Source organism: Anabrus simplex, chromosome 5, assembly GCF_040414725.1.
Source record: "Anabrus simplex isolate iqAnaSimp1 chromosome 5, ASM4041472v1, whole genome shotgun sequence".
In the NCBI taxonomy this organism is placed as follows: domain Eukaryota; kingdom Metazoa; phylum Arthropoda; class Insecta; order Orthoptera; family Tettigoniidae; genus Anabrus; species Anabrus simplex.
The window spans coordinates 304399393-304976108 of record NC_090269.1 but is presented as its reverse complement, the minus strand read 5'-3'; the positions used below and the strand labels follow the sequence as shown (position 1 = coordinate 304976108).

At 40.8% G+C, this 576716-nt stretch overlaps 2 protein-coding genes across 3 annotated transcripts in view; both read right to left on the bottom strand.

The window, feature by feature from the left end:
• The window catches only part of LOC136874020 (proton-coupled amino acid transporter-like protein CG1139), a 206297-nt gene extending 194090 nt beyond the window's left edge, over positions 1-12207 (bottom strand). The window contains exon 1 of the mRNA XM_067147489.2: positions 12151-12207. The gene's annotated coding sequence lies outside the window, so the exon portion shown is untranslated. The remainder of the gene's footprint in view (positions 1-12150) is intronic.
• Positions 12208-189323: 177116 nt separating this feature from the next.
• On the bottom strand, positions 189324-429235 carry LOC136874019 (proton-coupled amino acid transporter-like protein CG1139). 2 transcript variants are annotated; one of them, XM_067147485.2, is made up of 11 exons: positions 429187-429235; positions 274960-275058; positions 230256-230356; positions 226759-226875; positions 220902-221052; positions 215555-215676; positions 211275-211359; positions 204410-204682; positions 200666-200844; positions 199160-199335; positions 189324-192836 (listed from the first exon to the last, which is right to left on the bottom strand). In XM_067147485.2, the coding sequence occupies exons 2-11, from the start codon at positions 275008-275010 to the stop codon at positions 192592-192594; spliced, it is 1500 nt and encodes a 499-aa protein (XP_067003586.1). In that variant the 5' UTR covers positions 275011-275058; positions 429187-429235; the 3' UTR covers positions 189324-192591. The 2 variants fall into 2 exon arrangements, with proteins under 2 accessions (XP_067003586.1, XP_067003585.1); XM_067147484.2 differs by lacking the exon at positions 429187-429235 and adding an exon at positions 282779-282917.
• Between the last annotated feature and the right edge of the window lie 147481 nt (positions 429236-576716).

Sequence of the window (576716 nt, the reverse complement as noted above, 5' to 3'; positions counted from 1 at the left end):
ATCAGATAACGTGTCTTGATATAAAATTGCTCCATGCGCAGCCGGGGTACTGTTTTAAACGTTTTACCTTTAGGATTTGTATTACTCGTGTGCTCAGCGTTTTTTGTGGATTTCTTTATTGTGACGTTGACTGATATAATTTATGAGGTTTTTTCTTTCTTTTTATAGTTTGTTTGACATCGCACTTTCACAGATAGGTCTTAAAATGACGATGGGGTAAGAGTGGGAAGGAAGCGACCTTGGCCTTAACGTACAGCCCCATAAATTTCTTGGTGTAAAAATAGGAAGCCACGGAAAACTGCCTTCAGAGCTGCCGACAGTGGCGTTCGAACCCACTATCTCCCGAAAGCAAGCTGAAAGTTTTAGTTTTAGATTATTTTGTTTCGCGTGGAACTTTGTGTTTGTGGCAGCCTAGATTGTCTGGGAAGTATTTTTCTCTTCTTTCTTAAAAATGCTATTTGTTCGGGGCGTCGGCCTAGAAAAGTTTACGTGTTGGAATGTAAAGTGTTGAATGTGAGGAAAGGAACGTTAAGGACGACACAAATACCCAGTCCCCAGCCAGGGATATTAATCATTTACCATTAAAAGCCCCGAAGCCGGCCGGGAATCGAACCCGGGGTCGCCGGGTGACAGGTGGACGCGTTGCCCCCTACACCACGGGACCGGACGTCTGGTAAGTAACTGATCTTTCTAGATAACAAAAATAAGTGATAACTGTATGTATTTACAAGTAGCGCTGCAGATTTTTTCTTTTGCTATTTGGTTTACGTCACGCCGACACAGATAGGTCTTATGGCGACTATGGGACAGGAAAGGCCTAGGAATAGGAAGGAAGTGGCCGTGGCCTTAAGGTATAGCCCCAGCATTTGCCTGGTGTGAAAATGGGAAACCACGGAAAACCATCTTCAGGGCTGCCGACAGTGGGGTTCGAACCCACTATGTTCCGGATGCGAGCTCAGAGCTGCGCGCCCCCAACCGCACGGCGCGCTGCAGATTTGATGAACACTATTTCAACAGTCATTGGGACTATCACCAATCAGCCTAGAGAACGCCAAAACTGTGACTTCAGTACTGATATCGATCATATTGGATATTTTCTTTCTCACCCCTTATGACCCGCATACGGATAGAGGCTGAACTTTGACTTAAATGGCAGCCAGGGTGTCACAGTTATAATCTCGGTGACCCCGAAAAGTATGGATTCACTACCAATATTTGTAGTTTTCGATTTTTAATTTTAATATCGTGTAGATATTTCTAGCCGGGTGCAGCCCTTGTAAGTGTGATGTTTGGAACATCCCAGCATGTGATAAATTATTGAACTGTCTAATTAATTGAAAAGATGTGTATATTTAATCACTGATAGGTCATTTTTAAATTAATATATATGGTTTTAATCGTCCATTTCACATCATCATTTCATTTCTTTGTATCGCGGCTATAACGTATTCTGAACGAACCACATATTGGGTAAAGTATTTCAACATCATTCATATTAATAGCTTGCAGTAAATTTTCCAATAGCCGTTGTGAGGTGTCCAGAGTCAGCAGGATAATTTCAGCCCATTTCCAGGAAAAGTACGTCATCAAGGTTACGAGAGACCTTACCCTCTCCACCTAATGAAGAGACAGTTGATACATTATGAACGCCCACTTTTCGAACTTCTCTACCTGACGCTTTATTTCTTTTTTTTTTTTCTTTTTTTTTGCTATGGGCTTTACGTCGCACCGACACAGATAGGTCTTATGGCGACGATGGGATAGGAAAGGCCTAGGAGTTGGAAGGAAGCGGCCGTGGCCTTAATTAAGGTACAGCCCCAGCATTTGCCTGGTATGAAAATGGGAAACCACGCTTTATTTCAGCGGGAAAGTTCAGCCTATGTGAATGAACGTAATGAAGCAACGTGATGGATTCACAGCAATACATAGGAGAAGGGATGAGACCTCGAATCTTACTGAACCATGTGATATGGCTGATGGAAGGAGACTTTTGAACCTATATACGTCGAAGACAAGAGCTGGAGAGGACAGTCTTTTTCTTACTCTGAGACACGGAGACACTCTTGCAAGACACTCTTACTACGATTCTACGTCTGGACATCGGAGAAGATTTTAACTTAGTTCACTTCGCATCTGAGTATATACTACTCAAAAGTTACTCTCATTGGGACTTGTTATCTCAATGACGAGAGGTATAGTCAACTGGAGACCGGTTTTGACTAGTACAGGGAAGGAGAGCTTTTGTTATGAATTTAGTTACGCTACTGTTCCGCAATACGGAAGAATACAAGTGTATTCTCTCCATGAACATAACCCGTGGTGGTTTTGCATTTAAAATTAGGACTCATTACGACTTTATGTAAGGAGTACAGTAGGAAGTGTTAGAGGCAGGAAAAGCAGAAGTAGGACTGGAATACAACAACAGATGACGCAGCCGGTACCCATCATTAGCTTCAAGATAACAGAGTCTACATATGGTAAGCTGAAGGCATAAGTTACTGCAAGTCTTCACGCAACAGTTCATTTTCTTAGAGTTAATTTCATTCAATTTTTCTTTTGTTTCCGTAAGTTCAGATTTCGTTAATACGCCGTTACGTCACGTTTTTCATCCTAATAAATAGCTGTTTTATTTGTATTTTATGAAATGATTTAATGATCCTTAAATTCCAAGTTAGTGTACTTAATGGTTAGTGTCCCGTCACCCTACCCCTGGGAGTTTTTTGACTCTCATGACGTATTATTATTATTATTATTATTATTATTATTATTAATTATCAACTATCGTTTTCAAGCCATAAGCTTGAAGGCTGGCGCCCATGGGATATTGTTTATTGAGAAACAATGAAATATCATTTATTTATATTACTATTAAAGTGACCCGCCACGTTATAATACTGTCACACATCTGTGGGCTGAGTGGGTACGTCACATAAGGTAGACCCTCCGATGAGGGTGGGCGGCATCTGCCATGTGTAGGCAACTGCGTGTTATTGTGGTGGAGGGTAGTGTTGTGTGTGATGTGTGAGTTGCAGGGATGTTGGGGACAGCACAAACACCCAGCCCCCGAGCCATTGGAATTAACCAATGAAGGTTAAAATCCCCGACCCGACCGGGAATCGAATCCGGGACCCTCTGAACCGAAGGACAATACGCTGACCATTCAGCCAACGAGTCGGACGTCGTTTTCGATTATTTTTACATGTAACTCCCTCCAAACCCCCAACCGTAGGGATGCTAGGGGTATCTTACCCACACAATATTTCGCTCCAGATAATAAGTCATATGTGTATCAAGTACGGTTGACAGTTATGCTAATATTCACACATAATCTCTGTCATTTTTGACGTTTTCTTTCTTCACCCCTTCTCACCCCGATGCTGATAGTGGCTAACTTGGACTTTAACATCACCCGAAGTGTCTCTGTTCATCCCAGCGGGCTCAAAATATATGGATTCAACACTAATATAGGTGATTTTCGATTATTTTTACATGTCACTCCCTCCCCACTACCCTCATAGAGGTGCTAGCTGTGTCCCATTCCCTCGATACTTCACTCCAGATAGTATTAAGTCATATGTGAATATAAGAACCTCGTTTATCCGGATTACGTGGGCCTGAACTGATCCGGATTATCGAAAATCCGGATAATCCGGAAAAACTTTAAAAAATGCAGTACATATTATATAATCTATTAACGTAAGTTGTACAGTAATGCCTTTTTTTAATTGTAAAACAAAAATAAGAACACTTTTCGTACATTTACGACTCTGTTTTATGCCCTAAAATAATTTGTGAGTTTTTTCTGTTTTACATTTTTATAGTATTTGCGCGCAGCACGATCACGAAGACGTTTTACTAACAACAGTTCTGCCGGTGTGGTTTCAGTCAAGGATTCTAAATAGACCATCAGTTTGTCCAGCTGCATTGTTACCTCTCCATGAGTCATTGCTTCTTCTAATGGAACGCCGGTTTCATTTTCGAATTCACCATCAGTTAATTAATAGTGCGTTGCATTCAGAAGAGCGTGGGTTTGAATCCCACCTCGGCCGTCCTGGGAATGGTTTTCCAAGTTTCGCATTCTCATTTCCAGGCGAACGCCGGAACGGTGCCTTTGATAGACCGTGGCCGAATTACTTCCAATTCCTGTCCTTAAATATCCTTGGCGGAAAAAGACATTTAAGAAGAGTCGATGCCGTAAAAGAAATACTGTACGAGTAAAAATAATTTATTATTATTTTCGATCCGGATAAACCGGAGATCTGGATTAATGAGGGACGGATAAGCAAGGTTCTTGTGTACGAAATTTGTTTAAAATTGCAAGTTACCGAGCTCGATAGGTGCAGTCGCTTAAGTGCGGCCAGTATCCAGTATTCGGGAGATAGTGGGTTCGAATCCCACTGTCAGCAGCCCTGAAGATGGTTTTCCGTGGTTTCCCATTTTCACACCAGGCAAATGCTGGGGCTGTACCTTAACTAAGGCCACGGACGCTTCCTTCTCATTCCTAGGCCTTTCCTATCCCATCGTCGCCATAAGACATATCTGTGTCGGTGCGACGTAAAACAAAAATAGCAACAACAAAAAATTGCAAGTTTGCCTGCAGTCGTCGTCATTTCTAATCGTTTAGCTTCGCCGATACCTTTACGTGAATAAATTGCTCCTTGAAATGGAAATGGCGTATGGCTTTTAGTGCCGGGAGTGTCCGAGGACATGTTCGGCTCGCCAGGTGCAGGTCTTTCGATTTGACTCCCGTAGGCGACCTGCGCGTCCTGATGAGGATGAAATGATGATGAAGACGACACATACACCCAGCCCCCATGGCAGCGAAATTAACCAATTATGGTTAAAATTCCCGACCATGCCGGGAATCGAACCCGGGACCCCTGTGACCAAAGGCCAGCACGCTAACCATTTAGCCATGGAGCCGGACAATTGCTCCTTAACTGCGTGCAACCCGCTAAGTACAGGAAGTATTGCGGGCTAGGGTAAGCCTTCGCCTGCAGTTATTGGAGTGATTATTTTTAGGAATTGCTTTTAAGATTACTCAACGTTGACTGACCTTGGAGACCTATCAACGCCTGTTGATTCATTGTCAAATAGTTCCGGAGAGACTAAAACAAAAATGAAGAAAATCGGCCCAGTAGAACGAACGGAGGGACTGGACAAAGCTGTTTTAGTAAACTCGTTTATTCTTCTTCTTCTTCTTCTTCTTCTTCTTCTTCTTATTATTATTATTATTATTATTATTATTATTATTATTATTATTATTATTATTATTATTATTATTATTATTAGATTTTAGGTGTGAACCGACTCGATAGCCATCTTGGTGAATGACTTCCGTACATAAAAATCTATACATATTATGTAAATAATTGAACGTAAATTACTCACAAATTTGACGGTGAACTTCTTTATTACTTGTTCGGGATGTTCAGGAGTACGAGTATGCTTTGTTAATAACAATGCAAGAAGCGAGACGATTCTGCGTGGTAGGTACTGTTAGACACGAACAAGAGGATTTCTTTGTGACTGATAATTTATAGCCATTAAAAAAAAAAAAAAGAAGAAGCATGGTATTATATGTTCCTCTTTGGTACACTTCTCTCCGAAGCAACTGGACGTATAGATATGTTTGTTGTGGGTATGCTCAGGGTTTGTATCTACATGTAAGGCAAGTTATAATTTGATGATAATTAAAATTAAGGTTGATGGCAGTCATATTAAATGTGAGGAACATACTATACCATACGCTCATTCATTTTTTGAGGGACTCTACGAATTTACTCTTTGTCAGTCACTATCACTTAACACTTGAGGAACCGCAGACACACTGGCCCATCGACATTAATGCTATACAGAGCAGGTCGTTTTAGCTTACGGCCCGGAAAATTTTGCAGCAGAGCTCCAGGAGGATTTTGTATCTGTCGGATGCTGTGCAGGATATTCACTCATCCTTGAGAGTTTCAGTAATTGAGCACGTACAATTTAGTCTTGCTGTTGTTTTTCTATTGAAATTTTTCTTATATAAATCACCGTCAACATCACACCTTGTTGCCATTTCAGAAAAAAAAGCTAGAGACACTATTTAAATACTAAGTTCAAGCTTTGATAAATGCTGACCAATAACGCGTAGTGGCAATCTCCAGGTTATAATGAAAACAACTCACATTTCTTGCCCTATAACAACCAGCTTTGATTGCTATCAACGAAACACTACTCGGTAATAGTGTTTAACTTTTTATTAGCAACAAGTGCGCGATTACACTATCGGCAATTCGAGAGTCTCAGCTTTCTAAGGGTTAATGGACAAATTACTTTTCTTTGTGTCCGGCTCCATGGCTAAATGGTTAGCGTGCTGGCCTTTGGTCACAGGGGTCTCTGGTTCGATTCCCGGCAGGGTCGGGAATTGTAACCATCATTGATTTATTTCCCTGGTACGGGGGCTAGGTGTATATGTCGTCTTCATCATCATTTCATCCTCATCACGACGCGCAGGTCACTTACGGGAGTCAAATCAAAAGACCTGCACATGGCGAGCCGAACCCGTCCTGGGATTTCCCGGCTCTAAAAGCCATACGCCATTTATTAGTTTTACTTTTCTTTGTAATAGTAGTATTTTTTCGATTATTGGAACTAACAGACTCTTTCATTGGTGTTTCATCGCTGCATTATGGGTTCAAATTTCGTGATATCTATGCGGAACAAAAAGGCTGGACAGGGTTTTTCCGGAAACTCTCAATCCCCTCCCAGTGCCATTTCATTAACACCTCATAACCAGTCGGGCTGATTTGCTCAGATCGTAGAACACATGCTTTTTTAGCCCAAGGAAGAGGGGTTCGATCCACGCCCAATCCAATGTTATTTGAAGACGCTTATATACACCAACCTCAAGTCAGTGGCACATAAGAGATCTCCTGAGGGATATGTTTTTTTTTAATTGTATGGCTTTTAGTGCCGGGAATTCCCAAGGACACGTTCGGCTCGCCAGATGCTGGTATTTTGATTTGACTCCCGTAGGTGACCTGCGCGTCTAGATGTGGGGGGGATGACGATGATACCGAGGTTGGGAGAGGGTAAAACCCGGTGTCGACACGTACTGTAGTTTATTTCTGTCCAAAAACACTAAGGAGTCAGACCAAGGCTTTACGTCCCCATCTGACGGAAAAATCACCATCAACAATGTCATATGCCCTCTTCCTTATCAGTACTACGGAGAGGTGTGGGAATTTATCTAGACTTTTGACAAGCAATCTAGAAGTTAGAAATTGTATATACCTCAACCGCACCTACCCTGCCGGCCAACATTCCGATAGTGACTTTTTTCACCAACGGGTCTCGATCTGGTTAACCACGATGTCAGACCATATAGCACTCTGCTATATCTCGGCGTTAACGTGTGCAACATATTATCCAGCACGTAGTTCACTTAATATTGAAACCAAGAAAGATTCCTTGTAACTTAACATCAACTATACTAAATAATAATAATGGCGTGTGGCCTCCAAAGGGGCTGGTTGCAGGTCTTTCGAGTTGACGCCGTATCGGCGACCTGCGTGTCTGTGAGAATGGGGCTCTACCTATGATGAATTCTAATGCTTAAGACGGCACACACCCGGGAATCGAACCCGGGACCCTCTGAACCAAAGACCAGCACGCTAACCATCTAGTCATGGAGCCGGACCTCTACTATACTAAAAATAACTCTGTATTGTGAAGTACAAGAATATTATTGTTTTGCTTTCATTTTTTAAGCAAGTGAGATGATAACTATTGTTCTATTTCGATTGAAGAATTTATCGTAACTCACATTAAAATAACTAGATATAACTTAAATATACACATACATGCCTTTGACGAAGATCGAAAGCAATCATCAAAGGAGCATTCATTTCCAAGGCCACCAGAACTACCTTAAGGCAACCTTTAGTGATCTGATACGTTTCGCAATACTAATTAATTACATTGCGAGTCCGCCTAGATATCAAAATAAAAATCTATACTAATCAATGGAAGTCAACAAATGCGATGTATGAAGGTAGGTATAAAAGGGAAAAATTACATGAAATAATGAGACCCTAGAAACTTAAAACTTTGTAGCTGGGTCACACCAGGCAAATGCTGTACCTTAATTAAGGCCACGGCCGCTTCTTTCCAACTCCTAGGCCTTTCCTATCCCATCGTCGCCATAAGACCTATCTGTGTCGGTGCGACTTAAGAACCTAGCAAAAAAAAAAAAAAAAGAAATTGTAGCTGGGAACCTGATACCCTCAAGAGCCCTAGAAAAAACCGTCTGACGGGGCTGTACTGAAGGGGCTTCAAAATTACACTGGAACTTCGGGTATAGCCGAGGCGGAGTGCCGCAAGCTGCGAACTTACCAAAATGCTCTTTTTCCAAATTCTAACAGGCGCAGATAAACCCTGCAGGGGTAACCATGCAGGGTAAATCACGTCGTATAATATATCTTACTGTGTCAGCCAACTTTAAAAGTCTTGACCCCCTGGAAACCCACACACATACATCACACAAATTAAATTTACTACATAAAAGTTAACTCCTACTTAACGTAAACGAAATCACTTTTCAAAACGCTTATAATTAATAAATTCATAAATTATTACGGACCGACAGAGGAGCGCCGAATGGCGCACCGGTATTGGTGCCTCACAAACCACCTATCTCTCCGGAGATGGGTGGAATATACAGATCCCCAGGGTGGTGTTCACCAAGCAAGTGGCTCCACGGTGTGGGTCACATAGCTATCAGCTTGCATTCGGGAGAAAGTGGATTCAAAACCCTCTGTCGGCAGGCCTTAAGAAGGTTTTCCGTGCTTTGCTACTTTCACACCAGGTAAAAGCTGAGGCTGCACCTTAATTAAGGCCACGGTTGCCTCCTTCCCACTCCTAGCTCTTTCCTAGCCCATCGTCGCCATAAAACCTATTTTTGTCTGTGCGAAGAAAAGTAAATTGAAGATAAATGGAGCTCAGAAGTGAAACAGCATAAGGACGCAAGCTTCAGCATTCCTTTGTCCAGTGGATTTTTAAGAGATAATTTACAATTTCCATGGGCTGTCAGAGACGCGGCCGCCTCTGTGGTGTAGTGGTTAGCGTGATTAGCTGCCACCCCCGGAGGTCCGGGTTCGATTCCCGGCTCTGCCACGAAATTTGAAAAGTGGTACGAGGGCTGGAACGGGGTCCACTCAGCCTCGGGAGGTCAACTGAGTAGAGGTGGGTTCGATTCCCACCTCAGCCATCCTCAAAGTGGTTTTCCGTGGTTTCCCACTTCACCTCCAGGCGAATGCCAGGATGGTCCCTAACTTAAGGCCACGGCCGCTTCCTTCCCTCATCCTTGCCTATCCCTTCCAATCTTCCCATCCCCCTACAAGGCCCCTGTTCACCATAGCAGGTGAGGCCGCCTGGGCGAGGTACTGGTCATACTCCGCAGTTGTATCCCCCGACCAAGAGTCTGAAGCTCCAGGACACTGTCCTTGAGGCGGTAGAGGTGGGATCCCTCGCTGAGTCCGAGGTAAAAACCGAACCTGGAGGGTAAACAGATGATGATGATGTTAGAGACGCGCGGCTCTGAGCTTGCATCCGGGAGATAGTGGGTTCAAATCCTACTGTTGGCAGCTCTGAAGATGGTTTTCCGTGGTTTACCATTTTCACACCAGGCAAGTGCAGGGGCTGTGCCTTAAGTAAGGCCACGGCCGCTTCCTTCCAACTCCTAGGCCTTTCCTATCCCATCGTCGCCATAAGACCTGTCTGTGTCGGTGCGACGTAAAGCCACTAGAAAAAAAATAGTTTCCAGAAAATCTAAAGTAACTAACTTTTGACATCCAATTCCAAAAAGATCTGAGGCGCTTGCATTTGGAAGACAGTGGATTCGAACCCTACTGTCGGCAGGCTTTGAATATGGTTTTCTGTAGTTTCCCCTTTTCACACCAGGCAAATGGGGTCTGTACCTCAATTAAGGCCATGGCTACTTCATTCCGAATCCTAGCCCTTTCCTATCCCATTGCCACCGTAAGACCTATCAGCGTCGGTGCGACGTAAAGCAACTTGTAAAAAAAGAAAAAGACGTAGAAATGTGTTTGGATGTTTGTGGGAACTATCACATCCGAATGACTTAATTCATGTGGACTGTCGATCACACACAATTAGTGTATGACTTTCGATAACATACAGTCTCTTAAGGGGACCATACAGCGAAAGACAATATGAAGCCAGACCGAGGAAAATGCGGCCTACTGAGATTCTTGACTTTAATTATCCGCGTCCAGTCTTGCTGAATTCACTTTTACTTCAAAAACTCCCCTTCGTTATTCAATACGGACTTGTCCGGCCATGTAGTCAGTCAGCGCTTGAATGGAAATAAACTGCTCTTTGGAACACACCAATCATCCAGATGGGGTGACGTAAAGTGCTTGATATTGTAAAGGAAGAATGATTTAATTCAAATAATAATTTAGATTTTCTTTGTAGCAATGTAGAGATATTTCACTTAGTCATAAATAAAGTTTCCAGTGAAACGCAAATGCGCAGAAAGTACACATGTGGACCAATCTGTACATTCTAAATTTTACGTGATATTATATATTTTGATACCTTTAATCCTTTGGTTGCCCTTGTGACAGTACTTTGAAATAGATCCTACTGGTCGATAATTCATGAAATGTTTTTAACTTTTTCAAATTTTAACAATGAATTTTTGTAGAAATCTCCCAGACCGGACGCGATGGAACAAATCGAGTAAACTTATAATTCAATTTCATACAAAAAGTGCATATGAATGAACAACTCTAGTAATTTTCCAGGAAAATATGCTTTTGTGTATTTTGATGAGTGTTTTCCCAGTAGCGACCAAAATAATGCGAACATTGTTTATCTTATCGGTAAATGAGAATAAGTACAGAAATTAGAATTAAATTTCCGACAGCAGTGTTCGTTAATATGCATTTTCTTCGTATCTCTACATCGTTTGTCAGGAACCTCAGCTTGTTGTCATGTACAGCTGTGTCAATGAAATATGAATCTGGACAAGACGTATATCTTGCTTGCTTGTAGTTTAAAAGGGTCTAACATCTGGATCATCGGACCAAGTCGTATCGCTTCACGTATTGTATTTACCAACAATTCCCGAGGAATGACATTACTTAGCAGGGGGCTGCAGCTTTTTTTTTTTTTTTTTTTTTTTTTTGCTGGTTGCTTTACGTCGCACCGACACAGATAGGTCTTACGGCGACGATGGGACAGGAAAGAGCTAGGAGTGCGAAGGAAGCGGCCGTGGCCTTAATTAAAGTACAGCCCCAGCATTTGCCTGGTGCGAAAATGGGAAACCACGGAAAACCATCTTCAGGGCTGCCGATAGTGGGGTTCGAACCTACTATCTCCCGAATACTGGATACTGGCCGCACTTAAGCGACTGCAGCTATCGAGCTCGGTAGGCTGCAGCTTTAACGTTCCTACATTGCTGCATATTCTTTGTTTTGTGAATTGTTGCTGGAAATATAATTCTGCTATATACTTTAAATAACTCATACTCTATTCTTTTTTTTAATGTAGGAAACTATGACCACGTGGGTGAAGCTAGTGTTAAATAAATCTATAGGAAATATATATCTTACTTAATGCATTATGTGCTTTTAATTTGAAGAACGTGATGGAACTGGTTCACCTGTTCATTAATATAATAATGTAACACGATACATTCCATTGTTAAAACACACTTATCGTTGAATTTAAAAAATACTCATTGCAATTTTAAGTGCACGAAGCGTAGTCTACCTTTCCCAGTGGACTATTTATCTTTGATTTCGTATTTTCTGTATCAGAAGTAAAATGAAGTATTTCCGAGAACTAAGAAAATAACTTTGCATTGTTAAAAACAACAGCCGTTACTGTACTTCTAGATAGTAGGACATCTTGTCAACGTAATATCTTTGTTTTGTAACCAAAGCAACACGATTGTTATGGTGCCCTTAAGGGTTGGGGTGTCCTGTGTTGAGCCTAAGCCAAATTTCACATAATCTCACGCTCTTGAATAGGGCGATAAGAATAACGCTTTGCTCCATGCACTGAAAGGCCATATTATGGTGATAACAACCATCCATATTTTCGTAGGCTCCTTATAGCACCGTGTTTTGCTGCACTTACCGCTAGCAGACCAGCTGTGGGACCCCTGTCACCGCCCGAACTGAAACTGAACTGAACTGCACTGACTCTGCCTGCCACCGTAGACTGACAATCATCACACGACCTAAATGGTCACGTGACGGCCTGATCGGAAGGTATGCAACTGTCAAAGATCAAATGAGACTCGCATGGACGTCACGCTCAATAACTAACATGTTAGAAATATGGGCGGTGCCGAGCCCGCTTTACCCTATTTATAAACAACTCTTTGCTGGTTCGCAACTCACAATGAGTTGTTGCTCTTGATTCGCATTAAACGTTCAAGGAGCTCGTTTCAAGATCACCGTTTCCATAAATATTTTCATAAATGTTGCGCCGCCCCTGCATTACGAAGTCATGAAATGAAATGGCGTTTGGCTTTTAGTGCCGGGAGTGTCCGAAGACATGTTCGGCTCGCCAGGTGAAGGTCTTTTGATTCGACTCCCGTAGGCGACCTGCGCTTCGTGATGAGGATGAAATGATGATGAAGACGACACGTACACCCAGCCCCTGTGCTAAGGAAATTAACCAAGGATAGTTAAAATTCCCGACCCTGCTGGGAATCGAACCCGGGACCCCTGTGACCAAAGGCCAGCACGTTAAACATTTAGCCACGGAGCCGAACACGAAAACATAATGAAGCAGTAATATAATAATAATAATAGTAATAATAATAATAATAATAATAATAATAATAATAATAATAATAATAATAATAATAATAATAATAATAATAATAATAATAATAATATTTATTATTATTATTAATATTATTAATATTTATTATTATTATTATTATTATTATTATTATTATTATTATTATTATTATTATTATTATTATTATTATTATTATTATTATTATTCTCTAGGATTGGTTTTCTCTCGGAATCAGCGATGGATCCAACCTCTACCACCTCAAGAGCATTGTCCTGGAGCGTGAGACTTTGGGCCGGGGATACAACTGGACAGGAGAACAAGTACCTCGCCCAGCCTGCCTCACCTGCTATGCCGAACAGGCAATGGGAAGATTGGGAGGGATAAACAAGGAAGTGGCCGTGGCCTTAAGTTAGTTACCATCCCGGCATTTGCTTGGAGAAGAAGTGGGAAACCACAGAAAACCACTTCGAGGATGGCTGAGGTGGGAATCGAGCCACCTCTACTCGGTTGACCTCCCGAGGCTGAGTGGACCCCGTTCCAGTCCTCATGCCACTTTTCAAATTTCGTGGCAGAGCCGGGAATCGAATAAGGGCCCCCACGGGTGGCAGTTAATTGCACTGATCACTACACCACCGAGCCGGACGTTATTATTATTATTAATATTGTTGTTACGGAGATTCCAATGCCTTTGCTGGCAGGACCTAGTGTTTACAATGCACTATGTCTTCTGCTATGGGCTAGAGCAATTTTGTTACACTCATAGATCTGTCTCTGTCTTATCCTTGGCTTTGACAATATGAAAGTGACTGAGGTATGAGCGATGCTAGTAATGCCATTCCTTCTGCAGCCAGTCCCTGCTATGAATGGTGTGAAAATGTTGCTCATAGGGTCGGTTGTTGCATGCATTTCAGTGGGCTTGGCAGACTGATATGTAATAGTAACTTCTGGCTCGTTGAGGAAAGCAACGGGAAACTACCTCACTCCTCATTTCCCTAGTACGCCTCTTCAGTGATGCGTAGGCCATCTATGACAGCTGATGGCAGAGCTGTTGAGGATCCCACCAGCCTTAGGGCTGAAGACTGAACATACATACATATACATACGGAGTTTCCGTGGTTCACAGAGGGATAAGAAGCGCCTGAATGTCTAACAAGGAATTAACTAGAGCAGAACTACTTCTTCTCATTCTTAATCTGTTTACTCTCCAGGGTCGGTTTTTCCCTCGGACTCAGCGAGGGATCCCACCTCTACCACCTCAAGGGCAGTGTCCTGGAGCTTCAGACTTTGGGTCGGGGATACAACTGGGGATGATGACCAGTATCTCGCCCAGTCGGCCGCACCTGCAATGCTGAACAGGGGCCTTGCGGCGGGATGGGAAGATTGTAAGGGATAGACAAGGAAGAAGGAAGGAAGCGGCCGTGGCCTTAAGTTAGGTACCATCCCGGCATTTGTCTGGAGGAAAAGTGGGAAACCACGGAAAAACACTTCCAGGATGGCTGAGGTGGGAATCGAACCCACCTCTACTCAGTTGACCTCCCGAGGCTGAGTGGACCCCGCTCCAGCCCTCGTACCACTTTTCATACACTGACTGACAGAGCAAATGCAACACCAAGGAGGAGTGGTTCGAAAGGGATGAAAGTTGGGGGAAAAACAGAGTCGGCACGGAAGAATAATTGATGTTTATTTCAAACCGATATGCAGGTTACACAATGCGCACGGCATCGACTCATTAGGATGTAGGACCACCGCGAGCGGCGATGCACGCAGAAACACGTCGAGGTACAGAGTCAATAAGAGTGCGGATGGTGTCCTGAGGGATGGTTCTCCATTCTCTGTCAACCATTTGCCACAGTTGGTCGTCCGTACGAGGCTGGAGCAGAGTTTGCAAACGGCGTCCAATGAGATCCCACACGCGTTCGATTGGTGAGAGATCCGGAGAGTACGCTGGCCACGGAAGCATCTGTACACCTCGTAGAGCCTGTTGGGAGATGCGAGCAGTGTGTGGGCGGGCATTATCCTGCTGAAACAGAGCATTGGGCAGCCCCTGAAGGTACGGGAGTGCCACCGGCCGCAGCACATGCTGCACGTAGCGGTGGGCATTTAACGTGCCTTGAATACGCACTAGAGGTGACGTGGAATCATACGCAATAGCGCCCCAAACCATGATGCCGCGTTGTCTAGCGGTAGGGCGCTCCACAGTTACTGCCGGATTTGACCTTTCTCCACGCCGACGCCACACTCGTCTGCGGTGACTATCACTGACAGAACAGAAGCGTGACTCATCGGAGAACACGACGTTCCGCCATTCCCTCATCCAAGTCGCTCTAGTCCGGCACCATGCCAGGCGTGCACGTCTATGCTGTGGAGTCAATGGTAGTCTTCTGAGCGGACGCCGAGAGTGCAGGCCTCCTTCAACCAATCGACGGGAAATTGTTCTGGTCGATATTGGAACAGCCTTGTCAGAGTGTCTTGCACATGCTGAAGAATGGCGGTTGACGTGGCGTGTGGGGCTGCCACCGCTTGGCGGCGGATGCGCCGATCCTCGCGTGCTGACGTCACTCGGGCTGCGCCTGGACCCCTCGCACGTGCCACATGTCCCTGCGCCAACCATCTTCGCCACAGGCGCTGCACCGTGGACACATCTCTATGGGTATCGGCTGCGATTTGACGAAGCGACCAACCTGCCCTTCTCAGCCTGATCACCATACCCCTCGTATAGTCGTCTGTCTGCTGGAAATGCCTCCGTTGACGGCGGCCTGGCATTCTTAGCTATACACGTGTCCTGTGGCACACGACAACACGTTCTACAATGACTGTCGGCTGAGAAATCACGGTACGAAGTGGGCCATTCGCCAATGCCGTGTCCCATTTATCGTTCGCTACGTGCGCAGCACAGCGGCGCATTTCACATCATGAGCATACCTCAGTGACGTCAGTCTACCCTGCAATTGGCATCAAGTTCTGACCACTCCTTCTTGGTGTTGCATTTGCTCTGTCAGTCAGTGTATTTCGTTGCCGGGCTGAGTGGCTCAGACGGTTGAGGCGCTGGCCTTCTGACCCCAACATGGCAAGTTCTATCCTGGCTCATTCCGGTGGTATTTGAAGGTGCTCAAATACGTCAGCCTCGTGTCGGTAGATTTACTGGCACGTAAAAGAACTCCTGCGGGACAAAATTCCGGCACCTTGGCGTCTCCGAAAACCGTAAAATAGTTGTTAGTGGGACGTAAAGCAAATAACATTATTATTATCAAATTTCGTAACAGAGCCAGAAATCGAACCCGGGCCTTCAGGGGTGGCAGCTAATCACACTAACCACTACACCACAGAGGCGGACTAGAGCAGAACTTAACACAACACATTCGGAAATTTTTTTCTTTCCTTTTGTTAAAATAGAGAGAGAAAATCGGAATGAATAACCAACCACTAGAACAGGTTATTAATGAGCTCGTCAGCTTTAACAATATCAGGAACTTAGAAGTCTGAAAATCAGGTACAATAACTTGTGATTATTACCAGACTGTTAATTTACATCGAAAAGAGCATTATTGCTCTTGGCAGGTACAATATTTTACAAGAGCACGATTTTCTCCAAGAAGGTACATACTCAGGAGTCTGAGCTCTGAAATACCATAGTCTACCCTCTTAGAGGCAGTCGATTTCCTTTGATTCACAGAAATTACACTAGGGAACCCATCGGGTGACCTCAGTTTAGAGTGTTCATCAAATACTTCACAATTACAATAACATCAAGCATTGTTCCTACAGGGAAATAAGACGCAGAAACTTACCGAATAAACAGGGGGCATAATTGCCCGTACTACATGGCGTTAATAAAAAAAAATTGTTGCACATAAGCGGCCATAAATAAAAGGCCAGGAGGTGAAACACATGCACTCCTTATAAAACCCTAAGTGGGCTTATGGCCCAGTGATACAGAGACTAATCCTATACTATGAGGTGTGACTAAAAAAGGAATATTTAAGGCCGAGACAAGATTTACGAAATTTTGAATTTTCAAGAACTTTATTCACCCAATGCAAGGTTGAATGTGAAACAACAGAAGGTCATCACTCTTTGTTCCCTTACATTACATATTTCCCGGTAGGGAATAAAACCAGAGTCCTCAGACTTGCCGAAAATTCGACATTGAAACCATCAGTTTACAAAATTTCCTTAAAAGAAAGGAGGTTGAAATCTTCCCATCAAACTACCCGCCGGAGCTATTACATGTCTAGATAAATTCTGCCATTACTTTGTGCCGCTGCATCTTACTCACGCAGGGCTCGCCCCTGCCTCCCTTAGGTAGAGTCGCACTCCCAAACACTGGAGCAATTCAGACAAGACGGCATTAAAATGCCCTGCTTTTATAGTAACTTAGGAAGAAGCTTCCAGAACTCTTTACTGAAAGGTTGGATTCCTGTACATACCCCCGGTTTTAATTGGCTAGATAACACATTTCCAAGTATCTGATAAGTTGATTAAAATCGAGGAGGAACCAGCTGAAGTGTTGACAACTTCGGTACATAAACAAATCAATCCTCGGAAAAAAAGGGTTTGCCAACTCCAAATATATATGTATACTTTTGCTAGTTGCTTTACGTCCCACCGACACAAATAGGTCTTATGGCGATAATGGGATAGGAAAGGGCAAGGAGTGGGAGGGAATCGGCCGTGGCTTTAATTAAGGTACAGCCCCAGCATTTGCCTGGTGTGAAAATGGGAAACCACGGAAAACCATCTTCAAGGCTGCCGACAGTGGGGTTCAAACCCACTATCTCGCGGATGCAACCTCACCCATAACCGCACGGCTAACTCGCTCGGTAAAATTAATATTATTCTATCCAGTACTTAATCTTTAGTCCAGAAGAGGGAGGAACTAAATTGATGGTAGAGACATTTAACTGTAGAAGACGAAGGTTTCTGAGAGTTCACAAGTTCAAGCCTGTTGACATGGATGGCCTTAGAGGAGGTGCGCATTTTAAATAGCCGGGGAGGTGTACACCTGGTACAAGTACTTATTATTATTATTATTATTATTATTATTATTATTATTAGAAGAAGAAGAAGAAGAAGAAGAAGAAGAAAAGAAGCAGAATACGAAGAAGAAGAAGAAGAAGAGGAAATTTTTACATTGTGCAGAAAACAAACATATTTTAACTTTAATATATAGGCCTATTCTATGCTAAATCTTGAGCCGTATTGGCCATTTAGAGTAGTGAGCATAATGAAATAAGAAATCACAATAAAACAAACCCCATGGCGCCACAGCCGCGAAGGGCCTTTGCCTACCAAGGGCTTACCAAGCGACCGCTGCTCAGCCCGAAGTCCTGCAGATCACCTCGTATCGTGTGGTCAGCACGACGAATTCTCTCGATCGTTATTCTTGGCTTTCTATAGCTCATTCCAGATTAAGAAAACAGTACTGCTCTTATGAACCTACAAGGAGTGAACAAAACCCCTCTGACACGCCCATAATTACTCCTGTTTAAGGGATTTTATACTATACTTTGTAATGTATTATGAAAGACAGATAAAAAAGATGAGGCATTTTTGCTTTGAGTTATCAAAATATCTACAAAACATTTCCTTTTTCATAAATATATTCGTAGGGAGGAAGCACAATGGTGGGAACAGCCATTTTTCTTCATTTTCTTTCTTCTGTGTTGCTTTAGTACAAGCCTCGTGTAGTCCCACACTCCGTGAACCCCCGGCAGCTCACTTCTGTAGTGAAGTCATCTACAGTATTTATTTGTTGCGTGTGTGTTTTTAGGCTTAAAATCAGTGCGTAATTGTCTTCGGCTGAGTGAAAGTTGGTTGTATATTTCATAGTATTTGTGTGTGTTCTATTATTTCCGTATTGTACAGGAGTTGTTACCGAAGATTTAGGTGTTGTAGAGTGCAGCGATATGTCATGGCATAACTTGTATTGAAAAAAGAATGTTCTGTTTGTTTTATTTGTGCTTGGTTTTGTTATTTAACAGTTCTTCCTTAAGTGAAATTTAATTTTACCACTTCTTTCACGACCGCATTTAATTTTTACTGTTGCTTTTGTGAGCGATACAACAGCACAGTAGTACCCCGCGTTGCCTGGGGAAATTTACTAAATGCAATTAAATGCATCCCTCGCCCCTAGAGACCATATGAATATTATTTTTCTATTTTCTCCCCAAATTTGCCTTACACTTCAATGCTGAATTTTTATTTTGTGCCGTAGTTTATCTGTGATTCTGTACAAACCAAAACTAGCCCCTGTAAACACCCCGTCCCCTTTAATTCATAAAAATAATATGCAGCTTAGTTTGTTTCGCTTTTTATCTTGAACTTAACTACTACTACTACTACTACTACTACTAACAACAATAATAATAATAATGATAATAATAATAATAATAATAATAATAATAATAATAATAATAATAATAATAATAATAATAATAATAATAATAATAATAATAATAATAATCGTATGGCCTCAGCTACCGTGTGCAGATATTTCAATTTGACGCCATGTGGCTGTCTGCTCGTCAATTTCGACGTTCGGTTTTACTCTAGGCCCACTAGATCGTAGACCGAGTAAACCAAAACTGTCTTGGGCGTCTATGGCTGAGATTTAATGAATTTTGTCGGGTAAACACCAAATGTGTCACCAGAAATCTTTTACGTGCCGACATCGTACGACATGGAGCGTCAATGGACATTTTTTCGCCCTTCAAAATTCCGACAACCCCTGTCGGATTTGAACCCGCAATCTTGGGATCCGGAGGCCGACACTCTACCACTGATACACAGAATTTCACAAATGTATGTGCCGCCGTTTACCCGCGATGGTGTTGAGTAGATCCGTTCGACATGGCAGCCTTGTTGTCATAAGATCAATATTGTTTTCTTAACATGGAATGAACTATAGGCCGGGGCAGCCATCTCACCGTCAGTTGGCTCCTCAATTGTAATCACTTAGGCTGAGTGGACCTCGAACCAGCCCTCAGATCCAGGTAAAGATCATTGACCTGGCCGGGAATCGAACGTCGGGCCTCCGTGTAAGAGACAGGCACGCTACCCCTACCCCGCGGGGCCGGCAAATATTATAATGGAAACACATAACAAAAGCAAGCAAGCTTACAGTCTTACCTGATTCTAAATTTTGTGGTCATAATTCAGGGAGCCAATAGTTTTATGTGGAATCCGAACCAAAGATACGTGATTGTCCGTTTCGAAAATCTCACATGCTCCTGCTTTCGGTAGAAAGTGAATTCGAGCCTCACCGTCGGCACCAAAGGAATAAGGTGCCACTACCTAGAAGCAAGTAATGGCCGCAGGGTCTTCGCAAGAGAAGGATGAGCAGGGAGATGCTAGGAGTTATGGTAGCCCCTCTTACGTAGCATGTTGTGTTATGAGAAGGGCAACATTTTGAAAAGTCTCTTTTGGTATTTTCTAACACTCAAGTCTCTTTGTGATCATAAAACTTAAATTGACCACCTTCTGGTGTAGTGGTTAGCGTTAACCCCATCGATCACAGTGCTTGCTTTGCTTCAAACCGATTTAGCATCCCCGGCATAAAAACACTCCATCGTCGGCCATGTGCTTGTAACCACCTCCAATAGATAGGCTTATGCAAAACCCAGGGTAAACAGAAAAAATGCCAATAAAGGGTAGGAAACATCAATGGTTTATAAAATAATGTCGCCGTATTAATTTAGGCAATTTATACGTAACATTTTATCAATCAATCAATCAATCAATCAATCAATCAATCAATCAATACTGATCTGCATTTAGGGCAGTCGCCCAGGTGGCAGATTCCCTATCTGTTGCTTTCCTAGCTTTTTCCGAAATGATTTCAAAGAAATTGGAAATTTATTGAACATCTCCCTTGGTAAGTTATTCCAATCCCTAACTCCCCTTCCTATAAATGAATATTTGCCCCAGTTTGTCCTCTTGAATTCCAACTTTATCTTCATATCGTGATCTTTACTACTTTTATAAACGCCATTCAAACCTATTCGTCTACTAATATCATTCCACGCCATCTCTCCGCTGACAGCTCGGAACATACCACTTAGTCGAGCAGCTCTTCTTCTTTCTCTCAATTCTTCCCAACATTTTTGTAACGCCACTCTTTTGTCGGAAATCACCCAGAACAAATCGAGCTGCTTTTCTTTGGATTTTTTCCAGTTCTTGAATCAGGTAATCCTGGTGAGGGTCCCATACACTGGAACCATACTCTAGTTGGGGTCTTACCAGAGACTTATATGCACTCTCCTTTACATCCTTACTACAACCCCTAAACACCCTCATAACCATGTGTAGAGATCGGTACCCTTTATTTACAATCCCATTTATGTGATTACCCCAGTGAAGATCTTTCCTTATATTAACACCTAGATACTTACAATGATCCCCAAAAGGAACTTTCACCCCATCAACGCAGTAATTAAAACTGAGAGGACTTTTCCTATTTGTGAAAGTCACAACCTGACTTTTAACCCCGTTTATCAACATACCATTGCCTGCTGTCCATCTCACAACATTTTCGAGGTCACGTTGCAGTTGCTCACAATCTTGTAACTTATTTATCACTCTATAGAGAATAACATCATCCGCAAAAAGCCTTACCTCCGATTCCACTCCTTTACTCATATCATTTATATATATAAGAAAACATAAAGATCCGATAACACTGCCCTGAGGAACTCCCCTCTTAATTATTACAGGGTCAGACAAAGCTTCACCTACTCTAACTCTCTGAGATCTATTTTCTAGAAATATAGCAACCCATTCAGTCACTCTTTTGTCTAGTCCAATTGCACTCATTTTTGCCAGTAGTCTCCCATGATCCACCCTATCAAATGCTTTAGACATGTCAATCGTGATACAGTCCATTTGACCTCCAGAATCCAAGATATCTGCTATATCTTGCTGGAATCCTACAAGATGAGCTTCAGTGGAATAACCTTTCCTAAAACCGACTTGCCTTCTATCGAACCAGTTATTAATTTCACAATCATGTCTAATATAATCAGAAAGAATATCTTCCCAAAGCTTACATACAATGCATGTCAAACTTACTGGCCTGTAATTTTCAGCTTTATGTCTATCACACTTTCCTTTATACACAGGGGCTACTATAGCAACTCTCCATTCATCTGGTATAGCTCCTTCGACCAAACAATAATCAAATAAGTACTTCAGATATGGTACTACATTCCATCCCATTGTCTTTAGTATATCCCCAGAAATCTGATCAATTCCAGCCGCTTTTCTAGTTTTCAACTTTTGTATCTTATTGTAAATGTCATTGTTATCATATGTAAATTTTATTACTTCTTTGGCCTTAGTCTCTTCCTCTATCTCGACATTATCCTTGTAACCAACAATCTTTACATACTGCTGACTGAATACTTCTGCCTTTTGAAGATCCTCACATACACACTCCCCTTGTTCATTAATTATTCCTGGAATGTCCTTCTTGGAACCTGTTTCTGCCTTAAAATACCTATACATACCCTTCCATTTTTCACTAAAATTTGTATGACTGCCAATTATGCTTGCCATCATGTTATCCTTAGCTGCCTTCTTTGCTACATTCAATTTTCTAGTAATTTCCTTCAATTTCCCCTTACTTCCACAGCCATTTCTAACTCTATTTCTTTCCAGTCTGCACCTCCTTCTTAGTCTCTTTATTTATCTATTATAATAAGGTGGGTCTTTACCATTCCTTACCACCCTTAAAGGTACAAACCTGTTTTCGCATTCCTCAACAATTTCTTTAAACCCATCCCAGAGTCTGTTTACATTTTTATTTACCGTTTTCCACCGATCATAGTTACTTTTTAGAAACTGCCTCATACCTGCTTTATCAGCCATATGGTACTGCCTAACAGTCCTACTTTTAAGACCTTCCTTTCTATCGCATTTATTTTTAACTACGACAAAAACAGCTTCATGATCACTAATACCATCTATTACTTCAGTTTCCCTATAGAGCTCATCTGGTTTTATCAGCACCACATCCAGGATATTTTTCCCTCTGGTTGGTTCCATCACTTTCTGAATCAGCTGTCCTTCCTATATTAACTTATTTGCCATTTGTTGGTCATGCTTCCTGTCGTTCGCATTTCCTTCCCAATTGACATCTGGCAAATTCAGATCTCCCGCTACAATCACATTTCTTTCCATGTCGTTTCCCACATAGCTGACTATCCTATCAAATAATTCCGAATCCGCATCAGTGCTACCCTTTCCCGATCTGTACACTCCAAATATATCAAGTTGCCTATTATCTTTAGAAATGAGCCTTACACCTAGAATTTCATGTATCTCATCTTTAACTTTTTCGTAGCTTACAAATTCTTCTTTCACCAGAATGAAAACTCCCCCTCCCACCTTTCCTATCCTATCTCTACGATACACACTCCAGTGCCGTGAGAAAATTTCTGCATCCATTATATCATTTCTCAGCCATGATTCAACTCCTATTACAATATCTGGTAAATATATATCTATTAAATTACTTAATTCTATTCCTTTCTTTACTATACTTCTACAGTTCAGCACTAACAATTTTATGTCATCCCTACTTGATTTCCAGTTCCCTGTTCCCTTATCACCGCTCCCTAGGCCATCCCGTTTCCCTGAATGTACCTCCCTATTACCCTTCCAAACAAATTTCCTGCAGCAGCAGCAATGTGCCAGTAGTAATAACAGCTAATGGTGTCGCAACAGGTCAAAATATAGGCTCGTACACTTCAATTTCAGAATCACGGAGCACAGCTAATTATGATGCTAACTCGCTACGTTGTGGTGGTATTCTTCCATCATTCGCCGTGCTTTCTTACTGGAGTTCGGGGTTTTGACCATTGTTCTCTCCCTCCCTCTCTCCCTCCCTCCCTCACCCCTCCACAAGTCCAATATTTCGGTGCTGTTAACAGAGGAGGGCAACTCTTGCGATTTATGCTAAACCGGCGGCAGATCTACGTATTGACATTAAATTTTGTAACGTCACAATGTGTGTCCTTACAGCTATGTAAATTGTACTTTCATTACAGTGCACGGTCAAGTATATTATCATATCACCTTAGACCACGCGTGTCAAACCTTGCCAGCTGTAAGCGCAGTGCCCACGCTAGAAATGTCTGTGCACACCCATCGCTGACAGGCTTCAGTTACCTGTTTTGGTAGGCCTAATAGGATTGCCGCAGTAATTCGTTACTGTGCGATTTTATTTGTGTACTTGAGGAGGAGATTACGTCTATAAAAACATGTTTTGTTACAGAAGCGGCATAGTAATCGGCATTATTATACTTCATAATTGCTCATAGGAGAGTTGAGCAGGTTAAGATCCTTAAAATGCAAATAGCTTTTATTTTGTACTTCATACTTTATGGCAACCGTTAAAGTTGTTTTTTGCTAGTTGCTTTATGACGCACCGACACAGATAGGTCTTATGGCGACGATGGGACAGGAAAGGGCTAGGAGTGGGAAGGAAGCAGCCGTGGCCTTAATTAAGGTACAGCTCCAGCATTTGCCTGGTGTGAAAATAGGAAACCACGGAAAACCATCTTCAGGACTGCCGACAGTGGGGTTCGAACCTACTGTCTCCCGAATACTGGATACTGACCGCACTTAAGCGACTGCAGCTATCCAACTCGGTAACTATTAAAGTAATTATTCATTTTCCTAATATACGATGATTACAAAGCATGGTGTTTCGCGCATTTTATACAAACGCCGTGTCTAACACGTTTAATTATGTATGTCGTTACGGATGTACAGTATTGCATGGACTGCCGTAGTTATGAGCCGGTAAAAATTCAATGAAATGGCGTGTGGCTTTTAGTGCTGGGATGTGTCCGCGGACTTCGGCTCGCCAGGTGCCGGTCTTTTTATTTGACTCCCGTAGGCGACCTGCGCGTCGTGATGAGGATGAAATGATGATGAAGACGACACATACACCCAGTCCCCGTGCCAGGGGAATTAACCAATTATGTCTAAAATTCCCGACGCTACCGGGAATCGAACCCGGGACCCCTGTGACCAAAGGCTAGCATGATGACAATTTAGCTATAGAGTCAGATATTCATATGGAGTGAAGACAAATGATACTGAGGCTGGTCACTCACCAGGAGGTCCTGGTTTCAATCTCCAACTCAGACTCAAATTTGCCACTGGTTTTATGTCACACTTACTCGGACAGGTCTCACGGTGATCATAGAATAGGACGGGACTAAGACTGTCTGGTTCCTTGGCTGAATGGTCAGCTTAGTCACCTTCGGTTCAGAGGGCCCTGGGTTCGATTCCTGGCCGGGTCGGAGATTTCAACCATAAATGGTTTTTTCCCCTGGTTTGGGGATTGGGTGTTTGTACTTTCACCCAAAATTCCTGCAAATCGCACACCACACATAACACTATCCTCCAGTACGAAAACACGCAGTTTCCATACAAGGCAGACGCCGCCCACCCTCGTTAGAGAGTCTGCCTTACAAGAGTTGCACCAGCCAAGCCAAACATTTCCTCGGACACTCCCGGCACTACAAACCACATAAATAAAAAATAGGACTAGGACTGGGAAGGAAGCACCACGGCTTAATTAAAGTACAGCCCCAGCATTTGCCTGGTGTGAAAATTGGAAACCATTTCCAGGGCTGCCGACAGTGGAATACGAACCCACTACCTTCCCGAATGCATTATAACAAGAGGGTCGACCCCTTCAATACAATATATCAAGTAAATGATATTGCATAAGTCTTGGAACTAGTTTCAGCCACCCAGCGGCCATCTTCAGCCAAATAAAAATTAAACAAATTATGTGATAACTAAAACATAGGTATATCAGACAAAGACAATGTTGTAGAATAATTATAACATAAAAATCTATATAGTCCGCCTCTGTGGTGTAGTGGTTAGTGTGATTACCTGCAGCCCCCGGAGGCCCGGGTTCGATTCCCGGCTCTGCCACGAAATTTGAAAAGTGGTACGAGGGCTGGAACGGGGTCCACTCAGCCTCGTCAGGTCAACTGAGTGGGTTCGATTCCCACCTCAGCCATCCTGGAAGTGGTTTTCCGTGGCTTCCCACTCCTCCTTGAGGCAAATGCCCGGATGGTACCAAACTTAGGTGACGGCCGCTTCCTTCCCTCTTCCTTGCCTATCGCTTTCAATCTTCCCATCCCCCGAAAAGGCCCCTGTTCAACATAGCATAGCAGGTGAGGCCGTGTGGGTGAGGTACTGGTCATTCTCCCCAGTTGTACCCCCGACCCAATGTCTCACGCTCCAGGACACTGCCCTTGAGGCGGTAGAGATGAGATACCCCGCCGAGTCCGAGGGAAAAACCAACCCTGGAGGGTAAACAGATTAAGAAGAAGAAGAAAAAAGAAAAAAATCAAGGCTATGATCCTTCTGTAACAATATGATGTCTTTAAATTGACTTAGGACCTCAGGCAAAGAAGTAAATCTCTAATGTCTGTTGTAGAACAAGCACTGACTTGCTGTAGGAAGCCTAAGTCAACTTAAAGACATCATATTGTGACAAGAAGATCATAACCCTAATTTTTGTTATTATATATATTTTAATGTTATAATTATTACATTTGTCTGGAGTCCGCCTCTGTGGTGTAGTGGTTAGCGTGATTAGCTGCCACCCCCGGAGGTCCGGGTTCGATTCCCGGCTCTGCCACGAAAATTTGAAAAGTGGTACGAGGGCTGGAACGGGGTCCACTCAGCCTCGGGAGGTCAACTGAGTAGAGGTGGTTTCGATTCCCACCTCAGCCATCCTCGAAGTGGTTTTCCGTGGTTTCCCACTTCTCCTTCAGGCGAATGCCGGGATGGTACCTAACTTCCTTCCCTCGTCCTTGTCTATCCCTTCCAATCTTCCCATCCCTCCACATAGCATAGCAGGTGAGGCCGCCTGGGCGAGGTACTGGTCATTCTCCCCAGTTGTATCCCCGACCAAGAGTCTGAAGCTCCAGGACACTGCCCTTGAGGCGGTAGAGGTGGGATCCCTCGCTGAGTCCGAGGGAACAGCCGAACCTGGAGGGTAAACAGATGATGATGATGATGATGATGACATTTGTCTGGTATACATATGTTTTAGTTAACACATAATTCAACTTTTATTTGACGTAAGATGACTACTAAGTGGCTGATCGCTCCAGGCTTGCGCTATCTGATGACGTCCTGGGCTAGCACTCGTAACAGCTGTTTCTCATGCACCCAGAGTTGTCAGTCAGCTCGTGACATTCTGATGCCTGCCCTAGACACTGATACTCTCTTTTAAATTTCTGTACATTAGAAATGTTTCATTTTTTCAACTAACCTTTTTTTGTGGCGGGGGGGGCGGATTTTCCCCCTTTCACTCCCTTTGGATCCACCCCTGCAACCAGCGTGGGTTGCGTATTGGTGTAAGTGGCTGATGGATTACTTTTACATACTGGAGACACTGAGTACAGCATGCTTCTTGTTTTTGTGTTAGTGATTTAATGTCCCAACAACACATCAAACGTTTTCAGCGACGCAGGGAAAGGAAAGAACTCCGATTGCGAAGGAAGCGGCTGTGGCCTTAATTAAAGTACAGCCCTAGCATTTGCCAGGTGTGAAAATCGAAAAGCACGGAAAACATCTTCAGGGCTGCTGACGGCGGCATTCGAATCCACCATCTCCCGAATCCAACCTTAAAGCTACGCGACCCTAACCACACGACCAACTCGCTCAAGTATATAGCATGCTAATCTTAATGTTAATGCCGTTTACTTCCATTAACAGATAAATTGATACAGAATAAGAGACAAGTCTTTAATAACAAATATTTAAATAATATAACATAACAATAAAGTTATACCATTGCGCGAGAAAACGATCACACTACGACAAGACGACTGGTTGACAAGATATGTTTTACGTACGTGCTCTTGTTCTCGGGTGATTGGTAGAAAGGATCAGTCGTGGACCCAGTGAGGGATTTGCAGGTGTGAATATTCCCCTGTTGTGCATCGCATGATCTGTAAAGAAAAAGTTAGTTTTTAAATTGACGTAATTTTCAGCTATTTATGGTTCAAGTGAACAAATATAGGCCTTCCTTTAGACATACAGGATGATTCAAAACAATATCGACAAAGCTTTCTATGTTGTAAGGGACGGCAAAGTGATCATACAGTTTTTTTAAGGGGGCCTATGTTTGGCAATGCAAGGTTTGGGAGCTGATGGTGTTAAGTTGATACTAGTTCGGATATGGTGGTAGTGATGCATTCCATGTTTTATCAAAAAACCTCTACGAACCCAACAAGTGCATCACGTCGTGAATTAGATTATAAAATCCGTTCGAATAATCGACCTCCAACTTGATTATGGAGTCTGCAGTGCAGGCGTGGTTCTACCCTCAGGTCACAGGGACACGTGCCCAACCATCCTTGAAACTATAGTCCGCGCACCTTTTAGCGATATTTCTTTGTAAGGGGTGGAGGAGTAAGGAAGGGGCTCTCCCGGTTCCGGTAATACTGCCAACTAAATGGAAATGAAATCTGAATTGAATCAATAATATGATCGATCGATATGAATTGTCTAAACTATTATCTTAAGCCAACAACTGTGTCATACACACATTATATAACATTATACAACATTTCTCGATGCGAATCTTGTTCTCAGCATGAATTCTATAGTTTGGCTTTGCTGTGTAAACAACAACAGTACTAGTACGTAAACTGTACGCCAGATGTTGCACAGCGATGCATAAGCGGTTCATAGTTTGTGTTTCAATGGTTGTCAATACGAATCTCGAAGATACCCGAGGTCGACCTATTCAGCGCTATGGTGTCCATGTATCGCTAAAAGGTATGGTATGGTACTTAAAATGTGGTTTTTATAGCGTTTATACGGTACGCTCCTTTCTCGCTTATAGGAAGAAACTTGACACAATAGCAATGAACACATTCTAGTTGTGGACTTCCTGCCTCATTTGCGAGCACCATAATCACACTTGCAGCTGCGAGAGGAGTAAGGGGGATTATGGCGAAATCCAAACGGCACAAAGATTTTAAGACCGGATACTTCCACGCTGTAATAAATCTTCCGAACAGTTGATATCCTGTACACTAGATGGTGGCAGGAACAGTTGATATTATGTACACTAGATGGTGACAGGAACAGTTGATATTCTGTACACTAGATGGTGACAGGAACAGTTGATATCCTGTACACTAGGTGGTGACAGGAACAGTTGATATTCTGTACACTAGATGGTGACAGGAACTGTTGATATTATGTACACTAGATGGTGACAGGAACAGTTGATATTCTGTACACTAGATGGTGACAGGAACAGTTGATATTATGCACACTAGACGGTGACAGGAACAGTTGATATTCTGTACACTAGATGGTGACAGGAACAGTTGATATTATGTACACTAGATGGTGACAGGAACTGTTGATATTCTGTACACTAGATGGTGACAGGAACTGTTGATATTCTGTACACTAGATGGTGACAGGAACAGTTGATATTCTGTACACTAGATGGTGACAGGAACTGTTGATATTCTGTACACTAGATGGTGACAGGAACAGTTGATATTCTGTACATTAGATGCTGACAGGAACAGTTATGTGAAATTTCTTTAGAGCACTCTGGTAAGACGAAGGGAATTTCCTTTTTTTCCTAGAAAGTTTCAATCTCCTTTCTGCAACGAAGCGAAGCTTTGTCATAATAGAATCCGCATGAAACTACAGTAGAAACAAATGATGTGAGGGAAAATATAAACGGAAAGAATATGTTCGTGTAGTACTGTATTTACTTTCATTGTTTCAGACTGAACCAAATCAGTGGTGCGAATGTAGAGGGGAGTCGGTAGATGAAGAGTGGGTCTCGGTCCACAGCCGTGGTTCGATAGCTCTGCACTCTGACCGGCCAACCGAGCGGAGGAGGGGTGGCGACGGCTCTACCGTGGCTCTACGCCTCTGTATTCGGGAGACGTTAAAAGGCTGCACCTCACGGCTGGTCCCCACCGTCAGCTGTCCTGAGGATGATTCTTCTGTTGTTTTCCATTCTTCTGCACTAAGGCGAATGCCGGGACAGTTCCTAGTATAGTCGTCGCCATAAGACCTATCTGTGTCGGTGCGACGTAAAGCCCCTAGCAAAAAAAAAAAAAAAAAAAAAAAAAAAAGTTCCTAGTATAGGCCATGTCGCCCACCCCTTCACCTTCCCCGAACATCTCCTTTACCGTATCGAATCTCCCTGGCCTGAAAGACGGCGACCGAGCTCGATAGCTGCAGTCGGTTAAGTGCGGTCGGTGTCCAGTATTCGGGAGATAGTAGGTTCGAATCCCAATATCGGCAGCCCCGAAGATGGTTTTCCGTGGTTTCCTATTTTCACACCAGGCAAATGCTGGGGCTGTACCTTAATTAAGGCCACGGCCGCTTCCTTCCCACTCCTAGCCCTTCCCTGTCCCATCGTCGCCATAAGATCTATCTGTGTCGATGCGACGTAAAGCAACTAGCAAAAAATCTGACGGCGTCACCGTCTAAGAGGCCCGCCTCCTCCTTCAGGGTAGGACTGAAAACACTTTAGCAGTAGCAGCAGCAGCAGCAGTAGTAGTAGTATGGCAATATCTCCGTTAGAACTAGCGGTTCGAGATGATTTTAGCAGAGGGCACTTTTAAGATCTAATGTGTATGCAATGATGCATTGGTTATTTCAACTTCTTCCAGTGGCATAGAAACTGTAAATACTTTAGTATCCAAAAGCCTTATTTCATTGTACAACTCCTTGGCTGGATGGTTAGAGTAGAGGCCTCGGTGCAGGGGGTCTCGGGTTCGATTGTCGGCAGGGTCGGGGATTTTTGTCAGGTGTGTTTAATTTTTCTGGCTCGGGGACTGGGAGTTTGTGTTTATCCCAACACCATTATCTTCATATTCGCACAGCACGCCACACTACCAACCACCACAGAAACTCGCAATAGTGATTACATCCTTCCATAGAGGTTTGGTGTCGAGAAGGACATCCGGCCGTAAAGCAGGGCCAAATCCACATTTTTCGACATAGCTCGCACCCGCGAACATACATGTGTTGGGAAAACGGTAGGATAATAATAATAATAATAATAATAATAATAATAATAATAATAATAATAATAATAATAATAATAATAATAATAATAAGAAAGTATAATTTGACTAGAGTGTGGTTACGGTTCATGTCGCTGTTCGATAGGTTTCAGACATTTTTTGGTGGCTATTCAAGTGATATTTGTGTGTGAAGTGTGAATTACAATACCGGTAAATGAAATGAAACAGGTCCGCGTTTGTGGTGCAGTGGTTAATGTGATTAGCTGTTACCCCCGGAGGCCCGAATTCAATCCCCGGTTCTACCACGAAACTTGGGAAGTGGTTACGAGGACTGGAACAGGGTCCACTCAGCTTCGGGAGTTTAGCTGAGTAGAGGAAGGTTCGATTCCCTCCTGAACCATCCTCGAAGTGGTTTTCCGCGGTTTTCCCCTTCTCCTTCAGAAATATGCCGGAATGGTACTTAACTTAAGGCCATGGTCACTTTCTACCCTCTTCCTTGTCTATCCCTTCCATTCTTTCCATCCCCTCCACGACACCCCTGTTCAGCATGGCAGGTGAGGCCACCTGGGCGATGTGCATCGCCAGTTGTATCCCCTATCCAAAGTCTCACGCTCCAGGACACTGCCCCTGAAGTGGTAGGGGTGGGATCCGTCGTTGAGTCCGACGGAAAAGTCAATCCTGTACGGTAAACGGATTAAGAATGAAACAAAGAAATAAACCAGGTGAGATAATTACAAACCACCAGGACCAGAACTTTGTATAACTCAGGTGTTCAAGGAACAAAAATGTGTACGTAGGGGAATTGATGTGTGCTTGTCAAGTAACTCACTATTTTGCTTTCCGTGTATTTCCTTTTTTAAGAGAAAGAGTAAGACCAACTCTTGTGAATCCCACAAACCGCCACTGCTACATCGGCGGTTCAGAGATTGGTGCACGTAGTCAAGGACGTGTCCTCAGTATTTAGAGTCACTGTGTGAATTCATATCGTCGTTGCGCTTGTAAAAAGTCATCATCATCATCATCATCATCATTTGTTTACCCTCCAGGTTCGGTTTTTCCCTCGGACTGAGCGAGGGATCCCACCTCTACCACCTCAAGGGCAGTGTCCTGGAGCTTCAGACTCTTGGTCGGGGGATACAACTGGGGAGTATGACCAGTACCTCGCCCAGGCGGCCTCACCTGCTATGCTGAACAGGGGCCTTGTGGAGGGATGGGAAGATTGGAAGGGATAGGCAAGGAAGAGGGAAGGAAGCGGCCGTGGTCTTAAGTTAGGTACCATCCCGGCATTTGCCTGGAGAAGTGGGAAACCACGGAAAACCACTTCCAGGATGGCTGAGGTGGGAATCGAACCCACCTCTACTCAGTTGACCTCCCGAGGCTGAGTGGACCCCGTTCCAGCCCTCGTACCACTTTTCAAATTTCGGGGCAGAGCCGGGAATCGAACCCGGACCTCCGGGGGTGGCAGCTAATCACGCTAACCACTACACCACAGAGGCGGCTGCTTGTAAAAAGTACTATGCGAAATATTGTACTGTAGCTTAGAACTTTGGCCGATAAGGTTTGGGGTCGACTGATGTAAAGTGGGTCTCGCCCACGTGGCTACGGCTAATGCGGGGTCCAACAGCTCCGCACTCCGACCGGCCAACCGAGCATAGGAGGAGTGGCCACGGCTCTACCTCTGTATTCGGGAGGCGGAGACGGGCTGGTCTCCCCCGTCGGCTGTCGAGAGAACGGTTTTCCATTCTTCTGCACTAAGGCGAATGCCGTGAAAGATAGGCCACGACCGCCAACCCTCTCACTCCTCTGCATATCTTCTTTCCCGATACAAATCTCCTGGCCTGAGAGGGGCGTCACCGTTTAAGAGGGCCACTTCTCCTTTCAAGGGAGGAATTAAAACATTTTAGTAATATTATCGAATATTGTCAAGGAATTCTCGCTCTTCATAATATATGTGCTGCGGGTCAGTATTTCTCCAAAAATATTATCACACAGCGATTTTCTCAGGCGCAACGACTATATGATAAGGTTCTCCTTTGATGATACAGGAGTCTCGTACACCGTACGCTTTATAGCACCTCAAGCAATAACGTATTTGACAAGATTTGGAACTCACGCTTATACTCATATCCGAAGTATTGTCAAATTTTGACGCGCCACAGCAGCACCCGAACTGTGCTTTTCCCGACATGGATCTCTCATGAAACATGATCAGTCTGCCGTGTTGCGAATCGCCGTGTATATTATAGCCTCGTGACGATGTGAACAAAGAAAGGTAAATCCATTTGATTTCATTTCACGCCTAAAACATGTGGTCCTGTTGTACTCTCCACCTACGCATTTTTTTGCTAGTGTTATTAATGCCGCACCAACAAGTGGGGGGGGGGGGCGACGTAAAGATGGGAAAGATTATGGACGTCGCGTTGCCTGTTGTAAAAATCGGAAACCATCAAAAACCATATTAATTGCTGCCGAAGGTGGTGTTCGAACCCTCTCTATTTCTAAGTCTTTCTTTATTTCCATCATTGGGCGAGTTGGTCGTGCGCGTAGAGGCGCGCGGCTGTGAGCTTGCATCCGGGAGATAGTAGGTTCGAATCCCACTATCGGCAGCCCTGAAGATGGTTTTACGTGGTTTCCCCTTTTCACACCAGGCAAATGCTGGGGCTGTACCTCAATTAAGGCCATGGCCGCTTTCTTCCAACTCCTAGGCCTTTCCTATCCCATCGTCGCCCTAAGACCTATCTGTGTCGGTGCGACGTAAAGCCCCTAGCAAAAAAATATATATATATATTTCCATCTTTCTATTAATATCGCAGACTTCTAATAATGTTCTTTTGATTTGACATGCTCATCCGTTTTACAATATCCCTTACGCTTGCTATTACCTTCTTACTTAATAAGTTATATAGTGTGTTTATTCTGAATCTCTTTATCCCAGCAGTCTCTTATTCCTACTCTGTCTAGCATAATGTTCACCTTGTTTACCCAGTAATGCCAACGGCCGTAGCCGTGTTGAAACACCGGATCCCGTGAGATCTCCGCAGTTAAGCAACATTGGGCGTGGTCAGGAGTTGGATGGGTTGCCACGCGCTGTTGGTGGGGGTAAGGGAATGGAGGAGCGGAAAGGAACTGGCCACCCTCCCGCACGTAAATTCCGGCTCAGGAACACCTCTGCGGAGGTTCGGACCTGCCTTCGGGCAGAATAACCCTTACCTTACCTTACCCAGTAATCATCGTGCAGATGTTTCATCTGATGTTGGTACGCTAAATTCACCGTTTTTCTCCCGTTTCCCCTTTTTAACCTTAGCCGATATTGTATTACATGTTTAGATGTACTTGTTTGTATATTTACTGAATATCATCACATAGAATTATGACTCCTTTATAAGTTGTGCATTTTTGTAGTCCTATTATAATTTCGCAGAACTTGTTAAGTTGCATCCTGTTTCAGTTCCCCATAAATTGCTTTCGATTTTACTAGAGAATTTAGATTTTTCAATTCGCTGACGTTGCGCCGACACAGATACGTCTTATGGCTCCTATGGGCTAGGAGTGGGAATGAAGCGACCATGGCCTTAATTAAGGTACACTCCCAGCCAGCATTTGCCTGCTATGAAAATGGGAAACAATCTAGAAGGTTTTCCTGCACCTTATAATCAATATTTAGCAACTTCCTCTCCAAGCATCTGGTGCTAGATAGGGTGGCCAATCCTTTCAGTTTCGCTCACATTGTTTGTTCATTTCACTTACCGTTAGATGCTAATAAAATTCCCAGATATTATATATCATTGACTACTTCCATTTATGAACATTCAGCCCACCACATTTCTTTATTGTTTACTTTAATTCCATTGTTTTCTTAATGTTAATTCTTATAATCCATTTTTTTTACAATATTCATCAGTTATTCTGATACTGCTTTGCATTCCGATTGACGTAATAACCTAATTGACACCGTTTTAAAAAAAAATGTGGCTGTCCGTGTAGATATAAAAAGCGCGAAACGTGGACATTGTAAATATGGCGACTTGGGTCCTTGAAATATATACTGATTAAATTATGCTACATAAAAATTGAAAATTTAAACCAAGACGTTAAATAGGAGATATATAAGACTAGTTGTTCTTGTAAAAACAGATAACCAGTTTATTAAGGGTGTGTGGAATATATTTAGTGCTCAGTTACCGTTTACAACTGTAATTCTTGTATTGATGTCCGCCTCTGTGGTGTAGTGGTTAGCGTGATTAGCTGCCGCCCCCGGAGGTCCGGGTTCGATTCCCGGCTCTGCCACGAAAATTTGAAAAGTGGTACGAGGGCTGGAACGGGGTCCACTCAGCCTCGGGAGGTCAACTGAGTAGAGGTGGGTTCGATTCCCACCTCAGCCATCCTCGAATTGGTTTTCCGTGGTTTCCCACTTCTCCAGGCGAATGCCGGGATGGTACCTAACTTAAGACCACGGCCGCTTCCTTCCCTCTCCCTTGTCTATCCCTTCCAATCTTCCCATCCCTCCACAAGGCCCCTGTTCAGCATAGCAGGCGAGGCCGCCTGGGCGAGGTACTGGTCATTCTCCTCAGTTGTATCCCCCGACCAAGAGTCTGAAGCTCCAGGACACTGCCCTTGAGGTGGTAGAGGTGGGATCCCTCGCCGAGTCCGAGGGAAAAGCCGAACCTGGAGGGTAAACAGATGATGATGATGAATTCCTGTATTGATAATGCCAGGACTATCGATTACGTGCACAGCTAGAGACAATGTGATATCAAACAAAGAAATGAAATAACCAAGCAGTGTAAGAGAGTACCAGGCACCATAACTTCGCCACTTGAACGAAGCTAAACCCCTTTCCCTTCGCCTCAAACTTCGACAATATTAAACCATAGCAAGACCTTCGGTATTGTAGGCATCAAGAATGCTTGAACATGGTCAAAAACTGAAAACTCAGGAATGTGGAACTGATATAACGAAATATCCTGAGAAATATCATCGGCCTCATTAAAGAGGGAGATGAATACAACATCAGATATAACAAGGAGCTTTACCAACATTTAGAGAGCATTACATCAGCCGTGAGAAAGAAGAGACTTATCTTCTACGGCCACATAGTCAGAATGGACAACAATATATTGACCTCAAGAATCTTCAACACCATTTAATTGAACGAAACTGGTTCGAAAAGTCCTGGAATTATTAAAAACTGACTGCAGTATATATTCAGCAGGGATAAATTTAGAATGCTGATCAGAACATCCGACACTCTACAGTCACTGATAGCTAAAATACTGCGTCCTGGAGTGGGAGCAAAGTGGATTCAGGGAAGGAAAGCAACCCACAGTGCAAGGATGAAGGAATACTGGGCTAAGAAGAAAGCTCACAAGAGTTAAGAACCACGTGGCCCAAAAGGCCACAAAACTAATGTAAAAATTAGTAAAGATGATAGCAACACCAATACCAACATGCTTTTTATAAGAATTTATGCCCGCTGACGCCAGTAATAGGTGTGAGGAGATGTGTACCAAGTTACTATTGTCTTGAGTGGTGAAGTGAGGAAAGAGTGTCGATTATGCTCCTCTCCTCACTGCCATTCATACAGCAACTACTTTTAGTGAACATTAACGCTGTGAAGGTTCATCTGTCCTACTAATGTAACAGGGCTTTTCTAGTGGACCCTTCAACTCTCCCCAAGCTGCCTTATTCGTGTAGGTATTATACATGGCACATAACCGTGTTCTAGTTCCCAGTGTTTCCCACTCAGCTTTTTCTATCGTACCTATCACATTACTTCAAGGATTGAAATCGTCAAGTGCGAATCTTGCAGGCTTTCTCTATACCATCTCAAGTTCCTTAATAAGTCCTGTTTGGTACACATCCCATACGGCTGCTCCATTGGCCTAATGAGTGATTAATATCCCTGTGCCTTCGCCTGGGAACTGCTGCCCTTTAGCACCTTCATCACAAAATGTAAGGACTTGTACATTTTAGAAATTATACTGCCTACGTGGGTGTCCTATTTTAGATCTCTCTCTACGCGGATTCCTAGGTATTTGCATAAGTCACTCTCTACCAGAGCGTTCGATACAAGACAATATTGAAAGTCTCTTTGCCTGTGTTTATTTTCCATTCTTATATGAGACTGCATTTTCGAGAATTTATATTCATTTTTTTTATCAAGAGCCCACTTATGTTTAGATCGGCTTGTACTATCGTCACCAGAATTCTGTATTTTTCTGTATATTACACAGCCGTCCGCAAACAATCTGCAGTCACTTCGAATTTCGTTCGGCAGATCGTTGATAAACTCCGTAAGTAGGAATGGCCCTACCCTGTACTACTCCCACCGTTACCCTCTGCGTGCGGTCTGTCAAAAATTCCCGGATCGATAGATTCACCCTTTTATCAATTTTTGTTTCTACCAATTTTCGGATCAGATTGTCATGTGGTACTACATCAAATGCTTTAGCAAAATCAGTGACAATAGCATCAACTTGCACATCTTTGTCCAATGACTCGCTAATATCTTGAAAGAGCGACATCTGGTTCTCGCAGGAGAAACCTTTCCTAAAACCATGTTGACGGCCGTTAATTCACGAAATTTTCTCCCACTGTTCCATTATATATTCTGAAATGAGGTGTTCCATTTGTTTGCATACAATGGACGTAAGTTTAATGGGTTTCCAGTTGTCCATTAGCAGCCTCTTGTCCCCTTTAAAAATCGGGACTACACTTGCTTTCTTCCAGTCATCTGGAATTTGCGTATTGTTGAGAGACATATTAAATAGTATTCCCAAATAGCGTAGAATAGCTCTAATCCCCTTCCCATCAGTTTCAGAACCTCCCCAGAAATATGATAAGGCCCTGTCGACATACTTTTCCTTAAGTTCTTAATTCTTTCCTGAATTTTTCTACGGCTAATTTGGAAGAGAGAACAATCGATATTATCAAAAACGTCTTTCACCACTTTATTCAGCTTATTGAATACGCTCACATACCAATGATTCAATTTATTAGCTATTAGTAGATTGTCAGTAATTATCTCACCTTCCCTGGACATTATCATTGACACTTCATGGCTGGCTACTTTTCTTTTCCTATCATACTTATAGAGATTTTTCCACCCATTCTTCATATATTTGTCATGAGTAGCTTTCTTTTCAGAAGCGAGTTCTTTGGACAGCTTGCTACATCTGTTCATATGCTGTGAACTAAATTGCCTTTTGTTGTTCGCTTTTCTTCCTTTTTTAAGGTCCCCCGTTTTCCTGTTGTAGTATTTTCCGGATCTGGGTTCAGTTTCAGTACTTTAAGGGGCATAAACTGTTCAACAGCCCTATTAATAATATTAACTAAATTATCCCACATTTCGTTTATGTGCCCGCCTTTTGATGCTCAGCTCGGAACTATTTGCCAGAGAAACTCTTAGAATTTAATGGGGTCAGCTTTACTATACTGGTGTACTTTTACTTCCTCCTCATTACCTAGTTTGGAGTTTAAGGGATACCTAATGTTTAATTCAGCAGCAGAGTGGTCACTAATTCCTGGTAGTGACATACGGCTAATGTGTAAGTCATCGGGTCTCAGAAGATAAACATCTAAACTGTTGTTCCCCGAGTAAGGAAGTCTACTACTTGGGTAAATGCTTCTTCTTCTTTATCAGTTTACCCTTCAGGATCGGTATTTCACTCGGACTCAGCGAGGGATCCCACCTCTACCAACTCAAGGGCAGTGTCCTGGAGCTTCAGACTCTGGGTCGGGGGATACAACTGGGGAGGGTGACCAGTACCTCGCCCAGGCGCCCTTACCTGCTATGCTGAACAAGGGCCTTGCGGGAGGATGGGAAGATTGTAAGGGATAGACAAGGAAGAGGAAAGGAAGCGGCCGTGGCCTAAAGTTAGGTACCACCACGGTATTTGCCTGGAGGAGAAGTGGGAAACCACGGAAAACCACTTCGAGGATGGCTGAGGTGGGAATCGAACCTACCTCTATTCAGTTGACCTCCCGAGGCTGAGTGGACCCCGTTCCAGCCCTCGTACCACTTTTCAAATTTCGTGGCAGAACCGGGAATCGAACCCGGGCCTCCGGGGGTGGCAGCTAATCACACTAACCACTACACCACAGAGGCGGCTCTTGGGTAAATCCATCATCCCTAATTATTTCGTTTACCGCGATCTGACTGTAGCTCCTTCCCATAGCCTCACCAGACCAGTTTATGTCAGAATATTTAGGTCACCTGCAATTATAAAACATTTCTGCATATTGTTGCCTGTAACGTAACATCGTACAGTCTGTCGAGTACCGAGAAATTGTTACCAGGCTCCCTAAACCGTATGATTCAGCCGTCCCTTCCAATGTAGTTTTATGCAACCCAACTAACGTGTGACATGGTTGTAAGGTAGTTATTCCCGTGCAGGCGTACTGTATGCTAACAATATCCATTGAGCACACTTTGCACACGATTCTTAACCCTACCGACCGGTTATATCGTCCGCTTGCAAAACACGACACATTGAAATCATGTAGCGACGTCCATTAACCATATAACTATGTTAATGTTTCGTGTTTCGTGACCGAGTGTAACGAAGAAGGGAATCAATGCATAAAACTAGAATGATAACAGTACAGTATTTAATGTCTTAAATACCGAACTGGATGGCGCATGTACTCCACTCTCGTAGTACTACCAGCCTGTTCCCAGCAGTGTAGTGTAGCTTACTGTACATAGTTAAACGTTAGCCTAGCAATCGGTACCACCACGGCATTTGCCTGGAGGAGAAGTGGGTAACTACGCAAAACTACATCCAGGTTAAAATCCTGCATCGTTCAAATATTTTTACATAGGTATAATCTTTCGAATACGTAAACACAGGCCCACGTTTGCCACATTCAAACAGCGGAACGACGCTGTTAGCCATCCAGCATGTTGTCATCCAGCATGTTGTCATCCAGCATGTTTTCCACAGAGGAATACGTTGATATGCTCCTCATTCATGGGAAAGCAAGACAAAACGGGTGCGAGATACTACGTCTGTATCAGAAACGGTATCCCGACAGGCGACATCCGGTTGGTACGGCATTCCGCCCTGTTGAAAAACGTCGAAGTAAAACAGACGTGATTTCCAAGCAGCCACCAGTCCGCGAAAGGACGGTCACATCGGGTAAAGCAGAAGAGGCCGTTCTGGAGGCAGATGTTAATAATCCACACATCAATACAAGGGTGAATGCACAACAGGTGAACACCAGCCAGCCGTCCGCTTGGCGATTACTGCATGAACATAAATTTCACCCATACCATCTTGAGCTACACCAAGAGCTCCATGGGCGGGATTTCGAAGCTCGAATGGAGTTCTATCGGTGGCTATTAGGCAGGCTGGACAATGACGCAGCATTCGTATCGCACATATTGTTCTCGGACGAATCGTGGTTCCACAATAATAGGAACGTCAATCGCCACAGCATGCACTACTGGAGTTCGGACAATTTTCATTGGGTGCGAGAGGGGACCCATCAAGTACGATGAGGAGTGAATTTGTGGCATAGAAGCTTGGGGAATTGCCTGACTGGATCTTATTTCTTTCAGGGCCATTGAATGGGCACACGCTACCTGCAGTTTCTGCGTCAGAAACACCCATTGCTGCTTGAGGATGAACCTTTGCACGATCGTTTGACGATGCGGTTGCAACAGGATGGAGCTCCTCTACATTCGACTTTACCTGTTCGTAACCATTTGAAGGAGGAACTGCCAGGGAAATGGATAGAACGAGGAGGCCCCGTTTCTTGGCCCGCGAGATCACCGGATTTAACGCCATTAGACTTCTCGTTGTGGGGGCATTTAAAGAACGTCATTTACATTCAAGTGCCGGAAAATCCCGACCACCTCCAGCAACCCATCACGGATACCTGCCGGACAATTATACCTGGATTGCTTCAGTGCGTAAGACGATCTATTGGACACCAAGCCAGAATGTGCTTAACCAAAACGATAATCACACCGAGCATTTGCTGCGAAAAAGTATTGTCAGTTCAATTATGCTCCTATTATTTCCGGTCCGTACGTGTCCGGTCTGCTAACTAATCAGCCCTTCTTAGGGTCACAAACACATTCATTCATACATAATTTGCATGAAAGCGGGTATTGAACTTACATTACGTGTGGTACGTATTAAGCAAATATTGCAGAAATATGGAACTTTCGCCGCAGACTCGAACCTCCCACCTCACACGTAAGCCCCCTTTTACCAACTACACTACGATTCCGAACAGCACAGCATGCAGCTTATTGCAAGTATTAGATTTAATGCGGTCACAATATCAAATTAGTGTTTCGCCAGCGTGTCAGGTTCATATGATCTAGAAGGAAGACGCATACTTTCCAGTGTTTAATTCGAGTGTAATATTACGGCGTCCTATCTTGATGAGGCGGAAAATACCAAGATATCCGGTTGTGTTGTCTGAGCATACCTGCAGGGCAGATGTTTTCAGGACGATGGTTCATGGTGTGGGTTACTGTAGTCACGTCCTAGTCCCTGAACCATAGCCAACGGCCGAGTGGCTCAGTAAGTGGTCCTGAGAGTCGGGATACCAGGTGCTATGGAATGGGAGTGGGCATCTCGGACATATTCTGAGTCATGGCCATCCTTGTGCTCAGGCGGCTAGGACTATACCATCCACCGCTGGTCCCTAACCCGTTAGAGTAGAGATCCTCACCTGGACTATGTGTGAGCAGGGTAGCATCCTGCTTCACGAATTTACCGAGCTCAGAACATTTTAAGCAAGCCTCGGACCCATGGGAGTAACGGAGTCCCACTCTCATTTGACGGGCGAGGGGCTCCTTGGAAACAAACGAAATGGAGTTCGATGGGGAGCTATCAATATTAATGCGGCTTACCGAAGAAAGAAAGTAGAACTGGCTGAGTCAGCAAAGAGGATGCATCTGGATGACTTGGAGTAAATGCTATTCGAGTAAGGAGAGATATTGATGAAGAGAGAGGAGACTATAAAGTGTACTTGACGGGTGTTAAAAAGGGAAGGGCAGAGTGCGGGGTTGAGCTGTTCATCAGGAATACCATTGCACGCAACATAGTTTATGTTAGGTAAGCAAATTAGCAAATTATGTGGGTAAATTTGGCAGTTGGAGGAATTAGGACGAGAATTGTCTCGGTGTATTCACCATGTGAGGGTGCAGATGAGGATGAATTTGACAAGTTTTATGAAGCACTGAATGACATCGTAGTCAGGGTGAACAGCAACGATAGGACAGTGCGAGAGAGGGAAAGGGAGCTGAAGGTTACGAAAGTGTGATTGAAAAATATGGGGAAGATATGGGAGTTAATAGGAATGGGAAGCGTTTGCTGGACTTCTGTGCTATTATGAGGTTAGCAGTTACGAGTACATTCTTCAAGCATAAGGCTATTCACCGCTACACATGGGTGGGTAGGGGTACCAGATCCGTAATAGACTATATCTTAACCGACTTCGAATTCAGGAAATCTATTAGGAATGTACGTGTTTCTCGGGAATTTTTCGATGATACAGATGATTATGTGATCTGTAGTGAACTAAGTATCTGTAAGTCTAGGATAATGAAAATGATATATGTCTGCAAATGAATAAGGGTAGACAACCTCCAGGACTAGGAAATTAGACAGAAGTACATGGGTATGATTAGTGAGAAGTTCCGAACAGTGGACAGTAAGTAGGTCCAGGATATAGAAAGGGAATGGATGATATACAATGAGAAGTTTCTGACTCGTTTACTTACTTGAAAACATACTAATCTGAATTTAAATTTAAAAGATATGAAAATTAATATTCATTAAATAAAATACACAATCGTCGGACCTTGTACTCACACTTAGTTCCTACCTGCTTACTTGCACATACGTTATTTGAAGGGCGCCAGCTACAACTCAGTGCAGCAATTAGAGAATGAATGAGATACTTGACTATCTCTAGGGTGTGGGGTAATAAGCTTACTTTCGACAACATACCATATAAGTTCTGGGAAAAGGAGATTGGCGTTCGGTTTCCCCATTAAATTTGAGGTTAAGAAATTTTACTGTTTAAATACAACGTTTAATTAATTTGATAGAACAAAATATATTCTTGAAATTATTTCAATAAAATAGTGAGAACTGCTGCGATTAAAACAAATGAGAATGTAAAATTATGACATTGCAACTGGAAGAAACTAGGCATGAATTTGAATTCTTCTTGACCGGACATTAAACAATTATACACGAAATTTATCCCTCATTGGTTCACTTGACTGTACCTTCAACACTTTGAGTGTAATTACGACGTATTCCCTTGAATAGGTATTTGCTGTAGATGTATCAAGCCTAATTTGGTGATGTATCCTTTTTGTTTCACTGACGACTAAGTATCCATGTGATGACTTCTTGGAAAGTCTATCCTTCTATGACTTCGTGGTAAGCCTTCCCGTCCGTATCTTCAACTAAGTGACCGACCAACTGTGGCCTCACTCTCTCAGTGACCAATGACTAATGACTCACTGAGTCCTCTCCTTCCCGTAGACTCCCGTTGACTTAATGATCGACTGAGGCCTCTCCATCTCGTTCACTATCCGACCAACTGTGGCCTCTGCTTCCAATTGAATAATGACTGACGCTAAAATATGCAGCCACCTTTTATAGACGTTGGTTGACACACCTATGGAATCTCCAGAAATAAATATGATCTACTCCCACCTCGCGACAAATGTTACACCCTATGGTAAAACCGCGGGCGGCACCCTGGGTATCTTCAAGAAATTGAGCTCACCGCTAAATACGTACGATGACAGAGCGATGACTTTCCAGTTACTCCAGCAGTATTTTGCAATGTTACAATGTCACAAATTATTGCACACACTACATCCACATCTGATATACAGCAATTCTTACTGTACATGTTTTTAGTGTTAATCTACACATACGTATATACGTAACAATTTGACTACAATCACGCAAGCGACAAACATTGCATAATTGAATTAAACAACAGCAATAATAATAATAATAATAATAATAATAATAATAATAATAATAATAATAATAATAATAATAATAATAATAATATCACAGATGAAATAAGCGCAATGAGCTCAATGTTGACTGTCTGGCGTATGCCGATGATCTGGCCCTGATATCTAATTCAATAGAAACTTCAGTGAAACAACTAAATGTTCTCAGACAACAAGCAGCAAAGGTTGGGCTACATGTGTCTCTCGAAAAAACACAATTCATCACGAACATCGGTGAATCTCCTTGTACGTTGCATCTGGAACAGGGAGAGATCAGCAAAACCAATAGGTTTAAGTACTTGGGAGAATGGTTGGAATCCAATCTCTCTGAAGGAACAGCTTTGTCAACTCGAGTTAACAGGCTTGAAATGGCCTACCAACTGACCAAGAATACGTATAATAAAAAGTGTCTCTCTCGTAATACTAAGATGAAGCACTACCAGACAGTCATCCGCCCTGAAGCCTTATATGCTTCAGAATGTCTAACATTCAACAGGAAGGGACTCATGGAAAAACTTGAAATCCAGGAAAGAAAGATAATGAGGAAGATACTGGGGCCAGTCAAGGAAGGGGACAGTTATAAAAGACGGCCTAACCAAGAGCTCTACAAGTACTGTGAAAGAATAACGAATGTAGCAAGGAAGAGACGCCTAGCATTCTATGGGCACGTCTACAGGATGCATCCTACCAGGTTGACCAACCGGATTCTCAGCTACTGGCAAAATAGGAAGACCAAGTCACCATGGTTGATGGAAGTGAATAAAGATCTACAGGAACTGGGAATAACAGAAGGAATCTTAAAGGATCGTACAGCACTCAGGAAGATGCTTAAACATAAGAAGTTCCAGGACAGATTATCAACAAAGAAGACTGGCGCCCTTTGGACAAAGGAGAGGAAGGAGCAACACAGCCTGAGTATGTGCAACTACTGGGCAAACATCAAAGCCCATTCCAAAATGCAATAGTTGAATGTCGTGGTCCTTAGCTGGCCTATACGAAACAAGAATAATAATAATAATAATAATAATAATAATAATAATAATAATAATAATAATAATAATAAAGATACAGATATCATCTTGTAACGGGATTTGAACCGTTACAACACGGATGCTGTAGTGGAAATAGTAAGGGAATGCCTAGGAAGAACTGTGTGTAAAGATGGGAAGAAGCGAACATATTGGTGGAACTATGAAGTGAGAGCATCTTTTAAACATTAAAAGAAAGGATTTTCAGAAATGGCTGCATATAAGGGCTGATGCAGATAGGGAAGACAGGGAATTGTACGCAGATGAAAGAAACAGAGCGAAACAAATAGTTGTTGGATCCAAAATTAAGTCATGGGAAGATTTGAAGTAATAACATGGAAAAGCAGCATGGAAACCCTTCTGGACGGTAATAAAGAAGTTTGGGAAAGGAGGGAAAAAGGAAATGAGCAGTGCTTTTGGTAGTTCTAGTGAACTCGTAATACATCCCAGGGAATCACTGGACAGGTGGTGGGAAAATTTGGAAATCTCCTCAACGTAACTGGAAATATTCTTGGTGATGTCGTGAACAACCGAGCTCATGAGGAGGAGGAAAATGATGTTGGTTAAATTACGCTTGAGGAAGTGGAAATGATGGTACATAAACTCCAGCAGCAGGAATAGATGAAATTAGACCTGAAATGGTTAAGTATAGTGGAAAGGCAGGGATGAAATGGCTTCATAGAATAGTAAGATTAGCATGGAGTGTTGGTAAGGTACCATCGGATTGGACAAAAGCAGTAATTGCACCTATCTATAAGCAAGGGAACAGGAAGAATTGCAACAACTATTGAGGTATCTCATTGATTATTATACCAGGCAAATTATTAAGTAGCACCTTGAAAGGGAGGATGCGATCAGTCGTTGAGAGGAAGTTGGATGAACACCAGTGCGGTTTCAAACCACAGAGGGGCTGTCAGGATCAGATTTTCAGTATGCGCCAGGTCATTGAAAAATGCTACGAGAGGAACAGACAGTTGTGTTTATGTTTCGTACATCTAAAGAAAACATATGACAGGTTACCGAGGGAAGAGGTGTTCACCATACTGGGGGACTATGGGACTAAGGGTAGACTATTAACATCAGTCAAAGGCATTTATGTTGAAAATTGGGCTGCAGTGAAATTTGATGTTAGAATGAGTTCTTGGTTCAGGGTAGTTACAGGGGCTAGACAAGGCTATAATCTTTCACCTTGGTTGTTCGTAGTTTACATGGATCATCTACTGAAAGGTATAAAGTGTCAGGAAGGGATTCAGTTAGGTGGAAATGTAGTAAGCAGCCTGGCATATGCTGACGACTTCTTCTTAATGGCAGATTGTGCCGAAAGCCTGCAGTATAATATCTTGGAACTTGAAAATAGGTGCAATGGGTATGGTATGAAAATTAGTCTTTCGAAGATTAAATTGATGTCAGTAGGTAAGAAATTCAGCAGAAATGAATGTCAGACTGGTGATATAAAGCTGGAACAGGTAAACAATTTTAAGTATTTAGGTTGTGTGTTCTCCCAGGACGGTAATATAGTAAGTGAGATTGAATCAATGTACAGTAAAGCTAATGCAGTGAGCTCACAGTTGCGATCAACAGTATTCTGTAAGCTCCCAGACGAAACTAACTTTTCATCGGTCTGTTTTCAGACCAACTTTGCTTTACGGGAGCGAAATCTGGGTGGACTCAGGATATCTTATTCATAAGTTAGAAGTAACAGACATTAAAGTAGCGAGAATGATTGCTGGTAGAGGTGGGACCAATGGAAGGAGGGTACTCTGAATGAGGAGATAAAGTTCGGAATGAACACGATGGATGAAGCTGTAAGCATAAATCGGCTTCGGTGGTGGGGTTATGTGGGGCGAATGGAGGAAGATAGGTTACCTAGGAGAATAATGGACTCTGTTATGGGGGGGGGGGTGAGAGAAGTAGATGGATACCAATTCGACGATGGTTAGATTCAGTTTCTAACGATTTATAGGTAAGAAGTATAAAACTAAATGAGACCATGACACTAGTGCAAACAGAGGATTGTGGCGACGTTAATTAAATTCACAGAAGCTTACAGACAGAACGCTGTAAGGCATAACGGTCTATAATGATGATGTATGTTTTTAATATTGCGGGTTGCATAAAACTACATTGGAAGGGGCGGCTGGATCATACGGTATATTCCTACTATTTGAATGGGGTTGCCATTCCCTTGATCTATGCTCTGTACACACAGCATTTCGTGATCCTCATCAACCGATTTTAAACAATTACCTATGTTATTTCACACACAGATAAATACTCCGCCATCTATCGACTCTCTGCTCCTTCTATATACACAACGATATCACCCTGATTTACTTTGCTAGTATTTACATTCCCCTTCAGTCATGACTCTGTACAAATGGCAATATCCACATGGTATGATTCAGTAAGATTCCAAAATTCAATCATTTTATTTTGAACATTTTGACAATTCGTCTGCAGTAATCTTAGGGTCTTACCTCCTTACCTCCATAGTCTATAACCCGTGGCTGCTCATTGGCTGTCGTCAGTTCCAGTTGGCAGCCATCCTCCGACTCTATTCTTTCTCATATTTGAAGGCACGACTTAATGACTCTCTTGTGCAGATTTTCTAACTCGTAGAAGCCTCGCCTGTTCAAGTGCAGTCCGTCCCGCGCGAAGTCTTGGTTTCTATCCAGTAATCCGTCTCCAGATATGAAATTTTCAATATCAATATCAGTCAATACTGATCTGCATTTAGGGCAGTCGCCCAGGTGGCAGATTCCCTATCTGCTACTTTCCTAGCCTTTCCCAAATGATTTCAAAGAAATTGGAAATTTATTGAACATCTCCCTTGGTAAGTTATTCCAATCCCTAACTCCCCTTCCTATAAAGGAATATTTGCCCCAGTTTGTCCTCTTGAATTCCAACTTAATCTTCATATTGTGATTTTTCCTACTTTTATAAACGCCATTCAAACATATTCGTCTACTAATGTAATTCCACGCCATCTCTCCGCTGACAGCTCGGAACATACCACTTAGTCGAGCAGCTCTTCTTATTTCTTTCAATTCTTCCCAACCCAAACATTGCAACATTTTTGTAACGCTACTCTTTTGTCGGAAATCACCCAGAACAAATCGAGCTGCTTTTCTTTGGATTTTTTCCAGTTCTTGAATCAGGTAATCCTGATGAGGGTCCCATACACTGGAACCACACTCTAGTTGGGGTCTTACCAGAGACTTATATGCCCTCTCCTTTACATCCTTACTACAACCCCTAAACACCCTCATAACCATGTGCAGAGATCTGTACCCTTTATTTACAATCCCATTTATGTGATTACCTCAATGAAGATCTTCCCTTATATTAACACCTAGATACTTACAATGATCCCCAAAAGGAACATTCACCCCATCAAAGCAGTAATTAAAACTCAGAGGAATTTTCCTATTTGTAAAACTCACAACCTGACTTTTAACCCCGTTTATCAACATACTATTGCCTGCTGTCCATCTCACAACATTTTCGAGGTCACGTTGCAGTTGCTCACAATCTTGTAACTTATTTATCACTCTATAGAGGATAACATCATCCGCAAAAGCCTTATCTCTGATTCCACTCCTTTACTCATATCATTTATATATATAAGAAAAACATAAAAGTCCGATAACACTGCCTTGAGGAATTCCTCTCTTAATTATTACAGGGTCAGATAAAGCTTCACCTACTCTAATTCTCTGAGATCTATTTTCTAGAAATATAGCAACCCATTCAGTCACTCTTTTGTCTAGTCCAATTGCACTCATTTTTGCCAGTAGTCTCCCATGATCCACCCTATCAAATGCTTTAGACAGGTCAATCGCGATACAGTCCATTTGACCTCCAGAATCCAAGATATCTGCTATATCTTGCTGGAATCCTACAAGATGAGCTTCAGTGGAATAACCTTTCCTAAAACCGAATTGCCTTCTATCGAACCAGTTATTAATTTCACAAGCATGTCTAATATAATCAGAAAGAATGCCTTCCCAAAGCTTACATACAATGCATGTCAAACTTACTGGCCTGTAATTTTCAGCTTTATGTCTATCACCCTTTCCTTTATACACAGGGGCTACTATAGCAACTCTCCATTCATCTGGTATAGCTCCTCCGACCAAACAATATTCAAATAAATACTTCAGATATGGTATTATATCCCAACCCATTGTCTTTAGTATATCCCCAGATATCTGATCAATTCCAGCCGCTTTTATAGTTTTCAACTTTTGTATCTTGTTGTAAATGTCATTGTTATCATATGTAAATTTTATTACTTCTTTGGCCTTAGTCTCCTCCTCTATCTCGACCTTATCCTTGAAACCAACAATCTTTACATGCTGCTGACTGAATACTTCTACCTTTTGAAGATCCTCACATACACACTCCCCTTGTTCATTAATTATTCCTGGAATGTCCTTCTTGCAACCTGTTTCTGCCTTAAAATACCTATACATACCCTTCCATTTTTCACTAAAATTTGTATGACTGCCAATTATGCTTGCCATCATGTTATCCTTAGCTGCCTTCTTTGCTAGATTCAATTTTCTAGTAAGTTCCTTCAATTTTTCCTTACTCCGACAGCCATTTCTAACTCTATTTCTTTCCAGTCTGCACCTCCTTCTTAGTCTCTTTATTTCTCTATTATAATAAGGTGGGTCTTTACCATTCCGTACCACCCTTAAAGGTACAAACCTGTTTTCGCAATCCTCAACAATTTCTTTAAACCCATCCCAGAGTCTGTTTACATTTTTATTTACCGTTTTCCACCGATCATAGTTACCTTTTAGAAACTACCTCATGCCTGCTTTATCGGCCATATGGTACCGCCTAATAGTCCTACTTTTAAGACCTTCCTTTCTATCACATTTATTTTTGACTACCGCAAAAACAGCTTCATGATCACTAATACCATCTATTACTTTTTCCTGTAGAGCTCATCTGGTTTTATCAGCACCACATCCAGGATATTTTTCCCTCTGGTTGGTTCAATCACTTTCTGAATCAGCTGTCCTTCCCATATTAACTTATTTGCCATTTGTTGGTCATGCTTCCTGTCGTTCGCATTTCCTTCCCAATTTACATCTGGCAAATTCAGATCTCCTGCTACAATCACATTTCTTTCTATGTCGTTTCCCACATAGCTGACTATCCTGTCAAATAATTCCGAATCCGCGTCAGTGCTACCCTTTCCCGATCTGTACACTCCAAATATATCAAGTTGCCTATTATCTTTAGAAATGAGCCTTACACCTAGAATTTCATGTGTCTCATCTTTAACTTTTTCGTAGCTTACAAATTCGTCTTTCACCAGAATGAACACTCCCCCTCCCACCATTCCTATCCTGTCTCTACGATACACACTCCAGTGCCGTGAGAAAATTTCTGCATCCATTGTATCATTTCTCAGCCATGATTCAACTCCTATTAAAATATCTGGTAAATATATATCTATTAAATTACTTAATTCTATTCCTTTCTTTACAATACTTCTACAGTTCAACACTAACAATTTTATGTCATCCCTACTTGATTTCCAGTTCCCTGCTCCCTTATCACCGCTCCCTAGGCCATCCCGTTTCCCTGAATGTACCTCCCTATTACCCTTCCAAACAAATTTCCTAACTTATACGTACCACGGCGGTTTAAATGAAGGCCATTCGAGCGCAGATTCCTATCTCCTACCCACCCATTAGGATCTAGAAATTTTACTCCCAGTTTCCCACATACCCACTCCATAGTCTCATTTAAATCTCCAGTCACCCTCCAGTCAGTATCCCTCCTACACAGTATTCCACTAATAACAATCTCCGCTTTCTTAAACTTGACCCGTGCTGCATTTACCAGATCCCACACATCTCCAACTATGTTGGTACTTATATCAGCTTGCCTTACGTTGTTGGTACCAACGTGAAACACTACCACCTTCTCCTTCCCCTCCTCCCTCTCTTCTACTTTCTTCAACATCTCCCTCAACCTAATTCCTGGATAACATTCTACCCTGGTTCCCTTTCCTCCACACACTTTCCCTACGTGTCTAACGATGGAATCCCCCATGACCAGAGCCTCAACCCTACCTACCTCATTTGATCCCCTCCCCTCCTGGTCAGCCCTATCTTTCCTGATAGCTGCAGAAGCTACTTCCTCCTCCCTTTTCTCCTTCCCATGACACTGTTCCACCTGTCTTTTCCTATCCTCTACTCTACATTTCCCTTTTCTACCTTTTCCCTTCCTCCTACTTCCACACATCTCAGCAACGGTTCCCTATCCTTCATCTTCCCTCTGTTGTTCTACCTGGAGTGACTCGTATCGATTTCGCACAGACACCTGTCCTGAATTCTGATCCTGAATAGAGCCCTTGGCCTGCAATCTCCTTCCCCTTAGAACATTAGACCACCTGTCTTCTACAACTCCTCCCTTTCCTTCCCCTCCCTCTTGTACACTTACTGTAACCTGTACATTGTTTGAGAGAGTCCTACCTTCCTTCCTGTCTTCTGTGAGAATCCTAATTATCTCCCTCAAACTTTCCAACTCCTCCCTCATACCCCTCAATGCCTCGCCACACCCACAGTTCGTACACTCGCGCTCCTTAGCCATTCTTTACGAAAAAAAATGAAATTAAAAATAAAATAACTTATTTGCAAAAAATTAAATGAACGGAGGGATATATTGCTGGGATAGTACACAACAATAAGGTAATTAATATACGACTACACTACAATACTACTTAGTCGTGCTCTATTTTTTATCCTACAACCCCTAACAGGATAAAAACTGCTGTTAATTACTGAATATCGAAAGTAATACACAAGAACTACACAATTCCAAACTGCAATTAAGCCTATCCTAACTACAACAACAGTATTTTAGTAAGAGTTTCTACGGAAACCTCTACTACACCAGTACTACACAAATATTTTACAATAATAAAATAAGCACACTAAATTCTAATAGGATATTACTCGTATACTACTGTACAGTACACTACAGTTATTTTTAAACCACTTTCAGACGTATCCTAATTACGATACCGATACAGTATGTCACCACTAAGCACAACAGAAATGAAATTTGCAAGAACTACTGTATTCAAAGATTAACAACGAATGCTTAGACAAATTATTATTAGTATTACGGTCTAATAGATACACACGAAAGGTAACACGAATATAGCAGGCAAGATACGGCACTATCTAAATGTACTGTATCTATAGTACAATGTATCTACACTACACTACACTGCGTTTGGTTAAATGCTTAAGTATCGAAAGGATTGCCGTACATGAAGAAAAACACGAATATAACTGGCAAGATACTATCTAATATATTATACCTTATCTCCACTACAATTCTACTGAAATGTGGTTATGTGATTATTACAGTTGGTGGATTACTATTATTTTCCCTACTCCACGAGACGGAGAATAAAAGTGTCCTTAATTAGGCCTACTAAAAATACGAGGTTGTCTGCAATAATTTCTCAAATATTTCTATCAAAACTACTACTACTACTCCAGGGACTTGAACTGCAATTACTGGGATATATGAACTTTATTATTATTAGCTAACCGCTCATAAATACTGAAAGATCGAGGGAGCGAAATATAAAATACGGATACTTTAACTACCTACTCAGAAGTACAAATGATTGGAATACAAAGTCAGCTGTTTTTTAAATTTATATTTACTTGACTACACTACTCGCTTTGTTCACGACTGTAACCAACAATTCAATATTTGAATATGAGGAGCGACAATAATCAATAACAATACAACGACTGTTAACTATTACCGTGTAATCTCTTTAACTACTTTTTAAATGGAAGTTTACAGGCGTGTCGTGTTTTTTTTAACGTAGTAAATTATTACCTTTGCGATAGTTTGGACGGATATCTATACGAAATACCGGAGAAATTTCGGTGGAAGTTACGGTACTATTCCTTATGATAATCTGCCTTTGTAAGTGTTATACCAACGAACCTAAAGATATTCACAAATATTTTTAAAGTTAATATTATTCACAAATATTTTTAAAGTTAATATTATTACCTAAAGTATTTCCTAAACCTAAATTAGAAACAAGGTACACCTAGCTAGCCTACTTAACCTAGAAAACGTAATTTACTGAAGACCAACTGAATTACTTGTTATAAAATTTAAATAAATATCACTACTCCCAATTTCTACCAACAAGCACTAAACACCACTGTATAAATAGCACTAAATGAATCACAAATACAAAAAATTAAGCTATTTCAATAGGTTTTAACAACTTTGTTAAATACTATGAAACAAATACAATCCGACGATTTTGTTTAGCAAAGGACAGTAATCACTGACGAAGTAAATTTTTTGTTCCATTGAAATTCTGTTCAGAATTAGAAATACTCGTCTGATTTTTAATAGCAAATGACAGTGATCAGTGTAACAAACTATACGAAGCTATATTAGATATTAATCCCCAACGACTTGTTAAACTATAGAATTGTGAATGATTTTATTCGTAATTGTGGGGCAAGAGGTTGTATGTTTGTAAGAAAATAAGCAGCTTATTGCATCCTATACTTCGAAATTAAACCATGTTTGAAAATTTATTTTCTAAACGACGCATCATAGCCGTACATTATAGCACTGCTACCTCCTAATTCACAATTTAATCTATTGCCTGTGATACTTTGAAGCTGGAGTTCACGGAAAATGAGGTTAGAGCTAACCTCTAACGAGCATTCAGTATACTACGACCATTTGTTCACTAATTAGTGAGGAGTGATATGTGGTCGGCTTGATATTTAATTTACACTACAGCACGCGTGTCAAAAGAGAGCTTTCATGTGTTTGTGGATCTTAGAAGATTTACGAGCCTGGCTTCTTAACAGAAAGAAACAGAAGAATGTGGCAAATTGGAATTAAATGAATTGACCTGACTTGATTTTAATAATTGTATTCATGCCTCTGAAGCTGAACTAAATTAATTGTTAAAATGTAAGCAAGCTTTTTGTTTGTGCGAGGTAATTGAAAAATGCTATGAGAAGAATAGGCAGTTATTTACGTTTCGTAGATCTATAGAAAACATATGACAGAGTACCGAGCGAAATGTTGTTCGGCGTACCGAGGGACTCTGGTATTAAGGGTACGTTATAAAAAATCAATCAAAAGCATTTATGTTGACAATTTGACCGCAGTGAAAATTGATGGTAGAATGAGTTCTTGGTTCAAGGTACGTACAGACGTCAGACAAGGCTGTAATATTTCACCTTTGTTGTTCATAGTTTACATGGATCATCTAATAAAAGGTATGAAGTGGTTGGGAGAGATTTAGATAGGTAGGAATGTAGTAAGCAGTCTGGCCTACGCTGACGTCTTGGTCTTAATGGCAGATTGTGCCAAAGGCCTGCTGTCTAATATCTTGGAACTTGAAAATAGGTGCAATGAGTATGGTATGAAAATGACCCTTTCGAAGACTAAATTGATGTCAGTAGGTAAGAAATCCAAGATAATTGAATGTCCGATTGGGAATACAAAGCTGTAACAAGTATATAATTTCAAGTATTTAGGTTGTGTGTTCTCCCAGGAGGTAGTATTGTAATTGGGATTGAATCAAGGTGCAGTAAAGCTAAAGCAAATTAGCTCGCAGTTGCAATCAGCAGTATTCTGTTAGAAGGAAGTCACCTCACGTACGAAACTATCTTTTTATCGGTCTGTTTTCAGACCAACTTTGGTTTACGGGAGTGAAAGCTGGGTGGAAGTTAGAAGTAACAGATTTGAAAGTAGTGAGAATGATTGATGGTACAAACTGGTGGGAACAGTGGCGGGAGGATAATCGTAATGAGGAGATAAAGGCTAAGATAGGAATGAACTCGATGGATGGAGCTGTACGCATAAACAGGCTTCGCTGGTGGGGTCATGTGAGGCGAATGAAGGAGGAGATGTTACCTAGGAAAATAATAGGCTCGGGCTTGGAGGGTAAGAGAAGTAAGGGAGACCAAGACGATGGTGGTTAGACTCATTTTCTAACTATTTAAGGATAAGGGGTATAGAACAAAACGGGATAACAGAACTAGTTTAGTAATTTCACAGGGGCTTGCAGACTGAGTGCTGAAAGGCATAACAGTCTATAATGAAGATGTTGAGAAAGAAAGAGAATAGAAGCTTTTGAAATGTGGTGTTACAGAAGAATGCTGAAGGTGAGATGGATAGATCGAATCACGAATGAAGGGATACTGAATCGAATTGGTGAGAGGAGATCGATTTGGCTAAATTTGACAAGAAGAAGAGATAGCATGATAGGACACATCTTAAGACACCCAGGACTTGTTCATTTGGTTTTTGAAGGAAGTGTAGGTGGTAAGAACGGTAGGGGTAGACCAAGGTATGAATATGGCAAGCAGATTAGAGCAGATGTAGGATGCAATAGTTACGTAGAAATGAAAAGGTTAGCACAGGATAGGGTGGCATGGAGAGCTGCATCCAACCAGTCTATGGACTGATGACTCAAACAACAACATGTATGTATGTATGTATGTATGTATGTATGTATGTATGTATGTATGTATGTATGTATGTATGTATGTATGTATGTATGTATTGTACCAGTAAAATAGCCCGACTTTATGAATTAATTTTAAAGTTAGCACAAAGTAGATCTCAGGGCAATTCTGGATGATTTCTAGCTAGGGCTTGGTACAGGAGGCAGGATCCTATCTACAAGAAAAATTTTAAATAGGTTGAATAATAATTTTTTATTCAAAAAATGCACTTTAAAGTGCACATCACCTTACTGTTGATAGTCGCTGTCTCCAACATCGCCTTTTGATGACCCGTGCTCCCAGTTCACCAGGATGAACGGGGCTGGAACACGTTCTGGAAGTTACGAATATTACGTTGAGATAAGGCCGGAACACCCAGGTCGTTTTGATATGGGTTTCAGTCTCGAACTTTCGACGTTCTGGATGATCTTCGACGTTCTCCGACGATCTTGCGGGGTAATCACTCGTCACATAACTTACACGAGTGTCCAAATTTACACAGTGTCCCGACACTTTGGTTTAACAGCACTGTTTCATTTAATATGGTTGGGATATGCCGTCGAATTCACTCTTAATCTTGTAGATAGAATTCATAAGTTCACTAAAGATAAAGATGCGTGTAGCATCGAGATTGGAAGAAAATAAAGCACAGTTCATGAATAGAAATTATGAAACTGAAAATTGTTCACGCACTTAGCACAGTTCGTGGTGATTTTCCACTAAATAAAGTAGCACTTGACATCGAAAGAAATGTATGACTGCTCTAGAGTTTATCAAATTCACTGCTGTCAGTCATGAAAGAATACTAAGCACTTTGACGAAGAAATTAGGTTGAAATGAAAAGCACAGTTCGTTGTTAGGCGCACTTGATATTAAATAAAAGAGGTGACTGTTCGAGAGTTTATCAAATACACTGCTGTCATCACACACAAATATATTACACACTGTTCAGAAGAAATAATACACAGTTTTGTTTGAATTGGATAAAGAACACAGTTTGAGTTCGGGGTGAAACACTGGTGTCGTAGAACACGATTATGGTAATCCCTTGCATTAACATTCATGTGAAAGTTCGAACACATTCATAAACACACTTGTTTGCTAATGAAATTATGCTGACACATTCTTCAAGCATAAGGCTATTCACCGCTACACATGGGAGGCTAGGGGTACCAGATACATAATAGACTATATCTTAACCGACTTCGAATTCAGGAAATCTGTTAAAATGTATGAGTTTTCCTGGGATTTTTCGATGATACAGACCACTATCTGATCTGTAGTGAACTAAGTATCTCTAGGCCTAGAGTGAAAGAAGTGAATTCTGTCTGCAAACGAATAAGGGTAGAAAATCTCCAGGACGAGGAAATTGGACAGAAGTGCATGGATATGATTAGTGAAAAGATCCGAACAGTAGACAGTAAGCAGGTTCAGGATATAGAAAGAGAACGGGTGGCATACAGGGATGCTGTAGTAGAAACAGCAAGGGAATGCCTAAGAACAACTGTGTGTAAAGATGGGAAAATGATGGAATGATGAAGTGAGAGCAGCTTGGAAAAGTAAAAAGAAGATTTATCAGAAATGACTCCAAACAAGGGCCAAGGCAGAGAGGGATTTGTATGTAGATGAAAGAAACAGAGCGAAACAAATAGTTGTTGAATCCAAAAAGAAGTCGTGGGATGATTTTGGTAATAACCTGGAAAGGCTAGGTCAACCAGCAAGGAAACTTTTCTGGACAGTAATAAAGAATCTTAGAAAGGGAGGGAAAAAGGAAATGAACAGTGTTTTGAGAAATTCAGGTGACTTCATAATAGATCCCAGGGAATCATTGGAGAGGTGGAGGGAATATTTTGAACATTTTCTCAATGTAAAAGGAAATCATCCTGGTTGTGTTGCGAACAGCCAAGCTCATGGGGAGGAGGAAAATAATGTTGGTAAAATTACGCTTAAGGAAGTGGAAAGGATAGTAAATAAACTCCATTTTTATAAAGCAGCAGGAATAGATTAAATTAGACCTGAAATGGGGAAGTATAGAGGAAAGGCAGGGATGAAATGGCTTCATAGAGTAGTAAGATTCGCATGGAGTGTTGGTAAGGTACCTTCAGATTGGACAAAAGCAGTAATGCACCTATCTATAAGCAAGGGAACAGGAAGGATTGCAAAAAACTATCGAGGTATCTCATTGATTAATATACCAGGCAAAGTATTCACTGGCATCTTGGAAGGGAGTGTGCGATCAGTCGTTGAGAGGAAGTTGGATGAAAACCAGTGTGGTTTCAGACGACAGAGAGGCTGTCAGGATCAGATTTTCAGTATGCGCCAGGTAATTGAAAAACGTTACGAGAGGAATAGACAGTTGTGTTTATGTTTCGTAGATCTAGAGGAAGCATATGACAGGGTTCCGAGGGAAAAGATGTTCGCTCTACTGGGGGACTATGGAATTGAAGGTAGATTATTAAAATCAATCAAAGGCATTCATGTTGACAATTGGGCTTTAGTGAGAATTGATGGTAGAATGAGTTCTTGGTTCAGGGTACTTACAGGGGTTATACAAGGCTGTAATCTTTCACATTTGCTATTCGTAGTTTACATGGATCATCTGCTGAAAGGTATAAAATGGCAGGGAGGGATTCAGTTAGGTGGAAATGTAGTAAGCAGTTTGGCCTATGCTGACGACTTGGTCTTAATGGCAGATTGTGTCGAAAGCCTGCAGTATAATATCTTGGAACTTGAAGATAGGTGCAATGAGTATGGTATGAAAATTAGCCTCTCGGAGACTAAATTGATGTCAGTAGGTAAGAAATTCAACAGAATTGAATGTCAGATTGGTGATAAAAAGCTAGAACAGGTCGATAATTTAAAGTATTTAGGTTGTGTGTTCTCCCAGGTTGGTAATATAGTAAGTGTGATTGAATGAAGGTGCAGTAAAGCTAATGCAGTGAGCTCGCAGTTGCGATCAACAGTATTCTGTAAGAAGGAAGTCAGCTCCCAGACGAAACTATCTTTACATTGGTTTGTTTTCAGACCAACTTTGCTTTACGTGGGCGAAAGCTGGATGGACTCAGGATATCTTATTCATAAGTTAGAAGTAACAGACATGAAAGTAGCAAGAATGATTGCTGGTACAAACAGGTGGGAACAATGACAGGAGGGTACTCGGAATGAAGAAATAAGTGCTAATGTAGGAATGAACTCGATGGATGAAGCTGTACTCATAAACCGGCTTCGCTGGTGGGGTCATGTGAGGCGAGTGGAGGCGGATAGATTACCTAGGAGAATAATGGACTCTGTTATGGAGGGTAAGAGAAGTAGAGGGAGACCAAGACGACGATGGTTATACTCAGTTTCTAACGATTTAAAGATAAGAGTTATAGAACTAAATGAAGCCACAGCACGAGTTGCAAATAGAGAATTGTGGCAACGTATAGTAAATTCACAGAGGCTTGCAGACTGAACGCTGAAAGGCATAACAGTCTTTAATGATAATGTAGGTATGTATGTAATTCGTCGTTTATTCATTGGAAAGAATGAGGCAATCGAATAGCGAATAATTTTTTCCATTCGAATATTTTTTGATTATTTATTCGAAACTACATTCGAATGAATGCGGCAATTGAATAATGAATGTTTTCGAAATAATCGAATGAAGTGATTATTTTAACATTTATTCGCTCCGACCGAATGAGTTATTCTGCTAAAACAATCGAATGAGACATTTGAATGAACAGTTCCTTAGGAATAATCGAATTAACAACAATTTGTCTCGTTGTCAAGAAAATGATTGATAAATTAATTGACTAAAATTGACTGTATGAGGGATTATATTATCTCAGTGACGTAATTGCAGCCTCCTCACAAAGACGGACTGTGTTCGATTGCCGGCCATTGCATATTGGTGTTATTCGAAGTCCACGTAAAATACGATGACTCATGGCTTGTAATCGCAAGATTGAAAGTCACGTAATACTGGAAACTAGGTTTTTTGACTCATTGTAGTGAAATGAAATGGCGTATGGCTTTTAGTGCCGGGAGATCCCAGTACGCGTTAGGCTCGCCAGGTGCAGGTCTTTTGATTTGACTCCCGCAGGCGACTTGCGCGTCGTGATGATGATGATGATGAAATGATGATGAAGACAACACATACACCCAGCCCCCGTGCCAGGGAAATTAACCAATGATGGTTGAAATTCCCGTCCCTGTTGGGAATCGATCCCGGGACCCCTGTGACAAAAGGCCAGCGCGCTAACCATTTAGCCATGGAGCTGGACTTTTGACTCATTGAAACGGAGTCTTTAATCACAGTTTCGGAATAGGTAAAGTTGAATTTGAACTTGACAACAGCTCATACTGCAGAATATCTTTCCAAAATTATATTATCTTGTCATTTTAGCAACACATTACAAAATGTTACATAATATTAACAATGAAAAATTAAAAATAAGTTTTTATGTGAATACCTGCCTTTTGTTTCCCAAACAAAAAATAAATATTTATAAAATATACATGTAATGCTAAACAAGTAGAAAGCAATAAATCAAAGATGCTGTTGTACAAATTCACAGAAACAGTAAAAAAGTACCACATACAATTTCACATGAAATTATCAAAAACCTGTAGAAAATAAACTCTATAAACTTATACACTTACACACGCACTTGAAACTTAACGAAGCGTAACACTAATTGTAAAACTACCTGTATATGCGTCCAAACACTTCTGTATGAAAACGGTAGATGGTATTAATAAGAAAATAAAAATGACCGAAGAGCTACAAATGCTGGCCTATCCAAAACAATAAAACAAGGCACACACTTCTGTAAAAAGTATCATAAAACCTTAAAAAATTCACTTTAAGAACTTGTAAATATAAACAAGTCCGCCTCTGTGGTGTAGTGGTTAGCGTGATTAGCTGCCACCCCCGGAGGCCCGGGTTCGATTCCCGGCTCTGCCACGAAATTTGAAAAGTGGTACGAGGGCTGGAACGGGGTCCACTCAGCCTCGGGAGGTCAACTGAGTACAGGTGGATTCGATTCCCACCTCAGCCATCCTAGAAGTGGTTTTCCGTGGTTTCCCACTTCTCCTCCAGGCGAATGCCGGGATGGTACCTAACTTAAGGCCACGGCCGCTTCCTTCCCTCTTCCTTGCCTATCCCTTCCAATCTTCCCATCCCTCCACAAGGCCCCTGTTCAGCATAGCAGGTGAGGCCGCCTGGGCGAGGTACTGGTCATACTCCCCAGTTGTATCCCCCGACCAAGAGTCTGAAGCTCCAGGACACTGCCCTTGAGGCGGTAGAGGTGGGATCCCTCGCCAGGTCCGAGGGAAAAACCGAACCTGGAGGGTAAACAGATGATGATGATGAAATATAAACAAAAATACACTTTAATTTAATTGACCGGGGAGTTGGCCGTGCGGCTAGGGCCGCGCAGCTATTAGCTTGCATCCGGAAGATAGTAGGTTCGAACCCTACTGACGACAGCCCTGAAGATGGTTTTCCGTGGTTTCCCATTTTGACACCAGGCATATGCTCGGGCCACTTCTATGGCCACTTCCTTCACAGTCCTAGCCCTTTCCTGTCCCTTCGTCGCCATAAAATTATCTGTGTCGGTGCGACGTAAAACAAATTGTAGAAAAAAGAAATTAATTTAATACACCAAAGCTGGGGAACCAATTATTGTACCAGAAAAATATAAATTTAACGTACAATTGTTGTATAATAGAAAAGAACTAAATATAAATACCACTGTGCAAATACCTTCAATATCAAAACGTTAGCTTCACAAACACCGTAACTCCACAATAACATTCATGGGGAACTTCGAAACTATACACGCGCTGGAAATTCCATAAAACCTCCTGCGAAATGAAACTTACAGTATTTTTCTGATTGAAATATGAACACTTGTAGTTATGAAAATCAATAAATACGGCAAACATTTACTATAAAAGTAAAAAAAATATAGCACACACATGTAATAGATAGTTACGAAAACGATTGAAACGCACTATTTCTTAAACTTCTTAAAAACACTTGAAAATGGGGCCCTACCTAATATGAAGTATAAGGCTGAATATGGCACAAATAACAAGTCCCCGAGCCATAGGAATCAACTAATGAAAGTTAAAATCCCTGACCCGATCGAGAATCGAAGTCGGGACTCATTGGACCAAAGGCCAGCATGCTAACCATTTATCCATGGACCTGGATGATTGTCAGTTGTTAACGCTGGGGCTTAGTTCCATTGTGTGGCCAGAAGACGGCATTTGCTTAAACAAGGAACTTTATTTTACAGATGTTATTAAGACAGTTAATACACTCATTTACTTTCAACATTTGAAGATACGTTTGGAAAAAAGGCGTGTTTCTATTTTTCGTAAGAGTTCATCTATTCGCGTATTTCAATCGATTATCCATCCGACACACTAAATCCGAAGAAAATATTCATGACCCATCCGATTATTCTAAGAGATACAACTGACTGATATTTGAAACTCATTCCATAATTTTATTCGGTTATTTAAATAATCGGATGGAGGTTATTAGATTATTAAAAGTATTCGGTTATGTCTTCATTACTTTGGCCCGCTGTGCGGCTCCATGGCTAATTGCTTAGCGTGCTGGTCTTTGGTCACAGGAGTCCCGGGTTCGATTCCCGGCAGGGTCGGGAATTTCAACCATAATTGGTTAATATCGCTGGCACGTGAACTGGGTGTATTTGTCGTCTTCATCATCACTTCATCCTCATCACAAGCAGGTTGCCTACGGGAGTCAAATCTAAAGACCTGCATCTGGCCAGCCGAACTTGTCCTCGGACACTCCCGGCACTAAAAGCCATACGCCATTTATCCTTTTTGGCCCGCTACGCGGTCATGTTTTTTTTTTTTTTTTTGCATTGTGGTCTGAGTATTGTAGTTGGGCTTCAGTGCAGGGAAGTGCATTCCGCCCGTTCTCCGCTTCATTCCGCGCTAACAAAAACGTGAACTTCCTACAGTACACTAGTGTTACATTTCGTGTTTCAATAGACTGAAAAAGTTACAAGTTACAATGGGAGAATGAAAAGTATCCCACAGTAATTGTTGAAAGGTTTTCTCTGGCTCATGTATCAGTCATGTTATATGGGCTTGAAACTATTACTTTCACCGTGAACAGCGCAAACCACGTCCGAGTCTTTCGGAAAGTGATGGAGCGCTATATACTTTTAATCAGTCTGAGAGAGTGGCTCTGATGAGATTAGGAGGACTCGAGACGCCGACGTCATGAAGCAAGTGGTAAGACTAAAGCGTCACAAGGCAATCGAAGTGAAGATTGCCCAGTGTTGCAGAATAGGGGACCTTAGGCCAGTTCTCGCCTAGCTCTCGCGGGAGACGTTTCCGATAATTTTGAAGCCATGTATTGTCCATATGATGCGACATTTTGCTAAAGAAGGTAAATTTTCTCACTTCTTCACACCACAATTTTTCAAATGGTCTCTATTTGATTCTTTGTTGCCATATACTTGTAAAAAATCGCTAAGACAAATCTTACGATATCTTACACGACGTGCTAACACGCCGGAGTCTAGAGCTGCACTGTTAAAAACGCGCACTGCGATTTTAGTACCTTAAAATGGTGGCGTTATTCCATCACCCAGTTGCTTCATACCAAGGTCAGAGGCTTATTACTGATTACATTAGTTTTCCTCTTTGCAGTAAAGTATTCAACCGCTGTTGCAAGTGCTTTATGGAAATTATTTATCTTTTAAGAATCTCATGTTCCTGTAACGCTCAACGGTCCAAGCACGGTTCCCTGAGGAAGTCGTATACAATGTCAAAGCGAATTACAATTTTACATAGCAACATGCTGAGAATACATTTGAACAGTAAAGGTTATTTCAAGTACATCAGTCTAGGGCGTCATTTGAACATTACACCTGAGGATGGTAGAAGTTAAAAATACTGAACATTCCCTGTAAGCTCCGTGGAGGCGACTATGGGACATCGTCCAACAGTGAGAGCCAGAAGTTCTACCCAATCAACTCATACATCAGAGCTTTATCTATTTACGTACATGCACAACTGGTATCCAAGTCTATATGTCATCAACAAAGAAGCCTAGTTCATTGTAGAAGAGTTTCAGAATTATTCCACTGTGGAAACGACATTGCCAGCAGCAGCGACATTACGGACTTCTTAAGGGGACAATCTGGAGACCAACAGTCTTTCTAGCACTGGATAGATTTTCATGAACTTTTGATGGAATGCCGCTTAAACAAGAGGAAATGTATTTCCAAAGCAAACTGGAGATACCATTTTAAGAAGTGCATGGAAATGATTGTTTTTAAAATTTCAGATCGTTTCTTTTGGTTAATTCAATTGCAATTTCACTGAAAATTTCGAGGGTTATAAATACAATATACTATATTTAAAACACTGAATAATGATTTTTCTGTATATAGTTTATATTCAGAAATATTATATATTTAAAATGAAATTTTTGAATCAAAATTTATGATATAAGGTAGGAAAGTAAAGCAATGGTCTTAGATCCCACCGTTCGCTTTGAAAGAGACTCAAATCTCTGTTCCATGTTTGCCTTACCTCTCAACAAAGTATAAAATACCTGTCGGTTGGTGGATTATCAGAGACCTGCTATTCGGAACAAGAGGCACCCTCCCTGAGAACTTCATTAACGTCCCTCCCCCACCACTAACCCTAGAATAAAGAAAATAAAAGTATTAACAGCTAAATGTCCACTTTTTTGATGTTTTTAAACCCTATTGGAAGTGTAACTTGACTGTATTCTGGATCCGAATGCTCACACTCATTGGAGGATGGACGATTTCTTTCTTTAATAAATCTCTCTCTCTCTGCTACTTGCGAAATTAAAGAAAACAAAAATTTCATACACAGGTTTTCTAATACAACTATGATATAAATGAGGTCCAATTTATCTTGATCACCCATACAATTCTATACCGGAGCTCAAAATGAAAAAAAAAAATAAAGTTTCATACAAAAGTTGTATAACTAGAAGGGAGAAGAAATAACATTCCTGGTGAGTCAGCTTTGTATCATTGTTTGTTATTAAGATGTGAGTAATAACATCAGTTTTCAAATGGCAATATGTATTTATGGGTCAAAAGTGCGACGAAGCTTGTCAAGACGTATTGAAGACATACTCACAAAAATAGAAAAAGTGAGATGTTTTGAAATTTTAAGAAAATCAACTCCAAGGTCGAAGAACGATAAAAGTAGCAGAAACGTGCCCTACACTATTTCCTAGGCAAATAGATATACAACATACACATTCAATCAACACTGCAATTAAACTTGTTAAATCTATCACTATTTTAACAGAAGTAGATTTACTGTTTTAAAAATATTCTTCAGGCTGAAGCTTTCTTTTGGAAGCTCTAGCGGGCGTGGCTACAGTTTCACTGTCATTAGTAATATCTATAACGTTAGAAACATCAAACACCTTATTATCACACGATTTTCAACTATCCAGTTTGTATAATCTTTGTTCTTATATTTCTTTTACACATGTGTCCTCCACGGCATTGGAAATTATGCGAATCAATAAAAAAACTAAACGAAATGAGAAAAAACAAGAATTCAATAAAATGAAATTTTATCACAAAATGCCCTTTGAAAACAACAATACGCTGCAATCTAAGAGAGCAACAGAAGAGCCAACTTACGGAAGTTTAAAACGCACCAAACCACAGCCTCTTAGTTCAAGAACTTACTGACATCAGTGATAATGCAAATGGATGTAACTTGAAACTAATATCCGTCGAGCGTAGACGTAAAAAAAAATTAATTAAAAATACTTCCATTAGGAATTTGCATACAAGTCATACACCAGAATGCACACAAAATCCAAGTTATTACGTAACTCGAAAAACGAATTTTTTTTCTTCAGATTTTGGCTCTTAGTCTTTCCTTAAGTTATCTTTATCTGGGTACACTAACACGTAAACTGTTGAGAGACTTCCAAATGGTATAACTTCGGCAAGTCAAGTCCTGGTGGCAGATGTATTTCTCCCTTCCACATTGTAAGCCTTGCACTTCTTGGAGAACAAAACAATGGAGTTGTTCTTCTGAAGTAGCTGTTACGTGGGGACAGTGGCGTCACGTGCCTAAAATCTTTGGGTGTACACACAGAGCAGGCAGTATATTTAAAAAAACCTGCCGTACGTATACGTTGCTCCTCTCTGTTAATACGTTGCCGGGAACCCAGTGAGTCTATAATGTGTTTCCAATAATATTATGAATACACCGACATGAATACAAATATGAAGTTAACATCCGAAATTTAAAAAAATCCTTACCAGCAAAATTGCTGTAAAACAAACCCTAATCTCCACTTCGAGGAATACTGAAGAGCTGCCAACATAGTTGTAGGAATTGTATTATAAATAAATAATTTCGTGTGGCTATTTCTAGCCGACTGCAGCCCTTGTAAGGCAGACCCTTCGATGAGGGTGGGCGGCATCTGCCATTTGTAGGTAACTGCGTGTTATTGTGGTGTGTTAGTTGCAGGGATGTTGGGGACAGCACACCCAGCCCCGGGGGCCATTGGAATTATCCAATTAAGATTACCCCCCGGCCCTGCCGGGAATCGAACACGGGACCCTCGGAACCGAAGGCCAGTACACTGACCATTCAGCCAACGAGTCGGACTAGGAATTGTATTAATTAATATTTTCGACTTCACAAGCTGAAAGTACAAATCAGGTTTGTAAGCAGGTAGTTAGCTAAAAGACTCTTTAGTTCATTAAGCAGTTATTATGCTACAAGCGCGCCATGCGGTTGGTCAATTAACCACTCCGTGATAGCAACCCTGTGCCAAGGACTATGCGATACATGCTGACATCTCTGGGATTTGAAAAGAACTGTAGGAGAACGCATTGGAAGCGGACCAGCGAACCGTGATCACTCGGGAACTCTGCTCATATTCGTCACACACACAGCCTTGCTTCTTCAAGCTATAGCTATGCCATACGGCCATTCATTTCATTCATTTTACAACTTCCCTCTTTATAGAGTTGCCACTAGGACAAAGCAGAATACTTCATTCTTCAATACAAAACTGTTTAATAGGTTATTTAAAAAGTACTATGTAATAAATCATATGAACATGGAATATGAAATGTCTTTCACATACAGTACAAAAAGGAATTAGGAAGCAAAAAGTATGTACACGATGCTATTGACTTTATAAATTGTGTCTTAAAATTAATATTGAACCGCAGCTACCGCTATGTTTGTCAACAGATGTTTTTCTATACCTAATGAAGTCCAAAAGTGCGATAAGAATTTAGGAATTGTACTCCGGGCTCCCACCATCAAGCCTGTGAAGATATATTTTTCAGTCCATATTTTTCTTTGTAATACGAGAATCTAAGGTCATAAATACTCTTCTTCTCTAAATCCTGAGTGCCTCAGACGGTTGAGGCACTAGCCTTCTGACCCCAACTTGGCAGGTTCGATCCTGGCTCAGTCCGATGGTATTTGAAGGTGCTCAAATACGTCAGCCTCGTGTCGGCAGATTTACTGGCACGTGAAAGATCTCCTACGGGGATAAATTCCGGCACCTCAGCGTCTCCAGAAACTGTAAAAGTAGTTGGTGGGACGTAAAGCCAATAACATTATAAAACTTCTGTAAATCCACCTTTTCCGGTTGACCAGAATGCGATTCAAATCGCACCGTTGGGTCAATGGTCATTCTGTTCTTGTTTTCCGATTTAAAGGCAATGATATCTATTCGTCTGGTGCTACCATTTGCCGCCAATCCAGATACTTCCTCGTAGACCATGTAGGCTCGTTCTTTGAGGGCGCCGGCAATCATGTGTCGAATCTTGTGGTGTCGACTATTCCTTAAAACATCTCCGAACGGACAAGCACCCAGGACATGGACAAGTGTTTCGTGCTCTCTGTGGCAACGCCGACAGGAGGTGTTCTTCTGGGACCTGCCCGGTAGGGAGCGAACTGCAACAACGTTAGCGGTCATCTTCATTGCGGGCTTGTGATCAGCTGGCGTGGCGCGTGATTTAAATGGAAACGGAAAGTGAATCGGCACCTACAACTTCGTGAATATGTTCTCAACATACAAAAGACTTGTTCACATCATACAATATCGAGTAAATTGTAATCGTTTGAGATTGTTAGGGTGTTCACGTGCTCGTGTGATCCTTAAGACGAGACGCCCCTGGATGAGGAACTCGAAATTCTCCAAACAATTCTTGCAAAGGACATTCGGGTGTTCCCTGAGCACCTAGTATTGGTAAATTATTTCACTACCGTGATAATAATAATAATAATAATAATAATAATAATAATAATAATAATAATAATAATAATAATAATAATAATAATAATAATAATAATAATTGTACCGGGCGGTACACCTCCACGCCGCTAATTCAAACATTGCGCCAGTTGAAATTCCTCTACTGGAGAAAGCCTGAACTTTAACAACAATATTAACTAAGGTTTCTCAGAAGATGTCTCTACGGTAAATTTTGAAGTGTTCTGAACTATGTCGATTTCGATTTGTTTTTGTTTTCTCTGTAGTAAGAAGTGTGAACATTCTCTTCTAGATGGCACTACTTAAGAACTAAAATTGTGCACCCTAGTGCGAAGTGAAGGAACTCTTTTTTGAAGAAATTTGGTATTCATAAGTTTGTTCTTTGTTAAATTTATTTCAGTCATTGTTTGGGTTGGCAGTATAAGTCTTCTCTTTCCGCCAGTTTGAATTTGACCAATGAGTAATTTCTGTAATTAATTTTCCACCAATCCTAGATGTCTTCTTCAGTTTTGACTTGTAATCTTTAGCCGACCAATAAACTTTTGTGGGCGGGTTGTAATCATTCATGAAACGTCTCGAATATTCCGCGAGGGTATATAAACTGCTGATTTTCGGGTCTCGGGGCCACTTCAGTAACATCTCTCCTAGTGTGATTATGTAGCAGGGGGCGGGAAGCGCCTCTTTCTTCGGGCAGCAGTTCATCCATAAGGTAATGGCCGTTTAATAACTTCATTTTTCGCTAGCTCAGTAGTTTAACCCTCGGGGCAGGTTCGAAAACTTTTCCATGTAACCTATCGTTAAAATGTAATAGACACTTGGTAAAACTTCGGCTCTTTAACTATAAATTGGGATAGAGAGTGCTAACCCTCTCGAGTTCCCACTCCTATTGTTTTGAGGTGACCTTGTTTTCACAACCGTTTCTTTTTTTTTAAATGTAATAAAGTTTCCTTATACAAGTCACCTCTTTAGTATGGGATTAGCCCTTGTGTACACGGCCTAGCGCCAAATAGGTAAAAGTGTTTTAGGAGTGCAAGTTACGCCTCCAGTCAAGTTGGAATTTTGGGCCATGTAATTAACATGTGTTTTTTTTTTTTTTTTTTTTTTTACTGAATAGGCCTCAGTAGGTTGGGTATCATTACCCCTGTTCTTGTGTGCCCGGAGGGCTGCTTGAAGGTGGAGTTTGGTGTGGCCTTTGAATAGGCTTGCACTTTGAGAGCGGGTTGCTCTTTCTTAATGTATTTTCTGTGTACCTCGAGCAGGCTTAACTGGGTAATTGGGGGCAAGTGCTCCTTGGCATGATTGGGGTTTTCTGCTCCTTTGTTGAACTTTGTACATAGGTAAAGTTGGGCTCATTGCTCAAGGATTGCGTGTCTGGGCTCGAAGCCCAAATCCATTAACCAATTGCAATTATATATTCTTAATTTGTTAATATGCTACTGAGTACCTGTTATACTTATATTTCTTGATCTTGAAAAGAAAATATAACCTTTGTTAAATTTTAAATTAACTTTAATTTCGTAGTTGAGACCTATTCCTCCCAGCACCTTCTTTCACCTCTGCTGTCTCACAGATACCTCGGAACAATAATAATAACAACAACAATAATAATAATAATAATAATAATAATAATAATAATAATAACGTCACTATACGCTGGTCTCAAACTGTTCCTTCAGAAAGTTAAACATATGATAGTCAGTGGGTGCCATGTCGGAAGTTTGTGGTAGAAATTTCCACTCCATTTCCTCGTTGAGGGCCCCACAACATCGTAGCGAAGGATAATTTCTTAACAGGGCGTTTATCGCACAATATATGACGGATCTTTTGAATTGTTTGGACATAACGGCGAGTATTATAGTTTCCTCATGTTCAAGAAATTCAAAATTCAACCAGATATCTCGTCGAAGAAGATTTACATTCACCCTATTAGAATCAAACAATGCATGTCAAAGAAGATCATAATCGAGGGAGGACGAACTGCATCCATCTACAGTGGTATTCTACTCCGCCACGTAGTGCACACGTACTCTCACGATCGTTCATTTCTCGTTGCAGAAGGTACATATCATTGGTTGGGAGCTCCGTGCCTTTATATAGCATCATAGACAAAGAGTTCGTTATTTCACGATATAATAGCTGACGCAATATATCTGTTGTTAAGAAATAATTTCCCTGCTAAGGCCACTACATATAAAATTTCTCTGTGTGAGACGGGCTGTTCTACCGGGCGAGTTGGCCGTGCGCGTAGAGGCGCGCGGCTGTGAGCTTGCATCCGGGAGATAGTAGGTTCGAATCCCACTATCGGCAGCCCTGAAAATGGTTTTCCGTGGTTTCCCATTTTCACACCAGGCAAATGCTGGGGCTGTACCTTAATTAAGGCCACGGCCGCTTCCTTCCAACTCCTAGGCCTTTCCTATCCCATCGTCGCCATAAGACCTATCTGTGTCGGTGCGACGTAAAGCCCCCTAGCAAAAAAAAAAAACGGGCTGTTCTAAGACAGTTTTTACATTGAACATTATGCTGATTATAGATATCTTTTCTTCTTCTTCTTGGTCTGAATACCAATTTATTAGGGTCGGCATTTGATATGGATTTGACCCAGTTTTACGACCTGTTGCCCTTCATGAGGCCCACATTATGAGGAAGTATGTATTCACTATTGCGTGTGTGGTGGTTTGTAGTGCAGTGTGTATATGAGGAGAAGTGTACTAAGATGAACACAAATAGACAGTCCCGCAACCATAGGAATTAACAGTTCGCAGTTAAAATTCTCGACCCGGCAGGGTATCAAACCCGGTGCCGTACCTTAAACCGTAGACCAGTACGTTGACCATTCAGACAAGGAGTCGGACTTCAGATTGCTTACCTTTCTTTCTTTTTAAATTATTTAACCGTCCAGGGTTGGTTTCTTCCCTCGGACTCAGCGAGGGATCCCATCTCTACCGCCTCAAGGGCAGTGTCCTGGAGCGTGAGACTGGGTCGTGGATAAAACTGGGGAGAAGGACCAGTACATCTCCCAGGCGGCCTCACCTGCTATGTGGAACACGGGCCTTATGGGAGAAGAAGGGAAGATTGGAAGGGATAGACAAGGAAGAGGGACGGAAGCGTCCGTGGCCTTAACTTAGGTACCATCCCGGCATTTACCAGGAGGCGAAGTGGGAAATCACGGAAAACCACTTCGAGGATGTCTGGGGTGGGAATCGAGCCCCAGAAAACAGGAATACTTCAACAGATATTTCGTTACTGCTTCATTCTTGTCAGTCAATCAGTTAATTTTAGTTTGTAAAACATCGTCATTATTGAGTCTCTTAGAGTTGAAAATTGGTGACGCATCATTTGAAGTGTTCAACTCACCGTCCTCACCGCACACGATGTTATGCTTGACCCAGTGTCCGGTTTCAACGATGAGGTAGTTCGTGATCAAAGAACTGAGTAAAAAATATCGATGGCTTACTTCTAAAACCTCGTATGTCCCAGTGCTCTTCCTACCCATTACATTCCTTAAGACTGGACACGCCTCCCAGCCACATATTTATATACAGTCCGTCAGAATAATTCTTGTTGTGTTCATTTACCTGTGCTAATGTGTAAAAGAAAATAAACATTACGATACCGTGTTGTAGGGAAGTTGTTTGCGAGCTGATTTACGCACTCCTACAATATAATATATCGTCGCTGCCGGGACAAAACCTCCTATGTGAAATATTTTGGCTTAGAGATTTGGCCGGTAAGGTTCTATCATATAAGGTGCAATATTATGTGAATATTGCGAACGCATTCTCGCTCTTCATAATGTATGTTCTGCAGGTCAGTATATCTCCAAAAATATTATCACATATGAGGTTTTGTCCCGGCAGCGACGATATTTAAGTTTATTTTCCTTTACACATATAACCATAGGGAAACGAACCCCGCGAAAATTGTTCTGATGGGCTGCATATCCACATGTGGCGGTGAGGTGTGACCAGTGTAGGAACATAATGGATAGGAAGAGCACTGGGACATGCGAGGTTTTAGAAGTAAGCCATCGATATTATGAATTATGAAAATTATGAAAAAGAAGATCTAGTCTCAATTAGCTGAATTATTCTGAAATCTAGAAGAAAGAATCGTGAATGTGTCTTTATTGGAAGTATGATATATACTAGAGGAAGGACGGTGAGCGAGTCAAGGAACATGTCTGAGTTGTACGTCGATTCTACTTGTCTATTCTTTGTTGATGTGGATTGGATCGGATAGCCTAGACCTTCGCATTTAAACTGTGAATGGTGATTATGATTGTTGTTTCAAGGAATCTAACATCTAGGTTATCGGCTGAACTGGGAGTGAAATGTTAAACATGCGTTAATACTCCTCTTATGTTAAATATAGAGTTTCAAATTTGCCTTTTCTTCTCCTAACACCGGGATTGTTCATAAAAATATCTTTAGTGTATAATACAGTTGCTACTTGCACACAGGAATGTTCATAGGGCTCCGCACAGAAGTATATTGTTGTTTGAAAACGCATGCTGTAATTTTCTAAAGAATGCAAGTTCATTTGAGTGAAAATTGAATTATGTTTGTTTACGGCAGCAAATGGCGCAAATTGTTACGTCGTAGACTGTTGCTGTACCTTAATTAAGGCCACAGCCGCATCCTTCCAACTCCTAGGCCTTTCCTATCCCATCGTCGTCATAAGACCTATCTGTGTCGGTGCGACGTAAAGCAATTAGCAAAACAAATAATAATATAATTCCTAGTTCCAGGTGGCTAAAGTGAATATGTAATGTTTACTCCACAAAGTGGCGAGGGGCGGGGGCGACTTTCCCTTCACGCCCCACCCCCTAATCGCCGTTACTGTTTGTTAACACGCCAAAGATGCAGAAAAATAAATTTAATCACTTGTTAATTTATACATGTGTAGACATTCCACTCGATAAAAGAGTTGCTTGTATGAAACAAAAACGATACTGTTCGGTGAAATACTTGTGTAGAAGGCACACGTCTGTTTGGAGCTTCGGTTGCATTCCGACCGGGTTGTCCAGATTAAAATAATGTCTACGTATTCGTCGCTGCTGAACACACTAGCCATTGGCGATAAGCAGACAGCAAATATAGTGCGGCTGTACCATACACCAGCCTAAAACTATGCGGTCGAAAACGATGTTTACTAATGCAAGGGGTGCACTCGACCGCCAGCGCTGAGTAACATGCTGCGAGTGTGACTCTGTTTCTTATCTCTTCATATTCTGACGTAACCTGCCCGCTGGCAGCAGTTCCCCTGTTAAAATCAGTTGGTAGACACCCCACACATCACTTATGCATGCGGGACATTTATAAGTAGAAAGTACGGCGTCCGTGAGCCACCTGGTATATACATATTAATTTAAAAATGACCTATCAGTGATTAAATATATACATCTTATCAGTTAATTAGACAGTTCAATAATTTATCACATGCTGTGATGTTCCAAACATCACAGTACTACCCCATTAAAAGCTAGGTAACCAGCTGCCTTGAAGGGGTCATGTAAGGTGAACGTAGGCGAATAGGTTACCTAAGACAGTAATGGACTCGATCATGGAGGTTAAGAGAAGTAGAAGAAAATCAAGACGACGATGGTTGGACGTAGTTTTTATTGATTCAAAGATATGAGTTATCATTAATGAAATTTGACGATGCTTTTATCCGCACCTTTATAGTAATTTAAAGTGTTTTTAAGTTCTGTGTATAAAGTATTTTAGCGTGTTTTCGTATTTTTGGATGTTATTTTTAGGTTTTGAATATTTTGTATACTTTTATTAACTTGCCGATTTTAAATCACATGGCTGAAAATGATCCTACGCAAGGGCCGAAACCGGTCTCATACAAATAAAACGGTGTAATTTTTAGTTATTCCATTTAGTTTTGTATTGAAAGGTTGATAAATCCTCTCCTTTTCTCCTTAATACTGCGTCAATACTTTTCGATCAAAGATATGAGATATGGAACTAAGCGAGGGGCGTAGCTAGTAAGAAGTAAAGGATTGTGGAGGCGTATAGTAAATTCACAGATGCTTGCAGACTGACCGCTGAAAGGCATAACAGTCTATAGTGAAGAAGATGTATTGTTGTGTGGTCCGTGGAAAGAATCTGTTGCTCTATGACATACAGCAGAATGTACATACAACATCCCCTGTCTGCAGTAATTTGGAACCGTGGATATGCGACCATGGAGTCTCAAGCTTACTCCATTGCTTCCACTTACTTGTAACACTCCTTCTTTCATCTTTTCTATCTGAACTGATTTTTTTTTTCATTCCCAGTCCCGAAGGGCGGGGTGGGCCCCCTATAGAGTGACGCTCTCTCTCGGGCCGGGGGATGTGAAGAGAGCAGTGCGGTGTGACTGAATGAAGAAGATGGGTAAAGCGATGTGAATATTTAATGAGAAGAGAAGATGGGGTCTCTTGGTTATGGAGATGGGAAGAAATGGACGTTTACACGGGAGTGCTTAAATGGAAGTTGCGGGGAAGAGTGAGGTGGTGAAGTGTGGAGGTGATGTGATACAGTATAGTTGTGAGGTGTCTGAGATGTTCGAGTGTTGGCGGCGGAGGGAAGGAGATATTAATTGGGGGAGAAGATGGACGGACGTTGTGGGGTGGTTGAAAAGGAGGATGATCAGGCCATGTGCGGCGACGTGGTGTGGTGAAGGGATGTCTAGATTGTGGAGGGGAAAGAGAGGGTTCGACGTTATGGAGACGACCCTTAGATGGGGCCACCGGTGGCGATGAGATGGTCGACGGCTGTTGCAGTGGGTAGCTGTAGGCGCACTAAGTATGTTGGGCCGGTGGAGTTGAAGATCCGAAACGCCCTCCGGACTGGTATGGCGTGAAGGCGTAGCTGGCGTTGAACTTCTGTTACGGAGATGAGTGGGTCGACGCCGCGAACGACGCAACTGAAGACTGTGCTGGTATCTGATGTTGATGGCGGTGATGCTGATGCGGCTGGAGTTAACGGTGTCGTAGATGGTGGCTGTGCAGACGAAGAAACAGGTGGTGAGCGGCGGCGCAGAAAGCGAGGAGGTAGTACACTGATCTGAGGAAAAGTTTCTGGCACGGAGAAAGATGTGAACATAAGTGGCGTAGGATGGGATGACGTAACAGTCGCCATAGGGTGGGAGGAAAAGGTGAGGGCGGAAGTCGTTGTGGTGGTAGTGGTGGTGGTCGTCGTAGTTAAGCGTAGTGGGGAGGCGGACATCCAACTAAGAGTCGGCCTATGTGAACATAAGTGGCGTAGGATGGGATGACGTAACAGTCGCCATAGGGTGGGAGGAAAAGGTGAGGGCGGAAGTCGTTGTGGTCGTAGTGGTGGTGGTCGTCATGGTTAAGCGTAGTGGGGAGGCTGACATCCAACTAAGAGTCGGCCTATATGCTGATTCTGGTCGTTGGGAGCTATTATTACAGATGTGAAGCCACCCGGCCGATCAAAAAACACTGGAGGTCCTGCTGCGAAGATACGTCCACGTACAGCGAGTTTTTAAGTGTCCCCCCTGATCTGCTTTGTTCAATTTTCGTTCTCTTCCGACCCGGATTGTATTAGGTTTGTGAGAGTTATGACGTTTTATTTTCGCTACATTCGATACCATTCCCGTTTTTCCGTTTTTGACTTCGGTTTTGATTAAAGAATTTAGTGCGGCTGTATCGATGATACGGCTTTGGAGTTTTACGACAATACGTAAGCGTTATAGGGTGTTGTTATTAAGTTACCAAATGACATAGAATTTTTACATGCCACTGATAATCTAGATTCCTAGGATCAGTTATATACCGACAAAGAAACCGTGTGGGCGGACGGATTATCTGATCAACTCTGTGCACCAAGTCATATTATTATTATTATTATTATTATTATTATTATTATTATTATTATTATTATTATTATTATTATCATTATTATTATTATTACTCGAGACAAAGGGAGTGATCTAAATTTGATTTGCAATCAGTGCAGTGAGAATATACGCAGGGATAGACAAGTAGACGCGAGTGATTAAAATTCAAATCCCTATGTTTGATAATCTGATCTCAGGATATTTGAATTAGAGACACCCGTGTCACAAAGTGCGCGTTTAGAGGAAGACGTTCGGATTGAACATAATCATATGTTCTTTGTCGCAGCAATAGGGCTGGAAGCTGAGTACCACGGGATTTATGGACGTACGTTCCAGAAGCAAATGCCGGGATTTGAACATCCTGGAAGTCAACCTGGAGAGGATGTCGATGTAAGGACTACTAGTATGAACCTCCGGACATGAACGAAGGCACTTCTGAGGGCAGAGGCTGAGTAGAACTATATTTTGTAGCATAGCATTATTTCTTTGAAGAATCGGACCTCCTCCTCCCTGAACTATTGATCTGAGTTAAGAGTGGATGGTTAGTACTACGCGTTAAAACAATGATCGTCACGACCACCGGACAAATATATATAACATTTTGAATTTCAGCTGGAGTGGAAAAAACAATCTAGAAAAGGATATTGTTTTCGCTGTCCAATACATGTTAGGAGCTTAGAAAGTCTTTACATGGATCAGTGGTAGAGTGCCGGCTTCCAGATCTGAAGATCAAGAGTTGGAACTCGACAGAGCTAATCTGATGTTTGCAGGACACGAAAAGGTCCATTTGGCACTCCATGTCGTACGATGTCTGCATATGTGAGGTCTCTGCTGACACATTCGGTGTTTATCTGAAAAAAATGATTTCGCCCGGTAGATCTATAATAATAATAATAATAATAATAATAATAATAATAATAATAATAATAATAATAATAATAATAATAACAACAACAATCCGAGCCAGTGGGTACGCGGTTTGAGTCTCGTAGCTGTCAGTTTGCGTTTGGGAGATGATAGGTTGGAACCGCATTGTCGGTACCACAAACCAAAAACCAAACAAACCCCATGGCACTACAGCCCTTGAAAGGCCCTGGCCTACCAATTGACCGCTGCTCAGCCCGAAGGCCTGCAGATTACGAGGTGTCGTGTGGTCAGCACGACGAATCCTCTCAGCCGTTATTCTAGGCTTTCGAGACTGGACCTCGAACCAGCCCTCAGGTCCAGGTATAAATCCCTGACCTGGCCGAGAATCGAACCCGGGGCCTCCGGGTAAGAGGCAGGCACGCTATCCCTACACCACAAGGCCGGCTGTCGGTTCCACACTGTCCCTAAATGCCACTTAGAGTACGGAAGTGCAGTTAACTTGATTGAGAATGGCAAAGACGTCTAGTTAAGGTACCTAGTACTTCTTGGATGTGGGAAAGTTTGATTAGTCTCTATTAGATTTCGCTTGTGTCAACAATGTAGCGGGAGTTCAAACTCAGTTCAGCTGTTATTATTATTATTATTATTATTATTATTATTATTATTATTATTATTATTATTATTATTATTACCGTGTTTTGGTGGATCAGCAGAGGTGAAAGAAGGTGCGGGCTGGAATGGGTCTAACTACAAGTCCGAAAGATGAATTTAAACTTTAAATAAAGGTTATATTTTCAACAGATAACAAGATTTAACCATTTTCACTAGGTGAAATAAAGAAAAATCAGGTACAATGCAACTTTACAAACGAAAGCACAAGTTAAGGGGTCTTTACAAATACTGGGCTACGAGCCCCAAGGTTTATCAATTCCTGAGCTCTCAGCTCACAACTACATATTTTAGAAAAGGGCAGAAATTCCCTCAATACAATGGAGCACTTGCTCCCAGCAATCAAAATGTCACGCCTCCCCGAGGCACCTTTCAAAATACCAGAAAGAGCTGACCCGCTCTCAGTCTTTCAAGCCTATTAAAAGGCCATAAACGGACTTTACTACAAACTGCCCTCAAGGCACACTTACAAAGAAACAGGGGTATCTTGTACCCATTCTACCAGGCCTTAGTGGACCAAAACTAGGTTAATTTTAAATAGCCCAAAACGCAAAAGGAATGGAGGCGTGAATTAGCACTCCTAGATACACATTTTAAAACCTAAGAGGCACAGGGGCTAATCCCTATCTATGGAGGTGACTTGTATACAAAGTAAATTTAACACATTAAGAAGGAAGAGAAAAACGGTTACGAAAACATAGTCACCTCAAATTCAAAATGAAGGGGAGCTCGAGAGGGTAAAGCACTCTCTATCCCCGAATTACATTTAAAGATGTATGAAGTTTTACAAGGTAGGAAAAAGATTTACATGTTTAAAGGTTACATGTTAAAGGTTTCGGACCTGCCCCGTGGGTTAAACTGCTGAGCTAGCAAAGAGACAAGAAAGATGTTAAACGGCCATTACCTTATTGAAGAGCTGCTGCCCGAAGGAAGAGGCGCTACCCGCCCCCTGCTATGCTTCTATACACTAAGCAAGATGTTGTTGAAGTGGCGAAGAGCCGAGAAAATCAGCAGTTTTTAAACCCTCGTGGAAGATTCGAGACCTTTCATGAATGATTAAGACACACCCACAGACGTTTATTGGTCGTCTAAAAGTTACAGATCGAAAATTGGGGAAGAAGGACCCGATTGGTACAAAATTAATTAAAGAAATTGAGGATTGGCTAAGTTCAAAACTGGCGGAAAGAAAAATTAATATTGCCAACCCACAGATGAAAGAACAAAATTTAGTAAATACCAAAACTTCTGCATACAAAATGTCTTCAAAAATGTTCCTTCACTTCGCACCAGGGTGCGTGATCATAGTTCTTTCGGCAGTGGCATCTATAAGAGAATGTTCAGACTTCTTGATCAATGAAACATAAAACAAGGCGAAATACACACAGTGGCATCTTCTGAGGAACTGTTGGATTAATTCAGTTGTTAAAGTTCAGAGTCTCCGGTAGAAGGTAATTTAAGGCGGAAAATTCAAATGTGCGGCGTGGAGGTGTACCAGCCGGTACAATTATTATTATTATTATTATTATTATTATTATTATTATTATTATTATTATTATTATTATTATTATTATTATTATTATATAATTCGCTGGGGCCATCAAGGACCACGTTAAGTCTTGTTGCATTTGACACTGAACTTGGCCTTCTTTAGAGCCCAAATTTCCCTCATTCTTTGTGAGTGGGCCTGCTTACGCTCCTCTGTCCATGGGGCACCGTGTCTTCTCTTCGGTTGCTCGTCTCGGTTTAGCCCGTTCGTCAATATTTTCTTGCGGAAGAGATCTCTGTTAAAGGAGTCTTCAGCTGAGATATGTAGCATTTGCAGGTCTTCTTTGGTATTTCTAAACCAGGGAATTGTGGTTTTGGGGTTTGAATCAAAAAAGTGAAAGATTTCTTTAGTTAACTTTCTTCCATCCATTCTTTTCAGATGACCGTAAAATCGTGCCCGTCTTTTTCTGATTGTGTCGGTAATTTTCTCTATTTTGCTGTAGACTTCCTTGTTGGATCTCTTTTGATGGATTCCATTTCTGTACTTTGATCCCAAGATTCCTCTCACAATTTTGCGTTCTCTTTTCTCCAGTTCTTCAAGGAGTCCTTTGTTGGCATTTAGAGACAGGGTTTCGGCTGCATATAGAACTACTGGCTTCAGAACTGTTTCATAGTGATGTATCTTGGTGTTTTGGGAAAGGCATTTTTTGTTGTAGATTGTGCGAGATGTTTGGTAGGCTATTTCCAGTTTGCGTACTCGCTCCTGAAGTGCTTCTTTGTCCAGTCCATTTTTCATGATGATCTCACCCAGGTATTTGAATTTGTCTACTCGGGTGCTGTCCCCGTATTTTGTATGGAGTTTTGGTGGAACCTCTTTGATGTTAGTCATTACTTCTGTTTTCTCAAACGATATCTGCAAACCAGTTTGTTCGGCAATTTCCTTTAAAATTTCAACTTGAGCTCTAGCGGTTTCTATGTCGGTTGAGAGAACAGCAATATCATCGGCAAATGCTAAGCAGTCTATTGCGAACCCCTTGGATTTGGTTCCTATTCTCAATGGACTGTAGTTGGTTTCCTATAATCTCACCCGCCAGGTTCTGATGATCTTTTCAAGAACACAGTTGAAGAGTATCGGGGATAGCCCATCACCTTGTCGGACTCCTGTTTTGATGTCAAAGGAATGCGAGAGACATCCGTGGAACTTCACCTTGGATTTTGTATCGGTCAGGGTGGCTCTAATTAATGCCAACAGTTTCAAATCAACTCCAAATTCATTTAAGATGTTTAGCAGGACTTCCCGGTCAATGGAGTCGTACGCTTTCTTGAAGTCCACAAAGACAGACACATACTGCTTGGACCTTAGTGTACAATATCTGATGATCGTTTTGAGATTTTGGATCTGTTCAGCTGTTGAGCGACCTTTTCTGAACCCTCCTTGGTATTCACCTATTTGATGTTCGACTTGTGCTTCCAAACGCTCCAGGATGGCAAGTGATAGAATTTTGTAAGTCACGGGTAGCAAAGATATTCCTCTGTATTTGTTGATGTTCTTCATGCTGCCTTTTTTGTGTAATGGATGGATCAAAGCTATTTTCCAATCTTCGGGTAGGGTCTCCTTGTTCGAAATTTCTTCTATTTGCTTTTGCAAGATATCAAGTGATTCTTCTGGGGCATATTTCCATAGTTCTGCTACTACTGAGTCTTCCCCCGGCGCTTTGTTATTTTTGAGACGGGCAATGTGGCGCTTGATTTCATCTCTGTCGGGTGGTCTGGAATCTGGGTACCTGAGTAAGGGTTCCTTGGTCTCAATGGTGCTTTGCGGTTTAGAGCAATTAAGTAAATTCTTGAAGTAATCTTCCAGAATGCTGCAATTTTCTTCATTTGACGTCGCCAGTGTGCCGTTCGTTCGCTCAAAGCATAGATATGGTGGTTTATAGCCAGTGAGTTTGCGTTTGAAGGCTCTGTAGTACTCTCTGCTTTCATTCTTCCTAAAGTTTTGTTCTATCTTTTCAATGAGAGATTTTTCGTATTTACGTTTCTCAGTTCTGAACACCTTAGCTGCTTGGGCACGTTGGGTTTTGTAGGTTTCCCAATCGTTTTCTGATTTCGTAGAATTGTACTGTTTCCACGCATTGAGTCTTTCTTGGAGGACTGATTCGCAGGTACTATTCCACCAGGCATGCTTTTTGCTTCTCTTGATTTCTGCAACGTCTGTAGCGGCCTCAACAAGGAGACTTTTGGCGTTGTTAAAGTCACAGTCATTTGGTCTAGCCTTCTCCTGGAACTCCTCGACCCTTTTCCGAAGTTTATTATTGTCGAAGCGTGTGATCTGTTTAGTTGTCTTCCTTGTGTTTGCGGGAATTGGTTTGAATTTGATAAGAGACATATAATGATCTGAGGCCACATTGATGCCTTTCTTTACCTTGACATTCATAATCTCAGGGCTGTTTCTCCTGGAGATCGCAACATGATCGATTTGGAACTCTCCGAGAGCTTGGACGGGAGAACGCCAAGTCATTTGCTTTCTGGGTAGATGGCGAAAGTGGGTCGACATAACCTGCAGGTTGTGATTTTCGCAAATGGTCACCAGTCTTTTGCCGTTGGGATTGGTTCTTTTGTGAGCAGGGTAATTTCCTATAACTTTCTTGTACTTCTGCTCACGACCTAGTTGGGCATTGAAGTCACCCAAAAGAAGCTTGACATGGTGTTTGGGGATTTTGTTCAATTTTTCATCCAGTAGGTCCCAGAAATTATCAACTTCGTCTGGATCAGATTTGTTCTTATCGTTTGTAGGAGCATGTGCGTTAACTAGGGCGTAAGTTTTGTTCGCGCATTTAATTGTGAGTATAGACAATCTGTCATTCACAGGTTCGATATTTGCAACCGATTTAAGGATCTTGGTTCTAACAGCAAACGCGGTTCCAAGCATCCCAGCTCCATTGAGGATTCCTCTTTGCGCTTTGCTCTTGAAAAATCGGTAGCCTTCAGATTCAAAAATCTCTTCATCTGGGTACCTTGTTTCCTGTAGAGCCACTATGGATATCTGATTTTCGTGAAGAGCTTTGGTGAGGGTTTTCAGCTTGCCAATTTGTGTAAGTGAATTTATGTTGAAAGTTGCTAGAAAGGTTTTAGATTTTGGCCTGAGTTTTTGACTCTTCGGGGTACACCGAGACGCTCCGACTCGTCTCTTGCATGATGTCGAGTCTCCCCCAGAATCCGAACGAGACTCGTGCGCCGTGGCGTTCACGACGAGGGATTTATCCGAAGATTTACCCCCTGGGGTATGTTTCTTGAAATGTTGTGCCATCATGCTTTTTGACTTGACTTTGCTTTGGACGGGTACCCATCCTTTTACAACTAGGGTTGTTAGCCCTAGAGGTTGCCTCAAGATGTTTTCTGGCTTCTGATCATTTACCATTCTTGGCCGTAACCCTGGCAAGGGACCAGTTTTTTTTCACGGTGGTATTTTATTTCCCTACTACCCTCTGACTCTGCTGGCGGCAGAGCCAGCGAGCTTCCCCAATTCCAATGGGACGGGCCCGATGGAGGTAACCGGTAAATCCCCACACGGGATTATTATTATTATTATTATTATTATTATTATTATTATTATTATTATTATTATTATTATTATTATTATTATTATTATTATTTTCATTGATCAGCTGTGTGGTGAAGGTGTAGCGTGCCTGCTTCCTACTCAGAGGCTCCCGTCCAATCCAGGAATTTTAGATCTGCACTGAGAAATTGGAACGGGGTTCACTCCGCCTCGTGGGACCAATTCAGAAACTGTCAAGAGAGGCAGAGACCTGATCGCGAAAGCCAAGTGATAGACTGAGAATGTCGTAGCGCTGACCATGTATCACTCCAATATATGCACTTATAGTTTTCTGAAACTATCTGGTATGTCGCTGTAAATGCGATGCAAGTAACGAAATAAATATTGAAAAATGGTTTTCATGAACACTCCCAGACCCTTAGCGGAGCTACGTCACTGCACACGGGGTTTATTTCCAAGGAAATGTGATAAAATTTGAGAGGAATTTAATTCTGAGTAACAAATCAATTACAGATGTATTCGTAATTAATAAGTTTATACGAATGAAAGAAATTACACTATTGGGAAAGAAAAGCAGAAGTATTCTCCTATGAAGTAAGATGAAAGTCCACGGACTTCCTTGACTCTCAGGAGACAACCATTAAGCGCGATGGCGGAATGCGAACCTGGTATGGGATTGGACTGAGTCCAGGTGAGCTGACAATAGCCAGACATACAGCGATCACGTGAACAGGACACGGTTCTGGTCTACGAGTGGAATTCCCACCGCATGTACTGTAACACCTTCTCCCAGATCACTCTTCACTTTTATGTAATGTCCGGTACACTACATGTCCTACCTCCTCACTACCAGTAACTCCTCAAGAAACCATCTTCTTTTTCTTCTTTTTCTAGCGCTTATCCCACACCTGTGGGGTCGCGGGTGCGAACTGTGTCGCACATGTGGATTTGGCCCTGTTTTACGGCCGGATGCCCTTCCTGACGCCAACCCTATATGAAGGGATGTAATCACTATTGCGTGTTTCTGTGGTGGTTGGTAGTGTAGTGTGTTGTGTGAATATGAAGAGGAAAGTGTTGGGACAAACACAAACACCCAGTCCCCGGGCTAGAAGAATTAATCAGAGACGATTAAAATCCCCGACCCGGCCGGGAATCGAACCCGGGACCCTCTGAACCGAAGGCCAGTACGCTGACCGTTCAGCCAACGAGTCGGACAACTCCTCAAGAAACCATAATTAATAATAATCATCATCATATTTCTAAAGGCTTCTGCAACCATACTTCCCCGTTACCCCCTAAGGCTTACAGCTCATTTTCCCTTATAGCTCTTATTGCACACCCTGATGGAGTAGGGTGGGCGGCCTAGAAGGGTGACGGCCTCTCTCAGGCCAGGGAATGTTTTGCGGTGTTTTGAGGTGTGTAGAAGCTTGAAGGGCAGTGGCCATGGCCAGAAAGGGAACCGTCCTGGCATTTACCTTAGTGAGGAGAATGGAAAACCATGGAAAATCATTCTCAGGACAGTCTTCCGAATGCAAAGCTGCAAAGCCGAAGCTTCTCGGCTTGGTATTCAGCTCCTTACATGAACTGCAACTCATTGACTCACGAAGTTGCTTCTTGTGCGATATTCTTACCCTTCCTCCTCCCATTTTGCCCAGAACTTCCCCTTCCAGAATACAGGAGATGAAATGATTATGCCCATTTAATTTGACTTTCATTTCCCCTATTATGTTATCAGACACCTATTCTCGTTTATCTCTTTCAGAACTCCCTCATTCCTTTTACTCTCAGCCCAACGCGTTCTGGTCACATTCCTCCAGAATCAGCTTCCTCTGAAAATCAGTGGTAGAGTGTCGTCCCCCGGATTGCGAGATCGTTTGTTCGAACACGGTAGAGGTAATCGGACTTCTGAAGGGCGGATAAAAGTCCGTTCATCACTCCGTGTAGTACGATGTTGGTATGTACCCCATATCTGGTGACACAAGTGATGTTTATCCGATTACATAATTAAAAGTCAACCATAGAACGCCCAGCAGAGATCCGATTTACTCTGCCATCTAGTAGCGTAAAACTAAACTTTCTTCAGCTTGTCCCAGTTACTTCTAGCGTAGCTGGAGACTCCCAGGCTCATTCTCTTTCGGCCGATGGTTGAAGGCCGGATATCCTTCCTCACGCCACGTGATTCTTGAAACGAAAATCTCAACCCAGAATCGAACGGAATTCGAACCTAGGCCCCATCGGTGGGAATCTAGCAGGTAAGCCGCTAAATTAATCACGCCTCCCACCCAGTAGCATAAAATGTAATGTCATGCCTGCACATATTAGTTGAGGACACGATTATTATTATTATTATTATTATTATTATTATTATTATTATTATTATTATTATTATTATTATTATTATTATCAAATGTACCCGTACCTCTCTGCGGTATTCTATACCCTATACGGATTTCTCCGCAAATTACTGTAAAGGCAGTGAGTAAGATTATATTAAATTGCATGTCTCTTAGCGCTGTCCGAGACACAAAACAGCAAGGACACCATACGTTGTTTTCGATGTAAGGCAGGCACTGGGAATGTTGTGTTGAAAACGGCAGACCACATTTCCTACTGCCAATTACAACTGAGTTCCGGAGTTTCTATTACAACGGCAGGCTCACTTGGGAACTGCCATCCACAGTAGAGATGGAGATTTTTCATTATAAAAACAGGCCCCTTTGCCTAATGCCTGTCAAAATCGAGCTGGAGAGATTTGATTATAGTCGAGAAATACAGCGCTATCTAACGTATCAACAATCGAGACACTAAAATAAGTCATAGGAACAAAGTTGTAGAAATCTCCAAATTGAACGGCGATTGTGCTATCTGTTATTTGATACGACTTACCGTTTAGCCACCAATTATCCCAAAACGTTCGACTCGTTGGTTGAATGGTCAGCGTACTGGCCTTCGGATCATAGGGTTCCGAGTTCGATTCCCGGCCGCGTCGGGTATTTTAACCTTGGTTGGTTAATTCTAGTGGCCCGGGAGCTGGGTGTTCGTGCTGTCCCCAACATCCCTGCAACTCACACACCACACATAACACTATCCTCCACCACAATAACACGCAGTTACCTACACATGGCAGATGCCATCCACCCTCATCGGAGGGTCTGCCTTACAAGGGATGCACTCGGCTAGAAGTAGCCACACGAAATTATAGTGTTATCCCGAAACGAAGGTCTGCACCGACATTAAAATTGCATCCATATTTCGATATTTTCCGGGGCCAAAAGTTATATATTTGAACAGATTGGGATTTTTCCTCAAAGAAAAGATTGTCCAGGTTTCGGGATTAGCACTCGCATGCATACGGAGTAATTAAGGAAGAAAGTAATACAGTTAAGGAAGTAGAAATTAATAGGAACAAAGAAGATTATAACTGAGGACAGCCGTAGAGGAGAAATATGTAAATACCAAGTGGAGTATTTGAAAATAAAATGCCCTTCAATAAATTGTGATGGTATGAGTTGCGGATATAAGAAGGCGGTAAAAACAGATAAGATGATGATTTATGGTGTTATTACTTCAGCCTAAACAGGCAAGGCAGTGGCAAGAAATTAAGACGGAGAACAGGAATGGAATAGAAATACAGCAAAAATTATAGCAAATGCCAGAAAACACCTTACGGTGTGAAATAATGGGCTACAGTCCGTGGAACGGTTCAAATATTAACAACGTCCCTTAGTGCTATTCAAGGACGATTGTAACCTCCAACGGTATTCCGCTAATATCCCGCAGAATGGCCGACTGACGTCTCTCTTTCTTTCTACCCAAGGAACAACCACGAGTAAAATGATGACGAAGATGGCAATACGTTACTTCCCAGCTGGGAAGCAGTCAGGGACGTAAACTGTAGGTTCGTTGTCGGTCTGTCGGTCACTCAATGCAGAGCATGAGACCCGTAGAAAATAGTAATTTTCTGCATCATTTGAAGAGTAGGCGAAATTATGTACATAAAAAAAGTTGTTTATAATGAAAAGGCTTTTCAATATAGTCCACGGATTTTACAGAAGAACAATAGTATAAGAGAGAATGGAAGAGTATTGTTCTAGTTTTCCTTCAAACCACCCGTCTATTGAAATATTTGTAAACCATATGCGTATTAAAACCTTCCACGGGATGAGTATACTCCAAATATGAAGTTTGGTTGATATCTATTCAGCCGTTTCACCACGAGGGTGGAACAAACAGGCAAACAGACACGAAATATAAAAACCACTGATACAGTTTTGAGTTGACCTAAAACGGATGAATATCTGAAAAATTGGCAAAAGAAACGAAATTACAGACAGCGGAACCCCTATAACTATATATATGTAGATTATTATTATTATTATTATTATTATTATTATTATTATTATTATTATTATTATTATCCAGAACCACGTTTCTGTTTGTAACCGGTACTGTATTGATTACTTATAAATATCTGTTGAAATGAAATGGTCGTATGGCTTTTAGTGCCAGGATATCCCAGGACGGGTTCGACTCGCCAAGGAGCAGGTCTTTCTATTTGACTCCCGTAGGCGACCTGCGCGTCATGATGAGGATGACATGATGATGAAGGCAGCTCATACACCCAGTCCCCGTGATGTAGGAATTAACCAATTAAGGTTAAAATCCCCGACCCAGCCGGGAATCGAACCCGGGACCCTTGGAACCGAAAGCCAGTACGCTGACCGTTCAGCCAACGAGTCGGACAATATCTGTTGAGAGACCAGACTGACGAATGGTTCATCTAAAGGGCGGTAGTACCCTTACGGAAGTTGCAAGGGCGGCAGTCTAGATGATTGACTGATATGGCCTTGTAATAATACTCAACTTGGCTTAGCTGTGTTGATACTGCTACACGGCTGAAGGCAACGGGAAACCACAGCCGTAACTAACTCCCGAGGACATACAGTTCTTTCTGTATGAATGATGTACTGATGATGGTGGCGATCATCAGGACACTGACATTCTACGAGTCGGAGCGTGGAATGGTTGAAGTTTGAATAGTTGTGGTAGGTTAGAGAGTCTGAAAAGGGAGATGGATAGACTAAAGTTAGATGTAGTTGGTATAAGTGAAGTACAGTACGTTGGCAATAAGAACAGGATTTTTGGTCAGGCGACTACCGAATTATCAACAGAAGATTAAAAACAGGGGAAATGCAGGTGTTGGTTTAATAACGAATAAGCAAATAGGGCAGCGGGTAAGCTACTACGAGCAGCATAGTGAAAAAATTATTGTCGCAAATATAGACACAATAGAGCAGGTCTATTTGCCTACTAGTTCAGCGGATGATGAGGAAACCGAAAGAGTATATGAAGAGATAGAAGATTTAATACAATATGCAAAAGGTGACGCGAATCTAATTGTGATGGGAGACTGGAATGCAGTGGTAGGCCAAGGAAGAGAAGGTAATACAGTAGGAGAATTCGGATTGGGACACAGGAACGAAAGAGGAATTCGGCTGGTTGAATTTTGCAGTCCTTGCCAATACTTGGTTCAAACACCACAAACGACGGCTGTATACGTGGACGAGACCTGGAGACACTGGAAGGTATCAAATAGACTTCATTGTGATTAGGCAGAGATTCAGAAACCAGGTGTTGGATTGCAAAACTTTCCCAGGAGCAGACGTGGACTCTGACCATAACTTGTTGGTCATGAAATGCCATCTGAAGTTGAAGAAATTGAAGAAAGGAAAGAATGCAAAAATATGGCATCTAGACAAGTTAAAAGAAAAGAGTGTGAGGGATTGTTTCAGGGAACTTATTGCACAAGGACTAAATGTAAAGGCTGAAGGAAACACAATAGAAGAAGAGTGGAGAGTGATGAAAAATGAAGTCAGTAGGGCAGCTGAAGAAATGTTAGGAAGGAAGAAATGATCAACTAAGAATCAGTGGATAACTCAGGAGATTCTTCACCTGATCTATGAACGACGAAAATACAAGAATGCTAGAAATTGAGAGGGCAGAAAAGAATACATGCGATTAAAGAATGAAGTAGGTAGAAAGTGCAAGGTAGCTAAGGAAGAACAGCTGAAGGAGAAGTGCAAAGATGTCGAAGGTTGCATGGTCCTAGGAAAGGTGGATGCTGCATACAGGAAAATCAAGGAAACCTTTGGAGAAAGGAAATCTAGATGTATGAATATTAAGAGCTCAGATGGAAAGCCACTTCTAGGGAAAGAATAAAAAGCAGAAAGATGGCAGGAACATATCCAACAGTTGTATCAAGGTAAAGATGTAGATAATTTGGTTCTAGAACAAGAAGAGGCTGTTGATGCTGATGAAATGGGAGACCCAATTTTGAGGTCAGAGTTTGACAGAGTTGTGAGCGACCTAAATAAAAACAAGGCACATGGAATTGATGATATTCCCTCTGAATTACTGACTGCCTTAGGGGAAATCAGCATGGCAAGGTTATTCAGTTTAGTGTGTAAGATGTATGAGACAGGAGAGGTCCCATCCGATTTTCGGCAGAATGTTGTCCTTCCTATTCCCAAGAAAGCTGGTGCTGACAGGTGTGAAAACTACCGCACCAGTAGTTTAGTATCTCATGCCTGCAAAATTTTAACATGTATTATTTACAGAAGAATGGAAAAACAAGTTGAAGCTGAGTTGGAAGAAGATCAATTTGGCTTTAGGAGAAATGTAGGAACACGTGAAGCAATCCTGACTTTACGTCTGATCTTAGAGAATCGAATCAAGAAGGACAAGCCCACGTACATGGCATTCGTAGATCTAGAAAAGACATTCGATAATGTTGATTGGACCAAGCTATTTAAGATTCTGAAAGTGATTGGGATCAGATACCGAGAACGAAGAATTATCTACAATCTGTATAAAAATCAGTCTGCAGTGGTAAAAATCGAGGGCTTTGAAAAAGAATCAGCAATCAAGGAGTGAGGCAAGGCTGCAGTTTGTTCCCCCTCCTTTTCAATGTTTACATAGAACAGGCAGTAAAGGAAATCAAAGAGAAATTGAGAAAGGGAATCACAATCGAAGGAGAGGAAATCAAAACCTTGAGATTTGCCGATGATATTGTTATTTTATCTGAGACTGCAGAAGATCTCGAGAAGTTGCTGAGTGGTATAGACGAAGTCTTGGGTAAGGAGTACAAGATGAAAATTAATAAGTCCAAAACAAAAGTAATGGGGTGCAGTCGAACGAAGGCAGCTGATGCAGGAAATATTAGATTAGGAAATGAAGTCTTAAAGGAAGTAGATGAATATTGTTACTTGGGTAGTAACATAACTAACGATGGCAGGAGTAAGGTGGACATAAAATGCAGACTAGCACAAGCAAGGAAGAGCTTTCTTAAGAAAAGAAATGTGCTTACTTCAAACATTGATATAGGAATTAGAAAGATGTTTTTGAAGACTTTCGTGTGGAGCGTGGCATTTTATGGAAGTGAAATATGGACGATAGCTAGCTCAAAAAGAAAGACAATAGAAGCTTTTGAAATATGGTGTTACAGAAGAATGCTGAAGGTGAGATGGATAGATCGAATCACGAATGAAGTGATACTGAATCGAATTGGTGAGAGGAGATCGATTTGGCTAAATTTGACAAGAAGAAGAGACAGAATGACAGGACACATCTTAAGACATCCAGGACTTGTTCAGTTGGTTTTTGAAGGAAGTGTAGGTGGTAAGAACGGTAGGGGTAGACCAAGGTAAGAATATGACAAGCAGATTAGAGCAGATGTAGGATACAATAGTTACATAGAAATGTAAAGGTTAGCACAGGATAGGGTGGCATGGGTGGCTGCATCAAACCAGTCTATGGACTTATGAATCAAAAAACAACAATAATAAAAGTTTAAACACAGTAAAAGAAACTTTAAATTTCAAACAAAAGCATCGGAGTACTCAACGTAAACAAACAGTATAGGAAACATGAAAAGTCTTCGTTTACACAGTTCAACGCACTTCCAGAATTGCACGTGTAAGTACATGCAGTTTCACAAATTTTGACAAAAAACGAAATTATTAAAATTCACAGATAAATGGTAATTTTGGTACAACACATAAATAAATGCTTCCAAAACAGAATTCTTCCAAGTCCAAAGGTCCAAACAGAGCAAAATATTATACATCAAAAACTGATGTTTAAAACAATAAATTAAGAAATTTTAATCAATTCCCACTGCTGTCCTTATACTGCCACACTGTTTATTCCAGCTTCTTTTCCTATACACCTAAGGCTCACGTCCCATTTCCATAATATTTAAATGCACTACATTACAAACTTCTTCCTTAAACCTCTGTGGTGTAGTGGTTAGTGTGATTAGCTGCCACCATCCGCAGCTCCGGGTTCGATTTCCGGCTCTGCCACGAAGTTTGAAAAATGGTACGAGGGCTCGAACGGGGTCCACTCAGCCACGGGAGGTCAACTGAGTAGCGGGAGGTGGGGGGGGGGGTTGTTCGATTACGTCCTCAGCCATCCTCGAAGTGGTTTTCCGCGGTTTCAACTTCCGGATTTGCATATGGCCCTGAGGTTCACTCAGCCTACACCAAAATGACTACCAGGTTAATTCCTGGGGGCGAAGGCGGGCGGGAGTAGAGCCGAGGATACGGATAGTGGAAGCCTTTACTTCCCACCATTAGAAGTGCCTTTTTTTTAACAGTTATTTTGCAGTAGCCTCCGTGGCTCAGGCGGCGCACGCCAACCTCTTACCGCTGGGTTCCGTGGTTTAAATCCCGGTCACTCGATGTGAGATTTGTGCTTGACAAAGCGGAGGTGGGAGAGGTTTTTCTCCAGGTACTCCGGTTTTCCATGTCATTTTTCATTCCAGCAACACTCTCCTCAGTCGTTAATCGTTGCCCCAGAGGAGTGCGACGGGCTTCGGCAGCCGGCACAATGTGTATCCTCGCCGCTAGATGGAGACTTCATTCATTCCATTCCTGACCCTGTCAAATGACTGGAAACAGGTACTGGATTTTCATCTTCAGAATTGCTTTGCCTCACAACGACACAGATAGGTCCTACGACAACGATGGGAGAGGAAAGATGCGAAAGAAGCGACCGTGGCCTTAATTGAGGTACAGTCCCAGCATTTGCCTGGTATAAAAATGGGAAAATACAGAAAACCGTAGCCAGGGCTGCCAACAGTTGGGTTCAAACCCACCATATTCCGAATGTAAGCTGATCGCTACGTGACCCAAGCCGCACAGCCACTTGCTGGGCCCTGGGTCCTTCATGGACCAGTGTTCTCCCTAGGACCATTTTAGTGGGCGCACCGCCCTGCCGTTTCTACAGATCGCCCGGCTAACATAATTACGTAACATTAATATATATTTAAATCATTGCTGGCTTCAAATTAAACTGTAAAACTGTTCATTTAAATGATAAATCATTATTGTTAGCATAGTTGCATCAATTACATCAGAGTTTAAATGTTTAGCTTGACTATATTGTAGTATTATGCGCGAGCGGTGTTTGTATTATGTGGAATCGCATGAGAGCACTCGATTCCTCATGACGTCAGAAACCCGTATGGCACTCCACATGCCCCCGTGTTTGATTATGAACGAGCAGCAGAACATCTTGTTAGAGATAATAACACTAAAATATTTTACCTGTCTGATATTACTGTTAATGCCCTCTGTGGATCAGTGGTAGAGGTACCGGGTTCGTCGGATTTTTGAAGGGCGACACTCCATGTCGTATGATGTCAACATGTAAAAGATATCTGGTGACATATTTGGTATTTACCCGACAAAATTCACTAAAATTCTACCTTAACACCCAAGAGAGATTCTGTTTACTCTTCCATCTAGTAGGCCTAGAGTACCGGTACGGAACGTCGACATTGACGAGTAAGCAGCCATATGGCATCGAATTAATATGTTTGCACACAGTATCTGATGCCGTATTATTATTAATAATGCCCTGAGAGGAATAAAACGAAATGTTTTCTTATTCATTTTTACTTAATTTTCCCCGCCCGGCTATTCATTCCTGCCATCCGGCTGACGAAAATTTTTGGGGAGAACACTGTGGACTGTGCGGAGATGACTATGCATTTTTACATACATACATACATATCTTTATTGCCCACCCTAGTGTACACCATCGGCTTATTATGCATTTTTAAATAGGTGCTATAATTAAAAAAATAAGCACTATCAAAATGAATATACATCATCATCATCATCATCTGTTTACCCTCCAGGTTCGGCTTTTCCCTCGGACTCAGCGAGGAATCCCACCTCTACCGCCTCAAGGGCAGTGTCCTGGAGCATCAGACTCTTGGTCGGGGGATACAACTGGGGAGTATGACCAGTACCTCGCCCAGGCGGCCTCACCTGCTATGCTGAACAGGGGCCTTGTGGAGGGATGGGAAGATTGGAAGGGATAGGCAAGGAAGAGGGAAGGAAGCGGCCGTGGCCTTATGTTAGGTACCATCCCGGCATTCGCCTGGAGGAGAAGTGGGAAATCACGGAAAACCACTTCCAGGATGGCTGAGGTGGGAATCGAACCCACCTCTACTCAGTTGACCTCCCGAGGCTGAGTGGACCCCGTTCCAGCCCTCGTACCACTTTTCAAATTTTCGTGGCAGAGCCGGGAATCGAACCCGGACCTCCGGGGGTGGCAGCTAATCACGCTAACCACTACACCACAGAGGCGGACATGAATATACAACTATATTAAATACTAGCATATGTACCCGTTCTTCGCACGGGAATTGGTAATGAATTTCACGATTCCTTCATGAATTTATGTGACGTTACATCCCTGTATTCAAACGTTTAATATGGCATGTTAATCTGATATTCCTCTACAAAAGCAAGTGCCAGTGGTCTAAAGTGAAGTACGATATAAAATTGAACAAAGTGGAGATAGAATGAGGATGATCACAGAGATGGTACAGTTCCTGATCTGAAGTTTTGCGTATTTCTCCCTACTTCTGTAGCTGAACACTCATGAAACCAATCATTGACGAAAACCTCCCTTATTATCTGTCCTATAGAGCAGAGTAAAATGGCTCCTTACTTAAACCATGTAACCTACCTTGAAATGACACGACAGCAGGTAGAATTCCATTAAGTTCATTTGTGTATATTTTGCGGGAGTGCAAAACCACTGTTTCGATTTCGTATAAACCCTCAGTTAGTTCAGGGATTTAGAAACAATATTGACCCTAAAACCTACCCAAGGACAGGCGGATTTTACATATGAAGTTTGGTAGAAACATATCCAGTATTTTTCAAGTTATAAGAACTCTGACAAACAGACAAAAAGACAACAGACATCAAAGCCAAAATATATTCAGATGGTCATTATTACACCTGAATCGTACAACTGAACGAAAATTTCACCACAATAGTCAATGCACAAACACACGGTCGTTACGATTTGATTTATGTAGATAAGAAATCTGCTCCACGAACAACACCTTTTGGGCTATGTCCACTGAACTTAGCCTATAAAACCGCCTGTTAAGGATATCTCCTTTATTAATCATCATATCGAAAAAGTGCACATGAGAAAAAAATTTAGTAACGGATTTCCATTCAATGTTGGTTGATTCCCATCCAGGTTGGTCAGGTATATTTTGCGCTAGAGTAAAATCACTGTTTCAATCTCCTATAAACCCCCAGTCCACTGCTAAATAGTCTATGAAGTTTGGTTAAAATATTTCCATAGGTTGGCAGTTATAAGAAATATCCTTGACACGCACCCGCGTTTAGGCCAAGTCCGCTCGGACTTAGACTGAAAAACGGTACGTTAATGATATCTCCCTTATTAATCCTCGTATCAAAATGATACACATGAGGGAAATATTTTAGATATTGATTTCCGTTAAGACAGGTAGATTTCCATCAAATTTGGTTGTCTATATTTTGTGGGAATGCAAAATAAGGGCTTCGGTTTCATATAAACCCCCCAGTCAGTTCAGGGATTCAGAAATATTATTGGCCCTAAAATCTACCCAATGACAGGTGGATTCTGAATATGATGTTTGGTAGAAATATATCCAGTAGTTTTCAAGTTATAAGAACTCAGACAAACGAACAAACAGACACTAAAGCCAAAATATATGCAGATGGTCATTATTACATCTGAAACCGTTAATTTATCGACAATGTTGCCAAAATAGTCAATGTACAGATACATGGTCGTTACGATTTTATTCATATTGATTTACACTTTGAATTCTTTTCTGAACAATGTTAAATAGAGGGTTTACTATGTTTGGAGGAGCCGATTTGTTATGTATCTCAATTCTAAGAGAAGAGAATTAAACTGTACTGAAATAACTTCCTCTCCTGCTACATTCCAGTTGAATAGTGTTTATATTTCAATGTTTTCAGGTATAAATTTATGACCCGTTTTCGTCAGATGTTTGTAAACTGAGAGAATGTCCTCTCAACCAACAGTATATAATAGAGAAATACTAAAATCATGTCATTTCCACTGGTGAAGGGGCAATGTCGTGTTTGAAGGAGTTCCACGAAGAAATAATTCATTCCTTTCACATTTTCTGAATATTCCTGAATTCGGTCCCGAAGGCTTTGCCCACATCTCAACGAATTGCATTCAGGACAGTTTATATCTACCAGTCTGCTGTCTGTTCCCACTGTCATAAGTGGCCTGTTATTCTCGGCCGAGCAATGAGATATATCGAATTAAAATGTAAAATAAAATACCACTTAAATATTAACATTGATGCTTTCACGGCCAGTACTTGCAGATATGATTTGGGCTTTGCGTTTCACAGAGAACTTTGCTCTGCGTCTTCAGAAGAAAACGTTATGAGCGTCACCTTCTTTTCCTGACACGGCATAAATCCAATTGTCCATATCATGTCAAAATTTAAATATTCATAAGAGGTTGTAAGCTTTTAAATAGGCATTTACCGCAAACCGGTCAAAACGGTAATTTATAGACACTAGGAATTGTATTTTACTCGCCATAATTTGGCACAAATGGATTTTATCTTTCCTCCGTATGTTTAGCACAGGAAAAATAGGCATATTAGGAATTATTCTCAGCTTATTTATAACATATGATCGAGCCTGAACCTGTGTTCACTGATGAAACATTGGTTCTAACAAGCAAGGATTTACTAGGATGGGAAAGAAGGGAAGATCTTGAGGAAGATTGTAGGACCTAGGTGTATTGACAGACAACGGAGACTAAAACATAACAATGAACAGTACGAAAAAACAATGGAATGGATGGAAAAGATACAAGCTATGTTTTATGGACTGAACAAAAAGAGGTAAGGTCCTAACCCACTTTGAGAGAACAGTTTCCCCCGGCTGCCTCACTGACATTCATTCAGTTATGGAGAGAATCGACATCAGAAACGAAGGTATCCACGAAAGAAACAATTTTAAATGAATGGAGTCAGAGTTCATGGGTTACCGGATTTGGGCACATCCACAAGTGGTACTTTCAAAGCAAAGAAGGAAGAAGATTAGCGACAGAATGACAGAATATTAGCAGAACAACAAAGCCAATAAACGAAGAAATAACTTCAAATTCACTGTGCTGAAGTTGTTGCTCCGTCGTCTATGAAGCCCTATACGAATATAATAATGATAATGATGATGATGATGATGATGATGATGATGATGATGATGATGATAAATAGAATATGTGCAAAGCCAAAACCTGCAGAAAATTAACTACCAATCATATTTTAATCAAAATGAAATAAATATCTTCACACTGAAAACATCAAGACAAGGACTTCACACTGCATCAGATTTTACGATGAGTAGAATCGGCAGGAAATGATTGTCGCATTGTCAAATATTCTGGAAGAAATTCAATTTCGGTTAGGACTAAATAAGAAGCCACATTCAACATTAAATTGAGCAGTAACAAATAAAACAAGTGGACAAATTCTCTTCTTTACACTTCATTATTACAGTTGATGTCCGACTCGTTGGCTGAACGGTCAGCGTACTGGCCTTCGGTTCAGAGGGTCCCGGGTTCGATTCCCGACCGGGTCGTGGATTTTAACCTTAATTGGTTAATTTCAATGGCACGGGGGCTGGGTGTATATGTTGTCTTCATCATCATTTCATCCTCATCACGACGCGCAGGTCGCCTACAGGAGTCAAATAGAAAGACCTGCATCTGGCGAGCCGAACCCGTCCTGGGATATCCCGGCACTAAAAGCCATACGACATTTCATTTTTTCATTACAGTTGAAACTAGAGAAAGAAAAGAACAATCATGATCATCAGTCACTCTACTCATTGCTGAGCGTCGTGACCTCATTTCTCCGCTCTCATAATATCACATACCAATGGCAAGGCAGTGCGTTCTCTGCTGGACGGATAGTCAGGATTATCCTGCCAGATCCGAATTTAAGATGTAAACTATTCAAGATCTTAGCCCTGATACTAGAGATGTGCGAAGTTAATAAGTTAGAATTCACGAACGGAGATAAATGACTGGCATGAACTAAGCCGATTTCCCGATAATTGTAGCATATTGTTCTAAAAATCGCAACCCAGAACTGTCTTTAGCTCATCGTAGTATAAGGTTGAGAGATAGGCTGGCGATCTTATTTACTTGATCGAGCAATCTACTTGCTGACATGATATAAGCTTTTGGGCTTTTGTCGTGTCAAGAAAATAAGGCGAAATTCATTACGTTTCGCAGATAACTTTGCTCTACGTCTTCAGAAGAAAATCTCGACTGTTCAGGAGGAAGACATCTCCAATTAGAGAATCTCGACGGAAACTGCGATGGGCTATTCAAAACAAGAGGCGTGGAATGCTCTGTGCAGTGTTATGCTGATCCATATCATTGCTCGCCCACATACGGCTCGACACTCAGCAACTGTTCTGCAGGAGTTCAGCTGAGAGGTGTTTGATTGTCTACCGTACAGTCCTGATCTTGCTCCCAGTGATTTTCATCTTTGCATGCACCTCAATAATTTCTGTCCTCCTGTTAGTATTTTCACGCGGACGAAGATCTGAAGACGAATGTCAATATGCTGGTTCCATTCCTAGGCGGCAGACATCGACACCGGCATACAAAATTTCATCCCACGATGTGACAAGTGTCTCAATTCTCGTGGTGGTTATGTCGATAAATAGATTCAACCTTGCTGTATCGGGTGCCAGTAAAAATGTTCATGTAACTATATTTATTGAAATAGGGAAATTTAATTTCTCTATGGCCCTCGTATAATGTAAAATATACGGTAGAAAGCCAAGTCTGCTGTTATGCGTGCACACTTATGAAATAACCCGACGCCTGTAGTCATTCGTTGAAGGTTTCATGTTTACGGCAGTGCTGCCAATTGCTACCCGTACGAATCTTTCATCCGACAGAACAAGTTGGAACTGGTTTGATCCCACGCGAGATAAACTTGTACTCGTCTCGAAGTAGGAGAATGGTTATGGCAAGGCAGAGTGTTCTCTGCTGGACGGATAGTCAGGATTATCCTGCCAGATCCCATTTTAAGATTTAAACTATTGAAGATCTTAGCCCTGATACTAGAGATGTGCGAAGTTAATAAGTTAGAATTCACGAACGGAGATAAATGACTGGCATGAACTAAGCCGATTTACCGATAATTGTAGCATATGGTTCTAAAAACGGTCGGAATATTTCTTAATATTTCTACTTCTCAGCTGAAATATCTTACAGAATTTTTTCCTCACTTAACCATTATTTTCAATGGTATCATTAGTGTCCCACGATTTTTAATAATAATAATAATAATAATAATAATAATAATAATAATAATAATAATAATAATAATAATGTCTCAATACTGAATCGTGCCATTAAGGCAAGAAATGTGTTTATCAGCAACAAGTATATAATTCGTAATTTATTCCTTAACTAATCAACAATATGACTTGAACTTCCTAGGATGAATAATAAAGACAATCTCCAATTGATAGAAAATGATAATTGTAAATTAAGTAAATAGTGTATAAACAAATTGATTACATCTTCAAGCTGGTGGACCACGTGGTCCTATTGGCGGGGCTCACGAGAACAATAATAATTTAATAAATCTTTCGATTATTTTCAGTTTTTATTATTTTTGCATAGAAAGGTAATTCAAAGTTACGGACAAGACCTAAATTCATGTTTAAAAGAAAAGTATATTACTCCTCAGAATATTTATTTTGGAAATGCGATATTTTCCCCAGTGGCAATATGATAAAAATTACAAAATATATATTTACATATACCATATTGCTCATAGTATTGTCTCCTGCTGAGTTCTTACTTTCTCCTGCCATGACCTCATTCTCTCATTTGAAAAAAAAATGGACATCTTTTGAGAAAGGGTTGAAGATTCCCTTGGTAAGTTGTTCCATTCTCTTTTCCTCCTCCCCACTAATGAATATTTGTCTCAGTTATTGTGCCATTGTCTTAAGCATTATTTGTCCAGCATTCTATTTTAGGATGACACAAAACTGTCTATAGATTCGTATTAATATACCGATATGTTTTCACTAGAAATGAAATATATCGTAGAGCAAATTATTTTGGATTTTAATGTGTTAAACATGTTTCATGTGACCTCAGGCACGTGGCCTGGCTTTTTAAATTTTAAATTTATGTGTGAGTTCACCTCTATGGTTAGTGTGATTAGCTTGCACCCCTAAAGGCCCGGGTTCGAATCCCGGCCCTACCACGAAGTTTTAAAAGTGGTACGAGGACTGGAACGGAGTTCAATCAGCCTCGGGAGGTCGACTGAGTGGAGGGGGTTCGATTCCCACCTCTGCCATCTTCAAAGTAGATTTCCGTAGTTTTCCACTTCGTCTCCAGGCAAATTCCTGTATGGCACCTAACTTAAAGCTACGGTTGCTTCCTTCCCTCTGCCTTCTCTATCCTCTACAAGGCCCCTGTTCAGTATAGCAGGTGAGGCCACTCGGGGGAGGTGTCCCCAGTCGTATCCCTGACCAAATGTCTCACGCTTCAGGACACTGCCTTTGAGGCCGTAGAGGCGAAAACTAACCCTGAAGGGTAAATAGATTAAATTAAAAAAATGTAAATTATATCTAAAATTTCAACAGTTGACATGATATTTACCGTCATGTTCCATACACCCTGTAAATAAATAATAACAATTGTTCAAAAAAATTATTTGACCGTAGGCAACGGAGTTTAGTTTTGGAGTTACGCGGATATAAATCCTCCAGCAAAAGTTAAACTATTTAAGTATATATTGTGCCCAACTTTTTTAGCTGAATGGTCGGTGTTTATGCCTTCAGTTCAGAGGGTCCCGGGTTCGGTTCCCGCGGCCTGGTCGGGAATTTTAATAGCGACTGTTTAATTCTTTTGTTTGTGTTTGTCCCAACACTCTAATCTTCACATTCGGGCAACACACCATACTACCAACCACCACACGAATTCGCAGTAGTGAATACATCCCTCCATATAGGATTGGCGTCAAGAAAGGCATCGGCCTTAAAACGGGGCCAAATCCACTTGTTTACCGAGCTCGATAGCTGCAGTCGCTTAAGTGCGGCCAGTATCCAGTATTCGGGAGATAGTAGGTTCGAACCCCACTGTCGGCAGCCCTGAAAATGGTTTTCCGTGGTTTCCCATTTTCACACCAGGTAAATGCTGGGGCTGTACCTTAATTAAGGCCACGGCCGCTTCCTTCCCACTCCTAGCCCTTCCCTATCCCATCGTCGCCACAAGACCTACCTGTGTCGGTGCGACGTAAAGCAAGTAGCAAAAAAAAAAAAAAAAAAACATACACTTGTGTGATACAGTTTGCATCTGCGACCCCACAGGTGGGAAAAGCGGAAGAAGAAGAATTATTTAGTGTTTCATTGCCAACGGCCCTAGCCGTGTTGAAACACCGGATCTCATCAGATCTCCGAAGTTAAGCAACATTGGGCGTGGTCATGTTTTGGATGGGTTGCCACGTGCTGTTGGTGGTGGGTAAGGGAATGGGAGGAGCGAAAATGAAGTGGCCACCCTACCGTACTCCGGCTGTGGCGGTTCGGAACTGCCCTCTGGCAGAATACACCCTTACCTAACCTTAGGGTTTCATTCGAACTCTGCGTAAACAATCGACCCATATTCTCTGTTTGATAGCTTAAGTCATTCGTTAACTTTATTCTGGAGTGCACTCCCTCAGACATACGAACTGGTGAATGATATGTCTGGTGTACGTCATCCATGCGGAAATTCGCGGTGTGTATAAACATCTTCAAGCTGGCTGGCGGAGCTCAGGACAACAATAACCCGCTCTCCACTGACCACAGAACAGTTAGAAAAACGTAACACTTCGCAGTTTTATTTTAGGACTAAATCCCTCTTCTCATAAGCTTTCAATATCGTTAAATGTCACATTCTCTCTTTGAGTCTTTTGTTGAGCACAAATCACAAAGTAGGAAACTGGGATGTTTGGGGAATTTATTTTAGAACTACATTCTTCGTCAGGTGGTCTATCACTGCCGTTAAATTCTATGGTTCAACTCTACCTTGGTTTGGCAAACAGCATCTGGCAATTTATCACGGCATAAGACGCACCAAACAAATGAAATGGCCATCTCATGCAACTCCTTTGTGTTTTGAACACAAGTGTAATGTGGGGATGTTCTATTTTAAATATCGCTGGTTTAAACCGGATTACTTGACCGTCATTCCACTTGCTATCCTCCCTGTATCGTACACGCTGTTTCAAGACGAAGCGAAATAGTCTTCAATATTTCTACATTCTTCAAGTGAACGGTTACGTCTTCAGAGATTAGTATTCTCCTTTCCAGCCCATTTTCTCAATTATATGGGACCGACACTAATATAGACTAAGCCCAGTTTTACGGCTGGATGTCCTTCCTGACGCCTTGTCTATGTGGAGGAAATGTATAACTGTTAGATTCCTCAGTCTGCCGAAACTTTGAGTAATAAACTTATTAACTATCTGACAAAGGAAGCATATGTTGACAGTATTATACAAACTTAATTAAATTAGAATTTAATTAAATTATTTTTCAATATTAATCTCATAGAGAAAGTATATTATTAAATAAATAATAACTTACTGATATGTGTGCAACTGATACCCTTATTAACATCTATAAGAGAGAGAGAGAGAAAAGAGGATATTGAAAATATTTTTAACACTGTAAAAAGCAAAGCAATCTCCGTACAGGCCATGAGAGCCCTTGGAGTGGTGGAAGGTAAAAGCTTCCACTATTCGTAACCTCGGCACATGATGGGGTAGAGAGGTTAGCTCTACACCCGGACGCCTTTGTCCCCAGGAGTTAACCGGGTACTCATTTTTGGTGTAGGCTGAGTGAACCTCAGGGCCATGTGCACCTCCGGAAGTGGAAATCTCGTTTCTTAAATTTTACGTCTTCCTGACGGGGATTCGAACCCACGTCCTTTCAGGCGAACCGAGCACGCCTTTAACGCCTCGGCAAGGCAACCCCTATTTTTGGCATTGTGGGGTACATTAATCTATGTATATATTACATAGAGATTTATATATTAATAAATGTTTATATATATACAGATATTGGTATTTAAATATAGTTTCCTATATTAACAGGGGCTGCCTGGCCCAGGCGGTAAAGGCGTGTTCGGTTCGCCCGGAAGGACGTGGGTCCGAATCCCCGTCAGGAAGTCGTAACATTTAAGGAATGAGATTTCCACTTCCGGAGGTGCACATGGCCCTGAGGTTCACTCAGCCTACACCAAAAATGAGTACCAGGTTAATTCCTGGGGGCAAAGGCGGCCGGGCGTAGAGCTAACCACTCTACTCCATCTAGTGCCGAGGTTATGGACAGTGGAAGCCTTTACCTTCTACCCCTCCAAAGGCCTTCATGGCCTGCACGGAGATGAATTTTCTTTTTTGCTTTGCCTATATAAAGTATCTATTTAATTTCAACAATAAATAAAAGAATTTATTTAATATATACTTTTATATTAATCATCATCAACATCATCATCTGTTTACACTCCAGGTTCGGCTTTTCCCTCGGACTCGGCGAGGGATCCCATCTCTACCGCCTCAAGGGCAGTGTCCTGGAGCGCGAGACTCTTGGTCGGGGGATACAACTGGGGAGTATGACCAGTACCTCGCCCAGGCGGCCTCACCTGCTATGGTGAACAGGGGCCTTGTAGGGGGATGGGAAGATTGGAAGGGATAGGCAAGGATGAGGGAAGGAAGCGGCCGTGGCCTTAAGTTAGGTACCATCCCGGCATTCACCTGGAGGTGAAGTGGGAAACCACGGAAAACCACTTCGAGGATGGCTGAGGTAAGAATCGAACCCACCTCTACTCAGTTGACCTCCCGAGGCTGAGTGGACCCCGTTCCAGCCCTCGTACCACTTTTCAAATTTCGTGGCAGAGCCGGGAATCGAACCCGGACCTCCGAGGATGGCAGCTAATCACGCTAACCACTACACCACAGAGTACACGGATTTAAGTATGTTTATAAAAAAACTGTGCATTTAAAAATAACAATGTGATCAAATGAAATATTTATTACTGCGGCGAGAATTGTTAAAGGGAGGATTTAATGGTTAGTGAGATTGTTGATCGGTGTCACTGATAGATTAGAAAATAAACATGTTCGGGGGGGGGGGGGGCATGATGAAACTTCAACGGAAGATAATCCCCTTCCAAACCAAACCCCATCGCACTACAGCCCCTAAAGGGCCTTGGCCTACCAAGCGACCGCTGCTCAGCCCGAAGGCCTGCAGATTACGAGGTGTCGTGTGGTCAGCACGACGAATCATCTCGGCCATTATTCTTGGCTTTCTAGACCGGGGCCGCCATCTCACCGTCAGATAGCTCCTCAATTCTAATCACGTAGGCTGAGTGGACCTCGAACCAGCCCTCAGGTCTAGGTAAAAATCCCTGACCTGGCCGGGAATCGAACCCGGGGCCTCCGGCTAAGAGGCAGGCACGCTACCCCTACACCACGGGGCCGGCTGATAATCACCTTCACTGGACTAAATTCTTTCTTTTGTGTCATGTTACTTTTTATTAAGTGATTTTGTGGGACCTGGTCCTCGATTGCCATATAGTAATGGCGGATGCCGGCGAGGATTGAGAAAGAGGGGACTAAAATTAAAATTTAAATTAAATTAAATTTCTTTTTTGAACTCTAGTACTGTTAACATACGTTTTCTTTTTCACGTAGTTTATAAATTTATCAACATTAGTTTCGTCGGACTGAACAGACTAACAGTTATAAATTAACCGAGTCGAAAAGGAAAAGAGATGTCTGGAGATATTACAAAACATGGACGGATATATTCACTATTGCGTGTTTGTGTGGTGGTCAGTAGTGTGGTGTGTTGTATATAAACCACGAAGTGTAGTAAGACGATCATAAACGCTCAGAGTACGAGCTAAAGATATTAGCCAAAAAAGGCTGAAATCCCCGTCCCGGCCAGAAATCGAACCCATGGCTCTGTGAACTGAAGACCAATAAGCTAACCATTCATCCAAGGTACCATAAATTCATTGTTGCTTAGTGAGGGCACCAAATGAATGAAGTTCTGTAATGTGAGAAAAGTATAAGCAGTCGATATTCGTGTGTTTATATCACTCCTGTGTACGAAGGCACACCAGAAAGTTTAATCAATTATTGATAATGAAAACAGGGAATGCAGAGACATATTGTTGATAGAACTATCCTCCTCGGCTCCTCTACAAAGCGCCCACTTTTCTAACATATGGATTTTGGAAATGGAAATTCAAATAATTATTTCTATGGTTCAGAATCCACGTATATCTGTTACCACGATATGTCACGCTGAACTGAAAGCTTGTTTGTTTTTAATGACTGCGTAAAGGGATCTGGATTCGGGCGTAGATTTGATAAAGAATGTCCAGTACTAATGATACACAGTCTGACCTAGAATTACTGTGCCCTATTTGTGGTAAACTATGCAAATCATCTGTAGGTGTTAACATTCCCGTCGGTAGAGCTCACCCAGAAAGCAGGAGAAATAAAATATCTATGCAATATGCCATCAACAACACAGCCCCTTGTAATTCTAATTTCATAACCCAAACTTCTGAGAATAGAAACGATGACGGACGGGTAGAACCAATACTGAGTAATCCACTAGTCGAAGATATCCCAAAAGAAAATGATATTGCGCCGGCCCCATGGTGTAGGGATAGCCTGCCTACCTCTTGCCCGGAGGCCCCGTGTTCGATTCCTGACCAGTTCAGGGATTTTACCTGCATCTGAGGGCTGGTTCGAGGTCCACTCAGCCTACGTAATTACAATTGAGGAGCTATCTGACGGTGAGATGTCGGCCCCTGTCTAGAAAGCCAAGAATAACGGCCGAGAGGATTCGTCGTGCTGACCACATGACACCTTGTAATCTACATGTCTTCGGGCTGAGCAGCGGTCGCTTGTTAAGCCTAAACCCTTCAGGGCTGTAATGCCATGGGGTTAGTTAGAAAATGTTATTGTAATGCAGGAGTGCGAAAACAAAATCTCTAGTATTATGCAGACTGGGAATGTTGATCAGTTAGAAGCCCTGGCTTCGAATATTTTATAGTTTTTTGTCGACCAAGTAACTGAATTGCCTGGTCCTCAACATCCTGCAGTCAAATACTTTAAAGCTAGAAAGCTGCAAAGTAATCATAAATGCCATGATAAAACATCTAATAATCCAAAACGAAGGTCTAAGATACAACGAGAAAAAAAATCGAGAACCTTACGATTACGAGGTAGCTCAATACCAGTTTTATAACCAAAGACAAAAAGTTGGCCGTAAAGTAATGGAAAAATGAACAAGCGTCAACTTTGCAAAATTCCAATGCCAAGAATAACAGAACATTTTGAAAATACATTGGGTGCCGGAAACAACAACACCCCTCTCCAAGATACAAAAATAAACACTGACTTACTAGCTGATGGACAGGTTTTTTCCGGGTACTCCGGTATTCCCTGTCATATTTCATTCAAGCAACACTCTACAATATCACTTCGTTTCATCTATCATTCATTAATCATTGCCCCAGAGGAGTGCGACAGGTTTCGGCAGCCGGCACAATTCCTATCCTCGCCGCTAAACGAAGGCTTCATTCATTCCATTCCTGACCCGGTCGAATGACTGGAAATTGGCTGTGGAATTTCATTCATTACCATTACTGAAAATGACGTACATAAGGCGCTTCACGGCATAAAAGTTGACACGTCACCTTGCCCCGATCGTATAAGAGTTCGTGTTTTAAGACGTCTTAAAGCCATTGAACTTTTCACGTTGCTCATTAACGCAATGCCTCAATTCTCTTATGTACTTTCACAGCTTAAAAGGGGACGAACGATATTGATACACAAAGTGGAAGAAATAAACGACATCAAGGAATGGAGACCTTTTACCATATATTCTGTAGTCAAGAGAATCATAGAACGTGCGTTGGACGCTCGGCTACGTGCACACATCACTTTAAATCCATCTCGACGTGGTTTTATGCCACTACCTGGAACACATATTAACGCCTCTCTTGTCACTGGTTTTCTTCAAGATGCAAAGCGCTGTCGGAAGGATTGTTGCGTCATTTTTCTCGACATGTCGAAAGCGCTTGATTCCATTGGACATCAGCATATCAGACAGGGTCTTCAGCAGCCTGTCATTCCAAACAATTTACGAAAACTTACCATACCTTTCCTTTTGCAGAACTGTATTCAAGTAGAAGGAAATTTTAAAAATCCAAACCCACAAAAATTAAATGTGGAGTAGGAAAAGATTCCCCTACTTCACCATTCCTTTTCAATTTGTCAATTAATAAAATATTACATGATATTAGCGAATATGACGTCAGTGATAAGTACGGATACATTTTATCCGAAGAAATTCCAGCATTGTCTGCTCTCGTATTCGCTGATGATATAGCAATAATCAGCAGAACAGAAGAAGATGCAAAAATTTAACTTAATTTAGCCACAAGTAGCTTCTCAGAAATAGGGCAAAATATCAACCCACAAAGAAAGTAAATGTATTATCCTAAAGAAAGGAAAACTGGTTCCGGGAAAAATCACCACTCTTCAAGGATCAGTAATACCAAAAGTAACATCAAATAATGAACCAATCAGATTTCTAGGAACTGATTTCAAGAATGAAATATCTCCTGACTGATCTAAAGTGATTACTATCCTAAATTCTGGTTTAAGCAATTTAGTTAAAATTACACTCTTAAAAGCGGAACAGAAAGTTAAAATTATCAATGAATTTATTTGGCCACACTCAGTTATCGAGCACTTTTCTTTAAGTTCTGGACAAAATTATAAGAAGTTCTGTTAAAGAAATAATTATGCTACCCGATGATACACCAAACTCCATGTTATATAGTCAAGAAAGTTCAGCGGTATGGGACTACTCTGCGCCGAATGAGAGGCTATTATTCAGTACTATAATATCTGCAGTTGCTTACTTCCAATTAAGGACGTAAAGCTGCATCATGTACGAAAATTTTCCGATGTGCAGAACATGGCGCTCCATAAACTGAACATCAGTAAAGAAAGTCTTCCCTCTAAAACCAATGGAGGAAAGCTGAGAGAGATAATGAGAGATCGATCTTTTCAGTTATGATGTCAGTTTCCTCAAAAAGGGAGAGGAGTGGTTTTGTACGCCGATCCTGGACGTCTCGCAAGTCACCATTATCTTGATCCGAATACGTAAATGCTATAAAATTGTCGTATAACCTGACCGCAGTAAGATCGGTCTCCGTCAGAACTTTCAGCTCAACCCGTTACCGCCAAAACGGTTACAACAAGACCGAAACACTTGACATATTCTGGGGTTCTGCAGGAGCACCGAATTACTCCGTAACAATCGTCACCATCGAGTAAGGATATTAATTGCTCAAAGTCTGAGGCAGCGTGAATGGGAGGCGGATGAAGAAGTTCACTGAGTCTCGGTGACTCAGCGAGAAGAATGGACATAATAGCCATCAGTAAGAAAGAAAATAAGAAAGAAGATTCTACCATTCGCTTCGAGAGGGACAGCAATAAGCCGATGATATTAATGTGGAAAAACAAGCAATGTATACGCCATGTCTGCCATACCTATCAGCTAAGTATAATATTCCTCTTGGTCAATGGATTGTCAGAGGCCTCCTGTTTGGATCCAGAGGTACCCTGCCGAAGAACACAGACACTATCCTTCAAAATTTAAAAATTCCTTTTTACGACATAGAGAAAATCTTACTACAGATCATAAGAGACTCTATGCAAATTATTCAGTTTCATTTATACTTTAAATCGTGATTTCTAGAAAAAGATATGATTTCGTTCTTATAATTACATATTCCGGACTTTTACGGTCACCATCACTGGAGGACGGATGATCTATTTTTTAATAAATCTTACTACTAAATAAAAGTAAATTACTTGACAGGCTTTAAATATTTTGCAACTTATTAAAACACAGTTTGTGCAATATTCTCATTATTTGTTAAGAATGAAGCCTTTATTTTTCAGTGTAGACTCATTTAATATCACTTATAATATTTTGTCTACGATACAGGGAGGAAGGCAAATGGAATTCCACTTAATTTTTACAGGTATTTTTATAGTGTTCTAAGTGTTATATTTGTTTTCGACAGACTGAAAAATCTTGCAAGTGATAAAATCTCATAATACCCAATATTTAAATGTTTGTTTACAGTGTGTTAATTTTGTGTTTTCAGAACTTCGATCGTGTGACAGAGCAACCCGTACTTGTCTACGATCAAGAGCAGTCTCCGGAAAATATAGGCTTACTTTTATCTAAATACCACTCTTTTTTTAAATATCCATACAAAAGCTTATTCCTATAGGGAACTACTCTGTTTGAAAGGAGAATCTTAACGTCGTGTCCAGTATTAATGCGTGTCAATTGGTTGATCACTCATGATCGGTAATTCTAATGCTTTATTGAGCATATTTGTCATTCGTAATTCGTAGTGCAACGTCAACCTTCCTCAGGAGCATCACAACTGCTAACTTTTTTAAATTTCAGGACATGGAAATAAAACTCACTCAAGCGTAAACTATCAGCAGAAAATTGTACAATGTAGCTGGGGTCGTTGCAAATTTAAAAAAACGTTTTGATAATGATGGACTTTATTTTTGCATAGTTTAACGTTTTAACTTTTCATTTCACGTAGAAAGAATTGTGAAATTTAATATAGATTTAATATAGATTTCAGAAAATGTAGTTGTAATTAACGAGGGAATTTCAATCTCGTTTTCTAAGATGAAACTGATTGATGCGGGATAAAAACATAAACAATTCGTTGAAGCAAAAGTGGAAAACGATGTTCAGACCTCATGTTTTTTGCAAAATTCTCTGCTTCGAAAAACAGCCATAAAGTACAGTTTTGAACAGTAGTTTGCCGTAAGAGAGAAACTGTCGAAAATCTCCTCCCAAATGGGGTGACATTTCCTTCCATGTCTGGTAGTAATCTAAATAATCAGGTCTGAAGAGTGTATTTCTCGTGCTTCCTTACTATCATTTTAAAAGGACGGTACTGGTGATTCGTTCAGTATCAGATGGAGTTTAAATCTGCTACGAGCAGTTTGTCCACTCGGTAACAGCATTGCCGCTATAACCGCCCATCCTACTGATATAACATCATAACCCAATCAGTATCAGGTACATGTTAGGTAGAGATAAACGAATGTTTTATCAGTATCTCGTGGTGCTTCCACAAAATAAGCATTACATTACATCGTTGCATAACCTTTTACTACAGCTTTCATCAATTATTGATTTTCGTTCTAAATTCGCATGATATTCCACATTATCGAGCGAATTAGAGAGATTTTATATTTCCCCCATTAGGAGACACATCAGGTGATTGGAAAGATGACTGAGAATAACATTGTGCAATTTTAATGATATAACTGACTCCATGACACTACAGCCCTAAAGAGCCTTGGCCTACCAAGCGACCGCTGCTCAGCCCGAAGGCCTGCAGATTACGAGATGTCGTGTGGTCAGCACGACGAATCCTCTCGGCCGTTATTCTTGGCTTTCTAGACCGGGAATTTTAGTGAAATATCTTCTTAAAGAAACAGTTCAGCGGAGGACTAGGTGCAAAGCCAACCCAAAGCATTTTCTTTCCCCGCATACAGTATGTAATTTCGGTTGTGGCGTATGGTTAGATAGGGCTGCCTGGCCGAGGCGGTAAAGGCGTGCTCGGTTCGCCCGGAAGGGCGTGGGCTCGAATCCCCGTCAGGAAGTCGTAACATTTAAGAAACGAGATTTCCACTTCCGGAGGTGCATATGGCCCTGCGGTTCAATCAGCCTACACAAAAAATGAGTACCAGGTTAATTCCTGGGGGCAAAGGCGGCCGGGCGTAGAGCTAACCACTCTACCCCATCATGCGCCGAGGTTAACAATGGTGGAAGCCTTTACCTTCCACTCCTTCAAGGACTTTCATGGCCCGTACGGAGGTGACTTTGCTTTGACTTTGCTTTGCTTCGTGATCCAGCACGTTCTTGGTGAAAAATTGAAATGGCCTAAAGTGTGTCTTACATGCATTTTCGAAGAGTAGGTGGCAGTACAAGGACAGGTCGATTATTACTTCATTTGGATATGGGACTGGACTGCATCCAGAATATTGTTGAAGGACTTCCTGTATAGTTGTCATCGATCTACTGTTACTGAACAAAAGTGGATCAATGATTCCATACAAGTTATGAAGTTAGACATAAGCGTACATATTTCGACGATGGTAATTGTGAAGTAAATAACATTAGCTGGTGAGGCTCTATCAGTAGATATAGGCGGAAATGGTTGTTTCAGCTATTGCAGGAGTAATTGGTTCTATGTGAATATTAGGATGAAACGTAATAAGTGTCACAGGAATTGATTTGAAATAGTCATTGTGCCTCAGTCAAAAGCTACTATAAAATGTCGATTTGGATGGTGAAGTCTCCAGGTCCAACACAAGTTGAGATGCGAAACTTACCAAGTTAACCACAACTAATCGAAGCATACGTTTTGGTCACGTGATATTTTGATTACTTGGTGAAATACCCTAGATTATTTAGTCCTATACTTTCATCTGTAAAGGGCATATCCGGATAGGTTCGCAAACTTCTGGATCGATTTAAAATTTTTGAGCGGACCGAAGGCGTGATAATGGCATGGGGAGAGGTCAGGACTGTAGGGCGGCTGCTCGAGTGTCTCCCACAAGAGTTGGCGCCCGCTTGTTGTCCGTAATTGATGAGGATGGTCTCCCAGATCGACCGGCGTCTTGTCTCGAAACGCGACCCGCAAGGAACTTGGTAGAATCACTCAAGGGATACTTCTGATATACTTGACTGTATCGAAATAATGGGGGATTTAACAGGGGTATGTCCCAAATTTAGGCATTTTTTCTATTCATAAACTTAAAGAACGGGTAAGCCGTTGTCCCTATCTAAAAATTAAGTGCACCCTGGGGCCTTTAAATTAAATTTTCTACGAGAAACGGTTTTAAGAGAAATTCTGCTTTCTTGAGTTGTTGGCTGTGGTCACTAATGAATGGGCTACGAATTTCACGCGTAAGTAGGAGTCACGAAAAAGACATGTTCGTCATCATTTGTGTAAAGTTGTTGTTCGTTTGTTAACATACCTGCTGAAGAATGAACGCACCACCCTGTGGAAAGCTTTCGGAGGCTACATTTCTATTGTTGGGAGTTCTAAGCGTGCTTGTCCATTCTGGAGAATTGCTGTGGGCTGTGGTTTTCTATTCAACCATTTTCTTTATCATCGTCATCGTATTATATTTATATCCCAAGTTTCTATCTTTTTAGTATTGTGTACATAGGTTTTGGATTCATATTTAGTGAGTTTATAATTCACTCATGAGCTCATAAATTCGTAAGAAGACCTGGTACTTTAGCTAGTATCTGACATATTTATTGAAATGTATGTATAGCTGAGTGCAATGTGGATGTTTCTATTTCACAGAGAGATGGGAAGTGGAAGGACAGTAGTTCGGGATAAAAATAACCTCAATAAGGTATGTGAGCCCTCTCCTCACGTCAATGCTCCCGTGGACACTAGTGCTTTAGTATAAGGGGCGATCAAAACGTATCCATTCGGCGACCGTACAGTCGTGAATCGGGATGCCAATCAGGCAAAATCGCCGTGAGCAATGAGGCACTCATCCCACCAACACACCAAAAGATCCCCTTGTGGTAAAACACCGTGTCCTGCTGCGTGAAGAAGTCCGCAACCGCCTACTGCACTTCCTCGTCCAACAGTAAACGTCGACCCTCCAAGGCTTTTTTGAGGAAACCGAAGAGCTGAAAATCGCATGGGAGAGATCAGGACTATAGGGCGGGTGCTCGAATGTCTCCCACCGCCCGCTTGTTGTTGTCCGTAGTGGATGAGGATGATCTCCCAGATCGACCGGCGTCTTGCCTCGAAACGCTACTCGCACGAAACTTGGTACACCATTCCACAACGGTGGTTTTCGACAGACATGCTGCCCCATACACAGTCTTCATTCTCCGATGGATGTTCACCGGTATTTATCCTTCGGCAGCCAAGAACAGAAGAACAGTACGTTGGTCCTGTTTGGACGCATTTATTAATAACACCTTAGTTCAGGTGGCCGCATTTAATGCACGCACCTCGGCACGACACGACTGCTACACTAATCCCTTCGCCTACATGTCCGTGCTTATATTACCACACTGGAGTCGCGCTACGTTGCATGACCGCTGCAAGAACGCCCTCAAACGGAAACTTTTTGATCACGCCTTATATATCTGACCAGAACGTATACATAAATCCTAAATTGTTGTGCTGACATCTTGCTCATCTTCCAAGCAGTATTGCCATTAATAATTTTTTTATTGTTGGGAGAAAATACCAAATATCATCTTAAGCTGAAGTAGTTATTAGCAGAAACGATCTCCAACTTTGGTTGGGTATGAAAACTAGTCACTGACTAAATCAAAGCGTGGCCAACTCCATAGATGACATGATGAAGCCCAGATGTTGAAATGTATGAAACATAAAGGCTGGATTTGTCGTAACATCGGTATTTATTTATTTATTTATTTATTTATTTATTTATTTACTAGCAAATGTACCCGTACTTCGCTTCGGTATTCTACATTGTGTACGAATTTCTCCGTAAATTACTGTAAAGGCAGTGGGTAAGATTATATTAAATTGCATGTCTCTTAGCGCTATCCGAGAAACAAAACAGGTAAGGTAGGCATTGGGGAACTTTTCTTGATAATAGCAGGCCAAATTTCCTACTGCCAATCAAACTCCTGTTCGGGAGTTTCTACTATAATGGCAGGCTGACTTGGCAACTGCCATTCACAGTAGAGATGGAGAGTTTTCATTATAAAAAGAGGCCCGTTTTCCTAATGCTAGTCACAATAGAGCTGGAGAGATTGGATTATAATCGAGAAACACAGCGCTATCTAACGTATCAACAATCGAGGCAAGACAATAAGTCATAGGACCAAACTGAGTGGAGATTGTGTTATCTGTTTTGTAATACGACATACCATTTAGCCACCAACTACCACGAAACGAAGGTCTGTACCGTCATTAAAATGCATCCGTATATTGGTATTTTTTGGAACCAAAAGTTATGCATTTGAATAGCTTGGAAATTTTTCTCAAAGAAAAGAGTGTCCAGGTTTCGGGATTAGTTCTCGCGTACATGCGGAGTAATTAAGGAAGAAAGTATTACAGTTAAGGAAGGTGAAATTAATAGAATACGGGATTATAACCGAAGACATCCGTATATGTCAAATATGTAAATACCGAGTAGATGTATTTGAAAATAAAATGCTCCTCAATATTGTGAAGGTATGAGTTATGTAAATAAGGAAGCGGTAACAAAGGAGAAATTTAGGCGCAGGGATTCATAGGTAAACAGATAAGAAGATGACTTATGGTGTTATTACTTAAGCCTAAGGAGGCAACGCAGAAAGAGGCATGAAATTAAAGCGGAAAACAGACGTAGAATAGAAATACGGTAAAAAAAATAGCAAATGCCAGAAAACACATTACCCCGCCATGGCACTACAACCCTTGCAGGGCCTTGGGCTACCAAGCGACCGCTGCTCAGTCCGAAGGCCTGCAGATTACGAGGTGTCGTGTGGTCAGCACGGCGAATCCTCTTGGCCGTTATTCTTGGCTTTCTAGACCGGGGCCGCTATCTCACCGTCAGATAGCTCCTCAATTCTAATCATGTAGGCTGAGTGAACCTCGAACCAGCCCTCAGGTCCAGGTAAAAATCCCTGACCTGGCCGGGAATCGAACCCGGGACCTCCTGGTAAGAGACAGGCACGCTACCCCTACACCACGGGGCCGGCCAGAAAACACCTTACGGTGTGAAATAATGGACTACACTCCGCGGTACAGCTCAAATATTAACAACGTCCGTTAGTGCTATTCGAGGACGATTGTAACCTCGAACGGTATTCCGCTAATATCCCGCAGAATGGCCGACTGACGTCTCTCTTACTTTCTACCCAAGGAACAACCACAAGTTCACAGGAATGATGACGAAAATGGCAATACGTTACTTCCCGCCTGGCAAACAGTCAGAAACGTAGCCAGGGTAACCTGTATGTTCGTTGTCGGCCTGTCGGTCACTCAATGCAGAACATGAGAGCCGCAGAAAATAGTAGTTTTCTCCGTCATTTGAAGAATACAGTAAGCGAAATTATGAACATAACAAAAGTTATCTGTATTGAAGGGATGTTTCACATGCAGCCCACGGATTTTACATAAAATCAATACTATAAGAGAAAATAAAAAAAAACCTGTTCTGGTTTTCCTACAAACCCCCGTCTGTTCAGAGATTTGTAAATCATATGCATATTAAAACCTTATCCGGGATGTGTATACTACCAATATTAAGTTTGGTCGAGATCTATGTAGCCTTTTCGCCGTGATGGTGGAACAAACAAACAGACACGAAAATTAAAAACCACTGATACGATCTTGAGTAGACCTAAAACGGATAAATATCTGAAAAATTGGCAAAACAAACGAAATTACAGACAGTGGACCGTCTACAACTTTATTTATATAGATTTATATAGATTTATATAGATTTATTTATTTATTTATTTATTTATTTATTATACGGCTTTTATTGCTGGCAGTGTCTGAGGTCACGTTTGGCTCACCTGGTGTAAGTCTCTCTATTTGATTCCCACGGGCGATCTGAGCGTCCGAATGTGGAATGATGATGATGATGATGGTAATGAGGTAGGGAGGGGGTGAAACCCGGTTTCTGCGCATAGCCTTCTCTTGTCGAGTAACACTAATATCTCTGCTCCAGTATCTAACGTCCCCATTTGAACACTGTCCACAAGAACACTGCGGAGAGGTTTCCAATCGAATCCAGGCTTTCAGCACGCAATATAGTGATTATAAACTGTATACCGACCGTGCCGGCAATATTCTGATGGTGACCTTTTTTTTCACCAACGGGACTCCCGTAAAGAAAATTTGGTCTGAAAACAGACCAATGTACAGATAGTTTCGTCCGGGAGCCGACTTCCATCTTACAGAATACTGTTGATCGCAACTGCGAGCTCAATACATAAAGGTTACAGCACCTTGATTCAATCTCACTTACTATACTACCATTCTGGGAGAATACACATCACAAATACTTGAAATTATCTACCTGTTCCAGCTTTGTATCCCCATTCTGGCATTCAGTTCTCTTGGATTTCTTACTTACTGACATCACTTTAGTCTTGGCAAGGCTAATTTTCATACCATACTGAGATGCAATCTCAGCAATGACGCAGGCATTCCGAGGCGCTTGTATCAGTACTGGCCGATCTTCGGGCTGTGCTGTGGATGCAACATCAAATGATTGTACTCATTAAATTATGGATGGAAACCACTAATGAAATTTGAAATTCGTACTTCTGATCGGTAAGTAAGTAAACTCGTGCCCTCGCCTAGAGGTGGTGCAGCTCTTTCCAAGCACACCCCCAATGGAGATAAACTGCATGTACCCTTTTCACCACATGCCAGCTCTCCTGCTATTTTTAAATTTCTGGCAGTTCTGGGAATCGAACCCCCTGCCCTTGAGGATGGCAGCTAATACTGTTAAACGTTACGCTACGGAAGCGGACGACAGGTAAGGAAATGTAAATTGTATGATCAGTTTCCTATAATGAATGTACACTGCTAGTCTGAATTATATAAAATAATGTATTTATGTAGTGGTTAGTGTGATTAGCTGCCACTTCCGGAGGCACGAGTTCTATTATCGGCTCTGCCACGAAATTTGAAAAGTGGTTCGAGGGCTGCAATGGGGTCAACTCAGCCTTGGGGGTCAACAGAGTACAGGGAATTCGATTCCCACCTCAGCCATCCTCGAAGTAGTTTTCCGTGGTTTCCCACTTCTCCTCCAGGCAAATGCCGGAATGGACCTAACTTAAGGCGACGGCCGCTTCTTTCCCTCTTCCTCATCTACCCCTCCCGCTATTCCCATCCCCCCACAAGGCTCCTGTTTAGCATAGCAGGTGAGACCACCTGGGTGAGGTACTGGTCCCTCCCCAGTTGTATCCCCGACCCAAAGTCTCACGCTCCAGGACACTGCCCCTGAGGCGGTATAGATGGGATTCCTCCCTGAGTCTGAGAGAAAAACGAAACCTGGAGGGTAAGCAGATTAAGGAAGAAAAGAAAGGAATGCATGTCTAATAACCTTGTTTTATTTTTCTACGTGTTGTTCTTCACCGAGAATCCGCTACGTGGTATGAGTCGTATAACTGTAAGCGTGCATTCAGGAGAGAGTGGGCTCGAATATCACCATCAGTAGCCATAAGGCTGGAATAAAATCTATTTTTGTGTATAAAAACCACACATATAGAGAGAAAAAAATTATATATGTGCTTTGTATCCATGGGCGAATTATTTTTTAAATGAAAAAATGTTTAAAATATTATTTCCTGTACTAATTTATAAATTGAATATTAAGGTAGTATAACGTGGTGAGGGTGAATCTTATGAGAAAAATATGAATAATTTTCTTCGCACTTTGTACCATTTAACCATGAACTTTTGTAAGAAAAAAACAAATTCACGTTCCGTTAGAAATAAAAACTTGTTTATTACTTAGTAACGAATTAGTACTTCTCTTTATGTGATTTTGGGTTGTACGAGCAGACCACTTTATATGCAGGGGCTAAGTCAAGGGAAGTAGGGTTAAATTGTTTATAAACAGGCGAGTAAAATACCACTGTAAGTGGAGCGGAAATATCAAATTATGTCTTATGAAATTCCGTGACTTATATCCCAGTGTTTAAAGAATTTCACAAGCTCCTTGTTAACCAAAATGATTAACAGCTACTGTCGTAATGATAATTTTTCTCTGGACATTGACAACAGCGTAATATTTCCCGAACATTTTTATTAGGTAAGTTATGATTCTCTATCACATGAAATCTCTTCTGCCAAATCTCCATCAACCGGTTGTCTTACTCAAGGAATCAATATCTTTTCATTATCTTTGCTACGCAACATATTTAATAATTTATTGCCAAATAAGGCGTATCATGTTGCGGCAACCTCTCCGCAAGTTAAAAATACAAACTGAGGCTTGTACTGATTATTGTCCGCCGTGATCGCACATTCCAGATGCAAGTAGCATGTCAACCAGTTAAAAATGATGAGGAGAAAAGCAGCTTGTTTTATTTGACTATTGATATGATCATAACTAGACCTCGGATTTTAGGCAGAAACCTATTTTGTTCCTGAAGAGATAACTTTAAATTCAGTTTTATTTATACGTTCCGTGTATTTATAAGGTTAGGAACGGTGATCCTATTGTGCCTAAAATGCCTGAGTTGACATTAGAACCTATATATGCCAATACCCTCATCATTCCTTTTTTTATCTCTAAATAGTTTAACAATGCTTTTTTAATTTATATGAGAAACTAAAACATTTGCCGAATCATTTTCAGTATCTTGAACAGTGTATTCTTAAAATCGGGAAACTGAAAACCGCACTCCGCGGAAGTGTCCTTAAGGACCTCCTGCAGTAAACAGTCTTGTGTGTCACGGGGCGGTAGGCAGTATCCATTGACCTGCTGGAGATAAAACTCTTCATTTCATTCTGTGAGAATATTTCAGTTGTCCGTTTGTTCAGTGTGTGGATTATATCGAAAGTGTCATCTTCCAAGGCGTCTTTAATTAAACAGTGTTTGCAGGAGTTTCCCCGTTTTGCATTGGATGGCAGAACTATATTCTGTGACGTTTGCAGCAACTAGTTGTATATTTGAAAACTTGAGAAGATCCATCTCAGCTGATTGAAATTGGAATGGACTATGAAGTCCGCTGAATTACCTAAATCCACTCTTACGAATGCTTCACTCAAACATCACAAACTAAAGGGCCTTATATACTACTGCATGCAAAAAAATCCACGGAATAACTGTGCGATAATCCCATAATCACAGAAGACCCTAAAAAGCAAATTGATGAAGAAACTTTACCCCCATTGAAATACGTTTATTGCGTCACCTATACGTTAGAATATACATCAAAATGCATGCTGAAAATTTTTATTTACAGAGTTTTTTACATATTAATGCGACACTTCTGATTTTCATGCTTAGAAATATCCTGGAATGTACTTATCACTGCTGTGTGTAACCATGCTTTCATTCGGGGTTACCCATATGGACTTAGATCTCCATCACTGGCTCCTCGTTAGCAGGGAGTCCTAGGTTCGTCTTCTTCGCGGTTGAATCCATGGTGTCTTGATCTGCAATCTCCTACGGTTGGATGTTCTGCGTGGTCTTCGACAGGAATATCGTAGGCACATCGGCGCGTTCTGGTAAAGTGGAATCCTGGGTTCGACGAGCACTCACATATATGCGACCAAATGGGGAATTGGTTATTTGAAGCACTGTATATTGTAACCGAAACGCCCGTACTTTAATTCAGCGGAGAGCATAGGTTGACGCCAGGGCGTGTACGGTCCATGATAGGAAAACCAGAGAGAGAAGGGTAGTATAATAAGTTCCTACTAAGTAGAACCGTGCGTTTATTCAACTTAGACAAATTATATAACCTTTTAAGACGAATAGTGGGAGTTTAGAAAGTCCAGGCAGAGGTAGGGAGAGACGCTCTCTCTCGGCGTCGGCGTCGGTGATGTCCCACATTGTCGTACTCCTTCCCCCTCACCATGAAACTCCTCTCAGCACAATGGCACTACGTTGTGCCATGGCGGTTGACGGCCCTTGAAGTTCTGCTGAGACTCGAACCCGGGAGTCTGACGTCTGGTGTTGTCAGTGTGCAGTGAGGAATAATTAATTTAGACTTTATTCCACTGAGATCCGATTAAGGGAGTAAAGAAGTGTGTAGACTTCCCACAGAATGTCAATAGGATCTGATACGACTTCTCTACCGCACTGCACTGAAGATTATTACGCGACATTGTTCGTACAAGTTCCACAGGTAATAAGGTTCAACGCAAATAATATGTTAGTCATTCGATGCACTTATCGAAGAAATTCAAATTAATTCAGTATCACAACTTATGATGAAAAGAAAGATTAGCACAGTTCAAAAATATGAAATAATTGCCGTCCGATACACTCGTCGACGAAATTTAAGTTAATGGGGTAACACAATTTACAACGTCTGGAACCTTCTCTGACACTAAGGCTCAGTCTTACGAAATGATATGAACACTGTTACTTTGTCACAGTCTAACGAAATGAAGCAAATCATGTCACTGAGACACAGCCTTACGTAATACTCGAAAACACGGTAAATGCAGTAACGAAGGTACAGTCTTTTGAATACAAGTTAAAGCACAGTTTGTGAAAAGAACACTGTTGCGAAGACACGGTCTTACGAAAAGGAATTAAGTTCTTTCACTGAGGCACAGCCTTGTGAAATATTCTAAAGCACTGTTTTACGAGAATAAGTTAAGCACATTTCTGCAAATAATTCTGTTACGAAGGCACAGTCATGTGCTGTTCATACGAAACAGTCCTGTGAAATCATTTAATGCACAGTATGTACGAACTGAAATGGATTATTCAAGTCACTTCGCGATCCTTTACTTGTAGAAAAAACGTCTTTTATATAAGCCCTTTCAGTTCGACACTTTACAAACAATTTCTATTATTCTTGTGTCACAGTTTATACAAGTCAATCACTATTAACAACTTGGTAAATTATCACCTCCTATCTCACAAGAAATTAGAGTCCTAGGTTCGCACCTCTGACACTTAGAAATTTAAATTGGAACACTCGTATATTGTAATACGTCTGTCATCGGCACTCAGCTGGATAGGGTAACGACCTCAAATATAACTTCCCACAGCTCTCCCGCACACTGTGACAGCTGGGAATACACGAAGACACTGATTGCTACTAGCCCAGCGGCCTTTATTTATATCAGTAGGCCGGACCATGTGGTTTCAAATTCGCAATTCTTCCACCTTTAATTATTCGACTATCATTCTGCTGATTTTTATGAAGCTTGGTACATTATCATTTGAGATAAGGGGCTACACGATGACGTGATTAGAATTTTGATAGCATATTCCATTCTTGAGATATTGAAATAGAAGTAATGGAAAGTTCGATAGTGACGTCACTTGGCCTTGGCTGGCTCTTCGCAGCGAGCGGTTGAATGCCTCGCTGCCACTTCCGCTGCCTGCACGCACAGCGGTCTTTTCAAACTCTTTGAGACGGGTGTTAGAACGAGTTATATTAGAAATACTTTGACGGAGAATGTCGTAATTGCATTCCCGTTTCAATATATCTGTCTTCGAATAACATGACATTGATAGACCCACTCATAGACTCGAATGGACTACCCAAGTAGCGGTTATTGTCCATGAAGATCGCTATTCGATTCCCCTTCATTATAGAGCGAAATACTTATTGACGATATTTGTTCTTATGTGAGCGTCACTGTTCATTAATGGAGCCCTTCCTGGCTAATCTAACAACATTTACTGGTTAGGATTCTTGTCCCTACTGCACATACTTTAATCACGGTAAAATAATTATTGGTACTCTGTAGTCAATCTTCACTACGTCGTGACGATTTTCGGAATATTACCCGTTATTTTGAAACATACGGTATTCATTTATAGCCGCCACTAATTTTTACCGTCTGCATTCCCTTCATGTGCACGGGATTAGTACTTCTTATATTCACACACCAGATGCCTTTAAGTTGAATGTCATACCGCATCACAGCTCTAAATCACACTCGGTTTGGATGTGAGTTACTATCTCGAAAAGATACTGTGGGCGTAAGACATCCTTGACATGTAAAACAATCGAAAACAGCCGATATTAGTGTTTTAGGGGCCACCGAGTTGAATAGTGACACTCCGGATGTCGTTAAAGTCCAAGTTCAGCACACATCAGTATGGTGATTTAGAAGGAGGTGATAAAGAAAATGTCCAAATTCATCGAGATTAATGTTGTTTACACACTTTTTGGTGTCGCTCGCCTGATTAGTGACAGTCCCAGTGGGAGTAGGAATTGTGTGCATCATATCTATAATGCGACGCGTAAATACTGTACCTTACGTTATAATTTATTGTTTTTATTGTTTGTGTAATACAATAAACCAAACGACTAAGTTGTTACTGGGCTAGCGCGAAAAATAACACTAACTGTATTACAATTTCAACACAGACCAGTTCAAACACCAAAGGACACATCAAGAATAGATAGATAAATCAACTTACCTGTAATGTATCCCGGCCGGAGTCTTATATCAGAACAAATGTGGAAAACGTTGGGCACCAGAGAGAGGATTAAATTTAATACCGAAGCGCAAAAGTGAAAGAAATGAGATATTGCACCATTCTACTAAATAATGAGTCTCACCTAAATTTACTCAATCAAATATTTAAAAAAATAAACGCAACTATAAAATAAATGCATTTCAAGGAGCAGGAGAAATTAAAGAGATGTGAAATAATACTTATTATTCATCTTATTGATAGTAAGATGGATTTCAGACTTTGGAACAGTCACAGAGTGACCGATGCCCTACCGAAGAATAGGTTAGTTATGAATACCTTTCGAAGACCAAACTCATAGTAATTAATATGATTCAGAAGGTTTTACATACTTGCAAAATAACATGGGTAACGAAATCAAGCTTCAATGGTTCACTAATCGAGGTAATTGAAGGTAACCAGGTAGTTCAGGTACAAAAGTTAAATAGCTCAGTCAAATAATATGAAACAACACAGGAAATGAACACAACCAAGTTAAATCGAACGAAAATAATCACAAGTACAGCATTCATAAAGAATAAGTATAATTACCCCACAATTAAAGGAAATAAGCAGCAAATTCAGCACAGTGCAACAGGTGACAAACATCACGACCAAGAAAACACGAACAGGACGTAAACATTAAAACAAAACGTTCACTTCAAGATTACCACGATTTTACAAATGGAAATTAAATAAAATAATGACCAGATGAAGATCTTACGATTCAGATAAATATAGTTCCCATTTAAAGAAAACGGAAATCTATAAATTATGCCATTGATTTACCTGTATATAATTAAACTAGCAAGGTACCCGTGCTTCGCTACGGTATTATACTGAAATTTATAATTGAATGCTTATTGTTTTAGATATATAATCCGCCGAAATTCGCGATCTGACTCGTTTTCTGCGAGAATCCGCCAAAATTCGCGATCTGACTCGTTTTCTAATAGATTACGGCAAGTCTCCCTCCATTTTTCAATCTTTCTTTCCAGCAATCGATTTCGTACTTCCCGGGCTAGGTCCAGGTATTCCACCCGGTCAGTTGCGTCCCTAAATCTTTGCCATATTTTCCTATAAGCATTTTTAATTTGGATGAAATCCTTCAGGAGATCTGGCGTGGTGTCGTCTTGGGTGACTTGGCGGTTCTGAACGCGCAGCCGGACTGCATTCTTAGTCATTATCCGTCCAGGACCCGTTTCCAGCGCGGTACGCACATTTGACGACGGCCCAGAACATTATTATTATTATTATTATTATTATTATTATTATTATTATTATTATTATTATTGATGTTCTGGACCCAACAGCAAGATGCAAGACCGCTACTTGGCGGTAAATTACATCTGCTGTCATTGTCATTGTTGAGAATGTGACCAGCACCATTGTCGCGCGTAGGCAAGTGTGGGGAATTTCTGACCATACGAATGACATATTTCCGTGCATTATTGACCTTATTATAGAGGTGAAAAACTGGACGGTCAATCTCATTCCTATCGTTTATTTCAAATGTGTTTAAATTTTTTTTTATATATGCCAGGAGAAGGTACTGTAATCTAAGAACTTTCTCCGAAGGGAAAGATGGCTCTTGAAAACGAACCCAGGAAAGATTAAAAATGATCGGTTTATGATCGAAAATCTACAGCCTGTTTCAGTCATTCGACAGGGTCAGGAATGGAATGAATAAAGCCCCATCTAGTGGCGACAATAGGAATTGTGCCGGCAGCCGAAACCTGTCGCACTCCTCTGGGGCAATGATTAATGGATGACAAATGAAATGAAATTATATTGGACAGTGTTGCTGGAATGAATGATGACAGGGAAAACCGGAGTATCCGGAGAAAAACCTGTCCCACCTCCGTTTTGTCCAGCACGAATAGAGACCGGGATTTGAACCACGGAACCCAGCTGTGAGAGGCCGCCGCGCTGCCGCCTGAGCAACGGAGGCTCCTTATAAATACATTATGAACAGTAAAATCAATTGGTCTCAACTCCCTTTACACCCCGCCGCCGTTAAGTTTATTTAACCCCCCCCCCCCCCTCCCAAAAAAGAAGGCGTGTTTCATTATGTTTAAAGGAGATTCCAAACACCATTGTTTACGTCTATTACCTTCAGTTTTCAGATTAAAATAATTAACTTTTTTTCACTTTCACACTCCTCACCCCGCCCCCCTCCCTCAAGTGAATTTTCCGGCAAAAATACTTGTTTCTTTAATAGTAAAGGATCTTCTAAGTACCAATTATCACGACTATAACTTCTTCAGTTTTTGATTTATGTGTCCTCATGAAAGGAATTCAACTCCTTTTCACTCACGCCTCCCAAGATGACCCCCCCCCCCCCCACAAAACGGGCTTTTCTTTGTCTTTAAAGGAGATCCAAATGCCAATTTTCACGTCTGTAGGCCCTAACAACTTTAGTTTTTATTAGATGTAAGTATTCTCATACAATTAAGTCAATTAATTTTTCAATTCTTTCACCTCCTTCCCCCAACCTCTCCATTCATTGGATTTTCCGAGAATTCGTGCTTCTTTACATTTAAAGCAGATTCCAAATATCAAATTTCACGTCTGTAACATATTCATTTTTGAGATAACAGTAGCCTAATTAAAAGAATTCAACACCATTTTCAGTCACTTTCATCACCACCCCTCCACCCAAGTGCTATATCCGAAAACTAAAAATACACGTTTCTTTATTTTTATAGAGATAAAAATACCATTTTTCACTTCTGTCACATGTTAAGTTTCTTGAGATATACCGTATAAATTCTCATTTTAAAATTTAACCCCCTTTTTAGTTCCCCTTAAGAGGAGTTTCCAAAAACAAATCGCCTATGTTTCTTTACATTTACAGGAGATTCCAAATATCACTTTTTACGTCTGTAACATTCTACGTTTCTCAGATATTCTGCAGATACTGTCTTTCAAAAAATTCACCCAAATATGTCACGCCATTAATTGGATTTTCCAAAAACAAAAAAAATACGTGTTTCTTTATTTTTAAAGTAGATCCCATATACAAATTTTCAGTTCTGTAATATCTTCAGTTTATGAGATATATGTATCCTCATTAAAGGCATTCAACCCATTATTCACCCTTTTACACCCCTCCTATTAGGATTTTCCGAAAACCAAAAATGCATGTTTCTTTATTTTTAAAGGAGACACAAAATACCAATTTTCACATCTGCAAACGTTTAAAATTTTAGGATGTAGATACACTCATTTTAAAAATTCACTCCCCTTTTCACCCCCATTATTTGGATTTTCCAAAAACGAAAAATACCTGTTTCTTTATTAAAGTAGATCCCAAATACCAATTTTCAGGTCTGTAATATCTTCAGGTTCTGAAATATAATTAGCCTCATTAAAGGCATTCAACATATTTTCACCCTTTTCCACCCTTCCTATTGGGATTTTCCGAAAACAAAAATACACGTGTTTCTTTATTTTTAAAGGAGATTCTAAATACTAACTTTTTTCATCTATAAACTTTAAAAGTTTTGTGATATAGATACACTCATTTTAGAAATTCACCCCCTCTCACCTCCCCCATTAATTGGATTTTCCAAAAACAAAAAAATACGTATTTCTTTACTTTTAAAGGAGATCCAAAACACCAATTTTCAGGTCTGTAATATGTTCAGTTTCTGAGATATAAGTATCCTCATTAAATGCATTCAACCCATTTTTCACCCCTTTCCACCGTTCCTATTGGGATTTTCCGAAAACAAAAAAATACATGTTTCTTTATTTTTAATGAAGATTCTAAATACCAATTTTTACATCTGTAAACTTTCAAAGTTTTGAGATATAGATACACTGATTTTAAAAATTCACCGCCCTTTTCACACTTCGATTAATTGGATTTTCCAAAAACAAAAAAAATACGTGTTTCTTTATTTTTAAAAGAGATCAAAAGTACCAATTTTCAGGTCTGTGATACCTTCAGTTTCTGAGATATAAGTACCGGTATCCTGATTAAAGGAATTCAACCCCTTTTTCACCCTATTTCATCCCTCCTATTGGGATTTTCTGAAAACAAAAAAATACGTATTTCCTTATTTTGAAAGAAGATTCTAAATACCAATTTTTACATTTGTAAACTTTTAAAGTTTAAATTTTAAAATTTTACCCCCCTTTTCACCCCCTTAGCGACGGAATATCCAAAAATACTCTCTTAGCGAGCACCTACATCTTAATATGAATGAATCCCCAAAATTTCATTTCATTATGTCCAGTAGTTTTGGCTCGGCGATGATGAATCAGTCAGTCAGTCAGTCAGTCAGTCAGTCAGTCAGTCAGTCAGTCAGTCAGTCAGGACAAGCTATTTTATATATATAGATAAAGGGAAAAGAAGAAAGGAAAACTCTTTAAGATAATGAGTTAAAACTCCAATAAACTTGTTTAAATAAAGAACGAATACAAGTAGCACATAAATTTAGGAAATTTCCAGCCCGGAAAATAAAATAATAGTTGATAATAACAGAAGAAAATCAGAATACTCGTAAAACCAAACTCAACACAAGCAAATGATGGATGCATCACATAAGATATAGGGTGGCGTCATAGAAGCCATGTTGAACATAATTATTTGAGCTCAAATTAAATGATAACACGAGAGCATACAGACCGGAATTTACAGAAGTTTTTTTTTTTTTACGATCTATAGAAAATGTTCCACGTCGACATGTATCACGTGAGTGAAAATACCAAATATAACATATGCGAAGTTAGATTTCCAGATCAGCGAACACAAAATACTGGTCTTTTCTTAACACTTCCGACCAAACAAACATTATCACTGTAGGCTACTAATTAACCTTGTATCTTAATGGGCCTTAAGACAGTAACGTTCAATACCATGCTAATATATGCCATGATGTTCAACAGGACGTATGTGCCTTTTTCCGCGTCATTCTACGATATATTTGGTTGTGACAAGCATTTTTATGCCCAGTCCGGGATATGAACGGCGCTACGCTAGCTCGAAGGTGAAAGCTCTAATTGCGTGTACCGAGAGAGAGAGAGAGAGCTCTCAGCACAGCAAAACCTTGGAATTACGCTCTCTATTGTGAAAGCGAGAAGGAAATGGGACGCTACACTCAAATACTGCCTATGTCAGGTGGCGGAGTGAACTTTACAGGGTTCTAACTTGAGAACTGGATATTATCACCAAATTCCCTGCATATTTCTGGATACCAACCAAGTAATAATAATAATAATAATAATAATAATAATAATAATAATAATAATAATAATAATAATAATAATTCGTTACAATACTTAGAAATGAACAAGGAAAGACTCAATGAAAGTATAATTTTCAATATTTGATGATGTAAGAAGATGTATTACTTAATGATCGCACTATTAATGACGCACATGAGACAGATGTGCGGTGGTAGGAAACATCCGTTTTTAGCGCTTATCTTGACAGAGATAGGGGATTCCCCACCTTCACATCTTCGCGTGTTGAGAAAGCTTGTGAGATTATCACAGAACCAGCGATGCGATTTAAGTGAAAGTAGATCAGTGAAAAGAAGAAGTCAAGATCTACAACATGAATATGTATATGACCCTGAGGGATCATTATTAGCGGAACAATTTGTCCTCTGTGGGCGCAACTTACCCTCTCCATAGTGTACGACCCGCATTTTCTATATAAAGACACCAGAACAACTTCCAGTATTCAGTATTATTCATTCATTCATTGGGATTCAGTACTACTCAGTGTTACTCGGTGTTCTTAGTATTGTGTTAGACAGAGGTCTACTTCACGTCAGACCGATACATGTTCATAATACAATCACATTTATCTTGTGTGGGATACTAATATCGGCTGTTTTCGATTATTTTACATGTCAAGGATGTCTTACGCCCACAGTATCTTTTCGAGATAGTAACTCATATCCAAACCGAGTGTGATTTAGAGCTGTGATGGGGTATGACATTCAACTTAAAGGCATCTGGAGTGTCAGTATTAGTCTAATCGACCCCGAAAACTATGAATTCGACAAAGATATTTCGTCGTTTTCGGTTATTTGTATTATCACCCCTCCGCCAGGGCTGCTATTAGTGTCTTACCCCACGTAATTTTTCCCAGACATTATAGTAAGTCGTGTGCACCAATTTTAGTTGAAGGATATGCTGGAATATTACACATACATCCATAATATCTGTCATTTTGGACATTCTTGTTTCACCCCTTCTCAATCCCCATTCCGACTGGGGATCCAAAGAGTTATGATTTTAAGGGAGTCCACAGTCATTGTTTGTTTGAAAGCTATGCTGGAACATACATCCGTCCATAATCTCTGTTATTTTGGATATTTTCTTTTTCACCCCTTCTCACCCCCGTGCCGATGCGGGTGAACTTGGACTTAAACGACATCTGGAGTGTCAATATTCATCTCAACGTCGCCGAAAACTATGGATTATACTTTAATATTGATCGTTTTTTTATTACGTTTGTACTTCATCCCCTTTCCACTCCCGCTCAGAGGGGTGCACACACATAAATCCATACACTGGGACATTTTGGACTATTTAATCCCTTCTCACCCCTATGCCGATGGGGACTGAACGCAGACTTAAACGACATGCGGAGTGTCTCTGTTCATTCCAGCGAATCAGAATACTATGGTTTGGACACTGTTTTCGATTATTTTCATATATGCCACCCCCTCCCGACGACAGACCCTGGGAGTGGCTTACCCCTTCAGTCCTTTCTTCCAGACAGTCATATGTGTAGCAGAATCTCTCCTTGTACTAGCCTACATTTATGCACGTGCCTATTTCGAATACCAGGTCTGTGTTCTACTGCAGAATCCTTGAGCTGATGTTGTCATGGTTACAGCTGATCATTTCTTCATCCAGTTCCAAGAGTGGGGTAGTGTGATGACAATATCTACAAAACGGTTGGTTTTAGGCCCTTAAAGCATGGTGTTCAGAGCCCGTAGGGCCTCATCGCGTCTTGATGTACGCGTCGCGAGGCTTAAAATGACCTTTGCCTTGTCCTTGTACGACAAATTTAATATTTTGCCTATAGTAGCCTATGTTAATGTGCCAAAGGCCCTTGTCTTTCTGCCATACCCCTTAAACGCCTTTCGGAATCAGCGAAAACTTATATAAAACAATATCAAGTATAGCCTATAGCACTCAGAGATAATGTATCTTTCTATTAGTGAAGGAATATTTAGAATCGGTCCAGAAGTTCCTGAGATTACCATCCAGATATTCACAAACTCAAAAAATTCGCACTCTTTCTTTATTATATTAATATAGATATAATTCGGGGATTCACAATGTGTTGTAAGTTCATTCTTATATTAACGCTTTAGGGAGATACGGTGCATTCCCTGCATGATACCGATCGTAGAAACATTGGCAACATTACGAGCATCACGCGAAGGCAAGTCTGCCACAGTTACATTTCTGAATGTGAATGTCACTCGGGAAAGAAACGTCCTTAATATTACTGAAGATTTCGCTTGTTGACAATAAGTTTGCGACAAACCACGCATAACGGGTCATTTGTCCATGAAGTGGCGCTTGCAGTTGATTATGAATTAATGCGTATTTTTACTGCGTCGCTTCTAATCTTGATATCCGTTTGCTGTGCAATGAGGGTAGAAAAACTGATGTTATAAAATTCATTTAGCAGGCAGAAAATTAATAGGCGAAAGAGGTCAGTGATATTTCAGAATATATTGAATAAAACCATTCGTCAATGGACGAAAGTAATAATAAATGACACAAAAACACAAATCATCAGGATGTGAACTGCTCCACCGCTACGCTCTAATAGGCACATAAAGCACGTCGGAAACTTCGATCGTCATTTTCTCGGAAACGGTCGAGTGTCTACGGAAATTGGGGGGTTCCCCTCGTGAGTCACATAATTTCCAAGTATGCAAAAAACTCTCAGCGGCACAATGAAACGTTACCCTTATAATGCCCATGAAAAGCCAAAACCAATCTCGTTGTAGTAAGGGTTCGGAAATTAGGCAGGATGTCCACCCTAGTCAAGATTGGATCAAACTTACAGTAGTTGTGCTGTATCATTACTGACATTACTGCAACCGAGCGGTTAATTTCGCGCAGCTGTTGCCTTGCATTCGAGAGATAGTGGGTTCGAATCCCATAGTCGGCAACCCTGAATATGGTTTGCCACGGTTTCCTATGTTCACACCAGCCAAATGCTGGAACTGTGCCTTAATTAAGGCCACAACCGCTACCTTCTCAACCCTAGTCCTTTCCCGTTACCGAAGACCTTCGCTGTGTTAGAGCGACGTCAAACAAATAGAAAAATGTTTTTCCTTTGTAGATTGTTTCATGCCCCAAACTTCCCGCGACAATTGCTCTATTCAACAGTTAAAACGGCATCAAATTCCGTTGGTTAGTTCTTAACCCGCACATACACACACTGATTTTATAGATTCATCAAAAAAGGAAAGAAATAAACAAATCATCTGACACATACAGTGCATCAAAGGTCACAGCCAAACAAGATGACTGCTGATGGCCTGCAGATATTAGAATGTCCCGCGGTCAACGTCACGATCTTCTCAGCCGTACCCATTGTCTTCCCTGAACTAGACTGGCCCTGTACTAAGTCCTAGATTATATTCAAAGTAACCAGAATGATTCAAGATGATTCAGGATGATGAGTCTACTTATACATTACAGAAGTGTGGGGCTGGCCGGAGGGAAATTTAGATTTAATTTTTCTGATTGTTCATACCGTGATCACAGCAAATTAGTTTTATGTCAAATCCGAATTACAGGCACGTGAATCTTATTTCCCAAACATCCCACTTGCAGTTTCTGAGATTCAAACCGCGTTGGCCTTGCTGAGATGCAATAACGATACAACTGACCTATATCCCCTCCAACTAGACCTTCTATTCGTCGGTACTCCTGTAAAGTATTTGGTATTCCTTCTTCCTTCATTTATCCATATTGTTACGTGCCAGCCCCATGGTAGCACCCTTTCGGTACTTCCAGGAAGAGGCTAGTGACTCAGACGACCCGGGATCTCCCGGCCGGCTTGTAGGGTGGGGCCGGCCTTTCCATGTATTGTTCTCGTCGGCCGGCTTACCTGTGAGTTTCTTGGAGATTCAACGGAAATGTTCTGTCTCTAGTGAAATCGCGAAATTTCCGGCTCAAATCACGCGAGCTATAAAAAAAACGGAGGCTAACCGCGGACAGTGAGTCGGTGTTGGACTCGGAGTGACAGTTGGGCTCCGAGGTGGAGTTGGTGTGAGACTCGGTGTGTTGGGGTTCGGTGGCTGGGCTGAGGGTGACAGAGGTGTTGGCTGTCGCTAGTGTCCTACCGAGGTCTGAACCAGGAGCTGTTGTTGTGTCGGAGAGTCCAGTCAGTGGGGTGGAGACGAGAGAACGGAAGACTGTACTGTGTGTTCGTGTAGATCTGTGGACTGAGGATCGCCGAGAGCTAGCGAGGAAACACGCTGTCGTGACTGCGAGGATAAATGGACCTGTGGTAATGTTCGCTGTTGTGAGTATCATTCTGCTGTTGAATACTATTGAGCTGTTTATTCGTTCGCTGAGTGTGACTGTGTGAATTACTGGATTATCTGTAGAGTCGAACCAACGAACAATCTTCTTGTATCGACTGGCCCGTAGCCCTGTGTTCAGATCCAGCGGCCTACACCAACTGTTGCATGAGGTGACTGGACCACCCCGGTGAAAGTTTAGTGGGGCATATGGTTCCAATCTGCAGCTAGCTTCAGTTAGTTCCTGTCGGCGATTTTAGATGGCGCTGGAGGTCATTCAGAACGTGTAGATAGTTGTAGACAGGCTCTGTGGATGGAACGCAAGTAGGCATGAAATGAGCGATATTAATATTTAAAGGCAGTTTGCCTCGAAGTGAAGTATTTCAAGTCTAACCTCATTCAGTGGACCCTTCTGACAAAGAATTAGTCGTATCACGTCAAGTATTATGGAGATAATTTTGCTGGATTGCATTGAATCCGACTTTACCCAATCGATTAACCTTGTTCGAACTTATATCGATTTTAAGCGATAGTTGCCATATTCCATCCTCTTTGGTTCCCATGATGCTACAGTATTAGTGTTGTTTGAATTCCAACTGCCCATGCACTCATTCTCTTTGTGCTCATGTGCTTGTGCTGTAAAACTTTGTTCCTTGCGCTTGTTTATTATAAATATATCTTTGCCAGTCCTCTTGAAATCCTGTATTTCATGTTTGAGTACACCTCAGGGGCTGAGCTGAAAGCTGAATGGTTCCATTAATGTAGTTGTATATATTTCCTGTCTCAGTGCATTTAAGTCTGTTATTTTTATTTTCATGTGATACTTGTATATTGATGTGATACCCCATTCTCTTGCATATGGTTGCATATGATGTGCTCTGCTGTCTTGCTTTTGAAGGGAGGTGTGAGGTTATGTTCTCAGTGACATAGTATGCCATACGAACTAGGGGTATCAGATCATTATTTACAGCATAGTAAGTACTTGGAAATAAAAATATATGAATTAGAATGTATTGGGCATGGCAGTAGTAGAACTGCATTATAATAGATGGCGGAGAGGGGTTGGCGAGGAGCAGGGGAAAGGAGGGGAGGGGAGCTATAAACATGACCAGATGTACGTCACTGCCCCGGATGTTACTTCTCTGCGCTATCTGTTGATAATAGCAGTAAGGTATTGCACAAAATGTGCACTGCTGCGCTATCTCTGATCGGGGACTGAAACTAGTAGCGCGTAGTGGCTTGGTACCGAAATTCATCATTGAGTTACATCTCTATTCTATTCTCTTTGGATTGGACTTGGGGAAGTGAAAGCAAGGATTAAAGTGTCCCCAGTCCCCACGTAGAGTAACGGACTGGACCTCCTGCTGCGCCATAAGAAAGAGCAATTTGTAAATAGACAGTAATTAGTAAGTGTGGCCATTCGTAACTGGTTAGAATTGTGTGTATAAATATGTATATGTGCATTTATTAGGTCATCCTGAAATAAATTAGAGTAATGAAAGAGATGGAGTTTTATTTGTAACAATATGTTCCGATCATATCTGCTATCTTTATGTTACTTCTAAACTTTTCAGTCTTAATTTCATAGCGTATACATTTGTCAGTCTCACCCACCCCCCTATTCTACTTGCCTTCCGTAACGCTCTTAGAACTTTTATATCAACTGTCTGTATTCAATTTTTAATCTCCTTGATCAATGGCTAGGAATAAGTCGATTTCGTAGTAATAGTTACGAAAAATACCTTCTGCGGTATTTCTTACGATTTCATGGTTATATTTTTTGTATATTTGTTCTTTGGAAGGTTCCATATTCTGTGATAAAGAAAACGGCACTCCCGCGTTGCATTCTCTCATTGACTTCCATTTGTAGTCTTGAACTCGTATGAAGTTGAAATTTTCCATAAATTCAAATTATCTCTGATAGTTTACATTTTTCACATCCATATCTGATGGTTAATTTTCCGTTCAACAGTGTGCTTGTCCTGATATAACGAGTGGAGTGCAAGCATGACTATAAGGAAGGAACACATTACCACAGAGCTTTCTAGGTTGGTTAATACATGGCGATTTATGGTTAATGCATGGAAATTTTTCAACATTTTGTCGATAAAATCCTGTGCTTCTATGCTTTCAGAACAAGTCATGTCCTTCGCTACAAATCGCCCTGCATCCGGAGGATAGTGGGTTCGAATCCCATTTTCATCAGCCCTAAAGATGGTTTTCTGTGGTTTCCCATTTTCACACCAGGCAAATGCTGGGGCTGTACCTTAATTAATGCACGGCCGCTTCCTCCAACTACTAGGCCTTTCCTATCCCATCGTCGCCATAAGACCTATCAGTGTCCGTACGACGTAAAGCCACTAGCAAAGAAACAAAAAATCGCCCTAAAGACTGCTTATCAATTTCTCAACATTCGATGATAACAAAAGCCAGAGCCAAGGGATACACGTAAAGGTACTTCATTCAACAATAAATAGCAACAAACAAAAATGAATGAATATGAAATAAAATATTTTTTATCAAAGACCACAGCACAGGACGGGGTATACAAAATGTGATTCTGATCCTTCCGTACAAGAGGGCCCAAGTTGAGAGGCCCTGATGAAAGATCAACGCTAGCCTGCTATTTCCCCCACACGTGTGAAATGTGAAGGTGTCACTTCAGTCACCGGAGTGTTGCGGGAAACTCTATCATTAGGCGTAAACAACAGCGTCATTGGGGAATTCAAAGGTAAAGTAGGCACGCCTGCCATCTGTAAGGTCTATCACGAACCTAATGCTGGCCAATAGTAACAAATCTTTTAAGTATAGCTTTGTGCTGCTAAGCCGCTTAGCTGGTTTAATTCTTCTTCTTTATTATTATTATTATTATTATTATTATTATTATTATTATTATTATTATTATTATTATTATTATTATTATTATTATATAATAAAATTCTTCCGGGCTGTTATGCCGTGGTCCACTCCTCTCGCTTCTCCCAGACGTTTCGACTACTGCTGCGGTAGTCATCTTCTGTGGCGTCGTGTAGATACGCTCTCCTGTATCTCCGGGATACAGGAGAGCGTATCTACACGACGCCACAGAAGATGACTACCGCAGCAGTAGTCGAAACGTCTGGGAGAAGCGAGAGGAGTGGACCACGGCATAACAGCCCGGAAGAATTTTATTATATTGACACCGGCCGTGAAAGCCTTCATACTTTAATGATTATTATTATTATTATTATTATTATTATTATTATTATTATTATTATTATTATTATTATTATTATTATTATTATTATTATTATTATTATTATTATTATTATTATTATTATTATTAGCGTGTATCCCTCAATGGTGCAAGGTCCGCTTGTTTGGTTGCTGATCGCCACTTCTTTCTATCGAAGGCATCTTCGGACTTGAGGCCTGTCGCTTGCATATTCTCCCTGACTGTAGTCGCCATTTCATCAGGTAGCTACGGGGTCGATATCCTCCTGGATCATAACGGAGAGATGTTGAACCCTTGAACTTAGAATTATGGGTTCACTGTTTTTGAAACAGAATTTTTGTCACTTCTAGTGATACTGTCCATACCATACCACTTGAGCAGCTATTTTCACATTTCGCATTTACCTGGTTTAATCAATAACTCAAATTAACTATATTTTCTTCATCTGTTACTTACGTTAAAGAACTTTCGTCCGGGGCCTCAGAACTTGTGACTTTTTTGAGGCATTAATTGGATCTCACCTTAGCCTGATATTTCTTATTCTTACTCATACAACGCTCACCTCATTAATATTTATCAACCGACTTCTATTGATCACGTCTTGTTGTTTCTCGGTCCTGTCAACTTTAGCGGTGTGAGACCAAGATATTTAAACCATTTTGTCCAAGATTTGAGGTATGTACTTCTATTTTCTGGCTTTACTTGCCACAGATCTACTATACTGTATTATGACAAGTCCTTGACTGTTTTTACATCCCGTGAATTAAATGGTATTCCTGACAATATCAGGGCTATGCACAATATAAATTAATTTAAAGCAACTAGGTGGAAGTTCTTGTGTGGCTAAACATGAGAGAACTTACTAATTGATTTTAGACGTTTAAGCTTTTAATTTATGAAAAGTCACAGCGCTACTTACTGACTCATGTTAAATTCACACTTACAAATTCTTATTTTATATATTCCATCATAGTTTGCCGTGTTATATATTGTATTATATCTTTGTATACAGAGTGGTCGGAAACAACGTGAACAGGGTATAAAGGGTGATCCAGCTGCGCCTGACTTTTTCTGTTGTTAGGCATCCCAATGAGCATCACTGGTGGCATTATGATCGATTCTCCTTTGCCGTACACCAAGCAACAATCGCCTTTAATCACGTACTGCACCATCACCTTTGCAAAAACATGTATCGTATCCCACAGGTATCCATCAAACTGTCATGCGGTTATGTAAATAGTGCGTGTCAATTATAATCTTTCGGTAAGATATGAAATGATGGCATACTGATAAAAACATATGTGCTTTTGTGAAACGGAAGTAGTTGTCCATCTAGTAAGCTTTCCGTACGCCACTCGCAGGAGTCGCCGTGGTGTCGTAGGTTAAGTCGGGTACTGCTACTATATTTGGTAGCTGGGTTTGAATTCGACTTGAGTCTGATCATTTTATTCTTATTTTGTACTTAGAGAATCATTCACAAAGCCGATGTATCCGAATGCTCTCACGTCGTGGGTTATTAATTAATTGATTAATTGTTCTCCTTTGTGATATCGTGGTTAGTGTGATTAGCTGCCACCCTCAGAGGCCCGGTTTCGATTCCTGGCTCGGACACGAAATTTGAAAAGTGGCACGAGGGCTGGAACGGGGTCCACTTAGACTGGGGAGGTCAACTGAGTTGAGGGGGGTTCGATTTCCTCCTCAGCCATCCCCGAAATGGTTTTCCACTTCTGCTCCAGGCAAATGGCAGGGTGGTACCTAACTTAAGGACACGCCCGATTGCTTCCCACTTCCTTGTCAATCACTTTCGATATTCCCATCTTCCTACTAGGCCCCTGTTCAGCATAGCAGGTGAGGATGCCTGGATGAGATACCGGTCCTCATTCCCAGTTGTATACCCCTGACCCAAAGTGTCACACATAACGGATCATTTCCCATGAACTGGCGCTTGCAATTGATTATGAATCAATGTGTGGACTTTTACACCGTCACGTCTTATCGTGGTTTCCTTTGCTGTGCAATGAGTGTCGAACGATTATTGATGTCTTTACCAGGTGAGTTGGCCATGCGGTTAGGAGCGCGTAGCTGTGAGCTTGCATCTGGGAGATAGTGAGTTCGGACCCCACTGTCGACAGTTCTGAAGATGGTTTTCCGTGGTTTCCCATTTTCACACCGGGCAAATGCTGAGGCTATACCTTAAATAAGGCCATGGCTGCTTTCTTCCCACTTCAAGGCCTTTCCTATTCCATCGTCCCCATAAGATCCATCTGTGTCGGTGCAACGTAAAGCAAACTCAAATCAATAAAAAAATGGATGTTTTAAACTTCATTTACCAGGCAGAACATTAATAGACAAAAAAGGACAACGATATTTCAGAATAGGGAAAAGAATTAGGAATTGGAAGAATTTATCAATGGAAATGTTCGAAAAGCTGAAACCAATAGGGAATCTGCCAGCAGCCCGACAGCCCAGAATGCAGATCAATGACTGCTGATTGATTGATTGATTGATTGATTGATTGATTGATTGATTGATTGATTGATTGATTGATTGATTGATTGATTGATTGATTGATTGATTGATTGATTGATTGATTGATTGATTGATTGATTGATTGATTCCTTCCTTCATTCATTCATTCATTCATTCATTCATTGTTACTTGCATTGAGATATTGTTTATTTTGGTTATGTTTGATGCTTTCCTTCCGTAACTTCTGAAGTTGGCAGCAATGATGAATTTCATTTACTGTAGGTTTGTATGTTTGCCTCGTAGCGACCAATGTTACATGATTCAGTCATACTGTACGTCGGAAGAGTGTTATACTTAACAAGAGTTGATGAAACGAGTGGTCCGGTTCCTTGGCAGAATAACCAACAGGGTGCTACCTCCAAGTAATTGGGAACAAGATAAGGAAGGAAAGTTGATCAACAGGATGGATATGAGAGAGGAACCTTAACATAAAAATTAAAGTTTGTCCTTATCGGAGCTTAATGTAGTTGTGCCAATTCTAGTGCTACGAGAAAAGCTAGTTATTTTCTGCATAACTGGAACACCGAATTCAGAATTGAGGGAGCACTTCCTCTGAACTCACCGCTTAACGCTATGTAGTTACGAAATTTTAATTGTTCTTGAACATGAAGACGCTTGTGAGGAGTCAAGGCCAGCTATCGTCCATGACCTCGGGTTGAACCCTAAATGAAGCGCTATTATCGCCCGTCCTTGGGGGCTATAGATGTCTTGCTCCTCTTAAGACAGCTAGCGGTCGATATTATGGTGGGTCGAGGCAGTCCGCTCTCCCGGTCAAGGGATCTTCCTCAGAACTAGTAAACTCCAGTCTGGAAAATGTACAGACATTAATGAGTCATAAGCTGAGGATTTACTGGCGAGACCTTGTGTTTACAGGGCAATAAGTCTTCTGGTCAGATTTGTTACTTTCAATGACCTCCTGTTTCAGTCACATCCTTGGTTTTGACAACGGGAAAATGACTTAGGTTTGAGCGATGCTGGTATGCACCCAGTCCCTGTTATGAATAGTGTGAAGATATTGCTCATGATATCGGTTGGTGCGCACATTTCAATGGGCTTGACAGACTGATATGTAATAACAACTTCTGGCGCCGAAAGGAAAGGAACGGGAAACTACTTCACCGTCACTTCTCTAGTGCACCTCTTCAGTGACGCCTAAACACCATCTGTGACACCTGATGGCTGACCTGTTGACGTTCAAACAGCCTTAGGACTGCATATCCAACATACATACATACATACATACATACATACATACATACATACATACATACATACAAACCAAGGGTAGGAAGTTTACGCTCGGTTTGATATTTTTTACTGTCTCGGCGACTCTATACAGTACCGTTAATTGTAGTTTTGTTAGATGATGATAATAATAATAATAATAATAATAATAATAATAATAATAATAATAATAATAATAATAATAATAATAATAATAATACCGAGCTCGATAGCTGCAGTCACTTAAGTGCGGTCAGTATCCAGTAATCGGGAGATAGTGGGTTCGAGCCCCACTGTCGGCAGCCCTGAAGATGGTTTTCCGTGGTTTCACATTTTCACACCAGGCAAATGCCGGGGCTGTACGTTAATTAAGGCCACGGCCGCTTCCTTCCACTTCCTAGGCCTTTCCTATCCCATCGTCGCTATAAGACATATCTGTGTCGGTGCGACGTAAAGCAAATAGCTATAATAATAATAATAATAATAACAATAATAATAATAATAGTCCGCCTCTGTGGTGTAGTGGTTAGCGTGATTAGTTGCCACACTCGCAGGCCCGGAATCGATTCCCGGCTCTGCCACGAAATTTATAAAGTTGTACGAGAGCTGGAACGGGGTCCACTCAGCCGCGGGGGGAGGGGGGATTGAACTGAGTAGAGGTGGGTTCGATTCCCTTCCAATCTTCCCATCCTCCCCACAAAACTCGTGTTCAGCATAGCAGCTGAGGCCACCCGAGCGTGGTACTGGTACTCCTTCCCAGTTGTATCTCCAGACCCAAAGTCTCAAGCTCCAGGACACTGCCCTTGAGGTGGTAGAAGTGGGAACCCTCGCTAGTCCGAGGGAAAAACCAATCCTGGGGGTAAATAATAATAATAATAATAATAATAATAATAATAATAATAATAATCTCATTTGCTTTACGTCACCCTAACTACTTTTACGGTTTTCGGAAACGTCGATGCTGGAATTTAGTCCTGCAGGAGTTATTTTACCTGCTAGGAAACCTACCCACACGAGGCTGACGTATTACCACCGGACTGAGCCAGGATCGAACCTGCCACGTTGAGGTCAGAAGGCCAGCGCCTCAATCATCTGAGCTACTCAGCCCGGCGTTTTGTTAGATAGAGCGTTGATCAATCTCAGTGGTATGTACAGGCTGTTTCTTCTCTTTCATGGCCTTTTAAGGGTAACATAGACCGGCGTCAAATCAAAAGACCTGCATCTGGCGAGCCGAACTAGTCCTCGGACACTCCTGGCAACAAAAGCCATACGTCCAGTGGCGTCGCGTGCTGAAAATCTTTGGGTGTTCACACAGAGCTGACAGTAGATATAAAAGAATCCGATGTATAGGCCTAAGTTGCTCCTCAGTCGGTCAGTACGTTAACAAGAGCTCAGTTAACTTATATTTTGTCGCCTCTTTAGTTCATTAAGCAAGATTATGTTACACGTGCGACTGTCATCAGCGCCATGCGGTTAGTTAATTAACCACTCCGGGATAACAGCCACGGACTACGCCATACGTGCTGCTATCTCTGAGATTTGAAAATAACTGTTAGAGAAAGCATTGGAAGAGGTTCAATCACCGAGCACAGAATAACATAGAGATGGCAATACCTACCGCAATGCATTGGCTCGCTGAAGCCGAGTTTTGCGCGCATCGCCATGTTGTCATTACCAGCAGTGCTAGTTAATTCCTAGCCAAGTCACGTTAATTCCTATGAGAGTCTGTCATTTTAAAATATTTCTGTAACATTATTTCATTGGTTAACGTATCTAACGCAGTAGAAAAGTGCCTCAGTCACGATGATAAGTACGGGACAGTCCAGAACACTGTTTTAATCGCAGTACTGGTAGTTAAAAATTCGGAATTATGAGCTCAAATAGCCTGTTATTATATCAGATTGTATTTAGCTCAAACGAATTGCCGATTTGCAAGGTGCAGCTAAAAAATAATGGAACATTTTCATAAAGACCTATTTTAGAGAAAGAATAAGACAGGCTATGGACCATGAATATATATATATATATATATATATATAGATAACATATACAGTACACACCCACACACAGTATCATACACAATAAAAATACAGTCTGTAGGCCTATAAATAAAATAATACACGGCCAATAATAAAGATATCCTGGAAGAGCAGTAAGAATGAAGTAAATAGGCCTAATTATTATAGAATTGTTGAGCCAAGTAAATCATATAAAAAAAATAGAGAAATATTTTTACATTAGTACACTTGATGAAATTAATCATCTCAAGGATTATTTTGTCATGTAATGAAATAACCATACCTTAAATAACTACATAGCTATATGGACTTCAACTGAGATAAAATAAGGTACATACAACACCTACAAATATTTTAAAGACCCTCCTCTCCTGTAAAATAAATTTAAGAGTAGGCTTACTCTATAAATATGTAGGCCTATTTCGACATATTTCTCACAACAAACGGCTAAAATGAAGAGAAACTAACCTTTGATTTTATTTGTAGGTACTTTGGGAAAGCATCAAACACAGATGGCACAGCCCATTCCCTCATCCTTACGACACACAATGAAGTACGATCAAAATCACGTTCAGTAAAGTGAGCTGAACATATGGTGCTGAAAAGTGTGGGGGACCAATTTTCTCTTCGTATAGCTCTTATCAATTTCTTCCGTCGTTCATTATCTTAAAAAAAAACTGTAAATGATGAAGGGGCTTCTTAACCTAAACTGCATGTGCAAGGGGAAAACAATTCGGCACTGAATATTCGTAAAACATATTGCTTGCCTGTGAAAAGTTATCCCTGGTATTTTCTTTGAAGCTCTGTTTGCACATCCATACACTACACAAGTAGGCATTTTAAAATCATAACACAAACTTCCTTTATTTACTTCACACGTGGTGTACTGCTCACTTACTTACACCAACTGGTCTCCAATGTTTTGGTACAAACGACACGGTGGCCGCTTGTGTCCACTGACTTCAACTCAGACGACACATTGCCATCTCTATGTTATTCTGTGCTCGGTGGGTTCAATGGTCCGTAATCCACTGCCTGTTCGATATGAAGCAGCCATCGGATACATATCGAGCAGGCAGTGCCGTAATCACGTAGTGAACTGTGATCATACTCGCCATACCTACAGCATTGCACCTTCAAGCTCTAGCTATGCAATACGCCGAAGGTTGTAGTTCAAAACGGGGTTGTGATAAACTGGCGTGGCACGTGATTCAAATAGAAACGGAAGTAAATCAGCACTTACAACTTCGTTAATACTTTCTCAACGTACAGAAATTTTGTTTTCATTATGCAATATTGTGTAAATTTCAAGAGTTTGGGGATTACCAAGGTGTTCACGTGCTCATGTGATCCTCAAGACCGGACGCCTCCGCATACGTCATTCGTTTTCTGTATGAGTTCTTAGTTTTGAATTCTGCTCCTCCTTCAGATTATTAAGAGTGCGTATGTGATTCTGTACAACTTACCTGGAGTCATCTTTGCTGATTGCTGTCAGTATCTTGAGCGCTTATTGCTGACGGTGTCCGAAGATGATTTCTCCTTACTTAACTCCGTATTACCAAGACAGCGTACATTGAACTGAGCCCATCTTGAGAGTTATCCCTCACATCAATGGTAGCGTGTGTAATGAACAGTATTACGAGGACAGAACGTTGAGAAGCTCTCTTCGTAAACACGTCAATAATTTAGTAGTAAGTGAACTTCCGCGTCCTAAACTTCAAACAAACTGCTCCTACTTCCCTTAAACGCAGATCTCAATAATTTATCAAGTGTGGTCAGGTTCACTTCGATGTTGATTGCAGTTCGATTTGACACTGAGTTGCAGTTCGACAGGTCGTGACTAACCAGTTAGTTGTCTGACTCGTTGGCTGAACGGTCAGCGTACTGGCCTTCGGTTCAGAGAGTCCCGGGTTCGATTCCAGGACGGGTCGGGGATTTTAACCTTAATTGGTTAATTCCAATGGCACGGGGGCTGGGTGTATGTGTTGTCTTCATCATCATTTCATCCTCATCACGACGCGCAGGTCGCCTAAGGGTGTCAAATAGAAAGACCTTCACCTGGTGAGCCGAACCCTTCCTGGGATATCCCGGCACTAAAAGCCATACGACATTTCATACCAGTTAGTTATATCTGAGAGGAATTCCACCTTTTCAGTACTTAATATGTATTTACTTATTAAAATATAATTGGATTATAGTTCTTTTTGGATGCCCCAATTGTTTAATAGGTAAATACAAATGTTAAAGTATTGAAAATGTGGAATTCTTCTCAAATATACCTAGTTATTACTGTTAATATGGGGTTTTAACCATCACATTTATTTCATGCAATAACCAGGTTATTGCATAAAAATGTTGAGGTTCTGTTCTTCTACTTCGAAGTTCGCAAAATCAAATTCTGATATCAGAAAGAGTTCTCTATCGTCGTTCATTAGTAGTCTGGTGCAGATCTTCGAGTTTTGAAAGAATCATAGTCGGGGCTAGAGAAGTCCGTAATGGTCCCTGAGAGGTTTTCAATCTACTGCTTACAAACTTTTCTGCTATATCAACATAACTTTAATATTTTCTTTATATAGACTAATACTGTTGATTTTACGTCCCATTGACTACTTTTACGGTTTGCAGAAAAGCCGAGGTGACGGAATTTCATCATCAACTAAAATCTCCAACTGTTATACCTAATGAATTAGGTTTGTGTGAAAATGTTTCATTTTCACGCTCTGTTCCGCACTCGCTTACACAAAACTCCGTCTACTGAGATACATTTAAGACATGGCGGCTGCCAGTTCAACTTTCTTCAAAGATGGCAGCGTGACAGCTACTCTGTGTATAATATTCTAGCTCGTTGGACCGCGAGCCGCCACTTGCCAGTTGGTTGGCAATAACAACCCTTACTTCCTCGCTAAGATCTTGAATTCGTCGATTCACAGTCCATCTTGATAGGTTTACTGATTAATAATTTTTATCAGATAAATTCTTCGTCCCCCATTTTTAAACAATCTTTGATCAAATTTCCATGTGATGAACTTTCTAATCCTTTTGTTAATTGAAAAGAAATTATGTAGGACAGGCGGACGGCTGGCTCATTGTTTATATTTACAATTTCATTGTCCTGAATGTAAACAGAGTTACGTAAACTTAACTTACCCTTACTTCAAATAATTCTTATATGTGGAAATTTCAGGTTTTAGATTTTTTTAAAATAATCATATTTTCGAACCATATAGCAACGTGCTAACAATGCGTAACAGAATTACATCATCGTAGTTAGCGCGTATTCAGTTTTGAACCATATTTAATACGCTAATATGATTAGGCATAAATTAATCATCATTCTGAAATATGTGAATATAATAATGCACCTACCTCTTGGCTGATCACTTCCTTCTTTAGTCGCTTTGTTTGTGCTAGACGATCGTCATCTTTATATTGGTCGTGATCCTTACCATGATAAACCATATAATGTCGTTTTAGATTTAATATCTTCAGTTGGTTCAAGGTTTTATGAAAAATGTAACAGTTTGCAAACCCTTGAGCAGACATAAATAAGTACAAACGACAACGAAGTCGGGAGTTTCCGTTTTGAACCTTCCGCATTACGCTTCATTATGTTGACTGAGACTAACTACGAATGCAACCTACAGTCATACAGTGACTGTGACATCACAGCCCTGTGCCAATGCGATGTGTCGTGGTCACCGATGGCACGAATGTGTCTACTGCCCGTGTAACTCGCTGCCAGTTTCCAAGCATCCGCACATCACTGAGCTAGTGAACAGGTCAGAGAGCCAAAGTATCTATACCGCTCAACTTGCTCGAGATCCTGGTTACCCACATGGATGGTCCTAGGTGTCTGCGATCCACACTCCATGTATTTGGTTTTCATGGTGTTTAGCCATTGTCCATTTTCTGCGCGAACTTGGCGTCCCAATTCTGCTATCGATATCTCGGAGGAAACAAGATTGGGTTGGCGAAACAAAATTTGAAGTAGTTGTTAAATTTATGAAAATATTTGGAATGCCTCGCAAGGGGAGGCCACATTTATGTGCACATCGATTTCATTCAAACATTGAGGGGTAGAACTACGTCAAAAATAAATAGACACGTATCAACTATTTATCGAGAATATGGACACTTAAATTTATCAGCCTACATACCTGTTGGCAAGTACCTGTAGCACCGCTGATATAGTGATCAGCTTCACGAGATGTCTCGGGTTTGAGAAGTGGCAACACCTCATTTAAACGGTTTTCTTTCGTCTCCGTTTCCCCCGCCTCACCCAATTCTATTTAATTGACTAAAAACAATTATATTGACTAGTACTAGCTTTTTTGTTACAAAATTTGAGATACAGTATAATATTCCAATTATTACAAAATAAAGAAGTGTTCACATTCTAATAAATACCTCATTCATAATGCATTTGACTTATTTCACGACAGTTGAGGCTATCAACATTTTTGGATGAAGTCCGATATTGGCCTAAAATCACCCTTTATGGCGTAAACTCAGTAGTCTATCTATGAGGGCTGTACATAATGGAGTGGCAATATTGATATTTAATGAACTAACAAGTGCAATTGCATTACATTCCTTCAATGTCTGTTACCTTTTGCCAAATGTCGGGAAGCCGTTGGGGACCGTTGGCAAAGCACTCTCTGTTGATGACAGCGACGGAGCGCCCTACTGCGTGGAGTACAGATGCCACGTCAGGAAATCGGCGGCCTCGGAGAGGTTCCTTCAACTTCGGAAACATTTCGAAGTAACAAGAAGGACTCATGTCTGATGAGTACGAAGGGTTTTCCAAGACCTCCCAATTCCACCGTTGCAATAAAAGCTTGACGTCCGACGGTCGCTCCAGAAATCGGCAATAGTAGTCACTGTTGACGGTTTGTCCCTCAGACAGAGCATGCGCAAGAATAACACCCTCGTAGTCGTTCGCCACAATCAACATTAACTTCACCCGACTGGGTTTCTGTCGAAACTTCTGTGGACGTGGCGAACCTGGGTGACGCCATTCATTCGATTGACGCTTCAACTCAGGCTCGTAAGGTCGTAGGCTCGTGCCCACGTCTCATCAATGGCGACAATATCCTGTAGAAATGCATCTCCTTCGTTGCGGTGGATGCTAGCAAGTGCATACTTGTGCCATTTCTGTATGTCTGTGAGTTGATCTGGAACACAACGGGACGTAGTTTTCCTCCTGCCACACCGTTTGCTGACTAAGACAAACCTCTATGGATAATTCCCGGACAGTCCATCGATGATCTACGGAAACGAGGCTACTCACGATGTCAGTCTGAACTTGAGGAATGCCGACCTGTGCTGTGCAAATCCTCAGTCTCCTTCCAACCCGCACGAATCACCTCGGTCCACCGTGCAACCGTCCTATAGCGTAATGCGTTCTCGCCACAGGCTTCACGTAATCATCGATGATATTCTGAGCCATTTTCTACACGGGCAACCTTGATTTTACTCCACGGACGCTGATCACCTTTTGAAAACCTGCTTTAGGGCGGTGAAATCGACACTCTTCACTTCAACGCCACACAGCAACAACATTCACAACTGGACGCCCGTCAAATGCTCAGCACACATCGACAACAGCGACACGTGATCGCTACCATATCCTATCTTCGCATGCCCCATCTCCTGCGATTGTCTGGACTAAGTTACCACAACTTTATTTACAACCCTCGTATTATAGCCAAAGCCGCCTGCCGCCAACATTCACGATGTGGCAGCACAACAACATGTTTGTGCACCGAATCCCGGTGATGGCGAAGTCGATTTATGTAATTGCCAAGGAATGTTACGGCAAACGTGTACACTCAACATAGTAAACAAACTTCTCAAAATATTTCATACCATGAGTAGTTTTTGCTGAATTTTCGTTGTGAAACATAGACAGATTCACTCCTTGTCAGTCTCTTATCACAACTGCAATAGTGATTATAAATACAGCACAAAAAACCAAGATTTTTCAAGCATTGTGTGGCAAGACTGAAAGATAGATTAAAGGAGTTTATGATACAGTTTATACTTAATGTGTGCACTTCCCAGTCCGCATAGGCAAAGACAAAAGCAGCTCAAATCCGGTTACATCCGTCGGGTTTGGACCCAAGTACTATCTGCGCACTTTTTAGTGATAGATTTACACCCTAGTGCTGAAGTGGTCGACTTCGGTTATCTTCGAGATTCGTACTGGCAACCTTTGAAACACAAACTAAGAATCGCTTATCATCGCTGTGCGCCATCTGGCGTACACTTTAAGTATTCGTACTGTTGTTGTTTACACAGCAAAGCCAAACTATAGAATTCATGCTAGGAACACGTTTCGCAACGGGAAATGTTATATAGTATTATATATTGTGTGTGTGATACAGTTGTTTGCTTCAAATAATAAAGGTTTATAAAATTCATATCGATCGATTATATTATCGATTCAATTCAGATTTCATTTCCATTCAGTTGGCAGTATTAACGGAACCCTTCTTAGTTCTCCAACGAGTACAAAAATCTATCACTAAAAAGTGCGCATACTATACTTGCTATCCGAAGGCCGACACTCTACTAGAGATTCTCAGAGGGTTATATTTTTGTTGATCGAACTGCAGGAACGAAGGACAGGGGCAGTGGAAATGACCGAAGTTAGGCTGATTGTGAGTAAAGAAGACAGTGATGGTTTTGAATTAAAACTTGGCTGAGGAAAGACGATAGTCGGCAGCCCTGAAAATGGTTTTCCGTGGTTTCCCATTTTCACACCAGGCAAATGCTGGGGCTGTACCTTAATTAAGGCCACGGCCGCTTCCTTCCCACTCCTAGCCCTATCCTGTCCCCACGTCGCCATAAGACCTATCTGTGTCGGTGCGAGGTAAAGCAACTAGCAAAAAAAAAAAAAAAAAAAAAAAAGACGATAGTGATGGTTTTGAATTAAAACTAGGCTCAGTAATGAAGCAGTAACAGTACTACTAGGCCCTACTACTACTACACAAATTTTCATTCCGTCCACGATAAATAATTGTTTATTTGTTTTGCCAGATAGTATTAAATATGACAAACTTCATTCCGTCAACGAACTTGGTAAATTTTTTTTTTTTTTGCTATTTGCTATTTGTTTACGTCGCACCGACACAGATAGGTCTTCTGGTGACGATGGGATAAGAAAGGCTTAGGAGTTGGAAGGAACCGGCCGTGGCCTTAATTAAGGTACAGCCCCAGCATTTGCCTGGTGTGAAAATGGGAAACTACGGAAAACCATATTCAGGTCTGCCGACAGTGGAATTCGAACACACTATCTCCCGGATGCATGCTGACAGCCGCGTGCTTCTAAGCACACGGCCAACTCGCCCGGTATTTACAAAATTTAAGCCATTATTTCAGGTTACTGCAGTTCCCACGTTTAAACATGATTCTGAACTTTAAAAGAAAATTAAAATTATATCTAATTAATAGGCCTGTGGCATAACTATTCTACTTAATAAAACTACACATTTGGTGCGAAATTACCTTTCTTTCACAATAGGGATGTATAGAACTAGCACCGATAGAGCGCACTGCTGTTGTACTGGGTAAGCGCAATGCGCTCTTCATTTGTCTCCTCTGTACTCATGCTGTTAAATATCCACGAATTTAAGTTGCTTAAATTGTTATTTTTCGTGACTATGCCGAGCTGTTGCAGTGTTCCTCTTTGAAAAATCAGGGAAGCCCATTCTTTTTCGTTTCACCAGTTTCCACAAAATAAAGAAATGAGGACGAAATGGTTACATGCCATTAGAAGGAAAAATTTCGGTGAGAAGAATCTGACCGAAAATATTAAAGTGTGTTCCCGTTATTTTAAACTCGGTGATTTCACGAAAACTTTGTTGGGTAAGTGCGATTTACGTAGGGAAATAATTCCTATTTTCAACCCATAAACTGATTAGGCATTTTGATAACCAGCGAATTTATGCGTTTGTATTTAAAGGTGAGAGAGCAAGATTAAAACCGGGCGCTGTTCCATCGCTTTTTCCGCGGACCACGAACACAACAAAAACAAGGAAGAGGCCATACACCAGAAAATTGACGGATTACCACGATAAACCTACAATATCGGAATATGCAGAAATAACCTCCTTTGAAGTACGGGAAGAAATCGTGAATATACCCGAAGAAGTGCATGTTACATTTGTGACTCCCATTTTCAAAGACAGAGCTCGATAGCTGCAGTCGCTTAAGTGCGACCAGTATCCAGTATTCGGGAGATAGTAGGTTCGAACCCCACTGTCGGCAGCCCTGAAAATGGTTCTCCGTGGTTTCCCATTTTCACACTAGGCAAATGCTGGGGCTGTACCTTAATTAAGGCCACGGCCGCTTCCTTCCCACTCCTAGCCCCTTCCTGTCCCATCGTCGCCGTAAGACCTATCTGTGTCGGTGCGACGTAAAACAACTAGCCAAAAAAAAAAAGCATTTTCAAAGACATCAGCAATCAAAAAATACTACAGGTAATTTGTTTTTTGAGCAAACAATGCGTAATCGTGATGCCATATTGCTTTATACAGGGTTTGTAGACGTCCAGCATTGTAAGCTGGTGTTTGCTGTTCTGGGAGAAAACAGATACAATTTACAGATATTCCCTCTTGAACCCAGACTCTGATTCTTCTTGACAGTTATGAAGCTAAGGACCAACAAATCTGACAAGGACCCAACCCTTAACTTCGGAATCCATAAAACTATTGCTGGGAGAATATTTAATGTTTGGATTAATTTCATGTACTGCAAATTTAAAGAGTTGCTTTTAGACAGAAATACCCCTCGACTAGAGTTATAACTGGTGCAACTGAGATTACACATAGCAAAACTTGTTCCAAGGGAATACATTCCACTTTCACAGGGCTAACTGGCCTCAACCGTTTGGTAGAGGGATGCTGAAAAGTGTATACATTTTGGCTGCATGTTTCTGAACACTGAATAATACCAGTCTTGGGGAAGTGCTCTAATGCGTAGCTTACAGCAGCAATATGGTTACTACATGCCTTGGGGCCTGCTCCAGCAAAACGTTCACATTCCCCTCCTATAATGTCACCAGGTAATCCTAAAATAAGCTTCACATTATAGGTCTTATGTTTTGTGTACTCGGATTTCACAGCACTGCATTTTAGAATTTCACCCGATAGAAATTAACCTTTTATAAACAAAACACTTTTCACTGAAAAGTCTGTATCTAGCATAACACAATGATTTGTAGTTGGAAACAGGTGCTCCATCTATTTCCGATTTTCTAAATACGAAGTAATCCATCAGATGCAAATTTGTGATAGTGATCTTCACCTTATGGCTGATGTTCAAATATTAAAGTAACCGGCACTGGGAAACTCAAGAATATTCACATGCCTTTGGTGGTAGACAAAGGCTGTATCTGCAGTTTCATGTAAGCCATCAACTTAAAATGAATACATGAATCGAAGTCTACAAGCAAGGGTAGCAAGTGCGAGTTTAAATCTCTATTTATGATTTGTCTTGTGGAGGTACATTTATATATTTATCAATGTACAATACTCAAGTAATTGTAATCTTCAGGAAAAGGCATGCTGAATCCTATTCATTATTTGGATAATAAAACGTGTTATAATTTTCTGATTACTAATTCTACCTTCCTCCCGCTAGTTTTAGCGTTTCTGGTCCGTAGCTCATTTTGCAGCTGTTTAAGGTTTAAACGCTGAAAATCGTCCGTAATATACTAGGCGATATACCTATGCATAGTCTTGGAGTAAAATTAGAGAAGATACAATCGGCTTTAGCTCAGAAAACTCGGTCACATTCTATACATTACTCGCAGGTGACTGGGGGAAACATGAGACGATCGCCTTGCGCTTACCCAGTAGTACACGAGCGCTATCTGGTGCGAACTTTCTCTGCCTACATCCCTATTGGACCACGAAATATTGAAGATGGTTAGGGACCTTCCACTCAGTCTTAAATTAAGAGCAAAGCCGGGAATCGAAGCCTAGGAAATGAAGCTGAAAACTATTAACGTGCAATGGAAATTGCAATGGTGGCAGCTGGTCAATAAATAATTAATTATGCAAGGTTTATAATAAATTCACTGCTATCTTTCAATAACAAATGAATTATCTCTTTTCAACCGTTTCTTAGCAACAGAAACCAAAGATGGGCACTTAATATTTTGTGTCCGTTAGCAACATTGTCATTAATATGACATTCATGTACTGCGTAGTTTCATACTGCTCCATTTGCGACGTTGATAAGATTAAGCGCCAGTTCCTGAAGATGTCCGTTTCTAAACGGTTGAAAGTGATGCTACCGAGTAATTCGTTTTGACCCTACAAAATTGGAATCATTCCTTGTCATTGTTATATTCACTACGCCATTTTCTATATATATGCCTAAATAAGATTGTGCTCTCTCTGAAAGTAGTGTCTGTAGCTGTTGTTAAAATACTGGTAGTTTTGTTCAATGTCTATCTTCACGTAAGATAGTAGAAATGAGGTCCTAAGCGAGTTGGCTACGCAGTTCAAGTCACATATCTGTGAGCCTGCATTCGGGAGATGGTGGGTTTGAATACCACTCTCGGCAGCCCTGAAGATGATTTTTCTTGGTTTCTCATTGTCACATCAGGTAAATGCTGGGACTGCACCTTAATTTTCGCTCGATTCCTTCCCAATCCCAACCCTGTCCTATTCCATCACCACCGTAAGAACAATCCGCGTCGGTTCTACGTGAACCCTAGAGCAAAAAGAAAAGAAAATGAGGTACTGAGTTGAGAAAGGAGACCTACAACATTAAAAAAGTAAAAAACACAAATTTAATTTGATGATATTCTTAACACAGAAAGAAGTATGGTTTCATACAAAATTGATAATAAAGTATTTAAAATCTCTTAATTTAATACAGTAAAACCTCTGATATCCGGACAAATGTGCAACCGGGTAGTCCGGATAATATAAAATCCAGATATCAGAAAGTATCATTAAAATATCTACCCTACTGGGCGAGTTGGCCGTGCGGTTAGGAGCACGCAGCTGTTAGCTTGCATCCGGGAGATATTGGGTTCGAACCCTATTGTTGGCAGCCCTGAAGATGGTTTTCCGTGGTTTCCCATCTTCACACCAGGCAAATGCTGGGGCTGTTTCTTAATTAAGGCCACGGCCGCTTCTTTCCCATTCCTGAGCCTTTGCTATCCCATCGTCGCCGTAAGACCTATCTGTGTCGGTGCGACCTAAAACAAATAGCAAAAAAGAAAAATAATACCTACGGCCGAATTCATACAAAGACTCTACAAAGCTTTATTTTTTAGACCTATAATAACATTACAAGCCGCCCGCGCGGTGTGGAGGAAGCGTGCCTCCCTCTTATCCGGTGGCCCCGGGTTCGATTCCCGGCCAAGTCATGGATTTTTACATGGACCTGAGGGCTGGTTCAAGGTCCGCTTTGGCTACGTCATTACAATTGAGGAGCTATCTGACGGTGATATAGTGGCCCCAGTCTAGAAGGCCAAGAATATTCATTGCGCTGACCACACGACACCTCGTAATCTGCAGGCCTTGGGCTGAGTAGAGGTCGCTTGTAGGCCATGGTCCTTTGGGGCTGTTTGTTTTATAATAACATTATACTATGTATTACTATCGAACACAGCACTGTATTTAAATACAGTACAAAACATTAGTAAAATATGAAAAGCAAACATAATTTTTTGTTGTTGCTATTTTGCTTTACGTCGCACCGACACAGATAGGTCTTATGGCGACGATGGCAGAGGAAAGGCCTAGGAAGTGGAAGGAAGCGGCCGTGGCCTTAATTAAGGTACAGCCTCGGCATTTGCCTGGTGTGAAAATGGGAAACCACGGAAAACCATCTTCAGGGCTGCCGACAGTGGGGCTCGAACCCACTATCTCCCGATTACTGGATACTGGCCGCACTTAAACATAAAAATCACAACAAGTAAAAACTTAAGTTAATGTCATTTTACTCAGATTTTTTTTTTTTAATTTTTAGGTTCTTTTCGTAGCTTGTTTAACTTGCTGCATCTTTTTCCTTCCTCCGACCTTACTTCGATTGTAACACTAATTAAAATGACACAAACTATATAACTTCACTTTAGCCAGAAAATCACTACCGGGATAAAAAAAAAAGAAATATTGTACTGTAACGCTCACGACTAACACAGACTAGGACAATACAGTAGATGCCTGATACTGCTGACTGCGTGAGTCAAGAACCTCGCATCCCTCGCAATCCCAGTGCGCACTTCCTCCTTGCATTCCTTTTTTATGCTACGGTCCAATTCAGTAATGTAGTTCACTACATCCTGGCCCAAAGATATTAACTTGTCATATGAATTTTTAAAAAGTGGATCTTCGGAAACGAGAACGGATATCAGAGGGTTGTACTGTAATAATATTTACTTGTATTATCTCAATAGCCTGTAATGATGGTTAAACAGATTACTAATCAGTGGAAATGCTGTCTATAAGATCATTGAGCATCATTTGAACCTTCTAATTTATTTAAATTTCTCACCAGATGTGAGATACAGTGTTAAATCCGATCTTGCGTTGAGCTTGTTGCAGTACTTACTTTTTATAGCGTAAGAAATAAACACCCTCTCCACTAGCTCAGTAAGCCTACTAGTAAATGGTTAAGAGGTACTTCTAGCTCGTATTCTTCACTGAGATCTCTCCGGAAGCTTCTTTTCGAAACGTCTCTCTTGCAGTGTCTCTAAACAAGTTTTAAAACTTAACTTGCTTTCCGAAATGTTAGGTATTACTTCCCTTATGCTGTTCTGTACTTCTCCTGATTTTCGTGGATCTGATTTGTAAACTTCGGCTTTGTATACCATTACTGATTCTTTTCTGTGTACACCTGGACAACATAGAATGTACTCCAAACTGGTTGAGAAATGCAGCACTGCGCATTGGATGCCAACCCTGAAGCTTAGAAGGGGTATGAATTTACGTGAAAATATGTTCTCTCTTCCTGCAACCACTCTCCTTCCGAGCATGTTGATAGCTCGCCAAACTACGCATCTTGCCACGCCTTACTAAACCGAAAATGATACCTGGTAAAGTCCGCCAACAGTTCTGTTACTGTCCAATAATTCATTTGGCAGCTTCAAGACTTGAATTCTGGCCAGTGACATGTCCACTTCGCACCACTACCGTTTCAAATGTAGATTTGACAGATCCCGAGGTTGTTCCGGCTCAAGGCCAAAAACGAGCACATGTAAGACCTACTGTGTAGTTGCTAAAAGAAACATGCACAAGATTGCATTGTTTCGAGCATTGAATAACAACAACAATTGAGCCATGAGTTACGCCTCTCCGCCTGTTTAAAGCTACCGCCGACGTTCTTCTGTGACGTTATCTAGGATATATTAATTGATCTGACATATTGCAGAGGTTTCACCTGTAGGGACCAGATACCTCTAGTGTCAATTTACTAGCGAAAACTAGCGTTCAGAAACCTTAAATACAATTGGGAAAGTTATTGCTTTAAAGTTGGTCACATAATCTGCCTTCATTTGTTTTACTGTTACCAGCCCTGTAATAGATCCACCAATCATATGGCTTAACACCTAACTCCTATCCTCCTATCACAGTTTCTGTTATTTATTTATTTCTTCTGGTAAATTCCGCCGAATTACTATATAAGGTGTGAATTTTTCTGAGACTAATGTGTGGCGGCAGTGAATGATTGAGTGTGCTGCTTGAAGGAGACATCTCCGAAAGAGAGATGCCGGAGGTGGGGGACCGGCCAGACGACATGAGGGGACAGTTTTAAAAAGGTACGGCAGAATATTAAGTACGTGGATCCCCTGCGTATGAAATAAGGGAAGATTTCTACGTCCCCCTTTAGAATATAGCTGTTAGTTTCCAGTTTCTTTAACTTAAATGTAGGGTTTACATTTTTCTAACTTAAAGTTAATGTAGGCCTCCTTTACCAGTCTTCGAATTTTCAATTGTTTTCCAAAATGGGAACTTGTAAAATATAAGGAAGCACGAGTGGGTACCGTCGTTAGCTTCCTCCCTAATTCGTTTTCGGTGACTAAGTTTCTCTAAACCTGTGAATTATTTATCATCTGTTCGGCATTTAAATTTTCCGCAATTTAGTCACCTTGTAGCATGACTTGGCCTCTATCTCCGCGGCCTTATCCCCAATTAGGTATTGTGTGATGTAAATTATATTTCTGCGTGCTTGATTTCCGCCTCCAATCTCATTTGTTCACGGGCTTTCCTATTAATTGTCTGTTATATATTAGTCTGTTCATCTGTTCATGGTCGTGTAATATGGGCCTTCCGCCCCTATTTATTATGCATCTTCAGATCCTTCCCTGTGTTGATTCTCTAACAAGATGATACGTCTCTGCGGGTAAAATGCCCCTTATTTTTTATGAAACTGCACTGCCAAACAGCTGTATTAAACTACTTTATTGGCCTAAATAAAGGGCGTTTGTATGAAACATGTAATTTTGACTCCAGGGTTTGGAAACCCATATGATGTAAAAGTGTTAAAGAAGCTACGGTTTCTCTTCGGTATCTAGTATACTTATTTAATGTACAAGGCTAACCTTTTGGAAACATAAGAAGTAAAAGTCAGACATATTTGACCATTTCATTAGAAATGGGAGTCACCTCCCCTCTAAACTCTAAAGCTTCTGAGGTTTTTGTAGTTTATCCTTAGCTTCTGAGCTCCTTTCGGTAAAATTTTCTGATATGATGAATTCTCTTATCACTAATATTTTGAGATCTCAAGCCACTTTATTGTAAAATTTCTGAGCTCTTGCGTTTCTGTTGTTATTACATGAGCTTCAGCTTCATACTCTCCTGTTCTAATCTAATTGTTGGGTGCGCAGCTGTGAGCTCGCATCCGGGAGATAGTGGATTCGAACCCCACTGTCGGCAGCCCTGAAGATGGTTTTCCGTGGTTTTCCATTTTCAAATCAGGCAAATCAGGCGACGATGGGATAGAAAAGGCCTAGGAGTTGGAAGTAACCGGCCGTGGCCTTAATTAAAGTACAGCCCCAGCATTTTCCTGGTGTGAAAATGTGAAAGCTTCAGCGCTGCCGACAGTGGGATTCGAACCGACTATCTACCGGATGCAAGTTCACAGCCGCGCGCCCCTGACAGCACGGCCAACTCACCCGGTCAGGAATAAATCTACCGACGCAAGGCTGGTATAGACTGTTTGAGCACTTTCAAATACCACGAGACTGAGCCGGATTGAACTCACCAATTTGTGTTCAGAAAACCAGTGCTCTTCCGTCTGAGCCACTCAGCCGGGCAATAAAAGAAGTTATCTGACCATCAGATATAATCATCTTGCATGAGGCGCTTCTTTCACTCCACGATGGCCAGTCGTCGTTACAATTCTTCCTTACTGTGACCTTATCGGTCATGTACATATTTATTTATTAATTATTTGGCAGTGAAAAACCTTTGTAAAGCTCCCTCGTACTTGTTACAAAAAGTTGCATTAGGTTGCACATGCTTACACAACCTTTGTAACCTGCTAAACACCACTCCGTCTTAACTAAAAGGATACACAGATAGAGAGAGAGGGAAGAAAATCTCAAGCCAGAAAAATCGATAATGATACCGTCACCCGTTGAAAAAATGGCCGAACACGATGTTGCCAGCTCGCGAATCGCATTATTATGATGAGATTTCGAGACATGCATAATATTTAATATGGGAAACCTCGGGATGTGATATGATTTAATTATAGACATCTGCCAAAATTCTAATTCTTTATAATATATTAACGTGTGGAAGAATACGCAATCGTTGCATTATATAACACGCTAAGCGTCCCTTGTACGCAGCACCTTCATGGAAGACATTGTTGGGGCATTATTTTGATAATTAATTTTGAATAAATGGCCGAACATTTCAGGTTCCGCACATAACCAGACTACTTAAGAATCTGAGTCACACGTTTGAGTGTATTACCGATGTCATACGACACGTGGAACTATTAATTAAAAAAAGTAGTGGGGACTATCCATTGTCTCTTGCATGGAAGGGGGAAAGTTTATAAAAGGAATCAGATGATGACAACAGTATCCACTTCACGCGAAGGATCCAAAGCAGAACCACGGTTTGATGGTGTTCTGATCTATTTAGTGTTTCAGACTGTAAATGTACAGTTTATATCTTCGAGAATATTGTAATTGTCTACAAACAATAGTATTTAAAAACAGGTTGAAGTTATGTGATCGCAAGAACGGTATAATTGTAACTTTTTAAGTGATGCAACAAGTATTAATTTCATTATAGTGCTATTAATTGTATTTTTTGTGTTAAAGTGACGCAACAAGTCTTAATCTCATAAAAACTGTTATAAGTGTAGAAGATAACCATTGGAATATGAACGTGCTCAGCGGGAGTAGCAACGGACATGAACCCGTGACCAACGTCAACACCATGGAAGCTTAAAAGGAAAGAATGAGGGTCTTACCCGGGACCCGAACCTTGGATTGTTACGACATGATGATAAGTACTAAAATGAAATAATTTTTTAATAAATGCGCGGTTATTCATTATGCAGATCACGTAAATTAGGTTAGACATGTAAATTGCATGTATTTTTTTTTAATTAGAAAGAGAACTTGTGAGTGGTCTTCATATTCATTTATGTTCATTTCATGGAATTTATAGTCTACTCCATGGGCTTAAATATATATATATATATATAATTAACGTAATGCATGTATTTGACGTGATGATAAAATATTAGTTAGTCAGAGTGCTTAGATTAGGTAAACGTAATAGATAGTGGATTTGTTTTTGGCACTGAGCCAAGCCGTAATTTTGTATAATTTATTTACGTGATATCCAAGCTTATTATGATAATGCATGGTGATTATGCTTGTAAAAATGGATTATCGACTGTTAACATTAGGATAGCAAGGCACTCTTATTTTCACGTAATTTGCATGATTATATTTGTAGATGGCTGTATTAATTATATGCGTAACTAGTGACATGCCTAGACATCGAACAGACGCCCTCCCATTGAGATTAGCGTTTTCCTTTTATGTGAAATATTTTCCCTTTCTATATATGCGAAAAACGTTATGGATATGTTTAAAATCCATATTTGATTTTATTGATTTGATTTTAAAACGTAGGAAAAACCTAGGCTGTATTCTGTAATCGGATGGAATCGAAGCCGGTCATTCTGAGTTGATGGATGTGAATATAAGAAAATGAACACTGGATTGGTATTGTATTATAGAATTATGGCAGGACAGTGAATTTATAAGCCAGTGGAGCTTTGGAAATATGATATGAGAATATATAATGAAATAAGATTATTTAACAAATATGTGTTCCAAGGGAAACGATTTGCTTTCACCTTGAGATGTTGAAAGGATATTTCTGCCACACTGGGCCATTATTTGCCCGGGCTTTGACGTCCAGAGATTTACGATGAGGGGAGAGTGAAGAAGGCTTACCCCTTTTAAAGGATTACTGTATGCTGTATTGTTCGAGCTATTCCACTTAGAATGAAGGCCGTGCGACACCGATTATTGTTTAAAGGGTTCTTTGACTTTTTCATGTATGATCTTATAATAATATTTAACTAACTGGAACGCCAGTATTATCATTTATTTGTTGACCATGTGATTAATTAAGAAAGGCAGTTTTATTAGTCCCGTTTGTCGATGCCATCTTGGATATCATCGGTTCGAGTTCTGAGGCAACCATGGATTTTTGTTGTCACATTTTTTTTATATACAGCCAATTGCATGTGTATATTGTTATTGTTTATTTTCATACTGTGTACATATTTTCTTTTTTTATACATTCTTTTAGTCGTGTTTCACTCTTTATGTGGATATGAAATCGAGTTTTATTTTCGTAATTTTTGTCATTGGATTCATTGGGATGTGGGTTCGATTTCTGGACCCGACATCAGTCATTTTATTTTGATTAGGATTATATCGACTAGCATTCATTTATTCTTTGTTTATTTTTGTAATATAATTAATTTAGCTAGGTGACCACTTCAAGTTATCTTCAATTTATTTTGTTGTATAAATAATTGCTTCTTCTGATAGTGAAGAAAGTCCGTAATGATAACCGTCGCATTTATAAGGATATTTCTGACTTTTTAAAAAAATGTACGTTATACAAATTAGAATGTAATATTTATCATCATGTCGAAAAGAAGAAAGAGGTAAAGGAGAAAAAAAAAATTTTTTGACACTTTACAATTTGTATTTAGTCCGTTGGACATTGCATATTCAACATTGATATACTATAAATATTCAGGATCAACCTTTAATTAATTTGATTTATCAAGGCTCAATAAATAGGTATTTAAACTTTTGTCTGCCTATCATTTTGCCGAATAACATTGTATCCCAGGTTTCCTTCCGTTCATTTATGCCTTTAAGCTAGTTATGTGATATTTTCTTTGATCTTCTGCCGCGAACGCACCATGGCCTTGGGAGGTCGGTGGTTTGATTCTTTGGAACGGAAGGGTTCAGTAGACCCTTGCACGGTCGGAAGAGCATTTGCTCACCCATCATTCTGAAATTTTTTTGTTCCTTCCTGATGAGGTGGCATTTGACTCTAGACTAAAAAGGTCCCTTTCCATCAGGCGCTTTGGCGTATGGTGCTATATGGCGGTATCCCAATTTTTTAGGGATTATCATGCAGTCATTTGGTTCTATGCGGCAAACGGCGTGGGGTGGAAAGGTTGCATTACATCAGTTGGAGGGACACCTTGGTCTTCATTTCTCACGAACATGGTCGCCCTTGCTTGGAATTTTCCAGTCTGAATCCGGGTTTATGCAAGATCAATGGGATTTTTTCTCGTTAGTGGTTTCGTCACTTGCTTGCTTTGATTCATTTACGTCGTCTGTGTCGTGTAGTGGCTAGTGTGATCAGCTGCTATGCCCTGGAGGCCCGGGTTCGATTCCCGGCTCTACTAGGAAATTTGAAAAGTTTCACGAGGGCTGGAACGGAATCCACTCAGCCTCTGGAGGTCAAGTGAGTAGAGGGAGGGAGGGGGGGTTATTCCCACATCATCCATTCTTGAAGTGGTTTTCCGTGGTTTCTCTTTTCTCTTCCAGGTAAAACTCGGGATAGTACCTAACTTAAGGTCACGGCCGATTCCTTCCCTCTTCCTTCCTATCCCTTCCAGTCTTCTTATTCCCCACCCCACAAGTCCCCTGTTCAGCATAGGAGATGAGGCCGCCTGGGCGAGGTGCTGGTCCTCCCCCAGTTGTATCCTCCAGACACAAAGTCTCACGCTCCAGAACACTGCCCTTGAGGCGCTAGAGGAAGGCTCCTTCGCTGACTCGAAGTGAAAATCCAACCCTGGAGGGAAAACGGATTCAGAAAGAAAGAAAGAAAGAAAGAAAGAAAGAAAGAAAGAAAGAAAGAAAGAAAGAAAAAAAAGGAAGAAAGAAATGATGTATTTACACAAAAAGAAGCTACTCAAAATTCAAACATTTGTCACCGCCATATCAACCACAATGTTAGACAGTCGAAAGTAGAAGTCTTTGGATTTCACTTTGTAGTAACAATATTCAATTGTCAAAGAGGACGTGCAGCAAGCAAGTAAATTCTCCTTTGCGTATATGCAATGAAGCACATATTATAAGGGTTATAATAATCATTATGTTCACTTGTACAATGAAGGACTGAAAAGATGCGACCGCAGTTAAGAGGACACCGATTTCGTTCAAACTTTGGGAGATTGAACAACGATAAACAATGTCAAGAAAACAAACAGATACATTAGAATCCCGTTCATTCGGCTCAAACGAGACCGGTCGAAACCAGACGACCGAAAATACGAATAATACAGAAAATAAGTTGACAACATCACTTATTCTTATTTCCATCATCTGGGAGGTCGCGGCTGCGAACTGCGTAGCATGTGTGGATGTGGCCATGCTTTACGGCCGTATGCCCTTTCTGATGACAAACCTCCATGGACCGATGTAATCACTATTGCGTGTTTCTGTGCTGTGTTCTCTGAATATCAAGCGGAGAGCGTTGGAACAGACACGAACATCCATCAAGAAGAATGAATCAGAAGCGATTAACATCCCCGACCTGGTCGGGAATCGAACCCTGGACTCTCTCCATCGAAATGCAGCGCGCGGACCATTCGACGAAGGAGTCTAACAAGTTGATAACATAACTAACATAGTGTATGTACATTTTATATGCTTTTGATATACTTATTAACATTACATATCAAAAAGCAAAGTCATCTCCCTACCACCCATGAAGACCCTTGGAGGGATGAGAGGTAAGGGCTTCCACTATCTTTTTTTTAAGCTAGTGACTTTACGACACACCGACACAGATAGGTCTTATGGCGACGATGGATAGGAAAGGCCTAGGAGTTGGAAGGAAGTGGCCGTGGCCTTAATTAAGGTACAACCCCAGCATTTGCCTGGTGTGAAAATGGAAAACTACGGAAAACCATCCGCAGGGCTGCCGACAGTGGGATTCGAACCCACTATCTCCCGGATGCAAGTTCACAGCCGCGTGCCAACTCGCCCGGTCCACTATCTGTAACCTCGGCACTTGGTGGGGTAGAGTGGTTAGCACTATGGCCGTCTGGTGTAGGCTGAGTGAACATCAGGGCCACGTGCCCTTCCGAAAGTGGAAATCTCGTTTCTTATATTTATCGACTTCCTAGTGGACATTCGAACCCACGTCCTTCCGGGTGAACCTAGCACGCCTTTACCACCTCGGCCAGACAGCCCCTAGTACACAGTAAACAATGTGCTTAAATTTAATTACAAATACAGTCAAAATTCAACTTCACCTTGTACATCATTTCAATTAATAAAGTGGTGAGAAAGACGAGCACTTGCCTACACCAGTGGAATATCCACACTTAAAATATTGAATCAAAAGGCTCTTTTCTTAACTGAAATATTATTTTGTTTAAAATTAATTGGGTTCTCGTACCCACGCCTAGTATAGGTCACGACGAGTATAACCAAAAACCAAACCCCATGGCACTACAGCCCTCGCTGCTCAGCCCGAAGGCCTGCAGATTACGACGTGTCGTGTGGTCAGCACGACGAATCCTCTCGGCCGTTGTTCTTGGCTATCTAGACCGGAAGCAAAGTCACGTCCGTACAGGCCATGAAGGCCCTTATTAACCTCGGCACGTGATGGGGTAGAGTGGTTAGCTCTACGCTTGGCCGCCTTTGCCCCAGGAGTTAACCCGCTACTCATTTTTCGTGTAGGCTAAGTGAACCTCAGGGCCATATGCACCTTCGGAAGTGGAAATCTCGTTTCTTAAATTTTACGATTTCCTGACGGGGATTCGAACCTATGTCCTTCCGGGTGAACCGAGCACGCCTTTACCGCCTCGGCCAGGCAGCCCCTACGACGAGTATAACAGAGTAGAAATATTATAATTTCAGAGTATTTCAGAGTATTCATAGTATAATCGTCTTAGAAATTAACAAGACCAAGCGAGTGGCTGCGTGGTTTGGGTCACGTAGCTATCAGCTTGCATTTGGGAGACAGTGGGTTCGAACTCCACTGTACCGAGTGAGTTGGCCGTGCGGTTAGGGGCGCGCAGCTATCAGCTTGAATTCGGGAGATAGTGGGTTCGAACTCCACTGTACCGAGTGAGTTGGCCGTGCGGTTAGGGGCGCGCAGCTATCAGCTTGAATTCGGGAGATAGTGGGTTCGAACCCCACTGTCGGCAGCCCTGAAGATGGTTTTCTGTGGTTTCCCATTTTCCCACCATTCAAATGCTGGGGCTGTACCTCAATTAAGGCCATGGTCGTATCCCTCCCACTTTGGCCACTTCCTAACCCATCGTAGCCGTTAAGACCAATCTGTGTCGGCGCGACGTAAAGAAAATTGAAAAAAAAATGTACAAGTAATGTTGTACATAAGGAATCAAGAATTAAAGAAGTTTAGATTTTAGTCAATGAAATCCTATTACATTTAAAAGGTAGTTCATCTTATATTTAAAACGATATATTTTTAAAGTGAGTTTATTGTGGAAATTTGGATATATGGATTGACGTAATCCAGATGAACGGGTTCTATTGTGTGTGTGGCCTTTTCAATTCGCGTGTGATTATCTGTAAAGCCGCTGATGTAGTAGTCAGCGTCTCTGATTTCTACGTGGGTGTCTGGGCTTCGAGGGGTGCCAACACCTCATATTTTCTATTTTCACTTTCTTTAATTGACTTGAAACAATACCAGTGTTCATTGTCGAGTATTTTAACCCGAATGTGGAGCATTACGCTTTTACGCCAGATGTAACTCCCGTATAATAAGGTGAGCGCCACGGCTAATATCAATCAAAACAATCTCTGGAACGGACTTCTTAATAAGTGTCTCAGGGTCCTAGGGTGCGCCGAGACGGGGTTAATAATACTCCACCACATATATGAATTTAACAGTGGGAAGCAGTGCTGAAGTGGCCGTATCGCTCCAATCAAACCCATCTCATCCTCGACTATTCAGCGAATACCGTTCGTTTAATAGAGTACAGTCAAATAAACCTACATCCATCTCTCTCTTCGTATGTCCACGCATTTTTTCGGCTGGGTGGCGCTCACCTCATTCGCATCCTCAGCCAGCCCAAGCAGAAGCATACGGGCAGACGCCTCGTTGGCTGTCGCCTTCCCATCTCTACTATGACGGGCCCGGCCGGATCTTGTCCGGAAGACCCGTCTCATCCTAGGCGTGGACCTCGATGTTGACGACGAGACGATTATTACCGCCCTCCCAATTTGTGCTGTTCGCAGGCTTCTACATCGCACCACTCGAGAACTCTCCACCCAAGTTCTGGTCCAGTGTTTTACCCTCGACGATGCCATTGCCCTGGAAACCAGTGGCGCTTGCGTCAATGGTCGCCGCTACGACGTAGTGGCCCTTCCTGCAGCTCTTCTCCAGAATATGATCACTATTCCATATTACGAAGTCTTCGCTCTGGATTCACCCTATTTCCCTTATCCACCTAACATGTTCCCCCCGCTCCCCACCTTTACGTCGTCATCCGTTACTACTACTACTTCTATAGCCCCCACCGTCTCTACTTCTGTACAACTGTCTCCTTCTCCCACCACTCTCACGTCTAGTCATCCCTCTCCGTTACTTTCTACTCCTACCACCTTTACCAGTACAACAGTCCCACGTTCCCCGCTACCCCCTGCCGACTCTGTCACTACTGCTCAGCCAGCCTCCGTCCAGGCGTCTGGTGCTTCCATGGCTTCACAACCGCCCACAACTTTCAGTTGTGTTCTTCGTGGTGTTGATCCTGTCATCGCAGAACAAGACCTCCTGCACGACCTTCGCCAGGCAGGAGTTCCGGCTCGGAGAGCTTTCCGCATCTTCAACGCACATGGCCCGACGTATATGGTTCGCCTTCAATTTTCTGCCCTCGAAGACGTTAACCGTTTGCTCACCACTGGCGTTCATCTTCATCGGCGCACCTATCGTGTGGAACCTTCCCGCTCCCCACCCCGCGATGTCAGCTCTCCTACCCGTCCTCTCCCTCCTCGCTCTCGCCCCGCGCCGCCACCCACCCCACCGCCACCCACCATCCACCCTCCTGTTCCCCAGCCACCATTCAGTCTACCTCCTCTCACGATCCTAGAACTTCTCCGACTACTTGCCACTTCCGTCACTAATATCACCACTACCCTGTATTATCTCCTTCTCCAATATTACCCGTGTCCTTCTACTACCTACCTCCCGACCCCTCTACATGTCCCGCCACAACATATGTAACTGCTCTTGTGTATTCTCACTATTGCTTTCTATTTCTGTAATGCGCGCCCGAGATGCCCTGCGGTTTCAATAAATTGCTCGCCTCTTTCTTCTGGTGTTGGCAGGGCTCGCTTGTGCGGGTGCGCTGCGGGTCCTCCCTGGGTTCCGCCTTGTTGGTTGTAGTTTCCCCGCGCCTCCCCCAATACTTTCTGTCTTTTTCTTGTATGTACGATACATACACCTTTGTAGACTTTTTCTTTCACTTTCTTCCTTTTCGACGGCCGAAGAGCTCCTCGTTGAGCTGATGGCCCGCCCACCCCATGAGGGTGGGAATGAAATCACTTGATGATGATGATGATGATGATGATTATAAACCTACGAGAGCGAAGATTCCATCTCCAGGGAGTACGCACGGCATTCCTTGGATAATGACCATTATTCCTTTTCCTATGTAAATAAAATCGTAACTACCGTCTGTCCGTACATTTACTATTTTGGCGAAATTTCCGTATAGTTATCCTTTTCAGGTGTAATAATGACCATCTGCATATTTTTTTACCTTTCGTGTCTGTCCGTTTGTTTGTCTGTTTGTAACTTGAAAACTACTGGATATATTTCTTCCAAACTTCATATTAAGAATCCACCTGTCCTTGGGTAGGTTTTAGGGCTAATATTGTTTTTAAATCCGTGAACTGACTGGGTGTTGATACTGTACCCTGATGAGATAGGCCCTAGTTTCATGATTTGATTTTGATATGAGAAATACAGATATAAAGGAATATTAAATGAATACAGTGTCAGTTTTGTGTGGACGGGATAATTTCGACATGAGCTAGACATATCGCAACTGTCCGTCGCCACAGTGTAAGCTTGTCATTAAGGGGAAAATGTTTCTTGGCCAGAAGATAAGAGGATTAAAGCTAGAGCTCACAACAACGAAGTAATGACTTCGAGGAAGTGAAAGAGTATATATTTCGGACCAAGGGCGAGCGGATGTATCACCAATACCGAGAATGTGACGTGCCAGTTTTCCACGCCCGAGGCATTTGGTGTTGTCAACGTTACAAGGAAGAGATTTCAAACTAACCGAAGCGGTGTTGACCAATGAGAAAATTTATCACAGGCCCGCAGATAAACCAACATAAGAAAAACTCAGAGTGAACTCCAGTTAGCTTCTCCGATAACAATAATTAAATTATTCCAACCACATAATTGAATAGAGGGGATTTTTGTGATATCGTTCCCATGTTGATTAATTGTAATCGTAATAAATTAAAGTAATGAATTCGTGGAAAGGACCCACGCTATCTCGCCATTGGTCGAGATGAGCACGCCATCAGGGACGCCGAGTTAGCGCGCGAAAGGTGGAGGACAGAAATTAAGTGATATTTCCATGATCACCGAACGATAGGAGTTCAGAATACGACACATGAATGTGTATCGCCAGTGTATTAAGTAGGATAAAGCAAGAGATCCAAATCCGCCTGCATATGCCGATTTAGGATAACCAACCCCCCTCTCCAGGAGCTGACCGCGGATGACCCCGGCGGGAAATCATATCGTCCATAAAAGTCCAGAAGCGGACCTCACATCACTCAGTTCTTACCAGTCACCAGTCGTTATCGGTCACCAGTCGTGTCAGTCGTATGAAGTAGTTGAGACTCTGACACGTTGACTCTGTAAGTCAGTACCTCGGGACGCATTCGAAGTCAGTTAAAGCTGAAAGTGCGTGAATTATTAGGAGAATGAATACGAACAGTGAAATTATCCATAGTACCGAGTGTAACTAATCAGTACAACTGTATCTAGAATTTAATAAATGTCATGTGATTGAATAATAAATAATTAACGGAACGCCGATAGTACCTTTGGAAGGCAGTGTGCGGAGCCTGAAGTAAACACCTCAAGATAGACGGTGAATAACTATCCGAGCAGGGAACCATAGGAGCTAGGCGATTATCAAGACGGCTTAGAAATAAACCAGGAAGTGCCGGTTGAAGACGCGATACGCGCCGGTTCAAATGAACGACATTTCGTTGTAATGTGTCACGACGTGTGTTTCGGGCGTATATGAAGAGTATATTGTGCGAGTGTCAGGGGTCTAGGAGCACCTATAAGTGTTTTTTTTTTGTTATTAGTATTCTTGTGTAAAATAGTGTAATAAGGTATTAATCATGGGTAGTCACCCAGAAGTGTTTTATTGTGTTAAATTTGTATTGTGCGACATGATGGACGAGTAGATCACCATGGGGCCGTAAGGCCTATATCTCCTCCGCTACGAGACAATGGAATTCTACATAGGAATGAGTACACAATTTTGATATTGGGGGATGTTATCGCGACTAAACGGGGTTCAGTGTAAATTAATTATGGTTACTTAACATGGTCCGCCTCCCGAGTCCATAATTTTTTTTGTTAGACGGACGAACTAATTTATATTAACGTAATAATGGGTTAGATTAATTAATTTGAGTATTTGTTTGTTGTATATAATGTAAAAAATGGGATATATTTCTTTCAATGAATGCATGCTGTTCGTAATACTTTGACTTAAGTTCAATTCAAGTGTTAATTTCCTTTTTTTTTTGTGCTAACCCATTTATTTGATTTTCAATCACTGCGGTGATCATTTGTAATTTAATTAGGAATAATTTCTATTAGACAGCCAGATTATGAAAGAGCCAGAGTATGTAAGATTTGTGTTCCGTACGGAAGGTCATTAAAATACTAATAATAATCATGTTTGTGAGTCGACAAAGGAAAGTAAAATAATAATAATAATAATAATAATAATAATAATAATATTTGGGCGTGTGCAAGTTAAAGTATAATAATAATAATAATAATGACGGTGCTTCGCGAGTTAGCCAGTGCAAATATAATAATCAATGTGGAGATGACATGTAGCGTTAAAGACTTCATTCGCGTAGTCAGTTTGATTTTACGTAAATTTTTGATTTTACGTTTTTGGACTTTAATTTAACCATTAAAATTTTGTTTAAAAGCGATATAGGCACGTGAATTAGAATGGTCACGATATGTTAAAAGCCCAGAATGATTTGAGCCCATATTTAGAGTTGGAAGTCATGAGGGACGAATATCCGGCGTGAAATAAATTGAGCCGTATTGTTTGTAATGATGAAATAGATGAATCTCAAGGCCTAAGATGATATAAATGCATATGCCGGTGTTATTAGTGGTAGAATCCACGCACCGAGGATTATTTTATGAATTAAATGTTTGAAGAGTTCCGATGAAAGGAAATGGACTTCAAATTTGAAGGAATAGTTTAGCAATCGCCGGCATTGGAGGTATTTGCCCAGCCGCGATGTGCCATAGGTTGTGAGATGTGTCTTGGGAGGACAGGTGTCCCCATATAAAATTAACGGCAGTACGAAAGTGAAGGTACGGTCCCGAATACCGTGTTGTCCCGACCGATATAAAGCAGATCTTAGTGGTTCATAACGGGATTTAACATATGTGACTAAATTCTAAAGAGTGGAAATTAAAATATCATCTTTACATTTTTAATAATAATAATAACAATAATCATACTCCAAGTGAATCTTGTCTTAAATCAAGTGCTTAGTGCCAGGATAAATCGGAATTGTAAAAGGGGTTATGCGTTAAACATATTAAGAGTGGACTACCGTGTAACAGGCGAAATTAATTTTTTTAAATTAATAATAATAATAAATAAAAACTAAGCTACTTTTTTTTTGTTTTTGAAGAATTTACTTTTTTTTATATTTTGGACATAATAATGATGTTGGGAGTTGAAATGAAAGATTTGAGATTTTTAACTAATAATAATAATAAATAAAATATTTGAAGAAGGAGAAGAAGAATAACCAATGAAGCTACTTTTTTTTTGATGAAAATAATAAGAGCGAGAAGTTGAAGTATTATAGCGAGGATGATTATGGTTTACGATAATCACGATTTCCAATAATAATAATAATAATAATAATAATAATAATAATAATAATAATAATAATAATAATAATAATAATAATAATAATAATAATGAAAAGTTGAAGGAGCAGAAGATAAAGAACTGGCAATAATAATTTGAGAATAATAATTATGATGAAAGGAAATTAAGATATTTAATGGGCGATGATTCATTGTTACGAATATAATAATAATAATAATAATAATAATAATAATAATAATAATAATAATAATAATAATAATAATAATAAAAATATTTATGAGGAAGCTGATCATTATATTGTGCGGATAAATTAGGAGGAAGAACGGCCCTTCGTTTGAAACGTCGGCAAGGTTTGGCATATAATCATCCCGGATGACAAACGATAATAATCAAATACAGGATTATAATTGAAATTAATGATAATAATAAAATTAATTGATGGTAGTCAAAGAATATGATAATGATCAGATAAAGAATGGTATGATATTATTTAATAATCATAGGAGGATATGCTAGGGACAGTCATCCTGTGTCGAACTGCTCCGAACCAGATGTTGGGTTTTCACGGGGAGATTGTTAGCAGTAGATACGTAAATAACCCACGGACGGCACATGTTTTCATGGTCAGAGCATAGTAATGAACCTTTCCGTACGTCTTGTCGTATTGACAAGTGTAAATATTGAAATAGGCTTTGAGTTAATGAACTCTACCTGGCGTGTTTGTGAATCTGGAAATAATAGGCTAGAGTTTGTCCGTATTATAAATTCCCGTTTGTTTTCGAGGCGATAACATTTTCCAAGGTGGGTGTCCGGCTCACCAGAATGTACATACCGGAAGTGTCTCATGTCCAAACGGAACGAGGAGACGACAGTAAAAAGTTACTGTCGTGCCTTCGTCTCCGAAAGAAGATCTCCAGCGGTGAAACGTCCAATCATACGGATGTGAATTCAATCCCCAGTAACCAATTGGGGCGAATTCACCAGATGTTTTACCCTACCAGAGTAGTGAGGTAAAATCCAAGTATTATGTCATTTATTTTTTAGGATGAAAGTGTCCCAATGTAAAATTGTCATCATGTGTAGTATGCAAAATAAGTGAATAAATTGCTCCTCATTGCAATTTAAATAGGAAACAGTTTCCATATCTTTTCATTGTAGTTAGTCCAGTATGCCCATGGAATTTAAGTTGTCACTTCCCAGTCCTATTGTGGAGTCAAAAATTTGTATCCATGAATGAGTCGTCCCCCGTAACCTTAAATTTGCATGCCCCGTTCATCCCTGTGTTCATTTGATGCGCCGATATATATTTTTTTTGAATTTCTTTATATAATTTTTTTATCGTTTTCGAACTGATCACCCCTGAGATAAATGCTAGTCTGGGACTCAGGAGGTGAGCGGGTGCATAATGGCGCCCAACGTAAAAGGGCCTATTGCATCATGTTGTGCAACGGGTGACTTTATATTTTTTTCGCAAAAAAAAAAAAAAAACACATCTGAATTTTTGTTGTATTAGCGACGATATCATTAGCGACCAGCTCAGTGCCCGATTGCATTATAGATAGGCCCAGTTGTTTAACTTCAATGTAAACCCAATCGGGATATTTTATTAAATTTTGACCGCATCACGGTTAAGTTAAATAGTGGTTTTAGATATGTCAAGTAGTAATTCATGTTAAAGTAAGGTTAGTTTCGAACGGGGCTAGACTTGATAATTATACAAGAGTAGTTATTGCTATAAAGGCTCATTAAATTAATAATTCCCTATTCTATAAAATTAAAATTTATTGTGATTTATTGTGAGACTCCACATAAACATAACTATCCATGGGCAGGAATTTTATATAGGCAAAATTTATTAGGAATAATGTATTTGGTAAAAATGTGACTGAGAACCAGATTCAAGTATTAATAAAAAGATAATGGAACTGTGTAAGTTAAATTTAAATTATTTCAAGACAGGTGACTTCAAGTTTTCCGTCGTTGTATTATCGATTGTTGTTGTTGTTATTGTCATAGTCTGGAGTGACTAATGATATGAATTTCAGGCATTATAAGCACGTGATGGCAATTAATATGCAAATTTGAATTACGTTATATAATAATTCGCTATGTGAAAGCGAAAAATATTGTTTTGGTTTTGAATTTGGAAATTTAAAATTTTTAGAAATTATTAACGAGGATATAACCGTATGATAGGGCCTAGACCCAACATTGTCGTAATCGTGTGCGATAGGATGAGAGGCTGATCGGCCCTCTTTCCTCATTTGATATAATGTCAGACGAAGGTGGGGAGCGTCCCCAAGGTGAACAGTTAGAAGGACAGGGAGAGGTGAAAGCTCTCACTTTGGAAGACTTAATGCGAGTTATGGTTCTAAATAAACAAGAACTCACGGAACAGATGCAGGCCGCTAGTGTTTCTACTAAACAGGAACTGACATCTATAGTTCATGCCGCTAGTGTTTCTACTAGACAGGAACTGACGGAACAAATACATGCCGCTAATAGTTCGTTAGAAATTAAAGTGGACAAAGTGCAGGCCGCTAGCGTTTCTTTGGAAAATAAAGTCGATATGGTACAGGCCGCATGTGAAATTAATAAAATGAAACTCACAGAACAAATAGCTGAGGTTCATGCCGCCAGTATATCACTAGGACAGGAATTACGGGACCGAATGACCCAAGTCCAAGAGGCGTGTCATGTCGCTAAGGACGAATTGAAAGGGCATATCGACTCTTGTATTATTAGTGTCAATGAAAACGTTGACCGATTCAGGGATGAGGCGTTACTAGAACGTAATGAAATTAAGGAGAAATTAAAGGCTAGTATTCAGGAGATTTCAGCTCAGAGGTTGGTCGACCGCGAAGATTTAAAGGCGCACATCGAAGAGGTGAGGGGTGAATGTCGAAAGGAAAACGATATCATCCGAAGCCACGTGGAAAGTAAAGGTGCACATACTGCAAATACTTTGGACAGGCACGAAAAGGGAATCGATGAGTTACGAGGTGAAACTGTTCGTACCCTAGTACTAGTAGCCGGTCTCAGAAATGAAATTCAGGATATAAAGACGAATTCGGAAGATCGTAGCCGTAGACTCCCACAGTGTGAGGAGGCAAATATAGCATTGTTCAGAAAGACTGATGGGTTAGCGGAACAAAGCCAGACGATCGCTGACACAGAGGTCAGAATAGTGGAACAATTTAAGGTCCACGCGGGGCAGAATTCAGTGTCCAAGCAAATGTCCGACGGTAATACCGAAAGGCTGGATGAGATTAGAAAGGATCTGGAACAGGTCAAGGCCAGGTTAGAACAGCCAGGGTCACTTCAGGACTTCCATCTCCAGTACCGAGAGTTCGAGACCCCAGACAATCAGGGCTTTCATAAAAAGGAAGGCATGTCACAAGCCGATACGACCGGACTTAAGTTTGAAGTAGGAGACGGATCGTCATCATCATCAAATGCCCTTCCGACATCTGTGGTCCACGTCATCAAAATGTCAGACGACAAACCACCTAGATACGACGCTCGAGGACATATAACCCCTAAAGGCTTCATCCGCGAGATCACTAACTATATTAGTGAAAATAAAATTCCGGCGGAGCGGCAATTACGAACTGTAGAGAAGTTTTGGACGGAGCACCTGCAATGTGGTTCAGGGCCTTCTTATACACATTCGAGGATTTCATGGGATTCCGACAGGCGTTTTTGCAAAAATTCTTGAGTATCCAAGAACAGCAAGATCTTAGGTTGGAGTTGTATTCTAGACGTTATTCAACATCGTCCCCAACTAAATATTCAGAGTATTTCGTATCCCAATTGCATAAGATGCGGGAATTAGACAATCCGGTCAGTGAAACAGAACTCATTAGCGCTATCGGGAAGCAGTTACCATTTGAGGTCCAGCGGATGATGATCGCGTCGAATATTCAGACTGCAGTACAAGCGGAAGCTCTGTTACGTCAATTAGATCAGACCACGTATCACTCTAACCAGAGGCAACCCAGGCCTAGAGAGCAACAGATAAATAACGTCGAGAGGCAGACGGAAACTAGAACCATCCGTACTAGAAGTCAAGGAACGAGTACCGATCCAGAACCTAAGAGGATGTATGATTCAGGATGGAGACCCAGACAATGGAATCACCGAGGAGGATTTGCGGAAAGCAACCGGCAAATGAATCATGATAAATTCCGAGGAGAAAGGGGATACCGTGGATATCAAAGGGGAAGGAGCGAAACTCAGCCATACCACGGAAGAAATCACAGTAACCGAAGACCGTACACGGAGGAATCCCGTCGAGATATGGAGGATCGACACCCAGAAACCCAGCAGTACCTCGATGAGCTGAAGAAGAGGAAATGGAAGGAGGCAATCCAAAATCATGACCGAAAGGATGACAAGCCATGTAGTGTTTGGGACCGAGACGATGGGAAACCATACATAGAGGCGACGATACAAACTATGGAGGAGCTACATCAGGAGACCAAGCAATATTTAGAAGACAAATGGAAGAAGGAGGCAAATGGTGGTCGCAACGGTGAAAGGAACGCGCCGTTGTCACATTCTCAATATAGTAGCCAGCTAAATCCAAACGCCCCTAGATTCGAGGACGAACGACAACTCGGAGCTAGGAGGAAAACGACAGAGTTTCAATGAAGCAGAGGATGACCAAGAAGAAGATGAGGACGAAGGAGAGGATGATGAAGAAGAAGATGGAAGAGAAGAAGTAGTCCGACTGATCCATAGGCAAATAGAAGCAAGACCATGCCCAGAATGCGGAGAGCTCGACAGTGATGTCCAAGATTTTGTTAACAGGATCCACCTGATTCAACGGGAGAATGAAGAATTGAGACTCAATAACCAGAATCTGCGGGACGAGATCAGTCACCATCGAAAAGGAACGAAAGCAGTAATCAAATCATGAAAGTATGATGCGGATATATAAAAAAATCTCATGATTATCACAAGATTTTTTTTACCGAGCAACAGGAAAATGTACCCTGATGAGATAGGCCCTAGTTTCATGATTTGATTTTGATATGAGAAATACAGATATAAAGGAATATTAAATGAATACAGTGTCAGTTTTGTGTGGACGGGATAATTTCGACATGAGCTAGACATATCGCGACTGTCCGTCGCCACAGTGTAAGCTTGTCATTAAGGGGAAAATGTTTCTTGGCCAGAAGATAAGAGGATTAAAGCTAGAGCTCACAACAACGAAGTAATGACTTCGAGGAAGTGAAAGAGTATATATTTCGGACCAAGGGCGAGCGGATGTATCACCAATACCGAGAATGTGACGTGCCAGTTTTCCACGCCCGAGGCATTTGGTGTTGTCAACGTTACAAGGAAGAGATTTCAAACTAACCGAAGCGGTGTTGACCAATGAGAAAATTTATCACAGGCCCGCAGATAAACCAACATAAGAAAAACTCAGAGTGAACTCCAGTTAGCTTCTCCGATAACAATAATTAAATTATTCCAACCACATAATTGAATAGAGGGGATTTTTGTGATATCGTTCCCATGTTGATTAATTGTAATCGTAATAAATTAAAGTAATGAATTCGTGGAAATGACCCACGCTATCTCGCCATTGGTCGAGATGAGCACGCCATCAGGGACGCCGAGTTAGCGCGCGAAATGTGGAGGACAGAAATTAAGTGATATTTCCATGATCACCGAACGATAGGAGTTCAGAATACGACACATGAATGTGTATCGCCAGTGTATTAAGTAGGATAAAGCAAGAGATCCAAATCCGCCTGCATATGCCGATTTAGGATAACCAACCCCCCTCTCCAGGAGCTGACCGCGGATGACCCCGGCGGGAAATCATATCGTCCATAAAAGTCCAGAAGCGGACCTCACATCACTCAGTTCTTACCAGTCACCAGTCGTTATCGGTCACCAGTCGTGTCAGTCGTATGAAGTAGTTGAGACTCTGACACGTTGACTCTGTAAGTCAGTACCTCGGGACGCATTCGAAGTCAGTTAAAGCTGAAAGTGCGTGAATTATTAGGAGAATGAATACGAACAGTGAAATTGTCCATAGTACCGAGTGTAACTAATCAGTACAACTGTATGTAGAATTTAATAAATGTCATGTGATTGAATAATAAATAATTAACGGAACGCCGATAGTACCTTTGGAAGGCAGTGTGCGGAGCCTGAAGTAAACACCTCAAGATTGACGGTGAATAACTATCCGAGCAGGGAACCATAGGAGCTAGGCGATTATCAAGACGGCTTAGAAATAAACCAGGAAGTGCCGGTTGAAGACGCGATACGCGCCGGTTCAAATGAACGACATTTCGTTGTAATGTGTCACGACGTGTGTTTCGGGCGTATATGAAGAGTATATTGTGCGAGTGTCAGGGGTCTAGGAGCACCTATAAGTGGTTTTTTTTTGTTATTAGTATTCTTGTGTAAAATAGTGTAATAAGGTATTAATCATGGGTAGTCACCCAGAAGTGTTTTATTGTGTTAAATTTGTATTGTGCGACATGATGGACGAGTAGATCACCATGGGGCCGTAAGGCCTATATCTCCTCCGCTACGAGACAATGGAATTCTACATAGGAATGAGTACACAATTTTGATATTGGGGGATGTTATCGCGACTAAACGGGGTTCAGTGTAAATTAATTATGGTTACTTAACATGGTCCGCCTCCCGAGTCCATAATTTCTTTTTGTTAGACGGACGAACTAATTTATATTAACGTAATAATGGGTTAGATTAATTAATTTGAGTATTTGTTTGTTGTATATAATGTAAAAATGGGATATATTTCTTTCAATGAATGCATGCTGTTCGTAATACTTTGACTTAAGTTCAATTCAAGTGTTAATTTCCTTTTTTTTTGTGCTAACCCATTTATTTGATTTTCAATCACTGCGGTGATCATTTGTAATTTAATTAGGAATAATTTCTATTAGACAGCCAGATTATGAAAGAGCCAGAGTATGTAAGATTTGTGTTCCGTACGGAAGGTCATTAAAATACTAATAATAATCATGTTTGTGAGTCGACAAAGGAAAGTAAAATAATAATAATAATAATAATAATAATAATAATAATATTTGGGCGTGTGCAAGTTAAAGTATAATAATAATAATAATAATGACGGTGCTTCGCGAGTTAGCCAGTGCAAATATAATAATCAATGTGGAGATGACATGTAGCGTTAAAGACTTCATTCGCGTAGTCAGTTTGATTTTACGTAAATTTTTGATTTTACGTTTTTGGACTTTAATTTAACCATTAAAATTTTGTTTAAAAGCGATATAGGCACGTGAATTAGAATGGTCACGATATGTTAAAAGCCCAGAATGATTTGAGCCCATATTTAGAGTTGGAAGTCATGAGGGACGAATATCCGGCGTGAAATAAATTGAGCCGTATTGTTTGTAATGATGAAATAGATGAATCTCAAGGCCTAAGATGATATAAATGCATATGCCGGTGTTATTAGTGGTAGAATCCACGCACCGAGGATTATTTTATGAATTAAATGTTTGAAGAGTTCCGATGAAAGGAAATGGACTTCAAATTTGAAGGAATAGTTTAGCAATCGCCGGCATTGGAGGTATTTGCCCAGCCGCGATGTGCCATAGGTTGTGAGATGTGTTTTGGGAGGACATGTGTCCCCATATAAAATTAACGGCAGTACGAAAGTGAAGGTACGGTCCTGAATACCGTGTTGTCCCGACCGATATAAAGCAGATCTTAGTGGTTCATAACGGGATTTAACATATGTGACTAAATTCTAAAGAGTGGAAATTAAAATATCATCTTTCCATTTTTAATAATAATAATAACAATAATCATACTCCAAGTGAATCTTGTCTTAAATCAAGTGCTTAGTGCCAGGATAAATCGGAATTGTAAAAGGGGTTATGCGTTAAACATATTAAGAGTGGACTACCGTGTAACAGGCGAAATTAATTTTTTTAATTAATAATAATAATAAATAAAAACTAAGCTACTTTTTTTTTGTTTTTGAAGAATTTACTTTTTTTATATTTTGGATATAATAATGATGTTGGGAGTTGAAATGAAAGATTTGAGATTTTTAACTAATAATAATAATAAATAAAATATTTGAAGGAGGAGAAGAAGAATAACCAATGAAGCTACTTTTTTTATTTTTATTTTTTTGATGAAAATAATAAGAGCGAGAAGTTGAAGTATTATAGCGAGGATGATTACGGGTTACGATAATCACGATTTCCAATAATAATAATAATAATAATAATAATAATAATAATAATAATAATAATAATAATAATAATAATAATAATAATAATAATAATAATAATAATGAAAAGTTGAAGGAGCAGAAGATAAAGAACTGGCAATAATAATTTGAGAATAATAATTATGATGAAAGGAAATTAAGATATTTAATGGGCGATGATTCATTGTTACGAATATAATAATTATAATAATAATAATAATAATAATAATAATAATAATAATAATAATAATAATAATAATATTTATGAGGAAGCTGATCATTATATTGTGCGGATAAATTAGGAGGAAGAACGGCCCTTCGTTTGAAACGTCGGCAAGGGTTGGCATATAATCATCCCGGATGACAAATGATAATAATCAAATACAGGATTATAATTGAAATTAATGATAATAATAAAATTAATTGATGGTAGTCAAAGAATATGATAATGATCAGATAAAGAATGGTATGATATTATTTAATAATCATAGGAGGATATGCTAGGGACAGTCATCCTGTGTCGAACTGCTCCGAACCAGATGTTGGGTTTTCACGGGGAGATTGTTAGCAGTAGATACGTAAATAACCCACGGACGGCACATGTTTTCATGGTCAGAGCATAGTAATGAACCTTTCCGTACGTCTTGTCGTATTGACAAGTGTAAATATTGAAATAGGCTTTGAGCTAATGAACTCTACCTGGCGTGTTTGTGAATCTGGAAATAATAGGCTAGAGTTTGTCCGTATTATAAATTCCCGTTTGTTTTCGAGGCGATAACATTTTCCAAGGTGGGTGTCCGGCTCACCAGAATGTACATACCGGAAGTGTCTCATGTCCAAACGGAACGAGGAGACGACAGTAAAAAGTTACTGCCGTGCCTTCGTCTCCGAAAGAAGATCTCCAGCGGTGAAACGTCCAATCATACGGATGTGAATTCAATCCCCAGTAACCAATTGGGGCGAATTCACCAGATGTTTTACCCTACCAGAGTAGTGAGGTAAAATCCAAGTATTATGTCATTTATTTTTCAGGATGAAAGTGTCCCAATGTAAAATTGTCATCATGTGTAGTATGCAAAATAAGTGAATAAATTGCTCCTCATTGCAATTTAAATAGGAAACAGTTTCCATATCTTTTCATTGTAGTTAGTCCAGTATGCCCATGGAATTTAAGTTGTCACTTCCCAGTCCTATTGTGGAGTCAAAAATTTGTATCCATGAATGAGTCGTCCCCCGTAACCTTAAATTTGCATGCCCCGTTCATCCCTGTGTTCATTTGATGCGCCGATATATATTTTTTTTGAATTTCTTTATATAATTTTTTTTATCGTTTTCGAACTGATCACCCCTGAGATAAATGCTAGTCTGGGACTCAGGAGGTGAGCGGGTGCAATACGAAACTGAAACCGTGATTTTCCACTCCCACAAAATATACACAACAAAACTTAACTGAAATCTACCTGCCTTAATGGAAAAAGACAAAAGACAAAGCCACCTCCGTACAGGCCATGAAGGCCCTTGGAGGAGTGGAAGGTAAAGGCTTCCACCATTGTTAACCGCGGCACGTGATTGGGTAGAGTGGTTAGCTCTACGCCCGGCCGCCTTTGCCTCCAGGAATTAACCTGGTATTCAATTTTGGTGTAGGCTGAGTGAACCTCGGAGCCATATGCACCTCCGGAAGTGGAAATCTCGTTTCTTAATTTTTTTACGACTTCCTGACGGGGATTCGAACCCACGTCCTTCCGGGCGGCCTTAATGGAAAGCAATTTCTAAACATTTTTTTCTCTCATGTGCATCATTTCTAGACGAGGATTAATAAGGGAGATATCATTAACGAGCCGTTTTTCGGTACCAGTACCATCGGACTTTACTCAAAAGCGGGTGCGTTCAGCCCTGAAGATGGTTTTCTGTGGTTTCCAATTTTCACACCAGTCAAAAGCTGGGGCTGTACCTTGCCATGGTTGCTTCCTTCCAACTCCTAGCCACTTCCTAACCCATCGTCACCCTATGACCTATCTGTGTCAATGAGACGTAAAGAAAATTGTAAAACAATGAAAAGTACAAGGAATGTCGTAAATAAGGAATCAAGAATTAAAGAAGTTTAGAATTTAGTCAATGAAATCCTATTACATTTAAAAGATATTTCATCTTATATTTAAAACGATTTCTTTTAAGAGCGAGTTTAATGTTGAAATTTGGATATCTGGATTGACGTAATCCAGATAAACGGGTTCTAATGTGTGTGTTTGTGTGTGTGTGTGTGTGTGTGTGTGTGTGTGTGTGTGTGTGTGTGTGTGTGTGTGTGTGTGTGTGTGTGTGTGTGTGTTGTGTAGCCCTTTACATTTGTGTGTGAGTATCTGTAAAGCCGCTGGTGTAATACGAGTACTGAATATTATTCAGCCAAACTTTATAATTAGCAACCACATGTCCAAAGGTAGGTTTTAAGGTACACTACATACCTTTTCGAATTCCCGGAATAGATTGGGGGTTTATAGTGAACCGAAACAATGATTTTACTCTCACACAATACACACACGACCAACCTGACAGGAAATCGACCAACCTTGATGGAAATCCATTTCTAAAACATTTTATGTATTTTTTTCTAGCTGGCTACGTCAAGCGAACATAGCCCAAGACGTGTTTTACGTGGAACAGATTCGTTATCTATCTATATAAATAAAATCGTAACGACCGTGTGTCTGTACATTGACTATTTTGGCGAAATTTCGTACAGATATCCATTTAAGGGGTAATAATGACCATCTGCATATTTTTAAGCTATAGTTTCCTGAAAGTCCTAATTTTTACCACCTTGCTCAAAATCAAGATTGCGGCACAATTTGCCAGTCGAGCCAGAAAATTGAAATTGGGCAAAATTATGCATTTTAGCCTGTAACCGACTGAAAACTTCCAAGATCTTTAAATTTTTCGCTTTTTATCCTCGAAGAATATCGAAATATGGAAATATAGAAATATGGACGGTACAGACCTTCATTTCTAGGTATTTCACGCCTAAACGGTAAGTGCTATCACAAAACGGATGGCACAATCTCAGTTCAATTTGGAGTGATCTACAACTTTGGTCTTATGACTTTTTGCCGTCTCTCTTTCCCTTATACGTTAGATATAGCTGTATTTCTTAATTTCTTGATTGTTCGTAAATTTTGTGCTATATTACATAGTTTTACACACATATAGGAAAGATAGTCATAGAATTTATCACGCACATTGACACGATCAATGGCTATATGCCAACCAAATATCATGATTCTAACTTTCACATTAAGTATGTGAAAAATAATGTCAAATGTTAAAAATGTACAGAAATTTCACCCCATTCAAACATCGTAACTCAATCGAACTCATAAATATGGGAGAAAGGAGAAAAATGTTTTAAGACCAAACATGTAGAGCGATAAAAGGGGCGTCTGATGGTGGAAACCGTTTGTGGATAAGATGTACCGTTTAGGAGCAGTAAATCTCGAAATGGAGGTCTGCACTAACAAACGTGCCCATGCTTATCTGCCATATGTATATTATAACCTTTCAACTGATTCCAAGCCAAGCATGAAGGAATTATAAGAGTTCATCATAACATTGAAGTCAGTTGAAATCTTGAGAAAAGCATACGACCAGTAAATTAATGGTTAGATATATCGATAATTCAAAGTAACTCGCTCAGTTGAGTGATAAGTGATAAATTAAAGTAAATATTCAATGTGCGAAAATTGACAAGCTCATAACCCCATGGTATCTAATAAATTTGTGTCCGGAAGTTTAATTTTAAAGTAAAGCCAACTACTGTTGAGTGAAGAAGACCGTATTCGATGGGAGAGTTAAATTGATTACTAATGCAATGTTTCACTTCGATGACACTTTATACAACGCAAGTAATGGGGCTGGATTAAATATGATGGATTGTACATGTTATATTTGCCTTCACTTGCATTAGTTTTGCAATATCTACTTACTATGATTGGGAGTTCTTTAGGAAACTATCGCCTCGAATAGAACTGGGGAAACAACGATATGAATTGTTGAGCGCATTCCATTGTTAATTGAGCATTCCCGCTCGTGAGATCAGTTATTTCAAAGATAATTTTCCTCGATTCCCAGAAGTACTATAAAAAGAGGATAAGTTGCTAAGATTATTCTCAATAAAAAATGCACACAGCTAGGATAAGTTGTTAAGATTATTCTCAATCAAAAAAATGCACACAGCTACATTATTGCTGTAATGAATTGGGTTTTGTTTTATATGTGAACAATATAAAGAAAATGAGAATGGAAATCGCTTGTCATGAATGAAAAGAAATCTAACTGCAGTGCAGTCGAATCTATCTGATAATCGCATGCCATAAGTAAAGTAAATCTTAAAAGTAGAAACTATAGTTCTTTAAAGAAAGACATACAAGGCGAGTGTGCCATCAGAATATTGAGATATTTATTTCGGTGTATAATATTGTACTAATTGAATTATAAGTTGCAGGTTACTCTACGACGGATCATATGGAGAATTGTCATGTTGAAAGATCTGCCAACGTAATGAAGCAGGCCTAAACCGGGATGTGGTAATATGAAGGAATGGCAATGTTCCAAGGACCGGGGTGATCGAATTATATCTTCAAGAACTCACAGTTAAGATGAGTGCAAAAGACTTGTCCTTTATTTGTTCTATTATATTATATATTCTGTAGTTACATATTTTATTTCACGTTTATGAGCGTAATGTGTTATACATAAAGCAACTTGAGCGAAGATGCAGAATCATTTATATACATCGATGAGCGCTGTAATCGTCCTAAATGATGGAATGATTGGAATTCGAATTGATGATGTGCTAATTTCATCTAAGTTTCGAGTGCACAGTTATAGGTACACGAATACAGGAATTTCATAATGGTTTAGTTATTGTTTCCGTGATACGGTTTCTCTTCGATGAAATTAATTTGCCAATCTCTTCATGAATAAGTCTTATTGGAAGCATTTAAGACGTATTTATTAAGTGGTTAACTGTAAAGGAGTTTTCTATATGAATCAGATATTTCATATGACCTGAGCGAGTCTTCATAAAAGAAACGTTTCATTAAACCGCATGGATACACAGGTTATAGAATTCACGTGTGTTTAGAATTGAGAATAATTGTCTTCGGTAGTTGTGAGCTTGTATATTTGAATGAAAGATTTTAATAAACATGGTGCGTATATGAAGTTATATGATTTATTGAATGTTAATGTCGTCGATGTGATTGATTATGTCATGGTAAGCGATTGTTATGATGGATTATTTATTGGGAAATATGCGTTACGTATGATGTAGTGTTGTCTTCGAGAAATCCCAAGAATGTTGATATTGGAATATTGTAAAGTAATGGCTCACCATGCGAATTTCAATGTGATACGGCGGAATAGACAAGCAGTTGTGATTTTATAATAGTACCGTGAGGGTAATGTTTTCCGAAGAATGTTTTCGAGATGGACATGTGAATGATCGTCAATAATATTAATATGATACATGAGTATGAGACAGGCATTATATGAATGATAATAGATACGTATGGGGTGAAGGTCTTCGAATTAATGTTACCCCAAGAATACATTTAAGTTGCACTTTGATTAAGAATAAAAGTTAGGGTCATACTACCCAATATACAACCTACTTACAGTATTTTCCGTAGACTAACTGTAGTGTTAGTGCATGTATCTTGTTGATGTTGGCAGAATTTCAGCAATCCAGAGGAGAGACAGTGGACAAATCGAGATGTTGGTGTGTCTTGATCATTTCAATTCATGGTTGTTCATTATAGTAGCATTTAGATTTGATTATCCATTTTTTTTGTTTAGGTGCAGGAGCTTGAGGACACCATAAATAAGTTGTTCTTCTGTTTTAAAACTTCTTCAATTTATTATCCGTGGTTAGCTGCAGAGTCTAGTTTTGAGTGTTCTGTAATTTTCATTTTTAGGTTCCACGGCGTTGCAGGTATTTATTTTAGTAAGCGCACAAGTTGTTAATTAGAAGTCGTTATTTTATGCGATGGTTGTAAATGACATTAATGGGATACTAAAGGACAATTGTTTGGCCCAAAACTGGACATAGACATGAACAAACGAATATTTTTCTTTATTTACAGCGGATAAGATAAATAGTTTGAGATGATTGTACCATCAATTGCATGTTTAAGCCTCCAGCAACTTTCGTATTAACAATGATAGATCATTGGCTTATTTTTTCATATTTTCGGATTTGTGTGTATTGATCTTTAACATCAGATGGTTTTTCCATTATTGTAAAGGTAGAGTAACATTATAGCGCTGTATGAGCGGAAGAGGTAATAACCAACAAAAGCAATGTTAATGTATAGTTTAAAAGGTACGTCACTTATTGTATGCAATGTTTACTATGTTCTTTGATTATTGTTGATTATATTGTTATCGATGATGATTTCATTAAATCGGAACACCCTTCCAACTGAACTAGATTTTCGGTATTTTCATTTGTAAATTAGGATTTCTATTAGCCTCAGGTAGTTTTAAGCTATAATCTCTCATGATGGTAGTATTAACGTGCTGACGATTACTATGAACTGTAACCGGTGCCTAATTGAACCTTCATGCCCATGAGTGGAATCTTATGTATCACCGTTGAGCAATGCCAAGGCGTATTTACAATATTTATTCGAACCCCAGTATTATACATTTGCGTAATTACGGTTAAAGTTTACTTTTTTTTTCAATTCTCGAGCATGAAAGGTTAAAATAAAAAATAAAAAACATTGTAACGACCGTGTGTCTGTAGGTGGACTATTTTGGCGAAATTTCCGTATAGTTATCCGTTTTCAGTGTAATAATGACCATCTGCATATTTTTTTAGCTTTATTTTCCTGAAAGTCCTCATTTTTACCCCCCCCCCCTCGCCAACCCAAAGCAAGATTGAGACACAATCAGCCAGACGAGCTAGAAAAGACAACCTTGGCAAAATTATATATCTTAGGCTGTAATTGACGCAAAGCTTCCAAGATCTTTAAATATTTCATTTCTTACTTTCGAAAAATATCGAAATATTGAGGCAATTTTAATGTCGGTGCAGACCTTCGTTTCGAGGGATTTCGCGGCTAAACGGTAAGTTCTATCACAAGACGGATGGCACAATCTCTGTTCAATTTGAAGTGATCTACAACTTTGGTCCTATGACGTTTCGTCGTATCTCTATTCCTTATATGTTAGATTTTGTCTATTTCTGGATTATACGTACATTTTGCTGTTTGTGCACGTATATTTCATAGTTCGAATCACTTATATGAAAGATAGAATCATCTAATTCTACATGAACATTGGACCACGCACGCTATAAATCGACTTCATTGAATATATATAGTACGGGACTGTCTTTAGGCGCTTGTTATATTTGCTAGTTGTAATATGAAATTCTCAGAAGAGTGCTGACATCTATATGCAGCCTTAATAAGCAAGTGACAAGTTATGAAAGTACTAAATAACAACCAACTTGTATTACTGAGAGGGAGTCTTCTATATTTATTCGTAAAAGAATGTGAAATTGGATGAGAGTACAATAATTGCTTCTGTAACCAAACATTTAACAGTAACGTCGGCCAGTAGGAATGCCAAAAATTCAGTCTGAGTAAGACAGCTAATACTTGAAATAAAAAACCGATGTAAGTTGTAAACAATACATCACAGCATGATCAAATTAACGCATACCTGTGTGATGATAATGCTGACGCATCTCAACAACAAAAAACACCAAACCCCATGGTGCGGCAGTCCCGAAGGACCTTGGCCTACCAAGCGACCGCTCCTCATCCCGACGGCCTGCAGATTATGAGGTGGCGTGTGGTCAGCACGACGAATGAATCTCGGCCGTTATTCTTGGCTTTCTTGACCGGGGCTGCCATATCACCGTCAGATAGCTCCTCAACTGTATTCACGTAGGCTAAGTGGACCTCGAACCAGCCCTCAGATCCAGGTAAAAATCCCTGACCTAACCGGAAATCGAACTCGAGGCCTACACCGTGGGGCCGGCTTGAGATCTCCCCACCAGGTCAATAAAAATGTATGGCATTCAATAACGTTAACCTAAAAATCAATCCGACACCTAATATGTACTAACTAATCAGTGCATGTATTCATAATTATATATTTACTTTTATTGTTTACTTATTTTTTTTTTTTTTTTTTAGTTCCGTTTGGGTCTGCTATGGACCACGTGGTTCTTATCTCTAGCAGCTTTCTTCTCTGACCAGTACTCCTTCATTCTTGCACTGTGAATGTCTTTTCGCTCCTGAGTCCATTTCACACCTCCTCCCGGACGTACTGTTTTTTCTGTTAGTGACTGGAGAGAGTTTGACGTTCTGATCAACGTTCTGTACCTATTCCTGTCATAAATTTCACTGGGAGCAATGTCCAATTCTTGAAGGTCTTTTCTGACGAGTCTTGCCCACTTGGCATTAGTCGCTTTCCCTCTAGAGATGGTGTGGAAGATTCTGGAGGTGAGCCTCTGATTGTCCATTCTCATGACATGACCGTAGAAGTTCAATCTCCTCTTCCTCATAGATGTTGTAATGCTCTCCAATTGTTGGTACAGTTCGTTGTTGTGCCTGATTCTGTACTTGCCTTCTTCTTTAATGGGGCCCATGATTTTTCTCAGGATCTTCCTTTCCTTCAGCTCCAGTTTTCTAAGTTGCCCTTTTCTTACCATGTTTAGGCATTCTGAGGCGTATAGTACTGACGGTCTCACTACAGTAGTGTAATGCCTGATTTTGAGGTTAAGGGAGAGGGATTTGGATTTGTACATACTCTTACATAGGTGGTAGGCATTTTCCAATTTGATGCATCTGCTGTTCATGGCCTGATCTTCATTCATGTTTGGGGTTATCCATTCTCCTAGGTATTTGAAGGAGTTAGTCCTTTGTACTGTTTTGTCCCCCAGTGGGATTGATTTGGGTGCATCTTTGATGTTGGTGATAAACTGTGTTTTGTTGATGGCGATCTTCAGCCCTACTTTAGCTGCTATGTGGTCGAGAGAGGATAGTTGATGGATAGCTTCCTCCACACTGGATGCCAGGAGTGTAAGGTCGTCTGCGAAGGCTAAACAGTTGACTGTTAACTTGTCTTTCTTGTAGCCAATTCTCAATCCAGAGTCATCCTGTAGCATTTTCGTCCACTCACGAATGACTTTTTCAAGTAGGCAATTAAAGAGGATTGGAGATAGGCCATCCCCTTGTCTAACACCTGTTTTGATCTCAAATCTCTGGGACAGTTCCCCTCTGAATTTGATTCTGGCAGTAGTGTTGGTAAGAGTTGCTTTCACTAGATTCAAGGTTTTCTTATCTAGTCCCAGTTCAGCGAGTGCCTGGAAGAGTGACTCTCTATCTACTGAATCGTAGGCCTTCTGAAAGTCAACAAATGTTGCCACGTAGGGTGAGGCGCTTAGGTTTTTGTAAGTGATGATGGTTTTGAGGTTCAAGATTTGTTCGGCGCATGACCTTGACTTGCGAAACCCAGCCTGGTACTCTCCGATGCAGGAGTCTAGTTGAGCCTCTACTCTTGTGAGTAATACTTTGGAGAGTATCTTATACGTCACTGATACAAGGGAAATCCCTCTGTAGTTGTTGAGATCTGATTTGTCGCCTTTTTTGTGTAACGGGTGGATGATAGCTGAGGTCCAGTCGCTAGGTAACGCTTCTGTCACCCAGATGTTTGATATGATTTCATGGATACTTTGGATTGACTCCTCATCAGCGTATTTCCAGAGCTCTGCTATGATTCCATCCTCGCCCGCTGCTTTGTTACATTTCAATTCTGAAATGGCTTTCTTGATCTCCCCCTTTGTTGGTGGGAGAGAGTCCGACTTAGTAACATTCTGAGGTTCGAAATGCAGTTTCTCCTTGGGTTCCCTTGAATTTAGAAGGTTGTTGAAATACTCTGCTAGAACTGTGGTGCACTCTTCATTGTTCATTTTCAGATTTCCGTCAGCTCCCCGAAGGTGAAGTGTAGGGGCTGAGTAGGGTGTTATTAGAGATTTAAAAGTTTGGTAGAAGTCTCTAGTGTTGTTTCTTTGAAAATCCCTCTCTGCTTGTTCAATGATATTTTTATTGTACTGCCTCTTGGTGTTCCTGATAATTTTAGTAGCAGTTTTCCTAACTTCTAAGAAGTTTTTATGATTTTTCAGACTTTTGTTACGGTTCCATTTTAGCCATGCTTGCTTTCTCTCTTCTATTGCTTTGTCACAAGTAGTTGTCCACCATAGATGTTTGTTCTTTCTGATTGCCGGGATGGTGGTTGTCGCTGCATCTATTAGTGCCTTCTGTAGTTGGGGCCAATCTTTTTTGTCTTTGTTTTTAGCCAGGGTCTCGGTGAAGTTATTGTTATCTTTCAGCCTGGCTGGATTGAACCTTGGAATTCGCGACTTGATGCAGTGGTTTTCCCTGCTGCTTTTAAGAGGGATGAAATTTGTTTTGATCAAAGAAAGATAGTGGTCTGAATCAATGTTTGCGCTTCTCAATACTTTGACATTCAGCACTTCTTTGCTGTTGCTTCTACTGATCGCTACGTGGTCCAGCTGGAATTCCCCAAGCATTGGGTTAGGACATCTCCAAGTCATGGCTTTCCTAGGAAGGCGTTTGAAAGCTGTAGATTTGAGGACTAAGTTGTAATTTCTGCACAGGTCAATCAGCCTTTCTCCATTCCTGTTGGTCCTCTTGTGGGCTGGGTAATCTCCAACTATGTTCTTGAATTTTCTCTCTTTGCCAATCTGGGCGTTAAAGTCTCCCATTAAAATAGTTATGTGGTGTTTTGGGATCCGGTCCATTGTCTCTTCGAGTACCCTCCAAAAGGTTTCCACATTTTCAATATCTTTCCTGTTGGTGTCATTAGTAGGTGCACGGAAGTTAACAACTGTGTATGCTTTGTTGAGAGTTTTAAAAGCTATAGTGGACGTTCTTCCATTTGGAGATGAAAAGGAGATGATGGAGTTGATCATTCTGCTGCTGACTATGAAGCCTGTCCCCAAGTGAGGCACATTCTTCATCACTCTTTCACCGGGTTGCCCTTTGTAGATCCGATAACCTTGTGATTCTATCACTTCTTGATCGAGGAATCTCGTCTCTTGCACAGCTGTTATCAGGATGTTGTGTTCAGTTAAAACATCTAGCGTATGTTTTAGTTTTCCTGTCTCTAGGAGGGAGTTGATGTTGATGGTCGCCAAGAACTTAAAACGTTTCTTCTTCTCACATGAAGGTGCAAGCTCCCCAGAATCCAAAGGCTTGCTTGCCCCAACAAAACTGGGGGTGGATTTTATACCACCTGGGGTAGTTTTTCCGTTGGTCGTTTTCTCCATTTATTTGTAAAACGTACACAGATTTATACTTTCTTCACAAGAAGCAACTGAAAAAGAGAAGTTTTGTCAAGCCTTAGGTGGCAATATAATAAATAATAAAGGAGTTTATGATACAGTAAGCTTATGGTTTATTTTCGCATTTCCTAGTCGGCATGGACAAAGACAACAACAGAAAAAGTAATAAAGAAAAATGCTTCCAAATTTCCCTTTATGAAAATCAAATGCTCATAAACATTTCTTATGTGTCTCTCGGCCACGACCAACCATCAGTTGTTGCTAGGTAATAATAATTTCTGTGTCTATTTCTAGCCGAGTGCAGCCCTTGTTAGGCAGACCCTCTGATGAGGGTGGATGGCATCTGCCATGTATAGGTAAGTGCGTGTTATTGTGGTGGAGAATAGTGTTAGGTGTGGTGTGTGAGTTGCAGGTATGTTGGAGACAGCACAAACACCCAGTCCCCGAGCTAAGGGAATTAACCATTTTAAGATTAAATCTCCGACCCGGCCGGGGTCCAAACCTGGAACCTTCTGGACTGAAGGCAAACACGCTAACCATTTAGTCATGGAGCCGGACTGTTGCTAGGTAATATCGCGTTACACATTACGTACCGCTAATTTCAGAAGACCCCTACCCATTCTTTTTCGTGTGGCTATTTCTAGCCGGTTGCAGCCCTTGTAAGGCAGACCCTCCGATGAGGGTGGGCGGCATCTGCCAAGTGTAGGTAACTGCGTCTTATTGTAGTGGAGGATAGTGTTATGTGTGGTGTGTGAGTTGCAGAGATGGGGACAGAACAAACACCCAGCCCCGAGCCATTGGAATTAACCACTGAAGGTTAAAATCCCCGACCCGGCCGGGAATCGAACCCGGGACCCTCTGAACCGAAGGCCAGTACGCTGACCGTTCAGCCAATGAGTCGGACCCCCACCCATTAGGCATATTTATGTCAAAAATTAAAACAAAGCGGCGCGTGCCTCGAACCCGAGACACCAGCGTGGAAATCAGGGACACTGATAACTATACGAGCTGTGCTACAGCTACTCACGCGCAGAGACTGTTATATTTAAGAGACTATTTCCTCGTTAAATAAGGGTCAATGGCACAGACCATCGGGCACGGATGTGTTTGTTTTCAACGTACACCAACCTCCCGAATTTTGATCAAAATCGGTAACATATCTCTGGTCTCCCCTTATGGGTTACAAAAAAAATTACTAAGCTTACATACTTACTTACTTAAGTACTTACTTACTTTCTTACTTACTTCATGGATTGAAGGGCCTTGGCCTCCTTGATGACTTCCGCCCATTCCGGTCTGTTCCATCTTTTCCTCCACCAACCTAGGACTCACAGATGATGTAGATCTTTCTCCGCATCATCCAGCCATATCTTACTTTACAAACCAAACACCTCAATATAAATAACGAAGCCTTGTCTGCCATTTCGGCTGGGAACTTCAAGAGAAGTAGGCCTACGTGAGAAAACGGAATAATGGTTTATGGAATAAGTTTATTAAAAGGCATCCCGAATTAATCAGGAAATGTTAACGTTTTATGGGAGAAATTCTAAAAATGGCACTATTTGTTTGGTTTCAACACCCCTTAAAGAATGTTTTAATTAATTTAAGTAGTTAACTTTTGTTTCTCTCTTTCTTAACCTGTTTTCCCTCCAGGGTCGGTTTTTTCCTCGGACTCAGCGAGAGATCCCACCTCTACCGCCTCAAGGGCAGTGTCCTGGAGCTTCAGACATCGGGTCGTGGGATACAACTGGGGAGGATGACCAGTACCTCGCCCAAGTGGCCTCACCTGCTATGCTGTACAGGGGCCTTGCGGGGGGATGGGAAGATTGGAAGGGATAGACAAGCAATAGGGAAGGAAGCGGCGGTGGCCTTAAGTTAGGTACCATCCCGGCATTTGCCTGGAGGAGAAGTGGGAAACCACGGAAAACCACTTCCAGGATGGATGAGGTGGGAATCGAATTCACCTCTACTCAGTTGACCTCCCGAGGCTGAGTGGACCCCGTTCCAGCCCTCATACCACTTTTGAAATTTCGTGGCAGAGCCGGGAATCGAACCCGGGCCTGCGCGGGTGGCAGCTAATCACACTAACCACTACACCACAGAGGCGGACTAAGTAGTTAACTACGGATGCTATTTTTTAGGATGTTCAAAATCATAATAAATGTTGCGATTCGTTTTGTATGAATTTTAACTTTGTTTGCATTTTCAGACGATTTCTTTCTCTAAAACCTGAGAATGCAATTGAAATTCATAAAAAATGTTGTGGTTCGTTTTGTATTCATTTTATTTTTGTTTGCATTTTCACACTGTTTCTTTCTCTAAGACCTGTAAATGCTATATATGCATGGCACTGGACATATCGCACCTTGGGAAGAAGAGGGCTACAAAATGCAAAAATGATACTTTTGAGAAAATTGCAATGTACGAATTTTAAAAAAATATTAAAATTATACATAAATATATGACATATATAAAAGTATAGCCTATTACAAACTGAATTTACTGGACCTTTTTAAATCTTTCATTGCAATTATCTAATAAGTATCATTTTGCACTTGCGACCCTCTTCTTCTCAAGGTGCGATATATATAAACTCCTAGAATATATGATAAATAAATAAGGAAATGTTCAGGAACAGTATAGGTTTAGTAATATAAAGTAAAAAGGAGTACATTTATGATTTCAAAAATAAGTAGGTTTATTACAAATCTATATGTGTATACATAATTCTTGTTTCTCTCAACATACAAAATATTTGTGGACTATACATAGATACATCATTCATACAAACATTAATTTACCCATACATCAATACATTTTATCTTCATCACAGATATGTTGTTGTACATAATCCAAAGCGAGTATTAATACTTGCACCAGGTGAAAACATGCCAACAATCATAACTTCTTTTCCAGCTCTCCTTTCTGGGAGCACGAACAATTTATCACCAATGTTTCATATATTCATTTTAATAAATATTAATTATAAATTATCACAAAGGACACAGCGATCACATTTAAAGAAAACAGAACGAAAGAACGGCTAGTCCCCAGGCACGTCTTTATAAAATGTTGCTTTTTCTTTTAATTGTCACTACTGACATTCAACCTTGTACCGTATTTCAAATTATATGTAAAATAAAAATGTTAATAGCTTTACGTTTTTTTGGAAACACCGAGGTACCGGAATTTTGTTCCACAGGAATTCTTTAACGTGCCGGTAAATTTACTGACACGAGGTTGAAAAATTTGAGCACGTTCAAATGTCATCGGACTGATCCAGGATCGAACCTGTCAACTTGAGCTGAGAAGGCCAGCACTCTACCGAGAGAACTACTCAACCCAGCTATACGGACAAAGCTTACGGACTGAAGTTGAATATTATTTTAAAAAGGTGACTAGGATAATGTGGTAAGTAATGTTCAGAATTAGAGGAAGAAATTAAAGTACTGAAGATTAAAATCATAAGCCAAAGATAGGTCAGAATAAATCAAAGTAACTACTTTAATTAGGCCTATAATGTATAACAAGATAATTGAAACAGTCACCGCGTACTTTATTTAATTATTTCTAGACTGTATTTACGGCCCACACAAAGTCGGTAGCCGTCGCGATGGAAAATTACTGAACACGTGCTTACGTTCCTGGGGATAGCGTCTCATGCTATGAATAGGACAGGCAATTCCTCGCACCCTACACCACACAACATTGCCAGTTTCGTAACTCAGCCCCCAACGCTTTAATATAAAGCGCACGGCTTCTTTCTTCCAAACAGATTACAATTGTAATCAGCCTACTGCAGCCCTTAATATCACCCACTAAGCAGGTGATTCTATCTTACATCATAGTGAATTAGCAATTTATGAACTATAAGGAAATGGGACCGTACAATTTTACTTTCCTTGCAACTCAAAGTCAGGTACCACAACACAGCCAACTGAGAATTACTACTCTAACACATTTCCCCCTCTTAAATACACTCTACAGGAAGAATTATGAAGGTAACTTAAAATATAATAAATAGCGTCTATATATATTATAAATACATTCATGATATTATAACAATATCTGAAGTTTTAACGTCATATTTGTACAAAGCTGGTTTATATTTTAAACATTTGGTTTATGGAATTAATAATAGACTAATAATAAAAAAAAGAAAATAATAATAATAATAATAATAATAATAATAATAATAATAATAATAATAATACACATAGTATAGCCCTTTCCACTCAACTCTTTTCTCGTAAAAATACAAACTACAACTCCCTCAATTATATTATTATTATTATTATTATTATTATTATTATTATTATTATTATTATTATTATTATTATTATTATTATTATTATTATTATTATTATTATTAAATTTCAGATGGCTGCAAGCACAGTACACTCATGTATCAAATTAAAAGTAGAAAAAAAGCTGTGCAGTAAAATTTATTTTTGAAAGACTCCAACTGCACAATTCAGGTAACTAATGACTATGTCGTACCGAAGTGAACCTAAAGAATGCTCGTCCGCAGTTTTTTTCATTACAAGATACTTTATGTCACAACGAATTTTTCACAAATTTGGACATTTAAGTTACTAGTTTGTACATAGTATTATTAAGTTTCAGTTATGATCTGGTTGAAGTGATACTACATGTTACTCGGCGTAGAGTGATCTATTTACCCTACAGGTGTATGGTTTGGTTAAGGCAATAAAATAATAATCTCTAATTACGATTCTCATGATTTGGCTCACTCGGCACGACTAAGTCGCTTATGCTGATGTTGCCTGTTTACTTGTATTATGCAGTTGTTCTATTTAAAATTAGTGTAGTACCTTTGAGCCGGACTAAACACTAGAGTATCCTTGATTTTGACATTCACTCTCAGTACTTCTCTTCTACAACCACTGTTCCATCCAAAGTCACTATTCCAATTCAGTACGGCTGTACGTTTTTTTTTTTCACACGATGCAGCAGAATAATATGACTCATGACGAGGTAATAGAATACAAATTTTGCTAATATCCTGGACTGAGGTAACTTGACAATTCATAAAACAAATTTTTTCACTTCGTTAAGAGATTCATGCCACACACAGTATAGCCCTTTCCACTCAAATCTCCTCTCGTAAATATACAGACTTTCATTCAAAATCAACTCTCTAAAAATACAATAACTTAACGCTAACAGCGTGTGGGTAATGGAATGGGCCATTGCATTCAAGAAAAGCTCCACATTTTCACTAAGTTTTCCTTGAATGCAGAGTTGAAGGTTAATTTATATAAACATTTTAGCTCACACACTGAAAAGGAAAGACGTAAGTATCGAAGTTCATGAATCTTGTGGTTCTTACTTTCAAGTGCACTCCAGTCATCATCTTCTCTTTATAGCACTAATAACGGTCTCTACGTACCGGTATCTACAATGTAATATACACTAGAATAATATCGTCTCTATGTCTGCTTCAAATCTGCACTGCAGATGAACATTGCTGACAAGAAGCTTCACGGAAGTTTCTTCTACGAAGTCCTTAAGCTGTTCACAATAATATTCCAAAACTGTGTTCACTTCAGCTCCAGTTTCCGAAAGAATATTGATAAATGTAGTAGAGCGTGATGGTCAACCACACTGAAACATTTCATAGACTTCTACAGTACACACTTTTCTACACGCACATAGTTCACTAACTGTCTTGACAGAACGCTGAACGATTATCTTCAGTGCCCTGAAACTCTTTGGTAAAATGAGGTGGATCAAGATGCTTTTCTAGTTTTTAGGTTTCTAGTTGCTTGAGCGTATGAATAGGTAGTGCTAGATATACAATCAACAGTTGCCCTAACGCTGCAAGACCTGAACCTAAAGGAAGCACCTTTTCCACCGTCTGCAGGTCACAAGACCTCTGGAAATGATTATTTCACTTCGGCTCCTCCACTCAAATGCTCTAACTAAACTTATGAACTATCTCCTTGAGGCTGATGTAGCTTCCAGTTACCAAACCCAGTACAGCAAAGAGCACAAGGAACAAGTTCTTGAGGAGCATGACCCAAAAGCCGCATCCAGATCTCTCGTCCCAGAAGACGGCCATATCTATGATCGCGGGGAAGGCAATCCCAAGCGCTGACAAGCAGAGGGCTCCGAACAGGGATATGAAGAGTTCCAGATCTGGGATGGCCACAGCGAGAGAGACTGTAAAAAGAAGACAGAAATAATAATAAAACAAAAACTAAAAATTAAAAGATGTAAAAATATATCTCTGTAAATTTACAAAGTTAAAATATGCAAATATTGTTTCTTGTATTAGGCTAAAATTTAGTGTCTTTCAATTTTATTCTAGTTATTTATATTATTATTGGTATTACTGTAGCAGTTTCAATTTCGAATATGCTGGAATTTTTTACAGTTTGAACGTAATATATATATATGTCCAATATATACCGTCCTTAAAATGAGCTTTGCTCGTTGGAGCCTTTCATGAATAATTAATAATACAGTAATATAGACTAAACTACAGTAATTAGACGCGAAACTCTTTACGTCGCAGAAATCCTAACCATCAGAGGAATAAAATTATTACAGAAATTCACCCACCCGGGGGAAAATCAGATAAGTAATTGTTCGTTTTTTAAATTTTTGCACTGACCTACTAAGGTCAATGCTCTCTAACCTTTGATACTAACGAGATAAGTCATTTCGTCATAATACTGAAGAAAGAGCCAAATTTTAATTCCAGATTTTTCTTCTTCTCTTACTTGTACCGCTCTTCCTAGCTGTGGGGTCGCGGGTGCGAACTGTGTCGCACGTGTGGTTTAGGCCCTGTTTTACGGCCGGAAGCTCTTTCTGACGCGAACCTTATATGGAAGGATGTAATCACTATTGAGCGTTTCTATGGTAGTTGGTAGTGTAGTGTGTTGTCTGAGTATGAAGAGAAAAGTGTTGGAACAAACACAAACACCCAGTCCGCGAACCAGAATTAATCAAACACAATTAAAATCCCGGACCCGGCCGGTAATCGAACCCGGGACCCTCTGGAGCGAAGGCCTCAACGCTGACGAATCAGCCAATGTATCGGACTATTTCCAGATTGTTCAAGAAAACTAAACAGCCCCTAGTAAGAACCAGATAACTTATCTTGTTAATATTCTGAATATTGTTAATAAAAGTGGCTTCGATAAGATAAGTCAGTTTGTTTTGTGTGTACTATATCAAATGTAATGAATTATTGGCTGTGACTGTACACAGCTGCATTTGTTAGCCTAGCTAACAATACACAAATGTTATGCACACCAGTTTGGTTTTGACTGGTCCACATACTGAAAATAATGCCTGGTCAATACGTATATCCTCAGCCGTTAAGGCTGGTTGGATCCTCAACAGCTCCGCAATCAGCTGTCATAGATGGCCCAGGCATCATTGAAGAAACGTACTAGGGAAATGAGTGAGGTAGTTTCCCGTTGTTTTCCTCACCGAGCAAGGAGTTTCGATTACATATCAGTCTGCCAAGCCCTCTGAAATGCATGCATCAACCGACCCTATGAGCAACATTTTCACACCAATCATAGCAGGGACTGGCTGCATAAGGAATGGCATTACTAGCATCGCTCATACCTCAGCCACTTTCATATTGCAAAGCCAAGGATAAGACTGAGACAGATCTATGAAAGTAACAATATTGCTCTAGCCCATACCAGAAGACATAATGCACTGTAAACACTAGGTCCTGCCAGCAAAGATAGAACAAATAGTTTTAGTTGATGATACAAAGCAGATACTTTATTAATATTTTTAATTAAACAAATTCAAACCAAAGCCATTATTTAAAAAGCTGTTCCATGTAACGCAGAATGGTTTAACAACATTTAGTGAATCGGTGATTTCGAATTGTTCGAAAACAAAAAAATTGATTCCTCTGAGAACTTTAATTTTTTTACATATCTTGTTATTCCCTGGGATCAGTGAATTAGAGGTCAAGGAAAGGACCATCGTGAAGATAGTACTAGGCTCAAGAATTATAATCAGAGAAAGATTCCACAGCCCCAAAGACGAACTATACCTTAAACAAGCAACTTTATTGGACATCACTATCAAAAGATGTCTCAGTCGTTGTGGTCTTCAAGACAAGTTGGAGCGAGTTGGCTATGCAGTTTGCGTCATGTAGCTGTGAGCTGTGGTTTCCCCATTTTCACACCAAGCAAGCACTGGTGCTGTACCTTAATTAAGGCCACAGTTGCTTCCCCCCAGTCCTAGCTCTTTCTTATCCCACCGTCACGTCGCCAGGAAACTTATCAGTGTCGAGGTGACGTAAAATAAAAACAAAACAAAAATGGTAAGATGAGGGCTGATTAGCATAAATCACAGAACCATCTCGTGTAAGAAAATAACATCGCTTTGGTTCAAACTGGTTTGAAACTTTCAACATCAAATTTGATCCTGGGGCCCTTAAAACAACAAGCATCATCATCAAATTTGATCCTGGGGGCACCCAGATAAGGACTCGAGTAGCTAGACCAGCGTCCTGATCCAATTTCTTCACCTTAATCTAGATCCGCCTCCGTAGCGTAACCGTTAGCACTATTAGCTGCCGTCGCCGGAGGACCGGGTTCGATTCCCGGTACTGCCAGAGATTTAAGAATGGCAGAATGGCAGGAGGGCTCACATGTGGATTAACTATACGCATAGCTCAGCTCCATTTGTGGTGTGCCTGAAAACCATCTCGGGGCAATGACACGAGTTTAATTTTACATCATCTCAGGTATTACAGGGTTGACTAACTACCACGACTCATGTTTGGTTCTTGGCACGATTCTAAAGTTAGATATCCTTTCTGATTACGCGTGATTTGTTTATCATCCTAGAATCCATCGGGATTCGAACTTTGGCCGTCTGTATGGGAAGCCAGCAGATAAGTCGCAGCTAACTCACACATTCTTCAAATGTTTGAAAACGTGTTGCACAATAATTGGAATTATTCCTTTAGTTTATGTGAAAATGGTTTTAATTTAATTTATTGTTTATTACTTGAGGATTTTTAGTATCTAAAATTAAAAACACAGATAATCTTTTCATGAATCATCTTAACAAATTTGGTACAGTTTTTAGCAGCATTTAAGGATAAGTGGAATAACGACGAACCGACACGGATCTGATCTTTATAAAGATACTGACTTTTCTACAGGTAGCATATGGCCAGGCTGCTCTAATGGATTCACCTATTGTAAGCTTCAGACGTGAGGAAAAATTAAAGGAAAGAGAGATCTGAGAAAAAATATTCGCCTCGAAATGTCATTAATTTTCCAAACAAAACTGCGCCGTGTCAAGGGAATCTGTATCCAGAGACGTCAGTGGGGCATGTAAGTCTCGGGAAAGCATTTCCAGGATCCTCGGTAAGAATCGAGTACCGTACATTTAATAATAACATTTATTTTAAGTCTTCTTTTCTTTCCTTCTTTCATGCCCACGTGGAGGCGTCCACGCGTAGGAGGCTGTTGGGCTTCGGTGGGCTCTGCCACCGGTTAGCGACCTTTAAAATGTTCGATGCGCTTGCCAAAATTAATCCTATATTTATACATTTTGAACTTTCTATCTGTACTGCTCATGTTCCCAAAAATATCTACACATAAATAGATCTGAATTGTATCTATACTTACAAAGATTTTACTATATTGATAGGTAAAGCTGGGGTTGACATACGTCCTGAAAAAGAGGAATTGTTCTAAATTTTCGTTTTGAAAAAGAAGACCCGCCTGTATGTTTAATTTCTTGCAACTTTCCTGAATGTTTACTATAACCGGGAATACAAATGAAAGCTCCTCTCCATGTACATAATTTGATATTATTTGTCCAGTTTAAGTAACTCTCAAGTTCAATAAAAATTTTGCGTATTAACTCTCCGGCAAAGAACGGTGCACCAGTAGCCTATTACAGACAGCGAGGACCTTGTGATCAAAGTTAGGAGAAGTACGATTTCTCCTTTCAGTGTGCTTGATTCTGAATCGATAGACGCTACCACACGCTTTGATATTCTTTGCTTTGTGTTCTCTTCTTTGTGCTTGTTAATCTATTCAGTACGTAGATGTGGATATTTGCTGCTTCAGATGAACATTATACAGGATGGGCAAAATAAAGCAGTCCCGGAAAACATTTATAAGACTGAAATGAAATGGCGTATGGCTTTTAGTGCCGAGAGTGTTCGAGGACATGTTCGGCTCGCCAGGTGCAGGTCTTTCGATGTGATGCCCGTAGGCGACCTGCGCGTCGTTTAAAAGACTGAAGTGGAAGTGATCCTGGTTAATAAACAGGAGAACTGCCCATCACAGGAAAGGCTGGAAACCCTGATTTCGATGCATCAATTTGTTGCTGTCACATGTTTGAACGTACGCTTCCCCCCCCCCATGACGCAGAGTAGCGATATAAGTAACTTTTTACATGCATTGAAAGTGGTTTCTGTTGGTAGGTTTTGTTGTTGTTGGTTGAGTACTGTAAGTAACTAGTGTACGGTGTCGTTAAGTTCGACTTTGCACATTATTTTGAAGAACATAAACATCCGAAATTCGGAACGACATGGGAAAGAAAAGTATTTTACGAAATTCCGATACCTTAAAGAACGGAACTGTAGAAACTTCCGTCTAAAATGTTCTCTTGCATGAGACAAGGTAACATCTATTGCAATTTTTCAATGAGCAATAAATATATTTTTAAACAAATGTATGGTCTTGGCCAACATACTTTTTGTATTTACTTAATGGTATGCCTATTCTAAGAGTAGACACTGTCATTGTTTAATGACCTCAACGTGCCAGAGAAGTTGTTATTGAGTTTCTTCCCCCTCCACTATTCATTAGTCACAGCACATGTTGGCGGTATGTCCAAAGTTGTCAGATGGCCCGAAATAGAGACGACCAGTGACCAGCGTCGACTGCACGTGATAACATCCGAGTGAGCTCTCCAAGGCCCCCTGAAATGCTCGAGCTAACACCTCACAACTTAGCGAGGCCCTCTCCGTCTGATAGGCTAAATATTTTTATGGAGACATAGTCAACTGTTGCTGTAGGTCAAGGCCTACTTAGCTTGGGAGAAGATCTTTCTGTATGAATGGAACTGTAGCAGTTCCCAGCTTAACGACTCCCCACCTACTACCATGTACACTCAACGCCATAAAAATTGGCCGCCAAAGAAGTACAGTATTTAATTTTATACATTATCCGAACGCGAGGATATGGAGGCCGAAGTGATTATACTTGGAATCCTACCACCTGAGATGTCAAGTTCGCTGATGAATAGAGTGGGCCATCTCTCGAAACATGTACCACTCACGAATTTTATAATAAATATTGATAGGGCGGACCCACCAACTAAATGTGGCTTTTTTCATGAGCTTCGTCAGTACGGACCAATCGAAGACCAAAAATGGTATAATGTATTTATTTTAACTTCATCATATGTGTTAAACTGCCAACATAAGAAATTCAAATGTTTGGCAAAGGAGTTTCCGCCTATCTTGGCATCATCATTCAATGAGGAGATTAAAGAATGGTGAAGAAATTTATTATCAACGTTGTACTTTCAGAGGAGTGGCCAGAGCCAACAAAAGTAATTTTTGCAATATATATTCTCACGAACACAACTGAATACTCTATACTTAAAAATCTACAGTATCTTCTTCTTTTTCTTCTTCTACTACTGCTTTTCCCACATCTGTGGGGTCGCGGGTGCGAACGGCGTCATCCATGTTAATCTGGCCCTGTTTTTCAGCCGAATGCCCTTTCTGACGCCAACCCTATATGGAATTGCGTGTTTCTGTAGTAATTGGTAGTGTCCGTGTGTGTTGTCTGAAGATGAAGAGGAAATTGTTGGGACAAACACAAACACCGAGTCCCCGAGCCACATTAAATTCCCCAACCCAGCCAGAAATCGAACCCGGGGTCCTTTGAAACGAATGCCTCAATACTGACCATTCAGCCAATGAGCAGGACACAGGAAAAAACTACAGTACCGTATTTTATTTTTGGGAAATGTTTAATGCCTGCTTCAACCTGCCTAAGGTTATCTCGTGCCTTACTTTATATCTCGCTGTGGATTAAACAAACGAATATTACAATTTTTAAATAAAAGCGCATATGGCAATGAGGGGCTCGTTACTTTCGCTGGGGTCAATGAGGGGCTCAGAGTTAAGTACTGTAGTTTGAACGCTATTGATCTAGAGGACTTTTATATATGTATCCCTCCTTCTGTCCATCTGTCTGTCTGTCTGTCTGTCTTCTTCTCACAGGAAAACTCATGTTGAGAAGTTACCATTATTTATAAATAAAATCTCCTATTATGGTAACATTTTTGTTATATTGCGATTGCCACTTTTCCATAAAAACATGAAATGACTAGCTTCATTGCAAAAAAATTCCCTAAAATGATTGCGAACTTTTGTGTTCTCAAATCGTGAATTGCTATGGACGGCCCTGGGTTCCAAAAGTCAGGGTTTTCTAAGCTTCTAAAGCAAGTTACCAGGAAATACTCACAAGTAAGAAGCACCAAGAAAGTCCTCACGCCATACTCCAGTAAGAGTTGATGTTCAAATTTTTCAGCACGAGGAGCCAGATACTGGTTCCATGTGATATCCACTGCCACGTAACACTGCAGACCATGGGTAATGAAGATAGCCACAGCCAACATGATCTTCACGCTCTGCGCCAAGCTACAACAAAAAAAAAATGAGTGTAAACCAGAGTGGATACAAAATCAATTAATCATAATTAATATATTACGCAGCGAGCCTGTAATGGTATTTATTAAGACACGAGTATGTTTATTTCCATACAAGTTTCTTAATAACCATTATAGGCAAGATGTATAGGTCTATTTTTTGTTTGAACAAAATTAAATGACAAAGTTTTGAGTTTTTACAATATATCTAACTTTGTTACTTTAATGAGATCTGCTAAATTGTGTCATTCCTCCCCTGAAGGGGGAAGCGGGCCTCTTAGCCGGTGACGCCGTCTCTCAGGCTTTGTGGTGGTGATGGAAGATGTGTGGAAAAGGTGAGGGGGTTGGTGGCCGTGGCTTGTACTAGAAACTTCCTGGGATCTACCTTAATGCCGGAGAATGGAAAATCACGGAAAACCATTCTCAGGACGGCCGACTGTGGGGACTAGTGATGGGATGATCGAATACTTTTAATAATCGAATAACCTCCATTCGATTATTTAAATAATCGAATAAATAATCGAATGAGTTTCAAATATCATTCAGTTGTATCCCGTAGAATAATCGGAGGCGTCATGAATAAATTTTTCGGTTTTAGTGTGTCGGATGGATAATCGATGAAATAAACGAATAAATGAACTCTTACGAAAAATAGAAATACGCCTTTTTTCCAAACGTATCTCCAAATGTTGAAAGTAAATGAGTGTATTAACTGTACTAATGATATCTGTAAAGTAAATTTCGTTATTTAAGTAAATGCCGTCTTCTGGCCACACAATGGAACTAAGCCCCAGTATAACCAACTGACAACAAGGCAACTTTAATTTTGTGTCATCCGGGTCCATGGATAAATGGTTACCATCCTGGTCTTTGGTACAAGGAGTCCCGGGTTCGATTCTAGGTCGGGTCGGGGATTTTAACTTTCATTAGTTGATTCCTATGGCTCGGGGACTGGGTTTTTGTGCCGTATTCAGCCTTATATTTCATCTCAGTTAGGGCCCCATTTTCAAATGTTTTTAAGAAGTGTAAGAAGTAGTGCGTTTCTATTACACGTGTGTGAGTACTACATTTTTTGTTATTTTTTATAATAAATGTTGCCGTATTTATAGATATAACTGGACATATCTAGCAGAATTATAATGTTAGGAACAAATTTGAATAGCTGACAGAGGGGAAGCACAAATTAAGATAAACATTTAGCATACTTGATGCATGTATAGCAAGCAGAATATCTACCATAACCTACACCTGATTTTGGCAACACAAAGGCAAGTATAAAATGTGAATTGAAGTAAAGGCTATAGTATTTTGAAGATACTTACATCTCATCCTTGGGCAGATTCAGGGTGATGCTTCCCGCAACCTCTGATCCGAACCGCATGTATCCCAGGAATCCTATACCCACGTACAGCAGTATGATGACGAACATGGCTTTGTTAAGAACGCCAACAGGACCTCCGAAGGACTTAGGCGTCTTCATGTTGTTCTCCAGAGGCAGAATCTGCAATGAAAGATAAAACACCTTACTCTACTGTAGAACTTCAGAGTCTTTCATTATGACTACTGTTATATTATCCCAAGAGCAGTCTTTCAAATTTCTGCTTTTGGTGAACGTACTCTTCTTCTTTTTTTTCATCAATTTAGAGGTCAGAATTCTTCTTCCTCTGCTGAATTCATTCGTAGAGTTGGCTAATCCTTCTGAAGTCAAAATCATCTGAGAGTGTTTACATCTTCGGATTATTGACTACCGACATGATGAAGAACTCCTAAGGGACAAATACCCTGTTATCGCTTAAAATTTATAGCAATTGCGAGAAGTTAAGCAAACATTATTATTATTATTATTATTATTATTATTATTATTATTATTATTATTATTATTATTATTATTATTAACTGAGTTCCCAGTAGGGAAGCATTATTATATTTCACAGATTCAGACTGCCATGTTAACAACAATTGAAAGCACTCAAGCATTTTAGCAGTGGCAGCCAGTTCAAATGGGACAGAGAGGGTGCAGGGCAGATATTCACAATTTTATAGTACTGAAGACGTGCGTTGGCCATCTCTTAAAAAGTAAATGCGTGTCCTCGGCCCGATGTGATGCAGCTCTTTAGAGACATCTCCTTATTCGAGGTGAGCTGTATGTACCATTTTAACCACACACCAGCCCTCCTACTATTCTTAGCAGTACCAGAAATGGAACCCGGGCCTTCGACGACGGCAGCTAAGAGTGCTAACCGTTACGCTATGGAGGTGGATTTCTCTTACTAGTATACGGCTTTAAGAAACACCAGTCGATGTCAATTTGCATTCGGGAGATAGTGGATTCGGAACCCACTGTGAGACTTTGGGTCGGGGGTCAGGGGGATACAACTGGAATGAAGGACCAGTACGTCGCCCAGGTGGCCTTGTCTGCTATGCTGAAAAGGGCCTTGTGTGGGGTTAGCAAGATGCCTGGTGCAGGTCTTTCGAGCTGACGCCATATAGGCGACCTGCGCGTCTATGAGGATGAATTCTAATGAAGACGGCATATAAATCCAGCCCCCGAGCCATCGGAGTTAACCCATGAGGGTTAAAATCCCCGACCAGGCCGGGAATCGAACCCGGGCCCCTTTGGAGCAAAGGCCAGCACGCTAGCCATTTAGCCATGGAGCCGGACACATATTGCAATGTGCCGGTACTACAATATGAATATCAACATAATTTACTTGTATCTGTCCTTAAGACACTCACGCATGCGCGCACCATATCATAATTTTGTAACTATAACCCCCTCCCTGTCGATCGATCCTGGCTACGCTACTGATTTCAAGCAGTAGCGGCGATTGGGGATTAGAAGTGGGGGGGGGGGGATATAAAAAACAGAAAGTAGCCAGGTTGAGGGGTACAGCCGGGGGGGGGGGGGATTATACACATCAAAACTGAACAAAAAAAGCTACAAAATGGTAAGTTTTTGATGCTTTTAGAGCGAATTTCGACAGAAAGGTAAAGGTGACAGTTTACTAACTTAAGTGCGGCAATAATAATTTTTTGAGATTTTGATTCAATACGATATTTTCACCAAATAAATAATATTACACACGTATTACAATTAAATAGAAGTACGGCGCGATTATAAAACTAAGAAATCATTTAGTATTTGACTACACTTTAAGAAACTAACAGACAATGTTAAAGAGACTGCCTAACTGACGAATAGAAGCGGCAAGCAGGTGAACCATACCTCAGTGTCTACGACCTTGGCAAAAAATATAACCCCGTTCCCCTTCCTCATAGCATTTGCGAAGTCTCCACTACTTGCTGTGGCGCTATACAAATCGGTTAGCCGCGGCAAGCGACATTTTGTGCGTATTTTCGATAATAATTGAAATAATTAAAAATTTGCACAAATTGTTTTTTAATAATTCCTAGTTTCAGCCGGTTAAAATGGAATAAAAATGTTATGTTTTCCATACAAAGTGGGGGGGGGCGACTTCCCCCTCTCGCCCCCCTTAGTCGCCGCTACTGATCTCAAGCAACATGTGTCAACATATATACTGACTGCTATGTTAATGAACATTGCCTTATTATTCTTATGAATGGTATTTAATTTATCTTTATTGCGACTTTGCACAATCTGCCAAATAAATGGTTAATGACCCCAGAGTATTAGATATGCACGGCCTAGGAAACCCTTCACTTTTCTCTCTTAGGTTACTCCCATTCGTTAGATGATATCTGCATTCTATGATGGGGAGGACTCTTTTATCCTCTTATTCAAGTTACAAGAAGTTGTCCTTGTTTTGTTCCAGTCAACAGACCACAAAATTACAAGAGTCAAATTAAAATATTTCACTTATGGTAAAGAGAAATAGTGTGAAGAACTGAATACAGAATACCGATATGCACTATGTGCTGAATCATCAAGTTGGATTATAGCCAAGGAGACATTCTTACCGTAAAATAATTTTGGCATTGTGCTGTACATGGCATCCAAGAACAGGAAATAACAGGCTGGCCCCTGATCAACATGATGGTGCAACAGAGAACTGGCAGGTGCTGTCACCTTATATTGCAAGAATGTCATGCAATAAGGAAATCAGTCCTTAGAATCTATATATGGAAAATAGTGGAAATCAGATCTATGTTGTGGAAAGATCTAATGAAGTGCAGGAAAATTGAAATCTCGGTAGACAGGGCTGATCTAAAAGATACCATTGCGGCGTGTTCGTAGAATTAACAGAAGACGGATTTATATATTAATTTTAGGTGGGTTTACAGAATATACAGTATATGAAGATGTGTTTCTTTTAATGTTCTAAACCTTTGTTTTCATAGAAAATCAGGATTTACTATTTATTGTATTACATATATATACGCGCACATACTCTACATCTTCATTATAGACTGTTATGATTTTCAGCATACAGTTGTGCAAGTTTCTGTGAAAATAATATGCGCTTCCACAGTCCTCTATTTGCAACTAGCTATGTGGCCTAGTTTGGTTAAAACTATTTTGTGTCATTAAATAATTTAAAACCATAACATCGTTGCCTTGGTGTCCCTTTACTTCTCTTACCCGCCATTATTCACCTAGGTAACCTTCTCTCCTTTCGACTTATATGAAACTGGTTTACATGTACGACTTCATTCAGCAAGTTTATTCCTAATTTAGTCTATATCTTCTCATTCCGAGTACCACCTGCCATTTTTCCCATCGTGTTTTGCCAGCAATCATCCTCGCTACTTCCGTACCGTGTCTGTTACTTCCAAATTATGAATACGAAATTCTAAGTCTATTCAGCTTTTGCTCCAGTACAAAGTAAGATGTAAAAGTTTCTTCCAAGGGCTGACTTCTTTCTTACAAAATACCGTTGTTCGCGACTACGAGCTCAATGCATTGTCTTGGCTGCTCCCTGATTAAATTTTACATCGCATAGGTACTACATCCTGGAAGAATACAGTTCCTAAATTCCTGAAATGATCCATTTGTTCCAGTTTGGTATTCTCAACCTGACGACCAATCCTTTCTTTCTTTTTTATATTCGAGTATATACTACTGAGTACTGCTAACATGAACTTACCACTCCGATGGCCTCCAGTGCAAAGAGCACAGTCCCGAAGAAGAGCGGCATATTTTGTACAGAGCCAATGGGACTCTTGTCTCCCAGTTCAGGCACTGTGTCGAACAGGTAGTAGATGGTGATACCGAAGCCAACGAGGGTAAGAATGTTTGCGAGGGTGGAGAAGGGCGCCAACAGTTTCAGATTTCGAACCCAATTGATGAGGATTAGGGGTAGCAGTAGAATAAGCATGTATATCCGAACATCGATCTCGCCGACGTACTGATCCATCACCTAGAACAAGAAGAAACCAATCTGTAACACATTATCGCAAGAGTTTCAAACAGACAAACAGCAATATGTAGAAGTCAGCTCCTCATCCACTCCATCAGTAAACATTAGCATAAATGAAAACAAGGAAAATCTATGTATTTTCGTAATGAAGTCAAAAAATTGGCACACACAGAGTAAAGTGAATTAGGGAGGATTACAACTTACGAATTGACACAGAAAACTTGTCAAGGTTCTAAAAGTCCAATGCTTCCAGTCATATCAAGACCGGCATTCGTCACAAGTGTCAGAAATTTGTTAGAGTGACGTCTTTACATTATGTCATTCGATTTGCAAGGAAGAATTTACTAGAACATTCTCTGTCTCACAAATCAGTAAAGCAACATCCGTAAAAAAGCGGACACTTATTTTATTTCAATACCAATGTGTAGGTTTAATTTTTTGTATGTATCATTGTAATGTCATTTCACTTTTTAAAAGTATTTAGATACATTTTAATGACAACTGAAGATGGTCAAATATGATAGGCCGAAACATATCCTAATGTTTAAAGAACTTTTATCATAATCAACACGATAAGTATTGAACAGGTGGACTTATTAGTAAAATTATAAGAATTGAATCTCTGTTAGAGGAATGTGGGAAAGGAAATCGAAGGAAGAGGAAAAGAACGATGTAAAATGTAGCTGGTAATGAGGAAGTACTCTAGATACTGTGATTTAGATAAGGTTTAGGAAATACTTCACAAATTCGTGTATGTTTAAATGCCAATATTATTTCGAGGAGAGACTCTTGAATATATATACTGTATATCTAGAGGGAGAGAGAGAGAGAGAGAGAGAGAGAGAGAGCGACTGTAAGTGAATTGTAGTTTAATACGTTGGTAAAATATTTTGTGTATTGTTTAGAATATCTCTAGTAGTTCTGAAATAGAAATAACTGGCTGTATGCAGGATGTATCTGATATCCTTTTAACGAATGTCAGAATGGGTATCCCTGAAGGCATAGAGGTGGATTTAATTTTATACCAGTGAGAAAAAATGTCATATTGTCCTGAATATGAGACCATAGGTCGACAGATCCATCCTCTTAAAGCGTGTATAAATATTGCAGAGACGTGTTGTTTGAATGAATACTGTGTGAGCACAAACCTAATTTAATGTACAGTAGTGAAGACGGTTGCTTTGTAATAGCGCAGTTTGTAATTCTATCAAGGTCTTGACCGAACAGATATGGTTTGAAATAGAGTTCTGCATTCAGGAGGCGGAGAGTTGGTCACATCGTCAGTTGTCCTGAAAGTGGTTTCCAGTGGTTTTCCATTCTACTCACTTAGGCAAGTGCCAGGACAGTTCCCTTTATAGGCTACGGCCGCTCAACTCTCACCCTTCTCCGAACCTCGGATCACCACAACGTATTTTCTACCCTGAGAGAGGGTGTCTACCTCTCGGAGGCTAGTAGTAGTAGTCAAGTGTTTGTAAAACTTGAGAGCAGTGGGAGGGTCATACTGTGGCAGACTTCTGTCCGTATGCCGATTGTCTGGGAGGAATGAGTCAGAAGTTAAGAACTCCTGTAAACAAACCAGTATAACTGTAGACTGCGGTAACAATAAGTGTTATCTTTGCCTTGAGGTATTCTGCCAGAACGGTGCAGGTTGTGATATCATCACAGCCACAAAAAAAGCCATTTACAATTTGCACCTGTTTTGTCTCAGTTCGTGTACGTTTTCTCTACTGCTGTCTACTCTGCTACCAATACCGGCCTCGTGCTCGCTGTCGTGACAGCTAAGGACGCACAGTCATTCTCAGCGCCTGTTTAAGAAATTTTGTAACGCTTTTACAACCATGAAATGAAGTACTTCTCAAACAGGACACTTTCACAGCCTGTTTTCTATTCCTTCAAAATTCCTTCAAAGATGACTCTCCTGATATTTGCTAAAAATATTTGAGATACACTCTGTAAATCAGTTAATCAATTAATTAAATACTCTCTCCCCACTGGATGGTCATCTGTGATCGGGACAAGAATCGGTTCTATTCTGTTCGGATATTAAAGAAACTGTTATTTATTTCCTGACTTGATTTTTGTATTTTGTTTTAATGCCTGTTTTTGTTTTCTAACTGCTAACCTTGTATTTTAAATGGCTAATTTAGGATTAATAATAATAATAATAATAATAATAATAATAATAATAATAATAATAATAGTCTAATAATAATAATAATAATAATAATAATAATAATAATAATAATAATAATAATAATAATAATAATAATACTTGCTTTACGTCCCACTAACTACTTTTACGGTTTTCGGAGACGCCGAGGTGCCGGAATTTTGTCCCGCAGGAGTTATTTTACGTGCCAGTAAATCTACCGACACGAGGCTGACATATTTGAGCACCTTCAAATATCACCGGACTGAGCCAGGATCGAACCTGCCAAGTTGGAGTCAGAAGGCCAGCGCCTTAACCGTCTGAGCCACTCAGCCCGTCTAATTTAGGATTATAGGGGCCTATTTTGATCTTACAAATTTCTGCATTATGACTGACATTTTGCAATGTAGTGGAGCTGTCCTGGATGAAGACAACACATAGTTAAAAAATCAATAAACTGTACATAAATAAGTTTCAAGAGTTTCTTTTCCTGTTTTGGTCTTTCAATTACATTTGTTTGCTTATTTGTAACGTTCTTAGGACATAAAAATCTGAATTTTAGTAATCATATGTCTGCCTTATCCGAATCAGAATGTTGGCGGACCAGTCAGTGGCCCCAGCTAGGCCAACGGGTAATTATTATCAGTCATCTTACGTCGGAGGTTACTGGATGTACGGTTACCAATCATTTCCGTCTCTCCTCCAGCCACTAAAACGTGGCTGCCCATCTAAATGCTGACCTTGTCCAATGTAGTTTAACTATGGAGATCTCACGTGAACTAGAGTTTCGCCATGGCTACGGCGTCGGCAAGGTTATCAGGTAAATAATCTTGATGGTCAAAGTGATTGAGTGGTTAGCCATTTACTGTAGCTTCTATAGTCCATCTTCGTAGTAAGCGTCTTTCTGGACGACCGGAGGTGTGGCCTAGCCTCGTGTGCGAGGAACTATGGGAGCGTTCGCGCTGGTGGTGGGGGAAGAACTTGAACCTTTCCTCCATCTGACACAGTCGAGTTCAGGCAGCGGACGTAGCCCTGGGAACTGACTGAAATAGTGTGGAAAGCTTAGGCGCGATACGTTCTCGGGTCGGGGTGGTCATTATGCAATGGCTCATCGGTGTACATACATCACACTAACTCAAAGGTGTAGGAATTACTTAATATGATAAACTAGTGAAAATAAAATAGTACCGTACATTGTGCAAATCGAGTCTTATATTTCGATTGTCTGCCTTAAAACCTTGTCAATTAACTACACAGGCCTTTGAGCATAACATTCTAAAATTTCAGTTCTATTCCAGTACGGAAATACTTCGTAACTTTCGTCGTAAATGTTGGTGACGTCAAGAAATCAGAGGGTCATGCCTAAAAGAATTCATATCGGATGATGCTTTCGACACAACGTGAAATAAATCTCAGTGTATAGTAAAAGTGGAGGTCAATATTTTGGCACTCTGTAGCCTTTAATTTATTCTTATACATTCTTACGAATATGAAATCTGTTATATAAAATTGAAAGGTTTGAACCATTTGGTAGAAAATCAATTGAACATAAGACAGTAACTTGCAACTGGTAATACTGCGAATAAAGGAAGTTCGTTTGAAACTGTACTGTACTGTATACCAAGGAAAGGCGCATCGGTACGCGCTATCAGTTCATCAATTGCCTAACGAATAGGAGGAAGTTGTTTCCACTGACAGCCTGGAGATATAATCTACTTAACGTGATTTCTAGTGAAATACGTATAAAAGAGATTAATTAATGCAAATTTGTCGGGAAAATGCAGAGAAGAAGCATTAGTAGAAATACTTCAGCTACTTTCATAATAACATTAACAATGTCTACTTTTCTTGTCCATCAGAAGAAATATAATAATATATAATACTCTTGAATAACCTGCTATTGTTATGACTGAGAGAACAGGTCTCCTACAGCAACAGCAGCAACAAAAACAACAACGAAAACAGCAACAAAATGCTCCGGAACAATAGACAATATAAATCTGTCTCATAAAATCAGAGCAAAAATATTTTCGGACTTCTTACGTGTTCTATGGTCACGTTTGTTTAATATTCGGAGTTCAGGGATCGTATTTACAAATTATTCAGAATAATCTTCACTCTCGTCTGAATCAGTGTCATCTGAAGTTTCACCGAGGTTGATGTCGGACTGGTCTAATTCTAATTCCTTATGCATGGTGTTGTCACGCTCCCAGTATTCCTGCTCAGTGTCTTTTACGTGGTCGCAACATTTTTTCCGTTTGTCTTGCGAATACTGTGCAAGCAATATCCGCAAAGAGCTTCCTTTTTGTCGAGTGTGTCTGCTGTCAAGTCACGAGTGATCTATAAGACAGAGAAATATTTCGTACAGAATAAGCATTTTTATTTATATTGGGAGTAGGAGCGCCTCATTTATGAACAGTGAATGCATTAGAGATGCTATGGCACACATTTTTATGCTAAAAAACTAATTATGCTGTATTACTTTTAATTGAGATATATTCTTGTTTTTTTTTGCTAGGGGCTTTACGTCGCACCGACACAGATAGGTCTTATGGCGACGATGGGATAGGAAAGGCCTTGGAGTTGGAAGGAAGCGGCCGTAGCCTTAATTAAGGTACAGCCCCAGCATTTGCCTGGTGTGAAAATGGGAAATCACGGAAAACCATCTTCAGGGCTGCCGATAGTGGGATTCGAACCTACTATCTCCCGGATGCAAGCTCACAGCCACGCGCCTCTACGCGCACGGCCAACTCGCCCGGTGAGATATATTCTTATCACGGACCTCTCCTTTGATATCTCCCCAAACCGACTCAGTGTGATTGAGATCTGGATGATATGTTTCATATGTTCACTCATGGTATAAACACTTTCACGTGCCTAGCCTCGCAGTGGTCTCCCAGATTTAGAAGAGGACCTAGAAGCCATGCTCGTCACTTCAGTAATTTCAACTTAGCCCGCACGTAACAACACGCGCCGCTTGAGAGACGTTTTCACTTCAGCGCTAGCCTGGCGACTGGACCTGCTGTAGGAGTGGGGGGACGATAGCTCCCACCACTGCATGCGCAACCATTTCTCGCGCAGGACGCTTTCAACCAAAACGGACTATAGTGCATGTTTTGCTGATAGTATTTATGTCTGAAGGGGAGCCTCCGTAGCTCAGACAGCAGCGCGTCGGCCTCTCACCACTGAATACTGTGGTTCAAATCCCGGTCGTTGCGTGTGAGATTTGTGCTGGACCAAGCGGAGGCGGGACAGGTTTTTCTCCGGGTACTCCGGTTTTCCCTGTCATCTTTCATTCCAGCAACACTCTCCATTATCACTTCATAGCATCTATCAGTCATTAATAAATCACTTTGGGAGTGGCGACCCCATCGTACTAATAGCCTATATCTGCTTCATTCATTCCATCCCTGACCCGGTCAATTACTGGAAGACAGGTTGTAGGTTTTCATTTTCATTTATGTCTGAAGACAGGAAAATCCTCTCACATCTCTCAAATCTCTTACATCTCGACGCTAAAGAACCCTCTGAGCAGGGGACCTCGTCTCGAGAGTGTGGAGTATCGACCGTTTGCATTCAAACTGAGTATGGCATTTTTTCTACTTACTTGTGCCTGCTCCTCTTTTACATTTCTATCTCATATCCCTTGGTCAACTCATACCCTCTTCCGTCCTTGATGCATTAGCAAGACCAAGAGTCTTTCATATTCATGCCCTTCAAGGACTTTCTCTTTCTTTCGCTGATAACTTCTTCCTTTTACGGGTTGGACTTCTTACATTTACTCCGGTTAGAGGTAAGAGAGGATTGATCATCTCATTGTATTTGTCCCTTAAAATAATAATCACCAGCACTATCAGAAACATACTGTCTGTCCCACTTCAATATGCTTATAACAGCCATAGGCTCTAATCTGGGGGTTATCTTTGCGATGGTTTTGTTATGTAATAAAATTTACATCGTTACGATAACCTCATACTCCGACCCAAACATTCCTGGGCATCATATGACCCAATACAAGTCATGAGTCCGACCTAGTTAGCGATCCGTGGTAATTCACGGCCTAAGAGGAGGGCTAAATACATTTTTTTGCTATTTGCTTTACGTCGCACCGACACAGATATGTCTTACGGCGACGATGGGATAGGAAAGGCCTAGGGAATGGAAGAAAGCGGCCGTGGCCTTAATTAAGACACAGCCCCGGCATTTGCCTGGTGTGAAAATGGGAAACCACGGAAAACCATCTTCAGGGCTGCCGACAGTGGGACTCAAACCCACTATCTCCCGATTACTGGATACTGGCCGCACTTAAGCGACTGCAGCTATCGAGTGGGCTAAAGACAAAGCTGATTGATTCAATGATAACATGCCTAAAAATAATAATGTGATCATGTGATCCTTACTCGTTCAGAATGACTCCTGCATAAATTTTGATTTGTTACTTACTGCCTGGATGTTGGTTGCCACGAAGACGACGTAGACGCAGCATGTACCGAGCTGGTAGATGAGCAGGAAGATGTTCACGACATGACTACAGAGAGAAAAATGATATATTAATAGTACAACGATACTAAGATTAACGAAGAATGCTGCTTACAAAAAAGAAAATGGGAAAGGGGAGGAATACTAAAGATAGTACAAATCAAAGCTATAATGGATATGACCTGTAATCAATATTAAGGACCTTCCTTTAAACATGATATTTATGGTTTCAATTCTTCAGTATTGTATTCTTACATTAAGTGATTTAAATATAAATTTTAGATTTACTACGAAAGTAATAACAAAATGATTAAATTTAATACCACTCTAGCGTGTCCATTAACTGTCTAAATGGTCACATGTAATAATCTAAGAACATCTGTGGAAAGGAAATACTAAACAACTTAGTTACACTGGGCCAGAAGTGAAAGATCCATTTTGAATGCAAAATGTTTTAAAAAAATATGGAAATATTCCAGAGTTAGTTATTTTCACAACAAAGATTTTGAGTACAATAATGTCATGGCGTTTCGTTCCTGTGTTTGCAAGTCACCTTGTTAATTCTAGGAGTTAGCTGTAGTACCTATTTATAGCAATTCTGATAAAAGAAATATGGACGAATGAGTGAAATAGAACGAATTGCACATGCATATAAAATGCTTGCAATGAGTGATGTAACTTCTTCAGTTTTGTTTGATACTGGTACCGTGTGGCAAGTCAATCAATTCAGTCGGAGCTAAACGGCAATTATCATTTTGTCCTTTCGCCTATTTGAGATGATTTGAAAATAAAAATAAAACATCTTTTCTGTTATATTTCTTATGTTTTCAAAATTCCCACGTTAAGTCTCGTGAAACTCAAAGGGAATACCATTTGCAATACATAGTAACTATAATTCTGCTAAATATTGGGCTATTTGTTGAAATTGTGTTTATAGCTTTCAATGTGAAACTGAATCCGCGGTGGAATTTACATACAACCATATTACTGTGGACGAACCTTCCCTTGGCCATTGATCTGTGGCTTTAAGGAGTTTAAACACGTCTCTAAAATCATCCATAAGTTTGTGGTAGATTAGGCGTTTCTCTTTTAGATAGCATGTATTCTAATTGCCTGAACTTCCGATGACGTTACAGCTCCTTCCAGTAATATTACGTACTAAAACCTAGAATGGTCAACACATATTATGTCTGTTTCTTCGTCATGTATTCTGTTTGAGGTGTGAATGTTCGTACGAGGCACATTAAACACTAAAATGGCGTTATGACGTCACACTATCAGCCAGGTTTGGTGGTCACACGTCGGCCTCCATTACCAAACATCCGATGCATCAATCGCTTATTGCCAGAAGTCTGTCATTATCCAGCCCTTACTAACGTACGAGGGTTTGCAAACATACACTCTACATACTAATGGTACTGATGTAAGACGCTTAAACAGACCATAGGTATCGGTTTGATGGTGAAAATTTGAGCTTCCTGTCGGTATGACTGAAATACGCCAAATCTCCTAAGTAATTTAAAGAAAGTTGACAATAATATGGCATGAGAATCATATCTAAATGTATGTTTCTGAATGTATGTAGCTCTGGAGAGATTTCGTAGGCCTACGCATTCACAAAGAAATGTGGCACATAAAAAAATGACTTAGTATCTTACTAAATCTCGCTGTATTTCTTCTTAAACTAAAATTATCACCTCAATCAGGTTTGCAGCTGTGTTTGTCTTTACGTTGTCGATCCGCTATCAACCTGCTCGAGTTGGTTTCGGCCCTTAAGAGGCCACGGCTTGCCCGTGGTCCAACAGCTCTGTACTCTGACCGGCCAACGGAGCAGAGGAAAGCTGGCCACGGCTCTACCGTGGCTCTACGCCTCTGCATTCGGGAGACGGGTGTGGGGCACAGTGCCGAACTTCACGCTCTAAAATCATCCATAAGTTTGTGGTAGATTAGGCGTTTCTCTTTTAGATAGCATGTATTCGAATTGCCTGAACTTCCGATGACGTTACAGCTCCTTCCAGTAATATTACGTACTAAAACCTAGAATGGTCAACACATATTATGTCTGGGGCCGTCGGCTGTCCTGAGAATGGTTTTCCGTGCTTTTCCATTCTCCTGCACGAAGGCGAATGCCGGGACAGTTCGTAGTGTAGATACGGCCGCCCACCCCCTCACCTCCGCACATCTCCTTCACCGTAACAAATCTCCCGGCCTGAGAGACGGCGTCACCGTCTAAGAGGCCCGCCTCCCCCTTCAGGGGAGGAATGAAAACGTTTAGTAGTAGTAGTAGTATCAACCTGCTCTCACAGCTTAGTTTCAGTGCGTTTATAAGAAAGGAAGGCAATATTATGCACACGAGGAATTACAGGATTTGTGATTATTTCCTTAGAACTATTTTGACATTAAATGTCTTATGGTTGGGGGTCATCTAAAAATGTATGTTACGGACGTTACCGTGACGGAAGTGTAACCCTAGCAACCATGCAGACTGTGATGTAATGTGGATGCCAGACAATGTTACCTAGCAACCATGCAAGCTGTCTTATGGCTGGTGGCCATCTGAACTTAGCAACCGTTGATGGATGGTCATGATCGAGAGACATATTTATGATCATTTTATTTTCGCCAAGGGGAAAGTGTTTTCTTTTTATTTTCCCTTTTTTATCATAACGCTCTTCTGCAAGCATTATTATTATTATTATTATTATTATTATTATTATTATTATTATTATTATTATTATTATTATTATTATTATTATTATTAGACTCATCAGTCCACAGACTGGTTTGATACAGCTCTCCACGCCACCCTATCCTGTGCTAATATTTTCATTTCTACGTAACTATTGCATCCTACAGCACATCTGCTCTAATCTGCTTGTCACATTCATACCTTGGTCTACCCCTACTATTATTACCACCTAGACTTCCTTCAAAAACCAACTGAACAAGTCATGGGTGTCTTAAGATGTGTCCTATCATTCTATCTCTTCTTCTCTTCAAATTTAGCCAAATGGATCTCCTCTTACCAATTCAGTTCAGTATCTCTTCATTCGTCATTCGATCTGTCCATCTCCAGCATTTTTCTGTAACACCACATTTCAAAAGTTTCTGTTCTCTACCTTTTTGAGCTAGTTATGTATAATCTATGTTTCACTTCCATAGCCTCGTATTATTCTTTAAAATAGTGTATACTGTCTCCCCGCTCTTGGAACAAAATCTAATGCTATGGCAATACCCTATTGCTTTACATCACAGACTTCCTAAAATAACAAAGAAGTGTTTTAATTCTACGAGCTCACTATTTTCAAATGAGCATAGTAAGTAAGAAGTCCCAGCTGAATTTCTTCACTTACTTATGCTAGACTCTTTGCTTACATCTTTCCTTGTATAATCTTGTGTGTTCCACTCTTGTCCTCTTTCGACCCTGGCGGCAATCAGTTTACGAAGTTCAAGGATACTTTTAGTTTCCCTGCCGGGCTGAGTGTCTCAGACGGTTGAGGCGTTGGCCTTCTGACCCCAAAGTGGCAGGTTCGATTCTGGCTCAGTCCGGTGGTATTTGAAGGTGCTGAAATACGTCAGCTTCGTGTCGGCAGATTTACTGGCACGTAAAGGAACTCCTGCGGGACTAAATTCCGACACCTCGGCGTCTCCGAAAACCGTAAAAGTAGTTAGTGGGACGTAAAGCAAATAACGTTATCATTCACTTTCGTTTCCACATATTTCCTACATTTCCTACGTCGACACCTCATATTTTGAAAGCCACAGTAATGGTTCATGGAAATGTTAAGTGATAGTTGTAACAATGACAACATAGAAATCAAATTCAAAGGAAGTTGTTGCAAGACAATATAGGTATGAACTAGAACACTCACTGGTGCATGGAAGGCGCTGCTCCTAGCATGGATTAACTACTGACTCAGAGAATAAGACGCGAATAAATAAATAAATAAATAAATAAATAAATAAATAAATAAATAAATAAATAAATAAATAAATAAATAAATAAGATCTGATTGAGATTAACAGAATAATTGCTATTTATAACTGGTTCCTATAATTATAGACATGCAATTCTTTGACGTCCTTTCAACTGCGGTAAGTACGGATTGTATGATACTTAAGCATCCTTAAATGTCATTTGAATGGGTCTATGCAATTGAGCACAGAAGGGGAACTTCTGTTCAACTGTGCTTCTCTAATGGATTCATTTACTTGAGTAGTTGGTTTACTGTAATGAGCCTTACCCTGCATAGGGGGCCACGGCGGAGAAGAAGCCAGGACCCGCCTCCAGAGCAGCCTCAGCAGTCTCGGGGTAGTTGAGACTTGGTATCCGCCGTCTCTTGCAGAGTTCATATTCGGCTTTGATCTGGAACACAATATTGCGAAATCTGATCAGCTGAGTCTATGATGTAACCACAACGAAGTACAGTGTTTAGTTGATACATTGCTGTGTGCTAATGAACTTCAACATCGAGGTCACCCACTATGACACAACACAGATTAAAACACGTTTTGACATGAGTAATTTAGAGGACAGGGAATATGCTTTTTGGGACAACATATTTTATGCCAAAGATCCAATGTAGGTGGGTAGCTAAGACATGTTCATATGGCGGTAAATGTTGATTCCAACAAACAGGGTTACGATGAGAAGAATAATGGTACAATCAAGATAAGGGATTTCGCGTATCATTTGGTAAAGTCAGCCAACTTCTCGGCTTCTTGCGCGAAGGTCTCTTTCGAGGCCAAACTGTGTTCCTATACAATGAAAAACTCCCAAAGATGAAATATCAGATATTACAAAAAGTTCTATTTTAAAGGCGATAGTAATGGTGCGAGAAATCTGAATTGATAGGTGTAACAATGACAACATAGAAATGGATTTCAAAAGAAGTTGTAGCAAGACAAGATAGGTATAACCTAAAACACTTATTGCATGGAGCATGCTGCTGCTAGCGTGAATTAAACTATTGACTCAGAGAGTAAGAAGGGGAATGAATGATGGAATGTGTAAGGGTAACATCTCTACCTCTTTTTCACGGAGTGCCCCACCTCCCCGATTCGATTCTCCACTCGACAATGATTTTAATGCTTGTACGACGATTGGACAAGAGTTCATTCAGCCGGGTTGAGTGTCTCTCTCTCTCTTTTCTTTTCTTTCTTTTTTTTTTTTTTTTTTTTGCTATTTGTTTTACGTTGCACCGACACAGATAGGTCTTATGGCGACGATGGGACAGGAGAGGCCTATGAATGGAAAGGAAGCGATCGTAGCCTTAATTAAGGTACAGCGCCAGCATTTGCCTGGTGTGAAAATGGGAAACCACGGAAAACCATCTTCAGGGCTGCCGACAGTGGGGTTCAAACCCACCATCTCCCGGATGCGAGCTCACAGCTGCGCGCTCCTAATTGCACGGCCAACTCGCCCGGTTTGAGTGGCTCATTCGGTAGAGTGCTCGCCTTCTGAGCCCAAGTTGGTGGGTTCGATCTCGGCTCAGTCCAGTGGTATCTGAAAGCGCTCAAATACGCCAGCCTCGGAAGATTTACAGGCACGTAACAGAACTCCTGCCAGACAAAATGCCAGCACCTCGGCGTCCCCGTAAACCTTACTAGTAGTTAGTGGGACATAAAACCAATAACATTACTATTGTTGTTACTATTATTTTTACAAGTTGTTTTACGTCGCAACCACACAGATAGGTCTTATGGCGACCATGGGACAGGAAATGCCGAGCGTTGGAAGGAAGCAGCCGTGGTCTTAATTAAGCTACAGCCCCAGCATTTGACTGGTGTAAAGATGGGAAACCATGGAAAACCATCTTCAGGGCTGTCGACAGTGGGGTTCGAACCCACTATCTCCCTGATGCAAGCTCACAGCTGCGCGACCCTTCCCAATTATTATTATTATTATTATTATTATTATTATTATTATTATTATTATTATTATTATTATTATTATTATTATTATTAATCAACCACGCAAGCGGAACTAACAACAAGCAGTGTTATGAGATAAGCAGCGAAACTAGTGGTGAATGCCAATCAAATGGATGTAGGTGTGGTCATGATACTCAACACTTGGCGGCGCTTTGGTCCTCTTGGCAAGTCTGAAGCTCTTTGTGATTTCAGATAATGAGGAATGGGTTAAAATCAACAAAATAAACCTTCATCAATCGTTTTTCCCTCGCCCTGAGGGGTCGCCTTTTTCAGTTTTTTATTATTATTATTATTATTATTATTATTATTATTATTATTATTATTATTATTATTATTATTATTTACGGTTAGCTAACGTCAACCCTGTGTGGAGGAATGTATTCACTCGTGCGTGTTTCTGGGAAAGTCGATAGTGTTAATGCATTTCGAGAGGAAATTTCGGGTCAGATATGAATAATACCCAGGCCCCAAAGTGATTATCCTCGACACGCCCGAGAATCGGACCCGGAACCTTATGAATCGACCACTCAGCCAAGGAATAGGACAATTAACAAAACAAATAAACTAAATTAAATACATAAATAAATACTTTGCACAGGGTCTATTATATGAAAGCGGTAGAGTTTAACGCGCCCTACACTCACTCGAAGGCTGTAAAAGCCTTGGATAGCGGATGTGGTTGACTCCCAATTGACCTTCAAAAATGTCACCGTTTTACTGCGATGCCCACTCCAATTTAATTAAATAGTGGTCTCAATTGAGTGCACTTCCGACTGCCGTTAGAGATAAGATATCGAACTGATTTAACGTAGAATGAGATTCCTTCAGAGAAATAGCATTCCGGAACGCTTCGAATTTCATTGCAATTGTCTCTGATATATTGTCTCTTTATATGAGCGAGATAAGGGTAGGCCTTATGAACCATTCAGAAATCATCAATCTTGTTGCTAAACGTAGGAAACCTAGCTCTTACAGGTATGAACTGGATAAGTCTGGTTCGTAAATGGTGTTCATCCGAAAGCTTGATCATAAATTTGCGCCGTAGTTGCTCCTCTGGATCAGTGGTGATTGATTGAGGAGAAAATGGACAAAGTCATAACGTTCTAGTGTCTAGGAACATTGATAAGAGAGGACACGGTACGTATTCAAGACGTGAGAGCCAGAATTGCAATAGCCAAGGAAGGACTATTCGAAGAATAGGAAGAAGAGTAAGAAGAAGCTGATATGTAGGAAATAAGATGAAGGTTTTAGGAACTCAAAGAGTGCTTTGTGTGGAGTGCGGCTCTAGGCGGGTTCGAGATGTAACATTTAGGAAGGAAAATGAACGGTGAATGGAGATGTTGATTATCGTTTTAAGGGGAAGTGCAACTAGGCAACCATCCCCAAGATGAACGGAGATTGAAAGCCTTTGAAACGTGGGTTTTGTGGGGGGTAGAAACGATCAGGTGAACTGAAACAGTGATGAATGAGGAGATGATAAAATGAGTTGAAGACAATTTCTACGGTTGATAAGAAATAGGAAGTAATGCCGGGTGAGAAGAGATTGCTGACTTGTAGATATTATGGAGGGGATGGTAAAAGGTAAAAAGGTAAAATACAAGAAAAAGACGACGTAAAAGATATAATATTACCGACAGCATAAAAGTAGAAAGAAGATATGTGCTGATGAAAGGATCAGCGGAAGACAGAGAATTTTCCCGATGTAAGAATCCAATTTTAATTTTATTTTGAATGTATGTTTAATTAACATTTCCAAGGTCATTATTCTCAGGGCCACCTTTTGAGCAGACTAAAGCGCAAGAGAGAGTATAGATTAGGGGAAGATATGGGTGAGAGAAGATGCTCCAACGGTGTTGTCACATGGTAGGAGAGGGGTAACTTGGGCGCGCGTTTCATGACTACTCTCAGCACGAGTTACGACAATACTGTCGCCAACGCTGTACTTCAGTAGATGTCTTGACCACGTGGGTGCAGTTACTGTAACAGTCCGTTTAAAACAGCGATTACGTTAAAGCATTCATTTTTTCAAATGTGCTCAAGTTACAATCGTGAGCTGTGTTGTGTTATAATGTTGGAGTACAACTTTCAATCGCGCGCCGGTTCATTTGGCGACCAAGGCGAGTGTTACTTCTGTTTTAGTCTGTTCAAAAGGTGGCTCGGAGTGGCTGCTGTAAGAAGCAAGCTGGATCAGAGTTCTGTCCATGCCAGTAGTAAGTATAAGGGACTGATTTGAGGATCTAGACTAATGTTTTGATATCTGACAGGTCCACGGTTTAGGCGACACTCTCAGCTTTTAACATGTGTAACTTGGAATGAGATTAGACGACTGTGAATTAGGTCAATCGATTCTGCAAACTCGAGAATGACGCCAGTGGTTATATCGAGTTGCTCTCGGTGTATTAACTTTGATGTGAGCTTATTCTTTAAATACAGGTGTAGAATACAAAAGAACTTCTGTTGGCATTGATTGAATATGGATTTGTGGCAATGTGTCTGCGGGGCAGCTCTCGTGCTGGTGAGCTATATATAGCACACTACTGCAGACACTCGACTTGGAAACGAAACCAGACATTCACAGCCCATTTCGTAACAAGCCTACAGAATGAACTTAACTTTTGATTTTCAATTGTCGCCGGAAGATGTTGTTGGACGAAGGATCCGTAAATCCCCCCCTCCACACACACACACGCACACACACTTCCCTGGCGGCTTAGAAAGTCCAAACTGCTGATCGATCAACAAACTCATTTTCAGAAAGGGCGTTTCTTTCAGATTCCATGTATTTCCTTATAGTGACAAAGCTATGTGCAGTCTATAAATATCTCTTGAGAAACCAGAAACCTTTTTACAATTATTAAGTTCTGTGCCCACACAAACAACATTTCGCAAGAAAACAAATAACTTACCTATTATTTTCAAAAACATATTGTTTATTATTATTATTATTATTATTATTATTATTATTATTATTATTATTATTATTATTAATTCAGAGTCACCTTCGCACAGTTTATATATATGAGGTCGGTGGAGCACCTAGGCTCAGGTTACGTTCGAGGTTTTAAGGCCTTATGCCCTGTCTTTCACACCTTGCTGGTCCTATGGCGACCCTATCCCACCCCGCCCAAAGTCTGAAATCGCTAGAATTCAAACCTGGGACCATTCAGGTGGGAGACCACTGCGCCAGCGTGCTATTATTATTATTATTATTATTATTATTATTATTATTATTATTATTATTATTATTACTAGCGAGGGAGTGGCTCTTTGGTTTTGAGTCACGAAACTGTCAGCTTGAATTCGGTAGATAGTGGGTTCGAACCCCCACTGTCGGCAGCCCTGAAGATGGTTTTCCGTGGTCTCCCATTTTCACACAAGAAAAATGCTTGGGCTGTACCAATTAATTAAGGCACGGACGCTCCCTTCCCATTCCTATCCCGTCGTCACCTACCTGTGTCGGTGTAACGTAAAGCAAATTGTAAAAACATTAGTAGTAGTAGTAGTAGTAGTAGTAGTAGTAGTAGTAGTATATTTGTGACAGTTTCGTTATTTCTATTCTAATGACAATCATGAGGCGATGGATCCTTTACTGCTCCTCAAGGACTACAATTATGTTTTAGCCTACTCGTGTGACAATGGATAACTGTGAATACTCACCAGAAGATGAATGCAGTAGGTGCAAACCAGTCCGATTAGAATTGTCCCCACCACACCGACGGCGTAGCCTGCGTGGTAGAAGGCGAGGGGCATTGCCAGGATACCAGTACCAAGACTGCCCTTCAACAAGTGGAGCAGAGTCTCACAGTTCCTATGGACAAAACACAACATATGTTAGGTAAGTCTATCTGGGCGTGATCCTCGCAAATCAGTTAGTTCCTTTTCTTGCAGTGCGTTGAGGAAAGTTAGGTCATTCGACTTAATGACTTGATGCCACCGTACGTTTGGACTACTACAAGGTGAAGAAATATTTGAAGAGCAAGTTCAATTCGGGGGAGGGGTCTACTTAGCCTACTCCAGAATTAATTTCAGGGAACAAGGCCCGCCAGGTAAAGAGCTTATCACCCTATCCCAATTAGGGCCGAAGTTATGAATAGTGGAAACTTTTATTCTCCACTCCTCCAAAGGCCTTCGTGGCTTGTATGAGATAGCTTTGTTTTGCTATGTTCAATTGAAGTGGGGAAACTTCTGTAACCTTTCAATTAAAGATGATCTGGAAGCTGACACAGCAGATCAATGGACATTCGTGACACAACTGAGTGATGCCCATACTTCAGTGTCGGTTTCTTTCACTTGCATTAGATAGATGGGCGTGTTTATTGTGGAAAGTTCTTAAAGACTCTGGGGAGCTTCCCGATATGAAACTTTTGTTTGAAAAGTATTTCACCGGGCGAGTTGGCTGTGCAGTTAGGAGCATGCAGCTATGAGCTCGCATCCGGCAGATAGTGGGTTCGAGCCCCACTGTCGGCAACTCTGAAGATGGTTTTTCCATTTTACACCAGGCAAATGCTAAGGCTGTACCTTAATTAAGGTCACGGCCGATTCATTCCCACTTCCAGGCCTTTCCTATCTCATTCGTCGCCATAAGATCTATCTGTGTCGGCGCGAGTAAAGCAAGTTGTAATAATGAAAGGTATTTCAAGAATATTTGCAGGTGTTTGGAAATCAATAGTTTAGCTACGTCTTCCGTTCGTTTAGCTGAGAAAAGGTGAATAGCTCATATTCTGTTAGTGTATTCCTGGACTACGATAATGTTAAGGATGATTAGGCCCTACTGCTATTCGCAAAATTTTAGTGATACTTCGGATCCATAGTGTTGAATCGGCAGGAGTCGATTATCTTCGTGGTGAAGTTTGGTAACCCAAAAATGAAACGACCCGGCGAGTTGACCGTGCGCGTAGAGGCGCGCGGCTGTGAGCTTGCATCCGGAAGATCGTGGATTCGAGCCCCACTGTCGACAGCCCTGAAAATGGTTTTCCGTGGTTTCCCATTTTCACACCAGGCAAATGCTGGGGCTGTACCTTAATTAAGGGCACGGTCGCTTCCTTCCAACTCCTAGGCCATCCCATTGTCGCCATAAGACCTATCTGTGCGACGTAAAGCAACTAGCAAAACAAAAATTAAACGATTATACATTGCCGTGGCATCTGGCGTATAATGACAAAACTTCGAATACCATTGCTATTTATAGAGAAATACGAGTCAAAAATTGAACTTTTAAAACGGGTGAGGAAATTCCAGGTACATAATTATCAGGAATACCTTAGAACACAACTGAGTGATGTCCATAGTTCAGTGTCATTTTCTTTCACTTGCAGTAGATAGGTGACCAGATGGCATTTCCAGAAAAGAGGACAGATGGCTTCAGAATGTAGGAATGTAGAAAAATATAGGACACTAAAGTAAGCTGAAAGAACATTGCTCTACTGATTTCGTGCGTTTAATATAAAGCTACAGCGTATAATACTGTATGATGCACTCAACAATATGGTTCTGACAAACACTAGTTCAAGGAAGGAAGGAAGGAAGGAAGGAAGGAAGGAAGAGAAAATTAATATTTGAAATTGGAGTTTACTAGGAAAATTGTTCAACGTTAAAAACAATACGGCCTACCTGTATACTAATCGGGACTATGAGTTCAAAGAAATAATTAATGTTTCAATAACTTTTCTTTATTGGCTACTTGTTGTAGTACCCGGTACTTCGCGAATGTTTAATTTTAGGATTTGTAATAACTGTTTGAAGTGTTTTTTTGTGGATTTCTTTATTGTGACGCTGACTGATAGTTTGCATTTCATTTTTTTTTGTAAATTAGAATTATTGGTATGTGTTTAATTTTAAGTTTTAGTTTGAGATTACAATTCACATTAAACTATTTCCTTATGGCAGATTGTCAGGAAAGTAGTTGATTCTTCTAAACAAATAGTAAAAATAATTTATAACTGTATGTGTTTACGCCTCGGGCTGTAGATGGATATATTTGTTCACGTTGAAAAAACAGCTGATCGCTAAACATGGTATAAAGATCATCATCATCATCTGTTTACCCTCCAGGTTCGGTTTTTCCCTCGGACTTAGCGAGGGATCCCACGTCTACCGCCTCAAGGGCAGTGTCCTGGAGCTTCAGACTCTTGGTCGGGGGATACAACTGGGGAGTATGACCAGTACCTCGCCCAGGCGGCCTCACCTGCTATGCTGAACAGGGGCCTTGTGGAGGGATGGGAAGATTGGAAGGGATAGGCAAGGAAGAGGGAAGGAAGCGGCCGTGGCCTTAAGTTAGGTACCATCCCGGCATTCGCCTGGAGGAGAAGTGGGAAACCACGGAAAACCACTTCCAGGATGGCTGAGGTGGAAATCGAACCCACCTCTACTCAGTTGACCTCCCGAGGCTGAGTGGACCCCGTTCCAGCCCTCATACCACTTTTCAAATTTCGTGGCAGAGCCGGGAATCGAACCCGGACCTCCGGGGGTGGCAGCTAATCACGCTAACCACTACACCACAGAGGCGGACTGGTATAAAGATAACGGCGGAAAAGGTGAAATGGAAGGAGAATATATCGATTGGTCATACAATCGCTTCAGTTCAATTCGGGTGGCATTACTACCGCAACAAATGAAACCCCCGTAAGAGGAAATATCTATCACTAAAAGTTTCACAAAAAGTAACTTCACGTATTTATTTATTTATTTATTTATTTATTTATTTATTTATTTATTTATTTATTTATTTATTTATTGTTCAGCAGACATTTCTGTCCACTTGCAGACCATTTCCATTGATAATAAACACAAGAGGCCATAGAATAACACCTAGATTTAACACAGCCTTCGTATAATATATTATTAACGCACTTTTGTGTAAGGATCGCTAAAAGAAGTTGGTACGCTCCACTTTGCTGCCGGAAGGTCAGCATTCTCCCTACACCACGGCAAGGCGAAATATTTTGGCAGTATGACCTGCACGTTGCGCGCACTGCTCAGGACTATCAGAAGCAGACCCTCGTTACTTCACTGACGTTTAGCTAATGTTAGCAATTGGAACACCCCTCTACACAAGCCATTTTGGACCAAGAAGGTCAGTACTGTAAGGTGGAGGATACAGAATGGCTTGGCAACCGCCACCACAGTATTCGGTCAAGACTACGGCTACTTTCAGGAGACCATCCTTGTTCTACTTGGACTTCCCCCCTGCTTCGTAATCAATACACCAGCTCCTAATCTGAAAACCTTTATTGCGAATGATCGTGATGTATCAAAAGTAACCCATTCCTATTTTGTATTTTTATGCAGTTTGAAATAATTCAATAAAATAGCTCAGTAAGGAACTATCGTCCACGAAGGATGAAATAGAAGGTATTATATACCAGTATTATCTCGCTAACGTTGTCACACGTATCGGAAAACCAGGAGAGTCCCAATTTTAGAGCCAAAATTCCTGTCGTGGAAGGATGGCCAGGTAATTGTCAAAATTCTAAATTTTTGTTTATTTCTTTAGAAAATGGCAGTATTTTAGTTACTACATTAGCCACGCAAAGATGTAACTGAACGTCAGTAGAAAACAGTTAAATTTCATAATCAGTCAGTCATTTCTCACGTTTGTCATTTCTAATTTGTGTCTACCCACCTTTCACTCTCGTACAGCGAAGTTGGTCTCGAAACAAACCGGTGTAAAGATAGCTTCGTCCGGAAGCTTCTTGTTACGTTTACGTTACTTCATCATTTCACCAAGGTATTTGCTTTTTCAATCTTTACAATCGTTGTTAGGTATTCCCTTGTTTCTACTACATCATCCATGCATGCCAACCATTCTATTTCTATATCCTGAACCTTCTTACTCTCTACTGTTTGCACTTTTCACTAATCATATCCATGTACTTCTGTCTAAATTCCCCGTCCTCTAGATGATCTACCCTTACTCGTCTGCAGACATATTCCTTTCTCTGTACATGACCTAGAGATACTTAGTTCACTACAGATCAGATAAGTGGCCTGTATCATCGAAGAATCTTCGGAATACCCGCAGTTACCTAACAGATTTCCTGAATTCAAAGTCGGCTATAATAAAGTCTACTATGGTACTGGTGCCCCTACCTTCCCATCTGTAGCGGTGAATACGTTTATGCTTGAAGAATGTATTCGTAACTGCCAATCCTATACTAGCACAGAAGATCAGTAAACGCTTCCCATTTCTATTAACTTCCATAGCTTCACCATATTTACCCATCACCTTCTGATATCCTTCAGCTCTATTTCCAAATCTCGCATGGAAATCACCCATTTGCACTATCCTATTCTTGCTGTTGACCCTACTTGTCAACTTCATCCTCATCTGCACTGCACTCCACTCTCACATGGTGAATACACAGAGACAATTCTCGTCCTAATTCCTCTAACAGCTAAATCTACCCACACAATTCATTAATTTACGTGCCTAAAAGAAACTATATTGTATGCAATAGCATTATTGATGAACAGTCCTACCCCATAATGGTGAAGTGTAATAAAATTGTACCTTTATTTTAAACTGATAGAGGCTAAACATATCACAAAAACAACATATTTAAATTTAATAATAATAATAAAGGAAAATACACTAAATTAACCGAAATCATGTTCATGAATCAGTGATACTTTTGGAGGAAATCACAAAAGACACCTGAGTATTTTGTTTTATCATTTGTGTTCTCCTATCTATTGCAATTAAATTGTATTTAACGAAATATATTTCAGCGTCTACAACCTTGGTAAGACCACAAGTACATTGCAGAGGTGCTTGGGCAAACTTAACATAACGGCCGGCGGCATTTGCAGGCAGTCTCGAGGTGCTCAAACTTATCGGCTTCAGTTCCGAGGATAAGAATTTTTTTTTAAAGTAAAGTTTTGTTTAAAAAGGAACATGTAGGCATCGCATTTATATCGCATTTAAGTATACATTTCACAATATGAATACGTTTCGTCTTATATGGCGTTTGAAAACCACATTAAAAAAGTGATGTACAAGTAATGAGAAACGAAAATTCAAAATATACGTCTTTATAAACATTTCGTGTAATATCGCTGTTGCCAAAAAAACACTACCTCTACGCATGGTACATTCAGCGTCACTTGATCAAATGAAAAAACACTACTCTGCCTTAGACATCGTCCAGAAGAGTTACGCTCACATTTCTAGATGGCAGCGCAATCGAAACATTGACACTGGTACGGTGGCCGCCTCAATGGTATAACTAGGGCTGAAGCAATTCTTCTTCTTCTTATTATTATTAGTATTTATTACTGTTATTTATTGTTATTCCCTTCCTTCAGGTTCAAGTGAGTGCCGTATGGTCAACACGAAAGTCTCGCCTACATTTTGTACAGAACTCAGGTAGTTTCTCAATTGTCCTCACAAATACTAAGTGAAGCCAATCATACGAACTCATGGCATAGTCGAGTTCTCTCGGACTGAACTAAAACAAGATATAGTCTCCACACTAAATAATATAATTTACAGAAGATCTTAGCGAATATTACTTACGTTGTCGGGTGCTCCACCTCACGATTTTGATGTGGCAGGTAGTCGTCATCTTTTGGCGGTTTGAGACCATCCTGAATTACGAACACCGTGCTCAAAGGGAGTTTCTTCTCCTGGTAGCTGAAATTGACATCAAATACAACAATTTAGAACATTAGCCTGAAAAAATGCTCAGAACACATTTCACAGACATTATTCCTAATAGAAATTTGCTCACTTCGAACAATATAGGAACTAGAAAAATGTTTTTGAAGACTTTCGTCTGGAGCGTGGCATTGTATAGAAGTGAAGCATAGACAATAACTAGCTCAGAAAGAAAGAGAATAGAAGCTTTCGATGTGTGGTGTTACAGAAGAATGCTGAAGGTGAGGTGGGTTTGACACGAATGTAGAGATACTGAATCGAAATGGTGAGCGAGTTGGCTAAATTTGACGAGAAGAAGAGATAGAATGATAGGACACATCTTAAGACACCCAGCACTTGTTCAGTTGATTTTTGAGGGAAGTGTGGGCGGTAAGAACGACAGGGGTACACCAAGGGTTGAATGTGACAAGTAGATTAGAGCGGATGTATGATGCAACAGTTATGTAGAAGTGAAAAGGTTAGCCAAGGAGAGGGTGGCATGGAGGGCTGCAAAGAAACCAGTTCATGAACTGATGACTCAAACAACAACATCCGTAGAGTATTTTATTTATTCTAACATAATTATGTTGCATACAGCATGTTCCACATAAGGGATGTCAAGCATAAAGTTACATTACAATGGTGCGTCCATCACTGTCTGGTGAGTTATAATTCTTCAGGAACATTATCGACTGGAGGGTATGGGTTCTCAAAACTACGGATTATCCGGATCAAACCTCAATAAACAGTGAAGGATTTAATGTGAAAGTAAATTACACCAATATCTCCCTATAACAATCATTTTGAATATTTTGTACTTAAAGTGTGGGTTCAAATGGGAAGAGTGTACATTTTCTGTTTCTTTTCTGAAAACGACTCTCGTCTTTTTGAAATTTCATGAAGTAATAAAGTTCTGTCCAATCAAGACACAATAGTAATAGATGAAAGTTCAGGATGTTCTCAAAATGATTCTAAAATTGAACTTGGAACTTTGAAATAAAAGGTCTCCAATAAACAAATAAAAGAAAGGTTAAATAATCCAGACTAGAAAAGTTTATGACAAATATAAAAATATGCCGTCGGATATTGGCAAAATGGTAAGCGATAGAGGTCAGATTATGTTTAATATTTTATCTTCACTACGACAAGTTGTTATTATATAAAGTTAAAAAAATCATTAATTATATCTGTAAGAAAGGTAAAAACATCCACAAGTAAACACTTCGAACGGTAACCTGTCACAATATTATGATCGACCAGTGTAGCCTATTTATGTCAAGTGCTTTGGCTGGATAGTCAGTGTATCAACCTTCGATTCCCGGCAGGGTCGATAATTTTAGTTACATCTGGTTAATTCCTCTAGTTCGGGGAATTGGGGCGAAGGGGGGGGATGCACTCCTATTCATTCACGTGCGACACACCACACCACCGAGTGCCACAGAAACATGCAATAGAGCATACATCTTTCCAAATAGCGTTGGCGTCAGGGAGAGCACCAGGGCGTAAAAAAAATGGACCAAATCCATATGTTTGACACAATTCAATTTCCACCCGCGACCCGACCAGAGTGTAGAAAAAGTGGCACTAGAACGAAATTTAGAAATTTAAAAACAACTTTTGTCTGGCAAGAAATGCTTTCACTTGAACCAAAGAAGATGTGTAATACTCCTACACTCACGAAGAAAGTCTCTAAATATTAGTTTATACTCTAGTTTTGAGCAAACTTGTAGGTCAAAAGGGAATTAAATTAAGTACCAGAAAAACAATGATTTAGAAATATTTTATCAACATGAACTTTAGGACTGTAAAATTACATTTTTAAATGAAATAAATACTTTACAAATCAACTTGAAAGAGTCACAAAATTCTGATATATCTACGTATTATCATCAGGGGATCAGAAAACAAGTGGAGAGAATTATTCTCTTATCTTGGTGCAATCCATGTATTTAATTCATCGTGTATAATTGAGATAATAAGTCTGTTTTAAAAAATGCCACACCTTCTGTAACAAATCATCCTTGTTTGAGGTAAATTACAAAAGAACTCATAATAGACGAGGAGATTTTACGTGCTACGTGCTGATCTCCAGCCTGTATACGTAATGAACACAAGAAGCATGCTCGACTCCAAACAACAGGAATAATTCAAGTGGAAAGTGAAATTCGAAATGCTTCCATTCTCTTTTTCAGCATTTCTTGGCAGCTCAGTCCATCAGCCGAGCATGGCACTGAATCGATTATCGTAATAGTAGCTTATATAAATGATAATAACGTGCCTGAGTTTCAAAGAGAAGGAAGTAATAACAATAACAATTAGTGATAATAATGTCCGGTTCCTTGGCTGAATTGTCAGCATAGTGGTCTTCGGTTCACTTGACCTCGGGTTCGATTCCTGGCCGGGTTGAGTATGGTTAATTTTTCTGACTAGGGGACTAGGTGTTTGGCGTCGACCTCTGCAGATATTTTGTCACTACTTTCACCATATGATAGGATCCTGCGTGTAAGTGTAATTGCGGAAGTGTAGAGTGTTGAATGTGAGGAAAGGAACGTTAAGGACGACACAAACACCCAGGCCCAAACCGGGGATATTAATAATTTACATTTAAAAACCTCTGACCCGGCCGGGAATCGAACCCGGGGCCACCGGGTGACAGGTGGCAATATAAATACGCAAAATTGAATACATGCCTCAACGTAGGAATGGCGTCAGGAAGGGCATCCGTCAGTAAACTAGGCCAAATCCACATCAGGTTCTGACCCCAGTACATTGGGAAAAGGCCAAGAATAAGACCACGATATTTTAATAATGCAGTGACAATCTAAAAAAGAGTATGTGATTAAGTGTAAAACCATTTTATGAGGACATTAATCAAATAAATAAGTCCGACTCCTTAGGTGAATGGTAAGCGATGAGGCCTTCGGTTCATAGGGTCCTGGGTTCGCTTCCCGGCTGCGTTCGCTGATTTTAATTGCGTCTGATTAATTCATCTGGCTCGGGAACTGGATATTTGTGTTTGTCCAAATACTGCTCTTCAAATTCAGACAACACGCCACACTACCAAACACTATAGAGATACTCCACATAGTGTTGGCGTCAGAAAGGGCATCCAGCCGTAAAACAGGGCCAAATAATCATGTACAGCACAGTTTGCACCCGAAATCCCAGAGGTATGGGAAAAGCGGTGAGAGAAGAAGAATAAGATTAAATAAATAAATAAACATGAAAGTTTATTTTGAAATAGTGGTGAACTGTTTCTATCGGATTAAAGAGAAAAGTATATCCTCTAAAGAAAAACATTTAAAAAAGTTTTTTAAACTATGACAGATGTATCTCATACCCTACCTGTCTACTTTTAAAAATGTGCACAGACTTACCTGGAGTCGTTGGCTCCGTATGGAGGAGTCGACTGGTGGTACACAGGTTCAATTTCCAGGTTGTACTGCTCAGATTTTCTGCTGCCATAGTCTGTGGGGTCCTGCAACGAAATGGGCAGATGTTGCAACAGGTAAGTCTTGGAAGAAACCGTCTTCATCTCTTCACACACAAACGAGCACTAATGGATTCTATTGCGGCACCACGACTCTTATATATATAGCCTCAGCCACTATCTAAGAGAGCGTGGGATTCTTCCAGTGCGGAGACACACTACCTCACAGATTACATTCATTTTATCTGGTGACCCTCGCTATCCTACACAGCGTCCCCTATCGGCGCACAAATAAAAATAGATCGAAAGAAAAATTCTGTGTGGCGTAATGTGATGCAGTGTGGCGAATCATTGACCAATCTAATGGTAACATAGTTACTCTACTGCAAAAAGCCCAGTAATTTTCCATGCTTCCCGAAAGGAAGTGGAAGTGAGATGACTGAATTATCAGTAACCGCAAGCGATTACATTGCGAAGTAGATCGCGAAGGAAAGCAAATACTTCTCTTCACTGAGAATTAGCATGTGACATTTTTATGTCCGTTAGGGACAACTAAATTTTAAAATATACGAGTATACGAGTAGCCGGACAGATTGTTACAAATACTCTTGTTCAAAATAAGTTACAAAACAATGAATTATCCGTACACATATGAAATATGCTGAGCATTTTCCAATTTTAAAGTAATGAAATTATTATTGCTTAATTTTAGGACAGTGGCATATTATTATTATTATTATTATTATTATTATTATTATTATTATTATTATTATTATTATTATTATTATTACCTGGCTGAATGGCTGAATGGCCTACGTAGTGGCTTTCGGTTCAGAGGTTCGATTCCCCGTCGGGACGGCGATTTTAACTCCGAATGGTTAATTCCTCTAGCTAGGGGACTGGGTCTTACATCACACTATAAACCACCTCAAAAACTCGTAATGGTGAATATAGCCCGCCACATAGGGTTATGATCAGGGACGGCATTCAGCTGTAAAACTAGGGCAAATTCCCATAAATTGCCGACCCCAAGACATTGCTATTTGCTTTACGTCGCACCGACACAGATAGGTCTTATGGCGACGATGGGGTGGGAACGGCCTAGGAATTGGAAGGAAGCGGCCGTGCCCTTAATTAAGGTACAACCCCGGCATTAGCCTGGTGTGAAAATGGGAAACCACGAAAAACCACCTTCAGGGCTGCCGACAGTGGGGCTCGAACCCACTATCTCCCGATTACTGGATACTGACCGTACTTAAGCGACTGCAGCTATCGAGCTCGGTCCCAAGACACTGAAAGATGCCAAGATGATGATGATGATGATGATGATGATTATTATTATTATTATTATTATTATTATTATTATTATTATTATTATTATTATTATTATTGCCAGCACCGCGGTGTAGGGGTAGCGTGCTTGTCTCTTACCCGGAGGCCTCGGGTTCGATTACCGACCAGGTCAGGGATTTTTACCTGGTTTTGAGTGCTGGTTCGAGATCCACTCAGCCTACATGATTACAATTCAGGAGCTACCTGACGGTGAGATAACGATCCCAGTACAGAAAGCCAAGAATAACGGCTGAGATGATTCGTCGTGCTGGCCACATGACAACTTGTAATCTGCAGGCCTTCAGACTAAGCAGCGGTCGTTTGTAGGCCACGGCCATTCAGAGTTCTTGCGCCATGGGGTTTGGTTTGCATTATTATTATTATTATTATTATTATTATTATTATTATTATTATTATTATTATTATTATTATTGTACAGTGTATGACCAGCGTCTCTCTCACATGGAGTGACTGGAATTGGCAAATTAAAAGAAAATCACTTCTAGAATGGCTGCGAGTGGAATTCAAATCTACGATTCTTCTCAGCGGACCTTACAGGCCTGAGTGCATCCAACTCCAATTTTCAAACTAGGATTATAATGTTACTTAACAGAGCTTGGAATTGACCTTTAGCCAACCAGGTGGAGACCTACAGGACAATGTACAATCAGTTTTAAAGGCAAATGCTTAAAGAATAAAACTTGAAAGACTTTCAAAGAAAGAAAAAAAGAAAGAGAGAAAGAAAGAGCATTTAGAAATTACTTTATAATACATAAATCTTCTTGTGAAACCCAACTATCAGCATATTTCTTTATAACAAATCTCCAGATTTACAGGGGAAAAGCCATGTTTAGTGTTGATAGATAAATGTTCATTATTGAGACAGATAACATGTGCTCACATACAAATATTTACAGCCCAACGATCGAACATTATTTCAGGAACAAAGGCGAAGACAGTTATCGGTGGAAGGATGTGGAATTCACCACTAACCTCACTGGTCAACCAACACGTCTCATTTGTTTAAGTTATTCTGATAAAGTGCTTCAATGTGTTAGTATTTTCCAACCAGATCAATCTCTCTCTTGTAGAATAGAGCACACCTGCTTTTCATCTAATGCATTCGGACCACTGCATTGTCTCTACAACGCTGTTTTATTTCAAGTTTCAACAAATTTATTAATTACGCGTTTGAAGAAATACTTACACGTTGGACTTCATTGTTGACGATCGAAATTCATATTCTGGTGACGAGGTGGAATTTTCACTTCAATAATCAGATGGAATAAAGAATAAGTTTCACACTCTAAATAAACAGTCCACGAAGAGATTTTTCAAAATACTCGAATTAATATTTTGTTCACCAAAAGTGCCTAACAGTTTTTTTCATCTATGACACCATGATCACAAACCTTTTCTAACTTTATGAGGTACACTGGCCGATGCGGTAAAGGCGTACTCGGTTCATCCGAAAGGACGTGGGTTAGATTCCCCGTCAGGAAGTCGAAAACTTTCAGAAACGAGATTTCCACTTTCGGAAGTGCACATGGCCCTGAGGTTCGCTCTACCAACATCAGAAATGAGTAGGCCTACCAGGTTAATTTCTGGGGGCAAAGATGGCCGGGCGTAGAATTAACCATCCTACTCCACCAAACCGAGCTCGCTAGCTGTCGGCTCTTATGTGCGGCCAGTATCCAGTATACGGGAGATACTGCGTTCGAACCCCACTGTCGGTAGCCCTGAAGATGGTTCTCCGTGGTTTCCCATTTTCACACCAGGAAAATGTTGGGCTGTAGCTTAATTAAGGTCACGGCTGCTTCCTTCCCACTCCTAGCCCTTTCCTGTCCCATCGTCGCAGTAAGACCCATCTGTGTCGGCGCGCCATAAAGCAGCTTGTAAAAAAGAAGCTACTCCACCAAGTGCTCGGTTACGGATATTGGAAGCCTTTACCTTCCACCCATCCCAGGGCCTCCTTAAATACTACAAGAAGGATAATATCATTTTTCTTGATATTTGTTTTACGTCGCACCGACACAGATAGGTCTTATGGTGACGATGGGATAGGAGAAGCCTAGGGATGGGGAGGAAGTGGCCGTGGCCTTAATTAAGGTACAGCCCCAGCATTTTACTGGTGTGAAAATGGGAAACCACGGAAAACCATCTTCAGGCCTGCCGACAGTGGGGTTCTCTTCCGGATGCAAGCTCACAGCTGCGTGCTCCGAACCGCGTGGCCAACTTGCCCGGTGATAATATCATTTAATATCGCTTGTGTTTATATTGAGTCCTCAGTACAAAGGCTTGTTGGGTCACCAAGCATTCCGCCTCAACTATCATAGTAAGCCTGGACATCAATGAAGAGACGTGAGGTAGTTTCCCGTAGCTTTCCTCACTGTGCCAGAAGAAGGTATTACACTATCAGTCTACGAAGCTCATTGACATACCAAAAGGTCCTACAAGTCATATTTTCCAATTATTCACTGGCTGCTAGAACTGCGTTAGTAGCATTGCTCAGTTGCTTGTAAATTGAGAAAGCCAAAGATGAGATTAAGTCGGACTGGATGGCTCAGACGGTTGAGGCGCAGGCTTTCTGACCCCTACTTGGAAGGTTCTATCCTGGCTCAGTCCGGTGGTATTTGAAGGTGCTCAGATACGTCAACCTCGTGTCGGTAGATTAACTGGCATTTAAAATAACTCCTGCGAGACTAAATTCCGGCAACTCGGCGTCTCCAAAAACCGTAAGAAAACAGTTAGTGGGACGTAAAGCCAATAACATTATTAGATGAGACTAAGGCACATTGATGAACATGACGTATTTGTTTTAACCTGTATCAGAAGATAAAGTATTCTGTAAAAACTGTACCTCACCAAAGATGGACTGGGTCTTCATTGTGGACGTCAGAGGTAAAACTATCATAAATTCTATAAAAATGTCGTGCAACCTGACTGAAGTAAGATCGGTTCCCGTCATAACTTTCAGTTCAACCCGTTGCCGCCAAAACGGTTGCAACGAGACCGAAATGCTTGGACATGTGGTGTAGTTCTGCAGGAGCACTGAATTACTGTGTAACAATCGTCAACATCGTGTAAGGACATTAATTGCTCAACGTCTGAGGCAACGTGCATGGGAGGTGCACGAAGAAGTTCACTGCGTCTCTGCCGATAACTCAACGAGAAGAGTGGACACCATATCCATCGATAAGAAAGAGAATAAAGCGAAGGTGTTAGATCCTACCATTGGCTTCGAGAGAGGCGTGCAACTAGCTCAGGGTGTTAATCTGGAAAAGCAATTTATACACCACATCTGCCATATCTATAAGCCAAATGTAATATTCCTCTTGGTCAATGGTTTGTCAGAGGCCTCCTGTTTGGATCCAGAGGTACCCTGTCGAAGAACACCGTTACTAACATTCAAAATTTAAAAGAAATCCCTTTTACGACATAGAAAATATGTTATTACAGTTCATAAGAGATTCTCTGCAAATGATACAATTGTATTTATACTTTTTTAATGTCCTTACGATGAATTCTCCATAAAAGATATTATTGAAATGAAATGTCGTATGCCTTTTAGTGCCGGGATATCCCAGAACGGGTTCGGCTCGCCAGGTGCAGGTCTTTCTGTCTGACTCCCGTAGGCGACCTGCGCGTCGTGATGAGGATGAAATGATGATGAAGACAACACATACACCCAGCCCCCGTGCCATTGGAATTAACCAATTAAGGTGAAAATCCCCGACCCGGCCGGGAATCGAACCCGGAACCCTCTGAACTGAAGGCCAGTAGGCTGACCGTTCAGCCAATGAGTCTGACAAAGATATTATTTCATTAATTTAATTACATACTGTAAGTTATATCCCGGACCTTTATGGTCACTCTCAGTGGAGGATGGTTGATTTTTTTTTTTTTTTCGTGACTTGTATTGGTCGCATTTTCTTATGGGTACACTATTGTATGTTTTGCAGGAGTGAAGATAAGCTGTGTTCATATGTGCGAACAGAACCCAATGATAAAGAATGGTAAGTTCAACTAAGGTTAGGTTGAAGGAAGAATTCCACCTTCCAATACTTTTTGCTTTTTTAAAAATTGCTATTCTATGTAATTATAAAACATATTCCGGCTTAAAATCTAGTTAAATGATTTAAAAAGTACATATTTCATTCTTGATATGGAACATCTTCAGCTAAAAATTGTGTGTAAAATACAAAAATTGGCATATATGAAATAAAAGACACGTATGATGATGATAGAGCTGAGCTAAAACATTCAACAAGTCAATGTTCAAGTTTGTGAGAAAATCTGTATGTATGGGATCCTAGAAATCGATCTTCTTTCCCACAAGGTTTTTAGCTGAAGATGTTCCAAATCAGGGAGGAAACATGTACTTTTTAAATCATTTAATTAGATTTTAAGCTGGAATATGTGTTATAATTATATAAACTAGCAATACAAAAGCAAATATGTATTGGAAGGTGGGATTCTTCCTTCACCCTAACCTTAGTTGAGTTTGTGCCAATACGGGACAAAAATTATATTTATAAGTTGCAATGGTAAGTTATCATACAACAGTTCAATCTTATGCCGTCCGCCGCAGTCCTTATCGTAGTGGCTCTTTCAGTAGTCTACCATGGTCAGAGCTGTCCATTCGACCTGTCTTAAAGGTGGCAAAATATGCCCCTCGTCAGCTTCTTGTCCGACTCGTTGGCTGAATGGTCAGAGAACTGTCCTTCGGTTCAGAGGGTCCCGGATTCGATTCCCGGCCGGGTCGGGGATTTTAACCTTCATTGGATAATTCCAATGGCCCGTTGGCTGGGTGTTTGTGCTGTCCCCAACATCGCTGCAAATCACACACCACACATAACACTCTCTTCCACCACAACAACACGCAGTTATCTACACATGGCAGATGCCGCCCGCTCTCATCAGAGGGTCTGCCTGACAAGGGCTGCACTCGGCTAGAAATAGCCACACGAAATTATTATTATTATTATTATTATTATTATTATTATTATTATTATTAGCTACTTTATGCTCTCTTGTAAAGTGAGTTTACCTCTGACGTCCAGACTTTACAAATCTCATTTAAACTTTAAAATCAACATAATGACATCCACACAAACAAATGATCAACGAGCATTACACTGAAAATATGTAATGCAGAATATTCTGTTTCCAGGTAAACAGAGCAATGTTAAAATGATCCCGCCATTCGTGTGAATGGAAGAGCCTCCTACGGGCCATTAGTGGCACGTCTGACCTACGATCGTTACGCAATGTTTAGCATTCCAAAATGATTGGGAAATCCACGTTTATCTCTTGTATAATAGCGGGACGTAATTGAAAATGCTGGAAGGATCGTTTCCTCTTTCGTAGGAGCAGGAAATAAGTTCGCTAATGGAACGTGTTGGTCATGTGGAATGCGAGCAACTGCGTACATTTCCACTAATATTTTCTCCCGGTCTTGTAACTTATGAAATATAGCTACGTTTATGGGAAATATGTTCAGTCCACTGTAAGCTCTACGGGATGAGTGGAGCAACAATACTTATATCCATAGTGACTGACACCACATTATACTTAAACCACATTTCGAGTCTGAAAGTTATTATTAAAACACATTATAAATAATTGTTTAAAAGAACTTGCCGATTTCTGTATGTAAGGCAAAACAGGGGCAGCAAAACTCAGGATGCGTTTTGTGGTTTTCAGACAGGACAAAACTATTAGTCTTTTCAACCAGATACTGTATTACTAATTTCATCGTTTTATTATTTTAGATAGTAAACATAATATGGTTAAGTGTACGAGGGGTGCCTAGAACCCTAACTTCGTCACTGAACCAAAAGCAAAGCAAAGCAAAGTCACCTTCGTACAGACCACGAAGGCCCTGGGAGTGGTGGAAGGTAAAGGCTTCCACTATTCGTAACCTCGGCACTTGATGAGGTAGAGTAGTTAGCTCTACGCCCGGCCACCTTTGCCCCCAGGAAATAAATAAATAAATAAATAAATAAATAAATAAATAAATAAATAAATAAATAAATAAATAAATAAATAAATAAATAAATAAATAAATAAATATACTGTACTGACGGCTACCTAGCCGAGACAGTAACGGCGTGCTCTGCTTAAATGGAAGGCTATGAGTTCAATTCCCCTTCAAGAAGTCAAAATCAGAAACGAGACTTCTCTGGAGTTCATTCAGCCTAACTGGGCACAGCCCAATGGTACACGAAGGTACTCAAATGCGCTACCCTCTTGTCCGTAGATTTACCAGCACCTAAGAAAAGTTCCCGCGGGAGAAAATACCGGCAACTCGGCTTTTCCAAAAAAACCGTAAAATTAAAACTTGTTTTTTTTTAATATTTTAAAAGGCACAGCCCCGGCATTCTCCTAGTATGAAAATGGGAAAATCCTGGGAAACCATCCTCAGGCCTTCCCACGGTGAAGTCCAAACCGATAACTTTGCTCCATTGCCCTAACGCGTTAATACCCGTGACCACTCAGTTCGGTAATAAGATTAAGAAGAAGAAGAAAGGAACAAACTGGCTGAGCGGTTGGTGTCGTAAAAGCTTACATTCGGGAGACGAGTAGGTTTGAACCTCACCGTCGGTTGTCCTAAGAATGTTTTTTATGGTTTCCCATTTTCACTTGCAGGCAAATAGACAAATTCGGAACATTTCCTGTTCAATGGCCACAACCGATACTTCCTACCTCTTTATCCAATTTTATCTGCCATCATTCACTTTATCTTCATTAGCCCCTCAAGCAAGGTTACGTTAGGAAGAATATGCGGCCTTAAAAGAACATGCTATAGACTATTGGTACATCCCACCTCGTCTCCTCATCCCCGAGCCCATACAAGGAAATGGGACTAAAGAATAGACATATATTACTATTATTCCAAAATGGCAATTAAGAAGCATGATATTCAACTTATTGCTAAGAGTGGGCCTTAACGTTTGCTCAGTAACTGAGCTGTGTTGCTCCATTCTCCCCAGCAGCTGACGTCAACTCAGAGCGAAGCAACTTCGGAGCCAGTTTGCTCCCCGGTGTTGAGCAATGAGAGGAGCTCAGCGAGCATGGTGGGGAAGTGCATGACGTAATACGCACTACAGGCCAGTGGGGATGCACGTTATTCTCACCACACTACGTTCAAGCCTGTATTTTCATTCAATAATTGCATGTATCCCAAAACTTTAACATGAAAATGTATTTATTCAGCATATGGCACACTGGCTGTATTTTCCATTTGTCGATGAGTAATTTTCTTGTCCTGTTATCTCTATAATCTGTGTCCTGTTCGTTCCGCATGATCCATGCTCCGTGCGGTTAATGCAAGTACCACCACGGTATGCAACCCGCCTGTCCACTACTCTCTTTTCACGCGGCAGCCAGCCGTCCCGAACGACGCAAGTGGCGCCTGCTACCTAGAGCAACTACTCGATAATAATAATGCTATTGGCTTTACGTCCCACTAACTACTTTTACAGTTTTCGGAGACGCCGAGGTGCCGGAATTTAGTCCCGCAGGAGTTATTTTACGTGCCAGAAAATCTATCGATAGGAGACTCACGTATTTGAGCACCTTCAAATACCACCGGACTGAGCCAAGATCGAACCTGCCAAGTTGGGGACAGAAGGCCAGCGCTTCAACCGTCTGAGCCACACATCGCGGCTCTCATACTTCGACTCATTCAGTAATCTCGCGGTGTATTAACAAAACAAGTGATGAAAGCGATGCCTGTTTCCATTTCTTTACTAACTTATGATATTAACCTCTTTTAGTTCATGAACCTCAAATTCTCTTCAACATTGGCAACCCCTGTTATTGATTGTAAAATTGTAAAATAAAATAAGTGCATTATACTTGGTCAAAAAAGAAGGGGAAGAAAGAAAGAAAGAAAGAAAGAAAGAAAAGTGGTGGTGGTGATTATTGTTTTAAGACGAATTACAGCTAGGCAACCGTCTTCTTGAAGTGAGGAAGATAGTTGGAGAGGTGAAAGTGGGAAAGTCTGATGAACGAAAGATTATTTCAACAAAACAGAAACAAAGCATAGAAGAAAACAAGGAGGTAAAAAGAACAGTGAATGGCAAGAAAGAATGAATGAAATAAGGAAGAAAGAAACGAACGAAATAATTTGCGAAGAAAGAAAGCATTGTGGAATTAATCAAATTATAAGATAAAGAAGGTAAGAACATAAGGAAAAAGAAAGAAAGAAAGAAAGAAAGAAAGAAAGATAAGGACAGACGTAAAGAATGTAATTAACTAATTACATAGAAGGAAGGAGGTAATTTTTTAACCAAAAATAAAAAGGAATGGAAGTAAACACAAAAAATGAAGATGATTGAACACATTACAGAAATTATAAAAGAAAAGGTAAAGGAGACATAATGAAGACAGAAGAAATGTTTCAATAAAAAAGGAAATAATGCGAGTAAACAACAAATGAAAATGATGAAAAGCGAAATCGAACGAGAAAGGAAGTAGAAGGAAGGAGTGAAAGAAATAACGAAATAATGTTTGAACAAAACAGAAAAGAAGAAGTAAATTGATAATAGAAATGAATCGAACCCGGGCCTCCGGGGATGGCAGCCTCTGTGGTATAGTGGTTAGCGTGATTAGCTACAACCCCCGGAGGTCCGGGTTCGATTCCCGGCTCTGCCATGGAATTTCAGAAATGGTACGAGGGCTGGAACGGGGTCCACTCAGTAGAGGAGGGTTCGATTCCCACCTCAGTCATCTTCGAAATGGTTTTTCGTCGTTTCCTACTTCTCCTCCAGGCAAATGCCAGGATGGTACCTAACTTAAGGCCACGGCCGCTTCCTTCCCTCTTCCTTGTCTATTCCTTCCAATCTTCTCATCCCCCACATAGCCCGTGTTCAACATAGGAGGTGAGGCTGCCTGGGCGAGGTACTGGTCCTCTTCCCCAGTTGTATCCCAAAGTCTCACGCTCCAAGACACTGCCCTTGAGGCGGTAGAGGTGGGATCCCTCGCTGAGTCAGAGGGAAAAACCGACCCTGAAGGGTAAACGGATTAAGAAAGAAGGAAAGGAAAGAAGAAAAATGACAAACAAACCAAAAAGAAAACGGTAAATGAAAAAGAAGTATTGAAGGGAAATGAGGAACGGATGGAAATGAGAGTTCCCTTTCGTGATATGGGTGACGTAATAATCGATGCTATTTATATCGAGGAAGCTCGATTGTCTCGACGCTCAATTGTTTAGCGGCCAGTGACTTCTATTGCATCATAAGCTGCACGGTATACCCACAAGTGAAACAAAAGGGAGTCTGGTAGTAAATTATCATAACTGTAGCCTATCCTTCCCGGCTCTAACAAATATACACGAAGTTGTATATATTTATTTCATGACAGACACTAATGTGCCAACTATGCAGCAATGAAACATAACTAATAAGTCCTTCGTAACATGTACTGTGGATGTCAGGCTGAAAGCTGGAGGAATTAGGGCAGGGTTCCTCCGAACGGTCGTGGCACTTGTCCAAGGTAAGAACGATGGGGAGAGGTGTGGGGAGGAGATGTTGGGGAAGTCAGCATTGCTACTACTCATCCTCGGTATAAACAGACCGTCAAGGCTTTAGGATAACTCGGTGGCGCTAGTCTCCTGGGTACAGGGCTGCGGGGTTGAATTCCACCGATGTCGATTGGCATTTAAGAGTACATCATTGCAGAAATCTAAAGCACCTTAAAGAAACCTCAGAACAGGACAACATTTTGACACTTCAACGCGTCTTGAGAGGTCCGATGACCTTGAAGTTAGGACCCTTTAAACAACAATGACATCATTTTGCCATCAAGAGCAACAAAACAACAAAAATCCTATGATCTCAGCTACCGTGTGCTAGCACTCCGATTTGATGTCATTTAGGCTGCCTACCTGCCAATTTCTACGTCCGTTTCACTCTACTAGATGGCAGGGATACCTGTAATTAATGTAATGTAAAGTTATGTAATTAAATTCGTTGGGTATATGAAGCACGAAAGTTTTTAATACTTTAGGAAATAGTTTAAATCTATTAGATAGAATGAAGGTAAATAATTACATCACAGTAATCCTTTTTATTAGGCACTTCATTGTAAAAAAATTTTTATGTACGAATGATAAGGACTGGTGCAGGAACACCGAATGTGTCAACAGAGATACTTTACATGCCAATTTCGTGCGACGGAGAGTACTGAAATGACTTCCGGCCTTCAAAAATCCAACTACCGGTACCTCTGTCAGGTTTGGGCCCATGACCTCGCGATTTTGAAACCGACCTCTACCACTGTCCGTCAATAATAATAATAATAATAATAATAATAATAATAATAATAATAATAATAATAATAATAATAATAATAATGCCATTCATGCTTTCACGGCCCGTACTTATAGACATGATACTGTACAGGCTTTTGGGCTTGTGCCGTGTCAAGAAAAAAAGGTGAAATTCTTCACGTTTCGCAGAGAACTGTGCTCTGCTTCATCAGAAGAAAATCTCGACTGTCCACGAGAAAGGCTTCTTAAACAAAGACTTTTTGTCATACACCTGTCAATGTCATATGTTACGTACATATATGTTATGTGACCCCCGTAGACTGATTCTGATTGTTCGGTCAGCTTCCGCTTCGAACGCTAGCGCCACGTCTGGGGAGCCATCTGGTGACGAATGAACGTACCACTTCCACTTCTATTATAATGTCTAAATTTAAAAAAAAGTCATTGTTTAAGAAGCCTTTCTCGTGGACAGTCGAGATTTTCTTCTGTTGACGCAGAGCACAGTTCTCCGCGCAACGTGAAGAATTTCACTTTTTTTTCTTGACACGGCATAAGCCCAAAAGCCTATACAGTATCATGTCATTAATAATAATAATAATAATAATAATAATAATAATAATAATAATAATAATAATAATAATAATTTCGTGTGGCTATTTCTAGCCGAGTGCAGCCCTTGTAAGGCAGACCCTCCGATGAGGGTGGGCGGCATCTGCCATGTATTGGTAACTGCGTGTTATTGTGGTGGAGGATAGTGTTATGTGTGGTGTGTGAGTTGCAGGGATGTTGGGGACAGCACAGACACCCAGTCCCCGGGCCTTTGGAATTAACCAATGAAGGTTAAAATCCCCGACCCGGCCGAGAATCGAACCCGGGACCCTCTGAACCGAAGGTCAGTAAGCTAACCATTCAGGCAACGAGTCGGACATAATAATAATAATAATAATAATAATAATAATAATAATAATAATAATAATAATAATAATAATGTTTTAAGTTTTGCGACAGACTAATAAGTGCTGAGATTTCAGAATTGTATCCCACAGGAATTCTTAAACGCGCCAACGACACAGAGTTATCAGATGTAAGTACTGTATCCTGAATACTGATCTTAGTCGGCAGAGAATCTACGATTCTGCGAACAGCAAGACAACCACCAATTGCATGTTGTTCCTGTACCAATAGACTGTAGTAACTTCTTTTAGTTTTCTAGCCGAAGGTCGGTTTACAGCAGTTTTTCGTCTCCACACATTTCACTCTTGTGTCATTCGTTTCAGTTCAGCATAGGGTTGTCAGCCTCGGTCATTCTTGATTTGATCTACCTATATACCCCCTTCTCGGTCTGTCGGCGGATTCAGAGTGTGTATCGGCCCAAAAGTGGTCCGTGGTCTGACACTGTGCACTCCGGCCGGCCAACCGAGCAGAGGAGGGGTGGCCACTGCTCTACCGTGGCTCTACGCCTCTGTATTCGGGAGACGGAGAGGGAATGGTCCCCGCCTTCGGCTGTCCTGAGAATGTTTTTCCGTGGTTTTCCATGGTTTTCCATTCTCCTGCATTAAGGCGAACGCCGGGACAATTCCTAGTATGAGCCACGGCCGCCAACCCTCTCATCTTCTCAACACATCTCTTCCGATACAAATCTCCTGGCCAGAGGAGAAATGAAAACATTTAGTAGTATTTCTCGGTCTGCCTTGCGCACTTCCAGTAAAATATGAACTAGTCCACCGTAACGAAGTGCGTGCCTCATCCAAGCGTAGCGTCTGCCTTGATGGTCTTTCACTGAGAAGGCACTCACCCTGTCGGTTGCAGCATCTCTTCGTTTATGACTGGCTGTCTACGGAATTTTGAGCATCCGGCTGATCGATTCTTCTCTTCCCTTTTGCTCCAAGTGTCCATATTTCACTTCCTACAGGCAAACGTTTTAATGAGTATAATAATGTCGTGTGGCTATTTCTAGCTGAGTGCAGCCCTTTTAAGGCAGACCCTCGTTTTAATGAGTTGTTTCCTTGGAAATATATTGATGTTAGTTGAAGGGGAGATCCGCTTTTTGTTGGAGGCTACCTTGGGCTGATTTACGCTGCACTAGATCTTTCCTACTACGTGCATCTGATGTTATTTTCCTTCCAGTTTTTCTCCATTGCCATGCCTGCTCACGACGACACTTTTGGTTTTATCCTTGTTTATTTTTTATTTTGTAGCTTAAGGGACACTTAAATAATAATAATAATAATAATAATAATAATAATAATAATAATAATAATAATAATAATAATAATAATAATAATAATTTATCCTTGAAAGATCTTAAAGGCTGAGTCCAGTGGCGTAGTTTGGTAGTCAATGTCCTCATTTTAACGGAGATATCGGGTTCGATCCTCGTTGAGGTTGGTGGCGTTTAAGAATATTTAAATACAATTTATTGTCGTTGGGTTCCAGTTTGTTAAACAACACTTGTAGGACACAACTTCGACACCCTAGCATTGTTTAAATAAATAGCAATATCACGATTGATCTTGAAACCCTATAGGTTGAAAGAAGTGGTCGTTGCCGAGATTCAAGCAGCAGAAACAACAATTTATCAAAAATATTAACTCAGTCGTGGATTCTAAAGTATTAAATTTGAGCATGCCTTATAAAATTCACAATACTACTGCTTTATATATCACCATAGCAAGTACTTTCCTATTTTATAGGAGTGCTTGTCAACTTGTGAGCATAAAATGAAGAGCAGCATCATATCAGTCTAGACAGAGTGCGCGAGGAGATGTACAGTACAATGCACAAGAATACCCGAAAGTTCTTGCCAAACATCTAAAGATAACCGCACAATCCAAGACCCTGCCAATTCTCATATGTGTTTTTGTTTGTTCCTACATCGTTAATTCTTTCATTTACGTCATGAATAGGAATGTATCCATTGCAAATAAAAAGTTGTAAGTAGAGGTTTAAAAAAGTAATAAAATCTTGAATGAATACGGTTACAGCCTCATGCATATTTAAGACATATATTGTACTATATATTTTAAATACTTAATACATGTTTTTAAATATTTTTAATACTTGTGAATACTGAAGCAATTTAATCTATGATCTGATATCACTCAGTTATATCATTTCATTTCAAGGGGGAAATTTCGAAAATAATCGTTTTAATGTCGCTGTCATATTTACAGATAATATACTAAACTACCTGAAAAACATTTTGACTATCTAAAGTGTGTCGTTCACCTTTTAATTGAAAGGCAACAAATTATTTGTTTGCAATGGTTGCAGTTATTTTGTATTAATTTGTTGCAGTTATTAATTGTAAAACATTTTTGAGAGTATACGGAGTCCCAATGGGAGTTACAATCTGCATATAGTCCGCAAGCCTTGGTGCTTCCAAGGCCACAATTGCTATGCATTACCATCACATATAAATGACATGCAAAAGTCAATTAGTGGATCCATATGAACCAAGCGTACCGAGAGCAACTGATGAGTTGATTTCTGCAAGGAAATTCTCAAAAATCTATTATAAGTGACTGGTTCTGGAAATGCATTATGACATTCGATAAATAATATCTGTCTTTTCTGAGTAATTTCTCAGGTAAGCAGCAATCGTTACTACGTAAGGAACAACTTCAATCAGTACCTCATCAGAATAATTGGGCGTGTAGTAGAATTTCGAATTTTGTTGTATGTTTCAAACTCAAAACGAATGGAGTTTTAAGATGACACTATCCAGCTTTGAGGAATAAAATGTTCGATGATTGCAACAAGATTACATTAACTCATACAGCAAGATTATCCCAAACAAAAGTCCAAGAATTATATGAAATTTAATTGCTACCTCATCCAGTATACAGTCCAAGTGACATCCCTTCGGACTACGGTTTGTTTCGATCTATGGCACTGTCTCTTGTTTCTTTTTCCAAGTTGTTGCTTTATATCGCACCGACACAGATTGGATTTATAGCGACGATGGGATAGGAAAGGGCTAGGAGGGAGAAATAAACGGCCGTGACCTAAATTAATGGACATCCCTCAGCATTTGCCTTGTGTGAAAATTGGAAACCACGGAAAACCATCTTCAGGGCTGCCAAAAGTGGGCTTCGAACCCACTATTTTCCAAATGCAAGCTCACAACTGCGCGTGTCTCTTGTAGAATATGGTTTGATAATTTGGACAATCTAAAACTCCCTTGTGCAAAATATTTCTCATTCGAATTAAAAGATGGATATTGCCAAACAATTCGGATACTGGCAGAGAGATCTGTGAACCTAATGAACATTTCTTCTTCAGCCGCAATAGTTCTTTTACGTGCCGGTAAATCTACCGACACGAGGTTGACGTATCTGAGCACCTTCAAATACCAGCGGACTGAGCCAGGATCGAACCTGCCAGTTGGGGTCAGAAGGCCAGCGCCTCAACCGTCTGAGCCACTCAGCTCGGTATTCTTAAATCTATTGAAATATTTTTTCTCCTTTTCATTTCATTCGATATCTTCTAAACTGCAGTTGTCAAAAGTCAGTATTTGTTTCTCTGCAAAATTTAACCGGTTAGAACTATTCTTTCTGATGATGAACTTCGTAGCGAATAATATACAAGCACAAACTGACAGCCACAATCGCTCAGACAAATTTTATACCAACTACTTGAAGTTTCTTTGTAAGAAAAACAAATCCTGCCCCTTAGGGTTGTTTGCAAGTCATGTCTTGTGTTCAAACTGGCTACAAAAGTATGATCCATAGCCGGGAATACAGGATCCCTGAACATCGGGTAATAAGTTAATAATATTAACCGATAGAGATAACGGTGTCCCAAGGTAATCAGAACAATGCCCAAATTTAAAATGAATTCTAAGTGCGTTGTAGTGCTCAGAGCGAATAATAATAATAATAATAATAATAATAATAATAATAATAATAATAATAATAATAATAATAATAATAATAATAATCATTTGTCATTTATAGCCAGGTGTCACTGAAGTGCCATACTGCGGAAGTGAGTAGTAAGGTAGTTTCCTGCAGCTTCCTCACCGAGCTAGAAATTATTATGTAGTCTTCTAATGACGTCTATCTGTCCATTTGTACATTTGTTGTTTGCTTGTTTTATTTATTTATTTATTTATTTATTTATTTATTTATTTATTTATTTATTTATTTGTTTATTTATTTATTTATTTGTTATCTAATTTATTTATGTGTTGGTTTATTTGTTTGTCTATTTAACCGAGTAAGTGGCCGTGCGGTTAGAGTCGCTCAGCCATGAGCTTGTATTCGGGAGATAGTGGGTTCGAACCCCACTGTCGGTAGCTCTGAAAATGGTTTTCCGTAGTTTCCCATTTTCTCACCAGGAAAATGCTAGGGCTGTACCTTAATTAAAGGCCACGGTCGCTTCCTTCCCACTCCTAGTCTTTTCCTATCCCACCGTCGCCATAAGACCTATCTGTGTCGGTGAGACGTAAAGCCAATTGTAAAAAGAAATTATCAATTTGTATATTCATTTGTTTGTTTGTTTGTTTGTTTGTTTGTTTGTTTGTTTGTTTGTTTGTTTGTTTGTTTGTTTGTTTGTTTGTTTGTTTGTTTGTTTGTTTGTTGGTTGGTTGGTTGGTTGGTTGGTTGGTAAGCAACAGGGTAAGTGGCTCGCGCTGGCCTTCTGAGCCCGTGTTGGTGGGTTCGATTCCTGCACGGCCCGGTGGTATTTTAAGGTCCCCTCAAGTACGACTACGTTTTGCCCGTATATTTACCGGCAACTAGAAGAACTAGTGCGAGACAAAAGTGCGGCATATCGTCGTCCTCAAAAACCGTAAAAGTTATAAGTGAGGTATAAAAACTGTATGATTGTTAATTTAACTAATGTCTGTGTTAATTCCTCACTGAAAACGATGGTTATGTGGTACTGACTTCACAGTGTAATATGGCATTATAATGTTATTGTTTTATGACCCATTAACTACTTTTCTGGTTTTGGGAACCGCCAAGGTGTCAGCATTTTTTCCCACAGGAGATTTTTTACGTGCCAGTAAATTTACCGACAGGAGGCTGACGTATTTGAGCACCTTCCCATGCCATCGGAGTGAGCTGGGATCCACCCAACAACCTGACGTTAGGAAAACCAGAAAGTGCTATTAAGTTATACCACGACTGACGATATTAGTAATATACTGTATATTCCATAGCTTTCACACACACTAGATTTTTCTTTTACGATTTTGCTTCATGTCGCACCGACACAAATATGTCTTATGGTGACGATCGGATAGGAAAGGGCTAGGAATAGGAAGGAAGTGACCGTGGCCTTAATTAAGGTACAGCCCCAAAATTTTCCGGGTGTGAAAATGGGAAACCACGGAAAACCGCCTTCAGGGCTGCCGACAGTGGAGTTCGAACCCTCTATCTCCCGAATGCAAGCTCACAGCAAAGCGACCTTAACCGCACGGCCAACTCGCTCAGCAGACGTCGTGCTCTGACTGTTATCACATCACCGAGAACCACTCTTACCTCAAACAGTGCTCATGTCTTATATTGAGGCTCCAGTGAAAGTTACACTTTGTTCTGGCCTGTGGTACGAAGACTGATAAAAAATACTGAATCCATCATTTGATTGCATAATGAAATACGTAGTATTAATAGTGTTTTCTTAGCTTTGCTACTTTCAGATTGACAAGGTAAATATGAGATTGAGACAGATACATTATCAAGGGGGAGGATGAGTTAGGTCCACGGTCAGTCATGTCCATGAAAAGGATGGTGGAGTTGGACCCATGGTCAGTTCGGAGTGAGGGTCGAACTACCCCCATGGAACTGCTGCCAGTAGTCACAATGTTTCAAAGTAAGTTAAAGTAAGTTTTAAATGCGGTATGGTGGTTAAATCAGGTTAGGTTATGTTAGGTTAGGTTAGGTTATGTTAGGTTAGGTTAGGTTAGGTTAGGTGATTAGGAATGATTTAATCATAAATAAAAATTTTAATCTTATTTCATGTTTGTTAAAATTACATTTCAATTAAGATATTATTATGGTAATCATTAAATGGGGATCTAATAATTTCAATAATGGTCTTTAATTAATATTACAATGTAATTTTGATGCATGTTAATGTTAAGAAGGACATTAAAATAAAAACGAGCTTCTTCTTATTCTTATTCTTAGGACGCTGTCTACCTAAGAAGCTTGGCGATCCAATTGATTATGATAACTCTCGAAACAGCGGCTCGAAAGATTTCGATGGAAGTTCGTCCATACCAACGGCGCAGGTCTATAAGCCATGAATTTCTCCTTCTCCCCACAGATCATTTTCCTTCAGTTTCCCCTCGATGATGATTTGGAGAAGTTTTTATCTTTCACTTCTCATGATGTGACCTGTCTACCTGAGGTTTCATTCCTCAACGATTCTTAGAAGCTCTCTTCTCTTATTTAACAAGTTGAGGCTTCTCTATTCTACCCAGGATATTCGAAGCACTCTTCTGTACAAGTATATTTTGAAAGCTTCAATCCGCCTCTCCAACAAAGGGCTGATTGTTTAGCCTTCAAAACCATACAGAAGGACAGGGAAAATATAGCATCGCGACATGCGAAATCAGAGCTGAAGGCTGAGATTTCTACTGGTGAATAGGGCTCTCATACCGTTGAACAAATTTCGAGGATCGATGGTAATCCGCAGGGGAATGTCTTGACAGTGGGCTCAACTCGAACGTGTCCTTCCGAAATACTAGACTTCTTGTTTCACATTCAGTAACAATAATTCATTCTTGTTATTTCTAATATAATCTAAATGTTTTAGAGGTGTGAAAGTCAGGCAAATTTATTTTAAAGAGATGATTGTAACGTTGTACTTCACCTTCAAATAATAATCACCAGCACCACCACTACCATTACCACTAGCAGCGCCAAATTAATTTTAGGTGTATGCCAGAGAAAAGCTATTTGAATATCTCTACCTAGACCACGACCGCGATGGAGTTTATATTCCAAAAATAGCTCCATTTTCCCAAAGCAGATACATTCTTTATAAGATTCTCTCCGGTAACTTTCCTCTCATTCTTAATTACTTGGATGAGGATCGAGCGACTGGGGAGATAATGATTCACGTTCGGGATAATCTATGAACGCTCTGCGCTTCCTGACTGCACCTCATCTCGAATATGCGGAAGTTGTGCCCTTCATACTCGGATGTAAAATACTCCATTTATGTTCGTTCACGCCGGCGTTTTTCTTACACGCGATATGGTCAACAGGGTGAAGAGCCGCAGTGAGGATGCTTGGGCACTTCCTTTGACTCACTTGGATCAAGCTCCTCACTTTCATATCCTACTTCCTTCGATCAACTCTCGTTTCGTTCCGATTCTGAAGGTATTAGGTTGAGTTTTTCCTTCGAATCATAGCAGATAAACAGCCCCTACCTTCCCAGGCCTCTTCTCCAGCTTAAGTCTACAGTATAAGGGTGGTTACATAACGTATTTAGAAATACTACTACTACTACTACTACTACTACTAATAATAATAATAATAATAATAATAATAATGTTGTTTGGCCTCCTGTGAAGCCAGGTGGAACTATTTTTCTAGTAGACGGCCTTTAGGCTACCTACATATCTGTGAGAACGAGGCCCTACCTAAGATGACTTCTAATGATGAATACGGAACACACACCCAGCTACCGAACCATCGGAATTAACCAGTGATGCTTAAAATCCCCGACCCGGCCCAGGAATCGAACACAGAACCTTTTGGTTCTAAGACCAGCACGCTAACCATCTAGCCATTGAGCCGAACAACATTTAGACAATATTTAGCTTTAAAACGTTAGTCTTCAAGATATTTCTTTCCCTCGTGTATGTAAAGTGAATTGCACCCGATTTCATTCACTCTTTATGGTTTGTTTTTTCTACAAATACATTAATTGTAGCATTATAATTGTCTACACATAAATTAGCCATATAACTTTGTTGTACGAGGGCCAGCTTTCGATGTCTATTTTTCTTACTCTTTCGTGGCCTATTTGCCCAACTACTTGGGTCAGCACTATATAAGGATTAAGCCCATTTTATGACCGGAAGTCCTTCCTGACCCAGCACCACGTAAACGGATATTTTCGCTGTAGCGTGTTTCCATGACGATTAACAATGTGGTGTGTTAAGTATAAATGAAGAGGTGTGTATTAAGACAAACACCTAGTTCCTGAGCCAGACGAATCAATCAGACTTGACTAAAATCCCCAGCCTGACCGATTATTGAACCCTAAGTCCTGTGAATCGAAGGCCGCTAGACTGATCACTCAGCCAAGTATTAAAAAAAGTAAACTCGTGTCCTCATCCCGAGGTGGTGCAGCTCTTTTCAAGTACACCCTCATTGGAGGTGAGCTGCATGTACCATTTTAACCACATACCAGCCCTCCTGCCAGTTTTAAATACCTGACAGTACCAGGAATCGAATCCGGGCCCCCGAGGACGGCAGCTAATAACACTAACCGTTACGCTACGAAGGCGGAGAGCCAAGTATTGTCAATCAATCAATCAATCAATCAATCAATCAATCAATCAATCAATCAATCAATCAATCAATCAATCAATCAATCAATCAATCAATCAATCAATCGCCATTGATCTGCATGTATGACTGTCGCCCAGGTCACATATTTCCTATCATTTGTTTACCTAGCCTTTTCTTAAATTATTTCAAAGAACTTCGAAAGCTATCGAACATTTCCATACTCGTGAAGTACTGTAATTTATAACATATAAGTTAAGAAGATGCAGGTTAGAGAAAAATGGAATTTTTGTTGTTGCTATTTGCTTAACGTCGCACCGACACAGATATGTCTTATGGCGACGATGGGATAGGAAAGGTCTAGGAAGTGGGAGGAAGCGGCCATGGCCTTAATTAAGGTACAGCCCCGGCATTTGCCTGGTGTGAAAATGGGAAACCACGGAAAACCATCTTCAGGGCTGCCGACAGTGGGGTTCGAACCCACTATCTCACGATTACTGGATACTGGCCGCACTTAAGCGACTGCAGCTATCGAGTTCGGTAAAAATGGAATTAGGAATGGTTGTGGCAGTAGGGACAGATTGAAGGAACTCACTAGGAAATTGAATTTAGCAAAAAAAGAAAAAGAAGTCAGCTATGAATAACGTGATGGAAAACGTAATTGGCAGTCATATGCATTTTTAGGGAAAAATGGAAGGAAACAGAAACAGATTCCAGGAAGGACATTTAGGGGATCATTAACGAACAATGAATTAGGTCTTCAGATGTATATATCAAACCTAGACAATTGTCCAACCACGTATATTTGTGTCGTTTGTTTTAAAAATGTACTTTAGGGGAGGTTTTCTACTTGTTTTCACCGTAGACTACGAAATGTTAAATTCCTGTGTCTAATTGCATATATCTATTTGAACTTCTAAACATTTAATATTAGGGAATATATCTAGCGAGCTGGTTGTGCGGTTCGTGTCGTGTAGCTGTTAGCCAGCCAACGGGAGATGGTGGGTTCGAACTCCACTGTCAGCAGCCCTAAAGATGACTTTTCGTGGTTATTTTTAAACCAGCCATATATTGGGGACGTACCTTAACCAACACGACGATCGCTTCCTTCCCAATCCTAGCCCAGTCCTATCCCACCGTCCTCACAAGACCTGTCTGAGTCGGTGCGACGCAAAAATTTAGACTAAGTGAATTTCTTCACAAATATTCGTGGTCATCCCTCGGTACTACTCTGGAAGTTGCAGTCATACACCTGCTGTTTAGCTTAGCTTCTTCATCTCGTCCCATAAGAATTTATGTATTTCTGAGCAGGGAAATGTATCTGTGGTGTATTGGTTAGTGTGATGAGCTGCCACCGCCGGAGGCCCGGGTTCGATTCCCGTATCTGCCAAGAAATTTGAAAAGTGGTACGAGGACCACTGGAACGGGATCCATTCAACCTCGTAAGGTCAACTGAGTGGAGGGGGGTTCGATTACCTCCTCAGCCATCCTCAAAGTGGTTTTCTGTGGTTTCCCACGTCTCCACGCAAATGCCGGGATGATACCTAAGTTAAGACTACAGCCATTTCCTTCCCTCTTCCTTTTCTATCCCTTCCAACCTTCCCACAAGGCCCGTGTTCAGCATGGCAGGTGAGGCTGCCTGGGCGAGGCAGTTTTATCCCCCCACAACCCAAAGTCCCTCTCTCCAGAACACTCCCCAGAGGCGGTAGAGATGGGATTCCTCACTGAGTCAGAGGAAAAACCAAGCCTGGAAGTTAAACGGATTAAGAAAGAAAGAAAGAATAGGGAAATTCAATGTCGTTCTTCTCCAATGAAGGAGACAATTTTCCTAAAGAAACAGTACTTCTCTCGAAATTTAAAAACATTGCATTTTCCAGGGGTGGGGGTAAAGATTAAGAAAAGCCTCTGTAATTGAAGGAATTCCCTGAGATCAGGAAAAAAAATTGGGTTACCCTTTAGCACATCTCTGGAAGGAATGGAACTATTCCTTTCTTCTGCGCGAGACCGCGTGACCTGAGGAGTCTTCCATGCTCCTTTCCCTTCTTTTACGGATACCGACGTGTTTCAAATAGCTATTTATTTTTTCTCCTTAGATCACAGTTAAGAGGGAATGATTGTCAATTTCCCATTAAAACAATGAGCACTACCATCACTATCATCCACTTTTGGTACCAAACAGTTACGTATAGGGGCCTGGAGAAAGTGTATCATATTGTGGAACTCGCGAGGCTTATCAGGGCGTAGACAGTGGGCAGTGCTACAAGACTTTCTAGTCCGGCCCCAAATTAGCTCACGCCGGATGACGTTCCGTCTGTGGCGGATTACAGTATAAGAACAGAAAAAAGAACTTTGTCAACTGTAGGCAGTTTCTCAGACATCTACCAGAAGTTCTCACAGCACTGGCCAGCAGCTGTGTTTATTCCAAGAACAGAACAAAATCTGATATTGATTACTTTTCTTACTTCTCCGATTGAACTTCCAATTTATATTGTCCGGAATTGATAAAGAAAGCCACGCGGCAGTTGCAGAGTGGCCACGGCTGGTCCGTGGTTCGACGCCTTTGCACTCCGACCGACCAACCGAGCAGAGGAGGGGTGGCCGCAGCTATGCATCCTAATATCATAATGTCCGCCTCTGTGCTGTAGTGGTTAGTGTGATTAGCTGCCAACCCGGAGGCCCGATTCCCGGCTCTGCTACGAAATTTGAAAAGTGGTACGAGGGCTGGAACGGGGTCCTCAGCCTCGGGAGGTCAACTGAGTCGAGGGGGTGCGATTCCCTCCTCAGCCATCCTGGAAGTGGTTTTCCGTGGTTTCCCACTTCTCCTCCAGGCAAATGCCGGGATGGTAAATAGCTTAAGGCCACGGCCGCTTCCTCCCCTCTTCCTTGTATATCCCTTCCACTCTTCCCATTCCCCGACAAGGCCCCTGTTCATTATAGCCGCCTGGGCTCCAGGACACTGCCCTTGAGGCAGTAGAGGTGGGATCCCTCGCTGAGTCCGAGGGGAAAACCAACCGTGGAGGGTGAACAGATTAAGAAGACGAAGAAGAAAATATCATAATACGACACCACAAAATACCGGTGGTGGAGTTCAAACCCAATCATCCCTTGATGCAAACTTACAGCTAAACGTTGCATACCGCGTAGACAATTCGCTCGGGGGCAGCATGATACTATTTATACGCGTAGTGTAAACAGGTTCTTGGTGCCACCTGCTGATGCATACTGTGCGTTGTGGAGGAGATGCCTCAAGAGATTTCTTGTATTGTGGTGCAGGTGGCGCGCGTGAGGCAGGCTCGGAAGCGCAGGTCATGCCTGTCTGACTCGCCCATTCAGGCCAGCACCTGCAATCACGTCATCTACCATTACCTTTCGCTCCCTGGAAGGTTAGGGAGCTGACAGCGTGCTTTTCTGATTGGTAATGCTACGGCTGGCAGATAACGCCCCTCAATCCTCCACCCGTTACTTTGTCCAGCTCGACCTTCTACTCAATGATTCATCCCACCTGCCATTCCCACAGTTTAATGATGTTTCCTGGACCTGAACATTGCGACTGCATGAAACAATTAGCGAATTACTAGGTGTAGCAATGACAAACAACTCAGGAGACAGTTTAAGTGGAATAATCATGATTAATTTAGTGTTACGTTGCAATTATGGGAACTGTATTATCTTTTCATGTGTCTTCACTGGTAAGAGTAGACAAGAATGTTATTCACAGCCCAGCCGTGAAGGCTAAGCTATACAGCTGACCATGTGCCACCAGAACGGGTTGTCTGGAACTGCAGGAGTCGTCTTGGAATGTTCCCAGCTGCGTGCAGGGTTTAGATAACCACGGCATCGCCCCTGGCCGTAAGAGAGAACTAAATCGACCTCCCAAGGATTGTCAACTAGAGAACGTGAAATGATGACTACTCGTACTCAACTGAGCCTGGCACGGCTTCCACTTACTATAATGCTAGGGTTCATAGATTTCTTTCTGAAAAATACAGGACGCCAGTAATTTTTAATATAGGCGTAAGCCGTAGGCCCCTAAAGAAATCGCGGACAGACAAAACAACTTAAGGTGTTCATTATAATGGAAACTAAAATCAATCAAAAGAAAATACCCTCACAACTGTTCGTCCTTATTTCCACCTTTTCAGATAAAAAGGTAAATTCCTGCCGCCATCCCGAGGTCGTGCAGCTCTTTTCAAGCACACTCGCAATGGAGGTATTAATTGCATGCACCTTTCTCACAACATACCAGCACCCCTGCTAATCTTACATTTCTGGCAATAATTTGCTACTGAGAATCGAGCCCACACCTACGCAGTCTACACATTCTTTCTAGGAGAACGATTTCACAATTAGCTTTGATTTCACTGTGTTTATGTGAAGATTCTCCTTTTTCGTCGATCAACAGTGACGTCAATCAGTCACCACTGATCTGCATTTAGGACTGTCGGCCAGGTGACAGACTTCCTAGAAGTTGTCTACCTAACCTTTTCTTAAATAATTTTAAAGAACTTAGAAATTTATCGAACATCTTCGTTGATAAATTATTCCAATCATTTTCTCCTTTTCATATAAACGAATATTGGCCCTATAATTTTCCTCTTGAATTCTAACTTTATCTTCAAATCGTGATATTTCCTATTTTTAAAAACTCTACTCAAATGTATTCGTCTACTAATGTCATCCCACGCCATCTCTCCACTGACAGCTCGGAACATACCACTTAGTCGAACAGCTCATCTCCTTTCTCCCAAGTCTTCCCAGCCCAAAGTTCGCAAAATTTTCGTAAGACTACGCTGTTGTCAGGAATCACCAAGGAAAGGAGTCTATTTCCGCAGTTTCTCACTGAATACGCACTTTTATTTTGGCAGTTTTAAACAGTTTTAATGCATGTTAGCTATATCCACGTGATGCTATGTGGCCTATGGCTACAGTTATTACAGCACAAAACATTTACATGAATCGACTACGAATCTGGAACAGAGAAATAAAGAGTCTCGACACTTGACGTAGTGTTGCAACCTCTGAATAGACATATTCTGAATACAAACAGACAAATCATTCACATTTTATAAATGGTGGTTTTATTATGTTCAAAGCGGTACCTATAATATAAGAATGATTATTTTAAATTCGCGATGGGCAAAATTGAATAAAAGTATATTTTTATATGCTTAAAGTACGGGACATTATGGCGTCCCGACATAGCTTCTCGGGACAAAGGGACAGGATTTCGAAAAAGGGACAGTCGTATATTTTATGGGACGTACACGAACCCTATATGGTGCAGAATTTTTCAACCACTGGACCGCGACCCGCTACAAGGCCCTGCCATCAATTATAGCGAGATGTTCTCGTGGAATTTGCATTTTACTTTTATAAGCAAAAATTAATGAAAAAGTACTTTATAGTGAAAATATGATTAGAAGAATAATTTTCGTGGCTGTGTCGAAAAGTGTGTCTAAGTTTTAAATTCTAAAATCTAACTATCATCTGTCTGATCACACCAGATAACAGAAGTTAAAAGAAGGACGGTAATGGCTCAGAAAGCTCTCCAAAATAAGGATGTTCCGACCAACAAACATATAAGTACAGAAACATGGAAGGCCTTCGTAAAACCGTTTCTTGGGAGCGCGCTTCTAAACGGGAGTGAAAGCTGGGCATCGAACAAAAAAGAAAAAGGAAGGCTGAAAGCAGCATAAATGTGGCTATGGAGTCGAATTAATTACATAAGCGGGGCAAGAAAGTAAAGTATACTGCGAGAAGTAGGAGAAAGAAGAAGCCTCGTTAGTGAAATCGAAAGAAGGGAGATGCAGTTCATTGGTTACATCGTACGGCAGAGCTCTGAGAGAAGAATGGCTGAGAAGAGAGAGCTATTTTAGCAACTTACTCAGAAAGACTAGCTCGTGGCAGAAAACTATGGCTTGGCTTGTAGAATTTGACTGATTGATTTATGTCAGCTAAATTCACGAGTAAATATCTTGATGCAGTGCAGTGAATTTGAAATGACAACTTTAATAATGCCAGAAGGGGGGTGGTGGGGGTGATTACCCTAAGAGAATTGTATACAAGGTTGGAAATACAAAACTGGAAATATTGAGGTTGTGTATACTCCCAGGGTGGTATCACAGTAAATGAGATTGAATCAAGATGCAGCAAAGCACTAATGCAGTGAGCTCACAGTTACGATCAGTAGTATTCCGTAACAAAGAAGTCAGCTCCCGGATAATACTTACCTTTACATCGGTTTGTATTTAGACCGGCTTTGTTGTGCGTGAGAAGAAACTGGGTGGACTCAGGATATTCATAAGCTAGAAGTTACAGACTTTCCTAATCCCTTCTTGAGAAACTACGCTAACTACGCCAGATACATACTCAACATAAGCAACATTGAAGCCGTGCTTAAGTTTGCCAGATTTTGGAACTACGGATTTCTGTTCCATTTCCCTCACCCGTCATGTGACGACTGTTTGAAAAGAGCAGATGAATGAAAGCCTTTCCTCGCCAAACACGCTACGGTACCATGCTCCTCATTTTCATCTTTATCATTCATCATTCTCCCTTTATCGACTTTTGTTCTCTATGATTCTCGATGTTCCTGGTCGTGTGACATCGAGCGAGTATTTCATGTTCATGTTCTTTTCTTTATCGAATGGTCAGACTGAGAAACTCGAAAGTCTTCGAAGGTCACAAAACCGTTTTATTATTCTTCCTAGCGTTTTATCTCTCATTTTGGGTTGGCAAGTAACATGAATTCGGTACAGTTTTACAGCCGGATGCCCTTCCCAACACCAACCCCATGTGGAGGGATTCACTAATGTGTGTGATGTGTCTTGTGTATATGAAGTGGCCTAACTTAAGATACAACCCTAGCATTTGCCTGGTGTGGAAATGGGAAAAAAGGAAAACTATCTATAGGGCTTCCAACAGCAGGGTTCGGATCCACCATCTCCTGATTCCAAGCTCACACCCATGTGCTGCGAACTGCACAGTCAGCTCGCATGGTGTTGTCTTTTACGTGGGTGTGTGTTTTATTCACAAACCTCTTCGGACTTCAACCAAATTGTTGGGAACGATCACAGATCACTGTGTGCAATTCATTTTTTTCTTTCTGATTTTGGACTTACGCAACAAATGTGCTACTGTGTTTAAATATGCGTATTGTGGCTAGGTAATTTTCAATGTTATGGAGCAAAAATGTGACTTATTAAACTGGTATTGTAAAAACTCTTTTCTAAGAGAAAAAATATTATCTGAAAAATATAACAAAGAGATCCAATATTAGTCAAATCTGTGTGTAATATTAAACAAAAATCTCATGAAAGAGAAGTTTACTAAGAACCTATAAGGTTTCTCTCTAACATCTGGACGTTGTACCCAGTTTTTTGGTATCCGCGTATTCTATGGATTTGACTCAATTTTACGGTTTTCTGTTCTTCCTGATACCAACCACATTTGAAGTTTGTAATCATATTGCCTGTTTCTATGATGGTTAGTAGTGTGGTCTGTTTATGAAGAGAGAAATGTACAATTGAAACGAAGACAGACCTTTAGTCCCCGAGCCAGAAGAATTAATCAAATGCAGTTAAAATCCCGGGAATCGATGCCGGGGCCCTCTGAGCGGAGTGCATCTTCGCTGACCATTCAGCCAACAAGCCGGGCAAGGATTATCTGATAATAAAATAAATGATTTGTGCATTTCCGTATATCTCACTAAACATGGATCTGGGTTTAAAAGAAGACCGTATAGGGTGAGTGACTGAGAAACTCCGAAGTCTCTGCAGGTCGTGATAAATTCTTCTTCTTCTTCTTCTTCTTCCTCTTGAACTTTTCCCTGAATTTCGAGTCGGTACTTGAAGTAAAATTGGTCCAGTTTTACAACCTGACACCAACTCCATGTAGAGGGAGGAGCATTATTCGCTATTGGGTGTGATGTGTCGTGTGTATGTGAAGTTGCAGGAGTTAAGATGAACACAGATACTCAGTCCCCAAGTCAGAATAATTAATCAGATGCAGTTCAAATTCCAGGAATCGAAGTCGGGGCTCTCTGAACCGAGTGCACCTTCACTGACCATTCAGCAAAGGAACCGGATAAGTATTCCATGATAATATAATGCAATAACAAATAGGCTACATTATTTGAACATTTCCGTATATTCTTCGGGCATATATTCTGGGAATGGGGGGCGAGTCCCTCTAAACCGAAAGCCACTATGCTGACCCCAAACAGCCGGACCTTCGTAGGTCGGAAAACAATAAGAACTAGTCCAGGGAGTTCGGACAGGAATGATAAATGAGAGGAACCTAGCACAAGTATGTGGTCACGTGATTACCAACCTCGCGTCATGGAAGATGAGAGAACCTGGTGTGACACACGAAGCACATAACAAAAAAGCAATAGTAGCAACATCAACGACATCCAACCTCATCTAATCTAAACAACAAAAAAGTAAACAATAACATTACCACGTGTCCTAAGTCAATAAACAAGAATGTTCTCTAACATCAGTGAGCGACCTTCAGAACGTTACCTCATTTCCCTTACGCTTCTCACTCACGCTTTTCTGCTCTTGTTACGAAATTATGTCGTCACTTCACGTGCTGTAAAATAGTAGGACAAAAAAAAAATTCTGTTTCATAACAACACGATATACCGAAAAATGCTCCACGAACCCTGCTGCATAAACCTGATAATCTAGGGGCGTACAAATAGCTGGTTATATGACCAATTTTCTGTACCTGAGCCTGGAGAACTCGGGGAAAAACATCGATCAGAAAGGGACTCCTTTAATTAATGGCCCTCCAGTGTGTTCAGTGACCCTGCTCGGCTCGACTTCGAGCTGTAAATCAGATAATCTGGCAGTCAATCATGAATCACTGGAATGGGATAGTATTTACAACATGCAAAAATACCGGGCGAGTTGGCCGTGCGGTTAAGGGCACGCAGCTATCATCTTGCATGCAGGAGATAGTGAATTTGAACCCCACTGCCGGCAGCCTATTTTCACATCAGGCAAATGCTGGGGCTGTACCTTAATTAAGACCACGGCCACTTCCTTCCCACTCCTAGGCCATTCCCACCCCATCGTCGCTATAAGACTTATCTATGTCGGTGCGACGTAAAACAAATTCTCTGCCTTCCTACTGGCATCATTTTAGTCTTGAAAAGGGAAATTTTCATGTGATACTCATTGCACCTATTTTCAAGTTCCAAGATACAACACAATTTGCCCAAGACCAAGTCATGGGCATTTTCACTAAACTGAGCCGAGGAAAGCCTTCAAACGTGAAGAATTCTCTCCATTTACGTCATTGTATCTAAGATAGGAGCATCCATCCTAATAATAATAATAATAATAATAATAATAGGGATAAGTGGCTTAGATGGTATAGTCCATGGTGCTAAGTTCGATCCCAGCTCAGTTCGATGGTATTTGAAGATTCTCAAAGACGTTAGCCTTGTATCGGTAGATTTACCGGTACGTAAAAGAATTCATGAGGGAGAAAATTTGCAGCATCTTGGCGTCTTCGAAAACCGTAAAAGTATTTAGTACAAAACAAAGTAGCCAGCGGTTCCCTACTTCCGTAGTAATTTGGAGGAAATGTAACTCTATCAGTTAGGTTTTTTTTTTGCTAGGGGCTTTACGTCGCACCGACACAGATAGGTCTTATGGCGACGATGGGATAGGAAAGGCCTAGGAGTTAGAAGGAAGCGGCCGTGGCCTTAAGGTACAGCCCCAGCATTTGCCTGGTGTGAAAATGGGAAACCACGGAAAACCATCTTCAGGGCTGCCGATAGTGGGATTCGAACCTACTATCTCCCGGATGCAAGCTCACAGCCGCGCGCCTCTACGCGCACAGCCAACTCGCCCGGTCAGTTAGGTTTTGTAAACGGGGAAGATAAGGTGTAATGATCTCATAATACGTCATGAAAAGTAAATTTCCCTAAAATGTACAAGTTTACAGTGATTATGCGTTCAAGGGAAGCATGCTGCTATTTAACTTGAAATGTATCAAGGACGAATTCACCGATTTATTCAGAAAGTTTGAAATTATTTGTTAAGATGCTGAACTAAAAATATCTTTAGGGCTCAGAGATCGCCACTAGAGAGTCGTAAGGATGTCAACAATGTTTCTGTTGACTGCCAAGATTTTCCTTTTCCTTCAAAAATCGGCCACCTTGCAGCCACGAACTTGAGATCTACAATAGCGTCTGTATTACTACCCTTGATATACAAAGGCAGCATGAAGATGGTTTGAGTGAAGAGGCGTATTAAGCTGAACTATGTACAATCGCTAGAGTTATTTATGTGAGGTACATCGTGTACTGTAGTTAGAAATAATAAACTAGTTGAAATTTTCGCATCGTTTTCTTTAATTTAGGGGCTGCCTGGCTGAGGCGGTAAATGTGTGGTTTGTTCACCCGGAAGGACATGGATTCGATTCTCAGTCAGGAAGTCGAAAAATTTAAGAAATGAAATTTCCACTTCTGGAGGCGCATATGGCCCTGAGGTTCACTCAACCTGCGGCAAAAATGAGTACTAGGTTAATTTCTGGGGGCGAAGGCGCCTGGGCATATAGCTAAACACTCTACCCCACCAAGTGCCGAGATTACGAATAGTGGAAGACTTTGCCTTCCATCCCTCCCAGGGCCTTCATGACCTGTACGGAGATGACTGCTTTTTTAATTTAAATTTTTATTTGATTTTTTTTTAGCAATTCTTAGAATTTTTAATGAACAGTCCATGTATGTGGTGTAATGGTTAGTGTGATTAGCTGCCACCCGCGGAGGTGCGGGTTCGATTTCCGGCTCTGACACGAAATTTAAAAGCGGTACGAGGACTGGAACGGGGCCCACTCAACCTCGAGAAGTCAACTGTGTAGAGGGGATTCGATTCCCACCTCAGCCATCCTCGAAGTGGTTTCCTGTGGTAACTCACTTACAGTATTCTCCAGGCAAATGACGGGATGATACCTAACTTAAGGCCACGGCCGCTTACTTCCCTTACCTATTCCTTTTAATCTTCCCATCCTCCATAAGGCCCCTGTTCAGAACATCAGATGAGCCCACTTGGGTGAGGTACTGGTCCTTCTCCCAGTTGTATCTTCGACCAAAGTTCTCACGCTCCATGACACTGCCCTTGAGTCCGAGGGAAAAAGCAACAATGGAGGGTAAACGCATTAAAGAAAAAGAATAATGGTGAATGATGTGAGAAGTGATAGATGTGCGATTTACAATGCGGTTTGTCTTTAGTGCAGACTGAAGTCTGTGTCGCGTAGTCGTCTCTTTCGTTCTGCAGATGCACAATTTGGTCTCATTTGATACCTTATTGAGGCTACTTTCGTGCTGCATATGTTTTATGTAGGCTTCCGCCCACTTATCAGTCATGTATTTTGACTTTCTTGTAAATTACGCCAAATTTCGTCAATTTTATGTCACAAAATCTTCGATTTTTTTTGTATTGACAGTAAAACTTTAGTTTCCGATGGATCTCGTCGAGACGAATAAAATTACGCCTCTCTCGTCTCTACGTGACATCTACACGCTACAAAACACCCTGCAGTAACTAACTTTCAACCACCAAAAGCATATATAAACTGGGCGGTCATCTTGTGATGACGTCATACGAACTACATCAGCTACCACGGTAACGTCTTGTGCGTTCTTTCTTCTACTTCAAAAAATATAATCCACTCCCGGATATGCATTACTTTTTGAGCTACAATACCTTTTAGCATTATATGAAAAGCGTGACATCGACTTTTCCACCGGAGACCTTCAACCCCAGGTATGACGTTTCACATCAGTATAAATCAGTAGTTTATTAACTGTAAGTGATGATGTTGATAGCTGTGATATCATAACAAATAAATAAATTATTTTAAAGAAAGTATTGCTTTAGGTAAAAATGAAAGTCCAACTCTAAATAAGAAAGTTAGACCCTTTCGTCCATGGTTCACTTCAGAGCTGTTAAATTTAATCAGACAAAAATAATTTATATTATAAAATTAAAAGACAACAGATGAGATTTTTTATGAGATGTGGCTATATTTCACAGTAGATAATTCAAGACTATAAAGACATACGTAACAGGGTTACTAGAATGAAAAGAGATCTAGAAAATTATTATTATACTGTATCAATAGCTTAAACACAAATAATCAGTGGAAAGTTATTAGTAATATTTTAACAACTAATAACTCTAATGATGAATAAATACAATTGAAAGTATATGATAAGTTGGTGAATGATTCAAGTCAAATTTCTACCATATTTAATGACTGTTTCACTTATATGGGTCTGTCTTTAGCTAAGAACATTCCTCAGTCTAAATACCCTCACCTTGAACCTGGCCCATCTAATTCCTTATTTTTAACCCCTAATAATGAAAGTGAAATTAAACAAATAATCAATAATCTTAAAAAACAGTTGTATTGTTGACTGTTTCGGTATTAGTAAAACTCTTATAAAGAAATTCTCTAAATTTATTATACCTCACATAACAAACTAATGCTTGTTGTTCACGGTAAAATTTTCTGTCAAATTTATTGTACAATAATATAATTTTATAAAATTTCTGTTGCTCATGGTCAAATTCAAGTTTTATAAAACATTTGATAAAACTTTTCATAAAATAGGACATGTTCTATTCCGTAAAATTAATTTTACGAAACGAACCAATCAGCGAAGCTGACATCACGATGATGTTGGCGCTACGTCGTGAGAAGATTGTGAAGCTCGATTGTAAACAAACACTTCTTTCTAAAATGGCAGGATCCGGGTGGACTAAGGAATCTGTTAGTGTTTTACTGACGAATACCAGAAATATCCTTGTTTGTACGAAGTTAAAACACCGCTTTACCACAATAGAAATGCAAGAAGGGAGGCAGAAAACCCAATCGACGAATCCCTAGATGAATGCTGGACTTCTAAGCTCAACTAATTTTCGACCAAGAACAGCAATCCTCCACCTTCTTCTCTTCTTTTGATCCAATCCCGAGTCCAGCATTTCCTGGCATTTCTTTTCTTCCTTTTTACCACTGTACAACATATAAGTGCAGCTAAAGCAGCAGGTTTTGCTTTGTTTGTTGGAGCCATACTCTCAAACACACTGTAAGTTGAACAGCTGATTCTTGGTTTGAAAGTTTATCGATAGATGGCAGCACATACAAATCTTAGTTCAGAAATGAGTTCATAGATGGCCATTCTGATGCTTCGACGGATTTTTAAAAATATTTTTACCGTCAGCAACACAACTTGTTTTTACCAAAATTTTATAAAATTAATTGTACAACAAATTTTACGAAACATTTTACCGTGAGCAATAGGCATAAGTTACGGTAACAAATCTCTAGCAGAGGATAAAGTACCAGCTAAACTTAAAATCGCCAGAGTTGTACCAGTCTATAAAGGCATGGATAAATTTGATGTAAGTAATTGTAGACCAATCTCGGTATTACCTGCTTTATCTCAGATTTTAGAACAAGGCTTTTCACACAGTTGATCATAAAATTCTATTACATAAATTAGAAGTAGCAGGCATTAGAGGTATTGCATTGGATTGGTTTGTTGATCACCTCTCTAATAGGAAACACTTTGTAACATGTAATAATACTCAGATTAAAGTAAAAATGATCTCAATTGGTGTGCCTCAGGGTTCTGTGCTGGGGCCTTTATTGTTTCTTATCTTCATTAATAATATTGGTTACTTTAAGTTAAATGGAAGACCATCCATTTTTGCTGATGGCACTACTATTTTTATACAGGCTCTAACAATCATTAACTAGAACAAAATATGCAGCAGGATATTCTATTACTTGAAACATGGCTTAATTCCAACCGATTAGCTATAAATCTAACAAAAACAAACTATATAATTTTTCATAAAACTTTATATGTATTCAATTTGGATAAAAATCTGCTTTTCTTCAATCATAGAGTAATGAGAGTGCAGAGTACTAAATTCTTAGGACTGATTATAGATGAAAAATCTGTCGTGGAGTAATCACATGGAGACTATTTGTAATAAAATTATCCTCGTGATTGGTATCTTCAGTAGATCTCATATGATACATGTCTGGGCATGCTGTAATAAATACTTATTTGGAAAGGTAGAAGTCTTTAGGAAGAGAGCACTAAAAATAATTTTCAAACTGCCCATTCTGACACCGACTAAAGATCTGTAAAAAACATTGTAATATTTTATCACTTCCAAAACTCCGCATAAAGGCTTCTACAATTATGATATATAAAATTCAAAACAAATTGGTCCGCTCAAACACATCAATAATTACCAATTCACATATTCATAATTATGAAACAACAATTATTTATAATATTCACTACAGTCAGATTCATTCTACTAGTTACGGTCAAAATTCCCTCTGGCATTTTTCTATAACTGTGTATAACTCACTTCCTAAAAATATAAAAATTTTACCAACTGTATCTATTTTCAAGGTATCCCCGTCAGGAAGTCGTAAAATTTAAGAAATTAGATTTCCACTTGCGGAGGTGCACATGGCTCTGAGGTTCACTCAGCCTACACCAAAATGAGTACCGGTACTAGGTTAATTCCTGGGGGCAAAGGCGGCCGGGTGTAGAGCTAACCACTTTACCCCATCAAGTGCCGAGGTTACGGATAGTGGAAGCCTTTACCTTCCACACCTCCAAGGGCCTTCATGGCCTGTATGGAGATGGCTTTGTTTTTTTTTAAAATCTATTTTCAAGAGTAGTGTAACTAAATACTTAAAGTAGTGTGGTAATTAGTAATTATACTCAGGAAGCTTTGTCCTATCTTGTCTATTGCATCATGTTAAATTATGTATATTTACTGCATTTTATTTTGTAATTACGTTGTGAATATAGCCGCCATTGTAATTTATTTGTATTGCACCAAGAAGAGCCTTGGCTCAGGTGCCTATATTGAAATGAAATAAACCAGTGGATACGTGGACTACTGCAGTTGTGAGGTTACACCACATAGAACTGGACTAGATAGATAAGGCATTGCAAGTCACGGCCTTCATGTTGCAAGGGAAGGGTCTATGCAGAGAAGTGACGTAGTTAAATATCGGAAACCTGCCTGACTAGGTACTGGTCTCACAGGGAGCTTGCATTAAGAAATAAGCAACTCACGACTTCACGACTTGGTGAATGGAAAAATACTTTCTGCTTTGAGTTCTGAATCTCATGCCTCTTCCAATATTTTTGTTTGCCTTACAAAAAATTAAAAAAAAACATTGATGGTAGGCTGTCAGTACTGTAACGGCCGCAGAGTTTTGAGGGATTCGTAGACTTTCTTATTAAATTGTTTTCGCATTTTCAATTTCTCATAGTAACGTCTATTACATTATTTTCGTTTCAATTCTTGAATTCCTTCAACCATTCACTTTTCTCGTTTCAACTCTTACTTTTGCATGTTTTTGCGAAATCCTAATCAAATATTTCTTTTTCATTATTAAATGTGTTATTCTGTACAACTGACCACGATGTACTCACAACGACAGCTAAGTTCCAACTGAGCGCGCGAGTCAACACAGCGCCATCTTATAACAGAGTATGCGTGTGACGTCACATATTTTGCACAAATTTTGCTTGGCTTTCATGAAAACTAAGTTTCAGTTTATTTATTTATTTATTTATTTATTTATTTATTTATTTATTTATTTATTTATTTATTTATTTATTTTGCAACAGGTAGCCGCCTCTTTTATCTCTTAGTTGAAACATTAAGGATAGGCCTAATCGTAAGTTAAATACTCTCGGTGATATACGCGTTCTATCCAAACATTGTCCGGCTCCATGGCTTAATGGTTAGCGTGCTGGCCTTTGGTCACAGGGGTCCCGGTTTCGATTCCCGGCAGGGTCGGGAATTTTAACCTCCATTCCTTAATTTCTCTGGCACGGGGGCTGGGTGTATGTGTCGTCTTCATCATCATTTCATCCTCATCACGACACGCAGGTCGCCTACGGGAGTCAAATCGAAATACCTGCACCTGTCGAGCCGAACATGTCTTCGAACACTCCCGGCACTAAAAGCCATACGCCATTTCATTTATCCAAACACTAAAAATGTCTACATTTTTTTCCCATGTACCCGTTGTCCAGGATCGTAAGTCTACGTTAAAATTTTCAGCATATTCTTTCATTATTACCAGAGAACCAATGAAAGTAAAATAGTAACACCAAACAAATTTTCTGAAATATACTGTACCACACAACTAGCTGTGATATGTAGTTGGTTGATAACTCATCTCGTATGCTCAACGTTACGAGATCGAATCTTGGCACAGTTTGATCGCATTTTAGTGCTTCGGACTGAGCACATGGATATGTTTTTGGACTGGGAGTCTGTCTAGAATTAGCGAAAGCAATTTATCTTCGACAAAATAACCGACACCGTTACTAGGCAACCAGTGTACGTCATATACAAGGACAACGTGGACGGAAAGGCATGTTTTCGGAAAATGTTGATGTTGGACGTATTTTAGACGAATGAAGAGAGGCTATAAGCAAAGCAATGGCGAATGATTTTAAAGGGAAAGCATTAATTAAAATTCTGAATACTTCGGAAGGAAGAAATATTTGTTTTGATTTATTGGAACTCTTTATCTCTCCCGCGGGTGGTGTGAAAGGATGAATTCATTATCGGTACCCCCTGCATGTCGTAAGAGGCTACTAAGAGGGGAACAACCAAAGAATCTCTACTCATTCTCCCGTCTTGTAAGCTCTTTTCGTAAGTCATACATTTAGGGATTGCCACTTTATTGAGCACGTCACTGTTTAGCAAACGGACAGTCAGGCTCCATGAATCGCAGCGTACGGTAGGAACTCTGTGATCCTGGTGCAGAACCTCCCCGAGCCTGAGAGTACGAGCGGACACGGAAGAACGATGTGATGTAATAGCGGGACTGAAAACATCAGACAGGGAGAAGAAGTGTGCTACTGAGCCCACAGAACAAAGAAGTAGCTGCCAGAAGGTGAATAACCAACAGCGAGAAAAAGAAACAATGGTATTTGTGACAACTGAGTTAAAAGGAGTAGAAAAAGTTAGCTCTGAATGTAGAACTTCAAGTCTTGTGATTAAGTGAATCATCTAAGAGATCAGTAAGCTATGTTGTTGAGCAGTTCAATTGAATAGTGAATAAAAAATTAGAGTTTTAAAAATATTTCGCAGAAAGAAAAACACAGAAATTAGCAAAAGATACGCAGACAGGAATATGAACCAGTTGTCTCTTACAATACTCTCATCCTTCTTTTTCCTCACCGTGGTGGGATCGAGGTTGTGAACTGTGTCGCACATGCGGACTTGGCCCTGATTTATGGCAGGATGCCCTTCCTGACACTAACCTTACCTGCCGGGCTGAATGGCTCAGACGGTTGAGGTACTGGACTTCTGACCCCAGCTTGGCAGGTTCGATCCTGGCTCAATCCGGTGGTATTTGAAGGTGCTCAAATACTTCAGCCTCGTGGGGCATGTAAAAGAACTCCTGCGGGACAATATACCGGCACCTTGGCGTCCCCGAAAATTGTCAGAAATAGTTAGTGGGACGTAAAAACAATAACATCAATTACTTATCAACCCTATGTGAAAGGATGTATTCACTATCGTGTACAGTGGATTCGAACCCGACTGTCGGCAGCCCTGAAGACGATATTCCATGGCTTCTCATTTTACACGAGGCAAATGCTAGAGCTGTACCTTACGTATGGCCTCTCCTAGTCCTGTGTCGGTGCGACGTCAAGCAGATGGTAAAAAAAAAAAAAAAAAAAAAACTATCGTGTATCGTGGTTGCTAGTGCGGTGTGTTGCGTGTGTGGGAAGAGGAATGTATTGGGAGAAACATAAATACTCACTCCCCGAGTCTCAGGAATTAATCAAACATGACTAGAATCATCGATCCGATCAGGAATCGAACCTGGTACTCTGTGAACCGAAGGCCCCGATGCTGATTATTTTTCGGGCTTGTGAATACTGTAATACATACTAAAAGAGTGTTAGCACAAACTGTACAACTTATTTTCTGTCTTCGAATGCCAAGACGATGGTCTGCATATATTGGTGTGCCACGTGTTCATATCCTCTGCCATATTACTTGGCTTTCGTGACCAGCTTCGCTGCCTCTCTTCGTCAGTTCGTCTCACGAAGATGAGTGAATACGTTCCAGCCCTCAGTTAAAAATTGATGTTACCGACTGCTCGGTTCGGTTGCGTTGCGGTTACATTCGGAAGATGGTGGGTCTGAATCCCAGCTTCGTAAGCCCAGAAAATGATTTTCTGTGGTTTATCATTTCCACAACAGGCAACCGCTGCGATTGTAGACTACCTTATTTAAACCATGCAGGTAGCTTCCCAATCCTTGCCCTTTCCCATCTTTCTATCGCCGAAAACCTTCAATGTGTTAGTACGACGTTAAGTTGCACGCAATAAATACCTGGAATCGAACACGAGGTCTTCAGTAAAGAGGTAGGCACGCTATCGCTATACTTCGGGATTGGCCTAATAGATAATAAACGATTGGTAATTTTCCTAATAAAGATTGAAAAAATCTGTAATTCGATGTCAATGGTCCCAAGATCACGGGTTCGACCCCGGCTGAGTTAGCAGAACCTTTGAAGGGCAGAAACAGCGTCCATTTCTCTGCCATCTGGCAGCGTAAAAAGGAAAATCGAAAGTGATACGCAGGCAGCCTGTGACGTCTAATCGAAATGCCTGCACACGGTGGGTGAGGCCATACAATTCTTCTTCTTCTTTTTCTTTTTCTTATTTTTATTAATATTATTATTACTATTATTATTATTGTTATTATTATTAATATTTTACTCTATATTGTTCTTATGTTTCCCACCATGTGTTCAACATCCCTTCATATAGCACTGATTTTTTTTTTGTTGCTTTACGTCGCACCGATACAGATAGGTCTTATGGCGACGATGGGACAGGAAAGGGCTAGGAGTGGGAAGGAAGCGGCCGTGGCCTTAATTAAGGTACAGCCCCAGCATTTGCCTGGTGTGAAAATGGGAAACCACGGAAAACCATTTTCAGGCCTGCAGACAGTGGGGCTCGAACCTACTATCTCCCGAATACTGGATACTGACCGCACTTAAGCGACTGCAGCTATCGAGCTCGGTAGCACTGATTTTAAAGGTCCGGAGTAGACTACCTTAATTGTGTCTTAAGGTGCGTCCACACCAAGATGTTTTCGTTAACTTTGTTAATAAACATTGTTAATGAACAATGTTCATGAACATTTCTGTCTGTTAATAAACAAAATAGCGTGTTCATTAACTTTTCGAGCATGTTGATAAACAAAATTTCTTTAACTTTTGTGAATGAAACTTTTCATTAACATTTCGTGTTTTCGTTAACATTTCAGTTCGCACATGCGCAAAGACGCAATTAGAACACGCAAATTCGTAGCGCGGAATACAATACTTTTATTTATTTTTCGAAATCGACTGTCGAATCGCAAGCAACTCATATACACCATACAAATACATAAGTGAAGTGTACGAGTATTTCTCTCACACTCTTACATGATCCTTGGTAGGAGTCACCAGGCGCTAGGAATCTTCAAGTTATACTTAGTCTAACATTAATGCAGATGACATTCCGATAAATTTGTATCATTTCTTGCAATTTCAGACTCAATTACTGTCAACAAGAACTGAAAGTCTTGTGGGGACATTCTCAGAAAGTTTTGAAAGCCTGCTGCATCATGAATTGAAAGTTCTGACATAGGCCTAAGTGTCCTCTCCAATCTTAATTCTAAACGCTTTTCCAATATTTTTCTTTGCCACACTTTGCGTCTGCATTTTTCTCTAATTCCACTCATTAAAATAATGAAAGCTGCAGCTGTATTTTCTTCTTCCTGACCCTATCCACTGTAACCTCACAAACAGATATTTTGGTGTAGACACAATGTTAAAGAAGTTTGTTAACAAAAGTTTATTAACATCTTGAGAAATGTTTTCTTTAACATTGTTTATTAACTTTGTTTCGTTAACATTGTTTATTAACTTTGGTGTGGACTAACCATAAAAGTGCAGTCCTCAAGTTATTTTACTTTCACCAAGAGAAGAATTTAAAGATGATCAGTGAGTTTTCGTGTAGATAACTTTACTGATTTCAACTTGTGTACTATTACTCAGTGCTTCCGTTATTCAACTGTCAATTTAATTTTCAATACAGTATTCAGTATAGTAAATAAGCCTCCGTGGCTCAGGCGGCAGCGCGCCGGCCTCTCACCACTAGATATCGTGGTTCAAATCCCGGTCACTCAGAGTGAGATTTGTGCTGGACAAAGAGGAGGCAGGACAGGTTTTTATCTCCGGTTACTCCGGGTTTTCCCTGTTGTCTCCACTCTCCATTAAAATTTCATCTATCAGTAATTTATCATTGCCCCAGAGGACTGCGACAGGCTTCGGCAGCCGGCACATTTCCTATCCTCGTCGCTAGATGGGGGCTTCATTCATTCCATTACTGACCCGGTCGAATGACTGGAAACAGGCTGTGGATTTAAAAAAATCAGTGTAGCAAGTATTACAGGAAAAAAGGTTAACCAGAAACTGAAAATTGGAAAACCACTTTGTGTTTGTGAACAATTGTTTCTTTTAATGTGAGTGTCTCTTTTTCAGTTCTTTTTTATTGCAAAAGTGTGCTCACTTGTATAGTTACAGAAAGAGATATAGGAGATCGACTTCAAATCACGTCATTAGTAAGCGATTACTTAGCCTTGTATTATTATGCAACACGATTTATTTTGTTTGTTGTTTGTTTTTCTCTCTTATCAACAATAATCTGATAGATGGACCTATGCTGAACGATTAAATACTACATTAAAACAAGATGAGTCCTTTAAAATGTCTAAATATACAGCAGATTTCTCCCTTTATTATTATTATTATTATTATTATTATTATTATTATTATTATTATTATTATTATATGCGAAGAAATTCTTCAGCTAATGACTTAACAGTCATGCAGCATTTATTGCTGGGGGCAATATCGTTTTTGTGGGCTCAATTAATGTTTAAGATAAGGTCTTCTAAATACGTAAACAGTGCAAGTTGAATCAGTGTCTTAAGATGAGATGACTAGAATGCCGCTTGCTTCTTCCCTAACGGCAATTCGATTTATTCTTGGCCCTCGGCGTGCAGGCATTGGTGTTTATAAATAAATTTGAGGTCTGCTGGTTTTACTGTCTCCTGTAGGAATGTGTTAGCCTCTTGGCTCTGACAACGGCCTCGCCTAATGACTCGAGGAACAGATCTTCCCTGACGCTATATATCGCGCCTTTACAGGGGGTTAACATGGACGTAAAGACTTCGAGTAATGTTAAATATCGATAAGAAATGCATAATTCAACCCACCAAGCTCACGGTAAAATTAATGGCTACCAGATGTCCGTATTTAAGAGCAATGTCCTCTGTTCCTTTAGAGTTGCTTAACAGACATCGGTAATACCTTATTTTCAAATTCGAAAATAACTTTCAAATTTTCATTTCACCATGAAACGACATGATACCGAACATTGTTGAATAAGTGAAAAATCAATAATTTATATTTTTCAAAGCATCTTCAAATCATTATTTGATATCATTACTTTAATTATAATGAAAAAATGAAAACCTACAACCTGTTTTCCAGTCATTGACAGGGTCAGGGATGTAATGAATGAAACATATATAGGCTGTTATTACAATGGGGTCGCCACTCCCAAGGTGATTTTTATTAATGAGTGATAAATGCGATGAAATCGTAATGGAGAATGTTGCTGGAATGAAATATGACAGGGAAAACAGGAGTACCCGGAGAAAAACCTGTCCCACCTCCGCTTTGTCCAGCACAAAACTCACATGGTGTTACCGGGATTTGAACCACGGTATCCAGCGGAGAGAGGCCGACGCGCTGCCGTCTGAGCCACGGAGGCTCTATTAATTTAATTATAATTGGTATAAATTACGCTGTACATATTATTAACGAGAGCCTCCGTGGCTCAGATGGCAGCGCGTCGGCCTCTCACCGCTGGGTTCCGTGGTTCAAAATCCGGCCATACCATATGAGATTTGTGCTGGACATAGCAGTGGCGGGACAGGGTTTTCTCCGTGTACTCCGGATTTCCATGTCATCTTTCATTCCAGCAACACTATCCATTATCATTTCATAGCATTTATCAGTCATTCATAAGAATCACTTTGGGAGTGGCGTCCCATTGTACTAATAGCCTATATATATGGTTCATTCATTACATCCCTGACCCGGTCAAAGAGTGGAAAAAAAGGTTGTAGGTTTTCATTTCCATATTATTAACGACAAACCTCCGTGGCTCAGGCGGCAGCGCGCCAGCCTCTCACCGCTGGGTTCCGTGGGTCAAATCCCGGTCACTCCATGTGAGATTTGTGCTGTACAAAGCGGAGGCGGGACAGGCTTTCCTCCGGGTGCCCCGGTTTTTCCTGTCATCATTCATTCCAGCAACACTCTCCAATATCATTTCATTTCATCTGTCATTCATTAATCATTGCCCCAGAGGAGTGCGACAGCCTTCGGCAGGCGGCACAATTCCTATACTCGCTGCTAGATGGGGGCTTCATTCATTCCGTTCCTGACCCGGTCGAATGACTGGAAACAGGCCATGGATTCGCATTTTCATATTTTAACGACAGACTGTTACATTCTTCAGAGAGACTTTTCACATTTAAACAACAGTAATGCTGTCAACAATCAGGAAATATGCCGCAAGATATCTAATGAATTTTCCTTTTAATGGTACGCATCCTTCTAAAATAACTTTAGAATAATCTGGAGTAATGTAGACGTTGTAGAACACATTTCTTAATGTATTACTGATTACCAAGAACATTTTAGTTTATCAACTGTAAAATTGACAAAAATGTACTTTGAATGCATACTAAGCTAGTGTCTTAGATCTCTCTGAGTGTCAATGGTATAGTGTTCACCGATGGATCGCAAATTTGCGGATTCAAACCCGACAGAAGTAATAGGATTTTTGGAGAGAGAGAGAGAGAGAATATCCCTTCTACATACACCCCACGTAGTTCACTGCCATCACGCAAAAGTGCTTTGGTAACACATTATCTATTTACGCTACAGATTTAATTAACATCTTAGCATTTCGTCCCGCAATAGAGCCAGTGTTTCTCTGCCACCTGGTGGACTAAAAAAGAGGCGTCGAATTTGACTCACAACCTAAAATGCCTCAAATAAAATTGTTGGCTTGAACATAAAGAAGCAAAAATGCCTATTTGTGATTAACTTTCTTTTCCAAACATGTAGGCCTATGAAGTGTTCTAAAATAATTGCTGTTTTCTTCCTCTTGGCATATTAACTTCATAAATTTACAGAATCGACAGATTTTTCGAATTTATATCCAGGGCTGCATGGCAACCAACACTAATTCTGTATTTGGTTCGAAATTTCAGAAAAATATCTACCTTCACATTTACTGGAATTCGAACTTCAATCTTTAGGGAGGAGAACCAGTGCAGCAGTCACTGCCCTATCACGACATTTGCAAATGCTTTTCTTTAAATAATATGTAAATCTGCTTACCATTTCAAGCTGCGTTGGTGGATCCGAAAATGCCATGTTATCGTGGCTCATTGTGTTGTCCTGCCGTTTGGGGTGACGTTTTTCTCACTTATGAGAACACTGAAAAAAAAAGAAGACGGACATAAATATGTAGCTGTACGCTAAGATACCAAGGATTAGCATATCACTAAATCATCTCCCTCTTCTTTAGCTACAGTATCATACAACGTTAAAACTATTGTCATAAAACTACATTATTATTGATGCTATTTCATGTAAATGGCTGAAAACAACATCTTGATCGATATTAGTGTGTATTCCCTATCCTGCAAGTTAATGTCATTCAATCAGTGGTTCGAGTGTAAAATGAGTAATAATCGGTGGAAGATTCGATCCTTGTGGTACCCTTGACCTAAATGTAGCAATCCAACCCACCACCCGAAGGAAATAGGACATCAGAGTGACAGTCATTCAAAATAATGAATATAGGTTATCATATATTTATACCTATATCTAAAGTATATATTATATAAACATTTATTAATATATAAATCTATATATAATATATATGTAGATATATACCCCCTACAATACTAGAAATATCTATAACTCGTCTTGTTATCCAGCATCGTTTTTCCTTACTTTAGCAAATACTCACTGTTATCGTCTTACTTTTTCAGTTTTTTAGGCCTAAATACACAGGCTTGAAGACGGCTTTCTCTCTTCAACAACAACAATAACAACAACAATAATGATATTGTTAAATACCTATAGTCTTCGTATATAAATAAATAAATAAATAAATAAATAAATAAATAAATAAATAAATAAATAAATAAATAAATAAATACCTACGATGGTAAAAGAAACCATCATATATCGTTATCGGAGGTACAAGAAGGCGATATTACAAGACAATTTCGGAGTCTTCGTATACAAATAAATAAATAAATAAATAAATAAATAAATAAATAAATAAATAAATAAATAAATACCTACGATGGTAAAAGAAACCATCATATATCGTTATCGGAGGTACGACAAGGCGATTTTGCAATACAATTTCGGAGTCTTCGTATACAAATAAATAAATAAATAAATAAATAAATAAATAAATAAATAAATAAATAAATAAATAAATAAATAAATAAATACCTACGATGGTAAAAGAAACCATCATATATCGTTATCGGAGGTACGACAAGGCGATATTACAAGACAATTTCGGAGTCTTGGCTAAGTGACACACGGTTTCAGTTAGCTGTAAAGCATGCAGTCTTCATGCGCGATATAACGTACAAGGTCAAGACACGCGTGCTGCACCGGGGAGTTTCTCATAATAGCTCCCACTGACCCTACCTAGCCCGCGGCCACGACATGTTACAGTTCAGTAAAAAATCTTCGTCCTTCCTTTCTTCCTTCTCTCTCTCTCTCTCTCTCTGCTTCTCTCTTTATTTCCCTCCACCCATTACCCTTACATGCGCAAATTTTTGGAAGTTCTGTTTATGACCCACCCTTTCTTTTATATATATAATTCTTTCAGGGGATGGGGAGTCGTGTGTTCAGATTGTGTGATGTTTATCTAAAGTATCAGAACTCCAATTGTATTTTTAAATGAATGGCATGATGGCGTGGCAGTCACGGTACAGGTGACCACGTCAAGGCTGTAGTACAGTAATGTTTGCATTTGTAGGACTGGACTAGGAAAAAATGAAAAATCAAGTAAAGTTGTAAGTGTCTGTGACTGTTAACATCATGATCATAGCCACATGCTCCCAGTTTTACACGGCGTGCGTACCATAGGAACATGCCTTTACATTCCATAAGGCCTGCATGAACAATCGCGATTCGAATGGCGGCCGTTCTGATGAGAAACACGTGACTTGTACACTGGGTATCATCTGCATATTCTCCAATTACTGAACTGAAAAACCACATAAAACCACTTTTTTTTTGCTATTTGCTTTACGTCGCACCGACACAGATAAGTCTTATGACGACGATAGGATAGGCCTAGGAATTGGTAGGAAGCGGCCGTGGCCTTAATTAAGGTACAACCCCAGCATTTGCCTGGTGTGAAAATGGGAAACCACGGAAAACCATCTTCAGGGCTGCCGACAGTGGGGCTCGAACCCACTATCTCCCGATTACTGGATACTGGCCGCACTTAAGCGACTGCACATAAAACCACTTACCGCACTACTAAATAAATTACATTTCGTGTGGCTATTTCTAGCCGAGTGCAGCCCTTGTAAGGCAGACCCTCCGATGAGGGTGGGCGGCATTTGCCGTGTGTAGGTAACTGCGTGTTATTGTGGTGGAGGATAGTGTTATGTGTGGTGTGTGAGTTGCAGGAATGTTGGGGACAGCACAAACACCCAGTCCCCGTGCCAATGGATTTAACCAATGAAGGTTAAAATCCCCGATCCGGTCGGGAATCGAACCCGAGACCCTCTGAACCGAAGGCCAGTACGCTGACCATTCAGCCAACGAGTCGGACACCGCACTACTGAAAGTGGGATATAAGCCCACTTATATTATCAGCTATGTTATCTGAGGCTGAACACACTCGTTCTATATCCTCAAACCATTCTTAATGTGAGCCCGGGGGAACCTAATGGGAAGCATAAAAAACATATAGAAGGGTGCCAAATTTGTAAAAATCGCCAGAGTCCGGTTTTCAGCAAGTATCACTTGCTTTGTCACTACACCATTGTCAAAATTATTTTCGATATTCTTTATGGGACGTGATAAGCTAGTGACATCCTCGCTGGGGTCTCGCCAAGAAGAACAGGATTCGAAATACTGCCCGATTAATGTGGAATTTATTAAAAAATAAAAAGTCACATCCGTGTGGTTCGGATTCCACGTAAAAATGGAGAGCCCGAGGCCATAAGATCGCGATATCAACAGACACGTGAAAAATGTGCAAATTATCTTCAAAATACAAATTCATTTAACTACCGGTATAACAAATTGTACTGTCAAAGCGAATCAGTAATACAAAGTTATTCAATAAAAGTCATTGCATTTAAACAGCATTTGTATCTTTTTTTTACAATTTGCTTTACGTCGCACCGACACAGATAGGTCTTACGGCGACTATGTGTCAGGAAAGGGCTAGGAGTAGGAAGGGAGTGGCCGTGGCCTTAATTAAGGTACAGCCCCAGCATTTGCCTGGTGTGAAAATGGGAAACCACGGAAAACCATCTTCAGGGCTGCCGACAGTGGGGCTCGATTCCGATCCCGAATACTGGACACTGGCCGCACTTAAGCGACTGCAGCTATCGAGCTCGGTAGCATGTGTATCAATGTGACGTCCTGGATTCGTGGTATGGGTCATATAGCTGTGAGTTTGTTTTCGAACCTCGCCATCGGAAGCCATCAAACCAGTATTCCGTGGCTTTCCACTTTCACACCTTACCTAAACCCAGGGCCTCTACCTTCTCAGCCCTAGCCTTTTCTTACTCCTAATGTTGGCGAGAAACGTTTCTAATTAGTGAGATATTAAACAGTATAATATATGACTCCCTTTGTAATTTATCAAACATGTTTCAGTGAATGATATGATGGAGTTACAGTCATGTGGAGAAGGACAAGGATAAATGGTAAACAGAGATTTCCTCACTATAAACAATGAATTCGAAGATTCCGAACGTGTACCCGTTGCAATGTTATCACTGGGAGCAAGGCGTAGTTTATCTCAAGAAACGGAATTCTCTCGCTGCAACATTTCTTACATCCAGATATGGTTATAGGTGTTGTATCTGTACTTGAGCCAGTTTTTCGATGGATGCCCTTCCTGATGCCAACCCTATGTGGAGGAATGTTTTGCACTATTACATTCTTCTGCGGTGGCTGTCAGTGTGATGCGTTGTTTGTGAATTAAGTAGGCAAACACAAACCCTCGGCCTCCGATCCAGAGGAATAAAACAGAACTGCAGCCCCTGGACTGAAGGTTGCAATGCTGACCATTCAGCGTAGTAATAGTAGTATTTTACATACAGTAGTAACGGATAGATTTGGGACATACTGCTGTACGAAACTAATGACAAACGAATCAACAACAATAGCAGAAAGCAAGACGGCTACCCAGCTGTAGTGGACGGAAGAGCGAAGCGCCAGTGATGTAAACATGCGTAACAGGTCCGAGCACATGTCGAGATTTCTTGTGAGGAAAGTGAATGACTCCAGACTGATAGCGGTCGCGCGGGGTCCGGTCTTGAGATAAGCCACGCCTTGCTCCCAGTGATAATACTGCACAGGGCACACGTCCAGAATCTTCGAACTCATTGCTTTACAGCGAGGAAATCACTGTTTACTCACTATTTATCCTCGTCATTCTCAGCATAACTGAAACCCCATCATATCATTCACTGATACATGTACTTAGGAATGGTACCATATAATAAAACACACCACCCTCATTCTTAGCAGGCATTCTGTGTAATATAATATAATATAATATAATATAATATAATATAATATAATATAATATAATATAATATAATATAATATAATATAATATAATATAATATAATATAATATTTCTTTTGCCATTTTCTCTCATACCTGGTGGGGTCACCGGCGTAAACTGTGTCGCTTAAGTGGACTTGGCCCTGCGTTTTTCTTTTTGCTAGTTGCTTTACAATACGTCGCACCGACACGGATAGGTCTTATTGCGAGGATGGGATAGGGAAGGGCTAGGAGTGGGAAGGAAGCGGCCGTGGCCTTAATTAAGGTACAGCCCCAGAATTTGCCTGGTGTGAAAATGGGAAACCATGGAAAACCATATCTTCAGGGCTGCCGACAGTGGGGTTCGAACCTACTATCTCCCGGTTGCAAGCTCACAGCTGCGCGCCCCTAACCGCACGGCCAACTCGCCCGGTGGCCCTGTTTTACAGCCGAATACCATTCCTGACGCCAACCCTATACGGAGGGAATGTATTCATTATGGCATGCTGGTGGATTGCAGTACAGTGTGTTGTATGTATAATAATAGTAATAATAATTGTCATAATAATTTAACATTTACAACAGTCCCATCTAAGCAGATAATACAAATTTCTTATCCTGGTTTTTAGAACGAGGAGACCGACATCAGGCTCCGTATCAGCATTTTAAATCAACATTTATGATTATTTGGTCATAAGTACAGCTGCACGCTGAAGAGAGACATTTCTTGTGGAATGAATCGTTATAGTCGTTTAGCGGCCAGTGCGGTTGTACACAGAGCAATGGAGACGGATGTTCGACTCTTAACGATTGAGCCTTATCAACTTTTATATAGTTTAACCTTTCATTATTCACTAGGCTTAGTAAACAGTAATTATTTTACATTCAAACATTTGACTATGAACACAACTCAATATTCATCCTCGCTGCGGGCTTCATGACTGACGCTCCATCATAGCATTCACTCAAGCGCAACTGATTCGACCGAGCAAGTTGGCTGCGAGGTTTCGGTCGTTTAGTTGTTGATTCAGGAGATGGAGGGTTTGAACCCCACTGTCAGTAACCCAGAGGATGATTTTACTATGGCATTTCGTGTTCAAGACCCTCCGTGGCTCAGGCGACAGAACGCCGGCCACTCACCGCTGGAATCCGTGGTGCAAATCCCTGTCACTCCATGCGAGATTTTGCTGGACAAAGCTGAGGCGGGATAGGATTTTCTCCGGGTACCCCGGTTTTTCATGTCATTTTTAATTCCAGGAACACCCTCCAATACAACTTCATTTCATATTTCAGTCTTAATCACTGCCGCAGAGGAGTGCGACAGGCTTCGGATGAATGAAGCCCACATTCCATGCCTGACTCGGTCGAAAGACTGGAAACAGGCTCTGGATTTTCATTTTCATCTCATTTTTACACCAGACAAATGCTGGGTCTGTACCCTAATTAAAGCTACGGTCGCTTCCTTTCTAGTCTTCGTCCTGCCCTATTCCATCGTTATCGTAAGAATTCTTTGACTCGGTGTGACGTAAGACCAATAATATAAAAATATGTGATTCGTTACGGAATCTTAGGCAGTAAGAAATGCCGTTAGTCTCTCTAACTTGAGAGGAAGTCAGACGTCTTAATTTATGAAATTTAAAAGCAGCTAATTGATTTCATTCCATCAAACTGCTAGACGAAGGCGTGCAGTTCCAATATCGCGTCAAGATATAGACACGTGCTGGCTGATAAGACTTGTCTCATACACCTGGCCGATGACGAATGATTAGGAAGGTTATCGGATCGAAATTGGCTGGAGAAACGGAGATTCTTAACATACTTCGTCAACTCTTGTTCTTTTCGACCCGACCATACTATGTTTGCGAAACCTATGGTGTCTAACATTTTCGCGCTCTTTCACGCTTCCCTTACTTTTGCTGACACCCGCATTCTTCAGACCTCCTCTATTTCCTTCGTCTCAATACACGTATTTGCTCAGCTGTACTTCCTCTTGAAAGAATAATCACCACCATGCGCTGGTTAGTTTTCTTTCATCTTTATCACCTGACCTCTCTTGATCAACTTTCGTCTTCTTTCAACCTAGACTGTATTAAGTTTTATAAGACCTGTCATATTATTAATTTGTCTAACTATTTAGACATTTCTCCCTGCATTGCCGATACACTTCCTCTTCAAGGTGACGTGATGTAACTCTTGTACGAATATTGTTAAATGAAATTCTTCCCCAAAACAATAATTATCATATCACCACTACCACCACATACCGATATTTATTCAAACTACCAGTAATTAAATGGACGGATAAAGCATTATTATTATTATTATTATTATTATTATTATTATTATTATTATTATTGGTTTTACGTCCTAAGTACTACTTGGAGACGCCGAAATGCCAGAATTTCGTCCCGCAATAATTCTTGTACTTGCCAGTAAATCTACCGACACGAAGCTGACGTATGTGATCACCGTTTAAATACCACTATGGGGATTGAACATATCGACATGAGCTCTTACGGACAGCACACTACTATTTTTTCTATTCAGCCTGGCTATTATTATTATTATTATTATTATTATTATTATTATTATTATTAAGTCCGTATTTTGATAGAGTTAAATTTACTAACTAACTAACTAACTAACTAACTAACTAACTAACTAACTAACTAACTAACTAACTAACTAACTAACTAACTAACTACCGGTACTTAACTAATTAACTAGGCCTACTTGATTCGACACTTGTTTGTCCCTTTCTAATACTTCAAAATTTCAGGAAATTAAACTTCCAATGATAACAAACAAATGTGTTAACTAAAAAATAATTTTCGGTTAATGTTTAAATTCTCGCCCATCTTTGGAGCTGAGTGTTTAAATTCTCGCCAGGATAAGACAGGGATGCAACATATTTCTAAGATCCAAGGTTCGAATTCTCGTGCTGGCAAAGGCTACATTACGTTTGTATTTCACCCAAGTTTACCTCACGTTCATCCATATCAAACAATCGAAGATAACCTTATTTACACCGCGAGATGTGCACACTAATCCTTGGCCGAAATTATAATGCACCAACCTGCAGAACTCGGATAACAATCACACTGACCCGATGATGAATTAAATCAGTCTGAACCTTCAGCAATAATAATAATAATAATAATAATAATAATAATAATAATAATAATAATAATAATAATAATAATAATAATAATAGCAACAACTACTATGCATTTAGCACTAGAGTAATTGAAAAATGGGAAGTTATATGATTTCACTATTCTTTGCTTCGTTACGACAAATCATCTATAAATGTGAACAAAAACAACTGAAGACAGGTTTCTATTGTTGCATTACTAGATCTACGAATTAAGATGATGGTGCCTACCTTGTATCTTGAAACACTCGTGGTTCCGATCACTTCACTAGCACTGTGTTGTCGCAGGTACGCTGGCCGGTTGCTCAATGGCGCTACAATGCTTCGGCCGCTTGTTATATTGCTGGCGGCTCCACCAGGTAGGTGAACGTCATGCGCTTCGCTCGCTGTAGCGCCCTCTATTGTTGCCACTCCTCTGAGTCACAGGTGCTGGACCCTGATCCCTTCCCTCTTGCCTCCTCGTGGGTGGGGATTGCGAAATAAACACGCACTTTTCTTGAAAGTCAGTGATAAGTGCGAGTGATTACTGAACAACTCTTACAGTTATTGGTAGTGGGGGCTGCCCCAGAAATGCTCTTGCGAAGTGAAGATTCCTCACGTTCTTGTGTGTATGTGAAGAGAGTGATTCAGTGCTGTGTGCTTCTTCGTACGATACATTCATGTTGGCTACGAGCTGCTCTAGCGTATATAAGCAAAGTAAGAACAAAAGGACTATCATTAACGATCGTTTGTAGTGAATATGAATTCGCGTGAGTGGCTTCATTTACCCTTCTTCATATTGTTACCGGCTGATTAAAATTGCAGTAACGCATATGCATTTTCAGTGACGACGGGATGGTAAAGGGCTCAGACAGGGAGCGGAGCAGCCCTGACCTTAATTTGCTTGGTGTGAAGATTGGAACCCCGGAGGGACCATGTTCTGGGTCACCTGTCCCGTGTAGTGAATTTTCTTGGTAATGCGAAAGTGTGTTACGTTGGATGAAATCAAAGCAATGCCCGCTTTTCAAACTATCACGAGCTGTCTCTGTGGATCAGTGATAGAGTGTCGGTCTCCGGATCCCAAGGTAGTGGGTTCAAACCTGGCAGATGTAGTCGGAGTTTTAAACGGCGGAAAAAGTCCATTCATCACTCCATGTCACACGATGTCGGCATGTAAAAGATCTCTAGTGACACATTTGGTGTTTTTCCAACAAAATTCGTTAAGTTTCAGCCACAAACACCCAAGAGAGATTCGGTTTAGTCGGTCTGCCATCTAGCAGGTCTAGAGTAAAATGAAACTTCGAAATTGACGAGCAGACAGCCAGATGGCGTCAAATTAAAATGTCTGCACACGGTAGCTGAAGCCGTACGATTATTATTATTATTATTATTATTATTATTATTATTATTATTATTATTATTATTATTATTATTATTATTATTATTATTATTATTATTATACTAACACGGAAAGCGAATTTCGACGATGCTATCGTAATTTAATATGTATCACTTGTCAGTTTATCATCGGCTCCCTGGCTGAAACCAGGCAGGGGATTTTAGCAGCATCTGGTTAATACCTCTAGCTCTGAGGCTGGGTGTTTTCGTTCGTTCTATTTCACACATCATCAATATCATACAACACATCACACTACGGAGACTCGCGTTGCCGGGCTGAGTGGCTTAGACGGTTAAGGCACTAGCTTTTTCATCCCGGGAGGTTCTATCCTCGCTTCATCCGGTGGTATTTGAAGGTGCTGAAATACGTCAATCCCGTGTTGGTATTTACCCGCACGCAAGAGAACTCCTGATGGACAACATTTCGGCACCTCAGCGATTTTGAAAACTGTGAAAGTAATTAGTGGAATGTAAAACCATTTTTTAACATGTATTTGAGAATCGGATGTAACTCTGGACATAATCCACATCTAGTGCCGATCACAAATAGCCCTATTTAGGAAAAAAGCCACACAGAGAAATTCTGTTGATATTTTTACCCTTTCTACACACTGCATTTCTTCAAACGATGTTTGAAGAATGGGCGGTGAAAGCCTTGAATAATAATAATAATAATAATAATAATAATAATAATAATAATAATAATAATAATAATAATAATAATAATATAGCAGAAATGAGGATTACGAAAATAGAAATAGGATTAGGAAATTCGAAAGTTTTCGGAAGAAAGACGGAAAGCGAGTAACTGTCTGGACGGATGAAAGAAGAACACCGTAAAAGGATGGAGAAATACAGGAGAAGCCGAAAATCAAAAAATGAGAAAGTCGAAGAAATAATAATAATAATAATAATAATAATAATAATAATAATAATAATAATAATAATAATAATACAATACATATTCATATTGGAATGTTATGGATTTCAGCGTTCAGTCTGCAAGCATCTGAGAATTTAATAAACTCCACCACAATCCTCTATTTGTAACAAGCACTGTGGTCTCGTTTGTAAGAATAATGTTATTTGTTTTACGTCCCATTAACTACATTTTACTGTTTCCGGAGACGCTGAGGTGGCGGAATTAAATCCCGCAGGAGTTCTTTTACGTGCCAGTAAATCTACCGAGACGAGGCTGACGTACTTGAGCACCTTCGAATACCACCGGACTGAGCTGGGATTGAACCCCTAGAAAGCTATGAAATTGATGACGTTTCCAAATTATGCATGAATAAAATACAAATTGGAGCCTGTTTGTTTTTTTTGTTTTGTTTTTTATAATTTGCTTTTCATCGCACCGACACAGATGGGTCTTGTGGCGACGATAGAAGAGGAAAGGGCTAGGAGTGGGAAGCAAGTAACCGTGGAGTTAAGGTACAGCCCCAGAAATTACCTGCTGTGAACATGAGAAACCACGGAAAATCCTTTTCAGGGCTGCCAAATGCAAGATGACACCTGCGCGACCAAACAGCGCAGCCACTCGTTCGTATTTTCATTTTTACTAGTGATTTAATGTCGAACTGACACTTCTTCTTCTTCTTCTTCTTCTTCTTCTTCATCTGTTTACCCTCCAGGGTCGGTTTTTCCCTCGGACACAGCGAGAGATCCCACCTCTACCGCCTCAAGGTCAGTGTCCTGGAGCTTCAGACTCTGGGTCGGGGGATTCAACTGGAGAGGATGACCAGTAACTCGCAAAGGCGGCTTCACCTGCTATGCTGAACAGGGACCCTGTTGCGGGGATGGGAAGATTGGAAGGGATAAACAAGGAAGAGGGAAGGAAGCGGCCGTGGCCTTAAGTTAGGTACCATCCCGGCATTTTCCTGGAGTAGAAGTGGGAAACAACACAAAACCAGTTTGAGAATGGCTAATGTGGGAATCGAAACCCCTCTACTCAGTTGACCTCCCGAAGCTGAGTGGACCCTGTAGAAAAAACTTGGCACTAGAGGAGCTAATGCTTCCATGATCCGTAGAAAAATAGAATATTCTCAAAAAACTCCCTAAGGTGTCTAAGCTGGAGGATTTCGAAATCAAGGGAAGAAAAAATATTTGCATAAGAATATTTTCAGCCAGTGGGAAATATTTACTTTTCTAGGGTAAAATGTTTAGGCCATGTGCTTAGGAACAAAACAGGTGTTTGACACAGTGTAACACAAATTTTAAAGAAACATCTGGAATGTAGATGCGACCAACCTATGAAATTTTTATTTTGTACATCGAACAGTAATCGAGGAACGAATGATTTTTAGAGGATGTTTTAAAAAAATACTAACATATAAGATATAGAGGACCAGCCTTCATGTACAATTCGTGCTTGAAACGGTTACGGAAGAATGGATATTGTATTTTTGTGAGTCAACCACAATCTAAACCCCTTAGGGGAGAAATATTTTGAAGTATACGATATTTCACAGCCAGGACATAAAACAAATAATCTTCTTGTAAAATTACAAATTTGTACGTCAAAGGGCTTTGGAAGGATGAATAACTTCGTTTCCGGAGCTAACCCCCATTTAACCCTTTAGGGGTGGAACGTTTAAAAATATTTCCTATTTCACACCTTGGATTTAAAATATAGATATACCGCTATTTGAAATTTTGTCTTCGGACACTAAACCGTTTCAGAGGAAGGAATGAATGTGTTTGTTTCAGGATCGTAACCCCAATTTTGCTCTCTGAGGGGTTACATTTGTTTCAAACCTTCTGTTATTTAACACCTAGAATATCATTTGAAATTTTAACTTCGTAATTCGAACGGTTTCATATAAATGCATATTTTTGTCATCATTCTTCACCCCCCCCCCCCGCCTTTCAAAACCTATTAGGGATGTATTGCTTTAAGACCCCTTTTTATTTAATCTTAGACAAAACTTTATGCTTATAGAGGGCAGCACCGATCTCTGATGGAAACCTCCTTTATTACATTGATTTGGTATATGCATTAATCTTGTGGAATTTGATTAGTAATTTGAGAGGTTTAAATCTTTAATTTCTTTTTTCTTTCTTTGCTATTTGCTTTAAGTCGCACCGACACAGATAGGTCTTATGGCAACGATGGGTTAGGAAAGGCCTAGGAATGGGAAGGAAGCGGTCGTGGCCTTAATTAAGGTGCAGCCATAGCATTTGCCTGGTGTGAAAATGAGAAACCACAGAAAACCATCTTCAGGGCTGCCGACAGTGGGGTTCGAACCCACTATCTCCCGGATGAGACCTCACAGCTGCGCGCTCTTAACCGCACGGCAAATCTTTAAAAATTAGACATTCAACATGTTCGAGAATACGTAAGTACCATTAATGGTATAGAGTCTCTAAAATTTTCCTCCAGCCATGTACTAAGTTTAAGATTATTTCAAATTAACCCCTGAGTTTTACAAATAAATTTCTTTGGCAATAAAAGAAGAGAAATCGGAAATTCGGTCGATTACTTCGGCTGTTGTGAAGACTCGGTTTTAGAACTTCAAGAACTTCTACATGGTCTCAATCCTTATATACGTGAAATATTTTGGATTATATCATATTTGACAACTTCGACATCCGAAGTTCTTGTAAAATTACAAATTTATTGGTCAAACGGTTCGGGGGGATGAATAATTTTGTCATAAGTCTACACCTCCCCAACCTAAATCCATTAGAGGTGCATTTTTTAAACCTGTTATTATTTAAACCGAGCTCGATAGCTGCAGTCGCTTAAGTGCGGCCAGTATCCAGTATTCGGAAGATAGTAGGTTCGAACCCCACTGTCGGCAGCCCTGAAAATGGTTTTCCGTGGTTTCCCATTTTCACACCAGGCAAATGCTGGGGATGTACCTTAATTAAGGCCACGGTCGCTTCCTTCCCACTCCTAGCCCTTTCCTGTCCCATCGTCGCCATAAGACCTATCTGTGTCGGTGCGACGTAAAACAACTAGCAAAATGTTATTATTTAAAATCTTACTTTTCACTCCCTTTAACTGGATTTTCAGAAAACAAAAAAATGTGTTCCTCTATTTTTAAAGGATATTCGAAATACAAATTTTCACGTCTGTATCATATTCAGTTTTTAAGGTGTAAACATCCCAATTAAAGGATTCATCACCACTTTTCAGCACTTTTCACCTTCGTTGAGTGACTTTCCCGAAAACAAAAAATGCTTGGTCATTTATTTTTAAAGGCGATTCCAAATACCAATTTTCACGTCTGCATGTTCAGTTTGTTCTGTGTCTAATGCTAAAACGGTTCCACATCTCCAGCGGGATTCTCATTCTGAGGCCTTTGCTCAAAAAGATAGTCGAAGAGTTCTGTTAACTTCATATCCGGCGGAGCTTGATTGTGAATTCGAATCCATCCACTCTCTACATCTTCAGACTTCAGGAAGGCAAGTGCAGCGCATTTTCTTACATTTTTGAGATATAGTCATTTTAAAAATTCACCCATTTTCACTTCTTTTAACCCCCTTCAATTAATTTTCTGAAAACAAAATATGCGTATTTCGTTATTTTTAAAGGAGTCTCCAAATATCAATTTTTACGTCTGTAACATGTTAAGTTTTTGAGATACTGTATACTAATTTTAAATATTCACTCAGTTTTCACTTCTTCTTTAAATATACTCATTTTAAAAATTTACCCCATTTTTAACTTCCTTCCACCCCCGTAATTCGAGTGGGTTTTAAGAATATTGCTTAAAATAAAAATAAATCAAACATTCTATGTAATAACAATATTCGTCCTAAAATAAGTTGCTCTGATATATAAGCCACACGAATAAAATTTGGTGGAAGAAGAGGAAAGAAAGAAAGAAAGAAAGAAAGAAAGAAAGAATGAAAGGGACGATGCGCAGATAATCTGTCTTACTTCACACCAACGGTACTCGTGTAGGGTACTTAATTACACGTACGAATTGCAAGGAGTTTTAAGAAACATTTTCAACATAAAATTCATATTAGGCTACCAATGAAAAAGACCGCGTTACGTAATAATAATAATAATAATAATAATAATAATAATAATAATAATAATAATAATAATAATAATAATAATAATAATAATAAATTGGTGAGCCAGATCTTGTCCGCCTCTGTGGTGTAGTCGTTAGTGTGATTAGCTGCCACCCCCAGAGGCACGGGTTCGATTCCCGGCTCTGCCACGAAATTTGAAAAGTGGTACGAGGGCTGGAACGGGACCCATTAAGCCTCGGGAGGTCAACTGAGTAGAGGTGGGTTCGATTCCCACCTCAGCCATCCCAGAAGTGGTTTTCTGTGGTTTTCCACTTCTCCTCCAGGCACACCAACGGTACTCGTGTAGGGTACTTAATTACACGTACGAATTGCAAAATAAGTTGCTCTGACATATAAGCCACACGAATAAAATTTGGTGGAAGGCCACGGCTGTTTCCTTTCTCTTTCTTGTCTATCTCTTCCAATCTTCCCTTCCTACCCCCCCCCCCCCCGCAAGGCCCCTATTCGACATAACAGGTAAGGCCGCCTGGGCGAGGTACTGGTCATCTTCCCCAGTTGTATCCACCGACCCAGAGTCTGAAGCTCCAGGACACTGTCCTTGAGGCGGTAGAGGTGGGATCCCTCACTGAGTCCGAGGGAAAAACCGACCCTGGAGGGTAATCAGATTAAGAAAAAGAAGAAGAAGAAGAAGAAGAGCCAGGTCTGATTTCTTCATTTTCCTTGCGAAGAGTCGTCATTCATATTTTCTGAAGCTTCCTCTCCAGACACTGCGTGAAATGGAAAAAATACACGTGAATTTCAGACTGAGGAAATTTTACCCTTAGAGGAAAAATAGCACCGGTTTCAAAGACTACTGTGAATTTCTAAGGTTTCCATTCTGGGACAGCTTGTAGAATATTTTCGACCATCTGAATATATGTTTCCTTTTTCTTGTCAGGAATAAGTGCAAATACAATAGGAGTGATGTTAGTCACTTCAACTACTTCCCACGTCCACATGTATCGTGTATAGGCCTACTCGTATTTGGGCGAACTGGCTGCATACACCGTCAACGAAAAACAACGTCATTTGTCGCAACATATCCTGAGCTAAAGAACTGGCGAAAATTAACATTCTATCATCTGTGGTGTCAATTAACATTCTATCATCTGTGGTGTCATCTGAAAGGAGACGCGGTCGCTTGGTAGGCCATATAGTACTTCGGGGCTGTTGAGCCATGTGGTTTGGTTTTTATGAGTATTATTTTTTAAATACTTTTATTTCGTTTAGGGCCTTTAGAGACCACGTCAAGGAACTGGTAGTATATTTCTTACGGGAAAACATAATAACGGCTGCTGAATCATATCGATGAAGAATTAAAATTAACATTTTGTTTAATGTACGCACATAATGGTTTCAGAAGGAATATTTCACCAGTATCTGAATTCACTTCCATAGATTCTATGAACGCTATCTACGATTTATGGCTGACATTCATTAGAAACTAGATACCATCTCTCCTTATTTAATGTCGTACAGTGATTTAGTAGGCCAACAGTAGGAACAGCTGGACACCAATACTTGTTATCTCACTGGCTACTTTGTTCTTCCTGGAGCTCTTCAACAGCAGTCTATTATCTTATCTCTCGCCCGATGAGTGTGATAAGTATCGCAGTGTGAGATGACCACCAATTTCTGTCTTTCAGGGAGTGGCACACACACAAAGTGCAATTTTGTAAGCATGTTTTCGTTTGTTCAGTTCTGATAATGTATTGACTGCATCAGATAATCTTCTCGGTCACCTAAACAGATAATACGTTTTGAATTGCTAATTGTCGATAGCTAAACAGTGTATTTGCCAATGCACAGCCAAGAATCTGATACAGAGGTTGGGGTTGCCATCCAGTCGGTATTTGACGGGCATTTGTTTTAAAACACTGGTTCAAATAGTTTCCTTAGCCTAGTTCCCGTGATGACATCAAAATATCTGGAAACTTGCTTGATATATCGATCAGTTAGGCCTTGATTAATCGATTTCTGTGCTCAGTTTTTATAGCTTAAAATACATCTATCGTTTTCCACCTATCGTAAAATCAAATAAAATCGAACTTGTAGCACAGTCTAATATATATACAGTCGCGAAGCTCTGATAATATTTTTCATCCGATGCGACTACAGCTCTCCAAGCGGCGAGGTAGAAGCAACTTGCTAGCAGACAACAGGGAACGAATTACCACTACAGTCTAAAATGGTCATAACTTCTGAACCATTCATGCAAATAATGTCCTGACAAGTTTATTGTAATCGTTATGAAATAGTGGAGGAGGTCAAACAATTTATTTCGATGAGGAGTTCGAGGATAATATCGAAATATTTATTTAATCTATAGCAACTATTTTTCTTTACCGCGGACTATAATATAAAATCGCTTCTAGAGGGCAACCGGTTCGAAATAGGTATATGCCATCCCGGACTTTTTTGTAGAGGTTTCTATGCTCTACAATTCTTACGCTTTCACTTGGGGTCTATCGTTGACAAGAAAGCAAGCGACCGACCGACATCGAACCTGCCAAGTTGGGCTAAGAAGGCCAGCGCAGCGCTCTATCATGGTCGTTACTTGCTTTCTTGGCTTACGCTGCGTGAACTGCCAACGATAGACCCTAAGTGTAAGCGTAAGAATTGTAAAGTATAGAAACCTCTACAAAAAAGTCTGCGATGGTATATACCTATTTCCAACCGGTTGCCCTCTAGAAGCGATTTTATATTATAGTGCGTGGTAAAGAAAAATAATTGCTATAGATTAAATAAATATTTCGATATTATCCTCGAACTTCTCATTGAAATAAATTGTTTGACCTCCTCCACTATTTCATAAGGATTACAATAACCTTGTCAGGACATTATTTGCATGAATGGTTCAGAAGTTATGACCATTTTAGACTGTAGTGGTAATTCGTTCCCTGTTGTCTGCTAGCAAGTTGCCTCTACCTCGCCGCTAGAGGTGTTAGTGTCGCTCCAGCTATCAAGTTGATGAACCTTCCTCTTATTAGAGCTTCGCGACTGTATATATTAGACTGTGCTTGTAGATCATGTTTAAAAGTTGGGAATACAGATTCCTCCACGCATTATTGACGTTATAAAAGGCTTAATCATAGTGAGGAAACTGAGAATGCTTTGGACGAGAGAACTGCAGATGGCATTTCAGATGATGAAAATATGATGTCAATTGATGCAGTGACAAGTGAGGAAAGTTTTATGTCTACATTTGCCTACGCGCACGTCTGCGTCCCAAACTAGCATTTATATCAAAGATGTTCGGTTCATTTCTAAAAATTTAAAAGTAAAATATATTCTAATAAGGTGCTCAAGTAATACTACAAGGGTGAATGGGGCATGCAACATTTTATAGGGGTAAGGGCTCATCCCCGTTAAATCAAAGGGAGTCTGGGATGGGAGGCTCCACAATAGGGTTGGGAAGAGAGCATCGGCAGGATCAACTATCTAGAAGAAAAATATAATGAATCTGTTTCCCTCTTAAACGCGCAAGGAGTAATTTATTCAATTGAGTTAAAAGGTTTACCACTGCATTGAGGGGACACAATTTACAATTCACTTATGATTAGGCCTGACAATAAACACATAGAAACCATACAGTTCCCATCAGACAATTCTGATGGCCGAAACATTGACCCATTGGCGTGGAACAGCGACCTTCATTGTATGGCACAATCTGTATCGGTCGAAACCCGACCCATATGGCTCGACCCAATGACTATTTGAGGGCCGTGGGCATGAATGCAAAAGAAACTTTGAAGTGGCCTCCACGTTTCCGTAGATGAGCTACCCCAGAGCTAGTTACTGCATCTAGCCCGGAATCCTAACTAAGAAATGCTGTCGTTAACAAGAGGGATTTGACGGGACATCCTAGCCCCTAGGTACGGCCATACAGTATCAGTTCGATTGAATTAATCTTGTTATGAATCCCAGTAAGGTGTTTCTGAAACCTAACATGATCATTACATTTACCAGCCGTGGTCTTAATCACAAGGCTTTATGAACCTCGGCTCCTAAGAGAAGACTAATTTGTTGGCATCTACACAGCCTGACTCACGGCAACCACCACTACTATCATGGTTAATATATGTATGAATAGGCCCATTAGGACTACACAAAGTACTTAGAGGCGTGTATTTGTCTTCCTTTGTGCCCGTCTTTCATTCATTCTTCTACTATGCACTTTCTTTCTGTTTCAGACCAGGTTATTCCAGTCTCCTTCTTAGGTCTTTCCTCTTGGTCAACTTGCCATTTGTGAATATTGGATCTGAAGATTATCCTGTTTTGGGCATCTGCTGGTGTAATTCCTGCCTGTTTCAAATCGGTTTTAATTTCGCCAATCCATTTCATTGTGTCTATTTTAGCTTTGCTCCTGTTTTCATAGAGGTCGACTGTTTGCTTGGTAAGTCTGTCTGGATGCATTATATTAGTATGTCCAATAGAATCTTAGCCTGCGTTTTATAATGTTCCTGTGAATAGGCATATTTGGTATTGTTTGATTTCCTGTCTGCCTCTAAGTTGGTATTGTCCGTCGGTGAGTTTTGGGCCTAGAATTTTTCTTATGATTTCTTAAGGTCCTTATGATATTTATGATTTATCATGGTTATTATTATTATGTCGGCATCCCCATTATATTTTTTTACAATTTGTTTAACGTCGCACTGGCACACTTAGGTCTTATGGCGACGATGGGATAGGAAAGGCCTTCGAGTCGGAAAGAAGCTGCCGTGGCCTTAATTAGGTACAGCCCCAGCATTTGCCTGGTGTCAAAATGGGAAACCACGGAAAACCATCTTCAGGGCTGCCGACAGTGGGGCTCAAACCCACTATCTCCCGGATGCAAACTCACAGCTGCGCGCCCCTAACCACACGGCCAACTCGCCCAGTCCCATTAATATTTTTATTATTATTAATATTGATTTTACTATCAATGATATGTTATTATTGACCATGTTTAATTTCGTTTAAATTGTAATAATTAGCATTCCTCCACATTATCACCACTACGGAGAATTAGCCCTTATAATCATTCGGGTCATGACACTTGAAAATAACCATTCGTGCAGCCTGTCCTTGTTCGTTCGTACTGTACTGGGGCGCGGTCCTAGGTGCACTCCATAATTCAGTCTTTATTCTCATACGTCCTGTGGGCCGATAATTTAATATTTCCAGTTGCCCGGGCACTTATATATAACCCCTATTCTTGATTTCTCTCGTAGCTTCTTTATTTATCTCGTAGTTTGGTGCGGGGATCCCTCTCCCACTCATACACCAGATAAATGAAAACCTACAACCTGTTTTCCATTCAATGACCGGGTCAGGGTTGGAACGAATGAAGCCCCCATCTTGCGGCAAGGATATGAATTGTGCCGGCTGCCGAAGCCCGTCGCACTCCTCTGGTGCAATGATTAATGACTGACAGATGAAATGAAATGATAGTAGAGAGTGTTGCTGGAATGAAAGATGACAGGGAAAATCGGAGTACCCGGAGAAAAACCTGTTCCGCCTCCGCTTTGTCCAGCACAAATCTCACATGGAGTGACCGGGATTTGAACCACGGAACTCAGCGGAAAATGGTCAACGCGCTGCCGTCTGAGCCAGGGAGGCTACACCAGAGCAATATTTTCCTTAATTATAATACGCAGATATTCTGACTGATTCTATTCCCTCGCGTAATTTTCGCACCAAAGTTTTGAAGAGCCTGTTTTAAATAAAATCATTTGTAGAGAAATGTTCTCGTGTTGTAATAGTTCAGGTTAATTGAAAAACTAAAATCCAATATTCGCATATTCGGATGACTCAACAATACATTGCTGCCGAAAGCTGACTTTTGTAACCTAACAATAATTGTAAGTTATAAAGCACAGAACAAATTTCCCAGTGAGAGAAATGAATATGAAGAGGAAACTTCTTTGTGTTCAGTCACTGACCTCTACCGTTGTTAATAGCGTGAGCGTGTTCGCCATTGTATTCTGTGACGAAAATAAGTGATCTGCGGAAGACTGCCTGTAAATATAACAGTTATACCGCTGGTATTTAAATGTCGTGTGATTCTGTATGAGGATAAAGACGGGAACCGAACTGTGGAGAGAGAATTTGGTGTTTCAGAGTGCAAGCTTCAATAGGAAAAGTTATTCCACTGATGTTCAACTTGTAGGATTCCAGAAAGATACAGTATATTAGATTCAGAAGTTCAGTTGGACTGTATCATGACTGACCTATATAAGGCATTTGATAGGGTAGATCATGGGAGACTAATGGCAAAAATGAGTGCAGTTTTACTCTACAAAAGAGTGGATACAACTCAGAGAATTGAAGTAGGTGAAGCATTATCTGAACCTGTAATAACTAAGAGGGCAATTCCTCAAGGCAGTATTATTTGAACTTTATGTTCTCTTGTATATATAGATGACTAGCAAATGTGCCCGTGCTTCGCTACGGTTTTATACATCGTACACGGATTTATAAATAAATTACTTTACACGCCGTAATTGAGATTTCATTAAATTTACTAAACTGCAGACCTCAAATTCGAGATTTACTACTCCTACACGGTACATGATATTAACAATCGCTTTGAGATATTAGACGCCCCTATTATCCTTCTACATGTTTGTTTCTAAAACATTTTCTCCTATCTCCCATATTTATGGGTTAAATTGAGCTCGAAACTTTGAAAAGGGGGAAATTTGAGTACATTTTTAACGAATTACATTATTTTCTTGCATACTTAGCCTATGTATAAGCTAGAATGATGAAATTTGGTTCACATATGGCCTCCAATCGTGCCAAAGTGCGCACCTAAACTTGATGATTCTATCATTCTTATAAGTGTGCCGAAATGAAATATACGTGTAAAAATTACCAAATTTATGAACAATCAAGAAATGCAGCCAAATCTAAATTATAAGGGAGAGAGATACGACAAAAAGTCATAGAACAAAAGTTGTAGACCACTCCAAATTGAACGGAGATTGTGCCATCTGTTTTGTAATAGGACTTACCGTTTAGCCAACAAATAGCTCAAAAGGAATCCCTGCACTGTCATTAAAATTGCCTCCATATTTCGATATTTTGGGGGGTTAACAGTGAAAAATGTGAACATCATGCAGTTTTTCCATCGGTTGCAGGCTAAAAGCTATAATTTAGCCAAATTTCAATTTTCTAGTTCGCCTGGCAGAATGTGCCGCCATCTTGATTTGGGGGGAAGGGGGACAAAAATTAGGAAATTCACGAATTTTTTTAAGCCCATCAAACCTATAGGTTGTCGCTTTGGATAAATTATACGACTGTGTTCTTATGCTGAGCCCAAAATTTGAAGCCCCCCAGCATGCCCCCTTCGGAGAATTTTAAGAATTTTCGATTTTTCTAGGAATTAGCTTCTCCGGTACCAAATTTCAAATTTCTGAGATTTCTGGGAGTGCCTCATTAATTCACGTCTATTTTCATTTTAATACTGTTATATATATAGATTGCTCCAGACCGACTTGCTTTTATATATATAGATATGAGTAAAGAACTGGAACACAGCAGATTTCGCTTTCCAGTACGAGCTTCAGCTAGTGTTTAGGTTTCATGTTCCACGCGTATTTCCCAGTTTGACCGAGCCAGAGTTGTGGCATTGATTCAGGGTGGACAGACAGTGGGTGAAATAAGTAATCATACATGTATGGTTTCAAAGGGTACACAAGTGGGAATTATCGGTAAGCGATTTATACTAACACTACAGCTGTACTACAGTTTGAAGTAATTAACTGTAACGTACTCTAACCCACCTGCGTCCAAGTCGGAGTGAAGATAATCCCGGTAGCATCTCAGGAAGAAATTTATTTCAGCAATAATCTATTTATTTATCGTAGGTTCCGAGTAAAATCGCCTTCCAGTCTCTAGGTATTGCTCAATAAATCATATTCCTGTCGGTGGACGTCTCCATTCGACATTCAGTAGCAATAAACCTCAGCGCAAATGAAAACGTGTCCTTAACTATATATCTTATCCTATCCTACAAAAATAATAAATCAACTTATGATTTATACTAATTTATTAGCATGCTAATCTCAAGAAAAATAAATACTGATAAACACGAGAAAAGAACAATGTGCTTCTATACAAAGTAAAAAATAATTGCTAGTGATCACTTGTGATATCATCTTTCTTATATACAATATTTTACTCTGGCAATGACTCATAATTGAAATGGGATTTTCTTTAAGATATTAATTTATCCGTCCAATACTGAACTTCATAACATTCAATTATATAATACCATCTTGTAACATCTAAATCACAATTCGACTCCTCTGTCAGGAAAAATTAAGTTTAATGATATGAATAAGATGCCCTACTGAAAATATAATTCATGTAGTTTGGTTAGTTTTCATCTAACTTCATATTTGATCATCCTGATGTCCCTACACATAACCTTCATCTTTATTATCTGTATTATACTTATGGAAATTTTCATAATTGGAGTCCTATCATGTCCAGTTTTATCTTACGGACTTTTATTATTTCACATATAGTATGTGGGTTTCTTTTTATGACTCTGTTTTACTTGTGAGATTCGAGATATTTGATAAGTTTCCTTAATATGGCCAAAAATTGTTGTCATACCTTCAAAATGTTGTTCGAAAGGAAATATTCATATATTTTTGCTATATATTACAATTCATCAGTGATATTAGCAAATATAAACAAGCTAAATCTGCCTTTCATTAATTATCAACTAGCATAGTAAATAAATGTATGTGCCAAACAGTCATATATTATTCCACCATCAATCATAGTCTAACCTCATTACATAAACCGCCGTGCTATTCATTTGAGTTAGTTCAATATTTCAATCTACAGATCGTTTTGGAGAGAAATACCCTAAATACGTCGATTACTCTTATTACATATCCTTACATCTTCACCATTTATGTATGCGGAGGCTAACAACTAGCCTACTCATAATATGTCCCTATGTGTTTCAAATTGACATGAAATCATCTGGTCTCTTACTAATACACTCTTCTCAACATGAGCCTAACCCTATAATATCTATTCAATACGATCCTTTATCGATATATATCATACAACTTCGTAATATCTTCTTCTTACATATAACCTCTCGAAGTATGAACATTTAAATCTCAATATTTCCACTAATACACAATTCGAATCTATTTCTTAGTCATCATTCTTCTCATTTCATTATTATTCCTTATAACTTCTCATTTGTTACGATAATAATCTCCCTCGACGATATTACTTCTGCAATACTCATATAATTCAGGTAGAATCCATCTCTTCCTTTAATTCTTACTGGCGTGGTCTTGTTTGTCAGTATAATTGCCTCCTAGAGCTCATTTACGTCTCATATAACATGCATTCTCCCCAATACTTTCTGAATCATATCTGAATAGCCTTTCCAAGTATATTGGTATCATATATCGATATGTAATAAACTCACTAAAGGCATCAACATAACCATATAATTTTACATGTCAGTATACATATCAATTTAAAAAAATATTCGTGGTTTTTATGACCAAGATCTGCTATTGATGGTTAGAATTTAGCACATAGAATAAATCTGACTGAGAATTTTGTTGAGAGAAAATACTTCAACCTAACGATGTAGATACCTTCAAACACGAAACTTATCTCGTATCTCGTCACTCTTTCGGAACTGCCTCCTTCTTCTCAGATGTTACACGTGCTCTATGCGGCCGGTTACCGCCTCTCTGGATATCTCTGGTCCCAATGCATTGATGCTGCTATGCTTCGTTATGGCATCCTAGGTAATCTTCTCCCTTAGCTTAAGCGGACTCCATGGTGTCACAGTTGTTCATGAAAGTTGAAATCAACATTGGATTGGTAAAATACATATTTAATTTTTCATTTAGCCTCTTCATATTATTATTGATGACTACTTGAAATTGCGTATCTATAACTATCTGGATACAGCTTCTTGTTAGTAAATATATATCTTTCCAGGCTAATATGGATTTCAATTCCTAATCAAATTTCTCTTCCATGTACTATATTGCCTGACGTACGGAATTTTGCCCTCTCGCTTCTTCTCTGCAGCGGTCTCAATATCTCCTCCAGCCGGTATTTCAACTTCAAAATATCGGATCTTTTTCGTATTTCAGTTTCTGTTTCCATGCTATATAGCTCCCAATTTTTCTTCAGTCTTATATTTAAATTGTTCTTCTGATACGCAGTGACGACAGATTCAGCCACCCTTCTTCTCCATTGTTTTTCGTAATGTAATCCTTTTATTCTTCCAGTAAAGAATGAATTGGGTTTCAATTAATTTTTAGAACAATATCTCTTCCATCACAACGTTCTTATACATGGTCCTTGCAATTCCATGCCTTCTAAATTTAAAATGATCTGAGTTTCGGTGACATACTTATTCTGCCTGAAGTTGCCGTACGCCATTTTGTATGTCCCTTTCTTCTTCGTATTTGCATCTGGACTGCAACGTAATGGTACAGTACAGTGGGTGTACGTACTACTATAAATTCCCTTGTTTATGACGCAGTATTCTTTATCGGCACAAACGGCACAGATCGCAGTCGTGTATCCAGTTTAACAGTGAATATTAGTGTCTGGAACTACGGGTGTACAGGAATGGGACGTCAATCGTGTGAGCTGAAGACAGTTGTGAAAGAAAAAATAATTTCCTTATGGTAAGAGGGACTTAATTACTGAAACATTGCTAAAAAAAACTCAACTTCTCGTACGATATGGTCCAATATGTTGTGAACAAATAAAAACGAACAAGATCTACGGCGAATTTGTGAAGGTTTGAAAGTTCTAGAACTCTAACGGCAGAGAGTCGCGATATATATTACAACAAGCCTGCAAGAACTCGGACATGAGAGCCCGAATGCTTGCTGAAGACGTGGCAACAGGCAAGGACGTCGCACCTCAAACCATAAGGAATTACATTCACGAAGCTGGCCTAAAAGGCAGAGCGGCAGGAAAGAAACCATTCATTAATCAGCGCAATAGGGTGAAAATACTGAAATTTGCTCGCGCATAATTCGACAAACCCGTGGAATAATGGATAAAAGGTTGTATTCTCGGATGAGAGCAAGTTTAACCTTTTTGGATCTGATGAGCGAAGGTATGTGTGGAGTACACCAAATCACGAGTTTGTTCGTCAGCACATTGTACCAACTGTCAAGCATGGCGGAGGTCATGTCATGGTGTGGGGATGCATGAGCTACGCTGAGGTGGGGGAATTGGTTGTTGTTGAGGGTAATATGACTGCAACAGCATATCTGAACCTACTCCGTGATATGTTGCTGGCCAGTGCTGCCAAGTTAAATCTTGAGGAATCGTTTGTTTTTTAACAAGACAACGATCCCAAGCATGCGGCTTGTATAACTAAAGAATGGCTGCTATATAATGTTCGCGAGCAACTTCCAACACCTCCACAATCCCCAGACCTCAATCCCACAGAAAATCTGTGGTCATTGTTGGAGCGGAGAGTAAAGAAACGGGCATGCTCATCAAAAGAAGATTTCATTGATCATCTGAAGAAGGAATGATCAAAAATTGATGCCGAAACCACGTCAAACATTGTAAGCTCCACGTCACGAAGGCTTCAAGCAGGGAATGAATACGAAGTACTGATTGTCAAACTGTGTGTTACTGAGGACAGTGTTTCAACATGTATGAATATTAATTTTGCAAACATAAAATTATATTTGTCATATTATGTTGAAAATATTGCATAATACTGCTCTTCACACTTCATTAAGAAATATAATTCACGTACTAGGGCACGAAGTATTAAAGAAGTGGCAAGCCGCACATGCAGTGTATGAATACTGTACGGTACAAAAGCGGTGGTACCATACGTCGTGGGGGTTACCGAATTTGGAGTTTCAAAAACGTGGAAAAGGCACAATGAGGCAATGATGCGAGTGACAAACCGAGGGAAGTTTACTGCTTCGTCTGTCAGAAGGAGATCGAATTAACCGCCACCAGCAGCGAGGTAAGCGATGTAAGATGGCGGTAGCTAAAGATGGCAGCACTGTTCTCTCTGGATTAAAGATGGCTGCTTGTCAAAAAGATTTTTTCAAATTATCCGCCACCACATAGAGTGCAGCACTGAGGTTTGCGATGCAAGATGGCAGGTGACAGCTCGTCAAAGGTAAGTAGCTAAAGAGGGCAGCACTAAGGTTAGCAATGCAAGATGGTGGATGACAGCTGTGACGTAAAATATTACTCGCAAGATAGCACCACGATGCTCTTTTCATTAAAGATGGCAGCTTGTTAAATAGAATTTTTCAAATTAACCGCCTCAAAGGTAAGTAGCTAAAGAGGGCAGCACTGTTCTCTCTGGATTAAAGATGGCTGCTTGTCGAAAAGAATTTTTCAAATTAACCGCCTCAAAGGTAAGTAGCTAAAGAGGGCAGCACTGTTCCCTCTGGATTAAAGATGGCTGCTTGTCGAAAAGAATTTTTTCAAATTATCCGCCACCACAAAGAGGGCAGCACGGTGCTCTCTTGATTAAAGATGGTGGATGACAGCTGAAGAGCGAGTAGAATTTGTTTCCAAACAAGAGCACGTGGAATTTACCACCACCACATAGAGTGCAGCACTGTTCTCTCTAGATTAAAGATGGTGGATGACAGAAAAGCGCATAGGTTTGTAAAGCACGTAGAATTTGCCGCCACCACATAGAGTGCAGCACTGTTCTCTCTGGATTAAAGATGGCGGATGACAGCTGTCAGAAAAGCACATGGGTTTGTAAAGCACGTGGAATTTGCCGCCACCACATAGAGTGCAGCACTGTTCTCTCTGGATTAAAGATGGCGGATGACAGCTGACGAAATTGCCCCGCATGAGGGCAGCACGGTGCTCTATTGATTAAAGATGGCCGATGACAGCTGTCAAAAAAGCACGTGGCTTTGTTTCCCAACAAGAGCACATAGAATTTTTCAAATTGCCGCCACCACATTTCAAAGGTATCTAGCTAAAGAGTGCAGCACTGTGCTCTGTTGATTAAAGATGGCAGATGACAGCTGTCAAAAAAAGCACATGAGTTTGTTTCCAAACAAGAGCACGTGGAATTTTTCAATTTGTCGCCACCACATAGAGGGCAGCACGGCGCTCTCTTGATTAAAGATGGCTGCTGTCACGTGGAATTGCCTGCCACCACAGGTATCTAGCTAAAGAGGGCAGCACGGTGCACAAAGATGGCTGCTGTCAAAAAAGCATTTTTCAAATTATCCGCCACCACATTTCAAAGGTAAGTAGCTAAAGAGGGCAGCACTGTGCTCTCTGGATTAAAGATGGCGGATGACAGCTGTCAAAAAACACGTGGCTTTGTTTATCTCGCGCTAGTGAGGTTAAGTTGGTAGCACTAAGGTTTAGACCCGTCAAGATGGTAGCACTGCCGATGACAGGTGACGAATTTTGCAGCTACTGCGATATAGAGGGCAGCACAGTGCTTTGTGGTTTAAAGATGGCGGATGACAGCTGTCAAAAAAGCACGTGGCTGTCAAAAAGCACGTGGCTTTGTTTACCTCGCGCTAGTGAGGTTAAGTTGGTACCACTAAGGTTTAGGTCCGTCAAGATGGCAGTACTGAGGTTAGCGATGCGTTGTTGTCTGTCAAAAAGCACGTGGCTTTGTTTACAAATCTGTCAAAAAGCACGTGGCTGTCAAAAAACACGTGGCTTTGTTTACCTCATGCTAGTTAGGTTAAGTTGGCACTACTGGGGTTTAGGCCCGTCAAGATGGTAGTACTGAGGTTTGCGATGCGTTGTTGTCTGTCAAAAAGCACGTGGCTTTGTTTACAAATCTGTCAAAAAGCACGTGGTTGTCAAAAAGCACGTGGCTTTGTTTACCTCGCGCTAGTTAGGTTAAGTTGGCACTACTGAGGTTTAGGCCCGTCAAGATGGCAGTACTGAGGTTAGCGATTCGTTGTTGTCGATGACAGCTGTCAAAAAGCACGTGGCTTTGTTTACAAATCTGTCTAAAAGCACGTGGCTGTCAAAAAACACGTGGCTTTGTTTACCTCATGCTAGTTAGGTTAAGTTGGCACTAGTGAGGTTTAGGCCCGTCAAGATGGCAGTACTGAGGTTTGCGATGCGTTGTTGTCGATGACAGCTGTCAAAAAGCACGTGGCTTTGTTTACAAATTCAAATTTCCCGCGGGAGGTGGAGGAGGCATCTGGGAGGCCTCTGGCTGAGGTGGAGGTGGAGGTGGCCACTGGGAGGCCTCTGGCTGAGGTGGAGGTGGAGGTGGCCACTGGGAGGCCTCTGGCTGAGGTGGAGGTGGAGGTGGCCACTGGGAGCCTGAGGTGGAGGTGGCGCCCGAACCATCCAATTATACTACTATTATGTGCTAAATAAACGACATGAATAGTCTGTAGACCACGTTAATTCCAAAATAGCTTTACTGAGGTTTGGTTTGGGACAGACCTAATGAAAAAATTAAAGCAAATGGGTACATACTTCGTTGTCTAATAGATGCTGTTTGTTTCCTGGCGGAAACTTTTAGGAGCCATTCTGAAAAACCGACTCAGTAGAGGAAATTGTGTTGAATTGCTCCATTATAGAGTCACTTACGGTGAAAAATTACAGAACCACTTGGGACCTCTCCTGCTTTTCTTGGTACTTCCCATGATATCCACAACGAGTTAATCGATTCGGTTTCAGCTGTTTTGTTAAATAAAAAAGAAGAGATCAAAGAAGCACCATTTGTAGCTGTGATATAATATGAGGCCACGGACTTAGCACAAACATCTCAGCGTTCTTCTGTACTCTGTTATGTTACAAACGATGGTATTCAGGAGAGATGTATTAGGTTCGTTGTAAATACCGATCACTCTGTTGTTTCTCTGGCTGGACATGATTTCAGTTTAATCAATGGATTCCAATTTAATGACAAATTAGTCGCTCGGAAGTACGATGGGTGTTCTGTTATGGCTGGAGTACGTAACGGTCTACAATAGATTATACTTATCAGTCAGCCTTATTCGTGTACTGCTATGCACACAAGCTAAACCTAGTACTAAAACAGTCTGTTACAGGCATTAAGGAATGCAAAGTATTATTTGATGCTCTATCTGGGTTCGCAAATTTTTTCTCGAGATCTTCGAAGAGTAAAGCTTCATTTCAGACGTTTAATACTAAGCATTTGCCATTAAGTTGCCCCGACCCGCTAGATACATCCAGATCGTTTGGTTGAAGTAATATCAGAAGTAAAAACATGATCTGAAGACATTTTTCAAGTCAGTCATAAGCAACACCGAAGAATGAGACGGTGAAACAAGAACTTGTTCGAGAGGGTTTTTTTTTCACTCTGCAATATTTGGAATATACATATTTTTAAAATCTCATCTGTATTATCTCAAGAAGAAAACGTGTTCAACATTTTACAAACCAAAATTAATGACATAAGATATTGTGCTGCCAAGTTCTATGAATTCAAGGTATATCTAAACGACAAATTGATAAAGTTTGTTTTGGAAACAGTGCACAGACGAACATTCACCAGTTTCGTGAAATAAAAATGAAGTTTGAGTTAAAAGGCTGAGAATTAGTGATGTGAAAATTGACAAAATGCAAACTGCATTGTGAAGTACTTGATACAAAGGTTCAGCATATAATGTACCGCTTTTACCGAGCTGAATAAGCTGTATTTTGACTTGTTTGAAACATACAAGGACTCTTTTCCTGCTCGGATATTCGAGTCCCTGGTTATATCATGTGGTAGCTACTTCAACGTCCTGGTACTCAAAATCGAGTTGTCAGCCATATGCCGATCAACAGAATTTAAGAAGTCCTGCATACTAAACATTTATAAATATTTAATATGTTCAGGGTTAAATGTGGCATTGTCTGAAGAAACCAAACACTGGACTTTAATTTTGACTATTACTGCTACTAGCGCCTCCATCGAAAATCTTTCTCGCAAATGAAGTGGATAAAAACCTTTTTAATAAGCACTCAAACACAAGAAATATGATTAAAATTGTCATTAATTTCTATTGAGAAGAACTTCCAGAAAAGCTGTAGGAAGAATCCGGGTTTCCATGATTCTGCTGTAGACATTTTTGCTGCCGAAACTCAACGGATATAGCTGTGACATGTAATATATGTAGATGTACGGAGAGGATTGATTTGTGCAAGTTTAAAAATGCACGATTCTTTTTTAGCTTTAATACTCATACATTGTTTTATCCATGTTTCTACAAACTAGGGTCACGCGCCGCCGCTGCCTGCTGCTCAGACTGCGGCTTAGGTTTCATGTCTTGTGCTTGCTGTTCCAATTGAATATTATAATACGTTATTAATTCCCTTAGTACCACAGGGTTGGGTTGCTCACCTTCTTAAGGTCTTGGTAGCCCGTAGTTATTCAAGTCTTCCCTGCATATTGCCTAACTCTCTGCTCATTGTCAAGAAGTGATTCGTTGTACATCAGGTCGTTTGCTTACACTTCCTACGTTTCATTCCTGAACCTGTTGAGGATGTCTTCTGGTCTTTGATTTATTACCAGCAGTTTCGAGGGTTATGGTAGCCACATGAACTGAGGAGGATTGCAAATAGGTAGTGTATGCGGGATGGTAACCGAATCATCCTTCGCTGCGCTGCCACGCTAGAGTGCGCTTCGGAGAGACTGAGTCCCGAGACTCACTACCGGAAGCCGGAAACCCAGCCCGCCTTCCGCCAAGAGCTCAGCGCCGCCGACAATCGCCGGCCGCCTCACACGGTCAGCTGCGATATACTGCAGCTACGAGCCATCCAGGTGGCAATAGAGCATTTGTCAAGCAGCTTGTGTCCTGAGATCGTGACTTACCCGTGGCGTAATTCACGTAAAAATAACTAGCCTGCCACGATTCTGGTTACCAGCTGAATATTAACACCTTGGTCCGCTAAGTAGCGTTTGACTTCCCAGAAATTCCAGCATTTCAATTTCTATCCCACCCTTCCCTGCCCAGGTACCCTTTCCACCCAGAAAACTCACCATGCCTCCCAGGTTCAAGAAAGCAAGCCTGGTGGATTGAGTAGCCAGGCCCCTGCCCCCTTTGACCACTCAAAATTTAACGAAATATCTGAACAAGTCAGTCAGTATCTTTCATCACCAGACGAAACCTCCTCTCAAATAACACGGTCGCCCTCACCAGCACTATCTCATAAATCTACCTCCACATCCTATTCATACACGGACTTAAAAAACCACAATTATGAGCATCCATTTAGGTACGGCATGAACAATTATATTTTCCCTGTATCACCAAATTGCACTATGGTTATCATCCCACTGGGCATCCAAGGACCAGTACCTTTGAACAGGTTCACAATACTTGAATCTATTGCAGATCTCATACGAACTCATGTCGCACTGATAGAGGAATCGCATAATAATATGCTGATGATTACCTCTATCCTAGAATCTCACTTACGAGACATGCTATACCGTATGGCAGCACTCCCAGACATTCCACAACCTCTGGTCATAGAGCCGAAGGCCTCGCTCCGAACATCTGCTCCAGAAGAGAACGTGGAAGAAGAAAACTCCTATTCTGAAGTATCAGAAGAAGAAGAACTGTCGACGATATCTCAGGAACTACGTGAGTGCGAGACTCAAGCGGCACCTCTACAGACTACTGAGGACAAGTGCATACAGACCTCATTTCCATTCACTCGCTCAGCCTTCACCCAAACCAAGCAAATTCCAAAAGAAAACGTCAAAAAAATTAAACACAAAGAAAGTCAAACAACAACCAAAAACGACCATCTCCCAGCAACCCAGAAAAATACTGCATGCTGAAACTGCAAAAATGCACTCACAGTCTCCTCCTGTAGGCCTAACTGCCTGATCGACAGATGGCAGGCGCCTCCTGCGTGTCATATAGCTGGCAAATCCCAACATGCTAATACCCCTTAATTCCAAGTCTCCCAATTAGGTCAACATACCATAGTCCACCAGATTTGGTCAAGCTATCGTCAAACATCACATTTCAAAAATCGCCACCACCATATTTCAATATCTCACGCAATGCTGGAATATTGCAACAAAAATGCCGAATACAATAAGTTGCAACATGCAAAATACCACCCCTAGGTAAGGGCCATAGGACCACATAGGTCGGAGGTCCCACGTTACAAATTCCACTGGTACCACCCTTCGGGCGGCGCTGGAGGGTAGCAAACGAGTTCGGATTGATAACCGAATCAAAATTGCTTCCTCCAAGGTGGCTTCCCAGTGGTTATCGCTTTCTGGAAGACAAGACATGCTTCCCTCATTATTAACAAATACATAGCAATTGGAAAACATTCCGGTGGCAATGGTCACTTACAGTAGTGTGATTCTAAAGTAAAGGTAAAACATAATTACCCAACAACAACAACAACTACTACTACTACTACTACTACTACTACTACAAAACAAGAGCACTACAAGCAAATCCATGGAAAGAAAATATTACAAGAAATACTACTAGTTTAACATTCTAAATCCAGCATCATATAGAAATTCACACACAACTTAAGTATTTCCAGTGCTTAACACTACGGCTCACAATACTATATGTATGTTGAGCTTACTACTAGCTTAAAATTACAAGTGACAATAAGTTAAGTTAAAACATAGTTACCCAACAACAACGATTACAAAAACAAGAGTACAACAAGCAATTCCATTGAATTAACTTTTGAACTTCGACAAAAACAGCTTCGTGATCACAAATTTTAGTGAAAAATGGAACGGTATGTATAGGTACTTTAAGGCAGAAACAAGTTCCGAAGAAGGGCATTCCAGGAATCATTGATGAACAAGGGAAGTGTGTATGCGAGGATCTTCAAAAGGCAGAAGTATTCAGTCATCAGTACGTAAAGGTTGTTGTTTACAAGGTTAATGTCCAGATAGGGGAGATGACTAATACTAAAGAAGTATTAAAATTTGCCTATGATAACGACATTTACAATAGGAATATACTAAAGACAATGGTTTTGGATACAGTATCATATCTGACGTACTTATTTGACTATTGTTCGCATGGTGGTGATTATTGTTTTAAGAGGAAGTACAACTAGGCAACCATCCTCTACATAACACTAATCAGAGGGAAAAAATGGAAGGGATCCGACACTTCGAAAAATGATGATATCGGCCAAAGAAAGACAAGGGCCACGAAGGGCGTGAAAATGAAAGACTCCCTAGCCCTCGCAAACCTAATAGCGTCGGGGTCGGAAAAGAACAAGAGTTGACCAAGAGAGGTCGGATAGGATAGATGAAAGTGAGGAGCCTGGCACAAGTAAGTGGAACTCAGCTAAGGGCCCCGTGGTCGCCAACCCACGCCCCAAAGTTCAGAGCCCCTGAGGCCCCTTTTAGTCGCCTCTTACGACAGGCAGGGGATACCGTGGGTGTTATTCTACCGCCCCCCCACAGGGGGAAAATTGTTCGCATGAAGGTGCTATACCAAATGAATGGAGAGTTGCTATAGTAGCCCTTGTGTATAAAGGAAAGGGTGATAGACATAAAGCTGAAAATTACAGGCCAGTCAGTTTGACATGCATTGCATGTCAGCTTTGACAATATTCTATTTCTTTCCAACCTTGTTAGTCTCTTAACTTCTCTTTGCCATCTTTACCATTCGGTACCACCTTGAAAGGTACAAACCTGTTTTCACAGTCCTCAACAATTGTTTAAACCCATTTTGCGGATGATGTTATTCTGTATACTACAAGAAATACTACTAGTTTAACATTCTAAATCCAACAAAAAATCACACATTCAGTGCTGTCATTTACAAATTTTACTTTTCACTTTACACTAGCGCTAATATTTTTCTTAAACGTTTTAACACCTGAAGGGAATTTATCAAAACCTGATGCAGATAATTTATTCCAATCGCTTATGGTCCTGTTTACGAAAGAAAACTTGACCACTTCCGAATGCTGGTTTCTGGCCGTAATTTTATACTTGTGATCATTTCTCAATAAGTTCGAGGAAGATTCCAACCTTTTCCTGATACTACTCCAGGCAGCCCTTCCCGTGTAGCGCTTATAAAGACCACGCAGGTGAGCTCTAGTTCTTCTAGATTCAAGACTTTCCCAATTAACGGTATTCTTCCTATTCCCGCACCACTCTTCTTTGAACTTTTTCCAGGGAATTTATTAAACATATCCTGCCGGGATCCTAGCACGCTGATCCGTATTCGAGAATACGCCTTACCAAACATTTATAAGCTTTACTTTTGGCACCAGAATTAGCTTTCTTGAGATTTCGCATAATAAAATGTAGACCTACGATCTCGAGGATTTCTTAACTACATTTTCCGTTTGCTCTGACTAGTTAGTCTTTTCTAGTAGTAACACCTAAGTACTTACAACTATCAATTTCAACAACACTTACCCCCTCCCCGCCCAAGTTCGTAAACCCTTTTTCCTGCTATTTTTTTTTTACTGAAACACAATTTCTTGCTTTTTCCGCTGTGGATTTATATTAGATTTTCACGCGCCCATTTTTCAATCATATCTAAATCGTGCTGAAGCAATAGTTCGTGCTCCTCTGTTTTATCTCCCGATATATGACTAAATCATCAGTGAAGATTCACACTTCCGCATTTATCGAATTAGGCATATCATTCACGAAAAGTATAAACAAAAATTGGCCCCATAACGCTACCCTGAGCCACACCAGACGTAACATTTATTGGAGAAAGCGTTCTTCCCACGTGCACCCTGAGAGATCTTCCATTGAGGAGTTCTCGTATCCTTTTAACCAATCTGATGTCAATGTCTGTACACGCTAATTTGTTAAGGAGGATGTCATGTGGCACAAGATCGAATGCCTTAGCAAAATCAAGTACTATTGCATCAATCCTTGACCCACTGTCGAGTTTATCCGATATATCTTGATATACGGCACAGAGCTGGTTTTAGTAGGAGAAGCCTTCCCTAAGACCATGCTGTCTCTTAAATATCATTCCAGATCATTTAACCTCAAAATAATCTACTAATAATTAGCCCATTTGTTTGCATACGATTGACGTCAAACTTACCTCTTTGTGGTTATTCAAGTCGCTCTTGTCACCCCCTTTGTGAATAGGAACTGCAATGGCCGATTTCCGATCGACTGGAACTTTCGTACTATTCAGTGATATATTAAACATTCTTATTAAGTATGGTAGTATTGCTTCACCCCCGAGTTTAAGTGCCTCACCGGAAATATAATCTAGTCCACAAGATTTATTTCTTCTGGGTTTGGAGAGACCTTTACGCAATAATGAAGCTTTAATTTGGAAATCATTATTAGTTTTCGGAAAATTGTCCCTGAATAAATGCGCCGCCAGATTAAAAAACTTTGCGTAGTGCTTATTTAATGCTTCCGCTTAAATATCTATAATTGTTGTCGCCTATAAATCCCCTCCTATACAAAGAGAAGGAATTGACTTGCTCTCTCCCTTCAATCTTCGTATACAGGGTTATTAACCTAACATGTTACACGGAAATAACTTCTAAACCATTAAAGATATCGGCATTCTGTTTTCATATTCGTAAATGTTACGCAGGGTCTTGTAAAATAACGTGCTACTTAGTCTCATGGAGTGATTAACAACCGAGATATTGATACTAATTCTATATTTTTAAATGGAAGGGCACAAATTCATGCAGCAGATTTAAAAGTTCATCTGCGTACAAGTTCAAATATGTAAGTATTTTCAAAATCGAATAATTACTTTTTGAGATATAAGTAAGAACAGCATGCGCTGTTTTTCATGCCGCATCAGACGGCGTGAAGTTGGGCAAGGACATATTGAGGCGCAAGCAGTTTCCTGGGAGTGAGTTCAGCCACAGAATGGATAGCAGCACCTCGTACACATGTGATGGGTTTGCAAAGTGTGTAGGACAGGCGAACACATGCCAGGACAGGGAGGGTTGATGTGTTTAAAAGGAATAAAATAAGTACTTTGCCTTGAAAGGAACATAACGAAAGCTATAATTCTCACTGGTTTTAGTGTTCAGTTCATACTACTCTATGAGCTGAGAAATAAACATAACACAAAACACCGGAAGAGCTCCTTCTAGAAAAGAAAATGTTCAGAGCTGATCGTGGTGAGATGGCAGCAACACTATTATTTATGTTTTATTTTACATGCTTTAATCTCCGCAGAGCTCCAGCGCGACGGTAGTAGCGTGCATTCGGGAGAGTGTAGGTTCAAGTCCTGCCTCGCCCAACCTGAAAGTGATTTTCATGGTGTCCCATGTTCAACACCAGGCAAATACCGGATAGGTACCTTTGTGATAGGCCACGGCCGACTTCCTTTCCAAATCCTTCCCATTCCCATCCGTGGGAAGAAACGCCAAACTGAGCGCAACCTGTTACACGTCAAAACAAAACAATACAACTTTAATCTGCCTTCCCCGTTGTGTGTTCGCCAGTCATACAGTAACGTTGCACACCCAGGGTATGTTACGGTACATCACATTATGTTTACAGTACATCCCTGGTATCCGTTCTGTGGCTGGAATCAAGGCCAGGAAGCAGCTTGCGCCTCAATATGTCCTTACCCGACTTCACGCAACTGATGCAAAAGCAAGCCCAAACAAAAGCACTCTAATTTATAGGGATGCACGGTGTATAGGCAGCCCAATGCATCGCTCTATTTGAAGTCCACCGGTGCTCCGAGAAGATGGCGTTTGAACTGTCGTGTAAATTTGTTTTAATTGTAGTAATGGGGTACCTCACGCTATAGAGACGTCCTGGTGAAAGGATCATTCTGGCACCAAGTTAAAAAATGCCGTGAGTGTTGTATTAGGAGGACTTTGGACCTGTTCGTGGAAGTTTTCTAGATGCACGCTCCAGTGTGTGCCCGTGGGAAGTCTTTCGTGCTCAGGGAATCCAAGTATCCTCCAAAAACCCTCATAGCTAACGTAGCATTCAGACTGATATATTTGAACTTCGTCTTGCCGGTTACCTCGACCACCTTGCCCATGATGACTGATTGCAGGCTTGTCACTGTCTTTGTTGACGTAATTGCAGATGTATTTAATGGTTTTGACAGAGCTGCAAAATTCCACGTGTAGTATCGTAAAAGTGGTGTATTTCTGCAACTCTGACCAGACTTTCGTTGCGCTGCCGGAGGATGATAACACGACTTTCAAACTCGTTACCAACGATAATAACAGCCACCTACCAGCGGTTGGCGCGTTGAAACGTCCCTCGTGGTCTTTAGACTGAGCCACTTTGAAGTCATCTGCTGGACACTGCTCCATCACCAATTTTAACGTGTGGATGAACTGGTTGTTGTCATGAAGGATGTGCTGCAAGGTGAACACAACTTCAAGCAGCAAATCTTGAATACTGTCGCATCGTCCTACAGTCTCAGCGTGATGATCACATTCCTCTCTGAAGAGGGAGGCGGGTCTCTTAGACGGTGACGCCGTCTCTCAGGGCGGGAGATTTGTTACAGTGAAGGATATGCTCGAAGGAGATGAGGGGGTTGACGGCCATGGCCTATACTAGGAACTGTCCCGGCATTCGCCTTAGTGGAGGAGAATGGGAAACCACGGAAATCCATTCTCAGGACAGCCGACGGTTGGGGCCAGCCGTGAGGTCCAGCCCTGTCCCGTCTTCCGAATGCAGAGGCGTAGGGCGACGGTAGAGCCATGGCCAACCCTCCTCTGCTTGGTTGGCCGGTCAGAGTGCAGAGCTCTTGGACCACGGACCAGCCGTGACCACTTATGGACAGAGACCCACTCTGCATCTACTGACGGGGATGATCACGCATGAAATAAATGAAAAGAAAACTGTGTTCTTGATTGGGTGGAGGACATAATGAACCGAACTGGTGGTATATCTATCCTTGAACCGTGGAAGAGGTCGAATTGTTGCAACAAATTATTCACCATTGTTCTGCATTTAGAGCTGCCAACCTGGTGGCAGATTCTTTGTCAGTTGTTTACCTAGTCTCTTCTTCAATAATTTCAAAGAGTTTGGGTATTTTATCAAACATCTCTACTGATAAATTGTTCTAATGTCCGACTCGTTGGCTGAATGGTCAGCGTACTGGCCTTCGGTTCAGAGAGTCCCGGGTTCGATTCCCGGCCGGGTCGGGGATTTTAACCTTCATTGGTTAATTCCAATGGCCCAGGGGCTGGGTGTCTGTGCTGTCCCCAACATCCCTGCAACTCACACACCACACATAACACTATCCTCTACCACAATAACACGCAGTTACCTACACATGGCAGATGCCGCCCACCCTCATCGGAGGGTCTGCCTTACAAGGGCTGCACTCGGCTAGTAATAGCCACACTAAATTAATTATTCTAATCCCTAATTCCCCAATTTGTCTTCTTGAATTCCAAATTTAATTTCCTTTTATGATCATTCCTACTTTTAAAACCCCACTCAAGCGTTTTCCTCCAATAATGTCATTCCACGCCATCTCTCCGCTGACAGCTCAAAACATTCCGCTTAGTCGAACAGCTCGTCTCCTTACTTCCAACTTTTTCCAGCCCCAAGTTTGCAACATCTTCGCCAGTAGCGTAGCGGGAATTATGGTTACAAAATGATGATAGAACATAATGAATGTGCTTGTGAGTGTGTGGTGTGCGCCTTCACGAGTGTCATTGTAAGGACACTGATACAAGTGAATTATGTTGATATTAAGACTGCAGTAAGGTAGGTAAGGGTTATTCTGCCCGAAGGCAGGTCCGAACCTCCGCAGAGATGTTCCTGAGCTGGAGTTTACGTGCGGTAGGGTGGCCAGTTCCTTTCCGCTCCTCCATTTCCTTACCCCCCACCAACAGCGCGTGGCAACCCATCCATCTCCTGACCACGCCCAATGTTGCTTAACTTCGGAGATCTCACGGGATCCGGTGTTTCAACACGGCTACGGCCGTTGGCAAGACTACAGTACACTACGGAATATTACATCAAAATACAGAATAAGAACAAAATGATCAAGGTCAACAGTTTTACAGTGAATGGTATATTCAGATTACAATATAAAATCCAACTTTCGAGGCTTCTTAGAAAATAGATTAAACAGATCTGTTGGTTTGAAAATTACTGTATGTCTCTATGAGTATTCAAAAGATCCAAACCTTTGAGTCGACTTTCACTTGTTTCAGTTTCTGTTTATTTTATTTTGTAAACATTCCATGGAGTGGGGGGAGTCTAACCCCCAGAAACCCACTTTGGCTTCGCCCTTGATTTTCGTAACACTACTCTTTTCTCGGAAAGAACCTCCCCCACCCCCACCCCCAAATCGTGGTGATTTTCTTTGAATCTGTTCCAGTTCTCGTATCAAAGTTTGTTAGTATATTAACTGAGAGTGGGTGTAGCATTGCCGGCCCCGTGGTGTAGGGGTAGCGTGCTTGCCTCTTATCCGGAGGCCCCGGGTTCGATTCCCGGTCAGGTCAGGGATTTTTACCTGGACCTGAGGGCTGGTTCGAGGTCCACTCAGCCTACGCGATTCAGGAGCTATCTGACGGTGAGATAGCGGCCCCGGTCTAGAAAGCCAAGAATAACGCCCGAGAGGATTCGTCGTGCTGACCACACGACACCTCGTAATCTGCGGGCCTTCGAGCAGAGCAGCGGTCGCTTGGTTGGCCAAGGCCCTTCAAGGGCTGTAGTGCCATGGGGTTTGGTTTTTGGGTGTAGCATTGCTAAAGCTATGATCTTGAAGTTGCGATCATTGGTATTCTGTAGGAAACGACTGAGAACTGGGTCGAAATTATATTTACATCAGTATGTTTGCGGTATGGGAGTGAAGGTTGAGTGAACACAGAATATTAACAGACCTGAAGGTACGAGAATGATTGCTGGAACACGTAAGTTGAAACAATGGCAGAAGGGTACACGGAATGAGGATATAAAGGTTCAGTTACGAACGAACCCTGTTGATGAAGCAGAGTAGATGTCGTTATGTGAGGTGAATGGAGGGGAATAGTTTACGTAGGAGATAAATGAACTGTAAGAGAAGTGGAGGTAAACCACAGACTCGATTTGTGATGATGTGAGGATAGATGGTGTGGAATTAAACGAGGCCTCATATATAGTTGAATATGGAATGTGGAGGCGCATAGTTTGTTAATTCACTGACGCTTGCAGACTGAACATTGAAAGGCATAACGGTCTGTAATTATTTCGATGAAAACCCAATCTACATCCAATGGCCTAACAGCCCCGATGGGCCTTGGCCTTCCAGCGACCGCTGCTCATCCCAAAGGTCTGCACATTACGAGGTGTCGTGTGGTCGGCACGACCAAAGCCTCTCGGCCGTTATTCTTGGCTTCCTAGACAAGAATAATTAGGTGAACATATGTAAAATGACACTGTCGATCGTTGCCTCCAAACTCAGTTCTAAGACGTAAGTCAGAGACATAGGCTAGGGCGTTAAAGCCACCACACACAGAAAGCTAGCATAAGCTACGCTATGCTAAGCAATGCCAAGCTGTGTTGCGCTGTGTAACGAATAAAAAGCTAAGCTTATCTATGCCATGCAGCCGTTTAAAGATGGCGAATTAAGTGAAGAGGAACCTTTTTGATTGGACGCTGTCGTGGAAAGACGAAAGAGAAAAAAATAGAAAGGGGAGAAGATTCTGTGTACGTGAAATCGGAAGGAGAATAATTAATAGTGAAGCTCATCATTTGATTCAAGCATTGCATGGTAATGATGAAGAATTACAGATTATTTTCATCTAAATCTGGAACATTTTCACGAACTTTCCTCTATTACTGAGGCTGATACTAAGAAAAAATGAATATGAAGTACCCAAATTATAGAATGTAGGATAAAAATGAATGCAAAAACAATAAAGGATACGTAACATAAATTTCCAGAGTTCCATTTATTTCTTGCCAACGGTCGTCTTTCATGGTTACATCTTCTCTTTAATAATTTTACAGACCAGTGTATTTTTGTACCACTTCAATCAGTCTTTCTTCCTTTCGTCTGCCTACCGTGATAATTAACAAACAGAGAAACAATTAAGCAATAGAATAGCTACTGCATTGAGGTAATTCGCGAAAGCCACACACATGAAACGACTGTTTGCCAGATGCCGGACAATAAAAGTGATCGTCCACATGCGCTACAACTATGAAAATCTTCTTGATGATCTGTAAAATTTAGCTTGGCATTGCTTAGTTTAGCATAGCAATCTGTGTGTGCCATTCCATGTACCTTCATTGGAGTGATTTTCTTGGCTGGGTTGCGTAGCATAGCGTAGCTTAGCTTAGCTTTCTGTGTGTGGTGGCCCTAACGCTTATCAGAATCTGTGTTCGTTAATCCTCGCTTTTCGGGAAGAGACGGCAAGCCAGAGAGTTTTCTAGTGAATTTCCGAGCCATCCTGTGGAGTGAGTTATCGGCCATTCTTAACTCAGTCAGCCTCGATTTCTAAACTTGACTCGTGTGGTTTGTGATTTGGATTCCAATGATCTTCTTGTGCCGATTCTACTTATTCTTCAAGTAGGGTTCACTGAAAAGTTGCCGCAACTTACGGGTTCGATTCTTGATTTTGATTTGAGTCAGGATCTCTGAGGTTAGTGTGTCCTTTCTGGCCTGTACCAATGCCAGTCCCAAACTACTGCAAGCCCCTTACGTAGTACAATGCAGTGATGTCGCGCTGGGCTCCTTAGCTTAGTGGCTTTCGTCTTCAGCCTACAAGTGGCTGGTCCGTTGTCCGACAGCTCTGCACTCCGACTGGCCGACTGAACAGAGGAGGGATAGCCGCGGCTCTACCGTGGTTCTACACCTCTGTATTCGGGAGATGGTGAGGGGCTGGTCCTCACCGTCGGCTGTCCTGAGAATGGTTTTTCGTGGTTTTCCATTCTCCTGCACTAAGGCGAATGCCGGGACAGTTCCTAGTATAGGCCACGGCCGCGAAGCCTCTCACCTTCTCAACACATCTTTTCCGATACAAATCTCTGGACCTAAGAGACGGTAACCACCATCTGAGAGTCCCACCTGGGAGGAATGAAAACATTGAGTAGTAGTAGTAGTAGTAGTGGCTTTCGGTTCTAGAGCCCCGGTTTCGATTTCCGGTCGGGTTTAGAATTTTAACCACGTTTGGTGAATTACTGTAGCTCGGGGGCTGGATGATTAATATACACTTACATGATTAAACACGATAGGGTGTAAAATAGGGCGTAATCCACATTAGAGCCAACCCCAGATATCTGGAACAAAGTCCTGGAAGGAAGAAGGAGGAGGAGAAAGAAGGCTCGTAGGACCTATATGTATCAAAAGGTACATGCAGCTCACTTCCATTGGGGGGTTGTCTGGAAAAAAGCTACACCACCTCGGAAACGGGCAGGAGTTTACATTTACAAAGGAAATACAACAAGCCAACTATCCTCTCTTTTAACTCTAATCAGAGGCAAGTTTGGAAGAGTTCCGACTTCGAGGAATGACGTATGATACAAACTTCATAATGATCCGCAAATGCCGTTGTTGGCCGGATATAACGTATACAGTGCACTGTGTCTTCTGGTATGGGCTAGAATAAATTGGTTACTTTCATTGACCTGTCTCAGTCTCATCCTTGGCTTTGACAATGTGAAAGTGACCGAGGTACTGTATGAGCGATGCTAGTAATACCACTCCTTGTGCAGCCAGTCCCTGTTATGAATGGTGTGAAAATATCGCTCAGGTTGATGCAGGCATTTCAATGGGCTTGGCATATGATATGTCATAGCAACTTCTGGTTCCGGAGAGGAGAGCAACGGGAAACTACCTCACTCCTCATGTCACTAGTACGCCTCTTCAGTGACACCTAGCCCATCTATGGCAGCTGTTAGCAGAGTTATGGAGTATCAAACCAGCCCTCGGGTTGAATACCCAACATACATACAATGATCCGTAATTACAGTAGGGTCCATATTTATGTACTGAATAGGCGGACCCATTTTACCTTATTTCACGTATTCGGGAAAGCTCACGACAGCCGTGAAAAAGAAACACTTCCTAGGTCTAACAAACCTTATACCGCCAGGGTCAGTAGAGAACAATAGTTTGCCAAGAGTGGTCGGATAAGGCTGCACCTTAGGGCCCCATCGTCGCCAGCCGACGCTCCTCTGCGCTCTCCTCTTATGACAAGAGGACACTGGACGTATTCTACCGCCCTGACCCACGGGGGGGAGTTCACTGGGGGTAGATATCGACCCACTCTGTCAGTACTTTTCCTTTCTATTATAAACGGGAAGAGGATTTGAAAAGTCATTTGAGCGGAAGTCACCGGGAGAAGATCAATCGACTGGATTATTAGCTTTATTTACTGACAGAACTGCCATTTGTACAAAACAAACTCTCGCTTGCGTCTTTTAATCTCCGACACTCGGCAGGGAGCACGGAGATATTACCTTCGTCGCGTGACCTATATACCTGCCCTAGGGTGAGAGCCTCTGCAAGGACGAACGTGCCTTCAATGGGTCGGCGTTAGAGGCAACGATTAACATGCCTCAGGTCAGTGTCCTCTGATGCGGAAGAGAGAACGTGACTACAGGGTCATGTTGTTTCGGCCTTGTAGACTTGGTCTGATAGTTGTATAGTTCTTCAGTGCTATTACATGTGCATACATTAGCTATTGCACTGGGGAAATCCATTTTCATGGGCACGGCGAACAGATTTTGGAAATAAAAAATCGGGACATTCGTGTACATGTGCAAAAAACAAAAAACAAAACAAAAAAATACTACAAAATAGGACACGAGTTTGGGAAAAGCGGTAGAGGAAGAAGAAGATTGGGCTATTATTTCTTTCTTTCTTTCTTTCTTTCTTTCTTTCTTGGCCGCTGTTGACCACGTGATGTAACTTCATGATTTTATCCTCCTTTTTGTTTTCCTGTCTTGCTAGAATTCCTTCATCCTTTCACTATGTTACCTCCTTCTTTTCTACGTCCAGACCGATTTTCTTTGTTCTTCTCTCTCCTCGATCACCCCAAACTCTTTAATCATTTCCCTGAAAAGTGCTTTGTCTAATATCTCGTTTCTTGTGATACACATCTCAGCTATATCCTGTTTATTTTAATTTTTTTACAAATGGCTTTGCGTCGCACCGACACAGATAGGTCTTACGGTGACGATGGGATTGGTAAAGGCTTGGAGTGGAAAGGAAGCGGCCGCGGCCTTAATTAAGGTACAGCCCCCGGCATTTGCCTGGTGTAAAATGGGCAACCACGGAAAACCATCTTCAGGGATGTCGACAGTGGAGCTCGCACCCAATATCTCCTGAATGCAAGCTCAAAGTTTCGCGTCCCTAATCGCACGGCCAACTCGCTCGGTTCCTGATTATTATTATTATTATTATTATTATTATTATTATTATTATTATTATTATTATTATTATTATTATTATTATTATTATTATTATTATTATTATTATTATATTGCCCTGTGCCACTGGGGAGCTCATGATCAAACATCCAGCAGTAAGAATGTGAATCAAAAATGAAAATCTACAGCCTGTTTCCAGTTAATTAACCGGGTTAAGGAACCCTGTCGCACTCTTCTGGGGCAATGATTAATGACTGGCAGATGAAATGAAATGATATTGGAGAGCGTTGCTGGAATAAAAGATGACAGGGTAAACCGAAGTACCCGGACAAAACCTGTCCCGCCTCCGCTTTGTCCAGCACAAATCTCACATGGAGTAACCGGAATTTGAACCACGGAATACAGCGCTGAAAAGCCGGCGCGCTGCCACCTGAGCCACGGAGGCTCAGCAAAAATGCGAATATTACAGGAAATTACTTTCAGAAGAGGATTTCTTTCCAGAGCTGAAGGCTGGTCGACCGAGCTTGATAGCTGCAGTCGCTTAAGTGCGACCAGTATCCATTATTAGGGAGATATTGGGTTCGAACCCCACTGTCGGCCGTTCTGGAGATGGTTTTCCATGGTTTCCCATTTTCACACCAGACGAATACTGCGGCTGTACCTTAATTAAGGCCACGGCCGCTTCCTTCCCACTTCTAGCCACTTCACGTCCCGTCGTCGCCATAAGACTTATACGTGTCGAAGCGACATAAAGCAACTTATAAGAAAAGAAAGCTGGTCGAGGTGTGATGATCGCCATGTCATTATTTCTCTCCTCTACCTGACTTGAAGTGGTGATAATGGTGGTGATTTTTGTTTTGGAAGTACAACTACTGTAGGTAATCATCCCCTCTGAACAAAGTAAGTGGAAAATAAATTTTAAAAACAAATTTATTTTATGAAGGAATTTGGAAACGAAGTACAAAATAAAACAAAAAAAATAAATATATATATATATATTGAATTAAGCCGAAAAATCACTAACGAATCAGAAGGGAATGTGCGTTCCCTGAGTAACAGAACACTTGTAATTTTCATACCCTTGATTAATCCACTGTCGCACATAAAGCGGATGACGAGATCAGCAGTAGTCCCGTCATCGGCTAATATGCGTTCGAGTGTTTCCTGCAGGCCGACGCTCCGTCTTAGGCCAGAGAGATCGGCGGACTCTGTGAGGATGTGGGCCACGGACCACGGTGAAGTCGGCACCACAAGAACACGCTGGGCGGTCTTCCCTTTTTAGGAGATAGAGTGCGTAGATCGTCCATGACCTATCCTCAGCCTGCACAATACTATGGCCTCTCTCCGTGAAGGCCGGAAAGAGGACAGCCACACGGTAGCTGTCTTCTTAATTGCTCTCAGCTTGTTGGGAGTTCGGATAGCTAGCCACTCCGATTCCCAGGTCGCCAAGTTGGTAGGAAGTAGCTGAGAACAAGTACCTTTAGCAGTACATTCATAGGTCTTGGAGGTAATAGTACCGCTTCCTTTGCAGCTTTATCCGCAAGTTCATTTCCCGCAATCACCATGCGGCTTGGAAGCCACGCGTAAGTGATTCTGGTGCCAGCATCAGTTAAACTGGCTAGAAGGTCATGAATCTGCTGCACCAATGGGTGTTGCGAGAATCAGGTTTCAATAGACTGCAGAGAGCTTAACGAGCCGGTACACATAAGATGTGGAAAGCTTTAATAAACAAAACTCTGGTCATTAGGTGGTAAGAAATTTCTCACTTTGCCTTGCATGATAACTAGGGCTCGGATGTTTAGGAAAAGTCATATTACTTCTTTGTCTCTATTTTCTTGCCTGATTGGATTTTGGTGCAATTCAGGTGAAAATCATCACAAGTAAGTGATTTTTATTTGTCATATAAATGCATATTTCGGCTATTTTTTTGTCATAAGGTCATATTTTGACCCATTTTCGTATAAAAGTCATATTTATGTCATATTTCGGCGGTCTGTCGACAGATGCAGCTGTGAAAAATCATCTTCAACTTATCGAATGCGAACTAGTGTTCAGAATACCGCTTCTCGGGATCACATCTGCAGTTAATACAGGTGGAATACCGTTTGTATAGAATGACGGCCATAGACTTCACTGCTCCTTTTACATGATTTATATTTGCACCAATAATCTTGTGACATAGAAAGGAGCTTCTGTTCTTACAAGAATGTGTTAAGTGATAATCGGAGGTCTTTCGCGCATGATGATTTGAAGATGAATCTTTTCATACACTTCAGTTCCACCTGCGGAGAAGAATGAAAAAGGTATGTTAGTTTTCACTATAGGCCCTGCCGCCTTACCATAATGTATTGAAAGAAATCTACTTAATTCCTTTCGTGGTACTCAATTTAAACTTTAACGCATTTAATAACATTAATGAAATCTGGGCTTGAACGTTCCAAAATATTTAAAAAATAGATTGATTTCTAGTTTTCTCGTATTTCAAACCACTACTACAGGGTGCAAACATGTTCTGACTTTTAAAATGTTGTGTGATCTGATATTCTTAGTACCGGTACTTTATAGCTATGTATTCACAAATGTTCGATAAGGGAATCAAGGACAATAGTCTGTGAATAACTGCTAAACATGTATATTCAGAAAATTAGTCTAATATGAAAGTAAGAATAAAGAATTAAGTTAACAAATATGTACCAAAGGAATTGCCCTTTCGATTTATAATTTATTAAAAATATCCATATTTTGATTAATCATTTTTCGGTCATATTTTGTAATTTTTACGTCATGTTTAATCACTTTTTAGGTCGTATTTTCTTGCTTATTTGGGCTACTTTTAGGTCTTAAACATCCGAGCCCTAATGATAACAATGGTGCGGCACCACATTCTCTGTACGGTCCGCGTTTAATGTTAAAAGAGGAGCCTGCAATAATACCTTAATTTCAAGGGGATTTGAAGAGTACCATCGTGAGGAAGAGCTTTTGCATGACTGAACATCCACGGGGGCGTTTGCTAAACTACCATTTACCAAGCGAGTAGCTGTGGGATTGTTTTCCAACCAAATTCCCTCTTGACCGTGCACCAAAATGTTTGTCCATTGGCCACCTACTGGTAGGGTTTCAATAACGTTTCTAATTTCCACATAGAAAGCCTTGCAGGTCGCCATGTACCACTGGTGACAGTGGCGCTTAAGCGACAGTGATGTAGCTTCGGATATGTCTTGGTACGATCGCGACAGGGTAACCCGTGCCGAAAGGGGATACGGGAGTGGTTGCCGGATATTTGCGGTCAAAGAGATTTGCATTATTTAGAGACAGATGCCTTCAGCCACAAGCACCATTTTGTATCGAATTAATTGTTATGTACAGTAAATGGAGTTGATAGTTACTAATAAGGCAAATCGTTGTGCACTTTACAATGGTTATATGTACAGAAAGTACATCTGATCGATTCCAACTTTCAACACAGTATACTTTGTTTACAAGTTGCAGAATTCTATGTTTCCAAAAACATGACGGGTTTTTGAGAAACAATGCCTTAAAAGCTGGCGCATGGTTGAAACATGTTTAAAACCAGGGACTTCTTGCGTTCTACCTGCGATAAAAATATTAAAATGTAAATGACACATTCCAAACTTACATGATCTAACGTGAAATGAAACGAGGACAACGATGATGTTCTTTGATTTCCTGTAAGCCCATTGGTTGTCTCCAAGCTCGAGTGCACATAATAATTTAGTCGACTAGAGCAGTGGTATTCAAAGATTTTGGTTGGCGTACCCACAAAATCCAATTGCATAATGCGATTATAAAATAAAAAATGATTATTGCTCGATGCCAAACCATATTAACTAACATCATCATCATCATCATCATCCGCAGCTTATCCTGCTTGCTCAGGGTCGCTGCACGCACTGAGGTATAAAAAGTTGTGGCCAGGGATTTAAGATCGCATGCCCTTCCTGACACCACGGGAAAAAACCCTGTGGGTGGGGGCAGTAGAATAACACCCACGGTATCCCCTGCCTGTCGTAAGAGGCGACTTAAAGGGGCCCAGGGGCTCTGAACTTTGGAGCGTGGGTTGGCGACCGCGGAGCCCTTATCTGAGTTCTTGCATTGCTTCCACTTACTTGTTCCAGGCTCCTCACATTCATCTATCCTATCCGACCTCTCTTGGTCAACTCTTGTTCTTTTCCGACCCCGACGCTATTAGGTTGCGAGGGTTAGGGAGTCTTTTATTTTCATACCCTTCGTGGCCCTTGTCTTTCTTTATAATAATTTCGTGTGGCTATTTCTTGCCGAGCGCAGCCCTTGCAAGGCAGACCCTCCGATGAGGGTGGGCGGCATCTGCCAGGTGTAGGTAACTGCATGTTATTGTGGTGGAGGATAGTGTTATGTGTGGTGTGTGAGTTGCAGGGATGTCGGGGACAGCACAAACGCCCAGCCTCCGGGCCATTGGAATTAACCAATGAGGTTAAAATCCCCGACCCAGCCGGGAATCGAACCCGGGACCCTCTGAACCGAAGGCCAGTACGCTGACCATTCAGCCAACGAGTCGGACTTGTCTTTCTTTGACAGATATCTTCATTTTTCGATGTGTCGGATCCCTTCCCTCTGATTAATGTTATATAGAGGATGGTTGCCTAGTCGTATTTGCTCTTAAAACAATAATCACCACCACCACCACCACCACCACCACCACCACCACGGGAAAATCCCACACCAGAAACACCAGGAATCAAACCATGGTCGCCGGGATGACATACAAGTAGTTAAACCGCTAAACAATAATACATTGTATTTATATCGTCGCTGGACAAAGGAAATCTCGTTACTCCTTCAGAGTAAAGTTTACGTTAGAAGCCCAAAGCTGAGCGGTCAGCAATGGCCGGAGAAATGTTCCTGGCATTTTCATTGATTAATGATAGCGCAATTATTCGATCGTTGGAATCCTCTGTTCCCTTCTCAGACAACATAGCAAGCCTTCACAAGACAATTGGAGAAACGTGGTTTTCGTTTGAGTAGAATTGCGAGGTGTTCATTGCCTAGCAACGATATGTGTACGAGCATTATTATTAATTCAACAATATACTATTTTACTGTATATACTACTACTGGAGAAAACTGAAGCGAATGACCGGATTTCGAAACAAAAATGAAAAAGAGAAATGCAGCATAAGTATTTTCATATACCTAGTCAGCGGGAGATACAAACTGATACGTATTTTGAAACGAGTAGTTCAGAAAGAACACTCTGTGTAGTGGTAGACAAAAACACTAAATCCAGACAAGATTTAATATTGAAAATGAACTCGCTGAAGTCATTTCTGAACTACTCAGTGAAAATAGTGAGAAGCCAGGATAAAATTGCGTACCTCTTAAGACGACTCCGCGTACTGTGTAAAGATGAGAAGAATGCAATAATGAGGAATGTGGTCTGCAAGCACGAACTTCCTGTTCTGCCCAGACAGATATTGACAGACCACCTCGCTACAGTGCCTACTATAAGGAATGGAAGAGACCAAGGAAGGAAGCCAAAATAGCGGCCGGAACTTGGACAGAGAAGAAGCCAAGGACCAGTGATCGGCGAGAGGCTATTCCTCCGACAACGCTAAAAGGCTAAGGTCGCAGGATAGTACGCCATCAAGTTCAGCTACAAAACCCCTCGCCAAGAGACAGAAATAAGGAATGGTCATGACATTTTCGGAGAGACTCATTTCAATTAACGTAGCCATGGTATCTAAAACATTTCCTGATGGGAAACTGAAGAAGGAAGACGTGATAGAGCTCTCATCTGTTCTGAAAGCGCAGATGAAATCGCTGTCAGATGGGTGTCTCCCAGGCTTCCTCGAGTCTCCAATACTGGAAAATTGAGCAATGGTACTGATCTGTGCAAATCCAGAAAACAAAAGTTGGCTGGGACAGACAGGAGCCAACTGCAACCTTTGGAAAGGAGAGAATTTGGAGGTGGCAGAAGCTAAGAAGGTGCTGAAGACAACGAAGGTCATCACCAAGTTTCCACCTCCATTTGAAAAGATGAAGATGGAAGATGCTTTTGTCAGAATCCATCAGCATGACACCAAACTGCCGACTAAAGAGTGGAGAGTGCTGAATGTGACAATTCCTGACGACACAGGAAGGACAATTGTTTTGGCCCTTAATGAAAGAGATTTTGAAGGGCTCAAGAAGAGGGGCCTTAAGTCCAAGCTTGGACTTGGGCAGATCAAATTCCAAGTAATTAAGGGGGAAAAAACCTAGCGTTGGCAAGAATGGTGCTGAAAGTTCTTTAGGTCAACCTTCAACATAAAAAGGCAGCTGTCGCCAATTTCGCCAGGAAGCTCAAGTCCAAGGCTATCGACGTGGCTCTTATGCAAGAGCCATGGGTAGTTAAAGGAATAGTAGCAGGATTGGCGGAATCTGGAGGTAAGCTAATGTACATCACATCGGATATCCCCGGAACATGTCTAGATGTAAGCAGGAAATTAAAATGCCGTATGTTACAAGAACGTTGTTTAAGGGATTAGTGGTGCCCAAGATAAAACTTGGAAATTGGGAAGGACCCAGATAGATAACAATAGGCTCTGCGTGTCTTCCATACGACTCAACGGATCCGCCTCCATTGGAATACGTTGGAGAATGAATTTGCTAAACAAAGAGGAAAGGTGAATACCTAGTACTCGGAGCAGATGCAAATGCACATCACATTGCATGGAGCAGTACTAACTGCAATGCAAGAGGTGAGTCCTTACTAGAGTTTATTATTAGAACAGAACTGATAATATTAAATTTAGGAAACAAACCTACATTCATAAATAGAATCATAGAGAGGTAATAGATATCACATTGTGCACCACGCATATTGCAAACTTCAATAATGATTAGAAGGAGCACGAGAATTAGAATCACCACACTAGGCTTACCTGGTGAAGAGAGAGGAAACATCCGAGAAGATCCAATAAGGAGGACCTGGTATAACTTGGTGGAGATGAATGAAAACACATGATAGCAAAAGATCTTCGAGATCAACGCTAAAATAAAATTTTAAAGAGACCCCGTGAATAAAAGAAGAAGAAGAAGCACCTGATATTGTGCATTAAAACTAGATGTTGTGTGGTGCCTTCTTCTACTTCTTCTTCTCCTTCCTTTTCTATGATCCCTGGCTGGTGACTGTCTGTGGAGACAATTCCCGTAGCCAGTACACTGCTGTGGGTGTCACTGGATTCTGGCCAATGTGTACAACATGCTTACATCCTTTGGATTGATGATTAAGACGCTGGATCACTGATGCTAAGACGGTGGCCCTTCAGATCTTCCTCGATGTTCTTGAGCCAGATTTTCTTTCATGCTGATCGCTGGATAAGGTTGGTCGTTTTCACTAGAGAAATTCCTACGGTAGTTGACAAACAGGACCGAAAAAATACAATCGCTGCTTTTGAAGGTATTCTTCCATGTGTGTCTGATACTTGCACCTTTCATGAATGACTCGATTTCGAGCACGGTGGCGTATACAAATCTCCAGTATCTGACGTAGGCACCACATTTGGAATACCTACCTCGAACCTGAATAGTGTTCACGTTTTAGACCCGTATATTAGAATTGAGACGTTAAGGCCCGGTTGTATAAAACTTTTGATCTGAGTTTAAAGAGGAAAAATGGCTGCCAGTCAAGTTGAACTTCGATTTTCCGTTGTATAAACGCTAATCTAAGATCATCTCGTCTTGATCTAAGTTCAGATTTGACTGCCGAATATTCGTCGGTTAATCTCCTTGAACTTAGATCATTATCATTCATATCAAACATTGAACTAGACCTGAAGACTTGAGAAGTGTTTCCTTGTATCGTATCTGCGTAAGAATACCGTACCTTAATAATATCGAGGTGCGTTATAAATATATTGAATGCTAGTAGTTAAATAATATTGCTAAAGATCGCTCGATTTTTTCAGAAGTGAGGTTATGTGAATATAATATCAACAATAGCCTACTGCTATACCAACATGTTGTTACTTAGTTTTCTATTATGTTTCAAGTTTACAAAACAAAGCATATATATTTTCTTTAGCAGGGATGTCACATTGTTCCGACTTTTCGTCTGATGAAGAAGAGTTGATTTTACAACGAGCTCCTCGCGTCTTTCGGCACAGACGGAATCCGATTATTGAATTGTGTGAAATGTTCAAAATAAGATTTCGTTTATCGAAAGATTTTGTTGAACGACTGGAACTAAAGTTAAGGGACACACTACAAAAACCTAGTCAAATAAATTATCCCCTGTCACCCATGTGTATGTTCCTAACAACGAGCTAGAAAGAAGACCGTGGATAATATTCTACCGTTCCGACTCACAGGGGGATGCCAATCAATACTCCGAAGTTTTCGAGCCCCATTTAGTCACCTCTACGATAGGCAAGGGATATCGTGGATGTACCCGACCACCACCATCACCACTCACAGTGGTTTCTGCGTGTGTCTCAGTACACATGCCCAATAATGACTATATTCCTCCACATAAGGAAGGCCATACTGCTGTAACACAGGGCCAAACCCGAATGTGGTGATAGAGTTCAGACCCACGACCTCACTAGGTGTTGGCAAGAGGAGTCGGAGAAGAGCTATGGTCTCAAATTAAATACTGTTATCCGCTTGGGTTTAAAGCTCTGCAAATATTGCATTTCATAGATCTATACAATTGAAAAATATATAATGACTTATCGAAAGATGGGTGTTGGCGACGTGTTCAGTGCCTCCAGTTCAGTCAGAGGACCACTGACCACTCATCTTTAGCTGAAATTTACTTCCGTTCCTGTTCGAGTGAATTGCAAACGGACTGTCCATCCAGACAATACCACGATCAGCGCTGCGTCGATGTTCCAACCTGTACTCCATTCCTGCGTCATTAATAGACTACTGTACTCGAAGTGTAAATCGAAGAATGCTAACTTTTCTCAGGCTGCATTCAGTATTCGTATTATAAATGAAAGTAACAGCCGTCTCTAATCAAGGCTTTATTTTGTTATGGGTGTGTATCGATACCTCGTATACTTCCTTGTTCGAGACAAACATTGGAGGCTTATTACTCACGTAATCGCCTGCGCGTCAACGACCAGGAGAAATGGGCACAAGATCTGGAAAATTTTCTCGTGCTGCGAGGTGTTCCGTATTCTGCTCACGCCTGTCTCTGCGCAGGAGTGATGCGTACGTTTGTAGTTGACAGTGAAGGTTCCTCGCCTTTCCAGAAGTCCTTAACACGTAATCACACTCGACCTTGAGCAAGACAAGAATGTGTATGAGTGAAATTACCCTGCCTCTGACACTAACCGTGAAATGTGTGTTTCATGGCCCAGCTGTGAATGTAGTGGAATGAAATCTGATTATCTGGGCGATATTAGTGTCTGTACTTAAAGAGGTTCAGTCAGTATTGAAATACTCGAAGCCTTCGTCGTCTTCTTCTTCCATTGTTCTCTTCCCACATGTTCGTGGGTTGGGACGTGCGAATTGCCTCATGCCTTTCCTCTGTACAAGGATGTTGATGGTAGTGATGATAAATGATTTTTTTTTCTTTACCGACTGAGTGGCTGCGTGGTTTGCCTCAAGTGGATGTCAGCTTGCATTCGGGAGATAGTGAGTTTGAACCCCTCTGTCGACAATCCTGAATATGGATTTCAGTGGTTTCCCATCTTCACACCAGGCAAATGCTGAATCTGTACCCTAATTAAGGTCATGGTCGCTTCGTTCTCACTCCTAACCCTTTCCTATCCCATCGTCGTCATGAGACTTATCTGTGCTGGTGCGATGTGAGACAAATTAAAACAATAAATAAATAAATAAATAAATAAATAAATAAATAAATAAATAAATAAATAAATAAATAAATAAATAAATAAATAAATAAATATTTTTATGGTTCGTGTTTGTGGGTTACTGTAGTCACGTCCTAGTTCGTGAACCATGGGCAACGGCTGAGTGGCCTAGTAAGTGGTCCTGAGAGTCGGGATACCAGTTGCTATGGAATGGGAGTGGGCATCTCGGACATATTCTGAGTCCTGGCCCTCCTTGTGCTCAGGCGGCTAGGACTATACAACTCACCGGTGGTCCATAACCCGTTAGAGGAGAGATCCTCACTTGGACTAAGTGCAAGTAGGGCAGCATCCTGCTTCATGAACTGACCGAGCTCAGAACACTTTAAGCAAGCCTCGGACCTATGGGAGTAACGGAGTCCCACTCCCATTTGACAGGCGAGGGACTCCTTGGAAACAACTTGGCGTACGAAATGGAATTCGATGGGGAGCTATCGATATTAATGGGGCTTATGGAAGAAAGAAGGTAGAACTGGCTGAGTCAGCAAAGAGGATGCGTCTGGATGTGCTAGGAGTAAGTGATATTCGGGTAAGGGGAGATAATGAGGAAGAGATAGGAGATTATAAAGTGTACTTGTCGGGTGTTAGAAAGGGAAGGGCAGAGTCTGGGGTAGGGCTCTTTATCAGGAATACCATTGCACGCAACATAGTTTCTGTTAGGCACGTAAATGAGCGAATGATGTGGTAGATTTGTCAGTTGCAGGAATTAGGACTAGAATTGTGTCCGTGTATTCACCATGTGAGGGTGCAGATGAGGATGAAGTGGACAAGTTTTATGAAGCATTGAGTGACATCGTGGTCAGGGTCAACAGCAAGGATAGAATAGTGCTAATGGGCGATTTCAATGCGAGAGTTGGGAATAGAACTGAAGGATACGAAAGGGTGATTGGTAAATGTGGGGAAGATATGGAAGCTAATGGGAATGGGAAGCGTTTGCTGGACTTCTGTGCTAGTATGGGTTTAGCTGTTACGAATACATTCTTCAAGCATAAGGCTATTCACCGCTACACATGGGAGGCTAGGGGTACCAGATCCATAATAGACTATATCTTAACAGACTTTGAATTCAGGAAATCTGTTAGGAATGTACGAGTTTTTCGCGGATTTTTCGATGATACAGACCACTATCTGATCTGTAGTGAACTATCTCTAGGCCTAGGGTAGAGAAAGTGAAATCTGTCTGTAAACGAATAAGGGTAGAAAATCTCCAGGACGAGGAAATTAGACAGAAGTACATGGGTATGATTAGTGAGAAGTTTTGAACAGTAGACAGTAAGCAGGTTCAGGATATAGAAAGTGAATGGGTGGCATACAGGGATGCTGTAGTAGAAACAGCAAGGGAATGCCTAGGAACAACTGTGTGTAAAGATGGGAAAAGGCGAACATCTTGGTGGAATGATGAAGTGAGAGCAGCTTGTAAAAGTAAAAAGAAGGCTTATCAGATATGGCTCCAAACAACGGCTGAGGCAGACAGGGCTTTGTACGTAGATGAAAGAAACAGAGCGAAACAAATAGTTGTTGAATCCAAAAAAGCAGTCATGGGAAGATTTTGGTAATAACCTGGAAAGGCTAGGTAAAGCAGCAGGAAAACCTTTCTGGACAGTAATAAAGAATCTTTGGAAGGGAGGGAAAAAGGAAATGAACAGTGTTTTGAGTAATTCAGGTGAACTCATAATAGATCCCAGGGAATCACTGGAGAGGTGGAGGGAATATTTTGAACATCTTCTCAATGTAAAAGGAAATCATCATGGTAGTGTTGCAAACAGCCAAGCTCATGGGGAGGAGGAAAATGATGTTGGTGAAATTATGCTTGAGGAAGGGGAAAGGATAGTAAATAAACTCCATTGTCATAAGGCAGCAGGAATAGATGAAATTAGACCTGAAATGGTGAAGTATAGTGGGAAGGCAGGGATGAAATGGCTTCATAGAGTAGTAAAATTAGCGTGGAGTGTTGGTAAGGTACCTTCAGATTGGACAAAAGCAGTAACTGCACCCATCTATAAGCAAGGTAACAGGAAGGATTGCAACAACTATCAAGGTATCTCACTGATTAGTATACCAGGCAAAGTATTCACTGGGATCTTGGAAGGGAGGGTGCGATCAGTCGTTGAGAGGAAGTTGGATGAAAACCAGTGTGGTTTCAGACCACAGAGAGGCTGTCAGGATCAGATTTTCAGTATGCGCCAGGTAATTGAAAAATGCTACGAGAGGAATAGGCAGTTGTGTTTATGTTTCGTAGATCTAGAGAAAGCATATGACAGGGTACCGAGGGAAATGATGTTCGCCATACTGGGGGACTATGGAATTAAAGGTAGATTATTAAAATCAATCAAAGGCATTTATGTTGACAATTGGGCTTCAGTGAGAATTGATGGTAGAATGAGTTCTTGGTTCAGGGTACTTACAGGGGTTAGACAAGGCTGCAATCTTTCACCTTTGCTGTTCGTAGTTTACATGGATCATCTGCTGAAAGGTATAAAATGGCAGGGAGGAATTCAGTTAGGTGGAAATGTAGTAAGCAGTTTGGCCTATGCTGACGACTTGGTCTTAATGGCAGACTGCGCCGAAAGCCTGCAGTCTAATATCTTGGAACTTGAAAATTGGTGCAATGAGTATGGTATGAAAATTAGCCTCTCGAAGACTAAATTGATGTCAGTAGGTAAGAAATTCACCAGAATAGGGAACATGCATGATCCGGGGTTTTAATTAAAAATATGCTAATCTGATTCAAAATTTCATGCAGAATTCAAAAATGTGATCAGAATGTACAAATAATAACTCCAAACATGATAAAAATCTACGAAAATGTCACGTCACGCAAGTACGCGATCTCATTGGTCTGACGTCATCGTACAGGTTGACCGAATTAGCAGACGAAATAACACATAGTGCGCTGTGAGAAGCAGGATACACTTCGCGTATTTCTACTTTACGTTAGTGTCTAGTATGGTTAAATTCGAGGTCTATACATTGGATAATAATCTGAGTGGTATATTTTAGACTTAAAATGAATCCTGCGCAGACAGTGAGGCAGAAAACTTATAAATGGTGTAGAGTTCCGATGTGCAATAGCACATCGCATACCATACCAAACAAATTGTTTATAAATGTTCTAAAGACGCTAAAACTAGGGAGAAATGGATTTTGGCGAGCCGCAGAAATGCTGATGATATATCGGAAAAGTCTACAGTTTATTTTTTTGAAGATTTTAACGTAAGATGAATTTGTTTGAATTTTCAAATCACTTTTCCATGTCAGCTGTCCTAGCGGTAAAACTTTAAATTTTAATGAATGATGCTTTATTTAAATGCTTCAATTACATCTTGGAATATGAAAGTAATAAACAGTGCATTAAATAATGCTGATTATTAAAGTATTCTCCAAACCTAACCTATGTTTTAGGTGATCGTTGTCAAGATAATAAATCAAAGGGGTTATGAACCATTTTGACAGCTCTAATTCTACCAATATATCTTGACATGGGACAGTTATGTATGTCTTTATTGAAGAGCTTAATTGGTAAAGAAATTTAGGCTATATCTAAATACTCTATAATGTAACAAAGAATAGGCGTGTACATCATGAAAGGAAATAAACGTAAATTTAACAAACGTATAACTCTACACAAAACCAATGCTTGTCTGTTGGGGTCTTATAAGTTAACAATGCTCAGTTATAATAATTATCATAATATTAATGAAATAAATAACATAATTGCACACAGGTGAAAATAGTGATGTAGGTGTTTAAAATATTATCCAACTTAGCCTAAGTTTTAGGTTATACAAGCCAAGTCAATAAACCGAAGGGTAAAAATACCGCGCGAGTTGGCCGTGCGGTTAGGAGCGCGCAGCTGTGAGCTCGCATCCGGGAGATAGTGGGTTTTGAACCCCACTGCCGGCAGCCCTGAATATGGTTTTCCGTGGTTTCCCATTTTCACACCAGGCAAATGCTGAGGCTTTACCTAAGGGCACGGCCGCTTTGTTCCCATTCCTAGGCCTTTCCTGTCCCATCGTCGCCATAAGACCTATATGTGACGGTGTGACGTAAAGCAAACAGCAAAAAAAAAAAATAAATAAGTCACAGCACCCAAAGACATTCCTGTATTGAGCGACTAAAATGTCACCAGGACACTTTTCTTTCCTGATATGCTCAGCTTGTTAAAAGCCAAATGTAATTAATGTTATTGGCTTCACGCCCCGCTAACTACTTCTACGATTTTCGGAGACGCCGATGTGCAGGAATTTAGTCCTGCAGGAGTTCTTTTACGTGCCAGTAAATCTACCGACACGAGGCTGACGTATTTGAGCACCTTCAACTACCACCGGACTGAACCAGGATCGAACCTGCCAAGTTGGGGTCAGAAGGCCAGCACCTCAACAGTCTGAACCACTCAGTCCGACTTGTGAAAACTAGATGAAGTCATATTTATCTTTATCATGTTTAACTTTTTCCCTCCACAAAGATATTTAATTCTCTTTCATGGGCCCTGGAAGTGGGTAGGCCAGTTGTCCCAACCATAAATATATATTTTTTTGGGAATGATAGATTATAGCCCTATAGTACTATGATCTTTCTTTCTTTCTTAATCAGTTTATCCTTCAGGGTTGGTTTTCTCTCGGACTCAGCGAGGGATTTCACCTCTACCACTTCAAGGGCAGTGTCCTGGAACGTGAGACTTTGAGTATGGTGATGAAACTGGTGAGGAGGGCCATTACCTCGCCCATGCGGCCTCACCTGTTATGCTCAACAGGGGCCTTTTTGGAGGATGGGAGGATCGGAAGGGATAGACAAGGAAGAGGGAAGGAAACGGCCGTGGCCTTAGGTGCCTGGAGGAGAAGTAGGAAAATACGAAAAACCACTTCGAGGATGGCTGAGGTGGGATTCGAAACCCTTCTACTCAATTGACCTCCCGAGGCTGAGTAGACCCCGTTCCAGCCCTCGTACTATTTGTTTTCAACTTTCATGGCAGAGCCGGGAATCGAAACCGGGCCTCCGGGAGTGGCACACATTAACCACTACACCACAGAAGCGGACTAATACTATAATGCTACCTATATGTTTATGTTAGTGCTGAAATCCGATTTCTTGTTTACTAATGCTGAAAGCCCGAAAATGTAATGTTATTCTTTAATAGGGGAATCAGTCTAGAAGGAAATGTTGAAAGTGATGTGATATCTATCCAGGTTCGTTGTTATCCTAATACTATGGTTTACAGTACATTGCACGTATATAAAAGACGCCACTTACAAACTTGCTTGTTATCCGCGAATTTCTGCGGCCACAAAAGTCACATTTTTTCAAGAATGATGACATCTACACATGGTAGATTGTCTGAATGTGCTGTTTTGAACCTTTCTTCTGTCATTTCGAAGTTTTTCGCGATCATGAATAATAAACAATCGGCTTTTAGCAACGGCTGATGCACAATGGCTGGTAGAGCTCCATGCGGTACTGGATCGTGACGTCACAGCGCGCCGCTTACGTCAGAGGCCGTTTCACTCGCCTTGCGGAAAGGCACTATTAAATATTTTTTTAATGGTAGAAAACAAGGCAACATAGCACAATGCAATACGTTTATGTACTATTTCATTGGTGTACTTTTCAGAACAAATATTTTTGAAAATGATGCATGTTCCCAATTGAATGTCAGATTGGTGATACAAAGCTAGACCAGGTCGATAATTTCAAGTATTTAGGTTGTGTGTTCTCCCAGGATGGTAATATAGTAAGTGAGATCGAATCAAGGTGTAGTAAAGCTAATGCAGTGAGCTCGCAGTTGCGATCAGCAGTATTCTGTAAGAAGGAAGTCAGCTCCCAGACGAAACTGTCTTTACATCGGTCTGTTTTCAGACCAACTTTGCTTTACGGGAGCGAAAGCTGGGTTGACTCAGGATATCTTATTCATAAGTTAGAAGTAACAGACATGAAAGTAGCAAGAATGATTGCTGGTACAAACAGGTGGGAACAATGGCAGGATGGTACTCGGAATGAGGAGATAAAGGCTAATTTAGGAATAAACTCGATGGATGAAGCTGTACGCATAAACCGGCTTCGGTGGTGGGGTCATGTGAGGCGAATGGAGGAGGATAGGTTACCTAGGAGAATAATGGACTCTGTTATGGAGGGTAAGAGAAGTAGAGGGAGACCAAGACGACGATGGTTAGACTCGGTTTCTAACGATTTAAAGATAAGAGGTATAGAACTAAATGAGGCCACAACACTAGCTGCAAATCGAGGATTGTGGCGATGTTTAGTAAATTCTCAGAGGCTTGCAGACTGAACGCTGAAAGGCATAACAGTCTATAATGATAATGTATGTATGTATGTATAAATATTTTTCTGAGAAAATGCTATTGGGCAACCATCCTCTATAAATATAAATCAGAGGTACAAAGGAAAAATGAAGGTTTCGGCAAAAGAAATGGAAGGATTACAAGGGGCGTGAAAATAAGATACCCTTGGCATTGCAAGCATGATACCGTCGGGGTCGGAAGAGAACCGCAGTTGATGAAGGGAGGTCGGATAGGAAAGATGAAAGTGAGGAGCCTGACATACTTATTTACGGGAACCATTGTTGCTAATGCACCATCCCAAGTTGTTCATCGCCCATTCTTCCCATTTTAGTCGGCTCTTAATGTAATAACAAATTAAAAGTCCAAAATCCTCCACCGACCAGAATTCAAAACGGGAGGACGAAGAATGAATGGATGAATGTGAATTTGAAACAATCAGTGGATCCGACCCGCAGTGCCTCACTTTCACAGAAACTGACGTAAAACAATAGTATTAATGACCAAGGGACTGCCTCTGAAGCACAATACTTAATTGATGATGCTTGCAGTCTAAAGGGGTCCACAATTCAAGTCATCGGCCCCTCACAATGGTACTTATCGCTAGAAAAGTAGAACCATGGTATTTGTCATGGTCCGGTACTAATCGAAAGTAGCGTAGACTCGCGGTATTCTACACAGGTAATGGAATTTGCACATATAATACAGACCTATGGTGTTTCGCACATTGCGGCGCCATTTACAGGTAACGCAAAACTATAGTGTTCATCACATAAGTGTACTAACCATAGGGACTCGTAATATCCCGTGGTGTTCCTCATATATTGGGTACTAATCATAGGCAAGCCAGAACCACGGTGTCGTTCACCTATGGTGTCGCTCATATAGTGGTACAAATCACAGGTACTCTAAAAGCCGACAGTGCACTCTAAGTGGGAGGCTGACCGCACGGTGCTCCTGCCTATTACTAATCACAAACCTATTTGGTACCTAACATAGTCGTACTACGCGCAAGTACAGACGACACATGGTGTTCCCCGCGTGGTGGTACTAATCACAAGTAGTTTCATGGTTCTAATATAATCATACCTTGGCCGCCCCTTTTAGTCGCCTCTTACGACAGGCAGGGGATACCGTGGGTGTGTTGTTCGTCTGCGTCCTCCACCCACAGGGGGTTGTGTGTTTGGTCCGTGAGAGGTATTTTATTTCCCTCAAGTCCGCCGGCAAGTCGGTTAGGATCCCCCTATCCGCCACCTGGGACGCGCCACGTGGGAGTATCACCTCTCCCCCTGCTATGCCAGCGTAGTAAGTTCGTGGTTCAGGGTTATCGACAGTGGGGTTCGAACCCACTATCTCCCGAATGTAAGCTCACTGCTGCGCGCCCCTAACAGCATGGCCAACTCACTCGATGAAAAACATATTGTGTAGAATTAAAACTGAAGAATGTTTACAAATCGCTTCACATGGTTATGAGAATATTTAGGGGTTGTAGTAAGGAGAGGGCGTAAGGCACCAATTAGAGTACGGCTCCAGAGTATGGCACCCAGATAAGGACTACTTGATACGAGAACTGGAAAAGATTCAAAGGAAATCAGCACGATTTGTTCTGGGTGGTTTCCGACAAAGGAGTAGTGTTAAGAAAATGTTGCAAACTTTGGGCTGGGAAGACTTGGGAGTAAGGAGACAAGATGCTCCACTAAGCGATATGTTCCGAGCTGTCCGTGGAGAGACAGCGTTGTATGACATTAGTAGACGAATAATCTTGAGCGGAGCTTTTAAAAGTAAGAAAGATCATAACATGAAGATAAGTTGGAATTTAAGAGAGCAAATCGGAACAAATATTCATTTACAGGACGAGGATTAAGGGCTTCGAGTAATGAAGGGAGATGTTCAATACATTTCCAAGTTCTTTAAAAATATTTAAGGGGGAATAGAAAGGGAACCTGCCACCTGCGTGACAGCCCTAAATGTAGATCATTGATGATTGATTGCTTAATTAATTAATTTGATTGAACCTGAATTTTTCTTTCTTGTTAAACTACTGAACTACTGAACAGAGTGTGGAAGGAACCAGGGGAAAAATCAAAACAATGTGTTATTATCATGGGTACGTCGGAAAAGAAATTTAAGGAATGTGTAAACGGAGACCATGTAAAGTAGGGGTTGCCTAGCTTAGGCAGTAGAGACATGTTCGATTCACCTCGAAAAGCGTTTATTCTGTTCTGTAATTGTTTATACATCCCACTAACTATCTTTGACGGTTTTCGAAGACGCCGAGGTGCTGGAATTTTTCCCGCAGGAGTTCTTTAACGTGCCGGTAGATCTACCGACACCAGGCTGACGTATTTGAGGATCGAACCTGCCAAGCTAGGCACAGAAGGTCAGCGCTCGATCATCTGAGCTGTTCAGCCCCAAACATAACAAACGAAAATCAACGTAATTCTTGGGGACGAAGGCGACCAGGGATAGGAGTTACATTGGTATTTCTGGTGGAGACTGGGTGAACCTCAGGGCCATATTCCTCTCAGAAGTTGAAAACTTGTTTCTAAATGATTCGACTTTCTTACAGAGAGTTGAACACAACTTTTTCTATTTAAAAGGACATAATAATATTCCCTATAATTCAGCTCCAAATATATAGCGTTTTTAAATAATGTAATCTAGTGGGCGTGTCACCACACATCACATTTATGGATACATCTTCCTTATTCAAATCTCCCGGTCTTTCGAAATAAATTGTTTCTGTGGTTCTAAGGAAGAACACTACATGTCAGAAAGATCGAAGTTCCGGTTTTAAAGCCACTATGGTAAATTTTGTGACTAAGGGTATGGTGTCAAATCCCGGTATGATTCTGGTGCACGTAGAATACGCTGTTCCCAAAATAAAGATTCCGGTATGCTCAATACATAGATTGAGGCAATCGAGTCATTTGTTCCCTCGACTAGCTGAATAAATAAGAATACAACTTTTTCCTTCTTTTTATTACATTATCACATTCACGAATGTATGCCACTTCAATTTAGAGGTCATTGAAATACAATAAGAATTTCAGTGAGCTCGCCAACTTTTAGAAGAGCCTCCTAAAAATTCACGTTCTTTGACATATCGATTCTGCCTTAGTACCACAGATATGTACTGTATGTAGAACATATTTCTTGAATTAGCTTCCTTCCTTTCTTTCTTTCTTTCTTTCTTTCTTTCTTTCTTTCTTTCTTTCTTTCCTAATCCGTTTACCCTCCAGGGTTGGTTTTTCCCTCGGACTCAGCGAGGGATCCCACCTCTACCGCCTCAAGGGCAATGTCCTGGAGTTCGAGACTTTGGGTCGGGGATACAACTGTGAAGGATGACCAGTACTTCGCCCAGGCGGCTTCACCTGCTGTGCTGAACAGGGGCCTTGTGGCGGGATGGGAAGATTGGAAAATATAGGTAAGTAAAGGAAGCGACCGTTGCCTTAAGTTAGATACCATCCCGCCAGTTACCTAGAGGAGAAGCGGGAAACCACGGAAAACCACTTCGAGGATGGCTAAGGAGAGAATCGAACCCAGGCCGCCAGGTGTGGCAGCTAATCGCACTAGCCACTACACCAAAGAGGTGGAATATTGTGTTACCTACATGATTTTATAGGCAATTGCTTTGTCCGCATCGCTCGTATTCCTTGGATACTTGTTATTTACACTGAATCATTTGGTGGTTAGTTAGAGACTTGCATTGCATTTCTATTGTGAAACTTGAACTTTTCAAACATGCCTCGATTTATTAATACAGTTTATAAGGGCAAAAAGTCTGCTGGAAGGTACATTAGTATTGGAACTGAGACAATTTCTCATACCGTAGGAAATGATTCCCAAAATAGTGAGGTTATGCCTGAAATGACATCTACACCTGACTCTAATACAAGCAAGAAGTTTAATGGATCAGCTTTATTAGAACAGTGTAGTGAGGATAATATGAGTGAAATAATTAACATTTCATTGCTCTCAAAGGTGATAGAAAATTCAGTATTGCGTAAAGAATGTTGTAAAATTGTATCACTAAATGTCAAGCGATACAAGGAACTTACAGCATAAATCTGTCTCCATTGTACAAACTGGAGTTACAGTGTTTCATTTTTGAGTTCAAAATACGTAGAAATAGGCCCAGATGAAACTGGTAGTGAAAAAATCTAGTACAGTCACGCCAAAAGATATAGTATTGGAGCAACGTATTGTACGCCCACTTTTTAGTGATAGATGGACACCACAGTGCTGAATCGGTCGACCTCGGTTACCTTCGAGATTCGTACTGGCAACCTTTGAAGCACAAACTAAGAATCGCTTATGATCGCTGTGCGACATCTGGCGTACACTTGACGTACTTGTACTGTTGTTGTTTACACAGCAAAGTCAAACTATAGAATTCATGCTAGGAACAAGTTTCACATCGAGAAATGTTATATAATATTATATATTGTGTGTGTGACACAGTTGTTGGCGTAAGATAATAAAGGTTTAGAAATTTCATATCGATCGATCATATTATCGATTCAATTCAGATTTCATTTCCATTCCGTTGGCAGTATTACCGGAACCGGCAGTGCTCCCTCCTTACTCCTCAACCCAGTACAAAAATCTATCACTAAAACGTGCGTGTACAATACAGTATTTGAGCTGCTATTTATTAACGGGACTGTAAAGGTAAATGTTCAAAATGTGCGCCATCATGCTGTAGGCGTATTTATAATGGTCACGCATATTTTGAAACATAACCCGGAACACAGGTTGCTGCGATTCCTGAAAAATGAGAAAATCTTCTCACGTAATGCAGGCACAGTTCTGGGTCGATCTGTACAGCTGAACACTTTCTCCTTTAACGTCTGGCTTCTCTAAACTAAGAAAGCGAGTTGTTTCGGCGATTAATGAAACCGTCCAAATGAATGTTACTTTCGTCGGAGAACGACACATTGAGCAAGAAATCTAGATTTCGTAAACCATGGCCAAAAATCTTGCACAATACACAATTCTGACACGCATATCTTGCTCCGTCAATCTTTGTTCAACCTGTATTCGGTACGGAAATGCACCTGTGTCTTTAAACAACCGCCGAAGCGATGTATTGTTAATGTTCAATTTCAAGGACGTCCCCAGACCTTTCCTTCCGTCAACACTATACACTATCAGTATGATGAAATTTCGTAAACAATATACAGCATAACTTTGTCATTTGGTGGCACCTTATTAAATTGTTCGCGATATTATTCCGCCGCTAACTTCAAACTCAGGCCACCTTGATTAGCCATTTCCGTACCAGCGAAAATAATACTCTACTATAAACAATTTTCCCCCCGTCGTGAGACTCAGTTTCAAATCCAACCTCGCAGCACAACGTTCTTTTCACTGCAAGGAACACATAATGCTGATGCAAAGATACGCCGACGAACCGAAATGCGTATGGGAGCTGCGCGAAATCCAGTACTGTGTTTTGGCACATACCGTTCTATGGTGTAAATAATAAATGTGTTTATGCTCTAAGGCCAGTCCGTAAGGGCCCGTCTGCTGGTCAGATGTTTTGTGGACTAAAAATCTACCACCAACACCAAGGAAATTTTCAAAATATAACTTTGCTGTTGGATCTTGCTTTGAAGATGTTGTGCAAGAATCCACGAAATAAGCAGTGGAGCATTGTGGAAAGGAAATCGAACATAGATGACAGCAGAAGAGATACATGTAACTAGTAATGAGGAGTTATCCTGGACATACCTGAAGTCTAAGAAATACCTCATAAAATCTGATTATTTTTAAAAGATTGGTTCGCGAAGGATTTATAGGACTTAAAATAAATTATATTTTAAACATGTTGTAAAATTTTGTTGCTTAGAACATGGAACCTTTAGTACGTATTTTGTATCATAAAGGACTAACTGCATGTATTAGTATTTATTATACAATAAATATATACTTTCTCTACAGTTGCTGGTAATCCGTGATTAGGTGAAAAGATTATTCTATCCATTCATTAATTCATTCATTCTTAATTACTAGAAATAATTTTGTAGCATTAGAGAGGAACATGACCATACTGTACATTAATTTTATGTTATCTTAACTGATAAAATGTACCAGCAGTACTTTCTTAAATTCTGCTACCGCACTTGGTATTTTGGCAACATCCGAAGAGAGAAAGTTGAATGAGAATTTCTTCTCGCTTCCACACCCTCATTGAGCGGAACAATATTACAGAAAACAAATCTCCATTTGAATATCTCTTATTACATACGAGGAGATTAAATATGTTCTGCGATTCTTTAATACTTTGACGTGTTCTTGAAAGGAACATTAAATGCTTTCTTCAAGTTGAAGACGCTTTTTCTATAAAGGTGGCCTTATTATCGCGTCTGCTAATGTTCAGAAGTTACCCTCTGTCTGGTTGCTTTATTTGCAGCCATACAATAAATAGAGATTCCGAGAAACTGTTTACATGGATTGTTTATTATCAACAAGACAGTAGCAAACGCTAAAGCCAAGGAATCAGCACATACGATGTTTATTTAAGACTATGAAGCAATCATCACTTTGTTCTGTACATTTCTACAGCTACGGAAAGACTAAACAAGAATCACAAAAATAAATTAATAGTGATATTTTAAATTTAAAAGTACAGGGTAATTGAAATATTTATAGAGTATTTCATTGAGAACATGGTTGTGTAGTGGTCTACACAGCCGGCTCCTCACCATCGTACAAACATGTTGGGCGCCAGGAAGACGTGCCAAATCTGACGTTCAATATTACTCTACCAAATGGTAAAGAAAACAGAGCTACAGCTCAATTTTAATTAATTTTGTCGAGTAGTCACCTTCTTCATCTTCTTCTTCTTCTTAATCTGTTTACCCTTCAGGGTTGGTTTCTCCCTGGGATTCAGCGAGGGATTCCACCTCTACCGCCTCAAGGGCAGTGTTCTGGAACGTAAGACTTTGGATCGGAGGATACAGCAGGGAAGGAGGACCAGTACCTCGTCTAGGCGATCTCTCATATTTGCTGAATAGGGGCCTTACGGTAGGAATGGGAAGATTGGAAGGGATGGACAAGGAACAGCGAGTGAAGCGGCCGTGGCCTTAAAATAGGTACAAACCCGGTATTTGCCTGGAGGAGAAGTGGGAAACCACGGAAAACCACTTCGCGGATGGCTGAGGTGGGAATCAAACCCACATCAGGCTGAATGGACCCGATTACGGCCCTCGTAATACTTTTAAAATTTCGTGGCAGAGCCGGGAATCGAACCCGGGCCTCCAGGGGGTGGCAGCTAATCACCCTAACCACTACACCACAGAGGCGGACTAGACACCTGTTGCACCAGAGATAAGTTACGCCGAAGATATGATCGTGTGGTGAACTTTTCATCGCAGTTCAGACCAGAATGCGAATTCGCGGAAGGTGTGTGTGTGTGGGGGGAGGGGGAGGGTTTTCCCCAACCGATGATTTTATCTCAAAGATTCCTCACCACTAAAATGTCTTTCATTATAAAATAATGAGGAAAATGTAAAACATATATATTAATTTTTACTGTGCATAATTTCATAAAAGCATCAACAATAATACACATATTATAGAAATACTAGAATGACTGTCAGCCTAGAGCAATAAAGCAACTCAGCGGTGGCAGCTCCGCACCTGAGCCTATTGTTCAGGTTTCACTCTGGCAGAAATATAACTTTTCACCGCTCTAAGTAGCTCGAGGTTAAACCACTTATGTACTTCTTGGAGAGTGCGTGTTTCCGATAGGTAACCAATAGGACAATATTCGCTTAAGGAATGTACAAACGGACACATTTCTAGGGGAGGGGGTAATTTAGGTACAGGGGAATTTTACACCCCCTCCCCCGCCGGGTACTGCCTGAAATAAACACCAGTAGTTAAGCCCTAGCCGGTCCCGCGGTGTAGGGGTAGCGTGCCTGCCCCGGGTTCGATTCCCGGCCAGATCAACGACTTTCACCTGGATTTGAGGGCTGGTTCGAGGTCCACTCAGCCTACATGATTACAATTGAGGAGCTGTGTGACGGTGAGATAACGCCCCGGTCTACGAAGTCAAGATTAAAGGCCGAGAGGATTCGTTGGGCTGACCACACGACACTTCATAACCTGAAGGCCTTCGGGCTGAGCAACTTCGGGGATGTTGCGTCGTGTAGTTTGTTTTTTTTAAACAGTTTTTAAGTTAATGCCTATGATCTCTACACGCCCACCCACCCCTCATTTTTTTTTCTGATTTCGCACCCTGGCTCAGTCTACCTCTACTGGATGTAAAACCACGATCTTAGAATCTGTAATAGCCGAGTAGAATAGACACTGGTTCCTCACCAAGGCCATCGTGGTTCGAATCTCGGGCAATGTACGCGGGATTTATAAAATAAAACTCCATGTCCCTTTAGATTCCACGTAAAATTGGAGCTCTCGCGTCTACCCTATGGATACAATATCAACAGCCGCGTAAAACTACAAGTTTGGTTTCGTTAGATAACTGGTGGTGGGAGTTTAGAGTCGTGATAGGTGTGTTACTTCATCACTGGATTCTCACCAAGACAACCTCTGTTCAGATCTTGGTCAATGCACGTCGAATGTTTCAAATGAAAAGTCAAGTCCTGTGATTGGTTCCCACGTTATACTGGAGGTCCGTATTTATGATCATGATATAAACAGTCTTGTAAACAAACAATCTCAAACTTAGATGGAAGGCATAAAACCACGGCAGATATTAAATAACTAAATAATAAATATCTGCAAGAGATGGATTGATGGTGCACAATGTAATCTTAAGTTCTTCTTCTGCCACTTTTCCCACACTCTAATGATGTTGCACATGTGAGCTTGGGTTGGATGTCTTTCCAAATGTCACTCCCTATGTGTGCTGAGAGAACCAGCAGAAGCTCATAAAATATCTCTACGCGGGATACAAGTGTTAAGAGGTAAGGGAAAAATATGTTCAAAATGAATGCAGAAATCGCAGGGAAATTTGAGGCTCATATACGTCCCTTCTCTCTCACACAGTTCTTCTCACACTCACACTATCACCTGCCTGGAACCAGCGGAACAAAATCAAGGTTCGTTTCTGCTTAGATGAATGGAGTTACTATTGTGTACACTAAGTAGGCTACTCTAAACTCGCGTAAGAATTTTAAGATATTGAGTAGAAACCATGACCAATTCCTTTCCGATCCTATTCCAGGCAACAGTTACAGTAACGATACAAGTGGCACAGAACTGAAACGGTAGAAACGCTCACTTCTGATCATTTATGTCTCATTCATTTCCACCGCATGAGCTATCACGAAGGATATACTACCTTCTCAAATTGAAGTCTTTATTGCTATTCATCTCTTAATGGAGCAGGTTATAAATGCCTCCTAGTATCAGGTGAAGATTTTCCCCATATATTATAAGATAATAACAATATAAAAGCAGAACTGGTAGCAGGGATCGAACCGTAGCCGGTATTAACAGATACAAAACTTCCCTGGGAATACTACAATTGCCTGTTTTTACCGCTAAAGAGTAGCGACGTATTAGGCCACAGACCATCATCTCCCAATCCTCGCCCAACCCAGCACCATACCCAATGCAACGACACATACGGTCTTTTACAGGACCAAATAAACAAATCAATCCTTGGAAGCTATCAAGTATGCAACCTTATCGCATCCCAGGCAAGTGGCTGTTAAAAGAAATCTTACGTAGGGTTCGAACCTCCTACTTCGAGCACTGTCCACTATGACATATCTCCCCACCCGCTATATGAGCTACAACGGCACTTGATCTAAGGCGCCCACTTCCCAGTCTATACAGTATGCTCCCGGTCTGTGCGTTCCCCTCCTGTTTTAAAATACGTGTTCTGCCTATCTGTACTCGTTTTACGGGTTCATTCGAGGTAGCCATAATGAATTAATATACTGCTAATAATAAGAGTTGGTGTCTGACATTTCTTAGAGGGAGGTCCGTTTACTGCCTGCTCAGGCGGGATAAATGGAGTGGCTGTGTGGTTGCCATGGAAACAAGAGTGGGGCGACTGCGGTTGCCATGGAGATAACACTTCAGGGCAGCTCGTCTTGCTGGGAGTTGCCAAACCTGTCAGTGTCTCTGATAAGAACCTGATTGTTTGTATAAGAGAGATCGCAAATGGGACGACACCGCCTGGCCAGGTAGTCTACAACAGATCACAGCGGTCAGAATGAAGGAGGAAACAAGTGAGCCGGAAGCGAGGGGTAAGAGCATCTAGAAAGGAATGCTGGAATGTGGCAACATCGTGAAATGGCACGTGCAGAGCTCCTCCCTCCAACCTTACCTGTCAGACGCCAACTTTAGTTAAGTCTAGTATAGTGGTGCTCACGATTCATGCTGTCTTCGAGCCCGTAAACACACATCTCGTTATATTATTAAAAAAAATACCCCGGTTTAGGGAGAGGACCGATGTCTTTCAGAATTGTAGTAAATGTGAAGGGATGCATAAAACTGGATCGCAAGAGGCTGGTGGGGCACCCGGTATAAGTACTACAGGTAGACTGATACGGTATATGTTATTGGTCCGCCTCTGTGGTGTAGTGGTTAGTGAGATTAGCTGCCACCCCCGGAGGCCCGAGTTCGATTTCCGGCTCTGCCACAAAATTTGAAAAGTGGTACGAGGGCTGAAACGGGGTCCACTCAGCCTCGGGAGGTTAAGTGAGTAGAGGTGGGTTCGATTCCCACCTCAGCCATCCTGGAAGTGGTTTTCCGTGGTTTCCCACTTCTCCTCCAGGCAAATGCCGGGATGGTACCTAACTTGAGACCACAGCCGCTTCCTCCCCACTTCCTTGTCTAACCCTTCCAATCTTCCCATCCCCCCCACAAGGTCCCTGCTCAGCATAGCAGGTTAGGCCGCCTGGGAGAGGTACTGGTCATACTCCCCAGTTGTATCCCCCGACCCATAGTCTGAAGCTCCAGGACACTGCCCTTGAGGCGGTAGAGGTGAGATCCCTTGCTGAGTCCGAGGGAAAAACGAACCCTGGAGGGTAAGCAGATTAAAATTTATAATGAAAATGAAAACCTACAACCTGTTTTCCAGTCATTGACCGGGTCAGGGATGTAATGAATGAATCAGATATAGGCTGTTAGTACGATGGGGTCGCCACTCCCAAAGTGGTTTATTAATGACTGATAGATGCTATAAAATGAGAATGGAGAGTGTTGCTGGAAAGATGACAGGGAAAACCGGAGTACCCGGAGAAAAATCTGTTCCGCCTCCGCTTTGTCCAGCACAAATCTCACATGGAGTGACCGGGATTTGAACCACGGTATCCAGCGGTGAGAGGCCGACGCGCTGCCGTCTGAGCCACGGAGGCTCGTAAGCTGTATAATATGTTAATGTAAATATGGAAATATATATCATGCAAATTTGTCTACCCATCGGTGATAGGCCTAAGTGATTATAATCATTATCTAGTTTGTGCACGTTTAGATTATATACGTACTAATGTGTCATACACAAAATAATAAATTTTCAGGTATAGTTATTTTGTTACGATTTGTTTTACGTCACACCGACTCAGAGATTAAAAAAGCGCTAGGAGTGGGAAAGAAGCGACCTTGGTCTTAATTAAGCTTCAGCCCCAGCAGTTGCCTGGTGTGACAAACGTATAGTTTGATGATATTATTTTATATAAATGTAAAACCAAGGAACCAGGAATATGACTTACTTGACTTAATTCCTTAAACGTCTGTTGAGGAGCATAGGGGCGAGACCAGGAATATGGTAATGTCAAAAGTTTTTATTTAAATGTTAGCTGTCTTTATAGCTGCCACGTACAGTGCATTATTCAAGATAATTAATATACTACTTAATGCCACATATAACGTAAATATTATTAAAGGCCTACCTACCAACACAGAATTTCTAGTCTCTTAAATAACTGTGACTTGCTTCATACCATATACAGTAGAATTCCATTAGTCCGGCATCCAACAGTCCGGAACGCCCGATGGTCCGGCGCCATTCCAGGATTTTTAAAAATGTTTTTATCTCGTAATAATGATCTCTCGTGAACAATTTGATGCATTATTTGTCGAAACCAATCGAAGTGTATTTTTTATTATTTCAAAGTTAATAGTGCAAAGGTATCTGATACAATCAATTTGTTATGCATTGACTTACTTAAATATCCCTACAGTATCTCTGGAAATATTCAGCTAGAAGGCTGTGTGCTATACTGAGTACTGGAAAGCCAACCATATGATTAAAAAAACATATTTCAAAAATTGAATGTGTGGGCCACGTTCAAAAACGGATAGGAACATGCCTTCAAAAATTGAAGTGGACACAAGGAAAAGAGAAGTTGTAGATGGAAAGACTCTAAATGTTAAAGGAAGAATTACAGATAAAAATATCGATGAACTCCGGCATTATTATGGAATGGCAATAAGAAACAACACGTTTGAAAAGAGGAGTGTGTTATTAAACCAATGATTCTTCTGATCAACATTTTACTGCAAAACGCCGTGTTACAGCTGTTTTCGCTGTACGGCTTAACCTACATCGTAGTAAGAGGTACCGCCCGATAGTCCGGCACGGGGCCAGTCTCGAACGTGCCGGACTATCGGACTTCTACTGTACATAGTTTAAGCAAACTAAGTAATATCTTAAAATAATGAACTATTCTTTATTGAAACAATCATATAACTCTTCTTCATATATCAGCTGACTGAGTTCTTGACTAGAACATGACGGATTGCTGCTATAGTAACTGCAGTTCGAAATCAGCTCAATTCTGAAGGTGCTCATATATGCCAGCTTCGAATCGTTAGGTTACTCGTATATGAAGGAATTGTTGCAGCACTAAATTCCAGCACCCTCGGCGTTTCATATAGGGTAATTCCGGGAGAGTTGCCGCACTTTTTATGTCTTTTGTTATATCTCGGTATATTTACTTTAAAAATTGTTGCAAATTCATCGAGCATAATTTGAAAACATGTGCATTTGATCAGGGATGAACAAAATATTGGCAATTGAAAGTAAATGGGAGAAAGGAGTGAACAAAGGAATTGTTGCATCTGCGGCGTCTCTCCCTGGATCCCGGTATAGATGCCGACTTTGCTCGGGAGAGATGCCGCGAGTAAAATAATTAATGACAAAATCAAATTTAAGCCAATTTCTTCAACTTTAATATAACCGAACACTAGAACGTACTACAAGACAATTATATCCTCATAATATAATCATTCAATGGAAAAAATCTATCTGATAATTTACATCATTAAAATCATATTTTAATTTCGATTTACTATAAATGTGCATGTGCAATGGATTCTTCACTGTGTTATATAAAACCCCACGGCACTTAACACCCTTGAAATGGCTCTGGCCTGCACAGCGACCGCTGCTCAGCCCGAAGGCCAACTACCAGGGAGAGACGCCGCACCCTCCTGTTTTCATACCTCAAGGCTATCATGGCCCAAAATTAGCTTACTCTCAACTACAGTTATGTTTCTGACGTCTACTGTACTAAAAACGTCTGATTTAAGCATTTGAAGCCAACTTAATATACAATAAATTAACACACGCAAAAACTTTGTCAGGAGGAAACATGTACTCGCCTCATGATATCGGCTATAATTGGCGTAATATACGAGCAAATTTCGTCACACTCGCAGACAGTAGTTCTTCCTTAGAAACTGATAAACCACACATATTGCCATCTAGCTGTAACGATGAGAACCTTTAGCTACAGTGTATGCGGCATCTCTACCGGGGCGGCATCTGTCCCGGATTTACCTTACCGTAGAAGTAGTTTTCGCACTTAATATCACTGAATTCGTTTGACAGTCTCTATGTTTGGCCGTCTCTCTGCTTTCACGTTCTGCTCATTTCTTGTATTCTTCTGTGTAGGATATTTTCTTCTTTACTGGTTCTTTCCTTGTCTCCCGGAAACCTCTAAATTCCTTCATTAATTATCTAAATCTGTTCTCTGTCCACTGTGTCCTCTTCTTTGAGCCAAATCTTGGCCAAGTAATTCGCGTTTCTCGAAACCTCTGCTGCCTGAGGAACATGAAGATTCGCTTCGTCAGCCGGTTCCTAACGATCCTCATTAAGTGTTCTTGGAATTGTTCTCTTCTCCTCCTCAACACTTCGACCATTTCTATCTTTTGGTTTACTTCTTTGAAAGGACTGAGTGTCCTCTCGCCATTTTTCATCTCTGGGCCTACAATTTTTCCGAACATCTTTTTCTCTTTCCAATGCAATCCAGTCCACATTTTCCAATCATATCCAATATTTTTGCTGCGTACAACCATTCGGGCTTCACGAATGAGTCTATCTGTCCTAACTTAGTCCCATACGATAGTAGGATAGCCTCCTACCATTCTTCCCATCTGCTCATGAATTGTATTCTTTTCTCGACTCGATTCTTTCATCCAACTATTATGTTTACTATTATTATTATTATTATTATTATTATTATTATTATTATTATTATTATTATTATTATTATTATTATTATTATTATTATTTCCATGTCCCGTATTCTTCGCTGAATAGTCAGCGTGCAAGTCTTAAATTCAGAGGGCCCTTAGTTCGATTTCTGGTGAGGGTCGGGGATTTTGAGGACATGTGGTTAATTTTCCTGGCTCGGGGACTGGTTGTTTGTGTTTGTTTTAACACATATCTTCATAAGATACACCACACTACCAACCACAAAAAAATACAAACTTTTTTTTAACAATTTGATTTACGTCGCACTGACACAGATAGGTTTTATGGTGACGATGGGGTAGGAAAGGGCCAGGAGAAGAAAGGAAGTGGCCGTAGCCTTAAAAGGTACAGCCCCAGCATTTGCCTGGTGTAAAAATGGGAAACCACGGGCAACCATTTAGGGCTGCCGACAGTGGGGTTCGAACCCACTATCTCACGAATGCAAGTTGACAGCTAAGGGACCCACTATTCGTAAGGTCTGAGTATCCTCTCGCCATTTTTCACCTATAGGCCCAGCCACTCGCCCGGTATTAGTAAATACATCTCTTCACATAGGCTTGGCATCAACAAGGACATCCGACCGTGGAACTGGGCCAAATACACGTCTACACGTCAAATATCGAACCCAATAGACTGGTCACGAAGAAGAAGAAGGAGAAAAAATTGATTAACATCCCTGTAAGCTGTTTACGATATTATTATTATTATTATTATTATTATTATTATTATTATTATTATTATTATGATTATTATTATTATTTCCTAACATGAAAGAAACGAGATTTTTGTAAGCAAGGAAATATTGTCCACCTCTGTGGTGTAGTGGTTAATGTGATTAGCTGTCACCCCCGGAGGCCCGGGTTCGATTCCCGGCTCTGCCACGAAATTTGAAAAGTGGTACGAGGGCTGGAACGGGTTCCATTCAACCTCGGGAGGTCAACTGAGTAGAAGGAGATTCGATTCCCTCCTCAGCCATCCTCGAAGTTGTTTTCCGTGGTTTCCCACTTCTCCTCCATGCAAATGCCGGAATGGTACCTAACTTAAGGCCACACTCGCTTCCTTCCCTCTTCCTTGTCTATCCCTTCCAAACTTCCCATCACCCCCACAAGGCCCCTGTTCATCATAGCAGGTGAGGCCGCCTGGGCGAGGAACTGGTCATCCTCCCGAGTTGTATCCCCGACCCAGAGTCTGAAGCTCCAGGACACTGGCCTTGAGGCGGTAGAGGTGGGATCCCTCGCTGAGTCCGAGGAATAAACCGACCCTGGAGGGTAAACAGATTAAGAAGAATAAAAAGAAGGAAATATTACGGATACATACAATAAATTACGAAGAAAACTTGCTGAAACGGACTTTTCTTTATAGAGGCACAAGCCTCACGCATTGCAATATTCACTTGTTCCAGATATCTAATAGTTCAAACAAAATGTCTTAACCTTCTCTGAAGAAATAAATTGGAGTAGATGGAAAGGCTTATGATTTTCTGCTCGATATGTGTGTTAACAAATTGTGGAGTAGATCAATTGAGAGAACATTGGCCGGTCATTTGACAATTGCCACTTCGAAAAGATCTCGGCTATGACGTCGTCTTCGTGCTGCGTTCACATCACTTTTTTGTTCTGTCCCGACCTGCAGTCCTCCTCAAGGCTGTTGCTGCTCCGCTTACGAACGATCATCTTAACAAGAAATGTGTCTTCAAAGAAATGTCCCGTAGCAGCAATTCTCGTTGTCGAACATTCCATGACGCAATTTGCCATCGATTGGCATTGTTTTTTTCTTTTATTTTTTTCCGTAAGTGCCTGCGTTTCCGTGCCCAGAATGTTCAGTTATCCAACCTTGCGTAACGTCACCTAATTTCTTATGTTGCAGACGGACGGGATTCCCTGATCACCTGATCTTTCTCCAGTATTCTCTACGTTTCATGTTGTTCTCGCAAGAACCCTCTCTTGGAGGTTTCATTATAATGGACCTGAAGTAATAAGTGCTCTGAAACAATTCTGCCCAAAATTCACTCAACATAATAATAATAATAATAATAATAATAATAATAATAATAATAATAATAATAATGTTGTCCGCATCTGTGGTGTAGTGGTTAGTGTGATTAGCTGCCACCCCCCGGAGGCCTGGGTTCGATTTCCGGCTCTGCTACGAAATTTGGAAAGTGATACGAGAACTAGAACGGGGTCTTCTCAGCCTCGGGAGGTCAACTGAGTAGAGGGGGATTCGATTCCCACCTCAGCCATCCTGGAAGTGGTTTTCCGTGGATTCCCACTTCTCCAGCCAAATGCCGGGATGGTACATAACTTAAGGCCACACTCCCTTCCTTCCCTCTTCCTTGTCTATCCCTTCCAATATACCTATTCCCACATGGCCCCTGTCCAGCATAGCAGGTAAGGCCGCCTGGACGAGGTACTGGTCCTCCTGCACAGCTGTAACCCCGACCCAAAGTCTCACGCTCTAGGGCACTGCGCTTGAGGCGGTAGAGGTGGGACTCCTGGCTGAGTCCGGGGGAAAAACCAACCCTGGAGGGTAAACGGATTAAGACAGGAATAATAATAATAATAATAATAATAATAATAATAATAATAGTAATGTTATTTAGGTCATCAGTCCATAGACTGGTTGATGCAGCGCTCCACGCCACCCTATCCTGTGCTAACGTTTTCATTTCTACAACTACTAATCCTACATCTGCTTTAACTTGCTTGTCATATTCATACTTTGGTCTACCCCTACCATTCTTACAGGCTACACGGCACTTGAAAACTAACTTAACAAGTCCTGGGTTAAGACTGGTCCCCCTCTGGGTGGGGCGGTGGTATGACACCAACGGTATTCCCTGCTTGTGGTCAGAGGCGACTAAAAGGAGCTTCAGGGGCTCTCAATTTGGAATCGTGGGTTGGCGACCACGGGGCCTAGCTGAGTCCTGACATTGTTTCCGCCTACTTGTGCCAGGCTCTCGCTTTCATCTGTCCTATTCGACTTCCCTTGGTAAACTCTTGTTCTTTTTCGACCCCCACAGTATTAGGTTGTGAGGTCTAAGCAGTCTTTCATTATCAGGCCCTTTGTGGGCCTTGTCTTCCTTTGGCCGATATCTTCATTTTTCAAAGTGTCGGATCTCTTCATTTCTTTCTCTCTGATTAGTGCTATATAGAGGATGTAGAACAAGACACTCTTAAGACATGTCCTATGATTCTATCCCATCTTCTGGTCAAATTTAGCCAAATCGATCTCCTCTCACCAATCCGATTCAGTACAATGTTTTGCTTTACGTCGCACCGACACAGATAGGTTTATCGCGACGATGGGATAGGAAAAGCCTAAGAGTGGGAAGGAAGTGGCCATAGCCTAAATTAAGGTACAACCCCAGCATTACTCTGCCGTGAAAATTGGAAACTACGAAAAACCAATTCGATTCAGTATCTATTCGTTCTTGATTCCATCTACCCATATCACCTTCAGTATCCTTCTCTAACACCACATTTCAAAAGCTTCTATTCTCTCTCTTTCTGAGCTAGTTATCATCCATGTTTCACTTCCATTCAATGTCACGCTCCAGATGAGTCTTATAAAACATCTTTCTAATGCCTGTATCCGTGTTCGAAGTGAGTGAATTTAATTTCTTAAGAAAGGCCTCCCTTGCTACGTTATATTCATCTTACTTCTGCTATCGTTAATTAATTTACTACCCAAGTAACAATTATCATCCACTTCCTTTAAGACTTCCTAATCAAATATATCCTACTTCACCTGACTTTGTTCGACTGCACTCCATTACTTTTGTTTTGGACTAATTTATTTTCATCTTTACTCCTTCTCCAAGACTCTGTCCGTACCATTCAGCAATATTTCTCCAGATATTCTAAACACTCAAACAAAATAACAATATCGTCGGCAAATATCAGAGTTTTGATGTCCTCTCCTTGGATTGTGATTCCCTTTACAAATTCCTCTTTGAGTTCCTATACTGCCTGTTCTATAAACAAACTGCAGCCTTGTCTCACTCCTTTCTGGATTGCTGCTTCTTTTTATAAGCCCTCGATTCTTATCACTGTTTGTTTGTTTATTTGTTTGTTTGTTTGTTGGTTTGGTTGGTTGGTTGGTTGGTTGGTTGGTTGGTTGGTTGGTTGGTTGGTTGGTTGGTTGGTTTTGGCTGTAATAGTTATATGCCTAATTGCCAATCCTCAGTGTCCGGCGATCCGAAACTAAGGGAAGGAAGTATTCTATTCTATTCTATTCTATTCCTATTCTATTCTATTCTATTCTATTCTATTCTATTCTATTCTATTCTATTCTATTCTTATATCTTCCAGCGGTTCTTTTGAGTGCAATGAAAGATGTCGGCACTAGGCTGGCGTATTTGTGCACCGTGAAATACCTTTGGACTGAGCCAGGATCGAATCTGATTAGCAACTTGAGCTCGGAACTTCTATTACCTGAGCTACTCAGCCCGACTAGAATAGCTGAGGAAAGTTATTATTATTATTATTATTATTATTATTATTATTATTATTATTATTATTATTATTATTATTCAGAACTTTTTTTGAACTTTTCTGATTTCTAAATTAGCAATATTTAATCAAAGCGCGTAAATATCTAATTCGAAATTATTTTGTGATGTTATCTACGAACGCATGACAGATCCTCAACAAAAAATAGAGAAGAAGGTTCGTATATCGTTAGATAAATAAATGATATTAAGTTAAGCCATGTCCTTTTAGAAATCCGAGTTGCACCGGATTTTACCGCTTTTCGGAATGTGGATGAATTCCACAGATTATCTAGACACGGACCCGCACTTGATGAGTGGCTATTAACACTAACGATAAAGGCCTTGTGACAATAATGTTCCTTTCCTCTGAGATACTATACAGGGTGTATAAAGAGGAACTGTAAATATTTTGGTAGGCAGCAGTAGACTATGGACTATTTCAAGTATTCAAAGTGCCCAATGTACAATGGGTGTGGAATTACAGCTGCTTGCTTATAAAGAATGTTACAAGAACTATTAAAGAGAAACAAATGATTTTTTTTTTTTTTTTTTTGCTAGTTGCTTTACGTCGTACCGACACAGATAGGTCTTATGGCGACGACGAGACGGGAAAGGGCTAGGAGTTGGAAGGAAGCGGCCATGGCCTTAATTAAGGTACAGGTAGAGCATTTGCCTGGTGTGAAAATGGGAAACCACGAACAAATGATTTAGAGTATTGATGTATTTTTTTTCTTAATACGTTTATCGTCGAGGGTTGGCTTTTCCCTCAGACTCAGTGAGGGATCCTATCTCTACCGCCTCAAGAGCGTCCCTGGAGCGTGGGACTTTGGGTCGGGGGATACACCTGGAAGGAAGGACCAGTACCTCGCTCATGCGACCTCACCTGCCATGCTGTACAGGGGCCTTGTATGGGGGGCCGGGATGGGAAGATTCGAAGAGACAGGCAAGGAAGAGGAAAGGAAGTGGTCGTGGTCATAAGTCAGCTACCGTCCCGGTATTTGCCTGGAGGAGAAGTGGGAAACCACAGAAAACCACTTCGAGAATGGCTGTGGTGGGAATCAAACCTCTCTCTACTCAACTGATCTCCCGAGGCTGAGTGGACACTGTTCCAGTCCTCGTAGCACTTTTCAACTTTCGTGGCAGACGCGGGAATCGTACCCCGGGGGTGGCAGCTAATCACACTACCAACTACACCACAGAGGCGGATTTATGTATTTTTATAAAATAAATCCCTACGTAATGTGCAATAACTCAACTCGAAACGTTACATACTGTGCAAGAGTTCAAAGCAAATGGCTCGACGATGCAATTCTTCATGCACAAAGCTACGTACTTACGAACAATTTAAAATACGTGTTCAATATTCTGTCCGGCTCCATGGCTAAATGGTTAACGCGCTGGCCTTCGGTTAATTCTGCTAGCACGGGGTCTGGGCGTATGTATTGTCTTCATCATCATTTCATCCTCACCACGATGCGCAGGAGGACTACGGGCGTCAAATCAAGAGCTGCATTTGGCGAGCCGAACTTGGCCTCGGACATTCCCGGCACTAAACGCCATACGTCATTTATTTCTTTTAAACCAATATTCTATACCCTTGAGTTGCACCACAACGGTGGATGTGGTCAGATGACCTCTTACAAACTTCATGGACAGGGTCACTGAGTGTGTACTTGTCCTCAAATAAGGTGTTCCACGAAGATTCGTGCAGTGTATTTCCCTGTCCATCTTCTAACAATAGCATGTCTTCGTCCAATGCACCTCACGTCACTCTGATCACCCATTCGTGGCCTGGCCCAGGACAAGGACAGTTTATCAGCAAGATCTGATTTAGCAACGCTGGTATTGACGAGATACATGGGACATTTCCTTCTATATCAAGGATGAAGAGTCTATTGGGTATGTGACTGACTTGAACGTTGGAAAAAGTAGCCAAGTCCATTTTATTTTCCACTTGCAAATGTTAAACGGGTTAGGGCGCACCTTGCTGTAGTGAGGGAACCATTTTCGGCTGCCCTTTATGTGGGAAACGCGAGGAAGTTTCACTCCATACTGAGGAGGAAGGAACTAAGTTGACAGATGACTTCGTTACTTGCAGGTATCAGTTACTACTTCTGGTTGATTGATAAGGAATTATTAACGTGCTACGACATGGTGCTCATTGGTGTGTTAGTTTTATCCAAAACAGTTCCTCAGTTCAGTGACCTACAAATGGAAAATATGTGTGATTTGTGTGCTATTTGATTCATTAGTAAACATCCTCTTAAAACATATTATTCTTACGTATAATTAGTATATTTAAGAAATAAATACACTGTATTACTGCTTGAAAACAGCTACCAAGGGAGAAAGGAATTGAGTCCATTTATCGATTTATTTCAAAATGCTATTTCCAAAAATGTATTTCAGATTATATTTGAAACTGTTGATCATCTTATGTGGTGGTGGTGGTGGTGGTGATTATTGTTTTAAGAGGAAGCACAACTAGGCAAGCATACTCCATATAACACTAATCCTTGAGAAAAAATGGAAGGGATCCGACACTTCAAAAAATAAACATATCGGCCAAAGAAAGACAAGGGCTACGAAGGGCGTGAAAATGAAAGAATCCCTAGGCATCGACACCTAATATCGTCGGGGTCGGAAAAGAACAAGAGTTGACCAAGGGAAGTCCGATAGGAAAGATGAAAGAGAGGACCGTGGTACAAATAAGTGGAAGCTAAGGGCCCCATTGTCGCCAACACACGCTCCCAAGTTCAGAGACCCTGGAGCCACTTTCAGTCGCCTCTTACGACAGACAGGGGATACCGTAGGTGTTTTTCTACCGCACCCATCCACAGGGGAAGGTATTTAACGTGGACGAAACAAAGAAAACACAAGGGATGTTAGAAGGAAGCGGCCGCGGCCTTAATTAAGGTACATCCTCAGCATTTGCCTGGTGTGAAAATGGGAAACCACGGAAAACCATCTTCAGGGTTGCCGACAGTGGGGTTCGAACCTACTATCTCCCGAATACTGGATACTGGCCGCACTTAAGCGACTGTAGCTATCGAGCTCGGTGCTAGAGTGTTTATGTACAGACATGTGCCTGAATAACCTGCATACAAATGAAATAGTGTAGCGTTAGAAATAGGATGTCTTTTTTATTTCATCTGTGTTTTGTGACTCCCTGTGTAATATAGTCTCTTCTTTCTTTTTTTTTTTGAGTGGGAGAGTTGAACACAGTATTTTATTTAGTGTTAGGAAAGAAGACAGCTCGCGTAAAATTAGGTAAACAACTTCTTATATTTATTGATGGTACTCAAGCAACAACCACAACAATTAATAAATGTGTTACTGAACAGGAAATTTTAAATTAAATTTACAAGGTCGAATGATACAGCCAGTTTATATCACTTAACAATGTGGATTATAACTATTCAGTTAACCTATGAATAAAGTTAAAATATAAGTAGACCTAGCGAGTTGGCTGTGTGGTTAGGGGCGCGTAGTTGTCAGCTTCCATACGGGAGATATTGGGTTCGAACCCCACTGTCGGCAACCCTGAAGATGATTTTCCATGGTTTCCCATTTTCACACCAGGCAAATGCTGGGGCTGTACCTTAATTAAGGCAACGGCTGCTCCCTTCCCGCTCCTAGCCCTTTCCTATCCCATCGGCGCCATATGGCCTATTAGTGTCGGTACGACGTAAAGCAAAATTGTAAACATATATATATATATATAAGAAGAGTTGAAATCTCCTCGAACTGGATCTATACTGTGATGACAGTGTTTAAATTGTAATGTTGTTAAATAATGTTAAATGTAATAAACGGTGATAATCGGAGCAATGACTCCATCACTTTGAATGCTCTGACGTATTAGAATTCTAGCACCCACATCATCCAGGTTATGTGTTATTCATTGGCGAATTACAGCAATTGTTATTAACATCTTTTGTTTTATATCAATTTTTGAACTTTGCTTGTTATGAATTCATGGATGCAACACATCGAATAGACTATAATCGTCGTGTTGATGTAGAATATGTTTATGCAAATCCATGACTTGGCAGTTAATTCATTAGCGAGATTATTACAATTGTTGGTAAGTTCTGTGGCGTTAAGATGTTAGCACATCTTAGTTACATTTGCATAAGTGGATTATTTTGCTACAATGCCACTATAGATAATTATATTTTAGTTTATTTTCTATTTCATATTTTTGTTGGGTGAGGTATTGTTTAATTTCATTAATTAATTTTATAAAAGGAAACTATCAGTCTGTGTCGGAGCATTATTTCTTTAGTAGAATAGTACAGCCCTAATCTAGGTGATCCCTATAAATTGCACTCAAGACAACGTTGGACTGATCACACCTGAAGAGGGAGCCTCTTCGCGGTAAGTATTTTACTTGAAGCCGAGGCAAGAACCACTACCTGATACCGCAGCTCTACATCTTTGAAGGGTGCAGTGCCACTTTTCAAATTTCGTGGCAGAGCTGGGAATCGAACTGTGGCCTCCGGGAGTTGCAGCTAATCTCACTAACCACTACACCTGAGAGGCGGACTCAATTTTTAGCAATATTGTCAAAAACATTGAATGATAGTAAATTATGTGACAAGTGTCTGGCTCCATGGCTAAATGGTTAGCGTACTGGCCTTTGGTCACAGGGGTCCCGGGTTCGATTCCCGGCATGGTTGGGAATTTGAACCATAATTGGTTAATTTCGTTGGCACGGGGGGCTGGGTGTATGTGACATCTTCATCATGACCCGCAGGTCGCCTACGGGAGTCAAATCAAAAGACCTGCATCTGGCGAGCCGAATTTGTCCTCGGACACTCCCGGCACTAAAATCCATACGCCATTTTATTTCTTTTCTATGTGAGAAGTAAGAGATGTCATTTACAATGCCATTTGTTACTAGAAGTAGCCGGCATTTCTGACTCAAGTTTGCGACGCTCCCCTGGCCATCACATTCAATCGATCTAGCTAAACCCCATGGCACTACAGCCCCGAAAGGTCTTGTCCTGCCAAGCGACCGCTGGCTATCCCGAAGGGCTGCAATAACGAGGTGTCGAGTGGTCGGCATGACGAGTCCACTCGGCCGTTATTCTTGGTTCTCTATACTGAACCCGAGTGACTTAGGCCCATAGTCAATCATGATTTGATCGGTAAAATAATATGGTACATTTATTGAAATACAGAAGGGACGTTGAAAATATTTCGTTTATGTAATGTCAAAATCAGAGCGAAGGAAGGACGACAGACTGGAGCCTGACGGATTAGCTCAACACGACAACTTTTAGCTACTTCACAGCAGGGAATATCATTAGTTGGCGTACAAGGAAATACAGAGTCCACAAATAAGTCTTGGTCAGAAAGAGGAAGGGGGAGAGTCATACAAAGGAAACTCACCGCATGAGTAATACCTTGGGATATTTTTGGCAGGACGGAAAGTCCGTGACCTCATGGAAAATTACAGCGGCTACGTGTACGTTCGCTAGCCTAAGTTCGAGCAGGTGGAGATTTAAATCACGTGACCGCTTGCCGGCCAATAGTAAACATTTGATGGGAGACTCAGTGATACCATCTTAAGGAATGATGGATGAGATATTTTCGTAACCCCAAAAGTAATCAGTAATAAATTATTATGAGTACACGGATGGGTGTACTGGATTTATTAGAGGTCACGCATGGAAAAATAATCAATACTTATTGGCAAATTAAATAAATTGAAGGCTGGATTTCTTGGAAACCAGACAGCTTGAATCTCATTGGCTGAAAGAAGACCACGTTGTTAGAGACGCTTACGAAGGCGCGAAATGTGAGGAGCTAAATCCATCCGTATCTCCTAAATCTGTGATCACCAGGAGTTCATATTTTATCCAGCAGATATGCTAGCGGAGTGGATTAATTTGATGTAAATTTTAACTTCCAATTCGGGGTGCAAGTACCGATATTAAAAATCCACCCCCTCCCTAAGGGGTATGACGTCAACAAATCCGCGGGAAAAAGGCTTCATCCATATATACGGGGCAAGGGATCCTCGCCAGCACACTTGTAGTGAACACTTGAAGCTGAATTGACGGTCGCCAGCACACGTGAATTGAATATCGGGAGCTGAACTGTTGGTCGCCGCTAACTTAGAATTCTACGGTCGTACAGTCATTTAATGGCGCGAGCATCCGCCAGTGTTTGTAAAATGTGATCGCGCTCAAGCAACATGTTAAATCTGGAAATAGTAACGTAGGACAGTGTCTGTCATTTGTGAATATCAGTGATGTAAAGTAATTACACTGCAAGAGAGTAGTATAAAGTATATCACCATAAGTACGTACATAATAGACTGTGTGACGAACAGTACTGTCAGGGAATAGTAGCCTGTACTTTGCTATATCGAACCGATATTATGAACACGTCAAGAATGCCGTATAAATCGGGCGTATCGCGACGGGCGTAATAGTTGACACCTCGTCGTACGTGTCCAGGTCCATTGTGCGGTAGGTGGACGAAGATTAAATAGTGTAAATATATTAAATTCTTGGGTCTAGGATAGAAATTTGTTATATCCAAGTTAAAGTATACAGTGTTAACGTTGTAAATGGTGAAGGTTTGTGGAAATTAAGATACGAGTGTAAAATGATAATGTGCCAGGAAATCTTTTGTGAAACTACGCCATCAAGAATGGAGGAGTAAACCGCAGAGAGGGGCCGGATGGAGCCTCTCGTCTGCAAAGCTGTAATGGAATACCGATAACTAAGATGAGTACTAAACTGTAAATAATATTTGGGAAATGTTATCGTGATGGGAAAAATGGGAATAATTTGATTATACTTGGTTACCTTCTGTAACAAGATGGGTCGCTTAACGACTCCATCCTAAATTTGTAGCACGGACAGTAGTAAATCATAATAATGTAAATAATCGGGTCTTTTATGTATTCAGTTTGTGGGGGATGTAAATTTGTATATATAGTGTAGTACGTTAAGTCATGCATGCATTCATATTTTCTTTGTAGTCAATAATTTTCTTTACATTTGATTTTGGTTATGCTAGTTAAATAAGACCCGATATGTGCTTTTATGTTTTGTCAATTTTAACGAGCCATTTAATGACATGGAAGGAAAATCCAGCTTCGCCATACCAAGTGTGTTTTGTTGTAATTAATATGGTTATATTTTCAAAGTGAAGTTGTTAACTTTGTGAGATGCGATTAATATAATAATATTCCAAGTAAATCATATCTGGAGTGTTTAGTGCCAGAATAAATCGAGTTTGTACAAGGGGTTATGCGTTAAACATATTAAGAGTGGACTACCGTATTACAGGCGAAATTATTATTTTTTTATATTAATAATAATAATAAATAAATAATATAACTATTTTTTTTAAAAGAAGATATTGTTTTTTTAATATGATTCGGAGATAATAATAATTCATGTGATCAAGTGTTGAGTTTATTGGGAATCATTTAATGACATGATGTCGTTTTTTTTATTCGGAATTGGAGTGCGTGATAATTTAATTTGATCAATTAATAATATTGAAATGTAGATCGGTGCTAATAATCCGTACATGTTAATGAACGTGTGGTTTAAATTACGGTCCAATGTTTTTTTACGTATAAATGTCGCGTTTTGAAGTTGCGATTTATTAGCCGGAACCCGTAGGGCTAATATTACGAGACCATGATTGTCAAAATTTAGTGAATATAATTTCAAGATGTTACGATTATTTGTGGAGAATGAACTAAAGCGTAGATCAAAATGAGATAGAAAATGTGAAAGAATCTGCAGTCAGATAATAAAAGGTCGTACGATGTCAGAAATGAATAAATAAGTCAGTTGATAATTCTGTGAGAAATAAATGAATCAAGGAATATTGAGATATAGAGGAAAATAAATTCCGTACGAGAGACACTTAGGATATTGATATGAGTGTAAAATGTACGGGCAGTGTCACAGAGAAATACTGAGTTACAGAGCGGGGAGAATTCGAACCCGTGACAGCATGTACGAAATAAATAGACTGCACAGCTATTCGTTGAGATACAACGGATCTAAGGATAATGAGAGTTCAGATTCCACATAAATGGTCGTATATTGTATTCATTGTAATGACGAGCGAGGACAATCATGATGTCGTGATAATAATAATAATAAATATTGCAGATAAAGGATTGGACCGCCTTAATTAAATGAGCGTTGATAAAGATGTTAAACGGGAATCTAAATGATAATATGCAACCGATAATAATAATAATAATGTAAGGACGATGTTAAATCATCGCGGTCAGATTAATAATAATTGTCATAATAATAACAGTAATGATGTCGTTGGTTGATCAGTGAAACATTTGTAATTGTGACCGATATCTTAATATATATATATATTTTGGCGGAAGTGACCGGTCCATTAATAATAATAACCTCTTAAGTGACATGAATAATAATAATAATATCTTGAGTCACCTATTCATTAATAATAATAATAACCACGAGAGGGATATAATAATAATAACAGTAATAACCATTGGTGTTTGCATCCCGCATAATAATGATGATATTAATCAAACGTGACAGTGCCAGGAACCGTTGAATAATAATAATAATAATAATAATAATAATAATAATAATAATAATAATAATAATAATAATAATTTCAAGGATGATAATTTCGTGGATTAAATTGTTTGGTGACAACATCCCTCTATTTGTATGTTGAATAATACGAGTGATAATATTAGAGTCATTTGTTTGCCTCGTTATTGTACGGTTTCCGCATGGGACGATGTTACAACTTGGCGTGTTTTGTTTACTTCGCTCGCGATGCGAGGGGGGCCATTGCCACGGTAATTCCCACCGCTTCTCGTTATCTCATCTGTGGCAGTAGTCTACTGAGGCTAACTGGTGACAATTCAGATCACATGTAAATAATATATGTAAATGCTAAATCAGTGGTATGGCATCAGCTGGATATCGTAGGATAGGAACTGTCCGTGGAATCCAGTTTTCGCAATTCACGAGAAACATTACCCAGTCCGAGTACCGGTCTCGGAAAAATGTATATAGCCGGAGTACGTCATCTTAGTTAAATCGGGAAGCCGACCGTAACATGGGTTATGCTCGGGCTCCCGATAGAAGGAAGCTATATCTTTGAGTGACGGTTCGATTCAAATGGAATCGATCCGTAAATTATACCTCCAAAATGTCATTTTATTTCAGAAGCAACGCAGCAAGATATTGATACCACTTGCGGTATGGCAAGTGATTTATATATGTAACATGTGTGGAAGTTCAAATATTGTTGCCAAGTGTATCAAAGTTTCATACGTCAAATGGCGTAATAAACCGCTCCTTCTGGCAAATTATTTCAAAGGAAACCACTCTCATAATCTTTTTATTGTAGTTAGATGATGCCCTTTTTAAAAGTAACAGTCACTTCCTAGTCCTATCATGGAGTCCTTAAATTCAAGTTACAATCGAGCCTTCCCCATTTTAAATTTAAGTTGCTCCGTTCATCCCCGTGTTCTATTATGCCGTTATATTTATATTTGATGATTTAAATAATGAACCGACACCCCTGAGATAAATGCTAGTCTGGGACTCGGGAGGTGGACGGGTGCAAAATGGCGCCCAACGTGGGGCTTTAAGAACGGCAAAGTGTTGCTTTAAGAATGGCAAAGTGTTGCTTTAAGAACGGCAGAGAGGCCAGTATTATTGCTAATCAATTGTAAAATTTTTATATTTTTTATACTTTTTTCCAAATTTTATATTTTTTAAAATTTTTGATTTTTATTAATTGATGACCGCATCACGGTCAAGTGTGTGTTCACTTGTAACGTAATATCATGCTAGAGTAAGGTTAGTTTCGAACGGAGCTAGATTTGACTAGTTATTAAAATAATCCATTGCTAATCTCTTCAAGTTTGGCAATGATTCAAAATCCAATAAGCTCGAAGATTTGATGTTTCTCTGTTTCCCATATGGAATTTAATATTATTTTGGTAATTCAGGACTCCATTTAAATGTCATTGGACATGAGATGAATATTATAAACAGCTGTTTAGGAAGGCTTGAAATGGTAAAAATATTACTGAGCACCAGTTCAAGTTATTATTTAAAAAGAGGTTGAGATGGTATAAATTAAAATTAACGTATTTCAGGGCAGGAGATTTCCAAATTCATCGTTGTTTTTAATGTTGTTGTTGTTGTTGTCATATTGGAGCGGTTTATTGTGAAATCTTAGGCACAAGCCAGCATTCAAGTTGAATGACCGGCAAATGTAAACAAGTTTAAAAGTCAAAATTTTTTTGTTAAATGAAAGTTAGTGTAGGGGTATAATGTCATAGGATAGGGCCTAGACCCAATAGCGTATTCCTTCGTGTGCAGCAAGGCGAGAGGCCGATCGGCCCTTTTGCTTTCTCAAGAAAAGTTATAATGTCTGACGACGGTGGGGAGCGATCCCAGGACATAGTGGTAGAAGGACAGGGAGAAGTGAAAGCGATCACATTAGAGGTATTAATGCAAGCTTTGAAGGTTAATAATGGTTCGATTAAACAGGAACTCGCAGAACAAATGCGGGCTGATAGGATTTCAGATAAACAAGAAATTATTGAGCAACTGAAGGCTAACAGTGTTTCAGATAAACAGGAAATTATTTATAAGATAGACCAAGTACAGGCCGCGAGTGTTTCATTAGAAAACAAAATAGACCAGGTACAGGCTGCGTGTGAAGTTAATAAAACAGAACTCAAGGCACAAATAGATGCAGTTCAGGCCGCGAGCGTAGCGATGGGACAGGAACTTAGGGACAAGTTAACTCAAGTCCAGGAAGCATGTCACTTCGCGAAAGATGAATTAAAAGTGCACATGGATGCGTACATTACCATCGTTAATGAAAAGGTTGACCGCGTTAGAGATGAGGCTCAAATGGAACGCGCAGAAATTAAGGAAAAATTGAACGCTAGTGTCAAGGAACTCGCCGCTCTACGATTAACTGACAGACAAGACATAGAATCACACATAGAGGAAATTCGGGATGAGTGTAGGAAGGAGAATGACATCGTCCGGGGACAAGTAGAAGAAAAATGCGCGCAGATAGCTGGCACCTTGGACAAGCATGACAAGGGCATGAACGAGTTACGTGGGGAAGCCGCACGTACACTTGTCATCGTAGCAGGACTGAAAAACAAAGTCGAAGAATTAACTATAAATTTAGAAGACCGTAGCCAGAGAATAACTAAGTGCGAAGACGCAAACTTAGTGTTATTCCAGCGGACGGAAGATCTAATCGAACAGGGCCAATCATTTGCCGACACGGAAGTTCGCCTATTAGAACAATGCAAGGCGTATAATGGGCAAAATTCCGGCACAAAAGAAATAGCCAGTTGTAATCCCGACGGAATGGATGACATGCGAAAAGACTTGGAGATGTTGAAGGCTAGGTTGGAACCATCAGCGTCTAGCCAAGATTTTAACCTCCAATATCGCGAATACGAACCCCATGATAACCAGGGGATTCATAAGAAAGGAGGCCTATCCCATGCTGATACACACGGTTTCAAGTTTGAAAACAGAGATGGGTCGTCTACGTCATCAAATGCTATCCCGACATCGGTGGTACACGTCATTAAGATGTCTGATGACAAGCCACCAAAGTTCGATGCCCGTGGGCATATCACCCCGAAAGGTTTCATCCGGGAAATCGCCGGTTATATAAATGAGAATAAAATACCAGTAGAGCGACAACTGCGAACGGTCGAGAAATTCTTAGACGGCGCACCAGCTGTATGGTTCAGGGCTTTCTTGTATACCTTTGAAGATTTTGAAGGATTTCGGCGGGCTTTTCTCCAAAAGTTCTGGAGTATTCAGGAACAGCAGGAGTTAAGGCTGGAAGTATATTCCAGACGATATTCAACATCTTCACCCACGAAATTCTCTGATTACTTTGTGGCACAATTTCACAAGCTACGGGAGCTTGATAATCCAATGAGCGAAACAGAATTGATTATCGCCATTGGAAAACAATTGCCATTCGAGGTCCAACGAATGATGATAGCGTCAAATGTCCAGACAGCTGTCGAAGCAGAGGCTTTATTACGTCAATTAGACCTCACAACGCATCATTCGAACCCAAGACAAATTAGGAGCAGGGACCAACAGGTGAATAATATCGAACGGACAATCGAACCGAAGACCACTAGTACGAAGAACCAGGGAACTAGTACGGATCCGGAACCTCGTCGAGCATATAATACGGAGTGGAAGCCGCGACAATGGACGAGACCAAGGAATTTTGCGGAAGGCAACCGGCAAACCAACCAAGGGAACTTTCGAGCCGACAGGGGATACCGTGGATTCCAGAGAAGTAATTATAGGCCGTATCCAGCTAGGAATCAAGGGAACCCGAGATATTACCAGGGAGGATCTCGTCAGGAGAAGGATGACAGATACCAAGAGTCTAGGCGATATATAGAAGAGCTGAACAAGAGAAAATGGAAGGAGGCGATCCATGATCGAGGCCGTGATGAGGAAGCGACAGGAGCGGAGAGCTTGCAATTCCAAAGAGCAAGGAAAGGGGGCAGCGACCTGAACCCGAATGCACCGACGTTCGATTCGGGACAAGGAAACAAGGAGATGTGACTGGAAGCAGAGGATGAACGAGAGGAAGCAGAAGACGAGCCGGAAGAAGATGATGTCGAAGAAGATGATGAAGAAGATGACGGAAGGGAAGAAGAAGTCCAAGTAATCCATACACCAATTGAAGCAAGGCCATGTCCAGAGTGTGGAGAGATAGACAGAGACGTGCAGGAATTTGTAAATACGATCCATCAAATCGAAAGACAGAACGAGGAGTTAAGGTTCAGGAACCAGATGTTGAGAGACGAAATCAATAGCCGTCGCAGAACAGAGGATCCGATGTCAAATCATGATAGTGATGATATGGACACATCATAAAAATAAAAAAAATCTCATGATGCTCACTAGATTTTTTTTTACCTGGGCAAGAGGAAGATGAACCCGAGTGACTTAGGCCCATAGTCAATCATGATTTGATCGGTAAAATAATATGGTACATTTATTGAAATACAGAAGGGACGTTGAAAATATTTCGTTTATGTAATGTCAAAATCAGAGCGAAGGAAGGACGACAGACTGGAGCCTGACGGATTAGCTCAACACGACAACTTTTAGCTACTTCACAGCAGGGAATATCATTAGTTGGCGTACAAGGAAATACAGAGTCCACAAATAAGTCTTGGTCAGAAAGAGGAAGGGGGAGAGTCATACAAAGGAAACTCACCACATGAGTAATACCTTGGGATATTTTTGGCAGGACGGAAAGTCCGTGACCTCATGGAAAATTACAGCGGCTACGTGTACGTTCGCTAGCCTAAGTTCGAGCAGGTGGAGATTTAAATCACGTGACCGCTTGCCGGCCAATAGTAAAAATTTGATGGGAGACTCAGTGATACCATCTTAAGGAATGATGGATGAGATATTTTCGTAACCCCAAAAGTAATCAGTAATAAATTATTATGAGTACACGGATGGGTGTACTGGATTTATTAGAGGTCACGCATGGAAAAATAATCAATACTTATTGGCAAATTAAATAAATTGAAGGCTGGATTTCTTGGAAACCAGACAGCTTGAATCTCATTGGCTGAAAGAAGACCACGTTGTTAGAGACGCTTACGAAGGCGCGAAATGTGAGGAGCTAAATCCATCCGTATCTCCTAAATCTGTGATCACCAGGAGTTCATATTTTATCCAGCAGATATGCTAGCGGAGTGGATTAATTTGATGTAAATTTTAACTTCCAATTCGGAGTGCAAGTACCGATATTAAAAATCCACCCACTCCCTAAGGGGTATGACGTCAACAAATCCGCGGGAAAAAGGCTTCATCCATATATACGGGGCAAGGGATCCTCGCCAGCACACTTGTAGTGAACACTTGAAGCTGAATTGACGGTCGCCAGCACACGTGAATTGAATATCGGGAGCTGAACTGTTGGTCGCCGCTAACTTAGAATTCTACGGTCGTACAGTCATTTAATGGCGCGAGCATCCGCCAGTGTTTGTAAAATGTGATCGCGCTCAAGCAACATGTTAAATCTGGAAATAGTAACGTAGGACAGTGTCTGTCATTTGTGAATATCAGTGATGTAAAGTAATTACACTGCAAGAGAGTAGTATAAAGTATATCACCATAAGTACGTACATAATAGACTGTGTGACGAACAGTACTGTCAGGGAATAGTAGCCTGTACTTTGCTATATCGAACCGATATTATGAACACGTCAAGAATGCCGTATAAATCGGGCGTATCGCGACGGGCGTAATAGTTGACACCTCGTCGTACGTGTCCAGGTCCATTGTGCGGTAGGTGGACGAAGATTAAATAGTGTAAATATATTAAATTCTTGGGTCTAGGATAGAAATTTGTTATATCCAAGTTAAAGTATACAGTGTTAACGTTGTAAATGGTGAAGGTTTGTGGAAATTAAGATACGAGTGTAAAATGATAATGTGCCAGGAAATCTTTTGTGAAACTACGCCATCAAGAATGGAGGAGTAAAACGCAGAGAGGGGCCGGATGGAGCCTCTCGTCTGCAAAGCTGTAATGGAATACCGATAACTAAGATGAGTACTAAACTGTAAATAATATTTGGGAAATGTTATCGTGATGGGAAAAATGGGAATAATTTGATTATACTTGGTTACCTTCTGTAACAAGATGGGTCGCTTAACGACCCCATCCTAAATTTGCAGCACGGACAGTAGTAAATCATAATAATGTAAATAATCGGGTCTTTTATGTATTCAGTTTGTGGGGGATGTAAATTTGTATATATAGTGTAGTACGTTAAGTCATGCATGCATTCATATTTTCTTTGTAGTCAATAATTTTCTTTACATTTGATTTTGGTTATGCTAGTTAAATAAGACCCGATATGTGCTTTTATGTTTTGTCAATTTTAACGAGCCATTTAATGACATGGAAGGAAAATCCAGCTTCGCCATACCAAGTGTGTTTTGTTGTAATTAATATGGTTATATTTTCAAAGTGAAGTTGTTAACTTTGTGAGATGCGATTAATATAATAATATTCCAAGTAAATCATATCTGGAGTGTTTAGTGCCAGAATAAATCGAGTTTGTACAAGGGGTTATGCGTTAAACATATTAAGAGTGGACTACCGTATTACAGGCGAAATTATTTTTTTTTTATATTAATAATAATAATAAATAAATAATATAACTATTTTTTTTAAAGAAGATATTGTTTTTTTAATATGATTCGGAGATAATAATAATTCATGTGATCAAGTGTTGAGTTTATTGGGAATCATTTAATGACATGATGTCGTTTTTTTATTCGGAATTGGAGTGCGTGATAATTTAATTTGATCAATTAATAATATTGAAATGTAGATCGGTGCTAATAATCCGTACATGTTAATGAACGTGTGGTTTAAATTACGGTCCAATGTTTTTTTACGTATAAATGTCGCGTTTTGAAGTTGCGATTTATTAGCCGGAACCCGTAGGGCTAATATTACGAGACCATGATTGTCAAAATTTAGTGAATATAATTTCAAGATGTTACGATTATTTGTGGAGAATGAACTAAAGCGTAGATCAAAATGAGATAGAAAATGTGAAAGAATCTGCAGTCAGATAATAAAAGGTCGTACGATGTCAGAAATGAATAAATAAGTCAGTTGATAATTCTGTGAGAAATAAATGAATCAAGGAATATTGAGATATAGAGGAAAATAAATTCCGTACGAGAGACACTTAGGATATTGATATGAGTGTAAAATGTACGGGCAGTGTCACAGAGAAATACTGAGTTACAGAGCGGGGAGAATTCGAACCCGTGACAGCATGTACGAAATAAATAGACTGCACAGCTATTCGTTGAGATACAACGGATCTAAGGATAATGAGAGTTCAGATTCCACATAAATGGTCGTATATTGTATTCATTGTAATGACGAGCGAGGACAATCATGATGTCGTGATAATAATAATAATAAATATTGCAGATAAAGGATTGGACCGCCTTAATTAAATGAGCGTTGATAAAGATGTTAAACGGGAATCTAAATGATAATATGCAACCGATAATAATAATAATAATGTAAGGACGATGTTAAATCATCGCGGTCAGATTAATAATAATTGTCATAATAATAACAGTAATGATGTCGTTGGTTGATCAGTGAAACATTTGTAATTGTGACCGATATCTTAATATATATATATATTTTGGCGGAAGTGACCGGTCCATTAATAATAATAACCTCTTAAGTGACATGAATAATAATAATAATATCATGAGTCACCTATTCATTAATAATAATAATAACCACGAGAGGGATATAATAATAATAACAGTAATAACCATTGGTGTTTGCATCCCGCATAATAATGATGATATTAATCAAACGTGACAGTGCCAGGAACCGTTGAATAATAATAATAATAATAATAATAATAATAATAATAATAATTTCAAGGATGATAATTTCGTGGATTAAATTGTTTGGTGACAACATCCCTCTATTTGTATGTTGAATAATACGAGTGATAATATTAGAGTCATTTGTTTGCCTCGTTATTGTACGGTTTCCGCATGGGACGATGTTACAACTTGGCGTGTTTTGTTTACTTCGCTCGCGATGCGAGGGGGGCCATTGCCACGGTAATTCCCACCGCTTCTCGTTATCTCATCTGTGGCAGTAGTCTACTGAGGCTAACTGGTGACAATTCAGATCACATGTAAATAATATATGTAAATGCTAAATCAGTGGTATGGCATCAGCTGGATATCGTAGGATAGGAACTGTCCGTGGAATCCAGTTTTCGCAATTCACGAGAAACATTACCCAGTCCGAGTACCGGTCTCGGAAAAATGTATATAGCCGGAGTACGTCATCTTAGTTAAATCGGGAAGCCGACCGTAACATGGGTTATGCTCGGGCTCCCGATAGAAGGAAGCTATATCTTTGAGTGACGGTTCGATTCAAATGGAATCGATCCGTAAATTATACCTCCAAAATGTCATTTTATTTCAGAAGCAACGCAGCAAGATATTGATACCACTTGCGGTATGGCAAGTGATTTATATATGTAACATGTGTGGAAGTTCAAATATTGTTGCCAAGTGTATCAAAGTTTCATACGTCAAATGGCGTAATAAACCGCTCCTTCTGGCAAATTATTTCAAAGGAAACCACTCTCATAATCTTTTTATTGTAGTTAGATGATGCCCTTTTTAAAAGTAACAGTCACTTCCTAGTCCTATCATGGAGTCCTTAAATTCAAGTTACAATCGAGCCTTCCCCATTTTAAATTTAAGTTGCTCCGTTCATCCCCGTGTTCTATTATGCCGTTATATTTATATTTGATGATTTAAATAATGAACCGACACCCCTGAGATAAATGCTAGTCTGGGACTCGGGAGGTGGACGGGTGCAATACAGGGGCAGCTATCTCATTGTCAGATATCTCCTCAAATGTAATCACGTATTCTGAGTGGACCTCAAACCACCTCTCAGATCAAGAAAAATTTCCCGTCGGGAATCGAACACGGGGCCTCCGAGTAAGTCATGCTATCCCTACACCAAGGGACCAACTCCTTCAATCTGCAGATCTTGGTCTTTTTCACTCCCTTATTCAGTTTAGATTCCTCATGTATCCCTATGTTTTCTACGGAATTTTACATGCTGATTATTTATATATCTCGTCATTTTTGTAAACTAAGGCAAAAGTCGTCAATTTCCAGTCACAAAAATCTTCAATATTTAAAAACAAATTACAGTCACATTTCACTTTTCTCCGTTGTTTTCTGATGTCTCTTGAGAAAAATCGAATGACGCCTCACTCGCCTGTGCCTGGCTCCTATACTCAGAACTACAACACGCGGTAACTTTCGACCGAAGAAAACAAACGTTAAACTGGGTGGCCATCTTAGGATGACGTCATATGTATCACAACCGCGCTGCCAACTTGTACATTCATCCCTCAAATTTCAAATTATAGATACACCCAGTGGCAGCTGGTGGCTGTCGACTCTGGGGGTTCAATATTGGAAATCAAAACACAGCTTATGGATCTCGTCGAAAAAAGCTATAAAACTACACTATAAATCATGCAACAATAATTTCAATAAATTATACACTCACCTTTGCAGACAGCTTGTACATGAATTTCATTCTCCTCTCCTTCATTGCAGCAAATTTGTCTAACGAGGGAACGGTACGAAGTCGGACGGCGAATTTCGATTTCATTTTTACATATTCGTGAAGGACTTTTTAAGCTGAAACAGGTAGTGGAAGTCTAATTTTTCGCTGGTCCTTTTTAAGGGGCCATTTGGGAGTTCAAAGTTGGCGGTGCGCGCAATGAATTGTACAGTACATGCCGGCACACGTCAGCGCTCACAGCCAGCGCTGTCTTGCCTCGCCTCCCGCTCCACTCCTTCGGTTCTCCTCTGTCCCCCACCACATACGGCTGCCCACAGTTGTGTACACGGGATTGCGGGTGAAGACTAACGTTAGTTGGGACATTTTCTTTACAAAGATGAATTCAGTATGGAATAAAAAAACAATAAAAATGGTTTACAAATCACTACTTAACATACGAATAATACATAATCAAATATCATCTGCATCATCATGACATTCAAAGTGTTCATGAAATGACTTTAAACACAGTCTGGCATTGGTCGATTGTTCATGGCGTGATAGTGAAAATCTAACACAAAATGTGAATAACAAAACACAAGACAACAATGTGCGCACCTTATAAACGCAAAATTGGTACAATCAATTCCAGCACACTTTTTATCAATCAAATCATGAAAATTCGTTTGCGAGACATTATGAAATTGTGTAATATTGTCATTAATGGAATAACCACCCGCTTTCAAACCATATTTCAGCATAGGTACAAAACAATCAGCTTGTAATTGGTTATGCGCTAGTATTTGACTAGTTATAATGAAAAGTCTTTTTTTGGGTTTTAATTTTGAATGGCCATATAAATATCTTACCCGGCAAATGTTTTCCATTCGACGGACTAAACATTTTAGTTGTCGGAAAAGTCCAAGATCACACGGCTGGCAAAGATACGTAGTTACTTTCGGTATGTATTCAATTTGTAAATGTTTGTTCGTCAGGGATTCAAGTTGTGCATTTTTGCCCTGGCCACTGGATGAAACTACGAGAAGAAGATTTCTTCCGTCTTCCTGTAATTGCGGATAGAAAACGTTTTGAAACTAGTCACGTACATGCCCTTTCTCCATTTTCCCGGAAGATGAACAATCAATTACGACATATTTAAAGGTATCCATGTAGGCTTTGATACTTTCTTGTACTCTAGGTCCAAACTTTCCATTAATCCTTGGAAAACGATGAAGAACAAATGTCCCATTTCTCCGGCTTGAGAAATGTGATATTGCACAGTGTGGGAGTGCGTAAAACTATTTTGGCAAACAAGCGTAGCAAGAACGTCTTTCACACCACGAAAATTATAACTTCTCTGTGTTGCCTTTTCGTACTCAAATCGGGACTGGTGCGAATTCCAGATATTGGCATCCGGGATCTCTTTCTTTTCTTGCAATTCATTAATGGATGTTACAAACTTTTTAGCCACTTCGTGTCGTACTTCTTCGTCTGTTTTAAACGTTTTACTGACTAGTTTGGTTACTTTTCGGAACCGAATTTTCAAACGCCTTTTAAGGTTTGTTAAGTATGTTTCGCTTTGGAGAGAGTGTTTGGGGCAAAACAACTCTCTACCCTCACCAACCCAACGCTCAATGTCAGATTTTGTGGCATATAAATAACGCATCCTTGCTTTGGTGAACTCTTCTTTCACATACGCTCGAACCATTGAACATTTCCTAATTTCTCCATTGTGTTCAACGCGGTTGACGATTCCATAAATTTGTCTCCGAGTCTTCTTACACTTCCGTACGGCGTACATAGGTCCTTGTTCCCTTATTTTTTGATACATGTCCAACAATGATTTGGAATCATAATCTTTCACTGACTTACAGGGTCTTTCTCGGCCATCGCAAGACTTGTTATGTTCGTTAAACTCACCTCCACCGGGCGAGTTGGCCGTGAGGTTAGGAGCGCGCAGCTGTGAGCTCGCATCCGGGAGATTGTGGGTTCGAACCCCACTGTCGGCAGCCCTGAAGAGGGTTTTCCGTGGTTTCCCATTTTCACACCAGGCAAATGCTGGGGCTGTGCCTTAATTAAGGCCACGGCCGCTTCCTTCCCATTCCTAGGCCTTTCCTCTCCCATCGTCGCCATAAGACCTATCTGTGTCGGTGCAACGTAAAGCAACTTGCAAAAAAAAACTCATCTCCGTGTTTGCTTTTTTTTCGGTGTTGTTGTCCCCTCCTCAACGCCATCTTCGTCTTCTGAATCAACGAAAATGGCTTCCTCCTCCTGAATAAATTCGCATTTTCCCTCCAAAATTGCATCAAACGTTGTCTTTATTTGTATATACGTGATTTGCTCTTCATCAGAAAGCTCTGTAGCTTCCTGAATATTAACACCGTAGGCAAAATAAGAGCTGCAATAATGTTGCAAGCGGCCATAACAAAGTTCAATGCGATCTCCTGTATATGGTATAGCCATCAGTCGTGGAGAACTTGACCGAATAGAATAGGACACGCCGTCTCATATACACAACTGTTGGCAGCCGTATGTGGAGAACCGGAGGAGTGGAGAGGGAAGGCGAGGCAGGGCAGCCGCTGGCCGTGAGCGCTGACGCGTGCCAGCATATACTGTACAATTCAGGGCGCGCACCGCCAGCTTTGAGCTCCCAAATGCTCCCTTAAAAAAGACAAGCGAAAAATTAGACTTCCACTACCTGTTTCAGCTTAAAAAGACCTTCACGAATATGCAAAAATCAAATGGAAATTCGCCGTCCGACTTCGTACCGTTCCCTCGTAAGACAGATTCCTTAAAACTCTCCATATTTTTATTTTTATTTTTTTTTATTTTATTTGGCTTTAGATCAGTTACAGACCAAACAGCCACCTGGATATTACAGTACGCTGGTTTGAACTTTACAATTCATACAAGTAATTGTCACAGTGTGAAATATATACATATACATATAAAAGACATAGACATTGCACATCATTACATTGAAATCACATAATTTCACAAAAAGTCAATCAAACTCTCCATATCCCTGACTAATTCCTTCTCAATCGAGAGCATTGCAAGAGCGGTCAGTTTTTCCCCACGCATTGAACTACCTAAGAAAGTATTCATCCTTTTAGACGTTGAAAAACAATGTTCAGCTTCCGATGTTTTCATCGGCACTGTTATGATGATTTTCGGTAATTATCTTATTTCTCTAATTGTGGTCCCTAAGTTATTTTGAAGTAAAATTGAAGAAGGTAGAGCACTGCAGACAGGTCGAAAATCTACTCTCTCATATATAGAATTTCCAGTTTCGTTTAAGTTATTTTTTTCAATAAAAGGATAAATTTCACACACTTTCTACAAGGTAACAAATGGGAACTACCTCTCATACTTTTCAACTATCAGCGTGAAACAAGTTCACCGCAAGAAGATGATTGGTGAACAAAACATTTTCCTTGGCCTGGAGAATAATTGGGTCGCAAATTTCCTTGGCTGCCACTTTCTTGGAGATGCATCTATTTGCACGTGGTCTTTTTACTGTATCATACGCCGTGGAAATTTTACTGCCTCTAACTTTTTGGTTTTCACATTCAAAACTATATACTGCCTTTTTAATTTCGACTGGGTCTGATGTTCTCATTCGCAATTGATTGTATAATGTATCAACATGTGGCATTATTAAACAGAATACAGAGAGCCAAAACTGAAATGTAGGATGTTCTAGTTTAAGGCGCAATCCCCTTGCCTGTGACAATGTTGTACCTTGTCGATATGTTGTTACTACTTCATTCAATGAGGGTCTCCTTGTTCTCATAAACTACTTCAACAGTTCGTGATTTCAAGTTCCACTTAGTGTTAGAAGCACGTGGCACTCTTCTACCTATTATGTTGTGGCATTATTATATATTATATACGTCGTCTGTTTAAAAAAAAAAAAGTTCTATCAGTTGGTTCATCTGATCAAGACCAATAGCAGCCAGAAGGAATCTCGCAACGCGGAACTCGCTTCGGCTAGGTGCGCAACAAATCGTCTGCGCATGCTCCGTATCCTGATATTTAACACGACTCTGCTCAAACTCACGTCTTACCTCCCGCATTCCCTTGCCACCCGTTCAGCACCTCCTCTTCTCCGCACTCAACCCCCAACCTACAAACTGACGCACATCGGGGAGAGTGCAGTCCCAGATATGCTCCTGCGTATTTACTACTGTGTGTTTGGAACAGTGCCACATCACAAGTTGCTTGGGCGCGTATTTCAAATGTTTTCCTGGCCAGGAGAATCAATAAATAGAACAATGTATAAATCAACTAGTGAACGAATTTGGAAAAGATGTGTTTTATTTCGTAAATTGTGTAGCAAATCATTATGTCCTCATTATATACACTTTCAAGTAAATTTTGAGATAATTATTTCTGTAAAAACAAGAGCTGTGAATTGTAAAGGAACATATTTATAATGATGTTATTACTTTTACGTCCCACCTACCTACTATTCATTATGATGTTCGGAAAGGCCGAGGTGCCGGAAATTTGTCCCGCAGGAGTTCTTTTACGTGCCAGTAATTATACCAACACGAGCACCTTTAAATATCACCTTTAAATATCACGGGACTGAGCCAGGATCGGACCTCCCAAGTTGGGTTTCAGAAGGCCAGCGCTTCTACCACATCAGCCACTCAGCCCGGCTACGCCAACTGAGAACAGGGGCAATGTATCCCTACACGATAATAGTCTGTTCCGGTACGTATAATCCAATGTGTGGCAACCGCCACTATAATCAAACTCTTTTCCATGAAGAGAACCCTTCAGTTTTCGTAAGGGATGGTGTAGGGATGGTGTAGAGCAGGTGTCGTACTGTTGTCCATCCCAGCTTTGGACAGCTTCCTTGGTTTTCTGATTTTCGTGTGATTGATCGTTGTCGTCCAACATTTCTAGCTCTGTATCAGCTTGTCGTGTAATGAAAGGAAAGAAAGGAAGCAATACACTAAAAATGGGATAGTCTTCAGTGTCTGTGTGAAATGTACCTCAGACAAACGATCAGGGAGAAGACTAATCTTTCACTCACCCAGCTATGTTCTCTCCTTCTTAAACTTAACATCATCAGGTGTTCTTCTAGCTTGACCGAGCGAGCTAGCCGTGCCTTACATTCAGGAGATAGTGGGTTCGAACCCCAATGTCGGCAGCCTCGGAGATGGTTTTCCGTAATTTCACATGTTAACACCTGGCACACCTTAATTAAGGCTACGGCTACTTCCTTCCCACTCCTGTCCCATCGTCGCCATAAGACCTAACTTGTAATCTTCTAGCTTGCGCTGCCAGTTGAAAAGGACTCGAACAATCGGCTGCACAGTCACATGACCTCAACCAATTTTACTTTTCAGAGAATTCTCAACTCGTTTGCACAAGTTGTGAAAACACAGTAAGGGGTCAGCTTCAGTTTTGTGAACTCATCATCGCAGTCTGAGCATCTTTGCATTTAACAATCAGAGTTTTATGTTTTAATATCTCCAGCACTGTTTGAGTAATCGTGCTGAGTATTTTGATTATATTGTGTTTTGTAGACCTTTTATTATTTAGTATTGTTACAAATGTATCCTTGTGCTCGTTCCCATTAGTTCCAGACTCTTTAATGAGTTTATCTGTTCAGTCGAACGCGACTCATGGACACTTTATGGATCAAAGCACGCCTTGCTGTTCAGTCCCGCACTGATTCCTTCAATTCACGTATTTGCCTCCTGGTATTGGCCTTGATGGTGTTAAACAATGCATTCTTCGGTGAACTAGCCGTCGTTATCCGCTGACCCAAGATGACAGTGTTTTTAAAAGACCAGGATGAATTACACGACTACAGTCCGAGGCCTACGGTTTAGTACTTTGTACCTTCATATGACATCTTTCATTAATTCAATCAAGGTAAAGTCCGTTAATTTTTTTTGCATTCCATAGAATGTGAAAAGCCTCCTCTAAAACTGTAATTTATCTCGTATTGCAGAAACAAGAAATTCATCAAAAACGTTTACTACATTCCTGGACTTTCTTCATTCTGGGGTGACGACTTGTCTATCACTGACAATTGATATGAATGTAAACCTTTTCGATAAAATTTCCTGCCTTTTTAAGGTCGGAAATACGACTTGCATTTCGTGTTTTGAAGAATCCTGTGTTAAGGTTACTCAGTCACACAAGGCGAATAGAAGTGCGAGATTTAACAATTACTCATACACGTATTTTCAAGGCTTTCCTGAAAATTATTCTGTTTCCGCGGAATATTCAGTTTTGATAACACTATAAACTTCAAGTAGCTAGTTGTTACGTAATCGTTCATGACTTCAGAACAATGCTTAATTAGAAAATCCGCACAAAACGTGTTCTGACTTCTTATAAGAACAGAGTTGTGTTGAGAATGTGATTGCCGCTTTAGGCAGAGTCACGTCTTCAAAGTCGGAGGACAGAATTATGGGGAGAAATTCGAGGAATACGAGACAGAGTGTTCCTTTTATAAGGAAGTGAAAATCGACAATTGAAAATTAACGACGATTGCCTATTTCGACAGTCATACAGTTTAACTCGTTACATAACTACGACATACACCAACAATTAATCTACCTTTCTTCTTTTAAACAAGAGCAAATTATGGTACTACGTGGACAGCTGTGCTTTAACATAATGCATAAACAATATTTTTGGAGCGCCCACCATTGTGAGACTGGTATTAGGTCATGACGGCATTCATCACTGAAACTTGTGTACAAGTTATAGATGTGTTCAGAATCTTTGAAATTGTACTATTTCATACATGATGTATGCATCTTCGAGGCCTTTGTTAGATAATATTTATGTTCAGTATTGTTGGAACTTGTGTCATTAATAGTAACATTCAGAATTGTTGAGGTTTATGTTATTGAAATATATGTTCAGCATGGTTTAAGCTTCTGTTAGCTCATGTTCCATTCAGCTTTGTTGGAGATCATTCTCTAGGTGGTTATCAGAGATATAGTCCACTTTCAAGAGGTCCACTTTACCAAACTGCCCATTGTCTGGTAACGTCCATCTGTGGAAGTCATCCACTTTCTTAAAATATCCTTACTCAGAAATGACCAGAATTAAAATGTTCTCATTATTAGAAGATCAGCTAAGTAAAATGTCCCTAATAAAGATGTCCATATTTGATGGTCTTATAAGATATAAAAAATGAAGGAAATTAAAATATCTTTTGCACAAGTTTTAACGTATTTATGTTGATAAGAAGCTCATTTTTATTCATCATCATGTGGGTTCCTTTCGTGGATCATTGTGTAATTCTACATGAAATTCAATGGCTGTTGGATAATCCAGATTATCTTGGCCTCTTTGCCCAGTTTCTTGGGAGATTTGAGAGAGTTTTATGACCAGATGCTCTTCCTGACACCAACCCTACGTGGAGGAACGTATTCACTATTGGTTGCTTCTGTGATGGCTGGTAGTGAGATAAGTTGCCTGTAGAAGAAGACATGTGTAATTGGGCGAACACAAACAACGACTTATCGAACTAGAGGAATCAATACTAAGTAGTTAAAATACCCGACCCGGCTGGGGCTAGGAATCCAACCCATGGCCCTCTGAACTGAAACCCACTACATTAATCATTCAGTCCAAGAATCTTTTATTTTTTTATTTTAAGAATTGGCTTTACGTCGCACCGACATAGATACGTCTTATGGCGATTGGATGGATAGGGAACGGATAGGAGTGGGAAAGGAGCGGTCGTGGCCTTAATTCAGATACAGCCCCAGCATTTGCTTGGTGTGAAAATGGGGAAAGCACGAAAAACCAAGTTCAGGGTTGCCGACAGTGTGGGGTTCGAACTCACTGTCTCGCTAGTGCAAGCTTACAGCTGCGCGCCCCTAACCGCATGGCCAAGTCACTCGGTACCAGAATCTGGACAATTAATTAAATAAATAAATAAATAAATAAATAAATAAATAAATAAATAAATAAATAAATAAATAAATAAATAAATAAATTGCGTTATTAATGAATTACTTAAATTATTCAATTAATTAATAACAATTAGTACTGGTGATTAATACGAATGATTTAATAATAGTGGACTTCTGTCCTAGGTTAGATTTATGGCCAGTTCAAGGATTTTAATTCTATGTAGTGGCCAGAACGGGGTTAAATCAGCCTAATGAGACCAACTGGTGCTGTTTGATAAGACACACAACGGACTAGGTCAAGAAAACCAACCAATACAGCTGAGAATGTCATCAATCTGACAATTTGGTACTTCAGTACCTGTACCGTCAAGCCATCTACAATTTTTTTGGTGGTCTGACGACAAGACAACAGACCACTGTACATCAAAGGAAGATATTGTTTTGTTATTTGTCACACTGACAAAGACAAATCTTATGGTGAAATAGGAAAAGGCTAGGAATGGGAAGGGATGTAACCGTGATCTTAATTAACGCACATCCCCATCATTCGTCTGGTGTTAAAATTGGAAACAATGGAAAACCATCTTCGGGGCTGTCTAGAGTGGGATTCGAATCCACTCTCTTCCTAATCGAAGATGATAGCTTCGTGTAACATATCGCGTAGCCAACTCGCTCGGTAGTAAGACAATTGCCAGCTCAGATTTTGCTATTAGTGCACTGAAGGTCAGCAATACATATTGTTCCTTTGAACCATCACACTGCGGATATAACCTGTTCTACAGTTCTAGACCTGGTATGAGACGCCGTAACTGACCTTTCATGAAGTAAGCTACTTACTCACCTTGTGAATGGGAGGTCAAGACAAGTTCAGACTCTGCTTGCCATTTTAGGATGAGAATTCCATGAAGAAGGCCGTGAGGGAAAACAGACAAGAGCCAGACATCCTAAATTACGCAAAGTCCTAAGGACATAACCAACTTTCGAATATGATAGCATGCAGATATTTCTTTGGCCATGAAAAGCTAATTTCTTGTCCAATTCTTAATGCCATTTAATCTTCCATCCTCGTAAACAACAAGGATCGTTCCTGTAACTGGACTGCCTTGTGCCATGGAGCTGACTTCCTATTGAATAGTCTAGAAGTAGAACATATTGCATGCGCAGCTTCACATATATTCTTCCTCAGTGGATTAGTAGTAAAGTATTAGGTTCCGTATTCCATTATTACAAGTTCTAGCCGGACTGATACAGTTCGATTTCTGAAGGGTGGAGGAGTATATTCGACACTCCTACGTTATACGATATCTGCTTGCGAAACATCTCTGGCGTCACATTCAATGTTAACTGATAATATTAATTTAAACTCAGCAGTACGTTACCTAGGAGGGATCCGGTTTCTCTGTCATCTTATGGAGTAAAACGGAACATAGTAATTGACACGCAGGCAACCTGAATGACGTCAAATCAAGGTACATGCATATGGTAACTGAGCCATAGATTATTGTTGTTTTTATCACCGGACGAGTTGGCCGTGCGGTTGGGGGCCCGCAGCTGTGAGCGCGCATGTGGGAGATAGTGGGTTCGAATACCACTGTCAGCAACCCTGAAGATGGTATTCCGTGGTTTCCCATTTTCACACCCGGCGAATGGTAGGGCTGTGCCTCAATTAAGGCCACGGTCGCATCCTTTCCACTCCTAGCCCTTTCCTATCCCATCGTCGCCATAAGACATATCTATGTCAGTACGACGTAAAAATATCCATAGTTCTAGGCCTTCAAACTAGCAACTCAGTGTTGAAAACATCCTATGGATATGAGCTAAGAATTTTAGGTAAATAAAATATACTAAAGTTTGAGAATATATTCTTTATTTACTCCTACAAATTACAATAATTATCTTAATCATCATTATCCGGTTGATTAGATTGACAGTTTGCCTTTTTCTACCACTACGAGCACTAGTGTGAGTCAATCCATTGTTTCACTCAAGCCCTTATAATTACATTCGGTGCGGACATTTTCAAAAAACCAAAAATGGCTTGAGGGTATTGAACCAAGAAACACACTACAGAAAGAATTATATAAATAAGGCCACTTGGCTAGGATTTGAATACAAAAGAAAACGAGTCAAGAAACAAGTGATTTTAGGTAGTTTTTCCGGAACTGCATTTAGGCCGGAAGTGATTTTTGAAATTTGATATTTTAGTTTTGTAGAGCTATCCAAGACTCACAATTTGATACCTTTCCGGACACTTTAGCCCTTCAACTTTCCGCGCAACTGAGGAAATATCGTAATTTTTCGTTTATCTGCTAAGAATTGTTCTCGCCTATAAAAATTGTAAAAAAAAAAAAAAAAAAAAATTGTTATTAGAGGTCTGATATTCTTATTATTTCGCCCTTAAAACGTAAACTACCACCAATTTACTCCTTTGGCTATGGCGGAAATAGCTCCGCAAATGTGGAATTCTAAGGAAGGAAGGAAGGAAGGAAGGAAGGAAATTCTACGTAGATATTGTGATCATAGCCACGGAATCTTAAAATAAGTGATTATAAGGAAGAAATATCCAATCATAGCCTCTAAAATTGCCTATGAAATACCCAAGTTATTGTAACTATACAGATATGTAAAATATCTCTGGCGACACATTGGGTGTTTACCCGACAAAATTAATTAAAGTGATAAATCGCCCGAGAGGGATCTAGTTTACTCTACCACCTGGTGGAATAAAACGGAACTTTGAAATTGACAGGCAGGCAACCTAGTTGGCACCAAATAAAATGCCTGTACAGAGTAGTTGAGTCCATACGATGATGATGAAGAATAGCCATGGCATCACCAGTATTACGTCGAATACGAACCACAGTGAATATAGGTTTATTTCAAAGACCCCAGGAGTATTGAGCGGAATTTGGACCACGACGTCCTTGGTGAAAATCCAGTGGCTGTGCCACTTGGCTTTTTCACCACCGAAGTAGAATTTTGAAAGGTGGCCTAAATCCTCCTCAGACTCCTTGAATTATACAACCACTTGGATGCTTCATAGGCAATATTAAAGCCAGCGGATGAATAGTCCTTCCTTATTGTTCTGTTGATCTTGCGGAACGCAGAGATGTAAGAAGGTGCGGGCGTGAATGGGTGGACAGAGACAAGATGAGAGCAAACTTTAAATCACTAAATTTTGAAATTAATTTTCTTTACCTGTTTTATTTTATATTATAAAATATGACAGAAAATCTGAGTAAGCTGAAACAAATGACAGTTAAATAGCTTGTCAGCTCATGTATCAAGGTTGAACTATAAATAAAGAATCAGGTACAAACGAGAAAATAAGTGGCATAAAAATTTGCAAAGCATGAGCGTTGTAGATCTAAAGGTACACTATTTTAGAGAGCATAATTGCTCCAGAATTTACTACAGTCCAGCCTCTCAAAGGCACAACTTTCTTATCCGAATTTTACACTAGGTAAACTTCGAAAACAGAGTTCACTGTCATTTCTGCTCGACAGTCTGATGCACTCTTGTCTATAAATAATGACACTTTAAACAGAGGCAATAAGTGCTCGTTCTAAATGGCCTTAGTGTACAAAAGAAATCGGCCAGGAACAAAATGATAGGAAGCGAAACACTTGCTCTCCTTTTGAAATACATTTGAAATCCTACATGGGTTTATGGCCCGAAGTTACATAGGCTAATCCTATACTACAGAGGGTGACTAGATGCAAAAAAAAAAAAAAGTTCCAAAATGGGTTGAAGAATTTTGAGTTTTAGAAAATCACCCCCATACGAAGTTAAATGGGAATTAATAGAAGGTGAACACTCTTTATTTCTTAAGTTACATGTTTTCCAGCAGGGATTTGTGTCCTTAGACTCGCCTGAGAATTTACATTTAAAAGGTGATATTAAACGAGAATTTTACATTAGAAAATATTTTGAAACCCTCCCCTTAAGTTAATTGTCCGGAGCTGTTACATGTTAAGAGATGTCTGCCATTACCTTGACCTGTTGGGCCTTCCGACGACGGGCAAGGCTTCCCCTGCCTCCACTTACACCGTGCACTTAGACCGGAGCGACGAAAATGACAATACGGCCCTCAGGCGCCCACCTTTTATAGCAACTCAGAGGGGAAAGTTCCAGAACTCTCTTGAACTAGGCGGAATGCCTGTACCCATCCCCAATTTTAATTGGCTACAAAAATATATACAAACATTTCTGATTTGTTCACAACATAAGAAATAAGGAAGTCATAGGAGTACTGGTAACGTTAACACATAATAAAACACTCCACAAACACTTCAGGTGTACAAACCTTGAAAATAGAAATTTACCTTGAAAAATTAACAGTCCATCCTCCCGCCAGAGGGGGCACATTAGTCGAAAGTAGAGATATCTAAAGACTAAAGGTCCAAACTTCTTCAGATACACAGTTTGAGATTCATAACCCAGATGGCCATCTAGAAGGCGTGCAGTTCAAGTGGACGGAGAAGGTGTACGTTCGGTACAGTTATAATCACTTATTTTAAAATTCGCACTGATTACCGCTTTGATGTCAGAGCATATTGTACCATATCGATATAAATGCAACAAGCTGTGTAAGTAGAGACAATTGATAGGCAGAAAAATTGTCTTGCGAAGACGCGCGCCACAGTGCGTATTGATCCTCATTCTGACACTTTACAGGCAAATACGGGTCTCCTCCGTGATATCGAAGTAATATCTCAAGAGACATACTATAGCTGTTCCGTGAATGTCAGTGGTTCAGAGAGGGAAAAGAGCATGAGGGGCTTTACAAAGCATGAATCAAAGATTACATGTTGACAATAATCTTTAATTACATTTTCTTTCCTTTTCTTTAATAAAGGAACATATTTTCAAAAACAACAACAATGATAGAGATTCAACAACAGGTAACAAGCGTACAAGCTTAGAAGCTTAGAAGGTTCACAGTCCATTTTACACAAGACTTTAAAGTAAAAATCAGACCAATAGGTTTTATAAATTTACACATTTTGGCATTAGTTAGTGAGGCACTAGCTTTTACAAGAGAATTCCCAGAAGAGGGAATGTAGAATAGTACATATTCATAAAGAAAGAAACAGTAGCTTCTGGAATAAGGTTGCCAAAAGGGAAATGGAACCCTCGACTTAAGAGTTACATTTAGAAGGATCTCGAACCCCGGAAAACAATTTACAATTTATACCTTACAGTGCCCTCAACGGCCTCGAACTCACTTTAGCTTAATGAAGTTACGAGGGCAGATCAGAAAATAAGTTGCACTTCCCAGTTATGGCTATTTATTACACCACCTATACAACAGCAACACGACTGTAACAACATACACTGTAACGTTGTGACTTCCCCTCTCGGAGAACAATCATTGAACGAGAAATGCAACCATGCAAGCTAAGGGCGCCAATCTTTAAGTTGATGACTTAAAGATAAAAATTTATAATCAAGCTTGGACGGACTCTTATCACAGGGGTGCACTAATCATTAAGCAGGAGAATTAGAAATCAAAAGGCTAATTAAGGCAGATTGATTAAAGTGAACTAGGAAAATACTATTTATTATATTGAATATAAATGACGACGGTTTAACGAGAACTGAATTTAAAATAGGAAATGAATTTAACAAAAAGTTGAATGACTCTACTTCGCGAAAACTTGCAATATTTTTAACTCGCTTGCTCACCATGTAGTCTTGTTCTGCTGGTCCTTGGAAAGCTTCCATCCTTGTAGCTGGAACATCACCGGTCGTCTTTGAGATATCTTCATCTGCAGCTCATTACCATTCCTACCTTGCTAAGTGCACCTACCATTAATTGGAAGATGGCTTCAACATTAACACTCCCTATTATGCTCTATTCCATATATTGGAGATGAGCCCTAAGTCATAGTTAGAAAAACCTCCTTGGGTTATGTGGAGAGGATACTCAATTAATAATCCTTCCAACTTTACTGAAAATGTGCCCTGAAGTTTCATTTCTATCTAGTTTAATACTACCTATTGTCTTAGACTGGTACAAACCGGTCTAGTAGCCGAGCTGTACGTACTTCCTGATGAGAGTGGCTATACACCCCTCATTCAGAAATTCCTAAGTACCACGTCGTGGTAATGAAGTAATTAATGTAGAAGTGATAAACTATCACACTAGTCCACTATGGTACAACAACCATAAGACAAGTTCTCAGACCTACAGCGAAATACAAGATCGAAGAATCAAGAAGATTAATAATAACGAATGCAGAATACGAATGTAGAATCAGGAAGAAGAATGAAGCCAAGAGCTCCAACACGCCCTTTTATAACCTTCTCTGGCTCTAATTACAGGTCGCTACACGTGGTCCAATCAGTTGACACGTCTCTCCCCACTCCAGATATTAGAGTTGATGGGTCTTAACCATGATATCAACTGTTCTTCTATTAGCCCTTTCACTCAGTATCCATGGCAACATGACGCTCCTTTGAAAATATAGGCGGTGATCAGTTTGAATTATTCTGGTCGAAGTACGGTAGCTGTCGTTATAACGCTTGAACACGTGCTCGCTTTTCCCAGAATTTGATGTCTAAATTTGTCCTTCCTTCTTCCTCGGTGATGTGGCAAGATAGAGGAAATCTACTGCAAGTTAAATTTAAACGAATGTCGCAAGAATCTAAGTGAATATTAGGATATTCAGCCCTCGTTTACAAGTCGTAGTTACAAAGTAATGAAATGATAGTGAGCAAATGATTAAACATGAATTATAATAAAATTACATACCAAGATAAATATCATGACGTTAAATTCCTGAATTAATTACACATAATAAAATTAACATAATTACACTGTGACGTCTGGAACGTTACAACGTCACTATTCCACATAGTCTCCAAGAGACTCCCAACATTTCTGCGAACGCACAACCAACTTGTCGATGCCGGATGCATATAAATTTCCTCCAGCGTTCTGCAACCATTCGGAGACAGCGGCCGTCACCTCCTCATCGGTCTGGAAACGTCGACCACCGAGCTCCGTTTTGAGCTTACCGAACACATGAAAGTCACATGGCGCTATGTCGGGACTGTAGGGTGGATGTTGCCAGACCTCCCACTTGAAACGCTGCAGCAGTTCTCTCGTTTGGCGGGCCTTATGAGGTGTTGCGTTATCGTGCAACAAAATCACACCGGTGCTCAATTTCCCCCGGCTCTTATCTTTAATCGCTTTATGCAACCGGTGCAACGTTTGACAATACGACGCCGCGTTGATCGTCGTTCCTTTCGGCATTAATTCCACGTGAAGCAAACCCTCCATGTCAAAGAACACTGTCGCCATGACCTTACCGGCTGAAGGTTGAACCTTGACCTCCTTTCGTTGTGGTGATGAGGGGTGCACCCATTCCATTTATGTTCGCTTCGTTTCGGGGGTGAAGTGGTGGACCCACGTTTCGTCACCTGTGTAGATTCGCCGCAGAAACCCGTTGCCGTCTGCGGCATAGCCCTGCAAAAATGCCAGGGAGGATTGGAAACACTGTCCCTTGTGCTCATCGGTGAGAAGACGTGGCACCCATCTTTGACACAGCTTACGATATCCAAGGTCCTCGTGAACAATGGCGAACACACTGCCATACGACATGTTCAGCTGTGTCGCGATTTCTCTCAATTTAATGCGCCGGTTCTATCTAATGATCGCATTCACACTGTCGACCTTTGCACGGGTCCTGGACGTTGCGGGCCTGCCTTCACGATGGTTGTCCGTGATATCCGTGCGTCCGGCTTCGAATTGCTGACACCACTTTACGATACCTCGCCGGGAAATGGACCGCTCCCCATACACAGCACTCATTTCACGATGAATGTCCGTGAAATTCTTCCTTTTGGCCCATAGGAATCGGATTGTCGCACGCACCTCATATTTGGAGTGAACGTCCAGTTGACGCGCCATTGCATTTGGCCGCCATTCACACAATACTAGACAAGACACCACAGCGACCTGCCTACAGACGTGTGGGCTGTGTCTGTCCCTTTCGCCGCTGTGCCCACGTTTGTGACACACAGCGCGCTGCTGCGGCGTGTTAGTGCAACTAACCTTTTGATCCACCTACGTACATGAATGACTTCACGTCAAGACACCTCTAGTTACATTTCGCAGAATTCCTTTTCTGCTGTAAGCTTATACAGCTTTCAGACTCGCTACCCATATTTCATATGGGAGCCACACCCGAAAAGCGGATTGAAAGATCCAGAAAATACAGAGGCCGAAGCCCAAACTACACGGCCAAGAAAGAAAACAAAGGCTAATGGAAAGGCCGAGAACAAAACGGAAGTGGAGGTAAGTTTACCTTCCAAACCGAGCGAGTGGTTTGCGCCACGTAGCTGTCAGCTTGCATTTGGGAAATAGAAGGTTCGAACCCCGCTGTCGGCAGTCCTGAAGAGTTTTTCCGTGGTTTCCCGATTTCACTACAGGCAAATGTTGGGGATGTACATTAATTAAGGCCACTGTCGTTTCCATCCCAATGCCATCGTCGCCATAAAACCTATCTGTGTCGATGTGACGTAAAGCAAATTTCAAATATATAGATATACTACTGTAGTATATCCTGGTAAAGCACGGTCTCTCCTGTTTCCGTGCTTTACCCGTAACATAAGAATATAAGTGTGACCCGGTCTTCATACCTCCATTTTTTTTGTCAGGGTTATTTTCAAATTCACCAGTGCGTACGAATATTTGCATCCGTGCTAGGCGGGTTGCTGCGCTTGAGAAGTCCCCTTGATGGGTCCCGTAATTTACCCAAAGCCAAGGACAGCAACATTGAGTCATACTACTAGGATTCACGTGCTGTGTAAGTGAGGTCATGACTGTGAATTAATACTCGAAAGTTTTATTATCCGGTGTGGTGTAATATTTGCGGAAGAGCATGGTTTTGAGAATGGACAAGTTATTAGTAGCACATGACGCATTATGTCGTTAAATAAACAATAATAGTGGTAGTAAGTCGTAGTGAACCATTGTCGTTACTGCATGCCGAGTGCTATTCTTATTCTTTCAAACAGTTCTAGTAATAGCTACCTATTGTTGTTGTTGTTGTTTTTATTGTTCGGTTGATTAGTCCATAGAGTGGATTGATTCAGCCCTATCCTGTGCTAACTTTTCACCTCTGTAGAATTGTTACATTCCGCATCTGTATAAATACAAATGTAAATTTGTCTGTGCACTATAGGTTTATACGTTATAATTCATTTATATCTAAAAGCAAAAGTAGTTTCAGTTTAATTTAAGTCCATCCGTTTGTTTGTTGGTATCGACATCACGTGGAAAGGGCTGAGAAAAATATCTCGAGACTCAGTATTTAAATTCAGGGCAAGCAGGAATGTGTACTACCATATAACGTGTGGTTCACCAGCCCCATATTTTATCGGAGACAGGCAACTCAAATAACGCGTAGAGCCTAAAGATCCTTATAATTTAGTTATATGAACACCAAATAGTCCGCCTCTGTGGTGTAGTGGTTAGTGTGATTAGCTGCCATCCCCGGAGGCCCTGGTTCTATTCCCGGCTCTGCCACGAAATTTGAAAAGTCGTACGAGTGTTGAAATGGGGTCCACTCAGCCTCGGGAGGTCAACTAAGTAGAGGTGGGTTCGATTCCCACCTCAGCCATCCTGGAAGTGGTTTTCCGTGGTTTCCCACTTCTCCTCCAGGCAAATGCCGGGATGGTACCTAACTTAAGGCCACGGCCGCTTCCTCCTCTTTTCCTTGTCTATCCCTTCCAATCTTCCCATCCCCTCGCAAGGCCCCTCTTCACATAGCATAGCATAGCATAGTGAGGTACTGGTCATTCTCCCCAGTTGTATCCCGCGACCCGTAGTCTGAAGCTCCAGGACACTGCCCTTGAGGTTGTAGAAATGGGATCCCTCGCTGAGTCCGAGGGAAAAACCTACCCTGGAGGCAGATAAAGAATAAGGAGAAGAAAATTTTAAAGGGGTGCGCTCTTATTTGGCATTTTTCCCTTAAGGAAGGATGGATGGGGGTAGGATTGGGAAGGAAATCGGCCTTGGTCTTTTTTAAGGTACCTTCCCGGCATTTGCCTGGTGGTGAAAATGAGAAACCGAGGACAACTATGTTCAGAACGGTCAGCATGGGATTCGAATCCACAACCCACCCGAGTCCAACGCACACAAATAATAACTCACACTTATCAGGTCACATCACAGCACGTATTCATTTCCTCGGGATGTATTCCTATGAAGAGAATGTTGAATTGTTGCTAATTTATGGAGAAAGTAGGGTCGAATTAATATGCAGGCCTATGCCACGTAGGCCAACTCCGTAATGGTCAAAGGTTAAATGAAGACTGTAAAGCATTATTGAAGACTTTGGCACGGATATTAACTTTCGATGCGGAACGGCCGTCCTTATACCCTTTCGTAGTCTTTGTGGCTAAGTCGGTTATGGGCCGTTGACACAAGGTGTTTGAATACCGGTAATATAGTGGTTCGATTCCAAACCTTCTGCATTTTTTTTTAATTTGTGACCGGCAGATCTTGCCCCATTTTAGCGGACACGCGGTGTTTATACACACTTACCAGGTCACATCACAGCACGCATTCGTTCGCTCACGATGTATTCCAGTGACGAGTACGTTGATATGTTGCTCATTTATGGGAAAATAAGGCAGAATGCAGTCTAGTCGCAACGTCTCGATCATGAGCGTTTTCCTGACGGAAGGCTATCGACTGCCAATACGTCGTGAAACCTTGAACGAAGTTTGCGGTCAACTGGAACACTTGTAAGGGTACCTTCAGATAGAGATGCTCCTATAACGTCTGGTCCAAATGAAGAGGCAGTTTTGTACGCTGTCCAGATCAACTCTCATATTAGTACTGAAACCGTACAGTGTCCTGTACAGCTCATGGGAATGATATGGGCCTTTCTACTCCATTAAAATTACTCCTAAAGGTCGCGTCATTGGTAGCAGTATGGGCGAAGGGGATCGAGCGGCGTCATGCCAGAACGGAACCCGCGAAAAGAACGCCTGCGAACAAAGGGAGGACAGGGCAAAAGCCAAGCCCCCGCGGAAATACGCTCTCAACTTGCAGAGAGAGATAGAAGGGGACGCGATGCTGGAGTAGTCAGATACGCCCCGAGGTGTGGTCTAGCTTCCCAGAGTTCCAGACGAACATAAGGAACTTCCGGTTTTTTATGCACGTGTCACGGGTGCCAACGTCGGACTTTGGCGCGTAAACAATGGAATGATATTTTAATCCAGACATAGGAAAATTATGTGAGACACACCATTGAATAGAGCGGAATTTTCTGCGTTCCCCAGACTAAAAATATGTAATAACTTATGCAGGGGAAGAAATGAGGTCACCAGCTGTCAAGATGTAACATATCGCTAACACATGTGGATACAGCGGCGTCACCCAAGCCAAGAGTCACGCTCAAAGTTAACTCCACCTCCCGAGGGACGCTTATGAATTAATCAAAGGCGGGAAGCAAATTACATAAAAACTGCTGATCGTAGGTCCAGCACGCCTGGCTCAAATGAAAGGGGAGACAGAGGGCTACAAGATGCAATATTTAGATATCGTCAATTCTTGGTACGAAAGGAGCTCTTGCTCTTAATGAACCGTGAACGTTGACGCCCCCAAGCTTCCGGCGGGCAAGATAATATAGGCCGAGCAGGCCATTGGAGAGACAGTTGTTCTTTCACGGGTCGTGAGACGGACACCGTGTCCCGCGGTGCTCCAGTTACAGTCAGAAACCCCTGACCGCGTACAAAGAAGTGTTATTGTGTCCAAAAGCCTTTGTGTAGTGAACGGGAGGCCAAACGAGCCTAGGTATTGTTTCTGTGCTGCGTGTCAAACTAGTAAAAACCGCGAGCATAATTTACCAACAAGTAGCAGAATACGGCTGAGAAACTGCCGGTTTAATGAGTCAGTGAAATTCATAATTTGGTATCACCCAAAGTGTTACTTTGAATCAGGGGCTCGAGTCTCGTGAGCCACCCGATTCTTACTGTGAACGCGCCCGCCGTGGTTTGAAAGACCGTCTTATTCGTGGGTGTAAACTCTGAAATAGAGGACGTGTGACGAGTGTAAAAGTGTTACCCACTTGGATTACTGTAAGATTTCAGCTGTGACGAGTTCCCCAGGATGTCGGACTTGTATGGACCAGGGATGAAGGACTGCACGCCCGCCACCTACCGAGTGGTCATGGAGTACTAAGAACTTCACCATGGGTCTCCCGTGGAAGGATAAACAACGGCCACCAAACAGATGAGTGATGTCCAAATTTAATTTCTAAGCATGACATAACCCGGGGATAGGATTAGCGTTCTTTTGTAAATATCAAAATGTTGTAAGTTAATGCATGTCCTATATGGAATTTTATTGATTTTTATAATGTTGAAGTAAAATTCAAGGGAGCTAAATTCCCGGACGACTCATATTTCTTTCTTAATGATTAGCTTATCGTGAGGGTTATATTTTTAGTAATATGTAGAATGTCCTAGCAAATATGGGAACAAGGTTAGGAGAATATTTGAGTTTCCCGTAGGGGCGGTTGGAAAAATAGTGCTGGCAAGCAGGGAAACATGTCGAAATATTGGTAGTCACTGTCCCACGAGGTTGTCAAATATGCCAGGGAAACTCATGGGTCAGTCAGACAATGCATGCCTAGCTTACAGATATAATCAGTGCATGGACTGCAAGAAAGAAGAAGATCCCGACCGGGAGAGGTACATATTGTGTGATTTAGATAAGTGTGAGGAACCATGTGCAAGTCTCCCGTGATTTTTGATTAATTGGCCATAATGGTTTGGAGTGTTTTTTTTTATCTATAGCCGGGGCGAGACCCAGGGGCAGGAGCCCTTAATCTTTGGTCAGAAGGTTTAAATATAAGTGTATTTATGTGGTATGAACGAGGAGCCATGAGAGCCATAGGCCCAAGGGAAGAAGATACGCGATATGAGACGTAGTGAGAAGGCCGAATAGGAATTTACGATGAGATGATTGAGAAGTGATCGTGCCCACAGTCTCAGTGATAATAATGAGAAGGGAGTGAATAAAAAGAGTATTTTATGGGAATTCCACGATAATATAAATAAGCAAATGAAATGGGCCAAGGATGTGTCCCCGAGACGAGAGGGTGAACGTTGAGGGAGAGAAGAATCTGAATGGCCGTGCGAAGTGAATGGCCGGCCTTCCCTTTTTTGTGAATGTCTAGCTCTCGCCCTCGTGACAAAAGGGTCCCGTATCCCATTGTGTTAGGGCTTGGAGCCCGGGTCTGCCCGCGTTCTTTTGTTTGGGTTAAATGGCTTAGCTAAGAATACTTGTATAATGATAATATCACGGTAACTTCTTTTAAAGGTATTTAATAAATGAGTAGGGATCCCCCCGATATCCGGCGATATGAGATTGTAGCTATTCTCGGGATCTACAGAAACCCACAGTACCTCTCGGTCGGGAGCCTGCCAGTTCGACTCCGGATTACAATGGCGCCCTTGAGCGAGCTGCTCCAAGCTTGCGCTTTGGGCCGGAGACAGTGATAACCATGCTGTTTCTTTCTAGGAATGGTTCTCCTTTGTGCATGAAGTGTATATATCCATATATCTGTGTATGTTTCGTAATTATGTGCACATATTTTTGAGTTCAAACAGAACCTATGTGCACGTTGTGTGGTCTTGGTGATAGATGAGTAGTCCGGGGTTTAGCAAAAATGGTATTTGTGTTTGTTTGTGCATTATGCAAATGTGTCTTTTAATATGATATTATGTAGTGTAGGCCCCGATTATGTTCGTGCTTAGAACAGCTAGTAATATTTGTGTATAGGGACATCAGATCATCTCACGGTGTGATCGACAGAATAATGTACAAATTTCATGAACGGTATGAATTAATGAGGAAAAATGAACGATAGCAAGTCGCAAAACCTCAATCATACCGCTATGCAGACGACGCCCATGGGCGATTCGTATTTAAAGAGATTATTATTTTCTTTTCCTCCCATATGTGGAGAGTCATTGTATAGAGAGCTGTATCAACTTCTTTAAATTGTCATGTTTTGAATAAATTCATACTCGTAACCCCTAATTTATGATTCTTGTCATTTGTAGCAGTGTTAAGCAGTATCCAATAGGCATTTGAACCCAGAGATCCTACTTTCATATTATAGACATAAGGCTCCATCTTAAGTATTTGTTGTTTTTGTTTCCTTTCGAACGTACCACTTCCCCAAGTGCTCAGGCTGCCGGGCCGGCACAGAAAGTAGGAAGGGGAGCGGTTCGAAGCTCGTTAAGCAATTCGACCCGCTCTTCAATCAAATCTCATCCGTGGGGTTTACCCCGTTACGTGGAGGCATTCTTATGCGTGGGTCATCCATTCGAAGCCCGGTAGGGTGTAGTACACGGACACTGGAACAACTAACATCAGCCGGTCATCATTTAAGCGTAGGCCTATACTGCACATCAATAAATTTCACCAATACCATCTGTAGTTAGACGAGCAACTTCACGGACGTCGTTTCGAAGCTAGAGTAATATTTTCTCAATGGGTATTACGCAGCGTGACCAATAATACAGCCTTTTTGCCAAGAGTCCTATTTTCCGACGTATCACGATTTCACAACAGTGGAGTCGTGAATACGCAATATGCACTATTGGAGTACGGAGAATCCCCGTTGGGTAAGCCAGTGCCCATTTCAAGTGCAGTTGGGAGTAAATGCATGGTGTAGCATCTTGGGTGATAATCTCATCAGATCATACAGTATGTGTCTCTGTTATTCGTACAGGCTTCAATTTCTTATAAAGTCTCGTATATTCACATTAACCATTGAAAAAGTGAAATAAAACGTACATTAGGGGTAAAAACATGGTTTGTCAATGACAATTCGTTAGTGAAAACCATACTTATTTACATACAGGCAAGAAGATTTGATATTAATGTGCCGGCATCGACAAACGGGTGTATCAGTTCTATTCGTACACATGGACAGGATGATGCCCTCCGTTTGGTTGCGATGCACGGAAAAGTCTCAGTGACGGCATACGACTGGTCAAGTGTGATAGTCTCCTTCCTAGTGTATCTGTGGTGGACATCGGTAGGAGTGCAGATTTAAGTACGGAGCTCAAGAACACTATACTTAAACTGTCACTTAAAGAACTTTTATTACGAAAGATCGAACAGCTGGTCAATAGAACACATTCTATGGTGCAATATGTGGTTGATACATTTAAATACAAAGGCACTATTAAGAACACGCCAAGGAAACCCAAGAGGAAGTGTTTAACTGAAAGGAAAGAACGGCTTGTTGTTCGGCTTATAAAGCCAGATTCCAAATTAGGTGCATCAGTATTGAGGCAACTCACGGAGGAATGAACTGGAAAGGTGATCAGCAACTCCACCATCCTTCGGATCCTGTATCGGCATGGGTACTATGGAGGAATCCCTCGGAAAAGGCCATATGTAAGTATAAAAAACAGACGGCTTATACTGACATACGCTAAGGAGCATCTAAACGAGGAGAAATAATTCTGAAATGATGTTATTTGGTATGATGAGACAAAAATAAACGTTTCTTGGGTCACATAGCATCCACAGAATATGGAGAAAAATTGGTACGGACAATGATGTGGCGAATACACTCCGAACTGTAAAATACGGTGGTGGGTCTGTAATGCTTTGGGGCTGTATGTCAGCCAGAGCTGTGCGTAACATATATTTCATCGACGGAATAATGAACAAGGAGGGCTATAATGCAATCCCGTGGGCAAACGTGAAGCAGAGTGCCGAAAATATGGGTATGCCACCTGTTTATATATTCCAGCATAATATTGACCCAAAACACACTGCTGATATTAAAAAGACAAGGTTGATCTGGAACATTCCTAAGCAGCTTAGAAGACCTTCCCAGTCTTTGGATTGAAATCCCATCGAACATCTTTGGGCTACGTTGAAGAGGAATATCCGTAGGGAACGTGTGCTTACGAAGGAGGAACTTAAAAATGCGATTCTTCAGGAATGGCAGAAAATCAGCCTCGACATATGCAAGAAATTAGTGTATTCTATGCGGCGACGATGTCAGGCAATTAAAAAGCCTTGGGGACATTTCACTAGATACTAACACGTTCCAGAAATCCTTTATTTTTTTGGTTTATTTCAAGTGTTCAGTTTGCTTATACGAATAGGAATGAATGAAATGAAATGGCGTATGGCTTTTAGTGCCGGGAGTGTCCGAGGGCATGTTCGGCTCGCCAGGTGCAGGTCTTTCGATTTGACTCACGTAGGCGACCTGCGCATCGTAATGAGGATGAAATGATGATGAAGACATCACATACACCCAGCCCCCGTGCCATTGGAATTAACCAATTAAGGTTAAAATCCCCGGCCCGGCCGGGAATCGAACCCAGGACCCTCTGAACCGAAGGCCAGTACGCTGACCGTTCAGCCAACGAGTCGGACTACGAATAGGAATGATACAAGATTATGGGCGCGCTTTTCTTTATTAGAAGCTGTATGTTTGGACAACACGATTGCAGACAGATACAGTAGATATTTGTTTTCTGAAGGCCTTGTTAAATGTATGTTGAGTGAATAAAATCCTTTTCAGTTTATCATTTTCTGGCAGTGCGTTGAAGTAGTAAATCAAACAGCCCGTACGAATAGAATGGGTACATACTGTATTTCTCGCAGGACATCTGATGGGAGCACGCTACCTTCATTTTATTCAAAATAAACTCCCACAGTTGCTGCAGAACGTGGCCCGGCGCGAGTGATTACGAATGTGGTTTCAACAGGACGGGGATCAGTAATCGTTCGGAACCATCTTCGTGCTTCATATCCAAATAAATGGTTAGAAAGGGAAGGACCAGTTCACTGGATCCACAGATCGCCACTTGACATCTCCCTGTGGGATCACTTAAAGCAGGTAGTACATGCACAGGAGCCTGAAGATCATGGTCACCTCCAGCAACTGATCACTGAGGCATGCCAAGCTATTACACCTGACATGTCAGAACGTGCAAGAATGTCTTTACTACGTCATGCTGAAATCTGCACAAACCAAGGTGGTCAAAATTTCGAACGTTTGTGACACTGACGATCACGGCGTAGTCCAACCTGCCTACGTAACATCGGATAAAAAAGGTCCTTTTCAGGACCAAATAATGATTCATTCTTTGGAATAGAATCATCTTCCTTTTCTTCTTAATCTGCTTACCATCCAGGGTTGCTTTTTCCCTCTGACTCAGCGAGTGATCCTACCTCTACCACTTCAAGGCAGTGTCCTGGAGCGTGAGACTTTGGGTCGAAGTATACAACTGGGGAGGATGACCAGTACATCTCCCAGGCGGCCTCATCTGCTATGCTGAACAAGGGCCTTGTCGGATGATAGGAAGATTGGAAAGGATAGACAAGGAAGAGGGAAGGAAGCGGCCGTAGCCTTAAGTTAGGTACCATCCCAAAATTTGCCTGGAGGAGAAGTGGGGAAATCACGGAAAACCACTTCGAGGATGGCTGAGGAGGGAATCGAACACCCCTCTACTCAGTTGACCTCCTGAGGCTGAGCGGACCCCGTTCCAGCTCTCGTACCAATTTTCAAATTTGGTGGCAAAGCCGGAAATCGAACCCGGGCCTCCGGGGGTGGCAGGTAATCACACTAACCACTACACCACAGAGGCGGACAAACGGCGTTAACAAACAAACAAAAAAGTGTACCAGCCTGTGAATAGAACCTACTACTACACAGCTCAACTGATGCAACAGCAGTGATGTGTGATTTAGCTACCTTTGCTACCAGGAGACACAGCGCACAGCGAGCACGTTGTAGTCCTTACGGACACCACCTGTCCAAACGTGTTAATCGCAGCTGTGATCGTTTTACACATTCATTATAGTTTAAGTAACAGAAATAACACTCTCGATAATGTCTACCATATTCGCGAGCATTATATAGATGGTATAGTTGTACAGTACTAAGGCCATAATGAAGCAGGTACTAATGTTTTTCGGATGACTATGATGCACTCGTCACTTGGGTTACCTTTCTTTCTTAATCTGTTTACCCTCCAGGGTTGGTTTCTCCCTCGGACTCAGCGAGAGATCCCACCTCTACCGCCTCAAGGGCAGTGTCCTGGAGCTTCCGATTTTGCGTCGGGGGATACAACTGGGGAGAATGACCAGTACATCTCCCAGGCGGCCTTACCTGCTATGCTAAACAGAGGCCTTGGTACCGAGCTCGATAGCTGTAGTCGTTTAAGTGCTGCCAGTATCCAGTATTCGGGAGATAGTAGGTTCGAACCCCACTGTCGGCAGCCCTGAAAATGGTTTTCCGTGGTTTCCCATTTTCACACCAGGCAAATGCTGGAGCTGTACCTTAATTAAGGCCACGGCCGCTTCCTTCCCACTCCTAGTCCTTTCCTGTCCCATCGTTGCCGAAATACCTACCTGTGTGGGTGCGACGTAAAGCAACTGTGTGTATGTTTAGTCCTCAGCCCGAAGGCTGGTTGGATCCTCAACAGCTCCGCCATCAGCTGTCATAGATGGCCTAGGCATCACTGAAGAGGCGTACTAGGGAAATGAGGAGTGAGGTAGTTTCCCGTTGCTTTCCTCACCGAGCCAGAAGTTGCTATTACATATCAGTCTGCCAAATGCATGCAACAACCTACCCTATGAGCAATATTTTCACACCATTCATAGCAGGGACTGGCTGCAGAAGGAATGGCATTACTAGTATCACTCATACCTCAGTCACTTTCATTTTGTCAAAGCCAAGGATAAAGCTGAGACAGATCAATGAAAGTAACAAGATTGCTCTAGCCCATACCAGAAGACATAGTGCACTGTAAACACTAGGTCCCGCCAGCAAAGGCATGTAAAGCAACTAGCAAAAAAAAAAAAAAAAAAAAGAAAGAGGCCTTGGTGGGGGATGGGCAGATTGGAAAGGATAGGCAAGGAAGTGGGAAGGAAGAAGGAACACTGGGTTACCTACCTCCGAAAAAAACTAGGGACTCGTGAACCGTCGAGTATACTGTTTTACTTGATTAGTATACTGCGACGTAGTAATATCAAGAGTACAAAAACAGGAGATGGCAAAATTCTCCGTTAATGTTGACTGTATCGAAAACTGCAGTCAATAAATTGTGTGCAAAATATTAGTTTTCATCTTTCATGCCCCACGTGTTTTTTTTTTCGGAGATATTCGTGATTATTAAATTCTTCGTCCGCCTCTGCGGCGTAGTGATTAGTGTGATTAGCTGCCACCCCCAGAGGCCCCGGTTCGATTCCCGGCTGTACCTCAAAATTTGAAAATTGGTACGAGGGCTGGTGCGGAGTCCACTCAGCCTCTGCAGGTAAACTGAGTAGAGGTGTGTTGGTTTCCCACCTCATCCATCCTGGAAGTTGTTTTCCGTGGTTTCCCACTTCTGTTCCAGACAAATGCCGGGATGGTACCTAACATAAGGCCACGGCCGCTCCCTTCCCTCTTCCTTGTTTATCTCTTCCAATTTTCCCATCCCCTCGCAAGGCCCCTGTTCCGCATAGCAGATGAGGCCGCCTGGGCGAGGTGCTGTTCTTCCTCCCCAATTGTACCCCCCAACCCAAAATCTCACGCTCCAGGACACTGCCCTTGAGGCGGTAGATATGAGATCCTCACTGAGTTCGGGAGTAAAACCAACCCTGGGAGTTAAGCGGATAATGAAACGCAATTAAATCACCAGTGATCTCTACGCCTGAAGAGAACCTAAAGAAAGAAACAATTCACTCTCTGCCGATGTCAGGCAGCTGTTATCACTATAAACTTTTCTTCTTCTTCTTAATATGCTTACCCTCCAGGGTCGGTTTTTCCCTCGGACTCAGCGAGGGATCCCACCTCTAGCGCCTCAAGGGCAGTGTCCTGGAGCTTCAGACATTGGGTTGGGGGATACAACTGGGGTGAATGACCAGTACCTCGCCCAGGCGGCCTCACCTGCCATGCTGAAGAGTGGCCTTGTGGAGGGATGGTAAGATTGGGTGGGACAGGCAAGGAAGAGGGAAGGAAGCGGCCGTGGCCTTAAGTTAGGTACCATCCCGGCATTTGCCTGGAGGAGGTGGGAAACCACGGAAAACCACTTCTAGGATGGCTGAGGTGGGAATCGAACCCACCTCTACTCAGTTGACCTCCCGAGGCTGAGTGGACCCCGCTCCAGCCCTCTTACCACTTTTCAAAAATTTCTTGGCAGAGCCGGGAATCGAACCCGGACCTCCGGGGGTGGCAGCTAATCACACTAACCCCTACACCACAGAGGCGGACTACTATCACCTTTTCGCGAAATGAAAAGGTAATATCTCCTGCCGAGAGAAGTCGAACTCGGCCTCAATGTAAGACAGCTGCAGAAACAGCCCATAAGATGACTTGCAGCACAAGGTCAGCCGGTGATAGGAGTGAAAGTTGCCTGGTTTCTTAGACCTACATTGTGTTAGCTTACACGTGACGCGATCTTACTCCCACAACACTAGCGCATGGCACTGGTCACAAGGATTATCAAATAATAACAACAAAAACAACAACAATAATAATAGACAAAAAAATGAGTTACTTAATACTGAATAACTCAGTTATGCTGAGTTCAATATTGTGAGGACGTTCATTACACGTCAGATGTTTAAGTTATAAGTTTGTGCTCTTCAAGTTGATAATAATAAGGTCAAATGTTTTACTTACCAAATATAGCATATCGAATTGTTTCTGCTTACAAATCATCAATGCACTTATGAGATAATGTATCTTAGTAACAAAGATGATGTTCAAACTTTTAAACAGACTAACATGATGTCTATCAGATTTTAATAACGTGAGGAAAAGCTAAGAATGATATTATTATTCCTCTTGTAAGAAATAGAATCACCGAGCAAGTGGCTGTGTGGTTTGGGTCACGCGGCTATCAGCTTGAATTTGGGAGATAGTCGGTTCGAACCCCACTGTTGGCGTACCTCACATGCACCAATATTATGTTCTATCAACATTTTGTAACTATAACCCTCCATCGGCTGATCCCGGTCCGCTACTCTTCAATATTCTTCTAACGTGTGGATCTATAAATGTTAATCTTCATTTTAGTGTAACATGTCCTATTTTCTGCAAACTTTCGTAAATATTTTCATGACACCTAGCTTGATGTGCAATGAAGGACGAATACAGTCTTTCAAACACGAATGTGTGTATGGTATTGAACAAGTTCCTCGCAGGTAAACCTTTCTCATAAACAATATTGAAAATATCATGTCCTTAAGTTAAAATTTATCCAAGCACACTTATTCACAATTTTAGACTAGTATGATACGGTACTAGTCAGTCTGTCCGCCTCTGTGGTGTAGTGGTTAGCGTGATTAGCTGCCAGCCCCAGAGGTCCGGGTTCGATTCCCGGCTCTGCCACGAAATTTGAAAAGTGGTACGAGGGCTGGAACGGGGTCCACTCAGCCTCGGGAGGTCAACTGAATAGAGGTGGGTTTGATTCTCCCCTCAGCCATTCTGGAAGTGGTTTTCCGTGGTTTCCCACTTCTCCTCCAGGCAAATGCCGCGATGGTACTTAACTTAAGACCACGGCCGCTTCCTCCCCTCTTCCTTGCCTGTCCCATCCAATCTTCCCATCCCTTCACAAGGCCCCTGTTCATCATAGCAGGTGAGGCCGCCTGGGCGAGGTACTGGTCATTCTCCCCAATTGTATCCCCGACCCAAAGTCTGAATCTCCAGGACACTGCCCTTGAGGCGGTAGAGGTGCGATCCCTTGCTGAGTCCGAGGGAAAGACCGACCCTGGAGGGTAAACAGATTACGAACGAACTAGTCAGTCTAAATGCTGAACAAGCTTTGCGACTTCAACGAGCACAAAACTCATTCAACTGCAACATGGCGCTCATGTTACACCATATTTCAAAACATTGGGATAGCTACGGATGAATGACAGTTGTTTACCAACTGCTTACGACGAACACTCCTTAGCTATCTTCTAATTTTCGTTTCCTTTCCTCATTCCATGAAATTAGTATGCGTTCTGGTTCCCTACTTGAAATTCCACTAAACTGAACGAATTCCTGCAATCTTTAGTCACTGCATCGAGGCTCTGGAATACACTCCCAATGGACATTCGGCAGTTTACTTCCTCTCATAAATTCAAATCTGTCTGCCGAAAAATTTTCCTGGGCACATATACTGTAACTGAGTTGTGCGTATGTTGGTTGAATGGGTTTTCTTTTATCTATTATGCACTTCAATCATCATTATTAGTATTATTATACTTCCTCTTTTTATTCTTATTAATAATATTATTACTCTAATTCCCTTACTGGTTTGTAACCTTACTTTAGCGTGTCTGTCTCTAGTATTAATTTTTGTAGAATTACTACATCTTACTTTTATGTTTACATTTTAAAATTATATTATATAAAGCGGTTAATTTTAGGAGGGGGCCGTGAGCCCTAACTATACTACAAATATAAGTAAGGAATAATAAATAAATAAATAAATAAATAAATAAATAAATAAATAAATAAATAAATAAATAAATAAATAAATAAATAAATAAATAAATAAAAGGTTTGTTTGGGTATCCATGGGGTTTGTATGTAGGCTTACATGAGAGGCGAATTATATTTTGATAATTTTTATAATAATTAAAATTAATTCTGATAAAAGTATTGAATGTGAGGAACAAACAATATCATGCGCTCATTGCTTTTCTTGAGTGACCATATATTTTCAGGTTTCACTAGATGATCGTATTTGATATTTTGCTCGCCAAGAATGTGCTCAGACATTTAATTAATTAAGAATAAACAAATAGTAGACTCTCCTTTTGCAATGCGTGTGACATATCTATTACAGTACTTTAAATTTACCAGCAAGGTTCCTAATAATAATAATAATAATAATAATAATAATAATAATAATAATAATAATAATAATAATAATAATAGGCCTAGGAATAATAATAAGACCGGGCGAGTTGGGCGTGCGGTTAGGAGTGCGCAGGTGTGAGCTTACATCCGGTAGATGGTGGATTCGAATTCCACTGTCGGCAGCCCTGAAGGTAGTTTCGTGGTTTCCCATTTTCACACCAGGCAAGTGTTGGGGCTGTACCTTAATTAAGGCCACGGAAGCTTCCTTCCCATTCGTAGGCCTTTCCTATCCCATCGTCGCCATAAGACCTACCTGTGTCGATGCGACGTAAAACAAATTGTAAACAAAAATAATTATAGTTCTTTCTTCTGCCCAGGGGGACTCCTACAGGACGCGCAGATAGATGGCTCCTGCGTTTGTGCAGAGCAGGTCTCGGTACCCAATAGGACGCCCAGACCAACAGGTAGCTGTACTCCTGGGAGCTTTATAATGTTGGGACTTCCTCTCTCCATGGAACATACACATGGAAGGCCAAAGTCAGGGTGAAGATCGAAGAACTCAACGGCATCTACGGAGGATATGGACTTTGGTACAGCGCGGGTGGCGGAAGAGGCAGCTCAATACTCGGAACTAATTAAAGTAGAAGTTATTTGTTCATTGGGGAGAGAGAGGGGGGGGGGGGGGGGAAGAAAACTGTTTTTTAACGGCAGTGTCCGATCCGGAGCAGACGACCGCCAACGCCATCTGTACCCATGTTAGGGGTAGGCCGATTTCTCATCCGTTATCAGGCTGGAGCGAAAAGCCGACTGGTTAATCTTTGTCGCAAGCAAACACCACGACCAAACACGAGCTGCCCGTATGAACTAACAACCCTTACGATGACAGGTTATTGATAATCAGCGACCCACTTGCTCAGGTTCATCATTATCACCTGCTAAAATCAACCACGTATTCAACATGATGAAAACACAAGAAATAGAGGAACTACCTCAGGACAGAGCCGATAAGAACGAAGGCAAACCTGGTCATTTGGATCCTGGGGAACCAGGACATCGTGCAGAGAAGAGTTGGAGCTTCCCAAAACTCTCGAACCTAAGAGAACCCAATTCATTGCCAAACTTAACACACATGCGCTGACCAAACCAGGTGAACTCAATAGATACTGAAAGATACTGCGACATATCTGGAATCCTTATATTTCAGCACAGGAAACACGATTTCACGATTCTGATCACTTTGACACCGGTGGATATCGCATGTACAAGGAGAAGCCTGCAATCAAACTATAACAAAGTAATTTACTGTGCTGGGAACCGCATTCCTAGTACATAACAGTACCGAGAACTCGATACTAGAATTCACCCTTCCCTACTGACAGTTAAATGCGCCAGCAAGGCCTACACACTGGAGAACCAGGTGAGTTGACCGTGAGGTTAGAGGTGCGCAGCTGAGTGCTTGGATCCGGGAGATAGTGGGTTCGAACCCCACAGTCGGCAGCTCTGAAGATGGTTTCCCGTGGTTTCCCATTTTCACGTCAGGTAAATGCTGGGGCTGCACATTAATTAAGGCCACGGCCGCTTCCTTCCCACTCCCAGCCCTTTCCTATCCCATCGTCGCCATAACACCTATCTGCGTCGGTGTGACGTAAAGCTGCTTGAAAGAAAACCCAATGGAGAACGCACACGCTCCAATCAACAATGAACCTGGCAAAGGAAGTGACCCTGGCATTAATTAAGGTTCAGCCCCAGTATTTGTCTAGGGTGAAAACTGGAAAACATGGACATCCATCCCCATGGCTGCTGACAGAGTGGATCGAATTCATCATCTCCCGAATACAAGCTAGTAGCTGCAAGACCCGAACCGCGCTGGCAACTCATTCGGTAATAATAATAATAATAATAATAATAATAATAATAATAATAATAATAATAATAATAATAATAATAATAATAATAATAATAATAATAATCACCCTCATCATCAATATCGTCATGGTAAGTAAGGACCAGGTGAGTTGGCACTGCGGTTAGGGGCGCGCAGCTGTGAGCTTGCATCCGGGAGATAGTGGGTTCGAACACCACTGTAGGCAGCTCTGAGGATGGTTTTCCGTAGTTTCCCATTTTCACGCCAGGCAAATGCTGGGGATGTACCTTAATTAAGGCCACGACCGTTTCTTTCCCACTCCTAGGTCTTTCCTACCCCATCGTCGCCGTATCACCAACCCCGCCGTATGTCCTGGCCAGTGAGAACTGAGAAGGCGTTATCTTCTAGTCGACCCGCCCCTCCCCTTCGGGGAGGGGAATGAAAACCTTTCCTAGGTCGTAGACCTATCTGTGTCGGTGCGACGTAAAGCAAAATTATAAAAAATGGTAAGTGCGGAAGGTGGTGGTGATTCTTGTTTTATGAGGAAATACAATTTCCTTGTCTTAACTCTAAAAACAGGAAAAATGGACGAAATTTGACCTTTCTAAAATGAGGGTATCAGCAGAAGAATGATAAGGGCCATGAAGGGCCTCATAACATAATACAGTCGGGTTCGGAAGAGTACAAGAGTTTACCAAGGGAGATCGGATAGGAATGTTGAAAGGGAGTAGCCTGTCAAAATGAAGTATAAATACTACCAGACTCAGCTAGAGGATCCGTGGTCGCCAACCTACACTCCGAAAGTTGAAAGCCCTTTAGTTACAACTAGCAGGAGATACAGCTGGTGTATTCTACCACAGACGGAAGTGGATACAATAGTTTCTTGAATATTTACAGTGATCCACAGAGATACGTCTCACGGGAAGTCGTTGAATAGAAATCATGTCGTTGTCAGACTGTAATTCCCGCGTGGCGATTCCTGACAATACATTCTCAATTTACTGTTAGTGTTCATCGAGGAAACTGGAGCAAGCTCAAGAGACTAATACTTTCTACGAACTCTAGTGATACAGACTTGCTCGTCAGAGATGTTAGAAACAGGAGGAAAACATTGAACCTTCTTATTCATTTGAACTGGATTGCAGTGATTCAGAATTTTGTAAGCATTTCGACAACGATTATGGAACCTGCAACTGGGTGTTACACTCTGACAGTGAGCTCAGGAAGTCGGCCGTTGTTTGCCTACCCTAAAGGTATTCCGAGAAAGGCCACTGTGTAGTAACAAGTGCGAATCCATGGCTTTCGACGTTGTCAATAAAGGAGGCTGGTAAAACTTCCACGACAGACATAATTACACTATCGTCGAAGAACGATCGTCCAAGCACAAACATGTTACGAAATTTGCGGATGAATAACGAAGATCCTCTCAAAGGGAATGTTATTATAGCACGTGGGTTTGTCTAAAAGCGGAATGTTCTAATTCTAAATTCTGATTCCTTATGCTTCGCTTCAAAAAAATCAAATTCGTGTCACAGCAGTCCCACCAAGACAACTGCTGCCCAGCCAGACAGCTTGCAGATACTGGAGTGTCACGTGGTCGTACTGTTTGGCTATCATTACCAGATCCTCTCCGTCTGTCAAGAGACAGCTCCTCACTTGGTCTCATTAGGCCCCGAGAACCCAGTTGATTATCGGTGTAGAATTTACATTTGGACTGGGAGGGAATAGAATCCGGTTTCTCCAGGTAACAGTCAGGCATACCACCCCTACACCAGCGGCTCACAAATTTTTATGTCGGGCCCCGTCAAAATCCACAGCCTGTTTCCAGTCATTCGACCGGCTCAGGAATGGAATGAATAAAGCCCTATATAGCGGCGAGGATACGAATTGTGCCGGATGCCGAAGCCTGTCGCACTCCTCTGGAGCAATGATTAATGATTGACAGATGAAATGAAATTATATTGGAGATTGTTGCTGGAATGAAATATGATAGGAAAAGCCTGAGTACCCGGAGAAAAACCTGTCCCGCCTCCGCTTTGCCCAGCACAAATATCACACGGAGTGACAGATATTTGAACCACGGAACCCAGCGGTGAGAGGCCGGTGCGCTGCCGCCTGAGCCACGGAGGCATTCGAGGCCCCGCTTATGGAACATTAAATTCCTTGTGCCCTCTTCCTTCCTCCCTTCCTTCCTTCTGTTTGTGCCCATTTGTCCAATTATTATTATTATTATTATTATTATTATTATTATTATTATTATTATTATTATTATTATTATTTTAACGAATGCATGTTTATGCATGATCATAAAACAAAATTCTGATCGACAAGGAGCAAATTCAGAACTTTGATTTACACTGAAACTAAATAATAACTTATCATTAAAGCAGTCCGACTCGTTGGCTGAACGGTCAGCGTACTGGCCTTCGGTTCAGAGGGTTCCGGGTTCGATTCTCGGCCGGGTTGGGGATTTTAACTTTAATTGGTTAATTCCAATGGCACGGGGGCTGGGTGTGTGTGTTGTCTTCATCATAATTTCATCATCACGACGCGCAGGTCGCCTACGGGAGTCAAATAGAAAGACCTGCACCTGGCGAACCGAACCCGTCCTGGGATATCCCGGCACTAAAAGCCATACGATACTTCATTAAAGCATATCAAATATCAACTTCACCTTGCCCTGCAAATCTCTCTCCCTACTGACAGTAAAATGCGCCAACAAGGCCTACATATTGGAGAACGCACACGCTCCAATCAACAATGAACCTCAATCAATACTGATCTGCATTTAGGGCAGTCGCCCAGGTGGCAGATTCCCTATCTGTTGCTTTCCTAGCCTTTTCCGAAATGATTTCAAAGAAATTGGAAATTTATTGAACATCTCCCTTGGTAAGTTATTCCAATCCCTAACTCCCCTTCCTATAAATGAATATTTGCCCCAGTTTGTCCTCTTGAATTCCAACTTTATCTTCATATTGTGATCTTTCCTACTTTTATAGACGCCATTCCAACCTATTCGTCTATTAATGTCATTCCACGCCATCTCTCCGCTGACAGCTCGGAACATACCACTTAGTCGAGCAGCTCTTCTTCTTTCTCTCAATTCTTCCCAACCCAAACATTGCAACATTTTTGTAACGCTACTCTTTTGTCGGAAATCACCCAGAACAAATCGAGCTGCTTTTCTTTGGATTTTTTCCAGTTCTTGAATCAGGTAATCCTGGTGAGGGTCCCATACACTGGAACCATACTCTAGTTGGGGTCTTACCAGAGACTTATATGCACTCTCCTTTACATCCTTACTACAACCCCTAAACACCCTCATAACCATGTGCAGAGATCGGTACCCTTTATTTACAATCCCATTTATGTGATTACCCCAGTGAAGATCTTTCCTTATATTAACACCTAGATACTTACAATGATCCCCAAAAGGAACTTTCACCCCATCAACGCAGTAATTAAAACCGAGAGGACTTTTCCTATTTGTGAAACTCACAACCTGACTTTTAGCCCCGTTTATCAACATACCATTGCCTGCTGTCCATCTCACAATATTTTCGAGGTCACGTTGCAGTTGCTCACAATCTTGTAACTTATTTATCACTCTATAGAGAATAACATCATCCGCAAAAAGCCTTACCTCCGATTCCACTCCTTTACTCATATCATTTATATATATAAGAAAACATAAAGGTCCGATAACACTGCCTTGAGGAACTCCCCTCTCAACTATTACAGGGTCAGACAAAGCTTCACCTACTCTAACTCTCTGAGATCTATTTTCTAGAAATATAGCAACCCATTCAGTCACTCTTTTGTCTAGTCCAATTGCACTCATTTTTGCCAGTAGTCTCCCATGATCCACCCTATCAAATGCTTTAGACATGTCAATCGCGATACAGTCCATTTGACCTCCAGAATCCAAGATATCTGCTATATCTTGCTGGAATCCTACAAGTTGAGCTTCAGTGGAATAACCTTTCCTAAAACCGAATTGCCTTCTATCGAACCAGTTATTAATTTCACAAACATGTCTAATATAATCAGAAAGAATGCCTTCCCAAAGCTTACATACAATGCATGTCAAACTTACTGGCCTGTAATTTTCAGCTTTATGTCTATCACCCTTTCCTTTATACACAGGGGCTACTATAGCAACTCTCCATTCATCTGGTATAGCTCCTTCGGCCAAACAATAATCAAATAAGTACTTCAGATATGGTACTATATCCCAACCCATTGTCTTTAGTATATCCGCAGAAATCTGATCAATTCCAGCCGCTTTTCTAGTTTTCAACTTTTGTATCTTATTGTAAATATCATTGTTATCATATGTAAATTTTATTACTTCTTTGGCCTTAGTCTCTTCCTCTATCTCGACATTATCCTTGTAACCAACAATCTTTACATACTGCTGACTGAATACTTCTGCCTTTTGAAGATCCTCACATACACACTCCCCTTGTTCATTAATTATTCCTGGAATGTCCTTCTTGGAACCTGTTTCTGCCTTAAAATACCTATACATACCCTTCCATTTTTCACTAAAATTCGTATGACTGCCAATTATGCTTGCCATCATGTTATCCTTAGCTGCCTTCTTTGCTAGATTCAATTTTCTAGTAAGTTCCTTCAATTTCTCCTTACTTCCACAGCCATTTATAACTCTATTTCTTTCCAGTCTGCACCTCCTTCTTAGTCTCTTTATTTCTCTATTATAATAAGGTGGGTCTTTACCATTCCTTACCACCCTTAAAGGTACAAACCTGTCTTCGCATTCCTCAACAATTTCTTTAAACCCATCCCAGAGTCTGTTTACATTTTTATTTACCGTTTTCCACCGATCATAGTTACTTTTTAGAACCTGCCTCATACCTGCTTTATCAGCCATATGGTACTGCCTAACAGTCCTACTTTTAAGAACTTCCTTTCTATCACATTTATTTTTAACTACCACAAAAACAGCTTCATGATCACTAATACCATCTATTACTTCAGTTTCCCTATAGAGCTCATCTGGTTTTATCAGCACCACATCCAAAATATTTTTCCCTCTGGTTGGTTCCATCACTTTCTGAATCAGCTGTCCTTCCCATATTAACTTATTTGCCATTTGTTGGTCATGCTTCCTGTCGTTCGCATTTCCTTCCCAATTGACACCTGGCAAATTCAGATCTCCCGCTACAATCACATTTCTTTCCATGTCGTTTCCCACATAGCTGACTATCCTATCAAATAATTCCGAATCCGCATCAGTGCTACCCTTTCCCGATCTGTACACTCCAAATATATCAAGTTGCCTATTATCTTTAGAAATGAGCCTTACACCTAGAATTTCATGTGTCTCATCTTTAACTTTTTCGTAGCTTACAAATTCTTCTTTCACCAGAATGAAAACTCCCCCTCCCACCTTTCCTATCCTATCTCTACGATACGACTACACTACAATACTACTTAGTCGTGCTCTATTTTTTTTTAATCCTACAACCCCTAACAGGATAACCTGACAAAGGGAGTGACCCCAGTGTTTGTCTGGGTTGAAAATTTGAAACCATTGAAAACCATCCTCACGGCTGTTGACAGAGGGGCTCGAATTCAACATCTCCGAATGCAAGATCACAGCTACGTGACCCTAATAGCACGGCCAACTCCCTCTGTATTTCATTCTTTCTTCCAACACATGGCTCATGCCGAGAATAAGGAATAAATTCTGCATTAGATTTTTTGAGAATACTTAGTCAAATACTGAAGTTATACTTACAAGTTGGTAACCATTTTTTTAAATGTGCAATTGTGTTAAAAGAGAGTCTGGCTCATTGGCTGAATGGTTAGCGTTTAGGCCTTCGATTCAAAAAGTCCCGGGTTTCATTCCCGGCCGGGTTGGGGATTTTAATCGTGTGCGATTAATTATTCTGGCTCGGGGATTGGGTATTTGTGTTTGTCCCAACACTTTCATCTTCATATTCAGACAACACACCACACTACCAACCACCACAGAAACACACAGTAGTGATTACATCCCTCCACATAGGGTTGGCGTCAGGAAGGGCATCCGGCCGTAAAACAGTACCAAATCCACTTGTGCGACACAGTTCGCACCCGCGACCCCACAAATGTGCGAAAGAGTGGTAGAAAAAAATAATAAGAATTGTGTTAAACGAGAGAAAAGGAAAAAGCATTCGGTTACTTGTAATCTATGTTTAGTTCATTTTTACAAGTTGCTTTACGTTACACCGACCCAGATAGGTCTTATGGAGACGATGGGATAGGAGAGGGCTAGGAGTGGGAAGGAAGCGGCCGTGGCATTAATTAAGGTACAGCCCCAGAATTTGCTTGGTGCGAAATTGGGAAACCGCGGAAAACTATCTTCTGGGCTGCCGACAGTGGGGTTAGAACCTACTATCTCCCGAATACTGGATACTGACCGCACTTAAGCGACTGCAGCTATCGAGCTCAGTCTATGTTTAGTGATACCGGAATAAAATTGACAATTCTAAAATTCCAACTGCGGACACCACCCTTTACTGGAACACTTACAGTTTCAAATGATGAAGAGTCTCAGCAAAAGAGTGGTGAAAAAGTATTCAAGAAATGAAACAAGCTTTTTCAGAAGAATAACAATAGTTATTTAACATTTACTGCACTTTTAGTCCAGAATGTATACTTTCTACTTTTGTTTTATGCATTCGAAAATCAGGAATCGATTTAGGTCAGCAAAGGCAGAGAAACTGGTTTCGGAAGAAATTCAACTCCAAAAACAACTCAAACGTTTCTAATGAATATTGACGTATACATACTTGATGAATGTTAAAACATTATATTGCATAAATAAGTAAATAAATAAATGAAATAAAATAGTGGTTCAACACCGTACCTCCCCAGGCAAATAACTAGATCATCAACACGTTTCACAGTTTTCGAAACGGTAGGCCTACCCGCGATAGTTTTCTTAGTTTGGTGGCATCGCATGTATTCTTTTGGATTAGAGGCAGCCATTTTATTATTTATAACTGTAAAACATTTAGGACATTTCCTATAATTGTAAACGGCAAATGTAGATACGCCACCTCAGGGCATATCTCCACCTGAAAATCGAAACCTCGGAAGATATAAGAGGCCAGCTTTGTGACAATGCTCATATGTCTGTTTTAAAATATTTATGACGGTTCGAAGTTTGTAAGAATTATCAGGTCCCAACGCAGGTAAATATGGCGGCAAACCACTATATAGAGCATTTATTTTCTTGAAAATACCTTTAGTTTATGATACGCCAAAGTTGTGTATCGTGTTTTTTATCAACGTTTCTATTCCCCACCCTGAAGGAATGGGACGGGCCACATAGAGGGTTACACCCTCTCTATGGCCAAGAGATGCGGGCGGGTTGGGGAGATGTGAGGGAGGAAGGAAGTGGATAAATGATGTGAAGAAGGAGGTGATGAGAGGGGGTTTGGTCTCTTGGCTAATGGGTTTCCAACTTTATTTTATTTCATTATCATTTACAGGAGGTTTTTAGGTTTCCTTATTATTTTGTGTTTTTTTCTGGTCTGCAGAAGGTGCGTAGTTACCGAAAGATACTGACATTCTGATCTGGAGAAAAATAAAGTAAAAATAAAATATTACATGACTAGATATATAATAATTAAATAATACAATGTAGGAAAAATCAATAGATGATCCTTCTGGAAGTGGAAGAGCGATGCGAGGTTGCTGGCGATGTGGTGCTGGAGCCTTTTTCCGCCGTCACTGTTTTGTTTGCTGATTGGAGGCTGCAGTGTTCACTGAAGAGAAGAGTTGGAGTGGGGGCGGAATGAGGGACAGGGTTCAGACAAGTGTTTCCAATGGGGTGAAATGGAAGTGAGTTTTAGGCCATTGGACATTGGACATTGACGGTTTGTTTTGCGGCAGCTTGTAGGTGTGTTAGGACGAGAGGACGGTGGTAGTGGTAAATACTGTAGAGGGTTATGGTGACGAATCGGATTAAATCCTCGACGGTAGGAGATGAAAAAATAGAGCGGCTGGGACTAGTAGTTGAATCAACTGTGCGGATAGGTGCGACGAGTTCGGGGTTATCAGGAGGAGGGGCAGGACGAGCTTTACATCTCCGGGCGTAGGTCGGGTGTGCTTCTCCACAGGAGTTGCAGACAGGAGATTGCTGAGTGTTAGCGCACTTGTAGGTTGGATGTTCTTGTAGACAATGCCCGCACTTTGGGTTCGTAGCTCGACACTTGTTGGTCGTGTGTGAGTTGTATATCAGACATCTTTCGCAGCGAGTAGGTTGCGGCGGCGGGGCATGTGAACATTCAACTTTGTAGTGGTGTCGGTAGATGGACACACCTGAAGCCAGCACCCTGTCGAGATCTGCGGTGGTAGGCAGTAGAATTCTCACCATTTAAGTTGGACCTGTTGGATTCCGGATTCGGTAGCCTTTACGAGCTGGAATACTTTCGGAGTTTAATTCAGTGACGATTTCCTCCTCGGTGATAGTTGGATCTATAGCACGAACCACCCAGCTGAAGAGGCTATGTCTGGGTGGCGGAGATGGTATCTTGAGCGGTGGTTGTGACAAAAGCTTGAAGGGAGCGGTGGAACCAAGCTGACCCGCTCGAATTGACAGAGTGAGTTTTTGGGCGGCGAGGTCTCCATTTAGCTTGATGATAACGCCATTGGTGGTTGGCCGTATGTCTGCAGTGTCTTGACGGCGCACATTGAACTTAAGGAGGGTGAAAAGGATGTTGCGCTGGGAGCGGAAGTGAGTTGTATTTTCAAACAGATGGACGTGGGCACCAGTTGGTGGGGTCTGAGAGACTGGAAGCGAGTGGCTGGTGGGAGGAAGGGGAGATTCAGATGCAACTTCCGGAGGGATTGTTGGAGATTGATCCAGATGACCTTACGGGTATCTGTCTCTCTGACCGCCAAGCGTCGGGTTGGTTGTGCATATTCTGGAGGGGTGGTTGGGGCAGATCTTTTATACTGAAGGTTGTTGACGTCCCACGTTGGAGATGGAACTTGTGGTAGAAATCTCATCTGGTAGTTGGGATCAGCGAAGGAGGACATTATGGCAGCATGGTACGCTACGGTGGCGGAGTCGAGGGCGGCTGACGCAACAGAAGTCGTCGATGTAGTGGTGGTGCAGGTGTCACTGGTGGTGATGACGGCGTAATGATACATGACGATCCAGTTCCCTGGTGTGTAATATTCAGTGGAGAAGGCAGAAACGTTGACTGTCCTCTCGGCGAGCTCTGAGCAGGAAATAGAGGTTGCTGAATTAGTAATACCAGTCCTGAGGTGAAACCTCAATTCGAGCACCATTCAGTCCACCTGTCTATACACTTTTCAAGCGACTATAAATCGCCGTGTTAGAGTTTGGTGTGCGGAGGTCGACGGACGTAAAGGCTAATGCAGTGGTGTTAACCGTCACTAGAGTCACTGTAGTCGACGAAGGATGGTTTCGTGTTGATATTGTTAAAGATAAGGATTGCGTGTCATTGCGTGCTGAGTATGGGGAATAAGAAGCAAATGTTTAAATCGTTTAAGATAAATGGAATAGTGAAACTGGACATTCCGAACATAAATGTCTCATTAAAATCTCGGCTAATTGACTGGACAACAGTCGTCCTGGCAGGATAAGGCTCTTAATGAACTGCATGTGCCTCACAGTTTGGTCTTCCATTGTACGAGGTTGGATTGATATTTTGTTTTCCCAGTGTCCCCTCCCCCTATACCAGAAATCGGTACCAGGTTTATTCCTCCGGGCACAGGCGACGGCGCATAGATTCGAGGCTATGCATAGTAGAAACACACCAGATTTTACCCATCTCCATGGCTGAGTGGTCAGCGTATTCGTCTTCGGTTGTCAGGGCCCCGATTTCGATTCCCAACTGGGTCTAGGGGTTTCAATTTTATAAAGGCTAGTTCCCTTGGCTTGGGGATTAGTATATGTGCTGTCCCCAACATCCCTGCATCTCATAGATCACACGCAACGGTAACCTCCACCACTAGTTTCCCCATACACGACGAAGGGTCTGCCTTGTAAGGGCTGTCCCAAGCTAGCAATAGCAACGTGAAATCTAAGAAAAAACTCTCCTTCGAGGACCTTCATGGCCTGTATCGGGATAGCTACCCTGTTTGCTTTTTTTACGTGTACAACTAGAGCAACTGCACCGAGCGAGTTGGCCGTGCGGTTAGGGTCACATACCTGTCAGCTTGCATTCGGGAAATGGTGGGTTCAAGTTTCACAGTAGGTAGCCCCGAAGTTGGTTTTGTGTGGTTTCCCATTTCCACACCAGTAATATGCTGTGGCTGTACCGTAATTAAGCCCACAGACGGTACCTTCCCAATCCTAGCCCTTTCTCATTCTTGCGTTGCTGAAAATCTTCATATGACGTTAAACAATTAAAAACCGGGCGAGTTGGCCGTGCGCGCAGAGGCACGCGGCTGTGAGCTTGCATCCGGGAGATAGTAGGTTCGAATCCCGCTATCGGCAGCCCTGAAGATGGTTTTCCGTGGTTTCCCATTTTCACATCAGGCAAATGCTGGGGCTGTACCTTAATTAAGGCCATGGCCGCTTCCTTCCCACTCCTAGCAATTTCCTGTCCCATCGTCGCAGTAAGACCTATCTGTGTCGGTGCGACGTAAAACAACTAGCAAAAAAAAAAAAAAAAACAATTAAAAATTGTGTGAGAAACTAAAAACTTTATCGTACGAACATTCCAGAATGTCAATGGTTGGTGTCCGGTAATGGGTAGATTTCCCTATTCTCGGAAAGTTTCTGAATTACTAACTCGTAATTATCCTCTTGTGTTCGCTGAGGAACAATAACAACTGATTCTGTGACAACATAGCGGCGAATCCAAACATTACAGTGTCTCCTTTATAGGCCCGTGAGTGTAATGGATGTCTCATGGGATTTTACATGAGACCGGATACTTCTAACTTTAGTATTTCCTAGCAAATATAACATAAATTTCCTTGGTAAATAGTCATTAGTCATAGCTTCTTCTTGGGTTTGTAAGCTGATGCTGTTTCCTCATAGACACGGTGGCTGCAATATGTCTATTTTTTGCTATGGGCTTTACGTCGCACCGACACAGATAGGTCTTATGGCGACGATGGGATAGGAAAGGCCTAGGAGTTGGAAGGAAGCGGCCGTGGCCTTAATTAAGGTACAGCCCCAGCATTTGCCTGGTGTGAAAATGGGAAACCGCGGAAAACCATTTTCAGGGCTGCCGATAGTGGGATTCGAACCTACTATCTCCCGGATGCAAGCTCACAGCCGCGCGCCTCTACGCGCACGGCCAACTCGCCCGGTGCAATATGTCTATGAGCAGAAGAGGTAAAGCCCAATCTGATCTGTAACCATCCTGAGGTTGACTACTACTTGTTCCTCCTCGGTCGCTCCACATAGATTCAGAAAACACTACTGAGCACCACAACCCATTGAGTACTCGTGCATATTCTCCCGTCACCGAGAGAACCGAACCTGATGTAAACAAAGAAAAATGTGTATCCGTATGTATCCATCCGCGGTCTAAACGCTGATTGGGGAATCGCTGGGCTAGTTCCGGACACATGGCAGGAACCACGTGGGCAGTCTTGAAACTGTCGTTACTTCGCTTGACTGCGGCTATTACATCAGGATTAGCTCTACATAGATTGTTGCCGGATACCACTGACGTCAACATGTACAGTAGTTGACAGGCAGTTTTGTTGCGGATTACGGCAAAAATTATACTCACTGTCCGCGAAAAATAAACAATGATGAATGATAAATGGCATCTCGATATTTAACATATCAGAAAAGAAAGATAGATTTGAATTTATGGCCGAAACGTAAATACGTAATAAATCAATCATAACAGCGCATATAAGTAAAACTTCACACATTTAATATTCTAATCAAGTAAAATTCTAGCGAGGAACTTAGAAGAGGCAATATTAAAACAATAAAATGTACAGTACCGGTACTTTACCTAATCAGAATATGATAAAGGACGAACGCCTTCCAAGTAAGCGCTTCTTCGATTTCCCAGGTGTTCTTACCAATCCTTGGTGGAGTCGTTCGCTGCGTGCGGTATTAATGCTCCACTCCGAAACACAAGTGAAATCGGATGTCAGCTTCGCAAATCCTTTAAAGTTAAAGTCGGGTATTTCTTACAAAATTTATGAAACACGTTCAATGCAATTGCCTTCTCGCCACTTTTCAAAGATTTCACTTTGCGATGCTTAACGAACTCAACTCGGTGATCCACATTGCACAAGAACAAGACAGTAATGTCTCACTCACTCACTCACTCACTTACTCACACACTGTACTGCTTGCTTCCCAAGCTCACAGCTTAAGAAAATGGCGGGTCAAGCATGAGCGAAGGCGTCCCTCGTGCTCTTCAATTTGAAATGCTTGTTTATTTTAAATAACATTGAATACAAATAGTTTTTTTGTATATTTCTCTCACTTAAATTATTTGAGGAATTATATTTCGGACATTTTGCATCTAGGATCGCATTAGCCATGATGTGGCTAACGAACTAGTTTCATGTCTCCGCGTAGGTGTCCCGCGGCAGCACTAACCAATAAACGTTAACCCAAGCATGTGCTTATGTTTACATCACGACTGGTTCTCTCGGTGAAATCTGTTTAGTCCACCGTACGCATTCCTTGGCTTTTTCTAATTATTATTATTGTTAGTTCTGGCCTTTCCTCAGATTGCGGGGGTGTCATCATTGCATGTGAGTCTGACCCAATTTTACAGCCGAATGTCCTTCCTGATGCCAACCCTATGTTAAGGGTTGTACTCTCTATTGCATGTCTCTGTGCTGGTTCGTAATGTGATGTGTTGTATGTGCGTGAAGAGGTGTGTATTAAGAAAAACACAAACACCCAGTCCTCGAGCCAGGGAAATAAACCACATGCAGCTAAAATTCCCGACTTTTTCTGGAATCGAAACCAGTCCCTCTAAATACCGACCATTCTGCCAAGGAGCCGAGGGTCTTCTGACTACAATACGTGGATGGATAAGGTAAAAAGTAAACTCGTATCCTCATCCCGAGGTGAGCAGCTCTATTCAGGCACAACCAGAATGGAAGTTAGCTCCATTGACCATTTTAACCACATACGAGCCCTCTTGCTTACATGCATGAATAAAACGTATTTAGCTAAACAATTTATCTTTAAGCACGGAAGAATCGACCAGATACAAGAATGTTAATGAAATATTTGCCTAGCTATTTTAGCTGTAATTCCAATGCAATACAAACCAGATTTTCGAAAACTTTCTTTTACACACCAGAGAGAAACGTAACATAATTTACTATTTAAACGGTACTGATTTAAACAGTGTCCAGATGAGGATAGGGAATAATTAAAACTGTTGCTGTTGTTGAAGAATTCTCATCCTGAAAGCAGGTCAGAACGCCCAACTATGATGGAGTACTTGGGAAATGATAAGTGAGTAGTTTCTCGTTATTTTCCTCATAGAACTAAAATTTTCAATTAAATATCAATATGCTCAGTTGACGGAATGTTATACCGTAACGACCCTATAGGGGACACTCACGCCATTTATCTAAGGGAGTGGCTGTGGTAGGGTTGGCATTACTAGTAAAATTCGTACCTCAGTCATTTTTGCACTGTCAGGCACAGAGTTGAGACTGATACTACGAAGTATCTATACCAGAATAAATACTGCACTATAAGAAATTACATCTCATTTATTTTGTATGTGGAATTCTAATGAAATTGATGAAGCTAATGAAGCGTCACTTCCCTTATTTACAAATGTAAACACCGGTACTAAATTTGTTCCACATAAAATTTCTACATTTTAAATCCTACTCTCCACTTCAACTGTATTAAAAGTATGTCCCTACTTAGTATTCTTCTTTCTGTATTATGTTCAGCGGGAGCTGCTAAAGCTACGAGGATTACTAATAGGAAGATGGTGTATAATATTGTTAGAACTTTCTCCCTGCCTTTGGCCATCATGCTGAAGTTCTTTCCAAAGTCGCGGTGGATAGATGCATGTTTACGTTTGGTTGTCACAACAACCAAGTAAAGAGAATTGCGTCTCTATTTCTAGATCCTTCAGGGAGATTGAGAAGCATATTGCAGCCTACTTTGGCAATGACACGTCCCCGTGGTAAATATCTCATTCAACTCTGAATGCTTTCAGTCCATTATTTTTTAAACTTACCCATCATGCATTGCAGTTCAAAGAAAAAATTAGTTAGTGTTTTGTTATAAGTGACAAATAAGGGGCGTATGGCGGCTTTTAGTGCTGGGAGTGTCCGAGGACAAGTTCGGTTCGCCATAAGCAGGTCTTTTGATTTGACGCCCGTAAACGACCTGCGCGTTGTGATGGGGATGAAATAATGATAAAGACGACACATAAGCCCAACCCCCGTTCCAGCGGAATTAACACATTTAGGTTAAATCTCCCGGGTATCCTGTGCCCAAAGGTCAGCACGCTAACTATTTAGTCTTGGAGCCGGACTGTAAGTGACAGTTCAATATTAGTACGACAATGTGAATGCGGAATGAATCTGAAAGGGGAGGCGGGCCTCTTAGACTGTGACGTCGTCTCTCAGGCCGGGAGATTTGTTACGGTGAAGGAGATGTGCGGAGAAGGTGAGGGGGTGGGCGGCCGTGGCTATACTACGAACTGTCCCGGCATTCGCCTTAGTGCAGGAGAATGGAAAACCACGAACAACCATTCTCAGGACAGCCAATGGGTGGGTCCAGGCGTGAAGTCTGGCACTGTGCCCCAGACCCGTCTCCCGAATGCAGAGGCGTAGAGCCACGGTAGAGCCGTGGCCAACTTTCCTCTGCTCGGTTGGCCGGTCAGAGTACAGAGCATATGGGACAACAACCCACTCCGCATGTACCGACCGACTGTTCTGATAAAATGTTTAAATCATAAAACGTTCCCCGATATGAGTGCACTCCTAATATGAAGTTTGGTAGAGATCTATCCAGGCATTCCGCCGTGATGATGGAACAAACAGACAAACAGACACGAAAAATAAGAACCACTGATACGGTCTTGAGTTGACCTAAAACGGATAAATATCTGAAAAAATGGCAAAACAAACGAAATTACAGACAGCGGATCCCCTACAACTTTATTTATATAAATATAATTCTGAAGCCTGTCAACAGATATCGTTGTTTGATTTGGATTGCCACCTGGGAAATTGGAATGAACTCCCTTCAGTGGAGAATTGTAATGGCTAGGGGTTGTCACTCCCTGATTTATTTGTTCAATTCTTGAGTTGCCCCTACTGAAATTACACATTTAAATCAACCAAGCATAGTCCAGCTCGCCATTATAAATAAGGCAGGTTTTGGCCTCTCAGGGACTATCTTGAATGGTGCATCGACGCGTGAGGGTCTCCCTCACTTAAAGCAGCGGGCGAGCTGGAGCTGCATCTATGGTAGGCGGCTTTCTCCATCGTGATCATGTGAACTTACTTACTTGCGTGTGGCGACGGGGAGATGCCAGCGTTCCCCTCTAGCATATAACGATTAGGGTTGTGCCGTGTCTACTGAATTTTAAGGTAGAGTCATAAGGAAGCACGGGTGTGGACCCACGTTTCTTTTAATCATTTTTGATTTCTTGTGACTTTTCTCTTCTCGCATGTTCGACTTTAAAATATTTCCCTTCTTAGTCATAACGTAGTATCGCTTATCCACTGTGCCACGGGGCCTTCTGCACCATTAGGTTTTATTGTGATCATGTCATGGGATTGCCTGAGTGGGATCAGCATCCCCCTATTATTGTGTTTGGCCTATTATTCATTGAACATTTATTTAATTTACTCTAAGCCTTGTAGTATGAGCTTCTGCTCCTATTTATACGGGATCCTTCTGATCCGAGTTTAGATTTTGTTGCTTCCCTGTGGAATAAGGGCAGGGAGCGTCAAGTGTGTAACATTTTGTAAGGTTTGAAGGTTTCTTTTCCCCTTTGGGAGTAAATAATGTACGTGCCTTAAATTTAATGTCAGACCAATTAAGTCTTGACCACTGAGAGAGTTCAATCTCTCTAGGGAACATTGATTTGAAGGAACCTATTTGAAAAGACTCAAACATCTTTGAATGCAAGAGAGTATATTTTGTGAAGACTCATAGGTCTTAGTTAAACTCTGTACCCAGTATTGAGTATTCGGGAGATAGTGGGTTCGAACCCTACTGTCGGCAGCCCCGAAGATGGTTTTCCGTTTTTTTCCCGTTCCTGGGGCTTACTATAATTTAAGGCCACAGCCGATTACTGCCCACTCTTAGCCCTTTTCTGTCCCACCATCACCATAAGACCTATCTGTGTCGGTGCGACGTACAGCAACTTGTAAAAAAAAAAAGGCAATTCGGTACATTCGGGAAGGTATTCTTCCTACTTAAAAGCTCTTTGAGCTCTTGTTATTGCTATTTACCCCTTTTATCTGTTGTTGTTTGTCATTTGTTAATTAATTGACGATAAAAGGTAAACGAAAGAGAAATAAGAAAAGATTAGTAAATACACTCAAAATTTAAACTTTCTTTTGTGGTCGTTATTCATCCAGGACCTTGGGCTGTACCACTTTTGTTTCATCTCCTATCCTTGTTGTAACAAATTAATATTAAGCGCATTTTTCTTTGCTATTTGTTTTACGCCGCACGAACATAGACATGTCTTATGGCGAGAATGGGATAGGAAGGAGCTAGAATTAGGAAGGAAGGGAATTACCTTAATTAACCCACCATTACTCGCTATTGAGCGCACCTTTATGTTTAAAGGCCATTATATTTTCATAAGAAGATGGAGTTATATTTAATGCATCAATTTGAGATACTTATTTAAGAACTCGAGCGAGTGAGTGGCCGTGCGTGTTAACGCGATACGGCTATGGCGCTAAGTTCTGCATTCGGGAGACGAGTGGTTTGGAAACCCAACGCACCGAGCTCGATAGCTGCAGTCGCTTAAGTGCGGCCAGTATCCAGTATTCGGGAGATAGTTGGTTCGAACCCCACTGTCGGCAGCCCTGAAAATGGTTTTCCGTGGTTTCCCATTTTCACATCAGGCAAATGCTGGGGCTGTACCTTAATTAAGGCCACGACCACTTCCTTCCCACTCCTAACCCTTCCTGTCCCATCGTCGCCATAAGACCTATCTGTGTCGGTGCGACGTGAAGCAAAAAAAAAAAAAGAAAGAAAGAAAGAAAGAAACCCAACGCCTGTTGTTCTCAGAATGGTTTTCTATGGTTTCCCGTTTACACTTCGAGGCGAATGCCGGGACAGTTCCTACTCATAGGCCACAGCTGATTCCTTCCGTCTCGTTACCCAATTCCATTCACCGTCATTCATTTATCTTCATTAGCTTCTCAACCGATATTTGCAACAGGAAGGGCAACCGGCCGTAAAACATGGGATATAAATTTATCTCACCTCATCCCCGTCCCCGTATCAATAAACGAGACAAGGGGGCAGACAAACTTTTTACGAACACGAATGCTTGAATTTAAACACATTTGAGTCAGGAGAAGTAGCCTATGCTCAGTATGAAATAAATAAAGTGAATATATCACCCGGCATAACAGGAAACAAACATTTTACGCAACTTCTGTTCCTTTCAGTATCTTTCCTGGAACACTGTTTCCGGGTTCGAACATTTGTAGCTGGAGTATGGAGGCCCCACTTGGTAATTCCAACCTTTCCTAAAACGAATGGAACTCAGACTTCAATCAGCAAAAGTGCCTCTTCTTCCTCAGAAGTTGCAGACGCTCTGTTTCAGAGTTAGGATCGTCCTTTCTGTTTCATTACCATCATTTTCGGTGTTCAAGCTCACTTCCTCCAACGTTTCAACCATCCACGAAATTATCTGATCACTGCATGCCATTATAACTTGTGTACATTCACTAACAACAGTCACAATATAAAAAATTCACATTAAACACAAGCATAAGACAAAGCTTGACGTATAGCACTGCGCGAAATTGAGTAGCTCTGTTACTCGCTACTGAGCGCACCGCTCACCAAACATGCACTGACCGGGCGAGTTGGCCGTGCGGTTAGGGGCGCGCAGCTGTGAGCTCGCATCCGGGAGATAGTGGGTTTGAACCCCACTGTCGGCAGCCCTGAAGATGATTTTCCGTGGTTTCCCATTTTCACACCTTAATTAAGGCCACGGCCGCTTCCTTCCCATTCCTAGGCCTTTGCTGTCCCATCGTCGCCATAAGACCTACCTGTGTCTGCGTGACGTAAAGCAAATAGCAAAAAAAAAAAAAAAAAAAAAATACAGCATGCACTGTCGCACCCAATAATGGATTAAGGGCCTTCGTTTTCAAATATAATGGAAATAACTGACACCTCCCCTTCTTAACAATTTGTTCCAAAGGTATATGGAGTTTCAAAAGTAGAGAGGTGTTCTAATATTCCAACAATAAGCAATATGCTGCGGTGGCGAGCAGTTGGCTCCCAATAGCGGGGTTCGAATCGTCTTTCTCCCCATTGGAAACTGACGGCTACGTGGCTGCAACTGCGTGAATAATACGTAAACAAACCAAACCCCAAGGCACTTACCAGCCTTAAAAGGGCCTTGGCCTGACCAGCGACCGCTGCTCAGCCCGAAGGCCTGCAGATTACGAGGGGCCGTCTGGTCAGCACGACGCATCCTCTCGGCCGTTCTTCTGGGCTTTCGAGACCGGGCCCGCTATCTCACCGACAGATAGCTCCTCAATTCTAATCACGTAGTTTAAGTGGACCTCGAACCAGCCTTCAGGTCGAGAGAAACATCTCTGACCTGGCCAGGAATCGAACCCGGGACCTCCGGGCGAGAGGCAGGCACGCTACCCCTACACCACGGGGGAATAGTACGTAACAGTAATATAAAATAAATTTTGCGAGGCTAATCTTAACTGAGCAGAACTTTTCATATACTGTATTTGAACTGTTTCATATATTTGCAGGTCATTCACAACAAACGATGGACCAGTTTTAACAACTGAACCGATGTTCCTCGTTCATGTTCTTGGAATATTATTTTCTGAGAGCAGAAGCTGCATTCATTCACTAATTTGTCATCTTCATACAGATTCTTCCTCGTCTGCGCTGTTGAGCAATTCTACGTCACGAGGGAAAGATGACTTCCTGCATTTCATTGTTATGATATTTTACTTACTGACTTCTCCATCCTTGCCTATCTTCGAGAGAGTTACTTCCTTTCTAACTGGCTACAAATGAGTGTGAACGATGTTCACCTATATAGGAACATTAGGACAAAGACTAGGTAGACACTTTATAGAGAATCTTCCACCTGGGTGACAGTCTTAAATGTACATCAACGATGATTTTATTTATTTATTTATTTATTTATTTATTTATTTATTTATTTATTTATTTATTTATTTATTTATTTATTTATTTATTTATTTATTTATCAATAATGATGGACGGTTGGGTCGATGATATACCTACGATGATTTCTTTCAATGAGTTCAGTTGCCGTTAACTTCATGGATGAACATGCTAGAATCTTTCAAGCTCTTGGCCAAGATGAAACGAATACTATTTTGCTTAACATCGCACCGACACAGATGTGTCTTATGGCGACGATGGGATAGGAAAGGTCTAGGAAGTGGAAGGAAGCGGCCGTGGCCTTAATTAAGGTACAGCCCCAGTATTTGCCTGGTGTGAAAATGGGAAACCACGGAAAACCATCTTCAGGGCTGCCGACAGTGGGGCTCGAACCCACTATCTCCCGATTACTGGATACTGGCATGAAACGAATGCTGTGGTGTCTAAACTTAATTAGAGCTTCATGGTGTGTGCGGTATCCTGGAACGTGGGATAGGGTTTCGTAGTCGTTGCGACAGTGTCGATAACACTCTCAGATGGGACGGGCAACCGTTCCTCAGACGGCAGCAAAGAAAACGACATGCGTTTGATCTCATGTTCACTCGCTTGCACAGCAAGGGGTGATTTATGACGTTAGTGGGCTTTAAAACGGAATTTCTCATTCCCCAACAGAAATCCTCACAGGTCTGTTGCCAATGCTTCTCTTCCTTCCTTTTAACATCTGCGATTACCGCACGGATTATGCACGAAACAAAATATTGTGCGATATTAGTTTGTGCTTTGGTTAATGATCGGGTTTTCATATTTTGACTTAAGAATAAATTAAATGCTATAATGTTTAAATAATCGACGCATAATATGACAACTGTGCTCTTGACAACGCTCACTTTCTCTTTAAACCAGATGCGCCGCTTATACCCTCGTTAACCCCAGGGCGGGCCACGTTTAAGGATCGGAAGCTGCCGCCTGCGGATACGTTCGCCATCCCAACTTCACAAGCTATAAATTAAAGAATTGGTTGCAGGACACGTATAATTTCAATGTTTAAAATGCACTAGTGGTTTGAAGGACGACCTAAACAGTGAGTGAAATATCGGTTTTACATTCATACGTACACAAACCCCCATAAAAATTGACGGGCAAAGAAATGTTTAATTTTATACGTTCTCGAAACGCGAGGATGTTCGCAAACTGGACAGCCGGTGGCCGAAGATACTCGGAATCCTACCAAACGCGTTATGTGATCATCCTATTTCAAAGTAGAACATTTTGAAAGAAAGCCATCTTCTGCGATGGCCAGTTTTTGTGCGGTTCAGTGTACAAAATGTACTCTACTCCCAGCAATAACTGTTATAAGAAAAAAAGTTAAATAACCTTTGCAACTTTTCGATAAAGATAATGTATTGTTTGTTATGATAGAAGCCAATATTTTCAATGTCGGATTGGTTAGTATAGCCTTAAAGTGTTTCTCAATCTGCCGAAACACAATCACTTATGAAATCTCTATAACGTACCTGTAAAAGGAACCGTTAATAATATAATTACATATTTCGTTCATTAAGATATTCTGTTATACTACACAATCACTTTTAAAACATGGATAAGTACATTATGTACGAATTTGTTTGCGTTTCATAAATTTACCAATGAGTTATGAATGGCCGATAGTGGGAAAATCAAATAACGAATTATGTGTTCAACACACTAATTAATTCAGAAATGTTTTCTGAACTTATGTTCAGCCCGGCTAGTGTACGTCTGCTGCTTTCAATCACTCCACCTAGACTACAAGAAGGAATTTCGTGTTCCGATCTACAGAAAAACTTTGAGGTTATACAGCGTGGATCACCTAAAATGCACCCCAAATATTTCTGAAACGAAAGGTGCTATTAACATGATGTTTTTAAAGAAATGAAGTATAACCAAGAGCTCAAAGTTTTAGCCCATACACAGACTTTAATTATTATTATGTCGTGTATTATTTTAGGAAGTTACATTTTTCAAATGGAACAATGCCTTTCGACATTAACAAAGTACGCCTACAGTAAATTAGAATGGCAGTAGTGTGTTTTTCAGATCTCTAGTACTACGGTAGTTTACGAGTATCGTAGTTTGAAAAGTGTAGAAAGAGGCATATATCGCAGTTTAGATACAATACACATTTAAAGAGATGTCGACACCTTAATAAGATCATTTGTTCGCTAAAAATACTTGCCTTCATTTAAAAATATTTCATATTCATCCTTCTTGCCTTGCTACAGTTTTAAAAAATAAGATAATTGGTATCTTTGTTTAGTTTATTGTACTTTGTTTAGCGTATTTAATAAGTTTTATTTGCATGGGTATGTTGTAACTGGGGTTTGTTCGTGTTGTATACCACATGATGTAAATAAATAAATAAATAAATAAATAAATAAATAAATAAATAAATAAATAAATAAATAAATAAATAAATAAATAAATAAACAGACATCCCCCAAATCCCACGGCACTTAACGCCCTTGAAAGGGCTCTGGCTTGCCCAGCGTCCGCTGCTCAGCCCGAAGGCCTGCAGATTACGAGGGGCCATGTGGTCAGCACGACGCATCCTCTCGGCCGTTTTTCTGGGCTTTCGAGACCGGGGCTGCCATCTCACCGTCATATAGCTCCTCAGTTATAATCACGTCGGCCGAGTGGACCTCGAACCAACCCTCAGATCGAGAGAAAAATCCCTGACCTGGCTGGGAATCGAACTCGGGGCCTCCGGGCGAGAGGCAGGCACGCTACCCTTACACCACGGGGGCCGGCAAACTGACATCACGCTAGAATAAAACAGCAAAGCTGCGTTGCGAAATCGAATCAGCTGATTTGTTAGCTTTTAGTTCCGTTTCCGTACGCTGATCCACTACACGAACATATTTTAAGCTACATATTGTTTCATTTAAATAATTGTCAATCATGTAGCTATTCCTTGCCTGGTGCAACCTTTGTAAGGCAGACCCCTCCAGCGAGATGGGTGAGAGCTACCTTGTATGGAAAACTGGCGTTATTGTGGTGGAGGACAGTGTTGTAGATAGATAATTGACAGGAACAAGAGTCAATTGAAGCAAGTAGAACACTTCAAATACCCAGGTGTGGAGATCGATCAGACGGAAGAATGTGAACGAGAATTCCGTGGAAGTGTTAAGACTGTTTGGTCATTTTTCCGTGTTGAACCGTGTTGTTATTTTATGAACATTATGTACAGGTTACCGACGTTTCAAAGACATTTGCAATAGTCATCATCAAGGGCACTAATGTAGCTCTACCTACCCGTCTCCGCCTCCCTAGGCAGCTGAAATCAATTACGAAGGTAGTCACTAAGCCTTGCCTTAAATGAAATCTCCTGAGACAACCCCCGCACTCCCCGGGGCATCTTTATATGAGGCAAGATTTATAAGACGGTAATCCATCCAGTGATACTACATGAGGCGGAGATATGAACTATGAAGAAGAAGAAAGAGAGGAATTGTTGGATTAGACGGAGGTGAGAATACTAGAGTGGGCAACGGGAATCTTTGAAGGAAAGGAGAAGAAACGATATCAGAATGACGGCGGAAGTGGAGAAAATAATAGAGATTCTGAGACTGTAGAGACTGAAGTGGTACGGCCATGTAAATGCGGTCTGTGGTGAATGCTTCACTTAAGAGAACATAGTCTGAAGAATTCCAGGGTACCAGATCTAGAGGAAGGCAAATGACCAACTGATGAGACTTTCTGCAGAATTACACGTTGGTTAAAAGACTGACACAACAGACAGGACAAGGTGGAAGAGAATGGTCATGGCACTCCACCACAAATAATGGATAATGCGGGTTAATAAGAATAAGAATAAGAATAAGAATAAGAATAAGAATAAGAATAAGAATAAGAATAAGAATAAGAATAAGAATAAGAATAAGAATAAGAATAAGAATAAGAATAAGAATAAGAATAAGAATAAGAATAAGAATGTGTTGTGTGAGTTGTTTGAGTGCTATACGAGTTGCAGAGATGGCGGGGGGTCATCACAAACACTTAGTCCCCGAGCCAAGGGAATTAATTATTTAAGATTAAAACCCCTCGATTCGGCCAGGAAACAAATCCGGGCCCCGAGGATCAAAGGCCAGGATGTCGACCACACAGCCATGGAGCTGGACTCAGTTCTAACTAGATATACAGTAATACTACATAACCAATGAAGTTGTTTATGTCTATTATCTTCCTCTTCTTTTTCCTAGACATCTGTGATCAGCACTTGTATGGATTCAGCCAGATGTACTTCCTGACGTAAAACCTATGTGAACATTATTAGTGTAGGAGTTAGTAAATGTTTTAATAAGCTTAAATGTAAATTTTTAAGGTAGAATTTTGAATTTATTTAGAGTTTAAGATTAGTATACGAAGCTTTGAAAATTGGATTATAAACTAGGATTAGATACCCTATTATTCCAATTGTAAATATTGTTACTTGAGTAGTAATAGTATTCACTATTACGTGTTTCTGTGGTGGTTACTAGTGTGATATATTGTGCGCAAAATGATGTGTATTAAGACTATCATCATCACAAACACCCAGCCACCGAGCCAGAAAATCTAACGTGGTTAAACATTTTCTACCTCGTCAGGAACCGAACTCCGGGCCCTGTGAACCGAAGGCCACTACACTGACCATTCAACCAAAGACACGAACGTAATCAATAAATACACTAGTAGATAAATAATAATCTACAGCACACGTAGATACAACCATAATATAGATAGAAGTACTCACCATACCGACATATTGGCGAACTGAATACCCGATCACGTTTTCAGAATGACAATATTCACTCACTGTTTGAAACTCATGCAGCTCGTAACAATCTCAAACACAATTTATTCACTACCGCACGGTAACTAGCAGGTATCGTCATATTAAATATTGCCGAGCACTGAGTATGAACGAATGCAGTCCAAGCAAGGAACACGCAGTTAAATCTTGACTCCTTCGTGAAAGAACGATCAGGGTCACACTGGAACCACGAATAGCACTAGGAGTTCAAAACTATTGAAACAAAAGAACCAACCAAATCCTACGCAAGAGCTATTTCCATCCCGAAGGATAACTATGTCGACATCCATCTGTAGAAATTTTGTAGGTCTGGTGGTCAGTAATTCGTCAACACTTACAATCATCTACATGCAGCAGCTGATATTTGATAGTTATTAGATGGTATGTAATAAATGTGTATTTTATTTGTTTATAAAGAAGTACTTACAAAATTACTAGTGACAATCACTATTGACTTTATTTTTAAAATATCAGTAAATTTAACCATGGGATTCATTAATTTGTGGGTATGAAGAAAGCCTCCATCACCAACGCAATATACACTGACTGACAGTGACAATGCAACACCAAGGAGGAGTGGTTCGAAAGGGATGAAAGTTGGGGAAAAAACAGAGACGGCACGGATGAATAATTGATGTTTATTTCAAACCGATATGCAGGTTACACAATGCGCACGGCATCGACTCAGTAGGATGTAGGACCACCGCGAGCGGCGATGCACGCAGAAACACGTCGAGGTACAGAGTCAATAAGAGTGCGGATGGTGTCCTGAGGGATGGTTCTCCATTCTCTGTCAACCATTTGCCACAGTTGGTCGTCCGTACGAGGCTGGGGCAGAGTTTGCAAACGGCGTCCAATGAGATCCCACACGTGTTCGATTGGTGAGAGATCCGGAGAGTACGCTGGCCACGGAGGCATCTGTACACCTCGTGTAGCCTGTTGGGAGATGCGAGCAGTGTGTGGGCGGGCATTATCCTGCTGAAACAGAGCATTGGGCAGCCCCTGAAGGTACGGAAGTGCCACCGGCCGCAGCACATGCTGCACGTAGCGGTGGGCATTTAACGTGCCTTGAATACGCACTAGAGGTGACGTGGAATCATACGCAATAGCGCCCCAAACCATGATGCCGCGTTGTCTAGCGGTAGGGCGCTCCACAGTTACTGCCGGATTTGACCTTTTTCCACGCCGACGCCACACTCGTCTGCGGTGACTATCACTGACAGAACAGAAGCGTGACTCATCGGAGAACACGACGTTCCGCCATTCCCTCATCCAAGTCGCTCTAGCCCGGCACCATGCCAGGCGTGCACGTCTATGCTGTGGAGTCAATGGTAGTCTTCTGAGCGGACGCCGGGAGTGCAGGCCTCCTTCAAGCAATCGACGGGAAATTGTTCTGGTCGATATTGGAACAGCCAGGGTGTCTTGCACATGCTGAAGAATGGCGGTTGACGTGGCGTGCGGGGCTGCCACCGCTTGGCGGCGGATGCGCCGATCCTCGCGTGCTGACGTCACTCGGGCTGCACCTGGACCCCTCGCACGTGCCACATGTCCCTGCGCCAACCATCTTCGCCACAGGCGCTGCACCGTGGACACATCCCTATGGGTATCGGCTGCGATTTGACGAAGCGACCAACCTGCCCTTCTCAGCCCGATCACCATACCCCTCGTAAAGTCGTCTGTCTGCTGGAAATGCCTCCGTTGACGGCGGCCTGGCATTCTTAGCTATACACGTGTCCTGTGGCACACGACAACACGTTCTACAATGACTGTCGGCTGAGAAATCACGGTACGAAGTGGGCCATTTGCCAACGCCGTGTCCCATTTATCGTTCGCTACGTGCGCAGCACAGCGGCACATTTCACATCATGAGCATACCTCAGTGACGTCAGTCTACCCTGCAATTGGCATAAAGTTCTGACCACTCCTTCTTGGTGTTGCATTTGCTCTGTCAGTCAGTGTAAATAAAAGTATTTCTGTTGTTAACATTATATTCCAGTACGCAAAGGACATGTTAACTTCAAGAGTCATTAGTTTCGAAAAAAAGAACACTGTAATGAATAACATGACTTCTTTCAGTATATTACTGTTTTTTGCAATTGTCTTTACGTTGTACCAACACAGAAGGCCTTATGGAGACGGTGGGATAGGAAAGGGCTAGAAGTGGGAAGGACGCGGCCGTGGCCTTAATTAAGGTACAGCCCCCCAGCAGTTTCCTTGTGCGAAAATGGGAAACCACGCAAAACCATCTACAGGGCTGGCGACAGTGGCGTACGAACCTACTATCTCCCAAATGCAAGCTCACAGCTGGGCGCCCCTAACTGCACGGTCAACTCGCTCGGTTTACTGTATTTTAAACGGTGTTCACACTTGTACTATTGATTGAGCATATTCTAAGGCTGTATGACGTAAACAAATTGTTAACATACAAACTTTAACATTTTGGTCATCCGGTTTTTGTAATTTTTTCCAGGGGAAAATGATCGGTGTCCACTATGCAATGTAATACTTAACTCATTTGTAACAATATTTATTCCGAAAGCAGAAACATAAATTAAGTTTTTCATCGAAACATCATATTTTCAAAACATAAAGTTTTTCATCGAAACATATCATATTTTCAAATCATAAATTCCGTGGTTTTAAATTCTGTTCTCTGTGAATCTTCGAAATTTGATCTCCTAAAATGTTTGATTTAAGTGCCTAACTTTTCTTCCCCCGTACCCTTATAGTTTGATGCGTAAGCTCTCTCTATACTGAACAAATCAGTCAATAAAGAAGTTATAGTTGTCATTGTAGACGTAGATGTTTGGACCGTGACCGAGTGATAAATGTCTAAACACTGCGGCAAGGGACAATAACAGTTTCAGACCTTCCATACAATATATTTGAACAATTCAGGCTTAAACACAACTTTTTAAAACAGTATCTGCTTACAAAGGACAGTAGGAAAGTTTTGCAATACGCAAAAACGGTTGGCTTGACACCTCTGTTTTGGAGAGGGATGAAAAGAGGGGTGAAAACCGGTCTAGAAGACAGCAAGGCGCGACCTTCACACCAGTTGTTACCTAGCAGTGGGATTGAAAGCAACTTAAGTGTGGACTAAAGGTGACTATCGCGCAATTATCCCCTACAATTTTGCGCGTGGATTAACTGTTGACCAGTGCCTGGAGGAAATGTCTCCTGTGCTGGAGAAGGACTGTGCACATCGGACAACAATTTTCCTCTGGTACAAAGAGTTCCAGAGGGGAAATTTTGGGGTTGAAGACGATCCTCGTTCTGGGCGACCGTCTGAATCATTGACTGAGGAAAACATCGAAGCTATGAGGAAAATGTTGCAGCAAGAGAGGCGGTTGACATATCGGTAGGTAGAAGAGACCTTCCACATCCCTCCACCAGCTACTCATTTAATTATACACGACCATCTCCATGTTAGAAAGGTTTGTTCCCTTTGGGTGCCCCATTCACTTACAGAGGAACAAAGGGCACATCGAGTGAAATAGTGCCGAGAAATGCTTAAACAGTTTGAAAACGGGAGTTCGCGTAACGTCAATAGCATCGTTACAGGTGACGAAACTTGGATTTATTATTGCGATGTCCCAACAAAATTCCGAAACAAGGTGTGGGTGCTTGAAGATGAGGGTACTCCTGTGACTGTGCGAAAGTCAAGGTCAGTGTAAAAAGGATTATTGCAGTATTCTTCACTAAACGGGGCATCCCGACTCGGGTTATGCTAGAAACACAAAGGACAGTTACTGCGAAGTGGTACAGTGAGACTTGTCTACCTCAGGTCATCCAGGCTCTCAAGCAGCTCCGTCCAAGGTCACGGATCAACACATTACTCTTGCATCACGACAATGCTCCAGTACATCGTGCTAATGTAATAATGGATTTTCTTGCCAGATCAGGGTTGACTGTGCTTGATCACCCTCCATACAGTTTTGATCTTGCCCCATGTGACACTGCACTCTTTCCAGAAGTGAAGATGAAGCTGAAAGGGCGCTTTTTTGCATCCGAAGAGGAGCTTCTGGCAGCATGGGATCAAGAGTGTAAAAATGTAACCGAAGGAAAGTAGCGGAGTTGGTTCAATGACTGGTTTCGGCGTATGGAGATGTGTATTGAGTATGGTGGAAATTATTTTGAAAAAGTCTAAAGCGTTCACTCACATTGCAAAACGTTCCTAGTGCCCTTTGTACCGCGGACAGACGGCACAGAAGGTGAATGTTATAGTCTTTCTGCGAGCAGCTTATTCTACTCAATAACAATCGGCATTCACGAAAGAAAAACAAAATCTATAAGGAATTCTTAATAACAAGAATAAAAATATCCACTCATTATGAAGAGCCAACGGCCGTAGCCGTGTTGAAACACCGGATCCCGTGAGATCTCCGAAGTTAAGCAACATTGAGCGTGGTCAGGAGTTGGACGGATTGCCACGCGCTGTTGGTGGGGGGTAAGGGAATGGAGGAGCGGAAAGGAACTGGCCACCCTACCGCACTTAAACTCCGGCTCAGAAACACCTCTGCGGAGGTTCGGACCTGCCTTCGGGCAGAATAACCCTTACCTTACCATTATGAAGAAGTAACGGAACTTACTTCTACTCAGACAGTAATTACAAGGGCTAGGATTTTGATGACCAATAACTGACCACAAAGAGCCAAATAAATGAGCCATTTACAGTATAAGCTAAATGCTTTCAAAGACGCCCTGAAATTTAAAAAAAACTAAAATTTTATTTTTAAAACCATTCAAACCTTTTATTATTTAGACTGTTAGTTACCGGTAAAAACGGGCATACTTATAAATGAATTCAAGTACCAAATTTGAAGACTCCATACTAGGCCCTACATTATTTATTCATGTTGATGGTTGTTATTTAAAGGGGCCTAACATCTAGGTCATCGGCCCTTATTTATTCAGTTTTGTATCAATATGGTCTAAATGATTGGAGAGAAGTAATTTGAAATGCTGTTCTTTCTTCTTCTAGCAGTTGGTCCTAGTTAGTTTGTTCGTCCGCTGTTTGAAATTCACAACATAATTTGTTTTGTTTATTTGTCGGTATAATGCACTCCGAATTCAGTAGACTGCCTCGATGTATTGTAGACTGAGTTTGATAAAGCTGACTGATTCACTGACGATCAGCCGAGTGACGAATTTATATTGACGAAGTGGCTGAATTAGTCCATTACACAGGAGTGGACGTTGAAATGGAACTACTGAATGTGTAGAAAAATACTATTAAAAATATACAAAAATAGCTATTAACGGAAAAGTTATAAGAGAAAATATGAAATATCAAAAATGAAACATCAGCTACAATAACAATCTTAAAACAAGTCAAGGAGAATACAAGATTAGTGAACGTGACAGATTTTGGGCTTCAAGCCTCTCGTTTCACAATTCCTGAGCTCCCAGCTCAAATTTACCATTCAAAACGAGAACAAATTTAGTCAAGGACAGAAATCCCCCAATTCAAAGAGCACTTGCTCCAAATTACAATATCTAGCCTTCTAGAGGTACCCTTCACAATTACAGAACTTTGAAAAAGAGCTAACATGCTCTCAGTTTCCCAACCTTACACAAGGCAATATTACATCAAGATATACATTCTCTGGCCTCTCAAGCCACAATTTACAAATGAACTGATTTCTACAGAGGGGTATCTAGTAACCAATGTACAGGGCCTTTGCAAAAAAAGAACGGGTAAAATAAACGGCCCGGACACAAGCTGAATGGAGGCGTACACTGCGCTCCAGATAATGCAATATTAAAACCTATAGGGCTCTCGGCTGAAGAAACAGGGGCTAATCCCAAGCTACTTGAGGTAGCACACATGGAAATAACTGTAATACATTATAGGGAAAAAAAGGTTGATAAATTGCAGGCACCTCAAACCAAGATGAAGGGGAGCTCGAGAGGGTAACTCACTCTCTATCCCCGATTTACAATTAAAGCTTTATGAAGTTTACATTAGCCAAAAGAAAATTTACATTTTAGAAAAGTAGGTTACATAGTTAAAGTTTCGGACCTTTCCCTCGGATCGAACTGCGGAGGTAACAAGAAAGAATGACTTTATATGGCCATTACCTTACAGATGTTGTAGCCAAAGACTTTAATATTACTTATCTAGACTCACAGAGCGCGCTGGTGCTATGCGGAAAATTGAATAGCTTCGCGCATCGCCATGTTGCGGGCACTTCAGTTTTGAATGCATGGTTAACACATGGTGATGTTTACAGTTTCTTGTGTGTTTTTCATGGTGATTCCTCTCGATTAGCGGATCTGTGGTTGTGTTATGTGATAATTTGTAGTATTGGCAACTATTTTTAGTGATAAGTGCGAGCTTACATTGATTGGCGATATTAAAGGAGAGTAGGCCAAGTGAAGCCGTAAGTGCGGAGTGGAGAAATATTCACGATGGTGACCTCTTGTCCAGCTTTCAATTGCACAAATCGGTATCAGAAAGGATCTGGTATTTCTTTTCACAAGAGAGTAGAAATTGAAATGTTATGCAATTACCACATTCGAGAATGGGCTACAGAGTGGTGGATTCAGGGATGTATGGACGTAACATTCTCAACTTTTAGGCTTCTTCTTCTTCTTCTTGGCGTTTCTCATTTAATTAGGGACAATTCTTAAGAACTAAACAGCTGTTCTGAAAAAGCGCACATTTTGTTCTCACAGACTGTGTAGCAGTATTAAAATTTCGATAAACACGGGCCTAGAATCCGAAAAATATGATTGATAAATCTTCGTAATCCCATCTGTTTTTAGGTCAAATTATGCCTTCAGTTTATTAAAGATTATCAGAAAAATGATTTATTGATATCATTATCCATGTTTTCACATCTCCTTTATAATAAAAGAATTGTTAAGTATGCTGTTCCAGAGAAGTTTGACTAGGCTGACTCCTACTTTGCACTAGAAAACACTAATCAAACTACCTATTTAACTGTTATGTTCATATATGCTTAATATTCAAGCTCCTTTATCTTCTTCCTTATGTGAATCATAATGTTCCTGTAATAGAAAAGTTAGAACACATTTTCAATTTTAATTTGTGCTCAGAAAATCTCTTTTCAGTTCGAATTTATAAAATCAGTAGGGCTATTATTGGTATTTAAGGTGAGAATAGTATGAGAGGGAATTTTGCACCCTAAATGATATATTTTTCCTATCTTAAATTTAACCAACTGGTAAAAATATATTTAATTCAGAGAAACTTAAACTAAGATAGGTATTCTTTTCATTGTTAGATACATTTAGAATTATGAGGTAGAGTAGCACTAGTGTAATGAGTTTTTTCAGGAAGAATATTTTCAAAATGTAAAATAATGTAGTGAAATGTGATTGATTGCTGGCTCCATCACTCTGTTCTGAAATATATTACATGAGGTTCTATTTATGAAGCAGAAGAATATATTGTGATAAATCACTGGGAGAATGTTCTGACATTGTACCAGGAATGATTGAGGGAAAAAAAGGAGGAGATAGAAATATATACATTTCTTTGATTTCGAATACGTGAAGACATATTGCTTACAGATTTCCATTGAATAAGCCAGAACTTCTATCGAAGTAGCTTGTTGCTGTTAAAAGAGAGAAGTTTGTTCCAACTTATTCGCACAGACTATGTTCATTTCACTTCACAGAAGTAAGTTTTTGGCAATCTGAAGGGAATAAAATTCTGAAAGATGATGCAGTGTCAACACTGTTTGACTTTCCAGATCATTTTTATTTTTTTTAATCCATGATAAGGTTTTTCTTATGGTAGACCCAATAGGCCTATATAATTTTTCAGACTGAAAAGACTCCCTGTAGGACTTTAAAAAGGAAGTTAGATTTTGGAGAGACAAGTCAACAGAATAACACCATCGATCCCAGTCCATGTAGCAGTTCAGTCAGTACTGTTACACAGTGCATTTCATCCGAGCACAATTATTTTAGTGCAGAAAACCCCATAAAACATAAAAATCTCTGTATATCTCAGTAGATTTTAGATAGCTATTTTCCAAACCATATAGAAATCATAATTGAAGTATACTCATCCTGATGTACTATTTCACACCCTGGAAATAATAAAAAAGGAAAATGTCATTCAGATGGAAATTAGTAAAGTAAGTAAAGTTACTTGTGGTGAACCCTGGGCATAGCTTTATTTTTTACAGATTACTGCATTCATGTACCTTTTCAACAATCTGTTCATAGCACCGAATAATATCTGCTGTGATTACTCATCAGAAAGAAAAGATCTGCCATGTAACTTTCATAAAAAAACATTCTATTTCACAGGTTTTATTTTTGCCAATATAACAGATTCTTGCTTTTGATACAACTGTTTGTAAAAACTGTAAATATTGAAAGAATTGATGGATTACTGATGTTGTACAGTCTCCTAAGTCACAGGTAAAATATTGTTTTTCTCCTCATGATCTGGAAATCATACTGAAGTTGTAAACTGCTGCGATTTGAAAATGTCTTGGTATTTTCATGAAAGCTTAACTGCCGAGTGTTGGATTTAATTGAATGTGTCTATTCCGAACATGCAAACAAATCAGTTACAAACATGATCATTATAGTAGGCCTAATGTGAGCTACATATTCTTTCTTGAAGATTACTAATTTAATGTACTGGTATACAATGTTTTCTGTTTTTGGAGAGTATTCTCTAAATCTAAGACATGTGTTTATCTACGTAGGTATATATTTACTATCATTAGTAGTGTATTTTGAAGTCTTCTTATCGAGTTTTCTAAATGTTGTTTTATTACATCTGTTACGTACAGGCTAGCTATCCAAATGATTTGTGGAGATTTGTTCAATAACAATGTAAATGTGTTCAGTTTGTATGCCTAAGTATCATTTCCGTGTTATTAGCGTCTTGATTCTTGTATATTTATTGCGTGTATTCACGTTAGTCGGCGTAGGCTGTGCCATTTATTTAATGAATTAGAACCTGGGAATAGCTAAGTGTCCCTGATGCTTGGAATGAAACATTTCCACACGGATCTTCTGCTTCTGCTTTCTAAAGCGGCACCTTTTTAACTTTTATTTTGGATGTATCTAATGGACATCTTTTCTTACCGTGTTATCCTGTATCGCAGGAATAAAAATAACCTGTCGACAGGTGTATTCATTTGTGCGTAATTGAAGTTAATGCATGAATTCCATACTACGGTCTCCTCGGCGAGCTGTGGAGTGCCCACAACATGGCGATACGCGCATGGACAGCTCTTCCTCAGTCACACGCTACTGCGCAGCCAGCGGTGTAGGGCCTTGGTTGTAGCCGCCGACGAAAGAGGCCGCCCGTCTCCTGCTTAAGCAAACACACTCAGTAAAACGACGATCAATTGGCCAAGAAACGTGAAAAGCCGCAGTTTATAAACCCTCAGGGAAGGTTCGAGATCATTCACGACTAATCAAGACACACCCTCTTAATTTTATTGCTTGAGTTCAAAAGTAACACTCAAAATCGAACAAGAAGCCTATGATAGGTTAAAAATTAATTACAGAAATTTTTGATTGGCCAGATTCAAAATTGGCGGAAAGAAAAAAGGAGGGTTGCCAACCCAAAAATAAATGAACATAAATCAGTTACAAAAACCTAGAAATACAAAACTTACACCTCGCACCAGGATGCATGATCATAGTTCTTTGGTAGAGTCATCTATGGAAGAATGTCCAAACGTCTTGATGAATGGCAAACAAAACGAGGAGAAATTAACTCAGTTTAGGAAACTTCACTACTAAACAATTACTTGATTTTTCAGTGGTGACATCTTCAGAGTAGAGTTCTAAGTTCCTATTGTAGTAGTTTCCACTTTTATTCGACAGAGGCGTTCATTAAGGCGCTTATTTTGAATGCTCGGCGTTGAGGTGTACATATTATATTATTATTATTATTATTATTATTATTATTATTATTATTATTATTATTATTATTATTATTACTTAATATGAGTGAATGAGTTGAAAGGAAGTAGAGGGCAACACAATTACCCAGTCCCCGAGCCAAGGAAATTTGCCATTTAAGATTAAACTTCCGTCCCAGTTGGAATCCAACCTGAGGTCCTCTGAACTGAACGACACTACGTTGACCACTTAGTCAAGGAGCCGGACATGTAACAGCCAATAGGACAAAGTGAGCTCCATTTATTCATTCCCGATAGATTTTCCATGTTCTTTCTAATGAGTATCGTACAGTTGCGACGCTGGCTGGACGGCAGTATACATTTTTTTTTTTTTTTTTTGCTAGTTGCTTTACGTCGCACCAACACAGGTAGGTCTTATGGCGACGATGTACATTGGGTGTAGATACAATAATTTCACTTCTGGAAAGGCTCAAGGCCCTTGGGTTCACTTGGCCTTCAACAATTCTGAAAAATTGCAAAGCCCTGTCCTTCGGATAACGGAAATGCAAAAACTGCAAATACTCGATAAGTGAGTTCAGTCTGTTCTTGTACGACTCTGTAAGGCATGGTCTTGGCATAGGACTGCACAATAATGTATCTCGGTAGGTTAAGGAGATATAAGGCTTGCAGAACGTATAAAGACATGCACATCTCTTGCGATCGGGAACTATAGATGTCCTGCGGTGTTGCCTCGATAATATGTTAAATATTTGAAGGAGAAAGTTTGTGAAATCCTTTAACTATGACGTCAGCACGATTGGAATTTATCATTCGCGGTAAACAGGATATTTCCTTTGTATTTTAGTAATACACTCAGATGGCTGATAGTTTTCCTACGTTCAGCTGCATAACCATTCATACTTCTTAAAAACACTGACTCCCCATAAATACAGGCCTTCGCTTAACACCATGCACCATTAGATCCACTAATGCCCGCGTGCGTCAGCCTCGGTTACGACTTAACCGTGGTAAAATGGATAGCTTCTCATGGTAAAGTTGAATTTCTGTTGCATCAAGCCCTACTTTGAAATGTGTGACGTTTTCCCGCTATTAAAAGTTAACCGGTCGTGAGCGAATGGTTAACACGTTCATCCCGACGTGGTACAAGATAAGAAAAAATACCCCTCAAAATTTGCTTTGTATTTAAGCATTGCATTCCGTAAAAGACGACATTGTTTTTTTAAACATACAACGTTGTTTGTCACATTAATCTCATGCCGTCGTGCGCCATCGGTGGTACATGCACTTCCATGGTCGTTAAAGTAGATTTGAAGCTTTGTAATTTCCAAAACTGTTTGTATGAGTGCAACACCTCCCATAAGAAATCAGTAGAGCGCTCTTTTAGTGTATCCGTGAACCTCTCTCGTCGAGAAATGTGAAAACAATTTACGGTCCATTGTTTACGGATTGCATCGTTTCCGTAGGCCTATATCGTAAAACGGTACTTTTTTCTGGCGCTGTTTTAGGAAAAATAAAACTACATTCCTACTTCAACTTGTGGTAGGCCTAAATATTTATTATGAATACTGATGAGCTTGAAGAAATCCTAAATGAGAGTACATGTATGTCTAAACCTAGCGATGTATCAGTGTCTGGAAGTGAATATTTACCATCAGATACTGAAAGTGATAGTGACCTTAGTCTGTGTGGTAGAAGAAACTGAGGAAGAACGAATTGATGTAGAAAGGAGTGACGGTGATCCAATACAAACGGTAGAAAGTGCTATTTATAATGGCCGCGTAACAATATTTTGGAGTGGACTGACTTGAAAGCCACGTATGAGGAATTATCTTTTTCTGGACAGCCAAGGCTGCAGTATAATTTGGATATATCAGACCTTTTTGCAGTATATAAGAAATTTTTAGATGGTGAAATCTTAGATGTAATTGTTTTAGAAACCAACAGATATGCACGGCAATACGCTGCCTCTAGAAGAGTTAAAAGACGCCCAAGAATGGCTAAATGGAAGGTCTGTACGAAATAAGAAATGAAGAAGCTGCTTAGAGTTCTTGCGATCGTGGACATTTGTCCTCTTCACCAAAGAAAAATCTACTGGTCTAACAATCCTATGCATGGAAATGAGTTTATAAAGAAAACTATGGAGATGGTTCGATTTGACACCCTGTTGAAAAGCTTGCATTTCCATAAGAACGAGGAACCAATCATTGTTGAACCACGCCTAGCAAAAATCAAAATCAGTGTGTTCTTACACTATAAAAGTCAATGTGCATTGGCATTTAAAACATCTACCTTATCATTAGAAATATACACAATTTTGTGTAAACTTACAGCATGTTTAAATTGATAAAATGCTATGTTTTCGTTTTTTTTTTTTTTTTTTTTTTTTTTTTGCTATTTGCTTTACGTCTCACCGACACAGATAGGTCTTATGACGACGATGGGGCAGGAACGGCCTAGGAATGGGAAGGAAGCAGCTGTGGTCTTAATTAAGGTGTGAAATTGCCTGGTGTGAAAATGGGAAACCACAGAAACCCATCTTCAGGGCTGCTGACAGTGGGGTTCGAACCCACTATCTCCCGGATGGAGATCACAGCTGCGCACCCCTAACCGCACGGCCAACTCGCCCGATGTTTTCTTAATTAAAGGAGTTATTGAATGACAGTTATTTACAAGCTTTGCGTGCACCAATTTTTTAAATATCATGTTCCACCGGTGGCACACAATGTAAACAACGCTAATAAAGTTAAAGTATTGCTCTATTTCCTTGCTAAAATGCCGACTGCAATATAAAGCAAGATGTATCTCAAACCACATTATGCGCCACCGGTGGCGCACGTCGGAATTTTAGGAACTGAATGGTTGTTTACCGTCGGGCTGAACATGTTAAACAGCTAACCGAGGCTTAAAAGCCTATGCACGCTACATAACCTCACGAGCAAGTTGTATAACACGTGCAAAAAAGTGTCCTGATTCGATCTAAAAGTTTACTGGTCGCGCGTGAACGATAAAAACTCACATTGCGTGCATCCAAAGTGACGTGATCTTATCGTTAAAATGGGTTTGGCACCACATATCCTATATCTACAATATCTTGAGGGTGGTGAAGAGACTGTGGCGTCCTTGTTACAGTTAATAGGTGGCCAACTCTAGTTCTCAACTCACAGAAATAATCTTGTTTCGCCAAGAAGTAAGCTAAGTAAGTGGGTATTTCATTTTCAAATTCACTAAAATTTGGCGCTCTCGTTCGTCCTAAAATAATCTAATAGAAGATACGATACAAATAACTACAATGATTCTGACAAGGACAAATATGTATATATAACTTTTTTTATACAAGTGCAAAATAATTTAAATGATATTTATCCTAGAAATATAAAGACAGCTCACAGTTCCAGATAAAACATAAACAACTGGGAACTGGATAAATTAGGGACACATGACTGTCGAAAATATCACTGCCTTCTGAATACATTTTTTTGCTATTTGTTTAACGTCGCACCGGCACAGATAGGTCGTATGGCGACAATGGGATAGGAAAGGACTAGGATTGGAGAGGAAGCGGCCTTAATTGAGGTACAGCCCCAGCATTTGCCTGGTGTGAAAATGGAAAACCATGGAAAACCATCTTCAGGGCTGCCGACAGCGGGGTTGCCGGATGCAAGCTCACAGCTGCGCGACCCTAACCGCACGGTCAACTCGCCCGGTCTGAATAAATTAAAGACAAGGGACTGTCGAACTCATCACTTCACCTTATGAATACTAATTTGAATTACTTCCGAGGTGAATAATATCGACAAAAACGAGTTTCATGAAACCTCAGTTTCGAAACCAAGGATTAGCAATGGTGCAACAGGTTAATGCCAATATCGTGGCAAGCGTTTTACCACGGTTTCGTAACGCCTGATATTTACCGAGAATGGTGCACCGGGCATCAGATATTAATGTTGAGAGGTAGGATCGCGTCGTTGATATTTCTGTCATAATAATAATAATAATAATAATAATAATAATAATAATAATAATAATAATAATAATAATAATAATAATAATAATAATAATCGTATGCCTCAGCTACCGTGTGCAGACATTTCGATTTGACGCCATCTGGCTGTCTGCTCGTCAATTTCGACGTTCCGTTTTACTCTAGACCCACTAGATGCCAGACCGAGTAAACCGGATCTCTCTTGGGCGTCTATGGCTGAGATTTAATGAATTTTGTCGGGTAAATACCGAATGTATCACCAGAGATCTTTTACATGCCGACATCGTACGACATGGAGTGTCGAATGAACTGTTTTACGCCCTTCAAAATTCCGACTACCTCTGCTGGTTTTGATCCCGCTATCTTGGGATCCGGAGGCGGACACTCTACAACGGATCCACAGAGGCAGCTATTTCTGTCAGGCAACTGCTGTTATGGTACCGTGAACAACTTCTTCGGACACCTTACCTGTTCTTGCTCCTCAGTTGGACTGTTACTTGCAGTAACACAAACACCGAGCTCGATAGCTGCAGTCTCTTAAGTGCGGCCGGTATCCAGTAATCGGGAGATAGTGGGTTCGAATCCCACTGTTGGCAGCCCTGAAGATGGTTTTCCGTGGTTTCCCATTTTCACACCAGGCAAATGCTGGGGCTGTACCTTAATTAAAGCCACGGCCGCTTCCTTCCCATTCCTAGGCCTTTCCTATCCCATCGTCGCCATAAGACATATCTGGGTCGGTGCGACGTAAAGCGAATAACAGGAACACAAACATTAATATGCGAAATGAACCCTATTGTTAGAAATAATAGAAAGCCCAAGTTATGATCTTCCTTCTTACAATCAGACGCATAATCGCGTCCCCGTAGCGTACGGTCACCACTATTAGCTTCCGTCCTCGGAGGCCCGGGTTGTATTCCCGGTGCTGCCAGAGATTTAAGAATGTCAGGAGGGCTGGAACATGCGGCTCACCGCCACTGGGGGTGTGCCTGAGAAAAGCTGCACCACCTAGGAATGAGGACACGTGTTTACAATGTTTTACCTTCCCCTTTGCCTTTACTCAATACACTAAATACTGGACACTTCCATATTATTCTCCCGTACTAAACTGAGATACAGTACATGTTGACAGTGGCGCATCTGGCGGCCCGACCTGAAACATCAAGCGGCAAGATTGAAACTACGAACGTTGAATGTTAATACTGATAGAAATAATGAAACTCAATAATGATTTCGTGTTGTCCCAATCCTTGGCTGAATGGTCAGCGTGGTTGCCTTCGGTTCAGAAGGTAGCAGATTCGATTCCCGGCCGGATCGAGGATTTTAATCGCGTCTAATTAATTCTTATGGCTCGGAGACTAGGTGTTTGTGTTTGTTCCAATACGTTTCTCTTCATATTCAGACAACACACTAGACTTCCAACCATCACAGGAACATGCAATAGTGATTACTAGACCTCGGATTTTTAAGTGTTTTAGTATTATTTTAGCTGCCTAAAATAGACTCAAATAGGTGCTAAAATTAGGCAGCTTAAATTTTACGTATTTTAATAGGCATCAGTTAAAATACCATACTTATTATGCTAAATTGATAATAACTCGTTAGGGGGAAATATAAAACAAGTTTCACTCACCTCTTTCCTGCAAACGTCACAGAATATAATTTTACCGTCCGATGTGAAGGGAAACTCCTGTAACCACTTTTTAATTAAAGATGACTTGGAACCTGACACTTTCGGTATAATTCATGGTGTATAGTGTACTAATATAGTCAGTTTCAAGGCCGTCTCGCTAGGTGCGCTGGCAATGAATGTCTTGCGATATCTCGCAAAGCGGGACGTATTCTCTATAGTGTATTTGCTTTACTTCCACGATAAATAGCGAACGACTCGTAGTTGACATTTTCCTCACAGGAGCGCTAATAGGATGATACACTTGACGGCCTTCTTAATTCCTGTAGGACCGAGCAAGTGGCCGTGCGGTTAGGGTCGCGCAGCTGTGAGCTTGCATTCGGGAGATAGTGGGTTCGAACCCCACTGTAGGCAGCCTTGAAGATGGTCTTCCGTGGTTTCCCATTTTCACACCAGGCAAATGCTGGGGCTGTACCTTAATGAAGGCCACGGCCGCTACCTTCCCAATCTTCCACCCTTCCGTCGCCGAAAACCTTCGATGTGTTTGTGCGACGTTAAACAAATAACAAAAAAACAAAACAAAAAAACAAAGAAGAAAGAAAATTCCTGTAGGCAAGCATTTCCCCGGTTATTGCACGTATTTTTCTGTTTAATGTGGCCAATATTTACCAATTGAAGACTGAGTAAAGGTAGAACACTTTATCATCAGGTCAGAGAGCTTTTATGGGATGACAAAGTACTCAAGAGAACGAAATTAACGTTATATAAACAGTATTTCATACCAATTGTAACATACGGACTTTCATGATGATGATGATGATGATGTTGGCAGACCGGGATGGCAGAATTTGAAAACCTTTTAAGTCGGAATATTATTATCACAAAGGTAAAGCTGTCTGTAGTAGATGCGAAGACGGCGAGGAACTACAGTCACTTTACGAGGTATAACTTTGCTACGTTCTGTGCTGTGCTGCCGAGGATTTTGACACTACTGTGTGTACGGGTATTCAGCTGAAGAGAAGATTATATAAACAATTGATAGGGAATCTACCACATGGGCGACAACCTTAAATAGAGATCAATGGTGAATTATTGGTTTACATAGCATTTGTTGATTCGTTTTGAAAATCTTGTTGATACGTGAAATGTTAATCATGTATTCAATACAGCAAAAGAAGCATACCATGTGAAAATCAAATTAAGGTAACAACAGCTGTATAATATTTACATATTTGTGCACAGTGGTGTACAATATCAGTTATAACAGTCTGTAGAAGTGAACATTCATAATCATGGGTGTGTCAGGATTACGCCTGGTTTACTGCAACAATGAGTTGTTTTCATTGGATCGATTTTGAGCCGCATGTTTAGCGTACAATACACATAGTTTCTTAACTTCGCCTTGTTCAATAAAAGTATGTCTAGGCCAACTACAAGGAGGTGTCCCTTGCCTTCCAACACCTTGATTATTAACCCACCGTGATGAATTATCTGCCCAAACCTTCTTCCCAGGGCTATAAGTTGTCCCTTCGCACGCACTCGATCACGAACATCAGAAGGAAAGGGTGGGTGTTATTCAATATTGTGATACAAGGCAGTTCTGGTTTAGGAAAGGTAACACCATTGAAGCTCAACATTTTTAAAACTCGTATCAAGTGGTCCTAAAGGAAGTCAGATTCAATCAATAAATCAATCAGTCACTACTGATCTGCATTTAGGGCAGTTGCCCAGGAGGCAGATTCCCTATCTATTGTTTCCTAGCCTTTTATGAAATGATTGCAAAGAAATTGGAAATTTATAGAACATCTCCCTTGGTAAGTTATTCCAATCCCTAACTCCCCTTCCTATAAACGAATGTTTGCCCAAATTTGTCCTTTTGAATTCGAACTTTATATTCATATTGTGATCTTTCCTACTTTTAAAGACACCACTCAAACTTATTCGTCTACTGATGTCATTCCTCATCATCTCTCCAATGACAGCTCGGAACATACCACTTAGTCGAGCAGCTCGTCTTCTTTCTCCCATGTCTTCCCAGCTCAAACTTTACAACATTTTTGTAACGCTACTCTTTTGTCGGAAACCACCCAAAACAAATCGAGCTGCTTTACTTTGGATTTTTTCCAGTTCTTGAATCAAGTAATCCTGGCGAGGGTCCCATACACTGGAACCGTACTCTAGTTAGGGTCTTACCAGAGACTTATATGCCCTCTCCTTTACATCCTTACTACAACTCCTAAATACCCTCATAACCATGTGCAGAGATTTGTACTCTTTAGATATCTGTACCCTTTATTTACAATCAATCATATTTGTATTTTGTGGACTGTAACAGCCATCCAAGGCTTTTGATAGGGTGGATGAGGGAAGATTATCGACGAAAATAAGATCTATAGAACTAGACAGAAGAGTGGTCGAATGGGTGGCTACATTTCTGGAAAATATAACACGGAGAATTAGAGTAGGTAAAGTGTTATATGATCCTGTAATGTTCAAGGGAGGGGTCCCACAGGGTAACATTAATGGACTTTATGTTGTCCTATACATATATAAATGATACGAGTAAAGAACTGGAATCACAGTTAAGGCTATTTGTGGATGATGTTATACTGTACAGAGTAGTAGATGAATTGCAGGTTGTGAATGACTGCAGAGATACCTAGACAGTGTTGTGGGATGGACAATGGTTAATAGTATGATGGTAAATGGGATGAAAAGTCCGGTTATAAGTTTCACCAAGAGGAAAAGTCCTCTCAGGTTTAATTACTCGTACTGTGGTGAGATTAGTACCTCATGTGGAACACGGTAAGTTCCTAGGACTGATACACATTGGAGTAATCACATTAATGGGGTTGTAAAGAAAGGTTACAAATCTCTTCACACGGTTATGAGGATATTTAGAGGTTGTAATAAGGATATAAACGAGAGGGCGTATATCTTTGGTAAGATCCCAGTTGAAGTATGGTTCCAGTGCATGGGACTCTCACGAGGGCTACTTGATACGAGAAGTGGAAATAATCGAAAGGAAAGCAGCTCGATTTGTTCTGGGTGATTTCCGACAAAAGAGCAGTGTTACAAAAAAAGGTTGAACGCATTGGACTGGGAAGACTTGGGAGTAAGGAGATGAGGTGCTCGACTAAAAGGTACTGTATGTTCCAAGCTGTCAGTGGTGAGACAGCGTGGAATGACAATATTAGACAAGTTTGTGTAGAGATTTTAAAATTAGGAAAGATCACAACATGTAGATAAATTTGGTGTTCAAGAAGACAAATTACGGAAAATATTAACTTACAGGACGACGAGTAAGGGACTGAAATCATTTACGAAGGGACATTTTCAATAAATTTCCAAGTCCTTCAAAAACATTTAACCCTCTCCAGGCCTATGATTCGAACTGGAATTATTGACTTTCATATTTTCTGTGATTTTCCTAAGTAATTCTTTCATATTCCACATGGAATCACTGTTCTATTTTGTTTATTTTTCCTAAAATTGTATGAATTCTTACACAGAATCTTTATTTATAACTATTTGAAGGGGATTATCAAGAGTTTTCTGTTTCATGTGTCAAATAAATTTGGGCTGGAGAGGGTTAAGGAAAGGCTAGATTAAACAATTGATAGGGAACTGACACCTGAGCGACAGCGCTAAATGCAGATTGATTGATTGATTGCTTGCTTGCTTGCTTGCTTGCTTGATTGATTGATTGATTGATTGATTGATTGATTGATTGATTGATTGATTGATTGATTGATTGATTGATTGGGCTGATAGAATCAATTTTTAACAATTGGCCTATTGCTCACAACGCTTCGCGCATACCGTCTACAACTTCCTGTGACATTTTGTAGAAATCCTTTCTCTCTGTTTCTCACGTGTAGTTTTGAGAGGAAAGAGCTCAAGGTAAGCACGTGCTATGATTGTTAATATCAGGTCTAGTCCGAGCTGTCAGTTGGCGTGGAATGACATTAGTAGACGAATAAGGTTGAGTGGAGCTTTCAACGGTAGGAAAAATCATATGACCGAGCTCGATACCTGCAGTCGCTTAAGTGCGGCCAGTATCCAGTATTCGGGAGATAGTAGGTTCGAATCCCACTGTCGGCAGCCCTGAAAATGGTTTTCCGTGGTTTCCCATTTTCACACCAGGCAAATGCTGGGGCTGTACCTTAATTAAGGCCACGGCCGCTTCCTTCCCACTCCTAGCCCTTTCCTGTCCCATCGTCGCCGTAAGACCTATCTGTGTCGGTGCGACGTAAAACAACTAGCAAAAAAAAAAAAATCATATGAAGATGAACTTGGGATTCAAGAGGAAGAATTGGGACAGTTATTAATTTATAGAATAATTTACCAATGGAAATGTTCGATATATTCCCAAGTTCTTCGGAAACATTGAAGAAAAGGCTAGGTAAACAACTGATAGGGAATCTGCCACCTGGGCGACAGTCCTAAAAGCAGACCTTTTGTGATTGATTGATTGATTGATTGATTGATTGATTGATTGATTGATTGACATTACATAGCAATGAATTTCTATGTGGTCCAACTCTCGTATTGCAATGTTCTACTTTCTGCGTTACTGCACAGTAAAAATACTCATTTTGTTAGGAACGCTAACAACAGTCTGACTTCTACATAAAACGCGGAAAAAAAAAAAAAAGAGCAAGTTGAAAGGGTTATTTGCATTAAATATCCTACAACTTACCTTCTGTTTTAGATTGCGAGAAAGTATAAATGGAAAGCGGTTTATTTAAAGCGGAATGAAGAAGATTTATGCCAAGCCGTACCAAGTACGATTAATGGGCATTTGCGAGCGGGTGGAGATGCAGAATTATTGAAAGTTCCATTTGCATCTCTTTAGGGACGAATCCATGATTTGGAACGAATCGAAATATAGGAGGGTAGAAATGGAATGGGAAATCAAAAGCTATATGCCACCCACTTTTCAACATGGCGTCTAAGTGAGTGGCACGAGCGAAACAAGCTCCTCGAAAGTGTGTAATTTCAAGTGTTTAACAGAGGGATTTTCAGTGTACGCACCCGACGTGTTCAAGTGTGTGATATCTATTATGTAGTCATTAAAGGAAAACACGAATTTACTCATAGGAATCCCGAAATGGTATTAATTCTGGAGCTTCTTGTGGACATGACAGAATGGGCGCTTGCGAGCAATGTGGAGAGGAGCTGGCAAGAGCCCTTAAGGTACAGTGCGCTCAGAGCAAAAATTGGTACCACAAGAAATGTGTGAACAACCTGAATAGATATAGTGTGTGGCTCTGTGAAAGTTGTAGTGTAAGTGAAGCAGACAACAGTAAGAGGAAGTCAGTGGGGAACACTATCCCATCCTTAGATAGTATCTTTTCTCTTCTAAAATAACTAATCGAAGAAATTCGGCAAATGAAGGAAGACCAGAAGATAGGAGAGACTGATTTAGGAAACTCACTCGAACTGTGTCATAGGAAGCTGGACGATACGGTCCAGCTTATTTCGAAGCAACAAGCTGATCTCGATCAGTGTTTTGATCACATAGAAAACCTGACTCAGAAAAACTGCAATTTAAGGGAAAAAATAAAATCCCTAGAGTGCCAAGTGAATGGCGCGAAAATGTATTCAAGAAGGAACACAATTGAAATCCAGGGGGTTTCTGATATTCAAAACGAAACTGTACTGGACACAGTTAAGAAGATTGGACGGGCTCTGGACATAGAGGTGAAAGAAGAGATGGTGGACGCGTGTCATCGCCTCCCGAAAGCCCCGCACCAACAACACTGCGGAATTATAGTGAAGATGGTAAGGCGAATGGACAAAGATCTGTTCATGGAAAGACGGCGAGTGAAGAGAAACCTCTCCACCAGGCACGCAGATCTTCCAGGCGACAGTGTCATCTATATCAACGAGAGTCTGTCACCGCAGAGAAGAAAACTGCCAGCCCAGACCCGAGTCATCCGCAGAGAGAAGGACTACGCGTACATATGGGTAAGAAACGGAGTTATTAAAATGTGTAAAACTCAGGGTTCGAAAGTAGTTGTTATTAACAACCAGGATGATCTAAATAAGCTGTAAATTAATGAACGACACTAGGCTTAATATTTATTATCTAAATGTGCGCGGGTTAAGAACAAAACTTGATGAACTGAGTCAAAACATTGAGGCCAATGAATATCAATTCGTGGCCCTAACAGACACTTGGCTGGACTCTACTGTGTTCTATAGTGAGGTCTGTAGTGAGCAGTACAGAGTGTACAGGGCTGACCGTAGCACTAGGAGGGGTGGGGGTGTGCTCACTGCTGTCAGGAGAGGATTAACTGTGCTCAAGGCCGAACAGGTCACAAATAGTTCTGAGGGTCTCTTACTGAAAGTTGTCATTCAAGGAAAGGTATGGTATTTCGGTAATGTGTATGTACCACCTTCCTCAAAATCAGCTGTCTACAGTGAAATATTTGGATGGCTAGAATCTCATTACGAGCTACACAACAGTAATGTCGTCATTGTCGGCGATTTCAACATACCAACAATTAGTAACATGAACAGTGATTTAAACACAAATACGCAAAGTCAGCAATTAAGACATTTTGTTAATCTTCATAATCTGTTCTTATGTAATTCAGCTCCAAATTGTAACGGAAAAACTTTAGACTTAGTAATGACTAATCAAAATATTTCTAACATTGAATGCACAAGGAGCACAGACCCGCTGTTGCCAGAGGATGTACACCGCCCGGCCTTAGAAATAGAGCTAAGAATTACAGTGCATCGGACTAAACCTAACACTACCCCGAAGACTTCATATAATTTTTTAAAAAGCGAACTATGAAGGACTGTTCATGAGGCTTAGAGACACGAATTGGAACTCTCTCTATGAATGCACTGAAGTTGATGCTGCAGTAGACTGTTTTTACGGCAACCTTTATTCAGCTATAAACGAAACGGTTCCCACGAAAAAAAGGTAACGGCAAAACATATCCCATTTGGCTTACAGGTAAGTAATTCGAAAACTGAAAGACAAAGAATATTACAGAAAGCGGAAGCATATTACGGATCATTATGATAGTTAATATAAAATTCTGAGAGCTCGAATTAAATCTGAGATTAAGTCCGCACACAGAAGATACATAGAGACAGTGGACCAAGGTACCGTATCAACAATGACGCTAGATCTTTCTGGGCATACGTTAAAAATAGGACAAAAAATAGTAGGGATTGCGACACTTATAAATATAAAAATAACGTACTAGATACTAAGGATAAAATTGTAGAAGGTTTTGCGGACTACTTCCAATTAGTATATTCCCCGCATAAGGCACAATATCGCATACCTAACGCTCCATCTTTCACTAACGATACGTTGCTTATCAAAAACTTCGCTTTAGAAGAGTTTGAAGTAGAACTTAAAAATCTGAAACCTAAAGCGTCTGCAGGACCAGACCAAGTACCACCGTATGTGATAAAAGGTTGTTTAATTTGATTATTAAAACATCCATATTTCCATCCATCTGGAAGTTATCACGAGTGTGCCCCATATTTAAATCAGGGGATTCCACAATAATAAACAACTACCGGCCTATTTCTATTTTATCCGCGATAGCAGAAGTTTTCGAATTTATGTTATGTAATCGACTAACAACATATTTAAGACCTCTTATATCAGACAAACAACATGGTTTCCTTTCACGACGTTCCACAGTCACAAAATTGGTTAACTTCACTCAGCCAGTGTCCACAGAACTTGACACGGGTGGACAAATGGACACAGTATTTACAGATTTCGCAAAAGCATTCGATAAAATTAATCACGATGCCCTGCTAAGTAAGTTAAACCTGTTCGGTTTCTCGAAACAACTGTTGCATTGTTTCAGTTCCTATCTGGGTGATAGGAAGCAGTTCGTTTCTTTCCAGAGACATTATTCTCGGGAATACCCTGTAAATTCAGGAATCAGAGGTCAAATTTAGGCCCTTTCGTTTTTCTCGCATTCATCAATGACTTGCCTGAACAAGTGAAATATTCGAGCTGTCTGCTATACGCCGACGATTTCAAAGTGTTCAAAGCCATTGAAAACATAAACGACTGTAAACAGCTTCAGCTAGATTTGAAAAGTGTATTGGAGTGGGCGACTGAAAATAAACTGTACTTAAATGCAGAAAAATGTGTATCGATGTCGTTCACCAGAAGGAAAACTCGCGTCCACTACACTTACAAGCTAGGTGACAGTGATTTGCGATCGGTTTGCGAGATGAAAGACCTCGGGGTTTTATTCGACCACGAGCTTACATTCAATTCACATATACTGAAAGTGGTAGCTGAGTCGTACAAGACCCTAGGATTCATTATCAGGAATATAAAACCATTCAAAAACACACAAACTTGCATTCATCTGTTCAATACCATAGTAAGACCAAAAGTAGAAAGTGCCAGCATCGTTTGGAGCCCTAGGTGGCAATCATACGTCTATCAGATTGAAAAAATACAAAAATGATTTTTTAAAACTTTATAAAAAACGGGCTGCTATGCCCGTATGGTACCCTATAGTAGTATCCTTTTATATTTCGGAGTGGAGAGTTTAGAAATTCGCAGACGGAAGGATACAGTAAAATTTCTTTTTAAAGTTGTGAACTATGCTGTTGATTATCCTGAATTACTCTCTCTCCTAAATTTCCATGTACCTCGCTTCAATTCCAGAAATAACATAAATTAAATGGAAAAACCAGGACGTGTGCCCATGATAACTCGCCGGTAAACATGATCTGTAGTATCTTCAACAGTGTTATTCAGAAAAATAATGGCCTTGGCTTCAGTCTGTCATTGCGTGAGTTTGTAACTGAACTTCAGAGCGCAATTGTATGAAGTCATAAAAATAGGGGAAATTGTAAGGTGAAGTCCTATAATATTATATTTGTACGTGTATTGCTTCATATATTTTGTCATTTTACTTTGTCGTGTGTTGCTTCATCATATTAACATAAGGTTCTTTAGTTTTTAGAAAAATACTTTAATATTTTATATCAATATTATAGGAGATTAGATAAAATTGTAGAATATAGTTTAGATACAAGTATCACCATGTTAATTGTAGATTATCTGACGTGGGTAGTTGCCACTGTAATTGGGACACTAAGTCCTGTAGTGTGCATTAAATAAATAAATAAATAAATAGATAAATAAATAAATAAATAAATAAATAAATAGATAAATAAATAAATATAAATACATAAATATACATTTCTTTCAACTGGACTTGCAGCTGAAAGGTTAAAATCGCCATGTACAATGAGTTTGGCCATACGTCATCATTATCAGAAAAGCAGTCTATTACTGTGGCAGATGTGATGAATTTAAAATGTCAGGCAAACACTGGCTCACATAATTTATGACTCGACGTAAGGGTATTTCTTTGAGAAAACCTGAAGTGTTATCAAGAGGAAGAGTCATGGTAATGAACAGAGACACTAATGGCAACGTTTGTTAATTGGTAAACAAAGTGATTTGGATTTCCAAGGTCATCCTAAGCACATCTACAATGAACAACTATCCTCCTAGAATTGTTTGTGAAAATCGGGACTGAGTTCTCCTTGATATTTTAGAAACCTCCAGGAAAATGCAAAGAAACTTCAAAGAAAAAAATACGCCGATTTCAAGAGAAGACTCGTTGTCATCGAATATTGTTTAAGATGAAGAAAATTTCCCATGTGCTTTGTGCAGTTTTCACTATCTCAGTCCAGTTTCAGTCAAGGAGGGTGATTGGATACAATGTGCAAGGTGTAAAGTATGGCATTACGAAATCTGTATAGGAGTTGCTGGTTACGAACAATGGTAAATGCAGGTACAGTATATAATCAAGAAGAATAACACAAGTTATTTAATTCTTAAAACAAAGTTTTCTCTTTGATCCAAATAGCCCCTGTGTTTTATTCAAATTGCGCAGCAATTTGTAAGTTTTTGTGTTTCTGCATCACTTACAATTATTCCGTTTCTCTTGTAGAATAAAAAGGCGTTGAAGCTAATAATTGCACGTATTTTTACTTGTGGCTATGTGCTTTTCAGACGAAGAAAGTTGACCTCAGAAATTAGTAATCGCTATCCATACAGGAAGCCTGAACTTGAAATGATTCAAGTAGCCTCCCTTTACCTTATTCGACGTCCTTTCAACCCAACTTAGCCCTCGGTTACTAACGTGGCATTTGTGTTAATACCGTCCTGGGTCATGTTAATGAAGGATAGGATATTTTAAAACTTAGAAGAAAACGTGTTGTTATACACTGGCTTCCTAAAAATCATGGGATAGCACAATGTAACTGAATGACCAATGGTGTCACCACCCAAGAACGGCGTTGAATAGCCTAAACCTGTTTCTGTCCTCCAGATTGACTGATGTTTATACGTTCATGGCAGGGCGACGTGAGTTATCAGAGTTTGAACGAGCCAAAAGTTTGGGGCATTGAATTTCCGAAGTACGGGCATTTTCAATATTCCTCGATCTATGGTGTCGCATGTATACTAGGAACATCAAAATCAAGGCAGTATGATCCACTGCGGACAATGCAGTGGCCGACCAACGTTACTTGATGATCATGACCGGCGAAGGTTGGTTGGAATGGTCCGTACTAACACAGTGGGAACACTTTGCCCAAATCACATCCACAGTTAATGCAGGAGTTGTCAGACGTGCACAGTGACTCACATAATTATTTGGACACATTAATAATTATAGTCTTTGCTACACACTGGCCCTATATTTCAGAGAAAATATCGTACACGCAAACTAGTTTCTGATAGAACCCAGTTTGACAGATTCAACACGACGTTCAAATGTGTACTTTAGAAAACAGGAGAGAACCAGTGACCACGGAAACTCAGAACGCAGTTAACGTGCTTCAACAAAATTATTCGGACTAAAGTCAGTTGCCGTGCAGAGGTCATATGTAAAAGAGCCACGGACTGTGTGAACGTAAACATTCAGTGTGTTAGAATGCAGTGTACAACGTAGATGAAAATGGGCCGCAGAGGAAGAGAGAGCACAATCGAACAGCGGCAGCTAGTAACTTTTCACCATGATGAAGGTAAAAGCTGTCGTAAAATTGCTGAAATGTTACAAATGAAGAAAAGTACAGTCTCTGATATTGTCACAAGATTCCGGGAGGAAGATAGGATTGACATCTACCGCATACGGGACGTCCAAGAACTTTTTTCTGTGAGGGAAGAATGTTATATCATACAGAAAAATGAAAAATGCACCCAGTTAAATGCTCCAAAACTCGCTAAGGAAATTGCCGCAGACACCAGAAAGAAAGTGCATCCCGAAACAATACGGAGAGTGCTCAGAAGAGGTAACTTTCACGGCCATATTGCAAGAAGGAAGCCCTTCGTAAATCAAGTAAATCGAAGAAAGAGAACGCTGTTTGCCAAAAAGCATGTTAAAGAAGACAATGAGTGGTGGAATGACGTTATATTTACTGATGAGATTAAATTTAACATATTTCAATCTGAGGGGAGGATAACATTTTTGGCGGCGACCTAATACTGAGCTTCAAGAGAAAAATGTGAAAGCAACTGTGAATCATGGTGGTGGACATGTAATGGTGTGGGGGTGCATGTCGGCGAAAGGAGTTGGTGAATTGGTTTTCATTGAGGGTAAAATGGACCACTTTCAATACCTTAAAATACTGAGGGACAAAATGAAAAATAGTGCCGAAAAGATGGGGATTGGTGAACATTTTAAGTTTTATCAAAATAACGACCCAAAGCATATGGCCTGGAATGTAAGGATGTGGTTATTGTTTAATTGCGCAAAGGTGCTTCATCCTCCCCCTCAATCACCAGACTTGAATGGGATTGAGAATCTTTGGGATAAAGAGGATAAAGAAATAAGGAAAACAACTATCACACCTAGAGAATAACTGAAAAATGGACTTCAAGAAGAGTGGCAGAAGATATCTCTCGATTACATCCGGAAATTAGTGGAGAGCATGCCAAGTCGACTCAGGGAAGTAATTATAATGAAAGGAAACTGATACTGAACTTTTAGTACCATAAGTAAAACGGCAAGTGTCCGAATAATTTTGTGCAATATTGGTTTTGATTTTCTTTTTAATGATTGTATTTTCATTGAACGTGTTCATTAGAGGAACGATGGATGTTTAGATTTTTATATTCCATACAGAAACATTTATCTAATTTATAGGAGTGCTTTATTATTACTGAAACCACTAATACAAAGGAAACTATAATAAATCATGTCTGCCCGAATAATTATGCGAGTCACTGTATGTAGCAGATCAGTGCAACGTTTTTTAGTTTCTATGAGAAATGAAAGCGGAAGACCCTCAAGAGTGTCCTTGTTAACAGCACTGCACTGGGCACAATGCTTCACTTGGGCTCGTGAGGTTGTTAATTGGACCCTGGGGGAATGGAACTATGTGGCCTGGACCGATGAATCACAATTCAGGTTGTTTCGAGCTGATGACAGAGTTCGGGTATGGCGAAAATTCCATCCCAGTTGTCAAGAAGGCACCGTGGATGCTGGTGATCGTTCCGTAATGGACTGGGGAGTGCTCACATGGCATGGATGGGGTCTGCTTATCCATATACGCACAAAACTCAATGTTAATAGCTACAAAACTGTCGTCGGTGACCATTTACAGTCGTTCATAGACTTCACGTTTCCTGATAAGGACGAGATATTTCAACAGGATAATGCACCATTTCACCGGACTCTGGTTGTATAGGATGCTGATGCATCAATGGTATTGGAGAATGAGACAAGTGAACGCAGCTTATTGGTGCGGCGAGGAGAAAAACGTTCCGCTACTCCGCCAGCAATGCCACTTGCTGTTATCAAACGCCTGCAACACTTAAGTGACTGCTATAATCTGACAAAGGTATGTGCTCTTAGCAGATGTCAATTGTAACAAATACAAATTTGTTATGATAACGAAGATAGTGCAAGTATTTTAACATGGGAACTTATTCCTCTTCTCCTTCTTCTTCTACAGTCTGACCACATCACGTTCTTCAAGTCATCCAGTCTGCAGCGTCGGGTGGGTGAACGCCTGCAATATTATTATAGTACTATTATTGCTATTACCGGGCGAGTTGGCCGTGCGGTTAGGGGCACGCAGCTGTGAGCTTGCATCCGGGAGATAGTTGGTTCGAACCCCACTGTCGGCAGCCCTGAAGATGTTTCCCGTGGTTTCCCATTTTACACCAGGCAAATGCTGGGGCTGTACCTTAATTAAGACCACGGCCGCTTCCTTCCAAATCCTAGGTCTATCTTATCGTCGCCATAACACCTATCTGTGTCGGTGCGACGTAAAACAAATAGCAAAAAAATATATTATTTTCATTATTATTTCCGGCTTCATGCGCAAATGGTTAGCGTGCTGGCCTTTAGTCGCGGGGCCCCGGGGTCGATTCCCGGCAGGGTCGGGAATTTTAACCATCATTGTTTAGTTTTGCTAGCATGTGAGCTGGGTGTATGCGTCGTCTTCATCATCATTTCATCCTCATCACGACGCGCAGGTCGCCTACGGGGTCAAATCAAAAAGACCTGCAACTGGCGAGACGAACGAAAATCCTCGGTTACTCCCGGTACTAAAAGCAATACGCCATTTCACTATTGTTTACAGTGGGTACTATACCAAAACCTGTTGAAATCACATGATTTTTCCAGACACAGTAATCGGCTGTGATGTGGCCTTCCAGCCTTTTAAATTTCACATTTTTGTCAGCATTGGTCCTTAGTCTTAATGAATGGAATGATCGAAGTTCAATGTGACAGATTGTTTGTTATCGAGATCTTGACCTAACCCCTTTAGTTTAGCGTGGAACTGGTATCAGTCAGTTTGTGCGTGTCGCAGGTCATGGCACGTACCATAACTCCATTACGTATTACGACACGAGATCGTTGTGATATTTAAATACTATTTTTTTGCTAGTTGCTTTACTTCGCACCAGGTCTTATGGCGATGATGGGACAGGAAAGGCATAGGAATTGGAAGGAAGCGGCCGTGGCCTTAATTAAGGTACAGCCCCAGTATTTGCCTGGTGTGAAAATGGGAAACAACGGTAAACCATCTTCAGGGCTGCCGACAGTGGAGTTCGAACCCACTATCTACCGGATGCGAGCTCACAGCTGCGCGCTCCTAACCGGACGGCCAACTCGCCCGGCATATATTTAAATAAAGGTCAAGTATAGCCTTACTCTTTTTTCTTCAAAGAATCAGATAGGCGGTTAAGAGAGAAATCCGCAGTACGGCTAATTTTGCACTAACATAAATATACTTTTCTGCTGCTTTACCTCTGCGCGAGGAGAAGGTCTGGTGGTGTCCGGACATTTGCAGTCACTGAGATATCTTGTGGCCACTCACAGAAATTCCCCATCAGTCACAGAAAATTTTTGTGGTCAGTGCTGCAGAGGGTGGGCCTCATTAGCTTAACCTAGGGGTATCCCCGCTAACCTGCCTGGGCTCCTGCTCGCACGTTTCGAAAATGACATTTTTCTCTCGCGCGCATTACTTAGAGACTGATACCTTCAGCCATCATTGCGCGCATTTGTTTACGATAACTCGCAAAAGTCGCTGTAAGAGCGCACTGTTATGTCTCTAGCGGGGTATTTGATCCCGCAAGAGACATAAACGCGGCTAAGAAGAAACGCTGTCTAGCAGCTAGTTGCTAAGATGGGTAACAGATCACGCACTAGCAGTCAGTTCACTGTTTCGGCTTGTTAGCCCGTGCAAACAAGATGACTGACATGCTCTTTTGTAAGTGTTTTAATCACACGCATTACCTGATGAGCCAGAATAATTAATTAAACGAGAATAAAAAACCATCATAGCCAGGAATCGAACCCTGAACACTCCGAAGTGAAGGCTTCAACGTCGACTAAGGGTGAATGATCTCCTTTTCCAGCTCTAATACTACTTTTGAAATTTCGTAGGAGAACTGGGGATCGAACTCTGGCCCCCGGGGGTAGCAGCTAATCACATGTATTGACATTAATCGCTTCATTTACAGAAGCGTAAGTGGAAAGCATCGGAAAATACTTCACTCCTCATTTCCCTAGTACATTTCTTCAGTGTTGTCTAAGTCATCTAAAACAGATTAATAGTAGAGCTATTTACATTTTAACGCTAAAAAGTACTCTGCTGTCCTTCCACACTTTTAAATTCAATGCGATACACGCACACTTACCTACTTAAGCCCAAAATCAAACACAAGTCACTAAATACGGAATTGAACGGCACATCGATATATAAATTTTGAGCGAACAAACTGTGTACGTATTGCATATACAACTACACAGACACATTACTTACCTTCAAATTCACGTAATATACATATAACAAGTAAAGGAGATGTTTATTCATGTTTTTTTAAAAATCACTACATATGTGTACTGTCTTCAAGCCACTTACACCTTATCACTAATGATTTGAGAGGACATTGCACATTGCTACAGTGAAAAAAGCAACGGGTACATGCATATATCTTATATGTAACAGCAACTTCTGTTTCAGTGAGGAAAGCAACAGAAAACTGCATTACTCATTTTCTTAGTACGCCTTTTCAGTGATGATTTTAGTGGGCTTAGCACGCTTATTTGTAATAGCAACTTCTGGCTCAGTAAGAAAAGCAACAGGAAGTTATCTCAGTCCTTATTTCCGTAGTACTACACCTCTTCAGTGAAGCGGAAAACAACGGGAAACTACCCCACTCCTTATTTCCATTGTACGCGTCTTCAGTGATGCCTACGCCATTTATAACAGCTGCTTAGAAACTAAAAACAAACACAGAGGGAGGAAAACCATCGGATTTAACATCAAACCTATCACTAGATATAATGTAAACACATTTATGGATGCATGCATTTCAGTAGATATACTACACTCATACGTAATAGCAACTTCCGTGTTACTGAGGCAAACAACGGGAAACTACATTACTCCTCCTGAGTACACTTTATAGATGAGTAAGAAAAAATAGTTTCTATGTTAAGAATAAAATCCACAATGCAAGAGCAGCACATTAGGTAATTCTTGCTCAGTGAGGAAAGCAAAGGGAAACTACTTCACTCCTAATTTCCCTAGTACGCTTCTTTAGTGTTGTATAGGTAATCTGCACACATGCACACTTTTAAATTCTAACCGAAACACGCACTCCCTACCGAGTTAGCCTAAAATCGAACACAAGACACTAAATACGTAATTGAACGACACATCGCTAAAAAAATATCTCAGCACACTAATTTTGTACGTATTACACATACAGCGACACAGTACTTACCTTGAAATAAACATAATATGCACAAAACAAGTGAAAAGAGTTTATTTATTCATGATTTTAAAAAATAATCTCGTGTGTGTGTGTGTGTGTGTGTGTGTGTGTGTGTACGGCCTTCGAGTGGCTTACGGAATAAATATGCATCTGAAGATGTTGGTTGTACAGTACCAGGAGCGGAAGCGGATGTATCTAATTACTGTAACGTCGGTAACTGCAAATATACTCCACCACCTTGATTCAATCTAAATTGCTATACTAAATGTTGAGAGAGAATACGGATATTAAACACTTCAAATATGTAAAACTTGTTTGTATTCAAGAGAGAGTGAATTCGATCCCCTTTCGTCAACAGTCATGAAAATAGTTTTTAGATGAAGCAAATGCTGAGGGCTTTAGTTTACTCAAAACCACGGTCTGCATGCAGGAGACCGTAGGTTCGAACCCCACTGTCGTCAGCTCTGAAAATGTTTTTCTTTTTTGTGATTTCTCATGCTTATTTGTGTTTAGGTAGGAAAGTAGAGGCCTTCAGTTCAGAGGGTCCTGGGTTCGATAAGGACACGGCCGCTTCCTCCCCACTGGTAGAGTGAGTTGGTCGTGTGGTTAGGTGCAGACAGCTGTAAGCTTTTATCTGCGAGATAGCGTGTTCGAAACCTACTGACGTCGGCCATACAATAATAATAATAATAATAATAATAATTGTACCGGTGGTACACCCACTCCGTGCGTTTAAATTATGCGCTTTTAGAAGGCCACCTATAACATGAAAAATTAAACTTATTTCTGAAGAAGTTTGAACATTCATCGACAGATGTCTCTTCTATCAACTTATGTGCTCCCTCTGATAAAAGGATGGACAATTCATTTTCGAGAGAAATTTTGTAAACATTGGTTTCCGGAACTGTGTTGTTTGTAGATTGTTTTTGGTGTTCTGAGATTATCAGCACTTTTATCTCTTCCTGCCAGCCTAAAACTGAAGCCAATAGGAAATTTTGTACATTTATTTATGTAACTAAACAGGGTTTCTGATATTTATTTGATTGTCCAATGGAAATTGTGGGTGTGTCAGGGCTTCGGCCCAGAGAAATCTGAAACCTTCCTCTCGGCTATAAAAGCTGGGACCGTTTTGGCCATGTTGTCTTTCGATCGCTCCAGCCCAGCAGTAGAGTGTGTTAGTAGAGGAGGCAGGGGAGGGCTTGCCTCGTCCATCTCCGGGAGGTCCACCAGCTCAAGGTAATGGCAGCCGTATTTTAATCATGTAGTCTCAGAAAGTTAACTCTAGGGGAAGGTTCCAACAACTCTTTCTTAATGTAATCCGGCCATGTAAATTCTACATCTGGTTTAAGATATTAATTTAATTTAGTCAATAAACAGTGGGAACAATCTTATATTCCTCTTCAACTTGGTCTTGAGGTGACTTTTATTTCGTAAACGTTAATTTTATCTTTTCTTTGTGATTCTAGTCATCTGTGATAGTACATATATCACACCCCCGAATTATATGTAGAAGTTAGAGATATTATTGTCAGTATTCGATTTATTATTATTATTAGTAGTAGTATTTCATTTCTATATTTTGCCATTTATATTGGTAAGCTGGAAGATATCCACATATGTAGGTATGAGTAATTTGTTTTGCACGAGTGGGAAAACATTGCTTTAATAACTCTGGTAATTTGAATGAGTCATCTGGCTACCCCAGTGCTTGTTGTGATATACTTGTGTCAGGAAATTCCATTAGTCATGTATATATCCCAGCCTGATGAGATGAGCTTGTTGTTGTACCAGGGAAAGTTTGGTGATTCATGTAAAACTCCCCAGAGTTTGTTATTGTCTTGGGAGGAAGAAGAGTTCAGGGCTTGGTCTTGACTAGAGAACACTCATGATTGGCGGGCAAGCACCAATCCAGACGTATCATCTGAGAGGAGGGGGATGTTGATGTCTATAAAGGTTGATCATACGGCGGCAACCTAGAACATTGTATGGAACATTGTAAGGGTGATTGTAGAGGTGATTGTAAAGGAACGAGAAGGAAGATAACTACAACTACAACTACAACTGAGGCACTGTACGGGAAGGAAGTGGTGCTGATACACGGTACTGGAGTGACACGGCTGCAATGGACTGGACTTCAAACGTTCGTGGAGCGTAGTCTTGTTATGTTCGTGTAAAGTGGCTGATTGTGGAGAGTGCTTGCGCATTAAGTATTGTAGCACTTGTGGCGGCCTAGCATTATATGTTGGTGAAAGCTATCTCAGACTTTCAATAATTTATGTTGAGGATCGACAGACGTGTGTATATATCTTTACAACAAGTGTTAAAATATGTGAACACAGTAGTACAAGGTACAGTATCTGTGTGATGTGATAACTGCCGATTATGAGAATCGGTAAGTCGAATTGATATAGAGACAGTGAAGGGTATTTATCTTCATACATGTACATTGTTCATCGGACTATTTACAAATGGTAACTTAGTTCTCGCTTTCGTTTTCCCACGATTTTCATTATTATTGTTGTTGTAAATATGGAGTCTTCCAGCAATATTTTATGTGTGTATTATATGTATAATGTTGTATGTTGATGAGGTGCTCATGCACGGAATTTGTTCAGAATATAGTTAGCTATTTTAGAATCAGTGTTATTGATGAACCTAGGTGCAGTTCCTACCTAATTAGTCGTTTTCAGGAGGTTAGGTAAGGCCTGCATCAGATGTACCAGTACGCAGCATTATGTACACGCCCTGGGATATAAAGCTTATCATGCTCTTATCTAAATTCGAGGGATCCATTCTGGTGAAATCTGGCGCCCATACTACGGACATTTCGGTTAATTATGCTTATTAATTTTATTAAGTTTTTGAGTAATTTTATTTATATATTTTTATTCATGATTTTATTTATTAGTATTCATCAAATTAGTTACACATCTCAGTAGCATACAGTAGGTTTAGCCTCTGTAACTTAGAGCCATCTGCCCAAATAGGGTTTTAGGTATTTGTCAAGTGTATTTCAGAGGAGTGCAAGTTTCCGCCTCCTAACATTTTGATTTTCGGCTAGTAACTTTAAACTTTTCCTTTTTAACTAAGGCCACGTAGAATGTTTACTTGCCACCCCTGTTTAACTTCCATTTGTTATTTCCTTTTAAATGTAACTGTTGAGCAGATAAGAGAGTGAATACTGTTTGGTTTCGGTAAAATGTAGATTGTGCCTTTAAGAGGCCTGAACTTGTAAAATTTGGAGAACAGTCTCCCGGAGAGTATTGTGTGGAGCAAAGACGCTCTTCCTACTGTTGTAAATTTTGGAGCTCAGTCTCCTTGAGGAGTTATTGAAAGGAACAGTAGTGCTCTTGTTGAAGTTGTAACCGGGGGAGCTTCAAACTCATGTTGTTAACTTAAGTTGTCTGTTCTAGGCTTTTCTCGGGCTCATAAGCTAAACTTTTGTGCCTATTTGTTATTGCTCAGCAAAGTATAAAAACTGAAAAGAACAAAACCCTAGGAAAGAAATATATTCAGAATTTCAAAGTTTTAAATTACTATTAAATCTTTTCTATATCCACCCATTCATGTCCATACCTTATTTAACCTCTGCGTTCCACAGAATCTCCAGAACGAGTGGTAGCAGAGCGTGGTTGAATGGGTCTGCATTAAGCCCATTTTAACGGCTATCACTAGAATTCGAAACCGAACTCTAAAAATTTTCTGTTTCTTGAATTTTCTAAATTTTGTTAGTTTCTCGTTCATTATGTCTGGTCCTAGGGAAGTCCTTGCCCCATGGTACCTGTGCAAGGAGGAATTAATTTATGAACTTTTGATTAGGAAGGTCCAGTCTGGTGGCACGGTTGCTATAGATACTGCACTAACTTAAAGGATCTTTAGAACTTCACATCTGTATTCCAGTATTTGGGGAGAAGGATATTAATGAGACTCTGTCCACCATAACCGACAGTACCACCGAGCTAGCGTCTGTTTTAAGTTTTTAAAGTAGGTGTACCTTCCACAAATCAGCTCAAGCATGTTCAAGCTTGTTCCATTTCTACAATAGGGCTAGTGACCTATTGTCTCTAAAATTGAAGGTCGAACATGCTAGGGACGCTAATAACCTAGTTGATCAACTTTCCGACATGTCAAACACGGTTAATCAATTGTTGACAGGAGCCTCCACTGCTAAGGGCGACTATATTCAAACAGTAAACTTTAAAACGAAAGAGGACCCTAATAAAGTTGCTGATAGTAGGACGTCTGTGGTTCCACAACAAACGTCGGCCCCATCTGAACAAGTGTCTGGTCATCTACAACTTCCACCTTTCTTTATCAGTAACGCAGATTTTCAACCCCCTCATCCTCCAATGCTGTCCGCTATTACTTCACCAGGTCTTAGAAACTTGCTCCACCCCTTAGCTATGCTACTCAAAGATTTCGGTAAATTCAACTAAAGATGTGATCTCATTCCTAAGGTTTTTCTTAGAGTTCCGGGATCATGCTTTGGTGTTTGCTCTGTCTCTTTCTGAAATTCTCCAAATTATTTACCCATACTCTGTGGTCGTCAACTCAAATAAAATTGTGAAGGCAATAGTTGGTAGATGCTCTATAGAAGGCTTCCATTCCCATCTCTTGGCAAATTTCATTCCAGCTAGAGCAATGTCATCCTTAATACAAATGTTCTATTTCCGAGTCCAAAGGTTGGACGAGAATTTTGCTGATTTTATTCAAGACATAATGTTTTACACAAGGGTATTCGCTCTTCATTTTCCCGAAGACTATTTACAGACCATTGTCGGAGGGATTTCTCCATCCTACAGATCGTATTTATGTTTCGTTCTCGACCTCAAACCTTCTCTGAACTTGAAGCTATGGCAGTGTCAGCAGAGGGTGTGAGGTACGCTGACACCTTAAGAGTCACTAGCGAGCCTCCTCCGTGATCTAACAATTCTCGGCCACCACCTCACCGAACTTTCCCTCCACGGAACAATTATGCGTGCGGATCGGCAGAACATCTTCGAAATAAGTGCCCCTTTGTAAAACCTCGTGGAACTAGGAATGGAGCAGGGCCATCCCAGGGATGCTTTAAGTCCAGGTCGTTCTCACATCTAGCGAAAAATTGTCTCCTTACAGCACACCTCCCTGTTCTACTTCTGGTGTTGCCTTCACTAGCTTAGGCGATAGGAAGTGACTAGCGCAGTCGGCCGAGTCACCAAGTTCAGCTTCACGAGGTTCGACCCAGTTTACTGAAATAGCTGAGGAAGAAACCCTCTCTAATTTATCTTTTGAAGGCTTAGAGAATGCCTTAAAATCTCCTCTGAGACCCCTGGATTTGTACCCTTCCTCAATATTGTTATAAATAATGAACTCGTCACTACTCTATGAGAATCCGGAAGTGTCAGCTCTATTGTTTCTGAGGAATCGTACTCTAAATTGAAAATTTGTTGTAAATTTCTTGATTACTGTTTCTCTTCCGTCAAATGTGTTTCAGCAAATTCCTCACCATTAGAAATTTTAGGCCTTCATACTAAAGTTCAAATTTTTAATTTACTTGGAAAGTGAAGTTGTTCATTGTGAAACAATTGTCTTGCCCTGAAATATTTGGGGATATTTGGGGGCCGATTTCATGTCGCATTCTGATCTTGTGCTCGATCTTCAGAGCAAGTCTTGCACATTCAAATTTAATAGTAACTTAAATATTCCTCAATTTAAAATGTAATTCTGCGGTCATTTTCATCTGTTTCACCTACCCAGAGTGAGATATTGTTAGACCTTAGACATATACATGAGGACCAGGCTGAGAGTATTCGGAGGTTATGTCAGTCTTTTCTCGATGTATTTTTGGAAACCCTTGGGGTTACTGACGTAATTGAGGACGAAATTTAGTTAACGGATTCGATCCCGGCAAGGTTTCTTCCATATAGGCTATCTCAACCTAAGATGAAGGCCTTTAAGGAGATTATGTATCAAATGTTGAAGGATGGCATAATACGACCCTCAAAGTTGGCACATTCATCGCCCATTTGCCTTGTACCGAAACATCGAGGTGGTTTCAGCCCCGTCATTGATTACAGAGCTTTAAGTCGTAAAGTCGTATTACAATCAGTCCCTATTCCTGATCTTCATTAATGCTTTTTATGGTTTCTTAAGGCTAAGTTCTTCACCATCCTAGAACTTAATCGAGCGTATAATCAGATTCCTCTGGCGGAAAATCAAAGAATCTGACGGCTTTCCCTACAGATTGGAACTTGTGCGAACACAACCGCGTGCCTTTCGTGCTCCCCACTGGCGCGGCTGTTCTTACTAGATTACTGGATAATGTCTTCTTTGACATCAAGTTCGAATATCTTTATCATTACCTTGACTATGTTGTGGTGTTTTCTGAAACCTTTGAAGAAACTTAGATCATCTTAAGGTAGTCCTAAATCGCCTTCGTAATACTGGGTTGAGAGTAAAGTTGTCTAAGGTAGTTTTCGCTAAGCCTTCTGTGTCTTTCTTAGGGCATATTGTGTCGCCCGATGGAGAGTCCACAGAGATGCCAGTAACGAGGGACGTCTCCGCCGCCGCCAGCTAGGAGGGAGAAGACGGCATTGCAGCGGGGCTACACGCAACACAACGGTCACCAGGCCGGAAGGAGGGCTACCAGGATGAGGCCTCTTCCCCCGCCGAGAAGAGACCACTACCGCCAGGAAGCAGACGACGCCCCCGGTCCAGGAAGAAGAAGACGACGCCGGTCCACCAGGAGAGGACCACCCAGCCGCAACCCAGAACTGCTCCCAGGAAGGCAGCCGAGCGATGAGCCAATCACGAGTGGACCTCAGGGGTTAGCGGCATGCAGGTGAGAATAGAACGTCCCTTTCAGCACCTCTTGCAGTGTTTCCGCTGTTTGAGGTGGGGCCACCGTCAGGTCAGCTGTGGTGGTGATCACCATTAAACGGACGGTGCTGCACTTAGGGAGGCGTTGGTGTGCGCCAACTATGCGGGAGGCCACCCGCCTCTCATCGCGGTTGCCCAATATACCGGGCCACGGCGCGGGCAGAGAGGAAGAAGGCCCAGCGCTATGTCCCGCATCCATCCAGCAGGTCTCCCCCTTGGCGGGCTTGGCCACAATCTTCGGGATTGGAGACTGGGTACGAGGGACCCCAAGGGGATCGGGAGGTGTGACCGGCACTAGTGGCTATTGCCGCATGGCTCTGCAACCGACAAGTCCCGTGCTAGTCACAGCAGTTCCCAGAAGGACTGGTCTCCTGAATAACTGGACTGGCGAGGAATAGGCTTATGACTTGTGCATGATACTTGTTCCCAACTAACGCTATTAACTGTACCTCTCCAGAACCACATCATTGCATGTGCTATTTACAGAATGGCAGGTTTTACATGTAGGCATCTTCCTATTTTCACCTGTGTGGTTTTGTCCTGACCCTAATTACCCGATTTCACCGCTATTGATACTCATCACCACATCTGGCCTGATAACATGCTGAGCATGGGAATAATCACACTCCCGCTCCTCCCTGCTATCCTTTTTCTTCTTAGAACTAATAGCATGTCAGATGTCGGAGGCAATGTAGAATAGTGACGATTGCCACGAGAGGGGAGTGGGCTTTGCCCCCCCCCCCCCGAAACAAACAAGAAAAGATCGGGTGCCACTTCCAGCAAGGGAAGGCGGCCATGCCTGGCTAAGAAGCCGGCAATATTTTTGGTCGAGTACCAGGAGGTGGTTCTCTTGGAGAGGGAGAGAGCAATCCCCCCCCCAAAAAAACCTCGGTCCCTAACCTAATCCAATGAGGTTAGGTTAGCGTCCGTGGTTGCAGGTTACGTTAAGACGTCACAATGACGCCACTGACCTGACATCATTGACTGACTAGGGATCAATGATCTTGCCTGCACCAAAAAATGCTGACTCAGTAAATATTCAAATTTTCCGCCAAAAGCGTGGGAAAATGCTGACGTAGCACCCATGGTCTTAGAACATACACAGCTCATACTACTATTGAATCATATCTATATAGGGCTTACACTGAATACAGTATTTTTTACAGTATTTAAAAATTTACTAACAAACTCATATTTTACGGCATCGATTTAATTATGTCCCTTATTAAAGTAACTTTTTAGAAGATAGAATACAGTACATACAGTAGGAAAAAACATACCACCGTTAAAATCTTTGGAAAATATTTGTTAGTCCCTTCTGTTTTTTACTGTTAACCTTCTTTTCTTCCACATAGTTTTCAAAATTTATTGCTGTGTGTAACACTGTCATTTATATTCGAATGGCGCTATATGTAGGCTCGAAACCACGCAGCCAAGATTCTTAAATGGAGCTTGTCATCCACGATTTCCGGGATTGCTTTCGTACGTGACCGGTAATGAATTCACACCCGAAAAACAACGAGGTTTCGCCGATTATTCGATCACTAGAAGTTTGTTTCTCCGCTCCCGTCACATTAGCTCCCAGTATCATTGCAACCCTTTCTTTACTTGTTAAATGTTCCTCACAAACTACAAATGCTGTATTGCACAGTCGATGTTGTACAAAATTTGAGTTACAGAGTAATTTTTGCTTCAAGGGAGGAAACGTTTGCTTCGATAAATCGACAAATTCGAGTAACCGAATTTCGAGAAATAGAGAAATTAATACATGTAAATAATAGGGCAAACGGCCGGAAAATTGAAGCTACTTCGAGATACTGAAAATTCGATTAATGGAGTTTCCAGATATCGAGATTCGACTGTATCCCTAGATAACATCTCTCACAGCTATATTACTCGCAAAGTTATTCATAAAATCTAGAGACCCTTTTGTATTACCACAGATAATCATTCTCGAATTGTGTCATATTTCCAGTTTGGCTTAATTTTAGGATTTAGTCCAGTAACTCCATTAACAACATTTTTGGAGAATGAAATCTCAAGTATATTATTGTAAAATGTAATTCTGTCAGCCTGAATCAAATGATTTATTCAATTAATGTTTCTTGCTATATCAGTACTGTTTTAGTCTTGAAAAATTACCGAGGAAACTGACGAAGTTACTATTCTGTAGCATCTCCACCTCTTCACTAATACTCTTCGAAAACTTCGATATAGAAGGAGTTTTTGACTATTCCTGAAGAAAACTGATTGAGTTGGTAGTGTGGTCGCATCGCTGTGAGCTTACATTCGGGAGATAGCGATTTCGAATTCCACCGTCGGCAGCCCTGAAGATGATTTCCGTGGTTTCCCATTTTCTCACCAGGCAGATACTGGCGATGTACAATAATTAATGCCACGGCCGTCACCTTGTCAGTCCTTGCTCTTTCCCATCCGTGCGTGGTCGAAGACTTTTGATGAATTAAACCAATAGCAAAAACAAAAAAATTCCCGAAGATTGTAAATATGGATTATTAAAGTTGATAGGCCCTATGACTGACACGTCCATTATAATACAGAGGATATACTTAAGTTTTCTACTATCTTACGAGTGAATAAGTTCCGATATGTTTATAGAATATAAAATATATTTTAAAATTGGTACTGACGTTCAAAAAACGCTAGCATTTTGACTCAAGTCCTCCGAGGCATAAATATTGATCTTCTTGAGAAGATTAAGAAAACATCCCAATGCATCTGATGCAAAGGGAATCGCAAATATATTGGACAGTTTGTAAATAGCCTTATGAAGTATCACACGGTTAGTGACGACATCCTCAGTTATGTTGCTTGGCGCTGTTGACCTCTCATATCAGGTAGCTCGACATTTGAAATCATAATTCTTATTTACAGTAACGAATACAACATTTCTGACCCGCAAGGTACTACACAAAAATATATCCCTTTCATATGATTTTCCAGATCGTGGTTATCAGTTAGGTTGTGGCCTTTCGACATTTTACATTTCGTATTTTTGTCAACAGTGGTCATTAGTCTTAATGAATGGCATGATCAAATTTAGCCAAATCTCCCCCATGACAAAATTTTTGGAGAATGAAATCTCAACAATATTATTGTAAAATGCAATTCTGTCAGTCTGAATCAAATTGTTTATTCACCAAATTACTTTCCGTTTACATTCACTATTGCTTTAGTAACACTGTAAATATATTTAGAAATATTTAGAAATAATTAGAAATGCGATTTTCTTACTTTGCATGTTTCGATGAGCCTGTTTGCAGTTACGCTTGCTATACTAACACTGTTTTACTATGGAAACAATACCAAAAATTTGACGATGTTGCTATGCTATAGCATCTCCACCTGTTCCCTAATGGTTTTTAAAATTTCGAAATTGAAGGCGTTCTTGATTATTCCTGAAGAAAAGCGAGTGAGATGGCTGAGGATATCGTCACTAACCATGTGATACTTCAATATCTGCAGGCCACCTTGCTCGACGGGAGGACTTGAGTTTTCGAGGCTTAGGGAGACTTTTATTTCATGCCCTTCCTACCCTTCCCTTTCTTTCCTCACTGCCTTTATGCTGCGAAGAGCCGGACCTATTTATCTTCTTTTCTGAAAATATTAGCATAGGAAGGTTGCCTAGTTGGACCTCTCCTTAAAACAATCACCACCATTCGAAATCACGTGTACCGTGTTCCAGCTCTCATTTCAAGATTAAAATTCTAGGATGCTCCAAGAACCGACTCCGAGGCTTCCATGTAAGGGACAGGCACACTATTAATTCACCAGGGGGTGGTCGTTGTAAAAAACAATCAAATACAAAGCTGTTCGTGATTTCAGATGCTTTTGGAACGCATCAGCAAAGAAGTTGTGGAAGACCGTGTAACGTTCCAGACGTTACAGTGTAATTATGTTAATTTTATTATGTGTAATTAATTCAGGAATTTAACGTCATGATATTTATTTTGGTATGTAATTGTATTATAATTCATGTTTAATCATTTGCTCACTATCATTTCATTACTTTGTAACTACGACTTGTAAACGAGGGCTGAATATTCTAATATTCACTTAGATTCTTGCGACATTTGTTTAAAATTAACTTGCAGTAGATTTCCGCTATCTTGCCACATCACCGAGGAAGGAGAAAGGACAGATTTAGACACCAAGTTCTGGGAATGCGAGCACGTGTTCACGCGTCCTAACGTAAGCTACCGTATTTCGACCAGAATTATTCGAACTGATCAACGCCTATATTTCAAAGGAGCGTCATGTTGCCATGGATACTGAGTGAAAGGACGAATAGAAGAACAGTTGATATCATGGTTTTGGCCCGTCAACTCTAATATCTGGAGTGGGGAGAGAGGTGTCATCTGATTGGACCACGTGTAAGCGACCTGTAATTAGCGCGAGAGAAGGTTATAAAAGGACGTGTTGGAGCTCGTGGCATCACTTATTCATTCTTATTCGCTCTCTACATTATTCTACGAGTTATTCTACAGCTTCTACTTGATTTTCTACTTGATTCTTCGTCTCGATACTTAGAAATTCTGAATGAGGGGTGTATAGCCACTCTTATCAGGAAGTACGTACAGCACGGCTATAAGACCGGTTTGAACCAGTCTAAGTCAATAGATAGTTTTAATATAGATAGAAATGAAACTTCAGAGAACATTTTCAGTAAAGTTGGAAGGATTCTTAATTGAGTATCCTCTCCATATAACCCAAGGTGGTTCTTCTAACTATGACTTAGGGCTTATCTCCAATATATGGGATAGAGCATAATAGGGAGTGTTAGTTTTGAAGTCATCTTCCAATTAGTGGTGGGTGCAATTGGCAAGGCAGGAATGGTACTGAGCTGCAGATGAAGAGATCTCAAAGACGAACGGTGATGTTCCCGCTACAAGGAGGGAAGCTTTCCAAGGACCAGCAGAACAAGACGACATGGTGAGCAAGCGAGTTAAAGATATTGCAAGTTTTCGCGAAGTAGAGTCATTCAATTTTTTATTAAATTCATTTTCTATTTTAAATTCAGTTCTCGTTAAACCGTCGTCATTTATATTAAATATAATAAATAGTATTTTTCTAGTTTACTTTAATCAATTTGCCTTAATTAGCCTTTAAATTTCTAATTCTCCTGCTTAATGATTAGTGCACTATCACCTCACCCCTGTGATAAGAGTCTGTCCAAGCTTGATTATAAATTTTATCTTTAAGTCCTCAACTTAAAGATTGGCGCCCTTTGCTTGCTTGGTTGCATTTCTCATTTGATGATTGTTCTCCGAGAGGGGAAGTCACATAAATGCCGCTCCAACGTGTGGCGAGAAAATCATTAAGTACGGAGCAGTTAATAACAGTAACAATATCAGAATTCGTATTATGGGCAAAATTTGGATATCCACGTTTCATTAAGAGTGTTTGATTGTGGGAAGGGTCATGGCTGATCAGACGAAAGAGGAGAGGATGTTGCGCAGTGTACGGGCGATAAAAGGCAATAATGTATTGAGTTCAGAGGAAGAGCTGTGTAGTCTTGTAGAGGAAATTGAAGATAGAAGTGTAAGTAGTATGGAGAGTGAAGGCAAGCAGAAAGAAGTCAGTATGGAGTCAGATGATAGTAGGATGGGGGGCGAAGCGGAAGTAAACACTAACAATGAAAGTAATAATAATGATCAGTTAATGGGAATGATGCAGTTAATGTTAAGTAAGATAGAGGACAGTAAAACTGAAATTAAAAATGAATTGGAACAAACTAAATCTGAGCTTAAAGGTGAATTAGAACAAACTAAATCTGAACTTAAAGAACAGTTAGAGCAAACTAAAGCTGAATTAAGTAGGGAGATGAAGGAAAATAAGGAGGAAGCGAATCGGAGAATGGACGAACACAGTAGGCAGTTACGCGATCTGGTGGTAAAAAATGAACATTTTAATAAGCGATTAGAGGACCAGAAATGTGAATATGTACGACAAGGGAAAGAGGTAGAAGAAAAGTTTGCGGAACAGAGAAGTGAATTCCTGGAATTAATGGGGAAGGAAAACAACTCTACTAGGGAGGAAGTAATGAGGCACGTCACTAGTATTGATAAGAGAGTTGAGACTCAAAGAGGGGAAATACGGGTATTTAAAGACCACGTCCAACAAGAGATTGACACGGTAAAGCTTAGAATAGAAGATGAGACCCGGGCAAGGGAAGAAAGGTTTGCGATAGCTGAAGAGAATAAGATTGAAATTAGGACATTGAAAGAGAAGCAGGTTAACTTGGAGAGCGAAATTGATAGGAGAGACAAAGAGGTAGAATGCCGGATGGAGAAAGCAGAAAATCAGTTAAAACAGGTGGCAAAGGATAAACAGGTTTTCACGGGAAGGCAATGTCTAGGAAATAGCTACATTAGGGAAATTGAACTACCTAAATTTAATGGGAAACAAACGAACCCGCTAGATTTCCTTAAGATGATAGAGAAACGGTTTGAAAAGCGTCTAGAGGAAGGGTCTATGGACTGGGAAGACGTTATGGAAAATATTGACCATGCTTTTGTAGGAGAAACTCGGTCTTGGTTCATGGTATATAGGCAGACGATGACGAACCTGAAAGAATTCAGAAATAAATTTAGAGAGAAATTCTGGAATGAAGCGATACAAGCTAGGGAGAGAGAAAGGGTGGTATTTGGGAGGTACAAACAGCATGAGGGAGTTACTATGACCGAGTACTTCCTGGCACATGTCATGATTTGTCAGAACTTAGATGGTATAACCGAGGGGTCTGATGTAGTAAGACTACTTTTGAGACATTTTCCGGACAGGGTGAGAGAAGCGGCCTGTATGCAAAAAGTTGGAACTATTCAGGAGATGGAGAACCTACTAGGCAGTTTTGATGCTTTAGGTAACCTTAGGAGTAGAACGGAGAATATTCAGAACTTTAGTCATCACAACGGAATGAGACATAACGGTAGTACACAGAATCACGAAACTCGCAATCAGTTCAGACCTCAGCAGAACAGCAGGAGAGGAGCATCTGAATATAGGACAGGAAATTCCCAACGGAGGCCAGAGCAATGTACTAATGAGTCCAACGTCAATACACAAAGAGAACCTTTAAACTAACGAGAGGCTGTAATGTTAGGTCAGAATTCCAGCCTAGTAAGAAGGTAGCGAAGTGTCTTGCCATGAAAGTGTTACCATATGACCTCGATGTTAGAGACGATTTGTTGTATGAACCCGAGCAGAGTAATGGAGATTCAAGTAATAAAGTAGTCAATCCCGTGGTTAAATTGAAAGTTTGGGGGGCGTGGGTTAAAGTTTTGATTGATTCTGGTAGCCAAATATCATGTATTAGTTCTCAGTGGTATGAGTCATTAGTGAAACAGGGTATTCAGTTGGAGGAAATGCCTGTTAAGTCTACTTTCATCATTACGGCTGTTGGAAAGAGGTCTAAGCAAATTTGTAAACAAGTAGCTGTCCCGATCTGTATTAATAATTTTATTAGAGTTCAGATATGTTTGGTAATTCCGCATTTAATATTTGATCTTATCTTGGGATCTGACTGGTTAACGTTAAAATTGGCTCAGTTAAATTACAATGATCTAGTGCTAAATTTGAGGTGGAATAATGAGGATATTAAGGTCAAGTTTGAGGAGGAAATTCAGAGGAAAACGGAAGTTAGTACAGTGTGGAGAATGAAAGAGGTTTCTAAAGTAAATGAAGAGGCTAGTGAGGGCCTGAAGTTGTGTCAGTTGTGGATTCATGAGGATAAAATATGTGGCTTGAAAGAAGCCGTAAGTAGAAATGAGTTGAATGAAGTCCAGAAGGACAAGTTATTTGAAGTGTTATGTGAACACGTGGAGATTTTCTCCGAGAAACCTGGTGTTACCCATCTGTATGAACATTCTTTTTCTGTGCTGGATAAGACTCCATTCAGCGGACCGCGATATCCGATACCACACAAATATGCAAAAGCCGTAGAGGATCAAATTCAAGCTATGTTAGCAGACGATGTGATTGAATTATCAAACAGTCAATATGTTAATCCCTTAATTGTTGTGCCTAAGTCTGATGGATCAATACGTTTGTGTATTGATGGCAGGGAGATGAACCGACGTATTGGTGCTGATCAGTTGAGATCACAAACCATTGAAGAGTTGATACAGAATTTTCAGGGTAAGAGTTGGTTTTCTACGTTAGATCTTAGGAGTAGTTTTTGGCAGATACCTTTGAGATCAGAAGACAGGCCTCTTACTGCTTTCAGCTATAAGCATAGTTTGTACCAATTTAGGCGTGTTCCTTTTGGGACCCGTACGAGTTCGGCAGCTCTTATTCGCGCACTTAGTATTGCCTTGGGAGATGATACTGGAGATTATGCTACTATTTATATCGATGATTTGGTTATAGGATCTAGTACCTTTGAAGAGCACTTGGACCACTTGGAAAGGGGTTTTTCTAAATTAGAGTATGCTGGTTTTACTCTGAAACTTGACAAATGTGTTTTCAGTAGACGAGAGGTGACTTTTTTGGGGCACCGTGTATCGGCAATGGGAGTGACGCCTGAGAGCACAAGAATTGAAAAAATACTGAATACTACGACACCTAGAAATATTAAGGAGCTCAGATCGTATATTGGTGTATGTAATTTTTTCAGACGATTTGTAGTGAGATTTGGTAACTTACTAGAGCCTCAGAATGAACTAGTGAGAGTGTTAGGTTTGCCTGAAGAACCACCTCGTAATGCTGAATTTTACGTCCGACTGGCACGGGAGAACCCGATTAAATCTGGAGATAAACGTAAAAGGCAACAGAAACGTAAGGTACGGGATAACTTTGAGGTAGGTGATATGGTTTTGGTGAGAGTTCCCATGTTATCAAATAGTGAGGATAAGGTAACTAAGAAATTTTTTCTTTTATATCAAGGCCCGTATAAAGTACATAGAAAACTTGGACCCTGTGCTTACAAGTTAGCGGATGGCGAGAGCGTAATGAATGGTTCATATAACATTAGTAGTTTAAGGAGATACCTGTCGTGTGAGGTGGCTGAACCGGATTGTGAGATATAGGTCAGTAACTCGGGGAAGTTGCTACTTGTTATGTCAGACTACGAGCGGTATGTGTTTACGTCTCAATCGTGGTGGTATTTCCTAGTTGTGTTTGTAAACAAGGGAGATGTTTTGTGTGTAGCGGTAGATTTACGCTCGTTCATTGACGATAGATCATCTGTTTTCCGTATGTGAGGCCATGAAATTTTATATATATTTGTTTTCTGAGATGTTACATAAGGCTAATTAAAGCTGACGACGGCAAATAATTAATTTTCCCGTATGTGCATTTCTAACTTGCAATAATTTTACCGTGAGCTTAAATCACGTGTGTATTTGTATGAAGTGTATTACATCCTGCTTCAAGATAAGGTTGAAACATTCGAAAGAGTGATAAAAGTGTAAATTATTTGTATCATATGTTTTCCATTTTTTAATGTAAAAGATTGGAAGAGAACGTGTTACTGCTATCTAGCACAGAATGTCGGAAAGATGGGGAGTCAAAGGACAGATAGACACTCGGCAGAGTTTGTAATCTGAATTGTATATATTATGTTATATTCTCTAGGGTAATCTTGTTTTTTTTACAAAAGTGAAAAGTTGCTCATGATGGGCATAATTTAGCATCTAAACCTCAAGATGAACTGAAATAACAGACAGTCGCAATGGGAAGCAGTCTACGAGAGATATGGAAAGAGTGAGATATAATTAATTGTATGAAAATAATGTCGCTCGTTATGGGCAGGTAATAGAGATATTTCAAGTCAATGTGGGAGTAAGTGTGTGAGTTCTCAACTCATGTGATATTTGTTAAGAACTCATGGGGGCGTATGTAACGTTCCAGACGTTACAGTGTAATTATGTTAATTTTATTATGTGTAATTAATTCAGGAATTTAACGTCATGATATTTATTTTGGTATGTAATTGTATTATAATTCATGTTTAATCATTTGCTCACTATCATTTCATTACTTTGTAACTACGACTTGTAAACGAGGGCTGAATATTCTAATATTCACTTAGATTCTTGCGACATTTGTTTAAAATTAACTTGCAGTAGATTTCCGCTATCTTGCCACATCACCGAGGAAGGAGAAAGGACAGATTTAGACACCAAGTTCTGGGAATGCGAGCACGTGTTCACGCGTCCTAACGTAAGCTACCGTATTTCGACCAGAATTATTCGAACTGATCAACGCCTATATTTCAAAGGAGCGTCATGTTGCCATGGATACTGAGTGAAAGGACGAATAGAAGAACAGTTGATATCATGGTTTTGGCCCGTCAACTCTAATATCTGGAGTGGGGAGAGAGGTGTCATCTGATTGGACCACGTGTAAGCGACCTGTAATTAGCGCGAGAGAAGGTTATAAAAGGACGTGTTGGAGCTCGTGGCATCACTTATTCATTCTTATTCGCTCTCTACATTATTCTACGAGTTATTCTACAGCTTCTACTTGATTTTCTACTTGATTCTTCGTCTCGATACTTAGAAATTCTGAATGAGGGGTGTATAGCCACTCTTATCAGGAAGTACGTACAGCACGGCTATAAGACCGGTTTGAACCAGTCTAAGTCAATAGATAGTTTTAATATAGATAGAAATGAAACTTCAGAGAACATTTTCAGTAAAGTTGGAAGGATTCTTAATTGAGTATCCTCTCCATATAACCCAAGGTGGTTCTTCTAACTATGACTTAGGGCTTATCTCCAATATATGGGATAGAGCATAATAGGGAGTGTTAGTTTTGAAGTCATCTTCCAATTAGTGGTGGGTGCAATTGGCAAGGCAGGAATGGTACTGAGCTGCAGATGAAGAGATCTCAAAGACGAACGGTGATGTTCCCGCTACAAGGAGGGAAGCTTTCCAAGGACCAGCAGAACAAGACGACATGGTGAGCAAGCGAGTTAAAGATATTGCAAGTTTTCGCGAAGTAGAGTCATTCAATTTTTTATTAAATTCATTTTCTATTTTAAATTCAGTTCTCGTTAAACCGTCGTCATTTATATTAAATATAATAAATAGTATTTTTCTAGTTTACTTTAATCAATTTGCCTTAATTAGCCTTTAAATTTCTAATTCTCCTGCTTAATGATTAGTGCACTATCACCTCACCCCTGTGATAAGAGTCTGTCCAAGCTTGATTATAAATTTTATCTTTAAGTCCTCAACTTAAAGATTGGCGCCCTTTGCTTGCTTGGTTGCATTTCTCATTTGATGATTGTTCTCCGAGAGGGGAAGTCACAACCGTAGAGAAAGATCAATGGACTAGGCATGGAATTCTCTTTGTGCAGCCGGGTTACAGGGACCTTCCGCAAGCATTGAGGGACAGGACACGTTAGTACGACACCTCATGTGATACACAATTACCTGCACATATGCTTTTATGTTTTAGTTTTCGTCAATCCTTTTCCTTCCTGGCTTATTTTAAACAAACTCCCTGTAGTATATACAGCTCGTTAAGAGCTTTGTTTTGCCAAGACGACTGCTGCCCAGGAAGGTGGCCTGCAGATAATAAAGTATCACATGGTTAGTATCTTACTTTAGCGTCAGCTGAGATATTTAGCTAACGAACACATAGCTTCCAGTCAGTAAAAGTCAGCAACTCTCATCTGAACGAGTTACACTCTTTGCTTTACTACTACTACTACTACTACTACTACTATGACAATCTAAATGAGACGTAACGTAAGCGATGACACTGAAGGGCCGCAGGTCAAGAGGAACTCCAGCATATTGTATTCAAATGATGTCGACGAAGGCCAAGTTTTAGATTATATCAAGGTTGAGCATGTCGCCGGCATACAAGGGCAAAGTTTATGCCTTGTGTTATCAAGTCTCTACCCACCATAAACAAATCTTTTGTTGCACATTTGCTTCACACCAGTTAAGAACGATAAATACCAAATGTAACATGATGTACGCACCTGGTTACTTTAACAACTTACGAATCCGTTTAAAAGACCGAGATTTAAATATAGAAAAAATGCAAATATCTATTCTCGTATTTTCCTATGAGCCTAAGACATATCATTTTTTCTTACTTATTCTTCTTCTGCTGGCACTACAGATTCTTGACTTACCACACCATTTGTTTCCAAACACGTCCGTCTATCATTAGTCCATTGAATACCTGACATTTACATGTTTTCCATTACAGTACACTGTCCCTCCAACTTATTCTTGGCCGTCACTCTAGGATTATGCCCATATCCACACACCTTTTTTAAAATCATTCGACTAATATCCATTCTCTTAAGGTGTCCAAACCACTTAAGCCACACTTGCCTCTGTACACAGTCCTCTCAGTTCCTTATTCGTTCTTTGTCTACAAACAACCTTTTAAATGTTTTAAATGTTTTTCTTTTGAAAACTTTTAAATTTAAATGTTTGTACAATTGCTCATTCGAAACCGAGATCTCACATATGTCACCACTAGTCTTACCATAATTCTATGGATTATAGTTTTGTTGTCCAAGTCAAATGTTTATCTCTCAGCAAACTATTCACTGAAAAATATGCTTTACTAGCAGAAGCAATCTTCTGATTCAACTTCACCCTTTCCGCTGCGTTACTGGTATTCATCGAGCCCAATTTACGTCTCTGTATCATGAAAGTCTCCTACGTGTTACGTCTTCCAGATGCTTGCATTACTTCTATCTGGCCAACATTTACCTATATACGTAAAACCGGTGAGGTCCTCTAAGAGTACATTCGTTTCATTTGCATTTCTTGGCATAATTTTCCGTGTTAGGTCAACTCAACACGATTTTAAAGCATGCCTGTTTGTTTATTTGTTTGTCTGTTCGTTCGTTTAATTATTATAGGGGAACGGCTGAATATATACTTCTGAATGTATTTCTTCCAAACATCACATTCGCCGTCTAGGATTCTTAACTTGTATCACAGTCTGACCCCGGATATTTACTGTTAAAATGAATTGGCCTACCATTAATAAACATGAGATGGTGTCTGTCTGTCTGCCTGTTTGTTCCAAATAGGCTCGAAAATTACTGGACCAATTGAGCTGAAATTTGGTAAAGATACAGGTTGAAATCCAGAGTGATACATTTGATTTTGATATATTTCATCGTTCCGAACTAGTGGGGGACTTTATATGAGTATGTCACAAATTTGGGGAATATTTGCCGTACAACAATAAAATAACGGGTAAATGGTTGGCCCTTTCGAAAAATGAAGTGCACCGTGTGGCCTTGGAATTTAATTTTCTACAAGAAGCGTCATGTCGTCGTTGTGCCTTGAAAAACTGCTATGTGAAAATATTTCAGCTTAGAACTTGACCAGAAAGGTTCTGTCATCTAAGGTTCAGTATTGCATGAACTATATCAACGAATTTTCGTTCTAAGTGAAACATGTGCTGCGGGTCGGTGTTTCTCCCCTCAATATTGACATATTTCGAGGTATTTCGAGGACGATAGTATTTCCTTCGTAACTGTAACAGTTTTAGAGACATTTCATCCTTACTGTGTTCTTGGCTGTGTCTGTGGGACTGGGCTACTCATTCTATGCGTAAGTAGGGGTCACGTGAAGCCATGTTCGTTACTACTTGTTTAAAATCATTGTTCATTGTTAACAGCCCAGCTGAAGATTCTGCTGAAAGCGTTTGGAGGCTACAGTTGTATTGTTGAGATTGCTAAGCGTACTTCTCCCTATTTGAGAGCTACTGTGTACTGTGGTTTGTTTGTTCAACCATTTTCATTATCATCGTCATCGTATTATATATTCCGTTTTTCAATAGTTTTAATATTGTGTACATAGATTTGAGATTCATATTTAGTGAGTATATAACTCACATTTAATTTTGCTTCGTTAACTACTTTCTTGCTCATACATCCGTACGAAGAGTGGATACATTAGCTAAATCCATTAAAATATATTTTCAATCATGTCACAGCTAAACTTAATAGAAGAATTAAAAACCCAAAGAAAATACCGAAGTGTAGTTTCGAAAAAGTGGACCTACTTTCTACAGATCTAGTATTTTCTTTCTGCTATGTCAGTCTTATAAGAAAACGTAGAATGAAAGAATCAAAACTGGAAAACTCAAAACGTATTTTGATGACCAAAATCCATGTATATTTTAATGCATATATCATACGTTTCGCTACTGTTTTTCCCCTATATAAATAACTATACATTCATTACGACTCCAGATGGAGCGGCGGAGCGGGGCGGGAAAGTTTGCCAGCTTTCTCACAAGATTATGATACGAATTAAGGGTTAAGAAGCATGATATTTTAAAATAACTGGACTGGAGAATTACAGAAAGACCAAAACCGTGATTTAATGCTTTCTCATAACTTATTTACTGTCTCTAAAAACCGAGCAAGTTGGCCGTGCTGTCTGGGTCACGAGGCTGTGATCTTCCATTCGGGAGATAGTGGGTTGGAACCTTACTGTCGGCAGCCCTGAATATGGTTTTCCGTGGTTTTCCATTTACACAATATTCTTCTTTCCAAACTTCCTTAATTTTTTGAATTACTCTTGAACTCATCAATTGTTCGATGTAAGAAACGTAAATTCATGCCCGTGTCCGAGATGGTGCAGTTCTCTTCAGACACTCCTCCAAAGGAATTGAGCTGGATGCAAATTTTTAACCACATAACAGCCCTCCTCTCCATATTAAATTTCTGACAGTACCGCGAATCGAAACCAGGCCTCCAAGGACGACAGCTAATAGCATTCACTGTTACACTACCTAGGAGGGCAATTATTTAAACAACATTTGTTATATGCCTTTACTGCAAAATTTCAGTGTGAGAGCCACGAGTCGTAGTGTGCCGTTTCCACGCGGAACGAGCGCCACAGCGCGAGTGACAACGAACACGAGGTCCGGAAACATGGAGCCGGAACAGTCTGGACATGAACTCAACCACATACGACGAAAACGCGAAAAAGTGAGAGTGAAGATGTGACTTCCCCTCTCGGAGAACAATCATCAAATGAGAAATGCAACCATTCAAGCTAAGGGCGCCAATCTTTAAGTTGAAGACTTAAAGATAAAAATTTATAATCAAGCTTGGACGGACTCTTATCACAGGGGTGGGGTGATAGTGCACTAATCATTAAGTAGGAGAATTAAATATCAAAAGGCGAATTAAGGCAGATTGCTTAAAGTGAACTAAAAAATACTATTTATTATATTTAATATAAATGACGACGGTTTAACGAGAACTGAATTTAAAATAGAAAATGAATTTAACAAAAAATTGAATGACTCTACTTCGCGAAAACTTGCAATATCTTTAACTCGCTTGCTCACCATGTAGTCTTGTTCTGCTGGTCCTTGGAAAGCTTCCATCCTTGTAGCGGGAACATCATCGGTCGTCTTTGAGATCTCTTCATCTGCAGCTAAGTACCATTCCTGCCTTGCCAATTGCACCTACCACTAATTGGAAGATGACTTCAAAACTAACACTCCCTATTATGCTTTATCCCATATATTGGAGATAAGCCCTAAGTCATAGTTAGAAGAACCACCTTGGGTTATATGGAGAGGATACTCAATTAAGAATCCTTCCAACTTTACTGAAAATGTTCTCTGAAGTTTCATTTCTATCTAGATTAATACTATCTATTGACTTAGACTGGTTCAAACCGGTCTTGTAGCCGTGCTGTACGTAATTCCTGATGAGAGTGGCTATACACCCCTCATTCAGAATTTCTAAGTATCGAAACGCAGAATCAAGTAGATTATCACGTAGAAGATCAAGTAGCGAATGAATACGTAGAATAATGTAGAGAGAATCGTAGAAGATCAGAAGATCATAAGATGAAGCCAAGAGCTCCAGCACGCCCTTTTATAACCTTCTCTCGCGCTAATTACAGGTCGCTACACATGGTCCAATCAGATGACACGTCTCTCCCCACTCCAGATATTAGAGTTGACGGGCCATAACCAAGATATCAACTGTTCTTCTATTCGTCCTTTCACTCAGTATCCATGGCAACATGACGCTCCTTTGAAAATATAGGCGGTGATCAGTTCGAATAATTCTGGTCGAAATACGGTAGCTTACGTTACCACGCTTGAACACGTGCTCGCTTTTCTCAGAACTTGATGTCTAAATTTGTCCTTCCAACTTCCTCGGTGATGTGGCAAGATAGCGGAAATCTACTGCAAGTTAATTTTAAACAACTGTCGCAAGAATCTAAGTGAATATGAGGATATTCAGCCCTCGTTTACAAGTCGTAGTTACAAAGTAATGAAATGATAGTGAGCAAATGATTAAACATGAATTATAATACAATTACATACCAAGATAAATATCATGACGTTAAATTCCTGAATTAATTACACATAATAAAATTAACATAATTACACTGTAACGTCTGGAACGTTACATACGCCCCCATGAGTTCTTAACAAATATTACATGAGTTGAGAACTCACACACTTACTCCCACATTGATTTGAAATACCTCTATTACCTGCCCATTACGAGCGACAGTATTTTCATACAATTAATTATATCTCACTCTTTCCATCTCTCTTAGACTGCTTACCATTGCGAATGTCTGTTATTTCAGTTCATCTTGAGGTTTAGACACTAAATTATGCCCAACATAAGCAACTTTCCATTTTTGTAAAAAACAAGATTATCCTAGAGAATATAACATAATATATACAATTCAGATTACAAACTCTGCCGAGTGTCTATCTGTCCTTTTACTCCCCACATCTCTCCGACATTCTTTGCTAGATAGCAGTAACACATTCTCTTCCAATCTTTTACATTAGAAACATGTAAAACAAATGATACAAACAATTTACACTTTTATCACTCTTTCGAATGTTTCAACTTTATCTTGAAGCAGGATGCAATACACTTCACTCGAATTCACACGTGATTTAAGCTCACGGTAAATTTATTGCAAGTTAGAAATGCACATACGGGAAAATTAATTATTTGCCGTCGTCAGCTTTAATTAGCCTTCTGTAACATCTCAGAAAACAAATATATAAAATTTCATGGCCTCACATACGGAAAACAGATGATCGATCGTCAATGAACTAGCGTAAATTTACCGTCACACAAACACCTCCCTTGTTTACAAACACACCTAGGAAATACCATCACAATTGAGACGTAAACTCATCCCGCTCGAAGTCTGACATAACAAGTAGCAACTTCCCCGAGTTACTGACCTATATCTCACAATCCGGTTCAGCCACCTCACACGACAGGTATCTCCGTAAACTACTAATGTTATATGAGCCATTCATTACGCTCTCGCCATCCGCTAACTTGTAAGCACAGGGTCCTAGTTTTCTATGTACTTTATAAGGGCCTTGATATAAAAGAAAAAATTTCTTTGTTACCTTATCCTCACTATTTGACAACATGGGAACTCTCACCAAAACCATATCACCTACCTCAAAGTTATCCAGTACTTTACGTTTCTTCCTCTCCCTGCCATCAATACACAAACGTATTGATCCATCAGACTTAGGCACGACAATTAAGGGATTAACATATTGACTGTTTGATAATTCAATCACATCGTCTGCTAACATAGCTTGAATTTGATCCTCTACGGCTTTTGCATATTTGTGTGGTATCGGATACCGCGGTCCGCTGAATGGAGTCTTATCCAGCACAGAAAAAGAATGTTCATACAGATGGGTAACACCAGGTTTCTCGGAGAAAATCTCCACGTGTTCACATAACACTTCAAATAACTTGTCCTTCTGGATTTCATTTAACTCATTTCTACTTACGGCTTCTTTCAAGCCACATCTTTTATCCTCATGAATCCACAACTGACACAACTTCAGGCCCTCACTAGCCTCTTCATTAACTTTAGAAACCTCTCTCATTCTCCACACTGTACTAACTTCCGTTTTCCTCTGAATTTCCTCCTCAAACTTGACCTTGATATCCTCATTATTCCACCTCAAATTTAGCACTAGATCATTGTAATTTAACTGAGCCAATTTTAACGTTAACCAGTCAGATCCCAAGATAAGATCAAATATTAAATGCGGAATTACCAAACATATCTGAACGCTAATAGAATTATTAATACAGATCGGAACAACTACTTGTTTACAAATTTGCTTAGACTTCTTTCCAACAGCCGTAATGATGAAAGTAGACTTAACAGGCATTTCCTCCAACTGAATACCCTGTTTCACTAATGACTCATACCACTGAGAACTAATACATGATATTTGGCTACCAGAATCAATCAAAACTTTAACCCACGCCCCCCAGACTTTCAATTTAACAACGGGATTGACTACTTTATTACTTGAATCTCCATTATTCTGCTCGGGTTCATACAACAAATCGTTTCTAACATCTAGGTCATATGGTAACACTTTCATGGCAAGACACTTCGCTACCTTTGTACTAGGCTGGAATTCTGACCTAACATTACAACCTCTAGTTAGTTTAAAGGTTCCCTTTGTGTATTGACGTTGGACTCATTAGTACATTGCTCTGGCCTCCGTTGGGGATTTCCTGTCCTATATTCCAGTGCTCCGCTCCTGCTGTTCTGCTGAGGTCTGAACTGATTGCGAGCTTCGTGATTCTGTGTTCTACCGTTGTGTCTCATTCCGTTGTGATGACTAAAGTTCTGAATATTCTCCGTTCTACTCCTAAGGTTACCTAACGCATCAAAACTGCATAATAGGTTCTCCATCTCCTGAATAGTACCAACTTTTTGCATGCAGGCTGCTTCTCTCACCCTGTCCGGAAAATGTCTCAAAAGTAGTCTTACTACATCAGACCCCTCGGTTATACCATCTAAGTTCTGACAAATCATGACATGTGCCAGGAAGTACTCGGTCATAGTAACTCCCTCATGCTGTTTGTACCTCCCAAATACCACCCTTTCTCTCTCCCGAGCTTGTATCGCTTCATTCCAGAATTTCTCTCTAAACTTATTTCTGAATTCTTTCAGGTTCGTCATCGTCTGCCTATATACCATGAACCAAGACCGAGTTTCTCCTACAAAAGCATGGTCAATATTTTCCATAACGTCTTCCCAGTCCATAGACCCTTCCTCTAGACGCTTTTCAAATCGTTTTTCTATCATCTTAAGGAAATCTAGCGGGTTCGTTTGTTTCCCATTAAATTTAGGTAGTTCAATTTCCCTAATGTAGCTATTTCCTAGACATTGCCTTCCCGTGAAAACCTGTTTATCCCTTGCCCCCTGTTTTAACTTATTTTCTGCTTTCTCTATCCGGCATTCTACATCTCTGTCTCTCCTATCAATTTCTCTCTCCAAATTAACCTGCTTCTCTTTCAATGTCCTAATTTCAATCTTATTCTCTTCAGCTATCGCAAACCTTTCTTCACTTGCCCGGGTCTCATCTTCTATTCTAAGCTTTACCGTGTCAATCTCTTGTTGGACGTGGTCTTTAAATACCCGTATTTCCCCTCTTTGAGTCTCAACTCTCTTATCAATACTAGTGACCTGCCTCATTACTTCCTCCCTAGTAGAGTTGTTTTCCTTCCCCATTAATTCCAGGAATTCACTTCTCTGTTCCGCAAACTTTTCTTCTACCTTTTTCCCTTGCCGTACATATTCACTTTCCTGGTCCTCTAATCGCTTATTAAAATGTTCATTTTTTACCACCAGATCGCGTAACTGCCTACTGTGTTCGTCCATTCTCCGATTCGCTTCCTCCTTATTTTCCCTCATCTCCCTACTTAATTCAGCTTTAGTTTGCTCTAACTGTTCTTTAAGTTCATATTTAATATTCTCAATTTTAGTGTTAGTTTGTTCTAATTCACTTTTAAGCTCAGATTTAGTTTGTTCTAATTCACCTTTAAGCTCAGATTTAGTTTGTTCCAATTCATTTTTAATTTCAATTTTACTGTCCTCTATCTTACTTAACATTAACTGCATCATTCCCATTAACTGATCATTATTATTACTTTCATTGTTAGTATTTACTTCCGCTTCGCCCCCCATCCTACTATCATCTGACTCCATACTGACTTCTTTCTGCTTGCCTTCACTCTCCATACTACTTACACTTCTATCTTCAATTTCCTCTACTAGACTACACAACTCTTCCTCTGAACTCAATACATTATTGCCTTTTATCGCCCGTCCACTGCGCAACATCCTCTCCTCTTTCGTCTGATCAGCCATGACCCTTCTCACAATCAAACACTCCTAATGAAACGTGGATATCCAAATTTTGCCCATAATACTAATTCTGATATCGTTACCGTTATTAACTGCTCCGTACTTAATGATTTTCTCGCCACACGTTGGAGCGGCATTTTTGTGACTTCCCCTCTCGGAGAACAATCATCAAATGAGAAATGCAACCATTCAAGCTAGGGGCGCCAATCTTTAAGTTGAAGACTTAAAGATAAAAATTTATAATCAAGCTTGGACGGACTCTTATCACTAATCATTAAGTAGGAGAATTAAATATCAAAAGGCGAATTAAGGCAGATTGCTTAAAGTGAACTAAAAAATACTATTTATTATATTTAATATAAATGACGACGGTTTAACGAGAACTGAATTTAAAATAGAAAATGAATTTAACAAAAAATTGAATGACTCTACTTCGCGAAAACTTGCAATATCTTTAACTCGCTTGCTCACCATGTAGTCTTGTTCTGCTGGTCCTTGGAAAGCTTCCATCCTTGTAGCGGGAACATCATCGGTCGTCTTTGAGATCTCTTCATCTGCAGCTAAGTACCATTCCTGCCTTGCCAATTGCACCTACCACTAATTGGAAGATGACTTCAAAACTAACACTCCCTATTATGCTTTATCCCATATATTGGAGATAAGCCCTAAGTCATAGTTAGAAGAACCACCTTGGGTTATATGGAGAGGATACTCAATTAAGAATCCTTCCAACTTTACTGAAAATGTTCTCTGAAGTTTCACATCTATCTAGATTAATACTATCTATTGACTTAGACTGGTTCAAACCGGTCTTGTAGCCGTGCTGTACGTAATTCCTGATGAGAGTGGCTATACACCCCTCATTCAGAATTTCTAAGTATCGAAACGCAGAATCAAGTAGATTATCACGTAGAAGATCAAGTAGCGAATGAATACGTAGAATAATGTAGAGAGAATCGTAGAAGATCAGAAGATCATAAGATGAAGCCAAGAGCTCCAGCACGCCCTTTTATAACCTTCTCTCGCGCTAATTACAGGTCGCTACACATGGTCCAATCAGATGACACGTCTCTCCCCACTCCAGATATTAGAGTTGACGGGCCATAACCAAGATATCAGCTGTTCTTCTATTCGTCCTTTCACTCAGTATCCATGGCAACATGACGCTCCTTTGAAAATATAGGCGGTGATCAGTTCGAATAATTCTGGTCGAAATACGGTAGCTTACGTTACCACGCTTGAACACGTGCTCGCTTTTCTCAGAACTTGATGTCTAAATTTGTCCTTCCAACTTCCTCGGTGATGTGGCAAGATAGCGGAAATCTACTGCAAGTTAATTTTAAACAACTGTCGCAAGAATCTAAGTGAATATGAGGATATTCAGCCCTCGTTTACAAGTCGTAGTTACAAAGTAATGAAATGATAGTGAGCAAATGATTAAACATGAATTATAATACAATTACATACCAAGATAAATATCATGACGTTAAATTCCTGAATTAATTACACATAATAAAATTAACATAATTACACTGTAACGTCTGGAACGTTACAAAGATAGAGACGTTACGTTCATTTTTGAGCGGAAAAATGTGTAATATCATGTATATAATGTTAAATTTAAGCAAGATGTAGAATATAGAATGTATTAAGTAAGACGAAACCAAACATCATACAAACTGGGTGATGTTATGTAATGTAAAACAGCGATAGTTGGTAAGAGTAACGGTGGCGACATCTACGTATCGATAGACATAACTATGTACTTAAGATTAACTTCCACATCTAGTATGATACACTTCTGTTCCATGTCATTGTTTGGATGGAAAAAAGGCGAAGTGAATCTTTGCCATTGTTGTTGATGTAATGGTAGTGTGCAGACGCTATGTGTGAAGCTCAAAGAAGGTTGTTGTTAAACAAGCAAATTATTGGTATACATTAAAAGAAGTCGAAGCGTATGCAAGTTGAGTGTATAAATGGAGTGGTATTATACGACGTACGCAGTAAAAGAGTGTCAGTAGTGATAAATAACAACGAAATATCGGAAGTTATGCAAGGCCAAGCCATTATATGAAAATCAACGTGGCACTTGGAAAAGAATGTCGGTATCCTATGAATAACTACATATAGCTGGAAGTATATGCATTGTTGAACTTAATAATGAATGTGTGTGTACTTGATAATCTAATGTTACCCTTTTTCAAGTGTGATCTACATGAGAGTGAGATAAAAATTACAACGATGTACCCAGGTAACAATGTCTAAAGCATTTGATAGGGTGGATCATGGGACACTACTGGCAAAAATGAGTGCAATTGGACTAGACAAAAGAGTGACTGAATGGGTTGCTATATTTCTAGAAAATAGATCTCAGAGAGTTAGAGTAGGTGAAGTTTTGTCTGACCCTGTAATAGTTGAGAGGGGTGTTCCTCAGGGCAAAGTTATCGGACCTTTATGTTTTCTTATATGTATAAATGATATGAGTAAAGGAGTGGAATCGGAGGTAAGGCTTTTTGCGGATGATGTTATTCTCTATAGAGTGATAAATAAGTTACAAGATTGTGAGCAACTGCAACGTGACCTCGAAAATGTTGTGAGATGGAGAGCAGGCAATGGTATGTTCACAAACGGGGCTAAAAGTCAGGTTGTGAGTTTCACAAATAGGAAAAGTCCTCTCACTTTTAATTACTGCGTTGATGGGGTGAAAGTTCCTTTTGGGGATCATTGTAAGTATCTAGGTGTTAATATAAGGAAAGATCTTCACTGGGGTAATCACATAAATGGGATTGTAAATAAAGGGTACCGATCTCTGCACATGGTATGAGGGTGTTTAGGGGTTGTAGTAAGGATGTAAAGGAGAGTGCATATAAGTCTCTGGTAAGACCCCAACTAGAGTATGGTTCCAGTGTATGGGACCCTCACCAAAATTACCTGATTCAAGAACTGGAAAAAATCCAAAGAAAAGCAGCTCGATTTGTTCTGAGTGATTTCCGACAAAAGAGTAGCGTTACAAAAATGTTGCAATGTTTGGGTTGGGAAAAATTGAGAGAAAGAAGAAGAGCTGCTCGACTAAGTGGTATGTTCCGAGCTGTCAGCGGAGAGATGGCGTGGAATGACATTAGTAGACGAATAAGTTTGAATGGCGTTTATAAAAGTAGGAAAGATCACAATATGAAGATAAAGTTGGAATTCAAGAGGACAAACTGGGGCAAATATTCATTTATAGGAAGGGGAGTTAGGGATTGGAATAATTTACCAAGGGAGATGTTCAATAAATTTCCAATTTCTTTGAAATCATTTCGGAAAAGGCAAGGAAAGCAACAGATAGGGAATCTGCCACCTGGGCGACTGCCCTAAATGCAGATCGGCATTGATTGATTGAAATACGAAAACATGGAGAGCTAAATTGTAAAAGCGGGTCCAGCTGAGACGATGGCGTGGTTACGGGGAAGGATCAGATAGACCATGCGCTTCCTCTACCCTAGTCTTCAAGTCAGTAATCTTCATCTTGATAATAATGCCTTTTCATGTTGTTTTCAATCGCATTATTTAGTAATCATATATAGACAGTAGTGTAAAGACATGTCCTGAAGTAGTTCGTTAAGACGCGAGAATAAGCGCACAGTGAGCGATGTCATATTGAATTAGTTGGCCTGTAGTAATTTATATACGCGTTTGGCGACACGGTGTTAGAAATTTTACGGTATCTTGTGAGTGTATGACTGTTTACGTAGGAGTCGGCGTCAGCATTGTTTACACTGTATTGTATCGTAATTACTGAAAGGTACGAGCTTATGCGTGCATATGTCACATGTGTTAGAGCAGAATTTGAGCATATTTATTATGAAGTAAATACCGGTAACGCATGGGTAATGGAGATGTGATTTGTTTCGGGTAGCGAGATGGTGAACTCCGTGAATTCAAGGGTGAATTATTCTTCGAATGATTAAATGCAGCATGTTTACTATGATTGTGATAATGAGAAGAAGGCTATGGCATGTCGTGGTATCAAAGAATATATTGTGCAGGTAAATAATACAATAAATAGTGAAGCTACGAGTGATAATAAGAATATGAGTCGACGTGAAGTGAATATAGTAATGATGATGTGAGTGCCAATCATGTATTAAGTGCCTGTAATGGTGACAGTTATTGTGGTGATGTATGATTCAGTGCAGTGTGATATCGAGGTATGCCAATGGGGCGTGGGTGAGCTCACGTGTGTTTAAGTGGTTCATGAAAGTTGTGAAATAATTTGAGAGGTGATAGTGAAAGTTCACCATGCAAGTTCGTCACGAAGAGCCTGTCATTTAAATGTGTTATGGTTATTATGGAATTAGATCATGTAGATGCTAAGATCGTAATGCTCATATGTAAGTGTATGCTAAGATTGTAATGCTCATATGTAAGTGTATGCTAATGTAGTGATGTTGATGATTACTGATAGCGATGCGATGTTGAATACTGTGATTCGATCTATTACCACGACACTACGGATGCCGTATTTGAAATTCACGTTCTGTTTTTACGATTGTTGGCCGGTACGATAGCGTTACGCTTGCGGCGTAGGGAGCTTACCGCACACATGGCTGCGAAGAAACGTACCATGATATCAGTTAGAGTAAATGTGGAACTTCATGGGCATATTAGTTAATTTTAAGTAGTAGAGATATCATGTGATGTTGATTGATATATGAGTGTAAATATTTCTTGTTGTTTTATGTGTTGTTTTCCCATCATTCATTTCATGCAATAGTGTTAAGTCAAGGTGATCCTCGAAGGTATGTGTGAGGATGATCATGCGGTCATTGTTGCGTTAAGACGAGCATCCTCAGGAGAATATAGTTTAATTAGGATATAGTAATGATCATTGATTTCAGTTAGGGTAATTAACACATGAAAAAGCATTATTGGCTGGACTCATTCGACGCAAATAAAAGCAAACTTCCTATAATGTATGCCTTGCAAAGTATATGACATGAAGGTACCCATGTCAATGAAATTAAGCAGAGAATATTATCAGATAGGTTGATTCATCTAGACAGAACAGGTTAAATGAGATCTCAAAATATGGTTATCAATTTCAAGGTTAAGGTTCAAGGTTCAAGATTAATGTAAACTTGTGTTCGTGTTCACGGCTAGCTCTTAGAGAATGTGAATTGAGATAGGAACAAGTCAATTAATTGGTTTCGATGGAAATGATTTCATAAGTTAAAAGTTAGATTACACTTTGGTTTCGTCTTATTTAGCTAGGGTTTATTTTAATGACTAAATGAAATCCTACCCAGAATATCTCCATACTTTCATTAATAATTAGCCGCAAATAACCTTACCTGTAAACCATATCAAGGTCTAACCTTATGGTCACAATGAATTATGAGAAACTCTAACCACAAAGAAAAATAAGAAGGTCAATATTGCTACCCGTATCGTATAAGTCATGGAATAGGAAATCCGAACAGAACAGCGACGAACTGGAAACCTTAACGCACAGATAGGTCACGAAAATGAAGAGATACTCTGCGAATTAAATTCGGGAACTAGGTAGCCCGATAGGATTCCAAATCCGACCTCCCACGACAGACGCGATTCGCTTGCACTAGAGTGTAGACACCTGATCCAACCCAAGTTACGCATCAATTCAGACACTTTGGCTAGCCGAGGTACTGCGACTCTATGCAATAGCTCCACAACGAGAAGAACCCGTCAAGACCCTGAGTACCGGGCGGGTTGGCCGTGCGCGTAGAGGCGCGCGGCTGTGAGCTTGCATCCGGGAGATAGTAGGTTCGAATCCCACTATCGGCAGCTCTGAAGATGGTTTTCCGTGGTTTCCCATTTTCACACCAGGCAAATGCTGGGGCTGTACCTTAATTAAGGCCACGGCCGCTTCCTTCCAACTCCTAGGCCTTTCCTATCCCATCGTCGCCATAAGACCTATCTGTGTCGGTGCGACGTAAAGCCCCTAGCAAAAAAAGACCCTGAGTGTCGAGAGGTCTCCCAGTCCAGACGTTGCATGTGGCTTGCGATAATGACCAGTGATTTTAAAGAAGTGAATCTCTAATGATCATGTTAAACTTTCCTACAGATGCGTAGGGCGTGTTAGAGGACCTTGAGAAATATAACGTCTTCTCCTTCCTCCTCGGTCCGATTCGTCCACCGTTTCTTATGTTTTCCACACAGTCACTGTCCATCAGGATCTAGACTTATGACTCTTCCCTACCTGACCATACGATCTAAGACTGATTTTCTGCATTTTCGCCACAATTGATATGGCTCCCTATTCGTTGTCGAACGTCGTTATTCATGAAGTGGTCGAATTGAGTAAGCCCAAGATACCACTGGAGCATTAGCATCTCCATCAGATTCAGGACCTGTTTGTGCTTCGCTGTAGCTAGTCAACACTCTGATCTGCAGAGAGTGACTGGGTGCCCTACCGCTTGATAATGGCTGGAGGGTGATGGAGGATTTTAGTGAGACTATGGAGTGGATATATAATTTTGAAAATGGTGGGTAGAAGATGAACCGCTATGATACTTACTGTTAGGGGGTTTGTTTAAAAGAGGTATACGGTGGGGTGTTTATCGCAGGTACAGGATAGGGACTATAGGAGAGGGAGTATCCATACTGGTGAAAGAAGAACATGTAGGTTACAAAAAAATTCGGATGGAAAACCATACATTTTACGTGTAAGGCTCATTTGTAAAGATAATGGGAGACTTGATGTTTGTGGAGTGAACGGACCTGGAAAGGGTTGTGATTACGCTCATGCGGAATTATTTGTTAAGATAATATGCTGTGTGAGGAACGTCACAGATAATGTACGTTATTGTAGCAGATGATCTCAGTTTACCAAATGTTACCTGGGAAGGTCATGCGAATGACAGAAAGCGTGACAAAAATTTAAACAAGTTAAACTGGGAAAGAAAGCTAAATCAGAAAGTGATGGAACCAACTTTTTTGCAATTGGCTTTACGTGCCCTCCCAATCGCACGGCCAACTCGCCCGGTATGGAACCAACTAGAGCGAAAAATATTCCAGACGTAGTGCTGGTAAATCCAGATGAGATCTCTACAGAAACTGAAGTGGCAGATGGTGTAAGTGATCATGAGGCTGTTTTTGTCGTAGTTAAAAATTCGATAGAAGGGTAGATTGCAAAATTAAGACTATGAAGAAGGGGAGTGTAAATGTGTGGACTCACAGAGGACAGAAATATTCAGTAAGCAGTATGTAAAGATGAAGTCCAATCAGAGGAGGTGACTAATACTAGAATAGGACTGAAATTTACCTATGATAATAAAGGCATTTTTAAAACTATTAAAATTGGAAAACTAAAAAAGCAGCTGAGTTTGATAAGATTTTTGGGAATTTACTAAAGACGATGGGTTGGGATGTAGTGCCGTATATAAAATATTTATTTGATTACTCTTTGCATGAAAGATCTATATCAAATTAATGAAGAGTTGCTATAGTAGACTCAGCGTATAAAGGATGTTAAACGTAAATTGGATAAATGCATGCCAGTAAGATTGACATGTGTGCATGTAAGCTCTGGGAAAACATTCTTTTTGACTATAATATACACGTTTGCGAAATTACTAACTGGTTTGGTAGAAGGCAGTTCGAGCTTCGGAAAGATTACTCTAGTGAGACTCAATTTACAGGATTCCAGCAGATACAGCAGATATTTTAGATTCAAGACGTTCAATGGTCGGTATCAATATTGCCATATTCAAGGCTTTTGATAGAATAGATCATGGAAACCTGCTGATGAAAACAAGGGCTATTGGACGAGACAAAAGAGTGGTTAAGTGGCTAATTTTCTAGAAAATGGAACGCAGAGAATCAGAGTGGGCAAAGCATTATCAAATCTTATAACGATTAAGAGGGAGGACCCACAAGGCAGTAATATTGTGTCTTTATATTTATTTATGTATATAGATCATATAAGTAAAGACTATAATTACAGGGGACGTTGTACTGTTATACTGTATGGACTAACATTTAAGTTACAGGATTATGATCGAGTGCAAAAAGACCAAAAAGTGGCGGACAGAACACAGTGGTATGATGGTAAACATGAGGAAAAGTCAAGTTGTAAGTTTCACCAAGAGGAAAAGTCTTCCCAATTTTATTCATTGTGTTGATGATGGTGAAAGTACCTCACGTGTACTTAGGTGTTAATATAAGGAATGATCTTCTTTGGGGTAACTATAATGACGTGGTTGTAAATAAATGTTACAAGTTAGCATCGATGCTTTCACGGCCCATACTTGTAGGCATGATATGGGCTTTTGAGCTCATGCCGTGTCAAGAAAACAAGGTAAACTAATTTGTTTCGCACCCATATCATGACTAAAAAGGTTACGTGGTAAAGAGAGTATTTAGGGGTTGTAGTAAGGATGTAAAGGAGAGGGCATATAAGTCTGGTATGACCTCAATTAGAGTTTGGTTCCAGTGTATGGGACCACCACCAGCATTACTAGATACGAGAACTGCAAAAGGTCCAATGGATACCAACGCAACTTGTTCTGGATGATTTCCGACAAAAGAGTAGTATCATAAAAAATGTTACAAATTTTGGGCTAGGAAGACTTGGCAGTAAGGCGACAAGCTGCTTGACTAAGTGGTATGTTCCGAGCTGCCGGTGGAGGGGTAGAGTGGAATAACATTAGTAGATGAATAAACTTGAGTGGAGCTTTTCAAGGTAGGAATGATAATAGTCTGAAGGTAAAATTGTAATTCAAGGGGAAAAATTGGGACAAATTTCATTTATAGGGAGAGGAGTTAGGAGCTGGAACAATTTATCAAGGGAAATGTCCGATATACAACCTGTGACAATAAAATTCGGTGAATATTCCTGTACTATCAACATATATGAACAATGCACGACAGTGACGTTACTGTTCTTTGAAATAGTCCCCTCCCTTAACTATGCACTGTTGAGATCGGCGATACATGACCTGGAAACTTTGCAAGAAGGCTTCCTTTGGGATGGTGTTCAAAAGCCTCGTCACGTTTCGTTGGATGTCAGGAATATCGTCAAATCTCTTTCATTTCAAAGCGAGTTTGAGTCATGGGAATAGGAAGAAGTCTGGAGGATTGAGATTCGGTGAATATGGGGGATGTTCACGTTGAACTACGAGAACATGTTTTCCTCTTCCCTAACTTCTGGGTAACGATTTGTCAAACGAATCCACGGTTAATCTGCAGTTCATCCGCTATCATGTATACAGTTAATGGCCGATCGTTCGTGATTAATATCCTCACCTTCTCAATGTTTTCGTCACTGATGGCGGTCGCCGGTCTTCCGCTACGGGGGTTGTCAGAAATACTTTCCCGGCCTCCTCGAAAACTGGCGAACCACTCGTACACACACTTCAAGGACAGTGCTTGATCTTCATAAACACGTACCAGCATCACATGCATTTCTTTCGGTGTCTTGCCAAGTTTAAAACAAATCTGTACATTGATCTTTTCGTCGTTCATGTTCCTGTTCGCAGTTCGGAACCAACGCACTAAACACGCACTGTGTCAAACAGGTCTTGCACGGCACACACACGATGCTCAACTGAACAACGTTGGAAGCAGGTGGTCAAAACCTGCTGCTATGCAGGTGCCGCGTTGCGTGTCGCCACTGTTGCCGGTTCGACCGTTCTGACGTCATTCACCGAAGTTTATTGTCACAGGTTGTATTTTAATGTTCTTTGAAACCATTTAAGAAAAGACTAGTTAAATAGTTGATAGGGGATCTGCGACCTGGGTGGCAGTCCTAAGTGCAGACCAGTGATGATTATTCATTTGATTGATAAATGTTAGATTTTAGGAGTAGAGGCATTAACCGATCACGAATAACCATAGTTACTACTTCTTCTGGAGTATGCTGACCCGATGACGGACACCTAAGTTTAAATGCAGTATAACTCTCTAATGAATAAACCTTCGCTGTTTGGCTCCTTTGGTGAATGGTCAGTATAACGGCCTTTGTTTCAGATGTTCCAGGATACGATTCCCGCTGGTCCGAGGATTTTAACAGCTTCTGATCAATTTCTCTGGCTCGAAGACTGGCTATTCTCTTCATTTATACTAAAAATTCCTCAATACTAACCACTACAGATACAAAGACCTACAATAACGAAGGCACCTCGAAATAGAGTTGCGTCAAGAAGGGCATCCAGTCGTCAAACTGCGCTTCATTCACATGTTTGCCAAACACAAGTAATTTGAAGTACTTTTGTTGTGTATCCGGCCGGGGAAGGAAGAATTGTATAAACCTTCGGCATTCACGACGTGTGATATATGAACCAAGGAAGGACGGTCTAAGATTTAGTGAAACAGTACTACACTCACTTCACCAGAAAAGCGGCTACTAAGGGGTACATAACGGAAAACTACTAGCAGCTTCTTTAATGAACCGACCGCCAATAAAGGGAGAGGGCAAGGATTAAGAAAAAACTGTCCAACAAGCGTAATGGCTTTAAAATTAGCAGTAAATAACGTGTGCATTCCTCCAGTGCTAAAAAAAAATAAAAAAAAATAGCGTGGTATTTCGTCGAACGAAGCATGCGTATGACGAAATATCCTGCGTTGCATTATTGGCTATAAACACTTCCCAATTACAGCAGAGTAATTGCTTGCATCGGAACTCTTTAGATTCATTACTGTACCGGAATGCTATATCGTAACCTGCCACACATGGCTGAATACTCGAAAGCCATTCCACAAGCTGATAAACAGTTAGAATACGAGCGTGGAATAAACAGACGGTTGTCAACTGAGAAATATTCTCATGAGAAATATTCTAATGGAAGTGATATTTTGAAAAACTCATTTATTGTCTATTTTTTTTTCTTTACAGTCTGCTTTACGTCACTCCGACATAATATATAGGTCTTATGGCGACGATGGGATAGGTGTGGAGATGAATCCACTGTAATCTTAATTATAGGAAAACCCCAGCATTGGCTGGTGTGAATGTGGGAAACCAACTGCAGGGCTGCCGACAGTGGGGTTCGAACCCACTATCTCCCGAATGCACGCTGATAGCTACGGGACCCATACCGCACAGCCACTTACTCTGTCACATTATTTTAGATACAACATAAAACCTTGTTTCATATCAACTGCCCTTCAAGTTAGCATTCTTTGATGTGTGCCAGTTAAGAGCGGAAATAATTGGCATCACGCATGTGATAGCAGCAGTGTCTCGAAGAGAAACAACAAAAAATAGAACAAGAAAATTCCTTATGCTGGTACATTTAAAGAAAACGTTCAACATGATTTTAGCAAATATATTAAAATGAGATTTTTCTGTTATCATATTTTTAATTCATCATTTTGAAATACAGTACAGTGCTCTTTTTTGCCTTCTACTGAAGGTTTTTCATAATACTATGATGTTTACGGAGTGATATTTTGCAATTATTTTGATGTCCATGTTTAATTCTTGCGAAAGAACATCCATAAGAAAGTTGTGAATTACTTTAAAAATATTATAAATCCAAATATCATTGCTACATATCTTTATTCAGTGGATTTATTTTTGAGTTTGTAAATTAGTTTTCAAGTCTTCTCAGTCCCAAACCTGTTCCTGACTTTGCTATGCACAAATCCAAAAGTAGAGTAAATACGCTCAGTACCAGCTGATGAAAACACTGCAAAATGTAGCTGATGTGGCAGGCCTGAATTTGTGTGATGAGTGTTATTTTCCAGATCCGCCCACCATGTGAGAGGTTTAATTCTCTTTAGCACTGAAGAACTAAACAGATGTTCCTTGAAAGGTGAACATTTTGCATTGTTCTTAATTAGGTCAGGCTTTCCATCTGGGTGGTAAGCTTCAACGTACTCCATAGCAGAATGATATTACTCTTTACTCAGACTCTTTCCTCACTAGATTGATCTATTGGATTGGCTAGAAGATGGACATCTGTTACAGCAGGGTTAAATCGGTTCATAAATTTGTTTCATTGGTATTGTTTTCAATTTTGAAAAAGAATAAGTAACTCGAGCCAAACCTCAACTACTTCCCCAATGGAATAGTCATCACACTGACATTTATCTAACGAGACTGATAAAGATTTTTGAGATACTCCTGAACATTTTGCTTCAAATTGGCATCGTTTACCTTTGCACTTTTAATTGGATCAATGGCACTTTGATTTTCAGTACAGATTTTGACAAAATGCGAGTCAACCAAATAGGACTCTATAGAATAAGCTAATAGATATGGCTCTACCTTACGCCTGCAAACTTGAAAAGAATGGAGGCAGTTAAAGCAACATACTTGAAACGGGCCCTTAGTCTCTCGAGAATAACGTTGCTTTTTTTTTTTTTTTGCTTGTGGCTTTACGTCGCAACGACACAAATAGGTTTTATGGCGACGATGGGATAGGAAAGGCCTAGGAGTTGGAAAGAATAGGCCGTGGCCTTAATTAAGGTACAGCCCCAAAATTTTCCTGGTGTGACAATGGGAAACCACGGAAAACCATCTTCAGGGCTGCCGACAGGGGGATTCGAACCCACTATCTCCCGGATGCAAGCTCACAGCCGCGCGCCACTAACCGCACGGCCAACTCGCCCGGTGGGAGAATAATATTGACACGACTAGTGTGTCAAATGGCTGCCAATGAGTACTTTATCAGAGAACTAGTACAGAAACGGCCTAGAAAATACAGCCGCATATGAATCTTACATCAGAGACAGAGTCAAGAAAGATGCGAGCATTGATCAGCACTTTTACTACATCTGCCCTTAATTCAAGCGAATGGAAGAAGCCTAATGTTGCTGTTGCGAACGATGAAACAACATATCGGCCGCACATAACAAAGTTCAGTTCCATAGGCGCACAAATACAATTTTGAAACAAATCAAATGGAGGACCAGACTGCCCCAAACGAGCAGACACAAACACATCACTCACAAGGTGATTCAAACATTTATTACACATGAATAAAACACTGCCTATTTACACATTATGTACAACAAATTCGGAGGTACACCAAAACACGTGTACTGCTGCCGGTCGCCATGTTCAGTGTCTGTGTATAAAACAAAAACGCAGCAGCACATTGCCAACTGTTACAAAATGAAATGCGGCAGACGAGTACCAACACAAAAGCCGCAACATACTCCCCCCTTTGAGGGATCTCAACACTCAAAATCAAAGTCAAGTGTTCATGTTCATCACAGACAAATTAATAAAAAAGTAAACTCAGATACAACATATACAAATATACAACTATACAACATCCTTGGGCAATGGACACAATTTCACTATGGCACGGCGCAAAAGACCAGTTTTAGTCTTTACACTGACCACACGAGTAATATTGTCACAACCAGGATGGAGCTCCTGGATTATACCAGTTTTCCAAACCAGAGGAGGAAGGTTATCCTCCCTTAGAAGCACTAAATCTCCCACAGTTGGAGTCCACTTTCCTACAGAAGACCATTTACGTCTTTGTTGAAGTGATTGTATGTATTCTTTTGACCACCTCTGCCAAAAATCGTGATACAGCGGTTGCACCAAATTCCATTTAGTTAGACAGGAGCGGGAGCTGTTGGATATGTCTGGAGAGGGGATAGAGGTCAATCGTCTCCCTACTAGAAAATGTCCAGGTGTCAAATAGCATTGATCATTGGGGTCGTCAGTCATTGAACAGAGAGGTCTCGAGTTCAACACAGACTCAATTTGATACAAAAGAGTACTCAGCTCTTCAAAATTAAGAATGCATTTTCCTAGGGTCCGCTTTAAAAGTGATTTTGTAGACTTTATTCCAGCTTCCCAAAGCCCACCGAAATGAGGACTGGAGGGTGGAATAAACTTCCAATTCACATTCAAATTAGATGAATATTCCTCTATTTCAGTAGAGCTATCCTTAATAAATCTTAATAACTCATTGTTGGCTCCAACAAAATTTGTGCCATTATCACTCAAGATGAGATTTGGAAATCCTCTACGGGCCGTGAATCTTCTAAATGCGGCGAGGAAGTCCTGAGTCGTTAGACTCTTCACCGTTTCAAGATGTATTGCCTTAGTGACAAGACAAACAAAGAGAGCAATGTACGCCTTAAACTTTATCTTACTCCTCGGGTTATCACCTTTAATGATGATTGGGCCACCATAATCAAGACCAACCTTAACAAAGGGTAATGATGGCTCAACTCTATACGAGGGTAAATGACCCATTATGTGAGTAGTGAGTGGAGGTTTGCTCTTGAAGCACTTGTAGCATGAATGGACCACACCACGAACAACTGTCTTCCCACGTGGAATCCAAAATCTGTTACGCAAGGAAAACAATACAGCCTGAGGGCCGGAATGCAATAGCATCTCATGTTCATGTTTAACAATCAATTTAGTAACAAAGTGTTTCGGAGGAAGAATGATGGGGTGTTTTTCATTGTATTCTAACTGAGAATTCATGAGTCGACCACCGACTCTCAACAACCCGTAATCATCGAGGAATGGATTCAAAGTTTTCAATGAGCTCGAAGAGGCAATTACATGATTAGACCTCAAGTCATGAAGTTCCTTTCCATACTCAATAGCTTGCATCAGACTTATTATTTTCATTTCACTAATCATCAGTTCTTCAGGGGTGAGTGGACCAATGGCACGAGCATCCTTAGTGGAGCGAACATTGGTAATAAATCTCATAACATAGCTATAAACTCGCTTAAGTTTGAGAAAAGACGAAAACTTCTCTAACTCAGGTGGGTGCATGTTAACTAGCAAGACTCTCAAAGAGGGTTTCGATTCTGCATTCACAGCAGATGGTGTATTACTGGCAACAAAATCAGGGTACACCGGGAATAATTCGTGCAACCAGGAGGGACCATGCCACCATACATCAAGAGAAAACATTTGTGAGGGTAAAACACCTCGAGACAAGTGGTCAGCTGGATTGCTGTGGGTAGGTACGTGTCTCCAGTCTGAGACTGAAGTGAGGGATTGAATTTCAGCAACTCTATTAGCGACAAAGGTTTTCCAACAATTGGCGGGTTTCTGTAACCAACACAGAACTATCGTGCTGTCAGTCCAGCAGTATGTTGAGAAAGGAATGTGCAATTTCAGCGATTCAGTTACCTTTCTCATTAGGCGAGAAAGCAATAGAGCAGCACAAAGCTCTAAACGGGCAATAGATTGCTGTTTTAATGGAGCAACTCTCGATTTAGAAGTCAACAGGAGCACTGATACCTCATCATTATCAGATACTGTCCTAATATACACACAAGCACCATAGGCAGCTTCTGAAACGTCAGAAAAGCCATGGATTTCAATAACCTTATTCTTAGCAAAGGGCATTACATTTCTTTGCACTCTGAGGTCGTTAAGCAAGGGGAGCTCACTGTAGATAACATTCCAGATTTCAATAATTTCAGATGAAGGTTCTAACACAAAATCCCAATCAATTTTCAACTGCCAAAGAGACTGCAGGATAAGTTTGCACTTAACCACGGCACATCCTAACAATCCAAGGGGATCAAATATGGAAGCAATGATAGTGAGAATGCTTCTCTTAGTGACTTCCTTAGGTGCTTTCTTCAAGTTTATTTGAAACTGAAACTCATCACATTTAGGATGCCACACGATACCTAATGTTTAATAGCTTCATCCTTAGTGAGGTTACAAGGTGACAACATTTCTCTATCCTCTACAGGGACATTGGCAAGAGCTTCTGGACAATTTGACGTCCATTTTCTAAGATGAAAATGTGCACTATCAAGCACAGAAGAGATTTCTGATTGAAGCTCCTTAGCTTCTTCAACTGAACTAGTACCTGTCAGCAGGTCGTCAACATAAAAACAAGAGCGAATGATCTCTGATGCAGTGGGGTGAGATTCCTTGTGTTCATCAGCAAGTTGAACTAGACATCTCGTGGCAAGAAAAGGGGCGGAACTTGTACCGTATGTGACAGTAGTAAGACGGCAGTCCTTGATTTCTTCATCAGTAGATTCACGCCACACAATTTTCTGAAGATTTCTGTGGTCAGGATGAACTAGCACACATCTATACATCTTAGCAATGTCAGCCGTAAGAGCAACAAAATAGATTCTGAACCTTAAAACAATGGACAGCAAGTCAGGCTGAATGGTAGGACCAACCATTAACATAGAATTCAATGCTATCCCATTTGATGATTCACAACTTCCGTCAAAAACAACTCTCAACTTGGTTGTAGTGCTAGAATCCTTGAGCACACAATGATGGGGCAAGTAAAAGCTTAAAGAGTTAGAGGTCTCTGGAGGTGCAATTTCCATGTGACCCATTTCACTGTATTCACGCATGAAATCTACATACTTCCTTTTCAAGTCTGGAAGCTTAGCAAATTTATTTTCCATCTGTTTGAGCCGTCTAACAGCATTATGCTTAGACTCAGCCACAGGTGGCACTTCCGCACGAATAGGAAGTTTGACAACAAACCTACCAGAATCATCTCTTTGAACACTATTCACAAAGTGTTCTTCACAAGCCCTTTCTTCAGGAGTAAGAATTGGTTGATGAAGTTCTTCAAGCTCCCAGAACCTTTGGAGTTTTGTGTCAATAGAATCAAGTTTTACAAGATTGGCACGACGAGCCTTGGCATTATTCTTAATGCACGACTCAGGGAAAGTGCCTGATAGCACCCAACCAAATTCGGTGTCTAATAAGGCGGGATAACCCTTCTTATGCAAAATGTTAGAAGACACAATTTCATAGCAGACATCAGCACCTAGCAAAATATCAATAGTAGAGGGCTGATTAAATGTCCTATCACTCAAAATAATATCATCAGGAATAACCCAATTGGAACAATCAATTTCCTGCGCAGGGAGTGGACTTGTGATTGTGTTCACGACTGCACAGTTCAACTTCAATGTATAATCTGATACATTTGAGAACAAAACAAGGTTACATGTGGAACTTACAGGAGACACATTCGAATTGCCTATACCAACAATAGGTAGACGACAAGACCTAGTACGGATACCAAGCTTCTTGACAAGATCAGAAGTCACAAAGGATAATTGACTCGCAGAGTCTAACAAGGCTTTAACTAGTATAATCTCTCCTGAGCTATTTTTTATTCCTACACACGCTGTGCTCAGCAAAACATTAGAACCTAGTCCTGAAACAACCTTCATGGCAGTGGGTGAAACAATTGCAGAACTTGTAGCATTCATATTATTGTTATTATTGGGACTTGCTTGTTCCTTGTGAACCAATAAGTTGTGGGGCCCATTACACTGGGAGCATTTGTTTTGCTTACAATGTTTAGAAACATGAGAAGCGGAAAAACAAGGATAACAAAGTTTATTTTCCCTCACAAACTTGCGACGGTGATCAATGTTTGCTTGTTTGAACTTTCTACAATCAGAAATGCTGTGATTATCAAGTTTGCAAAACCTACAATTCAAGGAAGTGCTATTGTTGGCAATGTGAAGGGCTTTTAGGTTGGATTTTAAGTCTCGTTTTTGCTCAATAACAGGTTTCTTGCATTCTGTTAGCTCTAATGTTTGACATTTTCTTTCCAAGAAATCAATCAAATTATTTAGTGTGGGAATATCAGTAGAGGCAAATTTGTTTTCCCATTCACTTCTATGGTTGGACTTGATCTTACTTAGAATCAATTCCTGTAGCAAAATTTCATGTAGTGGAACCTGACCCTCTAAATTGTCAACAGCACTAAGATTAGATTTTACTTGGTTTATCAATTTGAGATATTCAACGGAAGATCCACTAGTACAATTATGGAGATTGAGCAAATGTTTTACATGCTGTGAAACAATCAAGCGTTTGTTATTGTACCTTTCATCAACTAAATTCCAAGCAACGGTGAAATTATCGGCACATATGGATAGGTTATCTAACAAATCCCTGGGTTCGCCTTGAAGAGACGACAATAGGTAGTGTAGTCTTTGCACATTGTCAATGCGGGTATTGTTAATAACCAAGCTTTGAAAGGTGTTCCTGAAACTCAAATATTTTGTCAAATCTCCTTTAAAAACAGGCAATTCAATGGGCGGGAGCTTCAAGCTACAGTTGGACCGAGTAGAGTTATCAGAAATAATGGATGCATTGCTTGGACTTGTGGGTCTCTCAAATGAGCAAAGCAATTCTTGAATCCTAGCAACTATTGCATGATATCTGTTTTCAAATTCATCATGCTCTCCAAAGTGAGTTTCACTAGACTTTGAGTCTAATTCACATTCTAGATACTCCCTAACAATGCTGAATTCCTTCCAAATTTCTGGCAGCCTATTTTGCCTAGAAATTAGTTCGTGATGGTTGATGTTATCTTGCTTTAAGTAATTTTCAAGGTGAGTTAATGACCTTTTAAGTAGACCACGTTTTTGAACAGCCTTTGCTTCGGATTCAAACACCATGATGAATAGTTGAGGTAATCAATTATTGACAAGATAATAATAGAAATCAATCTTACAACTATGGTGATTATACAAACAATAAGCTCTATATTCAGTGCACTGCATTCATTTGCATTGTTAGACTGAGTGACAGTCTTTGAATGGAACCAACAATGTAGGTAGATGCACAAAAGCATGAAATAACGTATAATAAACCACGTACGTTCTAAAATATGAAAAATACACAAAGCGCCCCAACAAATTATTAGCACGAAATCGTATAATGCCCATGAGAAGTCAAGACAAATCTGTTATTCTATACACGGAAAGTGCTAGCAGTAGGGTTAGGATATCAGGCAGGATGTCTACCCTAGTCAAGATAGGAACAATAAAGACAAATGGAACAGACTTACAGTACATGGCGGTGCTGTATCATCAATCATCACTACCACTGGAAACACTCCTTGGCTGGATTCACATACCCAACGTGACTGGAAAGTCCAAAGTATGACGTCTGCGATGTAATGTTCACTGGAGTCCAAATTCCAAGTAGCATTTAACATCTCGAACATCAGGGTATCAGATAAAGGCTGGCGTAAACAGCTCACAAGAACAAATGCAATAAATAGCACGTGGTAACTTCCACAGATTGTTAACGTGCGATATCAAAGCAGTTCCAAAACAATGTAGACTTCGTTGAAATCTCAATATGACGAATTCAAACATTCGTAGTAATTAGCATTAAGCACGACATCCTGGTGCTTTTATACAATAACTGTTCACGATACTTTTCGCGCCAAGCTCGTTGCTATGTTCAAACGGCGATTGCAGGCAGCAATTCATGACGATAACAATTTTTAGGTGACTAGCACAATGTTCAAAGTTCACAATGATTCTCATCCGGCCCGGAGGACCAAAATTTTATGTTGCGAACGACGAAACAACATATCGGCCGCACATAACAAAGTTCAGTTCCATAGGCGCACAAATACAATTTTGAAACAAATCAAATGGAGGACCAGACTGCCCCAAACGAGCAGACACAAACACATCACTCACAAGGTGATTCAAACATTTATTACACATGAATAAAACACTGCCTATTTACACATTATGTACAACAAATTCGGAGGTACACCAAAACACGTGTACTGCTGCCGGTCGCCATGTTCAGTGTCTGTGTATAAAACAAAAACGCAGCAGCACATTGCCAACTGTTACAAAATGAAATGCGGCAGACGAGTACCAACACAAAAGCCGCAACAGTTGCAATGCGACACAGGGCAGCTGCTTACGGCTTCCACTACAGGATCAGCGGCCAAAGAGGATTTCACTAGTCAGCGCCTCAGTGCTTCTACACTAGCTTTGGACAGCAATGTGAACCGTATCACATACTGTTCTGTGTAGCAAGGAATAATTCACTAGCGTACGAAGAAGTGACAGGAATGTTATGTAATTAACTAGCAAATGTGCCCGAGCTTCGCTGCGGTATTCTACATTTTATACGGATATCGAAGTAAATTACTGTACATGCAACGAATAAGACTTTTTTTAAAATTGCATGTCTCTTAGTGTTATCCTAGATACAGTATGGAGAGGTCCCCATACGTTGTATCCAATGCAAAGTGTGAATTGCGGAGTTGTGCTGATAACGGCAGGCTCACTTGCCTACTGCCATTCACAATGGAGTTGGGAAGTTTACATTATAAAGGCAGGCCCCGTTGCCTAATGCGGGGTCACAATTGATCTGGAAAGTTTTCGTTACAATCGCAGGCCCCCTTTCCTACTTCCAGACAGATTACAGTTGAGGAGTTTTCATTATAATGGCGGGCAAATTCCCTAATGCCAATCAAACTTGAGTTGTGCTGTTATCATTATAGTGGCAGGACCCTTTTCCTAATGCCAGCCAGTTTACTGTCAGTCATACCGAGTTGGTGAGTTTCCATTAAAATAGCAGGCCACTTGCCTAATGCCAGTCACATTTTAGATGGGCAAAATTGTTCATAATGGCGGGCACCCTTGCCCACAGCCAAACACAATCGGATAGGGGAGTTTTGAACAAAATTGTACGCTACCTTGCCTTCTACAAGTGAAATTAAGAGTGGAATTATTCTTTACAATGGTGGGCCCTCCTTATTAATGCCACTTGAACGAGAGTTGGACAAGGACTCTATGCCTACTGCCAGTCAAAGTCGTTGTGGGGATTACTGATTACAATAGCAGACACACCTTTTCTTGATCGCTACAAATCTACATCAATATATATATCGACATACAAAAGTATATGCATGTTTAAAATATTGCAGACCTTCATTTACAGCTTAACTGCTGTTAATCGGTACATCATATCGACAAACGTATTGTACCATAAGGCGCCGTATTTATTGGTTTAAATGGCTGATCCTATGATATCCTATGATATTTTCTCGTATCTTCTCTATTCATGGGTCAGGTTGAGTTATAAACGGTGAATAGGGTGAAATTTGGGTAAGAATGTCTCACAGTGCGTTACTTTCCGGTTAATTATGTGACAGCTACAAGCATAGCATTTGTCTCACATATGGCTACTGTGTGGGCCAATGATAGTGTAGAATTTGATGATTCTATCTTTCCTATAAGTGATTTAAAGTATGAATTATGCGTGTAAAAAGTGCAAAATTTACTTACAATTGAGAAATAAAGACAAATCTAACATATAAGGGATAGAGATACGACATAATGTCATAGGACCAAAGTTGTAGATCACTCCAATCTGAAAGTTCCATCCGTTTCGTGATAGGACTTACCGTTTAGCCACGAAGTATCTCGAAACGAAGGTCTGCGCCGTCATTAGAATTGCCTCGATATTCCGATATTCTTCGAGGATAAAAGGTGAAACATTTTAAGATCTTGGAAATTTTCCGTCGGTTACAGGCTAAAACGTATAATTTTATCAAATTTCAATTTTCTAGCTCGTCTGGCAGATTGTGCCACAATCTTGATTTTGGGGAGGGGAGTAAAACGAGGACATTCAGGAAACTAAAGGTAAAAAAAATATGCAGATGGTCAGTATTACTCTTTACACGTATAGCTGTACAAAAATTTCACCAAAATAGTCAGTGTATAGACAAATGGTCGTTAATATTTTATTTTTATAGATAGATAAGGTACCTGCTCCATGTACAACACCTTCTGGGCTATATCCGCTGAACTTAGCTTGAAAAACTGACCGTTCATGATATCTCTCTTATTAATCCTCTTATCGAAATAATGCACATGAAAATAAAGTTTTAGAAATTGATTTCCATTAAGGATGGTAGATTTCCATTAATTATGGATGTGCATATTTTGCGGGAATACAAAATCATGGTTTAGATTTCGGATAAACTTCCAGCAAATTTAGTTATTCAGAAATAATATTGGCCCTAAAACCTACCCAAGAACAGGTGGCTTCTAAATATCAAGTTTGTTAGAAATATATCCATTAGTTTTCAAGTTATAATAACTCAAACAAACAAACAAACAAACAAACAAACAAACAAACAAACAAACAAACAAACAAACAAACAAACAAAAAACAAACAAACAGACAGACAAACCGACAAACAAACACCAAAGCTAAAAAATATGCAGATGGTCATTATTACACCTAAAACGGATAAATGTTGGGAAATTTAGCCAAAATAGTCAATGTACAGACACACGGTCGTTATGATTTTATTTATATACTGTAGATAGATGCCTTTGCTGGCAGGACATAGTGTTTATAGTGCACTATGTCTTCTGGTATGGGCTAGAGCAATATTGTTACTCTCATTGATCTGTCTCAGTTTTATCCTTGGCTTTGACAATATGAAAGTGACTGAGGTATGAGTGATGCTAGTAATGCCATTCCTTATGCAGCCAGTCCCTGCTATGAATGGTGTGAAAATGTTGCTCATAGGGTCAGTTGGTGCATGCATTTCAGTGGGGCTTGGCAGGCTGATATGTAATAGCAACTTCTGGCTCGGTGAGGAAAGCAACGGGAAACTACCTCACTCCTCATTTCCCTAGTACGCCTCCTCAGAGATGTCTAGGCCATTTATGACAGCTGATGGCGGAGCTGTTGAGGATCCAACCAGCCTTCGGGCTGAGGGCTAAACATACATACATACTGAACCCTTTAGGTCCATATTGAGGGATACCTACCTTTCTTACCTATCAGCAAAGTTCATGAGATCTGTCTCTTGGGTCGTGTCGGGTTCTTCGTCACTTGCTGAGGTAATGGTAGGGTTCAGTAATTCTAATCTATCTACTGGAATGAAAGGTCTATTTAAAAGATTCCTATTTATTCAGGGAAATTCTGAAGCATTATGGTATGTCAAGAGTATCATAGAAGTCAATTGTGTCCACTGGACACCACAATCACTTTTACATAAACGTCAGAACACTGGTGTGAGACTTTAACGTAACTGCCTGACGGGCATTCATACTAGAAACCATTGTCTCAATTATTAATCATTTAAGAAAGGAAAGTCTGGAAATCCTTAAATTCGGCTTCCATGTGAGACCACATGTACCATCATAGTGATTCGTTATGGTCCAGCTCTCGTAACACGAACTCTGGACCCTGAGTATAATTAAGGCCGTCCAATCGGTGTGTGCCACACAGTGGTTCTATGGCATGGACCCTTAATTGAATCGATGTGACCTGCGTCTATGTCATGGACCGACATCTAGTCTTCTAAGTTACTTTAAAGTCATTGTGGATGATGGCCGCAAGGAAATGAGGCTACAATGGCATATGGCTCTAATCTAAGGCACTGAGGTTGATGACCCCCTGACCATCCAAGTTTCTAGGCTGAAGGCTAAACACAATTAAGTTACATCAGTTGATGACCAAAGTTTCCACTTTACTATCCCCAGCACATTCACTGCTCGATCAATCAAAGTTCAATAATTACAACAATAGCAATGCTCACAAACTTAGTGGCAGTAAAATCCATTTCCTTCGGATATGTCCCCTTAATCGTTACTTTATTTTTTAATATTCCCCAGAAACAAACTAAAATTTCCAGAATGCATCTCCAAGTTATTCGCTTGATTAAAGTTATTTCAAATGCGGTTTCACTGAATTTAATAATTAAATAAATTTAAATGATTTAACGAAATGTTAACGAACAACAAATTTTATCTCCGCGGACTCTGGTTTCTTCACAAATTTCTACGCAGCTGTGATGTGAATTCAATATTGCGATGTTTATCTGGCTGGAAAAGAATTTGTTACATAATTCATGTCCAGCTATATATCCTGTCTCGTGATTTCACACTTTAAAGTCTAATCTAGTCCTAACCATTATCAAAACTTGGATATCCTATGAATCTACGTACAAACCAAACAACTCGCCATATAATTACGATGTCATATCTCGTCATACCATTATGAATTTTGCACACCCCTCACAGACAAACCGATCATCACGACCATCGCTCTATATTTTGGACAACCCTGAATTTGGTTACTCTGTTCCTTATACTCCAAGTTCGTGGTTTCAAATGTTCATTACGTCCCCAATTACAGTATTTCACAATACTCAGATCATTACCGGCTATGAATTTCAACTAAATCCAGCATTTTAACGTTTCCCTGGCCGAGAATACAGTACAATCTCAACTCCACGCCTGTCCCGTTATCATAGCTGAGGTCTCTCCTCCCCCGAGTTCGCTTGGCAGTTACACGAAACACCTGGTTTATTCACAGTTGACTGGCTTCTCAAAATGCTCCCCTTAAACTCTGCCGACATAATTAAACAAATACGATATTCTACCCAACAAAATGCACAGATTATGCTTCAAGATGCCCACACTAATTATACGCGTCGCCAATTGATACCGCTATGGATTTCTATGAATTTCTTTCCATTCTCAACATTATAATATATTCCTCGGGCTATCATGTCCCGGCTTCAATGACAGGACTCTAACCTGATTCGCACATCTCATCTCAACTCATATAAAACATTCCTCGGGCTTCCGTGTCCCGGCTTCAATGACAGGTCCAACCTGATTCACAAATCTCATATCAACAAAACTAACCTCTGTTTCCCAGCTCCACAATTATCATCGACAAAGAACTGGAATAAAATCCTTACTAGAAATCTCGACGTCTAATATCGCACAATGCATTAATCGTGAATAACTTCGCATAAATGATATCGTATTTAATAACTTGATTTTTTATGAACAAAGTGACTGAAACATTCTACTAGATCTTTTTATTGTCAGTCAGACACAGTTTAAAATGAGCTTAGAAAAACGTTTCTCTCCGTGACCAAATTCATCACCCTAGGTTCTCACCCGACAGCGCGCTTCCACTCGATTGAAAATGAGTAACCATGGATTATTATTATTAACGTCAAATTGCAGACAGAAAAAAATTACGTCGACTGAACATCTTAATTTGGCATCACAAAATATAGGCAGTACACTCACACGGATGACGATCTACATTGGACGTGATATCACTTCGGAACCCTATTCAATAACTTTTTACAACATTATACGGCACTCGCAAGACTTCAAAAATTTATCCAAGTGGAAAATGAAACAAATGACTCTTTAGTCGTATTCTCACATTTACAAAACTTAGTATGGGTGACCACTGCGTCGTATATCCCCATTCAAATACACTTTTTGAGATCACGAGACAAGATATAAGAGGTAGTAAGATGGAAAGTCACCTACCTCATGTCGTCACGCCAGTGTTCTTCATAGGGCTCACCTACGACCCTGGCACTTTATTTAGCCATTTTTACATTCATGGTTTCACAGTTTATTATTATTTTCTTCAGGTTTCCTGGAATAAAGCATAAAAAAGAAAATACCCTTCACTTGTTTGTTGAGCGCACACGATGGACTATAATTGTTTCCGCACACGAATTAATTAATCATATTAGAATTTATTCCGTACTTTGACCGTCCTATCTGGTACAATTATTTCGCTCAAGAAAACTATCCCCTCATGGACTCAAGACCTAGCCACACTGGCTGAAATCTGCAGTTGAACTCAGTCTACTTTCGTTGTTTGATTTCGCAGAGCAGCTCAACAATTTTTCGTCCGCTTTGTATCACAAATGCCGGAGAAGGAAGGTTCGTCATGGCGTCCCTTCATATTTATAGCAGTTACCCCCTCTCTTCGGATATCTCCCTTTGCCGCCAAGAAAATTTCTATAAATTTTCTGACTTACCTAAACTGTAATTTCAAGAGTTTTGAAAGTGACTACATGCTTGCTACATTTCTGGCGGTAGTGTTCATGGACATTTAAAAATTTTACGGGTTCGATTTGTGAGATGATTGACCCCCTTTGATAGGCACTATATTTTTTTGACTTGGCTTGGGTCGCCATGTACACGCGCTTTGAAATAGTTCACAAAAATGACTTGAGATTCTTCCGCCGTTGACACGTGTGGCTGACGTCACGTACCCCAGAGCGTGGGACCGAAGATAATCACCCCCTCGTCACGTGTCAAATCCATGCTATCAAGAATCCAACTTTTAGTTTAATTGTTACATTATGCATAATGTTCTTAGGGCACAAAGGTCATGGGTTCAATACATACATACATACATACATACATACATACATACATACATACATACATACATACATACATACATACATATATACTGTAGATAGCGGACTCGGCACAAGTTAGCCTGTCCGAACCCTGGCCTGCCTACTATTAGCGGGTTCAGCAAACGTTTTTTCGCTGTTGTAATTTTTTTATAAACTATCTATGGGTATATACTGTAGTGATATTTGACAATAAGTTTGACATGGCTTACCAATAACATATGCTGCAAATTTGTACGATTTAAATTGTGATTAAATAGTAACAAAGGAGAAACTAAAATCATTTCCGTAACAGTGGTGGCAAGCCTACGGAAAAAATTCTTTAATCTTCAAATCCAACATGCCAACCCACCTAAAGAAGATAGTCTTTGACCAGAGTGTTCTCCCTGTACTGACTTACGGTTGTGTAACCTGGACATTGAGTGAGTTTGTTAAGCAAAAACTCAAAACAACCCAAAGAGCTATGGAACGGTTTATGCTAGGCTTCATGAAGAAAGACAGGAAGAGAGCAGATTACATCAGGTCAGTCACAAAGGTCAGTGACATTTTAGAAAGGGTGTTTACCCTAAAATTTCAGTGGGCAGGCCATGTTGCTCGGAGAACTGATGGTAGGTGGACAAAGCTTGAGCTTGAGTGGAGTCCGAAAGATCAACTGAGAACTAAGGGAAGACCACCGGACAGATGGGATAAAGGCATCCGGAAGATTACTGGGATCAATCGGCAGAACATCCCTCACGACTGTCCCAGATGGAGAAACCTCATGAAAACCTACATTGCTTCGGACTTAAACAGGCCACGTCGTAAAAACGATTGAATATGGCTGATAGTGATAGTGATATTAATGTAAAAAAAGTAAATTATTGACGTAAATGTTGAATCGTAAATCTAAAAGAAATGATGTTTGTTTTGTTTTTATCTTAATGGGAGTTGATGAACAATGTTTTTGGTCAACACGCAACATATAACTGGCCATGTGAAAAGCACGGTTTTTCTAGATCCAATCCACAAATGGAAAATTGTTTGGCCGTGTGACTTATTAATAATCATTGTGAATGCCAAGCGAATTGGAAATTGCAGGCTTCTGAATGGAATGGGCGAGTCTGAACGGTTCATTGGGATCCGTGGCAGGAGAACAACTTCCCATTTAAACTTGTTGTTCAAAATGGTAAGAACATTGACCATGCTTTTTTTAAATGACCAATCGCGTGCCATTGCAGAGCTTTAGTGGATTTAAATTCTGAAGTTATAAGATTTACTGAACCAATTTTTAATCGCAAGTTATGTGGTGGCATTCCTGGTAAATGCATTGAATTCAAGAATTCAACAGGAAAGTTAATTGGTTCGTCAGGATCGACAACAGCATCGAGCGATTTGAACGACATGTCCTTGCCAAGCAACGACTGTTGTATTTTGGAATTAACAGCGTTAACATCGATATTTTTCGTGGCTTAAATACCTCGTTCACGTAGCTACGAATGATTAATGTTATTAGCGCACAAATTTGGGAACATGCTTTCAATCAAAGCATCTTTCGTGGCTACTATGTTGCAAAACTTGTCTGTAAATTTGATGTCTTGTGTATTTCCATGAAATGGAATTATTCCATTGCCAATGTTGAGTAAATCTTAAGATAGTGACAGTGACAGTGGATCGTTGTGCAGTTGAACACGCACATTTATATAAAGGTGTAATATACTGAAATTTCTCCATAGGTATGATTGTTTCAAACATGCCTTAATTTCGTCTGCGTGTGTAGCGCATGGAATGACCGGCAATGTATGTCTGGAATCACCGGAGAGCAGCAGTAGAGCGCCGCCGAAAATCCTGTTATCATCGTTGAAATCTTTCATCGTTCTATCGAGAGCTTCAAGTGAATGCTTTTGGGCCACAGTGCATTCATCCCAGTCAATACTTTTGCATTTCCGAAAAAGTTTAGCAATGCCGGAATGCATCCTATGTTGCACATTGCGTCTGGATTTTTGTGAACGTTTAATGGCAACTTGAGTGCTGAATGTGTAGTCCGTCCACAATCAAGAAAAGTTGCTGCAATGCCTGATGAAGCAGTTACTAACACAATATGACCGAATGCGCGCATTAATCAGTGAGATGAGAAATGTTTAGTCAGTGCCGGCTGGTGCGTCCAAAAAAATGGAATCTGCGTTGTTGTGCTGTAACTGACAAATTAATTCGATCGTATACGTTCCTTCGTTCAGTATTGAGTAGTTGCTCATTATTTACAATAAAAGTAGTCAATGATCAATCAATCAGTCAATACTGATCTGCATTTAGGGCAGTCGCCCAGGTGGCAGATTCCCTATTTGTTGTTTTCCTAGCCTTTTCCTAAATGATTTCAAAGAAATTGGAAATTTATTGAACATCTCTCTTGGTAAGTTATTCCAATCCCTAACTCCCCTTCCTATAAATGAATATTTGCCCCAGTTTGTCCTCTTGAATTCCAACTTTATCTTCATATTGTGATCTTTCCTACTTTTATAAACGCCATTCAAACTTATTCGTCTACTAATGTCATTCCACGCCATCTCTCCGCTGACAGCCCGGAACATACCACTTAGTCGAGCAGCTCTTCTTCTTTCTCTCAATTCTTCCCAACCCAAACTTTGCAACATTTTTGTAACGCTACTCTTTTGTCGGAAATCGCCCAGAACAAATCGAGCTGCTTTTCTTTGGATTTTTTCCAGTTCTTGAATCAGGTAATCCTGCTGAGGGTCCCATACACTGGAACCATACTCTAGTTGGGGTCTTACCGGAGACTTATATGCCCTCTCCTTTACATCCTTACTACAACCCCTAAACACCCTCATAACCATGTGCAGAGATCTGTAGCCTTTATTTACAATCCCATTTATGTGATTACCCCAATGAAGATCTTTCCTTATATTAACACCATATCGAACTGTTGTTCGCGCTGAACATCGCTGTTAATGATGTATGTTGCTGGGCGGTTAGGCGATGCCATATCGAAATGAATGAGTGGCATATTCGAAATGAGAATACAAATACCATCATCTTTGTTAACGCCTCCTTATATATTTCCGGCGAAAAATCTGTATTGGGATCTTGCTGGGCGGTCCGAATACGATGCATAAAGTCGTCGCTCATGGAATCCTTATATTTGTCTCTGAGAATAGAAGCTTGTGACGGGAAACATGTCGTCAACAATATGGCGAATAATTGGCGAATTTGATGAGGAGAGGAACTTAGTACTGCATCTGCAAGCGTGAGATCCCAATGGCTGTCATCTTCCAAGAAATGCAATTCGCGACACTCATCGTGGTACGTGTCGTACAAAATTCCATTGAATGTTCGCAAGTATTGAAAGGACGTCGGTCCACGAACGTTAACCAACAACAAACGCAAGAAGAAGCATTCGCATTGGTTTGGATTGACTGTGTATAATCGGTCTGAAGCATTTCCCATAAATATTCCGTCGTATCCTTGGACTGGAACGCCCCGTATTGGTGAATCCCACTTTTTGACTATTTGCTTCACGTAAAAATTCGTGACACATCTGTATAGATTAATATCTTCGTGAATTGACGGAAAATACCTGGTCGGTTGCATATTTCACAAAGCTCAGTTAGTGTGTTTTTGGGGCAGTTAACGCTTGTTTTAGAGCAGTCTCTTCTGTGAAATAAACACGCTGTCCATTTTCAAAATGCGCACCCAAATCCATAACGACAGGGTCGCTGGGAAAACTCAAAATCCGCCAAACTGCTTCATTGCTGCTGATGTATCGGTCCATTTGATAACGTGGTGTTTTGTTGTTGTCATTTATGTTTTGTATAGCAAATACAGCTATATCGCTGCCCTTTTGAACGTATTTGAAAGTGTATTTGATGGACTTCAACGAACTGTGGAACTCAACGTTGATGTGTGCTTTGTAGGTTTTGCACGGCAATGGCGAATATGGAACCATCCAGCGATTGTAAGTGTCAACTGTTCTATCGATTGACATTCGCAGTTGATATGATAGCCCACCATTGCCTGTGATACAATGGATAATCATTGATATTAGTGATAGTATAATTTATACACTCTTCTGGGAAAAGTTTCGTACATTTTCTGTTGTCCATGCACGGCACCATACCGTTTAGAGCACCGCATGGACCATGGATCATGTTAGCGGAAACAATGTCTTGATCGTTATTGCGATCCGGAATTTCTGATTAAATAACTGTATCCATTTCTTCTTGTTGTACTTTGTCGATCAACCAAATCAAAATATGATTACGTGGTAAACCTCGCTTTTGCCATTGAGCAGAATACATCTAGCAACGTGTTTCGCCGAATACAGACTGATGTGTAATCAAGTTCATCAACAACACCTTCAGTGATATCGTGGCGGCGATGCATTGCTATTTGACCTGGAATTAACGAAACTTTGATTTCATCGCAGTTTGGAGTGCACGTAAATGTAATGAACAAATCTGGTCTGCCGTATGCGAGCACGAAAGTCATTGCGTCTTGGATCAATCATCACTACTGATCTCCATTTAGGGCAGTCGCCCAGGTGACATCTGTTGTTTTCCTAGCCTTTTCTTAAATGATCTCAAAGAAATTGGAAAATTATTGAACATTTCCCTTGGTAAGTTATTCCAATCCCTAACTCTCCTTCCTATAAACGAATATTTGCCCCAATTTGTCCTCTTGAATTAGAACTTTATCTTCATATTGTGATCTTTCCTACTTTTAAAGACACCACTCAAACTTATTCGTCTACTGATGTCCTCCCAGCCATCTATCCTCTGACACCTCGGAACATACCATTTAATCGAGCAGCTCGTCTCCTTTCTCCCAAATCTTCCCAGCCCAAACTTTGCAACATTTTTGTAACGCTACTCTTTTGTCGGAAATCACCCAGAACTAATCGAGCTGCTTTTCTTTTTCTTTTTTCAGTTCTTGAATCAAGTAATCCTGGTGAGGGTCCCATACACTGAAACCATACCCTAGTTGGGGTCTTACCAGAGACTTATATGCCTTCTCCTTTACATCCTCACTACAACCCCTAAATACCCTCATAACCATGTACAGAGAGATCTGTACCCTTTATTAACAATCATATTTATGTGATTACCCCAATTAAGGTCTTTTCTTATTTAAACACCTAGGTACTTACAATGATCCTCAAAAGGAACTTCCACCCCATCAACGCAGTAATTAAAACTGAGAGGACTTTTCCTATTTGTGAAACACACAACCTGACTTTTAACCCTGTTTATCATCATACCATTGTCCATCGTCCATCGCACCATGTCGTTGATATTAGTTGTTCCATCTACGTTGCCAACAATAGCATCATGCAAATGAATGTACTCCTCTGAACGCAGCTTTCGTTTGATTATACTTGATGTATCGTAATCGCTCACTTTCAGTTTTCGCATATATATCAACGATGTATTTATGGATCAGATGGCGGCATCGGAGAATGTTATTGTCTTCACTGGCACGGATCATCAACCCATAGGCTTAGAAGTTGGTTTCTCCACCTGCAAAGCAAACATTTAAACAAGACATAAATAAATTAATCGTAAAATAAAGAAAAGTAACGAGTAAATTATACCTGTCACTGTATTTATTTGTTTTGTGTTGAAATTATACCCATCTTCTCCTTCCCTGGATATCAATGGATATTGCAAAGCGTCGTAAAAACGATGACTGTATTCAATTGTCTTCATCGTGGTATCTCTGGGTTTGATCCGTGTATCTCGACGTTCGTGCGCGTCGCGAACCTTAACAACTGCAACCGTTAAGGGTTGATGCAATCTATCGGCCTGCGTGTTCTCCAGATAGTACGGTGTCTGCTTTGATGACAATGGTGGAGTTGTCGTTTTGCAGTCTATTTGAAACGGTATTGAATAACTGGACCAACTAGTTGTAATTTCGCAAAAGCGGTGCTAAAGTCGCTACAATTTTCTGCTCCTCCATCTGCTCGATATGGTTGTATTTTCAGCGTGTGTTTATTTGTTGCTCCTTATCTCCCATGAAGTAGATCTGCAAGAATTTTGGATCGGCATCAGGCATTGAAATTAAAGAACCAATTTGATGATACACTTGGCCTTGAATCTTCAACGTACATTCGAAATTGTGACCATCCTCATTGTGAACGATTTCCGTTACGCCAAATATCATTGTGGAAGCAAGAATTGAATTTACGAATTTTACGTAAAAACAATTTTGATTGAGGTGTGGATCCAGCCAATAGTGTTTTCAGTGGTTCTGGCAACGAATTCAATGGTGGGTGTACAACTTTTACAGACGTGTAGCACAAACCGGCCGATTCACCTTTGTATTTGAATGCATGTCAGTGTTGTTTGTCCACAGCGCCGATGACAATTTGTGAATGCGACGAATAGTCGATGTCGGACTCGTATTAGATCGCAAGGAGGAAAAGTGATCCACGTGTCAATGCGCGATGTACTTGCATGAGTTGCCGTTCGTGTGCTTTATGTTAGTCGGTGGTTCGTTGACGTACCTGTCTTTGTCTCAATGCAATAGATCGAAGGTGTTCGTTTCGTTGCTCTTGACTTTCATTTTCACGTGCATTTGCAACCTGGTCTCTTAAATATGCATTGTCCGTCATTTGATCCTTTGCCGTTCTATTTATTCGGCGAGTGTGGGCTGTTTGTGAATTCCGCGCATGTGGACAAATATTTTCTCTTCGTCCACGAAGATGTGGCATTGTTCTTTAATAAACGCACAACACATACATGTAATTAAGTTATATTTGAATTTTATGGATGTTATAATTTGTTGAACAAACGTACATGTTGTTTATTTTCGATGAGCCGTTGAACACTCAGTAAATTTTATAAAATCATCGACACAAATAAGCATTGAAAATATAGAAATTGCAGGTTAGATTGATTGATGTAATTGAAAATCATGGAAGATCATGTAAGATAATCACTTCAACACTCAACCTTACACATCTGCACAATGTATGTGTTTTTAAGTACACATTATTTTAAGAAGTTGCATGTTAAATTGATTGTCATTGAATGCACATATATAATAATTGAAAATCATGGAAGATCGTATAAGTTATTGAGTTTCGCATGTACTGATGCGTACGTCAAATAGCACAGAAGGATACTCATATATATATATATATATATGAAATTCCTGGTAGATGATGTAAGATAATCACTTTCGCATATATTGATGCGTAAGTAAAATACCACAGAATTCGAGATCAGCGCCACCTGTGGTACACAAACATAACTGTGAATTATTCTCAGAATATAAATTATTAATGAACGGGGTGAAATTTTGGCGTTATATGTTCTGATATGCGATAAAAAGTAAATCAATCCTAGAACCCGATCGCAGCGCCAACTACCGGGTCCAATTGTGAATCTAAGCCATCCAGGGATCCATTCAAACACACACAAAAATTTCATCAAAATCGGTCCAGCCGTTTAGGAGGAGTTCGGTGACATACATCCGTACAGAATAATTATGTACCGTTATTTGTACACCGTGTGTTTAATAAATCCTTAGCATAAGATCAGCTAAAGAATTCCAGCGAACATCCGCAGTAAGAGCAAGAACTGTTCCGCCAGATAGTTTGTACTTGGCTGATGCAAAGTGAGTGTTCCTGAAATATGTAATAATTTCTTTAACATGTTCCGTAATGACAACCACCTCCAGGTCTTGTGCTAACAGATTAAGCAGATGAGCTGAACAAGCACAAGTTGTTATCTTTTTATGACAATTCCTCCCCTTATTTTTCCCATATTGGCAGCATTGGCATTGACAAACCTTCGAACATGACAGCCATAAAACTTTCTACAGTGTTTCAATAATTTTTCTGCTACCATTAAGAGGTAATCTGATGTATGGCTGTTATGTTTGGTGTAAATGGTTTCAGTTAAGTGAGTACGCTAGACCATTACAAAACCAAGAGACACACAAAGAACTGAGCCGTTGTGCACATTGCTTCAACCATCTAAAGCCATGCATTTAGATTTTCCCACCACAGTTTTCTTTATTTTGGCCGACTCTTCAGTATAAATTTCGTCAAGAAGTCCATCTGAAATTTGCTTAGGATGGTTTATAGCCAGGATGAAGCACCTGAATCATTTTAATCAATCAATCAATCAATCAATCAATCAATCAATCAATGAATCAATCAATGAGAAATCAATCAATCAATACTGATCTGCATTTAGGGCAGTCGCCCGGGTGGCAGATTCCCTATCTGTTGTTTTCCTAGCCTTTTCTTAAATGATTTCAAAGAAATTGGAAATTTATTGAACATCTCCCTTGGTAAGTTATTCCAATCCCTAACTCCCCTTCCTACAAATGAATATTTGCCCCACTTTGTGCTCTTGAATTCCAACTTGATCTTCATATTGCGATCTTTCCTACCTTTAAAGACGCCACTCAAACTTATTCGTCTACTAATGCCATTCCACGCCATCTCTCCGCTGACAGCTCGGAACATACCACTTAACCGAGCAGCTCGTCTCCTTTCTCCCAAGTCTTCCCAGCCCAAACTTTGCAACATTTTTGTAACGCTACTCTTTTGTATGTTTTATATGGATTTTTTTCGAATTCCTGAATCAAGTAATCCTGGTGAGGGTCCCATACACTGAAACCATACTCTAGTTGGGGTCTTACCAGAGACTTATATGCTCTCTCCTTTACATCCTTACTACAACCCCTAAAAACTCTCATAACTATGTACAGAGATCTGTACCCTTGATTTACTATCCTATTTATGTGATTACCCCACTGAAGATCAGGATGTTCAACATGTCAAAGAACCGAGTTTGTGCCAAAACTAAAGTGAGCTATTTGAAAATCCAATTGCTTTTCCCCTTAGCTGATGTGTGTACTGCAAACCTATCCTATATTCATTGCGATGTTCTTGGGCTAGTGCCATGAATAAGAGATCAAAATGGAGAACTGCATAGTGTACATTTTCCTCTTGAAGGTGTTGAAATCACAGAAAGTGAACTGGAAGCTGCTTCATCATCTGTAACAAAACAAATACAATGCTATCAGTTCAGCCCAACTTATCTACATTGATATCAACAATATAGTATATGATTGATTGAGTAATGGCAGTATCAATCATAACTCGGCCATTACATAAATATATTATTCTCACGAGCATGATAGAATCCTCTTCTTATTCTACCGCTTTTCCCCCACTTGAAGGGTCGCGAGTTCGAATTACATTTGAAAAGACTGTTTGAAACAAAAAGCATGTTTTTACGAGTTTTAGAAAAAGCTGTTATTTTACCAACCTTGGAAAGTAATATAACTCCGTCATATCCGGTCCCAAGCATGTGTTGATAAAGGAAGGGGATATCTAGCTTATACCTGAGGAACCAGGTAATCTGCAATTAAAGAGTTAGACAGACAAGCAGCCAAATGGCAACCTTGAACCCTATAAGGGAGCAGCCTAGGCTAGGAATCAACAGAACCACTCTCCCGCTATTCCGAAACTAACCTTATAAAAGTGAAAAGTGAGAAAACCGCACTGATTAATAAGATGAAGACCTGGCGAGGACTACGGATAAAGATTTTTAGCACATGGAATATTAGGGATATAAATGGGAAAGAAATCGAACTAGTGAAAGTAATACAGGAAACCAGTGTAGGCAGTGTGCATTATTTCGCTTGTACAGAAACACAGAAAAAAGTGAAGGACTTGGAGTATGGTGTCCTCTTCTTTCATTGCGGTATACCGAAGCATGAAACAGGTTTGGTCACAACTAAAGATAAAGCAGCTAATGTGAAGAGCAGCAACGTCGTAAACGAGAGAATAATGACGGTAGATATTGAAGAACAGCATAATCACATATTCCACAAATGATGATGACAACAAGGAAGAGAAGGATAAATATTTTGAACACCTTCAGGCGAGAGTGGATGAATGTCTAATGAAGATGTCATAATTGTGCATGTTATGAATGGAAATGTGAGCGATGGACTCAGCAGGTGGAAAATTGTAATTGGAAAATAAGGAGGGGATAAGATCAACAGCAATGGAAAGGGGGGAGGGGGCAGTTTTGAATGATTATAGCAAACACCAAATGCGTCGTCCACTTGCAAACACTGTTAAACATATCGTAAACGTAACGGGGGAAACTGGCAAAAATGCCTTAGGACTAATTCGCAAGAGATAAATTAAAGATTTTTCTTTAAATCAGGAAAATTCGCTGATTTTAAAGTCTGCATAACCCCGCGGAAAAATATTTTTGAGCTGTAATAATTGTAACTGGAAGTAAAATTTGGCAGGTTTTTACATCTGTATTATTGGCCATCTTTAGCATTTTTTGATTTTCTAAACCTGTCAAATGTGACTTCCACTTGCTAAACCTGCCAGAGAATAATAGCAGGTCTGACGATTTTCTTGTCTACCTATTTTCAACTCATTTTAAGGCCAATGCCCTTCGGGTCTGTTGCGCAATGGGATTTGTTTTGGCTTACATTTTAGGAGGTAGTAGCTTTAGTTTAACTATATTAGAATAAATTTTGAAATAGTCCCTATTTTTAACTACATATTGCACCCGCCCCCTACCTAACTGGCACCGGCATGAGATCTACAGGGTCGCTGACAGGTCATGAAGTAAGAAATAAATAGGCGCTGAACTAAAGTAAGCTTAGAGGCGTACAAGGGAGGAGAAGCGGGGCATATAACTAAAAATGAGAACACCTTCGAATTAAAATATTTGACTCACAAACCGGTTTATTGAACCTTAATGATAATGGGAAATGATGCATTAAACAACACTAATGAATTACATTAAAATTTACAAATGCTTGTTGTAGGTTGTTTGTGGACCTCTGTCCGTTATACGTGATAGAAACGAGTACGTTATCGCGAAGCGATCTATCGTGACATATAGCGAATGGAAATTTTATCATAACACTGAGGCTATATTATCGCTAACACATAAAACTAACATGCGTCCGACCACACGTCTGAGCAATCCCTATTCTAATAAAGACCTAGATTTCCCAATGAAATGACAAAAAAATGAAAATACACACATATGATACAACACCTGGGATCGAACCGACCCTCGCTATTCTAGGCATCGTCGAGCTGATGGACAGAACCACCACTGACCTTATGTACAACCACACATGACACAAAAACACATACATGGTACATGATATGCAAGAAAACACGTAAAAGGCACTTGATCTTTCTTCCGACACTGTAGGCCTCCAATGCCTACGTTGAGCATCGAACTGACAACCTCTTGCGATGAAGGCAGGGTCCTGTAATCCCTATCTAATTATACTCGTACAATTAACAACGATTCATTGGCAAACATTACCATCATCGGCCGGGTCGTGTGTTAATTATTTCACAGCTCTGCCGTGTTAGGTAGATCACATTATTTCGCCGTTCAAAGAAACCAACTTCCCTTTTAACAGCCACGTCCTTCCTTCCTCCGCTTACGGGACATTCAGACAAAAAAAAACACGCTGGGCCAAGGCCAGACGGTGGTTCACCCTCCCCTAGGGGTCAACACCCACATTAACAGGCGTAACATTCCCTTTCAAAAGGAAACTGTAACACATCACTCGGACGTACTTCCACAATAAACTGCGGTCTTAAAATGACTCGCGCAAATCACCTTGAAATAAACACACATCTACCCAGCAGTATCATATAATTCTTACAACGCGACTCCCGTCTCATAATGGTAATCTTTGCCCGATTGTTATTATTTTTATTATTATTATTATTATTATTATTATTATTATTATTATCGTCGTTCTACATAGCTTACCCGCTACCTTACTTATACGTGGCCATCGCGCGGAATCTATACAGCAATTACAACACAATTAAGCACTCGCGCGGCAATTAACATCTGATTACTGACTGCTAATTAATCGATGGTCGGCACACGGCTACTCTATCGTCACACGGCAATACATGTATTAATTAATTAATTTTCACACGAATCGATGTTTAATACACTTATTATGATCACTTCCTGGCATATTTAATCACAGAATCAATTTAAACTTATCACTCCTTATCTAAGTATTTCAAAGGGTGGAAATTTTGAGGTTGTCACGTTGGCCGCTGGGTCTCGTAGTGATGTGCCTTTGCATACCGCAGTACTTACCGTTTTACATACCATGCACTTATCAAATTAATGAATACTCTAATAACTACTCTCACTGCACTCCCATAAACTAATTATTACTGGTCTTCTGACGCAAATAAACAACAGAATCTCCCAAGAAAGAAATAATTTAATGAATCACTATCCCAAGCAAAGCTAAAGTATTATATTCCCTTAATTATTTACACTCGATTACTCAGACCTGTAGTCGGTTTCCTAAGCTAAGAATTAATTACTACGCGCCCAATCCGGCGCCCTATTTCAACAGGACTACATCTTTAAATCCCTTATAGCGTCAGTTTACAATAAATATTCCCATCCCTTCTATGCATGCCAGATATTAGAACTTTGTACTCATCTCTATCACATGATGATGCCTTCGTCAACTCGGGAAGTCCATTCTGAGTTTACTCCTCCTCCATGGGCACCACGGTGATGACTTCCATTATCGTTCCATCTTGAAGTTGATGAGCCATGGTTTGATGATGTTGGAGCCGCTAACACTTAATCCTGCACAGACACAACGACACTGTTTAAGTCACACTCCGGTTAACAGCGTTCAATGTGAACGTCCGGTCACGATCTCCTATGCGACTACGTAAGATTATTATATTATAGTAATCATAATAATATGACTTTTCACGTCACGGTTTTCCAAAAAGTTAACACTGGCGTCACAGAGATCAAACTAAACACTGTTTATGCAAATTGTATTATTTCACCTTAAAATAGGAATAAATTTCACTTGAACAAAGACCTAACGAGGGCTTAACAGAGCGTAGCTGCGCCGTCAATAAACCGCAAACCCGGACTGACTCTTGTCCCTTCCTGCAGTAGTTTTTACTAGGGAGCGGTACCCCTTCCACTAATTTGCGTAGCGCCTATTCCCGGCGTACTCGAGGTAAAATAGTGCGGGTGACCGGTGACCAATATCTAGTTGGTGCGATTGAGACATAACCACTCAATTATCCTTCGGTGAATCTCTTTAAATTAATTAAAATCTGTTCTGCTTCCCCTACCACACGGGGTGAAGTCCCGATCTCGAGGAGCTGTCGTGAGACTAAACAGATGGCCCCAGTACTTTTCCACGCAGAAACAACACAATATTCTTTCTTCGGCTGAAAGTTATCACGGAAGAGGACATTGAACACTCTAAATAAATGTCCCAATGACATTTATCCCTTTTAAATCGGGAGATGAGCCCCTAATTCGAGTTTTATTAATTTTCTATCTCGTAGGTAATTAAGTTGGCCAGTCCGATTCCAAGATGGCTCCTATATTCCGTTTCGAAAAAGTTAGTTTCCCCTCATTCTGTGAGTCTTGAGGAGGGATGTCTTCTCTCGAGTGATGTCACAGGGAATCCCCATTCGTAACCCCTCCCGGGTCTAAGTTGGCTTGGCTTCATCTACGGGGCCCCCGCTACACAAAGGATAATACTGCGCAATAAGTCGCAGACAAAGAAATCTCGTAGAATAATTTTAAAATACACAATTTATCTATCTCAATGGTATGAATATTAATTAGTTTCGGTATGACCTCTATTAATGATATGTATATTAATCATTTTCAGCGTTCTTTCCTTTTAATAGCATTGCGTGCGTAATTATGGAGATCGATATCAACCAAAGGTCCTTGGATCATGCCCCTGTCGGGTTCATATTCCCCTCTCCCCGAGAAGAAATGGGTACAGGCACTGGACACATTTCGTCGCTAAATATTCAATTGGCAATATTGATTCACACCTGTTTCCGAACCTTTGCTTTCTGGCGAAGTTCCTGGTTCTCTCTTTCTAAATAATATGCTATCTGACGCAATGCTTCTCTGTAGTTCTCCAGGTACTGACATTCTGGACATTCTTCATCCCCAAGATCTCTCTGTGAAAACAAATTCTCCAGATAATTGACTTCTTCGGCTTCCTCATTTGGTCCCGACTCTTCATCTGACACGTCACGTCGATCTTCTTCTCCGTCTTCCTCATCGTCTTCTTCTTCCGTTGCTCCAAGTTCTTCAGCGTTGTCCACGTCTTCTAAGTTCTGTCACGTTCGGGTAATTAATGTAATTCATCACTTGTGCCTGGGTGATAATATTTACAAATATTTACATACATAAGATGACCGTCGATAAGTTAGGTCTGCCTTCGATAAGCCACAGAACATCCTCCTGGATCCTCTGTAATCTCGTCGATTACCTTCATGTTCTTCCGGCTTGAGTCCCCACGTGCTACGAACTCAAGACTTCCACTTCTTCTTGTTAATTGCAACATGGCAACATGCAGCTTCTCCGTGCTTCCTCGTTTACGTTTCAATTGCTCTACGTAGCGTTTGGGTTTCAGAACTCGTTCATCTCTCATCTCGTCTCTCCAATTCACATGCTGTAGCTTCGAACCTCTGGTATCCCGACGTCTTCTTCTTAAACATGTCCCTCTTCGACTGGGAAACCATCCATACTTAACTCGACGTTGCTTGTTGCGTTGTCGTCTCTTGTATCGGCTTGACGATCTCTTCCTTTCTGCTCCGTCCTCAGTTTTCATTTCGTCTTCCATATTCTCCATTTTTCCCTTGACGCTCCTGATTCCGTCGTTTACGTGGACATTGTCTCGCGTGATACTGGTCTCAACCTGATCATGCCGCTCAACTATTCCCTCGACTTTCCTTTCATTCACTGCCTCTATCTCTGTTCGTTTTTCTTCTGCCTTTTCCTCAAGATTTGTAAACTTATCCTCAGAGTCATTTGTACTGTTCATCACTTCACTACTCTCTGGACTATTCTGATCTATTTGCACTTTCGATTTAACTCCGAACCCTTTTAATCTGTCCTGTCTCAGTTCCTCTGTGAGCCTTCTTATCCCGCTACTCGCTTCCCTCATATCTGCAAACTGCCGGTCCATTATCCCCGTTCGACTGTTCTTCATTTCCTCCCGAAACTTCTTGAAATCGTCCTTTATACTCTCCCTAATCTGCGCATAATTCTCCTCCATCTTATTTTCCATCGCCTTCCTGCTCTCCCTAATCTGCGCACTATTCTCTTCCATCCTATTTTCCATCGCCTTCCTGCTCTCTTCCATCTTATTTTCGAGCGCACTCCGCGTCTCCTCACTACTTTTCTTTAAATCGTCCTTCACACCGTCCCTAATCTGCGGACTGTTCTCTTCCATTTTCTCCTCCATACCCTTCATACTGTTCTTAATCTCCCTAATCTCCTCCATCAAAGCCCGCACGGCTTCACTATCCATGTCGCTATCCTCTGAGATGACAGGACCCCCCCTCGCTAACGTCGGCGTCAACAAACCACAACAATATATAATTATTATTTATTTTAAAGGAAAAGATTCCTCTATCCAAACTTTACGTTCTTCCAGCTTCAAATAATTTTTACTTTAATCATCATTGCAAATTAAGCCTCAAAACGGCTATCATTGAAGCTGCCTAACTGCCTAACATCATTAAGGTTCATGAAATTTATATGAAAAGCAACGGGAAATTTCCGAAAATGATTGTAATATTAGCCCTCAAATTCAGTTAATACAGTTGCCGGTTGACCTGTAATTCTAAAACTGGGCTCGATTTTAAATACCAACGCATGTGGTATAGTGCCAATAAATCAACCCATGCCCTCAGCCTTGAGGTCCTTCAAAACACACAAAGTCATCAGAATCTCAAACTGAACCCATGAAATCAACATACTGCCACTTGAAAAAGAAAAGTAGGCGTGAGGTTACCTCTTCTCATCCACGGTTATACTAACATAAAATATATTTCCTAATAGCAGGTTGTTTGGTGAAGAAACACACCACTGGCTAATATCCGTGAATAGATATGCACTAAGAAAGAGCCACTATTCACTTCGAACCTCACTTATGGGAAATTCATTTTATTGTTTCCCGGGATTCGAACTAATCCCCTTGAATTTTGGATACGCCCCTGCTGACGCGAATGTCATGGCTCTGCCCATATCATTGGACCATGACTGTGTTCTCATCCATAAAACGATTTAAGATTGACATCAAGGTGTCACTTATTCAACTATAATGAACTGGGCCTCGCGTGGAAATGTCAGAAGCAGACACGGGTTACCAAAATAATCGTGCCCACTCCTGGAAGCCGCACAAGTATGCCTTGCCTATTAATCACCACAACACGCCCCTATCTTCGCATTAATGGTATGCGATATGTGGGATAATTATGCGCCTATTAAACATGAAAATTCGTCCATTAAACCGTAAAACATGTCCCACCTGGAGCGTCATTTTATATGGCAGGTAAAATAAATATGCGCCCCTATTTAACAGTAAAACACGTCGGACGTTGGGCCGACATTTTATATGGCGCTATGGTACCCCTTTACGGAATTTCGGGCTGCACGTTGCTCGGCTACCATGTCTACTATGGCGCTAAATTTCCTACATCTGGGTAGCCCTTATTTACGGACATATCGAGCGCCACAGTTCACTTACGCCCTTTTATCTAGCACCACGTTGGACGCGCCATTTATTATATGTGTGCGTCACGTGGAAATGTCAGGTAATATATATATACGCGCCTATTTATCTAGCACCACGTTGGAAGCGCCAATTTTTATATGCACCCGCCCCCTACCTAACTGGCACCGGCATGAGATCTACAGGGTCGCTGACAGGTCATGAAGTAAGAAATAAATAGGCGCTGAACTAAAGTAAGCTTAGAGGCGTACAAGGGAGGAGAAGCGGGGCATATAACTAAAAATGAGAACACCTTCGAATTAAAATATTTGACTCACAAACCGGTTTATTGGACCTTAATGATAATGGGAAATGATGCATTAAACAACACTAATGAATTACATTAAAATTTACAAATGCTTGTTGTAGGTTGTTTGTGGACCTCTGTCCGTTATACGTGATAGAAACGAGTACGTTATCGCGAAGCGATCTATCGTGACATATAGCGAATGGAAATTTTATCATAACACTGAGGCTATATTATCGCTAACACATAAAACTAACATGCGTCCGACCACACGTCTGAGCAATCCCTATTCTAATAAAGACCTAGATTTCCCAATGAAATGACAAAAAAAATGAAAATACACACATATGATACAACACCTGGGATCGAACCGACCCTCGCTATTCTAGGCATCGTCGAGCTGATGGACAGAACCACCACTGACCTTATGTACAACCACACATGACACAAAAACACATACATGGTACATGATATGCAAGAAAACACGTAAAAGGCACTTGATCTTTCTTCCGACACTGTAGGCCTCCAATGCCTACGTTGAGCATCGAACTGACAACCTCTTGCGATGAAGGCAGGGTCCTGTAATCCCTATCTAATTATACTCGTACAATTAACAACGATTCATTGGCAAACATTACCATCATCGGCCGGGTCGTGTGTTAATTATTTCACAGCTCTGCCGTGTTAGGTAGATCACATTATTTCGCCGTTCAAAGAAACCAACTTCCCTTTTAACAGCCACGTCCTTCCTTCCTCCGCTTACGGGACATTCAGACAAAAAAAAACACGCTGGGCCAAGGCCAGACGGTGGTTCACCCTCCCCTAGGGGTCAACACCCACATTAACAGGCGTAACATTCCCTTTCAAAAGGAAACTGTAACACATCACTCGGACGTACTTCCACAATAAACTGCGGTCTTAAAATGACTCGCGCAAATCACCTTGAAATAAACACACATCTACCCAGCAGTATCATATCATTCTTACAACGCGACTCCCGTCTCATAATGGTAATCTTTGCCCGATTGTTATTATTATTATTATTATTATTATTATTATTATTATTATTATTATTATTATCGTCGTTCTACATAGCTTACCCGCTACCTTACTTATACGTGGCCATCGCGCGGAATCTATACAGCAATTACAACACAATTAAGCACTCGCGCGGCAATTAACATCTGATTACTGACTGCTAATTAATCGATGGTCGGCACACGGCTACTCTATCGTCACACGGCAATACATGTATTAATTAATTAATTTTCACACGAATCGATGTTTAATACACTTATTATGATCACTTCCTGGCATATTTAATCACAGAATCAATTTAAACTTATCACTCCTTATCTAAGTATTTCAAAGGGTGGAAATTTTGAGGTTGTCACGTTGGCCGCTGGGTCTCGTAGTGACGTGCCTTTGCATACCGCAGTACTTACCGTTTTACATACCATGCACTTATCAAATTAATGAATACTCTAATAACTACTCTCACTGCACTCCCATAAACTAATTATTACTGGTCTTCTGACGTAAATAAACAACAGAATCTCCCAAGAAAGAAATAATTTAATGAATCACTATCCCAAGCAAAGCTAAAGTATTATATTCCCTTAATTATTTACACTCGATTACGCAGACCTGTAGTCGGTTTCCTAAGCTAAGAATTAATTACTACGCGCCCATTCCGGCGCCCTATTTCAACAGGACTACATCTTTAAATCCCTTATAGCGTCAGTTTACAATAAATATTCCCATCCCTTCTATGCATGCCAGATATTAGAACTTTGTACTCATCTCTATCACATGATGATGCCTTCGTCAACTCGGGAAGTCCATTCTGAGTTTACTCCTCCTCCATGGGCACCACGGTGATGACTTCCATTATCGTTCCATCTTGAAGTTGATGAGCCATGGTTTGATGATGTTGGAGCCGCTAACACTTAATCCTGCACAGACACAACGACACTGTTTAAGTCACACTCCGGTTAACAGCGTTCAATGTGAACGTCCGGTCACGATCTCCTATGCGACTACGTAAGATTATTATATTATAGTAATCATAATAATATGACTTTTCACGTCACGGTTTTCCAAAAAGTTAACACTGGCGTCACAGAGATCAAACTAAACACTGTTTATGCAAATTGTATTATTTCACCTTAAAATAAGAATTAATTTCACTTGAACAAAGACCTAACGAGGGCTTAACAGAGCGTAGCTGCGCCGTCAATAAACCGCAAACCCGGACTGACTCTTGTCCCTTCCTGCAGTAGTTTTTACTAGGGAGCGGTACCCCTTCCACTAATTTGCGTAGCGCCTATTCCCGGCGTACTCGAGGTAAAATAGTGCGGGTGACCGGTGACCAATATCTAGTTGGTGCGATTGAGACATAACCACTCAATTATCCTTCGGTGAATCTCTTTAAATTAATTAAAATCTGTTCTGCTTCCCCTACCACACGGGGTGAAGTCCCGATCTCGAGGAGCTGTCGTGAGACTAAACAGATGGCCCCAGTACTTTTCCACGCAGAAACAACACAATATTCTTTCTTCGGCTGAAAGTTATCACGGAAGAGGACATTGAACACTCTAAATAAATGTCCCAATGACATTTATCCCTTTTAAATCGGGAGATGAGCCCCTAATTCGAGTTTTATTAATTTTCTATCTCGTAGGTAATTAAGTTGGCCAGTCCGATTCCAAGATGGCTCCTATATTCCGTTTCGAAAAAGTTAGTTTCCCCTCATTCTGTGAGTCTTGAGGAGGGATGTCTTCGCTCGAGTGATGTCACAGGGAATCCCCATTCGTAACCCCTCCCGGGTCTAAGTTGGCTTGGCTTCATCTACGGGGCCCCCGCTACACAAAGGATAATACTGCGCAATAAGTCGCAGACAAAGAAATCTCGTAGAATAATTTTAAAATACACAATTTATCTATCTCAATGGTATGAATATTAATTAGTTTCGGTATGACCTCTATTAATGATATGTATATTAATCATTTTCAGCGTTCTTTCCTTTTAATAGCATTGCGTGCGTAATTATGGAGATCGATATCAACCAAAGGTCCTTGGATCATGCCCCTGTCGGGTTCAATATATATTAAATTAGCTACGAAAGGAGGAGTGGCAAACTTGCGAATATGTTGTTTTCGCATCCTAAATTTCAAATTATGTCACATTCACCATGTTATTCTCCATTTACTTCTACAGGAATTTAGTTTTAAATGATGGTTGCAGTCACAAGATATTTTAAACAAGCATTACTCTTCAGTCTCTGTAGTTATTTTCCTTCGTAAATATGGACTTGAGGGGGCAGAAAGAAAGAATGAGAATGCAAACACTATCCACCTATTCCCGTAGAAGTGATTGGTTTATTGCCCGATTTATTTATTTATTTATTTATTTATTTATTTATTTATTTATTTATTTATTTATTTATTTATTTATTGCTGTTTAATTATTTGTTAATTTTTCATTCATTCAAACTAATTCTTACGGAACTTCCTAAACCAGGTTTCCATTGCATAGGGTGCAATGGGGAAAACTGGAGTTCACACGAGGAATGAGTTTCGTCTTTGTAGTGATCGAATCTTTCAGCTTTGCTGACAACAATTCTGTGTTGGTGCGATGTGAAGAAGGTAACATAAAAGAATGATTTTCTCATATAGGATAGTGTGTTGAGAACAGCAAGGAATTACTTGGACAGAGAACTGGGAGGGAAGACCGCCATAGGCAGGCCAAGGAATCGATGGATAGACACAATAAAATTGGAGGTCAGCAAGAGGAATGTCAAGTGGGAGGACATAAAGGAACATTATCTATATTCTGAGAGGAAGAAGTGGCGAACGGTTGTACACCACACCCGGGAAACTGTAGCTGGAAATGATGACGATGGTGATGACGATGATGATCCAGCAAAATAGAGTAGATATCCTGGATTTAGGAGATCAAATGGACTGTATCGCGATTGACCTATCTAAGGCATTTGATGGGGTAAATCATGCGAGACTACTGACGAAATTGAGTGCAACTGGACTTGACAAAAGAGTGACCATGTTTCTAGGAAATAGAACTCAGAGAATTAGAGGAGGCAAAGCTTTACCTGTCCCTGTAATAATTAAGAGGGGAGTTCCAGAAGACAGTATTATTGGACCTTTACGTTTTCTTATATGTATCAATGCGGAATGTGGAATGAGAGATAAGGCTTTTTGCAGATGATGTTATTCTGTACAGAGTAATAAGTAAGTTAAAAGATTGTGGGCAACTGCAAAATGACCTCGATAACGTTGTGAGATGGACAGCAAGCAATGGTATGATGATAAACGGGGTTAAAAGTCGGATTGTGAGTTTCACAGATAGGAAAAGTCCTCTCAGTTTTATTTACTGCGTTGACGGGGTGAAAGTTCCTTTTGGGGATCATTGTAAGTATCTAGGTGTTAATATAAGGAAAGATCTCCGTTGGGGTAATCACATAAATATGATTGTAAATAAAGGTTACAGATCTCTGCAAATGGTTATGAGGGTGTTCAGGGGTTGTAGTAGGGACGTAAAGGAGAGGGCATATAGGTCTCTGGTAAGACCCCAACTAGAGTATGGTTCCAGTGTACGGGACCCTCACCAGGATTACTTGATTCAAGAACTGGAAAAATCCAAAGAAAAGCAGCTCGATTTGTTCTGGGTGATTTCCGACAAAAGAGTAGCGTTACAAAAATGTTGCAAAGTTTGGGCTGGGTAGACTTGGGAGAAAGGAGATGAGCTGCTCGACTGAGTGGTTTATTACGAGCTGTCAGTGGAGAGCTGGCGTTGAATGACGTCAGTAGACGAATAAGTTCTAGTGGTGTCTTTAAAAGTAGGAAATATCACAATATAAGGATAAAGTTGGAATTCAAGAGGACAAATTGGGGCAAATATTCGTTTATACGTAGGGGAGTTAACGATTGGAATAACTTACCAACGGAGATGCTCAATAAATTTCCAACTTCTTTGCAATCATTTAAAAAAAGGCTAAGAGAACAACTGATAAGGTTTCCGCCTCCTGGGCGACTAACCTAAATGCAGATCAGTATTGATTGATTGAAAATTGATTGATTGATGACATTTTTTATTTTTGGTTCGTTTTCTGCTGGTACGATATATTGAAAAATACTTCAGAATGTTGCCCACTCTTTAAACTTTACTATATTGTTTGATTACAGTAGCTTATTATAGTATAACCATGACGAATATAAGAACAAGTGTGAAGACTCCTCGAGTTCAAGCCCACCCCGCCAGGCAGCGCTAGAGTGGGCAAGCTCTACAGTACCGATCAGCTGGTCTTAGGAATAATGCCAAAGGGTACGTATTACTCCGTAACTGCTAAGTATACACATTTTCTTTAAAAAACAAAGAGAAATTACAACTAAAATACCATGGCAGGGTACAATAGAAAAAATCATACATGGAAATAAGAGCAACGGCTTTCATGACATGTTGCGGAAAGCACAGGTTACTGGAGTGTACATATGCAAATAAATAGCGATAATATTGTCTTTTCGGCATCTAGAATGACCCACATTTCGATGAACATTAGACTGACCTTTTAATTTCCCATTCGCTACTGCACTTCCGTCTTCAATCTTCTTTCTTCTTTTCCTGATGGTGTCTAGGTTCGTTTTCCTGTTGCGAGTTTCACGGGACTTAAACTCACTTGAAAGGTGTTTCGGAAAATTAGGAGGAATGTAGTGCACTGCTCCTGGACGTAATTTCCATCTCACACGAGAGATATCCACCTCTTCACAATTCACTATAAAATTATCTGTTTTTACTATCAAATCATCAGAGAAAAGAATGTGACAAATTCTCCTGTTACGCGTCAACTCAGTATCCTTCCGTGAAGTAGCTCTGGACCATTCTTCTAATTGATTTCTATCCTTTGGTGGTGAAAAAACGCATATCATCAACTACTCTACCGTAGCCTGACTTACAGCGAGGTACAAAACAGTTACGGCATGCTGAACTATTAATAAGATACAGGTTTGATGTACACAACACGAAATGAACTGAATTTAGGAACTGAAAGCAAAGAAAATTCAACTTCATCATCATCATCAGTTTTCCACTCCAGTTGCCCGGGTGTGGTTTACGAGCACTCTCCACTTCTGTCTGTCCATGTACCACTCTTCTCTCAAGACGACATCCCAGCTGATTCCTCTTGTTCCTATGTCCTCTTTCACTTGGTCCAGCCACCTCTTCCTAGGTCTTCCTACCGGTCGTTTTCCGGCCACGACTGTGTGTAGCTATTGTTTTGCTGTCCTTCCATCGTCCATTCGTTTGACATGGCCAAACCATTTCAAACGGGCCCTTGTCACTTTTTCATTCAGGGATGGGTACACACCAGCTTCCTCCCTTATTCTTTCATTCCTTACCCTGTCCCTTTTTGTCTTCTGTACCATAGTTTGTAGTTCAACTTCAGTAACGTCTCCCGCACTATTCTGTACCCGACTTGCCGGAACTACTGGAGCACATGTTGGATATCATCGCTTGCAATGCTTGCAGTGGCGGGGCCACAAGCAACCATGCTATAATGGCTGAGTCCCCACACTTGGTCTTATATTCGTCATGGTATAACGTATCATGCTGGATACTATGCTGTTCTAAGGACTAATATACTGGATTAGATATTTCAAGAAATATTAAAAATATAGCCACATATATCTCTCTCTAAATAGATCTCTATCAGAATCTGCCTGATGTGGGTAGATAAAAATGTTCACATATTCAAATCTTAAATTTTAACCGAAATACATACGTTTATTTCTTCAATAAACGATCTACTGAACATTCGACGTAGACCGAAACAAGACTCATTGGAAAGTATAATTTTACAGAAATTCAAAGATACATTCACCACTTTACATTGGGGATCCCCAACAGATTAACTACCCGCATTATTAAAAAGTAAGGAATTTGGCATGTTGGTTAGTTTTCAGCAAGGATCTCGTAATCATAAGCAAAAAAGAACTACGAAAAATATGCGAATGTGGCATATTCGTTACTCAGTCAAATGGAAAAGTGAATGGTAGAATTAAAATAGAATTCCAAAGTTACGAATATGATGTATTCGCAACTTTACCATGGACACTTTAAGAAGAACCCCATTTTCGTACATCATCATCACAATTATTATTATTATTATTATTATTATTATTATTATTATTATTATTATTATTATTATTATTATTATTATTATTATTATCACCATCATCATGTCCGGCTCCATGGCTAAATGACCGTTGGTCATAGGGTCTGGAATTTTAACCAAAATTGGTTAATTTCACTGGCACGAGGGCTGGGTGTATGTGTCATCTTCATAATCATTTCATTCTCATCACGACGCGCAGGTCACCTAAGGGTGTCAAATCAAAAGACCTGCACCTGGCGAGCCGAACATGTCCTTGGACACTCCCGGCACTAAAAGCCATACGCCATTTCATTACCATCATCATTTCTAGCTCCAGTTTCTCGGGTTTCTTACCTCTTCATTAACAGCTATAGATTCGACAACTTTCCGTGAGAAGTGTGACTCACAATAGCATTGGAAACCGTCGAAAATGCTTTCTTTTCACGTTATTTTGTTTAATATCTTGCCAATGATCTACGCAGCAAGGTTTCTGGACTAAATTCCACCAACTATATTCCCAAATAAAATCACCGAAAAGACGAGCACATTGCCATAAAGATTCCCTGGCTAGCTAATATCTATCTTTCCCTAGTCCAATCATTCGCTAAAGCTCCAAGAGTCACTGTTCTGGGCAGTGTTACATGCTTCCTGTAGGCTCATCATGGCCAGTCTCTTCATCTGATCTATCCATAGCAATGGGGCAACATCGGATCTGAAAGCCCATTTAAAATTGCCCGCGAAGGAATAAGATTGGCTAAATTCAGAAGCTAATAAAATAACAACGGCAAGAGATACTGAGCCATAAGGAGCCATAATCCTAAATTCATTACATGAGGCACCATGTATATTACAAGTCATGAGGAACCCTATTTACATTCTTATTTCTGACCAGAGGTGGCACGTTGAGAACAGGTGGGGTGATTCTCCTTTTCACGCTACAGAAATTACGTCACCCACACGTGTAGAATGTGCAGGGATACGAATTAATTTGGCGGAACTATTTTTTGTTAAACGTCCATATTAAGAAGAACTGGCGACGAAACCGCCGTGGTAAACGTCAGGAAATCATAAGTGAAACAATTTGGTTGTTATTGGTAAATACTTTAGAGAAGGAAAATTGTCGAAAAACCGCGCCGGTTTGTTTCAACTCTGTTACGTCGACCAGAATATAGTGCCTAGCTTATAAGTTAATTTAACGACTCAATTGGTTAAGAGAAACCCTTAAGGCTTATAATCAACACCGCTCCTAAACCTAAGCAACTCTGTGTTATGTCATAATCAGCCATAATTACATTTTCTGTGAGGTGAAAACAGTGTCAGTACACTTTTGGCGGTAAATGCGGCTGGCATGGTATTGGGAGAAAAATATATAAAAACGCGCCGCGCCATTTTCAATCCCCGCATTGTGTGTAGTGAGTTTGATGTGACCGCACGTCGTTCAGACTAAAGATGTCAAGGGAAGGTTGTTTTGGCCAAAGGTGGCTATATAACGTCATCTCCAAGTGGAGATACAGTAGATTAGAAGGCAAATTAATTGTATTCCGAAATGTGGAACCGTCATGTACAGTAGATTCACGTCCAGGCAACAGACGGTCATTATAATGCCGAAATCCTGCAGTTGAATTAGAAAATATCATTGTTTTAATTTATTGCGTGTGCAGATCGGTGATTTGACGAACGTGTTCGGTTCGCGAGGAAGAAAACGTGTGAAGGGCATTTTTTCTCTGTCGTTATTTTCAGATGAAAGATATGAAATGAAAATGAAAGGAAGGTTGTATTATATAAAGCCACTATCTGTCGATGTGCCTAGATAAGGGATTGATAGAGGCTGATGAGCCTGTTATGATGCAAGGCCACGTATGTAAAGTACCCTCTTATGAAAATGCATTTGTTTATTTCATGATGTCACAATTTATTTGTGTATCTGTGACCCATTTTGGTCACCCTTTTTATTTCGTGAAAATGTCAGAGGAGTACGACGAAAGATCATTTTGTTTCTTGTATAATCGGGAGAGCCACGAATCTAGCATGTGAAATGTTGTGCAGTAGTAGATTTGATGGCTGTAAAACGAATATAATGTCTAGAGCGAAGTATCATTCTCGTACGTTTATCTCCTATAGTTGTTGTTTGCCAAAGTTAACGTATTAATTTATTACGAAATTCTGTTCGGTGTAAATATGAAATTCCTCTAAGTGTAACCCGTGGTTTACCATTTAGAGTGGTTACATAGTAATGATGGGATGCCAGCTGTCGCGGAAAGCACACCATCCTGTCTTCGGAGCTGTAAATTTATCAAGGGAAGGTACGAGGCGAAATGGGTGTGTGATTTGTGAAAGGGAAGTGTTATTCCAAAGGTGTATTAAAATCTGCATAAAATTGGTGAGAGGAAAGTAACGGTAACATTTTTTAAAGTCAAGTTGTGAGTTTCGGTTTTGGAAATATTGTGTTGTCAAATTCAGATATGAGAGGAGAGATGGTTAGTTTGTCACAGACTGTTTTATGTAACAACGTAAGTGAGATATTCCATATCATTTTCGAATAGAGAATTTTAGGTAGCAAGTGGTTCAAGTCTTGCAGAGATAGGAAGAAATGTGGATCAGGTGATTGAAATCCTGTAGTGTTGAAGAGATTTTTGTGCCGGGATTTTCATTGTAGGGAACCCGATTATTTATTTTGTGTAATTTAATTATATGGAACAGAGTCATTCCATAGTTATGATTCCACGTGAAACCGTAGGACCTAGGGGGATAGGAACATTTGAGTGATGTTTTAAATTAAATCTCTTCGCATATTTATAATAAATGTTTCACGCGAGTTATCAACGAGGCGAGGTTTCATTTGATACAGTTCAGGACTATGTGCGTGTTTTTTAAGAGATAGCGAGGAAGGGTCTTCTCTCCAGTAAAAGCCACCTGTTCTCGGCCAGCGAGGCAGTTCATTTGTCAGAACGGGATTGTGACTGAGATTTTGTCATTTATAATAAATGTTTGGAATTAGATTTCATTATTTAAGAAGAGAATCGTTCAGTAGATAACTTGAGATTCATTTTCGGGGCGACGGGAATGACAAGATGTCATGTTATGTTGTGAATAACCATTTTCAGGGGTGTCAACATTTGAGAATCTGTAGTGATGTAGCTTCGTGTTGTTGAGGGTTGTCCAAAGTTTTGCGATTATTTTATTTCAATGTCACGATAGCTTGTCAATTCATAGAGTTCATGATGGATGATTGTGTTGTTGTTGTTGTTGGTTTTCAAGGCACAAATGTAGGTTCATGTGGTATGAGGTCATGCTTGTGGAGCACATGGGATGCAGTAGTCTATCCACCCTAAAGTTGCGTGAGGTGCATTACGACGCTTGAGTTTCATCGGCCTGAAATAATATCGAAGGAGGTGCCAGAATTAGTCCAAGGGATAACCGTAGACGTTATAAGTGATTTGACATGGGTTGTTTCATTTTGCGTTGTGTATAAATTTATGCAGATTCTAGGATTTAAGGTTAGGATTATATTAGCTAGTTTCTTAATAATTATTAGTGTTATCATGTAAACTTGTTGAGTGGCATCATGAAAAATATAAATGGTACCAGTAGTTATGACATATTTCGCATTCCAGCTGCAGAACAAGAAAACTATGAGTATAAACCAATATTAAATCAATATATTTTCAAAAAATTCTGGTAAACATGTCCAAGTGATACTTACTTACTCCTTGGGGCTACAGCCCCTGTAGGGCCTTGGCCTCCTGGACAATCTCCTCCCACTCTCCTCTGTTGACTGCTCTGGTTCTCCATCTTCTAACTCTCATCCGTCTCAAATCCTCCTCCACGCTGTCCAACTATCTGATCCTCGGTCTTCCCCTCATACGACGTCCTTCTGATTTCCCATCAAAGACTTTCCTTATTGTCCTGTTCTCTGTCATTCTTTCTACATGTCCCAACCATCGCAGTCTACTACTCTTTAATTCCGCTACTATATCTGGTTTATTATACAGCTCTCTGATTTCCTTATTATTTCTGATTCGTCAGAGTCCACCATCCTTTATTGGTCCATAGACTTTCCTAAGTATCTTCCTTTCCCATCTCCGTAACAAATCCTCATCACCTTGTGTCATAGTCCAAGTCTCCGCACCATACATCACCACAGGTCTCACTACCGTGCGATAAACAGTCAGCTTCAGATTCTTACTAAGACTCCTTGCTTTAAATACCTTGCCTAAGGCAAAGTAACTCCTATTACCAGCTGCTATCCTAGCATTTATGTCTTCCTTCATATCATTGTTTTCATCTACCATTGACCCTAGATATTTAAAGCTTTTGCAGCGTTCATATTCTTTCCCATTTAAACGCACATATTTTTCTGCTTCATTATAATTTTTCCTAGACATTAGCATGTACTTACTTTTTGACTGATTAATCATCAGTCCCATCTCAGCCCCATATTTTTCTAGTTTTCTCAACTTCTCTTTCAGATCCAGTTTCCTCCTGGGTAGCAAATCAATATCGTCTGCATATGCAAGGTCTTGTGTCACTCGATTAAACAGTGTTCCACCAGGGTTGCTCCCTTGTATTATTCGCATTACCCTCTCCAAAGCAATGTTAAACAGAAGGGTGGAGAGTACATCACCGTGTCGTAATCCTTGGTTAATTTCAAAAACTTTAGATAAAGTACCCTCAACCTTTACTTTACATACTGTTGTTGCTAGAGTCATTTGGACCAATCTTATAAGTTTATTAGTTATTCCTGCTTCTTCCATGACCAAGTGATAACATAAATTTAATTGAAACAGGGAGTTTAAAGAAACCAATTCGTTCGGGATAAATTTGTTGTTAATTAGGATTATGATATTACTTCATTTATTAATTTATTAACTTCTGTGGAACCGTATTTTGAGAATTAGCTTAAAACCAAGTGACTAACTTGAAAATAAGTCCTGGAAATCTTAGTTCTATTTGCTGGGAAATTTCAACTTAGGGGACATGTCCGTAGGCAAGGGACTTTACTGCCACAAGTGTTGTGAGCGTATGTTGTTGTTGTTTTATTTTTATTTTTATTTGTTGATCATCAGATGTGCTAAGTATTTATTAATGTGAAAACCTTGGTCATCAACTACCGTAACATAATTGTGTTCGGCCTTCAACCTAGAAGTTTGGATGGTCATGCGGTCATCAACTTTAGTGACTTAGATTAGGGTCATCTTTTCTTGCGGTCATCATCCACAATGACTTTGACGGTAATCAATAAGTTAGATGTCGGTCCATGACATTGTCGCAGGTCACATCGATTCAATTAAGGGTCCATACCGTACAACCACTGTGTGGCACATACCGATTGGACTGCCTTAATTATACCAAGAGTCCAGAGCTCGTTTTACGGGGGCTGGATAATCACGAATCATTATGATCGTCCATGCAGTCTTACATTGAAACCGATCTTAGGGATCTCCAGATTTCATTTATTTCATTCTTAAATTAAGACAGTGGTTTCTAGGTAGGACCCCCCTCAGACAATTGGATTATGGTCTCCAAAGCCAGCGTCTCTCATCATCGTCTTTTTTTAAAACGGTTGATTAGAGGTTGTGAAAGGTCACAAGTTGTCAGATTTCCTCCGCTAGCGTAGCGCCTTCATTCAGAGGCTCACGTGTTCGGTTCTGAACAGAGTGAAGAATTTTAGTCATCTCGCTCAGGGAGTGAGTATTTGTGTCATCTTATTTACACCTTTGCATTAACATACAACTCACAAAAGCAAATACATCCTACCACCTTCACCCTGTTCTTGTGGGCAGTCGAATACATCGTCGGAATCCTCTGCCTCTCTTAGTAGGTGACTGGAAGGGAACCTTAGGGCTCTCAACTTGGAAGATGGCAACGGCAGGTCCTCTAGCTGAGTTGGGCATTGTTTCCATTTACTTCTTTCCTCACTTTATTCTTTCCTATCCGACCTCCCTTGATCAACTCTTGTACTCTTCCTATGTTTGCGACGCCTAGGGAGTCCTTCATTTTCACGCCCTTCGTGGCTATTTCCTTTCTATTGCCGATATCTTCATTCTTCCGACTGTCGGACTTTTTTTCCAATGATTAGTGTTCAGGATAATTGCCCATTTGAACTTCCTCTTAAAACCATAATCACCACCACCACCATTTCCTCATCTCCATCCCCCTCCGAAATATGGTTGGCGTCTGATAGGTATCCAGCCGTAAAACTGAACCAACCCCAGGCACTTGAGGAAAGGCCACGAAAGGAGAAGATTCCCTTTTTCCCTGTGGGTGGGGGCAGTATAACAACATCCACAGTATCCCCAGCGTGTCGTAAGAAGTGACTATAAGGAGCCACAGGGTCTCTTAACTTGGGAGCCTGGGTTTTCGACCACGGAGCCCTTAGCTGAGTTCTGGTCGCAATTCCCCTTACTTGTGCCAGGCTCCTCAATTTCATCTATCCTATCCGACCTCCCATGGTTAACTCTTGTTCCTTTCCGACCCCGGCGGTATTAGGTTTACGAGGCTTGGCCCGTCCCCTTCTTTTGCAGACACCTTCATTCTTCGATGTATCGGACCTCATCCATTCCCTTCTATTGTAAGTATCTAGGTGTTAATATAAGGAAAGATCTTCATTGGGGAAATCACATAAATGGGATTGTAAATAAAGGGTACAGATCTCTGCACATGGTTATGAGGGTGTTTAGAGGTTGTAGTAAGGATGTACAGGAGAGGGATATAAGTCTCTGGTAAGACCCCAATCAGAGTATGGTTCCAGTGTATGGGACCCTCACCAGGATTACTTGATTCAAGAAATGGAAAAAATCCAAAGAAAAGCAGCTTGATTTGTTCTGGGTGATTTCCGACAAAAGAGTAGCGTTACAAAAATGTTGCAAATTTTGGGCTGGGAAGAACTGAGAGAAAGAAGACGAGCTGTTCGACTAAGTGGTATGATCCGAGCTATCAGCGGAGAGATGTCGTGGAATGACATTAGTAGACGAATAAGTTTGAGTGACGTCTTTAAAAGTAGGAAAGATCACAATATGAAGATAGTTTTTTGTTTTTATTTATTGTGGCGATATTTTTAGTTATTATAGGATTTTATTTTATTATTACTTGGAATTCAAGAGGACAAATTGGGGCAAATATTCATTTATAGGAAGGGGAGTTAGGGATTGGAATAACTTACAAAGGGAGATGTTCAATAAATTTCGAATTTCTTTGAAATCATTTAAGAAAAGGCTAGGAAAACAACGGGTAGGGAATCTGCCACCTGGGCGACCGCCCTAAATGCAGATCAGTATTGATTGATTGATTGATTGATTGATTGATTGATTGATTGTTTGTTTGTTTGATTGATTGATTGATTGATTGATTGATTGATTTATTGATTGATTGATTGATTGATTGATTGATTGATTGATTGATTGATTGATTGATTGATTGATTGATTGATTGATTGATTGATTGATTGATTGATTGATTGATTGATTGATTGAATGGCTGTCAAGTTGTACTTCCTCTTAAAATAGTAATCACCATGACCACCACTGTAGTAATGCTGGCTAAACTATATTTACCAAGTTAAGACAAATACTCTGCACATGACGTACACGGTATCATTTCTACAACAACGATAAAATGATGTTTACTTCAGATTGCGGATGAAGGCCGAGCGATATCGAACGGCCGGGTTGCCATGGCCCGTACTCTCCTTCATTGTTTGGTCAGCGGGCCTGCCGCGGAAAAACACTGGCCATTTCAGGACAGAGTGCGAGTACATTCTACCTTCAGTCAATTTCATCACCAGTGTACAGTAGATAAAAAGTAGACCGTGTTTACGGACTTCGAAGGTCCCTCTCCTCTCAGATTCATGGCAATTCACTAGTCTGAGATAAAATACCATAACTGCTGGCATCACTAATGCCTTCCATGAACTCTTCTTGAAAAACAAGTGATTATCCTTTTGAGTACCCATGTTTTGCTCGAGGTCGGATCTAGAATAACTCTTGACAATCCTTCAGCATATTTCATAATTCTTATATAAAATTTACTTCAGTAATATCTCATGGACAACAGGTTACTTGAAGTCCCCCAAGTTCTTCTTAACCTTCTTTCTATTATTATTAGTATTATTATTATTATTATTATTATTATTATTATTATTATTATTATTATTATTATTATTATTATTATTATTATTATTATTATTTGTTTACACGGGACATTAACTGGGAGAAAGTGTGAGATTTAGTAGGGTGAAGCTTAATGAGCAGTTAATCTTATGTGGATGCTTAGCTGTAATTAAACACAGAGTCTAAAATGTTTATGGTATGTATATCTTAGAACGAAACAAAAATGTGGTGGTTAACGAATGGTATGAAACAAGGAGTTTATTATCACAATTGTCAGTGGCGCCGACTTTGGGAGGGGGGGGGGCTTTTCTGCCTCCTCCCCCTAATTGAACTTAGTGAGGCAGAGTGCCATTTTGCCCCCAAAAAATTCTCCTCCTAGATGTCAAGTCCCCTTAAAACGCAGAGTTCGGTAGTCTTCGGAGCCCCGAGTCGAGAACTACAGCATAACAAGTTTTAAAAAGGAAGTCCCAAGGTTCATTCTCTCAGGTCTGATGCGGGATGGTTTGAGCTGCGCTGATGAGTTTATACCCAATGGGTTTGGTAGATGATTTCATATCTAGAAACTAGATTAGAAAGCAGGCATTCCTTCAAAGAACTACATTTCTCAATGGAGACTGTTCAGTCGGTACTTCTGGTGGCGGAGCTATTATCGTGAAACAATGTACAACAACATTTATTTTTTATTTATTTATTTATTCATTCAGGATCAGCAACAGCATAACGCCGAATTACAAAGATCCGAGCTATGTACAATAGATATGAATCTAAAATGAAGGATATATAAATATTTACAAAGGACACAAGTATACACAATAAAAACTGTACAATCATATATCATATATATTTATATAAACAACGATATTAACAAAGAAAAATACATTTACAGTAAATACAGGAGCAGAACGGGAAAGAACAAGAAGGAAAATTAAGTTATATTAGAAATATCATGACAGAAGGAAGGAAACGTTACGAAGATGTCTAGGTTCGTGTTGATAGATAATGTATCAAACATTGCTGGAATACAGAAAGGGACCTTTGGGTGAGAAAAAGCCGGGAGTAAGTAATATGGAATAGGATCTTCATTCTGGTACTACGGGATGGGACGTGGAGGGGGAATAAGGAAGCTAAATCTGGAGACCTAAATAGACCATTAGCTGCTTTAGTATAGCAGCTTTAGGTCGGCTACTTTCCTCCGAGTTTTGAGGTTCAGTTTCCCAAGCACTTGGATAGTGTTTAGGTTCCGACATGCAGGGACTCCGGCTCTGACGATAGCACAGAAAAAATATTGTACACGGTCAAGGTGGCAGAGGTTTGAAGAAGCAGAAATGGACCAGACTAGAGGGGCATATTCAACAATAGGTAAGATACAGGAGACGTAGAATGCTCGAAGGGCATTTGTATCTGTGATGTCAGAAAATCTGTAGAGTAAACCGAGGAGTGACATAGCACGTGAGGTAACCCTGTTTATGTGCTAGACAAACAACAATTTACTGTCAAAATGCACTCCTAGGTCTTTTTGATTGTCAACAAGAGCAATCGGTTGGTTCAGCAGGTGATATTCTTGTAGAACAGGGGATTTACGAAGTGTGGACGAAATGGTGGAACACTTGGAGGGATGAGGTTTAAGACTCCATGCAGTACAGCAACCTGACAGTGAATCAAGAGCATTTTGCAATTGGATTGTATCTCTACGAGAATCGATCTGCTTGAAGATTTTACAATCATCTGCAAAGAGAAGGATTTCACATGAATGGTGGGAAACAGTATCGATAAGGTTATCAATAAACAGGGCAAAAAGAAGTGGACCTAGGACACTACCCTGCGGGACACCAGAGAGGGTGGTGGTGGGAGAAGACCTGCATCCACCAAGGACCACGCGCTGTAGTCTTTCGCTCAGAAAGCTATTATTTAGAGCTAGGAGTCTCCCATGCACGTTAAACCGTTCAGAAAGTTTGTGTGCAAGAAGCGTGTGATCCATGGTATCGAAGGCCTTCGCGATGTCGATATAGCATACATCAAGTTGAGAGCCCGCGTGGATGGCAGACGTGGCATGATGGAGGAGGATAGCGAAGTTAGTTACGCAGGAACTTCCAGGAAGGAAACCATGCTGCTGAGGGGATATATATGGAATTGTAAACGCAAGCAAATGCTGATGGATGATCCTTTCACAAATGATTGATAAAGCAGGTAATATAGAGACCGGGCGATAATTTGCGATATCCGATCTCTGTCCACCTTTAAGAACGGTTGTGTTATAAGCAAGTTTCCAGGAGCTCGGAAAGTAGCCGACTGAGAAGCACCGATTGAATATCACACTACTGGGGTATGAAAGACTTACTGCTGTATTCCTAAGGAAGATAGGACTAAGACCATCAGGACCAGTGGGTTTATTTTCTGACAAAGACGAAAGTAGGGAGTACACTTCAGATTCAGTGGTAGAAATATTACTGATGCTATGGTAAGTAACAGGTTTGATTTTATGAAAATCAGCATACTGCATAGGTTTAACAAAATTACAGGTAAAATATTCATTGAATAATTCAGGTCTATCTGCTCCACTGGCCACAGAATGGTCCCAGGTTACCACTTCCGGTATTCGTTTGTTGTCTCTTCTGTTATTTATAAGTGACCAGAACCTTTTATTGTTGTGTCTTACTTCAAGGCAGGCTCCGTTAATGCATTCTGAAAATGTATTTATGAAGCAAGTTCTACTTTTTAAATTGTGATTATTTTTGATAGCTTCGTACACAAGACAACCCTTCAAAATATTGATTTATGAATCAAGCTCTATTTTTCTGTTTACTTGTGAATATTATTGAAAACTCTGTACATTAGACTCGTTCAAAAATGTATTTGAGAAACAAGCACAATTATTGCTCTGTTTTTTCTATTTGTTTGTGAATATTGTTAATATATATGAAATTTTGCATTAATAGTTGTTCCAATGTTGGGTATTCAGTCCGAAGGGTGGTTAGATCCTCCACAGTTCCGCCAACAGCTGTCATAGATAGCCTAGGCGTCACTTAAGAGGCATACTAGGGAAATGAGGAGTGAGGTAGTTTCCCGTTGCTTTCCTCACCGAGCCAGAATTTGCTATTACATGCCAGTCTGCCAAGCCCACTGAAATGCATGCACCAACCGACTATATGAACGATATTTGCATACAATTCATAACAGTACCAGGCTGCATAAGGCTGCAGTAGCATCGCTCATACCTCGGTCACGTTCATGTTGTCAAAGCCAAGGATGAGACAGGTCAATGGAAATAACCAATTTATTCTGGCCCATATCAGAAGACATAGTGCACTGTAAACACTAGGTCTCGCCAGCAAAGGCAATGGAGAAAATCAGCTTTCTCTCTCCTAAAAAGTGAACAGAGGTAACTAATGTGTTCTCACCACTTGACGATAGAACTGAACTGGTGAATTCAAGAACGTTCCATCTAGATTTTTTGTGAAATTCACTTTATGGCCTATATACGAACAGATACACCTGGAACGTATGTAAGTGTTAAATAGAAAATATTCTAACTCTAAGTGAATTTTGTGCGTATATTTCAAAGACGTCCCAGTGTAAGTAGTTGAGACAATTAGGCAATGACTAAAGAGCTTCACATCATAAGTCGCCAGTGCTGTGCTGTTGTGACTGATAAAATGAAGTCCACCGGCAGTAATATAACTTGTAATAAGGATCGTTCTGAAATGCATGTCTCTCTCTGATCGCTCCCTCAGTTCTGAGGATCGTGATCTTCGAGGAGGCTGTTGGTCAGTTGTCTCCATCTCTTGCGGTCCTCAGACAGACATGCTGCACCAAAGACGTTCAACCCAGTTATGCTCATGATAATGTTTCACCATCGAGTGAGGACTCGCCCACGATCTCTCTTGCCGGGAACATTTTCAAGAATGATCAGGTGTCATTTCCACGTCGCATAGTGCGTGCAAAGAATTGTAAAACACTTTGTTTACATGTTGATGATATTCTGATTCTGAGGTTGAGCTGCTTTATAATGGAATCATTGGTGCGAAATGCTGTCTAAGGTATACGTAACATTCTTCGCCAGAACCACATATCAAAAGAATCTGTTTTCCTCAGGTCTGTAGCACGAAGTGTACACGTTTCAGTTCCATACAGGAAAACTGAGAATACCAAACTCTCACTTTCAAAAATGGGACAATTTCGTCATTACATTTTTGGCCGTAGCTGTTCCTCTCATAATTTCAGGTGCACAGCTACCTAAATTGGAAATGACTGAACCAATAGCTGAATAGTATTGTTGAAAATATGAACCGGAAGTTGGAGAGGATGAAGATGTATGTTGGATGGATGCAGCTTGCTGAAACCAAATTTGATAACTTCAGAAACACTGGGGATATGATACTAAATTTTAACCATCACTCTAACGACGTTCTTAAAAACTATGTAACCCAGAATAGAGAGAAGGTCAAGAAGTTCAAGTATCGATTACTAAAGGCATATCCTACATACCTCAAGCATACGTGTTAAAAATAATGTAATCCCAGAACGAACTTGTGAAGTTAAATGTTATGGTGGGGAAATATCTGTGCAGTTAGAGGAACGTAGCGGCTTAGATGAACTACGTGTCTTTTAGCATCTGACACAGCTCCTTGAAATATGGTTGTGGGCAAGAATGGAAAAAGTGAAGTGGACAGATAAAGTGAGGAATGATGAAGTGCTGAGAAAAGTAGGACAGAAGAGACATCTGATGAAAACGATAAGGAAGAGGAAAATATCCTGGTTGGGTCACATACTACGTAGAAATTGTCTTCAACAGAGGGTGGTGGAGGGAAAATAAATGGAAGAAAAGGAAGAGGAAGAAGAAGGTTTGGAATGTTAACAGATGTCAAACAAGGGGGAAGCTGTGAATAACTGAAGCAAGCTTCTCAGGACAGAGAATCTTGGAGGCTGTCCAGTTGATACCTGTCTCACGACAATTAACAGAAGAAGAAGAAGAAGAAGAAGAAGAAGAAGAAGAAGAAGAAGAAGAAGAAGAAGAAGAAGAAGAAGGCAGTTCCTTTATAAATAACTTGAAAATAACCCCGCAGCATGGCATGAAATGATGATTTGAAATAACACGCACACAATTTGAAACCAACACTGACAAGTTAACTTGTTTTACATCCTTTTTCCATATATACACATTAAAATTTGGGGATAGATACGTTGCATACGAGAACATTAACCTGTGTAAAATACCTACATAGAATTCTCAAAGGTAAAGCAGATAACCGAGAGTTACTCCACCAAATAAATTTATATACACCGTTTGGAAGCAATAGAAATAAGTTAACTTTCTTTCTTAAAAGGTCAAACACAAATCACCATATTAATTCACCATTAAACAGAATATGTCAGTTAATTAATAAAATGCCAAACGTGGACATATTTCACGACAAGAGTATCTTGTTAAGGTCAGTCAGAAGGGAACTCGCACAGAAAGAAGACATAAAGTAAATAGAGTAGCATTATTGGGTACCATGAATAATATAGTCCTTAGATTAATTTACATTAATAATGTATATTTTAGGAGGAATTAAAATAATAATTTGAAACATACACTTACCACTGTCCATAGTTCATAAGTATAATATTAGGTGTATACTTTAATTTTTATTGTAAATTATTTATAAAATTAGAAATAAGAAATGCGAATGTTCTGTAAGTGGGCAGAAATGCCTGTTGAACAAAAATCAAATAAATAAATAAATAAAAAATATAATACATCACCTGTGTATGTCATAAACACATTCCTCCCCGACCTACGATGTCATGTCACGAAACACCTCGTCCTTTGAACTATCTAAATATGTAAACAAACTTGTGTATAGCCCCACCTCCATTTCGTTGAATGTCAGTGAGGCAGTTACATGTGTACCTTCCTTCAGACAACAGTGTAGGGCTTTCGTAATCAGTGTATGGACGTTCTGCGATGGCAAGAGGACGGATATCAACGTATGATCGCACATGCATTGTTACTTTATGTCAATAAGGACTGTCAACAAGAGATGTTGCGAGCCAGAGTGATTTGATACGGACCTGGAATTGTTTTCAAAACACAGGTGGTGCTCCGTACTGGTCGCCCTAGCGCAACAACTGCGGTAGGTGTCCGGTATCTGCAACTTCTAGACCACAGGTACCCCGACAACACTGCCACCATGACTTCATGCAGGCCACCGGGAGGCATGTGTCCAACCACACTGTACGAAACAGACACCACAACGCCTCTCTGTATTCTAGACTGGCATGGAGAGGCCCGGCCCTTAAACCCATATACCATGTTGAACGGCACAGATAGGCACAACATCACCATGAAGGGATTATGGAAAATTGTCGTAAAGATCTGTCCACATATGTCTGATACCCAATGACCGTCGACAACGTATGTGGAAGGCACTTTGTAATGCTACTCGCCATAAATATTCCGTCCATCGAGTACAGCAAGGTGGCGCGAAACAGTGATGTTCAGGGATGGCATAATGTAGGGGCGTCGGATGCTATCGTTGTCCATCCAGGACACATTCAACGCTCCACAATATTGGAATAACGTTCTCCAACCCATCGTTGAACCGTTTCCTCAGCATTTCTAGGAAGTATTCAAGTTTATGGAATGACAACTCCCGCGTCCATTGTGCAGGCATCGTCAATGATTTCATCAATCAGTATAGCACGACTGGATTGGACTTCATGTCGCCTGACATGAATCCCATGGAACATGCTTCGGATCGATTGAAAAGAGCTGCGGGAACACGTCCTGCCTCACCATGAAATCTATGGGAGTTACGCAGGATTGCCAATGAAGAAAGGGATAAATTAGGCCAACAATGGTTAAATGAAATCGTGGGCAGTGTGCCATGCAAGGTATATGCTTGCATTCATGCAAGAGGACATGTTACTCTGTCTTGAATGAGTTTGCTACACAATGGGCTTACCTCAAAGAAAGTGATTTATGTTTGTGTTAGCTTATAGCCGAAGTGATTTATTTGGGTTCGGTTGTCAATAACTGGAAGATATATTACTTTTGAAGTACCATTTCAACATTGTACAAAATACCTTCGAACATTTGTTTGGTGGGTGCTTAACTTTGTTGTGTGTTTCAAGGATAAAAGACTGCTGGGAAAAACATGTGCCATCCTTAATTACAAGATCATTTTAATCACAGGCGAGATGATAGGTAGAGAGGTGTGGCAAATTCACACCAAATGTAACGCACATATCACAGTAAAGCGTGCCCAAACAGTCCCATCAATACACAGTGTACCCAACTCTGATGGCAATGCAGGCGTGTGTTCTCACATGCAAATGGTCATAGATGCCATCGGCATCCTGCGATAGATTGTCCCAGGCATCTTGCGCCTTTTGATGCTATTCGGTAATGGTTCTTGCAGGCTCTGGAGAACGCGTAAGTTCCCGCTTCATCATGTTCCATACGTGTTCAATTGGCGAGAGATCCGGTGATCTTGCTGGCCAGGGCAGTTGTACACCAGGTAGAGCACGTTACGTTGCAGCAGGTGTATGCGAATGTGCACTGTCCTTTTAAAAAAACACATCGCCTCACTGTCGAAGAAATGGCAGTAGCACGGGGACAACAATATGTGCAATATAGCGGGCACAGGTTATTTTACCCTGCAGAAACACGAATTGTTACCGCGAGATGTAACTGATGGGGCCCTCCACATCATGAAGCGTGGGGTGGGACCTGGGTGTCATGGGCGAATGCACACTGGAATAGGACAGTCATCAGGTCTACGCCGTACTTGTGTACGTCCATGACTTGCATACAGACAGAACCTACTCTCGTCATTGCAGACAACAGAGCGCCATTCTCCTCTCCAGTCGACTGTTTCACGACACCAGAGTAGCCGTGCTTGACGATGTCGTGGTGTCAATGGTAGCCAGGGCAGAGACACATGTGGTCGTAATCCCGCTGCAAGCAGACGGTTCCCAGTGGTCTTTTGTTACACAGCAGGTGGAACATGTGACCGGATTTCGTTCCTGGATGATGTTCGGTCGGCCTCCGTTGCTTGCACAATGCGTCGATCTTGATGTGCGACTGTACTACGCAGATGTCCGGAGCCTGGTCTTCAGGTGTGGGAATGTTTCACAGACCACTGCTGAAAGCAGTGACACACCACCAATACATTGTGCCCAACATGTGCAGCAATCCATCGATACGTTCATCCAGCTACCCGAAGCATGGACAACTCCCACGACCATTGTGCAGGCATCGTCAATGATTTCATTAATCAGCATTGCTCGACTGGATTGGCCTTTGTAGTGGGTTGGGGATTATACAGACCTATGTGATCCCACCTCCTCCCCTTTACCTCTTTGATCTACCCATTTTCCTACACTCTTGAATCGAGCCCTATCCTTTCCATCATGACATGAAGTTACAATTTGTAGCACTTCGTCACACATTCAAATGGCTGCAGTTGTCAACGGGAGTACGTACTCGTGCTTGGTTGTACCGTGGAATGAATGTTGCAAACACTGTTCATCTCTAATCTCAGCACAGTTACTACCGGCAGAGTCAAAACTTAGTGCGCATGGACAGGCCTCCTAAGGCGTTCCCTGTATTTTCTGAAATACGTTTTCGAAAATCTTACGAAATCTTGGAATTTTAAAATAGGTGCAATGAGTATGATATGATAATTAGCCTTTCCAAGACCAAAGTGATGTCAGTATGTAAGAAACCTATGAGAAGTAAATGTCAGGTTGGGAAAACAAAACTGGAACAGGCAGATAATTTCAAGTAATTAGGATGTGTTTTCTCCCAGGACGGCAGTATTGTAAGTGAATTGGAATCAAGGTGCAGTAAAGGTATTGCAGTGAGCTCGCAGTTGCGATCAACAGTATTCTGTAAGGCGCCGTTCACACTAAGGCGATATAAGATAAGTGATATATAGTAAGGAATATATTGCGACGATATATTGCTAGGAAGGTTCATTACACTGGGCGATAAATCGGCGCGATCTGGGCGATAAAAATGTGGTGGGAACACAATTCTCACTAGATTAGTTACAAATATGAGTTCAAACGTTCTAGTGGCTGATTGGTTCAGGAGTAGGATGAGAATAAAACGGAAATACTGGGTACATCCCTACAATCTTACCAACCTGCACCATAGCTCGGCTGTTGTTTCTCGAAAACTGTCTCAACATGAATCAAAATTCAGGGATTTTTATCGAATGAATCCTGAAAACTTTCATTTTCTGAAAAGCCTAGTGTCACGAACCCTTGAAAATAAAGGTACACACTACAGGAAGGCCATTTCTTCAGATAAAAATCTTCTGATTACTATAAGGTAAGTAGATATGAATATAAAAAGTAGTATTAATAAAATTTAGCAGTTTTAATTTGATATTTTTTTACAAATTGTACCAATCAGCTCCACTAAATTAATGAAAGGTATTACAGAACTGTCTTCTCTTCTTCCCGTCATATTCTCAGCTCGAAATATCGTACGATACTAATCGCTGAAGAGACTTCGCAAGCTGCACTTCGAGAGATATGTCACTTGCGATATGTTGTGCAATCGCGCAGCTGTGAACCTTTTTTATTGCCTTCCTTTAGATTTCAAGTATCTATCTGTGCGTGTCGCGTATCGTATATCGCTTACGATATATCACTTACCTTATATCGCCTTAGTGTGAACGCGGCCTAAGAAGGAAGTCAGCTCCCGGACGAAACTATCTTTACATCGGTCTGTTTTAAAACCAAGTTTGCTCTACGGGAGTGAACGATGGGTGGACTTAGGATACCTCATTCATAAGTTAGAAGCATCAGACATGAAAACAGCGAGAATGATCGCTGGTGTAATCAGATGGGAACAATAGCAGGAGGTACTCGGAGTGAGGAAATAAAATCTGAGTCTGGAAAGAACTCGATGTATGAGTCGCATAAACTGGCGTCGGTGGTTGGGTCATGTAAGGCTAATTGAGAAGGATAGGTTACCTAGGAGAACAATGGACTCAGTCATGGAGGGTGACAGAAGTAGAGGGAGACCAGCTTCGAATGATTTAAAGATAAGAGGCATAGAACTAAATGAGGTCATAGAACTAGATACAAGTAGAGGATTGTGGAGGCGTTTAGTAAATTCTCAGAGGCTTGCAGACTGAATGCCGAAAGGCGTAGCAGTCTATAATGAAGATGTACGGTATGAACCTTGCGAAATGGTCTTGTAAACTTTCCTAATCGACCTGGTATCTTTGCAAAGTGACCGAATGTTGCCATTGAGATAAAGTGTTTACACGAGCCCGCTGCTGACCTCAAGCTACAACGAGCCCCCGAGATAAGAGAAGATAAACACTCGACATATAGGTGTGACAGACAGCTGTCTACATTACATAACAATTCCCCCATATTTAGCGGCACTTCTTAAAGCGGATATTCTTAGGGGGAAGATTTGACTTTACGCTTGTGCATATTCAAATATCTACTTCGTTTAGTTGGAGGAAACTTTGTTACATTAATGATAATCGCTTGTCTTTGCTTCCTCACGTGTTCAGAATACGATTGCACTCGGCCTTGCTCGAACTACTGTTTGTTTACATCCGTTGAATTGTCATTTTGATCTGTCACTAGGTATACAGTACCGTAGCGCACTCAGTTGGTCGGTAGGCCTAGTTGGTGATACAGTGGTTCCTGTTGCTCCAACATTGTATTGTTCGTTGGTATTCAATTAAGATGGAATCCACCCCACCGATTTTGCATTTACCGGGAGAGTTGGCCGTGCGGTTAGGGGCACGGAGCCGTGAGCTTGCATCCGGCAGATAATGGGTTCGAACCCCATTGTCGGCAGCCCTGAAGATGGTTTTCCGTGATTTCCCATGTTCACACCCGCTGAGGCTGGGGCTGTACCTTGATTAAGGCCACGGCCGCTTTCTTCCCACTCCTAGCCTTTTCCTTTCACATCGTCGCCATAAGGCCTGTATCGGTGCGACGTAAAGTGAATTATGAACACTTAAAAATATTTTTTTTGATGCGCACTTACTGCAACATACAAATTTTCTTCTCGTGGACTGAAGAACTGCTTTCATACGTCATTTATGGGATTAGGGAGTGAAACAAGATTGAGTTCCCTGATCTGAGGAAAGAAGAAAGGGAAATGAAATGAAAAAAGAGGAACTTCAGGGAAGCAGTTAATGAAATACATGTTAATTTAGTGAAATAGGAGGCTTTTTCACTTGTCTAAAGTACATACGCTTTTTTCCACCGTTCCAGCTGCTGTCCACTACTACCATTCCTTTGGCGGAATGAACCTGCATGGAAAGGAATCTTATTGTTTGTTTGATAATTGTTGTGTTCTATTCTTGGCCTTTCTTGGATTCACACCTTCTACTGCGCACTCTTAAACTCTGCCAGGACAATATTCTAACGGTAGGCCCAATGTTATTTTACCCGTTTAGACTATGGGCGTTTTTCCTCTGATCTCATTCTGGATATCAGTGGTATGATTTTGGTTCTGTTTGAACTCTGTGATCCTATTATCTTGTTACAAAAATCTTGACCCTTTGTAATGGGTTGAGGATTATACAGACCTACGTGATTCCACGTCCTCCCCATTCCCTCTTTGATCTATCCATTTACCTATCCTTTCCAACATGGTGTATATAAAGTTACAATTTGTAGCACTTCAAAATTTTGTATAAAATCCATGATGTCCTATCGGTGATTTGAGACTCATGTGGTGACTCTACTATGTCCACTGACGTTCACCCCGCTGTCATCTACCTACTCCGATAAACAAACACTAGCACCTCCCCTCTCAAGAGCAATCGTAATCTGAATAACTAATTTCTGTCAGTTCCTTGGAGTCACCACTATATATAGATTTAGCATCTTTTATAGCCGTTTGTCCTTCCTGACCATAAACCTATTTGGATGTATTCTCTATTGCAGGTTCCTGTGATGACTGCCAGTGCGGTATGCTGTATGTAAATTAGGAGTGTATTAAGACCTACAAACATCCAGACTATCTTGTCAACTGGGTGCGGATGCTTTATTCAGAGCCGAGGAACTATGTCCAAACTGCTGCAGCAACGTTCAACGACTTTCCCATCGTCGTCGGCGTACACTAGGGTTCCGCCCTATAACCGTTCCTTTTCATATTAGTGATGGACAGTTGACCTGCACCGGCCATTACCGTGGACCCTTCCCTATGCTGACGATGTCATATGGGATGCAGAGAACAAGCTGGATCTACAACGTCAAACTCAAGAATGGGGTGACAGATTGTCGAAATATGGTCTGCGCTTCAACAAGAAGAAAAACGAATTTGATACACTAGAAATGGGGAACATCAAATCAGACAAGGACGACGTTTTGTGAGTGGCTCCGTGATAGCTGAAGCCGGTCGACTTCTCGAAGAGGTCCAACACTAGAATTAATGCAGCCTAGATAAAGTGGCAAACAACAACTGGAGTCGCTTGCTACCACAGGATGAAAGATCACATAAATCATAAATCTACCGCACTGTCGCACTCTATGACTGCGAATGTTGGTCGACTACGACTGATATAGAACACCGACTTAGCATAATGGAGACAAAACATAGATTGCGTTTCCAACGACCGCATCAGAAACGGTTTGGCGTTACACCAGTCCACGAGGAAATTCGCGAAAACCGTCTCCGTTCGTTTGGTCACGGTCTACAAGCATGAGCCGACACAATTGCCAAGACAGTCTACAACCTAGAGAGTCATCGGCAGGAGACCAGAGCGACGACCTAATCAACGTTGGGCTGACATACTACATAAAGACCTCAAGAGTATGAATAATCCAGATGCGGCCCGAGATAGCACGAAATGGAGATCCATAAAGCGGACCTCGTAACCAGTCTGGACTAACGCTCAAGAAAAAAGAAGAAACATCCAGACCCAGAGCTAGAGAAATTAAACAGACGCGGCTAAAATTAACGACCCGGTGCCAATCCCCGGCCGGCCCCACGGTGTAGGGGTAGCGTGCGTACCTCTTACCCAGATGCCCCGGATTCGATTCTCGGCCAAGTCATGGATTTTTACCTAGATCTGAAGGCTGGTTCGAAGTCCACTCAGCCTAAGTCATTGCACCTGAGGATCTATCTGACTACCATGCAGCGGTCCCGATCTAGAAAGCCTTCGAGCTGACCAGTGATCGCTTGGTAGGCCATGGTCCTTCGGGGTTGTTGTGCCATGAGGGGCTGCCAATCCGAGGCAAAGTGAAACGAAGGCGCTACGCTAACCGTTCGGCCAAGGAGCAGGATGCTATGATGATGATAATAATAATAATAATAATAATAATAATAATAATAATAATAATAATAATAATAATAATAATAATAATAATAATTGTTACGGAGATATCCGTGGTAGTTATGCGTGAAAGAAGGTGCGGGCGTGAACGTGTCTCAAACTACGGAATCAAAGTTAATGTAAAATTTAACAAGGTTATATTTTCTTTTCAAAAACAATGAAATAACAAGCATGGCAGGTACAAAGTAGCAAATCAGAAGGGTAGTTACAATATTTACAGAATTCGGGCTTCGCGCCCTGACTTTACACTGCTTGGGCAATCAGCTCAGTTTTACCCCAAACACAAGTTTCAACAGAGGGGCAGAAAACCCCATTCATGCCTAGGAGCCCTTGCTCCAAATTACACTGAAAAGCCTCCACGAGGCGTACAACACTCAATTTTCAAAAGAGCCACTCGCTCTCAAATTTAAGCCTCTCACAGGCCACACCAAACTCCACCTTCAAGTTGTCCTCAACGGACATAAACACAGGGGTAAAATACCCAATCTACTGAGGTCTATTAAATGAAAAGCAGGTTAATTAAATGACCTCTAAAATAACAATTTGAAAGGAGGCGAACTTGCACTCCTAATACACTTTGATTAAGACCTACTTGGCACTAGACCGTTAATACAAGGGCTAATCCCATACTAAAGAGGTGACTTAAGAAGAGAACAATTTGTTTTACGTTATCGAAGGATAGGTTGAGAAAAATAAGTTCACCTCAAAACAATATGAGTGGGAGCTCGAGAGGGTTAGCACTCTCTATCCCAGTATGTAGTTTTAAAAGAGAATATATGAAAAGAGTAGTTACATTTAGGAAACGGTTACATGGTGGAAAGCTTAGAACCCGCCCCGAGAGTTAAACTGCTGAGCTAGCAAAGAAAGAAGTTATTAATCGGCCATTACCTTGTTGTTGACCGCTGCCGAGGAAAGAGGCGCTTCCCGCCTCCTGCTATGTACTTAATACACTGAAAGATGGAACAGAAGTGGCCCGGAGACCCTAAAATCAGCAGTTTATATCCTTTCGCAGAAGTTTCTAGGCGTTAGGGGAATGAAAACACCCTCCCGCACATTCTTTATTGGCTAGGGTACAGAAACATATCCAAGTAGGGGGAAGATACATCGGATTGGTCGAGAAAAAACTCAAAGAAATTCGGGATTGGATAAATCTAAAACAAGGGGAAAAAGAGGGGTATACAGCCAAATTAAACAATAACAGAAAGAAATTTAGCAAAGAACAAACATTTGAAATAAAAATTTCTCCAACAAAATAGTTCTTTGACTTCGCACTAGGTTGCACTATTGTTGATCTTCAGTAGTGTCCTCTAGAAGAGAAAGTTCACACTTCTTACTTCAAGCAAAACAAAAACGCATCAAAAATGACACAGTTCAAAAACTCAAAATTTTCCACGTGGTGATATCTTTTGAGAAGGTAGCGAATTAATAGCGTATATAAAGTTCAGACTTCCTCCAGCAGAGGAGTTTCAACAGGCGCAAATTTTAAATTAGCGGCGTGGAGGTGTACCGCCCGGTACAGACCTCCCCCCCCCCCCAAAAGTTCCTCCAGGGGTGACACATAAAATTGTTTGAAAACAAGGTCCAAGTTTGATGTAGATATGGAGATTAATTGCCAAAAAAAAAAATTTATAAGACTTTCTTAATTTGGTTTGATTCAGTTTCAAAAAAAAAATTTATAAGACTTTCTTAATTTGGTTTGATTCAGTTTCAAAATTTTGTTGTTGCAGGTGAAGTACAGTCTTTATGTTTGTAGAAGTTGAGTTCTGAAGATAAACTTTTAATACTTAAAAGTGATGAAAAATTTTGCAATGTCCACCAAATATTGCTGTTGAATTCCCAAGTGTAGTCAATGCTTATAGTAACTGTTCATGTAGTTGATGTTGATGAAGTTGGATGGCCAGACCGGCCGTTGTAGCTTGCGTCCAAAGGAGGCCGCTCGGACCCCTCAAGTACCCTGAGATACCGCTCGCCCGCACCATGAGGGGAGCAGAGGTGTTGAAACACGCCGCGCCCGCGGTGAACATATACAGGCTGCGGGCAAGTAGCAGGTCGTGCGCCGCACATCAGCCTTGGCCGGGAGGAGAGCTCCGGCTCGCCGTGCACATGTCGTCCTCGCTGGGGCCGAGGGGGCCCGTCCTCGAACCCAGTCGCGGCACAGCGCCGCGCGGCTGCGGGGGCACTGAAACATTAAAGCTAGGCGGCAGAATTGTGTTGGACCATCATCTTTTTGAGGGCACAGGCTTGGTGAAGAGGTTGAGGGGTCAGCGGCGTGCAGTTGTCCATGGCATTTAATGCAATCAAGCCACAGTGTATATTGGAGCAGAAGACGGGAGCGTGGTAATGGCCGAGGCAAGGACAGGATGGCAGTTTAACAAATCGGGGGAGGTTTCACACAAATGCTTACATATAAAACAAAATATTATACAAGGGGCAGAATGCCTTAAAAGTGAAACTCAAAAAAAAAAAAATATATAACCTTCATATTCCTTTCAAAATAATATGAAGCAAGTTAACACAGAAATTACACCGGTTTCACCTGGGACAGGTGAACTCTAAATATCCTCTCGGTGGCTGGATTACTTAACAATAAGGTAACCGGCGTAAGGAAATCCAGAATAATGCATGGCCCATGGAATCTGGGGGCAAGCTTGCCCGCGGGAACAAAGTTCTTGACCATCACCTGGTCACCTACCTTCAAAGTGGTGGGTCTCCGTCCACGATCATACGTTTCCCTAACCTTTTCATGAGATACCTTAAGATTGGCTTTAGCCTTCTTCCAAAGATCTTTAATGTTATCCGGATCTACTGTCTCGGGTAGAATGTCACTCAGAGACCAGAGGTTAGAGAGCGGCGAGTTGGGAACAAACTTGAACATCAAAGAAGCTGGAGTAAATTTATGTGATTCATGAACCGCCGAATTCAAAGCAAAAGCTAACCAATGCAGGGACGTGTCCCACCTGGAATGATCATCATGATGATAGGCAATAAGTGCGGACCTGAGATTACGATTAACCCGTTCAGCCAGAGATGGTTGAGGGTAATAAGCAGAAGTAGTTACATGAGAGATGGATAAGTCAAAACAGAATTTACGAAAAAGATTTGATGTAAACGCCTTAGCATTATCGGACACAATATATTGGCACGGACCAAAAGAAGCAAAAATAGAATTTAGGCAAGTAATGGTGGACTGAGCGGTAGCCAGCTTAGTCGGAAATAACCAGGAAAATCTTGTAAAACAATCTACACATACAAAGATGAATTTGTTGGCATTTCCCTTCGACTGGGGGAAGGGTCCTACATAATCAATATACAGGCGTTCCATGGGGCGCGATGCTTGATGCGAAGACAAAAGGCCTACCTTGGTGGACATGGTGGCTTTACTGAGCAAACAGGATTTACAAGCTTTTACAAGTTCACGGATTTCACCGTCCATACCTTTCCAGATGAACATTTCACGAATCTTTTCACGAGTTTTAAATATTCCCAGATGCCCCCCCAATGGGGTCTCATGATAGTATTTGAAGATCATAGGCACAAGGACAGCTGGAACGACAACCTTCATCATCTTGTCATGCCTCGAAGGGCAACATAAAACACCATTCCTCAGAACATAAGGGACGACATCTTCCCCAGAAGAAAGGGTTTCCATTATCGGAGCCAGCGTCGGATCTTCATGTTGGTATTTCTCGATATCCCTAAAGAGCATGGGGGCATCCGTTAAGATGGCATTAACATCAGATAGTATGGACTCGGGAGGTGATGAACTGTCGACCGGTTCTTGGGTCTCGACGTCGTTTGAAAACATACGGCTGAGTCCATCAGCGACAATATTTTCGGTACCTCTGATATGTCTAACATCAAACTGGAAGGCAGAAATACGGATGGCCCAACGGGCTATACGACCAGTACGACGCGGCCTACCTAAGACCCAGCTTAAGGCTTGATTATCTGTCTCCAGGTCGAATTTAACATGTTCCAGATAGAGACGGAACTTCTCTAAGGCGAATAAGACTGCCAAACCTTCGAGCTCATATATGGAATACTTGGCTTCTTGAGCCGACAAGGTCCTAGATGCATAGGCGATGGGTCGCCTCCCTAGTTCAGTCTCTTGAAGAAGGACTGCCGCTACTGCTGACGATGACGCGTCGGTTTGGACGATGAATTTCTTCGAGAAATCAGGCATAGCAAGTACAGGGGCATTACAAAGAGCTAATTTAAGGTCTTCGAAAGCGGCTTGTTGAGAAGGTCCCCACTCGAATTTGATGCCTTTCCTACGAAGAAGGTTTAAGGGCGCCGCTCTATTAGCGAAGTTAGGAATAAACTTCCTGAAGAAATTCACCATACCAATAAACCTGGCGATGCCTTTGATGTCCTTGGGAGGTTTAAAATCACGGATGGCCTGTGTTCTAGAATGATCGACGGCTACACCATCAGGTGACACAATATGCCCTAGGAAAGACATAGAGGGCTTAGCAAAGGCAACCTTGGACAACTTAACAGTTAACCCAGCTTTACGAAGGCGATCGAGAACTTCTCGCAGATGATCTAGATGCTCTTCAAAAGTCTCTGAAAATACGACGACATCATCCAAGTAGTGATATAAGTACTCAAATTTGATGTCGGAGAAGACCCTATCTAGCAGCCTAGTGAGTACAGCTGCTCCCGTGGGGAGCCCGAAAGGCACGCGGTTGTATTCATATAAATTCCAGTCCGTGGCAAACGCTGTAAGGTGTTTAGACTCTTCGGCAAGGGGAATTTGATTATAGGCCTGATTCAAGTCCAAGATAGTAAAGAACTTGGCCTTACGAAACCATGAAAAACAAGAATGAAGGTCGGGAAGGGGCACAGATTGTAACACCACCTTCCGATTGAGAGCCCTGTAATCAATGACAGGCCTGAAGCCCCCTTGGGGTTTCGGGACTAGAAAAATAGGCGAGGAATACGCTGACTTAGAGGGCCTAATAATACCATCCTTCAACATCTGATCGATAATTTCTTTCAGAGCCTTCATGTTAGGTGGAGATAGCCTATACGGTGAAAAACGGACAGGAATCGAATCCGTGACCTCAATTTTGTATTCTATCAGGTCAGTAACACCAAGAGTATCAGAAAACACCTCTGGAAACGACTGACACAGCTTACGAATACTATCAGCCTGCTCCTCAGGTAGATGTCTAAGGTCTAACAACATCTCATCCTGGGTAGGCGAAATAGAAGAACATAATGCAGAATTACACTTTAGTAAAGGGATGTTACAATTAGAGGCAAATTTGAAAGTGCAAGACCTACTCTGAAGATCGAGCACAAGACCAGTGTGAGAAATAAAGTCCGCTCCCAATATAATGGGGCAAGACAAGTGCTTGGCCACAAACAATTTAACTTTCCATGTGAATTTAAAAATACGAATTTTGACATATAAGGAACCGAGAATTTCTAATGGAGAGGAATTAGCCGAAACGTATTGGATCGCCGACAAACAATAGTTAGGAAGCTTACAAACAGATTTCAATTTTGAATACCAATCAGCCGAAATAATAGAACAAACACTACCTGAATCTAAGAGAGCTGTTATAGGCTCGTTATTTAACTCAATTTTGAGAAAGGGGACCGGTGCGGGGGTATCCGCCGCAATCCTAAGACACTCTTTGGGACCTTCAAAAGATAAATTTGAATATTGCTCGTTCCCTGAATTTACAACCTGTTTACCAGGGGCTGAGTCTCGGGAAGATGGATTAGTCGACTCAGCCGAAGCCACTAGTCACTTTTTATTATTGGCATAGGTAGAATTTGCACCAGAAGTTGAGCAGGAGGGGGTGCTATTCGAGTTTGGGCAATTCTTGGCGATATGTGAGAAAGCCCCACATTTAAAACAGCCTTGTGCTGAACCAGCTCCATTATTTGCCCTACTAGTTTTGACCAATGGACATTTATTGCGAAGATGGTCAGGCGACCCGCAAGCATAACATTTACGGGGTGTGACTGGTCGGCGAGGTGGAGGCCGAGTATTACTAAACGAAGGAGGGGGTTCTTTTGCCACACGCAAAGAATCGGCGTACCTAACTCCTTCCGCTGAGACAGCCAACGCTTCAAGTTCAGAGAAAGTTTGCGGGCACGCCGCGAAACACAAGTATGACCTATAAGATGGTGAAATACCTTCCACAATAGCTTGTACAATTTGATCCTCAGGGAAGTGCAGAGCAAACACCCTAGTATAAAACTTAATGTCCTGTATGAAATCAGCCAAGTTCTCATCCAAGCGCTGTACACGATAATAGTACTTCTGAATAAGGGAGGACCTGGCCCTAGCCGGGATGAAGTTAGCTAGCATGTGGGCATGGAAATCCTCAATAGATGATTGTTCGGCTATGGCTCTTACTAATTTGTCAGAAAGAATACAAATTGCATAAGGATAGATAATTTGCAAAATTTGACATGGAGAAAGAGAAAACACAAGGGCATGATCCTGAAATTCAACCAGAAATCTTAAAAATGAAATTACTTCACTGGTGGTATTAACCGAAAACTTAGAGATACCTCTGAGCAACATTGCCAATGGGTGAGGCAAGCTGCTAAACCCGGGTGACATAGTAGGTAAAGGTTTCAATGGCAAGGAAGTTAATTCCGAACGGATGTTACTCAACGATGCACGGCGTTCAGATTCGTTGTCCAATGGGGCAGAGATAGTTTGAGCGGCGATGGTTTTCCTATTAACTTCTCCCTTATGAGGCTCTTCCTCGCTACCTACATTCACTGTGGTGGGTTGATCGCTTTTGGGAGGAACCTCCCCTGTTAACAATTGAGTGACCTTGCTAGATAATTCAGACATATTTTCAAGCAGCGTACTAGCTTCCTTCTTCTGAACGTCATTCAACTTTAGAGACAACAGATCGTTAACTCTATTGGAAAAATGAAACAGCCTAGCTTGCACACGCTTAATTTGATTAGGAGAAGGATCATTTTCATCAAAAGAACTAACTACAGAAGCTAGCCCAGTAATATTCTCCGTGATCCTGGAAAGAGAGTCGTCAATTTCTTTCTCTCCCAAATTGGGGATGGAAATGGGCAAATCTAGGGACTCTCTAAGCTTGTTTGTATCTACTGCAACCGTGCCTCCAGATTGCACATTTCTAATAGTCAATTCGTAGATCAGCTCCTCCTTGCGCAAATAGTTAAGATGGAGAACATCGCGAGGGCCGGGCATGATGACAGAACAATTTTGAAAAAGTCAAAAAAAAATCCAGCAACTGAGAAAATTGTTAGAGTTCGGAACAAAACAATGTTTAGCCGTAAAAAGGGGCTAAATTGAGACCCATTCAACCACGCTCTGCTACCACTTGTTACGGAGATATCCGTGGTAGTTATGCGTGAAAGAAGGTGCGGGCGTGAACGGGTCTCAAACTACGGAATCAAAGTTAATGTAAAATTTAACAAGGTTATATTTTCTTTTCAAAAACAATGAAATAACAAGCATGGCAGGTACAAAGTAGCAAATCAGAAGGGTAGTTACAATATTTACAGAATTTGGGCTTCGCGCCCTGACTTTACACTGCTTGGGCAATCAGCTCAGTTTTACCCCAAACACAAGTTTCAACAGAGGGGCAGAAAACCCCATTCATGCCTAGGAGCCCTTGCTCCAAATTACACTGAAAAGCCTCCACGAGGCGTACAACACTCAATTTTCAAAAGAGCCACTCGCTCTCAAATTTAAGCCTCTCACAGGCCACACCAAACTCCACCTTCAAGTTGTCCTCAACGGACATAAACACAGGGGTAAAATACCCAATCTACTGAGGTCTATTAAATGAAAAGCAGGTTAATTAAATGACCTTTAAAATAACAATTTGAAAGGAGGCGAACTTGCACTCCTAATACACTTTGATTAAGACCTACTTGGCACTAGGCCGTTAATACAAGGGCTAATCCCATACTAAAGAGGTGACTTAAGAAGAGAACAATTTGTTTTACGTTATCGAAGGATAGGTTGAGAAAAATAAGTTCACCTCAAAACAATATGAGTGGGAGCTCGAGAGGGTTAGCACTCTCTATCCCAGTATGTAGTTTTAAAAGAGAATATATGAAAAGAGTAGTTACATTTAGGAAACGGTTACATGGTGGAAAGCTTAGAACCCGCCCCGAGAGTTAAACTGCTGAGCTAGCAAAGAAAGAAGTTATTAATCGGCCATTACCTTGTTGTTGACCGCTGCCGAGGAAAGAGACGCTTCCCGCCTCCTGCTATGTACTTAATACACTGAAAGATGGAACAGAAGTGGCCCGGAGACCCTAAAATCAGCAGTTTATATCCTCTCGCAGAAGTTTCTAGGCGTTAGGGGAATGAAAACACCCTCCCGCACATTCTTTATTGGCTAGGGTACAGAAACATATCCAAGTAGGGGGAAGATACATCGGATTGATCGAGAAAAAACTCAAAGAAATTCGGGATTGGATAAATCTAAAACAAGGGGAAAAAGAGGGGTATACAGCCAACTTAAACAATAACAGAAAGAAATTTAGCAAAGAACAAACATTTGAAATAAAAATTTCTCCAACAAAATAGTTCTTTGACTTCGCACTAGGTTGCACTATTGTTGATCTTCAGTAGTGTCCTCTAGAAGAGAAAGTCCACACTTCTTACTTCAAGCAAAACAAAAACACATCAAAAATGACACAGTTCAAAAACTCAAAATTTTCCACGTGGTGACATCTTTTGAGAAGGTAGCGAATTAATAGCGTATATAAAGTTCAGACTTCCTCCAGCAGAGGAGTTTCAACAGGCACAAATTTTAAATTAGCGGCGTGGAGGTGTACCGCCCGGTACAATAATAATAATAATAAACGTGCCTTGGGTTTCTATACATTTTAAGACACGTGGCATGAGTTCTTCATCCTATAGAAAGCGAATGATACAGCTGTAGCATTTGTATCACCTGAAATGTCACCAACCTCAGTCAAAATCGAGCCTATTATCTGGGATATTAGAATATTAATAAGTGGTGCGGTCAAAGAGCCACTAAGAGAGTTATTTTTGGCTTACTTTTGGGCCTCCTACGGAATTTCAACTCGTCAGTTTGTCCAGTAGTTAGTCAATCGAGAGCACCGCTAATCATAACATTGAGTTGAACGATGTCACAGTATATTATTGCCGGTAAACTCTGTTTGTATCTCTATCAGGTGAATTTCTCAAACATAACCTTCATGTTCTTTTACTGAAAATGAACATCTACAGCCTGTTTCGAGTCATTTGACCGGGTCAGAAGTGGAATGAATGAAGCCCCCATCTAGCGGCGAGGATAAGAGTTGTGCCGGCTGCCGAAGCCTGTCGCACTCCTCTGGGACAATGATTAATTAATGACAGATGGAATTAAATTATATTGGAGAGTGGAATGAAATACGACAGGGAAAATCGGAGTACCCGGAGAAAAACCTGTCCTGCCTCCACTTTGCCCAGCACGAATCTCACATGGAGTGACCGGGATTTGAACCCAGCGGTGAGAGACCGGCGCGTTCCCGTCTGACCCACGGAGAGTTGATGTTCTTTTACTAACAAAATAATTTAAAATAGCCCGTAAGTCTTTCAGACGATAGAACACAAGGTAAAACATTTACAAAAACTAATAATATGTAACACTAAATTGTGAAAAGTAACTCGAAAATAGAAATTATAATATTACTGTATCTTATGAATGAAGGTTACTCTTTCCATGTTACATATATGCCATTTGAATGGAATTAGAACAGGAATGATTGCATTTCATCGAGATAAAACCAAGCCTGTTAATTTTATCCCCCTGAATTATATCTACCCTTGAAATACCATCAACGAAGCATCCGCGACCAAAATGTGTTAGACGTCACTCCACAGACTGAGCGGTAAGAGTTCTATTTCGTGATTATAGATGGATGTAATGTCTTTGCCATACTCCGAAATGGTAAAGACGATCCATTTACTTCAATGAAGAAAGTATTTTTCACGGAACCGTTTAAATATGATGGTTATCATTGGAATGCCCTTGCAACGTATGTATGCCACAGAAATGTTTTCGGTTTTCCAGTAACGATATGAAAGGCGATGGAACTCAGGTACGGATGTAGTTCGTACTCATTGACTGTGCGCGTCGACATGGCGAAGATAACTTCACTGAAAGAAGCGTCATCATTATCAGTGTCTAAGGGCAATGACTTGTCTATGCAACCATAGTTCTTTGTCATTAGTTCCTTATTTCATTTCATTGTAGGAACCATAATGAAGAATCTGTGCCCAGTCATGAAGGAATTTTTTCCTCGACCGTCTTTGGCCTTTCTTCTCTGTGATTTTTCCTTTCTGCAGATTGGTAAGAAAGGTATTATGTCGCAAGATGTGGCTAGTGAATTTAGATCTTCTTCTCTGTATCATTCTCTCTTCCCCTGAATTTCTTACAGAATGCTTTTGATGTTCTCTATTCAATCCATTTCATCCGTAGCATTCGTCTCCAGAATCACATCTCAAACGATTCCACTCGTTTACAACCCTAATCTCTGATTTTCCAGGATTCACAACTATACAATTGCACACTCCATACAAATAAAATCACAAATTTCTTCCTAATTCCAAAATCTAAATTTTCACTGATTAAAACATTTCTCTTATTACTAAACGTATATTGGCAAGCCCTATTCCCGTTTTGATCTCCTTGCTGCGCCTGTTGTCTTTGGTGATCAGACTTCCTAGATTGGGGAAACCGGTGATTTGTTCCGCTACCTTGTCAGTAAGCTTGATGTTGATGTGAATTCGTTCAAGATGCTTACTCACAACTAATACTTTGGTCTTTGAATCTGAAAATGCTGATGACAATACATTCAGCAACTTGGACAACTCTTTCTCGGGGTCTGCTACAATTGCTATGTCATCTGCAAATCGAATGCATTGGATATGGTGCCCATTTACTTGTACTCCATTGGTATTTGCCTTAAAATTATTTATGGCTTCTTCATCGAATACACTGACTGACAGAGCAAATGCAACACCAAGCAGCAGTGGTTCGAAAGGGATGAAAGTTGGGGAAAAAACAGAGACGGCACGGATGAATAATTGATGTTTATTTCAAACCGATATGCAGGTTACACAATGCGCACGGCATCGACTCAGTAGGATGTAGGACCACCGCGAGCGGCGATGCACGCAGAAACACGTCGAGGTACAGAGTCAATAAGAGTGCGGATGGTGTCCTGAGGGATGGTTCTCCATTCTCTGTCAACCATTTGCCACAGTTGGTCGTCCGTACGAGGCTGGGGCAGAGTTTGCAAACGGCGTCCAATGAGATCCCACACGTGTTCGATTGGTGAGAGATCCGGAGAGTACGCTGGCCACGGAAGCATCTGTACACCTCGTAGAGCCTGTTGGGAGATGCGAGCAGTGTGTGGGCGGGCATTATCCTGCTGAAACAGAGCATTGGGCAGCCCCTGAAGGTACGGGAGTGCCACCGGCCGCAGCACATGCTGCACGTAGCGGTGGGCATTTAACGTGCCTTTAATACGCACTAGAGGTGACGTGGAATCATACGCAATAGCGCCCCAAACCATGATGCCGCGTTGTCTAGCGGTAGGGCGCTCCACAGTTACTGCCGGATTTGACCTTTCTCCACGCCGACGCCACACTCGTCTGCGGTGACTATCACTGACAGAACAGAAGCGTGACTCATCGGAGAACACGACGTTCCGCCATTCCCTCATCCAAGTCGCTCTAGCCCGGCACCATGCGAGGCGTGCACGTCTATGCTGTGGAGTCAATGGTAGTCTTCTGAGCGGACGCCGGGAGTGCAGGCCTCCTTCAACCAATCGACGGGAAATTGTTCTGGTCGATATTGGAACAGCCTTGTCAGGGTGTCTTGCACATGCTGAAGAATGGCGGTTGACGTGGCGTGCGGGGCTGCCACCGCTTGGCGGCGGATGCGCCGATCCTCGCGTGCTGACGTCACTCGGGCTGCGCCTGGACCCCTCGCACGTGCCACATGTCCCTGCGCCAACCATCTTCGCCACAGGCGCTGCACCGTGGACATATCCCTATGGGTATCGGCTGCGATTTGACGAAGCGACCAACCTGCCCTTCTCAGCCCGATCACCATATCCCTCGTAAAGTCGTCTGTCTGCTGGAAATGTCTCCGTTGACGGCGGCCTGGCATTCTTAGCTATACACGTGTCCTGTGGCACACGACAACACGTTCTACAATGACTGTCGGCTGAGAAATCACGGTACGAAGTGGGCCATTCGCCAACGCCGTGTCCCATTTATCGTTCGCTACGTGCGCAGCACAGCGGCGCATTTCACATCATGAGCATACCTCAGTGACGTCAGTCTACCCTGCAATTGGCAGAAAGTTCTGACCACTCCTTCTTGGTGTTGCATTTGCTCTGTCAGTCAGTGTACATGAAAAAGGTACGGTGAGAGAGAGGAGCCGTGCCTTACACCTTTCCTGATTTTTGCTATCTGGATACTTTCTCCAATGGAAAGAAACGTATTGTCCTTTAAAACGTACAAAAAAGTTATAGTCGTGAGAGTTTCATTGCATTGTTCTTGTGAAGAGGATATACCACTCTATATCTCGTGCGAACTTCAGCTGTTGACACATTTTTGTTTCTTTCAAACTAGCAGTGACAGAAATACGGACATACTGTGGTGACCAAATAATCGGGAAAAATACTCTTAGTAATATTATGTAAAATCAATGTAAATCATTAGATAGAAGTTCCCTGAATTTCGGTTTTATTAGTCTTCCTTAAGGCGGATCAGCTTGCTTATTATTTCTATACTATTTCAGATGGATGGAAACCAGCTACAGGCAAGGAACAGTTTCAAATGCTTAAGATCCACTGTGTCTGCTGATGTTAAACTACTCGCTGAATTCAGCCTGCCTGGTCTAACTGGAAACGGTTTCTGGTGTCCTCTGTGACAGTAGACTAAATATACAAAGGGGACACTTGGTGCAGAAACTTGGCCAACATTGCATTCACAATGTATGCGGCTGGAAGTATCTGAACTGAAGATGCTGAGATGGATGTGTGGGATTACGAGGAAAGACCACATTAAGGACACCTTTATACGAGGCAATGTTAAAGTGACTGAGATATCTAGAAAGGCCAAAGAAAGACGATTGCTCTGGTATGGTCACATTAAGCGCAGGAATGAAAAGTATGTGGGAAGTAGAATGCTTGACATGGAGATGGAAAGTAGGAAGGAAAGAGGTAGACCCAGAAGAAGATGGATGGGTTGAGTGCGGTACGATCTCAGGGAAAGGAAGGTAAGAGAAAATGCAGTTTAGGACTGAGGAAAATGGAGACGACTTGCCAGGAACGTCGACCCCGCATGAACGAGAAAAGGCGAAGTAGAAGCAGAAGAAGAAGAGTATCAATCTAATTAGTGGACTTATTATTCGTCATCACTTCACTGGTTACCTTGACGTGATAAGCATGACACCGAGCAAGATAGCTGCAGTCGCTTAAATGCGGCCAGTATCCAGTATTCGGGAGATAGTGGGTTCGAACCTCCCTGTCGACAGTCCTGTATATGGTTTTCCGTGGTTTCACATTTGCACAGCAGGTAAATAATTTACCTTAATTAAGGCCACGGTCACTTCCTTACCATCGTTGCCATCTGTGTCGGTGCGACGTAAAGCAACTTGTAATAGGTAAGTATGACAGTATTAACTTTGGTTCCGATACTTGCGAAGAGATCATTCATTGTGTTTATTTTCGTGTGCAGCATGTTTCATGATCTACACCATCGTCATGTCTAAGGAGGACAACAAGACCGGAACATCATCAGGTATGCCTACCCACAGTAATGAGGACCAAAATACGCGAGTGGCAGTGAAGATTCGACTGATAATGGCGAAAGAATGTAAAATTTTAGTACTGCAAATTCAGGCAATTCACTGTCGTCGGTAGTACAGCAGAGCTAACAAAACTGAGTTATGTTATCGGCTCTGTTGAACCCAACTTTGCTGAACATTTAAGTGCTTTTTTAACGAGAGCTCTGTTTAGTACGCCATTCGCGGATCCAAACTCCCGCCTGATTTCTGAGTTCGATGAATATAAAGGACGGAAGGTAACTCAACCTTTGACCGAGCTTGAACTGGGGAACAAGAAACAAAGTCAGCCCCACTTTCTGGTCTTTTCCTAATTACTCAGGGTCGGTAGTACATGTGTATTAAGCCGAGTTTGTAGCAGGATACTTTTCCTAACATCATTCCTACTTTGATGGAATGTTTCAATGTGGCTTGTTTGGTGTGCTGTGTGTGAATGAAGATGTGTATTAAATCGAACATAAAACAGCCAGCTACCGAGCTGGAACAATTAGACATGGCCAAAATTCCTAAAATGGTCAATAATCGAACTCAGGGCTCTCCGAACCGACGATGGTCTTTCATCCAAGAAACCGGATCTTGAGAAGGCCACGGATATATTCATCAAATTGAGGAATACTCAGTTCAATGGAAACCTTAAACAGCACAGGGTTGTTTAGACGTTAGGTGATCTTTGTCCTCTACTAGAGAGCACGGACATGGACGCTGACGACAGAGACAAAGCAATGAATAGACACATTTGAATTTTCGTTTCACAACCGTGTGGGCCGAAGATCTACTGGTGTATGCCGTTTCTAAAAAAATCCTACAGTGGATGAACGAAAAATAAGAAACTTCAAATTCTATAGAAGAACGGAGAATTATTATTGTTGTGTTTTTGTTGTTGTCGTTGTTGTGTTTGTTTCATTCACCCCGTGAATGATTTTATTCACCTTTCCATGCCAACCTTTATTGTGCAACCTTTTTTTTTTTTTTCTATGGAACTAATCCATCCTACATCTATTCTAATCTGTTTGTCATATTCATGTCTCAATGTACCCCTTACCGAGCTCGATAGCTGCAGTCTCTTAAGTGCGGCCAGTATCCAGTATTCGGCAGATAGTAGGTTCGAACCCCACTGTCGGCAGCCCTGAAGATGGTTTTCCGTGGGTTTCCCACTTTCATGCCAGGAAAATGCTGGGGCTGTACCTTAATTAAGGCCACGGCCGCTTCCTTTCCACTCCTAGCCCTTCCCCGTCCCATAGTCGCCATAAGACCTATCTGTGTCGGTGCGACGTAAAGCAACTAGCAAAAAAAAAAAAAAAAAAAAAAAAAAACCCTTACTTTCTTACGCTCTACCAGTAGCGTAGTCAGGATCGGCCGATGGTGGGGGGGGGGAGGGGCTGTTATAGTTACGAAACGATGACAGAACACAATGAAGGTGCTTGTGCGTGTGGGGTGCGCGCATACATGACTTGTCATTATAAGGACACTCATACAAGTGAATTATGTTCATATTCAGATTGCAGCACACTACAACATCTTACATTAAAATACAGAAGAACAATACTCTCAAGGTCAACAGTTTTTACAGCGAATGGTATGTTCAATTTACAATCTAAAATCCAACTTTCGAGGCTTCTTAGGAAATAGATTCAACAGATATATTAGTTCTACAATCTGTCTGAATTGTTCTTTAGTTTACTGTCAGTTTCTGTTTATTTTATTTTTGTGAAAATTCAATTGGCGGGTGGTTTCTAACTCCCAGTAACCCCCGCTGGCTACGCTCCTGGCACCTACCCGTTCCTCGAAAACTAACTGAAGAAGTCTTGGGTGTCTCAATATGCTATGTGTCGTGTGAATCTCTTTCTTCTTCTCTACCAAAATATCTACGCGATACTACGCCATCTTAAATACTACCTGCACAAAGCGGGGCTGAATTATTGGCAATCTCCATTCAAATTTAAAATGTTTGTAGCCTCTCCTTCCTCACGACCTACATCCAATGTATGACACTTGTGGCCTTGAAACACAACTTATTGCGCTCAATCACGAAGTAAATTTCCAGAAGCTCATGGACGTGAGTTATCTCTGTTTGTAACAGCTGTTATCACAGAAATCTGCTTATCTCATAAAGTTGACACACCCTCGGGAACTGACACAGTTGCTACCGTAGAGCGACACTGTCAGATAAGAGTCACCCATTTTCATAATTATTAGTATGTTTCAGACCACTTTGGACGTTTTCAGTGTCTATCCGTCAAAATCAAACCGTCCAAACACAGCAAAAGCCATTCCCAAAATCATTGGGGTAATCACATTAACGAGGTTGTAAATAAGGGTTGCAGATCTCTTCATATGGTTATGGGAGTATTTAAGTGTTGTAGTAAGGATGTAAAGGAGAAAGCGAATAAGTGTCTGGTAAGACCCCAATTAGATTATGGTACCATTGTATGTGACCCTCACCAGGACTGCTTGATAGGATAACTGGAAAAGATCCAAAGGAAAGCAATACGACATGCTCTGGGTGATTTCCAAGGAACGAATATTGTTACGAAAATGTTGCCGACTTTGGGTAGGGATGACTTGGGAGTAAGGAGACGAGCTGTTCAACTAAGCGGTATGTTCCGAGCTGTCAGTAGAGAGATCGTGTGCGATAATATTTGTAGACGAATACAAGCTTTAATGGATATTTCAAAGGTAGGAAACATCATGATATGAAGATAAAGTTGGTATTCAAGAGGAAAAAATGGGACAAATATTCATTTATCGGGCGAAGAATTAGGGAATGGAATAATTTATCATGTTCGGTAAATTTCCAAGTTTTCTGAAAACATTTAACAAGAGACTAGGTAAACAACTGGCAGGGAATCTGCTACCAGGGTGATAGCCGTAAAGCAGATCATTGATTGATTGATTGATTGATTGATTGATTGATTGATTGAAGTCACGTGAAGGAATAGAGGGTGAAGAAAACCACTAGCTGCAGCCATGTCACTATAAGGTTTACTGTAGTTAGCTCGATGACTGGTGATCTTCGCCGTCAGGAATTAGCTTAGTGTAGCCTACATTTCTAGGCTATAACGATTAAAGAATATGACCTGTACAGAAGTGTCTCATTTCTACACATTTCTTTGTCCTATGTTCAGTGGCGACTGCTCTTTAAAGGCACAGGGTCACGTGCCCCCTGCCCCCCACCCACCTCTTATAAGACATGAGCCTCCTTGCTTTTCCGGTAGAAATTAAAATTAAGGAATAATCGAAATTAAGGTATTTACATCATCATGGGATAAACACAGCCAATTACGTGTTTAATATGCTTCAGTTCTGCTAGTCCCAATGCTAAATGCCTCAGCCGGGCATAACCCCTCTGTGACTGAAGGAGCAATGTATAAGGAAACTTTTCAGCTACTTCGCCGCTGGGCATGTGGGCGAGGGAGACCACTGCAAACATTACAGAAGCATCGGTCACAAGCTCGGTGTGTCTGGAGCACAGTGGGGGACGCCGGATTGGGGATACTATCTTTTCAC

Coding starts and splice junctions, on each gene's coding strand:
- LOC136874019 (XM_067147485.2), bottom strand. CDS start 275,010: ATGAGCCACGATAACATGGCATTTTCGGATCCACCAACGCAGCTTGAA. Junction 226,876..230,255: donor TACGGAGCCAACGACTCCAG/GTAAGTCTGTGC, acceptor TGTCAATTTCAG/CTACCAGGAGAAGAAACTCC. Junction 192,837..199,159: donor TTTCTTGGTGCTTCTTACTT/GTGAGTATTTCC, acceptor TTCTTTTTACAG/TCTCTCTCGCTGTGGCCATC.